At 43.6% G+C, this 495,002-nt stretch overlaps 7 protein-coding genes across 16 annotated transcripts; 1 reads left to right on the top strand and 6 right to left on the bottom strand.

Moving 5' to 3' along the window:
• Nucleotides 1-5,636: 5,636 nt before the first annotated feature.
• Nucleotides 5,637-21,354, bottom strand: tpt1 (tumor protein, translationally-controlled 1). Its single transcript, XM_083638817.1, has 6 exons — nt 21,217-21,354; nt 20,460-20,533; nt 17,761-17,945; nt 17,452-17,557; nt 7,417-7,533; nt 5,637-6,145 (listed from the first exon to the last, which is right to left on the bottom strand). The coding sequence occupies exons 1-6, from the start codon at nt 21,242-21,244 to the stop codon at nt 6,143-6,145; spliced, it is 513 nt and encodes a 170-aa protein (XP_083494943.1). The 5' UTR covers nt 21,245-21,354; the 3' UTR covers nt 5,637-6,142.
• A 1,336-nt stretch (nt 21,355-22,690) lies between these two features.
• On the bottom strand, nt 22,691-70,025 carry ranbp2 (RAN binding protein 2; the record flags this gene model as incomplete). The annotated part of the gene is made up of 29 exons (XM_083639147.1): nt 22,691-23,917; nt 26,316-26,668; nt 28,944-29,217; nt 29,407-29,558; nt 29,700-29,780; nt 31,103-31,370; nt 32,347-33,071; nt 34,753-34,839; nt 37,227-37,403; nt 41,395-46,264; nt 46,809-46,903; nt 47,028-47,169; nt 47,347-47,430; nt 47,548-47,769; nt 49,859-49,990; nt 51,721-51,858; nt 53,238-53,399; nt 54,972-55,095; nt 56,287-56,480; nt 57,125-57,306; nt 59,684-59,843; nt 63,070-63,210; nt 63,999-64,194; nt 65,143-65,285; nt 67,029-67,259; nt 67,907-68,059; nt 68,558-68,669; nt 68,781-68,848; nt 69,954-70,025. 29 exons carry the CDS (start codon nt 70,023-70,025, stop codon nt 23,609-23,611), a joined length of 10,047 nt encoding a protein of 3,348 aa, XP_083495273.1. The 3' UTR covers nt 22,691-23,608.
• A 1,640-nt stretch (nt 70,026-71,665) lies between these two features.
• On the bottom strand, nt 71,666-141,235 carry LOC310779052 (LIM and senescent cell antigen-like-containing domain protein 1). Of its 4 annotated transcripts, none has more exons than XM_083639548.1 (10): nt 141,112-141,235; nt 96,295-96,454; nt 87,794-87,860; nt 86,333-86,453; nt 84,922-85,071; nt 84,008-84,158; nt 81,477-81,569; nt 78,803-78,851; nt 77,732-77,807; nt 71,666-73,244 (listed from the first exon to the last, which is right to left on the bottom strand). In XM_083639548.1, exons 1-10 carry the CDS (start codon nt 141,138-141,140, stop codon nt 73,130-73,132), a joined length of 1,011 nt encoding a protein of 336 aa, XP_083495674.1. In that variant the 5' UTR covers nt 141,141-141,235; the 3' UTR covers nt 71,666-73,129. The 4 variants fall into 4 exon arrangements, with proteins under 4 accessions (XP_083495674.1, XP_083495673.1, XP_083495672.1 ...); XM_083639547.1 differs by lacking the exon at nt 141,112-141,235 and adding an exon at nt 116,691-116,807; XM_083639546.1 differs by lacking the exon at nt 141,112-141,235 and adding an exon at nt 103,730-103,916.
• Nucleotides 141,236-143,627: 2,392 nt separating this feature from the next.
• On the bottom strand, nt 143,628-162,500 carry ubxn4 (UBX domain protein 4). The gene is made up of 13 exons (XM_083639507.1): nt 162,348-162,500; nt 161,587-161,686; nt 161,142-161,170; nt 160,440-160,558; nt 159,664-159,856; nt 158,086-158,215; nt 149,924-149,978; nt 148,878-149,042; nt 148,270-148,397; nt 147,713-147,815; nt 146,577-146,708; nt 145,221-145,435; nt 143,628-144,420 (listed from the first exon to the last, which is right to left on the bottom strand). The coding sequence occupies exons 1-13, from the start codon at nt 162,427-162,429 to the stop codon at nt 144,282-144,284; spliced, it is 1,590 nt and encodes a 529-aa protein (XP_083495633.1). The 5' UTR covers nt 162,430-162,500; the 3' UTR covers nt 143,628-144,281.
• Nucleotides 152,805-155,415, top strand: LOC310778722 (DBH-like monooxygenase protein 2 homolog; the record flags this gene model as incomplete). Its single annotated transcript, XM_083639189.1, has 3 exons — nt 152,805-153,043; nt 153,599-153,692; nt 155,239-155,415. The coding sequence occupies 3 exons, from the start codon at nt 152,805-152,807 to the stop codon at nt 155,413-155,415; spliced, it is 510 nt and encodes a 169-aa protein (XP_083495315.1).
• Nucleotides 162,501-172,608: 10,108 nt separating the features above from the next.
• Nucleotides 172,609-288,771, bottom strand: LOC310778877 (R3H domain-containing protein 1-like). Of its 7 annotated transcripts, none has more exons than XM_083639334.1 (25): nt 288,660-288,771; nt 228,436-228,656; nt 224,164-224,481; nt 215,860-215,998; nt 215,660-215,738; nt 215,360-215,419; nt 214,908-215,048; nt 214,453-214,561; nt 213,909-214,004; nt 213,772-213,800; nt 213,603-213,656; nt 212,062-212,279; nt 209,301-209,585; nt 202,980-203,137; nt 198,434-198,532; nt 194,770-195,027; nt 192,686-192,809; nt 187,601-187,758; nt 186,754-186,905; nt 183,395-183,498; nt 179,291-179,460; nt 177,920-178,064; nt 176,219-176,316; nt 174,966-175,053; nt 172,609-173,331 (listed from the first exon to the last, which is right to left on the bottom strand). In XM_083639334.1, exons 3-25 carry the CDS (start codon nt 224,437-224,439, stop codon nt 172,964-172,966), a joined length of 3,408 nt encoding a protein of 1,135 aa, XP_083495460.1. In that variant the 5' UTR covers nt 224,440-224,481; nt 228,436-228,656; nt 288,660-288,771; the 3' UTR covers nt 172,609-172,963. The 7 variants fall into 7 exon arrangements, 6 of the variants coding, with proteins under 6 accessions (XP_083495460.1, XP_083495461.1, XP_083495462.1 ...); XM_083639335.1 differs by having other exon boundaries at nt 214,908-215,045; XM_083639338.1 differs by having other exon boundaries at nt 173,156-173,335.
• Nucleotides 288,772-396,859: 108,088 nt separating this feature from the next.
• rab3gap1 (RAB3 GTPase activating protein subunit 1) lies at nt 396,860-493,394 on the bottom strand (the record flags this gene model as incomplete). The annotated part of the gene is made up of 24 exons (XM_083638167.1): nt 396,860-397,204; nt 404,995-405,097; nt 417,172-417,287; nt 417,926-418,029; nt 419,601-419,697; nt 421,838-422,065; nt 435,373-435,510; nt 454,249-454,614; nt 462,300-462,354; nt 463,135-463,307; nt 463,859-463,966; nt 467,034-467,203; nt 469,381-469,473; nt 469,726-469,799; nt 470,682-470,750; nt 470,981-471,062; nt 472,689-472,788; nt 473,317-473,482; nt 479,652-479,771; nt 490,900-490,978; nt 491,165-491,297; nt 492,722-492,800; nt 493,192-493,247; nt 493,341-493,394. The coding sequence occupies 24 exons, from the start codon at nt 493,392-493,394 to the stop codon at nt 396,956-396,958; spliced, it is 3,012 nt and encodes a 1,003-aa protein (XP_083494293.1). The 3' UTR covers nt 396,860-396,955.
• Nucleotides 493,395-495,002: the final 1,608 nt, after the last annotated feature.

The following is a 495,002-nucleotide window of genomic DNA, read 5'->3' as shown; positions in this document are numbered from 1 at the left end:
CCCACCTAAATTCAGAGAAGACCATGTCTCTCCTGTAGTAGAATTAACACATCATTATGCCTATTCTTATCGTGATGGCCCACTGGCAGATGCAGACATAATGTTTTTCAACATGTACACATTCACTGGGCAAAAGAAGAAAATTACTTCAACTTAGGTTATATAAAACATGTAATTTCTGTAACATTGTATGTAACATTTTCTTTCAAACAATACTAAGTATTTAGTTTAACATTTAGTCAAGCATCGAGCATTTGGGCATAAATTAAAGCATCATTTATCTGCCTGTCATATCAGCAGAAAGGTTTGTTTTGGGCCGATGCCGATATTTCATTTTAAAGCCTTGATCAGCCGATTCCAATCCCACATGACCTGAAGGCAGCAACGTACCTGGACATTCTGTTGTGGCTGGAGCCTGCATGGGTAGCAGCTAGCCTATGTGTTTATTATGCTAGTGGAGTCAGTTTATGCTGACAGCTTTTGTTTTGTCTTACTTTTGAGTTACTTTACAGGGGGAATGGTAATTGGCACTTCAAACTACATTGAATTGTGGTGGCAGTGCATTTCTGTGTAGAATGTAATGCTTTAGAGCCTGCAGTCAGCAGCCAAGAGATCTGTTGGGAAGGTTGAACACATTGGCGCACTGTATGGAATTGTACAACAAGTATTAAAATATTATGTTCTGTGCGATGTCTTATGTGCTCCACAGAATCCACTATAGCCTACTCACCTAAACTGAGAGAAAATGTGGAAAATTGTGTTAAGAACAAATTACTTTATCGCAATCCACTTATTGTAGAAATCCTCTCTAATTGTGTAACTATGGCAACTGCTCTCAGTATTTTCTTGGTAAATGACTGATGTTACAGTGGATATCATCGGGGTGTAGAAAGGCCCTGGACAAAGGTGGAGATGGTGACACTAGGATAGTTTTGTGGAATCGGGGTAAAGGCGGAGATGGTGAAAAAAAACTGGGTAACACTTTACAATAACGTACACAAATAATGTAGTAGTTACTAGTAAACTAATCATTAACTAATAGTTCATGAGTAGCTAATAGTGTTGGAGTCGAGACCACCTAACCCGAGACCGAGACAAGACCAAGACCGAGGAGGGGCGAGACCAAGACCAGACAAACGTGAGACCATTTAACCTTTAGTCCATTGCTCTGTTAACAATGAAATAAATCATTAGCCTACATGTATTTAGGAATTATAGTCAAATATAAATGGCTGTACAGTATATCAGTGACAGAATGCAATCCTTTGATCTGAAACACTTTCATATCACTGACCTTCAAAAAGGCTCAACACAGTGGACAGACTGAAAAACACCTTATGACCTATGACTCCCCCCCCCCCCCTCTTTGTGGTTTGTCTCCAGCCACCTTGTTGACCTGTGTCGTCTTCCTTTGTGCATGAATGTGAGGGGAGTGGCTACAGCATTAGAAACTTTCAAACTGCAAGGTTATTGGTTGTGATTGAAGGAGGGATTTTTTACACCCAATGACCGTAAAAAAATATATATACAAAAGGCAAGGAATTATGTCACTGCAGTTGTGGTCTCGGCTGGTCTGGTGGGGGGGGGGGGAAATCCCGAGTCCAGCTTACAAGATAAAAAAGAGAGGTAGCTGTCCAATATGGTTGCAGGGAGTTCCTCAGGTGTTCATGAAGGCAGCAAAAAGGAAAGACATCTGAGGCACTCTGAGTTATATTAAAAATCCTTTATTCTACAGGGATACCAACGCGTTTCGACTCTTCATCAGGGTAATGAAAGCAATCACATACAGGTGCTGCATTTAAAGCCCACTGAGGGGTCATGTGGTGGAGTCACATGGGAGTGATGTAACAACCCCTTTAAAGGAGACACCAGAGGATATGATTGTACTGTATATAGTCAAAATGGGAGACAGAAGAAAATACAAAAAACATGGAAAAAGTGTCTTTCCTAATTTAACAGGAAGAGGTCACGTAACAAGGTCACACAAAAAGATGCATGGATCAATGACACAACACAGTGAACTGAGTCATGAATGCATGATTCTATCAATCACATAAATAGGGCACAACATAGTTTAAATCACAGTAAAGTTAAGGCATCTGTTTAAGGCACAGCACAGTTAAGGCATCATAGTTTAAAGCACAGCACAGTTAAGGCGTCATGGTTTAAAAACAGCACAGTTAAGGCATCATAGTTTAAAGGCACAGCACAGTTAAGTCAGAAAGAGTTGGAAAAAATTATTATTTTAGAGAAACGGTGAGAAAGCATTGTCCTCATTCAGGCCAGGGAAGGTGGTGGCTCTGAGGGTATTTATCCAAAACGTCTCACGTTTGAGCAAGTGTTTCAGTCTGTCACCTCCTCTCACGTTTCTGGGGATGACCTCTAGGACCATGACCTTCAGAGTGTCAGGGCTGGTGTGGCCTGCAGTTTTGTAGTGTTGAGCCATAGGGTAGAGGGGGTTGTTGGTCCGAATTGGGTACTTGTGTTCCGCCAGTCTCTCCCTAAGCTTCCGCTTGGTACGGCCGATGTAGAAGGACCCGCACTCACATTCAAGTCTGTAGACCAGTGGTTCCCAACCATTCTTGTGTTATGTACCCCTTGTGCTGTTTTACCATGCCGATAGTACCCCCTCACTCATGTGTGTCCATAATTCTCCTAAGGTTGTTATATTAAACTTGTAGTAGGCCTCTCTAACACATCTCATTAAATGAAAATAATTTGAATGACTCCTCTTTAATACAATTTTGACAGTTTTCAATTGGTTCAGTTTTCAATCAGTTTTTATCATTTTGGAAATACATTGTAATTCCAATCTTTCCAAGTACCCCCTGCAAGCTGCTCAAGTACCCCTAGGGGGGAATCACTGCTGTAGACCACAAACGTAGTGTTACAATTTGCAAAGCTCCGATATTGAAAGATCCTGTGGCTGAAGATGTCCACAAAAGTGTTATCTCCTTTATGTTATTGCAATGATTGCAAGAGCCGGTTGGTTTTGGGAACCAGGTGGTGGGTCTGGGGCCCGGTTGGTGACTCCTCACCAGGCTGTCTCTCAGTCCGGCTTGTCCGGACTGAAAGCGGCCCTTTGGGCATCGCCGGATTATTATTTATTTTTTTAAACACAGCCAATGTTTTTTCCCCCCATAGCTCTCAGGGTATAACTCGAACCCTGCTTATATAAAACAGTGTCAATGCCCATTTACTCATTCTAACACAAGAGTGACATGTATTTGAATTTAAATATGTATCAGTATGTGGTGTTTGCCCAGCCCTTCATTGGGAAATGCAGCTTTATGGAGTGGGATCACGTGGAGATGGTCTTCAGAAACTTTGATGAGATTGACAGTAAGTAAACATTGTTTCAGATACATGGTGTAGTTGTGGAAAAGTGTGTGTGAGTTTAGAAGAGGAGTGCACCACTAGGTGGAGACATGCAGTGTTGATTTCGTAGACGAAAACTATGAGGAAAAATGTTAGTCGACTACCTATTTTCACTGGTGAAAACTAGACTAAAAATGTTAGGGAGGGACAAATTGGGAAGAGATCCAATCAGAAGAGAATAAGAAATTAAACATCTGTGTCTGTATTGCACATTCAATCCTTAAAACAATTCCAGAATAACAGATTCATATCTTTACAATAAGTTTGGAAATTCTAATGAATAGTTACGGTTTTCTTTGACTAAGATGAGATGAAAATACTTAGACACTTAGTTGACGAAAACTTGACTAAAAAAAATCAGGATGAGGTTGACTAAATATGATAAGAGTTTAAGAGAAAGTGGATTATAGCTCGCTCACATGTGAATGTTGTGTGATATGCAAAGGTTGTTGGTTCAATCCCAGCCTCAGGCAATTTCTTAAAAAGTACTCACATTATAAGCTGCAGCAGTGATCCTTCTTTATCATCACCAGTAGTTTGAACACTGATAGAAATAAGCTGATGAAGGAGACTAGTCAGTCCCTGACTCTAGCTCAACTCACTCTTACAAATCTCACCTGTCTCACTCTTTATGCTCTGTGTTATTGTCAGTGTGAATACAGTGTGTAGAAATCAGAAACTTAGCTCCCAACAGCTCATAGCTCAGTTGGCTGAGCAGCTGTGTCACTGTCTCTGTCTGACAGGTAGACTGTTGGTTCGATTCCCGATGGAGCAGACATATTACAGCTTTAACATCACCAGTGTAGCGCCTCCTACAGGCAGATACAGAGTGACACAGCGCCTCCTACAGAGCCACAGAAATGGACTCTGTGGACAGACTGCAAAGAGATCCAGACAAGTCATATACTGAGTCTAGAGCAGTTTTTCACAAAGTTATTTATGCTGCCGCTGCGGCAGCAAGAGCACAACACCTCAAACCGATGTCAGTAAAATTTCAGCTCTCTGTGGTTTTCTGTCTCATAACCCTCAGCTCATGTCTCTGCAGAGGTCAGGGTTAGTTACTCTTATACTGAGTAGTTTATGAGTACTGAATCATTACTTAATTATTACCTGTCCATTTGTTAGTGAAAGTGAAAGATCATATCATTAATACCTTATACCTTCAAAACTATAATACTTGGTCTCCGGCTCTAGAGAGCCATAGTATGGCTCCACCGACGAAGCTGTGTTAACTGGCTGGTTAACTCAGGAGGGTTCAAATCTCACCAGGAACAAGTCTTAAATTTATTACGTATGTTGTTTCACTTTATATTAGGGCACACAAAAAGAGTAACTAATGGACAGGTACTCATAAAATACTCCGTATGATGCACCACTTTACAATAGGGTACACAAAAGAGTATCTTTGTACAGGGACTTAAGTAATGATTCAGTACTCATAAACTACTGAGTATGATGCACCACTTTACAATAGGGTACACAAAAAGAGTAACTAATGGACAGGTAATAATTAAGTATTGAGGGACTAACAATTAACTACTATACTCACTGATTGACCATTGACTAACCATTAAGTAATGAGTAATTACTCTAAGGAAATAAGAACTAATGATTAACTACTATACTCACAATGTGACCTTAACGATTAATATATTCACGAACTGACATTTATTAATCATTAATGAACGATTACCTACTCTACTCATAGAACTGACCGACTAATCAGTAACTGATTAACTATATTCACGAGCTGACATTTAGTAATCATTAAGTAATGATTAACTAATCTACTCGGAACTTAGATACTAATCATTAACTAATGACTACCTACTCATTAACTAGTGATTGACTGACAAATTATTATTAGTTTACTAGTAACTACATTATTTGTGTACGTTATTGTAAAGTGTTACCAAAAACTGGTTGATGGACACTATTTACCATGTTTTTCAAAGCGTATGGTTATCCTAAGGAATTTTATCACTCATTAAAACCGGTTAGTTTCATCCCTAACCCACACATTTAATTAATAATATAATCATAATTACTTAAAACAGATCTAAAAATTTTATATATTTTACATTCAAATTTAAAACAGACTGAAAATGACCCCGCCCATATCTTGGTATGGGTGCTCTCGACAAAAAAGAAAAAAAGTTTGTCACTACCTGCATGAGGCCCATTCCACAGCGTTACACTGAATCAGATTTCCCAAGTGCATAAGGTGTACGCTTTGGAGTAAAAACAGCAAAACCGGAGATGTTACCAGGTTTTATTTTCACAATTTAAACCAGAATCCTACACCGATAGATGGAATCTTATTTAATGCAACCATAAACCACACAAAAGGAGGTCAGAGAGTCAACCCATTGATGGATCATTGCTAAAACAGTGTCCTGATAGGAAGAGAGAAGTCATCTTCCTGGAGCGTTGTTGACAGAAGAGCAGAACCGCATTCTGGAAAGAGTTGAGAGTGGTCTTCCACTTTGCTTCACTTTGTTTTGTTCTGGGCCACCCTCGGGACAAGATAAAACATGGCAAAGAAAACAAAAAGCTAATTTAAAAACTGCTTTCAGCGATCGATCTCAATCACTTTCAGGCAGCTTGAAACTGATGATCAGGGCCATAATGTGAATATACAATGGATGGTACAGGAATGCTCCCGTCCAGGCATGACTCAAGCAGAGTGTCCAGGGTTCAGTCTGTGCTCTTGGGTCCTTTCAGAAGCAGCAGCCAGGTGAAAAGCAGATGTGGTTCCAGGTGGTTACTAGAGGAGAAGAGGGAGATACGAGTTAACGTCATTCACCCGGGATCAAAACCAAGCAAGTGAACAAAGAAAGGCACAATTCAAATGTCCACCCTCCAGACTTATGGACTCTGAGCCCTCAATTCAGTCGTACGTACCGTGACCAATGTCATCACATTAAGTCTGCGAGGGCCTGAGACTGCAATGCAGGGATGCAAACTAGTCAACTTTAGAGGTGACAAGTCATCTTTTTCATCGCAAAATAGGACACTTAAGTGAACGGTAACCGTCACCTTTTTCACTATTCATGAGTTTGCATCCCTGATAATAAAATGCATTTAGCTGACCTCTATGGCCTGTTACTTCTACATATTTCTGTCATGTGGTTGAATGCTCTTTCTGGCCGACATGATTCAAGCAACATTTTAATAAAGTCATTGTTTTACACATTCATAATTTCTTTGTCCCCCCGCCAAATGGAAAAACTACATCGTCACGTCCATATTGCAATGAATTGTGGTTAATTAAATCAGTGAAGTCTGCACATAGTCTGCTTGAGCCCCCTTGAGGACTGGATAAAGTGTGGATTTGGAGCCCTCAGCACTGGCAGACTTCCAGGGAATGCGCCGGCGGGAATTAAACCACAAATTGTTGTTATAAAGCCTGTTTTGTTAATCAAAATGTATACCAAAGCTGGAGCTCGATTTTTTCAGGATTTTCTTTATTTTCCAGTAATAGTCCATTGCATTAAAACTGGGAAACGGGAATGTGACCATTGATTGGCGTCACGTCGACGTTCGATTTAAACAGTCGGGAAACCAGCCAGGGTTGGTTAGCCATTGTTAGCAATAACAGTTGATAATGTATTTCGCGCATACAAACAGTAGATTGGGTTAAGTCCGGACATTTAGAGCAGAGTTAAGGTGTCCATAAAATAGAATCGGTTGCACAAAACACCCTTAAATCCTGTGCTTACGTTTTCCTTAAAATGTTTAACCTTAAGGAGAAGATTTAAGGGTGTTGTGTGCAACCAATTTTATTTTATGGACACCTTAAAATCGGACCCTAAGGAGAATCTTAACTTATGGTGCTTTGTGCAACCGGCCACAATTAGATGGGTGAAGTCCGGAGATTTAGATTGGGCCAATGAAATTTCATATCTATGAGCTGAAGTCAGGAGTGCGATCTTTCATCTTTTTCATTTTTCTTCTCGACCGACACAAAGAAAGCCATGAACATTTTGAAAAGCCAGGTGTGAGGCGTGTTTTTGAAGGCTTGAGCAGAGTACTTACACATTTCTCAATCTCAAGACCGTCTTTGAAGAAGATAAAGTATGGCGTCACACCGTCCTCGCGGAAGTCCATCAGGCCCACCATGCCGTCTGGGTTCATGGACTCCCCCGTGAAAAACTGCAGAGAGAAAGATGGACAATGGGTTCAAAAAACACAAAGGAAAATCACAGTCTCTCTGGGGAGATGAAAGGCCGGATCAGACAGTGAGTTTGACTAGTCTGGGGCAGGTTTTGTAATCATTCTTAATGAGAGAGAAGCGCGTTGCTCGCTGCCTTTGCTTTGCAGAGTGACTGGCATTTCTCCGCTCCAAGAGCCCTGAACGCCTCCAGTTGAAAAAACTTCAACTCACAGCAGAGAAGCGCCTGGCAACATTTGCGTTCAAATGTCATCTGCATATTCACCTGTCCTCTGCAGATCCTCTTCCAAACTGCAGCTGGACCCAAAGCTAAAAGTTTGTCTCTTATTCAAATTAAGCGCTGCTGGGCAGTTTATACAAGCCGGATTTACCAGAAGACCCCAACGATTCAGGAAAGATTTTCAGATTTATTCTGCCAGTGTTTTCGTTTGCCGATTATCAAGGAAACATCAAATTGACAGATTTCTGAATGGTGTCAGTAAGTGCCCTCCGCCTGTCCATGTTTTATGCAGATGTTTCGATAATGGTAAACATTTTGATGTTTAAATAGCAGTCAGGCTAAGTGATATCTATGACAAATGATTCGCTGGTTGCCAAAAAAACAAGCAACAATTCCCAATAGCTGCGACCATGGACGCACATGCATCCACGTGTTCATGCATTCTCACCCAGCCCCCACTGCCAATTTACAAAATGCAGGATGGCAGGGATAAGACACGCCCTACTCAGCCACCCTGCATTTCGGAAATTTACTAAAATCATCTTAAGGTTAAGAGATGACTAACATCCATCTTACAAAGCGTTTCTAAAAAGTATTTTAACTCATTGAGTGCCAGCCACTTTTGGAGAACGGACGCTCCCAGTGCCAGAGTTTCAGAGCGTTTTCAGTGATTTCTCGAGGCCCACAGAATATTGTGTGATATTACTATGTAAACACCGAACACGCACAAAGAACAATGAGACTCTCTTCTATCATCTGCAAAAAAAAGTTTATTGATCCCATTTTCCGTTCTTTAGTTATGAGCTGGAGAAGCTAGGCTGTTTTGAGCAAAAAGACACTTTTCAAATTAGAAGCTGAGTTATTCCGCCTTTTGTGAAATGCAGCATTTCAAGCACATTCACTGAGTCTGAAGATAATATTTTCTGATGTAGTGACGTGGTGTAGTTGTGTGGTGCCTGCGTGCCCCACCCCCCTCTCAGCTGCAAACTCCTCCCCACACTAACACACAGCCTAACACGCACTCAGTCTATTTTCGGAGCACTCCGTTTTTTTGCGCCGGCTCCCAGCGCGACACGGAAATGCCAAACCGGACTGCAGGGAAAGGTTTGGCCCTTCGGCGTCGGGTGCTGCCTTTCTGGTGGCTAATCGTGTGAAGAAACTATGCAGACAGACAGACAGAGGCAGAGGGGCTCAGTTGTGTGCGCGGATTGACTGCTGTTCGCAGCCAACATCAGCTGCAGTCAGAGCCATCTATATGGCTCTGGCTGCAGCATGAGCGGTTTTCTCTTTGATCACGGGGGTTTTTCCTGCTGTTTTCCGGACCTTTCTGTAATCTGGAGAGCACTGTCGCCACCTAATGGGTCGGTAAAATAGGTTATACACATTCAACATGCCCCAAAATTTTACAGGAGATGGATCTGGTTTTGATCCACGTCCCACCGTCAAAAAACGCAATTGTCATTGGCACTCTACGTCACTAAAGCAATTGACGACGATTGTCGTCATTGGCACTCAATGAGTTAAGATGCTGTTAAAAATGATCACAGATAACCACTGCCTCTGTCGGGTCATAGAACACTGTCTTGAGAAGGGGGGTGGGGCGAGGGATCCATTGTGTCACCTTCATTAGGCTGTGTTTTTATATTATCCAAGTTATTATCATCTTCGATATATTTCATTTTTGTATTAGACCTATATATTTTCCCACTAATAACTTCTGTATAAAAATGGCTGGGTGTGGTGAGCCCCAGGAGAGGAGAAAGCCCAATTACATAATATTATATACAAATATTTTAAACTTGACGAGGGAACCGTGAAAGGGGGGTGGGGGGTGGGGGGGGTGGGAGAGGCCCTGATATCTTTAATGAATGTAAATTAAATCTGGCTTTAAAAAGGTTAATGAAAAATAGTTGGGTGACAAGAGCTGGGTATCGGTACCAAGTAGTACTGAAACTTTTCCAGTCAAACAATACCTGCATTCAATCCTTTTTGCACACAGATTTAGAAAAAAAACACATTAATATTTGTATGGTTTTGCTTGAGATTAAAGTCAGAATTCTTAGATTAAAGTCAGAATTCTGAGGGAAAAAGTCAGTATACCGTTACTGTTGCCCTTGGTCCTGGAACAAGTTTGACTTAAACTGGATCCTCTTATTTCGTTGGCTAGTTTCAAACAGATCATGGAGATCCTTGCCATTAGCTGCTCCTGTCGAAACTGTGCTTTTGTGTATGGTATTTTTAATTGTTTTCCATGTTCTGGTGCATTCTATTTAACCCTTGTGCCACGTTTTAATATAAGTAGGTTAACATTGCTTCCCACGAAAAAACAAAACCAGATTGGCAACACGCTGTATGCAAATTAACCGGCATGCTTAACCGGTCAGAGACGTTCTCTGCGGTTAACTGGTTAACATCCCTAAATGGAAAGTAACTTGTACTTTGGGTAAATTATTAACCAGGTACTTTTTTAACTTTTACTTGATTCGGTTTCCAATAGTAATTTTCACTTTTACGAGTAATTTTTTTTAATGGGAGTGATTGTACTTTTTCTTTCTAGGTATAGATTTTTAGTACTCTTCCCACTACTGATAAAATGATGTGATGAATCATTCAAGGAACTCATCTGTGGAAATGTCATCTACATCCATTTATACCAGGTGAGTCACCTGTATCAATGGATGTACACCAGGTGCCGTCATGGAGTGAGACAGAGTTTAGGCGTGGCAGCAGGTTGCAGGGTTCCCACACATTTTCATGGGTAACATTTTAAAACTTTTCCAGGACTTTTCATTGAAATTGGATGGTAGCATTTCCATGTAATGTGAGGCGGCGACTCTGAATCGATACCAGAAATTGTTACCAGATTGGACAAATAGGGCACACCACTTTATATTGGATTTTAGTGCTTGGAGTAACTGCATCACAGTACATGGAAGTACATGAAATAAAAACACACATTTTCCAACATCACATCCATCTATTTATTATAAGTTGAGAAGTGTCCGTGTGCGTGCGAGCAGAATTTTGTCCAGCCGTTTTACGTGCAATCGGGCTGAAACTTTCAGGGGGTGTAAAGAGCACCCGTGCGGTGTCCTGACAGATTTTTTCATTAGGTGATTGCCCTGATTACCTAATGATGTGTTGTCAGTGATGATGTCATCAGTAATGATGTCATGTTCGAGACCAGGGGGGCCTAACTCACAGGGGTCCCCACGGGTGCGCTAGTATATAAATTTGGCAATGTGGGCTCGGTTTATATTTTTGTGCCGGCCACAGCTATGCCGCTTTACGTGCGATCGGGCTGAAACCTTCAGGGGGGGTACAGGTGTCCTGATGGAGCCGGATTTTTTAATTAGGTGATTGCCCTAGTTACCCATGTCATCAGTGATGTCATCAATGAGGTCATACATCGCTGTTGATGCCATCATTGATGTCATACATCATAAGCATTGTGATATAGGGTTGTCACGATACCAAAATTATGATTTCAATACAGATACCTGTCTAAATATCTTGATACTTAAACGATACCACGGCAAAAACCTAAAACAGGAAAAGTAGTGTAGCGAATAATGGATGACAGAAGAACATGGAACTTAAAATTCATCTTTTGAGTCTTCATCATACTTTCTGTGGTGTTCAAAGATAGCTGGGGAAGGCTGGTGCCGATTCTGCTGGCATCTAATTTGACCAAATAGAAAACTAGGAAATGTGTTCAGGAGAGTGCAGAATAGAATAATTTCTGTTCAGTCTACTTTAGTATAATCCTGAGAGTTTGAGCTTCATCATTAAGTGCCAGATTTACAGTTAATGTCATGTATGTTTATTATTTTTCACAATAAAATGTATGTGGTGGTTGTGGTTTATGTGGTGTTTTCTTGTTTGTTTATACATGTAGGTGGGTTTTTGACAATTAGTATAACATTAATCATGGATTATTCTAAATCATTGTCAGGGTTATTAAAGCTTTTACATAATGGTATGCAGTAATCTGAGGTCCGCTATATTTAAGTGTTCGATTTCTTTGACAGTTAACTTTATACAATTTGCAACCTCATATCACTTTTAAACACCATGACTCGATAGCCTACGTCCTTGGCGAAGTTCAGGCGCCCATCAGCGCATTGACTTTAATTGCCTCGTCAAACTCAAAGACACTGAAAAAAAGTTTGCTTGTCAAAATAAATCACACTCGCTTGACTTATTCGAGGACGTTAGTTGCTAACCTGTCGCACATTGAACTACGGTAGTCGGATGTCTGTTGGAGAGATGCTTTGCAAGTGGACGTGTTGTCTCCCTTTTGCCTGCGCAGCGGTGTAAACATCGTTTACAGACGGGCTTTGATGCGTCTGTGTCCGTGCTGGGCTTGCCCTGACTGTCACAACGTAAGCAAAATAATTCCATGATTTACTTCGGGCATCTCCTTAACCTCTTCCCCCCCCCCGAGCACTTGTCATCTCTCACAAACGACGCTCTACAGCAGCCTAGGAAGACTCAGTGAGACATAGAGCACACCAAAATGTCGGGAAGAAACGTGGCTACAAAACTCTGACAAGCATTTGTATTCAAACAAAAAATAATTCCAACCCCAAGCAACAATATCACCATGTAGCAAAAACAAGAAAACGGTGCATGCCTGCATGCATGTGGTGATTTGTTTTTGCGAGTGAATCTTTTCTCTCCAAACAAGACGGCTTTCGAAAGCCAAGAGTCTGCTCTTTCCAAAGAGGTATAGCTCGTCTCTGAGGAGATGAAAACTCACTCAGTAGGCTGTCAAAGAACACCAAAAAAGTGTTAAACGTTTTACAGATAAAACTACAAGTTATGTCTTACCTTTGCTGTTTTCCAATCAAAATTTGTGTTTGACTTCATAAACCCGCTACTAATTGCTACTCCTAATGCCTCATCATCTTGAAGCGTTTTTTTTTTTACAGGCATCGTGGTTACAAAGCCATATGGAGGGTTTTACATGGAGTGGTCATCTTCACAGAATACACAAGCTTTGGGTTCAGTCAACACCATTTCCTGGAAAACTGTCTGACGTAAATTATTTCAGGTCACGTCGATTCTATTGGCTCTGACGCTTCCATAGAGGTGTCAATCATCGAAATCGGCCAATGGGTTCCCGAGATATCCCTCTGCGTAACGTCCCAGGCTTTGCATGCAATTTGAAGAAGCCCTTTTGATGCATTTCACACAGTAAAAATACTATAACGCTTGAGGGTTATCCAAACCATAACGCCTATTAACTGAGTACCTATAGTGATATGTAAATAGGAGAAAAAAAATGTATTTGTCTTTTACCATAGAGAAGTCAAATGGCACCCAGGATGCCCAAAATGTGCCCAGATCAGGTCCGCCTGGGCCTACATGTAGTAAATCATCTGTAAAATTGCTCTGGTTCACTTTTTAAGGATTTGCTTTGATACAAGCACTCATAATATTAGTCTACTGCTCCAAAGAATAATTTGGCTGCCAACCCATGATTTTCAGGTGCTTTTCATCCAAAGGAGAGAAAGAGCAGAGTGAGAGAGGAGGGGGGACTTGACACAGTGGAGAAGCAGACAGAGCAAGCTGCAGTCAGCTTTTAGCTGCACACTGACTCCACTTCTCCAGTCCACTCGGACAAACAAACAGACGCAACGCAACTCATGTCATTTCTTAAAGTACCGGTACTAAATTAACGTGGTATAGTAGCGTTTTTAACGGCAGGGTATCGCGGTACTGTTGTAGTACCAGCATTTACTTTTCCAAAAGAAAAAAGGTGCAACAGAACAGGGGCTCCAGATGGAAAGTAGCCTATGGCTAAATCGGTTACAAAGCATCTCTTCCCCTATGGTGTTTAATGTTTTTTTTGTATATGTCCCTGCCAAATAAACTAATAAAATAAAATAAATAAACGTCAAAATGTTATCCATGGACAAGGAGTTTATAGCCTATAGGTCTGGAGCTTAGAGACCTTCGAAGCCATTCCCACTCTACAGTTGTGGATTTGGCTGTTATTGAGTAGATGAGGAAATGAGTTTGAGTTGACTCAGTTTGAATATCAGAGTTTACACACAGAACCAGTTTTTTTTTATCCGCCATCTGGAAAAAAAATCATCTCGCACAGAAAACCTTGCACACACTGGTCCGATGCGTTTTATTATTATGTTCGTTGTTCTATTTCGCAATACGAAACAAATAGTCCTCTCCTGTATCCACGTTACAACGTGACTGACTGATAGCAGCAGCAGCTGATCTGCAGCAGGCAGCGGTTATGTGGACTGCAGCTGGTCGGGGAAGAGGGGCCGGTGAGGTGAAGCCAGCCACTCAGACTGGAGTGGACACCAACGTACCCTGCCCCTCCGCGGCTTATTTTCGACTTGCATGTGTGACAAACTGTAAAATTTCCACAATGAGGAGGACATGCTGGCGTGCGTTTCCTTTTGGCTGCTTGGGGTGCGCGCACGTCACGTGAACGCGTGCATCGTGCAGCTGCTGTTGTAGATGAGCACACAACCTACTTTGTTGCTGTGGAGATATTGGTACGCTTCGGAGCTTTTGAGATTGTTCATCGCGTTGCCGTCCACCGCCATTGATTCCTCAAAATACGCTATAATCCTGCCTGTAGTTACGTTCGGCCATTTACACACATTATCTTCCCATGTGTCCACTGTCAACGGATGTGGGATAGACACACTTTCGTTAGACAGGAGACTCGGAGAATGATCCCAAGTTTGCATTTTTTCGGCGGTCGCTATGGCTACTACGCTAGTATGTTACGCTTCTCTGTATTCACAAAGACCGGAAGAGACAGACATATCGCGGCCGAGTCCGGAAGCAAACCGGAAGTGCCCAGCAAACTTGTCTATACTGTGCATCCCTATTGTGATATCACTGATGATGTCATCAGCGACACACAGAGACTGAGGGGGGGAGAGACTGAGGGAGAGGGAGAAAGAGAGGGGGGAGAGAATGAGGGAGACATTGCACGCGCGCCAATAGGACAGGCGAGGCAACGCAGCAGCCGAGCTGCGTACTTGATATTCTGAGTACTCAGAATATCAAGAAGCATTCAAATCCGATAAAGAGGTGTGTCCTATTTGTCCAGGGTAGTAATAATTACACACATAACAAAACAGACAACAAAATTACTTTCCCAAAACTTTGAAGGATTTTACTCATTCCATGACTTTCCCAGTCCTGGAAAATTAGATTTTGAAATTCTATGGCTTTTGGGAACCCTAATTGTGAGGAGTGTTTGTAATCCGTACCAGTAACAACTAGAGCCCGACCGATACTGGATTTTTGAGGCCGATGCCGATATTAGGGAGTAAAAAAATTCCGATACCGATAATATCGGCCGATATATACAGTATATATTTTTTTTTATCAAATGTTTATCCCGCATTAGTGCTAATACCCCATTAGTGCTAATTTTTTATTTTTTTTATCCTGGTTGCTGCTCCACCCTCTGCCGATCTGGGGAGAGCCGAAAACTGGCTCCATGCTTCCACATGGGCAGTTAGCCAGCCGCTTCTTTTCACCTGACAGGGGAAGCTTCACCGGTAGGACATAGCACGTGGGAGGTTCACGCTATTCCAACGAGTTCCCCTCCCTCCGAACAGGCGCCCTTAAAGGAACACTCCGCCCATTTTCAACCAGCTTTGTATCATTAGAAGATCAGTAGTATATCAGAAAACTGTAAACGGTTTTGAAGTCTGTCATTTAATTTGACAGTTATTGAGTGTTAAAGTGTGGACCAGTGACACGTTCCTTTAACGACCAGAGGAGGCACCACATCAGCAACCCTCAAATATCAAAAACTTGACAAAGATATGATTGAGTTGACATGAATTGAAATATGTGATGTAGGCAGGATATTTTACAGCTTATTAATAAACTCAATGCAATGAAACAGTAAACTTAACTGGGAATTTAATAATTATAAATAACTAGAAATACAAAAACACAATAGAACAAATACCGTAAATTCCGGACTATAAGCCGCGGCTTTTTTCCCGTTTTTTGGCCCCTGCGGCTTATATAACGGTGCGTCTTATCTATGGATTTTTTCAGAAAAAAAAAAAAAAATACAAATAAAATCTCTTTTTTAGCACTCTTTCTAACTATAAATCCACTTCTGTTTTAATTTCCTCTCTTGCCCTCTTTTCACCACACCGCGGACACTGTGTGCACTGTAAAAATAAACAACGGTGGTGTTGTGTTATGTTGTTTTGTTGAAATGTTACGGTAATACGGTAAATGGGAGCTTCCTCAAACAGCCATCTCTTTCCCGACAATCCCCTCTGTGCGTGACCACTTACATATGGTAATTACGGTAAGCAAACGGCCACTCGGCCATCAACTCCCTCCCCCGACTACCAGGAGAAAATCACAAACTTCGGCGAATTCACACAAAGGAAGATCAAGGAATATTCCATCGAACCGGAGCAGATCATAAATATGGATGAAGTGCCTTTGACGTTCGACCTGCCACTCACTCGGACTGTTAACAAGAAGCGCCCTGGAGGATTCTTTCACCAAAAAAAAGCTTTGCTCGTTCTCGACAGCATGAGAACGAGCAGTAGAAGCAACACTCTCACTTACCATGGGGAAGGTACGCAGAAATTCACACGACGCAGCTTTCAAGTTGAAAGCAGTCAATCTCGCATTAAAAGAGGGAAACAGAGCAGCCGCGCGTAACCTGGGCATCGATGAGTCAATGGTGAGGCGTTGGACGGTGCAGCAGGAGGAACTGTCTCAGCACGGAATATTATAGGAGTGTGAAAACATCCACAATCACCAACGGGTTCCAAAACGCTGGACTGCTGCGGGATGAAGAGGATGACGCCGCCACAGCTGGCGCTGAGGGCCGTCAGAGGCTTCAGAGGCTGTTCGATGCCGACAGTGACGAAGAGGAGTTCGTTGGTTTTGAGTGACAATGAAGGAGAGAGGAGAGTGGTTGACGAAGCCACCCTGAACCTGTTCGTTTCCGACACTGAAGATGAGGACTTTGGTGGTTTCAGTACGCAGGAAGAAGAGGAAGACGAGGATTAGTGACTTGACTTCTCTGGTTACAGGTTTGCTGCACATATAGCCTATTGTTGTGTGATTTTGTCTGGGGATTAGTGACCTGACTTTTGTTTTGTTTTGTTGAAATGTTAATAAATGGGAGCTTCCCCAAACAGCCATCTCTTTCCCGACATTCCTCTCTGTGCACGAACCCTTTCATATGGTAATTAAACATCAAAACACCCGCGGCTTATAGACCGGTGCGGCTTATAGAAGAAAAAAATAGTCAATTTTGGTCCCGCGGCTTATAGACCGGTGCGTCTTATAGTCCGGAATTTACAGTAGTTAAGAAAAAATATCAAATATACACAACATGCTGTCCATGATATATATATATATATATATATATATATATATATATATATATATATATATATAACGGCACCAAATATTACCGATATATCGTAATCGCCAATATCGGCCGATAATATCGGTCGGGCTCTAGTAACAACCTCCATGCTTCGGTGCCTCTTTACAAGTGAAGCAGGTTGGTAAACACTCCTCAAAGATACCAACTGCCATCGAGGCCCCAGAGTCTGCACACTTTGCATTGTGACCATTAGCACAACTTTGAGAGGTGGTGTGTGCTTGTGTAGCAAATGCGTTGTTTCTGTGTAGCTACCTGGAGATTCTTGACATTCGACAAGATCTTCTTGACCTCCCCCTGGGCTCCGGCCATGAAGGGCTGCACTCTGTCTGGGTTGTTCTCAGCTAGCTTGGCCTTGATCCTGCACAGACAGACACTCCAGCATTAGCCATTTACTGTACTTCTACTGTCCAGCATACCACACACACACTTTAGCTGAAGCTACGCTATTCACCAACCATTAAACGGGTAGAGAAATTGACTGGAGGGGGTTTTGAAGGTCCTGCTCCAGACACAAAGTGAGTCCATTTTGTCTCTCACCCAGCCTCCATCACCGATACTCACGCTTTCATGTAGTCCTTGATGTAGGACGTGTAGGACTGCTTGTTGAAGCCCGTCTCCTGCAGCTTGTGGTTGAGCACGATGTCACAGCCGCTGACCATAGAGGAGTCGAGGGACTCCGACTGCTCCTCGGCTGAGGCGTTGGCCCCGATCAACGCACTATCGAATTCTTCTGAACGGCTGGTCATCTGGACACCCAACGCAGGGCGCGGAGGAAAGTCAAAAGGATAGAGGAGAAAGCGGTCGTCCCAAGGTGACCGGGTGAGGAGAGGATGAGAGGGGCAAGAGGAGAGAGTAGGTGAGCCAAGCGATGTGAGGGAGAGGTGGATATGAATACAATACATTTTTACATTGTACCTCTGCTGTCCATGAGCACCACAGCTAGGATGGTGCTGGCCAGGGGTTCAAATTGCTCAGCTATAATAACTAGGGGTGTCAACAGTTACAACACTTTCTAAACATGTACATGGGACAACAGGTATCCTGTTGTTCTGTTTTTTTTTAACCGCATTTGCGCTATATAATTGCTAGAGGGCACTGTCTGTCGCCATTCAAATACCTCCCAAACCCATAGACAGCAGCGATGTTCTCTGTGTGTCTGTTCCCTCTTTGTTGAACTTGTTGTCTGGTCCAGAGCGGAAGTAGCAGCAACATTCGCTGTCATTACAGCGCGGGTAGTTCTGGAACGATGTTGTGAGTTTTCGAGTCACAAAATTGTCCCTCAGTTTCCCCACGAGGTCTCGCTCCACTTTATTAACATTACATTGTGACCGCTGCGGTGACATGTCCATTACGTGCAACATTACTGCACTGATTAGTGTAATGGTAAAGTTATCATATGTAGCTTACAGGCAGCATTATCACCTCTAAACAGTTTATTTTTTATGAGAAATGAATGATTGCAAGTCCAAAACACAGTAAAATCATTGTCAAAACTTGGATCTAAAAATGTTATTTAAAAAAAGGACAAAAAAAGGACGGGTAGTTGGTTATTGATTTTTCTAAACGGATATGATTTACTATCCGGTTACATCCCTAATAATAACATCCTGTCAGTTTAATGATGCCTCATCGCTACATGTACTTATCTGATACAACACAATAGATTTGGATTTGTTGGGGTCTGGTAAATTTGGCATACATCCAATGCACAAAGCAGAATTCTTGTTTCAATCCACTTTTCACAGCAGCCATTTTGTGTCTCAACTCAAGGCAGGGTAAATGGGTGTAACCAGTAGTTCAATGACGTTCATCATGTCTTCATTTATAATTACACGTTTATGTTTTCTTGTGTTCAGACATAGGTTTCATAGATGTTTTTTATTTAGCTTGACAGTTTCGACTGGCGGTGTGCCCAGCTGAGGCGCCTCAGCTGGGCACACCGCCAGTTGCTGAAAAGCAACTGGTTGAAACGTCATACCCAGCTGTCAGTGCGACTGCTTCTGAAGAAGATGAGAGTGACTCGTCGAAACTGTCAAGGTAAATAAAAAACATCTATAAACCTATGTCTGAACACAAGAAAACAAATGTCTAGGTGTAACCAGTGGTGGAAATGGCCAGGTTTTACTCTGGGAACCCTACCTACACAGGATGAGGGCCCCTGGATGCGGCACGGCCCACCGACATAGGAGTATATTATTTCTGAATGATTGACTTATTTTTTGTTATTGATTCTACTCATTATACCATTACAGCTATGTAAAACATCTTACAAAAGTTACTTAAATAAGATTGCCAAGCTGATTATTTCCTTGATTTGATTCATGACAGACTTGATGACATTGATATTGATGCTGCTTATTCAGCTTCCAAATACATGTTCTACTATTCTCTGCTCCTTTCATGCTGCCCTCTCCACTGCTCTGCACTACATTGCAAGACATTTTTTAAGGGGAACCTGGGGACGAGTGCCATTCCCCCCCTCATTCCCGCCAGGTGTTTTAAAGTTTTCACAACACGTTCCCCACTCGCTGGCGGCATTAAACAAGCGCACCCAGTTCAGAGATGCAGTAGAGTGGAGGAGGGGGAGGGGAGGCTTCTCTAAACTCGGTGCGCTTGTATACTGCTGCCCACGTGTCCCCCACTCACGGTGAGTGGACTTGGCCGTTTTTATTATTAAAACTGCAAATTTTTAATTCGAACAGATAATTATTATAATAATCACGACCTGATGTAGTAGGGTCAGAGGTCGATGGGGCTCGGCCCATCATGATGGTCGATGCCATTGTCCATGGTGCCAACCCTACTGTGAACTTAGTTCAAAATTGTCAACTATAACAATTTAAAACGTAATTTTAATCTGTGTGAGCTGAACTTTGAGCTAGCTCTTGGGAAGTGTGAACTTGCACAACACTGGTTAGTAACATTACTGCTAGAAGTGCTTATGTTACACAGGTGGTTAGTGTAGCAGGTAAGCTAGGAGGAATTTCATCCGTTTCTCCTTCCAAAAAGCCCTCCAGGCAGCACTTTTTTCACACCAGGAAGACGCTGTCAGGCCTGCTATGTCAAGAGGCAGCTGAATTAGCACATTTTTGAACCCCTTCTGGTATGAGGGTCTCTCCCTCCTAGCCTGAGGCCAAACTCCTGGGAACTCCTAGCCTCAACGCCAGACTCAGTCATTCTTCCTTAGGACTGACGAGTCTCGCGTTGAGGCTAGGGAACTCCCTGCAGTGACGCCACAGAGACCTGTACATGTGACGCACCTTTCCTTCGACTTCGATGATGATGCCGTTTTCAGACTCTTTGATCTTGTAAATGTCCGAGAACATCTCGTCACCTGCGGGAGAAGCAGACGTGTTTAGTGTCTTCACTGTGACTCAACCAGTGAAGGAAGGGAGGGAGCCAGGAAGCCCCGGCCCAATGTTAGGCTAAGCTACACTGACGTTGGCTAACTCACCGAAAATCTGTTAGCGAGCTGGGCACCGAGCTAACTTTAACACCAATAACTCTGAATGCTAACTGGTTCTTAACGTTACTCATGACTAACGTTATATGTTTACACCCAGACCAACTCCCCGTATCAGGTTATCCCGCTCCCGCTGCCTGCCCAGTCGGTGTTCTGGTTAGCATACTGCTAACGTTGCCGCATGGTTAACAGTTAACGTAAGCTAGTAGACTTTGCCGACATGTATTTTAACCAACAATACAGCTATTAACAGCTAACGCTAGCGGGACTTGTCGTGGTTAGTTGGCAGGGCGGCTAACGCTAGCGGGACTTGTAGTTAGTTGGCAGGGCGGCTAACGCTAGGTTAAAAAAAAATCAAATTGGGTTCACCATTTTATTAGCCAACGTCAGCTAACTCATGGCTCATTCTGTGGCTGTTAACATTAATTAGCAGGGCCTCTCCATTGAACATTCATCACGAGTTTGCCGAGGCAACTCTAAAATAAGATCGGAAACACATCCACCATGCTCCCCCACACACAGACATGAGAACAGACAGAAAGCTGGGTCCGTACCGGTGATGATGCACTTGTAGATGATCATGTTGTCGGGTGTTTCGGTGTTTGGTCTCAGACACACGGCGGGCCTCCTCCCAACCTAACGGGACGGTAGAAGAAAAGACCGTTCGGGCCTCGGGACCATCCCTTTACGTGGTCATGACGTCAATTCCTGGCTCTGTAGCGCATCATTGGCTCAAAGAACTTACTTTGTAAAGAACAGAAGATTCAACTGGTTAAATCCGCCATTTTGGCCTGAAGGAGACTACCGTGATCACGCCAGTAAAACGTCCCGCCTGCTAAGTGCAGTACAAAAGTACCTTTACTCAAATGGCTTCTGTCATGGTGTGTCTTTGTCATGGTTCTGTGCGGTTTCCCATTGAACTTCAATGGGAAGCAGGAGGCACTTTCAGGCCAACATGACGGCATCAATGTTGTAAAAAAAGTTTTAATTATATCTTTGGCTTCTATACTCTTTGATTGGTCTCACAGCCTTTCCAGCAGACCACAGCGCCCTCTAGTGGTGTGCAGATGCTGTACGTTAGGGTGTTCACCCGCTATGCCGACCACCCGCAATGCCGACCTTAGGTTTAGGCGTGGGGGGTGGGAGAAGTTAGGTTTTGGGTTAGGGTCTGGGGGAGGTTAGGTTTAGGCGTGGGGGGTGGGAGAGGTTAGGTTTTGGGTTAGGGTCTGGGGGAGGTTAGGTTTGGCGTGGGGGGTGGGAGAGGTTAGCTCCACCGACACGCTGCACGCCGCCTTGCTCAGCTAGTTCTGCTTGTGGGCTGTCGGCACATAGACGCGGCACCGTACGTTAGTGGCGGGTTCAAAACAAACAGGGACATAGTACCAGGGACAGAGGTGACATCAATAACTAAACATGATTTGCATGGCACCACCTGAGCAAGGAGGCAGGCTGTCGGGTTCTGAAACAGACGAGGAGTGGTTTGTTGTTGTTGAATACAACGGCCACACTGTGATGTCCACTTCCAAGTACAAAGACTAACAGTCTTATATTATGTATATGTGTATGTATGTATATAAATTATATGTATGTACACACACACACATATATATAACATACTGTATGTGTGTGAACATTTATTCCATTTATGTATACGTTGTGGGAAATCTGTAATGTTACATTTCCCATCAGACCGGGAAATGTGGATTTAAAAGCCTCCTTATTTTGGTTGGCCCCCATATTCTAATCATGCCATCCTGCTCAGATGCAGCATTTCACAAGTGGCATGAGAGTGGGATCAAGACCAGACACTGTTTTCATAAGAAAATATTCAAATCTTTTGAGCAAATAACCTCATTCTCATTTCTAGCACCAATTGCAAATACATAATTTTATCCCCCAATATTCCCCACATTTCCAAACTTAACACCATCAAATGGCATTGATAGATTGCTTGTTTTGAGTCTGGGCCTTAACCCTATGAAACCACAGCAGCCATCCAATACTTATAAAGCAACTTTATTTCTCCTTTACCAGCACATTATTTTGGTACAATAAGCACCATTTCAACTTCAACTGTGACAATCTCAATTTACTATAAGAGGGTTTCAAAGCCCAAACCAGATGCAATAACTATATATCCACCCTCCCTCCATTGCACAAGGCTATATTACGATGACTCAAGAGTTTATGGGTACAAACTCAAATTATTTGTAAAATCCATGTACACAAAGAAAAATCACAGGGGGAAAATGACATCTACAGTAAAAGTACACAGAGGCAGCATTCAGAGAGAAGGCAGGAATATGGTTACAATAGGTGCTTTCAATAAACCTCTCCTTTTAATTACAATAGTTTAAGACTTAATCAAAAGGAAAACCCTACTCAAGGGGGAGCTTATGAAGAAGACCAGCATGTTCAAGTCGAACACATGCAAGACAGAACACACACAAAAAGAAAGAAAGAAAAAACTCATGTACAATTATACACACACAATAAACAGTTTGATGAAACTATGAGCATTCCTTGGGGAGGAGATGGTTAAAGATGTTAAGTGCAATAGAGCAAGAGTAGATTGCCTCCTCTCATATACAAGGCTAGCAAAGCTCACAAGCTCGCCTGTGCCTCGCACTCTTCACGTGCTGGCCTGCGCCACAAGCCCACCCCCTCGCCTTATTAAAGTAGTGAGATCATATTCCGTATGAAGTGCACTGCTCGAGGCCTTGTAAAAAGGATAGCAAAATAAGAATTGTGCTAGAACCTAGAACAGGCCACCCGGAGGTCAGTCCCTTGACCAGTGATCCTATAATCAGTGTTTAATTCTCAGATGCTCAATGTGTATGAATTGAGTTTTGGCAGAAAGCCATGCACGGCACAGGGAACAGATCATTATTCAAATTGTCTTCTTAGTCTGAACAGTCCTTGCTATCCCAGCTGCTAGCTGTCAGCCTAGTGTAGCTGTCCACAGTCCATGATGACAATGTTCTTGCTCGGCTTGCCGGTCTTGTTGCCTAGCTCGCCCATCTGCCGCACCACATCCATGCCGCCGCAGACCCAGCCGAAGGCCACGTGTTTGAAGTCCAGGTGCTCGGCCTTCTTCAGCGTGATGAAAAACTGAGAGTTGTTGGTGTCGCGTCCCCTGTTGGCCATGGAGAGCAGGCCTGGGCCCGTGTGACGCACGTCAAAGTTCTCGTCCTCAAACTTGCCGCCGTAGATGGACTTGCCTCCCGTGCCGTCCTGGTTGGTGATGTCACCGCCCTGAAACAACAAAGAGGACTTGTGACTGGTGTTGCATGGGGTTCTGCTACTGATGAAGTCCCATGCTGTCCAATTTGAGAAACAATACCAATTTAACAGAACCTTTACTATGAATCGTTCCGCTCCCCCCCAGGGTTTGGACGATGGCATCGACCATCGTCGATGGGCCGACCCCCATCAACCTCTGAGCATTCTACATCAGATCATCGTGATTAATTATCTGAATTACAATTTTACAGTTTCAATAATAAAAAAGGCCAAGTCCACTTACCGTGACGCACGGGGGACGTGCAGATGGCATTAAACAAGCGCACCCAGTTCAGAGAAGCCTCCCCTCCCCCTCCGCTCTACTGCTTCTCTGAACTGGGTGCACTTGTTTAATGTCACCCACGCGTCCCCCACGCATGAGAAGGTGTTTGTGTAGTTGTGAAAACAAAGAAGAAACTTCACTTTTCAACCCAAAGTGAGTTGAAGTCTTCAACTGTGAATTTAACTTGCCTGTTTTCAAAGTGAAAGTTGAAGTCGCTACATTACATACAGCAGCTGCTGCTGCTGCTCTGTTTCTATCTCTCCTTAATCCTCTCTCTCATTAGGTTCAAAACTGAGCTCGCGCGAATCTAACATATCTCCGGTAATTCTGTCAGTTTTCTGCCAGCTACTTAAATTCAACACAAGCACGTTGTCAGGATCTGTAACGTTAACATTATTTGTTTTGCACCGTTCAATATTGCTGGTAGTGACAGCCACTGCTTCAGTCGCGCTGTGCTGTATTAGCCTGCCCGCCGGTCTCATGTAGAGCTCAGCTGTCCTGTTGTTGTTTTTTTCAGATTTTATCCCATTTTCTCCCCAATTATACTTCACCAATTATTCCCCCTGCTGCCCCGGCCGGTGCTCCACCCTCTGCTGATCTGGGGAGAGCCTAGACTAGCACCATGCTTCCTCCGAGACATGAGCATTAGCCAGCCTGCTTCTTTTCACCTGACAGCTGGGAGCCTCACCGGGAGGACGTAGCACGTGGGAGGATCACGCTATTCCGACCAGTCCGATCTCTCTGAACAGGCACACCGGCCGACCAGGGGAGGAGGCTCTAGTGCAGCGACCAGGACAATACCCTCAATCCGGCTTCCCTCTCGCAGACACCAGCCAATTGTGCCTATATGTAACACTATATAACACGAGGATGCGAAAGTGCAACCCCCGTTTTGGTAGGCAGGGATTTGACCGCTACACTACCCGGACGCCCAGCTGTCCTGTTGTTAATGTGAACGTGCATTGCAGCGGCGGTGCCAAACGGCATTACGGCACCGCAGCAAATTCATAAATCATTAATTAATCTCTCCCTTAGTTTCTTAGTCTCTTAGTTTCATTCACGACTTCGCGGTAGCATTTGCCATGAGCTGCAGCTAGCTACTGTTCATGACGATGACCAAAACATCTGTTAACTCCAGTTTCTCACAACAAACTTCTTCAGGCCAATGCTGTCATTAAGGATAGGCAAATATAGGAACTATATAATGTTTGAGTGACAGATCTGCAGCAGTGTTTTGGAAACGGCGCGGTTGGATGAAGTGAGCAGGGTCGGTTGAGTTGAGCCCGATTCAAGTCAGTTATATTAACTAGGAGTCTGAAATGAGACCAAGAGCATCAAAAACCTACAGCCCTGCTCTCTCCTCACTAGGGATGTTAACGATTAAGAATGTAAATTGACTTTTTACTCACATGTTTTGTTACATTGTATCACTTCAATCTCCAAGCTCACACTGTGTGTTAACTTTTATACCAGTCCAGCAGAGGGGGTACCTCACCTAAACTACTGGCGCATGCAACAGGAGTGGTCACGTGAGGAAGTAGGAAACAAACAGACTAGAGCTCAGATTGCGCTAGCCTAGCAAAACAGGCTAACAGCAAAACACAGTCCAGTGTGGGAGCATCACACACTACAAGACGAAAATGCTAAATGTAACTATTGCGACGCCGTTCTCAAATACAACTTCGGCACCTTGTCAAAGATGTACCACTTTAAAACTCAGCACCCGACAGTTGCAGTGCAAGGGGAAAGTGGAGCAAACTATTGCATCTGTTTTAGCCAATGTGCACCATTTGACGCGTTTTATTTTGTGGTGCCATTTGTTGAAAGGACTGTATTAAGGACAGGCGGACAAGAGTGGCTGTTCAAAGGAGGCGAGGCTTATTGTTTTTAGGGTAATTATTGTTTTATTATTATTCTCGTCTGTGATTCATGCCATTAATGTCACATAAACAATATGCAGCTAATGTGTGACTGTGAGGTCAAATAAAACCTGAACTGAGAAAAAGACGAGACATGCTTTTTTTTGTGGGGGGGAGGGGGACGGGACGCTTAAGGACAATGCATGAAATTCTCATCCATCCTCCTCACCTGACACATGAAGTCTGGTATGACTCTGTGGAAGATGGAGTTCCGCAGCCCAAAGCCTCTCTCGCCGGTGCAGAGGACGCGGAAGTTCTCTGCCGTCTTGGGGACGATGTGGGAGAACAGCTCTATGGTGATGGTGCCCAGGGTCTCGCTGTCAGCTGCCACGTTGAGGAACACCCGGGGGTTGGACTCTCTGGAGTGCTCCTGGGCTTTGGACATCTGATGCGAGGACACGGAGGCGTCATCGCTGGACTGGCCCATGTGACTCTGACACTCGCAGAAGGTCTTCCTGAAGGCTTCGGCCAGCTCAGGGGTTTTGAACTTAGCTGCCAGCTGCTCCACTTTGCCCTCGCCCTCTGCAAACATGTGGAGAGAGGCCTATTAAAACGGTCAGCAAGTGGAAAGTCTGGTTTCACTCTGAATCTACGCAAACGCAAGGTCAATGCGGTCATGACACACACACACTGATGTAATGTTGCAACCTTCTTCAGCATGTTTGTCAGTGATATGTTCTTTATATTTTCATGTCAAAAACACATTCCTGTGAGAGTGTCCTGGCTGTGTCTCTCCTCCCATATTGCCATTCTCTTGTGGTGTGTGGCAGGTGTGCGTGCGCACAAATTGTTTCACTTTTTTTTACACTTCTTTATCTGTTTATGGGAAATGTGTGCCTCATATGAATTTGAGAGAGATTGGTGATTAATGAATTAATGATTAAATTGTATGATTATAGATGTGTAGCTATGTATGTAATGTATGAATGAGGTTACGCACTGACAGTAGACTTGCTCTCATTTTTACGTTTTATTGTTCTTATTCATGTCGCCTATTGTCTTTTATTGTTGTATTGTTTGCATTTCACTTTTATTGCTTGTAATGTATGCTGTACGTCGCTTTGGATAAAAGCATCTGCTAAATGAAATAAACTAAGTAAAGTAAAGATACATCCGCCCTGCATGCAGGGATACAGGAGAGAGACAGAGGACAGCGGGGGTTGGGAGTTCCAAGTTTCCAAGTATAGAGCCATTTAGCACTTATTTGAACACAAAAACATCGCCGAATGCAGCTTTAAAGTAATCTATTTTTATTAAAGCAGGACTAAACCCCAAAACACTTTTTTTCAGCTTCTAACATATGGCTTTTGGGGTGGTGTGTGAAGAATTCTGGTCAAAACTTCTACATTTGAGACCAAACTGATAATATTCTACAAACTATCATTTTCAACAGCATAATAATATAATAGCTCTATGGGTTCAACTTCAAACCTGCTTTTTTTTGCCCTCCAAAATGCCCAAATGTGGTTGCATCCTACATCACGGCCAACTCACGCCTTCCCCACTCATGTGAAAAATATTTTCTTCATGTGATCATTACTGTAGTTCACACCACAGCCATAATACGAGAGTTGCAACATCTCCATTCACTCCAATGGACCAGTTTTTAGCGCGAGCCCTTTAACAGCGCAAGGCATCATGGGCAATCGCCTACTGTGGCTAATGTTAGCGACTAGTTAGTTATGTTACATGGCAGTAAAACGACAATCAATTACCAAATTGATATAACTTTTAACCATTTAGAGTAACACCGTTTCCATACGGACCATCAGCGTTGGTTAGTTGTTTATAACGTGGCTATATTTATAACGTTCTCTATCTTTGATACACTGAAAATACTGCCTGTCATGCAAAAAACGAAAGAGGGGTTGGGAGGCGGGCCATAGCGTCTCTGTCGATGATTTGATTTGACAGTTCTGGGCACAGTTGGCCAACCCTGGCGTGTTCCGCCCCCAAATCGAATGTGTTCTGGCATGGGTTCCGGGAGGCAGGCTCTCTTACATTAACTCTGAGCAGTGCCGTAAATAAAATATTCCTGGAATGCGAGTTTAACAAACCAGTTAGATGTCCTCTGCATTCTACTTCAAATGAAGAAATTACAGTTTGTTTTATTTTGTATGTTACATACTTATTGGCAAAGTTATTAGTTTATGGGCTAGGAATTCTGCCAGGGTACAAGGGACTATAGGCAGCCATCTTGCCTGCAGAATTTTCAAGAAAAAGCAGAATACCGTTTTGCCAGAAATCTGGGGGGTTTAGTCCCCCTTTAAAGTAACTGTAGTCAGAATACAAGTCAGAATTTAAACTGCGCTAGCTAAACGTCAATGGGATGCCCCGCATTCTTGCTCCATATAAGGTAAATTATGTCACAGGAACGTCAAACAGGAGTCTCCGCTAATGGCAGAGAGAAGACACGTTCGTATTTTCCCCTGCGATGAGGCCAATCCAGTCTTGATGCTAAAGCTATCCAGTTCAGTAGGCTATCTAGTAGGCTACACGAGGGCAAGTGAAGTGCTGGACACATGTCATCTGGACTGCAAGGAAGGCAGCATAAACAGTAAGTACAGTACATCTCCCCAATGAGATAGTCGCTGCTTGAGTTAAAAATAATATAGCGGTGTGAAATGGCAGGTGCACGGCAGGCGAGGATCTATAAATAGCAGGAAATAATTTGATCGGTTGGATGGCAGGCAGATTGTTTATGCATACACGCAGATTAGGATGGCATAAAAGCTGATCCGCGCATCTCTAATAGGAACCCTGCGTTTTGTATGGATGGTGTGCGTGCCATGTGTACCTGCGTAGTCGGTGGCGGTCCAGACCAGTGCGTTGGCTGAGGTGTTCATGGGTTGGAGATCCATGGCCTCAGAGATGGTGTGGTTGGCACAGACCCTGAGCACCTGCTCCCGCCTCATCAGGATGCGGTAGAAGCGTTTGATGGGGTGGTAGAGGATCTTGATGTCCCCGACACCTCGCTCCTTCCACTGGCCCAGGTCGCGGTCCCATCGGTACAGCTTGGTGCGCTCCTTAAACAGGATCTCCTCGTCCTCCTCGCCCGACTTGGTCTCCACCTGAAAGACAGACAGTTAGCCGGAGAAGATGAGTGAGGTGATCTAATAAACCAGCCTGGTCACGGAATAAAATGTCGGGATTGTACGTTTCTGCAATGAGATATAATGTAGAATATGACATTGCATATCACATTTCTATTCTATTCATTTTCCCATTTAATTAAAATCACAACTGTACAAGTCAGTTACCTCTGGTAGTGACACTATTGGCTCAAAGTGAATATCCACATTATTAGACTCCTCTCCATCACTCCCCTCCTCCTCTCCATTGTTCTTTGATGCTGAGCCCACCGCGGGTTTAAACACTGTTGCTCCGGCGTTTGCCCAGGAGAAGTTATTGTCTACAGAAGAGGTGGAAATATGGCATAAAGAAATGTAAATATAATGCTACTGCCTTGACAAAAACCTTCACCTGGACTTGACAAAAAACAAGGATGTAAGAGCATTTAATTATTTCTATCAGTCAAGGAGACAAAGCCGACCTTTCTGTCCAAAAGCAAAGTCTCCTGTGGTGCTGGCCAGGTCAGCGAAGGAGAAGCCTCCGAATGAGTTGAAGCCAAAGTCTGTAGGGAGAGGAACATGAAACCAAACGTATAGTTAAATAGTACACAATTCATGCTATAAGTCATTGCACATGAGTCCTACAATAAGAAGAAAAAATTGTGACATCATTAGTGATGTCATAGCCTTGAAACACAGGCCGTTGCCTTGAATGATACCACTGATGGTGTCATCAGTTATGTCATAAGACTGTACAATGTCTATGACATCATCAGTGGGACAAAGGCTGAAACAGACAGTTTGCTGACTCATCACTGATGACATCGTCACTGCTGAGAAATAACTAAATCACCTGTGTAAAAAGGTTACCACAAACGTCTCCAAAGCGCACTAAGGTGCGCTGTGTGCAACGGAGCTGCTACTTTTATATGCAAATTATTTTTCCGATTAAAACTACACCCGCACCGTGTTGATTCAGAGCCTATATTTCAAACGTTAAAGGCCGGCTTTACCGTGGGGAATATGAATATATATTAATTCTTAAAAAATCGAATCCGTTGAAATTTTTGAAATTGCTTGTTCACAGCCAGAGAAAAAATTAATATATATTCATATTCCCCACGGTAAAGCCGGCCTTTAAATCTATGATCTAAAATTTAATAGGCCTACGGATTTTGGAAATTTAGACTGAGTTTAATACTCCTACTCGCAAAAAACACATGCAGGTTTTATTGAGTAGACCTATATTAATCTGCTGTATAGGCACTAGGCAGAAAAGGCAGCAGAAATCAAATGACTGATGTGAATAAAAGCAGTAACTTTAGACAGTCCTTCAGTAACAGACTCATATCCAACGCAGACTTTGATTGTGACATGCAGTAAAGCTCCGTTAATTTGCCTCTTTGATGTGGCTTTCAATGTATGAGGAAATAGGCGTGTCTGAGACTGTAAAAGCTACAAACCACGCCTCTTTCGTGGGGACAAGCTCCTGTTCACGAGCATTTTCAGGTGCACAAGCTCAGAGCTGATAAGGAACTCCTGAATTAACAGACCCAGCTGATAACTGGCATCGTGGTACAGAATAGCTTTGAATTGCTTTGATCTGGTTAAGCCAAACCAGATCAAGGGACAGATCCTGGATCGGTTTATCCTCCATTCGTGGTATGGGGCTCTGGACATGGTCAATCAATGGATTACTGTATATTTAACCAACAGATGCAATAGTGCCCCAGAAACGCAGTTGATTTATAGAAAATTCCTAGCAGGTTTGAGTTTGTATCTCAAATTTAAAATACCCCATGTTCCCACACACTGAAGGGATTGCCCATCAAGGAGGCAGAGAAAGGTCTTCCTTATGTAATAATGGACAGGAGGTAGTGTATACCTTCACTAGTAGTTGTAGTAGCAGCTGCATCAGCAGTAGCGTTATTAGAATCAGACTCAGGGCTCTTCTTTGTTGACAGGTCAATGGGAGAGCTGCTGCTAGGTGCTTCATTCTGGGCCTCTGATGGCTGGTCTGATGTCTGCTCTTCTGGGGTGGAGGTGCTGCCTGCAACCTCAATGGTCCTGGATGCCTGGCCTGAGGTCAGCTCTTCTGGTGCCTCCTCGGCAAGGCTGCTGGAAGCTTCCCCTGCTGTGTTTAACTGGGCATCCTGAAACAGTTAAGGAATCAATTCCATTTGATCAACTTGACAGTATATAAGGTTTCAGGTGTCCTCTGGCAGCCATGTTGGAAGTCCTCAGCAGCTGAGAACAGTTAACCAAACTTGTGATCTGGCCATCTCAACAATATGATAAAGAAATAATAATAATGATAATAATAATACATATATAGCACTTTTCTAATTACTCAAAGATGCTTTACACACAGTATAACATACTTAACAAATAGTTAATTTCTGTGGCGTTTTTGGATAGAGGCATGTCAATTCAGTACAGAGTACAGACGCATCCAATCTATTGTAGCTAGCTAACCATTATGCAATATAAGGTACTATAACGGTATCTGGTCTTAAATCACGTTAAATAATCAAAGTAATGTTGATGTCATTGAACTGAATGGTAGCCGAATGTTAGGTGTGATGTCAAACATTACAGAAATATTCAAACAATATTCTTACAATACCTTGTTTTATTTTATTAGTTTTTAAGTAAAAATGTGCTTGTCGTCATCAATTTAGACAGCAGAATTGTGTGTGATATTAAAATATATTCATATCATCACAACATGAATACACTGAAAGACTATAAATTAGTATATTGAATTATCGCCAGCCCTAGTTTGATGACATTAATCCCAAACTAGTTGCATATGTGAAGCCTTTAATCGGAATCGATTCTAGTGCAATATTTTGATCAGATTGCAAGTATGCATGCATATCTTTTTCCAGGGGCTTTCCCACTCCAACAGGAATGCATTTCCAGGTGAAATACTGAATACTGTACTTGTAATTTTTTTGGCATGAAAATTGTCCAATTTCAAGATTGAATATTAGCACCAAATAATGTGCTAATGTGCAGCTTCAATCCAAAAACTGGTATCAGCTTTAAAAGCCATTTTGGTCGAACCCTAATCAGAACCCCATTATGTTATTTAAAAGATTTGTGTCCATAATGCAAACTGCATACCAGGTCCTGCTGCGCTTTGCGGACTTCCATGTCAAAGTCTTCGGACTTGTTGCGGTCCAGGTCACTGTCGCCCGCGCCCAGGCCACAGAAGAAGGTGGGGGGAAGCTGGAGGCTTTTGGCCTTCTCTTCCTCCTCCCACGTGGGCTTCTTCTCCCAGACCACCTGGCAGTCTGCTGCCTCTGCCTGGAGGGGGGAGGCTGGGTCTGGAGCTGCCTCTGCCTGGTGGGGGGAGGCTGGGTCTGGAGCTGCCTCTGACTGGAGGGGTGAGGCTTCCTCTGGAGCTGACTCTGCCTGGTGGGGGGAGGCTGGGTCTGGAGCTGCCTCTGACTGGAGGGGTGAGGCTTCCTCTGGAGCTGACTCTGCCTGGTGGGGGGAGGCTGCCTCTGGAGCTACCTCTGCCTGGAGGGGGGAGGCTACCTCTGGAGCTGCCTCTGCCTGGAGGGGGGAGGCTGCCTCTGGAGCCGCTTCTACCTGGAGGGGGGAGGCTGCCTCTGGAGCTGACTCTGCCTGGAGGGGGGAGGCTGCCTCTGGAGCTGCCTCTGCCTCGAGTGGGGAGGCTGCCACTGCCTGGAGGGGTGAGGCTGCCTCTGGAGCTGCCTCTGTCTGGAGGGGTGAAGCTGCCTCTGGAGCTGCCTCTGCCTGGAGTGGTGAGGGTGCCTCTGGAGCTGACTCTGCCTGGTGGGGGGAGGCTCCCTCTGGAGCTGCTTCTGCCTGGAGGGTGGAGGCTGGATGAAGTAAACACAAGGTTAGTAGGGTTGGACCCAAATATTCGACTATTCGTTCATTGGGGAGGTATGCAGTTTTCTATTTTGGGATTCGGATATTCATTATTGTTGTTGTTTTTGTAGGCTGGTGCTTGGACCCCGGGGATGTCAGTAGCAGTGGGCTGGTCAGAACGAGTGAAGTTGATGCGATGGGAATGAGAAGGACAAGCCAGACAAGCTAACGTATTAGCCACACAACGCAGCTTTGCCTTCAACTTTGTTGTTGTATGGTGCAACACTTACCCCACACATTTGAAACAGCGTCAGACACTTCAGAAAAAAAGAATCAGAGCACTATCATGGGCTGACTTCAATTCACCATCTGCTCCTTTATTTTATCATTATAATCTCCTACGGCTTACTGAATACAATTATTTGCAGAACGCTTGTCTGATGTACCAGTTTACATACAATTTAAACCCCCGCCTACGTGAGCTCGTTCCAATCTGTGTGCCTCGACGCACACGACACCAGGAGGAAACATCTTATCCATGGTAAAACCAGGAAACTGAATTGCACTAATCTTAGTGTTGCGTGTAGGGGCCCGCAGATCTGGAACGAGCTCGACGAAAATAAAAAAAGGTCACCCTCCATCTCCTCATTTAAAAAAATACTCAAGAAGCAACTACTAGCTACTTATGTTTAATTTAGTTGATTGGGATATTGTCTCGTCTGTTATGTCTCATACCTATCCGCTGTTAGGGGTATTAGGCCAGTCCCCTTTTGTTTGTCTCCGTTGTGTTTGTGTATTTGTCCTGCATCGTTTGTTTGTACAGGATACTTGCATAGGATACTTGCAATGTATGTTTTTTGTGGGTCTCCACCAAAAGCTCTGTAAGCTTCCTCGGGGTCCCCTTTTTGCACACTTTATTTGTCTACACTTATGATGTACTGTATCATCCTGTCAAGTGTGTAAAATAAAAGAATCTGAATCTAAGAGTGAGAGGGGAGAAAGCAAGAGAGTAGGGTTGGCAATATATCAATATTGATATGAGAATAGATATCATCTTAGATTTTGATCGTAGTAAGTGTTGTCTTTTCCTGGTTTCAAAGGCTGCATTTAAGTAATTTTCTGAACTTATCCGAGTGTTCTAGCTGTTCTATTATTTCTCGAATAAGCCCATCAGGGCACAATGTTTTATATCCACTTATTCACTTTCATTTGTTTTTAATTTTAATATGTTTTGGGACGGGGGGGACTTTTACCCACTTAGTCATTATATCCAGATTACTGATGATTATTTATCAAAAATCTCATTCTGTAAATACTTGAAAGCACCAATAGCCAGGGAAGGAAACCCTCACTTGCATTTTATTTTGATCAGTCTTGTTTTTGTTTTTTTATAAAAGTGTGTGTGTGTGTGACATCTCGCATGTGGCTTTGACTTACAACTGAACATCTAGCCCACTTTCAATGCTGAAATATGATCTTTGGTCCATATCGCCCAGGCCCTATGAGAGTAGGCCAGAGGAGCAACACAAATCTATATACACTACATAGAGAGTGGATGAGTCTATATCTATCTCCATCTCCACACACACACACCATAATACAGATGTCAAAATATCAAGGAAGAAAATCAAACGAATAGTAAGTGTCAAAAGCTAAGGGAATATAATGGAATAGCAGTGTGTGACGTACCATCAGCACAGGCTGCAGCCTTTCTCTCAGGAACAACAGGATAGAGCCTTCCATTCAAGGCCTTCACCGCCAACTCGTAGTCCTCATCTGAAAAGTCACATCAGATTCAACTCGTCTTCTTTGCCTAAATGACACTGCTTTGATTAAGGAGGACATGTTGATTGTGTGGTTTCTATCTAAGAACATCAGAACAGCTGACCTCAGGTAAATTCAATAATTTGTAATTCCTTGTTGATTGCCAGTGAGAATGAATTAAATTAAATAAAGGTGAAAATGAAAACTATAGCCTTATCAAAATATGGATCTATGAATGGGCAGATTTCTCAATGGAAAACAACAACAAAACATAAAAGGCACATTTTTCAAGACCTCTGAAACTGAAGTTCCTTTCAGCTTTATACAAGGCTTTAAAGAGGACATGAAACATTTGATCCTATGACTCTAGTTAATTTTCATTTAGCCTCAGACACGACACAACACTGCTTTCAAGTCTGAAATTTATATACCGTAAATTCCGGACTATAAGCCGCACCTTTTTTCCCGTTTTTTGGCCTTTTTTGGCCCCTGCGGCTTATATAACGGTGCGGCTTATCTATGGATTTTTTCAAAAAAAAAAAAAAAAAAAAAAAAAATCTCTCTTTTTTTAGCACTCTTTCTAACTATAAATCCACTTCTGTTTTAATTCCCTCTCTTGCCCTCTTTTCACCACACTGTATGACACTGTATGACACTGTGTGCACTGTAAATAACAACACAGGTGGTGTTATGTTGTTTTGTTGAAATGTTAATAAATGGGAGCTTCCTCAAACAGCCATCTCTTTCCCGACAATCCCCTCTGTGCATGAACCCTTACATATGGTAATTAAACATTAAAACACAAAAAAAAAAAAATACCATTAAAACACCCGCGGCTTATAGTCCGGTGCGGCTTATATAAGAAAAAAATAGTCAACTTTGCAGGTGCGGCTTATACACCGGTGCGGCTTATAGTCCGGAATTTACGGTAGATTTGCTAGAACGTTTTTTTTTTTTTTTTTGCTTTTCGCCAACTAGGGCGCTGCTAGATGTCACTAGGTTGACTGTACAGTACAGTAGTAATGATTTTGATGAATCAAAACAACCACAATCCAAGTCAGAAACACAACAGCTATGCTGTGAGCCTGTTAGAATTCAAAATACTTAATACCAACACTTAACTAGCCTGTACTCAACTGTACTGTACAGCCCATAGACATATATAAAGGCTAGATGGCTTAAGGCGGAGTCACCAGCGTCGTTGAAGCACCGCCATCTTGCTACGGCAGGCTTTCTGGTACGTTCTATGGTAGCTGTTGGAGGGTGCACAGACAAAAATATTCATAACTCGCTGAAATCTTGACGGATTTACAAACGGTTTGGTTTATTACAAGCATATTCTGTTCCCGAGATACGGCAACAACAAAAAAAAACCCACTAAAAACACTATTTTTTTGATGGGCTCCAAATTACACCAAAATTAAACCGAAGCATCTATGCCATGAGAGGGATTCAGGCACAAAGTTTCATGCAGTTTCATCCATTTCCCTAGGAGTTATGATCATCTGATGTGATAATACTAACCCAACAACAGATGCTCATAGCTCCTAGCAAAATGGATGAAACTGCATGAAACTAGGTGCGTGAATTCATCTCATGATGCTGATGCTTCGGTCTAAGTTTGGTGTAATTTGGAGCCAAAAATAATAATAAAATGTTAGCGTTTTTTTTAACCCATAGATATATATAAAGCTGTGGTGCCGTAGCAAGATGGCCACCATGCGACGACGTCGCTCTCCATTGACCGGCAGCGCGGGTAAGCCATCTAGCCTTTATATATGTCTATGGTACAGCCAACCTAGTGACATCATCAAGCAGCACCCTAGTTGGTGAAAAGGTCAAATCTTTCTAGCAAATAGATGCAAATTTCAGACTTTAAAGCAGTGTCCTGTGTTGTTTGGGGTGAAATGCAAATTAACTAGAGTCATATGGTGAAATGTTTAATGTCCTCTTTAAAGTACAATGTCCACCAGATGCGGTACAGCTCTGTGCGGCTCCAGTACAGCTGACTGAACAGACTTGAACCAATGTAATCTCATCAGAGGCATGTGGATCCGGCCAAAATAGACGCATTGAGCCGTACTGCATCTGGTGGACATTGACACTAAGGCCTTGAGCTTAGACAATTGGATTAATATTTTAAGACTTTTTCAGGACCTGTAGACACTGTGGGAAAAATCCTTGCTGCTATGTTTACCATTTTTCAGCTAAGAACAATTCTAAAAAAGGGACAGGCTCGATAGTATGGTTCCCAGTTACCTTGACAGGGCCAAATTGTGATAGTGACAACTTGCCCCAATCCAACAATCCCATTTCCTCATGGGTTGGTTTAAACTTCACACCGTCTTAAAAACAGCAGAGGGAAACTAGAGGATTGTTTCTCATCTTTCTGGTCTCACCGTCAGTTTGCTCGTCGCTGGTGTAGCCGGGTTCGTTCTGGTAGCAGAAGAAGGTCGGGGGCAGCAGCAGTTTCCTGGCTAAAGCAGCCTGTTCGGCGGTGGGCTCCCTGACATACACAACCTCCACCTCAGAGTCTGAGTCTGAGCATGCACTGCCTTCTTCTGCCTGGAGGGGCACTACAACAGACATGTGGATTAAAAACAGTCAGGCTGGGAAGGGACTGCTTAAAGAAGGCAGAATAGCAGAAATTAAGGCTTTCTTTGGAGCTCAATGGAGTTCCTTGTATATCCAAAGGCGTTAGTTCCACACCAAAAAAAACAAAACCAAAAACACATCATGCATTGCACAAACGAATGGCATGCATTTCTCCTAGTGTAAACTACTGCGAGACTACTTAGGATGTTCACCGAAAAATCACGCAATCAAGTATTTAATTCAAATGCATAGTCTGCAAGGTAATGTGCATTAAGAGAATATTCAGAATGTATTTCCTAGTGCTTTGAAATCCAATTTATAGACTGCAGTCCACTGACAACCCGCATTTCCCATTTGCAACAGAGGAGCATTGTACCCGAGCTTGATCCACAATTTGGTTTCACTGAGGGTATAAATCACTGGTGACGAGCAGATTGGACAGTGCTATTGCTACACATCCTGCACTAAAAATGGCACAGTGCATTCCTCTCAGAGGAGTCTCCTCCGCTCTCCTTTCAAGAGGGAGGAGAAGCCAACGTGCCCCTTGTTGCTATCCAGAACATAGTTTTATCTTTCCTGAAGGTTAGCAAACTTCACTGCAGTTGTCATCACTGCATTACCAAATCCCCACGCCGCAACTTGGACCATAGCTTGAGATATTCTGGCAAGGCACTTTTGACTGTGCCTCAATCTAGACTCAAGACTTTAGATAATCAGGCATCTGGCTGCCTACACTGTGGAACTGGAACTGCTTGAACTACTTAGGCTAAATCTATGTAGTTTTATGTCTGCTACAAATGTTCATACACTCACTGTCCTGTAATGATTTATTTATTTTGTTTTGATTTTTATATTCTTATTTCAGTTCCTTGTTTTTATTCCTATTATATAGCTTGTACCATTTTCTCGGTTTTAAATGAAGCACACGCTGCACTTTTTTGAGGTACATGCTATAGTATAGGGGTTGACGACTATTATTATAACTCTTGGTACAAGTCAAAACTGCCACCTCCACTTGGTAACACACACTGGACATGCAACACGTTAGCTTCTTGGTTTGTATTTTCCACTCCGTGCAGCCAGGTTATGTCTTTCTGGTGGTGAGGGCCAGCCAGGTGACAGCGGAGAAGGTGACAACACACATGGCAGTGATAAGAGTACCTGGGGGCTCAAATTGGGTGGTTGACGTGCTGGTCCAAAAAGCCATTGGGTTATCTTTGAAAAGCCTAAAATCCAACCCTAAAAGATAATGGGTTGTTGGGTGAAAAGAAACTAATTGTGAGGCTGGGATTATAATCACACAAACAAGAAGGCTTAACTTGTTAAAATAAGAATGTGAAATACAATACTAATGTTGAGTAGAAGCGGCATAATTATGTAAAAATGTGTTTATAAGGTAATCAGACAATTTCTTTGAGGGTATGCATAATTTGAATGGCCATTAACTCATTCTCTGCCAAAGACGTACCCGGACGTACTTTTAACAATGGCGTTCTGTGCCAAAGACGTACTCGGACGTACTTTCATGTTTTGGGTGTTTACATTACATCAGACACTTTCCCAGCCTGTGACATTGTTTCAAGTCAAACTGATAAAAGGAACCCGCTAGTTTAGTATTTATGGGTGGAGCCTGTGGTCGAAACAGAGTCCGACCCAGAGTTCTCGGATGGCGACGATGGCGAGGAAGACGCCGGCGTTTTTGTTCTTGCTCCACGACGGAGCGCCAGGGCGACGAAGGCTCCCCTTCACAGCGTTCTGATCCGTCTGACACAGATGAATCGGAGGAGGAGAAATGGGTGCCACTTGGAGAGCGATGACGATGGTAAAAAGTAGCCTATTTTTTGTATCGCGTTTGAGATGAAATGATCACACACAGCCGTCTGTGTCACATAAACATTTCAAAGTTTACAGCACTAACGTAGCTATTGTGTGATCTTCTGTGCTAACGTTAGTTATGAGAGGTAACGTGACAGCAGGTAACGTTACAGCACTCGTTATTCCTGTGTGTGTGTGTGTGTGTGTGTGAGAGAGAGAGTGTGTGAGTGTGACCACATAAGGGTTCGTTCCATTTGTTTATGCTTTTATCAAGCTAAGGTAAAAATCCACATGGCAACTGTAAAAGTAAATTATTTATTTGATTTTGTGCACATATTTATCATACTTTGATATTTTGTGTTTTCAGACTGAGTCGATGGAGGCGCAGTCCAGTCCTAGTCCCAGTCCTGTGTGTAGTCCTATGCCACCTATTTCGGAAAGACCATGTCTCGAAATAGGTTCCAACTTATTCTGAGGTTCTTCCATTTTACTGACAATACTGTAGCAAGGAGGCTGCGGCCAAGCCTCATCTGTCAAGAAACCCCAGGGGCCAGACTCTCTCTCTCTCTCTCTCTCTGTAGCCGCTCACTGGGCGGGATGGACCGACACAGCTCCCTCAAATACATTCTCTTATTTTTTATTTATTTATTTGGGAAAACAAATACTGTATATGTCTGATGTGTCACTGAGGCAAAAAATAAAAGGCTCAAAAGAGAGTTCTGCTTGAAACGGTGTCCTTCACTAAAAACCTCTTTTTCTCCTATTTCTCTCCCAAGGAGGGCATTTTTAGTGAAAACAAGCTAACTTCCACTGCTTGTAACTAAACAAGGAAACATGGTAGAGTTTCAGTTTTTTACAAGGGATAAGAAGAGAGTCTCTGCTTTATTGTGAGATATGTTGTGTAATTTTATTCCTAGCACAGAATATTCTGTGGGTCCTGGAAGATCAGGAAATATGCTCAAAATCCTGGCACTGGGAGCACACAGACCGAAATGACCCTGGCAGAGAATGAGTTAAAAGGCAATTCCGGTTATTTTGAACCTGAGCATTATTATCCTCGTTTTTGCTATCACGAGTCACGACGATTGTGTACAGCTGGGTCAACTAATTTGGTCATGGTTCATGTCAAAAGTTGGTAATGTGGAAGCTTTTTTCAAACCCGGGTCCGGACCCAGGAACCACACCCGAGTTCACCAGTGCGAGATGGTCTTAGTACAGTTCCACCAGAAGAACAGTGGTGTGGTTGGCATCAGTGGGAACGCAGTCCATATCCATACTCATTCAGGAAATAAAAACAAGGAGCACATGCGCTTCTGCTGCAATGGGATGGAAAATAAATTTGTAAAGTGTGGCCGGTAGTGAGGCTGCCATGTTGAGGGCTACATGAGGGGCATATTTTTCTTTATTTCTACATTTCTACCAATAAAGTGCATCTGACGGACTCACGTCAGTGTTTCCCCTACCATTCTAAAGAAATTGAAAAAAGAAAAAAGAAAAAAGAAAAATCCCCTGCTCTGCCCAAAATTTCAATAAACCTTTATGGCATATTATTACAATACAACAATACTGGTGTTGACAGTAATAGAAGGTGCCAAATCATTCAAAACAATAAGCATTTTGCTTTTAGGAGCGTTGTGCCAGCGTGCAGCACTGTTCCAAAACGTGTCAACGTGTGTCGTTGCCTGGGAAATGCACATCCCATAATACAACTGTTCGCATCGCATCCCATAATAGTATGATGATACTTGGGATGCCATTGCGAACATAGATGCGAACAGGTTAGCTAAAAGTTTAGCAGCGACAGCCCCCACTGTTGCGGTCGGGGTACGTTTCGAAATCCCTCCAGGCCTGAAAGATTTTCTAGGGGAAACACTGCACGTGATGCCGAATGTTTTACGCAAATATATACTGCAGTTCGGCAGAACTATAATAAAGTGAAACCAGACCAGTGACGCTGGGGGGCCTGGGAGCAATCGAACTCAGTTCGGAGTCGGACTCAAGCAAAAGTACCAAGTGTGAAAACAACCGAAGGAGATGATGGACTAATGAGATGCAAATGGGACAAGACAATGGGGTAAACATCAACTGATCAAAAACAAGCAAAGAAATCATGTCAACAGAATCACACAAATGTGGTCTACTTGAAGAGAGTCTTACCTTTCTCTGGGATTCTGAATGCAGGTGTTGAAGTTGAAGCCTGGTCAGGCTGTCCACCATCTTTGGCTTTGAAGCTGGATGCAGAATCCTCAGCCTCAGAGGACGATTTGGGGGCGCCAAAGATCTTCTGAAGGGTATCAGTGCCAAAGACGAACTTAGGAGGTGACACCACTGCCTTGGAGGGGTTGGCTGGGCTGTGTGACCCAGCTGCAGAGGTGCTACTGTCAGGGGGAAGATCCGTGCGTTCCCTGGTGGTCTCCTCCAGAACAGCGATGGCTTCGGTCCCACATAGTGTGGTGGCTGTGGTTGCTGCAGATCCTGTGGCTACAATGTCTTGAGGAGTAACCACACTAGATGTTACAGGAGTCAATAGTACCTCTTTTTCTTGTGAGTTCTTGGCCTCTTCAAATACCTCTTTGAATCTGTTCGCTACGTCCTGCAGCTTGAACCTCACAGCCAATTGTTCAACTTTACCCCCGCTCCCTTCAGCAAAGTCACAGGCGCTCCAGACCCAGGCCCTCTCGGCACCCTTCATAGGTTCCAAATTCATCGCTGTTGTGATCCAGTGGTTTGCACAGATCTTAAGTACCTGGTCTCTCCTCATAATCAACCTCACACGTTTGGTGTCGTAATTCTGCAGGATCTTGAGGTCTCCGATGCCCCTGTCCTTCCACTGACTCAGGTCTTTATCGTAACGATACAGTTTGGCTCTGTGACTAAAGACTACTTGCTCGTTTTCCTCCCCTGTGGAAATCTCCACCAGGTCCGGCAAGGGGACCACAGGTTCAAAGTACTGGCCATCCCTTTCCTCATCCTGCTCGTCATCAGTACCTACTGAGGCTGTGCTCTGGTTAAGCTTAGCAGGAGACTTGGACGGACTGATGCCAGGCTGGAAACTGAAGCTGAAGCCAACAGTCGGTTCCCCAAAGCGGAAAAGGTTCTTTCTAATGGGACTGCTGGCAATGGGAGTAGCATAGATAGATGTGTCAGCAGTATCATCTAAGGACTCCTCTCTAAGGTCATAGTTGTCCCACTCCAAGGTGGGGCCGGTGCTCTCAGCATGAGGCTTGATTACCAGGCCTGAAACATTGCTGGATGCTGTGATGTCTGCCTGGCTGTCATTATCCTTGATCTTAGTTTTCTCATCTGTCAGGAAAAATTTCAGGTCTTTCAAACCAGACTTCATTTCTTCAGCTTTCTGAATGAGTTGCGCTGTTCTACCTGTGTCAACAAGTTTGTGGGGGGTTTGCAGTGGGATATCCAAAAGAAGCCTCTGACATTCCTCAAATTTCTGCTTAAACTCCTCAGCCAGCTCTGGGCTTTTGAATTTGGCAGCCAGCTGTTCCAGTTTGGCATCTCCCTCAGAGAAATCATTGGCCAGCCACATCCATGCCTTGTCGGAACCTGCTAGGGGCTTAAGGTTCATGGTGGTGGTGATCCAGTGGTTGGCGCATACCTTTAGAACCTGCTCTCTTCTCATCAGCACCCTCAGTCTGCCATTGGTACCATTTTTAAGGAATTTTAGGATCCCCACCCCACGCTCTTTCCACTGACTGGTGCTGTTATCAAATCTGAACAGCTTCACACGCTGGGAGTAAAGAACCTGCTCATCCTCCTCCCCTGTCACCAGGTCCACCTTCTCAGGCATCTGGACCACTGGCTCAAACTGGATGTCATCATTCTCCTCCGTCTTGTACATATCTTCTTCCTCCTGTTCAGCTAAGCCGTCTCCCTTGTTGGGGGTTGCGTTTAATGATAAGAACAGCTGCTCCCCAGCCCGAGAAAAACCTTTGAAATTGGGGTCTGTCTGGCCATACTGGAAGTCGCCTGCAGAAGACTGGGCCAAGTCCGCAAAACTGAACGTATTGGGTTTTTCATTAAATAGTGGATTTTGATCTTGCTCTGTTTCACCCACTGATGGTGTTGACTCATTTTCCTTTTCTCTGTGTTGGTCAGCTATGCTTTTCAGGAACATGGAGGCAGACCCTGATGCAGGTGCTTGAGTGTCTCTAGGAGTTTCTTTTGCAGTGTCCTGAATGCCAAACTTGAAGCCACCATCTGGGATGGGCATTGAGAATGAGAAGCCTGAAGAACTTGTGGTACCACTTTCAGATTGGGGAACCTCAAACTTGAAGGAAGCAGCAGAGCCTTTGTCTTTGTTTTGACCAAACTGAAAAGTACCGTCAGTTCCGAGGGATGTTGTAAATTCAGTTCCAGTCGGTTCACTTGAGGAACTCTTACTTCCAAAGCTAAAGCTGAAGTTGGAGGCTGAGCGAGCATCGCTGGTTGTGGTTTTAGCACTGGGGTTAGGCGTCTGACAGGAGATACATTGACAGGCAGAGGCATCATTCCTCACCAGACAAGTGTCACAGTCCCATTGTCCATCCTTCTTGGCAAACATGGCTCCTAAGGAGGGGGTGGGGCACGGGGTCTGGCAGGACACACATTTAGTGGCTGATGCATCGTTTCTGACTAGGCATATATCGCAGTCCCACTGCCCATCTTTCTTTGCAAACGCAGCCCCAAAACCTGATCCAACTGACATAGTTGATTGTTTTGATGGTGCTGGAGCCTCCGTTGTTGACTTCGCTCCAGGGTTGGGATTCTGACAGGAGACACAGCTGTTAGCAGCAGCTTCATTTCTTACACAACATGTGTCACAGTCCCACTGCCCTGACTTCTTGCTAAACTGGGCACCAAACGCAGAGCCAAAAGCAGAATTTGAGGGCTTTGCTGTTGGTGCAGCTGTGGTGGCAGTAGGTTTAGCTGAGGGGTTAGGAGTTTGACAAGAAACACAACTGTTTGCAGAGGCCTCATTTCTCACAGAACATGTGTCACAGTCCCACTGCCCTGGCTTCTTGCTAAACTGGGCACCAAACGCAGAGCCAAAAGCAGAGGTTGACAGCGTTGCTGCTGGTGCAGTTGCTGCTGTGGCAGTTGTATTAGCTGAGGGGTTAAGAGCTTGACATGAAATGCAACTTGTTGCAGTGACCTCATTTATCACAGAACATGTGTCACAGTCCCATTGCCCTGACTTCTTGCTGAACTGTGCACCAAAGCCAGAGCCAAAAGCAGAGGTTGAGGGTTTTGCTGCTGGTGGAGCTGCTGCTGTGGCAGTAGGTTTAGCTGAGGGGTTAAGAGCTTGACAAGAAACACAACTGTTTGCAGAGACCTCATTTCTAACAGAACATGTGTCGCAGTCCCACTGCCCTGGCTTCTTGCCAAACTGAGTTCCAAAGACAGAACCAAATACACTGGTTGCTGCGTTAGCAGGTGTTGTTGAAGTGCTTGTGCCAAATGCAAACGACGATGGTATAGAAGCTCCAAAAGCTCCAAATCCTGTAAATGTGGAGCCTTCATTAGTGGGGTTTGACGATTCTGTCCCAAATTTGAAAGCAAAGCCACCTGCTGAAGATGGCCCTCCAGCAAAGCCTTTGGTTTCACTACCATCCCTAGAATCTGTCTGTGATGAAGAATTTGGATTGGCACTCTGACAAGCGACACACAGCACAGCCGTGTCCTTATTTCTTACACAACACACTTTGCAGTCCCATTCCCCTTCTTTAATTGCAAACTGGGCTGCCAGAGGTTCAGGGGGTTTTAGACTTGGTTCTTTCTTCTCCTGCTGGTCATGCTTCTCTGGTGACTTGGGCACTATTTTCTGGGCTTCCTCAAACTTGGTTTTGAAAAGTGATGCCTCATCTGCCGTTTTGAAGCGAATGGCCAGTTGCTCCAGTTTAGGCTGTTCATCTGAATAGTCAATGGCATTCCAGACCCAGGATTTGTCTGAGCCCGCATTTGGTGTCAGTAGCATATCAGCATTTATGTAGTGGTTGGCACAGATCTTAAGGACCTGTTCCCTCCTCATCACGAGGCGGACCTTCCCTGAAGTGCTGTGTTTTAGGATTTTAAGGTTGCCGATACCCCGCTCCTTCCATTCTTTTGTCTCCGTGTCAAATCGGAACAGCTTCGACCTGTTGCAGAACATCTCCTCCTCCTCCTCCTCCCCTGTTTTAACGTCTACTTTATCAGGAAGGGGTACAATAGGTTCAAAGTGAGGGCCATCCTCATCTTCCTCGACATGAGTGCTGTCATTGTCGCTCTCCACTGCCCTTTCTTCTCCTGCAGACTTGGCCATCTCAAATGCAGGCTTGGTAAGGTCTCCAAATTGAAAAGGCTGCTCCACTTTCCCAAACAGGCCTCCAGTGCCTGTGCTCTGTGCAGCGTCAGCAAAAGAGAAGCCAGTGGCATTTTTACTGCCAAAGGTAAAGATCCCAGTTTGGCCAGGGGGCGGCTCCTGAGCCGGAGGTTTCTGCTCAGGAACTATATCCGTTTTAGTGGGAATGTCTGACGTCAAAAGACCAAGCAGGTTCTCGCTATGCTTGGCCTGAGAGCCCGGGAAGGTGAAGTCTCCATCGTTGGATTTGAAGTTGGAGTTGAATTTAAAAGCAGCTGAAGGTGTGGGCTGGGCAACTGTCCCTGCTCCAAAACTAGACACTTTGGGTACTTCGGCAGGTGCCTGCTGGCCGAAAGAGATCTTCCCAAAGTCCATGGGCTTCCCCTCAATGCTCTTTGGTGGCTGAACAGGGACTACAGATGGCTTGGTGAAATAGCCCGGCTCGGGCAGGGGAGGGTTGGTGGTTGGTTGAGTGACGCTATGTCCATAATATTCCTCACTGTATGGGGAAAGGAGGCTAGTGGCTGGTGACTCAAAGCGCAGAGGGTTACCAAAGACTTGGTCTTGAGGAGGATAGATGCAGGCTGGAGCCGTCTGCAAGGGAGGTGTATGAGTGGGCTGCTGGTAGGAATACATATGCTGCTGCTGCTGCTGCTGCTGTGGTGGCATGCGGTTCATGCCATACATTGGGCCCTGTAAAAAAAAAAAAAAAAAAAGGAAACAAACCAAGATTCACTCATTAACATTAAAGCCCCAATCAGTAAGACTTTTGACATTTTTTACTGTAATATAAGAGTTTTTTAGTCATAGGACATGGTAGATTGACTTGTAATAGGGAGACTCTCGACTTTATTTATCCCACACCGCCCTCCATTGGCCAGCCCTGGGACTAAGCAGGTTGTCTGCTTAGAAAAAAGAAAAGGATGCGCGCATGGGCTGTACAGCGGAAGCGCTGTCTTCATGAAAACAAGGAAGTAACTGGATTCAGATTTGCTACGAAAATGATGTTTCACGGAACTATGGATTATTATTTCATCACGTGGTGAGTACCCGATGTCACAACATGTACATAGAGCTTTCTGGCACTGTGTTTTGTTGACTTTGAACGGCATATCGTTATCGATACTATTGCACCCAGAGGGCGCAGTTTCTCCAATAGCAAAACTTGGAAAACTTACTGAATGGGGCTTTAAGGTTTGTTGACAAAAACACCAATTAAAAAACTATTTATAATTACCTTGGTAGGGGTTACATTTGCTGCTGTGCGAAGGAGATATTGAGAGTTATATGCAGGAGTTTGGTTGTAGTATACAGATGGACCTGTGGTGGAAACTGAAAGTAAAAAATATATTTGTTTATATTATATTTCCATTCATAAAAGCTTTTAACAAAATGTGGCACTACACATGTCTTGGTATATAACTAACAGTTATATGGTTCTATGTGGTATGCTGACCTGTTAGGGGGGCCCCGTGGAAGGACTGGCCTGGGGTGAAGGGCTCCTGTAGGCCCTCCGCCCCATAGCTCTCCCCATACATCCTGTGGTGAGGAGAGCCTGTGTTGCCAGGGGAGTTTTGTCTCAGATCATGGACCTCATTCTAAAAAACAAAGCTTAGTGAGAAATAACTTAGTATCTATGACCATATAGAGCATTTGATCAGATTTAAAAAATACACAACAATGATTTAACTATACAGTCCAGTATAACCCAAAATGTGCCAAAGGTAAAGGATAAATACAATTTTATTTGGACTCGTTTGAACTCTATGGCTGACCTTGAGGGCCTCTACTTGCTGGCAGAGCATCTGGAGGAGGGTTTTTTGGTCCTCCACCCAATGGGGTGGGGTCTTGGGAGAAATCTGGATGACAGGTGAAATTGTTTTGGGGGGAAAGTCAATCGCTTACAATGGAAATGCATTTTTGTGTGTGATAAGCCATAAAACTATATCAATTGGCCTTCTGAATAACCAACCTACCAAGTGTCTTTTGGAAGGCGAGACAATGCTTTTGTTAGGGGAGGGAGTGGAGAACTTTATGTGGGATATGGTGGCAGCAGTTTCAGTGAGATGAGCAGGGGTGGAGTGTACTGGTCCTCCTCGGCTCTCTTCCTCCTCCTCATCCATGGCCTCACCGCTCTCCCCCAGCTGCTGGTTCACCTCATTCAGTAGGTCCATAACCTCCTCCATGGACACAGGCAGCTAGGGCAGAAAAAACAGACAATGGTTTGACAGTTATGAAGTCATTAACATTTACAAACAAATAAGAACATGTTTTCTCCGAGCCCAGAGGGTCCTGTTGTCAATAGTAAGGGATGTGATTGCGAATTCATCTCTCCCATGATGATACATCATGTTGGCTGTCATGTGTCACAGTCAGTGTTATAGTCATGATGATACATCATGTTGGCTGTCATGTGTCACAGTCAGTGTTATAGTCATGATGATACATCATGTTGGCTGTCATGTGTCACAGTCAGTGTTATAGTCATGATGATACATCATGTTGGCTGTCATGTGTCACAGTCAGTGTTATAGTCGTAGTCAAGTCTGACTTGACTCAAGTCAGGAGTCATGGAGACATTTCCAGGACTTGACTTGGATTTGAGCACTGATGACTCGGACTTGGACTCAAGCATTCATACATTCGGACTGTGAAGTTGGAGACAAGGACTTATTTTGATAAAGACTTTCTTCTTTTTGTAATAGGCCCTAATAATTTGGCATAAGATACTGATGGCTATATTAATACTGTGAGATTATTCCATTTTGAGCAAGGGCAGGCACATGTCTTCCACCTACCGTAAATTCCGGACTATAAGACGCACCGGTCTATAAGCCGCGGGACCAAAATTGACTATTTTTTTCTTCTATAAGCCGCACCGGTCTATAAGCCGCGGGTGTTTTGATGTTTAATTACCATATGAAAGGGTTCGTGCACAGAGAGGAATGTCGGGAAAGAGATGGCTGTTTGGGGAAGCTCCCATTTATTAACATTTCAACAAAACAAAACAAAAGTCAGGTCACTAATCCCCAGACAAAATCACACAACAATAGGCTATATGTGCAGCAAACCTGTAACCAGAGAAGTCAAGTCACTAATCCTCGTCTTCCTCTTCTTCCTGCGTACTGAAACCACCAAAGTCCTCATCTTCAGTGTCGGAAACGAACAGGTTCAGGGTGGCTTCGTCAACCACTCTCCTCTCTCCTTCATTGTCACTCAAAACCAACGAACTCCTCTTCATCACTGTCGGCATCGAACAGCCTCTGAAGCCTCTGACGGCCCTCAGCGCCAGCTGTGGCGGCGTCATCCTCTTCATCCCGCAGCAGTCCAGCGTTTTGGAACCCGTTGGTGATTGTGGATGTTTTCACACTCCTATAATATTCCGTGATCTTCCTTTGTGTTTGTCCTCCTGCTGCACCGTCCAACGCCTCACCATTGACTCATCGATGCCCAGGTTACGCGCGGCTGCTCTGTTTCCCTCTTTTAATGCGAGATTGACTGCTTTCAACTTGAAAGCTGCGTCGTGTGAATTTCTGCGTACCTTCCCCATGGTAAGTGAGAGTGTTGCTTCTACTGCTCGTCTTGTTGTGAATATTCCTTGATCTTCCTTTGTGTGAATTCGCCGAAGTTTGTGATTTTCTCCTGGTAGTCGGGGGAGGGAGTTGATGGCCGAGTGGCCGTTTGCTTACCGTAATTACCATATGTAAGTGGTCACGCACAGAGGGGATTGTCGGGAAAGAGATGGCTGTTTGAGGAAGCTCCCATTTACCGTATTACCGTAACATTTCAACAAAACAACATAACACAACACCACCGTTGTTTATTTTTACAGTGCACACAGTGTCCGCGGTGTGGTGAAAAGAGGGCAAGAGAGGAAATTAAAACAGAAGTGGATTTATAGTTAGAAAGAGTGCTAAAAAAGAGAGATTTTATTTGTATTTTTTTTTTTTTTTCTGAAAAAATCCATAGATAAGACGCACCGTTATATAAGCCGCAGGGGCCAAAAAACGGGAAAAAAGCCGCGGCTTATAGTCCGGAATTTACGGTACATGGATTCACACTCATGTTCATTGTTCAGGCTAACTCCGGACTCGGACTCAGGTAATGGGAACTTGACTCGGACTCTTCTTTGGTGACTTGTACACTGGGGATTCGACTTGGACTTGAGATATAGTGACATGACTACAACACTGGTCGCAGTCATTAAAAAGAGTGAAATTAGCAACTTGTTTCTGCTTGGATGTTTTGGAAGTCAGCTGGCTTAGAGGCATGACAAACGGAACTGACCTTCTCTATATCGTCTGCATTGGCATTGTAGATCTTGGAGAGGTTGGTCCTGAACTTTCTGAGGAATATGATGCACCTCTCCTGGGTCTCCTCAACCCCGTTGCCTGCCTCCTCAGACAGCCGCTGGTAGATCTGCCATGAAGATTCATGATAGCAAACCACAAACGACAACATTACATGCATTGGAACATCTACCAGTCCAATAGCATACCTAGGTGTAACCTATAATTAACTACCTATTTTCTTTGTATTTATCATTATTTTATCTTATTCGATTTGATTAAGGATTGTTAAAATGGTCAGTACATACAATAGTAAACAAAGACACTTGTTCATTTATTTAATTTATAATGGGCCAATACTAGGTATCATGTTATGACAGTTTATTAAGTAGTACTTAGACTAGTACTTGAGTTGCTTCAGAAAAAAATGCCACTGGTGCATTTCGATGAAGATGATAAAAAATAGACACATTGTGGAACTAAGATGTACAAAGAGGAACCTGTTGTAGGGCATTCATGACTACTGACTTTTAGTTGTCATCGATTAGTCCCACAAGGTAGTCGACTAGTCGATTAATCACGGGAGATATATTACTGTATAATTTTTTCCCGCCCAATAAAAATGATCACTTCTCATCAAAAAGGTCTCAAAAACAGCCAGTGTGAAAATATGTATGTGAAATAGCAGAGTCCTGATAGAGGGAATGCACGTGACGTCACGGACGCGACAGTCAGTGCGGGTACGCCCACTCAGCTGCAGTGAGTGTCAAAACGTCTAAACAAGCCAGGTGGCGCCGCCGCGTCACGGTGTTTAGCGTTCAGCTTCCGCGAGAAAACAACGAAAATGGGAAAGTGCTGTTGTGCCATTGACTGTAAAAATAGATTCAACAAGGCGTCGGAGGTATCTTTTTACAGGCTGCCAAAAGCTAATGAAACGGTCCCGGTCTTCTCTGCAGCTATCCAGGGTTTCAATGAGGGCTCATTCATTCTCTGGCTGTGTTTTACCTGCACAGATATAACGTTACATGAGTGACAGTGTTCACTATGAACAAAGCTAGCGTGTGTTAGTGACAGCGTATGCTATATTTTTCTTAATAAAAGTTGTAATAAAATAAATTTTATGTACCTCTCCACATACAACCAGAATATCCATTGCTGTCCTCATTACTTTAATGTCGCCAACAAATCCAGCCTTGAAGTAGGACCAGCGTCCAGGCTCTTGTATGCTTTCATGCTTTGGTTTGTGTATTTCCCCGGCGTCGATATTAAGTACATATAAATGTCAGGAAACCCTATTCCTGCCCACATGTCTACGTCCATGGACCACTGGTTCTTTGGCAAGCTGTAAGGGTCACATTCGAGTCCAACTGCCTTTATTTTAAGCAGATAATCGTTTATATTAGCCGTGGTTTCGCTACTACCCCTGGCGGAAGCCACGTTTGTTTTGGAAATTTGACACTCAGTGCTGCTCAGTCCGGCTGAGGGGGCGTGTTCGGGAGGGGGCGTGGCGTCGGTGCATTCCCTCTATTGGCTCTGAGAGGCTGTTTATAAATGAGCCGCTAAACCCAGCAACTGAGCTGGAGATAGCGACTGTTTGACTGCAGGAACAACAAAGACAGGAGTCTTTCCCTCTCTAAATACCATCAATTCTGTTTATTTAACATGGCATCATTTAGTAAAGGATTGTTCAAACAAATCTATCTTCAATTTATTGATATTGTTTATTCCTAAAACTAAACTAAACTAACTTTAGATATGAACGAGTAATCGACTATGATGCAGTGTTGACTAGTGGTTTTGATAGTCGACTAGTCTGAAACCCCTAATGTGTTGTGAATCTCATGCCAGCCCCTGACCTACCCGGGCCAGATGCCAGATGGATGACATGCTATTGATCGTTTCCAGAGTAGCAATGGCCTCCTCCGTCTTGCCTTCGATGTCAAGGAGATCAGCAAACACTATCCTGGCTTCCTCTTCATAGCCTTTCACTGCTGAGATCTGAAAATGGACACACGCACACACACACACACACACACACACTTAAGTACATCATATGCCTACAAAATGCTGCAAAACATGTGTTTTTGATGGGTGGCCCCAGTGGGAATCAAACCCCTAACCCTGTCATTGGCATGCAGATGCCATGCTCTACCGCCATGCTCCACTTTGAGCTACAGGAGCTCCCAATATACATAATAGTGCAAAGCACATTTTAGAAACGTTTACAGGTATTTAATCAAATAAATTAAAACATATAAAAAGTAAATGAAGAGAGAAGCGCTGCATGGATCCAGTGTCGATGAGAGCCAGGTGAATGTGGATGGGTTGACTTGAAGCAATTGACAGAAAAGTAAAGTTTGTCTCTTGTAAAAAACCTTTTGTAGAAGGGGAGCAAACTTTAAAACACTGGCGACACTGGTCTTTTGGTAGAAAAATGTTGAAAAGCCTTTATTCAGACATGGCTACAAATTAAAAAACATGTTTCTGCTCACACATCAAGAGCCTTCATCAGGTTGTACTCCATGATCAAGAGACAAACTTGACTTTTCTGTCAATTAAATTAAAACATAGTTGTAAAATAGATTAAATAGACAACACCACAAGACAAAAGGGTTGCTTATAATGACTGCATGCAGAGATTGCTGATTCCTGTTTTGTAAAGCAGGAGTCAACACTTTCCAGGTGCTCTTGCGAAATCTGATGTACAAATTTATTTGTCGACTGAATGTTTCTCAGAGTGCCATTATCATGCTGCTAACTAATCCTAGTTTTAGTGCTGTGAGATACCAGTCACACATGTGGAAACTTTGGTATAAGTGCCTTTTATAATTTTACTGTTTTCTTTTAATTGTTGTATGAATCAGTTTGTTTTTATGGACTGTGTGTCCACCAATAAAAGTTGATTGATTGATTGAAAAGGATAACAATAGTGTGCCTAAACGGTGGTAAAGTAAATGGGATAAAACACATGAAAAGCAAATGTATAAAAATAAAAAATAAAAGTTTTAAGTGATGATTTCAAAGATGATAGTGATTCTCCTCGTCTACCCTGCTCAGGCAGGTCAATCCAGAACCAAAAGCTTGGTCGCCCACAGTCTTAGGACTCCCTGAGGGTGTAAAGCTGCTCAATAACAGAAGAATATTGGTCTTCACTTTCACTGTTAAGAAATCTTACTATAAGAATGAGAAGTGTCCGTGTGTGTGTGTGTGTGTGTGTGTGTGTGTGTGTGTGTGAGTGAGTGAGCAGCACTTTGTCCGGCCACAGCTATGCCGTTCTATGTGCGATTGGGCTGAAACTTTCAGGGAGTGTAAAAAGCACCCGTGCGGGTGACCTGACGGAGTAAGATAAGAAATGAAATTCTGACCACAATACTGACCTGCATATCTTTGGAGGGGAAGTGCATGAAGAGGGGGTCAAGCGGCTCGGGGATGCTGCGCCTGTTTTTGATCTTGTCCAAAAGTGGACGGGCGACTTTCCAGTAGTGCACACTGCGGCCGATGTACTCCTTCTGGTCATAGTACGAGTTCACTCCAACCCCCTGAATTATTCAACATACAAACACAGCTGAATGTCAAGGAGAAGAGTTGTGCCACATCCGTTTAATTCAGGGATGACATACACCCTTGGGCTGTCAAAATTGGCCAAAGACGACATTTGAGGATGTCATCTTGGGCTTTGGGGAAAAAGTGATTAACATTTTTCACCATTCTGTGACATTTTATAGACCAAATGACTAATCGATTAGTCAAGAAAATAATAGTTAGTTGCAGCTCTAGATAACTTCTTCCAGTCGGCTACCATAGTTAATGGTAATTTTTGTTGAGTTTGAGTCATATTGCTTCTGGTGACACATCAGATGGATCTATCTATTGAATCTATGGCTTCACTTTGGTTTAGTGCTGTGTCAGTGTTAGAGAATGGGGCTTCTGAGCTTGCTGCCTCTTGTTCAATCTGTCCGAGCATTGTACTTATACCAATTGTCAATGCTCTACACAATTCCTAGTTAAACTGGAACCAAAATTGTACAATGCATTTAAAGACAAAATAAAGCTGTTCATTAACACGTTCACTGCCGTTGACGAGTCAACTCGTCAAGCAGAAACCAACGGTTGACTGCCAATGACGAGTCAACTCGTCAAAAAAAAAAAAAAAAAAAAAAATTGACGGTGGGACGTGGATCAAACCCTTTTACGTCTCCTATAAAAATATGGGAGCCACCGAACGTGTACAACCCATTCCACCGACCCACTAAGTGGCGACAGTGCTCTCCACACTAGAGAAAGCGAGTCAAAACTGCAGGGAAAAGCGTGAGGAAACCATTCCCATACTGTAGAATGGTTTGGCAAAAACGCTTTTGCGCTGGCGCACAACGGTGGCGCACAACGGTGGGGGGTTCCAAAAATAGACTGGGTGTAACACACTTTGAAACACGCAGCATAAATCCCAGAATTGCAAAAGCTTCATCAAAGCTCTCAACCGAAACCCCAAGAAACGAGCGAGCCACATCCAGGCTCGCCCGACGAGGGGCCGCCAGGCAGCAGACAGGCAGCAGAAACTCGCTTGTGACACACCCGCTGCAGAGCCAAGGAGGGAGGAGGAGAACGCCCACGGAGGGAGGAGTTTGAAGGAGAGGGGGGTGCGGGTGCTGTTATGGAGGAAAATACTGTTCAGAACAAATTGTTTAGATGTCTGATGTCTTTGATGCCAAAAATAAATGGTTAAAGTGACTGTTCTATCGAATTTCACAAAAAGGCATTTTTCTCACCTTTCATTTTCAGACGCTGAAACCATGCTGTATTCAACTGCTAATACCTACATAACTACTAACTCTACAAACTAACTCTTTTAGACAGAGAAAGCACACATTCTATTAGTTCTTTTGAGATATTTTGTGTTCACAAAATCCTAGCAGAAAATAATCCTCGGCTCTTGAAAGATGAGCCAGAATCCTCAAAAAAAAAACTTGGCAGAAGCTACCTACAGTAAAAAAAAACTGTTGGCAGTGAATGTGTTAAAAATAAAAAATTTCCTTGGACTCAGTTGGCTATTTTTTCTCTTTGGTTAGCTCACTGAGCTTGTGGAAAACTGTGTGTGTGGTGTGTGTGTGTACCGTCTGGTTAAGATATTGAGCCCAGTGGATGGCCAGTGCTGGTTGGAGACCATGTTTCTCTCCAGCTCTCAGAGTATTCAGTCCATGCTGCACAATCATCCGCAGTTTGGCAGACATGCCAGGCCTGCAAACAGACATACACCAAGTACAGAGTAACATTTAATATTTAATCCTGCACTTTAAAACACATGCCCATTGCCAACACAAAACTTGACTGTGGACGATGTATCGGCCTGCTCATACCACAGAACAAGATGACAGACAGACAAAACAAGACTAACATTGAGTAGTGAAGTTATTATGTCCAGTGAGCCAGTAACTTATAAAAGAGACGGCACAGACCTCTAACAATTCTCCTAAGCCTAAATCAATTATAAATAAACATAAAACCTATTTGCTGCATATTAAATTATTTTTTAACCTAATAATTTATACTGAAATGATAGATTCAGAGCCGAGCAGCGTGCACTTGCCAATATTAATATGATTTCCGAAAATAGAACTATGGAAGTATGAAAGTAACGCTTAACTTTTTCCCAGTTTACTGTATGTGACAGTAATAAATAAATACCAGAAACAACATGTCCGTCTCATTTCAGATGCACTTCCCATGTGCTTTAAGAGTAAAATGATATGGACATAAACGGTTACTTTTCGTACCTCCGGCCATGTGGGACAAAAGTAACAGCTGTCAGAAAGCGTGTAAGATGGTTATGAAAATATATTGTAGCACTGTGGTGTTGTTTGGAGTCAGAAAGAAGGAGAGTGCAACAGTCATTCATTTTGCTAGCTCAAGCGAGGCCAGATGTATTCCATGCCACAGCGAACAGTCCACCCGGAGCCTTACCAACTTAAGTAACGTTAACCGTAGCAGCTCAGAAGAAAAACAATACCACAATCTCTTCTTTCCTAGTCTCCACCTATTGTGAACACAAAATAATGAATGAATTAAGCTGGCAAGTGGCAACACGTCCCTTCTTCTTTGCTCTCCATTCAGCCTGGATAGCATGCTAAATGGGGTAACCTGACATCACATTTGCCATTTTCTCCTGTGTGCGCTTGTACAAAAGGTCTGTGCTACTTTCGTACCGGAGCTCTTTTCTCTTATTAAATTGATTTTCTCTCATGAAAGTAACACCAGCAATTGTCCGACAAATCAGAATTTGGTTGGACAAGAGCATATCGACCAACCAATTTTTTATTCAAGGCCGATATCAGCAAACCCTAATGCTAGTTTTGCTATGGGATTCCTGAAGGCGTTCTTGACGACTGAGGTGCCATCATCTTCTATCTGAACCCCGGCCGTTGGACTCACGCAGCTCGTTTGTGGATGAGGCTGTAGACGGCATCCCACCAATCCCTCTGTCTATCTGTGGAGAGGAGGCGGAGCAGGGGGAGGGGCAGGCAGCGCGGCTCGTACAGCTGCTGCTGCTGCTGCAGACCACTGCTGAGGCGCGCCGTCTCCCCAAGCTGACTGTGGCTGCAGAACACCACGCCACAAACAAACACCTGCAGGGAGGCAACAAGAAACACAGGTTTACATATGGGCTGAACATCACAGTTGCAACCATACCAAGATTTTAGAAGCAAGTACCAAGTAGTGACTCAGTGTGTTGTTTATTAAGTAGATGCACTGATACGAGTACCAATCCAACCACTGCTTAATTAAAGAATAAGTGTATGTGCATTTATTTGTTAGCAAAATATGCACTGCCCATTGTAAAGCAACTTTCAATCAAATAAATGAATATGAAAAATAGAAAATGGGTTACATTAAGACAGGCTGGAAGCTACAGTATAGCTTATATTGTTCTAACAGCTCATTCAAAGGTGTTTAACAGATAAAAACATCACATTCAGAAGAACATCACAAAGAGCACCATTTCAGCATTTTCAACCTGCTGGGGGGGGGGGGGGAATTGCATAAAAGTGCGTTGTCATTACAGTATGCATATTATTTAGGACAGCTTCATTTGTCAATCCCAGCAAAATTTTATATTTGAGAACTACATTTGTGCCAATCCCGACACCAGAGATACCATTAGTGCATCTCTGACAATAATCGATTAGGACTGACTTCAGTGGGTGCAGTTTTCCTTTTAAACTTGCATCTCCCATCTACCCAGCAGCCCAGCCCAGACGGTCCCACCTACCTCCATGTCCAGCAGGCAGATGGACTCGGGTGCGTTGGTGTCCAGCTTTGATGTTTCCAGGGTGAGCCTGGGGAAGAGCTGCTTCAGCCAGTCACGCAGGGCTGGCTTCTGGGCCAGCAGGTCCCACTGCAGTCCTAGCCAGCTCACATGCTGCAGGTCACCTCCGTGCAGCAGGATGGAGCCTGCAAAAGCCCGTTTTGTTTTTAGCGGCGACGGGTACCTACTGTAACTAGCATAAAGCAGGTACCTACTGTAACTAGCATAAAGCAGGTACCTAGCATAACATCACACTGTCAGTTGTCATGCAGCCATGTAATAGTGTTGCTGCGCACACAGGGAGTGGGGTGGGGAAGCATGGAAAAACAAGATTTTTGACTTGTGGGTCTCTCTACATGCAATAAAGAAATAGAAAAACAATATATAAGAATATCTCCTTAACACATTGACTGCCAGCCCTTTTTTCAATGCTGTAGGTAGGTTCTGCCAGTTTTTTTTTTGAGGATTCTGGCTCATTTTACAAGAGCCGAGGATTCTTTTCTGTTAAGACTTCGTGAACACCAATCATCTAAAAAGAACTAATAGAATGTGTGCTTTCTCTGTCTAAAAGAGTTAGTTTGTAGAGTTAGTAGTTATGTAAGCATTAGCAGTTGAATACAGCATGGTTTCAGCGTCAGAAAAATTATTCAGAGATAAACGGCTTTTTGTGAAATTCGATAGAACAGTCACTTTAACCATTCATTTTTGGCATCAGTAAGAGTCAGACATCTAAACAATAGTTTTGAACAGTAATTTCCTCCATAACAGCAGGAAACCCCCCTCTGCTTCCAACTCCTCCCTCCGTGTGTGTTCTCCTCCTGCCTCCCTGGCTCTCCAGCGGGCGTGTCACAACGAAGTTGCTGCTGCCTGGCTGCTGCCTGTTTGCACGGCCGCTGTTTGAGGAAGTCTGGGTGGACTCGCTCGTTTCGTAGAGTTTTGGTTGAGAGCTTTGATGCGATTCTGGTCATATTTATGCTGCGTGTTTCAAAGTGTGCATCCAATCTATTCTTGGAACCCCCCACCGTTGCCACCGCTGTGCATCAGCGCGAAAGTGAAAGCGTTTTCGCCATCAATTTTACAGTATGAGAACGGCTTCCTCGCGCTTTTCCGTCCAGTTTTGGGTCGCCTCTTTCTACTGTGGAGAGACATGTCGACACTCAGTGGGTCGGTAAAATAGATTATACACATTTAATACCTCCAATTCTGGTGTAGGAGACGTAAAAGGGGTTGATCGATGTCCCACCGTCAAAAAAAATAAATGTTTATGTAAGCCGAGATATCTCGTCCTTGGCACTCAACGGTTGGATTATGTAAGCCGAGATATCTCGTCCTTGGCACTCAACGTGTTAATAATTGCTTCAAAATTCCTTTATGTTAAAGTATAGTGATTAGTGATTTTAGCTCTGTGTTTTTAGGCTGGATTTTTAACTTTCTTTTCCTAGGTTTGGTTGCTCTGTAGCCTAGTTTATTATGTGTCTTGTCAGCTCTGCATATTAATTCATATATAGCCTAAAGTAATCTTTTTATTGTGCCAGGAGTCCAGCTTCATGATTGAGGCCACTGAGTAAGCTGGTATGATGCTGCAGTATCGTAAGTATGAATTAATAGCTCCCATTATCTTGTAGCAAAACAGATGTGGTCTAGAAATGAATCATTAGAATTAATCTACCAAAATCGTGTGTGTGTGTGTAACACTCAACTGCTGAAAAATACAGCCATGACATAACACAAAGAAAAACATCTGGTATTTAGAACATTTAGACCTCTAATAAATGCATAGTAATAATTACCATTTATAAAGCACTTTTCAAAATGTTGAGGGGATATTTTTAACAGGGTATTTATTTTAATTTTTTTGGTACTTGATCAATATTGTCCATGTTGACGTCCTAATGTCAATATTAACGGCATTAATGGTAGAGCCCTGGAAGGCATAAAACCAGGATGTGAATATCCATTTAACACATGGACCTAACTAGGGATGTCAATTTTCGGTTAATTTCACTTTCGATTAACCGACGCTAATAATCGATTAACCTATCGGTTAATTCATAATTTTTTAATAAAAAAAAAAAAAAAAAAAAAAAAAAAAAAAAAAAAAAATTTGTCTATTTACTCAATGAACTCATGCCCAAACAAGGCGTGTCTATTTAGATGCTGAAATGTTAATGCTTTTTGTGTTAGAATTTCTAACACAAAAAGCATTAACAAGCATTAACAAAAAGCATCAACATTTCAACACAAATTATTTTTGTGTTAGAATTTGTAACACAAAAAGCATTAACATTTCAGCATCTAAATAGACACGCCTTGTTTGGGCATGAGCTCATTGAGTAAATAGACCAAAAAAAAAAAAAAAAAAAAAAAATTTTAATATTAACTGATAGACCGACAGCAATAACCGAACAACGACGTTAGCGACGGTTAATCGATTAACGGTTAACCGTTGACATCCCTAGACCTAACCAATGGCAGTCATCAGCTTAATGGTCATACTCTGCAGTCTGATTATTGGTTTCATACCGTTGTCCGACTTGGCCAGGTGGGAGAGCTCTGGAGCCAGTGTGTTGATGGAGCGGATGTCGTCATTGGCGATGAAGGAGGTTCCAGTGGAGGCCCGCGGTCCAAACAGGAGTTCAAACAGAGAGCCCTGACCACTGCGGTTCCCAAACGTCTCCACCACCTACACGCACAAAATTAAGGTTAGACCATTAACCACTTTGTTGACATATAGTATCATGAGTTCACCTTTTACTAAAAATCTAATATCTGATATGGACATGATGCAGTTTCTTTGATTACTATTTATTATGTATGCATGAAAAGGTTTTATTGTTCGTCATGGGCTTTAATAAGAGTTTCAGTTTCCCATGGTCTAAAGGCTATGAATGAATAGCTTTGAATATAAGGAGGGGGAGCTATTGATGGTTGGACTTCAGAAAATGGGCCCACTCAAACTACCTAAGACTTTGTGCAATTTTGATTATAGGGTCAAATCTGCAAATGTCTATCAACTCGTAGAGAACAACAGTAATGCCGTAGGCGTAGACGCACCGAAAACACTTGAAAGGACTAGCGTCAACTAGAGGCCGACCGATGTGTCACCTCACATCTTCTGTGTCGGGGCCAAAAAGTTGGACTTGAACACACCGCAAACACGACAGCCGATGGGTAACTAGCACGTACGTTCTGCACCTGCGTAAGACCTGATTCATGAAACAAAGCAGCGTCTGCCGACCATTTTGCTCACTTAAATGGTTTCGTAATATAGCTACTTCTAATCGAGAATATGTCGGATAAGAATGGCACTTCTCTATGTTAGCACTTGTCTGGTCTTTTGCTTGAAAAGGCTGAAAAATGGCATCCGGGTAGTCCGGCTTGGTCGGGCGTCCATACAGGCATGATTGTCTGTGTCTGCGGGTGGGAAGCCGGATTAGGGGTATGTGTCCTGGTCGGTCGGGGCACCTGTTCGGGGCGAAAGGGAACTAGTGGGAATAGCGTGATCCTCCCACGTGCTACGTCCTGCCGGTGAAGCTCCCCGCTGTCGGGTGAAAAGAAGCGGCTGGCCACTGCGCATGTGTCTGAGGAAGCAGCATGGTGCTAGTCTACGGCTCTCCCCAGATCGGCAGAGGGTGGAGCAGCGACCGGGGCAGCAGGGGGAAATTGGTCAAGTACAATTAGGGAGAAAATGGGTGGGAAATCAGGGGAGGTGGGAAATCAGGGGAGGGTGAAAGGCGGAAAAATAAGCAGAAACCCCACATGGGTGATATCATGCAGCGAGAGGCTCAAGGGACTTACCCGAAGGCACGGCATGGTGAAAATATCCATGTATTGATATTATCGGATGAGATGAAGTTGGAAAATGAGCAGAGCATTTTGTGCACCTCTTTTCTCCTGCATTGCTTCGCTACCAGCTGACCGGCCAAACAGAGTGATTTCTCTCACTGACACGAGCAGTGCTGACCTCTCTCATGAAGGTGTGCGTGTGACAGTGCTGACCTCGCTCGTGAAGGTGTGCGTGTGGCAGTGCTGACCTCTCTGATGAAGGTGTGCGTGTGGCAGTGCTGACCTCTCTCATGAAGGTGTGCGTGTGACAGTGCTGACCTCTCTCATGAAGGTGTGCGTGTGACAGTGCTGACCTCTCTCGTGAAGGTGTGCGTGTGGCAGTGCTGACCTCTCTGATGAAGGTGTGCGTGTGGCAGTGCTGACCTCTCTGATGAAGGTGTGCGTGTGGCAGTGCTGACCTCTCTAATGAAGGTGTGCGTGTGGCAGTGCTGACCTCTCTGATGAAGGTGTGCGTGTGACAGTGTTGACCTCTCTGATGAAGGTGTGCGTGTGGCAGTGCTGACCTCTCTGATGAAGGTGTGCGTGTGGCAGTGCTGACCTCTCTGATGAAGGTGTGCGTGTGGCAGTGCTGACCTCTCTGATGAAGGTGTGCGTGTGACAGTGCTGACCTCTCTGATGAAGGTGTGCGTGTGGCAGTGCTGACCTCTCTGATGAAGGTGTGCGTGTGGCAGTGTTGACCTCTCTGATGAAGGTGTGCGTGTGGCAGTGCTGACCTCTCTGATGAAGGTGTGCGTGTGGCAGTGCTGACCTCTCTGATGAAGGTGTGCGTGTGGCAGTGCTGACCTCTCTGATGAAGGTGTGCGTGTGGCAGTGCTGACCTCTCTGATGAAGGTGTGCGTGTGCAGTGCTGACCTCTCTGATGAAGGTGTGCGTGTGGCAGTGCTGACCTCTCATGAAGGTGTGTGTGTGGCAGTGCTGACCTCTCTCATGAAGGTGTGCGTGTGGCAGTGCTGACCTCTCTGATGAAGGTGTGCGTGTGGCAGTGCTGACCTCTCTGATGAAGGTGTGCGTGTGGCAGTGCTGACCTCTCTGATGAAGGTGTGCGTGTGACAGTGCTGACCTCTCTGATGAAGGTGTGCATGTGACAGTGCTGACCTCTCTGATGAAGGTGTGCGCGTGGCAGTGCTGACCTCTCTGATGAAGGTGTGCGCGTGGCAGTGCTGACCTCTCTGATGAAGGTGTGCGTGTGGCAGTGCTGACCTCTCTGATGAAGGTGTGCGCGTGGCAGTGCTGACCTCTCTGATGAAGGTGTGCGTGTGGCAGTGCTGACCTCTCTGATGAAGGTGTGCCTGTGGCAGTGCTGACCTCTCTGATGAAGGTGTGCGTGTGGCAGTGCTGACCTCTCTGATGAAGGTGTGCGTGTGACAGTGCTGACCTCTCTGATGAAGGTGTAAGTGTGACAGTGCTGACTAGGGGTGGGAATCGCTGAGTAGCTCACGATACGATATCGTCACGATACTTGGCCCTCGATAACGATATTATCACGATACAGCGATACTGCGATAATCGATATATTGGAAGACGATACATCACGATACCTGTGTAACTGAAGAGAAAAAAATACCCCTAAAAGGCAAGAAGCAGGTATTATGTATTTATTAGCAGAATTGACATGAACTCTCTCAGAGTTCACTCACTCACTCACTCATACCATTTTCGATACCACGGAGGAAAAGTTACACATTAAGTCTTTTTATTATTATTATTAAAACAAGAAAACCTATATAACCTACCTACCTATATAATTTCTAAAAGTAGATATTAATGATCAAACATTTCCATTCATGTAGCCTACAGTATTTATGTTTTTGTTTCAACTACAAACATAAATAAACGTCAACTTGAAACTATGTTTGAACTACCACACACAGCATAATATTTTAGCCTGTTTATTAAAAAAAAAAAAAAAAAAAAAAAATTTTTAAATAAACATATCGATACTTGGTGCCAGTGTATCGATAACGTATCGCAAGTGGAAATATCGCGATACCGTGAGTATCGATATTTTGTCCCACCCCTAGTGCTGACCTCTCTGATGAAGGTGTGCGTGTGACAGTGCTGACCTCTCTGATGAAGGTGGGCGCGTCTGTGTTGAGGTTGAGCAGCATGTGGCCGGCCTGGCTCTGCCGGTCGCTGGCCAGCAGCTCCAACAGCGCGGGGGCCGACTGGTCTCCTTTGGTCACCTTAGCCTTTGGTCTGGGGACCTGGTGGAAGGACAAAACAATTGTACCTTGACAATTTAAAAAGCTGTAAAGTTGAATGATCTTAAATGTCTCTCCTGATTCCGTTTTTTATTCCTAGAATGATATTGTTACTCATCAATTTTATCTCAAACTCAATTTCCACGATATAACTTTTTCTACATGATACTAGCAAAAAGTATAAAAGTATGTAGCTGAAATAATCGCTACATCTTTTAATCAAGAAGAGCTGAGGACAAAAAAATGACAGAAGACAAAGATAGATGACACCTGCAAAAACTACCTCACACTTTTCTATCAATCAAATCTGCTCTGTGAAATCCTGAGGGCTGTATTATGTTCCAAGCTATGTTTCTTCATGTCACTACTGTCCATAGAAGAGATGAAGTCAGCTGTCCCACTAGGGAGGCAGGCAGCTGAGATCACCTTCAAATAAAGTCATCATGGCACTAATTCCCTCCTTGTTGGAGGTACATTTTATGCCTGTTGCTCTTTTTTTGTCAGCAGGACATCTCAGAAAGTTATAAAATGACTTTGTAGAAAGACAGGTCATGGGCCAACTCAGAAGTGATTAACTTTCCACGCCCACTAGCTAAAAGGGGGGATGGTAATGGGCGTGGCCAATCACAAAAAGGCCCCTGATTTGCAAACGGATTCACGTAACACCCCAAAACCTTGTAGAAAGGTTGGCCGAGTGCCCTCTAGTTTATAAAATGAATTCATCAGGTCTAAATGTCATGGTGGGATTGAACAGGTACTGGTTATGCTGGTGTTAGCTGGTGTGCAGGTACCTGGTATGCCAGCAGGTAACAGAGTGCAGCCAGGTCAATGATGGCCCTCCAGGTCTGTTGGCGATCCTGGGCCATCTTTAACAGCAAGGTGGCGCTGTGCAGGTAGAGGTGACCTCGCATCTCCACAAACACCTCACACAGATCATCTGTCTGGCTGCTTGCCACGCTGCTCAGCGCCTGCATAGCCTGGTCAAAACTACACACAAACACAAGATTAAGAAAACCATGCACTGCATTATAGGTGCAATGAATTCTGGTCATTGTAGTTCACCAACATGCTTTCGGTGCTTGACAGCACTCAAGGGGCATCAAGTAATGAGTCATCTATGACCTGTTGGTTGTCTTGTCTGTTGAATGTAGCTGCATCATGTAACAAAGTAATTTTCTGCAAAGGATCAATAAAGTATCTATCTATCTATCTATCGTACCAACCACTATAGGCAGCCAGTAGGAATCACAACATTGATTAAAATCCAAACATGAGAAAGAAAGAAATCTGAATTTGAGATTCAATTTGGGGCCTTGTTACCAGGGTGGGAATTTCACAGGAGCCACGAAAAACATGGCCGCCGTTGCCCCTCCCACTCAGTGACGCCCTGAGATCCTTAAGGTCTTTGCACACACAGTCCGATTGTTTTTGTATGCGTGTTTTTTAATCCGTCCCAGCTCGCAAAAATCTATTGACCGATGTGAAAAACGCAGAAAATCGAACCTCGTCGGAAAACTTAAATGACGGATGTAATTGTCGGACTCGGTGTGTCAATGATGATTGACACAAATGAGGTCGTATTCTTTTTTTTCCCAGTGCGTCAAATTCGGACGAAAATACAGACTTGGTGTGCAAAAGCTATTATGGCCACATTGGCAGCAGTGCCCTGCTACCACCCTGCTACTGTCAGTTGCTTTAAAAGCATCAGTGGTCTCAGTTTAATGGATGTGTAATTGGTTCATTTTAAAACACATTTCAGAAGAATAGCTCTTCACAATGTCAATAGAGCCACAACAATGGCCTTTGTGCCCTAAAAAAACATTGTAACATCAAAGGCCAAAAAGCCTTCACCCTAAAATGACGATATTCCCACCCTGCTTGTTAGTATTACACATAACCCCGACAGCGCACCACTCAGCCAGCCTACCAGCCTACCTTGTGAGGGCGTTGAGGCTGGGCTCAAGGCCACTGGCAGACAGAGTGATTCTCAGCAGGCTGCAGTGGGCCAGCAGCAGCTCTCTCTGTAGACGCCGACACATCTTATCATTGCTGGAGACGCTGGGTTGGGACAGGTACTCCTGAAACACACCACACAGCCAGGGGTCAACAGACTGAAACACACCACACAGCCAGAGGTCAACAGACTGAAACACACCACACAGCCAGGTGTCAACAGACTGAAACACACCACACAGCCAGGGGTCAACAGACTGAAACACACCACACACACAGCCAGAGGTCAACAGACTGAAACACACCACACAGCCAGAGGTCAACAGACTGAAACACACCACACAGCCAGGTGTCAACAGACTGAAACACACCACACAGCCAGGTGTCAGACTGAAACACACCACACAGCCAGAGGTCAACAGACTGAAACACACCACACAGCCAGGTGTCAGACTGAAACACACCACACAGCCAGAGGTCAACAGACTGAAACACACCACACAGCCAGATGTCAACAGACTGAAACACACCACACAGCCAGAGGTCAACAGACTGAAACACACCACACAGCCAGAGGTCAACAGACTGAAACACACCACACAGTCAGAGGTCAACAGACTGAAACACACCACACAGCCAGGTGTCAGACTGAAACACACCACACAGCCAGAGGTCAACAGACTGAAACACACCACACACACAGCCAGAGGTCAACAGACTGAAACACACCACACAGCCAGGTGTCAGACTGAAACACACCACACAGCCAGAGGTCAACAGACTGAAACACACCACACAGCCAGAGGTCAACAGACTGAAACACACCACACAGCCAGAGGTCAACAGACTGAAACACACCACACAGCCAGAGGTCAACAGACTGAAACACACCACACAGCCAGAGGTCAACAGACTGAAACACACCACACAGCCAGAGGTCAACAGACTGAAACACACCACACAGCCAGAGGTCAACAGACTGAAACACACCACACAGCCAGAGGTCAACAGACTGAAACACTGAAATATTACGAGTACTCTCTTTCTATTATGAACAACTAACCGGGTACTCGGGGGTGGGGGTGGGTGGAAACAATGGCGGAACCAGCGCTGGGCTACAGTATACAGTTAATTTTATAGCCTATATGTCTATGTACTACTATCTAATGATAGCACAGGGAGAATCTGCTGCGTAGGGGCTGTTTACAAAATAGCATTTTTTGCATCGAAAAAGCACTGCCTGCCCTGGAGCCCTTTTTGTGAAGAGCGAACAGTGATAATGTAACGTTAATCTGACAGTTTAGCAGCTGTTTGCCTAAGATCAGTAACTAATGTTATGTTAATCAGCTGGTTCGCTCTTCTAGCAGTGTTGTGCAACAAGCAAAGGCTTAACAAGATATCTCCAATTACATGCCCGGTAATAATCCATATATCCATATCCGTATAATCCATACTGCTTTATGATCGCTGTTACAGTAACGTAGTGACCTAAATCCACTGATTACCATGCCAAATTCCCCGGCCAGCACTTTCTCCATAGTTGCAGTTATTGCTTGCTAACGTTTTGGGAAACGGCAATGAACTAGTGCAACGTTTTGAATTAGTTTTATCAAGCCTGCTGGATGAAGAAACATGTCTGTTTCGTTTGCACTGGGGATTTCCATGAGGAAGAGAGAGGAAAAAAAGGAGAGTACCCGAACAGCTGAAACGTTACTCGAATACTAACGTTATGAACGAGTAGTCAAGTACTCTTGCCCATCCGTAGACCGCTACACAAAACTGGACACTGTGGTGGACACTGGTCAGGTTAATCGTAGAACAAAAACCCAGCAAAGTATACGCTACTGCCTTCTACAGTGCATGCTGACCTGCAGGGTGTGCAGCAGCACGGTGTACCAGTCCAGGCTGTGGCGCAGCATGCCCCTCCTCTCTGCAGCCAGGCAGTGTTTGACAGCCTCGTCCAGACGGCCATCCTGACAGAACAGCTGCACCAGCTTCACATTCACATGGGGGTCCGCCGGCCGCGCCACCAGCTCAGCCTGCAGGAGGTCAAACAGCCGGTTCCAACCCTGCTGCCCCTGACGACTCAACAAGCGCTCCTGCATGATTGGGGGGGGGGGGGGGTGTTGCAGGGAAATGTCAAAATCACCACAAGATTACCAAGAATTGGTTAGTATTATTGGGCAAACTGTTCTTTATTGTCAGCTAATCAAGTTGTCATTCTTTGAGTGAATGGACCTGCTACAAATGCATTCAGGTTGTGGCTTGTGCTTCGTTCCTCAATGAGAGGTGTCACTCTGCAGTATCACATAGTGTGTGTGCATCCCACATGTATTTATCTTGATGAAACTGACGAGTTAAGTATATTCATTAAAGAAAGTTGATTTAAAAAAAATGTATGCGATGAATCACTTTATTCAAATTGACGATTTTGTCTGAGGATCTTTTCTCTCGCTCTCATGATGACGTCATAAAATATGACAGCCAGACATTCGAAGCTGCATTCAAAAATATCAATAGAAGTTTTGAATGTAAAAAAAACAAAAAAACTTTTGGTACAGCCCTACTAAATTGAAGTATTAATATTGGTTACAAATACAAGGTAAGTTGTTAGTTATCACCCGCCCCCGTGTAAATATCAGATTTAAGTTTATCCAAAACTATATCTCATTTTGGTTTTGTGGCAAAAGTCAAGAAAGATGTATGAGAAAACAGGGGTCTTAACGACCAAAGGAGTCAGTCTGACCTTAAGGTTGAAGACGGCTGGGTTTCCAGGCAGCAGCTTGGCAGCTTTCTCCACCCAGAAGTCTGCCCTGCTGTCACTGTCCTCCTTACCGACCAGCAGCTCTGCCACCTTCAGCACCAGATCCCTCTGGGCTGGGTTCAAGTCCACCGACCGCTACACACAGAGACGGAGAGAAAGAGAAAGACTGCTGTCAAACTCCAGACAGGTGATCAAAAGACAAGAGACTTGTATTGATCTCTGTGTGTGACATAATCTGTCTCAGCTGGAAAGGGAAGACAAAAAATAAAGAAAAAGGTAGAAAAGAAATTTGCCATTGTAGCTGCCTGTAGAGACAGCCTTTTGGCACAGCTACAACATACTCCCTGTAAGATGGGAGAAGTCAGAGTGTAATGTCAAAGCAAAGTCAAAACAAGTGTGGGGTAAACAAAAACAGTGACGTGAATCAGCCTTCTTGGCCTTCATCAGGGCACATGCCCATACTTATTTGACTTTACTTTAATTAAGACGAGATGTCCCTATCTTCTCCGACCTTGATGTCTTGAAAACCCAACCTCACCATACCATGCACTCTTTCAGGTACAAAGGCTTTCGTCTCCATCTCTTTCAGTTGTCACATCACTTCCTAGTGTACCTTATAACATCCTACTGTACCTTATAACATCCTACTGCCTTGTTGATTTCCCCGTCTCGCTCATAGAGCTGGCCAAGGAATTTGTGTGCTTTAGGATCCCTCTCCTGGACTTTGAGATATTCTGATACATGTCTAGAAAGACCAGGAAACAAAGTATGTTGTGCATGAGATGAGTACTCTTTTATAATGATGTTCTGAGAAGCAAAATTTTAATGTTGATGATGTGGAAGCTCCTGAACTTACCTTTTTGCAAGTTCATACTCCTTTGCTTCAAAGTACAGTTTAGCAAATAAAAATCCTTTGATTGGCTTCTGTGGAAAGAATATTGACAGTACAGGGTGATTAACCAGAGAACGCTTCTACCAGACAATTTACTGACTGGGTAGGGATAATGTTAGCACCGATACAAATGATCCCACAGCCCTGGTGTATTGATGTGCACATTAACAAAACGTTAACACACCTATGAAGAGAACAATAATGTTACAGCACACCAAAACGTTCTAACTGGCCAAGTTAATGCTGCCTTAATTATTGGTACAACATTGTGAAACCTTAATTCAAGATTAACTTTAATAGCCACAGCCCACAGTAAGCGAGGAATTTGACTTAGTGCAAGTATGCAGAGCAGCGGTCACACCTGAGACGATGAAATACAGAAAAACAATCACAAATAGAAGAATTTACATAGAAGCCACTCTTCACTTCTGCATTGAGGTCCATTCCCAGACCAGTCTTCTTTTAAACTATTCGTTAAATAGGCTATAGTTCTAGCACGGTGGTGGCCTCAGTGTGAAGAAATACTAAAATTTGAAATGTATTTGCAATAAAGAGCGTCTTGGTGGAAGCAACTGATGCCGAACTTAACGGTACCAGTAGATTCTGAGAAGAAGATGATTCTAGAAAACGTGTAAAGTCATATTCTACCAGGTGTGAACGTTTGCCAAAACACATAATATTAAACTGCCAGATCGTTTAATGGAATGTGTGCAGTGCAGCTCTCTCTCTCAAACACTAACACAGGACTAGGCTATGACAAAAGTTCAACCCAGAGTAGAACAACGTTTCACTTCCATCTTTGGGCTAACGTTTAAATTCAAAAACCAACGTTAGTTTTGGGAGTTGGCTAAGCTAACTAGCGTTAGCATGCCGCGCATTTCCCCCAGCATAGGAGGACACGACGAAGTGTCATCATGCAGGCGCGGTTAGCTAATGCTAGCATGTTAGCATAGCCAGCCTGGGTCATGAACAGCTTTCACAGAGCGCAAGATTCGAGCTAACGTCACACATATTAACTAAATGTAACGGTCATCTGCCTCACTCAGACCGGTTGGCAGACACATGCCGCTAACAGCTAGCGTTAGTCTTAACATGATGCTAACAGCAGGCTAACTATCCGGTCAAGGCTCAGCTTACCTCTTTGAGTGAAGGAGATGAACTCTGCACTGACGAAATGTAGCGATCCACTTCGGCCTTACTGCGCCGCATGGCTTCACAAAGCGACTGTTTGTCAAAAGTATGTTAAACTGGAGTTGCATAGAACACAAGAAATTAACTAAAATGTACACACTGACGTCTATATCGGCTCGTCAGTTGCTCAGTGGCTCTACAGCGCTGCGCAGTCTCATAACATCAAATGCGGTCACGTGATTCCAAACGCGTACTGTGAGTGGCTTGACGCACAATTGACACACTTTTATTTTGAAGAAGGAAAGACTTTTTTTAACAACTTTATTGCAGCAAAAATACATACATCAACAAGCAAGTAGTTCACATATGACAATTTCGCAATCTTAAACACGCCAAGGTTCATAACGACAAAAAGAAAATAAATAATTAAATGAATATCATGGTAAAGCTTTTTTCCACCTTAATTTTTTATTTAGGTTCAGGATTAAAAAAACAAACAAACAAAAAATTATCTAAGAGAATTCCCTCCATATCCGCGAATTGGTGGATGTTTGGTGCATTCTCCACATTTTGCCAATCATCCTCTGATATTTTTATATTGAGCTTTGAATATCTGGTAAAGCTTTTAATATAGGCTAACAGCTTTTTTGTTTGTGCATTCAGATAGATAGGCAAGCCTGTGGCACTAAAAGACTACAGACCTGTCGCCTTGACCTCTGTGGTCATGTAGTCCTTCGAGCACCTTGTTCTGTCTTACCTAAAATCCATCTTGGACCCACTCCTTGACCCCTTTAGTTCGCCTACAGAGCAAACAGGTCTGTAGACGATGCAATAAACATGGCCCGGCCTTCAGCCTTCACTACATTCTCACACACCTGGACACTTAAGGAACCTATGCCAGGATCCTGTTTGTGGACTTCAGCTCCATCTGCAGATGGTCCACAGACTTCCTGGTGGACAGGAAACAACACATAAGGCTGGGGAAGCTGGCCAGGGTGGCGTCCTCTCTCCATACCTCTTCTCCCTGTACACCAACAGCTGCATCTCCAGCCATCAAGCTCATGAAATTCGCAGACACCACCCTCAGGGCTCATCTCTGATGGTGATGAGTCTGCGTACAGGAAAAAGATCGACCACCTGATGACTTGGTGCCGTCAAAACAACCTGGAGGTCAATGCTCAAAAGACAGTGGAGATGGTTGTGGACTACAGGATGAACGCAGCCCCACCTTCCCATCACCCTGTCTGGGTGACTCCCCAGTCAGCACTGTGGAGTCCTTTCACTTAAAAACCCAATGTTAAAATAGTAGACTTATACTACCGTCTGAAGTACTTGAGTGTTGCTGGAATTCCCTCTTTATGGGTGTTACCTGTATATTCCTTGACAGTGTGTGAAGTTTAAGTAAGTCCAAATTTGACACAGTTTCTCTCATTAGAAAAGAGAGCAAAGATCAAGCCAAAATACTCAGAAAACGACATATAACCTCTAACAAATAAAAAAGGGGACTATTCAGGACCAGTGTTCCCTGTAAGCTGATAGTCTAGTAGTGGTCTAATTAGTCATTTCAGTGGCAAATTATATTAAGGCACAGGAAGTTGCCATACATTGGGGTTTACTGAAATGATGCTTCTGAATCATAAACATGCTGGAGTCATGTTACTAAGATGAAGACATGAAATGTGTTCAATGAAGGACAATAACACATGCAGAGTGGTGGCATCAATACGTGTTTATTCAGAGAAATCGACTGAATTTTATTAGATACAGTGAAAAACAACAACTGTCCATATACGTAAGCCTAAAACATGCATTTTGGTGTGTTTATATGAATAAGTATTTCAAGCATGGTGAAGTTAAGTCCAAAACACACCAGCGGGGCAGTGCCGTGGCGGGTCATATGACGCGGCTCATGTGAAGGCCCTAGCACATATGGGAAGCGTCGCGCTGCAGTGTGTCCACAGCGTGGGACAACGAGACGACGCGAGGTGGCGACGCTGGAAATAGCAGTGTGGGACTTACACCTAATTACTATAATAAGGTGGCCGGGGGTTCCTCGGTGGAGCACAATGAGCACGCTAGAAATGAGCACGCAATATTTCGATTAGAAAATAGTACTTTTCTACTTGTCTTCTAGTAGAAAATAATGGGCGTGGCTGTTTTGACGGGCGCCGTACACCGCTGGTGTGTTTGGACTTTACAGTATGAGAAATGTAGTGGCACAGTTAACTCAGAAAAGCCACACAGGCTCTTCAATTCCATACAACAGTGGAATGTGTCATTATATTAAACTACTACGTAAAACATAATCTTTGTGCGGTCAAATACTGCTCGAGTGAAATAGTTTGAGGGCGGAAATGAATTGGATTTCTTTCCTAAGAGGGTCTAAGCCCAGAGGAAGTCAGCACACCTCCCTTTAAGAGGATCGCTTTGCTTGGATTACAAACCGGGGAGACACACGTTCCCCCGTCTAACAGCACTCCCACATCCGCTCTCTGCACACGCCACAAGAGCGTTCCAACATGAGGAGCAGCTCTCTGCACACGCCACAAGAGCATTCTAACATGAGTAGCAGCTTGCACAGGGCTTCTTTCATACATACTGTACAATGGATGGCACATAGCAAGACATGCTGCCAAGACTCAGCTGATTCCATTACTGTACTGTAGCAGAAGAGAAGATATGTCATCAACAAAAGCCCTATGCAAAATTAAATTCAAGCAGACTTTCTATAATATTAAAGCAAACAAAAGTGAATACATCTAAAACAAAACAAAATGGTCGTAACACAGGGCATGCTGCTGATATTACATACACATTCAATAAGATCTATCATTTTTATTGCATATTTGTCTGCTTTCTTTGGTTTTGCTCTATTACATAAGAGCATCAGTAACATAACTGTTTGTAGTTGGTAAACTACTGAACGGCCACATCATTCCCATCTTTTATTTTCTTTACATCTTTATATTTCTTGAAATATTTGAAATATAGAACCGTTACAATGTGTGTTTGGCTTCAATAAGCACGGCGGTGAAATAAGGCAAGTGTCTGAAAGATATACAGTATTTTGGCAAAAAGGCACTGGACAGGTTAATGTCGATCAGTGAGCAAAGTGACGGCTGTTGACCGACTGACCATCTGTCTGTCTGTGGGTCAGTTTGACTCTCTGTCCGCTGTGTGCTTTACTTGCGGGCCACAGTCTCGGACAGCTTCTTCAGCCTCTTCTTCAGCTCCAGCGGGAACTTCTCGTAGCACTTCTTGCACACCGGCTTCATGTCAAACTCCACAAACTTGTTCCTGTGGAGAGGAGAGGAACAGCAAACTGCAGGTCAAGGTCTGTCCCCTGGACTTAAAACCAATATGGGCCAGGAGCGAAAAGCGGGGGCCACAATGGCCCCTTCCCTACTTCGTGCCCCCTTGCTTGGACCACACCCATTTTTCAAACTTGAGGCGCTATCGCGTTGACACGCTACCGCGTTGACACAGACAGACAGACAGACAGACAGACATATGAACACCTGGCAAAGTACTAAAAACCACATTTTGCCATGATAACACACACATACTTTAGGGGTGTAAAGGTGCGCATATTTGTACCGTACTGTACCGTATTCGTACTGAAACCGTACGGAATGGTGCAGCTGTACCGAATTTAGAAAAAATTTAAATAAAATATAAAAATAAATCTTCCCACATGGACATATTAAGGGGTTGGTACCTGTATCAGTTCCTTTGGGGTTTGCTGGCTGTATACTAAAAATTAGATTTTGTCAGACTGAGACTAGTCTCGCTAGCCAGCCTCTCTTCCTTTCTGTCAGAGAGGAAGAGAGGCTGGCTAGCGAGACTAGACTGAGACTGACTGGAACCCCAGCTTAACCACCAGCGACTGCTACATAAAAGCGTTAATTTAAAAAGATATATAAACTATTGATGGTTACAGTAGTTCATAATAAACAAGTCATTTTTTGTTTTGCCATTTTTTCTCTTACTGTACCGAAAATGAACTGAACCATGACTTCAAAACCGAGGTACGTACCGAACCGTGTTTTTTGTGTAACATTACACCCCTAACAGATTCACAAGGTGAAAACAATACCAGTCGCACACTGTCGCCGGCTGGTAACAACAACTCTACTTGAGTACCACCCCCCACATAGTATGGCACTCCCAACACCGCAGTAAGTTAGTCGTCAGTTTTTGTATTAAACATGAACCTGCCGCCCCCCCCCCCCCGCCCCCCCAACCCCCAGCTGCTCCTGGACAGCATTCCTTCCCAAAGCAGATTAAAGCTGTTAGTGGATCAGTGAGAGGGACCTCCGCTGCCCCCCGCCCACCGGAAGTGATTAGGGCTTATACCCCAGCCCCACACCCAGACAGAGCCATGAGAGGCCGGGGGAACAAAGGCCTCCCTTCAGCATGCGGCTGTCAGCAGCCTGTCTACATCCTTCACCATGCGGCTGTCAGCAGCCTGTCTACATCCAGAACAGAGGTCAGCAACCTATGGCACACGTGCCACCTCTGGCATGCGAAGGGGTAACCAGTGACACGGCAGCGTACAGTAGCAATAAGTGCGCAATTGATTTTTTTTGTACAAATGTTGATGTGCCCTGCCAAATTACTATTTCACAGCCATTTGCAGTTGCGCTGCATGTTATTTAGGATATTTACGGTAGTGACCCACTCTACTCTGCCTCTGATTGGTTGCCTTCCATGGCAGCAGACAGCAGCTGAAAAATGCCAGCGTGGAAGAAAGAGAAAGCCAGGTGCTGTGTATCTTGTATAGTGCTCTCATTTCAATGTCCTGGTTTTGGATGGAATACCATTACAGATCCGTTGGAGATTTCAATTTTGATGTGCGAGTCATTAATCTTGGTGTGGCAGGCACACTGATTGAAAATCTTCATATCAAAAAGTTTGCCGACCCCTGATCCAGAGTATACTAGAGGCCTTCACCATGTGGCTGTCAGCAGCCTGTCTACATCCTTCACCATGTGGCTGTCAGCAGCCTGTCTACATCCTTCACCATGTGGCTGTCAGCAGCCTGTCTACATCCTTCACCATGTGGCTGTCAGCATCCTGTCTACATCCTTCACCATGTGGCTGTCAGCAGCCTGTCTACATCCTTCACCATGCGGCTGTCAGCAGCCTGTCTACATCCTTCACCATGCGGCTGTCAGCAGCCTGTCTACATCCTTCACCATGTGGCTGTCAGCAGCCTGTCTACATCCTTCACCATGTGGCTGTCAGCAGCCTGTCTACATCCTTCACCATGTGGCTGTCAGCAGCCTGTCTACATCCTTCACCATGTGGCTGTCAGCATCCTGTCTACATCCTTCACCATGCGGCTGTCAGCAGCCTGTCTACATCCTTCACCATGTGGCTGTCTACATCCTTCACCATGTGGCTGTCAGCAGCCTGTCTACATCCTTCACCATGTGGCTGTCAGCAGCCTGTCTACATCCTTCACCATGCAGCTGTCAGCATCCTGTCTACATCCTTCACCATGTGGCTGTCTACATCCTTCAACATGTGGCTGTCAGCAGCCTGTCTACATCCTTCACCATGTGGCTGTCAGCAGCCTGTCTACATCCTTCACCATGCGGTTGTCAGCAGCCTGTCTACATCCTTCACCATGCGGTTGTCAGCAGCCTGTCTACATCCTTCACCATGCGGCTGTCAGCAGCCTGTCTACATCCTTCACCATGCGGCTGTCAGCAGCCTGTCTACATCCTTCACCATGCGGCTGTCAGCAGCCTGTCTACATCCAGAGTATACTAGAGGTGACCAACAGCAACATAACTAATCCCTACTAATGTGTCAGGCTCACATGGTCATGTGCTAAAACACTTCCGGTAAACACGCGTAACAGCTGTGAGGTAACACCTGCTTTAGGCCATTCAAATGCCTCCAGCAAACTCTACTGTATCCTATATTTACCTACCTAATCTCTGCTTCCGATGTTTGGCTTTGGTCTACACCAGAGGTTCTCAAATGTTTTTCAGCCAAGGACCCCTTACAAAATAGAAAATATACCGGGGACCCCCTCATTCTGATTTGTGATTTTGGGCTAAGCTTAATTGTTTCCACGGTAACGTGCTAGACTTTTAAATTTATAGGTTTGTTAGATTAGAATGAAATCCATGAACCATTTTAAAAGCATAACATATTTTCGTTGAACTATGAAGCTTTTGCACACAAAAAAAAGGTTTTATTTTTATTTTCCTGAAAACCTTTCGCGGACCCCCTGGCAAAGTGCCCCGGACCCCCATTTGAGAACCACTGGTCTACACAAACTATCATGGTGAGGTATTCATGGGTTTCGGTCACGTGATTCTTTGTTGTTGTGGCCATTGTGGCCATCTTGAGGACCAAACGCAGCACACGACTTTTTAGTACCTGTTTAAGACTATGGGAGCCTGGGAGGACTGTTCAACCCACTACTACCTAACTACTCTTTCATACGTTGGACTACAAACGCCATTCGAACTTTAAACGGGTCAACACTTTTAGTGCATTGTGATGTATAGTTTTTGAGATGTTAATGTTTGTTTATTTCCAATTGCGCAGCAAATAGAGGGCATGTTGTTTCAGATTGGAAACAAGATGGTGCTGCAACAATTCTGTGATGTCAACAAATCTATTAATACATGTGATATGACAAATAAATAAATCAAATTGTATATGCATGGTTGAAACATGAAATATATCAACAGCAATGAGCGAACGGACAGATGGCAATGAAACGGCGACAGAGCAGAAATCAGAAAAGAAGGAAGATAGAAACTAACCAAAGGAAGGATAGTGGAAGTGAGGAGAGAGGAGGAGGAGGAGAGGGTCACAGACACATGGGTATCAACACTTTCTTCTTCTTCTCCTTGGACTCGCGCTCGCGCCTGGCCAGCCGCCGCTTCATGTCGTCAGGCAGCCGCTCATAGCAGTGCTTACACACCGGCTTCAGGTCCACCTCCACAAACTTCTCCCTGACAGAGCAGCGGGGGCGCGGGGGAGATAGACAGAAAGGAAGGCGGAAGGCGAGTCGAGGGAATGTGGAGACAGAGACACAGACAAGAGTGAGGATGAAAGGGAGCCGAGGTGGAGAAACCAGCCAATAGGAACACAGCGTTATCAGTAAAAGCGCAGAGAGAAGGGTGAAATAATGGACTGCGTTTGCATGGATTGCATTCTTCCGATATTAACCCGATTAAGAGAATAGTCTCAATTGGGGCGTCCCTGGTAGAACACGTACCCCAAAAGGCTTAGTCCTTTGTGTGGCTGACCCAGGTTTCAATCCGACCCGTGGTCCTTTACCGCATGTCATCCCCTCTCTCTCCCCCCACCTTTCCTGTCTGCCTACTGTCCTATCTATAAAGGCAAAATGCCCCTACACCCCCCCCCCCCCGCCAAAAAAAAAGACACTGCCATGTAAACAGCAGTTTCTGGTTAATAAGGTCATAGTCGGAGTCTTATTTAGAATAAGATCAATAGCCGGATTATTGCAGTCCATGTAAACGTAGTCCATGAGGGATGACCAGATTGAAAATCAGATGTGCAGTAGATAAGCAGACAGTCACAGATGCAGGATAGATGTACGAGAGAAAAATAACAGAAGAACCAATTTACACTTCGTCCTGAAGTTCTCTTCCAAGATAGAATGCGCAATATCAAAGAAATAGTAAATTTTCAATTAATATATTGACGTCAAGTTTATTGATATATCAATAATTTGGGGGATTTATCCAATTCCTCAGAAAGATCTTATTTGATGCTCCTCTTGCATTACTTACTTGAGGGTGAGCTTGGTGTTGCAGGTAGAGCAGGCAAAGCAGTTGACGCACCAGGCCTTGTTTAGGGCAGACACCACTGAAATTCATGCAAGAAACAGTCAGATTAAACAACGTCCCAGATTACCATTATGCCAGAATCTCATATTCAGAATCAGAATCTCATTCAGAATCTCATTTTCAAGGAAGAACTGGACAAAAAGGCAACATCAAATGTTGCACAAACAGTCAGAATGTTCCAAAAGCGTCCGATATCAAACCAACAGGTTCACAGTGTCGAACCCAATTTCAATGTTGACTAAAGCTGAAAATATGCTTGTGCGTCAGCCTCGACTTGGAGCCTTGCCGGCGGCAGCTAGTCCTATAGACGGTTTTAACTTGACAACAAAAACATTCTAAATTGAACCCCCGCTCACTTCCTGTTGCAGTGTTTGCTATGGACATAAAAGAAAAAAAAACATTCAAGTGCAGGACTGACCATTCCGTGAAAACAGTCTATACAGCTGAGCGGCGAAAACAAAAGTAACGATGTCGAGTGAATATTTCTGCAGTTTGCCGAATGCTGAGAAAAAGGAAGTGCTGTGGGGTTGCGCTCTGGTGAAAACCGTCTATATACTCGAACGTCAGCTTGACGAGGGGTCGCAGGGGAGTCCCCTGCAAAATGAGTAAATTGTGTGATTTCACTAGGATTTCAATGACTAGAAGTTAGCCCCAAGGAGAGAATGTAGTTCATATACTTATAATAGGTTTCACTCTCTCCTGTTATCTCCCCATCTACATTATATTATACTCGTGCTTTCGCGTCAGCTACATCGAGTCACATTTTCAAGGAGCTGCATGCAGGCTGCGCCGGCAGGCTCGCCAGCCACTGCGCACCCCTCGGCGCATTCGGCGAGGGGTTTGACGCGGAAGTATGTAAAGGCCTTAAAGATAGCAACAGTACCTAAGTATTGACTGTCACAAGATTCTTCATTATCAGCTTAAGCTCACCATGAGATGGCAGCCATTTCAACTTTAAATGCATGAAACACTATGAGATTAACATATATTTGAATTCATGACAAGCTATCTCACCATCGCCTTCAATCACACGGTTGCAGTGGTAGCAAACATCTCCAAACAGCTGTGTGTGGAAGAGAGATGGAGAAGGTGGAGAAGGTTATTAGCAATGAGGTCAGACCTTTTATGAGTTGTAAAACATAATGCAGTGCTAGTAGGGATGAAACAATTATTGGTTTAATGATAAACTGTGATACAATTCTTGATGGTTAGTATTACCGTTTCAGAAAAGAGAAAAAAGGAGCTTCTTGGATACTTAGAGACAGATCTTAATTACGAAGTAAAGTACATGTCTACTTCAATAGTTAAACAAACAATGTACATCTTCAAGAATAGACGGGCACAACGTAGTATTACCGTTTCAAATTTTAATTATCATTCAAATTGTGTTTGATTACAGCACTTTGAAAAACACGGTAAATACTGTCCGTCATCACCCAGTTAGCAATAGTCTGCCAGATGCAGGCTGCCTGCGTCTGAGTCTGAATTTTCAATATAAAACTTTGTGAAATGACTGTATTTGTACTTTTTTAATATTTTCAGCACATTTTACTACGATAATACTGATAACCGTGATAATTTTGGTCCCTATAATCGTGATATGAGATTTTCATACTGTTTCATCTCTAGCTGGCATCTTTCTTATGTTTCACTGAGAACGCTGCATTCAGGAGGCATGCAAACAAGCACAGGCTACAAAAGCTTTTTTACCATTTGTCTGAAAGAATCTACACACAGCATTAGGAACATGTGCATGTCAAATGCCAACACTAGGTGGAGTCATTGCACCGGATAATACACAGTGGTCTTTCAGATCAGTTCAGAGCTGTCCAGCCTGGTTGCCAGAATAAAATGTCAACAGTTTACATCTCTGCAATCCACAGATATGTAGAATATCATGTTTCTGAACAAAAAATACGCTGCATATCACATTTCTAGATACGTGTATATATTAATGTGATTTAGAACACGGCTCTCTTGAATATTCGATTCTGATTGGTCAATCAACAAGATTCACCGGTCATTATTTCTCGACAACCGACCGCTGCTCTGCCACACCTGGATTAATCAGTTGATAAGAGCTTTTTGTCAGCAGACACTACTAATTAGGCCAACCAGTTGCAGCTGTGGTGTCTTGTGTGCCAATTACGAATGAAACCGCTTTGTCGTTGAAAACGCTATTAACACGTTCACTGCCAATGACGTGTTAACACGTTTTCAGAATCCAGTTGTTGACTGCCAACGACGTGTTAACACGTCAAAAAAATAGTTTTTTTTTTTTGACGGTGGGACGTTGATCTAACCCTTTTACATCTCCTACACCAGAATTGGAGGTATTGAATGTGTATAATCTATTTTACCGACGCACTGAGTGGCGACATGTCTCTCCACAGTAGAAAGAGGCGACCCAAAACTGGAGGGAAAAGCGCGAGGAAGCCGTTCTCATACTGTAAAATTGATGGCGAAAACGCTTTCACTTTCGCGCTGATGCACAGCGGTGGCAACGGTGGGGGGTTCCAAGAATAGATTGGATGCACACTTTGAAACACGCAGCATAAATATGACCAGAATCGCAAAACCTTCATCAAAGCTCTCAACCAAAACTCCACGAAACGAGCGAGTCCACCCAGACTTCCTCAAACAGCGGCCGCGCAAACAGGCACAGCAGCAGCAGCAACTTCGTTGTGACACGCCCGCTGGAGAGCCAGGGAGGCAGGAGGAGAACACACACGGAGGGAGGAGTTGGAAGCAGAGGGGGGTTTCCTGCTGTTATGGAGGAAATTACTGTTCAAAACTATTGTTTAGATGTCTGAAGTCTTACTGATGCCAAAAATGAATGGTTAAAGTGACTGTTCTATCGAATTTCACAAAAAGCCGTTTATCTCTGAATAATTTTTCTGACGCTGAAACCATGCTGTATTCAACTGCTAATGCTTACATAACTACTAACTCTACAAACTAACTCTTTTAGACAGAGAAAGCACACATTCTATTAGTTCTTTTGAGATATTGTGTGTTCACAAAATCTTAGCAGAAAAGAATCCTCGGGTCTTGAAAGATGAGCCAGAATCCTCAAAAAAACCCTCTGGCAGAAGCTAACTACAGTAAAAAAAAACGTCTGGCAGTGAATGTGTTAAAAAATCTATTTGAATAATTATTTTTGTCAGATTATTGAATGATTTAGTTGTAGGCCGTGTTCTAAGCGGGATAATGTATATTGAGGCGGTGATTACTGGGAAATAATGACCTTCAGGTGAATGATTAATAGCCTGGGTAAACCCATCCCCCACGTGACCTGCTCTCAGACCTGTTCTCAGTCACTAGTGACTGGGAACTGAGAGAGCAGGTCACGTGGGGGCTGGGTTTACCTAGGCTAAATGATTAAGGCCTCCGCTGCGCGTCGGGCTCAATCATTCACCTGTCGGTCATTATTTCCCGCGTAATCACCGCCTCAATATACATTATCCCTTACATAAGTCATAGAGCCTGCTATTGAAAGAGTGTTGTGGCCGGGGTGGATGGAGGGTGTAAACAACACTTGCCTTTCACACCAGAGAGCCGTGTTCCATATAATGCCACGTTTTAGAAAGGTAAAACACTGCCATTTTGTTCCAATTTTTTTGACGAGCTTACTACGTTACCTGTCAGAGACGTGGGAGCTGTCAGTTATGCAGTAGGTGTGTGTTACCTGGTTGTAGTGCGTCTCGCAGTAGGCCAGCCCCTTGCGTTCGTAGTGACGGTGTCCCAGGAATGGTTTCTCACACTTAGCACACACAAAATGCTGCAAACAAACCCAAGGCCAAGCACACAGGGTTAGCACAGTGTCACAGTCAGTCTGTGATCACATCCACAGAGTGCCTAAGTCACGCCCTCTTCCGGGTTCGGTATGGGACCTAAGGCCGTGGTTCTCAAAGTTGGGTCCGGGGACCCGCAGGGGTCCTTGAGGGGGTTGCAGGGGGTCCCCAGCAAAATTTATTTTCACTAAAATTCCATCCATAAGGAACAAAATGACAGAATGTATGACTATTCTGGTCATGGGTTTCATACACTTTATGCAATACAACTTCTAAAAGCAAAGGATCTTATCAGATGGGGGACTCTGGGACAAAATCTTATCAAATGGGGGTCCTTGGTCTAATTCGTGTCAGTTTAGGGGTCGTTGACGTGAAAAAGTTTGAGAACCACTGATCTAATGGATTTCATTCCCCATTCATTTTCAAACCAAGCAATTCAGCTATTGAGAATCACGAGAGACCATAGAACATTTCACTCTGACTTATATATATATATATATATATATAGTGTTTTTTTTGTTTCTTATTCAATATATATATATATATATATATATATATATATATATATATATATATATAAAAACAATATATATATAAACAACATAAACAAAATATTAATTAAATGCACTTTTTTGTTGTCATGTTCTATGGTCTCTCCTGATTCTGAATATAGCTGAATCGCTTGGTTTGACCAAGTAAAACTCTTTTCATAAGGATTTTATGAAACGTCTATGGGGAAATGAATGGAGAATTCACTTCCTCAGGTCCCATGACGGGACTTATGCAGTCTATAGCTACAGCAGAGGCACAGTCCGGTTTAGACACTCTCAGGTCAGACCAAAACCAGATTAGGGGGGGGGGGGGGGGAGTCTGGGGGCAGCAGTCAGGGGCAGGCGGAGCCTCGACCCCTCACCATGTCAAAGTGTCTCTCACAGTAGGCATGACCACCTCGCTCAAAGTACGGGTGGCCCTGAAACGGCCGCTCGCACACCGCACACACATGATGCTATGTGAGGAGGGGGGGGAGAAAGACAGGAAAATAGCCACAGAGGAGTAAAGACACACAAGAAAGAGGAGACATTAGAGAGACAGGTGGAGTGATGCTGGAGGAGGAGACAGGACAGAGACAGGTGGAGTGATGCTGGAGGAGGAGAGAGGACAGAGACAGAGTGCAGTTATCAATGGAGAGGTAGTGACCCTGATGATGGTCAACTGAACACAGCTGTGGAGATGATCGAGGCTGGCAACAGAATGACACGCAAGTCATTAAAATATAAAATGCACAGAAAAAAGAAGTGCAGATATAACACAAGTGCCACATCCAGACACACACTATTTACAATATGAAAATAGTTTTTTAGCCTCTCAAATATATATGATTTTACGTTCTGTGCCTTCCAACAAGAAAAAAAAAATCCATGACACATATAGGCTACATTTGTTTGTGTTTATAAGTCATTATAACAAAGCACTGTAAGGGATACACTACATGACTTCTAGGCCAATTCTTGCCACAATTTGGCAGTCATACAGCTGATTAAATAATCCTAGAATACTAGTCATGATCTCCACCAAGGAGGTTATCTCTCTGTCTCTCTGTTTCTCTGCCTGCCTGTCTGCCTGCCTGTCTGTCTGTCTGTCTGTCTGTCTGTCTGTCTGTCTGTGTCTGTCTGTGTCTGTCTGTCTGTCTGTCTGTCTGTGTCTGTCTGTCTGTGTCTGTCTGTCTGTCTGTGTCTGTCTGTGTCTGTCTGTGTCTGTCTGTCTGTCTGTCTGTCTGTCTGTGTCTGTCTGTGTCTGTCTGTCTGTCTGTCTGTCTGTCTGTCTGTCTGTCTGTCTGTGTCTGTCTGTCTGTCTGTCTGTCTGTCTGTCTCTGTCTGTCTGTCTGTCTGTCTGTCTGTCTGTCTGTCTGTCTCTATGTCTGTCAGTCTGTCTGTCTGTCTGTCTGTCTGTCTGTCTGTCTGTCTGTCTGTCTGTCTGTCTGTCTGTGTCTGTCTGTCTGTCTGTCTGTCTGTCTGTCTGTCTGTCTGTCTGTGTCTGTCTGTCTGTCTGTCTGTCTGTCTGTCTGTCTGTCTTTCTTTTAGCAAGATTACTGAAAAATGACTGGGAAGATTTTCATGAAACTTGGTGGAGGGGTGCATCATGGGCCAAGGAAGAAGCCATTACATTTTGGAGCGGATCCAATCTGACTCATTAAATCTGCATATTAGAACAGACTGGACTATTTATTGTCCTAATGGCCTTGAAGGAACTCTGCGCTCTCCGGGTGCCCTTCTATTTAGTTAGGAGTGTTCTGTCCAGTCTTTTCAGTCATGTAGTGTCTCCACAGGTAATAATTCAGTTCTTCCAGAAGATTCAAAATTCACTTTAATGGTTATTTATTTAACATTTTTAATGGTTAAATTCACTTAAAGATGTACCATCGTACCTCCACATGCCATTGCTTGCCCATGGCGTTGACCACGCGACCCTCAATGGGCCTCCTGCAGGCACCGCAGATGGGGACGCCCATCTTGTCATGGCAGGGCAGGCAGTACAGCTCGCCCTTTAGCTCCCTGGCATCAGCAGTCAGTTCCTTACTGCAGAGAGAGGGAGGGGAGAGAGGGGGAGAGAGAGGGAGGGGGAGAGAGAGGGAGGCAGGGAGAGGGAGAGACAGCAGGATAGAGAGAGGGAGAGGTATAAGAGGGGGAGAGAGAGAAAGAGAGATAGGGAGAGGGAGAGAGAAAGAGGGAGAGACATCACTACTACTGGAAAGGATATTCATGGGTTTTTCAGTCATTGATCATGTGATAGCTTTGTTGTGGCGGCCATCTTGAGGACCGAACGCAACACACAACTGTTTAAAGTCTATGCCAACAAAACCTCTGTATTCCTAAACATGCCTGCGTACTGTAATACTCCGCAGATCACCGTTTTTGGTCAGAGTGCTGTTGCACCAAAATACAGCACGTGGCATGCAGAGGAATATGGAAGTTCTACGGTTGAGAAGTTGTATGGCGATTCCTTAGAGAAAGGCTTCAGGGCTAACTTGCTCCATGTGCCAGACACGGCCAATTGTGCCTGTATGGACACACAACCAAGCCGGAGGTAACACGGGGGTTGAACCTCCAACCCTGGTGCTGGTAGGCAGGGAATCTACCGCTGCCCGGACACCCCCGCCCCTCCCTCTTGAGATGTGAGCGCAGCACTTGCCAAACTGCAAGGTTTGTCTCCATGTGAAATGATGGGTGAAACTCTGGGGGAGGCAGTGAGGCTACATGGGCGGTGTGTCGTAGAGACGTAACCCACCCGGGCAGTGGTGGTCGGGGTGGGGGTGGGGGGTGATGTGAGTGTGTTTTGTACCCGCAGTTGTTGCAGTTGAAGTGGTCAGGGTGGTACGGGTCATTCTTGAACAGCAGCGGCTGCTCCTCGATGATGGCGTGACACTTCTGACAGATGTACTTGCCCAGGCCTCGAGCCTTCTCTCGGTTATGGCATGGACGGCACAGGTGCCTGACGGGAGGGAGAGATGGAGAGACACAAGAACAGAGAGAGAGAGAGAGAGAGAGAGAGAGAGAGAGAGAGAGAGAGAGAGAGAGACGGAAACAAGAGTTACTTAATAAGATATAGTTATACAGAGAAACTGTATGATACACAGCAGTGATTCCCAACCCGCGGTACGTGTACCCCTAGGGGTACTTGAGCAGCTTGCATGGAAAGATTGGAGATTACAATTTATTTCCAAAATGATATAAATTTCAAGTTATTTGATAAGCCCATTGCTAAAATGGTACGTGTGCGCCACGATTGGTTCCCCCCCAGCAGGTGTCAACTGTTAACACTACTCTGTGAAGAGGTCACGGTCACGCATGACAAAACTGCGTGTAAACTAGCTAGAAAACATGCCACGTAACACATTGTCTGCCTTGTTGTCAGTGAATGTCCCAGTGACTGTGCCTGCCTGCTGCTGAACGATCTGTCGCAGCTTAATGTCACCAAGTTCACAAGGAACATCTTACTCGCTGGCTTGACAGCTGCAAAGAAAATGGTTGCGTTGCAGAGGAAGCGAGCCTCCTCATATCCTTTCCATCAGACACTGGGATCTCACCTTTTTGGATATTGTTTATTTGGAGATCTCGACTGAGGTGATATTTTTGGGGCGTCCTGGGGGGGGGGGGGGGGGGTATGTTTGTATATACTGTATGTTTCAATTTATGTTTATGTAAGTGTATCGCTTATGGGGGGATTTTTTTTTATGTTGATGAAAATAGGTTTAAACAATCAAACAAATTGATGATATTTACAAGCACACAATGAAATGTTTTCCAACCCAGTAGAACACGCTGCAGTGATTCCCAAAGTGTGGGCCGCTGCCCACTGGTTGGCTGTGGAGGTACTGCAGTTGGGCCGTGAGTGGTCTGCCAACGCCCCGGATTTTCACGTGCAATCAAATGGCTGTAGCAATCTGGCTATTTTGGTATTTTGCCTTGCCTCAATTTTTGTATGTGGATGGATTATTCATTTGCCATATGCCCACATGCTCTATTAATGAAATATAAATAAATAAAATATAGCATTATAGGGAAAGACATCATCTTTGTCTGGTGTGTTGATCAGAGTGGTGATTAAAGGGTTGGGTGGGCCCTGGAAGATTTCCAGATTTCAAAGTTTGGGAACCCCTCTGCTAATTGTTACCATTTGGCAATAATCATCAGAAGATTTTGGTTGGTTGGTTGGTTGGTTGGTTGGTTAGTCGACATGGAAAAAGTCTGACCTGCCGGCGTTCTTAACAAATCCCACGTCGGCCAGCACGGCCTGGCAGATATCACAGCAGAAACAGTCTGGGTGCCAACTGTTGTTCATGGCCTTGATCACACGGCCAATGATGAACTCACCTGGGACAGGGACAGGGACAGCAACACATTCATAACCATACTAGGGATGCACCTATTGCAAAATTCTGGGTGGATACCCATGTTCAAAGTGATCATCTGGAAGATTTCAGTTTCGTTCGCAATTAGTTGTAATTGCAGATGAGATCCAAACAGTGTTGCATCATCTGCGTCACCACAGACACTCAGTTCATAAATGCTGCAAAACTGAAAATGCAACGGCTTCCATCAATGGGCCATAGGCTCAACCACCATTGTGTTAACTCAGAAGCCTAACTCAGTCCGGTAGTCCAGGCAGAAATTACGTGACCCAACTGGCTAAATATCGGCAACTGCAATCGGTGAACGCCACCATTTTGGCTGATAGGCCGACTGCTGTCAGTGTCAACAAGGCCAATACCAGCCGATACCGATATAAGGGGTGATATATCGCTGCATCCCTAGACCAAACATGCAAAGTCATGGTTCAGCTGGATATGGTATTGTATATCACCTGTATGGGCTTTTGAAGGCCAATACTGATATCTGTGATATTTTGAAGCTGGCCAGTATATTTATTTCATATCATTTCTTGAGGAGAACATGTGAGAAATCTGAGACCTAATATGGCAACAAAACACAAAATGATGTATTTAGTTCAGCGTGAATCATGAGTTGTTCTCATCGACATATATCATCATATTATATCTCAATGGTTCTTCTCAAAGGCTTGTTAAGACAAACCTAAAAATGGCCTATGTGAGCAGTAGAAATGTTGGATCGGTTTGTGTATTTATAGTATAGTATAGTATAGTATAGTATAGTATAGTATAGTATAGTATAGTATAGTATAGTATAGTATAGTATAGTATATCATAGTATAGTATTGTATAGTATAGTATAGTATACCATAGTATAGTATATTACACATAAACGAGCAAACCTATGTATGTATGTATGTATCTATCTTTGTGTTTCTGTTTCATTTTCCGTGTATACCGTCGGCCTGGCAGCATTCATATTCAGGTCCCAAGCAGATGGTGCCAGGACCGGATTATTTAATCAATTAATTAGGGCAGACTAAATGAGCAAAATGGCTAATTAGTAGTTAGTGGCCAAAATGTGTGACCACAGGTTAGGCACCATGGAGAGCTCCATTCATTAGCTACTGATGGGTCACACATGAAGTTGTAAACGGCCAAGGAAGTGGACTATGAAAGTGCTCTGGGGAGAGAGAAGAGAAGCTACATGACAACTCTGTGTGTGAGGCCTGACTAAATGGCCAGTGATTGTGTGCTCCAACGGGTATCAGAATTAGTAGTATATAAACAATGGTATTCATGTCCTGCAGTTCCTGTACTCACCACACTGGTGGCAGCAGGGAGCGAACAGCATCTGGAAGTCATGCTCACAGTACTTCCTGCCTTCAAACTGCAAAAGAAGCCAACAGGATTAGAACAAACTTTACACAATTAATAACTGCTCAAATGCAACAATAATAACCAAAGAGTCAGTTAACTAGTATGAGTTGTGCCAAACAAACGTTCATATCTCAAAAACTATACATGACATTGCTTATATTTTGACATTCTGAGTGAGAGCAGATGTAGCTCAAGAGTTTGATGTCAATCAATCAATCAAACCTTTATTTAACCAGAAAATAAAAACCCATTGAGACCAAGGTCTCTTTTTCAAGGGTGATCTGGCCAAGAAGGCAAAAGCACATTACACGTCAGACAAAAAAAGTACAAAACACAGTAAAAATACAAAACTTCTGTCAATAGACCAACGTCTACTCAAATTGGAGAGTAATTAACACGTTCACTGCCATTGACGAGATATCTCGGCTTACAAAATCCAACGATTGACTGCCAATGACGAGATATCTCGGCTTAAATTTTTTTTTTTTTTTTTTGACGGTGGGACGTGGATCAACGCTCCCCACGTCTCCTATAAAAATATTGGAGCCACCGACCGTGTACAACCCGACCCACTAAGTGGCGACAGTGCTCTCCATTCTAGAGGAAGGCAAGCAAAAAGCAGTGTGAGGAAGCCATTCTCATGAAAATGGATTGGCGAAAACGCTTTCGCGCTTGGGAGCTGGCGGTGGGGTTTTGCAAATTTGCATAATAGATTACGGGTGGAACACACTTTGAAACACGCAGCATAAATAAGACCAGAATCGCAAAAGCTTCATCAAAGCTCTCAGAACCCCAAGAAACGAGCGAGCCCATCCAGACTTGCTCAGCGGCCGCCAGCAGACAGGAGCAGCAGCAAAGCAGTGAGCCTGGTGACGCGAGGTTACAGCAGCAGCAGCAACGAGCTTGTGACACGCCCGCTGCAGCCAAGAAGAACACACACGGAGGGAGGAGTTTGAAGGAGAGGGGTGTTTCCTGCTGTTATGGAGGAAATTACTGTTCAAAACTATTGTTTAGATGTCTGACGTCTTACTGATGCCAAAAATGAATGGTTAAAGTGACTGTTCTATCGAATTTCACAAAAAGCCGTTTATCTCAGAATAAATTTTCAGACGCTGAAACCATGCTGTATTCAACTGCTAATGCTTACATAACTACTAACTCTACAAACTAACTATTTTAGACAGAGAAAGCACACATTCTTCTTTTGAGATATTGTGTGTTCACAAAATCCTAACAGAAACGAATCCTCGGCTCTTGAAAGATGAGCCAGAATCCTAAAAAAAAAACCTTGGCAGAAGCTAACTACAGTATTGAAAAACGGCTGGCAGTGAATGTGTTAAGACACAAACTGTCTAAAATACAAGTGCAAATAAAACAGTACAATCAAACAAGCTTCATTATAAAGAGAGACAAGAGGGTTTATGATGAGAAGTGCTACACATCAAAGCAGGAGCAGCAAGTGACAAGGGCCTCAGCAGCTATCTGTTGCTTAAAACTATATAAAGAGACCAGAGAGGCATGTATAATATTATTTATAATATGATGTATAATATTATGCATGTCGTATTTAAGTTGTCTGAACTGTCGCAGTTTTTAAGATGTAAACAACATAGCCGGGGCTAGAGTGAGGCATTCAAGGTGGCTCCATAGGGTCCCATTGCAGTTTTCCTCCGGAAACGCGGTTACCTGCTCGGCTGATCCCTCATATATACTGTACGGTATATTCCTAAAGACCAGTTATCGTCTTGTTGGTTAGTCCAGTAAGCTGGTTTTGGATCCACACACATGTAAAAGTCATAAGTGGGTTAGAATAACCTGGTTAATAGAGCTCAACAGTCATGTGACGTTTCTTGATCCAGAAGTAAGTTCCCCATTCATTTTCTCCATAGACATTTCGAGAAATCCTTATATAACGAGTTTTAAGGCTTGAACCAAGCCAACCAGTCTTCTAGAGAATCATGAGTGACCATAAAACATTTCACTTTCAGCTAAAACAAAAAATTAATGCAGGAATAAAAGATAGAAAATTCACTCACTTAGAGTGGCATTTCCAGCAAATACAGCTTTTAACAAGCATTTTATCTGTGCTCACATTTAATTGAGTTTTGATAGTTGGGGCGGGGTTAGTACTGGGCCATTGTGCGAATAAATGTGGTAAAGTCCCCACCTTTGTCCAAACCTGTGTTGTGATTGGCTGTCTGTTCTCTCTGAAGCAGAAAACATGGAAGTACCTTGCTAGCAGCAGACCCACTGTTTACAGTAAAAAAAGAAAAATCCCTGCTTCTACCCCTCTCTCCCCCCCCCCCCAATATTTAAATTTTTTAAGAACAATTCAGACAAAACAGACGAACATGCACACAGGGATAGAAAAAAAACATATATCATCAACATTCAACATCACAACGCAACCACCAGTCGCTCTTCTACCCATCTCTTCATCATCTTCTTCTTAGTCTGTAATCAGTTTTCACTTATGACATAACGTCATTTACACTCGGTTTTTATCTGAAATCTTCATTGTAGCTGTGAGTCCCTTTTTCACTGTCACTTTCAACTCACAGCTACAGTGAAGATTTCAGCTAAATACAGGGTGTAAATGACGTATTTTCAAGTCAACTTGGCATCTTGGGGCTTCTGAAGACTTGGATTATGCCAGGTGAGCAGTATAGAGACAGTCCGCATGTCTGGGAACGCCCACAAAATGTTAAATGGCTGGCGCGCGAGTGGGGTAAAACCGCCCATATATCTCATGGGCGGACTCACCAAAAGACGGTGCTGCAGCTCTAAACTACATGTTTGGGGGTTCTAGAGCAGAACACAAGACGTCTGCTCAGATGTGCGTTTACTGCGGTGGTTAAATCCCCTAAATTCTAACTTTGCTGAATGGATAGAACGGGGGAATTTACCCCAACCTGACCCCGCCCCCAGCAAGGCTGAGCCAGCTAACCCAGCGTCTATTGTGGGCGTTCCTAGAGCCTGTATGGGCATTCCCAGACATGCGGACTGTCTCTATGGGGGTATTTTATTTTAATTTTTGGTTAACCTATCCTTTAACAAATGATGCCTGGGTTGTGAGTGCTTGCTTGCTTGCTTTCTTTCTTTCTTTCTTTCCATTCTACATGTGTGAAGTGCAGCGCACAATTGTCAGTCCGCACATTGACTGATGATGTCCAGTGACATCACAATTGCTCAAGTGACCATCACTGATGACATCATCGAGTGCTCGAGTGACATCACTGATGATGTCATAGACATCATCACTGATGATGTCATCAGTGACATCATTACTGACCAAAATCGTCAAAAATCTCACAATGTGGGCCAAAAATCGCAGACAGACTTATTGATGCACTTTGGAGGAAAAATGAACTAAAGTGTATGCATGGCGGTGCACCATTGAGAATCACTGAATCTTACCATCCCTACTGTGTATGGCCAGTAGCCAGGCTGCTAGAAACATAACCAGCGATGATGCATGGAAGATTTCCTCGTTTCACTTCACTTGGCTTTGATCTATGTGTGTGTATGGTGCGTATGGTGTGTGTGTGTGTGTGTATGGTGTGTGTGTGTGTGTATGGTGTGTGTGTGTGTGTGTGTGTGTGTGTGTGTGTGTGTGTGTGTGTGTGTGTGTTCTAGCTTTGATCAGAGCTATAGAGGCACCTTGCCTTTGATATCCCGACAGACAGAAGATCGTCAGGTTCCCAGGGGCCTGCTGGAGAGAGAGGCATCTGGCTGTGTGTCTGGCAACAACTTACTGGAACCAGGCCTCTAATAGACTGACAATGCATTAAGGCTGCCTCTCTTTATTTACCTCAACAGGATCAAGTGTTGAGATTCCCAGTTCAAGGGGAAATAATGCTGGTTATTTTTATTCATTAATAAGTGCTCTGACTCCCCTTAAAACATGAAAGTTAATGTCACATTATGTCACCACAATAGATGCTGATAAAGGATAAGTTGACCCAAAAATGTAACTTTTGTCATCATTATCTACAGTATTCACCCCCATGCTGATGGAAGGGCGGGTGACGTTTTTTAGTCCACAAAACATTCATGGAGTTTCACAGCACAACACTGTTGGAGACATCTCCCAAACAATTGAAGTGGATGGTGACCAACTCCACCGCCACCAAAAAAAAACATAATAAAATGCTTCTTCTGCTCTTTTATTTTCTTTTTCTGCTATAAAAGACAAGCAAATTCAAGTTCAACAAAACTTCATTCTAAAACAGTCTTTGCATATATTAAAACAGATAAAGATGGCTCATCAAACTCCCAATATTTTCATACAGGCTCCTTATTTGTCAAAGTCATACATTCAAGCCTGGACAGTTGGATGGGGTGTTTGGAGTCTGGAGAGAGAGGGGTATTAGAACTTTTTCAGATCTTGGTAACCCTTTATTTTACAGGTACCCTAGTTACATATGAACTATTTGTAATTACACATGAACACCAAATGTAATTACACAGTAATTACCAATAGTTATAAATGAAGTTCATATGTAGTTACATTGTAACAGACCTGTAAAATGGAGTGAGTCTGTTCAACTGTAGTTCATATGTAGTTACATTGTAACAGACCTGTAAAATGGAGTGAGTCTGTTCAACTGTAGTTCATATGTAGTTACATTGTAACAGACCTGTAAAATGGAGTGAGTCTGTTCAACTGTAGTTCATATGTAGTTACATTGTAACAGACCTGTAAAGTGGAGTGAGTCTATTCAACTGTAGTTCATATGTAGTTACATTGTAACAGACCTGTAAAGTGGAGTGAGACCGTTCAACTGTAGTTCATATGTAGTTACATGGTACCGGACCTGTAAAGTGGAGTGAGACTGTTCAACTGTACTGTAGTTCATATGTAGTTACATGGTACCGGACCTGTAAAGTGGAGTGAGTCTGTTCAACTGTAGTTCATATGTAGTTACATGGTACCGGACCTGTAAAGTGGAGTGAGTCTATTTAACTGTAGTTACATGGTACCAGACCTGGACCTGTAAAGAAGCTCCTGGCTGGGACAGAGATTGCTAAAACCCAGTGGTGGATTCGAACCACTGAACTTCTGATTGCAAAGCAGGCGGATTTAACCCCTCAGCCACGAGGGCTTTCCAAACTTCATGGTGGAGTTTAAGAGGATAACTGTATGTCAGTCAGATGTAGTTGCTGTCACTTCATAGCTTTGTTATTATACACAGAGACTTGGGGGAAAATATTGATACTTTATTTAGTTGTAGGTATGATTTTGTCCAGAATTCCCATACAAAAATTCTAATAAAAGTATTGTAGATATAGAGGTAACAGTGAAACTATAATCAAAATAGCCATTCTTCTACATTCTAATTGTTAGCTTATTGTAAATGAGTCATTTCCCCATCAATTTCCCAATTTCTCAATTTGTTGGGGACCCAGTCGAAGCCCCTCAAAGACCCCTTTGGTCACCAGACCCCCGGATCATCTCTCCCCAAAGTCTATACCCAGCCCAGCCCCCCCACCCCACCCCAAAGTCTATAAATCCCCTAATCCGCATAAGGGGGGAACTCCCCCCTATTTGCTAAATAAATTGTATGAACTGTGCTCTAGAAACATTTAGTTATATTTAAAGATTTTAAATAAAAAAATTCATTCTAATAATTTCTAATAATTTCATTCTAAGAATTGTGGTGTAAATAGTCCCACGAGCCATTTACAGCTCATGGGGGGGAGGGGGGGGGGGGGGGGGGGGGGGGGCTGGCACAGTCACACTGCAGAAATGCATTCACATTAATCAATATTGCCTGTCTTTCAAGCTACAACTAACAAAGTATCAACATTTCCCCCCAAGTCTATGCTTATAATAAAGCTAGGAAGTGACAAACTACATGTGACTGACATACAGTTATCCTCCCAAACTCCACTAAGAAAGTTGGAAAGCCCTCGTGGCTGAGTGGTTAAAGCCGCTTGCTTTGCAATCTGAAGTTCAGTGGTTCGAATCCACCACTGGGTTTTAGCAATCTCTGTCCCAGGCCAGAGCTTCTTTACAGGTCCGGTACCATGTAACTACATATGACCTACAGTTAAATAGACTCACTCCACTTTACAGGTCCGGTACCATGTAACTACATATGAACTACAGTTGAATAGACTCACTCCACTTTACAGGTCCGTTACAATGTAACTACATATGAACTACAGTTGAATAGACTCACTCCACTTTACAGGTGTGTTACCATGTAACTACATATGAACTACAGTTGAATAGACTCACTCCACTTTACAGGTCCGGTACCATGTAACTACATATGAACTACAGTTGAATAGACTCACTCCACTTTACAGGTCCGTTACAATGTAACTACATATGAACTACAGTTGAATAGACTCACTCCACTTTACAGGTCTGTTACCATGTAACTACATATGAACTACAGTTGAACAGACTCACTCCATTTTACAGGTCCGTTACAATGTAACTACATATGAACTACAGTTGAACAGACTCACTCCATTTTACAGGTCTGTTACAATGTAACTACATATGAACTACAGTTGAACAGACTCACTCCATTTTACAGGTCTGTTACAATGTAACTACATATGAACATCATTTATAACTATTGGTAATTACTGTGTAATTACATTTGGTGTTCATGTGTAATTACAAATAGTTCATATGTAACTAGAGTACCTGTAAAATAAAGGGTTACCCAGATCTTTATATGGATGGCCGTTTTGCATCATTTTCTCAATTAAGGACTAAGTTTAACCTTCCAAATAAGCATTTCTTTCGATATCTTCAGGTTAGACATTATGTTAAAGAAAAGTGTCCAAACTTTGAAACCACTCCTACCACTCATCCTTTTTTGGAAAACATTTTGCTTTCTCCTGACTCCAAGCAGTTAGTATCAAAATTTGTGGACTGTTTCACCACCTGAGTTTCTTCAGATCACATCAGAAAAGCTTGGGCCAGTGACTTAAATTCAGAGATAACTGCAGAGTTTTGGGGAGATGCAATGTCCTGTGTTCACCGGTGTTCCATCAATTCACGTTACAGGTTAATTCAGTACAAAGTGATGCATCGGGGCTGCATTTTTCAAAATGTGAATTGACACTGAATGTGACAAGTGTTGTGCTGCTGAAGGATCACTGGCACATCTTTTTTGGTTTTGTCCTGTGTTAAACACCTTTTGGTCCGCAGTTTGAGTGCTTCTCAAAGGCCTATTCTAGAGACATTCAGTCACACCACAATGTGGCCATATTTGGATGTTCCGTGGAGACTTTTGAGCTTCCACATGAGATACAGATGGCTCTGCAGCTAGGTATGATGGTGGCTAAGAAACTTATTCTCTTGACCTGGAAGTCTACCATTCCACCCTGTTTTAAACGATGGCTCAATGAGATGTACATTATACAAATGGAAAAGCTACGTCTCTATAAGCCAAATACACAGAGCAGATTCCAGGAAACTTGGGGGCCCTTCTTAGCACACTGTAATATCATTTAATTTTCATAGTCATTTCATTTTCATATACTGTCTCCTGTTTAAATACATGTCGGAGTGGGTGTGATATTGGATTTATTTATTTATGTATTATGCTTAAACATGTTGCCACTGGCATAACCTTGACAGACTGGCAACCAGCTATGTGTTTTGTTATTCTTGTTCTGTTGTTGTTGTTTTCTTTTTTGTCCAGGTGACACTTGAGGTTGTGTTGTGTTAGTTTGTTTTCACATTGTATGTCTTTTAGTTATATTCACTACTGTAAAATTGAAAACGGTAAATAAAATAATTAAAAAAATAAAAATAAAAATAAAATGCTTCTTCTACACTGCAGCTCACCTGGTGTAATCCAAGTCTCAACAAGCCCTGAAATGCCAAGTTGAATTGAAAAGGCGCATTTTTTTGTTGCTGAAATGTTCACTGTAGCCATAAGCACATAAGAATGTGTGGTGCAGTTGTAACCGGCTGCAGTGAAGATTTCAGCTAAAAACAGGGTATAAATGACATCTTTTCAAGTCAACTTGGCATCTCGGGGCTTCTGGAAACTTGTATTAGGCCAGGTGAGCAGTATGGTGGCATTTTTTTCTGTTGTTTTTCACATTTGAAAGTTGGTCACCATCCGCTGCAGTTGTTTGGGAGAATGCTGCAACTTTGCTGAGAAACTCCAGGAATGTTTTGTGGATTAGAAAAACTTCACGGCCGGGTCGCGCAGAGCCGAGCCAGGCCAGTGCATTTGGATACAGGGTAATGGTCCTTTTTCACCAGCAGCCATTTTGTGTCTAAAAGGCAGGAAGTAACAAGGGTGCAAGCAAACATTAATGAGGGTTTCTAACTTCCAATCCATTTAGGTGTTCCAGTGTCAGGGGTCTCATTAATGTTTTCTTAATGAATGTTCCTGAGGTGAAAAAGGCTAATGGACAGAAAGACTGAGGTCATGTAGAGTGGTAGAAGTGGAAGAGAGTGGTACCTCATAGAAGAGTCCCTCAGGGAACTGCTGGAAGCACTGGGCGCAGACGAAGCACTGCTCATGGTATAGTTCTCCATTGCTGTTGACGATCTTCTCGGCCGGGGCGAAGCCGCTCTTACAGCGCTCGCACATGGCGTTGGCCAGAGCATTGGCCATGTTGCTGAGGAGAGAGAGAGACAATGTCAGGCTCAGAATGAGTGTGATTTTGACACACTTGTGTCGCCAAAGCACTCATGAATGCTAATAAGAATATAAATTTAAACACAATTTACACAACAAAAACAAGGCTTCTACATGGATACTTACAGAGCTACTTAAAACGGAACAAAATGAATCAGAAACAATACAATAAAACAACTTGGGGAATATAGGAGTTCACTCTATTTGATTGTTCAGTATTCATGAATAAGTCCAGGACTTGTGACAGAAATATGCAGTGAAATCAATTGCCTGGCTCTCCTCAACTCAATTTTCATATCGGTTTCATATCGGTTTAGGGCCAAGCCTCCAGGAACAGCTGCTGTAAAGCAATTTTGGCATAGTGGCCAAGCTCTGTATTGCAAGTCATGTGATGCAATGGACCCAGAAAGCCTTTTTCCCATACACATACATGGGGAAAGAAGCAGCTGTAAAACTCAGGGAAAAACATGATTTGCAATGGTGCAGCAGCCGATCATATATGATCTTTGAGTTAAACTGAATAGTGATTTAAAAAGTCTCCTATAGACAGCCATCAGTCCTGTAACGTCTGATGCACTGATCTGTTGAACAAAGCCAAATGGAGGCAGGAGTCACAGATTAGAGGAGACAGACCAGCAGAGTTCAGCTGATTCAATGTGGACAAAATATTAAAGCTAAAATAGGCTAAGTGTATTCCTGGTTTTGCTAAAGATGTTGTTGATGCCATAAAAGTGACAGCCATCTCCTAACTGGCCTCCTTGTGATAGGAAGCGATGTCAGAGCCAAGTGGTTATCTGAAATGACCAACACCCCTCCAGGTTAGGGTCATGATCCTTACTCCGTGAAATCAGAAATCCTTTATTGTCATTGTACATGATACAATGAAATTAGTGCTACTCCTCAGCAGTGCAGTTAGGAGACCGTGAGAGGAAATGGCAAGATCAAACATAGCAGCAATATTACGGGCAAAAGGTAAAAGATAGAAAATGACGAGTAAATAGAGAATAAGAAGAATAGAATAAATTCAAGCAGGACAAGTGACAATGTGCAAATACTACTGGTCACTGTCATTACATGGCGCTTTATCCTTTGCTTTACAGGCTGAGTATACCCACTTCTCCAGGCACCACTACTGTCCATGCCTGGATACACCTAACACCAGTATCCTATCATCTATTGCGTGCCTTCCATTGTCAAGAAAACAGCTCGAACATGTGTTCATGATAGGGTAGGGTGTGGAACATGAGGTGAGAGGTGCTGATCACACACACACACACACACACACACACACACACACACACACACACACACACACACACACACACACACACACACATACACACACACACACACATGTACACACACACACACACACACACACACACACACACACACACACACTCACACAAACGCACCCACACAATATCAGGATTGTTGGTTCCCACGACAATTGGCTTTGGCTGAGCTTATCAGGTCGTTGGGTTGAGAGAGGGGGGAACCTAGTTGTTGTCTTTTGAGAAACAGGCTGAAGTTTCCACCCATCTGTGCTGAATTTAGGGCGAGGCGATACGGACCAAAAATCATATCTCTGTATTTTTAAGCTGAATGGCGTTAGGCTACACAATATATCTCTGTATTTTCTACAAAGTGGGCTAAATGTTCAGTTGTAAGCCAAAGCCACATGTGAGATGTCACAAGTAGGGCCGGGCGATATGGACAACATTTTTTACCAAACACCTCGATATTGATATTGTGATATATATATATATATATATATATATATATATATATATATATATATATATATATATATATATATATATATATATAAAATCAGTAACGTGGATAATATCATGACTGAGGGTAAAGGCAAATAATAGAACAGTTAGAACAGTCTGGTAAGTTCAGAAAATTACATATCACGCTATCTAAGATCTAAGACGATATCTAGTCTCATATCACGATATGAGAAGTAGCTGAATTAATACATCAGCTGTGTGTGTGTGTGTGTATGTGTGTGTGTGTGTGTGTGTGTGTGTGTATGTATGTGTGTGCACGTGTGTGTGTGTAGGTGTGTGTATGTGTAGGTGCAGATGGGCCAATATCCTATGACAACCTGCCAAAGAACACTGTGGGGGAGAGAGAGGGAGAGAGAGAGAGAGAAGGTATCCTGGTCTGTCTGCTTTGTTTAAAAGGTCAGAATACCAAAGTGTGTCCAGGCAACTATGACACACACACACACACACACACACACACACACACACACACACACACACACACACACACACACACACACACACACACACACACACACACACACACACACACACCATGTAAGGTCTTGTTGGAGAGATGCCACAGTAGCCCATACTAACTTGGTGACATCACCTCGGGGATGAACATGGGTGAGCGAGCTTCACTACCTTCTCATTCCTCTCTCTCCTCATCACTTCTCATTCTCACACCTGCCAGGCTGTGAAACAGAGGGAGGTTTTCTGGGGTATAGACCCTTTTCACGGGAAAAGGCAGAATAAACACAGGTGCAAGCAAAAATACTAATGAGGGTTTCCAAATTCCAATCATGGAAGTTTGAAACCCTCTTTAGTGTTTTGCTTGCACCTGTGTTTACCATGCATGCAAATACATCCTTGCCAAAATTTGGCCTAAATTTAGAGCATTATTTAACCCCTCACTGACAAGCTAGCGTGACCCGGTTGGTACCAATGGATGAATTATGTAATCTAGATTCATGTGATACTGTACCAGAAACCTCCATCTGGCTTTAAAGGTACATTCAGCGATGTTTTTGTATTAAAATAAGTGTTAGATGGCTCTATATTCTGACAGCAATCACTGAAATAGAGTGTTTGGTCAGTGACTTGAAACCCCCAACCCCCCGCTGTCCTCTATCTCTCTCCTGTAGTCCTGCATGCAGGGCGGACATATCTCCACAACCGTAACTCGTAGAGAGTCACGGATGGCGGCGTTGGACTTGGGGTGAAAAAATACATATAATTTTTTGATGGCATCACGATCTGACCTTCCGTTTAGCAGAAAATGTCAACTTTTCTCTGATTGGATAGTTTGAGGTCGGCGCCAATTTTTATCCAATCAGAGAAAAGTTTACATTTTCTGGGAAACAGAAAGTCGGATCGCGATGCCTATAAAGGACTACAGGTATGTATTTTTTCACCCCGAATCCAATACCACCATCCGTGAGTTACGGTAGCGAAGATACGTCCGCCCTGCCTGCAGGACTACAGGAGAGAGATAGAGGACAGCGGGGGGTTGGGGGTTTCAAGTCACTGACCAAACACTCTATTTCAGTGATTGCTGTCAGAATATAGAGCCATTTAACACTTATTTTAATACAAAAACATAGCTGAATGTACCTTTAAAACTGAGGCCATTACAGCCTCTGAAACACAGTAAACCTATCGTTATGTGCGCTACCTCCTGAGAAACACCCATTTTTGATTTGTATCGCTATGAAATCGGGCTTTAAAACTAAGGCCGCTATAGCTGGGAGAAAGGGTTCAAAATAGGGAGACTGGTAAATGGGGGGTGTTGGCAGGTACGCACTGGAGCAATATTGTCAGAATTAAACCGGTTCTCTGTGTGAAAAAGGTTGGAAACCTCTGGATTAGCACATGCTCCCTCCGATACATGTGTCACCCGCTTCTCTTCACCTGACAGCAAGGAGCGTGTCGTCCACCAACCACTGCAACCAGAAGGTCGGCGGTTCGATCCCCAGCTCCTCCAGTCCGCATGTCAAAGTGTCCTTGGGCAAGACACTGAACCCCACATTGCTCCGGTCTCGGTGTGTGAGTGGGTGAATGTAGGCACATTGTAAAGCACTTTGGATAAAAGCGCTATATAAAATGCAGTCCATTGACCAAGTACCGCGGCCGGGAATTGAACCCGCATCTCCGCAGTGGTAGGAGAGTGCCTTTACCTCTACACTACCCAGACGCCCTGTGCATCCCTATTTCAAACACACTGACACATGGAACCAAGATGGAGGGTCAACGCACAGCTTCCATCTGGATCCTATTCTTATCTAATGCATGCTGTTCTATAGAGCCAGTCTGGCCTGATATCACACACACTGACAGCCCTGCCCTGTCTCTAGATTTGTGGGAGGAAGCGATACATCCCTGAGGCATTTCCACCCTCCTATCTGCCTCTCTGTCACCTTCTGTGAGCCAGAGACTAAACCTATAAGGAGGAAACTAAAGAGGTTTTCAAAAAAAAAGCATCAGATATTTTCATTATTGATTAATCAAGTCAATTATTTTATCGACTAATCAATTAATCGTTTGGTCTATAAAATGTCACAAAATGGTGAAAAATGATGATCACTTTTTCCCCAAAGCCCAAAATGACGTCCTCAAATGTCGTCTTTTGCCATTTTTTCAAGTCACATTTAACGTTATTGTTATTTAACTCTAACCCAAACCATAAACCCAACCGTTTTGTTTCAAACTTACGTTGATATTCTACATATCCCTGGTTTTCAGAAATGTAAAATGCCAGTGTGATTGGTTTGCAGTTCGTCCATGCAGATCCCTCCACACGGCTCTGTGACTATAAATGGAGGCTGGTTGTCAGGCAGCACTGCTGTCAGAAAAAGCTGCTCCCTGCAGCCTGGCTCCTCTCCTCGGCTTCCTCTACTCTGTGTGTTCTGCAAACCTCTGCAGCCACTGACTATACTTACACGCAGTCTAAGAATCCCAACTAGGGTTGCGAAATGCCGGGAATAGTCAAAATTGGAAATTTTCCATGGGAATGAGTGGGAATATAATGGGAATTAACAGGAATGAACTGGAAACGGAAATGTTGGGGTAATTTATGCTAACTGTATTTACCTTGTCATAGGATACAGACATAACGTAATTAGGGCTGTACCGAATGTAATTTTTTCCACATTCAAAAGCTTCTATTGATGTTTTCGAATGAAGCTTTGAATTTCTGTAAAAAAAAATAACATCCTCAATTTTAATTAAGTGATTAATCGATAAGGATGGGTACCAAAACCTAAATTAAAAACCTAAATTATTAAAGAATGTAGCATTGATAAGTCCAATGTTAGCGGATCTTTTATCAGAATAAATTTACAGTTAATTCCTGTTAATTCCCATGCAAAGTTTCTTGGAAATGTTCAGCCCCTTTGCAACCCTAATCCCAACATTAGTTTCCACTGTTATACTGATCATAAAGCAGTGGTCAAGAAGTTGGCCACTTTACATAACTCTTTTCTGAATATTCAAAGCCTGATGTATTTTTTTTCTTTTTTGACTCCAATCTAAACGGTGCCGCATCTATGTGCCGACAGGTCGCAATGCCGATAGCCCACAAGCAGAACCAGCTGAGCGAGGCGGCGTGCAGCGTGTCGGTGGAGCTAACCTCTCCCAGCCCCCACGCCAAACCTAACCTCCCCCCATGCCTAAACCTAACCTCCCCCAGACCCTAACCCAAAACCTAACCTCTCCCAGCCCCCAAGCCAAACCTAACCTCCCCCCATGCCTAAACCTAACCTCCCCCAGACCCTAACCCAAAACCTAACCTCTCCCACCCCCACGCCTAAACCTAAGGTCGGCATTGCGGGTGGTCGGCATAGCGGGTGGACCCCATCTAAACTTGGACAAACATGTTAACTTGACACAGTTGTGTTTTCTACAGCTCAAACATGTTAACTTGACATGCTCAAAAGACTTTCAATTATACAATAAAAAAATAACACCTGTGAAGCGCCAAATGCTGGCAAAATGTGTCTCTGCTAGAGAAAACGGTTACTACTTCCATTTGATTGGCTTTGGTCTTTGTCCCTGCTGGTCATTAGTGTGCACTGCACGCTCTCTGATTGGGAGCCAATCAAACCAAAGAAAACAATGGCACTGTGTCAAACAGGCTGCTGCTGTAGGATCAGTTGTGGTTTCTACTGAAATGATAAATAAACACTTGTACACAAGATAGCATTGAATACGGGTAGGGTGACATAGTTCTATGAAAAAAACAAGGGTAACACATCCCAACACGTCAAATGCTAAATCTGCGCTTGAGGCGAACAATGTTGTCCCGATCCATTCAACACTTGATCACATGATCACTCAGAGAGGAGCAGGGTTGACCGGAGGGATGTATATTTAGCCTTCCTGTCTGTCATGTACACATACTTGGCATGCCAGTTGGCATATTCTACTTTGCATAACAAACTCCCCCCTGGCACTAAAATAGCCTCCCTGTGTCCTCCATCCTGCCCGGCCCGGGCTATAGGAGCTATCCCTGCATAAACATGGCACCAAGCACAGCTTAAGCCAATCAAACTGGCTGCTAAGCCCCAGCTACTGGAAGAGACAGAATTCTTCACATTCTGTAACACTATAGTAAGCCCAGAGAGCACAGAGCCAGAGGACGTCGTTTGAACGGGCCAAATGTCTGAGGCCTGATCTACTCTCTCTGCAGTTCAGTCTGAGTGACAGTGGGTCAACGTTTCTATGGATCTAAAGGGATCACATTTCTCTTGTAATTGATTGTACAAGACAGTTTCAGACCCGGGGTCAGTGCTGATGATGCGGCTGTCTCCGGCAGACTTTCATCCGTTTTGACGGACAGAAAGTTCAAACCAGTTGCACTTTTTCTGGACGGATGGATTCGTCACTGTCCCTTCAGCCAATAGGAGACGTTCCTACTGTTTGTTTGTTTTAATCGCGAACGTCGACGTTCCAAAACAGCCCAACGAAATATGCTAGCTGCTTGCTAGTAGCTAGCGGGTGTAGTTCCGTCAAAAGAAAATAGTTCCTATATGAAACTGCTCACAACAAGGCCTGTGGAGAAGTAATTTTTCCGTGATAGCGGGTCATGATTTTTGGAACGAGACATTGCTGTTGAGTTTTTCCACATGTATTTTTCGGGGGGCTTTGAGCACCACAAGCCGAGTGCCATCCAGTTCCATTGTATTGGAGAGAAGGCAGACATCTCTACATCTCCAGTCCAGCTCCATCACAGTTGTTGCAGGATGAATATAATTTAATATCACCAGTATAAACAGTTTTAACTTGACAACATAAACATTCTAAATTGCCCCTGGCTTACTTCCTGTTGCAGTGTTTGCTAACACAATAGCTGACAGGAAATGAGCTAGGTTTCCAATTAAGCAATAACCCCCAAGAGGCCATGTTTTAATCACTGTAAAGCACAGCCTCACAGGGCTTATTGCTTTAATAAAACTAACCACGCTCATCTGTTTACTTACAAGCGGGCGTAGAAATCACAGAACTCCTTATAGACTTTCACATCGCTCTTCCTCCTCTGGGACTTGGAGACGGGCACCTCGGCCTCCCCCGCCTCCCCCCCCAGGGGGAAGCGGGGGCCCCCGTTCATCTCCCCGTGAGGCAGGTCCGGAGCCTCCCCATTCTCAGGTATGGAAGGAGGCATGGAGCGTCCGTTCATCTCCATGCTAATCCACGACCGGCCGAATGAACTGCTGAAATACCACCTGTCTTAAAATAGCCACCGTCCAGCAGAAAAGAAACAATCCTCCGTGCCTGTCTAATGTGTTGTCATCTAGCTGGTGATCCCCAGTGCTTTCCAGTGATTTCCAGTGATTTCCAGTGATTTCTAGCCAGTCTGCCCAGAGCTGAGAGTGGGATCCCAGGACGGGACAGGCGCTGTAATCCAAACGGCAGGAGAGCCAAACCCTGATCTGACTTCACTGGCTGTTCACTCTCTGCTGCTCTCTCTCTCTCTCTCTCTCTCTCTCTCTCTCTCTCTCTCTCTCTCTCTCTCTCTCTCTCTCTCTCTCTCTGCCTCACACACACTCGCCCTTCCTCACACATTCATATCCTCTCTCGCTCTCTCTCTCTCTCTCTCACACACACACACACACACACACACACACACACACACACACACACACACACACACACACACACACACACACACACACACACACACACACCATCTCCCCTCCTGTCACACTCGCTGTCTATTCTTGGGTGGGTTACTGAAATTAAAGCGCCCACCCTGACGCCTGTCCAGACAGAGGTCACTGTGCCATGACACGCGCACACACGCACGCGCGCACACACACACGCACACACACGCACACACACACGCACACACACACGCACACACACACAGAAAACTTACGAGAACACTACGGTTTTTCCTTTTAACTTAATGTTGTGATTCCTGGAGATCTAGAACTTGGCCATCACACCAATCTACGTACACGTGTGTGTGTGTATGTGTGTGTGTGTGTGTGTGTGTGTGTGTGTGTGTGTGTGCGTGTGCGTGTGTGCGTGTTTGTGTGTGTGTGTGTGTGTGTGTGTGTGCGCGTGCGTGTGTGTGCATACATGTGTGTGTGTGTGTGTGTGTGTGTGTGTGTGTGTGAAACAGCTGGAGCTCTCAGCTCTCTGGGAGATATAACAGCGTAGCTCCAACTCAGTATTGCGCAAATGATGTGAATGGAGCGGTCTCATCCCCTCATGCCTGACATCATGGAATAAACAATGTAAAAACAAACAGCTGCACTGGACTTTTATTAAATATCTGCTATCAGGGGCGTCTACCAACACGAGGGTCACAGGTTCGAGCCCCCATGTTACCTCTGGCTGGGTCGGGCGTCCATACAGGCACAATTGGCCGTGTCTGCGGGTGGGAAGCCAGATCAAGGGTATGTGTCCTGGTCATTGCACTAGTGCCCCCTCTACGACCAGGACAGCAGGGGGAATTGGCCAAGTAGGTCTATTGGGGAGAAAACAGAGGTAACTGAAGTAAATAGATACAATTAAATAAATGAAAATCAGCTATCTATCGTCCCATCAAGTGATTACATATTACACTGATTGTCTATAGGGAAGTCCTTAACCCAAACCGATTCTAATTGAACAGATTCCACAAAGTATGAATAAGTTACTTTTTATCATCATCATCATCAGTACTGTAGTATTAGTAGTAGCATTGTCCTGGGTCTCAATGGAGGGTTTTAGTCTCTGGTGTCCAAGGTCTAAATACTTTTTTAGAAGCTTTTCTACCCTGGCAAGAATAAGATCCTGAGGGAAACATGTTGAATTAAAATACATTTTTAATTTAGAGCTGCAATTAACAACTATTTTCATTATCGATAAATCTGATGATTATTTTCTCGACTAATCGATTAGTCGTTGGGTCTATAAAATGTCACAAAATGGTGAGAAATTTCCATCACTTTTATCCAAGCCAAGATGACATCCTTTAAATGTCTTCTTTTGTCCACAACGCAAAGAGAATCAGTCTACTCAGAGCCCTGCATTCTGGCCCGAGCCTGAGGGGGCCTGGGGCCGGGCCCCACCCTAGGTTCAACTGACACAACGTTTGAACTGACACATTGTGGTGTTCAAAGTGTTTTAATGCACTTTTTTTGTATAGTGCTGCTGATTTGATAGGCTTAAGTTAGGCTATCCATAGGGCTCACATCGGGCTCGGGCCCAAACATGTATGGCCCGGGCCGGGCTTGGGCCTAGATTAGAGGCCCGTGCAGGGCTCTCGAGTCTACTGTCATAGACTAAAGAAACCAGAAAATATTCAAATTTAAGAACTGTAAGGAGAGAGAAAGATTAGTCGAAACGATTAATCGATTACAAAAGAACTGCCAATCGGATAATCAATGAATCGACTAATCAACGCTCTACAATTCATTCGAAAATATATATATTCTGAATTTTGCTTGTATTTGGCGGTAGAGGGAGATAGGAAAGACTGGGAGAGAGAGAGGGAGACTAGTGTACATGGAACGCACCATCGTCAACCAAGCCTCCAGGACGCTGTGAAAATGGTCACATCAAAGAAAGTGAATATCGTCATTAAAAAATCTCCAGCTAACTGCAGCATCAATACCAAAATATCAGCCTTCAAACCCCTCTGGGTCTAACCCCAGCCATTACTCTGAACCCACCAAGCTGGGCCCGGTCCGGGTAAATGCTAGCTGTCTGTGTGCCTGAGCTCAGCCAGCCTCTTCAATTAATGACCGCTTCCCAAACCAGCAAAAGCGGCGAGATCAAGCCCGATCCGGAAATACACTTCTGTGAGAAAAACATGTCTGATGCTGCCCTGGAGAATGTAGTTACTAGAGATGCACCGATACCGATACTGATGTCGGATATTGGTCCGATACTGCCTCAAATAGCTAGATCGGGTATCGCTGACAATGGGCCGATCTGGTATCGGATACTATTATTTTAATAAATGACAATTCAGTACACTTATATCTATGTATTTATTTATTGCATTTTGATTGTCAAACGAGAAAACAAAGCAATGATTCAGTCAAGCCTGATGTTAATAAAAGAATGATCCCGGTCTCGTTCTGCACAGTGAGGCTTCATTCATCCTGCAATGTTGATCTTCTAAATGCTTTAGAAGTGAGAGAGGAGAGACGAGTGTTCATGTCTATATAGAGACCACAAAACACAATGTTCTAGTGCTGTGTGTGTGTGTGTGTGTGTGTGTGTGTGTGTGTGTGTGTGTGTGTGTGTGTGTGTGTGTGCGTGTGTGTGTGTGTGTGTGTGTGTGCGTGCGCGCGCGTGCGTGCGTGTCAGGCTGGAATATATCTCCCAGTCCTTCAGTGTAACAGTCTTCTACATGACTCTATCATTCCACAAATAGACGCCCAGCAACTCAACTCAACTCAACTCCAAACTAGGTGCTGGCAGCTGCTACGTGTGTATACAGGATAGGGGCCAACTCTACCTCATGTCCCAGTCACACTGCAAGAAATGTCCACATTAACAAGTCATTTTAGTCTTGTATGAGCGCATAAACTCCTACACCCCCCCCCCCCCACACACACACACACACACACAATCCTAATTAAAAGTCCTAATCTAAATACAAATGGGTGTGAGATAATTCAACACCTTTTCCAATGTAGTTTGAGAATCAAGTATCAGGGAGATCCCTCCACTATAGAGGGTATGCATGTGATGTCACAGAGGCAGAGGTCACTGTGGGGTCACGCCCACTGAGTCACAGCAAGACTGAGCTTGAATGCAGTAATCAGCCTAGATAACTGACACCTGCTGCTCAGGGAGGAACTTGACACTCATTTTGACACTCATTCCCGATTGAGGGGGCGTGTTCCAGTGGGTGTGTGCATACCCTCTATAGTCTCTAGAGCTACGACAATTAAGCAATTATAGATTAGTTGTCAACTATTAAAGGGATAGGCCAACTTTTTGGGAGTTTAGGCCATTTGCCATATTCCCTATATTAAAACAAGAAACGTTTAAGGCTTTATTTTCAATCTGCGTGCAGTACAAACCGTGGTAGAGCCCTCAAATGCCAACAGCTTAGCGCTACAATGGCAGTCGATGGGATTTTTGCCTACTCCCGTTCAGTCGCCCAAAATGCACATCCCAACAGCGCCATGAAGACTGCTAGGATCATATTTACCGGTAGGTGATTTTCAAAACTTTCCCCTCATAGGATTTCTTGTGACTTTTTTTTCTGTCATTCAGAACATATTGAGGAGACAAAATCCATTGAGTTTGCTTGTGTTCATATATCTCAGTGGTTGCAATTAGAGAGACGTTGACCCAAATTTTGGTGTAAAACGCCTGGACTATCTAAGGCAGGCCCTGGATTCTAACATGGCTGCCAGTCGGGCTCCACCTGGAGCTCCGAGCCTTCTGGCGACCCAAAACGGAACAATATCTGCCCACCATCACCGCTCCTTAGCTGGGAGTCTAGAGGGAATCTCATCTACTGGGAGCACGTGTTGAGTGACAGGGGGACAATGGGCAGAGGGCGGGAGCTAAACAGGAAACACACACAGGCCTTTCCTCATGATTAGTCTGCTGATTGCCAGAAGGTTCCACTCCGATCTTCACACTCCACTGTGTCCCAGAAACCCATTTGTTTTGTTCATACAAAACTTACAGTACATCAAACTATGGAGGACTAGTGGTGTAATGTAATGAAATAATAATACTTTGTTACAGTAGTAAGTACTGTACTAAAGTATTTTTGGGAATATATGTAGTTTACTTGAGTATTAATATTTCTGTCAACTTTCACTTTTACTCATGCTTTATTTGCCCTAGTTAAAGGAACACTCCGCCCATTTTCAACCAGCTTTGTATCATTAGAACATCAGTAGTATATCAGAAAACTGTAAACGGTTTTGAAGTCTGTCATTTAATTTGACAGTTATTGAGTGTTAAAGTGTGGACCAGTGACATCACTGGTCCACACTAACTCAAATTAATAACTCATTAACTCAAATCAACTCTCAATAACTGTCAAACTAGATGAATGATGAATAGTTTGACAGTTATTGAGAGTTGATTTGAGTTAATGAGTTAATTATTTGAGTTAGTGTGGACCAGTGATGTCACTGGTCCACACTTTAACACTCAATAACTGTCAAATTAAATGACAGACTTCAAAACCGTTTACAGTTTTCTGATATACTACTGATGTTCTAATGATACAAAGCTGGTTGAAAATGGGCGGAGTGTTCCTTTAAACAAACAATGTTTCACCCAGGAAGGGCTTGGAAGTCCTCCCTGGGCGAAAGCACAGGACGGCAATATAGAGTGTACCCTGTGGACATTTCCTTTTTTACTTTGTTTATAGTCGTTTATAGTCTGTAGAACAAAGTCAGTTGACACCTGGTTCTCCCCTACAGTAGATGCCCTGGAAATCAAAGCTGAAGGGTGCTGCCCGCTTGCAACAATTTCTCCACGATGTGAAAATGTGTCTGGGACAACTTAAAGATGGTAAAAATCACAGTCTTAACTGGTCTTTACAGTCTGGCGAAAATGTTTGTTCTGTACCTGTATGATTTATGATTTTCACTTCCTTCCCTAATATGACAATAAAAGATGAACTCTAACAGGCTGCTTTGACTGTGTCATTTATCAACAGCTTGTATTGACAATGACAACGCCTGTTAATAATTACCACACAAAATAAAAAAGGTAACGCCAGAACGCCACACAATATACATTTTATGAGAAAAAGTGTCAGATTTTTACAACCCCACATTATTAAACACTATATAGGAAATAGTGATTGAGTGAGTGAGTGAGTGAATGAATGAGTGAAGTTCAGTGAACCATTCCAAATACGGCTAAGAGTGTCTGTGGTGTGTTCCCTCTGCTGGATGGGACTTCCTCATTAGAGGTCAGGTCACTGGTGAGGTCATGTCAGGTCGTTGGCACGCATACCAGACCTGGAACAAGAAGTAGGAAGTATAACATACTACACACTCAGGGATCGCGGAACCGCCCGGGCCACCCGGGCCGCGGCCCGGGTACTTTTCAGTTACCAATTATTATTATTTTATTTTTTTTATTATTTTTTTTTTTAGATTTTTTTTTTTTTTTTTTTTACAATTAAACCTCATTTACTTATTACACTCGACTGGTTGTTTTTCAGATGTGATGTGAATCTAAAGTGAACTAAACAAGTCAGATCCACTATAAATGTTTTTCAGTAGATGCTGTGATGTAGCCACAAGAAAGGTGCAATATTAATGTTTTTCAGGAGATGGCGATGTTGCTAGCTATAGGTTCTAAACAAGAAATGTGGTTCAAATGTTTACAGTAGTTTTCCTTTCTTGCTGCACTACAATGTTACAATGCTGTGAGACAGGCCCGGCGTTGGAGGGGGGCCTGACCGGGCCGGGCCCCCCCATTCCCTAAACTGGCCCCCCCATTCAATTTTTTTTTTTTTTTTTTTTGTGTGCTAAAAACGTTTTTCCGTTTTTCTGTTTTAAAGTTTAAAACGGAATCTGGCTGTCATTAGGCATTGATTAACTGAATGCTATTGCTAACTGTTACTTTGAACCTCCATTTGCAATGATTCTGGCTGGATATTAATTAACTATTGTAAATTTGTCACAATGAATGCAATTTGTGCACAATGTGTAAATACATTTAATATTAATTGTTTAGGCCTATGTGTAAAGTCACAACACATTAGAGATGTGTGTAGTTCCTCATAGATTTAGCCTCTTCCTTTTGCTCTCAAATGCACCAGTTTGACGAATTTTACTTTAAAGCAGCTACGAGCAACTTTTTCGATTGTTATTAAACAGTATAAATTTAATATCAATGCATCACATCTTACCTCTAATAGTCGACGAGAGCAACGCAGAGTAGTCTCGCTTGAACCCCGAGTGAATCGGCCAGTGTTAGTGTGTCTGTAGCCAGGGCAGATCAGGAAGTGAAATGAAACGGTTTGCAGCAGCCACTTCGGCCATAACCACAAAATAACTTCCAAAAACCTGTTAGAATATAACGAGAGATGTTCCCGCGAGTATGCGTGGCGTTCACATTGTTTATGTTATGTTGCTAGGCAGCTGCGTTTCACTTCCGCGTTTCACTTCCGCGTTTCACTTCCGCGTTTCACTTCCGGGTTACCCGGTCCGGTCGCTCTAGAGAGCCCCCTGTTGGCGCGAGTTTAGACAGACTATAGACTTAATAATCACCTAAGGGAGCAATCTCAGATACACACGGCTTTGGTCTCGTCGACTATTAGAGGTAAGATGTGATGCATTGATATTAAATTTATACTGTTTAATAACAATCGAAAAAGTTGCTCGTAGCTGCTTTAAAATGTACAAAATCTTCTTCCGGGGGAGAATCCCCCCGGACCCCCCTTGGCCCCCCCAAGCTAGGGGCAGGCCCCCTCTGTAATTTGGTTCTGGAGCCGGGCCTGCTGTGAGACGGAGCTAAACACAAAAGATGCAATATTAATAGTTTTTCATGAGATACTCAGTATTTAATATTAATACTAATACTAATAATAGAAAAGGAGAAGATACTGAATAATGACATCACAACAGTATAATCCTAATGTTAATTTAAAATTAAATATTCTTCTAAATATGGATAAAAGTCCAAAAAACATAAAATTTTCTTCGGCGCTGCCGAGATTCGGGGGGGACACGCCCCCCGACACGCCCCCCGGCCCCCCCAAGTTCAGATGCGTTCCGCTATCCCTGTACACACTTATTCTATGGGAGCCAAACCCATTAGATCTTTTACAGAAGGCACATTGTTAAGTTTTTGGGGACTACCCTCACCATTGAGTATGTATTATTAAATGTAAAAATCAGGAGCAAAAGAGGAAGAATCATCTAGATTTCCTCAATTCCTATTTCCTATAGCTACAGTCGGTCTGTGTGGGAACGCCCACAAAACGTTACTAAAATTATGTCAGTAGGGCCACGCTGACCACGCATCTATGAGGAGACACCGCCATATGAAGTTGGAAATTTGGAGTACAAGGTTGTGCCAGACACTGATGATATACAAACTATAATCAGAATCAGAATACTTTGTTGTTTTTGGCTCTCCTCTGATGCCAATCTAAAAGCGGCTGCTTTTGAGACATTTAATGATTCCATTGTTTAAGATCCCATCTCTTATTATACAACCATTATATCCGGTCGAACAATTTGATTGGACAAGACAAGACAAGAGGCATTCCATGCGTGATGATATTTAGTATAACAGCATGGGACGACTCAATGTATGTACTGTATGTCAGTGATACTCAACTGGCGGCCTGTGGGCCACATGCGGCCCGCGGGCGCCCCCTGTGCGGCCCGCGATGGAATTGCACACACAATTCTTTTTTTTTTTCTTTTTTTTTACAGTGCACCTGACTTATGTATGTACTAACTTAACCTAACTAACTATCCGGTGTGCTGCGTGCACAACATTGTCAGACTAAACTCTGGCTGACACCCCAAAAACCTACAATCTGCTACAGAAAAATGTATATTGTTTGTTTATTAACTGGCCCCTGGCCTTCTATCATTTCACGAAAGTGGCCCCCGGGCAAAGCAAGTTGAGTATCCCTGCTGTATGTCACTCTGCTTCACAGCTGTTCTAATGTAACCTTGTTTAGGTTGTGTTCAAACAGCGTTCGCACCTAGTAGTGCTTCAAATGAGTATTGTATCCCCCTCCCGGTGGTATCGAAAATGGTATAGAGTATCAATATTTTCCTGTCTAGTATTGTGACAACCCTCATACAGATGACTCATATCCTGTCACTCTATAGGACCACACATCTGAGACTGTTGCAAGAGGACACACTTCATTTCAACTGAATTTCAGCATAATAAGAACTGGCTGATTTTCACAACAACATTTTTATGACAAATATACAGTGGGTTTGCAATGGGGTATATGGGCCTGTGGAGCTAAGTCTGCTCTTGAATTGTCATCTAAACTATTAAAACCAGAAAGACACCTGAAGTATATCAGAGTTGCATAATTTGCAGAAAGCTGTACAAGCAATGCCAGGCATGCATGAAACAAACTAACAGACAACAGAAATCACTAAGTATTAACATGGACAAAATGTACAGCTACACAAAAATGACTGGTGCTTGTTCCAAAACACAACTTTTTGTTTTTGCTGTGCCAATTTGAATAATTCAGATTAAAGTAAAATAGTCTGTTTCAGGTTTTCAGATCAGCAAGAATTTCAAATCCCAGTATTCTCACACTAAGGGAAAACACATGGTAATCCTTTAACAAATCATACAAGAATCCTAAACAAAAGTCACACAAAAAGCTATCATTTCCACTGGTAATATTATAGGATTATTATGATTACATTGATACTATAGGTAATACAACACCATTATGTACCCTAAGGTCATATTCATAAACTCAACTCGTTATTGAGGAAAGGATAAGACAATAATGTCTACATTTAAGACGTTGTGGGAAGTTCTGCATGCCAAGGGACTTTGGGAATGAGAATGAGCTGGAATTAGAATACCGGTATGTAAAACCAATGAAACTGGTTGAAAACATTTGAAAATGCACATGGGATCATCATTACTGTAAGTCAGATCTTAGTCAGATGCAATCATTCTTTGTATGCAGAGTAAACAGAGGAGATGCAAGCAATAACCCTGATGTTAACTCTCAGCCACCCATTGCTAGACAACCAGACTACGAACCAAACTACGAACCAAACACCCCCCCCACACACACACTGTGTCAACAGCAACCATGGCAACACACACATGAGGGCTGCTTGGGCCAAAACATATTTCGTTTGGAAAGGGAGGGAGGGTGTAGGACACACACACACACACGCACACGCACACGCGCACGCGCGCACACACACACACACACACACACACACACACACACACACACACACACACACACACACACACACACACAGTGAAATGACTAAATGAGTGTGCAAACATAACTGGTGACTAACATTTCCTTTGTTTGGCTTGTTTTGTTCCCGACGTCCCTTCACCCTTTACTAACGCCCTGACCTCATCGTCCAGTTCCTGCTGTTGTGACGGCTAGCAGAGTGAGCTAGCTGTTGTGACGGCTAGCAGAGTGAGCTAGCTGTTGTGACGGCTAGCAGAGTGAGCTAGCTGTTGTGACGGCTAGCAGAGTGAGCTAGCTGCTGTGATGGCTAGCAGAGGGCTAGCTGCTGTGATGGCTAGCAGAGGGCTAGCTGCTGTGATGGCTAGCAGAGTGAGCTAGCTGCTGTGATGGCTAGCAGAGGGCTAGCTGCTGTGATGGCTGGCAGAGGGCTAGCTGCTGTGATGGCTAGCAGAGGGCTAGCTGCTGTGATGGCTAGCAGAGGGCTAGCTGCTGTGATGGCTAGCAGAGGGCTAGCTGCTGTGATGGCTAGCAGAGGGCTAGCTGTAACTGAGTAACTGTCAGTAGAATGTGGGTAGATTAGTACCTCTTTCCAGGGCTGCACAGCCCAGCGTGGGAGAACATGTATTTCACCGATGAGGGAATCAAAGTTGATGAGAGAAGTGTGTGTGTGTGTGTGTGTGTGTGTGTGTGTGTGTGTGTGTGATAGATACCCTTTTGCCACGGGCAGTTTTGAGTGTGCCGAGCTAAACCATATTAAAAGCAATTATTACAATTAAATTAGGTTAAAACGCAAACCGGAGTCAAATTCCTTGTATGTGTACATACTTGGCCAATGAAGCTGATTCCGGAAAGCTCTCCACTAACAAACTAATGGAAGGCCCTTTTATTGCGAAGAACTTATAGGAAATGCAATGTTTATCCACCCTCTTGGCTGCAACTTTTTGACCATTAGTGACTAGTCACAAAGCCATCCATGCTGCCGCTGCTTTGCAAGCCAAAACAAGCGCGTTGTCATAAAAGACACACCTTTAAGTGGGTAGCCCGTTTGTAATGGAAATGAAAATCCCAGCCGTGCGGCGCCAGGCCAGGCCAGGCCAGGCCAAGCCAGGCCAGGCCAGGCCAGGCCAGGCCAGTACATTTGCATGGAAAAGTCCCAAGAGAGGGAGGAAGGGGAGGGGCAGTGTGTATCCTCCACTCTGCGACAGTTTCTCTCTACTGTGGTCGGGGTCACCTCTAAAGAGAGAGCTCCCTCTCTGTCTGCATTCCTCACATTACACAGGCCTGTAATCACTGCAAGATCTCTCACACGCACGCATGCACGCACGCACACGCGCGCACACGCACGCACACACACACACACACACACACACACACACACACACACACACACACACACACACACACACACACACACACACACACACACAGCAAAGTGTGTTTGTATGAGTTTGGGAGAGGCAGGAAAAGACACTCCAAAACTCAGTGCCGTTACGTGTTGTGAAAGCCATATTGCAAAACACTGTACATCTCGTACAGCTGCTCTATTGCCGCAGGCAGGCCGTGCGACAGAGAGACATTCAGCGTTAACTACCGAAATATTTGCTGTGCAAATAGTCCAGCACACATCTCCTTATCTCCCCTGGTCTCTACACTGCACCCAGAGAAAGGAGTGTTCTAGGTTAGGATAATGGTTCTGTAATGACTCAAACCTCCTGTGATTTGTTAAAATACACAAATGAAACCTAGCTTAGTGCTAGTTCCATGTTAGCAGCTGATAGCGTCTTGGCTAATAAGCTGTCCAGATTGCTACAAAGCAAAGCCAGCCATCAATGGTGACCGGCTATACAAACAAGCAACAGTCACCACATTTTCAAGGCTTGAATAGCCACCGGAAAATGTAACAATGACAAAACACAATAAAATCACTAATAATAGCCCACTATTACACACAGGCTGTCTCCAATGGACATAGTCACAGTGATGTCACTCATTGGTTTTTGAACTCCCGTTTTGAAGCCTCGAGGTTGGCATTTTCACTGTCGCCATCTTGGTTATTGGAATCTGGATGAGAAGAGCCACAGCGCTGCCTGCTATTGGTCTGTGATCAGCGAGCTGCACGATCACTGGACAGGCGACCTGTCAATCACGCCCCAAAACACAGTCTGCTTTAACGTGTATTATAAATGGAACTCTAAATGGAACCATACAGTAATTTACAAAATGAACATCATGCTGAGACATTTCTTGTAAGACAATACAAGACAATTGAGGCTGAGACAATTGAGGCCATAAACTCATTAGGAAAATGTTTACTGAGGCCATAAATCAAGTGAGTTGTACGGTCATTTTCCCATTCACGTCCATGTAACTGGACTTCTTTTTGCAGCCATTGGAGTCACCCCCTGCAGGCCATCCAAAAACATGCAGATTTAAGTTACTTCTGCATTGGCTTCACAAACAGAGCTATAGCTCATAGCCCCTTGCTATTACAACTTAACAACTAGCAATACTGCGAGCACACACTTAGCAAGGCATACTGCATTAATGTTCCATTCTCAACAAAGGATTAAGACCACTTCCAACAAAAAGTCCAGCAAACAATACACAAAATCTCACCTTAGATTGGAAAAACAAATGAAGAAAGACAAATGAGAGACTGTACTTTTAAATGACATCACTGGTCCAGAACTGAACTCAAATCAAGTCCCAATAACTGTCAAACTAAATGAATGACTGCAAAACTGTTTACAGTTTTCAGATATACTATTGATTTTGTAATGATACAAAGCTGGTTGAAAATCGGCGGAGTGTTCCTTTAAGTCAATTTCACCAGTCGGTGAAATTATATGCACTTCTATATTTGATTACAATGTTGCAATGTTACACAGCTGTTAGTGTTTACACACTTGTTTATTCTACTATATCTTTAATTGTACTTACATTTTGGCTTGTTTTTATTTGTTTTCCATGCCAATAAAGCCCCTTTGAATTTAATTGAGAGAGGGGGGGGGGGGGGGGGAGAGGGGGGAGAGAGAGAGAGGGGGGGGGGGAGAGGGTGAGATAGACAGACTTACCTGAAGCTGTCCCTAGCCAGACTGCCATAGCTGTCTGGTCTCTCCTGTCTTCGCCTGTACAGGTCTGAGTTTGACAACTCCTTCAACCTCAGAGAGTTCATCTCTCCTTCTCCTCTCCCCTTCTTTACCTCCCTCCCTCCCTCCCTTCCTTCCCTCCTTCCTTCCTCTCTGCTGAAAGAACTCCGTTTCACAGTCGCAGGAATAATCCAAAGATGGGCTGTGTGTGCATGTTCGATCCAAATGAACGTTCAGTCGAGTGCCTCTTTTTGCCTCTCTCTCTCTCTCTCTCTCTCATACACCTACAGGGCACACACCCCAAAGGAAGGGGACACACAAACACACACACACACACACACACACACACACACACACACACACAGGTGTGGTTTCACAGTCAGCACACCTATCGGCTGTGTCTCGCTCCTCCTCCCTCTCCCCAGGCAGCTAGAGAGAGCATGCCTCAGAGAGAGAGAGAGAGAGAGAGAGAGAGAAGCAATACATTGCCCTTTTTGTCCTTTACCTCCCCCTCTCTGTCTCTATTTACCACCTACTTCTCTCTGGCTCATTCCTGCACTGTTGACAGATCAGCGTGAGAAAGAAGAGTGAAAGAAGAGTGAGAGCACAAACGTGTGAGAAAGAGTGATAGGAAACAGTGGTGGATATACTTGAAAGCCACACTTGAGGAAAAGTACAGATATCGTAACAGAAAATGACTTTGATATCATTGGTAGAAGTTAAAGTCACCTATTAGAATATTACTTGAGTCTAAAGTATCTGATATTTACTGTACTCATCAAAGTGATCATCTCAAAGATTTTCATGTAAATAAATATCTGTTAAGTCATGATCTATCTGATACAGAAGACCTCATTTGCGCAATGCAAATTGGGGGCGGACACAAGCGCATGCCTGTGATAATTGTACTGGGCATATGCTGCCACATGCCAAAGCAGGCGTTTCAGCGCTAACATGTGGGGATGGAGATGGCATTACCCTATTGTCAGCAGCGTGCAATTACTTTGCGCAAAGTCCGTCCCCTTCCGGTTGGATCCTATGATCCCACATGAGCGTCTTAAAAAAAAGAATGGTGGTGAACGGCGAGAGACAATACTTTTTAAAATCCTGTTTGAATTGTGCCACGGGGTAAACACATGTTTATCAATTTAAAAGATAACTTTGCAAGTCAAGAAAGTCACAGTTTGTGGTAAATCTGTGGCACTATAAGTTATAAATCAGAAAGACCATGCGCGCACAACCAGACGCATAAGTGATGTCTCTCCAGCCAGGCCATGTTGTTATTGGTGTGACGTATATTGTGCGACACAAGAGATGTAGTTGATTGAGCGGTTTCATACAAAACTAAATGTTACATTTCAGTTTCAGGCTTTCTTGACATACCCGTATAGTTATCTTTTAAATTGACAAAATGTACATGTGGACCTCATGCACAATTCAAATCACCACCATTCATATTCATATTTTTAAGACCTACCTTGGTACGCATGGTGAGGCAGGAAGTGACGCTATCTATCTATCTATCTATCTATCTATCTATCTATCTATCTATCTATCTATCTATCTATCTATCTATCTATCTATCTATCTATCTACTGTATATACACACACAGTATATATATTATGCAGAAATACACACGCTATTGCCTATTCAGTGTATTTTAAACTTGAAAGAGCATCTCCAGGATCGCTCTCCAGTCACCAACAGTTCCTCAACAACAAGCTGTTAAGAATCAGCTAAATGTGAATATATGAATAATGCATCACTTCACAATGTTCCATGGGAACAAGAGATCCACACTGTTTTACTGAGAAAGAGACTTCTGAAGAATCCAGTACCCCCCACACACAGCAGATCTTCCAGAACTAAGTGATAAAAGATGAGAACCTGTGATGTCATCAAAGCAGACATGCAGGATTGGTCAGAAGACTGTGGAGACAAAGCCAACAAGCAGCTCACACACTCACACACACACACACACACACACACACACACACACACACACACACACACACACACACACACACACACACACACACACACACACACACACACACACACACACACACACACAATTTGATGTATGTTTACTGGGCAGTGGTGTAATGTAACAAAGTATTAATATTTAAGTACAGTACTTAAGTATTGTTTTGGAGTATCTGTACTTTACTTGAGTATTTATATTTCTGTCAACTTTCACTTTTACTCCACTACATTTCCCAAATAAAACGGATACTTTTACTCCACTACATTTCCCCCAAGCATCTTAGTTACAAAGTAAAATCAGAAGAAATTGGGTAGCAAGTGGGTTTGGCGAATTAGTGTCCCTAGTTTGCAAGTTACGTTAATCACGATCCACACTCCATCTCAGTTGGTGGCTGTAATGGAACATAACATTGTTTGCCAACAGCTATAAGACTCAAGAAGAAGAAGAAGACTTCCACTCAAGCTCAGTCATGTATTTTGCTCGGGTTTTTAACAGCATAAATGCGATCGCCAGAAATCCCTTCAAAAATCATAAAAGTGGTGTTCATTTGTGAAGATGATCTTGCTGAACACAAAGTTCTAAAAGTATCATAAACTTAGGTTAACCACAGACCTGATTTCCTAACCTTACGAGGCAGCTGGATTTGCATGAGATCATGAGATCAGGATCACATCAACTGGAGAAATTTGGTATAAGAGGCATTGTTCATGACTGGATTAAAAGCTATCTGGACAGCCGGCAACAGTTTGTGAAGCTGGGTGATAATTAGTCTCTTAGAACAGACGAGTTGGCTTCCGCAATTTTCAAATGCTTCCGCCATACCGTCTGTACTTCGTGGGGGAGAATCATGCACCAACCGGAATGGGAAGTAGAAAGGCGGGTTTTCCGCTCATTAGTCCAATCAGAATCGCAGAAAGGCGGGTCTTCCGCTCATTAGTCCAATCAGAATCCAATATGCCGCATTTTTCGTGGACACGTGTCGTGATTGGTCGGATTCCGTCGAACTTCTTTCCTGTCTGAAGGTTTTTTTCCGAACTTCCTTGTGCATGTTCTGGGGGTGTAACGTACAGACTGTATATAGCTGCATTCGCCGGATGTAGATGAGACAGTCTGTTTTAAGAGACTAGGTGATAATTGCTCATCTTGTTTGGACATTGCTTGCGGTGTCCCCCAGGGGTCAGTATTGGGGCCCAAACTGTTTATTTTGTATATCAACGATATTTGCCAGGTATCCCAGTTGTTGAAGCTGGTACTTTTCGCTGACGACACTAATATTTTCTGTTCTGGTAATAATTTGAAACAATTAATAAAAGACATAAACGAAGAATTGGACAAATTGAAAATATGGTTTAACTACAATAAATTATCATTAAATGTGAGCAAAACAAAATTTATGTTATTTACCAATCACAAAGTAATCACACAGGTGAATATAGAAATAGATGGGGTTATAATTGAAAGGGTGCACGAAAATAAGTTCCTAGGGGTTATAATGGATGATAAACTTAGTTGGAAACCACATATTAAACACGTACAGTCCAAAATGTCAAGAAGCATTGCAGTCATAAATAAAGCAAAACAGATCATAAGTCACTCCACACTCTCTACTGTTCTTTAGTCTTGCCATATATACATTATTGTGCTGAGGTTTGGGGGAATAATTATAAAAATTCATTGCAGTCACTAATCACTCTCCAAAAGAGAGCAATAAGGACCATACACAAGGTTGGCTATCTGGAACACACTAACACACTATTTTTACAGTCAAAATTATTAAAATTAACTGACATTGTATCATATCAAACAGCAATAATAATGTACAAGGCAAGAAACAATCAACTACCAGAAAACATACAGAATTTGTTTCGGGATCGTGTGGGGGGTTATAACTTAAGGGGACAATATAATTTCAAAACTCTCAGTATACGTACAACTATGAAAGGTTTTTGTGTTTCAACTTCTGGTGTGAAATTATGGAACCGTTTGAGTGAGGAACTAAAGCAATGTCCAAATAAAAACCGGTTTAAAATATTGTACAAAAATATGATTTTCACAAGGTACAAGGAGGAGAGGAATGCAGGAGTGTTACACTGATTTTCACATGGTGGTGGTGGTGTTAGATTACATGTTTTATGTATGTAAGTATGTACCGTATGTATGTACGTATGTATGTCTGTCTGACTGTATGTTTGTATGTATTTACATACATACATACATAAAAAAGAAAAAACTTTTTGATAACTATATAGTTACATTATTGAATACGATGTATGGGATAGTGTATATATGACAACAATTATTGTCATATACGGTATATACATAATTGTGTAGTAATGTATTACTATATGACTAGTGTTTTATGTATGTATGTGTATATGTGTATGTATGTACATATACATGTATATATATTATGTATATATGTGGATATTTCTATAGTATGTGTTGTTATACAAGTATAAATATAATAATTTAGTATTGTGGAAAAGGGGTGGGAGTTAATAAGTTATACTTCTTCTCACTCCTTTTCGAATATGTCTATATTTGTTACCCATTCATCTTTATTTCATAATACTATTTCAATCGACTTGTTAACGTGTGTAATTTTGAAGGCCCCGTATATTGTCTCTGTTTTGTTTACATACATATTCGAAATAAACATGACAAACAAACATGACAAATTCAATCTTGCCACGCTCCGATCTATTGGTGAATCTGAACCATCAGTGGTTTACACCAATCAACGTCCTGTGAGGCAGCTACGGGCGGGCTTTAGGTGTGACGCCAGCCAGCGAGAGCAAGCCCGTGAGACGTGATAGACAGATGGTTCACTTTACTTTACAATCATCTGTATTTTTCATCCAATCACCGTTATTTTTTGAAAGTACCTGCCCTTTCCCGAGCAACTCGTTCCCAGATGGTTATGTGAAAACAAACCATCTGGCAACGTCAGATTACTTATTTCAGGCATCTAACCAAAATCCCGAGACGAGGGAACACTTATTTCTGGGTTTTAGGACAGGTTCTCTATTTGGCTTATTTCTGTCTTGCTTCAACTTGATTAATGCAAAAGACAACAGCAGAAAAAAATATTAATTAAGAAAAATGTAAGAAAAATGATTCAATAACTTGTATGCTATACTGCTCTGAGTACACACACACACACACACACACACACACACACACACACACACACACACACACACACACACCATCATACATCGTCAATTGCTTGCCTTAACCTGTTCAGCATTCCACATCAGTTTGACTAACACACACACGCGTATGCACGGGCACATGCACGCGTGCGCAAACACACACACACACACACACACGCGCGCGCGCGCACGCACACACACACACACACACACACACACACACACACACACACACACAGGCACACACACACACGCACACGCACACACACACACAGGCACACACAGGCACACACACACACACACACACACACACACACACACACACACACACACAGGCACACACACACACACACACACACACACACACACGCACGCGCACACACACACACACACACACACACACACACACACACACACACACACAGCACCTGCCACAGTGACTCACACATACATGTATTCCTATAGGCCAATATTTCCTGCCATGACAGGAATGAGAGAGTCACTCTCGTGCAAAGGCTGCTTCAGCTTGATCTGTCGACTCCTGACGCAGCTTTACCACTCAATTTGATTTCAAATGAATCCAATCAGAAGTAAATTTCTCTCTCTCTGGGTAAGCAAGCAAGCAAGCAAACAAACAAACAAACAAACATGGAAATCCTTTGTCATACAACAGTTAAAAATTCAAATCTAGACTGAAATGACTGAGAATGAAGGCTAGGCCTGTTTGTGTGTTTTAACTTATGTATTGAATTGAGAGGATGGAAAGTGATTAACCCCTGATTCTGATCTACAGTATACTGTGAGTTTGTTGTGCAATGTGTGTGATGAATGATGATAGCACTAGGGTTCATCCAATGTGGGATGCTGAGGCACGGTGGCTCAGTGGTAGAGCTGTCGCCTCACAGTCAGAAGGTCCTGAGTTCGATTCTCGCCTGGGACACTGTGGGCGCTGTGGTTGTGTTCCCCCCCATATCTTCAGTGCCTACTGCCCAGGTGGGGTATCTCGTCGTAAGGGCCTTTCTCTCTGTGTGGAGTTTGCATGTTCTCCCCGTGCTCCCCCAGGGGGTTCCTCCGTATATAACCCCCCCACTAAAAACATGCAGAAGATCAGATCGTCATTGCCATCCGACCAGTGACGACAACACCCGAAGTTGGTCCCCGGGCGCTGTACGAGAAAGCGACCACTGCTCCTGGCCTGCCCCTCGGAGGAAAGGACATGCCTGGATGGGTTAAATGCAGAGGACACTTTTCACCGGCCACCGTCAGCATGAGTGTGTTGTGGCCGCATGCATGTGTTGTGGTGTTCGTGTGACAATAAAAGACGGGGCTTGTCCCGTTACGAGAGTTTTTACGAGAGTGAAGGCCAATATCAAGACTGGGACTATCTAATAGGCAAGGTTTTTGTGCTGTTGGGGAGCCAAGGAGGTGCACTGTCGGATTTGGTGCAAATTGGACAGGCGAGGTGACATGTTCAGTATTAATAAACATTGACTACACAAGCGGACAGCAAGCCGCTAAGCTCTGTCTAGTGATGTAACGTTCATCTACGGCTCTTTGGCTCGAACGAAGGGAACCGAGTCGGTCCTGAGAGACGTTCTTTTTATCGTTGTGGCCGAATTACAGTGTAAACAACCGGCTCACTGGCTGTTTTCTCTAGCTGCTTGTCTAATCCAGAGAGGTCTGATGATCGCAGCGCATCCCCTTCCGCTGCCAGCAGGGACTGTAGGATAGGCTTAGCTGTGCCGGTGCACGCTGAAACTGACTGGGGTGGGCGGAGTCAGCGCTTAATAGGCCGCTGGGTGCATAACAAGTGCAGCCTTATATATTGATATACTCTACTAGTAGCAATGTAGATGGTGTTGCCCAGTAGGCACAAAGCAATACAACTGCGCCTTTTACTTTTAATGATGGCGGTGTCCAGGTGGTTTGCAGGACTTCCCAGATGGTTTCCAGGACAACCTGCTCATGAACTTCTCCGGATCAGAACCCACCGCCATGCAGTCCATCTAGTTTAATTGTTAAATTAATTAATCAACTAATTTAACAATTCCACAATGGCTCACAGTCCAGGATTTCCATTCAACAGGTCATTTATTGTCACATACGATTCTCAGTGCACAGCCTCTCTGCTTCACTTACCTCACTGCGCTAACACAGCTCCAGTGCTAACTCAAGGACCCCATGGTGGTCCTCTGACTGCTTAACTGAAAATAACATTCACATCACAACAAGTTATTTTGTCAGAATAAACAGAGATCACCTCCAAAGATCCCAAAGATGCGTGTCTCGTCTTCACAACACAACACCACACATACATTAGACTCAAGCGGTTACATGCCCTCCGACCCCACAGAGGCCCCCTCTCAGCCCCTTGCCACTTTTTTGCATTTTTCAAAATGAGTTGGGCTCAGACAGACCTGAGGGTGAAGTTACACTTTACCTCACTTTACCTCAGACCTGAGGGTGAAGTTACACTTTAAGAAACTTTGAATAAACAAGTGGACAGCATTATGTGCAGCAACGGGGTGAACGGGCACTGCACTAGTATTCCAAAATGATATCTCTATAAATGAGTTTATTGTTCAGTGCAGAATGCAGGAATGTGCTGAGTAGCTGAGGCAGAGATCTGTCTGCTCGTAAAAACTCAAAACGGTGCATATGCTTGTACGCACACACAGTCACACACACACACACTTCCAACTGAAAAGGAAGGGAAACCCACTCATCCTACTCACTCCAGCACCAACTTCTATTCCACATGAATACACTGCCACTGTGTGGACAACACAGGTACTACAGTCAACTGCCTTCTGCAACTCAGTCAGTGCAAACACCCTAACAGCTACGACTTGTGAGTCTGTGTGTGTGTGTGTGTGTGTGTGTGTGTGTGTGTGTGTGTGTGTGTGTGTGTGTGTGAGTGCGACTGTGCGTGCGTGCGTGGACATATTTTGCAAGTGTGATAGCTTGAAAGTTGAAACCGAGCAAGATGTAGTCACAAAACTTTACAGGTGTGTCGTTGACATCAAAATGAAGGCAAAGTTAGAAAATGGGTGTGATTCAAACAAGGGCTCCACCCCCCTCCACTTGACCCCCCTGGCCCACATTGGTTTGAAGCCACAGGCTCCACCCCCTTCCACTTGACCCCCCTGGCCCACATTGGTTTGAAGTCACAGGCTCCACCCCCTCCACTTGACCCCCCTGGCCCACATTGGTTTGAAGCCACAGGCTCCACCCCCCTCCACTTGACCCCCCTGGCCCACATTGGTTTGAAGCCACAGGCTCCACCCCCCTCCACTTGACCCCCCTGGCCCACATTGGTTTGAAGCCACAGGCTCCACCCCCCTCCACTTGACCCCCCTGGCCCACATTGGTTTGAAGCCACAGGCTCCACCCCCCTCCACTTGACCCCCCTGGCCCACATTGGTTTGAAGTCACAGGCTCCACCCCCTCCACTTGACCCCCCTGGCCCACATTGGTTTGAAGCCACAGGCTCCACCCCCCTCCACTTGACCCCCCTGGCCCACATTGGTTTGAAGCCACAGGCTCCACCCCCCTCCACTTGATCCCCATCACAAGCTAACCTGGCGAGGCAGCTGGATTCTCACGCATCTGATCATGAGATCACGATCACATGACAAATCCATCTTGCCACGCTCCAAACTGTTGGTTCGAATCTGAAACACCAGTGGTTTGCACCAATCAGCATCCTATGAGGCAGCTACGGGCGGGCATTAGGTGTGACGCCAGCGAGAGTGAGCGATGGTTCATCCAATCACCTGCCAGGTAATTTTTTGAAAGTGCCTGCCCTTTGAAACGGTTTCCTGAGCAACTCATTCCCAGATGGTTATGTGAATCTGGGAGCATCAAGTTAATTGCAAGATGGTCTCTAGTTGTAAATGGTTTGAAATTTAGTAATGTATATATTTAGTTTAATGTATATTTGGTTGTTAAATTGCTGTTTCTTGGAGACCTGGAAATACTTCCACATCATTTTCAAAACAATGTGATTCACAAGGAAGTCAACATTCATGACTTCTGCTTAACACATTGTAACTGGTACAGTAGAGTTGTGTTGTCTTAACCCCCACGTGCTCTATTCTCTCTATTATATACTTATTTATCTCCCGTTGTCATTTGAATATCCTATTTTGCTGCTGCAGTGGTCCAAGTTTTCCCACAGGAATCATACAAGTTTCATTTGATCTACTTCACAGGAAGCTTCCTCTCAAAATATAAAAGAGGAAGTCTCTATGAACACACGAGCTGTTGATGATTTGCATCCTCATGGGAGACATTTGGCCTAACTGTTAAGCCACAGTCCAGAACACATCTATTTAGCCAACAGTCTCAGAGAGATTAAGCTCCGCCCTAAAGTCAGCTACACTGTCAGGCAACAAACGATCACCATGTTGAGTGGAAAATCATAAAAAAGGAACATTACCTACACAATCTAATAGGTGACATTTTGGATTTTGTCTTCATCTTTGTTGTTATTAAGCACTCAGTGCTGGTGTGTTTCAAGATGTCAAGATTCATTGTAATAGCCATTAGCCATAGTGAGTAATCAGATTACAAATGAGGAATTTGACTTTGTGCAAGTCTGCAGCGCAGCGATCACATCAACACTCCATTTACCAGAGATCAACTGTCAATCAAATAGTATGGGCGGAGCTTGGATTTTCTGTTGATGCAGTTTGAGTTTCTGTAGGTAGGTAGCGCTGTTTTCTTTGTCTGTTCTGCATGGTGGCTATCACCACTCTCTTTTTTTCCTTTTTTTTTTTTTTTTTTTTTTTAACAATATAGATGTACAAAATATGTCAGACAGACAATCACACATCAACATACTTAAGAGCTATAAACAAACAAATGAGTAAGACATAGAACAATACAATAAAATAATTAATGTTTACAAAGACAACTTGACATGTTAGAATAAAATAAAATAAGGACAGACAAAATGACATTAGCAAAAATCAATTTACAGGGGTTACATCAAATATGTTTCGGTAATATTCTAAGAACCTGTTGCTTTTTTTATTGTTTACAAGAGCAAGCGAATTAAGCAATGAGTTGAATTCAATCAAAAAGATGGGGAAAGCCGGCCGAGTACCTAAAAACTTCTGTTTATGAATAAAGAATTTTCCAAATAAAATAAAAAAATTTACAACATAGCTTAGAGATTTGTTACTTGTATTGTCATAATAACAAATAACATCTTTAAGAGTAAAGCAGTGGGTGACATTAGTGAGATTCAAAACATGAGAATTTAAATCGGACCAGAATCGCATTGTAATGTTACATTGGAAAAAAAGATGGATCCAAGTTTCATCAGCTTGTCCACAAAAGGAGCAAGAGCTATCAACATCCACATATCTGCAGATTATAGAATTTACTGGATAGATTTTATGTAAAATTTTGAAATGAACTTCTTTGACTTTGTTAGAAATACAAAACTTGTGAGGTAGAAGCCATGCTTTTTCCCAGTGTATATCTTCGATGTGTGAGTTCCAAAAAAACTTTCCTCTTGGGGTTATTTTGTTTTTACTTTGGAAAATATTACGAATATGTTTATTATCACATTTCTTATCCCTTATGTTGATGCCATTCAAAAGCAAAATAGATGGTACCGCTGGGGTGTTATCTCCACCAACAGATAAGTGACTTTTGATAAGATGGATTAAACCAGAGGGAATGGCTTTGATTACAGAATTGTATTCTTTAAAAGGAATTGGAAAGTCATGCCTAGTCATAAAAGGCTCATAGGGCAGTATAAGACCCTGTTCATCAAAAATTGACAAAATGTTTACAATATTTCTTTGGAACCACTTGGGATGAAAAAGAGATTTATTCCTAATAGTTATATATTCATTATTCCATAAGAGTGTTTTATGAGGAGAAAAGTTGTGGACGTTTCCTTTTTCTTTTTACAAACAAACCGAAAACATAAAATGCATCACTTCCTGTGCTCCAGAGGATTTTTTCCAGGGAAAAGCTACCCAACATTTAACAGCAAAAGTAAATCTTTCATGAACTGGGCATAGGTTCAATCACTATTGTGCTGCATAAACTGGTAATACAGTAGTACGTGGTAACATGCACATCCATGTAGGAACATGTCACAGACTCCTGTATGCATAAATAAATTTAGTTTTGCCCTCTGAGTTGCGACCACGAGACTATTACCCTGCGTTCGCACCATGGCGAAAAAAGCTTCACTCATTTGACCGCGCGACTTATTGGCCAAAGTAAAAAAAAAATAACTCAAGTGAACGGGCGATAAGGCGAATATTGCGACGTTCACGCCGCAGAATTTTGTGTCATTCACACCTGGGGCCAAACGGTTGGCATTGACTAATATGTATGTAATCTTGTTGCGTGAATTTGCGAGAATGGCCTTGGTGTAAACGCCCAGTTAGATGCATGGATCAGCCAACATGGAGAGCTTCCTAAGGGTAAAACATGTAACAATCGATATATCACGATATCTGTGTAACTGAAGAGGGGGGAAATACCCCTAAAAAGGCCAAATGCAGGAATTATGTATTCATTCACAGAATTGGCATGAAACAATGTACACCAAAGTGCAGACTGCATAGTGCCTCTTTAACACACACTGCATAGCACCTCTTTAACACACACTGACTGAAACTTGTCCATGTGTGTGAAGTTAAAATGATTAAAGGAAGGATATGAAATAATGCCTCACTAAAAAAAACGCAATCTGTACAAATTAGGTTTGGAGTAAAAGAAAAAAGAAAGAAATACACATTTCAGGATAAATGTCACAATGGTATCAAGATATCGTATCACAATATGGCACCACCAGTGTATCGATAATGTATCTATCGCAAGAGGAAGTATCACGATATATTGATATTTTGTCCCACCCCATTAACCAGTTAAAACAACAGCAATACCAATAGAAATACTGAAGCCAACTTACCAAAGTGTTGAGTGTAGTCCCTCTGCTGTCACTGCAAACACTCACAACTACTGCTATCTCTCTGTCTGCACCTACACATCACTTCCTGTGTGTGTGTGTGTGTGTGTGTGTGTGTGCGTGTGCGTGCGTGTGTGCGCGTGCATGCGTGTGTGTGTGTGTGTGTGTGTGTGTGTGTGTGTGTGTGTGTGGTGAGGGTGTGAATGTTTATGTCCACTTGTGCCTATGTGCCAATGTGTGTTTGTGAGAGACGAGTGTGAAGCCAAAACACCAAGTTCTAGTCCTGTGTGTGTGTGTGTGTGTGTTTACTCCCAGGCTGGCATTGGACCACACAACAATGACCACACATTATAGTGTTTGCATGGAAAGTCAGCCATTATCGTAGGCCGCGTGTCTGTCTCACTGCAAAAAAATTAATTAAAAACAGCCATTTTGTAGGATTATCTACAGAAGTAAGATAAAATAAGCTTAGATGAAAGATGGAACTGGGCTGTTGCAGCGGCAAAAAAGAATAGGAAAAGGAATACTGAAAACATTAAATCAATTAATGCTTTGACACTACAGCATTTTTTGTCTAGTGTGTCTCTGTTAGCTTTTTGGTTATTTTATTAATTGTCTGTACTGGTACTGTTTACTGTTGTCATACTGTCTGTCAACTTTTGTTACTGTAACTTTCTGTCTGGATGCTGCTTGAACAGGTCACACTTGAAAATGAGATCCAGGTCTCAAGGTGATTCGCCTGTATAAATAAAGGTTAAAAAAAAAAAAAAAAAAAAAAAAAAAGGCATAGGAGTAGGAATGCATTGATGGCATTGTGAAAAAGTAAACATAATGGTATGGTATGGTATGGTATGGTATGGTGTTTATTCTTAATCCCCGAGGGGAAACATGGTTTGCCACCAGAGCGAGTACAGATACATACAAGAAACAGTAACATACAGCACAATAACAATAATACAGTAGAGAGAGAGAGAGCCTCACAATGCAGAGCTAGAAGTGTTCATTAAAGAATTTTACAGAAGCAGGAACAAAAGATCTTCTAAATCGCTCAGTAGAGCACCGAGGCATCAAAAGCCTATTGCTAAACGAACTGCGCAGGGCATTAAATACATTAAACAAAGGATGGCCTTCAAAAGAAAGAATAGAGTTAAGTTTTCTCCTTGTTCTCTTGGCTATAATCATCTCCAAGGAATCAGGGGGAAGGCCAATCACTGAGCCAGCTTTTTTAATCATTTTGTTTATCCTATTTCTATCCATGACTGTGAGGCTACCCCCCCAGCACAGCACAGCATAGAAAAGGACACTAGCTAGGATACCTTGGTAGAACACATGAAGAAGTGATCTGCTGATGTCAAACGATCTAAGCTTCCTCAAGTGGAAAAGTCGAGACTGGGCCTTCTTGAACACAGAATCTGTGTTCTTCTTCCAGTCCAGCTTACTGTCCAGGTGGACACCGAGATACTTATAGGACTGGACTATTTCTACCTCCAACCCTTTAATTATGACAGGGGAGACTTCTGCCTTCTTCCTCCCAAAATCAATAACTAGCTCTTTGGTTTTTTCAACATTGAGCAGTAAAAAGTTGTCATCACACCAGGAAACAAATGAATCAATCTCCTTTTTATAGGCCCGATCGTCACCTTTGTTGATGAGACCAATAAGAGCAGTGTCATCAGAGAATTTCTGCATATGACACATGGCCTCACTATGTCTGCAGTCCGCAGTATAAAGAATAAAGAAAAAAGGAGCTAAAACTGTTCCTTGAGGGGCTCCAGTTTTTGTCCAGATGATATCTGATACAGTGTCGTCCAGCCTAACAAACTGAGGTCGAGGCACAAGATATCTCATGCACCAGGCGATGGTTGAATTATGCAATTTATATTTAATCAATTTGTCTCCTGGTCCATAGGCTACTGCTCGTCTAGTGTAATCCAAGTCTCCAGAAGCCCTGAGATGCCAAGTTGACCATGTCTGTCTGTCCCACTGATGATGTCATCATTGATTCACTCGGTCGTCCAAGGTGGACGTTTTTGGTTAGGTTAGGTTAGACCACCAAAATCTGTTTTTATTTTACTGTACATCCCAGAACATAGCGCTAATGGCGTTAGCATTGTCCATCCACATACTGTTTAATGTTAGCATTTGAGCTAACGCTATTGTAACAAACCATATCCAGGATGCACATTGCACATGCAACATTACTAATCTTACTGATTAATATGACATATTTGGGTGATGCAATGCACCCCTTCAAATTGCTGTAGCGGGTCATTTTAAAGCTAGAGCAAAGTTTCTGGTGTCATCTGAATGGAAAAATATAAATGTTGGTATAATAAACTATAAGGCTGGCTTTACACGGTGAAACTTGCACGCAACTAGTTGCAGGTTGCAAGTTGCATGCAACCCAATTTCCATGCAACTTCACAGTTACACAAAGCAATTAAAAAATAATCAAGTCTCGTGCAACTTGGCAGTTTCTTCCAGCAAAACTAGCTAGCTAGATTGGTCATTTTTCATCTATTGTATGGTTTTCTTGTTTTTTCAAGTGAGAATTGTCATTCTGCATCTTTGTATCGTATTTCATATCGTTTTCTCGCTGGAAAATATCAATTCGGACTCGGAGGTGTTGTATCGGTTTTTCTTCTGGCACTGGCTGGCTGGTTGGCTAGCTAGCTAGCTACTTTGTTAGATAAAATATGGCTGTCCCGGGCCCCGAGAATAGGAAGAGAGCTATTAGTGCATTAATACTCATGGATATGTTGGAGGAGGAGGAGGAAAAAACACAACATGAAAAAAAAGTTAAACGTATGTGGGTGAAGGACTGGCTACTTAAAAGACGTACCAGTGGATTGTTTCACACTCTTTTCAAGGAGCTTGATCCAATGAGCCTCCGGTGAGTGCATTGTTATTATTTTTCTCAAATTTATTGATTGATTCAAGGAAAATAAATAAATAAATAGCTCGTTGTTGCCACCTTGTGACAACAGTATGAAATTGTAGCTTCATATATAGATAACTGATTATCATTAAAACATATATAGCATAGCATTGAACAGTTATGTGATCACTATACTTCACAACATGTTAATATTATTATTTTTAACCCATGTAGATCCTGGCTCCGCATGGATCAGAATACATTCATTGCTCTGGGATGCTAATCAAACATCTGAAGTTCGTTGCGGGTGTGACCATGTACGGCCGAGTTACAAACCGCTTTCTGTCTGGCCAGTAGGGGGCGATCTGCCTATCACTCCAAATTGTCATGTAGATGTGTTCCGGCTGGGATGGTCATCAAACATGTGAAGTTTGGTGCGCGTGTGAGCATGTAGGGGCGAGTTACAAACCACTTTCTGTGTTGCCAGTAGGGGGCGCTATGACTATAAATGGATATTGACATAATAGATGTCTACAGGCATGGACACTTATGCATGACACGTTTGGAGCAGATTGGACAATCTACAATAAAGTTACTCCAACTTCCTGTGTGGCCAGTAGGGGGCGCTCTGCCTATAACTCCAAATGGTCATCTAGATGTCTTCAGGCTGGGATGCTCATCAAACATGTGAAGTTTGGTGCACGTGTGAGCATGTAGGGCCAAGTTACAACCCACTTTCTGTGTTGCCAGTAGGGGGCGCTATGACTATAAATGGATATTGACACATAGATGGCTTGAGGCATGGACACTTATCATGCATGACAAGTTTGGAGCAGATTGGACAATCTACAATGGAGTTACTCCAACTTCCTGTGTGGCCAGTAGGGGGCGCTCTGCCGATAACTCCAAATGGTCAACTAGATGTCTTCAGGCTGGGATGCTCATCAAACATGTGGATTTTGGTGCGCGTGGGACCATGTCCGGCCGAGTTACAAACCACTTTCTGTGTTGCCAGTAGGGGGCGCTATGACTATAAATGGATATTGACATATAGATGTCTTCTGAGACTGCGCACTGATTCAGACAGCCAGAGCCTATGTGATCAGCTGACTGGTTCTCAGCATTTTGATTGGCTGTTGCATGAAACTAGTTCCACAAAGTTGAGCGCTTTGCAACTGTTGCGGCTGAGTTTCACAGAAGTTTCAAGTGAGTTGCAGAAGGATTTATACCATGCAATTCATTTGCAACTTGGTTTCACCTAAGTTTCATGCAACTAAAGTTGCGTGCAAGTTTCACCGTGTAAAGCCAGCCTTAGGATTACCAGTCCTTTTCATCAAATTAGTAGCTATAATTGTGAGTGATGGGGTTACAGTAGGCTACTGGTGGAAGTGCACGGTCACAATCTGGCCCTCTGGTAGCGAGGACATTTTTTTGTGGCCCTCTCTATCATCAAAGTTGCCCATCCCTGCCATAGATAGAGAATGAAGTGCAGAAGGGCGCTGGCTTCTGAAATACAGTACACGTCTTGTCGACACAGCCCCTAATTGTGAAAATATAGCGTTATGCGCTGTGGACCAACATTTCTTATTACACAATTTGCTGTGGGACTGTGTTGCGCACACGCGTGAGACGAGTGCATGCACATGCGTGCGCACACACACACACACACACACACACACACACACACACACACACACACACACACACACACTTCCATGGAGGAACAGCTGTGGGCAAAATAAGGTCATTGTACATTCTGTTGCTTTGTGCTTATCTGTGACAGACAGACAGACAGACAGACAGACAGGCAGGCAGGCAGGCAGACAGACAGGCAGGTAGACACACTCACACACACACACACACACACACACACACACACACACACACACACACACACACACACACACACACACACACACACACACACACACACACACACACACACACACAGGCAGGCAGATAGACAGACAGACAGACAGGCAGAGACAGGCAGACAGACAGGCAAACAGACAGACAGACAGTCAAGTCAAGTCAAGTCAAGTCAATTTATATAGCCCTAATTCACAAGCATGTCTCAGAGGGCTTCACAGAAAGTATGTCTAGCTAATTCTAGCTGACACAACAGTAACAAGAATATACAGAATAAAGATAACATTTGAACAATTGATAATATAGAAAATATAGGAATGAGGGGAGAGCAGAGGAGAGAGCAGGAGAAGGGAGAAGAGCAGGGGGAATGTGAGAGAGTGATGGGGTGGGGAGGGAATGGGAGATGCTGGAGGGTATAGGAGGTGGGGAAGGAGCACGAGGAGAGAGCAGGAGAGGGGAAGGGAGGGGAGGTGTGGGGGAGAAGAGAGCAGGGGGAGGGAGGAGGTGGGGAGAGATTGAGCAATATAGACGGAGGAGGGGGGGGAGGAGGGGAGAAAATAGGAAATGTGGAGGAGGAGAGAACAGAGAAGGAGAGATGAGGGTGCAGGGGAGGGAGAGCCAGGGTAGAGAAGCAGGGGGAGTGTGAGGGAGGGAGGAGGTGGGGAGAAAACGGGAAACGCGGAGGAGGAGGGAACAGAGAAGGAGAGACGCAGGGGGAAATGCGGAGGAGGAGAGAACAGAGAAGGAGAGGTGGGAGGGTGCAGGGGAGGGAGAGCAGGGGGAACGCGAGAGGAGGAGGCAGGGGAGGGAACAGACCTCTCTGCTCCCTCCTCCCCCACACCCCCCCCCCCCTCCCCCCCCAGAGAGGACAGAGAGGAGGAGAGAACAGAGAAGGAGAGGTGGGAGGGTGCAGGGGAAGGAGTGCAGGGGGAATGTGAGAGAGGGGAGAGGACAGAGAGGAGGAGAGAACAGAGAAGGAGAGGTGGGAGGGTGCAGGGGAGGGAGAGCAGGGGGAACGCGAGAGGAGGAGGCGGGGGAGGGAACAGACCTCTCTGAGAGGACAGAGAGGAGGAGAGAACAGAGAAGGAGAGGTGGGAGGGTGCAGGGGAGGGAGAGCAGGGGGAACGCGAGAGGAGGAGGCAGGGGAGGGAACAGACCTCTCCGCCCCCCCCTCCCCCCCCAGAGAGGACAGAGAGGAGCAGAGAACAGAGAAGGAGAGGTGGGAGGGTGCAGGGGAAGGAGTGCAGACAGGCAGGCAGGCAGGCAGGCAGACAGACAGACAGACAGACAGGCAGGCAGACAGGCAAACAGACAGACAGACAGACAGGCAGGCAGGCAGATAGACAGACAGACAGACAGGCAGGCAGACAGGCAAACAGACAGACAGACAGGCAGAGACAGGCAGACAGACAGGCAGAGACAGGCAGACAGACAGGCAAACAGACAGACAGGCAGGCAGGCAGGCAGACAGACAGACAGACAGACAGACAGACAGGCAGGTAGACCCATAACTGACAATACATCACATGCATCCTGTCATACACTACAGATCGATGCACCATATTGGATTTTTTTTTCAGATATATTTTCCAACTCTTTTGGCCAATTGCCGATACTGATCCCGATATATCCACACATTTATTCCCACCTACAGTAATTTCATAGAACATCAAGTTCTCAAATGTTGTTGTCTCAACTTCTTACATTTCAAGAGCATCAAGGTCTTGTCACAAGACCTCAGCATGGAGACCAGGCCATCCTCTGAGCTCCGGTTGTATCAACAGTGGCCACAGAGAAACATGTCATGTGCTGGAATGCATGAAAAAACCTGCACTCTGCCAGGCTGCAGTGTCCAGACAGACTACTGCTATACAAACCATATTCATCCTAGGCCATAATTAAACCCCCATTATGTAACTTTTTTTTTTTACTTAAAGGGATAGTTCGGTTTGTTTGAAGTGGGGTCCTATCAGCTAGCTTAATTAGGTACAGTGTTCTGGAGGCTGGGCGCATTGTGGAACGAGACCGCGCACTCAGCGCAGCAGCCAAACCAGCCTTTTCTCTGTAAGTACGGGGGGTCAACAACTAAAACGTAATTTAGCCACCTAAAACAACGCCCACCTAAACAAATTGATATCCGTGTACATGCACGCTCTATTTTGACAATTTTCAGCGCTTTAACAGCAGTTTCATTCGGCACTGCTTTTTCTCCCAACCGTACAACTACCGTATTCCTCCGCTAAAAGCCAGCACAGAGCACAGAGCCGCGGTTTACAAAACAGGAAGGCTTATAAGAGAGATAAAACACTGACTTACATTAGAGACAACAAGTCACCTGGCCTCTCTGGTCTGGGACGTTTTCCACAATTTATCCTGGGAATGGTGAAAAAGGTCTGCAAGGCACATCTCTCTTTCTGCCTGTTCACTCTCTGCAAAAGTTCCTCTTCTGTATTCTCTCTGGTTCATAATTGTATCCGCTTGTCACCAAGGTGAATGGCATATCATCCTCGCTATCAAAATCACTCATATTTTCGTTCGTGTATTCTATTTGTTGTGTCTTCACTAACAAACCGGGAGAAATAAAATACCCCCAAATAACTGAAAAAAAAGCAGTGCCGAATGAAACTGCTGTTTTGCGGAAAAGTAAAGCGCTGAAAATTGTCAAAATAGAGCGTGCATGTACACGGATATCGATTTGTTTAGGTGGCCGTTGTTTTAGGTGGCTAAATTACGTTTTAGTTGACCCCCCGTACTTACAGAGAAAAGGCTGGTTTGGCTGCTGCGCTAAGTGCGCGGTCTCATTCCACAATGCGCCCAGCCTCCAGAACACTGTACCTAATTAAGTTAGTGTATCGAACTAGCTGATAGGACCCCACTTCAAACAAACCGAACTATCCCTTTAATACTGTATAACAGCTTTTTAATCATTTTGATGGTACAGTGACTTCTAATAGGGAGAATAGTGGCTCTGTCATTGCCACACTGCCCTCTGAAGGCCTGTTCCTGCACTGTGGATTTTTGACGTCTGCGTCCTGGATTGGCAATGTCAATGTGGCAGTGGCAAGATGCCTGGAACTTTTAAGTCAATTTCCTGCACAGCGCCTTCAAATTTAGAGTTTTCAGCTGACAAACTAATGGGATGCTTTTATTGTGAAGTATGTTTAGCACCTTCAAATTAAGAGTTTTCAGCTGACAAACTAATGGGATGCTTTTATTGTGAAGTATGTTTAGGATGTGAAACGTGTTTCGCTTGCTAGCTTGATTAGCGGCACGATCAGCTACTTCTCTTACTGTAACAAGTAGTTGAGACAACAACATTTGGGGCTATTTGGAGCTATCCCCCGCAAGCTAACCAGTTATAAACACTGCAGAAAGGTTTAGCAGAGTAGAGAGTACAAGCAGAAACAATCAAATAAAGCAGATATCTGAACGTACAAACAGGGAAGTCTATCATTTAGGTGGGAGCACAGTTTGTTTCCCTAAATCCAGAGCAATCTAGTAAGAGTGTGGCGCCAGCGGAGGTCCAAAATGCATGACTCATGTAGCCAATGAATAGCCAGGAAGGAGGCTCGCGCCTCGCGCTACGTTTGAATGCTAAAATAAAGCTGATAATATACAATTTGATTCTTTAAACGTCTGACGCTTTCAAAGTACATCACAAACGGTCCATTTTGCTGCAACTCAACAGCGCTGCTTAATCCAGAACCTTACTTCCGGGAACTGTTGAGAGTAAAAAACTGGTCCATTGGAGTGAATCGAGATGTCGCAACTCTTCTATTATACGACTCTGCCCAAATCGAATAGAGACCATCTTGCGATGGGATCACGCCAGATGTGACGCCCGTGACAAATAAAGCCCCTTGCTTAGACCACGCCCATTTTAGAACTCGACCTTCATTTTGATGTCAACTACACACCTGTAGATTTTCAGGGCTGCATCTTGCACGGTCGTATTCGCAAAATCTGTCCACAGACAGACAGACAGACAGACAGACAGACGACATATAAACCACGCACGCACACACACACACACACACACACACACACACACACACACACACACACACACACACACACAAGGTGAGAAGAACACCAGCCCCCCTGTCGCAGCTGGTAAAAACGGCAAGGGCTTCACTGAGCAGAACACACAGTAGCATTTACACTGCCTGATCAGCCCCTCCCTCCCTGTGTGCGTGTGTGTGTGTGTGTGTGTGTGTGTGTGTGTGTGTGTGTGTGTGTGTGTGTGTCTGCGTGTGTGTGTGTATGTGGCTGGGTGTTTGGGTCAGGAACATTCCGGGTCAGGGAGGAGCTGGCTCTCTGGAGACTGGCAAACTCTACTTTAGGCTGTTTTTCACTTTTCTGTCGATCTTCAAATTCTTTATTATCTTTCTGCATGTATACGCGTTATACCGTTTTAACTATATCGCGATATCAAGCAACCACAGTTAACCATGATGTACCATAAGCTTTTACCGTAGCTGTAAACAGTTGATCAGTCAATATCCATATAATCTTGTTGGTATGTGGCTAAATGGTCCATGGACGTCATGGTAGTAACGTCAGGAGATGGTTCAGACAAGACTGCCAATTAACAGTGGAAACAAGAGTGACTAATGCTGATGTTGCTATGTTGTCAAAGTCAATTAGTAATCACATGAAATAATTGTGATCTTAACACATTCACTGCCAGACGTTTTTTTTTTTACTGTAGTTAGCTTCAGCCAGAGGGGTTTTTTGAGGATTCTGGCTCATCTTTCAAGACCCGAGGATTCTTTTCTGCTAAGATTTTGTGAACACACAATATCTCAAAAGAACTAATAGAATGTGTGCTTTCTCTGTCTAAAAGAGTTAGTTTGTAGAGTTAGTAGTTATGTAAGCATTAGCAGTTGAATACAGCATGGTTTCAGCGTCAGAAAAATTATTCAGAGATAAACGGCTTTTTGTGAAATTCGATAGAACAGTCACTTTAACCATTCATTTTTGGCATCAGTAAGACGTCAGACATCTAAACAATAGTTTTGAACAGTAATTTCCTCCCTAACAGCAGGAAACCCCCCTCTGCTTCCAACTCCTCCCTCCGTGGGCGTTCTTCTTGGCTGCAGCGGCCGTCACAAGCTTGTCACCAGTCTCACTGCTTTGCTGCTGCTGCTGCCTGTCTGCGCGGCCGCTGTTTGAGGAAGTCTGGATGGACTCGCTCGCTTCTTGGAGTTTTGGTTGAGAGCTTTGATGAAGCTTTTGCGATTCTGGTCATATTTATGCTGCGTGTTTCAAAGTGTGTTCCACCTGTAATCTATTATGCAAATTTGCAATCCCGCATCGCCAGCAATCAGCCCGAAAACGAAAGCGTTTTCCCCCATCCATTTTCATGAGAATGGCTGCTTTTTGCTTGCCTTCCTCTAGTCAGGAGAGCACTGTCGCCACTTAGTGGGTCGGTGGAATGGGTTGTAAACGTTCGGTGGCTCCAATAATTATATAAGAGATGTAAAAGGGTTAGATGCACATCCCACGGTCAAATTTTTTTTTTTTTTCATTTTTTTGACGGAGTAATACGTCAGTGGCAGTCAACCGTTGGATTTTTTTTGACGGAGTAATACGTCGTTGGCAGTGAACGTGTTAATATCAGTCAAAAATAATCGCGATTATGATTTTTGCCCTAATTGAACAGCCCTAACTCTTATTCATGTATATATTGTTTTGCAATGTTGTGATTTTGTCTTTTAGATATTGTCCTTTTATGTCTGAATATTGATATGATGGCTATGTTGCATACTTACACCTTACCCCGCTAGCCGGGCGCTTCTGGCTCATACGAGCGCATTAGTGCCCGGCGAACGTCACACATTTTCCCATTTTACACTGTGACATTTTCACGTCTAGGTCTAAATGCCGGCTCCTACCTGAGTCTTCACGTGAAGTGAAGACGCTATCCGATGTAAAACATCCTCTTCTTTTAATGACACCTAGTTGTTGCATCCAAATTGTTGCATAGAATCCACTTTTCTGTCTCTCAAAAACCGAAAAGCATTTATCTGGCGCACCGCTTCTTCTTCTTCTCTGATCTGAAGCAACCCGGAACAACGACTTCCGGGTTGCTCGAGGTGCACTAGCTTTTACCCCACTAGCCCGGCTAGTGGGGTAAACTTACACCCAGTGTGATTGGTAAAGGTGTCCATCTCAGGTCCAGTTCTGTTTACTCTATATAAATAATATTTTACTCTCATCTCCGCAATATAATGTCCAAAATGCGGATTATACAATTTTGTATAGTTTTGGCCCCGCCCCTGCACTGGCTGCTGCAAGTCTGCAGACTGCCTTTGATGCATGTGAGCGGTCTCTTTTTGATCACAAACTTGTCTTAAATTCCAACAAGACCAAATGGATGCTGTTTTCAAGGCCCCTTACTCTCGACAATAGTCGTATTCATACACTCCAAGATGAGCAAATTGAAATTGTTAACTCTTATAAATATCTTGGCATTTGGAAGGACACTAAGCTTTCTTTTCAGGGGTCTCTTACTCATTTATAAAGCCCTAACTGGCAAGCTTCCTTTGTATCTGTCCTCGCTTCTCTTCAATGATACCAGATATCAGACGCGCTCACAGTAACACAACTGACTGCTCCTGGTAAATGGAACAGGCTCCAGGTCTCTCTAAAACGGGATGCCTTGCATGGGGAGTGCTCTTGTTTTTTCTTGATGTGCTTTTATCATCTTGTTTTATTGATTGTATTTGTCTGCCATTGTAATTTTTATATAAATGTTTTTATTGTAAAGAGGGCACCATCACCCTTGAAAATGAGAGCTTCAAGGGCCTCACGGTCTGATCTCACCCTGTAGCCTACTGTATAAATAAAGGTAAAATAAAAATAATGACAAATTCCTCGTATGTAATCTTGTGGCAATAAAAGTGATTCCGATTTAACTTAACATTGCGTGATCCATTCCATTCCATATTGCTATCACACATTGCTGTGAGCTCCGAGACAACAACAGACAAACCAAGGAACCTGGCTATAAAGAGTTTATAGGTTCCTTGAGACAGAAAAGGAAATTGCTCATTAACGTTACAACACAACAACCCAAAGCTGTCCATGTCCAACTCCATTCAGAACATCTCTCAGTTTAGTGATCTGCTGCCTGGCTGATGGACAGACGGGAGGACAGCACAGACTGGGAGGACAGGACATACTTGGGACGTATAAGATAGTCTTCACTTCGGCTTGCATCCAACACAGCAAGCAGCATGATGTTTACGTTAAATAACACGAACTTCTTGACATTCCCACGCTCTTCCACCAAAGCACAGTGGAGGGCAGTGTGAACAGTGTGAACCAAAAGTAGAGATTTTAGTGAAGGAAAGTGCTGCTTTGTAGATCACATCTGCCGAAGTGACCAGTGGACATTATTTCCTAAACTCATGTTCTATGATGTAGTTAGCTAAGCTATGCGAGTTAGCTATTAGCATTGGCAATAACCGTCAACGGGAATGTTACCGGGGCTGCGTTTTTTCCCTGCGAAAAACTGTCAGCTTCCCAACTCTGAGGAAAATAAATAAAATAGTAAAACTTGTTAACTTACCCGTTGGTCATCTCTGTAATGCCGAGCATCCCTCCTCTCTCCCTCACCAGTCTGAGGTTCAGTCTCCAGATGCAGAGATATCCAGATGTTGTAGAGTCTGGGCTGTAGTTAGTAGTATCGGATGTCCACAGCGGGCAGAATGGCGCAAGCCTCGCCTCGGTTAACACCCGCCATCAAGCTTCCCCCAATAAATCATGGTAATGTCCGGTCATCATTTTCAAAATAAAATCTTGATTGACCCTAACCCTAGTCTCGCTGGCCAGCCTCCTCTCCCTTCTGTCTGAGGAGTCTGGCGCCGCAGGTCTCCATAACTTGGATAAACCCTCCCCTGCTCTACTCTGCTCTCCCATTGGAGCGACCGTTTCAGTGGCAGCCGGATGTCCGCTCCCGGCTTATTACAAGCTCTGTCATTGGCTCTGACCTCTCAATGGCTCCGACCATGTCAATCAGAGCGGCTTCCGCTCCCTCCTCCCTGTGTGTCGCTGTAAATAGTGCCCTGCCGCCACAGTGAAAACAATAACGCTATAGCTAGTAAGCTAACGGCAGAAACCTGCTAGCTTGTTGCTGAAAACGGCAAGTTGGATTGTTTGAAACTATTTTCCAAGGGCACTGCCGCCCATCGCAATCCCACTATGGAGACCTGCGGCACCAGACTCCTCAGATGGAAGGGAGAGGAGGCTGGCCAGTGAGACTACCCTAACGACAACAAAGAAAGCGTATGGATGGGTTAGGCCCTAACCCATCCATACGCTTTCTTTGTTTTTTCCAAATTACATAGTATGTACTTTTATTTTGAAGCCCCACTCGCTCGAATTCCGGCATGATTGTGTGCATCTGTGGTAACTTGACGCAACTCCTCACTCACTGTGCAGGCGGCGCTGTGTGGAAATACAACTTGGCTACTCCAGACAGGACAAGACCCGCCCTGGGAGCAACTGTCTGAATATCTGACCATAATGTTACTAAACTGACTCAGCTACTGGAGCTGTTTGCAACCTACCATCACTTCTATTATAGAGCATAGTTGTTCAGCATTGATGATGGGATGATGGGGACTGAGTGGGGACTTTTCCTTCTCTGGTTGCTGGAAACTGAGCTCAACATGGCGGGTGGAGAAACCCGTGTCCACGGTGGGATTTTCCTATGTCCCAGTCCAGAAACTACCCACTTACAGTTTATTGTATAGCTGCACGTTGTAAAAGCAAAGTCTACAAACTTCTGTAATAATTCAAAAATAAAACAAACCCCTCACAAAAATATGTCAATACCAGGCACCATATAAAGATGTTAATAGTAAAAAATAACAAGACAAAAGCCATCATAAGCAAATCTACGAAAGCTGAATAATAATCGATTCCCGGTTTCCCTCTAGTGGCAGGTCCATCCTTAATATCCATTCATTCCTTGCCTGACAGTCATTACTAGAAACCACATAGATTTCCTTAAAAGGAAGTTTCCCCCAAGCAGAGGGGTGAGGAGCACTTTGAGGAAAAACTGAGAAAGGGATTTGTATGAGGGATACAAAATGCATGGCATGATGGCATGTTAAGAGATAATGCTTGATTGGTATACATATTGATATGAGTGTTCCATAGTATATAACCTCTGTAGCCTACTGAACATTGGTTATTATTAGTAGTATGACAATAGGAGGTGAAGGTGATCTGAGTGTCTTGTATTATGTGTATGTATGTTAGAATTTTGTTGAAAGTATAATGCATTTATATAGACAAAGGTGAAGACTTGAAAAGTGTGTTATACTGTATGGTAAGTATTTTGATTTTTTTTTTAAGAGGAGCTGATGTTTCAAATCTGTTACTGTAGTTACTTCTCACCTAAGTGTGATTTTAAGCGGTGCAGTCGCTTAACTGACTTTGTGTGTCCGTTCTTCCTTACGTCCGTTATGGTACAGACCATCTGTCTGTACTGTGGGCCCCATCCCCACAACCATTTGGTTTGATTGGTGACCCCAAGCGTCGATTTGGCCAGAGCGATGATGTCATTGTCATAATTTCTGAGTGGTTAGTAAACAATCCATCAACTGAGCATGAAAACTGATGTCTTGCCCCACAATCATCGAGTGATGTGACTGATGTCATGCCCCACAAGCATCGAGTGGGCCAGTGGTGACTGATGTCATACCCACTGATGTCATATAGATTGTGACATTATCAGTGATGTCATAGTACTATGGTTTGTAGTCTTCATATCATATTGTGGTAATAAGACAATTGTCAGGTAATTATAATAGATATAACTGATTACTAAACATTACTTTGCTTACATGAACCATATTGTGATATACAGTACATTGGTATCGGAATGTCCCTTATGATTACCGTGATATTAATTTCAACCATATCACCCAGCCCGTTAACCTGTTTGTTCTGCTCTCTCTTCTCGCTCATGTTTCTATCAAATTTGACCACCATCTTGTACTCACTGCCACCTAGTGGTTAGAGTTAGAGTGTATTTCAGTGTTCTAATACAAGAAGACAACTCAAGTGAGGTTTACTGAAAAACATGTTGCTTTTATTCTCATTATTAGATGAGAGCAGTACAGTGGTTTCCCATTTTCAACTAGTAGAAACATTTCTACTGCCAAGGCAGCCTATGTAGTAGAAAGCCAACAGCTACACAGACCCCCACCCCTCGGCCAGTGCCCTCATACAGTTTCATTAATCATTAAAGATCATATTATACATCTGGGGTTACTGCAATTAAATAACACACACACTTTGTATTCTTTCCTCTGTAAAGTAAAGCTGGCCATCAAAGCTTCTTGAAACTCCCTCATTTCCAATATACAAACTGCTTCAGGAAAGTGGAGTGAACCCCTGGCCAAAGAATCAAGAAGAATCAATACAAAGGAGACCATGAGTTCAAGCCCAAAGGAGGTTATGTTGGTTAGTATCATCTACCCATGCAGGCGAAGAGCAGGAGCATAGGCTTGGACAAGAGAGAGACAGAAAACAAAAACATAGCCCTAAACTCAGCACAATCCTGTGCAGACTGGAACACCTCACACCGTGTCAGAGAGCGATGGGTGGGGGGGGGGGGGGGGGGGGGGGGGGGGAGATGAGGGATAGGATAGAGAAAGGGGGAGCGGGAGGAGGGACAGGAAAGAGTGAGTGAGGAAGGATAGGATAGAGAGGACTGCCATTACTGCACTACATCTGCTGGGTGGAGTTGCCATTCCAGGTGTTGTTGTCGTCCTCGCTGTCCTCTTGGGTCCGGAGCCGGTAGATTTTGCCGTCTTTTTTGAAGTCCTCTGGCCGCTTTTCCAGAGTGCGCTTGCGAAGGGTTTCTCTGAGCGAGAGAACGAGCAAAACCGTGAAAAGGGAGACAAAACAAATGATTATATGAGAGAAGTCTGACTCTGGGTATTGGTGGTATATAGCATAGTTGCCTGCATCTTTATATAAATAAAATTATAGCATGTTTTACATAACCTAAGTTGAAGTAGCTTTCTTATTTTGTCCAGTTAGTGTGTACATTTTGAAAAGCATTGTATTTATGTCTGTCTCTGCCAGTGGGCCATCACTTACAGTAATGGAGAGAATTGACATTCTCTGAAATTAGGTGGGGGGAAAATGTGCGGTTATTGGCAATCGGACAAAAGAGTTGGAGAATATCAGCAAAAAGAAAAATCCAACATCGCACATCCCTAAAACACACACATACTGTATGTATATGTATGTTATGTATGCACACACACACACCCTACATCAGGGGTCCCCAACCTTTTTTGCACAGCGGACCTGTTTAATACTCTCTCCATTCTCTCTCTGAGCAGCGCTCCAAGTATGAACACCTCGACCGTGTGCGGAGTGCGCTCCCGGTTTGCGGAGCTCCGTCTTTTTTGTGTGTGTGTGTGGACCAGGCTCGCGGCCCGGTACTGGTTCGCGGCACAGTGGTTGGGGACCACTGCCCTACATGATGTATGTATACTAAATCATATACATAGATCACACTGTAGATACTAGTATACATGATATACCATACTACACACAGACACACTCATCCCTATGGGCAATTTAGAGTCTGCAATTCATTTGACCTGCATGTCTTTGGACTGGATTTAGTGTTGAGTAACTCTTGTCCCTCACCTCTTTGGTTCATCAGAGGATGCTGATGTTGAGTTGGGGTAAGAGTTGGGTCGCTGGGCGGGGCCTCTGGATGCTGCTCCGGGGGGCGGGGGGCTGGCGAACAGGAAGCTGCTGAGGAACCTCCATACGGCCAGCAGCGGGTAGAGGATGGTACCCAGTATGGCCCAGACCCCCTCTCCAGACGACTGGATGACTGTGTTGGCAGGCCGTCCCGACTGTTATGGTGGGGGTGGAGGACTGTTAATACCAATAATATACTACACCCTAATGGTCTACATAGAAATATACGACACTGTAATGGTTTACATAGAAATATACGACACTGTAATGGTCTACATGGAAAAATGCTACACCGTAATGGTCTACATGGAAATAGACACCATAATGGTCTACATAGAAATATACGACACTGTAATGTCTACATAGAAATATGCTACACCGTAATGGTCTACATGGAAACATGCTACATTACACCGTAATGGTCTCCATGGAAATATGCTACACTGTAATGGTCTACATGGAAATATACAACACCGTAATTGTTGGAGAAAAATATAAGTTCCATGGGCATTTCCTATTCAATAAGCTAATAATTGCATACGCATAATTATGCTATAAGTTAACATGACATGACATCTCACACATATAGATTCACCCCAGTGGCATTGAGGACTTCTCTCTTTTGCTGAGACCTTGGGCAGTGATCCTGTTCGTGACGCCAATTGTTAAACATTCTCTGGCAATATGTATTTGTCAGAGGACTGAATCTCAATGTACCATCTGATCAATGTACACAGTCCAAATATTCAGCAAATGACTGACAGTTTAACATATGCTTTATACTGTAAGGAGGAAAAGCAGAGAGGAGGGGGATGAACTTTGGAAATGTGTGTGCTTCCACTTGAGTCTGACAGGGAAACTGTTATCAGTTGTTATTGGACACGATGCACTGCCCAAGGTCTCAGCAAAAGAGAGAAGTCCTCAATGCCACTGGGGTGAATCTATATGTGTGAGATGTCATGTCATAATGTGTGAGATGTCATGTCATGTTAACTTATAGCATAATTATGCGTATGCAATTATTAGCTTATTGAATAGGAAATGCCCATGGAAATTTTTCTCCAACAGTAATGGTCTACATGGAAACATGCTACACCGTAATGGTCTACATGGGAATATACGACACCATAATCTTCTAGATGGAAATATAATAGACTGTAATGGTCTAAATGTTAATAACAATATACTACAGCCTAATGGTCTACATGTAAATATGGCAGCAGTCGACAGTTGGCAGAGAGGAACTAAGAGAACTAAGCTGTGGGAAACAACTGGAGGAGCTGTCCATCAACTCACAGGCAGAAGCACTATGGAGGCACTGGGAGCCAGCTCCAGCTCCAGTAGGGTCTTGCTCAGGTCCTCGCTGGTGAACTCCCTCCGAGGGAACATGGTGGCCAGGGAGAAGTTACCGTAGCGGTTTCCCACTTCCTGAAAGAGTACATAAGTAATGTCAATGGTGTAAGGTCTGATCCTAAAACTGCCCCTGGCTCCGGGGTTACACCCCTACTCTTGCGAAGAGTGCAGATGGAATATTTAATAACCTCAGAGTCGGACCTCGGTTTAACACCTCATCCAAAGGACGGTGCTCACTCACTCATAGGACAGAATACCTGTCTCTGCCCTGGGGCATTGGGGAGATTAATCATGAGACCAGAGGGAAGAGCCCCTCATATTGGTCCTCCAACACCAGTCTCCCATCAAAGGTATAACCACAGCCAGACATGCTTAGCTTCCCGAGGAAAGCCAGTAATGTAATGCAGGCGCTACTGGTGCAGACATAAAGTCTATCCTATCCTAATCACTCCATCAGTGCATCAACATTCAAGGCATTTCCAGACATAAAACAGAAAGGTGGCAAAATTCAAACACTGTCACCACTGCTTCTCACAAACATCTAAGTGTCCAATTGCACAATACCATTTCAGCAGGAACTTGAAGCGAAACACACATTACACTTTTCTCCAGTGATGATGGTAGGGTGTCTCCAAAATGTGTGTAAACCATTTCGGGTGACGTCTGACTTTGAGAAAGAGGTAGGGATGCACGATATATCGGCAATCATATCGGTATCGGCCGATGTTAGTCAATTTTTTACATATAGGTCATATCGGTATCGGTCAGATGTTGCAATATTAATATCGGTTATCATTATCAGCCAAATTCTTCACATTGATATGAAATAATGCAGTAAATCTATGATTTATGGGCTTTTCCAAAGGCTTTGCAAATAAAGAAATGCATAACTTTTTCAAATTCAGTGTTAACATGTGTTTTTCAGTATGTACAAAATGTGATGATCATAAAAATGTGGTTTTATACAGATCATATCGACATCGGTAAATATCGGTTATCGGCCATAACAGCAATGTTAATATCGGTTATCGGCATCGGCCAGAATTTTCATATCGGTGCATCCCTAGAAAGAGGCTGACCTGAACAGCAAATTGCCGAGCGTCCTGCAGTCTGCTCTCTGAGGGGAACTGGTTGCTGAAGGATGAGCCGTCTGGGAGGCGGAACTGTATTCTCGCTATGGCACTGGGATACACAGACAAGACACAAACACACACAGGTAGCCAAGCAGACAATTCAACACAGGAAACTCTTCACGGACAACAGTTTTCTTGGCAGTGTGGAAAGGCCACTCAAATTGCATTCAGACCAAAAGTGTGCCACAAAACCTGTCCAACAACAGAGGCCGTCAAATGTTACAAATGAACTATGAAGCCCTACCTAGCCTATGCCCTACATAGGCTGGATGAAATATTAGATTTGGGTCCACTTACTGCTTGGTATAGCGCAGTTTCGATTCACACACTTGAGGATGAGAAATGTTTTGGGGGAACGTTATAGCAGATTATTACAGCAGATTATTTCATGTTTTGGTGAGTGGCTATAGACTCTTGCTGTGCTGTATGGATAAAGGGAAAGCGCTGTGCATTTAGCAGTATGGCCCATCCATCCAAACTGTATGTCTCCAGGTGCTCCATACCTCCTCTCCCTGGATAAGGCCTCCTTCCTGGCCTCCTGCTCTGCCTGCCGGGCCTGCAGTGCGGCCTGCTTGGCGGCCTGCACCTCTTCCTGGTTCTTGGCGTAGCGCGCTGCTCTGTCGGCTCGGTCCTGTGAGACACAGAGAAAAAAAACATCATCCTTCCAACGACCAGCAAGCTGCTGTTTCATCACAACTTCAACAAAGAGGGGAAGGGATCTCTCTCTTGCGGAGAACCTCAGCCTGCATTTCTCATCCCAACCACAAGAGGGTGCTGCTACTTCACCTCTGTGTGTTTGTTAGAAGGGCAGCACTCTGGTTGTGTATAAATTTAAATGTGCAATGTGACTCCTCGCCCCCAGCTTCGAAGCGTCGATTTTTTGGAGAGTCAGCCCTAACATCTACACTTTGTTTAGGTTTCAGTCAGACTTTGGATTCACTTTGGATTTGGCTCCAAACCGGCCCACTGTCTTGGTGAAAACGGGGAGTACAGCTGGGCTCACCGAGCTAAAACCCTCTAGTGTTCAACACTGTGGAATTTGGTGTCCCAAGCTTTCTTGACATACAGTACATCCCCAATGGGGATAGAGAGGGAGAGTGTGTGTGGTTACCAAGGCGATCTGCTGTTTGACGCGGTCCCTGGCAGCCTTCTCCTCGGCCTTCTCCCTGTTTCTCTCCTCCAGGAGCCTCTTGGTCTTGTCATCCTCCTGTTTCCGCTTGAAGTCCACCATGTCCTTCCCCAGCTTCCTCCGGTCCACCTCCTTCTGGATCTCACCCTGAATCACAGCCCAGACACAGGATGGCCAGGAGCAGGGGTGGCAAGGTTACTTTCATTATGTAATCCATTACACATTACTGATCACACACTGACAATTTAAATCCGGAATGTATTTTTTCTGGGATAATTAAATTTAGCCATCCGATTATTTAGTTGCTTTTGGGTGACATTGCCTACACACATACATACACTCACACACATTATATATATATATATATATATATATATATATATATATATATATATATATATATATATATATATATATATATATATATACATATACATATACATACATATATACACACACACACACATATGAGATAATATTGAATATTGCAATATTTTCTGTGATACTAAATATCCCGTCCAGCCAGTAATTTGCTCAGGAATTAACAAATTATACCCAATTACCATTGTTTCCTCAAATACAATTTTAAATATCAAATTGCTACTTTAAAAGAAAGAAAATACCCCCCCATATCTGATCAGGAACTATAAGGTATGAAAAGTGCAATCAGACTTCTGTAATGTCATTGCATGTAGATCACAGGTTACTTTTCACTCTTTAAAAGCAATAGACCCTTCTCACGGGGGCCATTTTGCGTAAAAAAAGGCAGGGTAAACACAGGTGCAAGCAAAACACTAATGAATGAGGGTTTCAAACTTCCATTATTGGAATTTGGAAACCCTCATTAGTGTTTTGCTTGCACCTGTTTACACGCTGCCTTTTCGACACAAAATGGCCCCCATGAGAAGGGTCTATTTGTTAAGGTCAAGTGGTGTGGTGGCTGTTGCATTTTAAAGATCTAAATAAGTTAAACAATGCAGTTCAGCAGCTGCTTGCATCCATACAGTGAAGAGGAAAATGTTCCTCACCTCTTCCTCCCCTTTCTTCTTCTGATCTCGTCTCTCCTCCAGTTTCTTTGTCAACCTGAAGAAAACGCAAATAAGGATGACACACCCCCATCATTTTTTTGGTCCTGCAAAGAAAACACTGTTAAAATCACATTTAAATGTGGTATGCAGTGTCCTTTGAGACTCGCTGCCGCCCAGGCTGGAAACTCTAACACCAGCTCGTAGCACCTACATTAAACTAAGATATTGTTTTTTAGGGGGCATGGTTATTTGTTGTGAAGATATTAACATTTCTAGTGGGCTGAAAATTGCATATAGCCCCTTTAACTTCAGTGCTGTTTGATACTCCGGTGTGATACATCAGACACTGTTAAGTTTCTGTTTCATCACATCATCCACGTAGCAGCGTGAGCTGTGATTGGTCTACCTTTGTGGAGAGAGACAGACAAGCCCTGTTCTAGACTGCTCGGCCTTTGGGCATGCCATAAAAATGAATAGGAGACAGCAAAAACTGCTTGACGATAAAACATCCCAGAAAAGTTGCCAAACCTAACGTACCTTGTTTGCCATTGTCGGAGCATTGATCAATCATTACAACAGCAGTCCTCAGCTGGAAATTTCCCCAGTTACTTTCAACTACGGTAAAGGAAACAAGCTAATTCCTCCCTGAGAGCCGCCGCACGAGCAGTTTTGCTTTAATACATCAATAAATTAACCCAACGCTGTCAGATGGTTTGTTTTCACATAGCCATCCATAACGAGTCCCTCGGGAAACCGTTTCCAAGGACAGGCCAATTGGATGAACCATCTCTCTATCACGTCCATCACGGGCTGGCTTCTCACTGGCGTCACACTAAAGCCCGCCCGTAGCTGCCTCTGGACGCTGATTGGTGTGAACCACCGGTGGTTCAGATTCAAACCAATACATTGGAGCGTGGCGAGATGGATTTGTCATGTGATCGTGATCTCATGATCTAGCGGGAATCCAGCTGCCTCGCAAGGTTATCACTAAATGCTGTTTGACCTTTAACCTCCAACCTGGGAGAGCCAGTAGGAAACAGTTCAGTGCGACAGGTTTGAACCAAGACGAGTATGAGCTGTGTAGCTGCAGCCTGGGGTACTTCCAAATGCTCCAAGTGAGAGGGCTGACCAGCTGACCACTCGCTCTGCTTTAGCGTGTAGTGGAGCAGCTCAGCAGGGAAACGGCAGATATCTCTACGTTTCTGACAATACAGTTCAGGGGGAAATCTTGTACTTTTTCCTCCACTATGGAGTTACTAGTTACTTTGCAGAATAAGGTTTTACATGCAAAACATGATAAGCTCGGAAAATATGATGCATTGTTAGTTAGTTTAAACTCCAGCAATAGGCCTATATGGAGCAGTTAGACTGACAAAACAGTTCTTACAGGCTAATGCTTCAATAGCCTAATTTACTAACACTCTGACTGAATGATGACTTTCACTTCTCATACTTCACTAGCCTACATTTTACTGCCAACAATTTTACTTAAAGCAGGACTAAACCCCAAAACCCTTTTTTCCCGTTTTTAACCAATATGACTTTGGGGGTGGTGTGTGAAGAATTCTGGTCAAAATTTCCACATTTGAGACCAAACTGTTACCATTGTACCATTTGTATCATTTTCAGCAGCATAAGTTCCCTCTATGGGTTGAACACTGCTTTTTTTTGTGCCCTCAAATGAATGGGATATTTGGTACATCGTGATGTCACGGTGGGGTTAGCACGCACCCCACTCATGTGAAGAAAAAAAAATTCCCCCATTGATTATTACTGTAGTTCACGCAGTGCGAGCCCTTTAAGACCAATGCATCCATGGGTAATGCCTACTGTGGCTAATATTAGCCGCTAGTTAGTTATGTTATATGGCAGTAAAACGCTACTGAATGACCAAATTGATCTAACTTTTAACAATTTCGAGTAACACTGTTTCCAAACGGATCACCAGCGTTAGTTTGTTGTTTATAACGTGGCTATATTCATAACGTTTTCTATCTCGGATGCGTTATTTCGAATCCCACATAGGTTACGCCAAAACCACGCCCGAATTGTATTCTGGCGCAAAGCGAATGGGTTTCAGGACGAAACAGTCTCGAGCCACTAAAGTTATCTTTAGAGCACAATATTCCTGGAATGCAAGTTTAACTAAACAGTTACATGTCCTCTGCATTCTACATCAAATTAAGATATTACGGGTTGTTTTATTTTGTATGTTACATACTTATTGGCCAAGATATGTTACTTTATGGGGGAGGAATTCTGCCAGCTAAAGGAGGGAGTATAGGCGGCCATCTTGCCTGCAGAGTTTTCAAATCAAGCAGAATACAGTTTTGCAAGAAATCTGGGGGGTTTAGTCCTGCTTTAAGCCAACTTTTGAATGCAGGACTTGAAAAATTCCCTGTCTTCACCTCCTCATATCACATGTCATGTGACATGCGTCGAGAGTCCAGCACTGGTCTTATTTGTCTATCAATGGAAAAGAACCTGCGGAACAGGCTGGTACCGGCAGGGAGGAGCCCAATGACAGAAGATATCGTTCCGCAGGCCACCTGCTAACAGTTACTTGAGACCAATGGTATGGAGAAAGAGAGAAAAAGGGAAAGATAGACTTCTACAGCATTAACTAGAAAGCTGCCATTTCCTTATTCTGGGGTTGAAGACTGACATTGAACTTTTGGGATGATGTACTGTACTGAGTTGGGTTCAGAGCCAGAGAGTATGGGGATGTGACCTGTCTTCTTGCCTATCAATAGTACTCTAATCTAATCTAATCTAATCTAATCCAATCTAATCTAACTGTGCAGGTGTACGTCAGTGTGTTTGGTTGTCCTGTAAAGCCAGTTTTAGGATCTCGGGGGTTACGTGTATGCGTGGGGTCAGTATGCATGCTCTGCTTCCTTGCCTCTCCCTGCTCCTGGCCTGGCGAGCAGGAGCAGCTGATGACTCGGTCATGCCCTTTATGGTGTATCTGGACCCAGACAGACTGGTGTGCCTGAAATGGGGCTTCAACAAGGTCCAGGGAACCATTACCTTCACCCTGTGTGTTAACACGACTGGCTGGGTGGGCTTAAAGCTGCTTTATGCTCACCATGCCATGAAAGGCGCGGGGGTGGAGCGAGGGCCGGGCGTGTCAAATGACGTAAATTTGTTGGGCGTGGTTGGGCGCTACCTCAGTAGGGCGCCCACCATGTACCTGAAGATTTTTCTCACAGCGCCACCTCCGCACGGCTTCTCTCCAAACATGGCCGCTTTCAAGCCACTGAGCCCTGAACACTGGGCTGTGTTTTCACCACATTTCTTGACCCATGTGGTAGGCTAAACTTTGATTTGCAACTGTTAGTTTTTAGTCATTTCACCAAGTAAATGTGTTGTGTTGAGAGCATGATTGAGAGAGATTAAAAGCAGCACAGAGTAGGCTATCAGGGCTGAGAACTGAAACGGCTTTCAGTAAAAACAAGTTTGGTGATTCATTCATGTGCTGATGTGCGGTCGCTTGAGAGTGAAAGCGCACTCAGTACTGCACATAATAGCGTTTAATTGCAACTTTTTCACGGGCTGTTCTCACTATTACCATTGTACAATACATGCTGATCACTTCTGAGTATAAAAGCATCTGCCCCAGCTCGAGGTCCGCACGGTGACTCGCGGAGCTCCACCCCACGGAGCTTGCTCGAGTATAATGAGCCCTTTTGGCTTCAGTCCAAACGGAGGCATGCAGGGGTCAGATATCGTCATCGGAGGAGTCGGACCCAGGGGAAGATACTTCACGGTAAGCCATTACTAGATAGTAGGGATGGGAAGACATGCTTATCTCATTATAAGATATGCGATATGAGGTTCATGATTCGATAAGATCACAAAATAAATAAAAGTAAAAATAAAATTTAAAAAAAGTTCAATGCAATGGCATTGGCTTGCTAAAATGTAAATGACAATTTCAAAATGTCATTACAAAGTGTAAATAATGTAATTTTGATGGAGAACTTGTGAAATTGTGATGGGCAAGTTGTTTCATTTGTGATTATTACAGCAGACTAAAATGGAACCAATATCACAATTTGAGCCCAACTGATATATCTTTTGGCTGATATTGGTATCGATATTATTATCGCTATATGTTGCGCCAATATATTTCATATGCAATTTTTGATCACATGAGGGGGGGGGGGGATCACAACACATCAAGAGGCATAAAACGGACAAACCTACACAGCAGATTAACCCTGCTCTAGTCATCAGCCTATCAGAACACTTTTAGCTTGTTGGAGCAACAGATACCCACTAATGGTAGGAAGGAAAAAAATCGGTAGTATGTTTGATTTTTCATTAAGACAAAGCACTGCTGGTATTAATACTGTTGCAAATGAGTATTGTATCCTTTTCACATTTTTTGTATTGATACTTATCAATAGTTTTGAACCTTATTTTGGACAATAAAGTTTATTAAACTTAAATATCCTGCCTCCATTACATATCTTTGTAACATGTCTAAGTGTTTGATATTTGAGGGATCATTGCAAAAAAATGTGTTTATTTATGTACGTATATAAAGAATATTGGCCTAGATAGATAGATCGATCGATCTTACTCCCTAATTTCTGTATCGGCAGCGGGACCAAAAATCCAGTATGGGTTGGGCTCTAATCACAATAAATGTTTCTGCCCCATGATACTTCCTGTCACTTTCTTGTATTGTGATATATTGAATTTCAATGTATTGTCCTATCCCGGCCTACTAGATAGAGAGGTGCAACAGTTAGTTTATGTTCCCAGCATACTTTGAATATTATAGTCTAAATGTATGCCAGCATAGGGTTTACATTTTCCCATTATACTCAAAGGCTAACACACACATAACACACAGGCTATTAGCCAGGCTTTCTATTAGGGCTGCACGATATTGGGAAAAACTGACATTGCAATATTTTTTTATTCTGCGATATATATTGCGATATGAAAAAATACAGGAATTTTCACCAAAAGTCTTGAATAGGTCTATCAAGCCTTGCTCACTTAAGCCTAGTGGGTAACGTGCGCGGTTGACGTAGTAGGAAGTGAGTGTGTTTTTAGCCACAGACAGGGTGAGTTGCAGGATCCTAAGTGAGTAAAAGTACTATAGTTAGTAGGAAAAGAGCTTAGAACGTCCCAGAGAGGGCGTGTATTACTGTATGTTATCAGTTAATTTACCTTACTTGACATTGCATGCTCTGCGATGTGACTATTGCGCATGTGCACATTGCGATGACGATGCTGAAACGATATATTGTGCAGCCCTACTTTCTATCCTTATAAACTTTTGTCTTTTTGTCCATTAGGATCGTTATGCCACAGGAGACTTTCTGCCACCGGTGGACAAGGAACAAAACTACACTCTCTTGTCTCTGACGGGCATGGACAGTCAAACGACCATGACCTTTCAGAGGGCCATTCAGTCGTGTGACGACGATGACTTCCATATCACTGTGAGACATTCAATCAATCTCTCTGTGTGACGACGATGAGTTTCATATCACTGAGAGACATTCAATCAATCTCTTCCTCTCTCTAACACAACATGCTGTCTGTGACGACGATGACTTCCATATCACTGAGAGACATTTAATCAATCTCTCTCTCTCCCTCTCTCTCTCTGACACAACATGCTGGCTGTCTAGTGTTCAAGTCTAGTGGCCAAGGCTGTTAACAATAATCACTGTTTATTCTCGATATTGCAAGTTACACATCTCATACACAAAATATAATTTTAAGTGGTAATATTGATTGCTTGTGAATGACGTGTTCTTTCCTGTTTCTAAGAAAGTCAAGAAAATAAGTGTTCAAAAATTCGTTCATTAATTGGGTCAAGAATGAATCGTTTCCTCTGGTCACGTTTCGTTATAAAATTATAACTATGTGAATGTACACAGTACACTACATCCAATAACCACAGTCAGTAAAGTAGTTATAGTAGTTAGTTATTAAAGTACAGTTACTTGTGTAAAAAAAGACTGGTAAAAGTAAAGGTACGGATTCAACTTGTTTACTCAAGTAAAAGTAAAGAATTACAGGCTCTGAAATGGGGGGGGGGGGGGGGGGGGGTTAAAAGAAACATGATCAAAAAGAAAATACATTTTTGGTCCCAGCAAACGGTTCTCAAATACTAATGTCATAAAGTATCACTTTAAAAAAAAAGTGCATTTTCTTAATTGTTTGTCTTGGGTTTGTATACTTAACTCATTGAGTGCCAGCCACTTTTGGAGAACGGACGCTCCCAGTGCCAGAGTTTCAGAGCGTTTTCAGTGATTTCTCGAGGCCCACAGAATATTGTGTGATATTACTATGTAAACACTGAACACGCACAAAGAACGATGAGACTCTATTCTATCATCTGCAAAAAAAAGTTTATTGATCCCATTTTCCGTTCTTTAGTTATGAGCCGGAGAAGATAGCTTGATTCATCCAAAAATAGCAATTTTTTTCTAGAAGCTGAGATAATTGGCCTTTTGTGAAATTAATCATTTCAAGCACATCACTGACTCTGAAGCTAATCTTTTCTAATGTAGTCACACCTCAAAAATAATTTCCTTCAATAAAACAGTTTAGGCCAGGGAATTTTGTTTGGCAGAATAATATTTTTAGCTACAACCAGCAGCGCTGGCCCCTGCGTGCGCTGCTGGTTGCAGCTTCTTGCTGGTTTTGATTTGCTGCTGGTGGGCATCGGATATTCTGGCTTGCGTTTGTCAATCCTGTCCTGCTGCCTGGGTCTGTCTGGGTGTTGCGTGCTGCTCTGCGTGCGTGCCCCCCCCCCCCCCCCCCCCCCCCGCCCCGCCCCGCCCCGCCTCGCCTCGCCTCAACTGCACACTCCTCCTCCTGTCTGTGGTGGCTCTCTGCTGAGTTTGCTGTGCGCACAGTGAAGGGTGCGGACAGCCAGGCTTTTTTACAGCGTTCCGCGTGTGTTTGTCACCGGCAACGATGCTTCCAGTTGAGCATAATAACAACTCCACGGTGTGGATGTGCGGATTTGCTGTCGCAACCGACACGGAGCGGCTCAATTGTGGGAGCAGATTGGCTGCTGCAGGCACAGCTGCAGTAACGTGCTTCAGCATATCGATGCATACGGATGCGATGCGATTTCCGTTTCCATAACGACTTCTTCTTTGTTTTTTCCTTGCCTTTCTGTTATGTGGAGAGCACTGTCGCCACCTAAGGGTTCTGTAAAATAGGTTAGACACATCCAATAGCTATAATATTTGTACATCAGAGGCAGAAGGCTTTGATCGACGCCCCACCGTCAAAAAACGCAATTGACGAACATGTCCGTCCTTGGCACTCTACGTTACTATTTGAAATGACGAACATGTCCGTCCTTGGCACTCAATGAGTTAATTGATTTATTTACTTGTGTGAAGCAAGATGCACTCTATTCTCTTACTGGTTGATTGTGCTCACATGACACCTTTTTTTTCCCCTCTGCCAATTGGTGGATGGGTGTAACCCATACTGTATAAATTTGAGTGCTCTGTCATTTCCTGCTTCATTTCTGAAGAAGGTCCTTGTTGACCGAAACGTCAAAAATAAATCGACTGGGAGCAAGTCAAGCAGTGTGCGGACTCTATTTCTTTTTATAAAGTATCACTTTCCCCTCAATGTACCCCAGATCTATTATGTTGCTGCTTTTGTATCATAGGCTCGACCGCACAGCCTATCGATAATCGATAATTGATCGTTAATTTTCCCCGATTTTCGATTATGGAAATTTTTCAAAATGAACATCCCTAAAAGAAACAACAGTTTGATTTTGGAATGGTTTACATTCACTTCAGGACGGTTCAAATTGTTATTCTGGACGGTTGCGGAACAGTGGTGAAAAAGGTTAGTCTGGAGCATGTAGTACTATGTGGTGGAAAATGAGCCATAGCAAGCTGTGCTTTTTACTAAATTCATTTCATTTTAAGAACTTCGACAGTTCACACAACTTTAACATGACACATGTATTATACATCAGACCCTTGAGCTATTTCTGCTCTCACTTAGAATGTCAAAAATATACGTATAGTTTTTGAGATATTAATGTTTGTTTTTTCCTACACTGGGCCAGGTTAAGGTTAAATCCAATAAAGCAATACTTTTATATTGTGTGCACTGAGCTTTAGTAGTTGTGTGTTCAGAGTGTTTGTTGCTACCTTTCCACCTTAACGCCCAGGTGTTCCTCGGACTGAGAAGCGGCGTGAGAGGCATCATCTGATGACGCGCTCCTGTCTTCTCCAGGGGTTATGGCACCTGAAATGTCATCTGCTGTCCTCGAGACAGACTCTGGTTAGACACACAGAAGAAGAATAGAATAGCATACCATCAACCAACAACTCAGCTGAGTGGTTCCCAATTAAATCACCAGATTCAAATGCATTCCACGTCAAAAACTATTGCTATGCATTACAGAGCTACATGGAAAAACAGTCTTTGAGCAGACTATCCACATTCTATGGAGAACACAGTAAACCAGCAGGCTTAAGCCTTGTTCAGACCAACTGCGCCCCCGCCTAAATGCTACACTCCCCTGTTTGTACATTCAGATATATCAGCCTTATTTGACTGTTTCTGCTTGTACTCTCTAGTTTGCTTACCTTTCTGCAGTGTCTATAACTGGTTCGCTGGGGAAATAAAATAGCTCCAAATATCCTCAAATGTTGTTGTCTCGACATGTGTTCAGTGAAAGAAGTAGCTAATCGCGGTGCTAATCAAGCTAGCATGGGAAACACATTCCCTGCCTATGTTCACGACACTTTCCTAAGTTCGATTTCAACCAGGCCTAAGTATAGAGCTCAACAGTCACGTGACATTGTGACGTCACCTTCTGGTCCGGAAGAGTATTTCCCATTCATTTTTCTCATCACATTTCGAAAAATCCTTATCTAAAGAGTTTTAAGCCTGCAACCATCCTAACTGTCCAGCTACAGAATCGTGACAATAAAACATTTGATTCAGAGTTGAAAAAACATCGAAAAATGTAGAGAAAAAGTACAAGGTAAAAGAAAAAATATATATATTATGAGATAAACTACTCTAAAGAGTGAAGAATCTATTCATCCCATAATGCATCCTGGCATTTCTGGCCAATCAGATTAGCAGATGATTGACAGAGAGTTTCAGCCAATGGGAGAGCACTCTGAGCTGCAGATGGCGGGACCAGCGGTCTTGACTGGCGCCATTACAGGTATTAGCTCCATGGCTAATGCTATCGTAGATAGACGCATTTCTGTGCATGAATGTGAACGAATCTGCAAACTGATCTCAAGCCGATACATAACGTTGAAAGCAGCGTGACCCATAGTGGTTAATAGTTTCAGTCATTCAGTGGCGGTTTTAACACTTTACTCAGCAAGTTATGACCTACATTCGTAGTAGCCAGAGAGAGAAATGAATGCCAGCCACCAATCACAGTGATGACCATACAGCGAGCTCCACCAATCAAAGACGTCGTTGTTACACCTTAGGATTGTCGGTAGTGTAGGCAGATCACGTTTTTTTAAACATTTAAAAATAGAAAAAGGATGGCATCTTACAGATTTGTGGCTTCTACAGGAAGATATACCATCTTTCCACCACTGGAAGCCCTGTGGTAAGTCTACATTGGGTGGTTACGACATTATGGCTAATAATCAAAATATCAATGAGAATATGAATGGGAAATACTCTTCCGGACTTTTGAGCTCTATGCGGCAGAAGTCCAGTAGATGCTTGTGTGATCCGGGGTCACTGACCTTTTGATGTGCCTGGAGCTGCTGCAGCCTCTGTGGCTGCTGGTGGGGATGGAGTGGGCTCCGGTGGGGAGGTGGGGGCCATCGCTGGGGCCGGCTCTGGTTCTGTGGGTACACTGACAGACAGGCTAGCCTCCATCGGAACCTCTGCCTCTGGTGATATTACCCCCCCGCCACAGATCTGCTGAGCATGCATCTGCCAGAAGAGAGAGATGTAGTGAGAACAGATGGGACACTGTGTACTTGTATATGCAAATGTCTTGGCCAGGTGCTGGGCATGCTTGACAGCTACTACTGCTGTGGCTGATATTCAATAACATATTTTGAGAAAAAATATTTTCTGTGGTATTCAATATCGATGCCCATAACCCACCCCACCCAGCCACAGCACCATAAGTTGCTTAGATCACAACAGTGCTAACTTTAAACGTATAAACCTATAATCTACTAGGAAGATGGTAGGATAGTAAAAATAAAATGAAAATTTGTCAATTTTCCTGGAAATGGCAGGAATTAGCAAATTAGACCAAATAGCCATTGTTTTTGCTGGAATATTGAGATCAATTTTCTAGAGTATCATTATTATTATTACTACTACCGTACTATCATTATTAGTAATAATATCCTAGACAATTGATGTCATGTAGAAGAAATAACGCAAATAACATCATAGTATATCGTAATATTTTGGCGGGACAGCATCGCGATCGATATTAATGGATGGATATCGCCCAAGAATCTGGTCCCCAAAACTGAAAATCCCTTATTTACGTCCTTACCTGTTTGACTTTATCGATTCTTTTCATGAGTTCTTCAGCAGACACGCTGCCGGCGATGACCTCAAGTGGAATGCCATTCTCTCCAATAAAGAAGCTGGACGGTATGCACACCACTGGGTCTTCACACAGGGTTAAGTTAAGGGACAAGCTCCCAATTTAACATTGTCGGAAATTTAAACAAGAAGGTTAGAGATCAAACTTTTTACTAACCAAATACAAGATGTGTGACTGCTGAAATGTGAGCAGCTGCTGCTGCTGAAGAGTCAATATGAGCACTTTTCTTAACATCGACAAATGTGGGTATGTCACTACATTCAATAGAGAAAGTCAGGGGGACAACAAGTGTATGAGATGGTGACATTTTTAATACTCGAGCAAAGCATTAAAAGACTGCATTGCTATCTAGTCGTGTTAATGACAATTTAATTCAGTATGTTGTGTGACATCTTGAAATAGCACTATACAATGCCTTGCTATCTGTGGCTTTCACCAGTGTCAGTGTACGTCAGGGCCAACACCATCCAACACCAATTTAAACTTAAACAGCCTAGAGAAACTGAAAACTGCCAAAAAATAGAAGTAATAACAAACATAACGACACATTTCGCAAGACACAAAAGCAGTTCAAAAGACAATAAGCAAAGCAAAAACATCAACACATGGAGAAATTGTCAATATTATTCAGTACACAGAAAAGGATACAGATTTGGGAGAACTGCACGCATGTCTCACTGTGTGAAAATGTTGCAACGTCATATGGCTGTCACATTCCACTTCACACACATTACTGTCAATTGTTTAGTGCATTAAATTAGTCACTGGTTTCACTGACATGTAAAGACTGTTAAGTTGTGGGGGAAAAATGAGAAATAGCGATAAGATAGTGATAGGGCTGAGAATGTTTCAGCAGTTTATAGTACTGCAATAACCAACACTGAACACCATAACAAATTGTACATTATATTCAGTGTACTATAAAACTGTGGGACATCTCAATGAACAAACTGCTCTCAGTATTTTTACTTAAATGGGAGACATTGGTGACTCGTGAGTGCATAGTGCTCACTTAAGCAAACTTCAGGATCTCGCCCAGGATAGTTCCAACTCATGGAGAGTGAAATGCAGTTCATGCACGGTGTAACCATACCTCTTGGCATCTACTTTAATTGCCACACAATTCTGTGCCGCTTCCGAGACTGTGTCGTCCTCCCAGCTGGACATCAACTGTGCCGACTGTTCATCTTCACCTGGGGATGTACAGTGATGAGTCATTTGGTCATGCCCCACCGCCCACACACTTGGCCATAATGTGGGATTGCGTTAGTTTCTAGAAGGTTGCAGCAGTGACATACTCGTACATCGAGGTATACTGCTGGGTAAAAGGTCATAGTGGCGTTACTGCAACTGGTAGCAATTATGCAGGCGTGAATGACCAAACATTTTGACAGCTCGCTACAGCTAACGTTAGCCTAACAGCAGACTAAACAGGCTAGTCGACTGAGCCTCTGCCAACCCAGGGTAACACGGACAGGTAGAAGGCTGTGACTGGCTGCCTGGGGCTAATAACATGGCGTTAACTGTTTATTTAGCTGGGCGACAAAAACCATCAATCTATGCTCTCGTTAAACGCAAATAGCAAAGACGTTGTCGTTTATTTTCACTAATACAACGTTACGTTACGTATTGACGATAATATCATGTTTATGTTGGTGTGCTATTTGCTTCCGAGGGGTAAAATTGATCAGTTTGTGTAATGTAGCTAGCTATCTGCAGATCGTTGACAGCTGGTTACGTACCAGATATCCGGTTAATGCTAACTACGTTGCTAGCAAGCTCCTTGCTATCGTTATCTTGCTAGCATGCTAACTAACGTTAGCTCGCTAAATAAATCGTCACAAATAACGCTACCTGTAATGACAACGACAAAGATGAAGCTCTGTTGTTTAGCGGAGGTGATGGCAGCAGGAATTGAGCCCTCAAACCAAAGCATCGTTCTGCAGTGCTGTTGTCTGCCTCTGTTTCTGTTTCGCCAAGACAAGTTACATCAATCCTGGAAGTCAGCTGCTGCGTAACCTCGCGTCACCAGGCTCGCTGCTGCGTACTGCTGCTTCTTCCTCCTCTATCGCTTTCCGGCAGACTGGATGCCTTGCGGCACATTGCTGCCTCTCACAGGTCGGGGATATATATAGCTGTTCATAGTGTTTCATTTCCACACACTAAAATACGGTACAAACCTATTCTAATGGAAGGATGCCTTTGTCAGCGGGGAAAAAGTGAGTTTAATCCCTATTACACATAACAATTATTTCTGCCTTTAAAGTGAGTTTAATCCCTATTACACATAACAATTATTTCTGCCTTTTTTTTTTACTGCAGCCAAAATCTGTGTGAAATTGTTCTCTTGGATAAATCAGTTTCAAGTTGTTGGTGTACCATGAAGTTTAGTATTTTCAAACGTGGAGGCACTGGACCTATAATGTGTCGAACCACTGCTCAAAAAAGACAATGGGTATCTCAGTTTACAGACCAATCTCCAACCTGCCCTTTCTTAGCAAGATTTTAGGGGGGGGGGGTGCTTTTAAACAGCTAAACGATTTCCTTTGTGACAACACTGTATTTGAACAAGGCTAGGTCAAAACCTAGCATAGCCTATGCCATAGGCTATGCTAGGTTTTGACCTAGCCTTGTAGCGTGACCTAGCCTTGTAGCCTATGGCCAGTGCCGAAAAGCATTGACGAGCCTGTTGGTTGTAGCAGGCAGCATTCCGCAGGGTTCGACCTTAGGTACAATTCTTTTTAATCTGTATATGTCACTCGGCAATATTACAGTAGCCTATAGGCTATACATCTCTGTAGGCTCAAATGACTACAGGCAGCTCTGTCTGCGACTTGGCTGCATGCATCGCAGGTATTAGTCTAGCCGCAAAACGCGACTATTTCACTCGAGTACCTCTCCCATCATAGTCGCGCTCGCCCGACCCCTTTATCGAGGGAAAGTTGCACATTTAGCGATCTACAAGCTTCAAACATGCACCAATCACTAATATAAACTACGCACCTTGTTGCCACGGATGTTGTCGAGCAGGCCGCGCTGAGGCCGCGCTTTGTTAACTCGTATTTTAAGAAAGTTTGGGTTATTTGTGTGTCCGGAAACATTATTTTCCCTTCTCCAACGACTCTTCTTCTTTTTTGCTGCTCACCGGTTCAACTGCTCAACTGCGCCACCGCATCATGGGGTATTACATCATGTGTCAAGTATGGGGTTTGCCAGTGTTGTGTCCTTATTTTGTGTGCCCATGATGCGGTGGCGCAGTTGAGCAGTTGAACCGGTGAGCAGCAAAAAAGAAGAAGAGTCGTTGGAGAAGGGAAAATAATGTTTCCGGACACACAAATAACCCAAACTTTCTTAAAATACGAGTTAACAAAGCGCGGCCTCAGCGCGGCCTGCTCGACAACATCCGTGGCAACAAGGTGCGTAGTTTATATTAGTGATTGGTGCATGTTTGAAGCTTGTAGATCGCTAAATGTGCAACTTTCCCTCGATAAAGGGGTCGGGCGAGCGCGACTATGATGGGAGAGGTACTCGAGTGAAATAGTCGCGTTTTGCGGCTAGTATTAGTCCAGACCTGGGCAACTTGCGGTCGCCACCTGTGTGGCCCGCGCTGGAATTGAAAAAAACAAAAAACAAAAAAACAGTGCACCTGAACGCAACATGTAAGATACCTGCTGAATAAGTGTCCAAATGTTCATGCCATTCTGGCCAATAATCTTTATGACTAAAAGGCTAAAAGTAATCTCATGTGTAAGAAATGACTGTTCTACATTGAAGTAAAAATTTAAATAATTAACTTGTTGGTTTTGGATTTTTTTTAGCTTCAAGAGTGCATTTTTGTTCGTATGACCCTCAACACAGGCTTTGAGAATCCTGGGCCACTTACTGATACTTATGCTTAAATTAACCCACTCGTAAAAAAGTTCAAAAAAGTTAATTTCAAGCCCTGCAGGGAGAGCAGGTGGTGATATAGGAGTGAGTGAGAAAATGATCAAATATTGGTGTTAAAGACTGAATGATGACATCACAACTGTTAATTTAAAATGAGTTATTCTTCTAAACCTGACTTCAAATGCCGCAAATTTTTTCGCACCGGTGCCGTTCGGCCCTCAATCCTCAGCAAAATCTGGCCCTCTGGTAGCGAGGGCATTTTTTTGTGGTCCTGTCTATCATCAAAGTTCCTGGGTTACGGCATGACAATATTTGTTCGGCCCCCGGCAACAATCTGGGTTTCTCATGTGGCCCCCCCATGAAAAATAATTGCCCACCCCTGTATTAGTCTGTGAATGTCGGAGACCTTTCCCAGCTAAATAAAGAAAAAACTGAGATTGTGGTCATGGAAAGCCGAAAGAGAAAAATTGTCTGAACACCTACAATTACTGGGATTGCACACCAAGGAGCAGGTGAAAAACCTTGGTGTCATCATGGACTCTGAGCTAAACTTTGAAGGTCAGATTAGAAATGTGACTAAAGTGTCCTTCTACCATTTGAGGAATATTGCCAGAGTCAGACATTTCTCTCCCAGACAGATACCGAAAAATGTATACATGCTTTTATTTCAAGTAGGTTGGATTATTGTAATGGTCTGTCTGGTGTGCCTAAGAAAACGTCTAGTCGGTTACAAAACGCAGCAGCACGTGTTCTCACAAAAACCAGAGAGCTCACATTACCCCAATCTTTAAAGCTCTACACTTTCACAGATTCTAATTACAGAATCAATTTTAAAATTATTGTGTTGGTTTTTAAATCGCTAAATGGCTCTGCCCCATCCTATCTCTCTGACCTGCAAGATGTATGTGCCTAGTAGGTCTCCTCTGACTCTAATCTCTTGGTTGTTCCTAAGGTCAGGCTAAGAGGCATGGAGAGGCAGCATTTGTTTATTACGCCCCTAAGTTGTGGAACAGTCTGCCAGAGAGTCTCAGGGGCTCTAAATCTGTGGACATTTTCATGCAAAACCATAAGAAACATCTTTTCACCATTGCTTTCTCTTGAAGTGTTTCCTTGTTGTTGTTGTTGTTGCTGTTATTGTCCTTTATTGCTTTTCCCCTTTTTATAAATGCTGTGATTGTTTGCTTTTATGTGAAGCACTTTGTGCTGCATCTCATGCTTTCACCCACGTGACATGCAGGACACATGCCCCAGGGGCCGCAAGACCACCAGTGGCCCCAAAATATTCTGAGCTTGTATCCATGCTCAATGCATTTTGTCATATTTCAATGATTTCAATTGAAATGTGCAGCCTACAGAAGAATGATGCATGGCCTCTATTGACATTGGGTGCTAAACACAATTGTGTTTGATGCAGAACCACACAAAAAACGACCACCTAAGATTGCATCTGTTGAACTGTTGTTGAATGTGTTCATGAATGTGCTAACTGTCAGTTTTCAGGCTATTTTTGTGGCTCAGTCAAATGAATGGGAAGTAAAACTCTGAATGCTAACAAAATCATCCAGCTGCATTTGATCTTGGTGAGTAGTTTATATTCTGGCTCCCATGGCAGTCAACTTCTAAACAATCTGGGAACCCAACAGTTAAAAAAAGAAAAAAAAGTATATATTTTTTTCTCGATGCAAGTCGAAAGTCTGTCTCAAGAGATTAACTTCTAAATGACCCTTATACTAAAATCTGCATTCTCCATACTAGTTCATTTAACTCCTCTCGCCAGGCCTTCCTCCTCACTTTCATGTTTCATTTAATCTCATATAGAAACATCTGTCTGAAGCCAATGTCAACTGAGAATAAAGCAGGGGCTCCCCCCAGACAGAGCTCGTAAAAAGGCCTTCCCTTGCCTATGGGGTCATGATTATGTTATTTGATCCCATAGACACTCAATTGAGCCAAGATAAGCTGATATTGTAGTTTGGCATACTTCAGACTACCATATAAAAAGGTACAGTATGTCTGAAGGAATTTGTTTCTGACTCTGGGAAAGTGTGAAAAACTAAAATTTCCCAAAACTACTGTATCTCTTTAACCAATTCACACACGTAAGTCATTTATAAGCTAGTTTTCATTTACTAATGATTTGCTCATCATTTTGTTTATGATTAACAAATGTGTATACAGACAGGTTGGAAGGAAGATTAAAACTTTGAATGACTTACAACTTAATCATCTACAAATGTATTAATGTTTTGTAAATGATTAGTTCATCATTAATAGCTTATAAATGACTTACTGAACGTTATTATAAAGTGTTACCCTAATATGTAATATTTCTTTCACTTGCATTCATTGAGCCTCCCCTGAAACTGCTTGGAGCCTGCCTGGGGAGGCCCACCTCCCAATTTGAAAACCTCTGGAATAAAGGCAGAAAAAAGCTTGGATTTCTTTACCGAGATTGAAGGCAGATTGGGTCTTGGGTGTACAAGAACGTTTTGTTGTAACAGCTTTTATTTGGTATCTTCAGACTGTATCAAATTGCAACCTAGAAGGAAAAACATCTCCATCTCAAAATGTACAAGAAAAACAGGTTTGTGTGTGTATGTGTGTAGTACCAAAACAAAGAGAAATAAAAGCTGTAAACCTTTAATTTCTCTGGTTTTGTAAGGCATAAACACTGCATACCTCTGTACCCTTTTTCCTCGTGAAATAAGTCAAACTCATGAAACATCAAGATTGAAAAATGTTTATGTTTTCAGATATGTTAAATGGGTCACATTGACCCCTAAAACGAAGTGTGGCGATAATCTGACAAGCGAGACTACCAACATAGTGCTAGAATATGTCAGCCCAGAACCACAGGATGGCACTGTGGTAGTGATTCTGTAAGCCATTTATACCACAAGGCCTGATATTAGATGGTTAGAGAAGAAATGTATTACATATGCAGACTTTGTCACAAATAGGGTTTTGCAAGTGCAGTACTTACCTGGGGATGATCCACCAATCTGTAGCCTGTTACTTATACAATGCTTATTTTTGGCAACAATTACCATCTGCTGTTTGATCATTTTCTTCTCTCATTAGTTGAGATCAGTGAATATGACGAGATGTATGCCATTTTGAACAATTTTACATTCACTAAAATGTTATCTTGTGCAACACAGTAAATACTGAGATGGCCCTGTGGAGACGGTAGCCGGCCTAGAAGTCTGGCCCTCTGTAATGTCACAGCTGGGCGATTACACCAGTGGTTCCCAACGTGGGGTCAGGGCACCAGCAGGGGTACTTGAGTGTTCAAGGCAGTCCCCAGCAAAACCGGTGAATTGATCAATTTCACCATGATTTCATTTACTAGAATGTAGAAGAATGACTGTTTTATTCATAATTTAGTTTCTCTGTTAGCTCTCTACCTACAATACTTATTTTTTTACAAAATCATATCTAACAAAATATCCTCAGATTTGAATCAGACAAAATCTCATCCAATGGGGGTCCCTGGTTCTGATGTGGACTACATTAAGGGTCTTTGATATAAAAATGGTCCATAACATATCACTGGATTACACCATCAGAAACAGAGGAACCCTATTTCCCCAGGAGATTAGGCAACAACACAACGTCAAAAGGGATCCTCTCACAAGCACCGCTGCTAGGGAGGTGGGTGCGTCCGCATGCATAATGGCATATGTGTGGAAGAGAGACGGTTGATGGCAAAGAGGAAGAGCTGGGAGGAGAGCTGGAGAGAATGGAGCAGATCAGAAGACAAAGGAATGAAAAGATTAGACAGGGAAGGGTGGGGCGCTACATGGAGGGAAAAAGGAGCCTGGGTACGAGGAATGGGGATGCCAAATAAAAGAGGGTCAGACAGATGGTAGGCTCCCATAGTCAGCCTTTTCATTAGGCTACTGTGAGGAGGACAGAGATGTTCCGGTGATGCCAAGGACACAGAATAGCAATTAATCAACAATTCCCTCCACAGGGTGAAGGGAAGGAAAACATTTCAGCAAATGGAAGGAGAAGAAATGTGTGTGTGAGGGGGGATCTAAAATAACCCTAACACTATACTGTAATAATCATATTAGTATAATATTTGTAGCACTCAGGTAAAGTATTTATAAAGCCCTTCATCAAAAAAATACTGTGGCAAAGGAGGACTTTACAGAGAATGAGCCTACCTAGATCTAACTCATCAACAATCAATGACAAAACAAAATTAATGATGTACAGTACAACAAAACACAAGGCCACAGAACAAAGCACAAGAAGCATAATCCTGGGTTTAAGCTTCATTAACATGAAGTGCCAGATTTATGGTTAATCTAGTAATATATATTATTTTCACACATAAATGTAGGCTATTGAAATGTAGGCTTATTATGTAGTGTATTCCCAGCCCCCCCTCCCCATACGTGTGGGCTAGGTGTTTTTTTTTACAATGAATTCGTATATCATTAATAATTGGGATTATTGTAAATATTAGGATAGGTGAGATCAGATGACTGCTTACCATGTAAAAGCTTTAATAACACTGGAATTGAGGGCCATAGACTATGGGCCAAAATTCAAATATAACACTATGGCCCATAGTGTTATTAAATATTGTACATGGTATGCAGTCATCTGATGTCCCCTCCCCTAAACGTTACATGTCATGACTTGCTCCTTCCTTGGCAGAGATCTGTGCTCGAGAGCACATTGCCTCGTGTTTCACTGTAAACGAGTAGGCTATTGTGACAAGCGAACTTTTTCAGTGAAACAAGTTCGCTTGTCACACAATACTCGTTGGACTTATTTGAGGGCATGTATGTTTATCGTTCACGTTCGCTAACCTGTCGGTCTTTAAACTCTTTGAACAGGTCGGGGTGCCTGTCGGCAAGATGTTTAGCCAGGTTCGATGTGTTTGAGCCTTTCGCTTTGGTGCGTTGAAGCACCTTTTACTTCAGGAGCAACTGCACGGCCGGGCGTCAAGTCAGCCATAATGTACTAGTACGTCATCCGCTTTGTTGCTTTCAAAATAAAACGCTTATTGTAACCTTATTTATTTTGAGTAATGCGTTACAGCCACAGTTTCACGCCATATAACATCACAACGAGTATTTTGATACAAGGTTTGCTGCTTCATTCATTGAAATACCTTTTCTCCTCCAACGTGCATCAATAAGCTATTTACTTTTGTTTAAGTAACATTATTTTGAAAGTTTTAACCAGAAGTTTTCCAGCTCTTCCCGAAAAAAGCTGCCTGGAGATATTCTCCCGAATGAGAAGCACGCTTCTTCATAGCGCACGCCCGATAAAACTCATTCAAAACGTTGCACTAGTTTACTGACTACACTGTCGTTTCCCATAACGTTAGTCACAAGAAATGTGGAGAAAGAATCACTTTTTGGGAGACAATCGCATCATGGTGATCACTATTCAGCAACAATGGACATGTATTGGAAATGAAATGCCTTCGCTTGTTTCACAACTTGTCTGCTCCAAAGCGCTACTCCAACCGGAGATACTGTCTAAAGGTAGCCTTTAGAATGATGTTAGTTTAGCGTCACCTAATATCATCACAGTCAGTCCCTCTCCTGACAAAAAAATGCTCCAGGTAGCGCTTTTTCCATGCAAAAATGCAAACGTTATGTGTGAACAGCCCCATACACAGCAGATTACCCCTGCTCAGACATTACCATAGTAATCACACAGCCCGCGCCCCCCGCGCGAGTGCTCGAGCACTGTTCATAATAGACTATTTAAATTGCTTAAAATGCCCATCCCTAGAAGCTGCTGCCATTTTCGCTGTGTCTGTCCTCCTGTGTGTCGGGAGTCTGCACGCCCACACATGAAGCAGACAGAGTCAGATAGCTTTTTTCACTTTTCACCAGTCACCATTGGTTCAAGGCAACGATGTGTTTATTAGCCAGAGGTGCATTACCGCCACCTACCGGACTGGAAAGACATTTACTCGGCCAGGATCCGTGCGCAAATCCAGCGACAGAGTCGAATGTAAGGGCCCTGCTGTGCATGCACACCGGCCCCAAAAATGACTATAAGCCCAAAACAAAAGTCAAAATTATTCTAAGCCTGTGCAGCACAGGGCGAAGGAGGGACAGCTCAGTATGCTTCTCTCCTTCAGAGAAGTCTTTGGTTTTGTAGCAGAAACGGTCTTATTGTACTGACGTAGCGTTATGGATGCTGTAGTACTGAGGTTCTGTTATGGATGATGTGGTACTGGTGTGCGTGTGTGTGTTGCTTGACTGTACTTCATAACTAGTGTGTAGCCTACTAGGGGGCCCTGTCAAAAACTGCTTGCAGGGGCCTGTCATGACTACCCTACACCACTGCCATAAAGGGTCTGAAAAGAAAACTTCAGAGGGGGATGCAGTAATCGGCAGAACAGATTTTCTACTTGCCAAGATTTGCGTCCGTTTTTAAGTCAAAACAGCCCACAATATTGTGGGGATGCAGAATTCAGTGCAACACACCTGGACAAGCTTTTCTATATGCTTCACAGCCAATCTGTGTGGTGACCGTACAGATGACTGGTGGCAATAGCAGCGCAATTTATCTTTTACTGTCAAGACAGCTGCATCCGACTTATTGTGTTAGTGCTTTGGGGCACATATTTCCTTCATAATAAGGCATCTCATATTGTCGGTTTTGTACTTACCATCCATTCTCCCCAGGCCCCCCTCCTTGCACCTGCATTAATTCCACAGCAACATTTTATATTAAAATTTCTACATTGCTTAAAATAACCTGACAATGCACAACCTGGGCTTAATGCTCTCTCCTGTGTAACAGCAGTGCCTTCAGGGGGGGAAAGTGGAGGAAAATAACGGCACCGCAAATGATAAACCACAACAAACAACAACCCAAGGGTCATTTATTGCCGAGCGGGAAAATCTTCAATTATGAAAGCTCAATTTCACCAAGCTCATGCAGCGAGCGGTGCGGCCAGATGTTGATTTAATAACGCGTTAATAATCTCCCTGTCAGGGAAGGAGATCCTTAATTCTGCAGCCGGACATGAACAGCCTCCTTCAGATAAGGAGGGGGTGGACATGGGGGGGTGAACGATAATTTAATCCATTTTCAACCGTTTCTGATTTCCCTGGGCTTTATATATGTGCGACACAGCGGCAGGCGGGTTAGATTTTCCTTGCGGTAAATTGCTTTGACGTTATTAGCGAGGAAATATTACAGTGGGGGAAGTTGCGAGAGGTTCCAAGAGATGAGGTTGGCAGGAGGTTAATGTAGCAGACAAATAGCCCTATAAAAGGTGAATTGAGATGAATAGCGCAATGACCAAATTAGATACGACTTGCGCAAGGCCCCATATCTTCTAAATAAGCCTTCTCTGCATTTCCGTGACATCAGGAGGGATTTCTTACATTTTTAGCTGTCAGTTAAACAACAAGAAAAAGCTCCTAGGGATCAACAGAGATAGGTGGAACTCTCATGAGCGAGGGGTCATTTTGGTGTAAACATTTATTGGTTTTCAAACTGAAATAAAAATGACTTGCACCAGCATTGAACAGCCTTTCAAGAATCCACACATTTTTCTTTGAGAAATGAAAAGAAAAATATAGATATAATATATATTCAGTTGTATAAATGTGCAAACTTTTTTCCAGTGACCCAGTGGGTTTAATTTAAGAAGACCTTCTGATGACAGACTTGATACTGTTGGCCTTTCACCAGGGAGAGTATTGGAAAGTGTGGACAGAGGGAGAGAGAGATTGAAAGCTGAGGATTGTTAAAATACATTGTCGGTGGAGGAGTGTCATTTTTTCATGAGACTCAACTTTTTAAATAAAGTTAAAAACCAGGGACGTAAAAAAAAAAAAGCCTTTGTCATTCTCATTTGTGCCTGTGACCAACAAATACTGTTCACTGCGAAAAGAGAACTGATTGAAATTTTTAGCTATTATATAAATTATTTACAATAAGTGGGTCTTTTCCATACAAGTTAGACACTGTGGTGTCTTCATTTTGTGTTTGTTGGAGAATAAAGCAGTAGACTCTGGAGAGAAGGCACAACAAGAGACCCATTGTGTAGCATAGGGGGACTCCATGATGTTCTGACCACAATATGGGGCAGCTGGTTGGGGGGGCGGGGGGCTGGACCAAGATGTCCAGGAGGGAGGGGGGTGGTGGTGGAGGAGGGGGCTTAGGTGGCATTCAGCTGAGACGGAGCTGGGGATCAAACTCAATATTTCACAACTAAAAAAAAAGGGGGGGGGGGGGGGGGGGGAAGAAAAATGACTGCACTTTGATATGTTCTAAACCCTTTCTTGAATGAGAGCAGACAGATAACCATTTGGAAATTCATCCTTTTTTGATTTGTTTGGGATGATAATCATATATATGAGTTATTGTTACTTTTTGTTCCTGTATTTAATCAAATTTGCTAGAATTTACAAAGACAAAACATTCCCCAAGAGTCTCTACAAACAAGTGTAAAAACAACCTTTCTACATCAAACCAACTCAGAATGTGACAGAAGGGGGGGAAGTAAGGGGACTAGAGAGTGACGGCATCAGGAGGCGACTGGAGATGCTGGTGGTGATGGTGGGGGTGGGGGGAGCGGGGCTGGGTTAGAGCCAGAGGTCCTTTGCCGTTGCGTCTGCTGTGACGACAGCGCCCGCTATCGGGAGCCGGCCCTCTCCAGACCGGGATCTCTGCTTGTAGCAAGTCTGAAGGCGGGGCGGGAAGTGGTGTTGTGGCGGGGGGACAGTGCCTGGAGCTGTGGGCTGCCCAGAGGGGACGGCGACCAGGAGGGTGCAGGTGGAGGCGGGGTCGGCGAGGACTGGGAAGTTCGGGAACGTGGGTTTGGCGTGAAGTCCGAGGGGCCGCTGGATGCTAGTCCCTGTCCCGGAGATCTCACCCAGCACATACTTGCCCCGGCTCCAGCTACAACTGCTCTCTTCAGGGAGCTCAGTCGCCTCCAGGACCTGCCCGCTCACTGCCTCCAAGAGGGAGAGAGAAGGCACGATCACTACACATTATGAATGAAATCAAACACCGGAGTAGGGCTGGGTGATACTATGGGCAAAATCAAATATCACGATAATTTTGACCAAATACATCGATTTCGATATTGCGACAATATTGTAGTGATACAATATTAACCTTCTAACAGTGGTAGCTGTATGATTATTTACTTATTTCTTCTCTCCCCGGTTCTGCTCTTTTGGTTTTTACTCGTTTTCCAGCATATTTAACTTATCTTATTATCATTGATGTGAAATCCGTCAAATGATAATTGTAGGTTCTTTAAGCCGCATATTGTTGTTGTTGTCGTTGAAATATAAATGGAAAAATACAAAGAAAAATATTTTAGTGATGAGTTGATGCTTTCACAAATTATTTAGACAAAGAGATTTTTGATAAATAATCATCAGTAATGTGGATATAATGACTAATTGGGTAAACGCAAATAATAGAACAGCTAGAACAATCTGGTAAGTTCAGAGAATTACACCACATTACTTACTGTAATGCAGCCTTTAAAACCAGGAAGAGACAACAGTTATGCCATATCACTATATTACGATATCCAAAATCTAAGACGATATCTAGTCTCATATCATAACATCCATATATCGCCCAACCCTACTCAGTTCAGCTTTAAGCTGCTGATGTTAGACGGCGGCCATACTGATGCATGGGCCTCGTCACAGCAGCCATTTTGTGTCTAAAATGCAGGGAGTAACACAGGTGCAAGCAAAACAATGAGGCTTTCCAACTTCCAATCCATTTAGGTGTTCCACTCCTGGGGCCCATTGCCCATTTTGGTTGCACCTGTGTTACTTCCTGCCTTTTAGACACAAAATGGCTGCTGTGAAAAAGGCGAATTGTGTCTGTTTAAAATTATTTTCAATGAGAGCCGTCCGTTGTCCGGATTTGTCATCATCCATCCATTTAGAAAATTGAGTTTTCCTATCTTTGTTTTGGAAAAGAACAGCAGCAAACAAACAACAGTCTGACCAAAAAAAAGATGAGGTTTTCCAGGTCAGTCTCATTTAATTTATACTCTATAGTCTGTTTATCCTTCCTGTTCTTCTGCCCGCCACCATGTTGATGCTCTAAAACAAACCAACAGACAGAAATCAATCTGCCAATAACTCTGTCCGTTTTGTGGCTTTCTGGCTCTACATCAGTGGTTCTCAACCTGGGGGTTGGGACCCCCCAGGGAATCGTGAGATTATTTTGGGGGGTCGCGGGATGAGTGTCATAAGAGAGGGGAGAAAAATGTTTCTCCCAAGATGATTAAATCTCCCATACCAATGGTGTAATGTATTATAAAGCTATATAAACTATAAAAACGATTTGAGTGAATGAGTGAAATCAGTGTGTGTGAATGCGTGCGCACTGTCATTGGGTTGGGTTGCGGCAGGAGGGGGGGTCGCGAACCCCAACCTAAAGTTTTTAGGGGGTCACGGCTCAAAAAGGTTGAGAACCACTGAACTACATAATCAAAAAGATTGGTGTTGACATCTGTAGACAATGACTAGTTACCATGAGATCTCCAACTGTTCTACTTTGAGTCTCCCTGCTCATCTCTGCCTTAGAGCGGACAGATGTCCCTAAGTTTACCTGCTTCACCTACACTGAGATCTGTAGACAGAGCCTTCCTGGGCTGTTTTCTTCCGCGGCCACCACCGTGCCTCATACCCATGGGTACCTGGGGGGGGAGACCAGATCAAACTCCAGTACAGTCACAGCATATTAAAGCCCCCATTCGGAGTCATGTACTGACAATGTTGATTAGCCGCACTGTTCGCCAAGTATATTTTGGCAACTTAATTTTGTGCTCAAGTAAAAAAATTGGTTAGTTGCTAAAATGGGAAGATTACGTATGACTATTAATGGAACTATAGTTACACATATGACAATTTGATTCTGACTCAGGATTAGCTTGCATGTTAACTAGCTAGCTAGCTGTTAGCTACATTAGCTAAGCCCGCTGCCTGCTGTGGTACTGAGCTATGACGGGCTCAAAACGCCACTGATGTGTACTAGCTAGCAAGCAAGTACAAGTCACACTGATTTCAATGGTGAAATGCGTTTTAAAATCCGTTGCCCGGTTGTTGAGAAATCTGCAAGCCCTTGCTGCTAAGCTGCAGAGGAATGTCTGTGAATACGGTTTCCGGACGGTGTAGTTTATGCAAATAGCGTAGCACAGAGTCAGATGATGTATGACTATTAACCACTGACCGCAGAGTGTTTGAAAAAGGACATTAACCCTTCAACAGGTCAGGTAGTAACACTGGCTGGAGGGGGGCTTTAGAACATGAACCCTTCAACAGGTAGTAACACTGGCTGGAGGGGGCTTTAGAACATGAACCCTTCAACAGGTAATAACACTGGCTGGAGGGGGGCTTTAGAACATGAACCCTTCAACAGGTAGTAACACTGGCTGGAGGGGGCTTTAGAACATGAACCCTTCAACAGGTAATAACACTGGCTGGAGGGGGGCTTTAGAACATGAACCCTTCAACAGGTAGTAACACTGGCTGGAGGGGGGCTTTAGAACATGAACCCTTCAACAGGTAATAACACTGGCTGGAGGGGGCTTTAGAACATGAACCCTTCAACAGGTAATAACACTGGCTGGAGGGGGGCTTTAGAACATGAACCCTTCAACAGGTAGTAACACTGGCTGGAGGGGGGCTTTAGAACAGGAACCCTTCAACAGGTAGTAACACTGGCTGGAGGGGGGCTTTAGAACAGGAACCCTTCAACAGGTAGTAACACTGGCTGGAGGGGGCTTTAACATTTTGATTTGCATAACCAAGAAGTGGGGGGAAAAAACAAAGGCCGAGTGGCAGGTGTGCATTTTGACTCACCTGGTGACTGGGGACCATCGGGGGTGCGTGGAGGAGAGGGGGACGGATCTGGGGGTTATACTGTAGGGGCTGTCCGAGCAGGGGATACCGAGAATCTCCTAGGAAAACGCACACGCGCACACACACAGACACACGCACTTAAACAAATCTCCCCCTCAGATTTTATTTTGTGATGACGTGCTTGTTGTCATTGACTATTTTGGTGTACCTGCTTTTCTTAAACCGGCTCCATCTACTTCAGTTAAACCCCTTTTAGACTGGTCAAAAATCCCACTAATATCCACAAACTAGTGGCATTTTCTTCAGTCTAAAAGTTTCCAAACTGGGCGGTTTACCCGATAGAGCGACCCTGCAAGAGAGGTGGGTTTTTACGCGGCGAGTTGCCGCCCCTTTTCCAGCGTGAGTCAATGAGATTCAGTTGTTCCCACATGCTGAAATTCTACTTTCTTGCAGAGAGAAAAGTGTCTCGCCGTCATGCACGAGTGCACCCCACAAAGCTCACGAGCCCAGCCCCAGGCACATAGACTGCGTCAAGTCAGCCAGAATGTAAGTAGGTTGTCCGCTTTAGCTCTTTCAAAATAAATCCCTCGTTGTAACATTCACATTTTGAGTAATGTTTTACAGCTTCACTATTATGTCATCTTAACATTAAAAGTATTTTGATACAATGTTTGCTGCTTTGTTTGTTGAAACACCTTTTTCTCTTCCAACGTGTATCAGTGAGGCTATTTACTTGTTTAAACGACATTACTTTGACATTTTTATCCGGAAGTTTTCATTTTGTTTTAGCTGGCATGACACTACTGCACCTAGGGCAGCCGTGAGAGAAGGGAAAAGGGAGGGGGAAGAGACAGCCCGCAGCAGTGGAGAAACGCGGGTTGAGAGTGCGACATAAAAGTTTAAAAGGCAATGCTGCTGCTGCTACTCCCTGCTGCTTTCCTAACAAAAACACGTGTACTAGTGGGACTTTTGATGTAAAAAAGGTATTAGTGATTCAACTTGTCGCTTTAAATCAAAAGGTGGTTGTATGGTAGGAACGCGACATTCTATCAAAATTCAACATATCGAAATGTGACAATACGTACTGTGGGGCAGAAAAAGTGAATTGTGGTATTAGCTCTGGGGCGGGCTTGCCCATCACAATTTCACACGCATCCACATTATTTAGATTATCTGCATTTTGTAATGATATTTTTAAATTGTTGTTTACGTTCTAGCAAGCTATTGCTTAGAAAGATATAAGGCACATAAATAACCATAATTCTGCAGTGTCTCACTTTGAGTTATTATTACATATTGAATCAACCACATATCACGCATCAAATCATATTGTGAGAGAAGCCTAGTGTATGGGGATATAAATATTGTGGCTCTGCCCCCTTATGGTACATTCAGACCAAACATGACCTTTTGCTGTTGTGTTGCTTGTGGTCGTCAAAGCAAATTCTCAGTTTAACATTATTGATGGAAACCTATTTAAGATTTTTACCATTTTCTATTTAATTTTGCCCAAGTATAATCAATTAGCATATTATGGAATACATAACCATGATCCCCCCCCCCGGCTTTTTTTTGCCTACCCCCCTTGAAACTTTGGAATGAAGGACATCTCAGTGTAATTTTCACACTTTGCAAAGTCATCCCGTGGGCTGGACTGGACCCTTTGGGTTCTGGCCTGCGGGCCGTCTGTTTGATGCCTACCTTGCCCGGGCACAAAGGGGCGGGAGAACTGTGGCATGATGGGAGCGGAGGCCAGGCATGGACGGAGGCTCTTCACATTGGTCAGGTGAGACGGCGTGGGGGACTGGGCCGGGGAGGGGGAGGGGCTGCCGAGCTGAGGACTGCTCTGTAAATGCACGCACACACACACACACACACACACACACACCAATGAAAAACCTTCGCCATTTAAAAAACACATCTCAGTTCTACCCCATACATTTAAAAAACTATAGAATAGATACACACAAAAAGTTCCAATCCGGCATTTCTCAAATGGCGGTATGTGGATTTACTAAAGAGGGTACTTGAGAGAAAGGAGGAAAATTGATTTTTTTTAAAGAATAAATCGTGCAAATAAATGAAACGTTAAAATAAATCTGCTCAGGAGGCACTAATGACAATTCTTTCACTCCATGTCTTATTTTGTAATGTTATATTCTTCATTCATTGATTGCATCATACTTTAGTTTTCTCTTGTAGTTTTCTAAGCAAAATGTTTCCGTCGGGTAAAGGGGGTACTTGGATTCAGAAATCAGGAAAAGGGGGTACTGAAGCCAAAAAAGTTTGAGAAGCACTGCTCTAATCAGTAAGAAATAAACTGCAATTTAAACTGCAATTTAAATGTACACCAACATCAAACCTGGTCCACCATCTGTGTTGAGTCATGTTTTAAACAGAACACAAAAATTCACACACACACACACACAAAATCATAAGTAACAACAAAAAGGTCTGTTTGACATGTTCCATGCAACAGAACTTTATTGCAACAACAATCTGAACACCTTGAGGGATTTGTTTTTCTCTTCTTGACAGCCCTACAGTTCCTCAAACTAGCTCATCACTAGTATCACTGTGCAGTGTTTCCCCTAGATTAGAAAGTTTTTCAGGCCTGGAGGGATTTCGAAACGTACCCTGATCGCAACGGTGGGGGCGAAGCTAAACTTTTAGCTAATATGTTCGCATCTATGTTCGCAATGACATTCCAAGTATCATCATACTATTATGGGATATGATGCGAACAGTTGTATTATGGGATGTGCGTTTCCGAGGCAACAACACACATTGAGATGTTTTGGATCAGCACCGCACGCTGGCACGATGCTCCTAAAAGGAAAATGCTTATTGTTTTGATTGATTTTGCATCTTCCATTACTGTCAACACCAGTATTGTTTTATTGTAATAATATGTCATAAAGGTTTATTGAAATATTGGGGAGAGATGTGCAGTCGAACCAGGCTCCTTTGAACGAATAGTCGATTATTTGGGGTCACCCCTACTGGTTTGTTACACTTTGCACATGATGTTGGGGACGTGCTTGCCGAATTTGGCCTTGCAGGCTCCAGTACCTGTGAGGTGTCTATGGAGGAGAGCTCTGTGGACTTGGGCCCTCTCTGGTGGTCCAGGCTGTAGTACTTGTTGTGTTTCCACTGTGTGGGGGAGTGTGGCCGTGGCTGCTGGCTGGGGGGCAAAGTCAGCTGCATCATAACCATACCGCCACCTGGTGGAGGGGGAACACCTGCACGCCCAAACACACATTTTTAATTATTTTTATTTAAAACTTTTTTAATTGACCCAAAAAGTAAACACAGCTTTACTTCTCAATAGCATGCTATAGCAGTAGCAGTGGTTCTCAACGTGGGGTCCGTGGACCAACAGGGGTCCTTCAGGAGGTTCCCAGCAAATTGATGAATTGGTAAACTTCACCATTATTTAATTTACCGGTACAAGAAGTTAACAATTAGAGAGAAACTAGAAGAATTACAACATTGATAGTAGTTTCACTGTTATCTCTCTACTGTACCTACCGACAATACAGATATTCACAGAATTCTGGATAAAATCATATCTAACAATAGATTTATTTTCAGATTTGGGTTCAATAGACAAAACCTCATCAAATGGGGGTCCATGTGAACGGAAATTAGAATGGAATCACTGTGTTAAGTAAATTATATATGGACTACAAAAAGTAGTATGCTAATGAACACATTTCGTTGGCATGTAAACAGCATGTAAAACCTATTTCTGCATGTCCATGATTTCCCCCCCAATTTTGCTGATTATTATGTCTACATTGTAGTAACATCTCAGCCTCACTCATCACATAACTACAGGTGATGGCTAGTTATTACATTCAGCCACTGACTGTGTAACATGTTATTAAATTGCTGTTTAAATTAGCTTTGTTGATGTACACATTATACCTGTCAATGTGGAACTTCCACACAGAATTTCAAGGTTGGTTATTTAATTGATACTTTAATCACATGAGAAAACTTTGAGCTGCGAAGCATCCAATTAACTTTGTTTGCCCTGAAGTTAGCTATGCCTGGCCTTACGCTTCGTTCACACAGACAACCCACGCCTACGCCGAGCTGGGCGTGAACCTGTTACACGCTTTTGCGATCACACCGCACGCCTTTTGCACGCCGAACCTGGAGCCGAGTCACAAGCGCCTCTCCTCTCTCCCGACTGTATTTTTTCACGTGTTGTCCAGAATTGTCATGGGTAGCCTCTACTCTAGGTAAAATAAATCGGATATATTTAATGTTCTATTGATGCTGGATATGTATAACCAGGTCTGACTATAGTCGGACATTTTAGAGAGGTGATCTTGCAAGAATATGTGCTGGCACAACAACATTGTCCATCTTGCTTCTTCGGTCGCTATTCTCTCTCATGAAGATTTGTTTGCCGACGGGGAGAAAGCCCCACGTGATAGCTACCCGTCAATCTCTCTGTCTCTCTGCTCAACATGTTGTAGTAACTCCATTTTATTTTGAAATTAAGTTGACTTTGCTATTTCCGACGGATATTGTGCGTTTTTCTTTCATGGCTTGACAGAAGAAGTCTGCCTGCGCGCGCCTTGTCGGCTTCAAAATAGAACTCACGCCTATTCGATAAAATCGGCAAGGCACAGGCAAGGCGTGGGTACACGCAGGGTTCACGCTCAGGCGGCCGGTGTACACAGCCTCGTTGACTAAAACGGACGCCTATTAAAAAGCCTGGGTAAAGGCAAGGCATAGGCAAGGCTTGGGTCGTCGGTGTGAACCCAGCCTTATTACAGGACAGCTTTGAACTGCTCTTAATTGTTATTTTATTTTGCTGCTTCTGTTTGCTAGGACTGCTAAACTGCTAAACTAAAATGCTCTTATCCTGGCTCTGTTCTAAGCTGTGCCAATAACGCACAGTTTAAGTTTGTATTAAAATTAACAAGACTAAAATAATACATGAACAAACAAGTTAGCAGTTATCATTTTGAAGTGTGTGAAATCCAAAATACTTATGCTTGGTTAAAGGCACTAAATGCAATATTCAGCACTACTAGATGCCCGCAAAAGACTATTATATATCTAACGAGACAGGCGAGTTCATGTTCAGAGCAGTGAAAGAAGCCACGCCCCCTCTCCGTGTTGTGAAAACAGGCTTTGTTGATTCAAGCCTGCTGCAGCCGAATCACTGCCCATCTTTCGGCAAAGACTAAAAACACACCTTTTCAGGCTCCACCTGGGCCCATCTTGAACTAACATCTCTCTCTCAAAAAAATAAAATAAATCTAACCACTTTCTACAAGTGCTACTCTATTCCTTCAAAAAGTTGTAGTTGTGATAGATTGTGTTGCATAGTTGATTTCTCTATTGTTGACAAAATGTGATATTGTAAGTCGCTTTGGATAAAAGCGTGTCCCAAATGACGTAATGTTTCTGTGGATTTAGCTCTTCCCCGCGTTTATAAATGGACAGAGTGACCCAGCAAGGCTTTGACAGCATATACTGGATCAAGCTGTGACTGCTCTTGGGAAAAGAAAGCGGCCATGGCTGTGAAAATAAGGTTAGTCTCTGTTTGTATCATGGCTTGCTCTGCATGTCTTGATGGCAGACGAGTGTCTGGGTTGCATAGTGTACATGGCAGACGCTATATCAGAGCAATGCGAGTGTTTACGGTGGAATGAGAAGCCGTGTCTATGTGTTTTATAGACTGTGTTTACGTTTTGACGTTACAGCTCCAGCGTGACATCTAGTGGGCAAAAATCGTACATAATGGGCCTTTAAATCAAACGGTGACAACTACAGCTGCACCCAACGATTATTTTCATTGTTGATTAATCTGTCGATTATTGTTGTTTGGTCTATAAAATGTCAGAAAAAGGTGAAAAATGCCCATCATTGTTTCCGAAAGCCCAAGATCACATCCTCAAATGTCACATTTAAGAAGCTGGAATCAGAGAATGTTCACTTTTTCTTTCTTAAAAAATTACTCAAACCGATTAATCAATTTATCAAAATAGTTGGCAATTAATTGAATAGTTGACAACTAATCAATTAATTGTTGCAGCTCTAGTGACAACATGGAGCAAAAAGCAGGGAACATCCCACAGATACCAAACACCATTTCACATTCAACATCCCAAATTGAACACGGCCTTAAAAACATTTTGGCCACCTGCTTTAGAGGAGCCATTTAATTTTGGCATTTGAGAGAACATTTTCCTTCCCACTGTAATTAGGTATTGGAGGAGAATAGAAGATATGGGGGGGAGATGGTTGGGAATGATCACAGGACTCGCCACCAAAGGGGAGTCGCATTAACTGAGGCAACATAAAACAGCAAATTAGAATTAGAGAAGCCATGAAGGTTATTTTTCCTCCAAGATGGCCGTAACTGGGAACAAAGAAGCAGAGGAATTACTTTTTAATTACCACCCCCATATCTGTTCAATAATTAGATGGTTAAGGCTGGAGAGTGTAATTTCAATTAGCACCTTAAAGCCCTTCGGCACACACAGGCTGAATGGAGGGAGGGAGGGGGGGGGCTGGCTGATGTTCAGACGTTGACATGACTACCTCCGCTTTTGTTGTCTGAACCTTATATTATGGGCTTTGTTGAAGAGATGAAATTGTGCCCCCCTCTTCCTCCCTCTATATCCTGGCTTTGAATCAATTCCATCCATTTTTATTTGCAGGAGAACTCGGCGAGAGGTAATTTCTTTTGATGACATCCCTCTTTTGTCTAGTGCAATCTAATTCCAGGGTTAGGGGAAAGGATATTCCACTTCTGAGGGAAGAGACAGGCAGAGGTGGGTTGACTGGGTTCAGTAAGTGGATAGAATTGTAGAGAGTAAAAAATAGAATGGAGGAGGAAAGGGAGAAGTGGCATCATTTTGAGCAAGTGATATCTAATTTTGGAAGTTTTGGATTCATTAGTGAAGCGTTCTTCTGTTCTCATCTCATCTCTATTCTGCAAAGAAAATTTGAAGGGGGGGGGGGAAGACAAGACACAGAACTTTCCTCGGCTATTAGAGTACCCCGCAACCATTTTCAGAGGTAGAGTTGTACTGCGACCAACCAAGGATCAACTGGCTGACTCTGCTTGACTTGCTTATTGGTACAGTAGCCATTGATTTTGATGTCCTTGTTGAAACCTTATATTAATTGAGCGTGGCGGTGTACCTGAGCACTGCTGTGCAGGGATCTGCTGGGAGCTACAGGGGGAGGACGGCCGAGGAAACTGCATCTGCTCTGACCCCGGAGGTGGCAAGAACCCCACCGACGAGCTGCACAGAGACAGACGGGAGTGAGACGAGTTGCCCAGAGAGAGACAGGAGTGAGACAAGTTGCCCAGAGACAGACAGGAGTGAGACGAGCTGCAAGGAGAGACAGACAGGAGTGAGATGAGATGACCTGCCCAGAGACAGACAGCAGTGAGACGAGCTGCGCAGAGACAGACAGAAGTGAGACGAGCTGCCCAGAGACAGACAGGAGTGAGACGAGCTGCACAGAGACAGACAGGAGTGAGACGAGCTGCACAGAGACAGACGGGAGTGAGACGAGTTGCCCAGAGAGAGACAGGAGTGAGACAAGTTGCCCAGAGACAGACAGGAGTGAGACGAGCTGCAAGGAGAGACAGACAGGAGTGAGATGAGATGACCTGCCCAGAGACAGACAGCAGTGAGACGAGCTGCGCAGAGACAGACAGAAGTGAGACGAGCTGCCCAGAGACAGACAGGAGTGAGACGAGCTGCACAGAGACAGACAGGAGTGAGACGAGCTGCACAGAGACAGACAGGAGTGAGAGGAGCTGCACAGAGACAGACAGGAGTGAGACGAGCTGCACAGAGACAGACAGGAGTGAGATGAGCTGCACAGAGACAGACAGGAGTGAGATGAGCTGCACAGAGACAGACAGGAGTGAGATGAGCTGCACAGAGACAGACAGGAGTGAGAGGAGCTGCACAGAGACAGACAGGAGTGAGATGAGCTGCACAGAGACAGACAGGAGTGAGATGAGCTGCACAGAGACAGACAGGAGTGAGACGAGCTGCACAGAGACAGACAGGAGTGAGATGAGCTGCACAGAGACAGACAGGAGATGAGCTGCACAGAGACAGACAGGAGTGAGACGAGCTGCACAGAGACAGACAGGAGTGAGACGAGCTGCACAGAAAGAGACAGGAGTGAGAGGAGCTGCACAGAGACAGACAGGAGTGAGACGAGCTGCACAGAGACAGACAGGAGTGAGATGAGCTGCACAGAGACAGACAGGAGTGAGAGAAGCTGCACAGAGACAGACAGGAGATGAGCTGCACAGAGACAGACAGGAGTGAGATGAGCTGCACAGAGACAGACAGGAGTGAGATGAGCTGCACAGAGACAGACAGGAGTGAGACGAGCTGCACAGAGACAGACAGGAGTGAGATGAGCTGCACAGAGACAGACAGGAGTGAGACGAGCTGCACAGAGACAGACAGGAGTGAGATGAGCTGCACAGAGACAGACAGGAGTGAGACGAGCTGCACAGAGACAGACAGGAGTGAGAGAAATACACAAGCTGAAGCAGCATGGGCAGCACTCTAGACAGAGGCGTTGGCTCCCACAATTTACAAACGCCCCCGCCTACCTGTCAATATCCGGTCAAAATAAGGCAGGATATCCAGTCAAAATAAGGCAGGATATCCAGTCAAAATAAGGCAGGATATCCAGTCAAAATAAGGTGGCTAGCCGCTCATTTCCCCACTTGACCGTGTACCCCCGTGCAGTCGCTTAATACCTCTGACTGGAAAACAAACTTAGTCAAATCCTACCAAGCTAGCTGCTGAGCTGAAATTAAATTGGGCAAGATATTATTTATTTATTTATATATTTATTTTCGTGAACATGTGTCGTGATTGGTCGAACACCATCGAACTTCCTTCCGTTCTGAAGTGGGGGGTTTTCTTTGTAAGATGACAATTTCATCTGTCCAAATGTTAATGGGTGCAAGTACAGACTGTCTCTGGAGCATTCGAAAGATTGTGGAAGAGATAGACTGGCTTGAGAGACTAGACTACTGGCACAGCATCGCCGCGTGTTCAGAAATCAGTGTAGCGGCCTAAAAACGGGCTAAATTAGCCAAGTGGAACACTGGGGATCAATAGCCTGTATTACATTAGAATCACCATACATTTCCTCATCAAACACTAGTGAGGTCCAATGCTGGGGGGATGGGGCGGGGGGTGGGGGGTTTCTGCGGACCTCATTTCAAACCGAATCTAAAGAAATCAAGGGGTAATAAGCATTTATCATCTTGGCTCGGTAACCAAATTGCAGGCGTGCCGGTGCCACTTGCAGTTTTCTGCTCTGGAGGCTCCTCCATGCTGATTGAATAAGGATATAAGCAAAGTGAAGGGTGATGTGTCAGCCCAAAGCACAGAGGCAGCTGCTGCAGACAGGCAGGCCCCAGAGGAATAGTGTGCATCTGCACAGCAGCAGCCCACATGAAGGATGGTGCAGAGAGAGGCGCTCGCCACGCGGGACCATGGCTGTTATATTAAGACTCACTGGATATCTGGCCTTATAAATCATCTTGAGCTTGGCCTACTAAAATTGAGCTCCCTAAAGGGGCGAGGGGCCTTTAAAAGTGATCCCTTCCTTCCCGTGCACAGCGGCGTCAAAAGCAGGGATGAGGAATGAGGCTGACCCAACAGGAAGCTCTGACCAAACAGGAAGCTCACAAGTTTAGAACCTGACAAACATTCCAGTGGCAGCCATCTTCAATTGGTGCTCCCAGCCAAAGGCCTTTCAGCTGCTACACCATAAGGGGCATTGCTTTAGAGAAACTAATGATATGATATGTATACGGTTTATTAAGAGGTTGAATTGGTTTAAGTTAGGTTAAGTTAAAGGGATACGCCAACATTTTGGGAGATTCGCCTATTTGCAGACACTGAAGTAAATAGAGAATGTGAATGCCTTTATTGTCACTGTGCGTGCCCTACAAACAGCGGTACAGCCCTCGCTGCTACTTAGCTTAGCGCTACAATGGTAGTGAACGGTACAGCTGCCTATCCCCGTTCAGTCGCCCAAAATACACATTCCAACAGCAGCAGAAAGTTTAAACACAACATGTACATGTTGTGACTCGTGTACTCACCACACCAAAATGTTGGCGTATCCCTTTAAGTTGAAAGATATGAAGGTTCTGTTTTATCTTTGTTTAATCTGACAAGGATCTTGGCTGGCAGCAGAGTGGTCCAGCGCCAATTGAGGATTGCTGCATCTGACAGGGACTGGTGTTTTGGAGGCCATGGTCGTTTTTCAGCTTCTTACAGATTATGAACGTACAGATTGTAAACTTTCAGATGATCTGTCATACATTGAAATCTGAAAGTCACCCTGAAAGCTGGGGAACAAGCTTGGTTTGCCCTGAACAAGCTTAGTTTGCTAATAAATGATAAGTATTTAGTGATTCTAAAACAGTTGTTTGTTAAATTGAGTGCATTCTTCAATATCTAAACTAGCGGAATAATAATAATACACATTTGCTACTGTACCTCATTGAGTTCTGTTGGTTAGGTGTGATAACACTGTAGTAAACCTGGACACTGGAGGCTGGCATGGGCCCCTGGTTAGACTGGTTGGGGATGAGGATTGGCTGCTGATATGTCTGCTGTGGTAGACCCTGCGAACCTTGGGGCATGGATACCTGGAAAGACGAGAGCCCCACACAAGCTTTACAATCAACTCCTATAGACATGGCAACAGTTTTCACTATTAAAACTGTTTTTATCTATGAGGGGTAAAAGACAAACACATTGAACTTTGAACTGGATTGGATTCAATTTAATGTGAATATTTTCTGGTTTCTTTAGTCTTCTATGACAGTAAACTGATGACATTTGAGGATGTCATCTTGGCACAAGTGATCGACATTTTTCACTTGGGATGCACCGATATGAGAATTTTGGCCGATACCGATAACAGATACATATTAACATTACTGTTATGGCCAATAACCAATATTTACCGATGTCGATATGTGTACAAAAACACATTTCTATTACATCAAATTTTGTACATTATTGAAAAACACATGTAAACACTGAATTTGTTTCCTCTCAATGTGAAAAATTTGCCTGATACCGATAACCGATATGAACATTCCAACATTGGACCGATGCCAATATGTTAAACCATGACTAACATTGGCCGATACCGATATGATTGCCGATATATCGTGCATCCATATTTTTCACAATTTTGTGACATTTTGTAGACATGACTAATCGATTAGTTGAGAAAATAATCAACAGATTAATCAATAATGAAAATAATTGTTAGTTGCAGCCCTAAAGTGAACTAGCTGTTTTTTGTTTTTGTTTTTGTGAATAGAATACACACCTGATAAGATGGCATGGAGGGATACTGGACCATCATGCCTTGCATCTGAGTTCCCATATTGCTATGCTGGCCACTGACCAGAGTTTGACTTTGTTGCTGTTGAACTCCTATCATACTCTGATAGCTCTGCGGTTGATTTGGCATCACAGTTTGGTAACCTAGAGCGATGGGAAAGGGAAGAAGCCAAGGTTATTCTGTCAGGCAAGAGGAATAAAATGACTTAATTATTTCAGATGAATGGGCAAAATATCGGCAAAGTAGCTCCATGGGACCCAACGCATTGTACTTCACTTCGTCTGGTACAATCGATGATTCAGTCAAGTAAAAAGAAAAACAGCGTGGCGAATAAATTGCTTTTCCCCTTAAGTAATTTTACTTGGGGGAAAAATCACCACTGGGAAGATATTGGGAGGAAATAAACATTGCATGGAAATACTGTTAGAGGGAACGAATCCTCTGAAACTAATAACAGACATTCTTCTTCCACTGGGCAAAATAGATCAGTGTCAAGGTTACCAGCAAGCGATTGCAGCCGTGTAAAATGCCCATGGAAAAAAAAAAGTCTCCATTGCAGGCACCGGGATACTAAAAACAGCAGCAAGCCAAAAGAGAGGAGGCTTGGGCAGTTTTCAATTTCTCCTGGCCAGAGCGACGGCAATCAAGTTGGCCCAGATGAGAGAAGTGGGACAAAAGAAAAGGATGGCCTCCGGCAGGGAGGCGGAGCCTGGCTATATTTAGTGCCATTCTCTCACCTCCACTTACAAACCAAGCATGAAGCCATGATCAAATGAAACATTCAGTCTCCGGCGTGCTGAACGGAGGAAAAGTCTCCGGCGTGCTGAACGGAGGAAAAGTCTCCGGCGTGCTGAACGGAGGAAAAGTCTCTGGCATGCTGAACGGAGGAAAAGTCTCCGGCGTGCTGAACGGAGGAAAAGTCTCTGGCGTGCTGAACGGAGGAAAAGCCAGATTCTCTGCCGGCTACAGTTGGACGCCCTTGAAAAAAAGGCACACGTTGTTTGTGGCTGCATGGGCGGGTGGTTACAGGAGATAACATTCAACACGCTTACTGCCCAACTCCTCCTTAGTAGATATACTGGTGCTTAGGCCAGCTTACATACACACACAAAAAGGCATATATTTGCTTAAAGAAGGGGGAACGTAGTGTACAGTATAACCGCAAAAGGCTGCAATTTCATTAAATAAAGAAATCTGCAAACGTTTTTTACTGGCATTAAAAACAGTACTGTACTTTTTTTTGTTTTTAGATTTTTATGCCAATTTGTATGTTTGAGTTGAGAAATACAGATTTCAAAATCATCAGTAATCTGTGCATTCTTTGATAACCAAGCAAATGTAGACTCATGATGCCATTCATTTATTATATCGCAATCGCAGATTGTGATATTGTCCACAATAATCGAAATATGACTTTTTCACCAAATCATGCAGCACTACAACTGATTTGTCTATTGGAAGATTATATGCAGCAATGTAGTGGCCAACCCATGAGCACCAATACACAGTAATTAAGCAATACAGATAATGATCCATAACACTTTTAATATGGAAAAGTGAATCATAGAGAAGAGAGCGAGCACAGAGAAAATATTCACAGCCTGTGACGGAAAAGCAAAGTTGAAGGCTCGGTATTTGACAGAGAGGAGACCTCATTATGTGACAGTCCGTCCTGAAGGAGGCTGACATCTTGGTTTTCCCTTAGGTAGATGACTATGTTATGAGGAGAGAATGGGAGAGAAGGAGCATTATGAGGAGAGGACGAGTGTGATGAGAGGACAAGCATGAGGAGAGGACGAGCGTGATGAGGAGAGTGATGAGAGGAGCATGATGAGGAAAGTGATGAGGAGAGGAGCGTGATGAGGAGAGTGATGAGGAGAGGACCATGATGAGGAGAGTGATGAGGAGAGGACCATGATGAGGAGAGGAGCAGCATGTGGATGAGCGTGATGAGGAGAGGAACGAGCGTGAGGAGAGGACAAGCATGAGGAGAGGACGAGCGTGATGAGGAGAGTGATGAGAGGAGCATGATGAGGAAAGTGATGAGGAGAGGAGAGTGATGAGGAGAGGACCATGATGAGGAGAGTGATGAGGAGAGGACCATGATGAGGAGAGTGATGAGGAGAGGACCATGATGAGGAGAGGAGCAGCATGTGGATGAGCGTGATGAGGAGAGGACGAGTGTGAGGAGAGGACCGTGATGAGGAGAGGAGCAGCATGTGGATGAGCGTGAGGAGAGTGATGAGGAAAGGATGAGCGTGATGAGGAAAGGACGGGCATGATGAGGAGAGTGATGAGGAGAAGAGGAGCATGATGAGGAGAGGACGAGCGTGATGAGGAGAGGAGCATGAGGAGAGGACGAGCATGATGAGGAGAGGAGCATGAGGAGGAGAGGACGAGCATGATGAGGAGAGGACGAGCATGAGGAGAGTGATGAGGAGAGGAGCATGAAGAGGAGAGGACGAGCGTGATGAGGAGAGGACGAGCATGAGGAGAGTGATGAGGAGAGGAGCATGAAGAGGAGAGGACGAGCGTGATGAGGAGAGGACGAGCGTGATGAGGAGAGTGATGAGGAGAGGAGCATGATGAGAGGACGAGCATGATGAGGAGAGGAGCATGAGGAGGAGAGTGATGAGAGGAGGAGCGTGATGCGGAGAGGACGAGCATGATGAGGAGAGGAGCATGATGAGAGGACGAGCGTGATGAGGAGAGGAGCATGATGAGAGGAGGAGCGTGATGAGAGGAGGAGTGTGATGCGGAGAGGCGCATGATGAGAGGAGGGGCGTGATGAGGAGAGGAGCGTGAGGAGGAGAGTGATGAGAGGACGAGCCTGGTGAGGAGAGAAGGAGCGTGATGAGGAGCATGATGAGAAGACGAACATGATGAGGAGAGGAGGAGCGTGATGATGAGGAGAGGAAGAGCATGATGAGGAGAGGAGGAGCGTGATGATGAGGAGAGGAGCATGAGGAGGAGAGGATGAGCATGATGAGGAGAGGAAGAGCATGATGAGGAGAGGAGCATGAGGAGGAGAGGAGCATGAGGAGGAGAGGAAGAGCATGATGAGGAGAGGAGCATGAGGAGGAGAGGACGAGCGTGATGAGGAGAGGAGGAGTGAGGGTCAGGAAAAGAGACCGGTTCACTGTGAGAATCATAGGCCTCTCAGACAGCGCCCCGGCCCCGTCTCCAGACCCTCTTGTTCAGGGTTCCCACTCTTTTCTAGAGATCATTTTCCAGGACTTTTCCAGTGATGATCTAGCTGGTATGACAGACATGTTCCCCTCTGTGGAAGTCTGATTGAAAAGACGCGCAATCCATGGCTACAACTTATCTATGAAATCATCTCTTCCTGTACATGCTTAGAAATTATGACAAATTGATCATAGAATAATGCAAACACCTGCAGATGTACATATATGGCGATGGAATTGATACTTTTAAAGATGGGATGTGTTGTGTAAACATAAAAAAAACTACCACAGTTACTAGCCAGCAGTGACTAATATTTACGTAACGTAACTTACATTATTTGGACTTTCGGCCACTGAAGTTGTAATGTCATCCAACCTGCATGTGCTACCATGTGTGACTTTGGGATGCATTCACAGCATTTCCACAACATAACCGAGAGGAGCCTATTCAGAATACTCTCATCCATATAATACTATTTGAATGTTAATATGATCCTGAACATAACTTAGCCCGTGGCAATGTTCCAACATTTTGGGAAACTCTGATATCCTAGCAGTTCATTCTTAGCTAAAGGAAAATACTATAGGAGAATGTTGAAATATTTTCCTAGGACAACACAAGATTTTCCAGGATATTTTACCATTTCTCTCATTTTCTGTGTTTTTTCATGACTGGAAAATTGGTCAACCATTTTCCTGGACACTTCTCAACTGTGCTGTGTTAAAACTATTTAATAAGTAAAAAAATTAAATTAATTTATATTCTTGCACAAAATCTATAAATTCAAGCACTTTCAATTATGTCTATTTAAAAAAACCTTCAAGGCCTTGATCCCCCCCTCAAATTCACAAACTTTCAAGGATTTCAAGGACCCGTGGGAAATACAATGCTTTTATAACACGGTAGAACAGAGGTGTTCAAAGTGGGAGGCGGGCCTTCCCAGGGGGGCTCCAAACAGTTTCAGGGGAGGCTTAGTGAATGGAAGTGAAAAAATAGTTATGAAATTAGTTATCAAGAGGAAATCACATAGAATAGCATAAATGTTTGTAATTTGGTTCACGAGATAGTTCAGAGACACAGTTTTGGGGAATTTGCCTGTTATTCCCCATTTCCCCAGAGTCAGAAGCTAATAAATGCCTTCAGACAGAAAGTTTTTAATGTATTTGGTGTAGTCTGAAGGATGTCATCTCAAACAGCAATATCAGGCTATCTTGGCTCAATTGTTGACTCCAGGTAAAAAGCATAAACATCCCAAAGCATTTCACTTTTCTGATGTTGGTGGCACGGTGCATCCTTCTCCCGAGACAAGCCGGTGCATAATACCGCAGTTAGCCGAGCATAGCGGGGGAGGAAACAATGCTAATCATGGATTTGATTGGGGATGGGTATTGTGAGGGTTAGAAACACAACACAATGGCCGACTCGGGGAGAAAAGCGCTACGCTGTAATTAGCTCCTCGCTCCGCTCTCCTGCCCCAGGGGCAACGCACCGCCTAATTTCCCCGCTGCAGTTTACTCAAGACGAGCCCATTGTGGACCTGCCATAAGAATGGATCACCAAAGAAAACAAAGTGCTGAGAGCGACAGAAAAAGAAGGGGGGGACGGGGGTTCGGAAGAGGAGAGTATCGGAGTTGAGAGTGAAGAAGCAGTAACAAGCCCCTCTACACCACACAGTGTGCAGTAAAAAGTGGAGGGGCAGGGGAGGATTTAGGGGTACGTAGCCTGCTATCAAGTCAGAAATTCAATTACCGGTATATCACATACTAAATTCACTTGCTGCAGAAAAAAACGAAATCACACTAGGAAAACAATGTGTTAAAACCTGTTTTTGTTACTTTGAGTGAGTGCAAATATGGGACTGGGCTTTCTGCCTGTAGTTACCTGTCTGTTGTGTAGGGGGGGGTAGTGACTGGCTCTGCGGGGCGCTGTACTGCACTGTGCCCACTGCTCGGTACTGCTGGTTGGAGAGGGGGTACTGGCCTGGCGCACAGTAGCAGGCTGCCATCTGCAGAGACACAAAGGGGAGAGATGCATACCGGTAGGTCGAAAGAGGTGCACGTAACTTTTTTCTCTGTTTTCTCCCTCATTCTCTCCCCAATTGTACTTGGCCAATTCCCCCTGCTGTCTCCGCCGTTGCTCCACCCCCTCTGCCGATCTGGGGAAAGTTGTAGACTAGCACATATCTCCTCCACCAGACAGTGTGGAGGTTCACCGGCATGATGTAGCATGTGGGAGGATCATGCCATTCCCCCCAGTTCCCGTCCGCACAAACAGCCCGACCAGAGGAGGCACTACAAACCATACCCCACTAGCTTCCCACCCGCAGACACGGCCAATCGGTCTGCGTGGTGGTGGGCGAGTGCTTTTACCTTTACACTACCCAGACGCCCCTCGAGGTGCACGTTAATATGTCAGCGCTGTTTGTGCAGCTTGAGGCTCTCGGCTTGCACTGCCTCTCTTTAGGTCAAATATTAAAATGCTCGAGCAGACACAGCAAGAAAATAAGACGAATAAGGCAAGGCCAATGAGGTCTAAATAATGATGTTGCATCGACTGTAGCTATAGCAAACAACAAAACAACATTGTGTAGTGTATATCTAAGGACTGTATATGATATAGGGATGTGCGCGACTAGTCGTTTAATCGTTTAATCGCCTACTCATTTATTAACCGTTTAGTATTTTACTAGTCGGTTAAACGCTGCATCTTGTTCTTCACGCCTCTGCCTCGGCTTCTTTGTAAACAGGCTGAGCAGCCAGGGAGAGAATTGCTCCTCCTCCCCGCACTCGCAAAACAATTACGTCTCGACTCGAGATCAGCCATCGTACAATGACAGAGAAGATGCAACGAGCGTTCGAGGGGGCAGAATATGTGGCCATAACTTCAGATGGGTGGACGGCCATAACCACCGAGTCATACATGACTATAACATGTCATTATATGGATGAAGGACATCTCCGCGAGGTGCGATGAGTGAGTGGGGACTGGATAAAAAGTGGTCGCCTGTGTGCATGATAATAAATAAAAACCAATAAACGGGGCAACTCCAATCGTGAACAATCTCAGCATGAGACGCCAGCTTTATTATTCTTCCGCTTCCAGCATAACCTAGCGTCAAGCGCCCCAACAACAACAACACACACACTTCCGTTTCCTGTCTTCAACATAAGAGCCTATTGGCTGTCTAGAACGTAAACATAAATTATATAGCACCTTCATAAAAATAGCTTACACAATCATGCAAGACACGCTGGAACTCCGTCCTACAACATTATTCATAATAAATGCCATGCATTGCATTGGCAAACGTATCAGAAATGTATTTCTCTTTAATTTGTTCACCTTTATTCAATCAGTTGTTGTTACATCAATATAATTTAAATTAACAGCTTGTACTGAATGTTTGGGCTAAAATAGCTCCTAAATACACAAAACATTTGCATTTTAAACTTTTAATTTAATATGTGCGAGTTTTCTTGCTTATAGACTAGTCGACTAGTCGTAAATAAAATCTGAGACTAGTCGGCGGAGAAATTAGTCAAAATTCCCATCCCTAATATGATATGAATGAATCTGAACCCAAGCCATGACATTTGACCTTTAAAACTAACAGAAAGCAGTTACCTGCTGTTTGCTTTATTCATACAGCACTTTGACACATGCATGTGTCAAAGGGCTTTACACAGCAGCATAATCAGTACATGTCATATTACATCATATATACATACATACTAGTACACACATCTATGTCATACAGGCTATATTCTTTTGTGGCTACAGGCTATATACAGTTTTTGTCTAGTACAGTGGGTCTCAAACTTGTTTGGCTTCAGTACCCCCTTTCCCTGATTTTTTAATCCAACCCCCTTTACCCGATGACAACATTTTGCTTAGAAAAATGCAAGAGAAATCTATAGCATATGATGCAATGAATAGGGGTATGCGTACCCCAGTTTAGTACATACCTGCTGCATGGGTTGTTGCATGTATCCCTGCTGCTGCATGAGCGTGTGGTTGACGGGGGGCGGGGCAGGGGTGGAGTAGTTTGGGGCAGGTACGGGCTGACCTGGGGGGGGCACCATGTAGCCGGCCTGCTGCGGGGGCAGGGGGGCCTGGAGCACCACTGACCCAGAGGGGTACATGGCAGTATGGGCGTCCCGGCTCTCACCAGAGGCCTGTCTGCCCAGGCTTATGTGGCTGAACTGGGCTCCCAGGTTGTCTTGCTGCAGAATGACAAGGGGGAAACTCATCTTACAGTAGAAAAACACAAGATTCCATGTTAAACTTAGGCCATGTAACAGGCTATTACAAATCTCCTTTTGTGACCTGTTTTGAAGCGTGGTTTACTTTACGTACGTGCTGGGGTGGTCAAGGGCGATCGGCATTTCTTTTCTTATATTTCTTTTATTTTGGGGGGGGTCGTTACCCTAGTTGTTACCCCGGTCGTTACTCCAACCCCCTATGTCGACGTGGGGAGAGTTATAGACTATTTTCACCTGATAGTGAGGAGTTTCACCGGCAGGACATAGCGCGCAGGAGGATCACGTTATTTGCCCCAGTTCCCCTCCCAGCTGAACAGGTGCCCTGATTGACCAGAGGAGGCGCTAGTGGAGCGACCACTTCCCACCCACAGAGACAGCCAATTGCGCCTGTGTGGACGCTTGACCAAGCCGTAGGTAACACGGGAATTCAAACCTGCGACAACCATATTGGTAGGCAGGGAATCTACCACTGTACTACCCGGGCGGCGGGCGCCCACAGGACTATCAGCATTTCTATTCATAGAAAATCAAACTCAACATCTGTTGCCATATTAATTATTCAAAGTCTTCTACAAATTTAAAACTTCAATCAGTCATTAAGGGAATATTTATTGGGAGAAGGGAGGTTAAAAAAGAGGTTAGCAGAACAGTAGATCTGCATTAATGGAGGGGAATAGGGTAGCAAAACAACACATGAAATTTAAAATGACATTAATCACTGACATTTTAATTAAACCTGAGACACACTTCACTTTCAGGATGACTAAATTTAATTTGCCTTGTGATATAGAAAATTAAGTTAACTTTGAAATTAGGTGAATTTAACCACTTCTGTAAAAGGTAAAACAAAAGGGGAAAAAATCACAGCTAGATCTGTATTTTTCACACATTTACACCAATTCTGCACAACAGATACTGATGTCACATGATGTATTCAGAGGTCCAGTGGGCAGGAAACCTAAAATAGAATTTGCTCCATTCATTTTGCCTGAAAGACTTCGCTATTCCTTATTCATGAGATGTCCAATCACTGTCTGTGTCAAATTAGGCTTGAATACTCATATGTATGGCAAAAAGTACGTCTGACTTACAGCCTCGAGAACAAATCTCTACTCCCTTGACGATTTCTCACACAAACAAATAACTGAAGTGATTTCAACTTAATAAGGCTGTCATGAATCATCATTCATCTTTGATCAATGATATTTGTGATAACTGAACCGTCTATCATCTGTTTCACAGAAGTGCCATAGGAAGGAAGAAAAAAAGGCTTGTCAATTGTCCATCAAGAGTAGCAGAATTTTTCTTTTCTTTGGTTCTTTTTTAATTCATGGACCTTGCAAAAAAATCATATCTCGGTATTTTTAGGCTGAATGATGATACACAATATATATCTCGGTATTTTCTACAAAGTGGGCTAAATGTTCAGTTTTAACACCTTAAGTGCCATAGCCGAAATAATTCGTCTTACATAATCCAACGCTTGAGTGCCAGAGCCGAAATAACTCGTCTTACATGTTTTTTTGACGGTGGGACATCAATCAACCCCTCTTACATCTTCGAGATAACTATTTGGAGCAAGAGCATGTGTGTAATCTATTTTACCGACCACTAAGTGGCGACAGAGACCGAGAGAAGTCACAGCCACGGGACCCAAAAGCAGCCGCCTCCGCGGAAATGGCTTGGATTTTACAGTCAGAAGCCCGAGACACACACACAGAACGGACAGAGATCCCTTCCCCCCAGAGCCGCGGATCAACGCGCGAACACACACACACACACACACACACACACACACACACACACACACACACACACACACACACACACACACACACACACACACCGCGGGAGCAAGCTTGGCGATTTTACAGTAATCCAATCCATTTCAGGCAAGCAGGCAGGCAGGCACGCAGACAGACAGGCAGGCAGCACAACACGCTTCTGACACGCCCGCTGAAGCCAGGAGGAAGGAGGAGAAGACACACGGAGGGAGGAGTTTGAATGAGAGGGGTGTTTCCTGTTGTTATGGAGGAAATTACTGTTCAAAACTATTGTTTAGAATGTCTGACGGTCTTACTGATGCCAAAAATGAATGGTTAAAGTGACTGTTTCACAAAAAGCCATTTATCTCTGAATAAATTTCCAGACGCTGAAACCATGCTGTACTCAACGGCTAATATCTACATAACTACTAACTCTGCAAACTAACTCTTTTAGACAGAGAAAGCACACATTCTATTAGTTATTTTTAGATGATTGCTGTTCATGAATTCTTAACAGAAAAGAATCCTCGGCTGTTCTAAAATGAGCCAGAATCGTCAAAAACACCCCTGGCACAACTTACCTACAGGAATGAAAACATGGCTGGCACCCAATGTGTTAAGTGAAAGCAACATGTGCGATATCACAACAAGCACTTTTATTTAAACAAGACTGATCAAAGTAAAATGCAACTTACAGGGTTTCCTTCCCTGACTATTGGTGCTTTCACATAAATGATAAATAATCATCAGTAATGTGGTTAAAGGCAAATAATAGAACAGCTAGAAGAGTCTGGTAAGTTCAGAAAATGACATCACTTAAAATGTAATGCAGCCTTTAAAACCAGGAAAAGACAACAAAATCTAAGACGATATCTAGTCTCATATCACAATATTGATATATATCGTTATATTGCCCAGCCCTACCATAGGAAAAAGGGGGGAAAAGCTCATCAATTGTTCCTCAAGAGTAGCTAAATTTTTCATTTGTGTGTTGTTGTTTTTCCATGGAACTTGGAGGTGGTGCAAGGTTGCAGCAGATTATTATTTTTGCCTTCAGAGTAGTGCCATACAAATAACACTGTCTGTCTGGGATGATTGTCCTGGGTCCCTTTCTGAGCAGGAAGGGAGTGAGGACATTGGAAAGATTGCCAGTAGGGATGTAACCAAACGCTCAACTCACGATTCAATACGATTCACAATACAGAGTTCACAATGCGATTTTCAAAAAAAAAAAAATGAGATCGCAGACAAATGATGACTGAAAAATAATCCTTTAATCATGTCTTAGACAAAAACCACAAAGTAAAATGTCTTATCTTTATCAAATTATAGAATTACTTTTTATATCCGAGGTAGGGCATAACTGCAAAACACAAACTTTGCAATGAGTACATATTTCCTGTTCTTTGTAAAAGAAAAACTGAAGAAAAAAGCATTGCGATTCATTTTTCATCTCACCGATTTGAATCTTCACACATTTTGTATGGATTTTTAACGGTCTCACGATGTATTGTTACATCCCTACTAGCCAGATGGATGAGACGGGACAGCATGAGGAAGACAGAGCAGGCGTAAAGAGAAGAGAGGAGGCAGGTGGGTACCACAGTGTATTGTTGGTTAGGGGAGACGGAGAGGAGCTGCGAGGGGTAAGAGACCGCTGGGTACTGGACAGGCTGAGCGGAGGGCTGGAGGTGCCGCGGCTGAGACAGGTCACACACACACACAGACACACGCACGCGCACACGCACACGCACACACACACACACAGAGCAGGAGAGAAAACAACAAGAGGAGAAGAAGAGGTAGAGGGCAATGGGTTTAGTGAACTTTAGTCAGACAGGAGAAGTAACTAGGGATGTACCATATATCGGCAATCATATTGGTATTGGCCGATGTTAGTCATTTTATCGGTATTGGTTGTTAATATCGGTCAAAATGTTCATATCGAGAGGAAACTGGTAAATCTATGATTTATGGGCTTTTCCAAATGTTTTGGAAATAAAGAAATTAATTTCCAATTCAGTGTTTGCATGTGTTTTTCAGTATGTATAAAATTTGGTTTGTCATATAAACTTGTTTTTTTTATGATATCGACATTGGTAAATATCGGTTATCGGCTGTAACGGTAATGTTAAGATAGTTATCGGACAAATGGTCATATCGGTGCATCCCTAGAAGAAAAGGAGCTGAAACATTTACCCTCTAAGAGGAATGGCCTATTAGTTTATGGGTAGAGAGAGAGGGAAAGAGAGTGCCTGCCTGGGGAACATGTCTTAACAGTAATGATGTTAATTAAGACAAAAGGCTTAGTCAATAGGTGACCATAATATGATTCTCCTCCACCAAGGTCGACTGGTAGAAATCAATTAAAAGGCCTTAAAATAAACGGGGCTCCAGGTTCAAACCAAATATGTCTTAGTTCTCATCAACTCCTTCCTCTTATCCCTGATGGTGTCGATCCTTGGCTATTAGGAAGTAAGGCTCTCAAAATCCACCCATAAATCACATTTGAATATTCCTTTAAAAATAAAAAATAAAGATATATATATATATATATATATATATATATATATATATATTGTTCGAATACATTCTAATACAGCGGGTCCAAACCTTTTCCAAATCAAGGCCACCTTGAAAATCTCAAAAATGTTCACACACTGTAATGATAATGATAAGGAGCTGTCCATCAGCACCACGCATGAATCAGAAATTTAAAGTGAGGGGCTCTCTGCAATAGGCTAATTAACAAACAATTGATTACAAATTAAATAACGGTATCATTCAACAATCAAGAAATGCATTCCCATACATAATAATAATTAGAGTTGGGCTGTGAATCAGAACCTGCTTGTTATGAACTCTCTGCCATCATTACCACGCTCGTTTCAGCCTGACTCCTGTCCGTCATGCAATGCACGAGGCAGACATCAAAGATATTATATACCAACAAGATGACCCATTGCACGCTGTGCCAATGGTATGAAATGGTATACACTTCATGACTCGCAGTTGGGCCATTTCGCTCTAATAAATGGTCTCTGCAGACACGCAAGGCAGATAGCCGCCATAGTGCAGATGTTTAACTAACGAATATAAATTGTTACCTTCGAATTTCTTGTTTTTTTGTTTTGTTTTTTATTTGGATATAGCATATTTGACAGCCCTATTAGGGAGGGATGTGGCTTTCCCATTGGCTTCCTCACTTTCGACCCCTGGGTTGAGCATCATCACCGCGGGGGTCAACTCAATTTCCAGCTCTGCTATTCTCGCTAATGAAGCTCAACCCTTATGGCTTTCCTGTAAAAAAAATAAAAGAGAGAGAGAGAAACTTGGGATGATAGCTTGTAACGGAAGGCCCCAGAAGATTGCTGTCGCCAACTCTAGGGGCCCACGTGAATGCTAATGATTACCGTTTGGGGCTTTCCAATGCACCGGTGGTCACACCGTTTACATGACACTTGAACTCAATTCATTTACTCTTGACAAGGTGGCGACTAAAGAGAGCTGCAGGTCGCAAAGTTTTCCGCAACGAATGACATTGTGTGAATGAATGTCAAGCTTCACAGTCAGCCATGAAGTGATTGGTAATGGACCTTGCCGTGTCAACAGAGGTGAAGGGAGAAAAACATCCTCAAGTCCTCATCAGGTGGAAAGAAGTACGGTAGTAGCAGCATTAGCAGTAATGTTTCTACTTTCTTCTATACTTAGATTTACATTTCCTGTCAAAAGTTTAGGGACACCTGATTGGTTGTATACTGATTTTCCTTTACACTAAATCAGCCATTCCCAACCTGTGGGCTGCGAAGGTATTGCAAGTGGATCGTCAAATAATTTGCAAAACATTACAATCTTCATGAAACAAGTTATTATTATTATTATTATTATTATGTTTGAGAATGCATTTCTCCATTGTTAAATCATACAGTTACAGTATTTAATTTATAATCAATTATTTGTCAATTAGCCTATTGCAGACAACCCCCTCACATTTAGTTTCTGTGTGGTGCTGATGCACAGCTCCTTTTATTGTTAAAATAAAAAAAGCATCTTAAATGCTTTAGTTTTTTAGTTTAGTTTCTTAGACAAATATAAACAGTGAAGTTGATCCTATCATCATCATTCGGCACTACATTTCCTCCCAACCGTAGGACTACCGTATTCCTCCGCCTGCACAGAGCCCCGCGCTGGATTACTCCGCAGATCAGCTGTTATTTTGGGTTATTTCTCTCGGTTTGTTAGTGAAGACACAACAAATAGAATACACGAACAAAAATATGAGTGATTTTGATAGCGAGGACGATATGCCATTCACCTTGGTGACAAGAGGATACAATTATGAACCAGAGAGAATACAGAAGAGGAACTTTTGCAGAGAGAGTGAACAGGCAGAAAGAGAGATACGGGGAACTGCCATAATATTGCTGCCTTGAATGCCGGTGTCCTGCAGACATTTTTCACCATTCTCAGGATAAATTGGGGAAAATGTCCCAGACCAGAGAGGCCAGGTGACTTGTTGTCTCTAAAGTAAGTCAGTGTTTGTCTCTCTTCTAAGCCTTCCTGTTTTATAACTGGCAAGTTATAAAGTTATATCACCTCCAGCTGATATGTAACGTTATAATATAGGCTACAATATTATATAATATAGAGTAACCCAGCGCCGCCACTCTGTGCTCTGTGCATGCGTTTAGCGGAGGAATACGGTCGTCCTACGGTTGGGAGGAAATGTGGTGTCGAATAAAAGAGCGGTTTGACAGTAAAGTGAAGCGCTGAAAATGGTCAAAATAGAGTGTGCATGTACACTAATATTGATTTGTTTTAGGTGGGCGTTGTTTTAGGTGGCTAAATTATGTTTTAGTTCCTGGCTCCCTGAACTAGAGAGACAGAGCTCTGGAGGCTGCTGCTTCAGAGTGCCGGGTCTCGATACACGGTGTGCTCAGCGTCCAGAACGCTTTACCTATTTCAGTTAGTGTATGGAACTAGCTGATAGGACCCAACTTCAAACAAACCAAACTATCCCTTCAAAGAATCTCAAATATAAGACAGTTTTGGTCACTGTGTCATTTCATTTGTGTTATTTCATAGTTTTGATGTCTTCACTATTACTCCAAAATGTGGAAAATAGTAAATGGGTTTGATGTGCAGTGTATAATCAGTAGCTCCCTTATTTGTCTTTGTATATTCACCTCTTCAAAGTGCTTTTAACCTGTGATCATTGTGTATTGTATAATGTTTTAACGTGTTGTTTTCTCATTCTTTGATCATTTGTAGGGGTGTCACGATACACTCAGTTCACGATACGATACGTATCACGATACTGGGTTCACGATAACGATACGATACGATACGATTTTAACAATATTTTTTTAAACTTGAATAATGACAATATATGACTGGAAAAGTAGTATTTTATTTGAAATACACAAATACAAAACATGCTGTTGTGGGAAATTGTTATTACAATAACAACTAGAAAAAACATGAGATTGGAGATAAGGCTTATCTTGAAATAGAATGAGTTACACCGTCACTTAGATTTACTTTGAACTAAAAGGTTTCTCAGCAGTATAAATTCTCATTATGCATCTTCAGTTTTTCTTCAAACTCAAACAACAAGACTTTTCTTAGTCTATTTTTTATGCATCTTCAGTTTTTCCTGTCAAGTAAACAGTTTTGCCAGAAACTCAATTGAATGGTTTCTCTCCTGTATAACTTCTCATGTGTCTCTTCAGAGACTTGTTCAACTGAACTACTTTCCACACATTGAACTTCAACAAACAAAGACGTTTCTTTGTCTATTTTTGAAAAAAAAAAAAAAAAAAAAAAAAAACTTTTTTTTTTTCTTCACGATATGAGATTTCATCTCAACGATACATATCGTGACGTTTTACTATCGCGAAATTTCGTGGGACGATATATTGTGACACCCCTAATCATTTGTATTGTGTATTACATTTTTTATGTGTTGTATCATTTTAACCCTATGTAAAGCATCTTTGCATACCCTAAAAAATCAAATTATGTAAATGTATTCTTTCAGTTTGGGGACAAATATGACATTTTGGATTTTGACTATGTTTGGGGCTCTAATTCTCTGCATTTAAATGCGGCTAATCTGATTGTGCTGCATTGGGTGTGTGGGCAGACCTGGGAGAGCACGTGATTGGCTGGTTGGTGCTGGTGGGGGCCGGGTGGGGGTGGAGCTGGTGGTGGGGGGGGCAAGGGCTGCAGGGTCCTGCCTTGCTGGGGGGCCAAGGTGGGGTTGTACACCACAGCGCTGCCATCTGGGTTCATAAAGGGCTGGCCTGGTGGGGAGAGAGGAGATAAAGGCAATTCTAAAACAGTCGTTACAAATAATTCATCAAAAACATAAAATCATCAAATGGAACAGTACTTTACTACAGTAACTGCTCAAATATTACCTTTTCAAACTAAAGACATTTGATCACCCATTATATACTTTTCCATAACCTCCTATTATAAGTTATTAACATTTTTAAGAGGACTGCAACTAACAATTATTTTCATTATCTATTCATCTGTCGATTTTCCCAACTAATCGTTTGGTCTATAAAATGTCACAAAGTGGTGAAATATGTTGATCACTTTTTTCCCAAAGCACAGGATGACGTCTTCATGTCTTCTTTTGTCCTGACCAACAGTCCACAACCAAAAGATAATCTGTTTACTGTCATAGAAGACTAAAGAAACCAAAACATTTAAAGTGTAACTTACCCCCAAAACACTTTTTCTCAGCTTTTAACTTATATATGGCTTTTGGGGAGGTACATATGTATGTGAAGGATTCTGGTCAAAAACTCCACATTTGAGACCAATCTGTTACAATTTTACAAACCCCAGGCTCGACATTAACTTTTAAAAGTGATTGCCGGAGGGGCAACCTGGCAAGAGCTTTTGGTTGCCCGAATAAAAAATATGGTTGCCCGAATAAAAATATGGTTGCCATTTTTAGTCGCCTTATATTTTGAGTAATTAAGATACCATGCAGTCATAAGCCGGCTTAATAATGACGATGTGACAGAAAAGTAAGTATAATAGTCTATAGTATATAGTATAATAGGCCTATTCAGTGCACGCAGCGGGTGTAGTAGTAGTAATAATGATAATAATAATAATAATAATAATAATAATAATAATACATTTGTGTAATTTCGTTCACAAATTCAAGGTTTAGTAACACCCTTAACAGTCACTGTGGGATTGAAGGACACCTTTTGAAATGTGTATCTCTGGTGTTAGAAGACCACCATATTGACTGAATGTTTCTGTATTAGAAGAATAACTAACTGAATGTTTCTGTGTTAGAAGAATAATGCCATATTAACTGAATGTCTCTCTGTGTTAGAACACCATAATGTAGGCCAGTGGTTCCCAAATGGTGTGCCTAGGCACACTGGTGGCTTAGGACAAGTCCAGGTGTGCCTTGGGATTTTGCATTATTGCAATTGCAAATACAGCCTAAAACTATACAAAAAGTGGGTGTGTTGCTGCTTTGATGTAGTAATTTTGCAAAGTTTCAAATTAATTCCTAGAGTAATATATTTTGTCAAATTTTATTTGACATTAGTAAATAAAAAACATTTAGAGTGATAAGAGTAATAGAGGCTATTTTGCACAGATAGACTTAGGCTATATAGGTGTGCCTTGAGATTTTGTAGTGCCATTTGGTGTGCCTTGGGCACGAAAAGTTTGGAAACCACTGATGTAGGCTATCTCTATGAATCTCTTAATACAATATTTCTCTTTACACTCTTTACAAATTATATAGCCATGTACATTGCACTCTTCACTACATCCTGTGATATCAGTCATTGTTTGAGACAGGTTATTTATTTTGTTGTGAAACATTACAGATGTCACCCAAAGGCCACATGTGCGTGCTTTACCGACGGCTCCTGAACGCGTCATGTGCAGGACGCTGACTGGAGAGAGGATGCAGCAGCTGAATAGTGTTTGTCTGCTCTCAACTCCGTGAATCTTGCTTTAATCTTCATAACTGCGGCTCATTACCCGCTGTACACAACGTGCACTAGTTCTGCACAAGCACTCGCGGGTCTCTCCTCCTTACAGACTCTCTCACTAATCTCACCGCTGTTTACATGCTTTTCAGACTAGAACTAGCTAACACGCTAGTTATACTTAGCTTAGCTGTTAGCTATAGCTCTCTCCCTCTCGGTAAGATGTTAATGTTCATGTTCGTTACGCGCCTAACATTCATGTATATTTGCTGGAGGGGGAGAAGTCTCCCACTAGTGTAGCCGCGACACGCAACTAAAGGAGAATCCATTTGGAGTTGCGTGTCGCGGCTACCGCTAGTGTTTATGTCCAGTGTGATGGCAGAGACACTGGGAAATATTCATTTGTTGCGTCGCATGTAACGTTAATTAGACGAGGAATCCCGTTAATCACCTGTCCAAGTCAGTACTCGTTAAACACACCGCACGTGCAGCATGCATCACGTAGGTTCCGACTGGTAATTAGTAACATCGGTCCGATTGTAACAGCAATAAAATATCACATATATGTCACTCACAACAAGTATTAAAACATATTTATTTGGTGTATATTTTGCTGTTTGTTGCTGTACATATTCTTTTGCATGTTAAAACGTGGTTGCCCCTGGGGCAACCAAAGACCAAGAAATGGTTGCCCCATTTCTTTTTGGTTGCCCGGGGCAACCGGGCAGCCGTTACTGTCGAGCCGTATCATTTCAGCAGCATAAGTGCCCTCTATGGGTTCAAACCTGCTTTTTTTTGTGCCCTCAAATGAATGGGCGATTTGGTACATCGTTACGTCACGGTGGTATTTGCGCGTGCCCTTTCCCACTCATGTGAAAAACGTTTTTTTCCCCCCATGTGATTATTACTGTAGTTCACGCGGCACGAGCCCTTTAAGAGCAATGCATTATGTGTAATCGCCTACTGTGGCTAATGTTATCGGCTAGCTAGTTATGTTACATGGCAGTAAAATGCCACTGAATGACCAAATTGATATAACTTTTAACCATTTCGAGTAACACTGTTTCCATATGGATCACCAGTGTTAGTTTGTTGTTTATAACGTGGCTGGCTATATTTCTAACGTTCTCTATCTATCTACTGTATCTCTGATACACTGAAAATACTGGGAGGCGGGCCATAGCGCCTCTGTCGATGATTTGATTTGACAGTTCTGGGCACTGGCGTTGGCCAATCCTGGCGTGTTCCACCCCCAAATTGATTGTGTTCTGGTGCAAAGCGAGTGGGTTCGAGGCATAGGTTCTAGGACCAAACAGGCTCGAGCCAACTACGTTATCTGGAGCAGCGCAGTAAATGCCATATTCCTGTCCTCTGCATTCTACATCAAATGAAGACATTACCGCTTGTTTTATTTTGTATGTTACATACTTATTGGCCAAGTTATGTTAGTTATGGCCTAGGAATTCTGCCAGGGTAAAGAAGGGAGTATAGGCGGCCATCTTGCCTGCAGAGTTTTCAAATCAAGTAGAATACCGTTTTGCAAGAAATCTGGGGGGGTCAGTCCCCCTTTAAGAAGCAGGAACAAGATCATTTTTGTATTTTTTTTCTCTTAACGATTAATCGATAACAAAAATAGTCGCAGATTAATTTTCTGTCGATCAACTAATCGACGTAATCGTTGCTATAATTTTCAATTTGATTATTTTGCCTTGGCTATTGGTACACACAAACTGATAAGACGGTGCCTTAGGTTTGTCCTGAAAGCAGGTGGGAAACAGAAACACAGAACAAAGAAAACCATTTGCATATTCCTCAATGCCCAGTTCTCTATAAACCTGGATAATTAAAGTGTATCTTTGCCTAAACTGGGATCAGGTTGAGCAGATTGTAGATTGTATCTGCAGATAATCTGTAACCTTTATGTTGGGCTAGATTATGAATGTAATATATTTGCTCTCATTTCCGCCTCCGAGTTCATTTCTGAATTTCTGATGGGGGAAAAATGTCTGATGCTCTTGTGACTTTCCTGCACTGATTCTTTATTAATTCATTTATGCATGAAGTATTTCTCAGAGCACAGAATGCTGATCCCTTCTCAAAAGGTATGTTTCTTCTTTAAAAGTAAAAAAGAAGAGGCTTCTGCTAGACATGAGGCTCCAGTGTTTGACTTACCCATCACCTGCCTCTCCACGGGTGTTCACCCAATTTGTATTCTGTGAGCATCGATGGAGTGTATATTACTAACAGACATGATCTGATCTCAAGACCAGGACGGGCTAGCTCCGACTGTGTAGCACTCTGCTTGTGAGAGCACTTACCTGTGTCCAATATCTCACAGATTTAGGGGTTGGAGATTGCCTACCTATAGCACACGAGCCCCCAAATAAATTACATGGCAGAGACAAATCTAGGTTTACACCTGGGCTCATTTCTGTACCAGCGCAAAGGGCTCTTCAATTCATGTTCTGTGTTCAGTCCCCATGACTGTCCAATGACCCTGAAAAATAACTCCAGCTCCAGTTTTCAACTTTCAGGTACCGAAATTAATTCCCGGGGCTTTGGTGCTATATAAGCCTTCCCATTTGTCAACTGCTGAATAAAGGTCAATAAGTACTTTCACACCCTGGTAGAAAATATTATTGTCAGCCCTTCCCTTATCAGACCCTTGCATTTTCTCCCGAATTGTACTTGGCCAATTGCTGTCCCGTCATTGCTCTACCCCCTCTGCCGATCTGAGGAGAGTTTTAAACTAGCCTGTTTCCTCTGATACATGTGCAACCGCCAGCCGCTTCTTTTCACCTGACACTTAGGAGTTTCACCAGCAGACCATAGTGTGTGGGAGGAGCACGCAATTCCCCCCAGTTCCCCTCCCCCACGAGCGGGTGCCCAGACCGACCAGAGGAGGCACTAGTGCAGCGACCAAGACATACAGTATACCATTAATCCGGCTTCCCACCACGAGACATGGTCAATTGTGCATGTATGGACGCCCGACCAAACCGGCGGCAACACGGGGGGCTCGAACCTGCGAAACCTCGTGTTGGAAGGCAGGGAATCTACCGCTGCACTACCGGGACGCCCCCATTTGTCAACTCCTGAATAAAGGTCAATAAGCACTTTGACACCCTGGTAGAAAATATTACTGTCAACCCTTGCCTTACCAGACCATAGTATAATATGCAATGATCTGATAAGGCAAGGGTTGACAATAATATTGAAGACGAGCATACATTAGGCATCATACATTAGGCATCAGAGGACTACATATCTCTATATCCAGTGTACAGCAAGGCTTCATTATCTGTGTCTCAGCAACACAGGATATGTTTTGACCAACGTTGGCTGTACTGATCTTGGGAGACCACTCACTATAGATTTTCAAAGTGCCTTCGAAACTTCGCTGAAGGAGGGAGAAGGAGAGTGTGGAATCTCATTTGCATGCAAGCCGCATCATTAGACGTGGACTCCCACGCCAATTCACACTGATTCTAGGAAAATGATGTGCTTTCTGTTGGCTCAGTTTACTTTTTAAAAGCACAATCAAAGCAATGAGGCAACTTGTAATTATGGCCGTCCAGAAAATATTCGTGAGTTGAATCTGGGAACTTAAAGAGACATTAATAATGCATGACGCCTTGGCTTTCTGCTATTTCCCCGTCCCACCGATTTGGTTGAGACAGACTCTCCTATCCCCCCCCCGGCACATACCACTGCTCTCCCATTTATCTACACTGACACAAAGAAGAAGTTGGACAGGGGACTAGAGAGCTTAGCTTTGTGAGTCGTGTTAGTTTGAAGGTAAGATTTCAGATGACAGGATAAGACACACAGGCAAACACGGGACATTTAAAGCCGCCCTCCAGTGTATTTTGTCATTTTTAGGATATTTCATATTTTTCTGAGTCATGTCCTGACAATGTTGTTTAGCCACACTGTTCGCCAAATATTTCTTGACAAATGACTTAATTTTGTGCTCAAGTTCAAAAAGGCAAGTTTGTTGCTAAAATGGGACGATTACATATCAGTATTAGTGGAATTATTAGTGGAACTATAGTTACATTTGACAATTTGATTCTGACTCAGGATGAGCTAGCTAGCATGTTAACTACAGTAGCTAGTTAGCTGTTAGCTACGTTACCTAAGCCTGCTGCTGTACTGTACTAAGCTATGCCAGGCTCAAAATGCCAGAGGTGACTGGAACACTAGCTATCTATAGCTAGCGAGTATGGCGCATTCCGTTTTGAAATCCGTTGTTCCCGGTTGTTGAGAATTCTGCAAGCTACTGCGGCTATTCCTTGCGGCTAAGGTGCCGAGGAACGTCCTCGTAACAGAGTCGGGTGACATAGGACTATTAACCAGGCGCCCACAGAGTGTTTGACAAAGAACATTAACAGGTAGAAACACTGGCTGGAGGGGGGCTTTAATCATGGCTCATGGGCCATGGCTCAGGCCGACTTATATGACTGTCCTCCGGCTTGGGGGTACCAACCTGTGTGTGGGTTGACCAGGATACTCCCTGGTGGTATCCCTGTGGCTTCCAGTGGAAGCAAATAGTAGCTAGTGTTAGTGGTGGATGTTGGCGGCGGCGGCAGCGGCTGCAGCGCCGGCCCACTCCTGCCCACCTCATAAGACACAGAACTACTAGTGCAGACGAGCGGGTAGGCCACGGGCGGCGCCCCATGACCCGCCTGGGTCAGAGCCGGGACGGGGAGGGGCGGCTGGGAGCGAGAGAGCGAACCCGTGGAGGAACCTACGCTACTAGACGACTCTGAACCTGGGGAGGGGGAAGGGGGGAGGAACAAGAAGGTACGCCTTAACCTCCACGCACAGCAAACATGTTAGGCCTTAGTAGAAAGGAAATGGGACAGTGGTGGTGAGGTTGGGTGGCATGGCAGTGTTAAGTGGTGGTGGGGTTGGGCGGCATGGCAATGTGAGTGGTGGAAGAGGTTTGAACTCATTGGCCATTAAGAGTGGTCAATGAAAATAAGTGAATATGACATTGATATACCAGCACCCAGCCAACTACAGTCAAAAAGTACAACTTTAAGAGGTCAAATATTAACTCCAAATGTATATAACTAATTATCTAATCTAATTACCTGTGGGAGAGATGCTACCATAAACTGGGAAAAAGATAATGATATCACTAGTTCTACATGACATGTTAATTAATTTCTTGATTAATGTCTTCATTTAGCTTTCCACATTTTTACATATATGCCACAACTGCTGTGGTGAGGACACGGTGACTCTCGAACATAATTGTTCATTAAATGATGGCAATCTAAAAGGAAAATATGATTGAAAAAAGGATTAGAAAGGCCGCGGTCAATGTTTTCTTTAAAAGGTGAAGAAAAATTCATTGCCAAACATTTCTTGCGGTATAAAAAAAAAGATAACTGCAACCATCATCATGACCATGTAACATAGAGTTCTCAATTTTTCATTGATATGACCAATGAATTCAGACTAAAAATGATGAGAATGTTACTATGAGGGGAAAGAGGACACACGTAACAAGGTGGAGGCATGCCAGGGCTGCATTGTCAAAAATAGATAGACAGCAGTGGAGAGACAAGCGGCTGACTAATGAGCAGTGCACTGCTACTGCAAGTAGGAAGACCTCACTCTGCTGTTGCCGGGTGGCAAAATGTCATCAACTTCAGCGGAACCCAAAATTAGATCAAATAAATCGATGGAGGCAGAAGAGATTAAAAATGCATGGCTTGCGTTTCCACTTGCCTACCTGCATGGTTTGGCAGCCACTTGTGACTATGCACAGTGAAGCACCAGTTCAGCATCAAATTCAGTGTCTCACTCCAATTCAAATGAGACTACCGTAGTTTGTGGCAGTGTTGTAGTCAAGTCAATATATCTTGAGTCCAAGTCGAGTCTGAGTCCCCAGTTTTCGAGTCAAGAGTCAGAGTCACCAAAGACACTCTTCCTTGAATTGAGTCACCCATTACTTGAGTCTGACTCTGGAATTTTATAGAACATGAGCGTGAATCCACATGAAGGTGGAACACACGTGCCTGCCCTTGCACGAAATGTCACAGTATCAATATCTAATGCCAAATTATTAGGGCCTATTACAAAAACAAACAAACAAAACAGTCTTTATCGATTACAAATTCTGAGTCCTCGTCTCCAACTTCCAAGTCCGAATGCATGAATGTTCGAATCCGAGTCCAAGTCTGGTTTGTGGTCTCTGATTGTGTCAAGTCTATTAGAATATGACACACACATGCAGGCTGTGACGGGTGCTGCACTGTGGACGGGCCACTGGATGGATGTGTGGGTTGCTGGGTGGAAAATCAAACACCGACAGGAGGGGCAGATGATGCATGGTTATCCACAGGGCATGAAGCTATTCATCAACCACCCACTCTGGCAAAGTGGATTCAGAATCACACAAGCTGATTTAATTTCTTGGCTGTCGTAAAGTAAAATCAAGTAATTTTTAAGGCCCATTCACACTATACAGTAACTATATTTAAAAAATCGCTCTGAGATGGAACCAATAATATCGTTATAGTTTGTCATTTTGGATGTTTTATAGTTATAGATAGTTAGTAGTGTGAGACGCTGAGAGCCATTCTATTTACTTATAACCAGGGTCCAAAATTTGCGGTTTTTTGTCCACCAGCCAAATGGCTGTGTTCAAAATTGTTCAAAATTTACCAGCCCCTCAATAGATTACCATTGGGTTTTTTTTGGGCTGGTGAGTGAAGCAAATCTACCAGCCACTTGCACATTTTACCAGCATTTGGCCGGTGCTAATTTTGGACCTTGCTTAAAATTATTTATAGTTCTAGTCTTTATAGTTATGGTTCTAAGTGTGAATGGGCTTTTAGACGGCAAAAGACTACGTAATTGATGTTAAGCCGGCAATAGAGTTCCACAGGAATGAGTCCTAAAGAGGGAGTTAGCATCGCCTATTTCAAATACTTGAAATAAGGTATGTGGTTAACAAAAGGGCATGAAACTGTGGCCTTTGTGTTCAGCAAGAGGTTTCATAAACTTTTGTTAACTAAAGACCTTATTTCAGACATCTAACCAAAATCCCCATGCAAAAAATCCATTGACTTCTAGACTAGGGTACCAGCACGATGCTAACTTCTGGGTTGGCCTACAAAAACAAATCATCCCTGCGGTCCTCTATATGTAGAATTACTTACCAACATTAACCAAATAGGATCAGGATTTTGCTTGTGGCCAGAGTTCATTTCAAGCCCCAGTTGTGTCCTTACCGGTCTTGGAGAGGCGGCCCATGCTCTTGCTGCTGCCTGAGCTGTCTCCTCTGATGAGCACGGAGATGCCGCTGAAGCTGCTGGCCTTGGTCATGGCCGGCCTCAGGTTGCGGTTGGAGCTGTCTGAGTCGGTGCTGCTCCAGGGTCGAGGGTCCGAGTACTTTGGTTCATTCTCAGAACTGCTCTGGCGGCTGTTGGCCGAGCGTCCATCTTTTAACCTGGACAACCGTTTAGCACCACAGTGAGAAAATGTATAGTTCTGCCGAGTTCTGCCAATGTGCAGCGCTGCAGATTTGTTGTGCAAAGGGAGAATGTACAGTGAGTTGGTCACAATCGCAAAATAAGGCCCGACAGGATAAATCAAGACCCTCAAGCGAAGCAGAGGCTCCCTGTACATCATCCTGTTTATTACACAGCTACTTAACCCAAGACGTTAATGACGATGTAATATTGATTTAAAGTGAGTTTTTTTTAAATACAAGCTTCTGCCAGAAGACAGTTCAGCAGAACTGTAATAAACAGTAGAAATGGCTGTAGCTACTGTCTGGCATCCATGACTACACTGTAGCAGAACTGTAACCAAGGAAACTTATACAAATCCTGTTTTTTTTTGCTGTATCCTATAAATATTGCTGTTTCTAACCTCAGTTGGCAGTTTGCCTCCACAGCAACCAATCAGCATTGTGTTTTTGCCACAAGGTGTCGCTAGTTAATTTGATTAGAACGCAGTAAATCTTCTGAAACGGCTATGTTTTATTTCAGAACTTGACTTGCACTCATCTCGGACAGCACAGATCTCCGCCAAGGCCAATACTCCAGTCTGCTAAGATATGCAATTTTGTAAGTCAGATCAACCCTGACCCACCCCTATCTACTACAACCTTCCTACAACCCCCTCCCACCACCCAGATACACCAAGCCACTCCCCCTACCCATCCTTCAAATCCCGACTCTCTACGACCTTCCTATCCCTAGCCCCGGCCCCTCATCCCTAGCCCCGGCCCCTCCCTTGACCCGCCCCGCATCAGATCCGCCCCAAAATGTAATGGCTTCTCCGTTGGCCCATGCTGTACCCTTCCACAAAGTTTCATGAAAATCAGCCCAGTGGTTTTGTCCTGCTAACAGACGGACAAACGGCACCGAAAACATAAGCTCCTTGGCGGAGGTAATGACAGCCTTCAGAATGCCTTCATTGATCAATGAGAATTGAGTACTCAACAAAGCGGTGTGATAAATATTGATAATTCTATGCAAATACGTTGATATACTGATATGTCGATCGCATACACCAATGCTGCAGATGCATTTTATGGAAATTATGTAGATGACTGACATGGTGATAATTTTACAGTTTCTGTGCATATTAAGCAAGATCTTGGATTTGTGTTGTTTGGCTGCGGACATTATTTTTTATTGCTGCTGTTAACACCCTCAATCCCCGTGGTAATAATTAAGTACCAATTTACCAACTGCTGCGATATATAAATACGGTAAGCTTAAAATGTCAGTCCTGCTATGGAAAAAGATTTAAAAATAATTACCTAAATATTTGCCGCCTGTGTTGAGTGCTGTTGCAGGCGTCATCTTCCTGTATCCTGTTGAGAGAAAGAATAGATTGTATTGAAATGTTGGTGTGAAATTATAGTCTTTCTTTAATTAAAGTCATCATCCAAACAAGTGGTTCATGTTAAACATGCTTGGAAGGCATACCTTTTTTCAAGAGCAAAGCCATCTGGACCCTGTAATATGAAATGAGTGAAATATAATTTACTTTCCAAGCATTAGCACACACAAACATAGCAGAATATATTTTTCCCCTCAATGGCAAGAGCAGGGAGTATTCTCACATCTTGAGCAAATATCCGCTCTCTGGCCCGCTGGTACTCCTCCTCTCGCTCCTCTATTGACTTGCTCCTTCTGTCATCCTTGAACCTCATCCGCATCTGAAACACAACTTAGAGTTCTTAATACAGTCAACTACCTTGTGTGTAATCTGATTACTTACTGTGGCTATTAAAGTGGATCTTGAATATTGAAAAGCCTTCAAATAATGATTTACCTTTATTTGTCTTCGCAAGGAATTTGTCACATTGTGGGGGACAAGCTACTACACGGATGTTTAGAATTGAGCTTTCTTTATTAAAACATTGGTTGGCCATTGTTTTTATTGAAGAATATTAACAATACCTATGGTTTCAGAGAAGCTCAAAAGCAACCACAGACGAGTAAAACAGAGAAAATAAAAAATGTCAAAGTATCCCATTAAAACCTCTCTGACGAGAATCCGTCATCTAGGTCATGGCATACAGCTCGCCTGGCATAAAAGGCAAGTAATGCATTATTTTTTCTCAAAGGGGGATCTGGGGAGGTTGACAACAAAAGGGGCCTCACCATATTGTCGTCTTTGTCTGAGCTAGAGTTGTCCCTTTTGAGAATGTACCGCTTTTGGAAGTCATCAGTCTTGTCGTCTTTGATGTGTTCTGAGAACTTCTGATCAGGTCTGCAGACGGGACGAGAGAGAGGGGCAAACGAAGCAGGAAAATGAAAAACCTGAACTGTCAACAGGGCACACTGGAATAAAACCTGGAATGTTTACGCCAGCCTCCTTACAACTCATAAAACCTCCTCCCCCTCCTCCTCAACCCCTGCAATATTGAAAAATGCAAGATAATTAAGTTTTACCCAAAAAACTCATTTCAGTGGGCCGCACAGGAAAATCTGTTTTGCCACTGCGGAAGATACGGAGTCTGTAATTTCTGCAAGCCTAAGCTGTTTGAATTAAAGCAGGTTGGGAAAGGCATGAGAGGATGGGGAGGCTGCATGTGTGTAAGCGGGAGATTACTCACATTCTTGTATTGCTAGTTTTGTTGATGATTACAGATTTCCCGGTTTGATCGACGTTATGGTCTAGGCCGAAGTAAGCAGCGACTCTGTGCAGCAGCATTCTGTGGTAGGAGGTCATTGGGGGAAACTTTCTCTTCTGGCTTCTGAGGAGAAGACAAGACGAGAGGGGGAGGGAGGGAGGGAGGGAGGGAGGGAGGGGAAGACAGCGAGAAAAAGGGGGTGGGGGGTCATGGATCAAATCAATAATTCAGTAGTGACTAAGAGAGGACAATTAGAAACACGTTTTTAAACAGGGCTGCGCCGGCAGAGCCTGGAGTAAAATCTCATTAATGCTCCCCGGGGCAATGCGGGAACACATAGAAAATGATGCGCGGTGTAATAGAAATGACAAGAACAGCTTTTTCTCTGGCACAATGTAACCCAAAAGCATGAGTGGAAGGGGCTCAGCACTCACTCGTTATTACTGATAAAGTCCAGAATGTCCTGTTCCAGCTTCAGCAGCATCATTCTGTCCCTGGGATTGGATTTAAGCACACATAATTACACAAGAATTCACAGTCTCCCGAGCACTCATCTCATTACCTTGGGGGGTTACGACAGGAACTGCAATTAGTAAATGGACTGACGAGATGTCGAGGTAACCTTTTGGCTCGTCAGCCTTTTTGCTTAATCATCAGCAAAACAGGTGACAACAGCTGGGCAGCAGGAGCCAACAAAAGAGCTCAGGAGCGGCTGCCTTGTCTTGTCTACACACCTGGGGTTATTTTTCAGCGTGTTTACTAGGAACTCGTGGAGGTCGATCCCAGTGGAGTCGGTGTATTCCTGACTGGAATCTGAGGATGCAAGTAAAAGGATAGTTCAGAGATCCTAAAATGCTCCGTGGGGTCTCATTTTCCTAAGCACATTCTTTTTGCAGGAGCTTAACAATGCAAACTATTTTGAGAAAGCGCCTACCTCGGGATAACATTTTCCTTGGCATTTTCTCGTGCTTCTCCAGCTTGTCGCTGCTCTTGTCCTTGTCTTCCTCATTCTTGGTCAGCGTCGGCAGCTCCTCTTTGTCAAAGGACTGGTTGAGTTGAATCTGAATGTCATCCTATGAAGGCAACACGAGGGGAAAACAAGTTGACTGTGTTCTACGCTGGAACTCATTAAAAACGACTATTCAATGTTCAACAATTCGGCATCTAATTAACCTACTTCCTTTGGAAATGGCAAATGATTTTGAATTAACTGACAGAGGCAGACACGCTGTGTAGCACACACACAGGATCTATTACCAAAAACCTCAAATATGACTGTTAAGATGGCTGCAGTGCCAGAGGGCCTCCTGCAGTCTTTGCTTGCTGGTTCTGTTATTTACCACTCTGCCATTTACCACTACAGCCACAGCATGTTCTGGTGGACACAGTGTGAATTATGGCCAGAGAGCGAGGATAAAACAAACCTAGAATTGGATGAAATACAAGCAGAGCCATCGTACCTACAGCCTGGAGAGTGACAGAAAATACTGCGCCAGATTTACTTTTCTGGTGCAACTCAAGAGCTGACCCATGGCTACTGCGCCTGAAATCAAAACGGACAGCCTAAAAAGGGACTTCCTAAAGCCGGTTCAAGATTTAGTCTTCTGTTAAACACATTCTGCAGCTGCTTAGCGGGGTGGCATGGGAAAGACCATATGTATCATTAGTAGTTGTTTTAAAGCTTTCTGTCCCTACTGGTCTAAACAATACAGACCCTACAGTGGGTCTGGTCTATACAAAGCAGACCCTACAGTGGGTCTGGTCTATACAAAGCAGACCCTACAGTGGGTCTGGTCTATACAAAGCAGACCCTACAGTGGCTCTGGGACCCAGCATATTTTTCCTTCAACCCGCTTTATTTGGTTAAGAATTTGGAGAAAAGAAAGCCTCCTATTTTGCCATTCAGAGGCAATACAAAAGTAGAACAAGCACCCAACATGACGCCAAGGGACTGTGAGTAGGTTTTTTTTTAAAGGGGAGGAAAGCAGACATGTTAACATTAGAATAATGGTGGACTCATTGCTGCTCCCCTGTGAAGGGCAGCTTGTGGAGATACAGTATGAAAGCTGGGGAATGGCTGGAGGAAAGAGGGGGAAAAACGCGTCGGGGAAATTTCATTCACTTTTTTCATTGCTTCAGTCAAACTGTCACATTGTTCTCGATTGAAGAAAGAAACCACCTGCCTGAGAGTTCTGCCCAAATAAAGACAAGATTGGGATCTTTAAAAAATTATGTTGAATTAGGGCTGGGCAATATATCGAGATTGTGATATAATATTAGACTATATCATCTTAAGAGTTTGAATATCGCAATATTGATGTGATGTAATTTTCTGTACTTACCAGACTGTTCTAGCTGTTCTATTATTTGCATCTTTTTACTCACTTAGTCACACTTACATCCACATTACTGATGATTCTTTATCAAAAATCTCAATATTTTGTGAAAGCACCAATAGTCATCCATACAATAGACCAATTATACGCCTACGTCACAATGACAACAAAGAAAGCTGCGTGCGCAACGTGTAGGCAGAAAACCGTCAGCCCAGCATTCACAGACAGTGAAAAAGCCCCGCTGTCAGGACTGCTCTATGCCCATCTGCAACACACAGTTATATTTTAGTTTTAAAATGCAGTTCAATCAGGAGAGGCCAGTTGGTAGGATTAGACAAACTTTATTTAGCAATCGGCGTGCATGGCAAATGCTTTGGCGCTTGACTCCATTGGCCAGTGGCGCTGCTCTTGAGGCAGAGGAGGGCGCCTGCATGGGCTAGGAGATCCCCCCCCCCCGTGGGGGATCGGGAGTCAAGACTCGTTGGTGGTGGACTGGGGAGGTGGGTGGGGCAAAACAACGCTTCGGAGGCCGGCTTCGAGGGAGATGGACTGCCGTGGGCTGCTGCTGCTATGATCGGCCAGAGAGAGAGAGGTGACGTAGAACCCTTGCTATATATATGAGGATTAACTGACGTCATGTTTGACGTCATAGCAGACGTCATACTAGGATTTTTTACCACGTTGAGATCGGATTACGCGTGAGTGGCCTTCTGCTTGAACTATGGTCTGGAGACCTCACTTCTCGGCTTACTACCACAGCTTATCGCCTAGTGATAAGCAATGTTATGCATCGAAATTAACGTTGTTTAATGGGATATGTCTTACAGACCCATACGCACTGGCGCTGTCAATTGGCCAAGCCTAGTCATACATATCGTGCATTCCTTTATAACTGGGGATAGCGTAGATAATTATTCTGTAACTTGCAAAGATATATTGTTATGTTGATAATGCACACAACTCAATAATGACATTATGTAACGTTACTTGGTCGTTAACTAACCGAGCGATGTGGCTGAGCAGCCTACAGTTTCAGGCAGCTTACCTGATTATGAAGAGCACTGCAAAGTCGGGCATTTTTAACGATTTCCTCTTTCGGCTTGCAACCAAAGACACCTACGGTTAGCATTAAAAGCAAGGACTAAAGTTTTACCGAATCCCGTCAACTCATACTGCTTTTATGCTAACCGTAGGTGTCTTTGGTTGCAAGCCGAAAGAGGAAATCGTTAAAAATGCCCGACTTTGCAGTGCTCGCTCATTTCATATCAGGTAAACTGTAGTAGGCTGCTAGTAACAGCCACATCGCTCGGTTAGTTAACAACCAAGTAACGTTAAATAATGTCATTATTGAGTTGAACTGATTGGAACGAGGACATCATTAAAAATGCCCAACTTTGTAGTGCTCTTCATAATCAGGTAAGCTGCCTGTAGCTGTAGGCTGCTCAGCCACATCGCTCGGTTAGTTAACGACCAAGTAACGTTACATAATGTCATTATTGAGTTGTGTGCATTATCAACATAACAATATATCTTTGCAAGTTACAGAATAATTATCTACGCTATCCCCAGTTATAAAGGAATGCACGATATGTATTGCCGGCCACTACGCTTGGCCAATTGACAGCACCAGTGCGTATGGGTCTGTAAGACATATCCATTAAACAACGTTAATTTCGATGCATAACATTGCTTATCACTAGGCGATAAGCTGTGGTAGTAAGCCGAGAACTGCATTTTAAAACTAAAATATAACTGTGTGTTGCAGATGGGCATAGAGCAGTCCTGACAGTGGGGCTTTTTCACTGTCTGTGAATGCTGGGCTGACTGTTTTCTGCCTACACGTTGCGCGCGCAGCTCAATGTTGACAAGCTGTATAAGGGGTCTATATTGTCGGAATAGCTATTTCAAGCTATTTGGTCAAAAATATCATGACATTTGATTTTGTCCATATCGCCCAGCCCTATGTTGAATACTAGGTTGGTCTTCAATCCATCACATCTGACCAACATAACAAAATGTATCAAGTTAATTTATGTTAGTGGAATCTTTCAGTATTTGCATCTAAAGAGTCTACACTATTACAGTGTGTGAAATCAACACAAACAATTCCACAGTCATAAATCTAGTTAGGCACAATTAGCTGAAAATAATGTTTAAATGAAGGAATTTTCTGACACTTTCACTGGTAAAAGAAAAAGAAAAATGAAAAATGAAAAAGAAATCAGTTCAGCACACTGAGAATGAGTGCAGGAAAATAGGGAAAGAGGAGTCTAGAGGGGCTCAAGAAATTCTTGATACAACTTATTCTTTGCCGTTTGTCTGACTGTAAGGGTATAAAATATATTTCAGGTGCACAAATACGCAATGAAATGAGGGTGGGACACCAGCTAATGGGTGGATGTGGTGTATTGGGGGGGTAGTACATTCGTAGGAGGAGAGGGGGGTTTACCTGGTGTTCTCGAGGCAGATCAGTGGTAATAGGGGGAGGAGAGGACTCTTCACAAACAGCCAGGCTCCGAACTAACTTTAACTTTGAGTTAGACTGGGGGAAAGTGGTGAGGGTTAAGAACAGAGTCAGGAGGATGGGGCAGAGAGTTACAAACACCACAAACCAAGCACTATGGAGAGGGAGAAGGGAACCCATATCCCCGTGCAACGCAAGCACAGAAACACACTGGCAACCTACAGCACTATGGATCAGGCTACTTTTTTACCCCCAGAGTTCAAGACTGCATCATGCTCTGTCGTTACACTGCTTAAAGGTTAAGTTCACCCAAAAATTAAAATTCAGCCATTATCTACTCACCCCCATGCCGATGGGAGGTCGGGTGAGGTTTCTTAGTCCACAAAACATTTGTGGAGTTTTCCAGGGAAACAGAGTTACAACATTCTCCTAAACAAGTCAAGTGAATGGTGACTACAGTAAATTCACACCCTGCTTTGAGCTGAAATCTTCACTGTAGCCATGAGCTGAAAGTCACGTTTTCACTTTCAGCTCACAGCTACTGTGAAGATTTCAATTAAAAACTGTAAATGATGTCATCTCAAGTCAACTTGGCATCTCGGGGCTTCTGGAGACTTTGTATGGAGGCTCTTTTTTTTACGTTTGAAAGTTGGTCACCATTCACTTCACTTCAATTGTTTAGGAGAATGCTGTATATCTGTCTCCCTTGAAACATCCACAAATGTTTTGTGGATGAAAAAACTTAACCCAATCTTCCACCTGCATGGGAGTGAGTAGATAATGACTGATTATTATGATCTTTTGTTAACTTATCCTTTAAGATTAAGGTGAAAAGCTATGTCAATAAAAGAAAATCAGATCAAATGATGCATTGGAAGATCTGAAAGCTACGTGATAAAAAAAGCAGACATTTACAAAAACCTCAGTCGAAATGAAAAATCTAAACTAAAAATTAAAATATAATGCAAGGCAAAACAAAATTTGAAAAATAAACCAATGAATCGGTCTGAATAAATTAGATGGGGCCTGCAAGCAAACACTAGTTACAGACATGCCTCTTGCCACTGTACCTTGGCTCGTTTTCCCGACTGTCCCAGAGTTTGCCGCTGTACGGTAGGCAATGAAACAAAACGGATCAAGGTGAGACACATGGGGCCAGCATCGCATGCAAGTCCAAGTGCTCCCTTGAATGCATTGACCAGTCAATGACGCAGAGTGAAATGAGATCAAACTAAACAGGGGTTTGCTTGAAAATTTCACATCTACAAAATCAGACCGATTCAGCATCTTTGTAGACAGAAACCGCTTTAAGCTTCAAATTCGTCTGTACTGCTGCCTTAAGATGCAATGTCACATCAATGAGAAGGCCTTCGTTAAGCGCAGAAGACACCTTGAAGCGGTTATTCCTTTACGCTGCCCATCTAAACACACGCTGGCATGGTTTGTGTCCGGTTACATTACAAGGCTAGATGTCCCTCACTGTAGAAAAACTTAAGTGTGCCTTAAATGCCTCTCTGAATTCTACACTTGGAGGGAATGCCACAGGGAACGGACACAATTCCTTTCTAGGCACCTTGCGTGCAGCGAGGCACCGCAAACTGCAAAGTGGAGGAGACAGATGGCGGCAAAGGCGTTCATTCTGCTCCTCTCCCTAGGGGCGACACGGGAAAAGTTGGTGGATGAACTGGGATTTGAGATGGAGATTATGTGCCTTCCTCTCATCAGAAGACTGAAGGCTCCTGGCCATGGCCTGTCCTCTCCTCCATGCCTGTCTGCCTTCGCACAGGATGGAATTTTAAGAAGAGGGCCGCCTCTGAAGGCTCGTGCACGCTATGATATGAAAGGAGAGAACGAGCCCACATGCTCAAGGGAAATGTCACAACATCAAGGCAGGACTAGTTGTTCACGCGCTATCTGTCAAGGAAAGAAGAAATTGGGATGCATCATGCCACACACACACACACGCACATCCCTCCCTCCACCCCACACCCGCAATCGTAACCTTCAAGCATACAATAACTGAGTTGTGGTTTTGAGGTACTGCCTCTGCAGGTTCTCATAACTCAATTATCTGACAATTGATTGGTTGTGCCTTGCCAGGGGACTCCCCAGGGCCCTTCAGCCTGTGTTGTATCGGAAAGCAATTATTTCTCCTGCACTGCTCTGCTCGCCATTACAAAACTCAATAATGTCCCCCTTCACTAGTACCCCCCACGCTCCCCCCCACCCGCCATCTCCTACCACAGTGATGCTCAACCTTTTTCATATCAAGGACCCCTCATTTAGTCCACATTAGGGCCAAGGACCCCCATTTGATGAGATTTTTTTTTTCTCTGACCCAAATCTGAGAATATCTTTATTGTCAGATATGATTTGGTCCAGAATCCCATAACTATCTGTATTGTAGGTAGAGAGGTACAGTAAGAGAGAAAATATTATGAACAGTCTATCATTATATTCTCTATTGAGTTAACTTCTTGTAAATGAAATAATGCTGAAATTGAACAATTCATCAATTTGCTGGGGACCCCCTGGAACCTCCTGAAGGACCCCCTGGTGGTCCCCAGAACCCACATTGAGAACCACTGTCCTACCACATATGCTGCATTCATGTGCTCCTCGGAAGCTCGTACTTACCAGCTGTCAAGCCATAATTACGACATACCATTCAAGTGCTCTTGGTCAGAAAGAGCACCAAACATGGACGCCATGTTTTCTCGTGGCTGGTGTTTTCTTACCAAAAGCAAGTAGTGGGTCATTATGGTAGCTACATAGGCCATAATGTGCAACTACTAAAAATAAATGATAGCTACTATGAACAGAATAACAAAATATATAACTTTTTACAGTCAATTGATGACACAGACTCCATACCTTCCGCCATTGTTGTGGTCCCGAAACCTCACAAATCAGAAACTCAGGTATCATCGAAACTTCCCACTTGTAAATACGACATTTGAGGGCTTTTCATGTGCTCGCAACTCGTATATGATATATCCGAGGAGCACATGAATGCAGCAATATAGCTTTAGCTCAGTGGTTCCAAACCTTGGGGCCTTCAATCATTTTAATTAAAGTCAGAGTTAACTGTCAGAATCTTTAGGGGAAAAGTCAGTCAGAATTCTGAGATTAAAGTCAGAATTCTGAGAAAAGTCAGCATACTTGTTACATGTGACATCACTGATGATGTCACTGATGCTATAGACCAAATCAGCGGGGATGTTTACATTTACTTCCGGGTACCCCTGAGGTCCACACATTATAATGGCGGTGGACGGCACAAACTGACGTGTTGAAGACAAAAACAGACAAAGAAGACAAAAATGGTTCGTCCGTGTTGTGTTGTTGTTTAATATCATTCATAACAACACTTTCACTAACGTTAGTGGAGACCAGACTAGCTAATTTACCTGTTGGACCAGACCAGAGTAGACTTGAAGCTAAATTAAATTAACGTGGCGTCAGTAGCTCTGTCTGTAACGTTAACGAGTCTGCAAAAAAACAGCGAGTTTGACAGACAAACAAACGTTATTAGCTAGCTAACACTACATAAAACAAACACAGAAGAAAGGCTAGATACGTCGGACAAGCATGTTTACCAACCGTTTAACCATTTAAATTGAAAGTAGTCGGCCGAAAACAGCGAGAGGGTATGACAGCATTTATTTGACAACACGCACATTTAAACCTGCCGCCTTCCCCAAGTGGTACCCGGAAGTAAATTTGTTTACATGGTGACGTCACGGTGATTTGGTCTATAGACACTGCATGAAATAGGCCACGCCCATCAAGGGGAAAGCTCTCCATTCACTTCCATACACCAGCGTAATTTTCCTTGAATTAAACATAGCTAAAAGCTGTTGTGTGGTGGGCTGCGCAGACAACAAATGTAAAAAATCGCCAATTAATGTTTTTTTGTACTCTGAGCAAAACAAGGAAACCATTGAGAATTGGCGAGAAGAAAAATGTGGATCTAGCTGGCAAGGAAGTAAGTTGGAGTGTTCAACTTCCGTATATACGATCTTTGTGTGCAACACACGACCATGCAAGAGACATAGGAGAACGCCAGGATTGGCCGGGGGGGGGGGGCTTGTTTCCCCCCGTTTTGGGCGTGGTTTCTGAATGATGACGCGCTCTGCAGTGTCTCTATTACCGATGTACCGGAATTTGAATATCTGGGGTCCCTAGATTGTTGTGACATCAAAGTGGGGTCACAAGCCAAAAAAGGTTAGGAACCCCTGCGTTTAGCTCATTCCACTGGCACACCACTGAGCCCCTTCAACTGTCACGCCAAACACTCGAATAAAGACATTTGAGTGGCTGAAGTTTGATTGAGGAGAGTTATAGTTATAGGGGAGGGTAAGCAAAATGGGCTGGCAGTCAGGGAACCATGAGAAGCAACTCTACAATGCGGGCTAACCGTGAAACTGAGGTTTACCTGAGTTTCATTCTTGTCGTGGCAGCAGCTGGCATCTCTGTTGGGCTGTGGCTGGGGGAGGAGCAGTACGTGGGGCAGGGTGGCGGGCTGCAGGTGGGGTGGAGGCTGTGTCTGTAGCTGTTGGGTGTCTGCCTGCGTTTGGGCCTGTCGCTCCCGGCTGTCGGCCCTGGTCGGGCTGACGTTGGTGGCAGCTGGCGTGGCATGGTTCACCTCTGTCTCCAGGCCTCTCATGGTGTCACTAGTCTCTTTTACACTGACAGTTTCAGACATCCTCATTAGAGAAGGCTACTTGGAGTGTCTACACCAAGGGCTGGAGACCTACGGAGAGAAAATCAGGAGGCGGGGGGGGGGGATTTGGGGTCACAGAGACCTTTTCAATATATTGTAAGACCTCAACACCACTTTTGTCACATCAGCGATAGGGGTGTAGATCACAAGTTTCATCACAATACGATATTACAGTATATATTGGAAATTAGCCTCGTGCCATGTGCAACGTGTTCGAGCCTCGTGCTCGAGTCTCGTGCTTAATCCGGCAATTTTTACACTCTGATTATGTTCTTTGTGTCCATTAATTTTGCACTGTCCCGTCTAAATAAACAAATCAACATATAGATTCTTTGGACAATATATTTGCTGATATCACAATGTCTGCCAGCGTGCCACGAGACAATTTTGATTCAATTCAGAGGTCTGTGATCGATATGAGACGATATCATACGCCCAATTAACACACAAAATGTAATACCTCGTCAAATGGCGATTGCGATTAAACCTGTTTAATACTTTTGTAAGGGCCTTAATTTTCCCGAAATTGATTGATCAACTTTCAATTCAATCATGAGAGGCCAGTCAGTAAGATTTAACAAGCGTCTTTATTTAGCAAATGGCAAGCATGGCAACTACTTTGGCGTATGACTCCCTTGCCAGGTGGCGCTCCTCTTGAGGTGAGAGGAGGGCATCTGAACAGGCTAGGATAGAGAATCCCCCCCGTGGGGAATTATTTGGGAGTCGAGACTCGTTGGTGGTGGACTGGGGAGGTGGGTGGGGCGAAACGACAGCTTCAGAGGAGATGATGAACAGCCGTGATGCCAGCTGCTGCTATGATCCAGCCAGAGAGGGAGGTGACGTAGAACCCTCGCTATATGTACTAGGATGAACTGATGTCATAACTGATGTCATACTTAAACTTGACTGACGTCATACGCTGATCAGGTTATGCGAATATGGCGGCCTTCTGATTGAAATTTGGTATGAAACCTCACTACTTTTCAAGACCCCGCGGATACCATGTGCTTATTTGGTGTTTAGCTTATTTTGCATTGATAAACAGACCATTATACGTCACCTGTTCTTAGGCTAAATGTGACATTCCAGTCTCTTAACCTCCACCCCTCTCCTCCACACTCAAATAATGCTACCCAAGTGGCTGATAGCATGGGCAGCACCTGGCACCCAGGGGAGACAGAGATCCCAAGTGCTAATGAGAAGCCGGGGCATCTAAAACCATCCATTAACACATTTGGGGGTGAGAGATGTGCACGTGTGACATTTCCCCACCATGCCCGGCCCGCTCCCACAGTAGTGTCTGCTGCCACGTCAGCAGCCCAGATGGCGCATGGATCTGTGACAGCGCTGCCAGGCTGCCGTCACCAAGACATGCTGACACTCCCATATGTGTGCCCCTGCTGTGGGGGAGCGGGCGGCCTCTGGGGACCCCTCTCCTCCTTACTGGCAGGAGGGAAGATAAGAAAAACAATCTCTCCATGTTATCTTCTATCTGGCAGCCTGTCACCGGACTGGCATACTCGTCATCTTACACATACACTCCTGTCTCTCCATTACTACTGTGCTCTGTGGCTGTCTCTCTCTGAGGCCGTCATCGCTGGACTGACTAATGCTTTGTCTAAGGCTGGATTCGAATGGTCAAAAGAATACCTCCTTTGCTTGTGAGCCCGCATTGACGTCACAAAAATATATGTACCCCAGACGCGGAACCCTATTATAGTAGTAAACGCCGCCCTATTATAGCAGTAAAGATTGTAATCGCTCGAGTGACCCCTTATCTTTTTTTTGTCTTAAATCCTATTGTTTTTATCGCTGTAGCAGATGCTACTACCGAGTTCAGCGTATATTGTGATTTTGCACTTTCCCAAGTAAGTAACATTACTGCCATGGACGCGAGTTTTGTTTACCATAATGATTACGTTCGTTCGGTCATCATAATGGATTATTGGAACATGACAAGGAGTCATCCCCTCTTCCTCACCGCATCTTGCTTTGTCATCTCACACGATGCAAGTTGCTTGTTTACAAGTTAACAGCTTTGTCAGTGTTACGTAACGTTACATTAGCAAGCTTACCTCGTTGGCTTGATGTTAACAGAATTTGCAAAACAGCTTATCGCCTGAGTCATAAAAGTCATTAGGATACTGCTCTGTACTTGCTTTTTTGCTACAGTAAAGGGGGAGCAGCTGGACGCTTCGATATTGTTGTGGTTTTGTGAAGTAGCATGGAAGGCTTGTAAACACACTGGAGCGACCCCCGGTAATGTTTCCTTGTGTTGTTTTGGTGTGTCTTCTTCTGTGGCGTTTATGGCATTCAAACAGCGTTTAGGTGCTTTATCACCACCTTCTGGATTTGACTTATTCGTCGTGTAGCTGCATGCACCGAACCATGACGCCCATACCGTGACGTCACGGGATGAATACCGTGACACCCCTACTGTATAACAACTTTCAAAAGCAAGTTATAAAGTGCTTTACAGTAAAAAGATTTGTAAGTAATGTGTAAAGTAGGAGGATTTGGTCACTGGCGTAACTATGGCATTCAGTAGCACTAAGGCACTGACACATCAAAGCCTAGCTCAGGACACAGGTGGAGTGCAGGAGATTGTATTTGGGTCTCCAAATAAATTAGCAGAAAAACGAGAGCCTGATGACACTGCCTAAATGCACTTATTTTGTCTCACTTCAGTGTTTCCCTTCGGGTTTTAGTTTTAGGGGGGGGGGGGGGGGGGCAAGGCAATGGTTGGGGAAGTGGTTTATCAAACATCTCTCTGAAATGGTTGGTTTACATCAGGGGTGCCCAATACGTCGATCGCGATCGACCGGTCGATCGCGAAGGTAGTGTGGTAGATCGCATGGCATTGAGGGGGGGGGGGGTTTATAATAAAATAAAATATAATGGAAGTACATGCAGTTGTTTATTTTAATTATGGATCATAATACAATGCAATTGTATTGTAAAGTGAGAAAAAATAAATCATGTATTGGGGGAAAAAGTGATGCATCGATTTAAGATGCATCGATAATCGTAATCGAATCGAATCGTAGCCCTCTGAATCATAATCGAATCGAATCATGTGGCCAGTGAAGATTCACAGCCCTAATGTCAAGTGGTTGTGGGACAATGAGAAAGTGTTGTGAGGTTAGTTACTGCAGGCTGGAAACGATGTGTGTGCGTTTGCGATGTTGAAACTGGACTGGTAGATCTCGGGAGGCTGGCTACTTGAAAAGTAGATCTTGGGTCAAAAAAGTTTGGGCACCCCTGGTTTACATGGTTCACATGGTTCACAAAAATATAAGGTGATGCAGAAATGCCAGAAAAAATGGTCAGGAAACGTTCATTTACAGTAAAACTTCAAATAGTAGCCCGGACGTTTACTTTATTTCCCAAAACTTATTTCCAGACCCGCCGTCTATATGGGACTGGCCGGCGTCTATTTGGGACGGGCGTTTAATTGTTTTTGCAAATAATTCTTGCTCAGCAAAGATTGGAAAGTATTAAATTGTTTATTTAAACCAGTATGATACTATTTACAGTACACAAAAGAAGGTAGGTACAGTAACAGTACAGGCAGTTTTGAACAGAACATGCCTAGTATTGTAGAGTACCGATTGGAATAAACAAAAATATGTCAACAAAACAGAGATGTCCTTCTCCTACTCATCATCATCCTCAACTAGGCTACCAGTTTATTGTTGAACTCTTCCTCCTCGTCGCTCTCCTCTTCTCCCTCTGCCAAACAGCCATAAATTCAAACAAGTAACTTTAGCCGACCGCTCACATTCACCTCTCACGATGCCCTTCTGCATACAGCCAATGAGAGTGGGGCTGATTGCCTTTCTCCTGCCTGAGAACTTTAACCATCATTTGATTGGCCTTTCACACAAACAAAAAATGTAATCCCTATTTTTGGGAAACACGGGTGTAGAGTGTGTGTGTGTGTGTGTGTGTGTGTGTGTGTGTGTGTGTGTGTGTGTGTATTACCAGCTGTGCTGCTGCTGCTGCTGGTTGCTGAGCCTGCGGTGGCGTGAGGCTGAAGCGGGCGCGGTGCCTGTGGTGTGTGTGGCGGTCACCCAGGGGGCGCTGTGTGGTCGTGTTGAGCGTGCTGGAAGCCCTGAGGAAGACGCCCATGTCCCCGTCAACAGCGCTGGCTCCAGCTCACAACAGCCTCGGCCTCTGACAAGCCTCTCATGCCCCTTAGCGACCTGGAAGAGAAAAGGGAAAGAGAGAGAAAGGGGAAGGGTCAGGGATATCATTTTGATTTTAACGAGTCTGATTCAGATTGTGCTTATCGATTCCGAATATTTGAGGGACAGGGTCAAAACAGGTGACATGCTTATTTCACAGAAAGAAGAAATAATTTCAAAACCATTACGCAAGTTATATTCAGTGATATTCATATCGCTTGTGGTTTATGAACTTTTGTAAACATGAACAGTTTGCATTTTTTGGGATAACATTTTAAATTAACACTTTATGTAGCAGTCCATGTCATGCAAGATTTGTTTAGGAATCAATACGCAGAATTGATTCCTTTTAGAATCTGTTGGAGTTTTGATTCCTTTGGAATCAGAATCTTAGAACCAGTTGTCGATGCGAACCCTACATTTAACGCAAGAAAGTGAAACCATATCGCGACATTTGGGTAGAACCTGTGATAGTGCTATCGTCATAAGTTTCCAGCTGCATTGAGAGGCACTTGTACAGAAAAACAAACCCACACTACTCTGAAGGCAATAAGAACCATTTGATTTCCAGTCACTTCCCAATGAACAGCACAACATTGATGACGCTGCCTCTCTTCCATTCATTTTGATTAGAGCCCGACCGATACTGGATTTTTGAGGCCGATGCCAATACCGATATTAGGGAGTAAGAAAAATGCAGATATCGATACATCAGCCGATATTCTTATATTATATATACACATTATATTACACAATGTTTTTGCAATGATCCCTCAAATATCAAACACTTGACAAAGATATGACTTGACATGACTTGAGATATGTAATGTAGGCAGGATATTTTACAGCTTATCAATAAACTTTATTGTCCAAAATGACATCAATGCAATGAAACAGTAAACTGAACTGGGAATTTAATAATTATAAATAACTAGAAATACCAAAGCACAAATAGAACAAATATAAAATATAACTTGAATTAAGAAAAAAGATCAAATATATACAACATGTCGTCTATGACTTAAAAAATACAAAATATAAATATATATATATTTATTGTACTGATATTGCACTTTAACTGTGCACTGTAACTGTATTGCTTTTATCTTGTTTGTGTGTATTGTTTTTATCCTGTGTATGTATTGTTATCCCTTGTGCATTTCTATTTTACTATATTGCTTTTATTCCCGTATTGCTTTTTATTCCCGTATTGTTTTTATTCTTGTAGTTACACCTTGTAGTTTTTAGTTCTTTATGTCCCGAGGACTGCGGGTGAAAACTAGCTTAATGGATGATTCTATATGTGTAAACTCTTTTATTAATGTGCACTGTCCTGTCTAACTAAACAATAAAGTAAAGTAAAGTAAAGTACGGTAATATCGGTGGACCGATATATTGGTCAGTCAGGCTCTAATTTTGATCCTCCAGGTTTCCATAAGTTGAGCGTTCAGGGCAGGTAGCTTCACTGGGAGCAAATGTTTCTATATCCCTGCTCTCCTAAACCCTTGTTTACCAGTGTGCTCTGCTAAGTTAAGATAACCGTCAGCTGTTGGAAGGCTGTGCTCTCTCTCTTTGAAATGCTTGCATGGGGCCGATTCAAGTGTTCAAACGGCGTGCTCCCCATCGGAGAGGTCAGCCAGCAGGTCGAGTAGATTTCCAGCTAGCGCTATCATCTTGTTAACAATTGCTGCTGCTCACAGCTGGGCAACACAAGCTCCGCATGCTCAGGTCTTTCCATGGGCACTAAGAGGTAAAGGCCTCACAGGTGGAGCTCTCAAACTATTGTTGAGGTCCACTTCCCTCAACAATTTGTCCAGCTCTTCCTATCTCTGACTTGGTGACATGATTCGGATAATACCAACTCATCGGTTTCTGAGCAACCATCCATTCATGTTCATTAGAGAATGGTAGGGGTGGGGGGAGATCAATACAGCATAATATTGCGATATTTTGTGCGGCAATATATCATATCGCATAAATGCCAAGTATCACCATATTTTATTATATAAATTGTCAAGTGCATGCGACATTTATTTTGTCCGTCTGCTTGATAATCTAATTCTAATCATCTAAAATTTTGCTGCAATAAAAATGGCTGAAGTGAGATGAACAGACTGAAAACAATTTGACGTTTTTTCCAATTGGGACATAATTTGCAGTTGAAAATAGGTAATAAATCCCAATATATTGCAATATTTTTAAAATCTCAATAATATTGTATTGTGACTTAAAAGTATAATTAAGATTTAAGTTTTTTCTCTTGGGTGACACGTATGGCGATGAGTGGTAATTGCAGGTGAGATCCAAACAGTGTTGCTATGTGACATTAATCAGTTTGTTCTGCCATAGTAACCACCTGTAATGCTAGCAGAGACCAGAAAAAAGTAGCTTGTTATTCTACTTCACACAAGAGTTTTCGGGAACCTACAGTAACCTACAGAGTGAGTCTATTGGGGTGGCTCCGCCCACCCTGCTTCCATCAATGGGTCATAGGCTCACTCACCATTGTGTTAACTCACTATCAGATAGATAGTGACTTAACAGATGTTTATTTACATGAAAATCTTTGAGATTATCACTTTATGTATCGTGATAATATCATATCATGGGGACTGTGGTGGTTCCCACCCCTAGTGAAGGGTACTAGAGGCTAGTCGTTTAACATGCTGTTTAGGGAACACACTCCGCTTGCCTTTGCTGGAGGCTTCACATCAACAGGACATGTTTGGAACGGCCAAGCACAGCGACGCAAACGCTGACTGGAGCCGACTCTGACAATGTAGCGCATTTATCACGCTAATGAAGCAGACGCGTCTGCTGCATTATTTAAGCTGCTGATGGCCTCGGCTGATTGGAATTCATGTGATTGGGAGAGTAGCACTGGTAGGGCGCTGTCGCTGCTAAGGAGACATGTGAGGAGGCAGCTACAGTCTGATACTGACATTGACACTAAACTGACTCAGGCACCCACCCAAACAAACATACTTCCCAAAATCTAATTATTTTTTGGTATCCAATACCCAAAATGACTGAACTGTAACCAGAGTCGGAAATTATGGGGGCTCGAGGCACATTGCCTATAAAAAAATATCTAAAATTGCCCTTGGAATTGGGATGACGGGGGCTTTTAAATGCCCCTGCAAAATAAAGAGTTAACTTTCTGTATTGTAACGTTACTCTGTATTTGCAAAGCATGTCAGGATTTTGTTCTGTATTTGCAAAGCGTGACTCAAAAGTGGCCAGCTAAGCAAACATACCTACACAACCCCCACACTCTCGTCCTAGTACTAGCGGTATTTACCTCAATGACAGGCAGCACAAGCTACAGTAGCTTGCCAGCTACTACACTAGCCCACTAGATTTTCAACACATAAACCACTCGCTGAGACAGGACTACAACAGATGGAAATGAAATAGAAACAGTCGCTGTTTCAACAGACTCGTTGAGAGATTGTTTAGTTGTTTGTGTTGATAACTGACTCTTTTTTAGTTTCAGAGCTGGAGTTCTCTTTGGCGACACCTTTGGCGAGAAGTGGTAATTGCAGGTGAGATTCAAGTAGTGTTGCATCATCTGCGTCACCACAGAGACACCAAGTTCATAAATGCAGCAATAATGAAAATGCAAAGGCTTCCATCAATGGGCCATAGGCTCAATCCACCATTGTGTTAACTCAGTTGGTATTATAGTGACTTAACAGATATTTATCTACATGAAAATCTTTTAGATTAATCACTTTAAGTTTTAGCCGATTACATTTTTTTTCTTTGTCTGAGCACTTTGCTCTTACATGGTAATTATCTGGTCAAAAGAATACTGTAAGCACATTAAGCCCATGACCTTTGCCCACAAGCTTTTTTTGTTGCTTGTTATTTTGGTGATATAACAATAGAGCATTATTCTACTGCTTTCCAAAAGGTGTCGTATTGGTTGAGACTGTCAGCTACATGCCTAAAATGTGACACACACACACACACACACACACATACACACACACACACACTTTTTCTCTCTTTTCACGTCCCAGAGAGCCAAGGCAACCCTGTCCGTTGGGGCTGTGTGGGATCTGTCAAAATCCCTTTTGTCCCTCTCTTGTCTCCAGGCCCCCTGCCTGCCTCTGTGTGGAGTGACAAGTTGCCAGAAGCCTTTCGCATCACTCATGTCTTAACTCCACCCTCTCTGATGGCGGGGGGGGGGGGGGGGGGGTTAGGGCAGTGGAGGGCAGAATGAGGCTCTCCGCTCTTTCTTCTCCACCTCCTCTCCAAGTGGACTACTCATTTTGCTTTTAACGCGCCCGGAGAAGAGCTGCACTGCAACTGACAAGAGCTCACTCTTAGTCATTCTCTCCCCTCTTTCACTCACTACTTCCACCCACCCCTCCAGGTTCTAAGCCAGAGAGAGAGAGAGAGAACCAACGCCTACGCCTGGTCGACCTTTCCCCTCAAACACCCCCGCAGTGAGAGCTCCACAGATGGAGGCTCTCTGGATGGAGTGGAGGGAGAGTGGAGGGTGGGCTGAGCACTGATGGAAAGCTGGTGGTAAAGAGCAGAGAAGAGAGAGAAGCACCAGGCCTACTCAGAAGACATGTCAAATAAAGAGCCTCTTTAAAGACTCAGGAATACACCTTGAAGCAGGCTGTCATACTGATGACCCTTAACTTTAGCGTCGACACAGCAAGGCAGTAGGATACAGGTGGGGTAGTAAAGAAATTGACTACGGATGCACCAATATGAACATTTTGGCCAATACCGATAACCGATAGTAACATTGCTGTTATTTTGCTCTTCAGGCCGATACCGATATACTATAGGCTAGGCTTGCCGCAGTAGTCGGTGTTACACAGTGGTGGTGGGGCATACACCGATTACACAACATGCCCACTGGTAACACAGTTCATTTTATGGAGGAAGAAATGAAAGAAAAAACTGCCCGCTCGTGCCAGTTTTAGCGTGCGCCGGTGTAAATTACAGGCGCTCCCTCCTATCTGCGCTGTCTGAGTGTGGCTGCTCTGTTCATCATATCTCTCTGGTTAGACCAGCAAGTAACGTTAGTTGTACATGTTGTGAACACAATCCCCCCTCATACACATGTAGGGAAGACCATTAGCTAAGCCTGTGTGTATTCTGTTGTCACTGCCATCTCTGGAAATGTGGTTTTATTACCATGGCTAAAAGTCCGCTAGTATTGATGCTAATACCATAGCTAACAGTCCGCTAGCATTGATGCTATCAAACTTAGCTGTGATAAAAGCACATGCTACTCAGCTATCGTCATTGCCTGGCTTACTGTACTGCTGCTTGCATAATGTTAATCCCATGGCCAGAAAAAATCCTCAGACTTGTCGCTAACGACGTTAGTCTCTTTTCTCCAGGAGGGTCTGAAAAGGTGTCCCGAGTTATGTGAGGGCTTCAGCCAGCCAGTGCAGTAAGGATATATAAAAAATTACTAAGATCAACCGATATCGATATGACTGTCCATACATTGCGCGCCCCCATTGGTTAACATGGTGTATTCATAGCTGGCAGATGGAGCCGTTTGTGAAGGAATGAAGAGAGAGAGAGAGAGAGAGAGAGAGAGAGAGAGAGAGAGAGAGAGAGAGAGAGAGAGCATTTTCTTTTCAAGCAGATAAACAGAAGTCTGCATGGGGCTCTTGTTTTCCTCCGGGGGCCTTTCTCCCTCTCTTCTCCATTCTTTCAGTGTTATGGTGGGGAGAAGCAGTGGCATGGTGGGGGAAGCAGTGTTATGGTGGGGGAAGCAGTGTTATGGTGGGGGGAAGCAGTGTTATGGTGGGGGGAAGCAGTGGCATGGTGGAGGGAAGCAGTGTTATGGTGGAGGGAAGTAGTGGCATGGTGGGGGAAGCAGTGGCATGGTGGAGGGAAGCAGTGTTATGGTGGAGGGAAATAGCGTTATGGTGGAGGAAGCAGTGTTATGGTGGAGGGAAGTAGCGTTATGGTGGAGGAAGCAGTGTTATGGTGGGGGAAGCAGTGTTATGGTGGAGGAAGCAGTGTTATGGTGGGGGAAGTAGTGGCATGGTGGGGGAAGCAGTGGCATGGTGGGGGAAGCAGTGGCATGGTGGGGGAAGTAGTGGCATGGTGGAGGAAGCAGTGTTATGGTGGAGGAAGCAGTGGCATGGTGGAGGAAGCAGTGTTATGGTGGGGGGAAGCAGTGGCATGGTGGGGGAAGCAGTGTTATGGTGGAGGAAGCAGTGTTATGGTGGAGGAAGTAGTGGCATGGTGGGGGAAGCAGTGTTATGGTGGAGGAAGCAGTGGCATGGTGGGGGAAGCAGTGTTATGGTGGAGGAAGCAGTGTTATGGTGGAGGAAGCAGTGGCATGGTGGGGGAAGCAGTGTTATGGTGGAGGAAGCAGTGTTATGGTGGGGGAAGCAGTGTTATGGTGGAGGAAGCAGTGTTATGGTGGAGGAAGTAGTGGCATGGTGGAGGAAGCAGTGTTATGGTGGAGGAAGCAGTGGCATGGTGGGGGAAGCAGTGTTATGGTGGAGGAAGCAGTGTTATGGTGGAGGAAGCAGTGTTATGGTGGAGGGAAGCAGTGTTATGGTGGGGGAAGCAGTGTTATGGTGGGGGAAGCAGTGTTATGGTGGAGGAAGCAGTGTTATGGTGGGGGAAGCAGTGTTATGGTGGGGGAAGTAGTGGCATGGTGGGGGAAGCAGTGGCATGGTGGGGGAAGCAGTGGCATGGTGGGGGAAGTAGTGTTATGGTGGAGGGAAGTAGTGGCATGGTGGGGGAAGCAGTGTTATGGTGGAGGAAGCAGTGGCATGGTGGGGGAAGTAGTGGCATGGTGGGGGAAGCAGTGGCATGGTGGGGGAAGTAGTGGCATGGTGGGGGAAGTAGTGGCATGGTGGGGGAAGCAGTGTTATGGTGGAGGAAGCAGTGGCATGGTGGGGGAAGCAGTGTTATGGTGGAGGGAAGCAGTGGCATGGTGGAGGAAGCAGTGTTATGGTGGAGGGAAGTAGTGGCATGGTGGGGGAAGCAGTGTTATGGTGGAGGGAAGTATTGGCATGGTGGGGGAAGCAGTGTTATGGTGGAGGGAAGTAGTGGCATGGTGGGGGAAGCAGTGTTATGGTGGAGGGAAGTATTGGCATGGTGGGGGAAGCAGTGTTATGGTGGAGGAAGTAGTGGCATGGTGGGGGAAGCAGTGTTATGGTGGAGGAAGTAGTGGCATGGTGGGGGAAGCAGTGTTATGGTGGAGGGAAGTAGTGTTATGGTGGAGGGAAGTATTGGCATGGTGGGAGAAGCAGTGTTATGGTGGGGGGAACTATTGGCATGGTGGGAGAAGCAGTGTTATGGTGGAGGGAAGTATTGGCATGGTGGGAGAAGCAGTGTTATGGTGGGGGGAACTATTGGCATGGTGGGAGAAGCAGTGTTATGGTGGGGGGAACTATTGGCATGGTGGGAGAAGCAGTGTTATGGTGGGGGGAAGTATTGGCATGGTGGGGGAAGCATTGTTATGGTGGGGGGAAAGAAGGAGCTGTCACTTCTTTTTGGCCGGCGTCTGAGGTAGCTGCAGGCTCTGCTGAGCAGCCCAGGACGATTTGTGTCCACATTTAAACACTAATTGGGCAATGTGCTGCAGCCACGGGCGGACAGCAGCGAGCCAACCCACCTCTCACAGCTCAACAAATAGAGCTTAAACAACTGCAGCTGCTGGAGGGATCTGGAGGGATATGGATGGGGGGGGGGGGGGGGTGAAGACTGAGAAAATCCACGGAACAATTGGGCGGGAGCAGCATTTGTGATACAAGGGGGTGAATTTCAAGGTTCGTAACCCGGCGTGTATTTTGAAGTGTGTGCATTTAATTCACGATATTGGATTTTTTTATTTCGTTTTTTTGCTGATATCGATATGCACGCTTCTTTCCCCCACCCAATTTCAGAGAGCATCAAGTAGTGTAGTGGAATGAACACATTATTATGCCTACTCTTATGGTGATGGCCCACTGGCAGATTCAGACATAAATACTGTACAATGCTTTTCAAAATGTGCACATTCACTGGGCAAACCACGGAAACTACTTTGACTTAGGTTATGTCAAACATGTCATATTTTTATTGATGTAACAATTTAGTCAAGCATTCAGTCGAGCATGGAGCACTTGGGCAGAAGTCATTTTATCGATATTTAGCCGATATTTCACTTGATAGCCTTTATCGGCCGATACCGGCGCGTGCCGATATCATGGTGGATCCTTAAGGGCTGGTAGAGTGTGCTGATGGGCTCACACACAGAGCGCAAATAGATGTTGGGAAATACAAATGAGCTATCTGTGCTGGTGTCAGCGGCTGACAGCGGAGTGTAGACGACTTATTGATTTTGTCGGGGTGGATAAATAAGCTGTGGGCTCTTCCTGCCGTGTGGAAAATGAAACCAGAGGAGGTGCCTCAGTGCCACGCTCGCTCACTATTAATGGCCAGAGCACGGGAGAGTGCGGGGGTCGTTACTGTGTTTGAATAGTTAGTATTGTGAAGCCCCAAAACGTACTGACTGAACATGTCATCATGAAATCAAATGTAATATAGCATAGCACGTAATGTAACCAAAATCTAATCATGTAACGTAATGACTTTTCTGCCTACAATGTAATAACTAAATACTATATTGCTAGTTTATTACATTACATTCATGATAATATTTTAGCTAAATAATGTAAAAACATAAACCAGCAATTTAGTAAAAGTGTAAAATTCTTAATTTACTGTGTTGGCCTTTTTGATGTTTTGGATAGACTCGCTTTGTGTGTGTTGCTTTACGTTTGGTGCTGGATCATTTACAGTATACCTTGCGATACTGTCAGGGGCTTTGATAAATGCTCCGATGTGCTACTCTGTGGTGCCAAGGAATACTTTTCAATTCTTTCAACATGCTTCATGGCACTTTGAGATCATCTTCATCATGTTACAGGTTCAACATTTTATTAGGTCACTAGAGTTTTACTATATGGGCTTTATTTACACATTCAATTTTATTATGAGCAGTTATTACCAGGTCAATTATTACGTTTTGGGCCTTTACAGGTATACACTACAACAGGAGGTATGCGCACTGGCCCAAACACAATAAATAAAAAGCTTTTATGTTCACTACATAATGTGCAATTTAAGAAAAACTCAAAAGACAATACACAATTCTACAATTATTCTCTTTCAAAATATAACGTAAGCTTGAGAGAAATAGGGCAAGCTTTTGTCTGTTCAAATAAATGTGTAATACATCCCTTTTCAGAAAATATAACAAACAAAATCAAGAGTGTACATGCACACACAGAGACACAAGGGGGGTATATATTAGCATTAGCATGAGGTGAACTATTAGTATGGTATTTCACAACCAGTTATATTCCGGATGATTGGCAGTTGCCTAGCGTCAGAGAGGAATACAAATGACTGCCCTGGTGCCTGACTCTACCACGCTCAGAGTGGAAAAACAAGAGAAAAACACAAATACCCATGGCGTGGTGTGTTTCTGTGTGTGTGTTTCTGTGTGAGTGTGCGTTTCTGTGTGTGTGTGTGTGTGTGTGTGTGTGTTTCTGTGTGAGTTTCTGTGTGTGTGTTTCTGTGTGAGTTTCTGTGTGTGTGTTTCTGTGTGATTCTACGTTTTTGTGCGAGTGTGTTTGGGGGTGGAGGGTTGGGGGTCGTAAACTGCACCCTTTCAGAGCCGTGCTTCCTCCCTCCACTGTCCGAAATATGTCAAGTTTTTTGGACATGGGCCAAGACTGCACACTGTTCCATTCAGTTTTGTGAGATTGCGCGTGCTCGCACACGCACACGCACACGCACACACACACACACACACACACACACACACACACACACACACACACCTACCTAACCCTAATATTTCCTAAGAGAGATTAGGGATGCACAATATTGGATTTTCTTTCGCCGATATCCGATATGTCGATATTTTCCAACTATTTTGACCGATTGCCGATACGGATATAGGCGCGCATTTTTTTCCACCTAATTTCAGAGAACATCAAGTCTCTCCTCATTATTATGCCTACTCCTATCGTGATGGCCCACTGGCAGATACAATGCGTTAAAAAATTACTTCAACTTAGCTTATGTAAAACTTTTTTTTTTTTTATGTAACATTTTCTTTCAAACAAAACAGTAAGTTTCATCCTATTTAAACAGGCTCTCCCTGAGACAATCCTGACAATAGCCACGACAACCAGGGTAAATGTGTCCTATTTCATCTATTTCATTTGGGCATAGTTAAGGGGTCATTTTACCGGCACGTCATATCGGCAATATGTTCATTTCGGGCCGATATTTAATTTTAAAGCCTTTATGGGCCGATCCTGATGATGCGCCGCCGCCGATATCATGGTGCACCTACCCAGATGTCTATGTCTATTTCCATCTGCTGCAACACAAAGACATGATCAAAAGCTTTGGGCGAGGTGAGGATGGGCTCATCAGAGGCAGAGACGTCCAGAGCCTCCTGCAGAGAGCCTGGGTCAGGGAGCCACTGTGGCGTGGCCTCCTAACCACAGTGTGTCCTCTCACGACCTCCGCTCGACCCTGGGGCCGCGCTGAGGCTACCGCAAGCTTCCTTACAATGACCCACAGAGTGAGGGAAATTAATGAAAGTATATATGGTAAAGATTCAACTTCCACTGGAAGGCGCCTGCCACTCAACACACAAGAGGAGGTCTGTCTCCTAATGAGGATTTCTTTTGGAGGTTAACCATGTGCCCCGGCTACATCCATATAGCAATTACACTGCTTAATTGCCTTCATGATCCAGATATTCCCTTGCCTTTCTCCCTAATCTTAATGCAATTATGCCTCTTCTTGGCTAATGCTAAATGCTAGTATCTGGAGTGCATCTCTTGGGTTTGGACCAGGTCCGTCATTCATCCATCCCCCATTCCCTTCATGTAGCAAAGCTAGGCGGATGATTATTAGAACAGCACTGTGGACAAAGACCACTGACCTCTTCTCTGAACTCACCAAACCAGAGTCCCCAAAGCAGCAGGGCTATTTTACACAAGTCTAAAACTCGCTTTATGAAGTGCCTTTTATTAAATGTCTGAAACAAACTTAAGTGTGTCCCATTTGTAACTGTGTCCTTCTTTTCCTGAGACATGACTGCCCCGTTTAAACAGAAATGAGGAGTGGAGTGGTCCCGCACTGCCAATTACACCACAATTCAGATGTACTAAGCATAAACATTATTTGCTAATGGTCCCCTAAGGTATCACTGCAATTACCAGTAAAACTATTAGTGTCAAAAACACTGCGCTCATGAAAACAAGGACACTACAGCAGGGCATTAAAGCAATTCATCAGCCAAACGATGTTGAGCAAAAGGCTTCTGGAAAAACAGATAAGCAAAATTTTGCTGACCAAGAAACACACATGCGGAATTGGGCTGTACAAGTGAACTGCCCAATTGAAAAGAAAATCTCACCAGTAACAGCGCTAGTCATGTTCCTCAGAGAACCACTGCCTTAGTCACTGAAGGACATTTGCTTGCAAAAGGCACTTTGTCCGAGAGCCTGCCTGGCATGACCGCAGGCATCCAGGACATGATTCACCATTCAAGGGATGGAGGGAATGAAGAACGAGCGTAACGTTAAGACTTTCATGCATTTTCCATTGCTGTGCAAGCATGGCACAGCGGGTGGAAGGATTTAGAAAGGCATGGAGCCGCCTTGGGTCCAAGAACTATCATGCTATTCAAGGCACATCAAAACATCTCCGCGGGGGATAAGCACACCGTGTTTTTGCCCCCGTCTGCCCCCACTAACCTAGGGGCGAAAAGTCCTTAGGAAAGTTACACTAGTACATGGTGCAAATTATATGATTCAAAGAGATATTCATTCAATGTATGGCCACAGTCAATGTGACTACAACATAAACAAAAACCAAACAAACATACAAACCGCCACAATTTCACACACTAGCCTACAACGGGAAACTTCAGCCACTGGAGAGCTCCTCTGAACTGAACAAATATACAGTCAAAACAGAGAAATGAGAGTCTGCAACAGAGCCAGAGTCTTGACACAAAACCAAGTGGGGGGAAAAGGATAGGGAGATTGTTGTGCGACCTGAATCTGTTTGCACATACCTGCCACATTGTAGCCTCCATTATTTCCATTGGTCAGGGGTTTAGTTTCCATAGTACCAGAAGCTGCATTGGCTGTGAAAGTTGCCGCTCAGAGAAAAGGTCCCCGAGTCAGCCCCCCCTCTCTCTCTCTCTTCCTTTCTCTTGGCTTCTCTCTCTAGCGCTCTGCTGGCTGCTCGCTCGCCCTCTGTCTGAGCCTAAGTAGCAGAGCCCATAGTTGAGACTCTCTCTCGCTCCCGAGCCTCGGAGACAGCGCCAAATCAACTGCTGGGCTGTGTGATGTCAGCGCCAGGCTCAGCCAATCAGGAGGCTCCGCCGGGCTGTTGGTGCATCACTGGCTAAATTGAGCTCTTCATTAGCAATACGCTCGCAAGCCACGGGTGCTGAGAGGAGCGTGGGAGGTTTACCTATACCGCCCTTCCTCTTCACCCCTCCAACATAGGCACCCTTTTTGTAAGGTAGGTGGTAGGTAAGAGCACTGATATTAGGCCATAGAGTTTTGCAATTAACAAATTAGACTCACTGACTCATAAATCTAGTTGTAGCAGTTTAGATTAGTCATTAAAAATCCAGACATGCATCAACGTGCATCCTGCTGGCTCACCTGGTAGCACGCGTACGACAGAGGCTCGGTCCTTCGTGCGGCCGATGCAGGTTCGAATCCGACCTGAGGCCCTTTGCCGCATGTCATCCTCTCTCTCTCTCCCCACCTTTCCTGTCTGCCTACTGTCCTATCTGAATGAAGGCAAAAATGGCCCAAATAATAATAATAATAATCCAGATCAACTCTCAACAGCTCCCCTTTTTTGCCTTCAATTCACATTTCTCTTAATCTGCTACACTAGGGTTGGGTATCCTTTAAAAAATTACGATACCAATACCAGCACCCTTAAAGTGATACGATAACAATAGTCTATTGAGTATTTCATTCGATACTTTTTTCCTTTTCGTTCTCTTTGGGTGGCATCTCTCGGGTACGCAGAACTGCCAACTCTGTCACATACACCGCACTGGACTTCATCCCCACAGACTGGATGGGTTGTAGCTGCTGTGGTAGTGGGCCAATCATCAGCCGTGAATCGAAGAACGCTTGCAATGATTGGCTGGAAGCAAAACCATACAAAGATTCTTTTTTCTAGATCTGTGTACAAAAAGGATCAAATGCATTGTTTGACTGGAGAAGTTTCAATACTACTTACTTGTACTGGGCTATTTTGGTCGGTACCTTAAAGGGGGACTTACCCCCCCAGATTTCTGGCAAAACGGTAAGATTTCTGGCAAAACGGTATTCTACTTGATTTGAAAACTCTGCAGGCAAGATGGCCGCCTATACTCTCTTGTACCCTGGCTTCTTAGACCATAAACTAACATAATTTGGCCAATAAGTATGTAACATACAAAATAAAACAAACAATAATGTCTTCATTTGATGTAGAATGCAGAGGACATGTAACTGGTTTGTTAATAGGGCTGGCACGGATCAGAAAACCGTCAGATCGGATCGCGTGACGGATTTTGAGCCACGGCTCTTTCGGATAAGCAAAAAAAAAAAAATCTGCCGTGCACAGCTCAAAAATATTTTTTTCTCATAAGTGACACAATTTATGCTTTTACTCTGAAGGCAGAACAACCCAACTTCCTGTTTCAGCGTGGCGCTGCTACAGTATGCCTAACTTCCTGGCTGTTACTTGCTAACCTGCAGTCACTTGACTCGGGTGGTACAGACCGGGTGAGTCTGGAAACATAACGTTGATGCTACGTTAAGCTACTCAGTGGCCCCAGGTGTTGTTTTGTTGTTATGTGTCCTAAAGGCAACATTTCACCGTCCGGTGATAATGTGTTCGGGAAACGTGTGCGCGTGTGTGTGTTGTGGCTCTCGTTATCTTGTGCAGCCCGCAACACACTGCTCGCATTCCTGTGTTTTTTCAGAGGTGTTGAAATAAGTTTGTTGTGATGCTGTCTTTAGTAGCCACTAGCCACAGCCTTCAGAGAGACTTTACAGCGGGGAGAAGGGTTGAGGAAGCTCACTTATGCTTGCCATGATGATGCCTATCTGTGTCTGGCTGCGCTGCAGGCGTTCTCATACACTAACGTTAAACGTTAAATGAAACGAAAGGGGGGGGGGGTGGTCCGCGGACCATGGATGTTCCGAACCGTGGGGGCTGATCCGTACGGGTCACGGATTATCCTTGATCCGTGCCAGCCCTATTCGTTAAACTTGCATTCAAGGAATATTGTATTTAAAGCAATGCTCCACGTTAACATAGGTGGGTCGTGCTTCAGAGAGCCTGTTGTCCTAGAACCCACTCGCTTAGCGCCAGAACACACTGATTTGGGGGAGAAACACGCCAGGATTGGCCAATGCCAGTGCCCAGGACTGTCAAATCAAATCATCGACAGAGACGCTATGACCCTCCTCGCAATCCCCCTTTGTTTTCTGCATGACAGTGTATCAACGTGGCTATATTATAAAAATAGCCACGTTATAAACTAACCGAAATAATCAATTATTTGGTCATTCAGTGGCGTTTTACTGCCATGTAACATAACTAACTAGCTGCTAACATTAGCCACAGTAGGTGATTGATTACCCATGATGCATTGCACTGTTAAAGGGCTCACACTAAAAACGGGTCCATTGGAGTGAATGGAGATCTTGCAACTCTCCTGGCGTGAACTACAGTTATAATCACATGAAAAAAAACATTTTTCACTTGAGTGGGGACTGGGGAAGGGGGGAGTACGCCGTGACGTCAGGGTGTACCGTTTTGGAGGGCAAAAAGAAAGCAGGTTTGAACCTTATGCTTATAGGGCACTTATGCTGTTAAAAATGATAAAGATTGTAGAATATTATAAATTTGGTCTCAAATATGGAAATTCTGACCAGAATTCTTCAGACACCACCCCAAAAGCCATATTGGTTAAAAGCTGAAAAAAAGTGTTTTGGGGGTAAGTTACACTTTAAAGTATTGTGATAATATTGTATGTGGTGATTCCCACCCCTAGATTTTTGCAAGGTGTACATGCGCAACTGTCAGAAAAACATGACAGCGTTGATAAAGGGAGTTGATAACCTCAAGAGGCATACGATTCTGAGTAATTGGACAATCTGGAGACTCGAACAGGTTCTAAATGGTTCCGGTTCTCGATTCCCATCCCTAGTATTGAGTACCGACACCCAGCCCACACCGATACGCTCACAAGTTCAGCTAGCTCACAAGGCCATGCCCCCCCAACAGTTTAAGCCAGTCAAACCTCTAAATGGAGGACTTATTTTCTCAGTTACACTGACTTTCTTTCTATCCGCTAGGGTGACAGGTGTTAATAAATTGCCCAAAATAATAACAATGCAATTACAGATATTAAATACTTTGTTATTTAACTGTAATTATATACTGTCATCATAATTATCATACACCACAAATGATTAATGCATCTGATAAAAGGCTTAGTAAGAGTATTAGGATGTAGCTTAAGCCATCCTCTATAGACAAACACTATGGATTGAGCGGAGCATCCTGATAAAGACAGATTTAGTGGTGGTGAAACCAAGCTACTCTGATCCCCGAACCACCATGCGGTATGCAAATTCACGGCAAAACCAAGCAGCGTAAACCCAGCGTTCACAAAACTAGCATGTCTCAAACTCAGGCAATGCACATTAAACAAACACTGACAGGTTTATGCATCAGAGGCGACAGGGGGGTGCCATATGCAAACAGCCTCTTATAAACAACTACGGTAATTAAAATATGACTATCAAAATAAACAAGCTTTTCTCTTAAGAACCTGTGCACAGCAATATCTGCCACGCTGTCATTGATAGTCAGTGGCCACAAGGTCTTCACAAACACCTCAAGCAAACACTCTCCAAGCCACAGACAATTACAGCCAACAGTGCTGTAACAGTGTTTCCCACACCCTGTGAACTGCCTGTGATATGCCTGGGTATCAAACTTCCGATACTCAGAATAGGGATAACAAGTTTCAACACTGTCAAAAGTATCGACTGTATCGATAAGTATCCATACCAAAATTTTTAAATACAATACTCATTTGCAACAGTATTGATGTTTTCTCTTAATGAACTAGAATGACCGCACAGCGGATTTATGCCTCCTCCATTAGTTCATCCTTGAGTCCAAGTGGACGTTTGAGGCAAATTAGATGAAATTCCGTCAAGGCATTCCTGAGATCTCACGTTAACGAGCATGAAACGAGCGGTCGTGATGTCACAGTAACCTTGAACCTTGACCACCAAAATCGAATCAGTTCATCCTTGAGTCCAAGTGACGTTTGAGGCAAATTTGAAGAAATTCCATCAAGACATTCCTGAGATATCGCGTTAACAAGCTTGAAAATGGCATTCGAGAGGTCACAGTAACCTTGACCTTTGATCACCAAAATGTAATCCGTTCATCCTTACGCCCAAGTCGACGTTTGAGATAAATTGGAAGAAATTCCATCCAGCCGTTCTTGAGATATCGCTTTAACGAACTTGGGTATGGCATTCGTGAGGTCACAGTGACCTTGACCACGAAAATCTAATCAGATCATCCTCGAGTCTAAGTCGATGTTTGAGGCAAATTTGATGAAATTCTGTCAAGGCGTTCCTCAGATATCGCGTTAACGAACATCGTCGGACGGACGTACATACATACGGGCGGACGGACGGACGTATGGACAACCCGGATCCATAATGCCTCCGGCTTGGCTATTCACCGTTAACGGGGTATTAATCATTATTGTAACGTTACTTGAGCTTACCTTTGATGAAATGTTGGCCGCAAAGAGCAAAGACGTGTGTACTTTGATGGTAGAAAAAAAAGCAATTTTTTTTGCCCTCCCCAGCGACTGAACCACGTCGCACAAATCCACAACCTCCTCCTTTCTTTCTCCGACGGGATTCTGTAAAACACAAGCCAGGCGTGTCTCCTCGTCGGTTTAGTGCAACCGATAGCACAACAGGTAGGCTATCCGGCACTTTGGCTGAACAAACAGCGTGAGTCGACTCGCAGGCAACGGAATCAACAAGTTTTTTTTTGACCGCCAGGTGGGCGTTCCCGGCAGCACGTAACGCCCCTTGAAAGCTATGAATCGCCAGTGGAGGCATAAAAGCCATCCCTATCATTGGTGGGACTGGGTATCTGTTGTTTCAACAAGCTAAAAGTGTTCTGGGCGTCCGGGTAGTGTAGCGGTAGATTCTCTCAACGCGAGGGGGCAGGTTCGGGTCCTCGTGTTACCTCCGGCTTGGTCTGGCGTCCATATAGGCACGATTGGCTTGTGTCTGCGGGTGGGAAGCCGGAATGAGGGTATTTGTCCTGGTCGCTGCACTAGGGCCTCCTCTGGTCAGTCGGGGTGCTTGTTTGGGGGGAAGGGAACTGGGGGGAATAGCGCGATCCTCCCACGTGCTACGTCCTGCCGGTGTTGCTCCCCTTGTCAGATTGACGTTGGCCAATCCTGCCGCTTGTATGGCGTGTTCTGCCCCCAAATGGAGTGGGATTCAACGTGTTCTGCCCCCATTGTGAGTGGGATTCATAGAGGACTGGCAGCTGGCTGCCTCCGTGCGTGCGGACTTCCATTTCAAAGCCAAGGCAGAGTGCTGCTGACCGCCTTGAAATGTCTGACGGAGCCGCGGTAAATAACGATATTCCTGAAATGCGTGTTTAACTCATTGAGTGCCAGCCACTTTTGGAGAACGGACCAGAGTTTTGCCAGAGTTTCAGAGCGTTTTCAGTGATTTCGAGGCCCACAGAATATTGTGTGATATTACTATGTAAACACCGAACACGCACAAAGAACCATGAGACTCTCTTCTATCATCTGCAAAAAAAAGTTTATTGATACCATTTTCCGTTCTTTAGTTATGAGCCGGAGAAGATAGGTTGTTTTGAGCAAAAAGACACGTTTCAATTTAGAATCTGAGATATTCAGCCTTTTGTGAAAGGAAGCATTTCAAGCACATCATTGACTCTGAAGATAATATTTTCTGATGTAATGACACCTCAAAAATAATTTCCTTCAATAAAAGAGTGAAAACAAAGGAATTTTGTTTGGCCAAATAATATTTTTTAGCTGCAACCAGCAGCGCTGGCCCCTGCGTGCGCAGACCCTACACCTTCTTGCTGGTCTTGATTTACTGCTGGTGGGCATCAGATAGCCTATTCTAGCTTGTTTGCTCTTTGTGCATCGAGCCTGCTGCTGCCTGGGTCTGTGTGTACTGTCAATGGTTGTATGCTGTAGTGCCCTGCGTGCAACCCACCGCCCCCCCCCCCCCCTCCTCCTCCTCCTCCGTGGTGGGAGGAGTGTCTCTGGGGCTCTGCTGCGGTTTGCTCTGAGTTTGCTCTGCACTGAAAAGTGCGCTGCATCCCCCCGCTTTTTTACAGCGTGTCGCCGGCTCCCAGCTGAGAATAATGTAACTTTTCAGAAAGACGCTGGTGTCGGCAACTAAATCATATGGAGGGGCTATCGCAGCGGACACGGATGGGGCTCAATTGTGGCAGCAGATGACTGCTGTTCACAGGCACAGCGAACGTTATGCTTCATGCATATCGATGCGATTTCCGTTTCCCCATGACTTCTTCTCTCTTTTTTCCTCGCCTTTCTCTAATCTGGAGAGCACTGTCGCCACCTAATGGGTCCCTAAAATAGGTTTTACACATTCAACAGCCACCATACTTTCACAGGAGATGGATCTGGCTTTGATGCACGTCCCACCGTCAAAAAACGCAATTGACGAACATACTCGTCCTTGGCACTCTACGTTACTAAACCAATTGACGAACATACTCGTCCATGGCACTCAATGAGTTAACAAGCCTGTTATCCCTCCTTTGCATTACTATTTTATTTTGTATGTTACATACATATTGGCCAAATATATTAACATTTATGAAATAGAAAAGTCTGCCCATGTAGGCACTAGGCAGTCATCTTGCTGCTCAGTATTTTCTCCTCGCAATGAAGATTGATTGACAGCCATCATGTCGTGATATGATTGGTTGAAATCGGGTTGAAATTTGATAGTACTGCCTTACTGTATGTCAACAAACTGCAGATGATTGTTATGAATGAACTCTTGATGAACCTTTGATGCGAAAATTTTGAAAAACTAAAGAAATTTTATTTTTGTGATATTTTTCGCATACATTGTTCAATAGGTGCACTGAATAACCAGGGATGTGATCTAAAAAATAATAATATTTATAAATAAAATTTCAGCTCGACTGGGAGGAGACTATACAGTGTTTCCTAACACTATATCTCACCAACAGACCAAATTAAGGCAAATGGTAACTTGTTTCAGTCTTCGGTTAGAGAGAGGAACATCAGGTCAGAGTGCTATCTGAGTTGGACCCTGTTTGCACTGTTTATAGAGCTTCAGGCCCAATGGCCAAGCAGTCAGAGCAACTTTAAAAATGTTCGCGGATTCCAAAATGATGAACCTGTTAACAAAAGAAGGGATTTTTTTCACAGCAGCCATTTTGTGTCTAAAAGGCAGGGTAAAACACAGGTGCAACCAAAACATTGAGGGTTTCCAGCTTCCAATCCATTTATGTGTTCCAGTGCTGGGGCCCTGATTCATGTTTTGGTTGAAACCTGTGTTTCCCCTGCCTTTTAGACACAAAATGGCTGCTGTTAAAAAAGCCCATTAAGATGGACATTGATAGGTGGCCCCAACTTCCTTTGGATCTAAGAAACTGAATAGACACAATTAAAATCAATGTCTCCTCAAGAGTCCTTTATCTCTTTCAGTTTGTTCAGACCCATTGCGGTCCCTCCTAAACAGTTGAATATCTGGAACAAACTTATTTTAAGATTAATTTGAGGGAGGGGTGTCGGGGGGAGAAGGGCAGGATGTCTTTTACCTGCTTTAAAAACTATTATTATGCAGCTCGGCTAAAACACTAGTCTATTGGTGTCAGTCAGCACATCCAGGTGGAAAGCCATGGAAGTCTCACAAATAATACCCTACAGTATATATACACACAAACACATGATGTCACACCTGACTTTGTTTTAGGAATTTCATAGCCTATTTTTAAACTTTAATGTATTGACACGAGACATTTCACTGTGACCAGCGGCAAGAGGACAGTACGCTTACTATCGGCGCTAGATTACCGTGCTACATGTAACAAGCAACATGTAATTATTATTATGGATAAAAACTGATTTGTTTACACATCGTCAGCCAAGAATGTTGTGTCACCATTGGAATAAGTTGTTAAATAGTGTCAAAAGACCTTAATGTGATATGCACCAATCCCAACTTTTTAAATTGATGCAGTTGGCTTTCAAAGTAACTTCAAATTGCGACGCATCAATGTTTTACACGCCTAGGAGGTTGGTCATGTGACTATCCCCATACATACAGCAAGGGCTGCGGGTGCCTGCCTGCCTAGGCTGCAATATCCACAATTCAACTTTTCTCTGAGACAGGAAGTTTATCGTTAAGTCGTCCTATCCCCTCCCCCCCCTAACGTGTCAGTCATCTTGATGAGCTGTATACCTTGAAACAGCTTCTAGCCTGAGGCTGAGATGACTGGCATCCATCAAGCTACCACAGGCGTTGAAGAAGCTGACAGTGAATGTAGCCGATCTGCAATTAAAAAAAGCAAAACTAATGTTCACTTTTTGTATTTAGCTTCCTGCTTTCCTCCACTGTTTTTGCTATGACTTTTCTGTGCTGTGGCCAATAGCATGTCCTTGGTAGCCACCACTGACCACACCATATATTTTGCCTGTATGTAATAAGCAGGATAATAATGTACAGGGAGCCTCCACTTCATGTCAGGGTCCTCATATCTGACAGAAGTTATTCTGGTTGTCATAAAATAAAGACTGCAGTGTCTCAAGGCTGAGGTGGTGTCCCTGTGTGTTGTTTTCCCCAACTGCTGTGAGAGTGAAGGAGAGTTGGTCCCAAAGTTAAAGAGGACATGAAACGTGATAATATGACTCTAGCTCATTTGCATTTCACCTCAAACAAGACAGGACGGACACTGCTGTCAAGTCTGAAATTGACCTAGAGTTGCTAGAAAGATAAATAACATTTCACCTTTTCACCAACTAGGGCGGTACTAGATTACGTCACTAGGTTGACTGTACAGTAGTAGTAAGGATTTTGAATGTTTTGATGAATACAATCACAATCCAAGTCAGAAACACAACAGCATATGCTGTGAGCCTGTTAGAATTAAAAATCATTAACACCAACACTTAACGAGCCTGTACTCCCCTACTGTACTTTACGTTACTGTACTGTACTGTACTGTACAACCTAGTGACATCATCTAGCAGCGCCCTAGTTGGCGAAAAAGTTAAATGTTGTTCATCTTTCTAGCAAATCTAGCTAAATTTCAGAATTAAAGCAGTATCCTGTATAGTTTGAGGTGAAATGCAAATGAACTAGAGTCATATGATCAAATGTTTCAATCATGTCCTCTGCAAGTTAGACTATTGTTATCATTCCATATTGCTATTGCGTGGATAGCCCATAATTGCATTCATACAGGCTACAATGATGGCCCATTCTCAGTAACATTATCCTCATCCCGGACTCTCAGATCTGGCAGCCAAAACCTGCTTGCAATCCCACGCACAAGGCTCTCAACCATGGGAAATCGTGCCTTTTGTGCACTGGGGCCACGCCTGTGGAATCTGCTCCCAGGATCCATCCGGGCCTCGGACTCCCTTGCAGCCTTCAAAAGCAGCCTAAAGACCCACCTTTTTCACGCTGCGTTCGACTAGGGCCTGTTTTTAAATTCCTCTATTTAAGTGTTTTTATTTTATTTATTTTTTATTGTTATTTTTATTCTGTGTATTTTCTCTTGTGAAGCACCTTGGGATGTCAGTTTTGACTTGAAAGTGTGCTATACAAATACAATTCATTATTATTATTATTATTATTATGAGCCAATGCAAGTGTAAAGATCTGCATAACAGTGCCATGCTTTATTTATTTACATTGTCTTCTTGGTTATTAATTGTGCATAAATGGATACTTGAGGAACTAGAAGCCTGCTAACACAGACAGAAATACATAATTTGGACCCATAACCTCCGTTGTCGAGAACGTTTCCTATAGCCATTTCAAAACTGATCATGTGAATACGGTCACAGAATACACAGAGTGGGGCTGTGAGGCAGCATCTGTAGACAGATGCCCTCCCCAGTTTTCCACACCTCGTTGAGCTGACTGATCAGTTATCAGAACACCAGCGGAATATAGATGGAAGATTAAACCCTGGTACACACCCCTGGCAAATAGGGCTGCTACACAAATAATTGGGGAATATTCACTGAAACTAATTGGCACAAAAGCAAGCGGGGAAGAAAATTGATTCCAATTAGGAAGAAGATATGAATGACATTTACAAGCACATCCCAGATTTCCTGATATTTGTAATAATCTCCCCTACCAGCAGAAATACTGATACCCACTCGTGATAACTAGCCAAAACAATACTGCTCAGGTTCCTAGTTAAGCAGCCGGATATAGGCTAATTACATAATGCACAGGACTTACAGAATGAACGATCTATTGTGCACAAACCCCCGATGTTATCCTTACATACAGCAAAAACTCTCTGTGGTGAAAATCAAGTAGCAACAATTCAGAATACTCCTCAGTCCATCACTGAGCAGAGACTTTGGGCTGCCATAATGACATGACTATCTAATAGGGCTGTGCCGATTCACTTATCTCCCGATTCGATACTATCACGATACTTGGGTGCCGATTCGATATATATTGCGATTCTTAAGTATTGCGATTCTACGATTATTGCGATTCGATATTACGATTTATTGCGATTTTTGTTTCTTTTTTTCTTTTTTTCAGTTTGTTTGCTTTTTTACACTAGATTAGAACATGGGAAAATTTAATCATACACTTCTAGAGACTATATTATATCATGAGTAGGGCTGGGCGATATAGTTAAAAAGTATATTGATATAACATTTTTCATATCAGTCTATATCGATAATTATAGATCATTTTAATTACCTGTTTTTATTAATAAAAAAAACATAAGAAAAAGGTTGCATTTAGCCACTTTATTTTGAACCACCTTATTTTCAAGGTAGGTCTAATTTGTCACACACACACATACATGCTCTAAGTGCAACTTCAAGCATTATTTACAGACATGGTGACGTTTTACTTTGATGACAGCCTAGCGTTGCCAGCCTTCTAAAAAAATGTTTGGTAACGTGTATTTCAGGGTTGTAGGGTTAACGTTAGGTGAATCAGAGGTGTGGAAAAGCCTGGGTTTTGCTTTTGACTTGCAAATATGCCATAGGCTTATGTAGGACTGGAGGGCGACCGCGCTGGGGACCGTGCGCCGTTAGTTGGGCGAGAAAAAGCCTTGCCTCGCTGAAAATGCAGTACATTTCTCCATATCAGTTGTATATACCCATCAAGACTCCGCCCAAGCAGAATACATAAAGTCATAAGCTGTGTGCTTAATAGATGACACAATGAGTTATTCCTGTGCCAAAGTACAAGTGAAACCTTTCCAACACTTTATCTCTGCTCACAGAAGGGAATTGAGCTGCGGGTGCCCCGCAGCTCAATTCACTGCAAAGTAACGTTGCAGACGTCCGTATTTGTGAAATTGGTGTCTTAACATTAACGTTAATTTCCCGGGCACTTATTAATAGAACACATGTTAACACGTTACGTTAACACGAATTGAAAGGGTGAGATCAAACGAGTGCCGTCAGCGGAGGACTAAAATGCGAGACTCGATCATTAGCCAGGAATGGGTCACGCGCTACTTTTGCATGCTAAAATAAAGCTGATAATGTACAATTTGATTCAAGGGGGGAAAGACCCTTTCAGAGTACAACACAAACTGTCTATTTTGCTGCAACTCGACAGTGATGCATCCAGGAAATGTCGGGACTCTCGGCTCTGGATCAAGGGATATGATTAGTTGTGTGTGAATGGGGGCGGGTGCACTCGGAGTTTGTCTGTTAAATGATTGGCTGTTTCCGTGTCACTTGTACTAACAAGGTACATGATTGGCTGTATGAGCCACGGAGCAGAGGGAAGCGCTCTAATGTGCTGGATGAAAGTGGTAACATTTCATACATAAACAGAAAAAATGTGATTATCGATTCTGGAATAAAAGATCGATTCAAAAAATCGTGACATTAAAAATCGCGATACTTAAGTGAATCGATTTTTTCCCCCACCCCTACTATCTAATTGTGCTTGCTTGCTCCCAGAATAAACTGATCCCTGCCATTATTCAATTAGAAAGAAACACGTGTCAAGAGCAGCTATGTGTACACCAATTATAACCATATATTGACTATAAACCAATTATAACCCTATATTGACTATAAACCAATTAAAACCCTATATTGACTATAAATCAAGAATTATGTCACTTTGCCGCTAATTACATACAGTGCCAGGTTCAGAGACCAACTGCAATGTGTGGCTATACATCGAAATAATGGACTGACATTGCACCAACTCAAATGCTGGTTAATAAAGAATAAGATCAAACGAGGGTGAGGCTCAAAGTTCAAGTTCAAGTTCAAGTTTATTCATATGTCCCAGAAGGGCACTTTGGGTTGCAGCAGAGCAAAAACATAAAACAGTCATAAAATCACACAAGACTCGAGATAAAAACATGAAAACAAATTGCAGACACAAATAGACCGTAAAACCATAAAAACCATAAAAAAACCATAAAACCATAAAAACAAAATGGAGACACAATAGACCACAACGTAGTACAAAGTAGCAGTTCAGTTCAAAAGTGCCAGTGTAGTTTAAAGTGCATTAGAGGCCATGGCCGATAAGTGCAAACGCAAGGCAATCTAAGAAGGACACTTAGCCACACAGCGCTACATATTACAGAAAATAAATGCTACAATATAACTATTGTACAGAACATAAAATAAATAAAAACATCAAATAGATGTTACATTATATTCTCTTAAGTAGCATTTAAAGCTTGAATCGAAGCAGGCACAAAGGAATTCCTATATCTATTTTTCTTAGCCAAGGGAGCACGAAGACGAAGGCCAAATAGTAGGGTCATCTGTGGCACTTCCGTGACCGTGGAGAGCGAAGGTCCGTTTCTCAATGGATTTGTCATCTAGGAGGGTTAATAAACAAATTTAGCCGGGGTGTATTTTTAAAAAAGGCAGGGAAAATATTTGAGAGACCAAAATCCAAAATGGCTGCTGTGGAAATGAACTTTTTAATGCTTTGACCTACAATGATGCACAATACATGGTTTCAGAGCTTATTCTGGTCAAGGAATACATATTTGGTGTTTATATAATGATTTGACCTATTTTTTACCTTCAAATCCAAGATGGCTGCCAATTTTGAGGCAGTTTTTTCAAAATCGTCATAGAGCCTTCATATTAGGCTTGAATGACAGGTCTTCTCATGATGAGTTGAATAATATACAGTATAAGTACACAGAAGTAATCTCTGAGGTCAATAAAGTCAATGTTTGTGTGTAAACAACAGTTGCTGATTTGCGGTTTCCCATTAAATAGGGTAGGCTACTGAGAATATGGTGTCCAGTTCATCCCATCACATTTTCATAATGAACCAAAAACAATTTTGCACTATAGCCTAACATAAAATAGTATTCTGTATGCAAAGCTAGCAAGGTTAGTTGCTTGAGCTGAATTTAAAGGTCAACTCAAAACAAACAATGAAATTAACTTTGAAATTAAAGGTCCCAATTCGTGCAGCTGTAACCTCTTAAAAACGTGTGTCTCTGGTCCATAAAACATGATTCTGGATTAATCTGTCGAAAATATAGCAACCCCGTTTGTTGTGACGGAGTTCTCACTTCCTCATCTCGTCGCTTCCCAAGAATGGCCTGTTTCTATAATATATTCAGAACTAACAGTTCCCATTGGCCGCTGAGGGAGAGCCCGCCCCAGGCTCCCAGCGGCCAATCAGATTAGCGTCTGTGGACCAGCACGCTAGGTTGCGAGTTATCGTTAACTTAACGGTACTACGCTAAAGAGGACATCTCAAAATGCCTAGACTTACCGAATGCACCTCTGCAGTTGCTGGATCACGTACAGTTGGCGTCGCTCCAGCTAGAAGTGTTAATTTTGTGGCTATAGACAAAATGGTGCAGGTAGCTTGTGTGAGAGAGACCCGCGCAGTATGCAGGAGGAAGCTAGTGACGTCCCAATTCCCCTCTGGGCAAACGAAGCGTTTGGGGGTGTGGCTTGGAGGAGACTGCAGAGGGACGCTGGATAGGGACAAATCCAACTGTGGCAGTTCTGAGCGTGTGACCACTCATTACAGGGAGGGCTGACAGCAGTAAATATGCATTTACAAGTAAAAACAGCTTTTGCACGGAATGGGACCTTTAAAACTGAATCCTAGGCTACTAAATTTCATCAGCACACAGTAAAGGAAACTTGTCTTTGAACCCAGCTGACTGTCTAGTCCTAATCCCTGTTGTGCAATGTCCCTTTTCAGTGAAGTTTTAGTTTTTGTTAAGAGTATGGACTTTTAATCTTGACCTTGTTGGTAGGCAACGGCCCTTTTTCAGTCAAGCATTTTCAGATTAGCTCAGTCAGTCTGTGAAGCAGTCAGTGTCAGCACTTGCGCGAGCTCGCTTTTTCTCTAACTAATGTTAACATTACACACTTTAAGAGACTTTGTTTGAGGATATCAACGTTATTCACTAGTCTAAAGATAGTTCTACCATCAAGAACATATAAAACAAAAGCAAAAACAATTTTTATTTGCAGAAGTCATCATTGATATTTGGTGTTAGCTAACGTTAGGTAACGTTATTATTTTTAGCTAAAGTTAATGTTATCTGTCTCCACACTTCTGTCAACTGACATATGCATTTGCTTTTGAAAATAAACAGCCTGGCTTGCTTAAGCATAACTGAAGATTAAATAGAAATATAACATGACGAATGCATGTACCGATTGGTTGCCCCATCTTCCCAGGAGGTGGTGGTGTAAACATCATCAAATTTATCAAGTCCTGACCAGTCTTGGGCTTTTAATTGTAAGCTGTCCCATTTGCCTTGATTTATTGTATCGGTGGGCTTGCAAGGCTTGTCACATTTTAGGACACATTCATAGGACATTGTGTGCTTTGTCTTTCATTGGGAGGGAAAGCAACTCGCTATTATATTACTGTTATATTATATTGCTGTTATACGCTGTTTATTTTCAAAAGCAAATGCATATGTCAGTTGACAGAATTGTGGAGACAGATAAAATTAACTTTAGCTAAAAATAATAACGTTACCTAACGTTAGCTAACACCAAATATCAATGATGACTTCTGCAAAAAAAAAATGTTTTTGCTTTTGTTTTATATGTTCTTGATGGTAGAACTATCTTTAGACTAGTGAATAACGTTGATAACCTCAAACAAAGTTTTCTTTTTCTTTTTTATATATTCCCCCCCCCCCCCCCCCCCGATTTTTTATCCCATTTTTATCCCCCATTAGTGCTAACGTAATTTCTTTATCCTGGTTGCTACTCCACCCTCTGCCGATCTGGGGAGAGCCGAAACTGGCTCCATGCTTCCTCCGAGACATGGGCAGTTAGCCAGCTGCTTCTTTTCACCTGACAGGGAAAGCTTCACCGGTAGAACATAGCACGTGGGAGGTTCACACTATTCCAACCAGTTCCCCTTCCTCTGAACAGGCGCCCTTAACGACCAGAGGAGGAACCACATTAGCAACCAGGATATTGCATGTTTTTCCTATACCCTCCAACACTCCATCACTCTCTCACATTCCCCCTGCTCTTCTCCCTTCTCCTGCTCTCTCCTCTGCTCTCTCTTCATTTCTATTTTTCTATATTATCAATTGTTCAAATGTTATCTTTATTCTGTATATTCTTGTTACTGTTGTGTCAGCTAGAAGTAGCTAGACATACTTTCTGTGAAGCCCTCTGAGACATGCTTGTGAATTAGGGCTATATAAATAAACTTGACTTGACTTGGTGAAGGGGGTTCCTATATGAAGGAAACCCCCGGGAGGCATGGGGAGAACATGCAAACTCCACACAGAAAGGCCCTTTTGACGACCCCACCCGGGCGGTGGGCACTCGAGGACATGCGGACGGGCACGCATTCCTTCAGCGTTCACATCGTCCCAGGTGGGAATCGAACCCACGACCTTCGAGCTGTGAGGCGATAGTGCTTACCACTACACCACCGTACCTCCTTTTATATCCTCAAACAAAGTGTCTTAAAGTGTGTAATGTTAACATTAGTTAGAGAAAAAGCGAGCTCGCGCAAGTGCTGACACTGACTGCTTCACAGACTGACTGGGCTAATCTGAAAATGCTTGACTGAAAAAGGGCCGTTGCCTACCAACAAGGTCAAGATTAAAAGTCCATACTCTTAACAAAAACTAAAACTTCACTGAAAAGCGACATTGCACAACAGGGATTAGGACTAGACAGTCAGCTGAGTTCAAAGACAAGTTTCCTTTACTGTGTGCTGATGAAATTTAATAGCCTAGGATTCAGTTTTAATTTCAAAGTTAATTTCATTGTTTGTTTTGAGTTGACCTTTAAATTCAGCTCAAGCAACTAACCTTGCTAGCTTTGCATACAGAATACTATTTTATGTTAGGCTATAGTGCAAAATAGTTTTTGGTTCATTATGAAAATGTGATGGGATGAACTGGACACCATATTCTCAGTAGCCTACCCTATTTAATGGGAAACCGCAAATCAGCAACTGTTGTTTACACACAAACATTGACTTTAATGACCTCAGAGATTACTTCTGTGTACTTATACTGTATATTATTCAACATATCATGAGAAGACCTGTCATTCAAGCCTAATATGAAGGCTCTATGACGATTTTGAAAAAACTGCCTTTTAGAGCTCAAAATTGGCAGCCATCTTGTATTTGAAGGTAAAAAAATAAGTCAAATCATTATATAAACACCAAATATGTATTCCTTGACCAGAATAAGCTCTGAAACCATGTATTGTGCATCATTGTAGGTCAAACCATTAAAAAGTTCATTTCCACGGCAGACATTTTGGATTTTGGTCTCTCAAATATTTTCCCCGCCTTTTTTAAAAATACACCCCGGCTAAATTTGTTTATTAACCCTCCTAGATGACAAATCCATTGAGAAACGGACCTTCGCGCTCCACGGTCACGGAAGTGCCACAGATGACCCTACTAAAATGGAAGCAGCTCATATTCAGAGCTCAGCGGATGGGCATTGTCTGAGCAGATAGCCGTTGCTTTTTTCAGCAACTGCAAGTTGAAAATGTGGTCTAGGCTCCCAATGGATTCCGGCTATTTTTGAAGCCGTTTTCACAATTCTCCCTAGGGAGTTCCTATTCTTGATGTCGAGGCTGCCATACCAGCAGCCAATAGAGAAGGTGATAACAGATTCAATGAAAGCGCTGTAGAACAATTTCATCAAGGTCTTGTCTACCTGGAATTTGGCTGCTGACCCTTTTTGCACAGCGACTCTGTGTTTAGATCGAACTTCAACCTGCTATCAATTATAGTACCCAGATATTTATATTCAGTGACCAGGTCAACTATCTGACCATTAACTCATTCCTGGCCATATACGTCTTTAACGTCTTATCAGGAGTGTGCCTCCCAGCCAAATACGTGTTTGACGTGTTTTTGTTTTTATTAGAGCTTAGCGTAGTTCAAAGACTTCCCCAGCCTGTGACATGGTATCAGGTCCCTGGCCTCAAAGACAAGCCGACAACACGTGAACAAACAACTACGCAGCTGTTGTTTTGAAATGGGGAAGGAGGAAATAACAGAAAACGGAGAAACGCTGCCTGTTGCAGAGTAGGAGAAACGCCATTGAAACGCCCCTCGGCGCGCTGCGCTGGTCGCCTTGCTGCAGGGCAGCGAACCTGGATGAGTTGTTCGCGGTAGTCAAACCCGTGACCAACATGATCGATCCGGTTCCAGCGCCTGGTCCCAAACCCAAGCCGGACCCCGTTCCTGTGTCCCAGCCCGAACGAGAGGAGGAGGAGAACGAGGACAACACAGCAACAGACAGGAGCCATTTTTCAGAGCGCATTTGCGCCGTGCAAAGACCCGCCGAGATTACATTGAAAGTGACTATAGGCTCTTTCAAACACAGATCACGCAAAATTGTAGTTCGGGAAGCCCGTAAAGCTTGGCAGCCTCGCCACACATTTTGTTGTTGATATATATGCATTGCCAACGATGCAGAGGCAGAGGAGGCTAGACGCTGATCTCAGACGAGTTTGGTGTTCTCCTCCTATGCTAATTTGCGGGGAGATCAATAGTGTTCCCTGGGAAGGAGGTGCGATCCAGCAGCAGCTGTGGACAGAACTCTCTCTCTCTGTGTGTGTGTGTGTGTGTGTGTTGATGTTACTCTACTGCTGCAAGGGTGTATCTGTGTAGATGATGTTCCACAGTTGATTCCACTAATGTAATGTAAAGAGACACACATGGGCCCCGCGCACACACACACATTCACACTCACTCACACTGAGTAAACTGTATTGTTGAATGTAAAAAAAGCACTTCATGTATATATATATATATATATATATATATATTTTTTTTTTTTTTGTCATTTGTGTCATAACGAATAATATTTACATGTCTGATGTCAATACAGTTCAAAATAAAAGAATTGAGAGCGAGTTCTGCCTGAGATTGTGTCCTTTACAAAAATGCCTTTTTCTCCAATTTCTCTTCTCAGAGAGACCTTTTTGGTGAAAACAGGGTGTATATAAATGGCTATAAGTAGAGTACAGAACATGCTAAAAGCTGACTTTTTTTTTCCTGGTGAACCCAGAGATTGTGATATTGCAAATCACTTTGGTGCTAATAGATAATTTACTGTGGGTCTTGAAAGATGACCAACAATTATGAAAATCTTTGGCCTGAGCTAAATATTGGCAGTCCTAAACTGGCCATGAATGAGTTAACAATACTACCTTTCGGAACAGGGGGGGAGCGTCTGAAATCAATGCAAATCTCTTTCGTTTTTGAAACATTGAGTTGCAGAAAGGCATCTTCACACCAGGATACAAAGTCATCAATGACTTGGCCATGGCCGACTTCATCATCGTCAAGCAGGCTGACGATAATAGAATCATCAGCATACTTGATAATAAATCTATCGGCATAGCGACTACGACAAGCATTGGTATACAAAATGTACAGAAATGCAGATAAAACACAACCCTGAGGCGAACCAGTCGAGGATGTTAAATAACTAGACAGTATCCCATTTACTCTTACCTGTTGAGATCTGTTGGTAAGAAAATCTAAAATCCAGCCAACCAAACATGGGTCTAGAGTCTAGACCAAAGCTGTCAGTTAGTTTTTCAACAAGAACATGTGGCTGAATGGTGTTGAATGCTGATGAAAAGTCAACAAAAAGCAATCTGGCGTGATTCTTACTGCCCTCTAGGTAAGAATCAAAGGTAAGAATCAAAGGCTCAAATTGTCTGAATTTGACAAAGATAGCCTTTGGTTATCGCCACTGATTCCAATAGACAATTTCCCAAACACAAGGTCCCGAATCGATATGATTTCCGATACGATATGATTTCAACTCCTCTAACCTTGTACATTATTAAAAGTATTGATGTTTACATTAAGAATTGACCCCAAAGCAGTTACATGAATGTACTTTTCATGAACATGACCAACACGCTAGAGCAGTAGTGTAGAAGTGTAGGTGTGAGGAAGTGTAACTTCTGTAAACTGTTTTGGTTTGGTACAATATAGAGACACTGCATGAAATAGGCCACGCCCATCACGGGGGAAAGCTCTCTGTTTAATTTTAAACACCAGCATCATTTTCCTTGAATTAAACATAGCTAAAAGCTGTTGTGTGGTGGACAACAAATGTAAAAAATCGTCAATTAAAGTTTTTTTGTACGCTCGAGCAAAACAAGGAAGCCATTGAGAATTGGCGACAAGCTGTCAGTGAAGTAAGTTGGGAGTGTTCATGTTCCGTATATAGTATATGATCTTTGTGTGCAACACGTGACCATGTACGCGACATAGGAGAACGCCAGGATTGGAAGCGGGGAGTTTTTGTTTCCCCCGTTTTGGCCGTGGTTTCTGAATGATGACGCGCTCCTTTTTTCATGAATTAACTGAGTATTAGGGGTGCACCGATCACCGTTTGCCGATCGCCTATGGGAAATATCTGCCCAACCGATCATCGACCGATCACCGATTACCAACCACCGATCACCGATATAATAAACTCCTAAAAAAAAAGGTTTGGAAACGTTATTTCGGTCGATTATTTCTCCCCTTTAATAATACCAATTGGTATTGTATTTTATATCGTTGGAAAGCCTGATTAGTGATAGGGCTTTTTTTTTTATATATATAAAGAAATATCGGCAATCAGCCAATCGCATATTTGAGGTCAAAATCGGCCGATACAGATCGCGTGCCGATCGATCTGTGCACCCCTACTGAATATCATCCTAAATAATCTACATTTTCACTTTGCTACTTCAAATGTTATTTTATTTTGAAAGTTATATCAGGAAATGGTGGTGTTTATGTTTGTTAGCTTGACATGGGTACACAGTTGCCAGCCGCTTCTTTACACCTGACGGGGGGGAGCTTCCCCGGCAGGACGTAGCACATGGGAGGATCACGCTATTCCCACCAGTTCCCTTCCACCCCGACCAGGCACCCCAACCGACCAGAGCTGGTGCAGCAACCAGGGGACATCCCTCCCCCAGACACAACCAATCATGCCTGCAAGGACGCCCGACCAAGCCAGAGGTAACATGTTGCTGCGAACCTGCGACCCTCGTGTTCGTAGGCAGGGAATCGACCGCTACACTACCCGGACGCCCCACAATTGCCTGAGTGACATGACATCACAGTTAAGCAAATGCCAGTTCAGTGATCATTTCTAAATCAGTCATAAATCGTGACGGACACCGCCACAGCCACAGACAGACACCACTTAACCAATTTTAACTAAGAAGAAGAAGACAATTGCTAGAGTGACATCACTGTGATGACATCACTAGTTCACCCTAATCCCTTCCAGGTGAATTATCAGGTGAACAAACTCTCGTGCTCCAGTGACAGCCGCTGGTATTTCGACCCACATGTAGACAGGTAATTTATTAAAGTGCAGCTTGTAAGATTTCAAATGATCTGTCACACATTTGTAATCTGAAAAAAAAAAAAAGGAGATATTGCTTATTTGAATGTTCAGGCTCCTAAAAGCAACATTCAGAGATAACGGCCCTCAAAGTTGGGGAAGCTTTTCACACCTAGGCAGCCAGGTAAGCGGGGAGTGGACAACAAGGACTTTTATTTAACAAGATACTTATTTACTGATTCTAAAATGACTGCATTTTATGTAAAATAGATAGTTCAAAACCTAAACTTGTGTATTAATGGAAAAAACGCGAAACAATTTTTTTCAAAAAAGAACCCATTTTCTAATTTTCTGGGAATTACAATCGGCCTACATGAGGTACCTTCTCCTGGGGCATGTCCTGGTTGCACCGCTTAAAAATCAAAATGACTATCAACGTCAATCCCTATCCCAGGAAGGTGGGGGTGCTGGGATGAGATCTTAAACCATCAAAGATTGTAAAGTGTGGTTTTCTGGAAGGAGCAGCTTCAAACTATGTGTGCACTGACTTTCAGTGACTTGGCAGCAGAAAACATGCTGGCTCAGCTCGCGATAAGAGGAACTGAGAGGCAGAGCTAACCAGACATGTTGTCACACCCACTTTCCTCTCTCTCTCCGTGCTCTCGTAGATTTGGAGATTGAGCCATTAACAGATGGTAGCCTTACAAAATAAAGTGGTGGTGGTGGTGGGGGGGAGCGTGATATCAAACGACAGCCATTTGACTCCATCCAAAACATTTAATGAGAACTGGGGCTACCAGCCAAGGAATCTTCCACCTTCTGTAAGTGCCTATGCTCTGATCCATCCCTCCTCCACAATAGCTTCTCCATCAGATGTGGTTATGGCAAAGACTTGTGGGGGTTTGGTGGGTGGATCATTAGAGAGAAGGGGTGCCAGAGGACTATAATAAGAAAACAGGATCCAGAGAAAAACAACATCCAAGAACTCCTAAGACCCCTATGACAAAAACAGGTTTTCAATCTCAATAGAATGATTAGCCCCCCAGGCCATTCCCCTCCCTATTTGAGACATGGCACTTGAATTCATGAGTATCTATTTCCACGTGTCTCATAGACAGCTTCTTAGGGTGAAGGCAGAAAAGGTGCCTGAATAACTGAATGGTGAGCGTGGTGAGCGCCACAGCCCCTGCACTCGACAGGCACTATATTCTGAAAAATCATTGAAAACAGAGACACACCGATAACGATTACGATAACCGATAACGATTCCGATAACGATTCTGCCAACACAGATTCCAGGTGCTAAACAGCAGCTACTGTTACCAGGTACTAATCTGACCTATAATAGGCTGTAGGCTGATTTTAATCCAGTGTGAAATAAGCCTCTGGCTTTATTGTGTTATCCAGATTTTCCATTTTATATGCAGAACTGCTGTACTTTTAAAATGAATTAATAAAAACAATCAATCAATTAATCAATCAATCTGCCATGTCCATAATTTTAAGTCCAAACAGTAAACAACAGTCTGGAGCAAGCACACTGGTTAGGTTATTTATTATTTGAGAATCCCCACATTATACTAGTCCAGTATTAATAGGGCTTAAAGACCCCCCCCCCCCCCCCCCCCCACATTCACTTTCCCCCTTACAAACCAAAGTGCTACTTCCGGACTCATTCCTGCAGTACTCTATGGATGCTGTGGCAGTGGAGACCTCTGACCTCCGTGCAAAATGTACCAAACAAAAGCATTGCATCACTGAGACAAATACAAAGGAGAAATAAAATAAATTCTCTTGGCGTTTAAAAATTTCACAACTTGATGCAACTTAACCTACAGCTGGGCAACTAACCAAAAATGTATGGAAACGACATTTTAGAAAAAAAATCGAATTCAGTTCCCAATGCGTGCATTTATGAACTGTCTCCTTAAAAAAAATACTGTCGTGTTCAGTCACGTGCCTCCCCTGTATAACTTACATTCAGGCATTCACTCAAAGTGAAGCTGTCACATTGTATTCAGGTACAGTAGCTTATCCCTTGTACAGTATGCAAGCATCCTTTTTATATGAAAGGGAGCAAGTGGGCGATGTTTGTTTCAAAGCAAGTGAGCAATGTTTATTTAAATTTTTGTCCCACTGATGATGTCATAGGCAATGTGACATCATCAGTCATGTCATAGGCATAGTAATGTCATCAGTGATGCGAATTGAGCAAATGTGCGCTGCGCATGCCAATAGAGCAGGCGGGCTGCGGGCGAGCCTAGGGTTTCGGCGGGCCGATACCCTAGTTTGATAAAGAGGCAGACAGCTCAATCTAAAATCTAGTGTCACACAAAATATAGAGCATCTGTTTGGGTTAGGAAAAAGCTTGTTGCTAATGTTAAAATGCTTGTTGCATATTATTGTAATATTGCATATTGGCAGCACACTACTACTGGTTTTAATTTGACAAGTTACAAAGATCCTTTATCCCATGTAAATGCGTGGTAAACAGAATTACAACCACAGTGCGTAATAATCCAGCTCAAACAGGGTTTCAGACTGTGACCATTTAGGGTCATTCATAATTACCCCCCCCCCCCCCCATTTTCCAGAGATCTACTTTCAATTAAAATTGTAAAAGGTGGATAATGAAGCTGCTTTGCTTGAATTTCTGAAATGGCACCAGCCATGGTAAAGCCCTTCAACTATTCCTTGTAGCCGTAACAAAGGAAATTTCCCGTCACTCATGTCTTTCCAGCGCTATAATAGCAAAAGGAGGAGGAGGAACGGAAAAAAATCTGTTAAATAATTATAGCTTGTCCTACAATTTCACTGTGCAGTTGTCTTTCTTTCAGATGCGAAAAAACTAAACAAAAAGAAAAGAAAAAAAACACGGCCAGCGTTCAGATTGGAAACACCTGGCAAGGAAGGGGCTTGTGAGACAACACTTCCAAAGCGCTCAACCAATTCATTTGCATAATAAAGAAAGCGTAATTGCAGCGTTTACTAATTAAGCCTCGAACTGTGATTTGCTTACAGGAAGGAGGGGGAAAACGAGAGGCAGAGAACGTGATAAATACGTTTATTTACATTCTTCCCCAAGGACATAGCGATTCCTGCACACTCTCTCAGAGAGGGAGGGAGAAAAGTCCTAATGAGGTCCCTTGGGGTGTGAGGAGCGCCTCCTGTGTTGGCTGTTGGATGTGACGGTACTCCTGGTACTCCTGTGGACACAGTTCCATCCTCATTAGAGGACAGGCAGCATCCACTCTGGGTTCTGCATGTGTCACCGAGCGGCTCTACACTGCCACACTCATGCCGAGACAGAGGACAGGTGTCTGGGGGTGGGAACTGGGGGGAAGGGGGGGGGGGGTTGGAGGGCGTGTGGGAGCACATAATACATTCTGACAGCCAAATGTTGGCTGCATGTGATTTCCCTCTGCTTGAGCCGTAGCCTGTTTGGTGTCAATGTTGCCCCATTGGTTGGGCTTGAACGTGTCGACAAATATTACGCAACAGTGAGAATCAGCCTGTGAAAAGTAAAGTTGTGTGTCTAAGTATTTAAATGGTGACATGAAGAACATAGGTCTGTGAGGTCAACTCCGCTCCTCACATAATGACCACCTTGTTTCTTAGCATGTGTTACATGGGGTCAGGTCACTGCTCACTAGAGCCGTCACTCTAACCACCCCCCCCCCCCCCGCCCCGCCCCCATGAGATTTTTCTCACATTTTCTCCCCAATTGTACTTGGCCAATTCCCCCTGTTGTGCCGGATGTTGCTCCAACCCCTCTGCCGATCTGGGGGAGGTTTAAAACTAGCACATGCACCTGACAGCGAGGGGTTTCACTGGCAAGATGTAGCGCATGGGAGGATCACACTATTCCCCCCAGTTCCCGTCCACCGTGAACAGGCGCTCCGACCGAGCAGAGGAGCCGTTAGTGCAGCGACCAGGACACATAGCACACCGGCTTCCCACTAGGGCTGGGCGATATATCGAATATACTCGATGTATCGCGGCTTGTGCCACGTGAGATGTAGAAATTACTATATCGTGAACATTTGAGTATAATTGTCACGCATTGTTTATAACTTAAGCCGCCGGCATGACTCGCTTCACGTTTCCTCTTGTCAGCTCTCCCTCTCAAGGGAGAGCTCTGTCACACTCAGGAAGGGATGGGGAATCACATGGATACGTCAAACGCATCAAACCGCGTCAGACACACCCATCTCCGGCAGCAACCAACCCAAGCAGCTGGCAAAACATGGCCGCCTCCAGTGTGGCTGTTGACCGTTTCAAATGATAACTAGAACGACCGCAACGCGGACTTATGCCTCCGCCATTAGTTAATTCTTGAGTCCAAATCGCCATTTGAGGCAAATTGGAAGAAATTCCGTCAAGGCGCTTCTGTGATGTTGCGTTACAGAGCTTGGGAATTGGGTGTGTGAGAGGTCACAGTGACCTTGACCTTTGACCTTTGACCACCAAAATGTAATCAGTTCATCCTTGAGTCCAAGTCGATGTTTGAGACAAGTTTGATTAAATTGCGTCAAGGCATTCCTGAGATATCGCGTTAACAAGCTTGAAAATGGCGTTTGAGAGCTCACCTTGACCTTTGACCTTTGACCACCAAAATCTAATCAGATCATCCTTGAGTCTAAGGCGATGTTTGAGGGAAATTTGATGAAATTCCGTCAAGGCATTCGTGAGATATCGCGTTAACAAGCTGGAAAATGGCGTTTGAGAGGTCACAGTGACCTTGACCTTTGACCTTTGACCACCAAAATGTATTTAGTTCATCCTTGAGTCTAAGTCGATGTTTGAGACAAGTTTGATTATATTGCGTCAAGGCATTCCTGAGATATCGCGTTAACAAGCTTGAAAATGGCATTTGAGAGCTCACCTTGACCTTTGACCACCAAAATCTAATCAGATCATCCTTGAGTCTAAGTCGATGTTTGAGGCTAATTTGATGAAATTCCGTCCAGGCGTTCCTCAGATATCGCGTTAACAAACATCGTACGGACGGCCGTACGGACGGCCGGCCGTACGGACGGACAACCCGGATCCATAATGCCTTCGGCCTGGCTATCGCCGGCGGAGGCATAACAAAACAACCACTATTGCAATTTGCAATACATGTCCCACAAGGTTTCTGAGATTAGGGGAAAGTCTGAGCTGGCGCTACGCTAAACCAAACGTGGGGAGGAGGCAGTGGATTTGTTTGGCGTTAACGTTAGCTGTTGTAGTGGCTAACGTTAGCTAGCTGGTTGTGGCTACCTAGTTCAGCAGGCAGCGGTCCACAAGCTTGTTGTGACCAAAATCCCCGCATTTAAAGCACTTCATACTCCAAGAGCTGGCGTAAACCATAGAGCATAGAGAACCTCATGCATTACTCAAAATGAAACGTCCAGGGTTTGTGTCTCCAAAAGCAACTAACGCTAACGTTACATGCAAGGTAACGTGAAGCTAACGTAGCTAGCTGCGGGGCAGTCATGATCTATAAGGAAAACGAATGCGCACATTTACATAAAAGTCAACATCACATACGTTTCTTTTCTTTAATCTAGAGGCATCATTTTTCAGTCAAAAGTGAAACGACACAGATATGATGGCGTATAGTGAGGCTTTCCATGACTCACTATAGAACTGGCCCCAATGCAAAATTCAGACAGCTTATATGTTGCCGGTAAAGTCATGCCAATAAGAGTCTAAATTACTATGCCTTTTATGTTTTATCTGCAGACTAAGCAGCTAGGCTTTCGGTTCTATAAAAGCCATTATTTTTTGTATTGACTATTGAGTGATACACTTTACTAAAACAATCATATTATATCAGAAGTGTTGTTTGTGTTCACAATAGTGATGTCAGATTTGCTTAGGTCAGAGCTATGGAATATTAAATCATCCATCTTTGCTCACTACATCTGCCCTTTCTTTCTTCTTCTTTTTTACCCCAGGTGTGCATAAAATACAGGTTAAGAACTTGTTTTTTTAATACAAAAATGTGAAATAATTATCGGTTTATCGTAATCGGCCAGGAGAAGCATATATTTATCGGTTATTGTATCGGCTCTAAAAATCCATATCGTGCATCCCTAATCTTTGGTCCATATTGCCCTGCCCTACTAAGATCTTTGTTGTCGTCAGTGTTTTAGTACTAAATGACCATGTTAGTTTTTCAATTAGTGTAATCTGTTAGTAGTTACATTACATAGAATATTTTTACTCACTGACTTTTTCATGTATACACGAGACTTTACAAAATGTTTGGTCATGGAAATTTGGTTTAAAGTCATGGAAAAGTCATGGAAATCCATTGGTCAAAATGTGTATGAACCCTGAAGGGTTAAATTAAGCATTTATGAGAGATTTAAAAAATATCGAGATATATATCATGTATCGCGATATAGCCGATATTCTTTAGAGGCCATATCGCCCAGCCCTACTTCCCACCCGCAGACACAGCCAATTGTGTCTGTAGGAACATCTGACCGAGCCGGAAGTACCGCTACCGGGAATTGATAGGGCTATCACTTTTATTCGAAATTCGAATAACATTCTAACTGTAATTACGTGTTCGAAATGTACAGGCTGTAAGCGGAGCCGACCGTTTGAAGCAGTTTGCTTTATGATTCGGCAGAGGGCACTCTAACAATTCACAGCTTGACCTATTCATGCCCTATTGACCTGATTTGTTGTTTGTAAAATGGAGACTAGTGGTGCTAACTCCGTGGCGTCCCTCTGTCCGTCTGGCCAGGCTGCTGCTGCTGTGGCGGGAATGGGTGGGCGAGTCCAGCCCAGGCGGGATGAGCGCTGGGCAGGCTGGCTTTCCTCTGTCTGCTGGGGAGCTTGTCCCATGTGGAGGTATTTTGGCTTGTACACGGTAGATGGCAAAGAAACTAACGGGCTGTTTGGCGTTTTGGCAATGACAACAAATCTGCGGACTCACCTGCTACTAGCTTGCCACCCAAGTGAGACTGGTGACTGGCAGCAGAGACACAGACAAGGGGCTCGAGCAACATCAGGTCAGAAATAATGTCATTAATTTAAGCGGCGTGCGGGGGGTGGGTGCAAAAATATTCAAATTCGAACTAATTGCATGTCATTTCACATTGACACATTGATTTCTTTTTAATCAGCCATACTCACTGCAGTGCACATTCCAAATTTGCATCCAGCGATACAGTATAAGGACTTCTGAAGTACCAGGCTTTCATTCCACAGTGGCTTCCATCGATATTTCCATGCAATGTTGCTGAAGGACACTGACCTTTCTATGAACAGGTATGGAGCAGAGGATCTAGAAGGACACTGACGTTTCTATGAACAGGTATGGAGCAGAGGATCTATTGAAGGACACTGACCTTTCTATGAACAGGTATGGAGCAGAGGATGTATTGAAGGACACTGACCTTTCTATGAACAGGTATGGAGCAGAAGATCTAGAAGGACACTGATGTTTCTATGAACAGATATGGAGCAGAAGATCTAGAAGGACACTGATGTTTCTATGAACAGGCATGGAGCAGAGGATCTATTGAAGAAAGAGGGTGCCAATAGGCACTTTAAGGACTGGTGCTCTCTCTCCCTCCACAGATCCACTAATCTGTACAAGAACGAGTGCTCGGGGAAAAGAAACTAATTAGAAACACATGGGAGAGATCCGGATCAATTAGGGGGAGGCTCATCAGCCATGAATCTCTACCTGCAACAATGGCTGCACAGTGCATGAAGCACATGACAGGCTCAGTCCCGTGCACAACTGCTACCCCATGCCCCCCCCGCCCCCCCCACCACCACCACCACCACCACCACCACCGTGAAATATATGCAGGCTTAGGGTCGAACACTTCTGTGGGGGGCCCCGGAGAGTAGATAGTGGGGTCTTGCCAGCACATATTCAAATTAGGTCAAGCCTTGTCCTAGTGGTCGACCTCTACCTTGATTCTGACAGAACGTGGTAGACCACCTGCAGAGAGGAGGGGGAGGGAGGCTAGCAAAGCACCTGCAGAGAGGAGGGGGAGGGAGGCAAAGGGAAATGGGATTTCATTCAAGCTGTGGCGGAGGACGGACAGTCAAACAAATGCAGGTTTTTCCTTAATACTGTTTAGTAAATGTAAGTGCCTGTGTGTTCTAAAGGACGGCTTGCGATTCAGAGAGCATCCTTGCATGCCCTTGATGAGTGGTGGGGGCGAGCGTCTAATTGTTTTACAGTCCACTTAGGGATGTAACGATACACTTAACTCATGATTCGATACAATTTTGTCATGATTTTTTTACAAAATGAGATCGCAGACAAATGATGACTGAAAATTATACCTTTTATTATTATTTTGAAGGCAAAAAAACCAAAATACTATATTTTTCTTATATTTTTCTTTATCAAATTAAAGAATCCCTTTTTATTTCTAGCGTATAACTGCAAACCACAAACTTTGCATTGAATGCATATTTCCTTTTCTTTGTCAAAGAAAAACTGGGGGGGGGGGGGCACCACGATTCATTTTTCATCTCACCGATTTGAATCTTCACACATTTGTATTGTATTTAACTGTCTCACGATGTATTGTACATCCCTACAGCCCACACAGTTGGGTCAGTGCAGAGGTGGACACTGGACGGATGGAAGCCACATTTCTTTTTATATTTCTTAGTGAGGAACTGCGATGGACGCAAAAAAATAAAGTTGGAGATTTAGGGTAATAAGACTGTAGCCGTGCTTTAACATCCAAAAGGAGAAACAAGGAGGGAAAGGTTTTTATAATGTAGGAGAAACCAAATAGAGCTTTAGTTTGCGTGCTGAAAAGTTCAGCGGAGAGTGAACGGGAAAAGCAAGGATGCTCTGAAAGTAACAATTTAAAACCTGCTCATTAGAAGACGAGGAAATAATGCAGGCACATCAGATGAGAGGCAACGTAATAAATGCAGAGGTTCCATTTATCATTCCTCAGGGGAATGTAGGCCGACAGCCCCTCTGCAATGCAGCAACTCCGCCAGGATCAAAAACGTCCAGAAGTGAACAACATCCGTGACCGAGAAAACACACACACACACGCATTCTGTGTTTGGCTTTTTACGCTAATTTAATTTTATACCATCAGAAATAGTGTCTAATAAGTGGGAATGATGATGTCATAAGCATTTGTGGTATCACTGATGAAGTCATAGTCCCACTGATGATGTCATAGGCATTGTGACATCACTGATGTCATTAGTGATGTCATAAGACTGATGTCATCATCAGTGATGTCATAAGATGTGAAAGGCAGCTTGGTCCAGGTCCAGGAGGATCTGGGTCAGGGTTAAATATAAAAGAGTGGGCGGACCACGCAGCAGCTAAGCTGCGGGTGAGGCCACGCAGCGGCCGAGCTGCGTATGTGAGCTGCAGGGCCAGCTTGGCGAGCTGTAGGGCAGGTGAGGCCGTGCAGCGGGCGAGCCTAGGAATCGAGCGTGCGTAGCGTGTGAGATGCCTAGTTTTTAACAAGTGCTTCAAGTCAGAAATACAGTAGATGACTGTACAAAACACATTCTTCAAATTATTTCAATTTTTTTGTTTGTAATGGGCGCTTAGCGGACAGGAGAAGCAGATATGTCGGTTATCGTATTGGCTATAAAAATCCCACCCAAAGTGTAAAAATCCCCCGCAAAGTGTATAAATCCCCCCCAAAGTCTATAAATCCCCTATCTGAAGAACATACGGGGGGAATTCCCAGCCACTTTGAAAAGTGAATTTTAGGCCCTAGTAAAGTAGTCACTGTTGAGATGCTGTGAAATGAACGACAGTTCATAGTAGAAGAGTTAAGATTACTGCTCCCATACCGGCATGAATGACATGTTACTGCTGATATAACTTGTAAACTTGTTAGTCTGTTGAATTGTTGAATTTCAGCCCAATTATGTCAAATTCTGCAGTATTCCATTTTTACAGTTGATTCCATTTTTATTGGTCAATTCCGTGATTCCGTCCGCGTTTTGGCGATCGCAGATTTCATATGGCTCTACCCACACTGCAGTGTTTACCCTAGAAAATGTTTCAGGCCTGGAGGGATTTCGAAATGTAACCCGACCGCAACGGTGGGGGCCCTCACTGGCGACGCTAAACATTTAGCTAACCTGTTCGCATCTATGTTCGCAATGGCATCCCAAGTATCATCATACTATTATGGGATGCGATGCGAACAGTTGTATTATGGGATGTGCGTTTCCCAGGCAACGACACACGTTGACACGTTTTGGAACAGCGCCGCACCCTGGCACAATGCTCCTAAAAGCAAAATGCTTGTTTTGAATGATTTGGCATCTTCTATTACTGTCAACACTGTCAACAACAGTATTGTTGTATTGTAATAATATGCCATAAAGGTTTATTGAAATTTTGGGGGAAGCATAAAAAAAATCTTAAAAAAAAAAAAAAAAAAAATGAAATTATTTTTCTGGCCTGGCCCGCCAGGCCTGTAGAATGGCAGGGGAAACACTGCATTGGTTATGAGTTTTCAATATACAACTATTTCAGTGACCGTATCAGTACATTTTCAGCACATTCTAACAATATTACTGATAACTAGGGATGTTCATCAATTATCGAAAATCGATAATCGATCGTTAAGGATTGGAATCGATCCTGTGGCATTTGGATCGATTTTTTAATTATTTAAAAAAAAAAAAAAAAAAAAATTTGGACTAGGTTTGGGTGGAATTCGTTCCTCCTCGCCCCACTCCATTGCACAGCCGACTAACGTGAGGTGGAGCTTCATATAGTCTCTAGTTTTCTGGCTGGGCACGGGCCTTTGTGCCAACAAAACTGTTTTAAACATGAGAAATTCACACCGGCATGCGCCGGGGACAGCAGTGTTGGAGAGGAGACACATTGAAATAAAGAGTTCATTGAGGAGAACATGTTGTCTTTCGTATTTTCTGCCATAGGCATTCATTTTGTTAAAAAAAAAAAAAAAAAAAAAATTAAAATATTGAAAATTTTCTAAGTATTAATAAAATCGATAATCGATAATTGATCGTTAATTCTCACCGATTATCGATTTTGGAAAATTTTCAAAATGAACATCCCTACTGATAACCGTGATGATTTTGGTCACTATAATCATGATATGAAATTTTCCAAGCGTTCCATCTTTAATTGTGACCGAGTCCTAATCCCTGTCCTCCTAACCGTGTTTTATTACTGGACGGGTGGAGAGTGATCTTCCTTCATAGGGGGTCCTGGCATCTTCGCTTCCTCACCACAGCAGGAATTCTCATTTAGCTGCTGCAACTGTATGATTCTCACAGAGCAACAAGAACACAAAGGACAGATCCCACATGCAAGTCTGCGGGAAACACCTCGCTATCTCAGGGACAGTTTCCCGTTCATCACCATGCAGCTTCTGTCCACACTGCTGTGCAAAACTGGCTTCAACATAATCTGAGTGAAAACAAGGAATACATTGTCTGGAAAGAAAAATATAGCAGCCAATTCCATCGCTTAAGTTGTGTACATACATTAATAACACTCACGCAAGCAACATAAAGGTAGAACTAACTTAAAACTGGATAACCTGCATATAGCAAAATTCGTATGTGTACCTAAATAAAAAAAATGATTGTCCCATTACAGTAACAAACTGACCATAATCTGCGGGGGTTGATAGAGCTGCCAACGATTACGAAGCCAGGTGAGATTCTTAGCTTGCAAAACCCACTTTCTGGCCCATACTGTTTATGTAGACCTATGTCAAATTATTACAGGGGACCATAAACTGTGCAAGATACCTTGTTATAGGAGTCAAACCCATACATTACTGTACTTAATTCCCCTGGCTTACGGCTTGTTGTTCCAAAAGATGCTATAGCATAACTCAAGTGAAGTATGTGTGCGTGTGCATCCGGAGGAAGTGGGCCATGGCGAACGGGCAGGAGATGTTGCGGTTTCCAAACGTGATGGACCTGCATTGCTCTGGTGAACGCCTCCTGGGGACAGCAGACGGACATTAGTTCACCTTACACTACAGCTAATGCATCACCTCAGCACCATTAACATTGCCTTAAGAGACACAGACCAGGGAGAAGACTCTATTGGCAAACTACACTGGGGCTCAGATTAGTCCTAATGCAATTAGACAGCCTGCAAACCCTGAGCACCTGGGCCCCACCAGGCAGGCCGACAATCATGTTCCCTCTCTGGGATTGAACATAGCATGTGAACCGCAGGCCGCGGTGTTCAGACAACCTTCCACTGCCAGCACAGATGGAAAAGACTGAACCTGTTTGGACACCTTGAACACGCTTTGCAAATTGTCTTAATGCCCTCGAGTATATGTGTTGTTGACCTGATAGATTAGTGACTACCACCTGTGGGGGGGCTGGGGCAGGAGAATGGACTGCCAGCTCCTTAACACTATCCTCCCCACCAGAGTTTCAAAGGAAAAATCGTCAGCCACCGCTTTTTTTTTTTTTTTTCATTTCCACTAATATTCCAAGATCCACAGACTATTTTCCTCTATGACTATGTAAACCAGAGGTGCCCAAATTCTTTCCTATGAAGGGCCAAACTTAATCTGGATGGATAGCTGTGGGTAAATGTTGGTGTTATGTGAAATTACATCATATTATTTTTAGGAATGCACGATATTTATCGGGCCGATAAATTATCAGCCGATATGGCCATTTTGTGTTATAATTTATTATTCCGATAATGACATTTTTGCTGATAAATAACCCTGGAAGTGCTGTAGTATTTCAAAAGGTGAGTAACGGAGCCATCTATCATAATAACAGTGAAAACATGGATTGACACTGTTCGAAATTCACTGGGCCAAAGTTGACTTTTCGTCAAAATTCGCCCACCCCTTAAAAAAATTAAATAAAAATGCAAATCAAATGCATGGTCTCCCCTGATTCTAAGTATAGTTGAATCGCTTGGTTTGACCAAGTAAAAAAAATATTATAAGCATTTTACGCAAGGTCTATGGCAAGATTAATGGCGGATGAAATCCCATGGAGAGGGAGAGGGGGTGACTTCGGCACTCTATTGAGGTTCACAGACCCAGACTACAGGTATGTTAGCCACGTTAGACGCCAATAAGTGATTTTCGACTTTCAATAATAAAAGTCCATAAAAAATGATTATTCAGTGCGTCCTGGTAGCACGCATACCACGAAGGCTTGGTTCTTCGAGCGGCCGACCCGGGTTCGAATCCGACCTGCGGTCCTATGCCGCATGTCATCCCCTCTCTCTCTCCCCACCTTTCCTGTCTGCCTACTGTCCTATATTAAAATAAATAAAGGCGAAATGCCCAAAAAATAATCTTAAAAAATAAATATATATTATTCAAAAATTCGCACATCCCTAGTTTTGAGTAGGGATGGGCATCGAATTTCGAATTTTCGAATAATCGTTGTTATTATCAAGGTCGACTTTTATTATTGAAAGTCGAAATTCGGAAAAAAAAAAAAAAAAAAAAAGAAAAAAAAAACATTGTTGAGTGAAATGTTGCATTGTCTCCACTGATTTTAAGTATAGTCGAATCGCTTGGTTTGAGCAAGTAAAACAATTTTTATAAGCATTTTAACACGTTCACTGCCAATGACGAGTTGACTCGTCAAAAAAAATCCAACGGTTGACTGCCAATGACGAGTTGACTCGTCAAAAAAAAAAAAAAAAAAAAATTGACGGTGGGACGTGGATCAACGCCCCCCACATCTCCTATAAAAATATTGGAGCCACCGAACGTGTACAACCCATTCCACCGACCCACTAAGTGGCGACAGTGCTCTCCAGACTAGAAAAAGCCGAGCCAAAACTGCAGGGGAACGCGCGAGGAAACCATTCTCATACTGTAAAATGGATTGGCGAAAACGCTTTCGCTTTCGCGCATTATCACGCTGGGAGCTGGCGGTGGGGGATTGCAAATTTGCATAATAGATTATGCGTGCAACACACTTTGAAACACGGCAGAAAGCCCACAATCGCACGCAGCTTCATTGCAGCTGAGCTCACAACCGAAACGACTCATGCAGACTCGCCCAAAGAGCAGCCGCCAGCAGCCAGGCAGCACAGACAGGCAGAGCCTCGCTTGTGACAAACGCTGCAAAGCCACCATGGAGGGAGGAGTTTGAAGGAGAGGGGGGTTTCCTGCTGCTATGGAGGAAATTACTGTTCAAAACTATTGTTTAGATGTCTGACGTCTTACGCCAAAAATAAATGGTTAAAGTGACTGTTCTATCGAATTTCACAAAAAGCCATTTATCTCAGAATAAATTTTCAGACGCTGAAACCATGCTGTATTCTACTGCTAATGCCTACATAACTACTAACTCTACAAACTAACTCTTTTAGACAGAGAAAGCACACATTCTATTAGTTCTTTTGAGATCATTTGTGTTCACAAAATCTTAGCAGAAAATAATTCTCGGCTCTTGAAAGATGAGCCAGAATCCTCAAAAAAAAAACTTGGCAGAACCTACCTACAGTATTGAAAAAACGGCTGGCAGTGAATGTGTTAAGCAAGGTTTATGGAAAAATGAATGGCGGATGAAATCCCATGAAGAGGGAGAGGGGGTGACTTTGGCACCCCTTTGGCACTCAGACCTGAGCCTACTAAATATTTAATGAACCACTCATGATTGTCAAAACTGTTTTTTATTTTCGAAAATGTCAATATCATGTAACATGTTCTTTACTTCAGTGGTGCAATGCTTGTTTGAGCTAAAAATCCACAGCAGAAGCTTTTTCTATTAATTAATAAAGCCTTAGGCCTTGGCCACACTGATCCGTCAGAAAATGGACAGAATTATTGAACGGACAGATGTCTGTCCGATGAGAACTGAGTCTACGTCAAACCCCTCGCCCAAAGCGCCGGGGCTGCTCCGCGGCCGGCGAGCCTGCCTGCGCAGCCTGCCTGCAGCTCCTTGGAAATGTGACTCGATGCAAATGACATGAACAGCGTGAGTATAATATAATGTAGATCATGTGCAGATAACCAGAGAGAAGTATATGCACTACATTCTCCCCTTGGACTAACTTCTAGTCACTGAAATCCTAGTGAAATCACACAATTTTACTCATTTTGCTGGGGAATCCCTATAGCCTCCTTCACCGCCTCGGCCGCCATCTTCTTTGAAAAGTTGAAACAAATCTCGGAACGCCTCCTCTCGAGACCTCGACTCTGATTGGCTAAACGGACAGTGACTATCCGACCATCCACCATCCGATACGTCCATCCAGAAAAAGTTCATCCCTCTTCAACTTTCTGTCCATCAAAACGTATGCTAATTTTCTGGATACGTACGCTTCTGAGTGCTCCACGGACAGTCGGACAGCTGTCGTTGAAAATGAATGGAAGTGAACAGAGAAATGAACGCACATGGACAGACACCACGGATCAGTGTGGCCAAGGCCTTAGACTTAGAATCAGGGGAGACAATGCAACATTTCACTCACAAAAAAAAAAAAAAAAAAAGCATTTTTTTGTTTTTACTTTTTTTTTTTCGAATTTCAAATTTCGATTAAAAGTCGACTTTGGCCAGCGAATTTCGAATAGTGTTTTTGCTAGAAATGCCCATCCCTAGTTTTGAGGTGGGATTTGAATGTAGTTATGCTGTCAGACTGTCGGATGTGTGGGGCCAGGGAGATCCAGAGTCCAGCTGAAAGCCCTAGCACCCACAGTACTGAGGCGGGAGGTGGGGATGGTCAGGAGGGCTGAGGAAGAGCGGTGGGTATCTGTTGCTTCAACAAGCTAAAAGTGTTCTGATAGGCTGATGACTAGAGCAGGTGTAATATGCTATGTAAGTGCAACATTTTGAATGAGTTTTATCTAGTCTAGATTATGGAGAAGCATGCGTCTGTCTGTCCATCCATCTGTCTTCCCTTATTTTTATGCCGCTTGATTAGGGCTGCACGATATGCCAAAAAAATCATATTGCGATTGTACTAACAAATTGCAATTGGGATATGCAATACGATTTGTGTGAATGGCAATTTTCTATTTTCTATTTATTTTTCACACAAAAATTAAATTAAAATGTGATGTGATTTTTACTTGGGTCTGTACCAAACAAGCATATTCCCTTACGTCTGGAGATTCGAGAATATAATTTGTAGGACGGGCGGCATTAAACAAAGTTAGAAGCGGTAGAGTGGAGAGGAGGAGGAGGGGGGAGGATAAGCAGAAGTCGGTTGTGTTGTAAAAATGTTAAGACAAAGAAGAAACTTCAGGTTCTTTCCTGTTTTCAACCCAATGTGAGTACGGTAATGTTACAAGTCTTCAACTGTGAATTCAACTCGCCTGTTTCCATGAAGTCGCTCCATTACATAGGCTGCTGCTGCTGTTTCTATCTCTCCTAACGTTATCCGCCAGTAATTCTGTCAGTTTTCTGCCAGCTAGTTAAATTTAACACACGCACGTTGTTGGTCAGGATCTGTAACGTTAACGTTATCTGTTTTGCACCTTTCAATATTGCTGGTAGTGATAGCCTACTGCTTGTCGCCTGGCTCTGTGCTGTCGATAGCCTATCCAAGGCTGCTGGTCACTCAGCTGTCCTGTTGTTGTAAACGTGAACGTGCATTGCAGCGGCACAGCCAAACGGCATTATGGCACTGCAGCGACTTCATAAATCATTAATTAATCGACCCCCTATACATTTTAATTTAGGGGTTAGGAGTGATATTTTTTCTTTTTTGACGACTTGGCTCTCTCAGACATCCTCTTCGACAGGTTTCTCAAGGTGAAAACTAAGTTGTGAGGTGCAGTAAGGGCCCCACGCAAGGCCGACCCCCCTCTCAAAACACACCAATCGAAAACTGAATCATTTCTCTAGGCCTATTTTACAATTATATTGAACTTTATTGAAGGAAAACCCCTTGAGATTAATCATCTCGTTTTAGAGGGGGACCTACAGAAAGAACAAAAATGCATCAACAATACAACAAAAGAGAGTTACAGGTATACATGAACATGTAGAGGTACAAACCTCGCACAAACATAACACACACGGACGCGCATACACACCCACCCACACACACACACACGCCCACACCCAATTTACAATCGTCAATGCAGTTAGAAACAAGAACAAGTTGTTTTTAGATGAGTAAGTAATGCATTCCTGAACATGAACAGTGAAGTAATAGAGCGCAGAGAATTTGGTAGGTTGTTCCAATCGAATGGAGCTTTGAAATGGAATGCCCTACCCCCGGTTTGATTGAGAGTTTTGGGGACAACAAATGAAGGATATTGGGAGTGTCTAAGCGGATATGAAGAAATATGGGGGACTAAGTACTGTTTAAGGTAAGATGGGTAGTTGAAGTAGATACATTTGAAAATGAATTGCAGCCAGTGAAAATGTCTTCTGGAGTTAGGAGATAGCCAGTTAAGTGAATGATACATGTTACAATGGTGGGTAAGATATGGACATCTTAAAATGAATCTACAGAGACTATTGAACACAACATTAAGAGGACGCAGGTAAGAATCTATGGTGTTTTGATAAACAATATCAGCATAATCAATTATCGGAAGTACTAATTGGGAAATAATTTGTTTTCTTACCTGGAGAGTGAAACAGTTAATTAAACGGTATAGTATTCTCAGGCTGAAATTTACTTTTTTAATCACATGTGAGGCCTAAAGGAGAGTTCTGGGTCAACCCAGACGCCCAGATATTTAAAGACATCAACTTTCTCAAGCAGTGAACCATCAGAAAAATTAATATGGAGTGTGTTGGAGATACGGGCAAGTTTAAACCTTGTGCCAAACAGCATACAACATGACTTATTTTTGTTCAGTAACAGTTTGTTATTGTAAAACCCGTTTTGTAATAGATTGAAATCGGATTGCAGTGAGTTCTGAATCTGTTGAATATCAGAACTGGATGTGTATAGGACGTATCGTTGGCATATAATTGTACATGACAGTCTGAACAAATTTGCGGGAGATCATTTATAAAAATAGAGAAGAGGAGAGGCCCCAACGTGGAACCTTGGGGCACCCCCTTTTCCATAACAACATAGTCGGACTGACAGCCATTAAATAGAACACAATGATGCCTGTTATCAGGGCTCGACATTAACGGCTGCCCGGTTGCCCCGGGCAACCAAAAAAAACATGGGGCAACCATTTCTTGGTCTTTGGTTGCCCCAGGGGCAACCACGATTTAACATGCAACAAAATATGTACAGCAGTAAACAGCAAAATATACACCAAATAAATGTTTTAATACTTGTTGTGAGTGACATATATGTGACATTTTATTGCTGTTACAATCGGAACGATGTTACTAATTACCAGTCGGAACCTACGTGGTGCATGCTGCACGTGCGGTATGTTTAACGAGTACTGACTTCACAGGTGGGGCTGCTCGCACACAATCACAGCGGCTGCAAGACGCAAGAAGAACCGCGTCCGCCCGCAGCCCCGCACAGAAACAAAGGACGAGGAAATTGTCATTGAGGTGAAATACCCGTGCGTCTTTGAACGGGATGGAAAACGAATGCTATACTGCAAAGCATGTAGCCTACACGGCGAGTGTCCGCACGGAAAAGTGAGTCAAATGACAGCAGACGCGCCCGTCCACAAGGCTCCTGTGCAGACGGCTTTCGCCTGGCCGTGCACACCCCGAATTGTGTAACTACGTGGACGCGGCTGAGCGGACAAAGTGGAGTTTTCAAGACTCCAGCTCACTTCCGCGAGCAGAAACCCACACAGTGTATAAAAGCTCCACACGTTTCCTCGTCAAGATTCAGTGTCTCTCATTTCCGTGCGACAGCCCAAACTTCAAGCATAATTCCAGCATAACGCTATACTGCAAAGCATGTAGCCTACAACAAGCCTACTACAACATACACCTCGACCAGGACATCCTTCAAAAACGTTTTACCACCGCGTATATGTGTTGAGAAATGATTTGCATCCCTGGCCTGTCAGCCTGTCATACGGGGTGAGAGAGAGAGGGATTGTAGGGCCGCTTCTGGGCCTTTTGGGGCCCTATGCAACATCAGAGTGGGGGCCCCAAACCATGAACATGAGGAGGGTAGGCTACTTAATTATCAATAACGCTTTTAATTAATAAATTAAGCACAATATGAACAATAACTGTTAAAAAATATATGAAAATGAAAGTTCACAAATATTAGTTAAATCCTTTCAGTGCAAATGCATTATAAAAACAAAAAATAAGATTTGTTTAGAAAACGAAATGACACAAATTTATTATTATTATTATTATCATTATTACTACTACTACACCCGGTGCGCACACTGAATAGGCCTATCTATATACTATAGACTATTATACTTACTTTTCTGTCACATCGTCATTATTAAGCCGGCTTATGACTGCATCGTATCTTAATTACTCAAAATATAAGGCGACTAAAATTGGGCAACCATATTTTTATTCGGGCAACCAAAAGCTCTTGCCAGGTTGCCCCTCCGGCAACCACTTTTAAAAGTTAACGTCGAGCCCTGCTGTTATGCAGGTATGCGTTGAACCAAAGCAAAGCCTGACGAGATAGTCGAATGGCATAAAGCTTATCAAGAAGAAGATGATGGTCGACCATATCAAACGCCTTGGTAAGATCAACAAAGATAGAGCCAGTAAACTGACCAATTGCAATTAAATCATTTAGGTTACTACGATAATAAATTTCTACTGCTTATTCTGATAAGTAGGCCTACTTTTATCAATTTCAGCCAAATTATGGACAATTCTGCAATATTCTGTTTTACAGTTGATTCCATTTTTATTACCAAATTCCATGATTCCGTCCATTTTCTCCGTTTTGCGGCCTTACTATAGTACCACAATGCATCATTTAATGATATGTTGTGACATTTTTCCTTTATGTTGTGGCCTCTGCTTAGTGCTTGCTTCTTAACTGGTTGAACGCGTACCACAGGGTTTCCGCTAGGCATTTTTTCAGACGGCCAATGTGGCCGGTAACGTTCCAGAATTCCGGCCATATAGAATTTATCTACCAGCCACTATAAAAAAAAAGGATATTATAAAATAAAATAATTGTTTCCTAAATAAACGTTTTGAATCAATTTATTTCTCTGTAGTCTATTCTTTATAGCGTCTATAGTCAATCTTTATTCTAGTGTTGTGATTCAGAGGCCAACTTTGCAGCAAGAAAATTTAATTGGTCAACAGGCATGCATGTCGTTCTCGGTAAGGACGCGTTCTTTATTGAAACACAGACAACATGCACGTTCCTACTGTAGCTCTCTATCTGCATTTGCGGACACTTATTATTAGGGATGCACCGATTGCCATTTTCTTGGCCGATTCCGATTTCCGATTTTTGAATAGTCTGACTTGCCGATACCGATTTTTGCCGATTCCGATTTTTTTTTCTAAAAACAACAATTGACAGCTTACACAAACGTTTTTGTAACTTTGTTTGAAAATTAAGATTCATAGAACAATTCTTACATCTAATGGGGATCCAAATAATCTTATCTTATCATTTGCATGAAGTAGGACCATCTCACTCAAACACATCTCAAAATAAAAGTGTTCCAGGTTAGGCTACTGGACAGAGCTTTTTTGTGCAAATACAATGAATACAAAAATTAAATTAAATCCAATAGCCTATATCCCACAGCTATCATGCATTTACTTTTCCAAAAGAAAACAGGTGCAACAGAACATCAAAATGATCCATGGACAAGGAGTTTATAGCCTGGCTCCAGACCAGTCCTCTTGAGTAGAGGGGAAATGAGTTTATGAGTTACAGTAACGATCTTCAGTCTGAATATCAGGCGGAGTTTACACACAGTCCGAAGTTTGGTATGCGTATTTTTATCTGCCATCCGAAAAAATATCGTCACGCACAGAAATCCTTGCATACTTGTGAGTCCGATGCATTTTTATTATTATGTCCGTCGTTCTATTTGCAATACGAAACAAATAGTCTCCCCTGTATCTACGTTACAACATGACTGACAGGCAGGCACCAGCGCTGATGTGGAATGGAAAAGGCAGGTCGGGGAATGGTGGACACAATGCTCGCGTTCACCTCGCCAAGTCGGCTGTGCACTGTGGCCGGGTGCAGCAGCACTGCTTCCCGGGTAGAGAGAGCAGAGAGAGGGGGGCCAGTGAGGTGAAGCGAGCCGCTCAGACTTGACTCCAGCCGAGCGGGACTCGGCCGCATCTCTGTCTCCACGGCACCATGTGTGACAAACTGCGAGATTTGTCTACTTCACTGACGGTGAAAAAAATCCACAACGAGGAAGGTATGCTGGCGTGTGTGGTGTGGTGGCTGGGTGCCTGTCTCGGTGCTTTGGGGTGCGCGCACGTCATGTGAAAATCGGCTCACAGAATCGGCTATTTAGAGTGACCTGCGCAGATCACCGATCGAGGCCGATCACGTGAAAATCGGCCATTTCCGGTCACGTGCCGATCGATCGGTGCATCCCTACTTATTATGAGCCAATATCTCGCCTGGACATTGCCTTGATGAAAAAACAATGCAGCTAAAAGCAGGGATGCACCGATCGATCGGCACGTGACCGGAAATGGCCGATGTCCACGTGATCGGCCTCGACCGGTGATCTGCGCCGGTCACTCTAAATAGCCGATTCGGTGAGCCGATTTTCACGTGACGTGCGCGCACCCGAAAGCAGAGAGACCGAGACGGATGAGTTGCAGCCTAAACAAAAGCAGACACTACACACATGCCACAGCATGTCTTCGTCTGTGTGGAAATATTTCACCGTCAGTGAAGACGATACAAAGCTTGCAGTTTGTCACACATGCAAGTCGAAAATAAGCAGCGGCGGGGCAGGGTAGGTTGGAGTCCACTCCAGTCTGAGCGGCTCGCTTCACCTCACCGCAGTCACCGGCCCCTCTTCCCCGACCAGCTGCAGTCCACATCACCGCTGCCTGCTGCTATCTGTCAGTCACGTTGTAACGTGGATACAGGAGAGGACTATTTGTTTCGTATTGCAAATAGAGCGACAAACATAATAATAAAACGCATCGGACCAGTGTGCAAGGTTTTCTGTGCGAGATGATTTTTTTTTTCGAATGGCGGATAAAAAAAAACTGACTGTGAGTCAACTCAAACTCATTTCCTCATCTACTCAATAACAGCCAAATCCACAACTGTAGAGTGGGCATGGCTTCGAAGGTCTCTGGGCTCCAGACCTATAGGCTATAAACTCCTTGTCCATGGATAACATTTTGACGTTTATTTATTTTATTTTATTAGTTTATTTGGCAGGGACATAATAAAAAAAACATTACACACCATAGGGGAAGATATGCTTTGTAACAGATTTAGCCATAGGCTACTTTCCATCTGGAGCCCCTGTTCTGTTGCACCTGTGGGATAGCTGTGGGATACTGGTTGTTTTATATTCATTGTATTGACACAAAAAAGAAAAGCTCTTTCCAGTAACCTGCAACACTTTTATTTTGAGATGTTTTTTTAGTGAGATCGTCCTACCTCATGCAAATGATAAGAAATGTGACATGAATGTTAATTTTCTATTAAAGCAAAGTTTAAAAAAAAATAACGTCAAAAAATAACCCGTCAATTATTGTTCTTAGAAAGAAAATCGGAATCGGCCAAAATCTGTATCGGCAAGTCAGACTATTCAAAAATCGGAAATCGGAATCGGCCAAGAAAATGGCAATCGGTGCATCTCTAGCTAAAAGTAATAACTGTGACAATGTCAGTGCAGACACCGCACGACTTGAATCTCCACTATAGGCCTAGGCTACGCACCTTCATTTCTCCAACTCCACACCTGGCACCTGCATCAGCTCTCCTGCATTCGCTCTCTGCTCCCATTTGGCTTTATTTGTGTTAAGCATTTTGATTCATCTCCTCATATCATACAAGCACGTTTTACCTCCGCTAAATTGACAGCCTACGTCGGGCGAATCAATCAACCGCTCGAGCTTGTTGCCCGACTGCATTTCATTCCATAATCACGTATGGTAGCCTATACGGGAAAGCCATTTACGCTTTAGTTGCCACTAAACTGTGTGGAACTGCGGATTACTTGGCCCTTGTATTATTAGCGCTGTTGCAATTCTAATTCATTATCTGCATCTCTGCTCCTAACGTACGTCTCTGCTCGTTTGTGAAGCGGTAGTCTAAACTGCTTGACTCTGCGGTGGGACTGGCAACATAGCCTATCTTATTCACCTTATGTAGCCACGCCCATTTGACCCGGTTGTGTGGTCGTGTCACGACTTCCAGCTAAAAAAAAGAAAAGGGCCGGCTGCGCCAATATCATCTAACTCTGAATTAACTAATAACTTAGCCAATTGTATGTAACATACCAAATAAAAGCAAACAGCAATGTCTAAGAATGCAATGCCATGTAACTGGCTCGTTAATTCTCGCATTCCAGGGAATTACGTTAACGTCTGCGGGTCTTATAGACTAAGTGGCTCGCGCTGCGCTCGGAGGAGAGAAAACCATCTGAAGCTTTCTTTGTTGGAGTCCAGGTATGTTTTACAAGAAAGTGCTCGTCATTGTCGACGATAACGTTATCTGACCTGCCTAACAGTGGATACTCCGCTTGCTTGCTGTGTACCAAGCTCAAAGTAGTAGGCTACGTTCTTTGTTTTACCCCCTGCACTGTCCGCTACAAAAACAACTCTTCTTCTGATTTCGCACCGTGACCGCCGGAAGTGTTAACACAACCCGGAAGAATTTGGCCCACCCCCGCGTATGAACATAAGGTGAATAGGTCACGCAATATTATAGCCTATATGCTATTAATGATTGCATTTAGGGCACAAGATTAGGCTATTTAATATGCTATTAATGAATTTATTTATTTATTTGGCATATTTCCAACCGGCCACTGTGGCCATTGACGTTTCAATCTGCCGGCTCACTACACGTGAATAGCTCCAAATATCCCCAAAGATCTATTAAACAAATGGGCCTCACCCTGTTCCACCCTGTTAGTGATTGGGGTATATACATTCAAACGGTGTCTCGTCACAGACGTGTGGTCAATAGGTCAGCATGGGGGAAATCCTCCTACCATTCATCCTACTGACACATCGATACCGGAAGTAACATTTGTGGGTGTTTAGGGCTGGGTTCAAAAAAATCTATTTTTATTTTAATCCTTCAATATCGATTCATGTCTAGAGATTGATTTTTTTTTTTTTTTTTTCCTGTGAACTTTAACCCCGGTAGTCTCGCGTCACCTTTGCGCATGCGCAAAGCGATCTCTCTCGGTGAAGTCAAAACATGCAACATGGCAGACGCCCGCAACACTAAAGGTCCTTACACATCGGGAGCGTTTTTTCCATGCGATTAATTCGCACGTCAATAATATTTTCCGAACCTATATCAGTCAATGCAACCATGCATACCAACGGTGAAGTTTCGCTGAGCGTTATTACGGCGTTTATTTTTTCGAACCACGGTCGATTTTTCAGAAATTCGCTTCCAACGTGTACACATCTGTGGCTGTGATTGACAGGTGGGTCAAAACTCGCATCGCAATTTCGTGCCGTATATTCGCATCGCTCTTGATGTGTAAGGACCATAAGTAAAGGCAGATATGTCTGGAACAATTTCGGATTCAAAGACAAAAATGAGCTTGACAAAAGCAAAGAGATTTGCAAGATCAGCCGACCGGGTCCGTGTGTGTGAAGTGTTGCAGAAATACAACAAATATCCGAAACCACGTGATGAGACATCACCCAGATCTCATCTGCTATCTGAAGACAAGCCGTCTGGACTGAAACAAAATAAAGTGAACGATTAATTAGAATTACCAGGCAATTCTCCACGTGCCCTAAAAATAACCGAGCCTATCGCAACAAAGGATATACGCCCGTATTCCGTTTCTGAAAAATGATTTGATGCCGAATTTAGGAGAGGAGAAGCGTCCCAGTGCCGACAGGAACCTTAGGAGTTTGAGTATTTGACATGTTTTGCTCCCGATGTGCGCTGGATTTGATCACTGTGCCGCCATATCCATGTGACTGCAATGTTGTTTGTTCGCCGCGTGCAAGCGGTGCACCATGATAGTCAGATCAGATCAAACTAGGGATGCACCGATATGAAACTTTTGGCCGATGCCGATAACCGATATTAACATTGCTGTTATGGCCGATAACCGATATTTACCGATGTCGATATGATCTGTATAAAACCACATTTTTATGATCATCACATTTTGTACATACTGAAAAACACATGTTAACACTGAATTTGAAAAAGTTATGCATTTCTTTATTTGCAAAGCCTTTGGAAAAGCCCATAAATCATAGATTTACTGCATTATTTCATATCAATGTGAAGAATTTGGCTGATAATGATAACCGATATTAACATTGCAACATCTGACCGATACCGATATGACCGATATGTTAAAAAATCGGCCGATACTGGCCGATACCGATATGATTGCCGATATATCGTGCATCCCTAGATCAAACACACCTGACCCTGCTGTAAATTCGGCACAGGCTGTGGAAAGACTGCTTTTAAACAGTTGTTTCATGCAGGAATATCATTTAAAACACCCCCGCCTAAACTACTGGCTTCCGTAGGGAGATTATTATATCTTCGGATCTGTGATCGGACGTCAGAGACGGGTAGGAGAGCATTTCGACCCCCCAATTTCCTTATGGAATGCTGTGTGACACTAGTTCAGAGTGCATCGCAGAGGAACGGAGAACAGCGGAACATATGGAGCTATGCCTGTGCCAATGATTTGGTTAGTGGTCCCTATGCTCCAACTAAACATTGACTAGCTTCAATGTAACCATTAGACTAGTTTACACACTAACTTATGATAGCATGCGTTCAGCTGGTGCAACAGGCTGCAGGACCAAGTCTGTATATTATTGTACATCTTTTTTTTGTCTTAATACATGTCTAAAAATTTCAAATACACTTGACATAAATGTCATCAACTGGCAGTGAATTTGGGGGGCAATAAGAGTGAACAGAACAGTCTGGCAATTACTTATCATTCCAAATAATCAATGCGTTACCGTGGCATGGCTTAATGGTAAGTGGCTACTAATAGGTGTAATATAGCCGAACATAGTTTAGTTCCACTGAACAGCCTGAACCCTGGAGCTGGAGCAGGCCTCACATGCTCCCACGGACTATTAGCATTGCGAGCTAGCAAACCATAGGTCTAAAAACGTTGGTCAACAAGCGGTAGAACGCCAGATAAACCCCACACAACATGCCATTATTCCACATATGAGCCAAGCTCCAAATGCACAGCGATTGACAAATATGTCTACAATGGATTCTTGTACATATTTTCATCACACGTGTCAGTTTGACAGCTGCTTTGTTGTCATTTGATTATAGGCACTGGCTAGCTAGCTAGCCACTACGGGCCTTGATCACTCAGAAATGATAACGTTAACAAAACCATCCAACTAATGTGTCATTGACAACCATTCTCTCCCTTGTCTGGTAAGAGAAACATTACTTAGTGGACACGGTCATTATGTGTATGTATGAAAAAAGGATAAATTACACTAACTGGACTAGAAACTCAAGGCTCCACATGAAGTTGGCCAGCAGGCTCGTGAGCTAACGGTGTCCAAGTTACCAACACTAAACATCTGCGGCAAGATTTCAGATAAGTTTGCCAGACCGGGCGCTGGGTTCGTGCGTGTAACGTTAACATTACTGTACACGGGGTTACTGAATGGCACTCGAGAAGATCAATAGTGTTAATGTTAATCGTATGGGTATTTCAATGCTAACCAGCGCTGCTAACATTAGAGAGCTAGTAGGCTAACTTAGCCAGAAGCTTAAGCGCGGACAATGCTCACGATTACAGACTATTCCCTTGAAATTGTTATTATCTTCTTGTCATAAAACTGTCAGATGGTCCTTACCTTCAATATGTGTGTGTGCTCTAGGTTAATGACGCGCAGCTTTGTATTTGTTTTTGTTCCTGTCCAGGCTGAATCGGCAGCATCAGAGCATAGCGACAGAGCGTCTGCTCAGTCTGCTGCAGCTGACTGATGGAGGGTGGGCGGAGACACAAACATGTGGAATGACATCTTGCCTGTCCAATCACCCAAGTGTAACATACATGTCCAGTCCCCCCCCCCCCCCCCCCCCCCCCCCCCCCAGTTTCCCAATAATATAGGCTATGCTCCCAACATACATGTCCAATCACCCAACATACAAAGTACATGTCCATTGTCTAACTCAAATGAGACTCAGGGTCACATTAATTGCCACAGTAAGTAATCCGATTACAAACGAGGAATTTGACTTGCAATTATGCAGCATAGCGTTCACATAATAGTAGACGATAAAAGCAAAATAGAAAAACAATTATAAAAATGTAAAGTGCAGTCCTTTAAAGTGACATATGATGGGGGGCAGGGGGTAGGATCATATCAGTGAGGGGGACCCCGGCCTGCTACCAAGCCGACTGTGCTCAGGGGGCATGAGGGGGGATGGTAAAGTCCTTATTCGTGGGGGCTTTCCGGCCTCATTGAAGAGGCGGATTGCCGTCCTTGTGACGAGAGGTTCTGGTTCTGCCAGACCTCAGTCTCCTGCCAAGGGGGAGTGCCTCAAAGAGTTTGTGGCCTGAGTGGGAGGGGCCAGTCATGCTTTTCCGAGACCGCTTCAGCGTCCTGGCCGTGTGCAGGTCCTGAAGGGATGGCAGGCTGCATCCGATCACCTTTTCAGCACAGCGGATGATGCACTGTAGCCTGGAGATGTCCTTGAGGCAGCAGCAGCATACCAGATGGTGATGGAGGTGGTGAGGACAGACTCGACGGTGGAGGTGTGGAAGAGCACCATCGTTGCGATTGGCACTTTGAATTTCTTCAGCTGCCACAGGAACTACATCCTCTGTTGTGCCTTCTTGGTGAGAGCTCTGATGTTCAGCTCCCATTTCAGGTCCCGGCTGATGATGGACCCCAGGAAGCGGAAGAACTCCACAGTGTTAACTGGGGAGTCACCCAGAGTGATGGGGGAAGGTGGAGCTGCGTTCCTCCTGTAGTCCACAACCATCTCCACTGTCTTTTGAGCGTTGTGCTCCAGGTTGTTTGGATTGCACCAAGTCATCAGATGATCAATCTCCAGCCTGTACGCAGACTCGTCTTCATCAGAGATGAGCCCTATGAGGGTGGTATCATCTGCAAATTTCAGGAGGTGCAGCTGTTGGTGTACAGGGAGAAGAAGATATCCCTAAGGCCACCTTGGCATTGCCCTGCTACCAAGCCTGCTACTGTCAGGCTTGGTACTGTCAGGCACTGTCAAGCATCAGTGGTCTCAGTTTAATGTAGCCTGCAAAGGATGTGTAATTGGCTCATTTTAACACACATTTCAGAAAAATCACTCTTCACGATGTCAATAGAGCAATTGTGGCATGTGGCCTTGTGCCCTAAATTGTTTTTTTGCTATGGCGAAGGCCAAATGGCCTTGCCCTTAAAATGATGAAATTCCCACCCCTACAAATTCCCGCTATACTAATAGTCCAGACTCACCAATAGTGAGCACACTCAATCCAACAAGAAAACTTAGGTGCCAGGCAAAAATTGACTATTTAGAGAAGAAGGCCTTTTGGCTGAAATGTCCATTGCTGCTGTGCCCAGATGAGAAGTTAAATTTGTGAAAGAAAATTGAGTGTACTGGCCTGTTCTCTTCTCTAAAATATATAGCCTATGCCTAATGGTGCATGTGTGTGTGTGTGTGTGTGTGTGTGTGTGTGTGTGTGTGTGTGTGTGTGTGTGTGTGTGTGTGTGTGTGTGTGTGTGTGTGTGTGTGTGTGTGTGTGTGTGTGTGCGTGCGTGCGTGCGTGCGTGCGTGCGTGCGTGCGTGCGTGCGTGCGTGTGTGACTAATAGGCCTAATATAAGAGGTGGGTCATATCCGCCTGCATTTATTGTTTATTCCTTTTCAACTAGTTTGTGTTTAAGCGTTATTGCTCAGACAGATTTGGACCAATTCACTCGGCTAGTAGGAAGCCACATGATCCCAGAGCGACTTTGGGATAAATAGATTTCTATGATCAAAAACAGCAAATAACAGGCAGGTGTTTCACTCACATTAACAATCCACAACAAACTTAATTTTTTCTTTTTCTTTTTACCTTTATTTTCCAGGAAGTCCCATTGAGATCAGAAATCTCTTTTACAAGAGAGACCTTGTAAAGACCTTTTTCTTATTTATTGTTTGTTTGCTTGTTTCTTTTCTCTTGTTTTTTTTATACAGTATTATTATTAATATTGGTTTTAATTTCTGAGGTAGAGCCCTAGAATAAGCCCACTTAGGGTTTCCTGTCTCTACCGGCACATTCTATTGTTGTTTTCCTTTTGCCTGTTTCTGTTTTTAAATATGTGCAAATAAATAAAAAATAAAAAATAAAACTAAACTATAACAAGAGTCAAGAGACCTGGCCAAGGTAGCAGCCGTACAGAAAGCAGAACTTTCACACAAGACATCTTCATGTGATTTCAAAACCAATAGAGATGATCAAAAACAACCAATCAAGGAAGGGTGTAGGGCCTAAATGACATCACCAGTCACTGCATCATTTATGTCAGCATAACTGGAATCAATAGAAATAGGCAATTAAAAACAGCCAATTATGAAAAGGGCAGGGGTATAAATGACAACTAATCAATGCCAAACTCTGTCCTGTCCTCTCATTACTCATGCAATACAACTCTCGAATCAACAGATACAAACAATGACACACATGTGCGCTGAACTTTGTGTAAATTAGTGATGGGCGAAAATGAACAAACAAATCTTTTTGAACTACTCCAAGCCTCCGTCACCAAGCTCCCGGTAAGCTAACTAGAAAAAATGCTCCCGATGTGTAAGGACCAGACTGGTCCTTACACATCGGGAGCGTTTTTTCCGTGCGATTAATTCGCACGTCAATAATATTTTCCGAACCTATATCAGTCAATGCAACCGTGCATACCAACGGCGAAGTTTCGCTGAGCGTTATTGCGGTGTTTATTTTTTCGAACCATGGTCGATTTTTCAGAAATTCGCTTCCGACGTGTGGACATCTGTGGCTGTGATTGACAGGTGGGTCAAAACTCACATGGCAATTTCGTGCAGTATATTCGCATCGCTCTTGATGTGTAAGGACCCTAGGAAAATTCGATAGGGAGTTTTTTTTAATGGCAGCTATAGAGGACAATGTCAACACACTGCCCAACTCCCCCAGTGGTACCACACTCAGGTTTAGGCAGAACATGTTGTGCCCTTCAACTGTATGCAGGGGGCAACTTCTGGCGTGCTCACTCCTGTGAAGAGAAAGACAATGGGGTGTGTTATTTTTACGTAACATTCGTGTGGGAAGCCAGTGTTGATGATGAGAGCTGTAACCCATACAGCACAGAGAGCTCTCTGAACTGTGAAGATGTGTAGGCAGTCGCCAACTAAATAGAATTTGGTTCACTGTAGCATGTAAAAGGATGTCTCTAAAATAAAATGATATCATGCATAAAATGAGATAAACTCATATGGCAAAAACAGAAATGGTTCAGGATGTCTTTAAAAGAGGGTTTGGATTTATATCAGAATGGAATATACCTACGCAACGCGGGCTCGCTAGCTCGGACGCTGTGCGGCCTAACCCGCCCTGCAGCTCACATAAGAAGCTTGGCCGCTGCGCGGCCTCACCTGCAGCTCGGCTGCGGCATGACCTCGCCTGCTCGCAGACCAAAATCGCAGACAGAGCCCACTTACCATCACTGATGACATCATCGAGTGCTCGAGTGACATCACTGATGCTGTCATAGACATGATGACATCACAATTGCTCGAGTGACATCACTGATGCTGTCATAGACATTGTGACATCATCAGTGACATCAGTGACGTCATAAGATGATTTTGGGCAATAATGATGTCACTGATGACATCACTGATGATGTCATAGACATTGTGGCATCATCAGTGAGACAAAAATGGAAACAAACAAGCAGACAAACAGAGCCCACTTGCTCCCTTTTATATGATGATGATGATTCTATTGCTATTTTCTGTTCTATTATGCCATGTCTCATATTTACACGACCACTACAGGTCGCTTAATTTTGAAACTGTCGTAAAAGCTGCTTTTAGGATAGGCTGGAGGACAAATGTGTGGGAAGCTTAATTATACAATAAATCAAAAAAGATTGAGTCATAAAACTACTGTGGGGAAGATTTTGTCATTAATATCTAAAATAATCTTACACTTGTGTATATCAATAGTGCCTAATGCCATTAGGCGCTATTGATAGCGTGGATAGAGTGGACTTCAAATTCAATAGTGTTGCCTTACTGCAGGTGTGTGGTGAACACTGAACATTGGCCATTCAATAAATGAAGCCTTTGTGCCCAGAACAATACACTCATCAATGGGATGTGACAGCTTTTGGCTTATCTGGGTGGGCCATGTTGATTGCTGGGCTGGCTTACAGACCAATAGACTGACACGCCACATGGTTATTTCTCCCTGATCCGCCACTGACAGTGCAAATCCATGTCTGGGCTGTCACCTCCCTGGGCTCTCGCAACAAAACCAGACAGAGTGGATTTCAGATGCTGCTCCATCTCCTTAAATATGGCTTCTCCCTGGGGGCTCGCTGTGTCACACTGCTCCTTTTCTGGCTGTGGACAGACCGTAACCCTCTCACAACACTGCTTATTTATCTGGAAATTGATCGCCAACCCATTCCTGGGAGGTGTCTGCCCACTGCCTCTCCCCCTTAAATTGGAAGGTTAGGCCTTTTAGCCCGCTCTTATTTAGCATGGCTTTAGGCTCATATAATGGAGCAATCTCCTCCCCTCTGAGTGTTGATGGAACCCCAGATGGGCTCGTGCATTGGTTTTCATTGCAGAAATTTCCTAGCCCATTGGTTCCCTAAAACTAGCCCTTACTGGGCAGTTGACCCAGCTCATTCATATTCATCTCAGTGTTGACAGGCTCCTACGTCTTCCCTTACCGCCTGAGGGATTTTGATTTTGCTCTAATACCGACCTCAACTCCAGTTTATTTTTTCCATATTTGGGGTGTGGGGAAGGGGGGGGGGCCGGGGGGTAAGGTGTTTTATTGAAGCCTGGAGATCGGGTTTATGCAGCTTGATGATCCATTCAGTCTTGAATGATTCTTTAAGTATGTGTGGGTTGGGTTTGGGCAGGTTCTGTTGCTCATGCTATAATCAGTATCTCTCCTGCACATTTAATCATCATTATTGGAACTAGTTGCATGATGGTTTGAATCTCAGAACACACAGTAGGAACCGATGACAGACTGTGGAAAGGGATTTGCAAGAAAATACATCAGATGACATTGCCAAACCATGTTGGTCCTTTGGCAAAGTCTGCTCTTAAAGGAACACGCCAACATTTTGGGAGATTAGTTTATTTGCCATTTTCCTGATAGTAAGACGAGAAGATAGATAGCTTACCCTTCTCTTCTCTGTGCGTGCAATAGAAAGGTAGCAATGCGCCCTCCTGCTAGTTAGCTTATCGCAACAAACGGCAGTGGATTGGTACAACAGCATACATTGCTTTGAAAATTAGTCTCGTAATTTTGTATTATTTCATAGCGGAGTACACGAGTCACAACATTTATATGAGCATTTTGGCGCTGGTGGAATGTGTATTTTTGGTGACTGAATGGGGGTATGCTGCTGTACCAATCCACCACCGTTTGTTGTGCTAAGCTAACTAGCAGGAGGGTGCATTGCTACTTTTTTTATTACACGCACAGAGAAGAGAAGGCTATCTATCTTCTTGTCTTACTATCGGGAATGTGGCAAATAGGTGAATCTCCCAAAATGTAGGCATGTTCCTTTAACAATGCATGCGTCATTTCATAAAACGGAGCCGAGCAGCAGCCCTAGCATTAATTTCAAAACTCTTTTGGGCCTTAAGGAGGAGTTTGAGGAAGAAAGGTGCTTCTGTTTTTGGTGGAGTGGGAGTGTGGAAGCAGCGTGCGTTCCACATCAAGCCCCTCTGTGATTCACCCTGGTGGGCGAGGGCCAGGAGAAAATCAGGACACCCACGGCCTCAGCCCACTCTCCCCGTATATGAACTGCCCCTCAGGCTGAGTTGATACACATATATACAAGGAGGGGGAAGAACACTCGCACACACAGAAAAAATAAATCTCTTTTTAGAAATGAATTAAAGAAACAGACATCCTGTGGTTGATGGTTTTGTGTCATCCACTGAGTCAAGACACACACATAAGAGATGAGGTCAAATCTCAGCCTGCTTGGATGTGATTCATCTGATGGTGCAGGCAGGCTGTGCTGGGGAGTGCTGTGCCAAGGAATCCAATATGACTTTTTTTCAGCAATACATCCCCCAAAGCTTCTTTTTTAACCAAGTGCTTGGCTTCTTTCATCAGGAATTGATTTTGTTTCTGGAGATATAGCTAGCAAGCACCCCCTGGAGGGCTTCTGTTTTCAAATGCCATTACAAGAAGGAGAAGTCCCCAATGCTCTATTCTGTGGCCCTTTACTTTCTCTGAATGAGGCTATGTCATGTCTCACCCAAATTCCTGCCCTACATCTCACACAACAAATCCAGCGTTTCTGACACACAACACCCACCCTACCAATTAGAGATGTTCCGATACCATTATTACCTTCCCGATACCGATTCCGATACCCGAAGTTGCGTATTGGCCGATCTGATACCAGTGCGTTTACAAGAAAGAAAGAAAGAAAGAAAGAAAGAAAGAAAGAAAGAAAGAAGGAAAGAAAGAAAGAAAGAAAGAAAGAAAGAAAGAAAGAAAGAAAGAAACAACAAAATATATTATCATTATCTTTTAACAGCTGAGGCCTACTCCTAACCAACGGCGCTGGAACCACGGTGCGGTGGGCGCTGCAGCACCCCCTGGTGGCAAGAGATGTAAAAAAAAAAGAAAAAAAAAAGAAAAAAAAAAAAACATTTTTACAGTGCACCTGAACGCAACATGCAAAATACCCGCTGAATAAGTGTCCAAATGTTCATGTAATTCTGGCCAATACTCCACTTCTGTTATAACATTTCAGTCTGGAAGATATAATCTTTATGACTAAAAGGCTAAATGAATAGCTTAGAAAATGATTAGCCCCGGGGGCCCATGGTACTACTATTAATCCGGCCCTGGATATATGGGAGGAATAGCAGGTAGGCTATCACTGTCCCTGATTCCTGAGGGTAAATTGAGTAATGCTGCAGAGAAGAGGAGAAGACACTGAATAATGACATCACAACAGTATAATCCTAATGTTAATTTAAAATGTAATATTCCTCTAAATATGGCTAAAAGTCCAAAAAGGGTGGGAGAGAGAATGAGGATTCCAACACAGCAGTGGGAGCAAGTGGTGACATGGAGGTGAGTGAGAAAAGGTGACTGAATAATGACACAACAGTCTAATCTTAATGTTAATATTCCTCTAATCTGGTGACAAAGTGGCCAAAAAAAAAAATCGCCGCCAAATCCCCCCCCCCCGTCCCCCCCATTGTTGAATCGGTGGCTACGGCCTTGCAGCACCCCCTACCTAAAAGTACTTCCAGCGCCACTCTATCTATCTATCTATCTATCTATCTATCTATCTATCTATCTATCTATCTATCTATCTATCTATCTATCTATCTATCTATCTGTCTATCTGTCTGTCTGTCTGTCTATCTGTCTGTCTGTCTGTCTGTGAACTGTGAACTGAGGTACAGTGAACTGTACCTCATCCTCTACACGTTTGGTCAGCACCCTTTGCCGTAACTTTATAACAGGTGGGCTACCCCTTTCTCATTATTTTCTGCCGGTCTGCGGCGTGACAGCGACTCGGCCCAGTTGATGACCACTGACTCAGCCCGGTAGCGAAGTCAGCTACCAGCCCGGTTCGGCCCGGTAACGTTTCACGGGAGCCACGGCTTGTCTCGCCGGTTAAGTTTAGCCAAGTAAAACAACTTGGTTGGGTTTAGGTTATGGTTTAGAACAGGTCGGGGTTTAGAACGGTTACAACGGGGTTAAAACTGGACACCAGCTCGCTCGTGACGAGAAAGTTGGAAGTCAGGAACGTTAACAGGTCTACCACTTCCACCAATTCTACGCACTTAAACAGACTGTTGTTACGTTCAAGACGCTGAACGTTGGGGTCAGGTGGCCTCCAGCGGTTGCCTCGCCTGCAACGTAGGGCATTCACAGACTAGTCGACTAGTCGACTAGTCGACTAGTAAAACCACTAGTCGACACTGTGCTTAGTAGTCGACTAGTCGTTTTAGCAAAAAAAAAAAAAAAAAAAAAAAAAAAAAAAAAAAAATTATCTTTAAGAAAGAACATACATGGACTATCATATCCCATATCCCCCACAAAGAACATCAAAACACAACAAAACAAAACAAGAAAACTGCATAAGATACACAATAATCCAAGAACAAACAAGACTATTGGACAAACAACCAAACAAAAACAATGCATTCAAAGTAAATACATAGATCTTGCCCTGTTGGCAGCTAGGAAATGCATAGCTTTAAATTGGAAACCATCCAATCCCCCAGCTGTAGTTCACTGGTGGAATGAACTCTCAAGCTACCATACGTTGGATAACATTTACTACAAGAGCAAAGGCAGATTCTTAGACATCCCCAAAATATGGCAACCACATACAGAGTTTGACTTTAAGAACTTTTTACCCCAGTGTCATTAGGCTTATCAGGATAGGAGCTGAATGCATTGTTTTTGTTTGGTTGTTTGTCCAATAGTCTTGTTTGTTCTTGGATTATTGTGTATCTTATGCAGTTTTCTTGTTTTGTTTTGTTGTGTTTTGATGTTCTTTGTGGGGGATATGGGATATGATAGTCCATGTATTGTATGTCGTGTAAATACCTCATGTTCTTTCTTAAAGATTAAAAAAAAAAAAAAAAAAAAAAAAAAATTATTAAAAATAAATTAAAAACGGTTAGTCGACTAGTCGACTACCTTTAGGGACGACTAGTCGACTAGTAAAATTCACTAGTCGTGAATGCCCTACTGCAACGTGGATCTCTGATGAGACAGGGTACTGTCATCACGTGACTCATGCTCACGTGGCTCGTGGTCGTGACTAGCCGTCGCCTCGCCTGCACCATTGATTTCCGACGGGAGGGGACGACCTTTCTCGTCGGCAAGTGTTCCTGACCAAACGACAGTATTTGAGGGGTTGAATTCTTTATATCAGATAAAGAAGCTAAGAGTGGCAGCAGGGGCAGACCTGAGTTGATGTCGTTGCCAGATTTTATTTAGCACCATTACTCGGCTGCCAGCAGAAGCGTTCTCCGGCTGGTCCCTGACTGTATCAGGGACGAGTTTACTACCACCAACACTCCACCAGGTTTCATTTATCATTTCTTCTAGCGGGTGAAATAAATCATGAGAAGACAAACAGCACCGACTGCCCATTCAACAACGGTTCTGTCACATCGGACCAAAGCGCACTGTCGCAGAAATTAACATGTATCATATACTGTAGACCAGTCCAACAGATGAATTATAGGCCTGTGCCTTTTAATGAATTGTCTTTCCACAGGGGGTGCGATTATCTTGTAGAGTTCAATGAGTGGCTGTCACCAGATGGGACCCTGCACGTCACGGCGCCTGTGAATGCCGGCCCTTGTGTCTTGGGAAGATAACATTTAGAAGTTGTGCATGCTGTTGTCAGGCCGTCCCAGCCCAGGACAGGCCTGCTGTGTGGGGGCACGTCCTGCATGGGCAGACACACATGATTAATGCCCAGCGAGGCAGGAGACACCTGACTGAGTCTTACTCATTGTTGGATCACCATGCAGCAGGGACACCACCAGTCTCTGCAATTAAAAATGGGACACCACTGGCAAAGATTATATTACCTCAAAGCTACAACTAACAGCGAAAATGGCTTTGTCACAAAATATTTTTTTTTAATCAATTTTTCTTCTTCTGATTTTCCGACCACGGCGGAGGTAAACCTCCGCCCCTCGTGTTAGTAGGCAGGGATGCCCTCAAAAGATTTTTTTTTAATTGTTGGCCAAATACACACTAGAAAGCCTTTTCTTACAGTTATTTTATTGGCAGCAATGGATGCAGATGAGGAAAGCAGAATGGCACAAGCTGTGGTAATAACCCAGGCAATGAAAGTAATAAAACCGTCGGCTTTGATTTGCAGAACTTTGCCAAAGAGATAATTGCAGAGCAGTGGAAAAAAGGAGAAAAAACAATAGGTGGGCACAAAATACTGATGGTAATCATAATCTACATTTGCACAGAGATTTTGTGAATGGCAGTGACTCAAGTGGTTTAATTTTGTCCCCTTCAACCTGTTGAATATTAAGCAGCTGCACATCTGAGCAATGTGCTGATGATTGTGTCAGAGATTTCAATTGACGCAGGGCTCGAGGTGTGTGTGTGTGTGTGTGTGTGTGTGTGTGTGTGTGTGTGCGCGCGCGCGCGCGCGTGCGTGTGTGCATGTGTGTGTGTGTGTGTGTGTGAGATTGTGGAGCTGAACAAGACGTGATAATGAACAAATCCTTTCACATGAGATGTCAGCTTGCAAGCTGGAGGGAAGGAAAATTAGGTGTTTGAGAGGAAATTCTATTTATAACAGCATGTAATTTGTCTGAGATCAGAGTTAAGAATTTGCTGCATCCTCACTTTGATTAGCTGAGTTGAGCCATGTGTTTTGATAGAGGCATGTCGGTTGGGGGGGTACCCATCTATCTTATCTAATAAAGGCAGAACTGTCTGTCTGTCTGTCTGTCTGTCTGTCTGTACAGTATATCTGTCCTTCGTGTATTTTGAGAACCGTTCATCAGATCGACTTCAAACTTGGGAAGTGCACTTAGATGGAGTGCATTGCCGAATTTCACGCAGTTCAGACGTGCACATACTGTAGTCATAGCGCCACCTACTGGCAGCACAAAAAGTGGTTTATCTCGAGAACAGTTTGTCCGATCAATTTCAAACTTGGGGAGTGCTATACGTAAACCTGACAGAGTGCAGTGCCGAATATCGTGCAATTCGGCATAGCACCACCTACTGGCAACACAAAAAGCGGTTTAATTCGAGAACGTTCGTCCGATCGACTTCAAACTTAATGGGGGAGTGCACGGCTGGGAAGCCGACTGGGTGCAGTGCCAAATTTAATGCAATTTGGCACTCATCGTGCCATTAACACTTTAAATTACAATATGTTTTTGTTGGTTTAAATGTCTAGGGCAAATAAAGGGCGTTAGGAGGGTTAAAACATGTTCTTCCTTCTCCAAAATATTTGTTTTGTTGATTTCAGTCAACTTTGTAATGATCAATCATGCTTCATTGGATTTTTTTTTAAACAAGTCTCCATATTTGCAGAGAATATTCTTCCTACTCCACTCTCCAGGCTCCAGCTCATATCGTCGTGCTGTTGTTTGGATTTGATTAATTGCGGTCATCACTTGCAACTGGAAATTGTGTTTCCAAAAGTATGATTTGTCAACACAATCCTGTGTAATCTACTCAAAATCCAAATTGATAAATCTCCATTTGACAGGTTGCTGTAGGCCTATTCACTGTAATTAAGTGAAGTCATTACGCTATATTCTCTCCCCGTTGAAATGTGATTTTCATGAACCTGGATGTGCATTGCTGCCATGGCATTGCTGCCATATCTGATTAGATCTCAGACATTACTGATAAGTAGAGGAAAACAGATAATGAAGGGGTTCATTTTGATTTACTTCAAGCAACTTGTGGTGCAGCATAAGGTGGCACATTTCCTAACTATGCATTTTTTTTTAAAGATTTCCTTATTTAGAAGACATCTGGCTTTAAGCTCTGCCAAAGACACAAGGCTGGTGTCTTCATATGCTCAGCTGCTGCTGCTGCTGCATGAATCCTGTCTGAAGCTTTGTAAATTGTGTCAGATATGGAATCCTCCACACTTTAGAGTAGTGGTTCTCAAAGTGGGGTCCCAGGGGGCTCCAGGGGCCGCCAGCAAAAAGGTAAATAGTTTATTTTCAGTATAATTCCATCCATAAGTAACACAATGACAGAATGTATTTTGGTCATGGGTTTCATACACTTTCTGTACTAAAACATAGAAACAAAAGGTCTTATCAGATGGTGGGACAAAATCTTATCAAATGGGGTCTGTGGTCTAATTTGTTTGTTTAGCGGTCCTTGATGTTTGAGAACCACGCTAGATGACAAACCAGCTGAGATTACTTTTGACTTGACTGTATTGATATTCATCAATAGCTACACTGTCATTGTCAAAAGTGTGGGGACACCACATTGAATGTTCTGTTTTTCATGATCTTAAAGCCATTTTGATCTAAAGGCTTATTGCTTGAAATGTGTTTCTTAGACAAATATAAATAGTGAAGTTGATCCTATATATGAATTTCTTTCCAAAGCCTTTGCCTTTGCATCAAGACAAAAGCCAGCTACTTTAAACAATCTAAAATAATAAGATAGTTTTGATTTGTTTATCACGTTTTTGGTTGCTGCATAATTCCATTTGTGTTTTCATAGTTTTGATCTATTTACTATTTTCTAAAATGTGGAAAATAATAAAAAAAAAAGAAAAAAAAGTGGCTTCTGTGACACGCATTTCTGGTGTGTCCCCAGTGTTAGGCACCAGCGATGTACTTCAACATGAGACAGTCATTAGACTCTATGACGTCTATAATGTTAATATTCATGTATCTAGAAACATGAAAAACAATGTATCTTGGTTCAGAAATGTTCATAATATATTACATTTCCTTGGATTTCAGAAACATACCAATGCTGAAATTTAATTCAGGTGACTGGGCTGAGGGAAGCAAGTTAAACTTTTGATGTTTGTTTTAAATAAAGATGAAGAACAAGTGTTTCTCCTTAATGACTGTATGTGAAATGTCAGAGAGAGGGGAGACAAGCAAGGCAATTATAGTCATTTAATTTGTCTTTTTGGAAGGAAAAGAGGTAGCCGAAACATGTCCGCCGACCTCTTTTCCTTCCAAAAAGACAGATTATGTGGATTTTGGATTAACATTTCCTCGTGTGGTGAGTACCCGAAGCACAACATGTGTTTTGGCGCTGTGAGATGTGTGTTTTGGCAAATCTTTAACAGCTGTACCATTAGCCTCCATTCTATGGCGATAATTACTAACTTCACGACTGTAGCTCACTGTAAACTGAACGGACAGTGCCGGTAAGGCATGGTGTATCTTGGTTGGGGGGGATGTGGCAAATGAGCTAAACTTCCAAAAAAGTGGTGTATCCCTTTAATATATTTTTGAAGTAAGATGTTTTATCCCATAAGGCCTGGAGCTTTCATATTGTTCAAAGCGCAGAGGGCGAACAGGTTGCAGGTCTTGTGCAGAAGCCTGATGCTTGGCTTGGCAGAGCTGTGACAAATCACTGCTTCTAGATAAGGAAGCTCAGCTGCTGATGCTAGGCCACCTCTGTAGCTCCCACCACTCAGCCTGATGCTAGGCCACCTCCTGTAGCTCCCACCACTCAGCCTGATGCTAGGCCACCTCCTGTAACTCCCACCACTCAGCCTGATGCTAGGCCACCTCCTGTAGCTCCCACCACTCAGCCTGATGCTAGGCCACCTCCTGTAGCTCCCACCACTCAGCCTGATGCTAGGCCACCTCCTGTAGCTCCCACCACTCAGCCTGATGCTAGGCCACCTCCTGTAGCTCCCATCACCCAGCCTACAGTATGCAACATTCTGCCATCTCACAACAGGCCAGTTTGTCATCCGTACAAACACAGAGAGGGGGTGTGTCTGGGGTGCAAACACTTTTAGAAGCAAAACTCCCACAGGATGAGGAAAATCAATAAAATAATGCTTAGCTGTCATGCTCGGGCTCCACAATGTGCTAATGCTCTCATCTGCATGAGCAGAATGTTCCAATGGAGATTGCTCCAGCTTCTTAAAGACCCCATGTGTTGTTGAACATGTCTAATTCTGTAACTGGAAGGCTCTCAGTGGAGCACAACCAACCTCCACCAACACTGAGCCATTCTCCAACTTGCAAAGCAAGGGTTTATGTTTACCTCCGCCAACGATATTGACGGAGTTGGCTGGGAGGACGTTTTCACCCCGGTCTGTCTGTCTGTCTGTCTGTTTTCTTTCTGCAGTATATCTCAAAAAGTTATGGACGGATTTGCATGAAACTTGGTAGAAAAGCAGGTCATGGGCCAACTTAGAACTGCTTAACTTTTCATGCCCACTGGCCAAAAGGGGGTGTGGCAATGGGTGTGGCAAATCACAAAACGGCACCTAACTTCCAAACAGATTCACATAACATCACAAAACCTTACAGAAAGGCTGCTCATGGGCCAAGGAAGAACTGATTAACTTTCCACGGTCACTAGCCAAAAGGGGGCGTGGCAATGGTCATGGCCAATCACAAAAAGGCACTTAACTCCCGCACGGATTCACATAACACCACAAAACTTTACAGAAAGGCTGGTCATGGGCCATGGGGGCATGGTATTAATGTGCCTGTCCAATGACAAAAAGGCACCTTCCAAACGGATTCACATAACACCATTAAACTTTACAGAAAGGCTGGTCATGGGCCATGGGGGCATGGTATTAATGTGCCTGTCCAATGACAAAAAGGCACCTTCCAAACGGATTCACATAACACCATTAAACTTTTAAGGTTGACAGAGGTATGCACGCTAAAGTGGCCTCTAGTTGTTTCTTGTTTGTCCTCCGGGTTTGAATTGCCAACAAATTAGCATTCAATGCTGTTTAGCAGCCGGCGTGAAGGGCCATGGATGTCAGACTCAGACTTACCCGACAACACCTAAACGCAACAAAATAGTTGGCTAAGAAATGATAATTGTCTACTGACAGAATTCAGCCATACTGTGAAAATGTTGTCTGCGGGGAAACCTACAGTACAGACAGCAAAAATCACAGTCTGAACTGGCTTCAAGGGGAAAATGTTTGTTCTCAAGTTGTGGTGTGTTGATTTGGTTTGTGATATTCATTGGCCTAATTGGAACATAATCGCAGAATTAAAGATGAGTTGTTACAGACATGCTCCTTACAGTCAGAACAGTGAGTTTATTAAGAGCTTAATAGTCACTTAATGATTAATAGTGTCAATACAGTTATGACGAGGCAGAATGGGCATGGACAATGACCTGTGTCACACTATACTACTGTATTTGACTCATGGATTTATGATGCATTCGAGGCCTAGGCCCAATAAATTGTATTCCTATAAGAATGTAAAGAGTGTGTGTGTGTGTGTGTGTGTGTGTGTGTGTGTGTGTGTGTGTGTGTGTGTGTGTGTGTGTGTGTGTGTGTGTGTGTGTGTGTCTGTGTGTGTGTGTGTGTGAGAGAGTGACAGTGTTGGGGGTAACGCATTACAAAGTAATGCATTACTGTAATCATGTGTAAGGCATTACAGTTCCTAAATCCAGTAATCACATTACAGTTACTAAATCAAACACTGTGTCATTACTTGCATTACATGAGTTCTTCAATTATCAGCAGATCGGGGTTGAATCTGCAGAATTATGGAAAAAACATCAAAGGTGCGGTGCTTTTTCATGCACTATTGTGCAACACAACAATAGCTGACTGTTAAAAGCAGTTAATTGCTAGAATGGGTGGGCTGAAGGGATGGGGACGAGGGACTATTGGTTGATTTAGGGGCCAATCAGAGGCTTTCATAGGAGTTCGAGGCATAGATGGGGGGAAATGGCAGCGCAGTCTACAACTTTTGAGGGGTGGAGATATGCACATTACTTCAAATATCATGGAGTAATACAAAAGTAATGTAACGAGTAACAAATTACAGTACGGTACTTTCTCCAGGGAGTAATTAAGTAAAGTAAGTAGCAGAATTGTGTTCGGGCCACAGCTATGCCATTTTACGTACGATTGGAGCCAGATTTTTGAATTAGGGAATTAAGGCTGACTAAATGGGCAAAAATGTCTAATTAGTGGCCAAAAACGACTCAAGACAGGTTCAGCACCATGGGCAGCTCCAGAGTGGAGGAGCCCACAGGTGAGCGGAGTTGTAATCAGCCCCTGGAGAGAGCGAGGAAAGGCTGCATGCCAACTGAGCGAGGCCTGACTAAATGGCCAGTCATACAGGGGTGGGTATTCTGCTAGTACTACTTTAGATTACTTCAATGGATGTGTGTGTGTTTTGAGGCAGAGAGTGAGGTAACAAAACTTGGTTTCATTAGAAACGACTCAAACAATTCATCTTTTTCTCTCATGTTTATCACAAGGCTGCCTGCTGCTTGGGCTCCAGTGGAAATAAGGCACCGAGATTCACAAGCAATAAAAATGATTTATTGTTATTTGTGTACCTACATATCACCTGATATCATGATTACCTGCAGCTTCTTTGTCTGCAAGAGCGAGGCGTGTTTTAGAAGTAGATCTGTCTGCGATGGTGCCAGCCAGTGAAAGCACACCGTTAACGGCTTTCATCGCGGCCTAAGCAGAATTGGCAATAAGGTGAGGCCACTATGGCGCGCTCTGTTGTACCTCATCATTGTCCTTCCCCATCCTGCGACCAGTGCCTGTGAGCTCGGGTTGTCAGGGAGCTGAAAGCGCTGACAAGCTTTATGAAAGATTGATGTGACACCTGCCCTGTCCTCACACTTTTGGTGCTGTTTGTGTGAGGAAACAGCGGGGACCATCCATCCTTGTGTGCTATCTAACACGCTGAATGTTTTATGACTGTTGAGTGCCACGCGACAGAGGTGCTGCAATGTTTGGCTACTTCAGGAAATTGTGTTGTGCGGCCCCATGGGAAAAAAAGAACAACGCTCCTGAGAGAGACCTGACACAAGAGACAGCTAGAGTCATTTCTGAGACCTGACACAAGAGACAGCAGCTAGAGCCATTTCTGCTCTTCCTCTCGCTCCATCTCTGCAACACAATCATCGGGGCTCAAAGTGCACTGCAAACCTGAGTGCTGTCTTATAGTAAAGACACAAAACTTGAATGGAAGGGTGCCTGTGTAGCGCAGCGATAGATTCCTTGCCTGCCAACACGAGGGTCGCAGGTTCAAGCTCCGTGTTGCTTCCGGGTTCATCGGGCGCCCATACAGGCACAATTGGCTGTGTCTGTGGTTCGGTCATTGGTGAAACCAGGACATGTTCTTCTAGGTAATTGCCATCAGAGGCAGGCCTCCCTATAGGCAAACTAAGGAGCTACCTAGGGCGCCGCAGCCACCAGGGGCCCCCCGTGTGAAGAAGATGGCAGGGTGCAGTCCATGTTTGATGAGGTGCGTGCTCAGTGTTTTAGCTAGAGCAGATCTTCTGGTATTAGCGGAAACTAGACATCCAGACAAATACGTCAGGACCAACCATGTTATGCTACCTCACTGGGAAGCGGGCATAAAATAGCTCCAAATTCTGCAACATTTTTACAAAGGTAAATGGGCATGACTATTTTCAAACAGGTTCCTTGACCTCTCACATTATCAAGCTGCAACTTAAATACAACAACCCTGCCTTGCACATGAATCCTTTCCCTCGTATCTGTGTACTGTACTGTAAGTTCATTTTCAAACATCCAGGGGATAGAAAGTTTAAAAAAATAATGTATTATTAAAAACACTGGACTTGGACTAAACAAGGTAGAAAACACACACACACACACACACACACACACACACACACACACACACACACACACACACACACACACACACACACACACACACACACACACACACAAGCATTTTAAAACGTTCCCTCTTATAAATGGCAATCATTCTGTTCCTGTTGCCTCCATGTAGCTTACTCAAAGAGGAATTGAGGCTGGTCCAGCTGTAATAGAAACCCCTATTGTGTAGTGCTCAGTGGTGTTCCACATGACGTGACCTCTGTATGAATGCCATGTCACAGTAGGCATGCACTTAGCTTTGGCCATTCAAAAATAATGATACAGTATACAATTTTCAACACTATATCATTCAGACAAAAACAAAGTAGAAGTAAAAATGACAAGTGCAGTCAGCTTTACTTTGAGTGTTTCACTAAGTGGTATGTTGTCATATGTACCTAGAAAATATTGTATGTAATGTGCAATATTCAATATTCATTACTAAGAGTCTCCTGGGAAAACAGTATTGCCTTTATTGATTCCCTCCCACCCCCATATTTGTCAGGTAAAATTAGGTTTATTGCTACCCAGTGTTTTTTCTGTTGTTTTTTCTTTCCTTTTTTCCAATTAACAGTGCATATATCATGGCTTTAATTACAAAGACAAACTTTGCACATACACAACAACTAATTATAAAGTATAATGACCCTGGATTCCCATAAGCAAGTGTTCCAGTGTGTTGGATAGCACAGTTCTCATTTGGAGTATCCACAATCAAATCAAATCTTTGTCTATAAATTGAAACAACAGCACCTCTAAAGGTCTTGGCAGACAGCTTTGCCTTGACTCCCACACTCAGAATAAGTCTGTCTTTGCCAATTGCCAGAATGCCTTATGTTCGCCTGACACTTACCAAACTGAGCAAATCTTCATCACAAGCCTCCTTGTCAGTTTTTTCAGATGTTTTTTTTCCCCAGAATTTTTTTGGGGGCATTTTGCCTTTTTTTCTTTTGAGATAGGACAGTAGGCAGACAGGAAAGGTGGGGAGAGAGAGAGGGGGTCACATGCAGAGAGAGAGGGGATCACATGCAGCAAAGGACCACGAGTCAGATTCCAACCCGGGTCGGCAAGTTTTTTCACATTTTTTGAAATGTCAAATTCTCTATGTAGTCGATTTGTCATTTCCTGAACCTAGAAATGTTCTTTCCTATGAAGTTTTTTTGTTGATTTGTGTTAATATGGGGACCTTGAACAATTTTAGCTTGGTTGCCCAAAGGGCAACGTTGGGCATTTGCATAATCCAAGATGGCCACCGAACGCCGTCTCAAAAATTTTACTTTTGACCCGCTTGTCCTAGAATGATGTGTAATACCTCTTTTTTAGGGTTTTCATGTGTGTAGAATCCAATTCTGATGTTGTTTTTTAAATTAAAGGTCAATCTCATGTGCTAAAGTTCAGGTCAAAGTTACATTTGACCTCTGGTGCACGCTTATACACTACACTGGCCCTAAGAAGGTAATTCCTCCTGAAATACCAACTGACAAGAACACCGGGGTCAGTTTTAAGGAGGTATGTGCTCGACAGGCCAGTCTGATGGCTGCGCAAGAGAAGGACACACAGTGGCTCAACAGCTTGAACCAAGGGCAAGATGCTATGGAGTGGAATGGTTTCAACAATCAAGCCAGGAGCCATGGCATACTCAGACCTGCCAGCACTTATATGTTTGGTCCTTGATTGATGCACCTCCTTCTCATCCAGACACAATACTCACAACCCTGACATACATGCAGAGCTCACTGGTTGACATGGGAATGACATACGTTCACCTCACCATTGACATGCAACTGTTTGTTGTAACCAAGCAGATATGCTGGAACCAGCCGGTGCAGTTCGATAACGTAATCGCCCATCCCGGTGGGATGCATATTATACAGTCATTCCTCAGCTGCATCGCAAAACTGATGCAAGGTTCAGCACTGGAAGTGTATGTGGCGGCAGCATATGGGGGGCTGACAGGCATCTTCAATGGTAAGTCCTGGGTGAAAGCCATGAGGGCCTTTCGGGGTGTATTAGCAGCACTCTTGAAGCGGTTTCTATCAACTGGGCTGAAGACATTTGAACAGATAGAGCAGTACCTGGACACTGCTTGCCTCCATCCCACTGGCCGACACTGGGTAGACAACTTCATTCTTCCTACACTTCTCATCCACCAGTTTGAACGTGCTGAGAGAGAAGGTGACATTTACTTGAAGCAGCAGACCATGGAGCGCATGATGAAGTACTTCTTCCTTGCTGGCCATGTGCAGTACGCTCGATATCTGACCCAGTACCTGCTGGAGATGCGTGCGCTCCATGCCACCGAGGCTAAGCCAGACCTTGTCTGTCGGCACCATGATGGATACTGGAACGCTGTCTCTGCTGACCAGTTTGGTGAGCAGACTGCCATAAAGATTGGCAAAGGAGCTCTCAAGGGCATGACACTGTCTGCTGAGCTCGTGTGTGAGTGGATTGATCTCTGCTTATACACCAGGTCAAAAAGCACAGAAACCGCACAAAGAGGAATTGAAGCACCGGCGTGTATTGGACGCAAAAGATCGGGGTCTCATTGATGCAGAGGTGGAGAAGTATCCTCACCCACTGGAAGATCACCGCCCTCATCTGTACAATCCCGTCACTGGCCAAATTGCACCCGCTGTTGTGAATGTTGCTGACTCGATTGTGATTGGAGAAAAAATGGAGAATAAATACATTGCCAGTCTACCTAATGGGTTTTACAACCCTATCAGTAGCCCCATCAAGACGATGTCTGTTCTCAAGAAAAAGGTGAAGGGAAACAAAGTCAGGCCAGTAATAGACCTTAAGAACATTTTTCTCCGATTATTGGTGATTGGTCAGCGGAGGCAGATGAAGCTTGAGCCTCTATTTACCTATGAACTGTGTGCTGTGCCTGCATCGATCATTGATGAGCATGGTTGCCTCCGCAAAGGTAGCAAGTCAGGGCTGGTCAAACGCCTTGGTGTGCCTGAGACATTGCCAACACCAGCTGATATTGTCATTGTGGATGTTTCACAGCTGTTCTACCATATTGTGTGGCCACACGGGGGCAGTCCCTCAGATCTTATCGCATCCATCCAGGGTCGTTTGAGACGCTACCCAGCTGCCACTGAGAAAATCATTGTCTTCGACAAGTACCAAGATGTCTCTGCGAAGGATCATGAGAGAATGCGCCGGGCTGGTGATATCATCATCGACTATGAGGTCTCCATCGCCAGTCCTTTACCCAAAAGAGATGTCATCCTGAAGAGCGGAGGCTGGCGAGCATGTTGTCCACCTTCAGTGTTGATGACAATGTGACAATGGATACTCTGGATGATGGTGCATTTGGTCATGACGAGGCAGACATCACCATGATTTCCTATGTCCTTGTGGCAGCCAACTCTGGAAAGGGTGTGATACGCGTGCTTAGTGACGACACTGATGTGTTTGTCCTGTTGGTGTATTGGGTGTATCGGGCGGACCTACAGTGCAAAGTATAGATGGAGCGTTGGGATGGGACTGTACTGGATATCAACGCAACCTGTGCTGACCTAGGGCCAAAATGTCTGCAACTCCTTGGCATGCACGCCCTCAGCGGGTGCGACATGACCTCATATCCATATGGCAAAGGCAAGATCAGCACACTAAAAACTTTGCTGGCAGGGAACTTCCCAGGCTTGGCTGATGTACTGGGTGAAGTGGGCTGGAGGCAGCAAAACCCTTCCTCCTTGCTCTGTATCGTCAGCTGCCCGGAACTTCTATGGAATCTGCCTGATTTACGCTGTTCACCAAAAAGAAAAAAAGCCCCAAAGTGATGGCCCTTCCTCCAACAACGACCAACCTGTTGCAGCACGTGTTGAGGGTAGAGATGGGCCGATACCATTTTTTTCAGACCGAGTACGAGTACGAGTACTTAATTTTGGGTACTCGCCGATACCGAGTACCGATACGAGTACTTTTTGTTTTTGTTGAGTAACCACTTATTTTACCCCCTTTTCCCCCCCAATTTCGTTTCATTGTCATGCCTTGTACTTTTAATGATACTGTAATGTTCAATTACCACAATGAAAATAATAACACTGCTGATTCTTAAGATACTGTTTATTTGTTTACAGTTTCTTTACCTTCTTTAAGCAGCACACACCAGCACAGCCAAAACCCAAAACAGAATTGAGTACAACAGTATGTTAAATAATAGTAAACAGTCAAATAAATGCTTAGTAGTCACTCTCTGTAACTCCCTCTGTAACTCTCTGAGTTTTTGTATTAATTGTAAATTACACAGTACTCGGGCCAGAGTATCGGGACGTTCTCCCGATACCGATACGAGTACTTGAGTACGGTATCGGCGCCGAGTACCGATACCAGTATCGGTATCGGCCCATCTCTAGTTGAGGGCTCATTTACAAGTGATGTTGTGGAAAGCGGCAGACCACCAAGCTCCACCTGACGTGTCAGCCGATGTCACAAAATTTGGATGGGAGATCCAGGATAGTATCCCTGTTCCTGTCATTGCTAAAGGTGACCCGGCACCGCCAGAGCTAATTGACGTGATCCGGTGTCGATGTAGGGCACAGGGTAAGAAGTGCATCACTGAGGCGTGTGGCTGCCACAAAGAACATCTTTCATGCACGTCATACTGTAACTGCTCTGGTGAAGATAGCTGCTGCAATCCATACACGAACAGCCGAGATGTTCAAGCTACAGATGAGGAGGATGATGACATGGAGGATGCTGAGGAGGCTTTTGAGAATGATGTAGACCAGGAGGAGGTAGACCAGGATGTTGGGGAAGAGAGTTTTGATGAAGGTGCGATCAGGAGGGCGAGGGCCTGCATACAGATATTTAATTTAGTTGCGAAATATAAAGATTATTGTCTTATTGCATACTTTTTTTCACACTTTTATATTTCTGAATACCAGTTCTTGTGACATGTTAATGACAGTTCTCACACAAAGATTCATTATTCATTGTCCACCCAGAGGTCAATTTTAACATTGACCTGACCTTTAGCACATGAGATTGAACTGCAATTAAAAAAATAACATCAGAAATGGATTCTACACACATGAAAACCCTAAAAAAGAGGTATTACACATCATTCTAGGACAAGCGGGTCAAAAGTAACATTTTTGAGATGGCGTTCGGCGGGCATCTTGGATTATGCAAATTCCCAGAGTTGCCCAAAGTTGCCATTTGGGCAACCAAGCTAAAATTGTTCAAGGTCCCCATATTAATACAAATCAACAAAAAAACTTCATAGGAAAGAACATTTCTAGGTCTAGTATTGAACAGATAGAAACGTCAAATCGACTAATGCAGAGTTATTCAAAAACATACAATGCTGACATTTATTTCGGCGAATCGCGATTGGGTTGTGTCTGCCGATACAATGAATGGAATCAGAGTCAACCAGATCGATACCAAAGAGATCCGCACTAAACAGATTGTTGAGCACCACTAGTCGGATATTAGTGGCAGTAGGTGTTTGCAGTGTGTGACGCTGGGCGTTTGATGAGTGCAATCAGGTCCCACTGTTCTGCACGTGTACCGAGCGGTAGATCCACTGTTCTGCACATGGGCTGCGCCAATGTGGCGTTCTGGTAATTGCTAGTTATTAAAGCTGATAAACAGCCCCAGTGTGCAAAGAAGTATGATGAACATGGCTAATGATGGGCCGATCTCACAGGATATGAAAAGCTCTCATACACATGGGGCTGAAGACATGGGGAACATACAGACAGTGTGAGAATTCAAACTTCTGCATTCTGAGAGAGACGAGCGAGCATGTTGTGATGGCCTGTCATTTGCTCCAGAGGGGCATTTCCCATTGGGATCTCAACAAGATTAAAGAAGTGCAGATGAGAAATCCCCCCCCCCCCCCCTCTTGATCTATTATTTTCAAATCCCCCACACTGAAATTCTATGCTGCCTGAAGACATACATATGGACACATTACCACCCACGCATGTACAACTGAGTGTCTTTTGTTCTATGCTGTCAGTTAAAATGGCATGTATTATTATGCACACTGGAGTTTTTTGCGGCAGTATAATAACGATCAATCATAACTGAACTGTGAAAATCTTCCTTTCACTCGTTCCTCTGTTTCCTATGAATGCATAGCAATGATGGTAGAGTACTAAGAGCTTTGTCGTGGGAGGGGGGGTGGTTGGATGTGTCCACTGAAGCTGCTGAAATCTGGCTCTAAAGAATGTACACACAGTAACGTTAGCCTAAATAGTCCATGCTATTTCAGACATTTATACAGAAGAGGATTAGGGCCACATGTGAAACATGTATTTGTGTTATTATGAGATTAAAATCTGAGTTTAATTCAGAATTATGTGGATCTGAATTTTAGTTCTGAATTCTGAGAGAAGAGTCAGCATTCTGAGTCCTAACATTAAAACTCAGAATTCTGACTTTATTCTCAGAATTCTGACTTTAAAGCTGCAGTATGCAGTTTGGAATGAACACAATGCATAACCATAGCAACATAGCAGAGAGTAGAACCCGAATGACCCTTGTTTGTGTGCTGTGATTGGCTAGTTAAGTTCTAGCTAACTTTGGTTTTGATTCACACCACCTAATTTTTTTTAAACTAAATAAGGGGCCCGGCGCTCACAGACATGTTCGTTTAATGTAACCCTTCAATGAAGTATTGATATGCTGAGCCCTCCCCACTCCAAGCATCTAATTTCTAGATTTGTATGTCTGTTTGACAACTGCACCACGGCCTCTACTGCGAGGATTAGAGAAGCATGGCAGGGGGAACTTGGCATTGACTTATCTAGGAGTCTGTCTGTGATACAACTCTGCTCAGTTCCTGAGGACCAACTCACTGAAGAGATTTCTAACTACTTGGGAGCTGTTTCTGGCCTACCTTGACGAGGTTAGGGGCGACAGGTGATTCGCCCGGCTGGTCTCCCATGGACCCCCTTGTGTAGGATCCCATGCATTCTTTTTTTACAAGCACATACAGTAAGCACTTTATGCAGCTGGTAGCACCAGGTTGTAATATTGGAGTGTATGTATGTTTTTTCTCTTTCTTTCTTTTCCTGTATCTGAGTTTGTTCGTTTTTGTGTGTTGTGAAAATTGAAAATCGCAAAATAATATCTTGGAAAAAAGTATTGATATGCAATAGTCAAAATTAGTTATTTCAACCAAAATTATAATGAAATAATATTGCCTATACTGCAGCTTTAAACTTAGATAACATTCACTTCTTTGTCTTCTTCTTCTTCTGCTTCATCTTCTTTTTTTCTTCTTTATTTAATAAAATCACAATTGTGTATCCAGTGACTAAAAACGATGACTGATCATTCTTTTTTAGTATATTGGCTTCACCTTTTCATTCAATACTAACATTTCATTTCAAACAGGATTGGGTTGATGCAAGGGATGCCATGTTAATTAGGGGCTGAAGCATCTGCGGCATGCAATTTATATTAGCGCAAGCATTAAATTAAGCATTATATTTACTACTGGAGGAAAGCTAATCTATTGAAGACATCAATAATGTACAGTATGCTACAAACCTGTTTACCATTTTCCTGCAACATTTCTGAATCAACTCTCTCATCCTCTGCTGGTATTGTAGTGTGACATTATATTTCAAGATAATGATTTGTCACTGCAGCATGCGCTAATTAGATTCAACATCACTGCATCATGGTCATCATGGTCACTCTTTTATTGATTTTAATGATTTGCCAGAATGTCTGAAATCAATGATGAAAAAAATAGTCACTCCAAAGCCAGTGATTTTGTTCTTCATGTTTAAGCTGTCTGTTAGATACTAGCAGAATACCCATGCAGTCTATCAGGCTGCGCAGCCTCACAAGTTCGGCCATTAATCAGCACAGCCATCACAAATTCAGGCATTAATTGTCCATAATTATAATCCATCCATCCATCTTCAACCACTCGGTAGCCATTCCAGCAGGGAACCCCTAACTTTTCCCTGGCCATAATTACCTAATGTAAAAATCAGGCAGGGGTGGTCTTTACACTTCCCCGAAAGATTGAGCGCGATCGCGCGTAAAATGGCATAGCTGTGGCCAAACACAATTTCTGCTCACTCAGTCACTCTCTCTCACTCACACTCACACTCACACACACACACACACACACACACACACACACACACACACACACACACACACACACACACACACACACACACACACACACACACACACAGACTATGCATTCTTATTATAGTTCTGATACCCGTTGGAGCACATAACCACTGGCCTTTAGTCAGGCCTCGCTCACAGAGTTGGTATGCAGGTTTTCATACACTTCCCTGGCTGATTCCAACTCCGCTCAGGTGTGCTCCATCATCAGTAGCTAACAAATGGAGCTCTCCATGGTGCTGAACATGTTTTGACTCATCGCCACTAATTAGCCATTTTTGCCCATTTATTCAGCCCTAGTTACCTAATTCAAAAATCTGGCTCCCATAGGTTACCTGCATCGGTGCTCTTTAAACTTCCTGAAAGATTCAGCGGCATCGCACATAAAATCGCATAACTGTTGCGAAACACAATTTCTGCTCTCTCTTACACACATGCACGCACGCACGCACGCACACACACACACACACACACACACACACACACACACACACACACACATAAAGACTTTGCATTCTTATTATAGCAGATATTAGATAGCCGCTAAAAACACTATCAAATTAAAGTTTGTTCCCTGCAGACTGGATTTAGCTGTCAAGAGTTGCAAAACGGCAAAAAAGTGCTCTCTTGATAACTTGAAATTATAATTTATGCGTGAAACACAAACCAAGGGGCCCTGCGGTTTGTAAGTGTAATTACTATAAGTTCAAAGTATTAAGAAATATTTTGATGTAAATCTACTTTTAAAGATATTAAAAATGGTTGCACAGTGTCCGTGCTGTTGACATGATCGAGCCAAGTGAAGTGGCTCCAACCAAGGCAGCCAATGCTAATGGCTTCTCTATTTCCACATGACCCAATCGACACATCCCGCTCATACCTCGCTGCACAGCGGCGGCCATTGTGTTAATTAATGTGATTCGTCATGTGTGATTAAATTAGACGCTTTATGATTCGTCAGCATGTTTTGTCCGAGCGGTACAGCCCTCGGAGGAATTGACCATTTTTAATTGCAGGTATACCTACAAAAACAAAAGAAAAAAGAATGCGGGGGCCACGCGCTCTGCGGGGGCCACGCGCTCACGGGGGCCACGCGCTCACCGCTTCCTCCGTGCATCAGCGTTTTAACGCCGAGGCCGCCGCACACAGACTGCAGAAAAGAGACAGCATGAGATGATTTCCAACAGTGCCACCGCAGCACTCCATATCAGCATAATGTGGGCCCACGTCAAATTCTTCCAAGCTGTGGTTGAAGTGGGGCGGCACGGAGAGAGTGGTTTTGTTCCTCTAAGTGCTTTAATGGCTCTTTAAACAAGCACACATGCTTCCTAATTCAATCTCTATGGAAATGGAGGATGCTGCATGTTAATTTGTGTAATGCTCCTCCGCCTAACATGCAATGCAATTTATGGAAATCAGCTGTCTATGAGCCAAAATTAAGAAATGATAATCCCCAGGCTCAAAGTGTGTTTTTCTAATAAACCACGTGTGGATTACATATTAGTAAGCCATGTTAGTGCCATTAAAAGGAGCCCCCCCGTCTTCCTCTGGGCTCTGCACACACTGTGAAGGCTGACATCAAGCTTTCCAAATCAAAATATGGCGATTCTTTTGTGAGGCGAACAAAATGTTCCGAGTCCATAGAAATTCTTTTGATGTGATAATATGGGCTTTTTGGAGTAAAATATGTAAATGACTGGTTGCATGGATCAGGATGAGATCAGAGACTGTCACTCTGGCCTCTTCCAGGCAGCGTCTGCCTGCAGGGACTGTGTGAGGAGGTGCATTATATCTGCTGGCAGGTGACTGGCATCTCCTCCTCCTCTTCCCTTCTTCCCATCCTCCATTTTATCATCCTCCCATCCCTTGCCACCCTCCTACAGCTGCACCTGACTGTAGAATATCTATAGGTGTCCTAATGAGCGGTTAAGAAAGGTGTGCCAGAGCCGAATGCCAGAGTCGAACGCCAGGTCTGTGCCTGACATATGCCTGCAGGTTCAGCCCATCACTCCCTCCCTCCCAACCCCACAGAGGGGAAGAGGCTGGGGGGAAGAGGGGGGGGGGGGGTTGAGGGAGATAAAAATAGATTTCATTACTTTGTCACCGCCGCCCATCTTCTGTTGCTAGGCAATGGTATCACATTAACACTAATTATCATTTTATCACACTTTCCCACTGTCAGTTTTTTTTTGGTTTTCCTTTTCCTCACAAATTCAAATAAGCTTGATTGGCATGATAGGTTAGAAACTCGTATTGCCAATGCCAAAGCACAGTGGTACAGAACATTAACACAGATGACTATACAATTGTATGCAAATAACAATCATATTATGTACTGCATAATATAATAAAAAGCATTAAATAACAATAACATTCCGGTATATCTAAAAACATGGGGAGCTGTCAATAATATTTTTCAGCTATTACTGCACACTAATACTCTCCCTGACAAACAGAGTTTGAACCATGAGTTTTATCGTTTGCGTTAAGGACTTACCCATATCGGGAAAGAAATCACTTTCAAGATATTAACGTCAAAAGGCATTTCATTTTCTGATAACGTGAGACGAGGCCTAATGTGGGTAACGAAGAGTTGGTATCACCAACGACTTTCCAGATATCACTCCTTTGGCACATGGCGACGTTAAAAACCCTCTGATACGTGGTGTTTTTAAGAGAGGACAGCAGTGTAGAGTGTAATGAGAAAATGAGAGAAGACCTTCATCATCTTTAAAAAGCCATTTTGAGGTAAAGGACCAATTTTCTGATTAGCGTCAAAGAGTTTCCTTTGGGCTAATAACAGAGCCGGGCCGTGTGTGTACGCATTCACTTAAGGTACGCATACGTACTCCGTACTCTGCGTTCATTTCGTGTGTAATTCTGCATGTTTTCTGAAAGCTTACGGATATGGATTAAACGGAGCAGTACCACACACACACACACACACACACACACACACACACACACACACACACACACACACACACACACACACACACACACACACACTCAACTCTCTACCGCCTACTAGTGGATGTATTGCTTAACATGATACCAACCTGAAAGACGCATGTAAGTATGTGGGCAGTGACGGTTACCCCGTTTGAAACACACACATTTATTTTCTGATGAAAATGGAGCATAAATGAGCTCTTAGGAGAACTCCACATGAGGGAGGAATGCAAATTAGGGATGTACGATATATATGTCAATATTTTCCAACTCTTTTGGCCGATTGCCGATAGGCTACCAATATATGTATGCATTTTTCCCCCATCTAATTTCAGAGAACATCAAGTCTCTCATAATGAAAGCATATCGGCAGAAATGTTCGTTTCGGGCCGATGCCGATATTTCATTTGAAAGCCTTTATCGGCCGATACTGATGACGTACCGTCGATATCATTGTGCATCCCTAATTCAAATCCCCCATCTAGCGAGGACAGCCGCCCTCAAAATGAGTTCCCCGTCTAATACACAGGATTGGGAGTGGTAATGTGAGCTTTTTTGTGTTAACTATGGCAGAACAGCCTCCGCAGCTCCGTGCTCCTCCTCAGCCAGTCAGAGTGATTTATTCGTGTGGAAGTCTGGCAGCGGTGTCGGCCACAGCTCGGGGGCATGCACACATTGTTCCAAACCTGCCCATTGTTTCTCTATGCTGGCAGTAATGAGAACCTCCACAGGAACACAGCCCATCTCCCCTGTCAGGGTGAAGAATGCAGTGTGTAGCTGCTGCACAAACGCACGCACGCGCGCGCACGCACGCACGCACGCACGCACGCACGCACGCACGCACACACACACACACACACACACACACACACACACACACACACACACACACACACACACACACACACACACACACACACACGCACAAGCACGCGCGCACACTCACTCACACACACACACACACACACAAATCTTACCCATACATAGCTACTCTGCACTCACTTCTCTCACACAACAAAAGCAGAAAAACTGTCACACACGGAGATTCACACACAAGCACATCTGTCTGTCTCTCCCCTCTCCACCCCCTCCCCACCAGGGTTGCCAGATTTTGCGCGAGAAACATGCAACCAGGTAAAATGGTAAATGGACTGCATTTATATAGCGCTTTTATCGAAAGCGCTTTACAATGTGCCTACATTCACCCATTCACACACCGAAGGCAGCCAGCTGCCACGCAGGGTGCTAGCACGGCCATCGGGAGCAATTCAGGGTTCAGTGTCTTGCCCAAGGACACTTCGACATGCGGACTGGAGGAGCCGGGGATCGAGCCACCGACCTTCTGATTAGTGGACGACCCGCTCTACCTCCTGAGCCACAAGCCCAAAAGAAGCAACATTCTACATAAATTGTCAGATGATGATCTATCTGATTTTGAATTATCGCTTGCCTTTTGAAATCTGTGTCTGTTATTGAATTACCACAAATGAAACAAGGATACATGTTTAGGTGTATTTGCTTGTTTATAGGGTATACTTAATTCACTTAGTCCTATTAAAAAGAGGGTGAAAGAGAGCGAGAGAGAGAGAGAGAGAGAGGGAGAGCAACAAGGGAGCAAGCCCAAATAAGCAACCACACTAGAAACAAGCCCCCCCCCCCATTTTTTTTTGCAATCCACAATTACCAATATTCGTAAGTGTCTTTATAGAAGAACAAGCCCAAATTCGCTTATAATAAGCGGACTTGGCAACTCTGCTCTCCACCCCCAGGCCCTCCACACACGCATGCCATGCACGCACACACACACAGACACGCATGTGCACGCGCGCGCACACACACACACACACAAGAAGCGCAGACACTGCTCATATACTGCAACAGCCCATAAATCATAGGGTGTCATTTTGTACACGTCTCCTGCAGTTCTCGCAATTAGCACCGGGGAAAAAATACATTTCCCCCAATCCAGCATGTGAGAACCCAGTTAATGTGTGTGTATGCTTTACAAAGGGCTCTACACTTTGTGATGTAAATTGGTAGATACCGTCTGAATGCATCTTCAAACTAGAACGGCTCTATTTTTCCTCCAAAAAGTGGATATTGTTATTGCGATCCAGGAAGCAATAGAACAATGTAGAACAACCTATTTGAGTGATTACAGTTTGATATGAAAAACCTCCAAATTACAATACAGTAGCCTATACGACACAATAGAGATTATTGTTCAGACCGGAGAGGAGAGCTCGACTATCCATTCATCGACCAAAGAAATAGCCTTCTTTGTTGTTTTCCGCCTGGGCCTCCAGTACATCCTTGTTCTCTGTAATGTAATTTCTGACTTTCTAACTTGGCTAAATGTGGCCATCTCTTCACCTTGAGAGTGAACTATCTGTCTTTGATTTATTATGGTGGTGTGCTGAGCTTCCATCTTCGCCCCTGGGTTGTCACTGCCATGCTATAATTGGGCGAGCCGCGTGACCGACCTAGCCGCTGTTGACGTTTTCAGCTGAGGAGCGCCGTAGCAGCACTTCTTACTTACTCTCTTTGGGAAAATATTCTCCTCTCTCTCTCTCTCTCTCTCTCTCTCTCCCTCTCTCTCTCCCCTCCCCCTCAACCCACCCATCTTTTTTGCCAAGTGAGAGAAAGTAGGACGCCATTTGTGTCTCCATTAATTGCTCTGGCCTTTCAGCTCAAACACCAGACAAGATGTGAGAAGTAAAAAAAAAAACAATAAAACAAAGGCATGAAGTCAAAAGGAGAAGAAAGTAGTAGGGCTGTGCAATAAAATCGATACGGCAATATATCGCAATACTTTTTTCCGCAATACTGTATCGATATTTCCGAAAAATATCGTGATATATCGCCATATCGATTTTTTTGCACATCCGTGTGTTCAGTGACACAATAACAATACTTTTTATTTCAGTGCGTTCAGTAAGACACTCAACACTCAGTAGTTTTGACTAAATTTGTCCACTAAGTTGTCAATATAAAGTGACGTACATATTATTACACTACCTGGGTGGTACACAGTGTGTTGTATTTTTAGCTCCATTTTAAAATTTTCAGTAAATTATGTACAGTATTGCAATATATCGCAATATGTATTGTATCGCAACGTATCGTGATACAATCGTATAGTGACCCATGTATCGTGATACGCATCGTATCGTGAGGTCCTTGCCAATACCCAGCCCTAGAAAGTAGCCAACACAACATCCACCCCCCACACACACACACACACACACACACACACACACACACACACACACACACACACACACACACACAATGTTCAAGTCCGACTCCAAGTCCAAGTCATCAAAGAGGAGTCATGCTGGGGGAGGGGCTTAATGAGGCTGTGTCTGTAGGCTCAGGCTGGGGAAGGGGCTTAATGAGGCTGTGTCTGTAGGCTCAGGCTGGGGGAGGGGCTTAATGAGGCTGTCTGTAGGCTCAGGCTGGGGGAGGGGCTTAATGCGGCTGTGTCTGTAGGCTTAGGCTGGGGGAGGGGCTTCATGAGGCTGTGTCTGTAGGCTCAGGCTGGGGGAGGGGCTTAATGAGGTGTCTGTATGCTCAGGCTGTGGGAGGGGCTTAATGAGGTGTCTGTATGCTCAGGCTGGGGGAGGGGCTTAATGAGGCTGCGTCTGTAGGCTCAGGCTGGGAGAGGGGCTTAATGAGGTGTCTGTATGCTCAGGCTGGGGGAGGGGCTTAATGAGGCTGTGTCTGTAGGCTCAGGCTGGGGGAGGGGCTTAATGAGGCTGCGTCTGTAGGCTCAGGCTGGGAGAGGGGCTTAATGAGGCTGCGTCTGTAGGCTCAGGCTGGGAGAGGGGCTTAATGAGGCTGTGTTGGACTGGAGACCAGAGGCACAACGCCCTTTGAGGAGGTCATTATGGCTGCACTCTGTCTGCTACAGTTCAACAAGACGGTGTGTTTGTGTTTGTGTGTGTGTGTGTGTGTGTGTGTGTGTGTGAGTGTGTGTGTGTGCCTGCATGTTTGTGTGTGTACACATGTGTGTGTGCGCATGTGTGTGTCTGTGTGCATGTGTGTACCTGGACAGGTTTGACCTGACCCCATATCAGTGGCCTCAAAGTGTCACTTGCCCTCCTTGACCCCGTTGTCTCTCCTCTGCATCCTCCTCAATGTGTCGTCCCCGCGTCACCTGAGCGGAGCTCTCTGGAACTCATCCATCTTCTCTAGGCTGAGGGGTCAGGGGTTGGGGTGGCGGGTCTATGCTTCCAAACAGGCAAGAGGAGGATGATGAAGATCCTCCTTTCATCTCACAGACAAAGTCAACACATACATTATACATTTACCTTTGCCTTTCTGTATCGGCACCGGAAAGGATTTAAAGGTCCCATTTTAGCTGTCTCGTGGGTCTTTAAAACAAGATTATGAATTACCTTGCAGAAAAAATAATCAAGTCCAGCCTCTGTGGGACTTCTCTATGTGCTCTGTCTCTCCCCTCATTAACTATGCACTGCTTTAAGGGGGCGGGACCTCCGATAAGAGAATCTGTTAGGATAGATCCATCTTTGGTGCAGTTGATTGTTTTTTGGACATTTGATCATTCTACACATACTACAGACAACACAGTGTATCTTCCACATTCAGTTGGCGGGCAAATGAAATGAGTGTTACTTTGTGATGTCATAAAGTCATGGCAGTCAAAACAGCTTGTTCGGAGGCATTTTTTCATGGCTGGTGGGGGCAGCATGTGTTTTGAGACTTCCATGATGTTTATATAGCACACCCAAGTGCTTTATATTCACAGGCAAGGAAAACTGGTTTTACACTAAATGGGACCTTAAAGCAGTATTTCACCTGGTACATCATGGTCTCCCAGCCAGGGACAACCCAGTTGCCAGGATAAAATGTCGGCACGGGACCGGCACCGTGCCCCCGAGTGCAGTGGTAGCGCTGTCGCCTCACAGCTAGAAGGTCCTGGGTTCGATTCCCGCCTGGGATCGAGGGTGTCCCATCCCCATGTCCTCAGTGCCCACTGCACAGGTGGGCTATCTCGTCAAAAGGGCCTTTCTGTGTGGAGTTTGCATGTTCTCCCCGTGCTCCCCTGGGGTCGTTCCTCCATACAACATCGGTATGGACCCCTATAAAAACATGCAGAAGATCGTCACGTGACCTGACTAAAGAAAGCTGCCCACTGCTCCTGGCTGCCCCCCGGAGGAAGGACATGCCTCGATGGGATAAATGCAGAGACTGAATTTCACGGCGCCACTCAGCATGTGTGTGTGTGTGTGTGCCACCGCCGACACGTGTGCATGCGTGTGTGGCGGTTGTGACAATAAAGATGGGCTTGTCTGTCCGTGTTTTTGTTTCATTCTACGTTTGTGGAATCCACGGAACTGTAAAATATGAACATTTCAATCCTCCAGCACAGACACCGGCTCTTCCTGGTTACGCTCGGTAACGTAAAAGCCTCCCTTGCCCACGGCAAGGAGAGCGACTCGCGGCTATGGTAACGTGTCATGGGAGCCACGGCTCGAATCCCCAGTTAAGTTTAGGCAAGTAAAACAACTTGGTTAGGGTTCGGGATTCGAACCAGCACTCTCGTCTCATGATGAGAGAGTTACAAGGCGGGAATGCTACAGGCCCACCAATCTAGGGTTGTCCCAAAACCGATACTGGTATTGGTATCGGAGATACTGGTATCGGGATCGGAGCCGATACTGGCCCCTCTGGAACGCCCTCCCCAGCCATATCCGTCAGGCAGACACTGTCATCCTTCAAAAAAGCCCTCAAAACCCACCTCTTTACCCTTGCTTTCAACCCATGAAGTACATTTCTCTCTCACCTTTCTTATTTTTTTATTTTTCTCTATTAAAGTTGTTTTTTTGTGTATTGTAAAGCGTCTTTGAGCATTAGGAAAAGCGCTATATAAATCCGATGTATTATTATTATTATTATTTTGCTGTACTCATACTCGCCCGATACTGCCTCGCCATGCGCCCGATACCACTTTACACCTACGGCATGCAAGTGACATTAACCTCAAAGTAGCAAGCCAGCGTCAGGCTCACACAGCTGTTTTAATTAGGGTTGCCAACCATCCCTTAAAATACGGAATCGTCCCGTATTTGTAAACAAAAAGACGTGTTCCGTATTGAACTGATACGGGATGCGCTTTGTCCCGTATTGGAGAAACAAGCCGCTTTCACACCTGAGTGAAGGGCTATTTGTATTGAGTGAGTATACCCTGCAGCCGCTGCTACTCAGCCCCTCACCCTGTCTGGGGTGTCATGTTACGTTCAAATACCCTAGATTGTGCCTCTCTCATTCTGTTTGTTGTGAGTCACGACCAATGAAGCGCTGCCTGTCAGCATTGCTAGATTCAACTAAACTCTGAAGACAGCACATTGAGTAGGCTATATTCACATTGTACCTATACAAATGTAGCATGCCATTTGTTTTTGTTGTGTTCAGACGATTTCAGTCGACATCTAAAATGTTTTTGCACTAACTTTCATACCAGGTTTGTTCTGTTCAAAAGAATAGCATAACGTTGCTGTTTGCACTGTTAAAAGAAAATTTAATAAGTGTAACGGATCGTGTATTCGTTACAAGGAACCGGAGACTTGAAGTTGGTACAGGCTTTTATTCTTGGCTTCACAATATAGCTCCTAGCAGCTAGCTTCGCTGCTAGCTCTTCATGCAACCACTCCAACCCCCTCTCATGGTTAGTTAGACTGACATCCGGCACGCGGCCGCTGGTCCCATATACCCCCTTCCCCCTAGGATCCGGCACGCGGCCGCTGGTCCCATATACCCCCTTCCCCCTAGGAACACACCCACACATATCAGTTCCTAGGTAAGCACACGGAAACCCCACAATACGTGTAACACCGATTCGCTACATTACTGTAGGTATAAATGTGAACTAGGCTATTTAGACCTATATCAAAATACTGTTTGCACTAGCCTACTGTTTGTTTTTTAATACAGCTGTTTTATTAAGAACGAGAAAATTTTGTTTTGCAACGCCCAAATACAATTCTTGGATGACAATCTAGGACTATGCGCAAAAGTGTTTGCTTGTGTTAATAATGTGTATTAACCACAAGCAAACCATTTCAAGAAGTTGGCAACCCTAGTTTGAATGCATGCAGAGAAGCTTCAATTATAACAGCCTGTTTTTGCATCTCTGCCTGGAGTGCTTTGTGAGGAGAAATAAAAAACGATCAGGTCAGTAATCAGCTCATAGGGCTACAGCCTGCACCGCATCTCTCTAGCCCATTCACTAGTCTCGCTCGGTCTCGCTGGCCAGCCTCATCTCCCTTCCGTCCGAGGAAGGGAGAAGAGGCTGGCCGCCAGCGAGACTACCGACTCCATGGCCTCACTGATTAGCTCTGCAATTAGCCGCGTAGCCTGCAACAAGCTAGAAAACTTTCTGTTCAACTTACAGGTTAACATTAGTTGCTCTTCTAGCAGACAACTGTGGAACAAGCAAAGGCTTACCAGATCGTTGTAATACATGCCCCGTAAATTAATCCATACTGCCTTAAAGTTGAACGTTTTTAAAGTGTAATGTTAATGTCAATTTTCACAATTTCACTTCCGGTTTATTGGTTTTACCTTCAAAATAAAAGCACGATAAAGTTCGTTTTTACAACAAACATTAAAGTAGTAATCTAACTATGAGAGCCAACATAATGAACATAAGAACACGAGGAACCTCTAGTTTAATGTTTGAATGAAAATAGACCAACAGAACAAATACAAAGGAGATGCACAGATATGTGGTTTAAATGGTTGATTCATAGCATACTTCTTTATTTAATGGGAAACCTTATTTCCTTATTTAATTGGAAACTTGTTTTATAAGGCATCAAGAGAAGAGACTATCAAGTAGGCTATAGGTGATACCCATTATGCGAAATTTGTGTGGTCTTGTGAAAACTAGGTACTTCTGCAGATAACATAAAGGCTACTAAAGAAAATGACTAAAACCCATAATCTTGAAAAGTTATCTTTTAATTACCATAAGGCGTAAAGAAAACACGTTGTCGACCTCTAATTAAATACTTGGTATCGGTATTCGGTATCTGCAAGTACCCAGATGTCAGTAATACTCGTACTCAGTCAGCAAAAAAGTGGTATCGGGACATTCCTACACCAATCCCACCCCTTCTCCGTACTTTGATATACTTGGAGTAAGCCTCAGACTGTCACTATGACATGTATAACGTTAATATACACATATCTAGAATTGTGATATGCAATGTATTGTAACAAATCAGGTATTCGTCCAGGAACCAGGAGACTTATAGTTGGTACAGGCTTTTATTCACGGCTTCACACTCATGGCTACGCTCCTAGCTCTACGTCACACGTCCACTCAGCTTCCTCACATATCTTGGCCGTTTCTCAATACCAAGAATGCATTCTTGTTCTTGTGTTCTTGGGGAGAACGTTCTTGCTAGTCGTTCTTGGAAGAATGAACTTGCTAGGTCACAAGCACACATGACGCTGTTGGCAGTTTGAGACGATGCGTTCTTGAGGGTATTGCGCAATACCAGCGCAGAGGCCGCCTGCAGTACTACACAAATAAAAAGCTCAGCTGATGTAGATGCAGCCAATTGTGCTCTGGAACTTTTTGCCATTTTTCGCCATAAATGTTCGTAAAGTGGCACTTATTGAAACCTACTACCCTGCTTGTAGGCATCAAAAGTCATCAGAAATTTATTTAGTGATGAAATAAAACTTTAAATTGTAAAAAGCTTTCCGGAGCTTATGGCGTCTTCTCTGCTGCGTTCTACCTCTGCTTATGCCGAAATGCATGCTGGGATATCTGCCTTGCCAAGTTGACACAAGTCACCAACCAGAGCATCCTCGGTAAAGTGGGCGTGTCGAGAACATCCGGGAATTTTAAGCGTTCTTGGCGAAATGTGAACTTTGTATTGGAACAGTACTTGGGCTGCGACTGATGACGTTTCACAAGGACACAAGAACGCAAGAACACACAAGAACGCTTATTGAGAAACGGCCCTTGACTGGCATGCACCTCAGACAGGAAGTCCCACTTACACATCGTACCCCAGAAACAACCCCACACATCAGTTCCTAGCTAAAACCCCGGATCGCTACATTATCTCCTCCCAACAAAGCCAGCGCCCACGCTGGCACCCACCAAACACACATCCCCCTGTACCAAAACACAATAACCCATCAACTTTTTTCCCATCACCACATCACTTATTTTTCGTTCCACCACCACCATCATTTCCTTACTTCACATTATCACACTTTTCAACTAACATTCCCCTCAACAACATTCCCATTCCACCCGTCACATTTACATTTTCCCTCTTTTCACAAACATTTAAATTCAACACAAGCCCGTCCTCTTTACCTTATTTCTCTTCTTTTTTTCACACATTTCAATTCAACAACAACCCCAACATTTACATTATTCCTTTTCTCTTTTTACCTTAATTTCGACCACCACCATTTCCATCCCCCCTTTCAAAGCTTCTGTCCCACCCGAAGCACACTAGTCCCTCTCAACCCCCAGTGGGGTCAGTCCTTCGCAGGGTGACTCTCCTCGGCCTCCCCTCTGTGCCCCACAGTCATCACCCGCACTGCAGTAGCTCCGCACGTCCCTCTTGTGTTGGTTCCAATAGAAAAGTTCACGAACACGGCGGAGTGTCTCTCCAGGCCCGAAATGACCCTCTACGCCCCTGCGTGCCCACCGTAGCGCCAACACCCGCAGGCAGCTGGGCACAACCAACTGGAACCCCTTTACCCCATGCCCTGTCCTCTCCAACAGCCCATCTTCATCCAGACGCAGGTCCGAAAACATCTCCCACAGTCCCCTCGTGACACCGGAACACATGCGAACCTCCTCCACAGGGGGCCGGCGTCCGGCCGCCACCCACGCGAACACCGGACCGATTTCCGCGTCCTCCTCCTGCATGCGTTTCCACTCCTCCTCGTCGACATCCATGATGTCCATGTCCTCGTCTGTTGGGTCCACATCTAAACAGTACTCCTCGTCTTCCTCCACCTCTTGCACTCGCTCGTCCTCCCGTCCCCCTCCCCCAGGGGGCGGCGTGTTCAGGACAGCAGGGGGAACACAACCGGCATCGATCTTCTCCACCTCGGCTTCCTGCACAGCCACCGTGGTGGGTGTAGAGCAGCTAGGCTGGGCCGGCTCCTCCGGCATTAACCCCTCTCGCTCACCTGGCCACACGATCCCCACTCTCCTGACTGTAACAGCGTTACAGATGATGTCTCCCTCTTCCCTCCGGCTGCTCACATTCTCCCCAGCCTGTGTCTCTCCTCCGTCCTCTACAGTCTCAGTGCAGTCTCTGGCCAAATGACCCGGCCTACCGTACGACCAGCAGAGCCTCACCTGTCAGCCGCCTGCACGTCTCTCCTCTCCCGCTGTCCTCTGCTCCTCGACAGCCTCTCGACACTCCCTGGCTAGATGCCCGAACGCTCCACACGACCAGCAGACACCCGGCCGTCCCCAGTACCGTTGCTCCGCGTACCTGGTCTGTCCCCCGGGACCGCTGTGACACCACCTTGCCAGGTGACCATGTTCTCTGCAAGTCCAACACTTCCTTTGCGGCCCCTCCGTCCGCCGTTCTCCACGCTGCGTTACCTCCGTCCTCAACAGGTCCACACGCTGCGTGACCTCCCGCAGCATCCGCATCAGCTCCTCTGCCCAGGCAGGCGTAGCTTCCAATAGCCATCTGACTTCTTTGAACAAACGGGCTTCCATGCCCGCAAGCACCGAGCTGAACACCGGAGTCAGCTCCTCTTTCCCCCCATTCACCGACGGGCATTCTCCGTCGCACACCATCCCACGTGGTGCTCGTAGCAGCTAGCACACAGACAGCTAACCGCTACCGCTAGGTTGCTCGAGCCTCCAAGCCGTCAATCCCAACCCTTCTCCGTTCCTTCTTGCTCTTTCCCCTCTTGGCCGACGCGGAGGCGATACTCCAAGCTTTACTTCTGACACCAATGTAACGAATCAGGTATTCGTCCAGGAACCAGGAGACTTATAGTTCTCCAAAAAAGAACTTAGGCAACTTCAACTCATTCAGAATGCTGCTGCTAGAGTTCTAACGAAGACTAAGAAAGCTGATCATATCACTCCAGTTCTTAAGTCCTTACACTGGTTGCCAGTGTGTCAGAGAATAGATTTTAAAATACTGTTATTAGTCTATAAATCACTTAATGGCCTAGGCCCAAAATACATAGCTGAATTGCTCCCACGCTACGAACCGTCTAGAACTCTTAGGTCAACAGGGTCCAGCTTATTAACTGTCCCTAGGATCAAATCAAATCACGGGAAGGCTGCATTTACCCACTATGCTTCTGCTAGCTGGAACAAATTGCCTGAAGACCTCAGATCTGCCCCAACCTTACTTACTTTTAAAAATAGACTAAAGACTTTTATGTTTACCGTCGCTTTTAACTGCTGACAGCTACTATGCAAACCCAATGAGTCCTCTATAAGTTTTAGCTCTTTCTGCAACTGCCTGTTGCTTATTGCACTTTTTATACTCTTTTTTTTAAGTTTTGTTGTGATGCTTTTAAATGTCCATTTTATTTCTTCTTTTCGTTTATTTTCCTGTCAACCATTTTATGTGCTTAATGAAGTTGCTTAATGCACTTTTTATACTCTTTTTTTTTTTTTAAGTTTTGTTGTGATGCTTTTAAATGTCCATTTTACTCTCTTCTTTTCTTTTCTTTTCCTGTCAACCATTTTATGTGAAGCACTTTGAATTGCCTCTGTGTATGAAATGTGCTATACAAATAAACTTGACTTGACTTGACTTGACTATAGTTGGTACAGGCTTTTATTCACGGCTTCACACTCATGGCTACGCTCCTAGCTCTACACACGTCCACTCAGCTTCCTCACATATCTTGACTGGCATCAGACAGGAAGTCCCACTTACGCATCGTACCCCAGGAACAACCCCACACATCAGTTCCTAGCTAAAACCCCGGATCGCTACAGTATTTTTGTTCAGAAATGTTTACATTCTACATCCTTGGCTTCCAGAAACAAACAATGCCTGCATTTTATTCTGACGACCGGGCTGTCAGGGATGTAGTGGAAGGTAAACCCACCTGTCATTTGTTTACCCGCCTTTTCATTAGAACTTACTCATCTTTAGAGATGCAAAAATCGACAAAGGTAGATTCAAACTCAGGACATTGCAGTTACATGGTACGTGCCTTAGAGACCACTGTTCTACCAGGACTCCACGTGTAACGTCATACTGTATGCAGCCAGGTCCATAGCCTCTTGGAATTGTCTACCATGCAACATTTGTTCCATTAAAGGGAGGGTTGGTTTTAAAAGGATGCTCAGAGCCCATCTACACTCACTCACACTATCACACACATAACACATGTTTATCACATCACCTTTCCACCCATGATTTGTTCTCTATAGTATAGAGCTGTTTATTCTGTCTTCTATTTTTTTACTTGGTGTTTTTGTATTTTAATTATTGTGTAAAATGTATATTTTGTCTTGGACCCCAGGAAGACTAGTTGTCGTCTAGGCGGTAGATAGATAATGGGGATCCTTTTAATAAACAATAAACAACACTTTTAAAATAAACTAGAATACACTATTATCCCTGCAGGGAAGTCAGAAATTAACGTGGGCCAGGGCAATGATTTCCTTGAAAATTTGCAAAATACTTGATGAGCAAGGAAATAAAAGAGAAAAAAGAAGATTAGGATTAATTTTTATTTTATTGCATTTCACTCTTTTCAAACTTTATTTGTTGAGTTGTCAAATTTCATAGGAGGCTATGAGCGGGTGATTCTTTCCAGTGCAATTGTGATCCACAAAAAGTGTGTTCTTAACTGAGTACGCAGCCTGGAGCAGTATACAAAATATTGGCAACACATAGCCAGCGGTAAAACAAAATGCTGACCCAAAGCAAATCCCTGCAAAAAAATAATAATCGTAAAATAACAACTAAAATGGTTTAAAAAAAGAAAAAAAGGAGGGGTGGAAGATGGACTCGCAGAGGACCAATACATTCTCACTGTCCATCTCGTAGAGCCACGCTTTGTCAAGAGCCTTTTGCATTGTGCAGACTGCTTTGGGTAGCATTTAGTCGTTTTATGCTACTTTTATGGAATGCAAAGCACGGAGCAGTGGGAAGCCTTTTTCCTTCTATGGGACGTTTATGGAATGCGCTCCCGAGACCAGCGCAGGGCCACGGAGCTGCTGTGGGTTCAGGCAGAGCAGAGGTCAAGCACACCCCAGGGGATTTAGGTTTATGTGTGGGTGGGGGAGAATTAGGTTTAGGTGTGGGAGATTTATCTCTACTAGTATAATTAGAGAGCCGATGCCGGTGTGGCACAATTATTGAGTAGGCGAGGCCGCACAGCGGCTGAGCTGCATCTGCGAGCCCGTGAAGCGGCCGAGACCTTGAGGACAAACCAACGAGGCATGCACTGTAGAAATGAGCGACGAGGAGGAGGAGGGGAAGGAGGAGGACGATGAGGCACGGTAGGAATGAGCACTGACAGTTCAGTGGGCGTGGCGAGGGAGGGACGCTAGAAAGGAGCGCGCTTTGTTTCTAGTTTTTTCTTATTTAAAAAAATTGCCAACCAACGAGATGCAACAGCGATACTTGGTACATGTCTGTCTGTATAGAGTGAGATCGCGGCATCTGTCTGTCTGTCTGTAGGTCTGTCTGTGTGTCTATGCAAGACAGCTGTTTGAAACAGCTGGAGGCCTAGGCTAACTTACTATTATGTATTTTGAAAGCCAATCAAATTCAGTAAATAGCGAAGATGTCGATTTGATCACTTTATATGTACTGTATTAATGTAATAAATATACAAATGTCAATTAGTTGGTAATCTGCATGAGAAATAAAGAAAATAAATCGGTTATAATGATCATCCGCTTATAGTGATCAATTTGACCTCCCTCAAAGTTCACTGAGCTGTACTGAACACTAAACGGGATAAGTGTCCTCATCATGACATCACTTGCAGGACAAATTCAAACTCATATTAACTGTGAACAACTCTCATCTCTCAAACCAAACAAATTGATACAAAACGGTTTAGAGATGCACGAGATAGGGTGCATAATGAATGAGCTTTAGCTTTCATTGAAGTGCCCCTTCACAGCGGTGAACTGGGCAGAAAGGCTTCCTGGGTCACCGCTGTGCATCTCTCAACACTCTGGGGAAGCAGAGAGCAATTAGCCGAGAAGAGAAGAACGCATTGCTGTTAATTACTCATGTTTCTTTTTTGTCAGAACAAGAAAATCAATAAGGGAGGGGCCAGGAGAGCCAGGAAAAGACAACACTGATATAGTCAAAGACTCCCTTGAGTTAAGGGCTGGCTGTTTTCCACAATAGCTGTATTGCAGAGCCACTTTATTAGTCTGTGCACCTTGCAGGTAGCAGGCAGGACCTCCTTTTGAATTCAGAACGGTTTGAATTTTTCAAGACCTAGATTCAGTCGCTGCAATTTTTTCAGCAGCACACACTCCACATGGACCAGCCCAGCAAGTCACTTTCGGACAGGGTCACTTATTCTTATTCTTATTCTTATTCTTATTCTTATTCTTATTCTTCTATACTATACTATTATTGTGGTGTGTATATAGGCATATAGGCATATAATTTTGTACATTTGTTAAGTATAATTGTATATTTATATGCTACACATATTTTTATTCTTATTTTTACTGCTATGTGTAGGCTATTTGGATTTTGATGCTGCTGTAATGAAGGAATTTCCCCTTGGGGATTAATAAAAGTACCTACCTACCATACTGTAAATATCCTGCATCATGCCTTTATTGGAGTGAGATTTGAGTTGAGCTAAGGGATGCTGGGTGTCACAATGAGCCCTCTGGAGGTGTCGTGGGCCTATCGTCATCGAAACACAGAGGAAGGAGAGTACCCACCTGATGACCCCAATTTAGCCCTACCTCCACCCCCGCCCCACCCACTCAAGACTGAAGAAGTGCAATTTAGCATGAATTGGGATTGTAAAATCAATTACTATGAGCTCAACTGTGTCGCCCAACAACGTCTGTCTCTCTGCAATAGCGTTGTCACGATACTATAATTTCTCACTTCCATACCGATACCGAAGGAAATATCGATACTTGATACCATTTTCAATACCAAATAAACAAAGACAGATGGACGGACAGATGCACGCTTCTCCATAATCTAGGCCAGATAAAACCCATTAAAAACTTTGCGCTGACACCTGCTAGTTATTAGCCTATCAGAACACTTTTACTGTAGCTTGCTGAAGCAACAGATACCCACCAATGATAGGGAGGGAAAAAAAATAGTGGTGTGTGTTTTGAGTTTGACTTTTCATTAAGAGAAAACACTGCTGGTATCGATGCTGTTCCAAATGAGTATTGCATCCATTTCATTTTTTTTCTATCAATACTTTTGACAACCATACTCTGCAACATCTCCATGGCAACCCAAACTTTCTGCCCCTCCCTTCTCTTTCTTTTTCCTGCTACTTTTAGACAAAACATTTGAATAAGCCAAGCTGGAGCCGGATCCCCAGGGAGGCACAAAGGTACTTTCACCACATGTGATTTGAGTAAGGCAGCTATAATGGCAGGAAGTAATTTTGAGCAGTTTTTCAACAGTTTCATTCTTTCATTTATCAGACATTTAACAGTGGCAGCTAGTCACCTACTGTATACAGTCTATACAGTGTATATGTGCTGGCATTTGGATTTTCATAGTAGACACCGTTATTCACTTTCATTTCAATATCACCTGCTGCTGTGTAACACACACATGCTGCAATGGCTTTCTTCTAAAGGAGACATCATTAAGACATGGGGTGAAATAGGAGTTCTTTGCCAAAACACAGTGGTACAGCAGTAATGCTTTTACTCCTACTCTCATAGTTATACAGTATTCTTTTTTGTTTTCCAAAGGAAAAACACATGTGATGGTATTACTGTTTGGACTTTATACATGTGCCCAATGGTACGCTATGAAATAACCACTAAAAATATACAGTTTTTCAAGAAGTAGGCTAATGGGATTTTGATATATAGCCTGTATAAAAAGGTAAACATGGCATTTATTGTTGATTCTGTATAGTTGTAAATAACTGTAGCCTATATAGTGCAATATTGTATAAAACATTTATGTGAAAGTCATTTATCATTTTATTGTGACTTTAACAATAATTTCAGTATGTTGCCGCCACACAAGCAGTGTGCACTGTACACATGCACGCACGCATGCACGCGCACACACACACACACACACACACATGCACGCACGCACGCACGCACGTACACACACGCACACACAAACACACACGCGGACGCACGGAAATCCCAAAGCTCTAGTTGTTCTGTCCTCACCTGTCAGCCTACCAGCAGACCTTCACCCTCGCCGCGAACAGCCAGCTCTGCCTACCATTACAACCTTTACCTGCAGGCCGCTGTCACACTGAGCCAATCACCCAATCACCTTCACCCCATTACACCCTGACTGTGGTCAGCTGTCACACTGAGCCAATCAGCCAATCACCTTGGGGTGGATTGGGGGGCTGCAAATACTGTCCTCGCGTAGTCTGGGTGAAGGAAGGGCCCGGCGTCTAACAGCAGTGATTTTCAAACTTTGTGTGCCCGAGGCACACCAAAGGGCAAGACTAGGCACACCTACGTGCAAAATAGCCTCTATAACACGTTATCACTCTTATCACTCTAAATAGGCCTACAATTTGACAAACAACTATGTTACTCATGAAATATTTATTTAACAAAATAATTCAGCAATTCATAAACTTATGCTAGGCCAATGGAACTGAAAAGAGGGAGGGACAGAAAAGTGTGTGTATGTGTGTGTGTGTGTATGTGTGTGTGTGTGTGTGTGTGTGTGTGTGTGTGTGTGTGTGTGTGTGAGAGAGAGAGAGAGCGCGCACGTGTGTTTTCCCCCTCACGTATTTCTACTTTTTAAAATGTTTTCTCGAAAGATTTTTTTTATGGTATCGAATTTCGCTCTGTATTGGGAAATGAGTGCATACAAAGTACTGATACAGTAAATTAAAATTTGTTTGTAAATTGTTTTGTAGGCCTATAGTTGTAGGCTATATTTGCAATAATAATGTATGGTTGTCACAAAATCCCAAGGCACACCTGGACGTGCCTCCCGGCACAGTGCTCGGCCGGGCTGTTTGTGGGGTTTGATGTGCTGGGGCTCCATATGAAAGCATCATGCTGCTGCTACTTCCAGGCGGTGCTGTAGGAAAACAAGAGGTACTAAGAGGTATCACATTAACCAATCATGTTCTTACTTTTTTGGCACCCTATCTAAATATCAGATTGAAATTTGATTATCCAAAAACTATATCTTACTCCCATCCCCGTATTTGTATTTGCCTTAAAGGGGGACTTACCCCCCCCAGATATGTGAAATCTTCACATATTCAAATCAGAAATCTTCACACACCACCCCAAAAGTCATATAGCCTATATTGGTTACAAGCTGAAAAAAAGTGTTTTGGGGGTTAGTTACACTTTAAAGGATAAGTTCAAATTCAGTCATTATCTGTCTCACGCCCATGCTGATGGAAGGACGGGTGAAGTGTTTTAGTCCACAAAACATATTTTGTGGAGTTTCACATCATAACCCTGTTGCAGAATTCTCCTAAACAACTAAAGTGAATGGTGACCAACTTTGAAACTTTAAAAGCAAACAAAAAACAACAACAAAACCAACAACAACGTAAAGTTCATACTGCTCACCTGATGTAATCCAAGTCTCCACAGGACCTGAGATGCCAAGGTGACTTGGAACGACATAATTTACACCCTGTTTTTAGCTCAAATCCTCACTGTAAGAAGAAGTAAGGAAGAAGACATGGGGAGACTGCACATCTTCTTGAACACATGGTTACAGTGAAGATTTCAGCTAAAGACGGGGTGTAATGACATATTTTCAAGTCAACTTTTTTCATTTTTTGGGTGAACTTATCCTTTAACTAGTTGCCATGCTCTCACATGCCTCAGTTTTGTAACAGACAGCTGTAAAACCAGATTTTGACAAATCTATTTCAAATGAGCAAGGAGATGTGGACAGAAATGCTAAAAGTGTTACAATCTCTCCCCTACAGCTCCAGTTGTCTACCTAGAGAATACTGTAATGTCGGATTATCTGCTTGCTGTCCGTTCAACACCAGCACAGGTCTTGTGAGATTCAGCACCTTGGAGAGCACCTACATTCCCTCTGCAGTCTTTCCCTGATTCCCTCTGAACCATTTTTGTTCCAAATAAAGAAAAGAATGAAAGGCAAGGGTTATACATTACAGTAAGCCTTACAAAATGCATAGTTGTGTGTCCACTGTATAACATTTAGGCTTCTGATCCTTTTGGAAACAGACAAAAACAAGAGCTGTCTTGTTGTCTTTTAACCAACTTTGGGTAGCTTGCTGATGTTTTGTTGTTGCATTTTTCTTTTCATAAGCCATTGCGTACTTCCAGGGGAGTTGGAGGAATGATGGAAAGGCAGGAGTCTTAAAATAAGCAGAAAATGAGATGTTTTATTGCCGTTGTGTGCGCTCGCCCCTCTGAGAGACAGCTCTCCGCAACTCAGGAAACTAATCTCCTCGACACGCTGTTAATAGCGTGCCAGGAAGGTGTGGTAAAAGAGCACGAGGAAACGACAGCAGCAGAGACTCGACTGCAAAGTATGCAATTTCACCTCCCCACGCGAACATTTTCACACTTCCAGATTCCTCACCTCCAATTAGCGGGGAATGCGGGGCTGGAGTTTGGAGCTCTCTGAACATGCTAGATTTGATCGGAACACATGGCGAGGGACCCGGGGGCAAGGCAACGTGATTAGAGCAGACTGGTGGAACGAAGCCCCCAGCCTGCTCCCGCCCATCGATCTCCAGCTCACCGTGGGAGTCAGTCAGTGATGGCTGTGCACCACTTTGTGTGGTGCAACAACCCAATCACCAGAATAAAACATTGGCATTGAAAACCAGGGATATCTAGAATATCAATGTAGGCCTACATTTGAAACAAAATGGCGGATGAAAACCTCGCTGCCTTTCCAACGTTAAACGCAAATGACACAACTTTGGTTAGGTTTAGGCAACAAAGCAACTTTGTTAGGTTTAAGCAACTAAAGCAACTTGGTTAAGGTTATGGTTATGGTTTGGGTTGGGGTTAAAACCAAAAATAAAAACATGACATGCCTTGCTAGGGAGTCGAACACGCGCTCTCTTGCTTGTAAAAGGTTTGCCAATCCCACTCGCTTAGGGCCTGTGTCCATTTAGCATCTTTTCCTGGCAGTTAAACGTTGGCAATACGCTGGGGAGCGCTGATCCCAGCGCACTTCCAAGTAGCAGATTGATGGAAAAAAGGAGCGCCCGACACCAGCACATTTCTGAAAAGTTCAGATATTTTCAGCTGGAAACGCAGGGTGCGGATGCACAAAAAAGGCAGAGCGCTCTGAGAAAATACACTGGGTGCATCGCACTTTCTCTAGACGGACGCAGACGCTCACTGAAAAAACATGCGGGAGCTCGGCAAAATACGCTATATGGATACACGGCCTTAGGCGCCAGCAACGTACTTCAACATGACGTTAGACTATGACGTGTGTATAGCCATGAAAAAGCCTGCATTATATTCTGACATTCGAGCCTAGATTCTTTTCAGTGGGAAGAGAAAGCAGTGGTGCTGAACAAGCAGAAAGGTTATTTTGAAAGCCCTTATTGTGAAACTAGGGCATTGCTATTTCTCAATAATTTGTGAGATTGTGATGGCCGGGCTCTGCCTCAACCATAGGTCTCAACATGTAGAAGTGAAGAAATGTGCCTTGATCATATTAGTAGCCTACAGGTATCATTTTGCGCCCAGTATACCAGAGAGAACTCCAACATTAAGAGACTGACGCTCAGACGGTCCACGCAAATGACTTGGCCCGCCGTCTGCCGCCCCTCACGAGCAAAGGTCAATTTGAGAGGCAGTGAGGCATCTTATTGGATTCCTGGATAGAATCGTGGAGAAGTGGTGTGTGTGTGTGGGGGGGGGGGGGGTCATGCACAGACACACACGCCCCCGAGCCAAAGATGTTGTCCTGGGACCGGCAGGATCCATGAAGATGGAATAGCCCCCCTGTCCAAGCCCTTCTGGCCACAGCGTTGCAGACCTGGTCATGACATTATCATTACTGGACGGCTAATGGGGGCCAATGTTCCATAATGCCCTTTAGTAATAAAGTCCTGCAGCGGGCTCTCCTGAGTTTTACCGGTCATACATCTCAATCTAAAACATACACACACACACACACACACACACACACACACACACACACACACACACACACACACACACACACACACACACACACACACACACACACCATGGGGTGGGGGGGTCCTTGTTCACATTGGCAGGCCATGTGAGCAAACCCCATCTCTTATAGGCCATGAGTATGCAGGGGGCCCCAATCACATTCCATCACTAGGCAACGGCATCTCCTCTCCCATTTCTCGTAGTCCCTCCCCCAAAGTGGGAGCCTGGGAGCGGCTGAGTAATTAAGAAGTGAACTGAGCCTTGGGGGCCCATAAGTACACACGTGTGGGACAGGTGTGTACCTGTGTCTGCATAAATGTGGACCAGGGATGGACTTAGTTAATTTATGGCCCTATAGGCAAAGGCAAGCATGGGGCCCCCTGAATCTCTATTCTAATACTTTATTGTAACAAAAAGGGGGGTGTTCTTCCATAGTAAATTTACAAATAAGTTTACATTAGTTCTATTCTTGTCTTTTGTATGGCCCTCTGGCTGCAGGAGTGCAAGGCAGTCGCCTCCCTTTGCCTAATCATAAGACCGCCCATGAAATGGACGTGTGTATTGGCCTGTGCGTAAGTGTGCTCTTGCGTGTGTGTGTGTGTGTGTGTGTGTGTGTGTGTGTGTGTGTGTGTGTGTGTGCGTGTGCACGTGCGTGCTATAGTATATCCTTCCTCCACTCCAGCCATTAGCAGCCAACCAGGGCAGGTGGAGCCTGCAGGAGAGAACGTCCTTACCGTGTTCAAGGTGACTGATCCAGGTTCCTTCTCAGAGGGATTGGCTTGGAAGATCACATGATCGCCTCGCAGTTAGAGGTGAATGATGAAGGGGAGGGGAGCAGGGGGGGGGGGGGGGTTGGTGTAGGAGGTGTTAATTGCAGACAGGAAAAAAAACAGCAAAACGGAGGATGATAATGCAGAGGAGTTGATATGAGGTGCCGTAGTTGAAGTCAAGCTGAAATTAAACATGGCTTTTTAACTAATTCAGCTCACATCCCTTGTTATACAGTGCCTATGTATGCAAAAAAGAATCACAAAAATCTAATTTCTTTGGCTTTCATTCATAACGATATCTACAGTGTGCTGACGTCAGTTAGTACTATCAAATTTTTACCCAATTTCAACCAATAATATCATGACATGACAGCTGTCAATCATCTTCATGGCTAGGAGAAAATTCTGAGCAGGCAACATGGCTGCCTACATGGGCAGACTTTTCTAGCCCATAAATGTTAATACCAATGGCCAATAAGTATGTAACATAAAAAAATAAAATGAACGGTAATGTCTTAATTTAATGTAGAATGCAAAAGACATGTAACTGGCTTGTTAACTCACATTCCAGGAATATCGTTATTTCCCACGGCTTGTCAGATGCCTCAAGGCGGATAGCCAGCACTCTTCCTCCGGGAGGTGGAGGCTGTCCGCCTGGAGGCAGCCAACAATCGGTCCTCTGCTCTGGGGTTCGGCGCAGTGAACCAGCCAGCAAGCACGCGGTGCACAGGGCTGTATTTACATTATATTGTGTTTGTACATAGATTGCTATTGAAATGTGACGGGTAGGTTTCAGATTTCTCTGGTAAAATACATTATTTTGTTGACAGCTGCTGTCTCGCTCTGCTCCGAGGCACATATCACTCGCCACACAAGGCTCGAATCGCCCCTCACATTCAGTCTCAGTCAGACCACCTTCTCACCAAATGCGAGCATAGGCGATAAACTCGCATGTACTCGCACTCGCCCTGTCAAGCCCTGCCCCGCTGCTGCAGCTTGGTTGGCTGCATTGCTGTATTTCCGTCTTCAATTGGTCTATTTCGGTTTTGGCCCCTCCTCTCGTCTTGTCGCCTGCAATGTCCTGACGCCAGGTATCCCAGCATGCTTTGCAAGCTGGTGAGTGACAAGATGGCAGCGAGTGAAAGAGGGGCATTTCGAAATCGACCAATAGAGGGTATGCATGTGATGTCACAGAGGCAGAAGTCACTGTGGGGTCACGCCCACTGAGTCACAGCAAGACTGAGCTTGAATGCAGTAATCAGCCTAGATAACTGACACCTGCTGCTCAGGGAGGAATTTGACACTCATTTTGACACTCGTTCCTGATTGAGGGGGCGTGTTTCAGTGGGTGTGCATACCCTCTATAGAAGACGGAAATACAGCAAGGCAGCCAACCACGCTGTAGCAGCGGGGCAGGGCTGAGTGGGCGAGTGCGAGTACATGCGAGTTTATCGCATTGGGTGTCAGTCAACTCCAGCACACGCCCACTTTCCAACGGAGGTGCAGCGTGAACGCAAATCTGTCCGGGCCGGAGGTTCCGTTCCGTGTTGGAACTTACGCCGGTCAGAGTTGTCTTGAATGCGGTACAAGTCGCAGCTACAGCCAGCAAATAACAAAGCTGACCCACAGGCAACAGAGACAAATTTCTGCTTTTGGACATATTCAACCCAATCGCCACAAAATGTTGGCATTTTACGTGTTTGCAAACCAGGGATATGTAGAATAACAATCTAAATTTGAAAAGAAATGTCGCCAAAATACGATGTCTAAAACGTGGCATTTTACGTCTACAATCGCAACGTAAATTTTTGCAAACTTTCCAATGTTAAACGCAAATTAAAAAAGGGGGTGAGGGCATTTACATCTTTTTTTTAATGATATATCATATTTTACCCCACTCCATCCCACATGAATATCGAACAGTCCACTGCTCTGTGTTGTGTCAGGCCGGCGGTGACACAACTTGTCCTCGACCGCCGTCCCTCACCCACTGACCCTGCCGGGATGCCCGCCGGGTGAGGACAGCCGGAGCCCTCGCCCCACCAGTGAGAGGACATCTGCCTGCCCCTCTCCCCCCCCTACCTTCCCTGCCTGTCTCTGGGCTGCCCGCCAGTCACGCCCTCACCTCTGAGGCAGGCAGCGACCAGCATCAGCCGCTACACCGCAACCAAGCCACAAGCTACTCCTGAACCGCAACTGAGAGGAGAAACAAAACACGCTGCTTGATTCATTACTATCTATAACAAAAGAAATGAGACAGATAAACTAGAACAGTGGTTCTCAAAGTGGGGGCCTTGAGGGGGTCCCCAGCAAAAAGGGGAATCATTTATTTTCCCCCACTATATCCGACCATTAGTAGCACAATGGCAGAATGTATGGACATTTTGGTCATGGGTTTCATACACTTTCTGTAATAAAACATCTAAAAGCTAAAATCTTATTAGATGGGGTGCCCTGGGACAAAATCTTATCAAATGGGGATTCGTGGTCTAATTTGTGTCAGTTTAGGGGTCCTTGACGTGAAAAAGTTTGGGAACCACTGAACTAGAAAATGCGTTCAGTTTCATTAGGATCCTTGATAAGCACAATCAATACCAGGCATGTTTTTCACATCTATAATATTATTAACCATACTTATTGAAGCTATTGTTCAATCATACGCTCAATTCAAAGCTTTAATGTTCAAGTTTTCTGTCTAGTGGTGTTATACAGTATGTGACCCTAAGTCAGTGTTTAGATATAGATCCAAGCAATCAGCGCAGACATGAGAAATTGGCAGTCTGCCATGAATTTAATCAATCACACCATCCGCTGAAATCCTCTGAAAACTGGGAACCTAGCAACAGCAGGAGCCTGGCTGCACAGCTTTAACGATTTCACTCCATCACGGTGTCTTTCTTCATTGGCAGCTTCTCCAAAATATGGCCTGCGTGTTATTTCAAAACAAGAGTCTGAGATTTGGGTTTAAGGGCATCCACCTTTTATCCTCTTATTTTTAGACTAATGGTGCTGTGATGAAACTATAGGCATTATTTCAGAATAGAAGCAATCTGATCATTAGGAGACACAGGGAACCAGGATTTCTGCTATCGCATAGCTTTTGATTTCCCATCGAAAAGAGCAGACTAGCTATAATGTCATAAAAATGCAGATTCTGACATTCTGTGGCTTCTGTTGCTAAAGAACTGAATACAAAGATGTTAATATGCCTGGCTCTCATCCTCCACACAATTAACAGGGCGTACTCTACTGCTATAAACTCAAATGTGTCTACCAAGTTATGCCATCATCTATGAATCTGTCTGGCTTTTTACTCAGCCAGTAACATACTGACGATTTTGGTGTTCTTCTTAACATAAGGTATTCTAAGGTAGCAATTAAAAAAAAAAATCCAGAAGCTGTCACAAAGATATAAACCATGCACTTTCTTTTGAAACATCTTCCATGTCCAATGCTGGATATGCCTCAAAGTAGTAAAACCTAGGGCCTATAAATTTGGTGTCTAAAAGCTTTGGGATATGACTGAATCTCTAGTTGACGCTATAGGCCCCCTTTCACAAACATGGCTGCCATATGTTCCGCAGGGTATTCCCATGATGTCACATGCATTTCTTACCAATATGGTGGGTACCTTACTCTACACAACTCATTGGCTGGGGCTGTCATTTGATAATCACCTGTTAATCTATTAGATATCACCTGTTAATGTCCAACCAAAATGGCTGTGTGGTGAATAGTTTGGTTCTCACCATTGCCAGCACGTTCTGTCGCCCATAACTGTGTGATCACTTATTTTGTTTCAACAATATAGCACAATACAGGTATTGCCACTCAGTGATTATCATTTTGTTTCTGTTGTCAGACAATTGCACAACTATATATTATGTTAAAAAAGGCCTGCAATCAACCTTCACAGCTCATTCAGAAAGCTGCAGCCCATCTGGTGATCAACCAGTGACTGCAGGAATGAGTCCAGAAGTAGCACTTTGGTTCTTAAGGGGAAAAGTGAATGGGATTTCAGAATGGGGACTTCGGTTAAATGCATGAAATAAGGTCTGTGGTTAACTAAAGTTTATGGGAGTGGTCATTTGTGTTCAGCAGGATGAGTATTGCATCCGTTTCAAATGTTAAGTATCACACTTATCAATAGTATCGATACCTCTGACAACCTTACTGCAGTGTATCTCCAGCTTCAATTCCATATATCAGAGGTGTGCTCCATCACTTTCCTCACATTAGTGACGTCTGTCAGCCTGTTCATTCAGTCCAAATCCTATAGTGAACATGGACTGTAACACTAGTGACCTCTGTCAGCCTGTTCATTCAGTCCAGATACTATAGTGAACATGGACTGTAACACTAGTGACCTCTGTCAGCCTGTTCATTCAGTCCAGATCCTATAGTGAACATGGACGGTAACACTAGTGACCTCTGTCAGCCTGTTCATTCAGTCCAGATCCTATAGTGAACATGGACTGTAACACTAGTGACCTGTGTCAGCCTGTTCATTCAGTCCAGATACTATAGTGAACATGGACTGTAACACTAGTGACCTCTGTCAGCCTGTTCATTCAGTCCAGATCCTATAGTGAACATGGACTGTAACACTAGTGACCTCTGTCAGCCTGTTCATTCAGTCCAGATCCTATAGTGTACATGGACTGTAACATCAGTGACCTCTGTCAGCCTGTTTATTCAGTCCAAATCCTATAGAGAACATGGACTGTAACACTAGTGACCTCTGTCAGCCTGTTCATTCAGTCCAGATCCTATAGTGAACATGGACTGTAACATCAGTGACCTCTGTCAGCCTGTTCATTCAGTCAGGATAGTGAACATGGACTGTAACATCAGTGACCTCTGTCAGCCTGTTCATTCAGTCCAGATCCTATAGTGAACATGGACTGTAACATTAGTGACCTCTGTAAGCCCATTCATTCAGTCCGGATAGTGAACATGGACTGTAACACTAGTGACCTCTGTCAGCCTGTTCATTCAGTCCAGAGAGTGAACATGGACTGTAACATTAGTGACCTCTGTCAGCCTGTTCATTCAGTCCAGATAGTGAACATGGACTGTAACATTAGTGAGCTCTGTAAGCCTGTTCATTCAGTCCAGATAGTGAACATGGACTGTAACATTAATGACCTCTGTAAGCCTGTTCATTCAGTCCGGATAGTGAACATGCACTGTAACATTAATGACCTCTGTAAGCCTGTTCATTCAGTCCAGATAGTGAACATGGACTGTAACATTAATGACCTCTGTAAGCCTGTTCATTCAGTCTGGATAGTGAACATGGACTGTAACATTAATGACCTCTGTAAGCCTGTTCATTCAGTCCAGATAGTGAACATGGAGTGTAACATTAATGACCTCTGTAAGCCTGTTCATTCAGTCCGGATAGTGAACATGGACTGTAACATTAATGACCTCTGTAAGCCTGTTCATTCAGTCCGGATAGGGAACATGGACTGTAACATTAATGACCTCTGTAAGCCTGTTCATTCAGTCCGGATAGTGAACATGGACTGTAACATTAATGACCTCTGTAAGCCTGTTCATTCAGTCCAGATAGTGAACATGGACTGTAGCCCAGAGCGCTGTGACTGAAACATGTTAGCAGCATGAGGCACATTGTTCACATCTCTCCGAGCTGAGTAGCAGGAAAGATGTGTTGACCCCTGTGCCCTTGCCTTAATGAATATGAATACACACTCCACAGAAGTCTGCTGCACTAAAGGAATGCAAAATGAGTGTTTTTTTCAGGTGGCACAAACGCAGTGCTGCGATAAAGGCATTTTAGCACTTCTCTCCATGAAAGAGTGCATTACTAAACGTTGCCCATTAGAGCTCGTCTTTGTGCTTGCAGTCTGTGCTGGACTAGAAAGCATCTCTGTCAATATGGGTGTTGTACTGTATATTGTTCTCTGGTGGAAACATACAGTACGCAGGCTGATTATTTCAAATGGACTCATTTTATGTACTTCTTCCCATTCATCTTTGTTTTCACGTAATATCAAAACACCAATACGATAGGGAAAAACTTTTATTCAAGTTTGTGAGAGCAAGAGGACATGCAATTAAAGTGCAAGTATGAACTTTTCAAACTTTATTCTAACATGTTATAGTGGAGGAAAGAGCAAGGGACTCGCGGTGAGGCATCCATGGCATTGGCAGAAAGCCACATTCAAAAAGTTGGGCATATAGTTTTTTTCCCTTTTCTTCCTTTTTTAGGTCTGTTAAGCTTCTTCATGTGTTTCTTAACAAGATGGCAGCTGAGACACGTTGGATTGGATGGTGTCGTTGCTGCTGTGGCGAGTGCGGCAGCGTTATATTTTTAACCGTGTGGAGACAACGGAGCCCACATGCATGTCAATCACAAAGCTTTTCCCCGCGGAGGGTGATGAGTCGTCTCAGCCCCACGTAGCCAGAAAAGTGTCTCGTCTCTGACAAGCCAACGGGCCTTACTGTGACGTGGCCTAATGAGCCTCGCCTGGCACTCAAGGCTTCCTATCCTTTCCTCCCTCGCCTCTGGTCTTCAGTTGCACCGGGGCTGCAGAGACTTTACCTGAGTTTATGTAAGAGACTTTACCTGAGTTTATGTAACCGGTGTTGTGTAGTCCTCCTGCAGCTGGGGATTGAACCGGTAACCTCCGGCGTGTGAGGCGGCCGTTCTAGCGAGGAGGCTAAAGCCCATGGGCTCTAGCATCTTTCGCTAGTCTTGAGGTCTTGGCGAGTGACTCTGGACAGCACACCATTACACTCACCCCCCTAAAACACTCCCATTTGGGTCACGGCACCAATGTAACCCATGTTGTGTAGTCCCCCGCAGCTGGGGATCGAACCGGTAACCACCGACGTGACAAACCATTGCAACATGTACATGTTAAAGTGCTGCAGTCCAACATTTACGCACGGCAATGCAAAACAAACAAAAACAAAAACGTTTCCAAGAGCACTTCCTCGCAAAACTCTTCTCGGACAATATTAATCTGTGATACATGCCAGGTTAGAAATGCCCTGAAGCAGAGCTGCCAACAGAAAGAGGCATGATGGATTTGGATAGCCTTTAATATAAAGTGTGGGAAAGGTGAGGATGGAGTGGGAGAGCAGTGGAGATACATTCCATGTTCCCTCAGCCTCGATCATTCTAACAACAGTGAAAATACAGGGCTTTATGGAATGAGGAAAACGTGTCCCAAAATGAAGGCATGTAAGTCACCTTGGCTTAGGAGAACCGCTATGGTAATGAATAATGTAATGGAAAACGGCTGGCCTACTTAGAGCATTATCTTAGCGAGGGGGGTGATGGCAAAGATGAAGATGGGGACATCTCCAGCTTAGAGCCAGACCTCCTGGGTGCTCTATAGAGGAGAGTGAGCGTGAGCTTCCATATCTCACATATCTTATTACTTAACATCTTAATGACTATCAACGTATATCTTTTAAAACCTGTGTTACTGTCATATGTTACCCTCTCCTAGTGTAAAAAAAATGCTATGGATATTTCAGTGGAAATGGTTTTCTTGCGGCATCATTTCGTAGTTGTAATTCTACAAAAATCACATCAAGCTTTGAACATGTAACTAAAACCACAAAAACCTTCCCTGCACTGCACCAGTGTTATCTCCTCACAGATAGGGTTTTGGAAATCGTATCGTATGGCATGGAAATTAACATATCTCATTGAAAGTCTTATTACTTCTTCACCCCCCCCCCCCCCCCCCCTCAGTATCAAACACGAGTAGATATTAATACTCCAAAATCAATCAGAATGTCTGGGCTTTAACATGTAAGCAAAAACACAACAAACTTAATCAATAAAACATCTATATAAAACAGTAATGCATCATTTATACCGTTATAATTTACAATGACAATATGATTTTCAATCAATCAATCAATCAATCAATCAATCAATCAATCAATCAATCATTTATTTCACTCTAGACCACAATTGTGGTGTGGAGTACATTACATGAAACATAAACAATATTGTTGTGCATGGTAAACAGCTCACAGCAGGGATACAAAGCATAATATGTAAACACAAATGTATACATATGCGTAGAGCTTAAGAGAAAACAAAACAAGACAAAAAGAAAACAATTATTTGAAAAGAGGTAATGCAGAAATCAAAAAGGCACCAAGTTTATATAGTAACTTTTGATTGCTTGTTTGGAATAAAAGTATACATTTGGCCATGGATGGGTGGTTAACATAGAATTTAGGCAATAGCTTTTTTCTAGCTTCATCAATAATTTGGTTTTTACATTCAAAAATTATATGGAATTCATCTCCTAGGAAGTCTCCAGTACACACATTACAGAACCGTTTGCTCCTCTCTAGACCTTTGTATCTACCTATTATCTTTGGTATTCTGTTGTTGGAGAGTCTAAGGTTACATAACGCTTGACGAGATTTCACATTTTCACAAAATAAGTACTTTTCAAACTTGAATTCCTCCTTAATTTCCCAATAAAAGTCACATGAAGACATACTCTGAAGCTCCCAGTGCCAGGTCTGTAGGAACTGGTCTTTTAGCCTCTGCTCGACAAGCGTCTTAAGCCATTTAATATTATCACACTTCTGTTCCAACCAGATGTAGGAGAGACCGCAATCATGTAGTGTTTGTTGCACAGATGTTATCCATGGTGTAATATACTTGCCCGATACAGACAGATTAAATAAACAATTGTACATACTCCTACTAAGTTTGGTTTCTTTACCATTTAGGAGGCTCCCCCAGTAACCAATCATTCTTTTTTTAATGTCAAATAATCTTCCCAATCTTCCCAATTCACCATAGACCATGGTGTACCATGGTATTCATTAATAAATCATCACATTAATTATTAACTAATTTCTATAGGCAGAAGTATGGTAAATGTGCATTTGGAAACATAAAATGAGTTTGGTTGGCGGCAAGGACTTTTTTAGATTGCCTTTCAGTATATGCCTACTGCTTAACTAATTGAGTAGTTTTGTAAGTGGGTTACTGCTCACATACTGTCAATAAAATAAAATAAATAGGCCTATTTGTGCAATCCAAGAAAAAATAGCTGAATAATATTCAAGATGTTTAGACTAATAGTTTCCATATTTACAACAATAATACAATAATAAACATTTCATTGATATTTTATTAATGAATTTCCCTAGAAATAAAGTACTCTATCTATCTATCTATCTATCTATCTATCTATCTATCTATCTATCTATCTATCTATCTATCTATCTATCCCAATAATGGTACAGTACACACAACATTTGAAATGTGATCTAGTTGAATACAGCCATCAAACTTCCAGTTGTTACTGTACACTCGCTCAATAGTTCAGTAAATTGCTTGTAGGGATGAAACACTTGATGAAGGTAGCAGCATCGCCTGGTCTAATTGACTGCGTTTCTCACTGACAGTTGTTTGGGTTTTTTCACACAAGACTGCGCTGGAGGACAAGCTTTCACTCTCACTCTGTCTACACATGAAGTGTTGAGGTGCTGCAGATCCGGGCTGTCAGCCAGCTGCTGGAGTTTACCATGCAGTACAAACACACCCCGCCTGCCACACCACACATGGGGTTGAGGGGAGGGACATTTTTCACAGCAGCCATTTTGTGTCTCAAAGGCAGGAAGTACCTGTGTACACCTGTGTACTGTGTGTAGGTGCAACAAAACATTAATGAGGGTTTCCAACTTCCAATCCATTTGGGTGTTCCAGTGGCAGGGCCCTCATTAATGTTTTGCTTGCACGTGTGTTACTTTGAGGCACAACATGGCTGCTGTGAAAAAGGCCAATTGAATAGCTTGTTTGCAAGCTATGGAGAATGGAGGAAAGAGAGTATGCAAGAGAGTTGGATGCCGCTCCACGGACCATGCTGCAGGTATCGTGTGACGGCAGGGCCGCTGCTGGCCATTTGGGTGCCCTAAAGCGTAATTGTTTTGTGGTGCACCCCCCCCCCCCCCCCCCCGCAAAACTTTCAATAACTGTCAAACGAAAGACTGCAAAATCATTAATTATGAACGATACTAGTGTATCTCACATTACATTACATGTGGCAAACAAACAATTGTTAGAATTACTGTACATGTCAGCAAACAAGCGATTGTTAACACATTCACTGCCAGCCGTTTTTTTTTTACTGTAGGTAGCTTCTGCCAGAGGTTTTTTTTGAGGATTCTGGCTCATTTTACAAGAGCCGAGGATTATTTTCTGCTTGGACTTTGTGAACACAAAGTTCACAAAAGTACTAATAGAATGTGTGCTTTCTCTGTCTAAAAGAGTTAGTTTGTAGAGTTAGTAGTTATGTAGATATTAGCCGTTGAGTACAGCATGGTTTCAGCGTCTGAGACTGAAAGCTGAGATAATCGCAGTTTTGTGAAATTCAATCAAACAGGCAGAACAGTCACTTTAACCATTTATTTTTGGCATCAGTGAGAGATCAGACATCTAAACAATAGTTCTGAACGCCCTCTCCTTCAAACTCCTCCCTCCGTGGGCGTGTCTGGTGGCTTTCAGCAGCGTTTGTCACAAGCGAGTTTCTACTGCCTGTCTGAGCAGTGAGCAGCCTCCCTACCTGGCGGCCCCCTCTCGGCGAGTGTGGATGGGGCTCACTCGCTCACTCGTGTGTGTGTGTGTGTGTGTGTGTGTGTGTGTGTGTCTCCTTCAAACTCCTCCCTCCGTAGGTGTGTCTCTGGTGGCTTTGCAGTGTTTGTCACAGGGAGTTTCTGTTGCCTCACGGATCCCAAAAAAAGAGAGGGGAATCGCAGGAGCGGGGAAGAGGAGAGGAGAGGCGAGGGCGGGGGGTTGGACACGGGAGAGAAATTCCTTTGCGATCCCCTTCTTCCAATCTTGAGGCGTACTCCGCTCTCAGTGTGCTGCTGCTGCTGCTGCTGCTGCTTGTCTGTGCTGCTTTTCGCGAAAGCGAAAGCGTTTTCGCCAAGCCATTTCCTTGAGAATGGCTTCCTCCCGCGGCTGTTTTTTCTTTGCTTTCTCTCGTCTGGAGAGCACTGTCGCCACTTAGTGGGTCGGTAAAATAGATTATACACATTCGATACCTCCAATATTGGTATAGGAGACGTAAAAGGGTTTGATCGATGTCCCACCGTCAAAAAAAAAAAAAAAAATTTTAAGACGAGATATCTCGTCAATGGCAGTCAACCGTTGGATTTTTTAAGACGAGATATCTCGTCTATAGAGAGCCGCAGGGATGACGTATTTTTGTAGGCTGAATGCGGAAGTCCCGAACTTCCTGGTTCCACACTGTTTTTGTCTATGGGATTTTTGAATGGGTTTTTGGCGATATGCTTCAAATAATGTCTGTGGGCAACGCAAGTTTAATCAAACGCGAACCAAGGTTCAGCGGGATAATCTTCACACATGAGGACCACTTTCATGAGTTTTGTAGCGTAAATGCGAGCCCTAGAAGTAAAATGCTCGAGCTAAGCTAATCCTGAACTACACACTGTCGCATAGGCTTCACGTCACGTCAGCAGTCAACCTGGACTGTTGTTGATGTGTGCACTGATTACCTCGGGCTGAACGGGGCTGAACCAGGTGAGGGAAAGAGAATTTCCGTGTTCGCCCTTTGAAGTGGTGACGTTATTGACGTATATATCCACATCGACTCAGCAGTGTAGTCTCATTTAGCCGTTTGCTAGCTAGCCGCCCGTTTAACGGCATGTAAAAGCTTCAAAACTCATAAAAGTGGTCTTCATGTGTGAAGATGATGTTACTAAACACTGGTTCGCGTTTGATTAAGCCAGCGTTGCCCAGAGAGATTATTAGAAGCATCGCGCCAAAAACCCATTCAAAACTCCCATAGGCGAAAACTGTATGGAACCAGGGGCGTTAGCATCGATGATTTCCGGACTCGTTACTGCGGCTCTCTATGGCAGTGAACGTGTTAAACTGTACATGCAAGCAGGGGCGGACTGGGATCATAATTCAGGCCGGGCATTAGATACCAAGCAGGCCAGGCCGATATGGGCTGACGTGCGTGCCGGCGTCCGAAGGGCGGCGACGAAAAATTTGGGCTGTTTGAAGCCCAATTTGGGCCGTTTGAAGCCAGATTTGGGCAGTTTGAAGCCAGATTTGGGCCGTTTAAAGCCCGATTTGGGCCAGTTGAAGACAGATTTGGGCCGAATAAAGTAATAAAACCACTAGTAAACCAGTAGGCGGCGCCTGGCCTGCTGTTCAGTGAGTGGCCTGACTGAGGGCACCAAAAAAAAAAAAAAAAAAAAAAAAAAAATGGTGCCCTCAGTCACATGATGCCCTACACAGTCTGCGTACTCTGCGTATAGGGTGCGGCGGCCCTGTGTGACGGCCCTGCTGTCAGGGCCTGTGTGTTTGTCTTCCTGGCCTTGCCTGCCTGAGGGTTCACTAATTTCCTTAGGGGCCAAAATGGTAGAGGCGTAGCTCTGCTGCTGCGCTTATGTTGTCACTTCTTATCAATGTACGGTCTTTGCCCGAACTTCCAGTCACTTCCTGTATCTGTGAAGGACCCATGGGTGTCCTTTTTCATGCCTGAATGTAATAAAGATATCTTAAAACTAAAAACTCCTTTCCTCGTATCCAGTTAATGAGACATGTTGGACTCTAATAACACTAGGTCTCCTGGCCTTGCCTGCCTGAGGGTTCACTATTTCCTTAGGGGCCAAAATGGTGGAGGCGTAGCTCTGCTGCCGCGCTTATGTTGTCACTTCTTATCAATGTACGGTCTTTGCCCGAACTTCCAGTCACTTCCTGTATCTGTGAAGGACCCATGGGTGTCCTTTTTCATGCCTGAATGTAATAAAGATATCTTAAAACTAAAAACTCCTTTCCTCGTATCCAGTTAATGAGACATGTTGGACTCTAATAACACTAGGGCCCAATTCCAATCCGCCCCCTAAACACTCAAGCCCTGAACCCTCAGTCCCTCTAATGGCCGCCATCTGAAAGTGGTTGAGTCATCAAGTGTGGAAGGGATCCACATTGGATAAATAAGAGGATTGGGACAGCAGAGCCCTTTGCACTTGACAAGATGATGTTGACTCTGGCAAGTTTGGGGTTCGCTATATATTGTTTATTGTCAAGACGCTTTGAGGAATAGACTCCCTGATGAGTCTGTTCTCATCCAGGCTCTGGCTCCGAGTGGACAACAGCTCATTTAAAAATAAATGTAGCCTACTGCAAAATCTGCAATCTGCAACATGTGTAATTATAATTAAAATAAGCATAATAATGACATGTTACCCAACATTATACACAATGTCAATACTGTACAATAGCCTACAGATTCGGTAAAACTATTTCTCATTCATCAAAAAAGTTGTGGATTGCAATTGTAGCCTAATAGAAATGATCGATGATTATTCTAGGATTGTGTAAAATAACTACTTGCATTCCTCTGATATAATATTTTTGTCTAATCTGAAATCCCTATTAATGTAATGTTTCATTGTCAATTAAGGCATTCCAGCGCACTCGCAAACACCCCGTTCGTTTCGCGCGTGTGTTCTTTAATTTTTTTGACAGATATTTGCAGCCTTCCCCGTTTTATATGTCACAACGCTATGCATTGTCGGCAATTCCCTTTTCCTAAGTGGCCATAGCTGCGCCCTTACGGTAAGGGGGCAGAAAGGGCTCACTCTGAGCCCTCATTCACTTTGCGATTTCACTGTGGGACATCCCTAAAGCTTCTGGCATACTCTTCGCGCACGCGCTGGAGGCGGGGCTCAGAGGAGGGCGCGCGCACTCTGCGCGGGCCAAAACAGAACATACTCAGTGCGCAGCTCCAGGCTCCAGGCAGTCTGAATGAAATTGAATGTAACGTTCCCAATTCTATGTATTAAATTATAAAAAACGACCCCTCCACATTTGGGAAGGCTAAGCCACACAACTAGTTCGTTATAATCGAACAGCATGCTTTGAAGGCGACTTTACGACGGTGAGGACTCAATCACAGCAGATATCCGCTGATAGCCTACCACGGAGATCTCACAGGCACAGGCAGCAAAACCGACGCGCTGATAGAAAAATCTCCATGGACGCGCCGCGCTGCGCTCAGGCCTCGCCCCCCGACACGCCCCGTGCGATGTCGTCATAATCGCCGTGCGCCCTATGCGCTTGGCTGGGCGCGAAGAGTATGCCAGAAGCTTAAGCCCTCACTCCCTTCACGCGAACGCGCCTCTAAGGGCTTGAGTCAGTAAGGGGGGGATTGGAATTGGCCTAGGTCTCCTGGCCTTGCCTGCCTGAGGGTTCACTATTTCCTTAGGGGCCAAAATGGTGGAGGCGTAGCTCTGCTGCTGCGCTTATGTTGTCACTTCTTATCAATGTACGGTCTTTGCCCGAACTTCCATTCACTTCCTGTATCTGTGAAGGACCCATGGGTGTCCTTTTTCATGCCTGAATGTAATAAAGATATCTTAAAACTAAAAACTCTTTTCCTCATATCCACTTAATGAGACATGTTGGACTCTAGTCTCCTGGCCTTGCCTGCCTGAGGGTTCACTAGTTTCCTTATGCCTGGTTCAGACTACACGAATTCAGCCCGATTTTAGACCAATTTGGTCGTGCGCGACAGATTTTCAGCGTCGGGCCCGAATATGACCGTCGGGGACGACGATCGGCCGTCTTCACCTCTTGTAGTGTGACATAATCAAAGACCAGCGTCGGGACCAGTCGGGACGTCTAGGACGCCTCACGACGCCCTGACGAAAAGACTGGCATGTCAGTCTTTTGGACATGGTTTCGCCCATTACATAGAAGAGTTCTGACATCTCCATTCACTCCAATGGACCAGTTTTTTTCCAGGAAGTAGAAAGTGGAACTCTTCAGTAAAAAAAGCAGCACTGTCGAGTTGCATCAAAATAGACAGTGTTGTACTTTGAAAGGGTTTTTCATCCCTTGAAATGAATCAAATTGTACATTATCTGCTTTATTTTAGCATGCAAAAGTAGCGCGAGACCCATTCCTGGCTGTTCATTGGCTAATGATTCTTGCATTTTGGTCCTCCGCTGACGCCACTCTCTTACTAGAGGACACTAGTTTCGCCTAGTGTGACACCCCGGAAGACAGGTATCAGGTCCTGGGGAGACCGCTCCCCGCTCGATACAGATTTCACCCGCTCGCACTCACAGCTGCGCTCCGCTCAAAAGAATAAAAGAGATAAAAAGGCCAGGGTGTTTTAATTTGCGTTTAAACGCCTGGGCAATGGCATTGCTCACTACAAATAACATGAGCTCAGCAGAGTCGGCTGCATGTTCGTTTCTCTTCCTTCTCGTCTCGCAGCAGCTGGCAAGAAAATAGTGGGCGTGCACATGAAGTAGGTTGGAGGCTGGAGCGGACATAACAGTGCATCACAGTGCATCACAGTAGAGCCTGTCACTCATCCAAATAACGTTAATTCTGCAAGGGATATATATAGCACCTGGATTACATACATGTTTCACATAGGGTTGTGTTTGGATTTCAATGTTTTATTTTGCCCAATATTGAAATGTTTTACAATTGCATGTTGTGCTAACATAAACATTATTTCTATCTACCACTTTAGCCTATTTAGGCTGATTTGGTTGCTATTTCTTGTCAATGTAGTGGCCTCAATGCATGCTGGGAGATTTCGTTCACAGGTCCGCCTCCCCGACGACCTGTGAACTCGCTGACGACAGCAGATGACGTGATGACGGTGGCATACGATGCTCTGTCGGTGTTAAGCGAGAATACACTTGTAGTGTGGCCAGTCTCCCGACCAAGACATGTCACGAATTGATGGCAGTATGATGGCCTCGTCTGACATGGTGACATCGTGAACGACAAAAAATATCGTGTAGTCTGATCCTGGCATTAGGGGCCAAAATGGTGGAGGCGTAGCTCTGCTGCTGCGCTTATGTTGTCACTTCTTATCAATGTACAGTCTTTGCCCGAACTTCCAGTCACTTCCTGTATCTGTGAAGGACCCATGGGTGTCCTTTTTCATGCCTGAATGTAATAAAGATATCTTAAAACTAAAAACTCCTTTCCTCGTATCCACTTAATGAGACATGTTGGACTCTAATAACACTATGTTTCCCCCAGTGTGTCTTCCCTCAGGTCCAGGCAGGAGGAGCATTCTCCAATCAGGCCAACTGGGAGCACCTGGCCAGTGCCCCAGAGGCTTCTTAGCATCAGAATGCTCCTCGAGAGACACTTTCACACATGAACTCCGGATCAGGTGAGGGTTGCTTCCCACTGAGCCTGCCCCGGATGATACGTGAAGTGTACCCTTTCAGACATGAGGCATGTTGCTTTCACACATGAGTAGCACCTCCGCAGAGTCTGTAAAGTAGAGAGGGGGCAGGGGGCGGGGGTGGGGGAATTTGGGCATGACCACACAATGGGGAGTTGTGAAAACTAAAAATACATAATGGGCGATAACTGCCGTTATCGCTTTCGCTTTCACTTATCGCTTTCGCAAACGTTTTTCACAAACGTTCACGTTTGTGCATAACGTTAGTAATTAATTAAACAACCCTACAACTCACGCCCAGGTGCATCGATTTCCTCGAGTCGCATAACAGGTCTTTGCTATGTTCAGTCCTAAAATGCATCGTCGCTGCTAAAGATAGAGGACATCTGTTCTCAGGAGTGCCGAAGAAAGGCCACGCCAGACATCAAGAGGACTCAGGATCCCCCAGACCGCATACTGGTCCCCTACTCCATCAAGCCCACAGGGTGCCATGTGCGGGGTCGGAGCAGCCCACCGCGACCACGCGCACGTTTGAGATAGCAGGTCGCCTGGGCTAAACAACGACAACGGTGTGCCGATATGGGGCAGCCATCTGATAGCTGGGACTCGTGACTCTGCGGTCTTGTGACAGAGCGGCGGTCTGATACCCCATGGATGCCCTACCATAGGAAAAGGCCCTACAGAACCAACGGGCCTTTCACGAGTCTGGGGCCCGACACTGCAGCACCCAGAACCTTTCCATTTCCATACTTTCCATACTGTACAATAGCCTACAGATTCGGTAAAACTATTTCTCATTCATCAAAAAAGTTGTGGATTGCAATTGTAGCCTAATAGAAATGATCGATGATTATTCTAGGATTGTGTAAAATAACTACTTGCATTCCTCTGATATAATATTTTTGTCTAATCTGAAATCCCTATTAATGTAATGTTTCATTGTCAATTAAGGCATTCCAGCGCACTCGCAAACACCCCGTTCGTTTCGCGCGTGTGTTCTTTAATTTTTTTGACAGATATTTGCAGCCTTCCCCGTTTTATACGTCACAACGCTATGCATTGTCGGCAATTCCCTTTTCCTAAGTGGCCATAGCTGCGCCCTTACGGTAAGGGGGCAGAAAGGGCTCACTCTGAGCCCTCATTCACTTTGCGATTTCACTGTGGGACATCCCTAAGCCCTCACTCCCTTCACGTGAACGCGCCTCTAAGGGCTTGAGTCAGTAAGGGGGGGATTGGAATTGGCCTAGGTCTCCTGGCCTTGCCTGCCTGAGGGTTCACTATTTCCTTAGGGGCCAAAATGGTGGAGGCGTAGCTCTGCTGCTGCGCTTATGTTGTCACTTCTTATCAATGTACGGTCTTTGCCCGAACTTCCATTCACTTCCTGTATCTGTGAAGGACCCATGGGTGTCCTTTTTCATGCCTGAATGTAATAAAGATATCTTAAAACTAAAAACTCTTTTCCTCATATCCACTTAACACATTAAGTGCCAGAGACGGACTAATTCGTCTTACATAATCCAGCGCTTAAGTGCCAAGGACGGACTAACTCGTCTTACATAAAGATTTTTTTTTTTTGACAGTGGGACATCAATCAACCGCTTTTACATCTTCGAGATCACTATTGGAGCAAGATAATGTGTATAATCTATTTTACCGACCCACTAAGTGTTGACAGTGCTCCCCCAGACGACCGAAATCAAAGAAAAAACTGCCGCGGGACCAAGCCGTTCAAGGAAATGCCGTGGCGATTTTACAGTAACAGACTTGTCTTGCCTGAGAGCGGCCGCGCACCGGCAGCAGCACACAGAGAGCGGAGAGCGATTTGCAAAATAGATCATAGGTGAAACACACTTTGAAACACCTCAGAAAGGCCAGAATCAACATCTGCCCATCGCCCACGCATTCCCCGGCCCATCTTGACTCGCACAAGGAGCGTCTGCACGCAGGCAAGCAGGCAGGCAGGCACACAGGCAGGCAGCAGCAAAAGCGCTTCTGACACGCCCGCTGTACAGCGGAGGGAGGAGGGAGGAGGGAGGAGGGAGGAGGGAGGAGGGAGTTTGAATGAGAGGGGTGTTTCCTGTTGTTATGGAGGAAATTACTGTTCAAAACTATTGTTTAGAATGTCTGACGGTCTTACTGATGCCAAAAATGAATGGTTAAAGTGACTGTTTCACAAAAAGCCATTTATCTCTGAATAAATTTCCAGACGCTGAAACCATGCTGTACTCAACGGCTAATATCTACATAACTACTAACTCTGCAAACTAACTCTTTTAGACAGAGAAAGCACACATTCTATTAGTTATTTTTAGATGATTGGTGTTCATGAATTCTTAACAGAAAAGAATCCTCGGCTGTCTCTAAAATGAGCCAGAATCGTCAAAAACACCCCTGGCACAACTTACCTACAGGAATGAAAACATGGCTGGCATTCAATGTGTTAATGAGACATGTTGGACTCTAGTCTCCTGGCCTTGCCTGCCTGAGGGTTCACTAGTTTAGGGGCCAAAATGGTGGAGGCGTAGCTCTGCTGCTGCGCTTATGTTGTCACTTCTTATCAATGTACAGTCTTTGCCCGAACTTCCAGTCACTTCCTGTATCTGTGAAGGACCCATGGGTGTCCTTTTTCATGCCTGAATGTAATAAAGATATCTTAAAACTAAAAACTCCTTTCCTCGTATCCACTTAATGAGACATGTTGGACTCTAGTCTCCTGGCCTTGCCTGCCTGAGGGTTCACTAGTTTCCTTAGGGGCCAAAATGGTGGAGGCGTAGCTCTGCTGCTGCGCTTATGTTGTCACTTCTTATCAATGTACGGTCTTTGCCCGAACTTCCAGTCACTTCCTGTATCTGTGAAGGACCCATGGGTGTCCTTTTTCATGCCTGAATGTAATAAAGATATCTTAAAACTAAAAACTAATTTCCTCGTATCCACTTAATGAGACATGTTGGACTCTAATAACACTAGGTCTCCTGGCCTTGCCTGCCTGAGGGTTCACTAGTTTCCTTAGGGGCCAAAATGGTGGAGGCGTAGCTCTGCTGCTGTGCTTATGTTGTCACTTCTTATCAATGTACGGTCTTTGCCCGAGCTTCCAGTCACTTCCTGTATCTGTGAAGGACCCATGGGTGTATTTGTATTTGTATTTATTGATTTATTTGAGGGACAGTGCACATTAATTAACATGACTGTAAACATGCCAGTGTTAGCCAAACGGCTAATTTTCAACTGATGTCCCTTGGCCAGAACTTAAGATAGCCATTATAAGCAAGCAAGCAAGCATTAAAAACACCAACAATAATACACACAAGCAAATAAAAATGTAAGTAAAAATAACATGTACAGGGCAAAGCAATTGGCACCATGCAAGTTAAAACAGACTATACAGGCAGACAACCCAGCACAGACAGTTAAAGCATGCCAACATTCAGACCACATTATTGATAAAACCATAAGCATGCTATGATCAAACAAAGACAAACAGGGATATACACAGGGATTTAAAAAGAACAACAACAACAACAACAACAACAACAACAACCGTGTCCTTTTTCATGCCTGAATGTAATAAAGAAATCTTAAAACTAAAAACTCCTTTCCTTGTATCCACTTAATGAGACATGTTGGACTCTAATAACACTAGGTCTCCTGGCCTTGCCTGCCTGAGGGTTCACTACCGTAGTTTCCTTAGGGGCCAAAATGGTGGAGGCGTAGCTCTGCTGCTGCGCTGATGTTGTCACTTCTTATCAATGTACGGTCTTTGCCCGAACTTCCAGTCACTTCCTGTATCTGTGAAGGACCCATGGGTGTCCTTTTTCATGCCTGAATGTAATAAAGATATCTTAAAACTAAAAACTCCTTTCCTCGTATCCACTTAATGAGACATGTTGGACTCTAATAACACTATGTTTCCCCCAGTGTGTCTTCCCTCAGGTCCAGGCAGGAGGAGCATTCTCCAATCAGGCCAACTGGGAGCACCTGGCCAGTGCCCCAGAGGCTTCTTAGCATCAGAATGCTCCTCGAGAGACACTTTCACACATGAACTCCGGATCAGGTGAGGGTTGCTTCCCACTGAGCCTGCCCCGGATGATACGTGAAGTGTACCCTTTCAGACATGAGGCATGTTGCTTTCACACATGAGTAGCACCTCCGCAGAGTCTGTAAAGTAGAGAGGGGGCAGGGGGCGGGGGTGGGGGAATTTGGGCATGACCACACAATGGGGAGTTGTGAAAACTAAAAATACATAATGGGCGATAACTGCCGTTATCGCTTTCGCTTTCACTTATCGCTTTCGCAAACGTTTTTCACAAACGTTCACGTTTGCGCATAACGTTAGTAATTAATTAAACAACCCTACAACTCACGCCCAGATGCATCGATTTCCTCGAGTCGCATAACAGGTCTTTGCTATGTTCAGTCCTAAAATGCATCGTCGCTGCTAAAGATAGAGGACATCTGTTCTCAGGAGTGCCGAAGAAAGGCCACGCCAGACATCAAGAGGACTCAGGATCCCCCAGACCGCATACTGGTCCCCTACTCCATCAAGCCCACAGGGTGCCATGTGCGGGGTCGGAGCAGCCCACCGCGACCACGCGCACGTTTGAGATAGCAGGTCGCCTGGGCTAAACAACGACAACGGTGTGCCGATATGGGGCAGCCATCTGATAGCTGGGACTCGTGACTCTGCGGTCTTGTGACAGAGCGGCGGTCTGATACCCCATGGATGCCCTACCATAGGAAAAGGCCCTACAGAACCAACGGGCCTTTCACAAGTCTGGGGCCCGACACTGCAGCACCCAGAACCTTTCCATTTTACAAATGTACTATGTACTTTTGGGGGCGGCTGTTAGAAAGGTTTCTGCACCGATGCCGATCCGACACTGGATGGCCGGCCACCTCCGGGGGCATATTCAGAATCAGAATCAGAATCAGAATAACTTTATTGCCACAGTAATACTGTGACAGTATGCAAGTTACAGGAATTTGTCTTAGTGTCTGTATGCAGCATAGCGGTCAGGTCAATATACAGAGTTAGAACACGGCTCCCTTGAATACTCGATTCTGATTGGTCAATCAACAATATTCACCGGTCATTATTTCTCGACAACCGACCGCTGCTCTGCCACACCTGGATTAATCAGTTGATAAGAGCTTTTTGTCAGCAAACACTACTAATTAGGCCAACCAGTAGCAGCTGTGGTGTCTTGTGTGCCAATTACGAATGAAACCGCTTTGTCGTTGAAAACGATATTAAAAAATCTATTTGAATAATTATTTTTGTCAGATTATTGAATGATTTAGTTGTAGGCCGTGTTCTAAGCGGGATAATGTATATTGAGGCGGTGATTACTGGGAAATAATGACCTTCAGGTGATGATTAAGCCCTCCGCTGCGCGTCGGGCTCAATCATCACCTGTCGGTCATTATTTCCCCGTAATCACCGCCTCAATATACATTATCCCTTACATAAAAAAGTAGGAAAGATAACTAAAGACAATCACAACATTGCAAGTGCAATCAAATCAAATATATATAGGCTATATATATATATACACAATACAGTATGTACATGAGGGAGTTAAATAGGCATTAAATAAGCAGTGAATTTACAGTCCAAGTTAAACAGGCATTAAATTAGATCTGAGTCAGTGGGGGGGGGGGGCAGCTGAGTTCAGGAGGAGGCAGTGGGGTTTGTGGGGGATGTTGGTAAGGTCCTTGGTGGAAGGGGTTTTTGGGCCTTGTTGAGGCTGATGGCGGTTGGGAAGAAGCTGTTCTTGTGGCGAGTGGTTCTGGTCTTGGCAGACCTCAGTCTCTTGCAGAGGGGGAGTGTTTTGAAGAGTTTGGGGCCTCCGGGTCCAGCCAGCTCCCTGGAAACTATTCCTGGATCTATCGAGAGTGATGACATCATCACCGATGACATCACAATGGGACCTATGACATCATGTTCCGACCGATGATGTCATCGCCATCCAGAGGGCAATATGACATCATCAGAGCTGAGATGTTATGAGATCAGCAGTGATGTCATACGCGATGGCAGTGATGGCTATTATCAACAACACATACCAGTGCAAGCCACATTTTACGTTTGCCACATCCAGATACACACATCCCAGTGATCTATGTTGAGGAGACTCAGTTCAATGCCACGACGATCAAGTAGGTACAGAAGCGGACGTCAGTTCCATGCCAGAGATGATGAGGACGACTGGGACATGCACTCCTGGTGTCGCTTGGCAGCGTTCGACAGGGAACAAGCCTTACGGGAGAAGACACCGTCTCCCCCCAACAAATGGGCTTCGCCCCAACACTTTACAGGAGGTTCTGGCCAACACAACTATCCCAACCATCCAATGTATCATCCAGTTGGCCAGCGGGTTATGGGTTTGCGGTACCTCCATCATACTTTTCACGAGTGTGCCTGAGACAATGCAAGCTAGATATTAGGCACGCTCATTCCTACCAGAGGAGAAGGTTGGTTCTCCATACTTATATGTGGAGGGGGGCTCAGAAGCTGGTACATTCCGGGCTCCAAGAGCCTGGCCAGATCTCTCCAACAACGTGCCTCGCTCAGAGTCAAACTGGCGCTCTCATGCTTGTAAGACAGGGATGCTACAAGTCTGCACATCCCACCCCTATGCCCTTAGGCACCAGCGAAGTACTTCAACATGAGACCGTCGTTAGACCCTGTGACATGTGTATAATATTCATGTATCTAGAAATGTGATATGCAATGTATATATATAATATGTATTTTGGTTCACAAAATGTTCATATATTTCCGTGGATTCTAGAAACCTACAATGTTGGCATTTTATTCTGGTGACTGGGCTGGTCATTGTCTAGAAGCACATCCAATGAAAAGTCCCAACTAGCTGCATCGTAAAAATCATTTGCATGTTGAATTAATTTACATGTTAGTACAATGTAATGTTAGGCTAAGACCATAGGCAATTTTAGGGCTGTATAATTCAATCAATTCTGAAGCCGTGGAGGCCAAGACCAAAATTAATTATGTATATCTTGACAGTAATAATGTGGTTTAATGTTGAGCATGTCACATGTCGCAATAGTGAGTGGTTACATTTTCTGTCATTGTTACTCAAAGGAAAGCCTCAATAATCCATCTGACCTGATGGCTATCTACTGAATTATATTATTAATCTAATCTCACCCAGCACACAAATAATGTGTTTCATTTGTGTGTGTTTGTGTGCTCATATGCATGCACAAATGGAGGCGGAATTGATTTCTCCATGGATTTATGTCCCCTCATTTTTGTCTGTGTCCACTATCACTTTTCATTGCACTTTTCTATTACTGTAAGGTTTCATCACAGTGACAAGGGCAGTCTGAGAAAACTGAACATCAGATTGTCAATATTAGCCGCTATAAATCTCTTTGATGTATTTAATTCAATCAGCTGCTTGTCTAAGAGAGCCAGCATTTTTTTCTTTTGGTTTTATTTTATTTTTTAATCATGGACACTGACATCCAGAGACATCTTGATAGCTTTATAGATCTGACCAGACCACTATTTAATTCACCACCACACCTTCACAGGTATATTTCTTTCCTTAATTACTTTTCCCTTCCACACCCTGTGGACTGAGACGCAAATGACACAATTTATTACACCCGTTTATTTCCTCCACAAGGGAGGCCACTCTTGATTTTTCCATTAACTTGCACATGCAGGAAAATGTGCTCTCTTGCATGGTTATCCTATGAAAATTGCAACATCTATCAGTCAATGCGACTCATCAATACTGTGGTAGTAGCACCACCAGTATTGAAACTACAGTGAACAACACAGCATGTGTGCATGCAGAGATTGGAATCTAAGGTTGAAACGCACGTGGAAATGAACGATAGTATGTGTTGCTGTTATGTTCAATAAACTTGCGGACCACGACGTAACTGTTAACGTTTATTGTCAGGCTGTCACACAGGCTCCATCTTACAACAACGACCACTCCACACTTTCCAGCAGCTGTCGTAAAGCTGCTCGGCTGTCTTAAAGGTACAGCTACAACTGGTGTGACGCATACACAACATTCCCCGTGGGCATGAGTGTGCACTGTGCATGTGCAGTATGGATTCAACATTAAGGAGGGTCATTATAAGAGGGTGGGAGGGGAGGGGGGGGGGGGGAGGGAGGGGTAGGGAGAGGAGGGCCCTCCTCTCTCGGCGTGTCCAGGAGTTATTGTATATTGTTGCGGTGGGCACGAAAGACCTCCTGTAACGGTCCTTGCTGCAGGGGAGCTGACGGAGCCTCTGACTGAAACCGCTCCGTTGTCCAGCCAGCAGCTTGTGTAGGGGGTGTGTCGTGTCATCCATGATTTTAAGTATTTTTTGTAGCATCCTTCCCTCCACAACCACCTCCAGGGGCTCCAGAGTGGTCCCCAGCACAGAGCCTGCTCTCCTAAAAAGTTTGTTCAGTTTGTTAGAGCCGCCGGCTCTGATGCAGTTGCCCCAGCAGGTGGCTGCGAAGAGAATTGCACTTGCTACCACAGACTGGTAAAAGATATGCAACATCTTGCTGCACACGTTGAAGGATCTGAGCCTCCTCAGGAAATAGAATCTACTCTGCCCCTTCTTGTAGACAGCCTCGGTATTGCATCTCCAGTCCAGTTTTTTGTCCAGGTGAACGCCCAGGTATTTGTAGCTGTCCACACTCACCACCTCCTCACCCCCGATGGAAATAGGGTTCGGCTCCGTGCTGGTCCTCCTGAAGTCCACAACCATCTCCCTCCCTCTCGAGTAATTTCTTTTTAAATCAAAGCACATATTTAAAAAAGATACAATCATTTCCTAATCAAACTGTGTTTTTATGCAAATAACCACTATAGATGACAATAACAAAGGAAAATAATAACATTTAGAATTTTGGATTGTTTACACTGACTTCAAGGCGGTTTAAATTATTTTTCAGGATGGTTCCGGGGTGGCCATGTCATTCTGCTGCTGCTGTTGTTTTGGTAAAAGTAATGCAAAAGTAGTGTAATAAGTAACGAGCTACTCTACACAGACAGTAATATTGTAAAGTAACTTATTACTTTCAAATGAAAGTAACTAGTAATGTGTAGTATATTACATTTTGAAAGTAACTTGCCCAACACTGGTCACCAGCATAGCCATGTGGACTATGCTCTGAACACACTTTTTGAAGTCAACAGTTCGTGAAATAGTCCTTCAAATATCCCGGTCTGACCCGGGCACGGGCCAGACGGGCTTCTGGATGAACTAGGGGTTTGGCCGGCTCAGGTGGGTGCCCAGCTGGGGCCCGTAGCTGCTCACCAGGAAAATCCCCAATTGTAGACGCCAAGTCCTCTCCAGTCCCTGGGTCCGCGATGGGGGCGGTGCCGCCTTCTGAAGCCGGTTTGCGTGCCACCGTCATCCATCGGCCAGGCGAAAGGTGGCTGGCCCCAGCTGAGCGGTGACCTGCATCAGCGTAGACCAAAAAGAGAGCAGCTTGTGGTCCTGCTTGGGACGGCGAATCCGGACCCAGTCCAGTACTGTGAAGGGAGGCGCTTTCCTCAGTCTCTTGTCCAACCGCTGCTTCCTCCGACGCTGAGCATCCGCGACCCTGGCGCTCTGGCAGGGTGCTGATGCCGGTAGTTGAGTGTGGCGTTGCCCGGTAGTGCAGCAGAGTGCGGAGCTGGGAGAGCATGGGGTGTGGAGCCTAGGAATAAGCTCTGGTTCCATCGTGCCCGGGATGGCGGCGCCAGTATTGTTCATGAGGAAGAAACCCAGTTCACTAAACAAATCAAAGCCCATGAGGTTGGACCCATGGTGAGACACTTGCAAGGTGAACAAAGGGAGGGCCATGGCCCTGTAGCGCACCACGAAGGCGAACATGCCTGCCATTCCTATCTTAGAGTGTCCATAGCCGTACAGATCCTCAGCGTTGGTGGAGAGCGTCCGGCGTGGAAAGAGCTGCCGGACCATGGAAACATTTAGGAGCGACTTGGAGGCCCCCGTATCCAGCAGCAGTGGGAGGCACACACCATCCAACTCCACCGTGCACCACTTAAACGATCGGGGGGTGGCAGCCTCTGAATGGATGGTTGTCGGCGCAGGTGGGCCAGGCAAATGCGGCGGTCACCGGTGGGAGCAGAGCGGCAGACCCAGGCAAAATGGTCCCACTTGCCACAGCGTCCACACCTCTGCCCCCTGGCAGGGCAGTTTGGGGCCCGGTCAGGGTGTGATGACGAGCCACAACTACCACAGTCCCAGCGTGCTGTGGGCGGCGCCACTGTCCGAGTCAGTAGCACGGGTCTGGAGGGGAAAGGGCTAGAGGGCGTTAGCAGTGATGCTAAGCCAGTTGCTGACTGGCTGCTTCACCACCTGGTACGGGAACTGTACCACCATGGACCGCAGGGCGCTACAGAGAGTGAGACGCGCGGCCCAGCACGTAACAGGATGTGAGTTGCCAGATCTGCATGAACTGTATAAACAGCGGTGCCTCAGGAGGTCCCTGAAGATCATCAAAGACACAAACCATCCCCACAACAGCCTGTTCTCCCTGCTACCCTCAGGGAGAAGATACAGGGTTCCAAAAGCACGCACAAATCGCTTGAGGAACAGTTTCTTCCCGCAGGCCACGAGACTCGTTAACCTAAACAAATAGTGTAGTAGCCGTACTGTACCGGGTGCCATGGCACGAGTCCGATACCTCACGAGTCCGACACCTCACGAGTCCGAAAAAAGAGGCTAACTTCCCCCAGACCCTAACCCAAAACCTAACCTCTCCCACCCCCACGCCTAAACCTAACCTCCCCCAGACCCTAACCCAAAACCTAACCTCTCCCACCCCCACGCCTAAACCTAACCTCCCCCAGACCCTAACCCAAAACCATGAGGTGTCGGACTCGTGAGGTATCGGACTCGTGAGGTATCGGACTAGGGGGCAGTCCCCCTGTACCGTACTGTAGCTGCTACCATTACGTATGTCTAATGTTTAACTGTATGTTTAATAAGGAATATGCTATTTGCACCCGTATGTCAAATACGCCGAATTTAAAACGCAGAGTTTAATTGTATGTTTAATAAGGAATATGCTATTTGCACCTACATGTCAAATACGCCGAATTTAAAATGTTTAAGCACGGCTAAAGTATGCACAGGACATGTGCACCTATGTGCAGTGAATATGCCACTGTCTCTGACTTGTCTTATCACTATACTGCCTTATTGCTTGTTGTGTCTCTTGTTGTTTTTGCACTCATATGCCCTACATTTGTACTATGTTGTAAACGGAGTCCACAGCACAAGAATTTCACACGTGATACTTGTACCATGGAGTGACAATAAAAATCTTGAATCTTGAATCTTGACTCGAGCTGGAAAGCTATATCCACCGCCTTTGCCAAAGTCAGCTCAGCTCGTCTGGGGACATCAGTAGTAACTTCTCTCTGAGCTTCGGGTTATTAGTGTGCTCAGCTAGCTGATCCCGTATTAGTTAGTCTTCCAGCACTCCAACCTCATAGAGGCTGGCCAGTCCCTTCAGATCGGCTATGGATTATTATTTCATCGCGTAGTGAGTACCCGAGTCACAACATGTACATTATAGCGTATGTACAGTACATGTACATACGCTTTTTGGCGCTGTGTTTTTGGTGACTTTGAACGGCTGTACCGTTTCCCCCATTACTAACTAACTGAATGACTGTAGCTCACTGTATACTGTATGGAGAGTGACAGTTAAGGTATTGTATATCTTAGTTATGTGTGGGTGATATGGCAAATGGACGAAACTCACGAAACTCCCAAAAAGTTGGAGTATCCCTTTAACAACAACATTCAACTTTCCATTTTAAATTAGGTGCTTTTTACTTTTACTTCCACTGAGGTAAATGAACAGCAAAATAATAATACTTGTACTTGAGTAGGAAATTCCAGCACTCTACTGCTAGGAGATAAAATTACTTTGTCCTAAGGGACATAAATGCATGAAGCATGATTGGCTGGGAAGACGTGAGAAGACATGTAAATTATAAACAGACAGACATAGGATCCATATTTGTATATGATTACAACTAAGTGTCACAATATGATCAAATTATCATACATTATGGGAATTTTGGCATTATTGATCGTACATCATACAGAGGGTGAAATTATCGTACAAATACGGTAATTATTGTATACCTAGCAACGCTGAAGAACTAGAGATACAATGAATGAGGGCGGGAAAGGCTCGACACAGCGGAGCCGGGAGGGGAACCATATGCTCACAACATGACAGCAGCTACGGGTCAGTGAAGGTCACAGAAAATGAACTGGCAGCCAACCAGACTCAGCCTTGTCCATACTCGCGACCATCAAGGAGACAATGTCAACCAAACCCACACACGGAGAAAGGGAGAGAGCCAGACGTACTAGGTAGGGCTGACCAATAAAGAAACAAGTGGTTTGGGCTTTATTGGCCGGGCTATGAGCAAGCGTCATCCAATTTATAACCTCAGCAGGGAAGGATGTATGACATCATCGGGGATTTACGACATCACAGATTCTTTCATCGTTTTATTCTTATTTGTTGTCATTTAAACAATTAGAATTTCTGTCATTGAGCAGTAAGTATATCATTATCCAACAGAAAATAATCAAGTTAACTCAAAATGCGAAAGTAGGGAAATGGCAGACAGAGATATAATATGGTGAGATATAATTATACCGGGCGTCCGAGTAGTGTAGCGGTAGATTCCCTGCCTACCAACACGACGGTCGCAGGTTTGCACCTCCGTGTTACCTCCGGCTCGGTCAGGCGTCCATACAGGCACGATTGGCTGTGTCTGTGGGTGGGAAGCCGGATTGAGGGTATGTGTCCTAGTCGCTGCACTAGCGCCTCCTCTGGTGGGTCGGGGCGCCTGTTTGGGGCGGAAGGGAACTAACTGGTGGGAATAACGTGATCCTCCCACATGCTACGTCATGCTGGTGAAGCTCCCCGCTGTCAAGTGAAAAGAAGCAGCTGGCAACTGCGCATGTGTCGGAAGAAGCATGGTGCTAGTCTACGCCTCTTCCCAGATCGACAGAGGGTGGAGCAGCGAACGGGGCAGCAGGGGGAAATTGGCCAAAGTACAATTGGGGAGAAAATGCTGGAAAAATCAGAAAAAAAGAAGATAAGCTTATCCCAAGACATCAATTACATGGAACTTAAACAGCAGAGCCTCAGATCTACAGTAAGCCAGACTTCAGGTTCACTCCTGATATTAATCACTGAGACCTTGATCTGAACGGTTTGTCTGTCTGTCCCCAAAAAACAAAGAAAGTGGCCAGATCCGCCTGTCATACATGGCCAGCTTGCTGATCGATGTCATACAGTTCTAGACGGCTCGGCCTGGTGGCCATGTCACTACTATAGTGATGTCATCACCGATGATGTAAAAAAGATCACTGATGATTTCACAGACAGTGACAAGGTCATGAATCGCCGATGATGTCATACGTGGCCACTTGGGGCTGAGTGGCCCGGTCGATGATGATGTCATACTGCTATAGTGATGCCATAGGCTTGGGCGGTATTAAGGTATTACGTATCGTATACCGGGGTATTTAGAAATAGACGGTATGATTTTCAATACCGTCAAAACTGTTTTCTATCTTTTTTGTTCAGCCAAAATAGTGTCCTTCCCAGTGTTGGGCTTAGCCTAAATTATTTTTGTTGATTTATTTTTATTCGCCATTTGTAGGCTACTTTTTTTAAACCTTATTAATAGGCAAGCACATACGTGTTACAAGCAACACTATTGTTTAAGACCACTTTAGACTAAACTGTTAGAGGCTTGCCCATAACAGTATCCATTCCATTTGTTTAATTGTCATTCTCCATTGAGGACATTTGTTTGTGTAAATAAAGTTTTCTGAAACAGAAGTAGAATAGAATAGAAGCAACTTTTTTTTATTGATGGACATGAATTTATACAACAGCCAAGAGAACAAGAGCCAACAGAGCCCCCCGCTGTTGAAACTAATACCGTCATAATGATATACCGTATACCGGGGTTTAATGTCAGGCAGGTATGAAGGTATGAAAAAATAAGTACCGCCAAAGCCTAATGCCATATATCACCGATGATGTCATAAATCACTGATGATGTCACAGACAGTGATGAGGCCGGGTGGCCCACCTGGCCACTACTATAGTGATGTCATATATCACCGATGATGTCATAATGTGGGGGGGGGGGGTGGTAAGAAGAAAATTAAAGTGACCAGGTCGGTGGCCAGGTCACCGATGATGTCATACATTGCCACTAGGGGCAGAGTGGCCAGGTCACCGATGATGTCATATGAGATCAGTGGCCAGGTCGCCGAAAGAAAGTGGGCAACATACAGAGCACTCCAAGCCATCGACTCCAATAACAGTGGAGTGACATTATGCTGTTATCTGACTCAGTGTTTCTTTTGTTTTTTCCCAGGCTGTAAACATGTTTTATTTATGCTGTAAACTTGGGTATTTTAACATGGGGATGAATTGGCACTGACTCAATTGGCCATTCGAGGAACTGCAGTTTTTAGTACAGTACTTCTGCATCGGCCTCATAGTCATTGGCTTGCTTCAATGCAAGTTCTAATACAGGGAGGATTTTTTGTGGCCAGAGAAAAACTGTGGAATTGAGCTCCAGATCCTCTGGCTCAAAGATGTGGACATCCAGGAGGTAGTTCAGTCTGCCGTAGGTTTCCATGATCTGTTTGTTTAGCTTTGCAATACCATTTGTCTTAGTGTCACTTATGTAAGCAACCATCTGCGTCATGTCCTCTGTGTCCTCTGGGGCTGTGAGAGCTTTCTCTTTGATGGTCTCAAACTCACAGCAGATCTGGAGATTCTGTGCACGGTGGTTCCTAACCAGTCTATTCAAAAGTATTTCAGCAAATTCCTTGGCTTTGTTGGCCAGCCCCTCTTTCAGCTCTTTACAGTCCAGATAGACCATTGTAAATTGGGCTATTTCTGGGAGGCTCATAATCTCCTTGGAGAGAACATGGAACTCCTCCACTTGCTCAGTATACTCATCAAAGGAGTGTTCCTCTTCCATAAATGTATCCAGTCGTGCCTGTGCAGTTCCATTGACCAGCCAGTCATAGGTGTCAACGTAATTCTGGAAATGTTTGCCAGGTTCCTCTAGGTTCATCTGCACAGCTGTCTTTACGGTGACCTGAGCCCAAGAAAGGATATCATCGGACAGTTTGACGTCAACAAACGAAGGTGTGCCTTCCGCCAACCATGACTGGACTGTCTGTACTCTCTGCATAGTATTTGTGATGGCATTGAGAATTTCCAGAACATATGTTTCTTGATCTTGAAAGGTGGGATCAATCTCTATCTTTTCATCATCAAATGTCAAGGCCATACGGAAGAGTGGCAAGCGGTGGGGATGGCATGGATCAAACAGACTGACAAACATCTCCAGACATGTACCAAGCAGGGATTTCAACTGATTGGAGATGAGGGTGGACACACAGTTGTAGAAGGATTCCAGTTTTTCAGTTCTAACTCCCTGCAATGTGTGCTTATTGGTCAGTAAGTGGATGACTTTGAGATACCAGGTGTCCATGATAGACTCCTCTGTCGTCTTACACTCCTCAACCACTGTGTTCTTTAGGTTATTACAGTCCACTGGTCCTGAAGCCCTGCAGCCTGAAAGGTCAGCCAGGAGCAGTGAGGGAAATGTCATGTCGCCAATATCAAAGACTGCCTGCATCACTGGATGAACAATGTGCAGATTGTTCTGTATCGCCTTGCGGCTCCTAATAAAGCTCTTCTGCCAGAGTCTGGAGAAATCATCGACTCGTGTTGGAGCAGCTTTCTGTTCTTCAAAGCTAGTTCCTGTCACCGGTGGCTCCTGCAGTACAGTGTTCACTGTGTGCTTCATGATCACACTGTGGTAGGTGTCGCTGACTTCCTCGCAGAGTTCCTGTAGCAGCTTGTCTGTCCCAAGCCCCTCTTTAAGTTTAGGGGGGACACGGGCCAGGATGGAGTCCAGCCACTGCTGCTGGATGGGCACAATTGGCCTGCTCTCCACACACTGCTTCAGGAACATGTAGTTATTGCTTTGCTTCCGTGCCTCACTCATCATAGAGGGTGGAAATTGTGGCTCTGGTGACTGGGGAGGCACAGCTCCCCTCTCCTTGATCTTTCTGGAGGCCTGCATTGCTCTAGAAACTATAATTTTATGGAGTTGGTCTTGTTGAGGTTTACTCCTTCTGTACGTCAACAGCTTCTTCCTGACCACCATCCTCTCCTTATCTGCTGCTGCGATTGGGTGCAGGATTCGAAGCTTTCGCATGCGCCCCACCACCACAGCGGGTTGAAAACCCCCCGGGGAAGTAGATGTTGTCATGTCCCCTTCAGGTTTGATTGGATGGGCTATGAGCAAGAGTCGTCCAATTTATAACCTCAGTGGGAAGGATTTATGATATCACTGATGTCACAATGACATCATCAGTGATCAGTGGGTATGACATAATCAGTGGTTTATGATGTCACAATCTCTGACATTGGCATGCCATAAATCACTGATGATGTCAGGCATAATAGACATGTTACATCAGGGACTACACAGTGACATCTGTATTATGACATCACTGATGATGTCACTGAAGTTGTCCTGGACATTTTGATGTCATCAGCGTCCTGTGAACTGTCAATGCCGTCCGATTGATCCGTTCTAGCGCAGGCCATGTCTAAACCCAACCTCCTGCTCAAAACCTAACCAATCTCCACTCTGCATGGGCGTGATATGGGGCAAATGGGGTGGGGGTGGTGGGGAATAACATTTTCCCATCCCTGTTCCCCCAGTGGCAAATAACTAATCTGTGTTGGGGTAGTAGCATGTTACTAGTGATGTCACCGAAGATGAAGATGTCATCAGTGAATTCACTAGAGCAATTGTGACATCAGCAATGTCATCAGTGATGTCACTTAAAGAAATTGTCAGTAGGTGATGTCATGGGTGAAGATGTCATCAGTGAGTGATGATGTCATAATTATTTTTTAATTCCTTCCTCTAATTTCTAAATGGTTATTTCCAGGAAACTTGCCAAGAAATTGACAGCTGCTTTCTTGCAAATTATTAAGAAATTGTGTACTCTGCAAAGAAAGCATTACCATGGATGCAGATGGACACATCTTATCGACTGTAAGAGCAAGCTTTTTTCATGTAGATCTTGGCTCCTTTCCTTGCTTCCCAGAGGAATAAATGCCAGTGAGAACTTCTAATAGGTTCTAATGGGGCTGTGTAGTCGCTGCAGCAATGCTGATGCACCATGGGGGGTTACAGCCAATCACAGCACTGGGTTGGCCTGACCAGCTTCAAGAAAACACCACTTTCGCTATGTAACTTGCCTTGTACTGAACACTCCATTATTCCACGCAGCAAGGAAAGGCATTACCTTCCATTTTTAGCACTCTATCTGTGAGCTCGCTTGCTCAAGGTGTTGATTGGCCGTCATCTCATGACAATTTCCAATAGCAATCGCAAATTCTATAGAGAAAATGGTTGTGTGTAAGCCATGTAATCAGCTCTGTCATTCGGCGCTCACCCATGGGCAGCTGTGCCCAGAGCAAAAGGCAACAGCCAGGGTGTACAGCTGAGAGGAGAGTGACCCCGTTGGCTTTGTCACCTCCGGATGGAGGCTGTGATAGGCGTTAATGAACAGGAGCCACATTCCATCAGCTTTCCTTTCCTGAGGTAGCATTCTGCTGACGCCTCCCTCTCTCTCCCTCCCTCGCTCCACCTGAGGCTGGATGCCAGTGCAACCCCTGACAAGCCAGTCCAAAGTCTCGCCCAGGGGCCAGTTTTAAATGACCTGCAGCTATATACTATATACTGTATACTATACCCTCCAGTCCACACAGTATTGGTTAATCAAGCAAGTTCACTTTGTAGACTAATGCAGGTGGAACTAATGTTTTCAGATGGTAAACAGCAAACAAATGGTTACCTAGCAACAGACATTTTCCCACTGAGTGACAGACATGGCCACAGCAAAGAAGTGTAAAGTTGACAGCGAGGGTCGTCGCTTTCAAGAGCGCTGGAAAGTTGAATACTTTTTAACTGAAAGCTGAAACAGTTCCGTTTGTCTCATTTGCCAAGAGACCATCACTGAAGGAGTTCAATGTGAAGACACATTACGAGACTAAGCATAATTCATACCAGCGATTGTCCGGCAGTGCACGAGTGGATAAGGTGAAACAGCCTATTGAACTATTGATTTAAGGACTAATATTATGGCACTGAAAAAATCCGTAGAGTACAATTGTATTGTATTAGATTTTTTTAAAGAACCCATATGATGCAAGAAGAAGCTGGCCCTCAGGTATTTTCCATTATAATCTGGGCCCCATTCAAAAAAGTTTGGGCGCCCCTATAGAGTACCACAGGGATGACTCTTTGTAGGCTTACCCAGAAGTCCCTGCACTGCTGGTTAATTGGGGGGGGGGGGGGGGGGGGCAATGGGCTTTTTGTATGGGAATTTCGGTTAAATGCATGAAATAAGGTCTGTGGTTAACAAAAGTTTATGAAACAGCAAAGTTTATGTTCTGCAAGATAATCTTTAGAAATGAGGAACACTGTTATGACTTTTGAAGCGTAGGCTATATATATATTTTTTTTTTCAGAAAATTTCAAAAGTAATAAAAGTGGTCTTCATTTGTGAAGATTACCTTGCTAAACACAAACTTCACTGTTTCATAAACTTTTGCAGACCTTATTTCATGCATTTAACCGAAATCCCCATACAAAAAGCCCATTCAATTTTACACGTACGACCCGGAAGTGCTAGCGTCCATGTTTTCCGGAGTTTTACAGCTGCATGACCAGTATGAGAACATGGCTTTTTGGACTCCATGGCGGGCACATGACTTGCAATACCGAGCTTGGCCACTCACTGCCCAGAGCTGTTCCTGGGGGCTTGGGTTGAACGTGCAAATACGTGCTCGAGATGGCACACACATAGACCTACACACGGACACAAAGAGACACAAATCAGTCACTGAGTGCAAGGCTTAGACGGGGTGCTATTTTGAGAGCGTAGTGCGTGGCTGTATCCTTATCTGACGCCCTGCAGGAGCACGGCGGACATGGTCGTCTGCTAAAGCACTTAGCTCCCTACGCAGCTCACAGAGAGAACAGTGATTTACACTCTGTCAGATTAGCTTAATCCCAGAGGTATTGTCGGGGCCACCTCTCTCCATCGGGGTTTATGTTTTCAGAGGGGATCTATTTCAATCTATAATGAGATTACACCCAATGAACGGAGCTATACGATCATGGCGGAATCGAGGACCGGCGACAACACCGGGGGGTTATCGATGTCTTTTCATCATCGACCTTCGCTTAGATCAACTGCGGCCATTCTCATTTCTCCAAACGTCTCCCCACTCGCTGTCTCTTTTTGTTGTTTCGGCTAGGCTAAAGATACCAGGAAAAGTCGTGGGTGGTTGTTGGCCCGGTGAGTCAGTGGCACCCATCGATTGGCCATGTGTAAGTGATGGGATGGAGAATGGCTTTTATTATCTGTGTCAGGATGGGGATTGGTTTTAGCTGCACGTGTGGGAGTGTGTGGTGCCATTAGGGGGCTCACTGTTTCTCCAGGCCGCCCACACTCGGATAGCGTACTGAGCAGGGCTTTCATCCCTGTGGAAGAGGAGGAGGGAGAGATGGTGGGAGGATTGAGTGGATGGAGAGACAGAGGAAGCCTGCTGGTGAAGAGGAAGTGTTGGGCTGTTTGAAGCGAGGCAGAGAGGTAGCAAGGGAGGGGGGTGATCTGGGCTTCTACAAGCCTGGCTGCACATCAAGTGAGAGATCATGGTAGGTTACGGTGCAAAGCCTTATGAAAGAGAGTATTTGTGGCTTTCAGAGCCATAGAGGTCGTCACTCCACCCTGGGCTTCAGATGTACTACAGGAATGCACAGACTTAACTTCAGAGCACCTTGAAAAGAAACAACACGGCGACTTGGAAAACAACTGCAGGAAGCATCCCCGGATCTCTGAACAAAGCGAAGACTTTGAGGAGAATGCTGAACTTGTTGCTCTTACCAGTTTCCAAGGATACCAAGCGTTCCGATGCAACGCGCTCTGCTGAGTTCCAGGGTTTGACAGTGTTGACACTGACAGTACAGCATACAGCACTTCTCAATCGTGTTGCTATTGTGACCTAAGATTCTACAGGTTCTTCTCTGATTGGATCTTGGAATGATAAGGAAGAAGATTAGGTTGACATGTGAACCATTATTGGAGTTCTTTTGAGTTCAAAAGGGATAGTTTTAAGTTTTTGAAGTGGGGTTGTGTGAGGTACTTATTTATCGATACTGTATTACGTACAGTAGATTGTGGTCGGCGCGCTCCCAGTTTGGAGAAGCTGAGAGTAGCTGCGGCACAGAGGCAAAGCAATGTAAGGGATGACAGCATTGAGCGTACACTTAAATGATATCGATTTGTTTAGGTGCGCCTTCTTTTAGGTGTTGAAAATACGTTTTGCTGCTGGCCTCACAGCAGTAGTCTGCACTGCCGCGCTGACCGCCATCTACTGTAGGTAACACACTCAAGTCATTATGTATTATGTAATTAGTTACTTATTACTCCTTTTAAAAAGGAATACAATTACTTTATTGCTTCGTATCCTATCGAAAGTAATAAATTACCTTACTGGTTACTTTGCTATTACTTTTGTTACACCCCCCCCCCCCCCCCCCCTCCAAGAAAGTGACGTACAACCTGTTTAGCCAGTTTAGAACTGAATCCACTTTATTGGAACAATAATTAACCTTACAGGAGTCGACAATCAGCCAAACTGCATACTTTTTATTTATTCACCTACCTAGGACAAAAGACTAATCACAACCATTTTGGCAACGCAGCAGTCTCACATAGCCAGACCAGACCTATCTCCACAGTGTGGAGTCCACACTTTGTTTTAGCACTGAGTGCTGGAGAAAGTAATGCAGTAACTTGAAGTTACTTGGCTTACTAACTGTAATATAATTACGGCTTTGGACATTGTAATCCCTTACATTACTAGTTACTGGGAAAGTAATACAATTAGAGTAACATTACTTTACTGCCCAACACTGCTATTGATAAGTACACATCAGGTCAAATAATCGTAAATATCGTTTTAAAATCAGAATTCTGAGACTATGAGATTAAAGTCTAGCCTGATAGACTGAATTGTCAACTCAACTCAACTCAGTGGAGTGGGCGGATTCGAAGGTCTGGACCTGCAGATTAAAGTCAGAATTCTAAGAAAAAAGTCTGAATTATGACATTAAACTCAGAACTCAAATACATGTTCACATGTGGCCCGTATGAAGATGTGTTAATCAGTGAGATCAGAATTTCTGTCATGTGTAGAAATCACTGTGAAGCTGTATGTAGAAGTCACTGTGAAGCTGTATGTAGTCACGTGTCACACGAGCCTCACACCAGTTCAACACCCTTATAGGTGTAGTGAAGAAGCAGGAGGCAGCAGTGTCAGCTCACACCATTAGCGACGTTGTAGAGGGGGGAAATAATACCAATTAAAAGGTGAGAATCCTGTGCCAACACTACAGAAAACGCTTGCCTTCATGTATCCCACAAGGACAGTTTCACCCAAAATCAATTTGCACGTTGTCTGCACTTCCTTGCCCATACATAGCCTATGCACATTCATACAGTACACACACACACACACACACACACACACACACACACACACACACACACACACACACACACACACACACACACACACACACACAGGCATACAGTACTATACATACAATACACACATGCACAACCAGACAAACAGTCTAGCTCAGTGCTTCACCAAAATTTCAATGTAAAACAAACTAAATTGACACACGGATTGAATTAGAGCGAAAACAACTTATTCCCCTTTCGCTGGGGACCCCCTGGAACCCACTCAAGGGCCCCTGCGGGCCTCTGGCCCCCAATTTGAGAACCACTAGCTAATCTACAGCCTACCGCCTAACCTAAGCTACCGGTCTATTTGTACTGCTGTAGTCAATGTTGGACCACACACACAGACATGCGCGCGCACGTATACACACACACACACACACACACACACACACACACACACACACACACACACACACACACACACACACACACACACACACACACATACACACACACAGGCATACAGTACTATACATACACACATGCATGGTCCCTTTGAAGACAAAGGTCTTTCATGCAGAAGCTGGTGGAAAGCGAGGTGAGCCGTCACTTTGTCACCTGCTTTGAAGTAATTTCCTTTGGTTAGCTCTCGCATGATTCATGCACACATTCATCCCCTTTCATGAGAGTACTGTAGCGTCAACCCCCTTTCACACACATACACACACACACACACACACACACACACAAACACACACACACACACAAACACACACACACACACACAAACACACGCGCACACACACACACACACGCGCGCGCACGCGCTCGCGCGAGAGAGATCTGCGCAGGCACCGAGGCTTTCATGGTCAGAGCTGCATGCATGTTATGTTACATTGTACAGTGATAAGTGAGAAACGGCCCATGAAAAGTCACAATGAAACGCCATTATGTGCAGTACTGCGGTTTCACTCTCAAACAGCTGTATCCTCACATGAATACAGAATCACCAAACTTGTTTTAACTGAATGTAAATAGGCGTATCAGTTCAGCCCTATAGCCTACTTTGTGCTGATCTCTCTCTCAACACAGCACATTTACTTGAAATGACTAAAAATTAACAGTTACAATCAAAGTTTTACCACATGGGTCAAGAAATGTGGTCAAAACACGGCTCAGTCTACAACTTACTTCTTCATTTCATTTCTCTCCCTGTCTTGCAAAGCGCAGCGTGCCACCGGGAGCTGCGCGCTGTTGAAAAAGGTACGGTTGCGGGGGCTAGCGGTTGCGGAGGCCTCGCCCACCAGATGCGCCCAGCGCAATGACGCCATCATGTCTTGGCCTTAACCCTAACCATAACAGACCCACATCCTTAAAGCAAATAAAAATGATGCAATGAAACATGTTTGAAGAGTTGTATGGCGATTTCTCTGTTCTGTATCATGACTTTCTGACAGAAAGGCTTCAGGGCTAACTTCTCCCATATGCACAGCAGACATGAGTTGAGTCTCACATTGACATCAAACTCATGGTTGATGTGATGTCACCACAGCCTGGTCTGGCTCACTATGGCCCCACTTCAGAGTAGCAGCCTAGGTCCATCTTGAGCGTGGGTGGCCACGTACGGCCAGACGCGATTGAACTGGTAGTGGGAGGGGAAATCAGCAGGCAAGCCCAGGCCAAAGAGCCAGTGGAAAAGGCCTAAGCCCTTGTTCACACAGTACGCCTAACGTAAGCAGAACTGAAGCTTGAGGCAGGCTCACGCTGAGCCGTTCACACAAGAAGCCTTCTCTTTTCCTCTCAGCGCCTACTCGGCACTGAGAGGAAAAGAGAAGAGCCTGGTTTGACAGATCAATGCTCGGCTTCAGCACGCGTCACGCTTGGAATAGGCGTGAATCCTGAACGATCGCTTGAGCAAGGCGTGAGCGTGGCTTCGGCGTGGCACACGCGCGGGTGGTGTGAACAGCTTCGCCTGTTAACAAGGACGCCTAAATGAAACTTGTGGGTTCAGCGTAGGTAGAGCTTAGGTTGTGCGTTGCTTCGGTGTCCTGTGTACGGGCTGTAAGAGAGCAGTGCTCAGCAGAGGGAGGGGGGCTGTGCGTGTGACAGAGCTTCAGGATAAAGTGAGGAGCATAAAACATGCTTTTCCCCACGCATGAACAAAAAAGGTTTTTCTGGCAAAAAAAATTAGGTCCGAGCATCGTCAGCTAGACAGTATTGCCAATTGATTCAATCCATTGTCGATGGTCGGCACCAGCCTATAACGCTGTAGCTGCTCAACGCTCAACACGCAGTGCATTCGAGGATGACACAATGTGAAAACACACAATGACACAGCACGTGTTGCTCGTATCAGTTGTATTTAAGAAATATATTATAATATATATATAACCCATTTTTACGATGCAACATACTTTTTTTAATGTGTAACTGATAGTATTAATCGGCTAAACGGTTAATTGTTGACATCCCTAAGTCGGGTACATCAATACCCAAAATTCCTGTCAGGTGATGTTTGGCAGTTCTTTCCAGGAAACTGTTTTTGAAATTGACAGTATCTTATCAACTCCACCAAACAGACTGCTTACATTTTCTATGTAACTACATCATTCCAATTGTTAGGAAATTGTGTACCCAGAAAATAAAGTTACAGAATTTTTTTAGTCCACAGTACCACTGTCCATCCACTCTATCCCACTGTTATGTCCTTATTGTACACTGTTACGTATTGTACAGTAGGGTTGGAAAATCTATGCAGCTGTCAGGGCGTGCGTGTACAGACAGTGAATATAGGCCTATGGCACGAATGCTTCTCCTCATCAGGGGAAGATCATCAAGAAAAGTCAGCACTGTCTTGACAGGCATCATCCTGGAGAGTCGAGAGGCTTCACAGTGTGTGTGCTGGTAAATATGGCCTTGAAATTATTGAAGCAGTCAACACATAAACTACTTCACTGCATCTGACAATAAGCACTATACTGTAGCTTATGAGGTTAGCAGGTTGTCACATCTATGTACTCTATATCGTGTCATAAAACCAAATGGCATAAAGAGGGGGAAACATTGGGCCTATATGGATGAACAACCAGCTAAATTATCTAGATCCATATCTGTATTCGGAGGGGGCGTGGTTTAAATCAAAAGTGTGCTGTTGAAAGTATTATTTGTATCGGTATCACTTTAAGGGTACTAGTATTGGTAGGCTACTGGTATTGTCATCTTTTAATTAACCATACCCAGCCCTAATCACGAGTACGGATAATGACACATTGTACTCGGATGATACTCGTACTCGTAAAAAGTACATTCTCTGTACCAGATACTCGTTTCATCCGAGTATATGGCTCAACCCTAATTGAGACAAATCTATCTTTGCTGACTCTTTATTCAGCTGGGCACTGATCCACTTCTCAAAGTGGGGTCCAGGGACCCCCAGGGGTCCTTGAGGGGGTTCCAGGGCAAAAAAGGGAATAATTATGACTATTTTTGGTCGTGGGTTTCATATGCCTTTCTGTAATAAAACATCTAAAAGCAAAAATCTTATCAGATGGGGGACCCTGAAAAATCTGATCAAACAGATGTGTAGGCCATATAACAGATAGTAGGCTATATAACAGATAGTAGTCTATATAAAAGATAGTAGGCTATATAACAGATAGTAGTCTATATAATAGATAGTAGGCTATATAACAGATAGTAGTCTATAGTAGGCTATATAACAGATAGTAGGCTATATAACAGATAGTAGTCTATATAACAGATAGTAGGCTATATAACAGATAGTAGTCTATATAACAGATAGTAATCTATATAACAGATAGTAGGCTATATAACAGATAGTAGTCTATATAACAGATAGTAGGCTATATAACAGATAGTAGTCTATATAACAGATAGTAGTCTATATAACAGATATAGTCTATATAACAGATAGTAGTCTATATAACAGATAGTAGGCTATATAACAGATAGTAGTCTATATAACAGATAGTAGGCTATATAACAGATAGTAGGCTATATAACAGATAGTAGGCTATATAACAGATAGTAGTCTATATAACAGATAGTAGTCTATATAACAGATAGTAGGCTATATAACAGATAGTACATGTAGGCCATATAACAGATAGTAGTCTATATAACAGATAGTAGTCTATATAACAGATAGTAGTCTATATAACAGATAGTAGGCTATATAACAGATAGTAGTCTATATAACAGATATAGTCTATATAACAGATAGTAGTCTATATAACAGATAGTAGGCTATATAACAGATAGTAGGCTATATAACAGATAGTAGGCTATATAACAGATAGTAGTCTATATAGTAGGCTATATAACAGATAGTAGGCTATATAACAGATAGTAGTCTATATAGTAGGCTATATAACAGATAGTAGGCTATATAACAGATAGTAGTCTATATAACAGATAGTAGGCTATATAACAGATAGTAGTCTATATAACAGATAGTAGGCTATATAACAGATAGTAGTCTATATAACAGATATAGTCTATATAACAGATAGTAGTCTATATAACAGATAGTAGTCTATATAACAGATAGTAGGCTATATAACAGATAGTAGTCTATATAACAGGTCTGGGACTTGTTGCTGTGTGCCTCACAGTATGACTTCCCCTGCATCGGCCCAGCTCAAGCATTGCTGTGAAAAAATAGGCTATGCATGGTCCCATTACACCACCAAACCAAGCCATGGAAAATGAATGAAATATGAATGAACCATAAAAATAGAATGGATAAATAGCAGTGACCTCCATCAGTGGAGATCAACCGACCTCTCTGCATGCAATCAAAACAGAACCAGCTCCCTTTCAATATTGGGAGAATAAATATCTTGTAATAAAAAAGAGAAGGTTGGTTCAATATCGGTGTGTTTGCTGAAGTGCCGCGGCATATCTCCGGTGCCTTTTCAGATGGGTGTTGGGGGTGAGTGTGTGTCCTATGAGGTTATGAGATTAGAGCTCAATGCAAGCCGATGAGGACGTTGTCTGCAGACTGTTTGCTCTCCTGAGTCCTGCTGCGTTGGGGAAAACGGCAACAAAGGCCAGTGGGTGCACTGGGTGTCTACCTCAAGAGAGAGTGTAGGGCTGGGTATTGGCAAGGACTTCACGATACAATACATATCAGGATACATGGGTCATGATACATTGCGATACGCTACACACACACACACACACACACACACACACACACACACACACACACACACACACACACACACACACACACACACACACACACAGGATATTATATATATATATATATATATATATATATATATATATATATATATATATATATATATACATACATAAATTATTATATAAATACATTTTATATAAATGAAAACACAACTTGCTGTGTACCACCCAGGGTGTGTAATATGTACACATTATATTGATAACTCAGTGGACAAATTGCATCAAAACTATTTAATTACATTTTTTCTTTCCAATTTATTAGAATGGTATTTGCAAATTAGTGTTACTGAACACTTGATTAAAAATAAACTGCACAAGTATTCTTATTGTGTCACTGAACACACGGCTGTGCAAAAAAAATCGATATAGTGATATGATATATTACGGTAGGCTATGCAGCCATGGCTGCCCAGTATTGCTTTGGGAACAGTGAATGTCCACTGACAACTTTCGAGCACACACAATTTTGGCCAGAAAGTGCCAAAAATCTTGCCAGAAAGTGTCGAAAATGTTCCAGTATTGTGTCTAGTGAGTGTGGAAATGCACTACAAAACCAAACCCCTTAATTTGATCCCTAATGTCCTTAGTTTGTCATTATATTAACTATAAGCTGCTTTAAAAAAGTAAGGTTAGTATCATGTGTTTGGGTTGTTTTGTGGAGACAGTAGACAGTAAGGTATTTTTCATGTATTTTTTTTAACAGATTATTAATGAGTTTGACGATTTTTTTATATTCACCTTCCCACAATCCTCCAGAAAATTAATAGAGTTTATAATTATGTTCGGTTCATAGATTAACTGTGGCTGTTTACGACGAGACCACGTCACTCAAATGCATCTTTACAGTGGTTACCTGTTAGTTTCAGAATTGATTTTCAGGTTCAGAATTCTACTGATCAGTTGGCACCAAAAGGCTTAGATGTTCCTATTAGCCATTCCACAGTCTAGAATCTAGATTTTGGAATGGTCAATTGGAACCACTTGTTTTTAATCTAGAGTCTAGATTACTGTAGATTAGATTTAATAATCTTATTAATAAATACAAAATAATAATAAAAAAGATAATTGTTCTTGATCCCTTTTCTTTTTTTCTCGCTTTGCTTTTCATTGGTTTTTACTTTCACATTTGTTACTTATTTTTTAGTTTCACAACCTACAACCCAGCAGAGAATAATGTCCTACCCTCTCTAACCTACAACCCAGCAGAGAACATGTCCTACCCTCTCTAACCTACAACCCAGCAGAGATCATGTCCTACCCTCTCTAACCTACAACCCAGCAGAGAACATGTCCTACCCTCTCTAACCTACAACCCAGCAGAGAACATGTCCTACCCTCTCTAACCTACAACCCAGCAGAGAACATGTCCTACCCTCTCTAACCTACAACCCAGCAGAGAACATGTCCTACCCTCTCTAACCTACAACCCAGCAGAGATCATGTCCTACCCCCTCTAACCTACAACCCAGCAGAGAACATGTCCTACCCTCTCTAACCTACAACCCAGCAGAGAACATGTCCTACCCTCTCTAACCTACAACCCAGCAGAGATCATGTCCTACCCTCTCTAACCTACAACCCAGCAGAGAACATGTCCTACCCTCTCTAACCTACAACCCAGCAGAGAACATGTCCTACCCTCTCTAACCTACAACCCAGCAGAGATCATGTCCTACCCTCTCTAACCTACAACCCAGCAGAGAACATGTCCTACCCCCTCTAACCTACAACCCAGCAGAGAACATGTCCTACCCTCTCGCTCCTGGATTCTCACTGTCTGGATCCACTTTACCATTAGAGCAACCAGAGAGAGAGGCGGCGGTGGGTGGGGTAGGGTGGTGTGTCAAGCTCTCTCTCTCTCTCTCTCTCTCTCTCTCCCTCTCTCTCTCTCTCTCCCTCTCTCTCTCTCTCTCTCTCTCCCTCTCTCTCTCTCCCTCTCTCTCCCGTCTGTGATCTGCGGCTTTGTGCTGGGAGAAGATAAACGATTTGGAGCTGCGTGGGTTGTACTCCCCATGGAAGCAAGCAACAATGCCAAGATGCCGACAGAGGATTGGTGGGAGGGAGTGAGCGGGTTGTGTTTGCGGGGTGGACTAGGGGGTGGAGGGGAGAGGCGGCTAAGAGATTCGCAGATGCCTATGGGCCTCGGAAACGTACAGAGGAAATGGAACCTGGGGGCCCGGTGATACTGGCATCGATCCCCTCTCCCTGCTGCCGGCCAGCCCTCTGATACTGTTTGCCATTTTCCCACAAGAGCCCACAGAGACACCCTCTCACAAATCAATGGCTGGCTTTTTGGCCGGCAGATCTCTCGTGGCTCACGGAGGAAATGGCCAAGATAATAAACGCTATCAGCAGCAAACATGATTAGCCCAAAACGGTGAAGGGTCTGTCCCTGTGGAGAGCTGTACAAGGAGATGATTCTACTCTGTGCGTGTGTGTGTGTGTGTGTGTGTGTGTGTGTGTGTGTGTGTGTGTGTGTGGGTATAGGGTGATGTCACTCCTCCTAGGAGCGACTTTAAGGTGCTTGAGTAATTTTCAGCCACTCCTCAGCCAAGATCCATGCTGTTGAATTCAGGCATTGATTTGTGCGGTCAGATGCCTCCCCAGAGCAGCTCAGTGTAAAGAGAGCCTGGGGGCCCCGCTGGAGCCTGAAATACCAAAGACCAACGGTCAGCCTCCACAGCCACTCTTCCAACACTACACCACACTAGAGACCAACACTACACCACACTAGAGACCAAACACAACTGTGACAGCAGCTCCGATTGTGAAGCAAATAATCAGTTAAATATCCTAAAGTTTCCTAAACTACTAAGGCAGCCATTACTAATGTGGGTGTTTCTATCGCTGTTTTAATGTCATTTCCAGTAGCCGGCAAAGAAGAAAGAGGAGAGGAAACGGGAAGAGGAAGGGGAAGGGGAAGGAAGTGGAGTGAACAGTGAACAGTCTGTAAAGTGAACAGATTTTTAATCAGTGCAATGATCCCAAACTGGGGTATCCAGCATAGCCTACCCCTATTGATAGTATTCTGTTACATCACCACACGGCCATCTTGGTAGGAAAATAGCAGGTGATTGTAATCAATTAACAGGTGATTACAATCAAGTGACACAACCAGCCAATAAGCTGTGTGTATTGTAGCGCCATATTGGTAGGAAAATGCTTGTTACGTCATGTGAATACTATGAATAGGGGTAGGTGGAGGTTCTACAGTTGAGAGGAAGGGGAAAATGGAAAAATGTAAGAATAAATCATGAATATAAATAAATAAATCTGCTCAGGAGTCACTAATTGCTCTTTCACTCCATTTTGTAATGTTATATTCTTCAAAAGGTGGGTTATCATCTATTCATTGCATCATATGGTATAGTTTCTCTTGCAGTTTTCTAAGCAAAAAAGTTGTAGTCAGGTAAAGGGGGTACTTGGAGTCAGAAATCAGAGAAAAGGGATAGTGAAGCCAAAAAAGTTTGAGAACCACTGAATCAGTGTAAAAGAGCTGTGGGCTGTCAATCTCTTACTCAGAGTTGCAAATTAGTTGATATTGGGTTACATTATGCCACAGCCTTATATCTCAAACAATGATCATACAACTAACGACAGCGGCATTCCAACTGTAGTCCCATTCAACCCTAACCCATTCAAGGTAAAGTATGAAGTTCAACACACCATTCTCTCACTCAACAGAGCTTGTATAATGGTATAATTTCTTAGAAAAAAAAGCAGTTGTGTAAGAATGTTGAGATTTTGCTCTATAGTTTGATGCATTTTTACATCGCTGGAGGAGTTGGAGCAAAACCCAGAAGGAGCATCCACCACCCACACTGTTTGATCTGCCTTCATTCAGGAAACAGACTAATCCTGTTCTATACCACATACACACATGCACTAAAATGCAGGCAGAATTGTGACACACTCTAATCTGTGTGTGTTTCTGTGTGTCTGACTGACAGGCTAGCTGTAGAGACACTGTAGAGATGATTGCTACCAGTTACCAGCATTGTATCTAAGAAAATTTGGCAACCAACCATTGCCATTATTGCTGATATTAAATGTAGAATGTGGATGCCTTTATCATCACTGTGTGTGCAGTACAAACTGCGGTACAGCCCTCACTCACTGCTAATAGCTTAGCACTACAATGGCAGTCTACTGTATGGTATCGCTATCCCCGTTCAGTCGCTCAAAATACACATTCCAACAGCGCCAGAAACACTCACATGTACATGTTGTGACTCATACTCACCACGGTGACGGTCGGAGAGACGGCATCCGGTACGGGATGGGTTTTAGCACCCCAGCCTGGCTCTCTCGTGAGGGAGAAATCCACAAACGCTACGGATCAGCCTCCTGAAAATCTGCGTAAACATCGGCGTGGCCTGGGGTCCTTCAGGCTAGAGCGAGGTGCTCGTCGCAGGTGTATGACGTGCAGCGCACAGGCTTTCTTGAGCCATCCTCCCTGCCCATGGTAGGATTGCCTTTTGCCACAGGAGGTTCTGGTGAGACGAAGGAGGTGCCCGGCCTGGAATCACCCCACAGGGCCTTAGACCTCCATGCACCAAAGGTCTCACAATACTGCGGTGTAGCACTAAACTCTATTGCAGCGGATTGGGCGTGATCAACCCTTCCGCGGGCAACGTTGCAGACAGAGTAGGAAGGCTGATCCGTGAGCGGCTGCTTCTGGGACGCGGGTCGGGGTCGTAATCGGCCTCGGCTGGGTCTACTGGGCGAGGGTGTATGATGTTGACAGACCCGAAACACCCCACGACCCCAGTTAACATCACTGATGACGCGTCCCAGCGCATGCAGTAGTATGTATACTTGAACCACGCGATGAAATAATAATTCAAAGTTACTGGAAACCGTCATTTTTTGAAGTAAATCCACAGCGAGAACTAACAAAGAGGGTTCCAAGAGGATTCACTCTGTGACCAAAGTTACTTCCTCGTTTGCCTAAGGCTGCATGCGCATATATCACATATGCCCATATATCGCCTGTGTGCAGTCATCAATACAGTGCATGCTCCCTTTGGTTCCATGCTTCATAAGTTAAAATATCCCATTAATTTTCCACATAAAGATTAGTTTTCTCTTTCTTACCCTGACTGTTAATGATCCTTTCTCCTCTGCCCAGAACTTTTCTCAAATGTGCAGTGAAAATTGTTGCATGTTGTTTTTATATTTTTGTTGAGTTTAGAATATATTATTATTGTTATTATTATTATTATTATTATTAATTTTTGTATTATTTTTATTATTATTATTATTATTATTATTATTATTATTATTATTATTATTATTAATACTATTTTTTATTATTATTATTATTATTGTTATTATACTTGTATCAGGATACCTTGGGTGGTATATTGTCTAATATTGCGATCAACCATACAGAGTAGCAAAACAAATTTACACAAACACATGTATTCTTGCGGACACAGTGATGACACCCTGCGAGCGCAAGTGGGGGAAATAAGTCTTATCAATGAAAGAGGACATGGTCTGAGCTTTTATTTTTAATCCATTCTGGTTAATTTCACATTTTGACGTATGATTATGACTTACATTTTGATTTAAGAATATTGAGGCCAACATGTTTGTTCGTTTCTGATGATTCGAATGGCCTTGAATTATGCCTATACAAGACCGTCGCAATCCAGCGTCGTGTAGCAACAACACTATCAATCATCAGGCAGGAAGTTGACTGCACAAATATGAAAATGTTGAGGATTCCTGCCTTAACCACCTAATTGAAACCTTATGGTTATCTGAGTCATAATTCTGACAGTGATATGGTGAAAGAGTGTTGGCCATATGCCCGGATTCAAGTGCGTAAAGGAATCCAAATTTATCAGCCATATATTCAAGTCTAACACCCAGAACTCAGGGCACTAAAGTTGAGTCAGGCTTGATTTATGACAGGTTTATCTGGCTTTGGCAGGGAGGGGAGGAGGGGAGAGAGAGCCGATGGGGAGGAGAGGTGAGAAGAGAGGAGGGGGTAACAGTTAAAAAGTGCCACAGCTATTTTAAGTGGTGTGAAACTTTGTGAAAAATAGCAGATGCAATGCCTGCTCGCTGCATATTCAAGTGCGCTCAAGTTTTCCTAGGAAAGTTCTGACATCTACCGTACTTGCCTGTTTAGCTTCGTCATATTTTTTAGGGGAGCGGAAGAGCAGCCTTCTCTTTCAGCACACCACCCAACTTTGGGCATTCGTTTCCGCTCTATTCTGTTATCATTCACTGGCATTTTCTTTAGGCGAAACATCTGTAAAACAACAGTGACATCCAATCTATCTTTATAATCTTTATAGGTTCACATGTATTGACATTTGAACACATACCTCCATGCAGACATGCAGGTCAGGTGAATTGGAGACTAAATTGCCTGCGAGTGTGATGTACTATCGTATGTATAAAGACTGTATTAGACTCAGAAAAACAACTAACCTCTTGAAAAAAAAACATGTTAGTTGCTCAGTTTTTGGTAAAAGATTTGGCAAACACTTGAAGATATACATGAGAGTCCACACAGGAGAGAAATCATTTAAATGTTCAGTCTGTAGTAAACGTTTTGGTCATAAAGAAACCTTGAACAGTCAAATGAAAGTCCACGCAGGCGATACCATCCAAATTGAGGAGAACCTGCAGCAGCTCAACTGAGCAGATGAAAACAGAAGCTGATGGAGAGGACTGTGGAGTATCAGAACCAGCCATGAACTTAGATCTAACTAGTCATTTACATCCAGCTACTGCTGGAAAGACTTTGGACTCTTCTGAACCTGTGCCTGAAGACAGTGATGACGATAGGAAAACAGTGCCATTCTTGGGAAGAAACACTTCAGTTGCTCAATTTGTGGTAAAAGACTTGATCATCATCTGCTGAAGAGAGATAAACTATCTAAATGCTCAGTCTCAAGGTAAAGGTTTTGGTCATAAAGGAAACTTGCAGGCACACATGATAGTCCACACAGAAGATAAACCATTCAAATGCTCAGTCTTTGGTAAAAGTTTTGGTTTTAAAGGACACTTGCAGACACACATGAAAGTCCACAGAAGAGAGAAGCCATTTAAAGTCTGTGGTAAAAGTTTTGGTCTTAAAGGAAAAGCTCACCCTAAAATCCAAAATACATCCCTCTCACCTGTAGTGCTATTTATCCATCTATGTCGTTTGGTGTCGTATGTCGTTTGGTGTTAGTTGCCTGAGTTTCTGCCTTCTCTCCAATACAATGAAACTGGATGGCTCGGCTTGTGGTGCTCAAAGTGCCAAAGAAATACATTTGAAAACCTCAACAGCAATGTCTCTTTCCAGGAATCATGACCCCGTTACTCAAGATAATCCACAGACCTTGTTAGCAGTTTCATGGAGGAACTATTTTCTTTTGACCGAACTACAGCCGCTATCTGCTAGCTAATTCCTACATGAGACTGCAAAAGAAAATCCTATGTACCACAATTTTTTTTTTTTTTTGGTGCTTCAAGCACCACAAGTCGAGTGCCATCCAGTTCCATTGTATTCAAGAGAAGGTAGACATCTCTGTGGCAATCCACTCCCAAAACGATATAGATGGATAAATAGCACTACAGGTGAGAGGAAAAATATGTATTTTGGATTTTAGGGTGACCTGTCCCTTTAAAGGAGTTGTGAGGAAACACATGATAGTCCACACAGGATAGAAACCATTTAAAAGCGTAATCTGTGGTAAAAGTTTTGGTCTTAAAGAAAACATGAAGAAACACATGAAGATCCACACAGCAGAGTAACCATTTAATTGCATCTCTATTAGTCAAAATGGAAACAGTCACATGAGTTACCACACAGGAGAGAAACCATTGCTTGCTCAGTTGGTGTGTTTATACACAGTAATAGTGTATTCTGTTTCTGCCTGCTCTGCCTTGCCTGTGGTGTCTCCTGTGTCAGCCAATCAGAACAGAGGGTCGTTCATATTAATGAGCCTTAAAAGCACAGCAACAGAAACAGCTTGTTGTTCTTGGTAAGGTTCAGAGATATGCTGGAAAATGAATGTGTAAACATGGACTCGAGTGTGTTTTTGTTACATGACAAGACATACACTTTGTAATGGACCTCAAGATAAAATAGAACACTGGAAAGTGCAGAATATGTGACGTTTAAGTTTGCACATGAAAATTCACAAACCCTGATGACATCATCTGTGTGTGTGTGCGTGTGTGTGTCCCTATGACATCACTGATCAGTCTTGTCACAATGCCTCGTGTGTGTGTGTGTGTGTGTGTGTGTGTGCCCACGCGCGTGCACCCTTTGACATCAGTTTGACATCATCACTGATGACATCATCACTGCTGACATCACTGATGACATAGCTAATTAGCCTAATTAAAAAATCCGGCTCCGCCAGGTCACCCGCATGGGTGCTCTTCTACGTAACGGATAACTGATGATTGCATGTTTACATAATCCTGCTTTTGGCTATATTGTTGTTTATATTACATTTTTAAGCAGGCCACTATAGTAGTCTTTAAGTCTGTTTGGTGCATGTCACTTCAGATGCATTTGTAACCCAAACTGTAGCTTCTGTACAGTGAAGCAAGAAATTATAGAACACCTATTTATACACCCATAATGTTATTACGTTGACGTGTTCCAGATGAATAGGGGAGGATTACCGTGGATATTGTAAATTCCTATCTTGATCTCTTAGGGGCATCCCTTTTTAATATAGAGGTGCCTCTATCTAAATCTAGGCCCTTATATTAAAGGATGACGGCTACTGGCCTGATGTTATTTTCTTGTGTGCGTTTAGGCCCTTTCTTTATTATGTTGTCTAATATATATATACCATATATTACGTTTATTGGATGGTATAGTATGCATGCAAAGTTTTATTTAGCTCACATGTAAAATATGGTATTAGCGTTAGTTGCTGTCCCAGTGAGTGGCCTAGAGATTAGTTCGCAAAGTTACCTATTACAGTATTAATCCTGATTTCGACCATTCGATCCATTCCGACACCACAAGTACATGAACACACAAACATCAGGAGAACGACTTGCCAGCTCAGAAAATAGGACCATCTGAGCAGCACATGAATGCAGCATAAATTACAGTGGCATGCTGCCTCTCTGAAGGGCCCAATCCAGTCAAAGAGTATAGAAGGCAAGAAGAGATGCAACTCTGGTGCTTTTTTGAGAACAGTGCAGCCGGCATTTTGGCTTGAAAACACCTCTTGTGCCAATGGAACAACAGCACAGAACCATGACAGCCAATCAGAGGCAGAGTAGGGCAGGTCTTGCTAAGAAATGTGGTGCTCCGGGTGCTCCCCATGTTTCAATGGAACAACCTATTAGCCTTCAGTTCTTATAGCCTACTGTAAGTTCTTTGATCCAGTTCTGGGCTCCCAGAATGCATTTGGTACTTACACAACGGTCCCTCCTAACTTGACCTTTGTGTTTCCCTGAACACTGCGAGAGAAGCCAGGCCAGGTACAGAACAGAGGCGATGAGGAAAGTGCCGGCACGTTGCCATGGAAACAGAGACGAATGATAAGCTGCATTTGGGAGTGTTAAAGTGCTTCGCAGCCACATTTCTGTTTGTGAAACGCCACAGGACCAGCCAGCAGTCAGTACTCAAGCTGTGAACAGCTCTCCTGCTGAACGGAGCTCATTGTGCACAGGAAGACAATATCTCAAGCTGTCTCACATACTCATTAATTTAGCAAAGCCAGAATGAGAGGGGGGGAGAGTGAGATACTGGTGTTTGATTGATAACTGCTAAAAGAGAAGTTGTGTGGCTTTCTCTTTCTGCCTATGTGACACACCAGGGGTGTCAAACTCATTTTAGTTCACGGGCCACGTGCAACCTAATTTGGTCTCAAGTGGGCCAGACAAAGAAAATCAATAATAACCTATAAATGACAAAACCTCAACATTTTCCAGTTTCTTTGAGTGTAAACTAGCATTACAGGTAAGACACATTTTAAGAACACATTTTCACATACGGTTATCTCAGCTACCATCAAACAAATGATCAAATCTGTAACTGTGCATTACAATTAACAGCAACTGTGCAATTCTCTATAGTCAAGGGTAATGAAAATAGTTTTTAGTGATGAATACAGAACACATGAATAGGCTATATTTAACTTGCTCCAGAAACCTGGTACCTTCAGCCTTCACAAGTGTAGGACTTCTCAGTGCAATTTTTACACTTCGCAAAGTCAGGCCGGCTCCAGGATGAAGTGACTGAGGGGGAATAAAAATTGTGAGGGGTCAAATTGTAAATGGCCATGCCAAAAAAAATTCCCTTGCCAAAAATTTGCCTGGATTTGGAGCATTATTGCACCCCCTTGCCAACAAGCTAGCATGGTATCGCTGATAGCACTGGATTCCTTACGTTTTCTAGTTTCATATGAGCCCAGGCGCTTCACTCTAGCTTTAGAAATGAGACCGCAACAGCCTTTGAAAGACAGCAATGTCGCACCACGAGAAGTAGAAGAGGAATTCAACTGAGGGGGCAGAAAATACAACTGAGGGGGCAAAGCCCCCCCAAGCCCGCCCGTGGCGCCGGGCCCGTGCAAAGTCCTGCTGTGGGTTGGATTGGACCCTTTGGCGGGCCGGTCTGGCCCACGGGCCGTATGTTTGACACCCGCAGTGTAGAGAGGACTGTACTCTACTCTCACATTCATACACTTTTTAAAATACATGCTATGCTCTTATAGTCCCCTCCCCCCCACAGTACCCAGTAGCTATGCTGTGCAGTATGCAGTATGCAGTATGCTGTGGCTAGTGGCTACATCTTCATATTATCAGATGACAAAATATATTGCTCTGTCCCCTTAAATTTTGAATAATAAATAAATAAATGATGTGCATCGTTTTATTGTGTTTTCCTAAAAATGCCGGCGATAGACAGGCCACAAATTTGTACTGTTGGACACAAAATTAGAAACATAGGCGAGCATGGATAGAATTGCTATCGTCATAGCGTGTTTTCTAATGTAATTGCGAACATTTTTACCAGCTGCGACAGCGATGGCTTTTATTGTTTTCACCTTTTGAATCTGTGTCATCATGGCAAAATGTGGTCCTGGTGACACTTATGGCCCATTTCCACCGCTGGTATCAGCGCGGCCCCGCCCAGCTCGTCTCACTTTTTTGTTTCATTCCACCGATCAAAAACGTGGACAGCCCAGGTTGAGTCGTGCTAGTTTTGGTCCCTGCTTTGTTGAGGTTCCAGCGCTGTGAACCCGGTACCATACCGTGACGTGAAAACACTGCAGACGACTGATTGGTCAGGCAGAATCGTATTGACTGTATCTACTGTCAATGCTGGATACCAGTTTAGTGGGGCTTACCTTCTCTTCTGTTCTGTTAATGTTATTTCCATCAGTCTTTTGTGTTGCTGCCTTCGGCTCTGGTGAAATAAAATCGATCTCCTTGCTCAGCTTTAACATGCGGTGGTTTTGAATTGTTTTGAGAGAGAAAAAGTCCTCTCCTCGGGAAGCCCTTTGTAGTTGGTTGCGCTAGGCCGCAGGCGGGGGTTTAGCGAAGCCGCGGTCTTGCCTGGTGAGAGGCCGCTGGGGTAGAGGCTTCCTTTCTCCCTGTAGCGCAACTCCCGTCCCCCGCGCAGTGCATGCATGAGAGTTTATAGCCTACTTCGGCTATGTGTAGCCGGTGTGTTTCGTCTGCGTTGTGTTCAGGCTAATATATACTGTGTGGCGACACTTATGAATCAGGAGGCAGGCAGTAGGCTACTGGGTCTCAAGCTCTTTACTGTTCACAAAATCAATAAAACAATAGGCAGTTGCGTACACTGATACAAAATAAACAATAAACTATAAATAATAAGCGTTCTCAGGCAGAGACATCTCCGACACACCTGGTCTCGTTCCCATCTCCCATCCGACTGTCTGGAGCTGTGCGCATGTGCACAAAGCGACACCCCCCTCAGGGTGTGTTCACGCGAAACAACAACAGAATACATTCAACAAGACATTCACATACAAAACGAAGGAAAATGGTGGTGTTTTGGTTAAATTCATACATGAACCAAATTAAACTCATTACATATGCGCGGAGGGCAGATATGCGGTCGCTATGACGACCAGGTGTGGGCGGAGGCAAGTAAACTTGCTATGGAAACAGAGTCTATATCAAGTAGAGACGAGTAAGACCAGGTCGAGTAGAGCTGTACTGTGCTGTTATATATGGTGGAAATGAGCCATTGTACCTATTGTAGTGGGAACTACCACCACAGAAACGGTTGAGGACTAGGTGTTTATATGCCCGTCTATTTTGCAAACACGATAGCTTGGCATCAAAATGAAGGCCAAGTTAAAAAATTTGAGTTATCTGCGCAAGCCACCCCCCCCCCCCCCCCCCCAAACATGGTCTCTAGTTATTTGTTTTAGATTTAAATCGGACATCAAGGAGAGGGAAGGCCCCGTTCAGACCTTGCACTAACTCGGCCCAGCTCTGATCTTCGGCGCTCGGATCTCAGTAAAGTACAGGTCTGAATGCAGCCAGTGTGGTGCAGGAGTTTAGCGGAGGAATACGGTAGTTGTACGGTTGGGAGAAAAAGCAGTGCCGAATGAAACTGCTGTTTTGCGGAAAAGTAAAGCGCTGAAAATTGTCAAAATAGAGCGTGCATGTACACAGATATCGATTTGTTTAGGTGGCCGTTGTTTTAGGTGGCTAAATTACGTTTTAGTTGTTGACCCCATGTACTTACAGAGAAAAAGCTGGTTTGGCTGCTGCTCTGAGTGCCGGGTCTCGTTACACAATGCGCCCAGCCTCCAGAACACTGTACCTAATTAAGTTAGTGTATCGAACTAGCTGATTGGACCCCACTTCAAACAAACCAAACTATCCCTTTAAGGACGGCCTTCTCTACTGACCTCTGCATAACAAGGGAAATCACGGCTCAATGACAACATACAACTCTCTCCTAAAAGAAGAGATGGATTTTTAAGTCAAGTGTGTGATGGTTAATGTGGATGTCTTTAATCATATCAACTGGTGCAGACTAGGGCTGTCAAAATTGGGCCAAAATTATATTAGAATATTCCCTCTAAACAAAACATATAGAATATATTAGATTTTTGCATGCGTGGCAAGGCAAACCAATACAACCAAAGAGCTTATATAGCCTAGTATAACTAGTTGGTATATTTATTTGAACATAAACATTTTTCTTATTTCAACAAGTTTTTTTTCTTCATATTTATTCAGTCAGTACTAGTACAGTAGTAGCCTATACTTTTGTAATGTTTTTAAATAACCAGGCAGAGGATGTTTTTATGTTCCTGGTTAAATGTATTTTTTTAATAATACAATTGAATATTAATTTTCATATTCGAATATTATTTTAATTTGTATATGCAAATATAGAATATTCTTTGACAGCCCTAGTGCAGACTGCTGCAAATAAAAGTTCAATGAATCACTGAAACAGGAGATGTTTATTCTTACACATGTAACAATATCGGACATTTAGGACCAACATTTAACATGTACAGACTTTGCGAATGCCACAGATAACTCCCATCCCTTTAGTAAAACTAACAAAAAAGGATTACAATGGGTTGACTTAGTGAACTGACCTTAACTGAGTGCAGTAGCACTTTTTAACATTTTTCTTAGAAACAGCATCAGCATTATGAATCATCACACTGGTCTCTGCTGCTACAGTTAAGGCTACATTCTTAGAATATTACAAGTATGTAATTGTACCTTAGACCAAGAATCTATGTATTTCTGGGGCAGGAACAGATTCGGTGATAGCATTTATGCATCAACAAGAATTCCTGTGCAAATCGCTATAGCTTTGGTGACCAATGGCTGCTTAGTTACAATGGTGAGTATGGGAGTATATGAGCCTACACAACACTTGTACAACACTTAATGTGGTGCAGAAATGGCATCACTTGAGCAACAAATGGGAACAGAAAAAGGACATGCTAAGCAAGCATGGTGACATCTTGGTACCGCTCTTACTCAAAGTCCAAATGTAGTTTCTTTTCTCACAGTTCCTCTGCCATATTTACACGTTTTCCTGCTTTTAAATGGCATGCTATTTAGAGGAGCAAAACTGAAAAAGGGGTGTTTCTTAGCTGGTCAGTACTGACATGATTACAGTCTAACCGACATACAAAAGATGCAGTAAGACAAACAAGTGGCCACAATGAAATAACTCTATAATAGATACTTTAATCTGGGAAATGTACAAATAAGAAAAAGCTGAACAGGTAAAAACAAAGAAATCCCTTGTGGAAAGTAGCCTATTACTTTGGAGCAGGCAAAAGTCAAATACCCAGGTCCTGACAATACTTATGGATGATATTAAATGTGGCACAGTTTAATGACATCATTATAAAGGGCCACGGCTATTGAATCCTTAAGTCACGCCCTCTTCGGAGTTTCGCATGCGACCTAAGGAAGTGAATTCCCCATTCATTTCTCCACTGACATTTCCTAAAATTAATGCTTATATAAACAAGCAATACAGGGGGGGGGGGGGGGGATTGTGGGTCAAAGTCAAATGTTTTATCGTTACTCGCGATTCTTCTTGTAAATCGCTTGGTTTGTCCAAGTAAAACTACAGTGGCTGCCTGGTGACATCAAAATAGTATTATTGCGTGGCCATGTATCTCATGGCCACGAGATACTAATGCGTGGGAACAAGATAATTAAGTTGTGGCCACGAGTTACTAATGCGTGGCCATGAGATAATTAATATCTCGTTCCCACGCCTTAATTATCTTGTGGCCACACATTAGTAACTCGTGGCCACGCATTAGTAAGTCAAGTCGTGGCCACGACTTACTTATCTCGTTCGCACGCATTAGTAAGTCGTGGCCACGAATTACTAATACGTGGCCACGAGATAATTAATATCTCGTTCCCACGCCTTAATTATCTCGTGGCCACAAATTAATTATCTCGTTCCCACGCATTAGTATCTTGAGACCATGAGATACTAATGCGTGGCCACGCAATAATAAAAAATATCTTGATGTCACCAGGCAGCCACCGTATTAAACTCTTTATACAGGATAAGGATTTATGAGATGTCAATGGAGAAATTACGGGGGGAATTCACTTCCCGAGGTCCCATGCAGACCCGGGAGTGGGCGGGACTTAGGCACTCTATTACATGTAGGTTTTTATCTGTTGTTACTGAGTGCAGTGGAGGCTGTTGTGTGTCACCAATTTCAGGATGAAACGACCTAAATTAACCATTCAGTTCCAGCTACAATCGACTGCACTGCTCTGCTGACGTCTCCGATGCACATCTACCCCCGCACCGCAACACTCCACCCCCCACTCAAGTCCCCATTCCCCCATTCATTCAGTCAGTTCTCGTCTAATTTAGCCCAGGGTCTTTAGAAGAAGGAGGTGTCTGAGGAGAAGGCCCCCGCCAGCCTGAACTCCTCCCTCATCAGCACACAGAAGAGGCGCTGAGGCAGGGCTTTGGAGTAGGGCGCTGGCCGCGGCACGCACGTACGCAGCAGAATCTCACGCCCCGCTGCAGAAGGGAAGTCAGGCACGTTGATGCCTCCTCCCATTGGCTTTCTGTCCTCAGCTCCGCCCGCACGCCCCGAATCCTCGTCCAGTGGTGCCAGGAGGGCAGCCTAAGGGGAGACGAGGGTACATCATTATGTAACCTTTCGTAGTTCACTTATTAGTTTTGCTGGCCCCTTCCTCTTTAGAAGTAACAATCATAGGAAACCGTCATCGTACTGTAAATATTTGATTTCATTTTGGTATGATTTGCTTATATGTAGTCTCGCTGGCCAGCCTCCCCTCCCTTCCGTGAGAGGAGTCTGGCAGCGCTGGTCACCATTCTGGAATTGCAATGGGCGGCGCTTAGTGGCAGTGCCCTTGGAAAATAGTTTCCAACATATCCAACTTGCCATTTTCAGCATGTAGCAACGAGCTAGCGTGTAGGTTTCTGCCATTAGCTTGCTAGCTAGTTAGCATTGTTGTTTTCACTGCGGCGGCAGGGGACTATTTACAGTGAGACACAGGGTGGAGGGAGCAGAAGCCGCTCTGATTGACATGGTCGGAGCCAATGAGGGGCGGCTTTAGCTCAGGAGGTAGAGCGGGTCGGCCAATGACGCAAGGGTTGGCGGTTCGATCCCCGCTCCCTCCCAGCTGCTGTCGTTGTGTCCTTGGGCAAGACACTTAACCCTCCTTGCTCCCGATGGTGTGTAGGCACCCTGCGTGGCAGCCTGCCGCTATCGGTGTATGAATGGGTGAATGTAGACTACTTACTGATTGTAAAGCGCTTTGGATAAAAGCCTAAATAAATGCAGACCATTTACCATTTACCATTTTACAATGACAGAGCTTGTAAGCCGGCAGCGGAAATCAGGCAGCGTCTGCAATGGGAGAGCAGCTGTAGAGCAGGGGAGGGCTTATGCCCGCAGCCTGCTTCCATGCAGCCAGACTCCTCTCACGGAAGTGAGGGGAGGCTGGCAAGCGAGACTAGCTTATAACTGACTCATCTGAGACAAAATGAATGGGGGAGTGATGATAATATGGGGACATATCTTTGGAGGACTGGAGTAAAGCATGCAAAGAGGCCCAAACGCAGACAGTCAATACAAGTTTAAAGTTAATAATATTTAATATAAATGGTTAATGCGCGCATACATAACCCGTTAAATTGCATAGATTCCACGATAACATCCCTGATACTTGTATTACAGTAAATATAGTGATTCAAGGGGTATATTGTTTCATTGTGTCTGGGAATGTGAAAAAGTAAAGGCTTTTTGGAAAGACGTAATTAATATGATAGATTAAATTGTATCTAAGAAATTGCATCTTCATAGTAAACTTTTCACTGTGAGCATGTACCGTGAAACTCATAATGATAACCATGTCCATGTGTATCCTACAAGCAAAACAGCTCGAGGCTGGATAAATGTCCTTGGGCCACAAATGGGTATGTGGCTTGGGGAGATGTCCTCATCTATGTTGATGGAAAGGATAACTTATACTGTGAGACGCAAACCAAATGTTTGGAAGATGTCTGAAGACCTTTCATTTTTTTTAGTAATGTTGGTAACCTACTGCAGCAAGTGTGTGTGTGCCTCTATGTATGTACTGTATACATGTACAGTATGTGCATGTGTGTATGTATATGTAGTGATATAAACATTTCAACATTTATGTGAGATTTTGTCAAACTTATTGTATGAATTCTTATTTATTATAGTTATGGTGAAAAACATTCCTTGACCTTTGACCACCAAAGTCTAATCAGTTCATTCTTGAGACCAATTGGATGTTGGTGCCAAATTTGAAGAAATTCCCTCAAGGTGTTCCTGAGCTAGCACGTTAACGAGCATGGGATGGATGGATGTATGGACGGATGGACAACCCGATTTGCGCCTCGGTTTAATGTTTAATACACTGTCTACCACAGCCCATGGCACACCAATCAAACATTATCCAATAACGGCAGTTGTTGGCTAATGTTTGATTGGTGTGCCATGGGCTAAAGCAGGGATTCCCAAACGTAAGATGCCGCGGCCCACTTTGAAATCTGAAAATCTTCCGGGGCCCACCCAACCCTTTAATCACAACTCTGATCAACACACGAGACTAAGATGATGTATTTCCCTATGTTTTTTATATTATATATTTTTTATTTCATTAACAGAGCATGTGAACTTGGGCATAAGGGAAATTAATAATCCATTCACATACAAAAACCTTTTGGCAAAATACCCAAAAGCAGTTTGCCAACATTTTCTCCCCCCTTATATGCATGAATAACACATTTGTTGAGACAAAATGTGATGATCAACAACAGTAGAAATCAATCCACAAGCTATTAATGCTAGGCTGTGAAAAATCCTACCTTATCTGTAAAGGGGAGACTTGTGGTACTCATTGGACCAATTTTCATTCAGATAAATTGAGCTGAGAGGTCAAGGAACCCCTTTGAAATAGTTTTCCCTTGCCCAAATTTAACCTACATTTGGAGCGTTTTTTTAGCCCATTTCCCGACAAGCTAGCATATTATACTTGGCACCAATGGATGCCTTAGGTCTTCTAGTTTTTTCTGAAAACAGAATGTCCACTGTAGCCTCAAAAGCACTTACAGAAATTAGGCAAGCTGAATACAAATGAACAAATGGAATCTCTCATGGATCTCATCTAAAAGGAAAGGAAGCTGAGGTGGAAGAACATTTAATGGATTTGAGTGATTTGCTTCTATATGATTCCAGGATCAATGGTTACATGTGAGGGGGGTCCATTTGCAAATACTGATATTATATATATATATATATATATATATATATATATATATATATATATATATATATAATATCTGTCAATCATCAATCATGAGAGAGCGGTTGGTAGGTTTAACAAGATACTTTATTTATCAAATGGCATACATGGCAAGTACTTTAGCGTATGACTCCATTGTAAGAAGGCGCTCCTCTTAAGGCGAGAGGAGGGCTTCTGTATGAGCTAGGATAGAGAATCCCCCCCTGAGGGGGATTCTTCATTATTCAGGAGTCAAGACTCGTTGGTGGTGGACTGGGGAGGTGGGTGGGGTGAAACAACAGCTTTTGAGTATGCTCTGGGGGGGAACGGGCACCCTTGATGCCAACTGCTGCTAGGATCCGCCAGATGTGGGGGGTGATGTGGAACCCTTGCTATATGTATATATGTACTAGGACGAACTGGTGACGACTGACATCATGAATGATGTCATACTGGACGGGATCAACTGACGTCATGACTGACGTCACGCTTGGGCTTGACTGACATCACAGGCTGATCAGGTAACGTGAATATGGCGGCCTTCCTGATTGAAATTTGGTTGAAACCTCACATATATATCAATTTGCAAATATAAAAAAAAGAAATTATATATATATATACAGTATATATATATATATATATATATATATATATATATATATATATATATATATATATAGTGATTGTCTTTCTGTATTGTTTTTGTTGGTTAACTATTGATGTGACGCTGCACGCTGATGGCGCGCTGCATTCTTACACTAAGTCAAATTCCTCATGTGTAATCTCATTACTTACTGTGGCAATAAAAGTTAATCTGAATAAAAAGAAAAATCTATATTATTATAAATAACGATTAAAACATTTTCACCTATTTATTTTCACATAAATCACCTAAATAATGATGTTTGTGTGCAATCCAGGGAGTATCAAACAGGTGTTTGTGGTGTGGTGGGGGCATATTAACCTGGAGGGATGCGATGACACAACAAAGCTAGGCTGGTGCTAAGAACTAGAACTAAGAGCGATAAAACGGAGCCCAGCAGCTATCTCTAACTGCAACACTGAGGCAGCAGACTAAAAGTACAATACAATACATCATATTATTTAGCTGTACAAACCTCCACGTCAACCAGAATACCCTGGTTTCAAACCATGCCACATCGGAGAAACATGAGATCAAATGAACATACAACAGAAGACAGATGATTAGGTTAAGAGGTTTGTGGCTGGCTGGAACAAGGTGTGTCCGTGCAGTGAGTGGGGTTGGGCTTTAGACTGGTCTATGGTAGCCTGGGTAAACCCAGCCTTCAACGTGACGTCACAGGCTATGCCTGTAGCGTAAGTTTCTTTGTGACTGATAGCACATAGAGGTCACGTGGACGCTGGGTTTACCCAGGCTAGGTCTATGGAGGGTATAAAGTTTAAACGTGTCAAACTCATTTTGGTTTTCGTCTCAAGTGGGCCAGACAAAGAAAATGTATGCATAATAATAACCTATAAATAACAGCTCAAAATTTTAGTGTAAAGATTAGGCCTACAGGTATACATTAAGAACTCGGTTTCACATAGGGTTATCTCAGCTACCATAGGCCTATCATATCAAATCTACTGTCTGTAAAGTTTAAACTGTGTATTCCAATTGACAGCAACTGTGCAATTCTTCTCTATATTCAAGGGTAATAAAAATAGTTGACCATTTAGTGATGAATACAGAAAACATGCTACTTAACTTGCTCCTGAAACCTGGTAGTACATCTTAGCCTTCACAAGTGGATCAATTTTAGCTTTCAAATCCTGAGCTTGAAAAATTGGATTGACAGACTTCTCAGTGCAATTTTCACACTTTGAAAAGTCATCCTGTGTGCTGGATTGCACACTTTGGCGGGGCGGTTCTGGCCCCCGGGCCGTATGTTTGACATCCCTGGTTTAAACTGTCCTACAGTGAGTGGTGATGCCTCAGTAATCTTTTCTTCTGTTCTCTTACAGTAGGAGGGGGAGAGACATCTTGGTGCGTTGTCAGAGCATTACAGACTGATTACTATATTCACGTGTCTCATGCTTCAGCAACGCAGAAACCCTGAAGGAGGTGGGCGAGAAGGACTAAATATTATGGAAGTCTTACTCGACAGACATGACGTATTTTCAACACAATGGTGTCACGCACCTTGTTATGTTTCGGACAGACACCGTTTTCACTGAACTGAATGTCATTATTGATTGTCTGTAACTTTCTTGTCCTTGTTGAATTAGTTTAGCTTAGCTCATAGCAAATAGGGTATAGATGAAAGACGGGCATTGCCACCTGTATGATCCTTCAATGAAAGAATGCAAAGATGGCATTAAGGCATTAAGGATAGTCTGAATAGCAGTGTTTGACTGCAAACGTCGGTGGAAAAAGTCTACAGGACAAGTAGGCTACAGTATGTTTACTTTTATCGGTCAGATGGAAATGTTACAGTAGGCAAAAAAAGTTAAAAACACCCACCCACTCGATAGTCGAGAAGATTATTCTGTATCATGGAAGTTGGCTTGTGTCTTAACAGTCAAATGAACGTTCGCCGAAGCAAAAATGACAAACGTCGCACCCTACCATAAATCAGCCTTAATTGTGTGTTGTGTGTGTGTTTGTAAATGAGTTGTAGGTGAAGGACTAGGGGAGGACTGGGTCCGATGATAGAATACTTGCGTTTGTGCATGCATGTTTGCATATGTAACATGTGTGTGCACATCATGTGATTCTCTGTGTGGGTGGAAAGAGGGGTGGTGTTATTGACAGATTGTAGAGTATAGGGGGTGTATACATGGTAGTTGGGAGGAACTAGTTGCTAATGGTTACCTCATCACTGGTGAAGTCAGCCAGCTTGACATGGGTGATAGGCAAGCAGCGTTAGGAGAGAAACAAACACAAAAAGACAATAGAATGGAGAGAATGTCGAACCAAAAAAAAATACGGCACAAATCCGTGATTAAGAAGTGGGCTTGCAGAACGGTTCAACTTCAAACATAAGCACTCGCAGGCACTTGTGCCAAAGAGCAAGTGACAGTTTCAGAGTGGAAATCACACAGAGTTTAACTAGCCCTCAGCTGTCTACTCAGGTCAGAGGAGACTTGTCTCTGCCCCCGTCTCTTCGCTCGGTCTGGAGCTCGCCTCATTTGATGCGTTGATTTCACCTGATTTCCATATGCTTGGGATAATTGCTATCTTGCTATTTAGAGCTTGGCAACACAGCCTATAATTTAACACTCAGACATCTTGTGGTCTATGAAAAAAAGGAGTGATAGAGGAGGATGAGGGAAAGGAGGAGGAGGGAGAGAGTGTGGCTCCAACTCTTCTCACCATTGTTCTAACGACAAGGAACTAAAAAAAGCACGGAAGGTGTTGAGCCAAGCATTCATCTTTTTATTTAACATTTTCACAAGTAATTCTGATGAGGAGGATCTGGAGTAGGAGCCAGGGAATGAAGCCGTGTTAATCAAGTTTAACACCTCTGAGTGTTACTGGGGAAATAAATAATAACTTCAGCACACTTCAGATGCACCAAATATCTGCCCCTGTATTCCACTGCATTAACACTTTGAATGCACGATGTGGAGGCGAAGAACCACCCGACGTGAAGAGGAGGTTTGCCTCCACGAAGTGCATTTAAAAAAACGTACACCTACAGTACTCATTGATTATCCCCCTTATACCATGGTTATTTGCCAACAATATAAAATTAGAACATTCGCAAATGTTTGGTGAAAGTTTTGCACTCTAAATCAAAAGTTTATGAAGCAAGAGCTTACCATTGTCATGGCAAGGAATGATTCTAGTCGCTCTTACAACCAAGCCGGTTAGGTGACACGATACTACTAGCTCAAAAATACATGTGAATTTCACGGCCGTAGTAGCTAAATGTGTGCATGTATTTTTTTATTTTTTTTAAGCAGATATCTTAGTTACAACAAGATTGAGTTAGCAAGGCAGTTTTGTGTTTACATGTGAGGTATTTATTCAGTTTGGGAAATCACAATCTCTAGTTGGCTGGCTAACAGGGCTACAGGCTGATACTATGTACAGTATGGTATAATCTGGTAGAGGATGACTTTAGAACGGTGATTAAACTTGAGCCGAACTACATGTACCGGTACATTAATAAGTGTGTGTTAAGGAGAACCACTGAAAAACAATGCTGAATTTTTTGAGTCGAGTTAAGTTGTGGACCAGTGATGTCATGACATGCACACAAGACATCACTGGTCCACAACTTAATCAACTCAATTCTCAATATCTGTCAAACTAAATGAATGAATGATGAATGAATAAAACTGTTTACACTTTTCGGATATGTGTGAGATCATGTGAAAAATAAATCAGCATTGTTTTTCGGTGAAGTTCTGTTTTAAACGGTTTTAACGCACACCTGCTGGCCAATCAGAAAAGAGTATTCACCCAGACCATGGTATAAGTTTGTTTAATCAACTTGGATAGGTGCATCCAGGTTTAAAACGGGGCAGGCGGTAACTGTTGAAGACAAGTTGATTTACATAATCAACAAGAAATGCAGGCAAGATGTCCTCTGGCGGCAGTTTTGTGTACGTTTGTTTTTGTCTTCTCAGATCTTGCTAAATGAAACACATACGCCGACATCTGTTTTGCTCCACTTCTGCTGATTGTAACAAAAATAAAGCAGAAAACAGCTTTGCTTGTGTTTTGTGAGCACAGCCTATTGACTTAAGTCACACTCGCTAAGAGGTTTTATGGTAGACTCAGCAATGTTATGCCTGAATGATGTTAGAAAGAATGTGCCCCAACCACATGACTTCTGGCAACACAAAACCAAGTCTACCTTAACTAATGAAAGCCCTTATTTCACTGTGGCCAAATGAAAACTGCTATTTGCATTTGACCATGTATGTTTTCAGTAACAATCCAGCTGCACTGTTCTTTCACAGGCCATGTCTGTGTGTCTGTAAATGTAAGTTCAACATGGTTTGTGTGTTTTTGGGTCTGTATACATGTAGATTCACAACCTGGTTGGTGTGTGTATCTGCAGTGTGTATGTGTGTGTGTGTGTGTGTGTGTGTGTGTGTGTGTGTGTGTGTGAGAGAGTGACTGCAGGTGTGTGTGGTGACAACGGCCGGAGGGACTTACCCTCTGAGAGCTGACAAACAGGCGGTGGATGATGCTGCCAGCCGGCCCCCGGCCAGCTCCCACCACTGCCACCTCTGGCTCCTCCAGCAAAGAGCTGACAAACCTGGAGGGAGAGGGAGAGAGAGACAGAGAGAGAGAGAGAGAGAGAGAGGGAGAGTTAAAAAACCTTCACTGTCACATTTGCACTCAATAGAAACTCATCCAACAAAACTCACACTGACAAAAAGGCAGAGCGAGAATTGAAGGTGTGTGTGTGTGGGGGGCTCTAATCCAATAGAGCAATTGCCTTACAATTTGGCCTTTTTCCCCCACTGCTTTTTTACAACAAAACTATTTTTCCAACATTTCTTTTTACAGTACACATGGTAGTAGTGTGCCAGGACTAGCATGATCAGTGGCAAAGCTGTGCAAGCAATTGCGTTTAACGCAAAATTGTTTTACAACAAAATAATTTGGTAAAATAATAATAATAATGAAAAATAAAAAATTACAGGTACTTTTTTTACAGTACGGCAGAGCTTTATGCATCTTTGTCGCTCTCTCCTGCTTCTCTCTTTCGCTCAGCGGTCAGTGTGTGTGTGTCGCCTGTAGCAGGCTATTTTTAGCACTGCTGCTAGCTTCACAACAGCACTCTCTCTTTCTCTCTTCACCCGACCACGTGTTCCGGCAGATAACGCCAAAGCCTATCTCTTTCCCATGTCTCTCTACTGTTATTGTGCATAATTAAATGTTCAATTAAAACATTGCTGTTTATAAAGTTAAAAGGTAACAACATCTGTCAGCTGACAGTTTTTAACATCGAATACCATGGAAACCACATGCACACAGAACAACGCACAGAACAACACACAGAAACCACATGCACACAAAACAACACAAAAAACTATTATCTATTATCTCTATTGTCTATTTTATGATAATTAAGGACAAGGGAGAAAAAAGTACTTTGTAAAAGTAAGTACCGGTAAGTAAAACTGTATTTGTATAGCACCCTTCTCAGCACGGATGCACAGAGTGCTTTAACAGTGGTTTAAAAGCAAATATAAAATACAGAAAATAGGACATAATAATAAAACACAACAAGCAGAATAACGGGGGGGAAATCGATTTATTTTCTCGTTATTTTTTGTTCTTGCTTAAACCGTATGTTTTATGGTCACTCACGATTCAGTAGGTCACAGGTTGGCTTGGTTCGAGCCTTAAAATACGTTATATTAGGATTTCTCGAAATGTCTATGGAGAAAATGAATGCGGAACTTACTTCTGGGGCAAATTACGTCACGAAAAGTCATGTGCCTGTTGAGCTCTATTGTTTCTTCTATGGCATCACCAGCGATTCACCAATCAGTGCCGAGGGGGAAGAACGATTGCCCAATCAGCGTCAATAAACAACTCAATAGGCAGGACTAAGCCATTGTCAAGTGCGCCCATAGGAAGTGCGGCGAGGAGTAACGTTAATAACAACAATGACTATGGCCGCCGGTTTTAAATTGAATAAAAGTACCAATTACTCTGAAATCCGAATGGTTTGTATATTTGTTTATTAAAAGGATCCCCATTAGCTGCCGCCTAGATGACAGCTAGTCTTCCTGTGGTCCAAGACAAAATATACATTACATGACACACAACAATTAAGATAAAAAACACAAAGTAAAAGAATAGAAGACAGGATAAAACAACAAATCTAAGCTAAGACAAACATTAGCATGGTCAGCTAGCTATCTAGCTGGCCAGTAACACAAATAATATTTGGTCAATACGACTATCTCTATACTATAGAAACACTGCTTGGAGGGCATTTATTCAAAGGGGAGATGTTTTTTTTTATGTTCTTCCAACTGGAGTAACTAAGTAAAATTCAGGTCTCTGGTGATTGGTTAGGGAAGATGGAATTCACCTGGGGGGTTCCCCTCATAGAAATGCATTAAACATAGTGCAACAGGATATTGATAGACTCATCCAAGAAAGAAGGCAGCTTAGGAAGCAGTGGAGGAAAGCAATAAGAAAGAGGATATCAATATCCTGTATAATAACACAGATATTTGGTTGAAAGTGCACAAAAAAATAAGGAGCTACAATATTTTTCTACAAAGACACATTTAAAATTGTGAATGCCCTACAGTATTTAGCAACAAGAAGCGTGGAAGCCAAGGGTGCCAGCAACAAAGCAGGAACTACTGTAGAAGACCACGATAAAGGAAAATTATAGGGAGCTAGAGCTGTCCCTAGATAATAATAACAATAATGATAATAATAATAAACCTTATTTGGCACAAATGAGATACCAATAACTTATCAGAAGCCCTTAAAAAAGATGGTTTTAAGATGTGATTTAAAACTAGACGCTCGTTTGAGCTCCTCAGGCAGGACATTCCAACACACCACAACAAATAGAGACAGTCGGCATGTGTGGGAACGCCCACAAAATGTTATACGGCTGGCGCGCGAGTGGGGTAAAACCGCCCATATAATCTCAATGGGCTGACTCACCAAAGGAAGGTGCTGCGACACTACACTACAGGTTTGGGGATTCTAGAGCAGAACACAAGACGTCTGTTCAGATGTGCGTTTACTGCAGTGGTCAAATCCCCGATCGTGTCTGCCTGGGCTGGGCTAGCAGCTAAATTCTAACTTTGCTGAATGGATAGAACGGGAGATTTACCCCACCCTGACCACGCCCCCAGCCAGGCTGAGCCAGCTATCCCAGCGTCTATGACGAGACATCGCCTCAACCTATACCCTCTGGTCACCAGCTGGGATCAAGGAAGACCAGAAATGCTTTACCTGTAGAGCTCAGACTACAACCTGGCTCAAAAGAAGCGAAAAGATCAGTAATGTAGCTAAGGGCCACATCACGTACAACATTTAAAGTAGGGATGTCCCAACATAAATCCACCATTTATGTTGGACATCACAGTCGGTTAGTCCAACTTTGAAAAATGACCATTAAACCTGGAGAGCAACTTGAAATAAATGCCTCCGATACAAATTAATTTGACTTGTGGAAAGCCAACCAGGTACAGTAGGACTCCCAGGCTCACAGCACTAATGCAGCGGTGCCTCTCCACTCCCAGACCTCTGTCCCATCTCTGTCGCTGCTGAAAAAGCGGGGTGTATGTGGCAGTGTTGCCCCTTTTTGAAATGTGTCTTTTCCCTCCACAGTCCTTTGTCCAAATGTTAAGTGAGGCGCTACCAAAACTCCCAAGCAGCGGAACATGCCGATACGCTCGTCGTACAAGTGTCACAGAGACATTTCCAAGACATGTACCAAAGCAGAAGTCTTGCTGCTAATAAATAACTCTTTTTATCCCAATTCTGTGCCAGTGATATTTTTTAGCAAATGCCAAGATGGCGGCCGTGCCTTCTTCTCGGTTAGCTTCCGACCAGAGGGGCGCTGTGGAGCACTATGATGGCTGGGCCAACAGCACAAAACACAGAAGGATTGGTATATTAAAGTTATTTATTAGCAGCATCAAGCTTTCAAACCCCAGTGGATCTAATGAATGAAGACTTGTGCTTAGGGAAGTGTCTGTGAAAAATCGATCCCCGCCCGTTATTTTTTGTTCTCGCTTAAACAGAGTGTTTTATGGTAACTCAAAATTCTCTGGAACATTTGCCGGCTTGGTTCGAGGCTTAAAACTCGTTATTTGGATTTATCGAAATGTCTATGAGATCGAAATGTCTAGAAATGTCTATGGAGAAAATGGAACTTACTTCCGGGGCAAATTACATCACGAAAAGTCACGTGCCTGTTGAGCTCTACATATATATATATATATATATATATATATATATACTGTATATATATATACAGTATATACAGTATATTTTATTATTTCACTTGGAGTTTACAAACATTATTCTAGTCAGAGTCCTTATCACAGTATGACACCTGCACAATAGGATTGTCAAAGGGAACAGAAGCATGGTCTTGGACCTGAGCAGCTCATCATTGTTCCTCACCACAGGACCCTCATACACTCAAAGGGCACAGTCAATCACCACAGGACCCTCGTACACTCAAAGGACACGCTCAATCACCACAGCATGGCCCGGTGCCTAAGGGTATGTAATCATGCTTTTATGAAAAGCTGGAATAAAAGGTACAGCTGCGTTTTTGAGCAGTTAGAAACTAAGGGGCACTTTACACGCCTCCCTTAGTGCCTCCCTTTTAGACGGCGACGGCGAATTCGCGCTTAGGAAACGAGACATTTTGGAACCACCCTCCAGAGTGAAATTGTTAAAGACGCTTCCCGCTGAGCGGGGCTGAGCGCTCCATGTAATCGCTTTGGAACGGCACATTTCAGAAACTCTGATGTGCCTGCACACGCGACACACGCGATTACGCCATAGCCGTGCGCGAGTTGGCAACCAAATAAAACGTCAGTATGAATGAAGTTTGGCAACATTCAGAATTAAGCTACACTGCGGCCAACTTCAGTTACATGTTCAGAACGTTACTGCTGCGAGGAGCCGATGGCTGTACCCGGTCTGCATTTAACGTTAGTTACAAAAGCACGTCGACAGTGTTTTCTCACTGCCAGTAGCCTACAGTTAACTAGCCTACAGTAGGGTTTGACAAATCACAGTCAGCGCTCCCGGTCATCGCTGCTCGTTAAAGATTTCCAATAGGCGTTATTCTGATAAACTGGTCACATGTTACATTCTCACCCGACAAATATTAAAACTTTAAAACAGTTTGGGGTTTTGTTTAGCTTGAAAAAAGCTTTTTGGCAAGTCTAAATGACTGCGGAAGGCGGACTCTACTTCCGTGTTTAAAAACCGGAAAGACGATTACGAAATTACGTCATGCAGCAGCGTCCTTGTATGGGCAAAGAATAAGGTGATCACACTGCCACCTACAGTGTGGCCAACAGTGTTTTAAAAATTCAACAGCGCTCATGTAAACAGGGAGAAGGTGTGAAGGAAAAGGTGTGAAAGAAACGCTATTGTGTCATTTCTTTCAGAAACTGTCCTCGTGTAAAGGGCCCCTAAGTTAGAAAAACTTGATTTTACAGTTGTAGCCTTTTAAATGGAATGCAGTAATCGCAAATTTTCCGGATTACCGTATCGCTGTGGCCATAACCGGAATGTTGATTAATATACAATTAATGATGTATCCCTAACTGAATCTATAGGCCCTTTTCACATCATCATGGAGACAGCTACTGCATTAAGAAACAGGTGCATTAGAACTTCCTGTTGTCAGTAAATCGCTCCACAACCTTCTCAAAATTAACATTGGTGAAAAACAAAGAGTATTTTTGTTGACTCATGAAGCTAAACTAAACCTTATGCATATAAAATGTTATGCATATAAAAAGAAAGATACAGTACGAAAACTATCTGTATCTTTAATTTATTTTGAGTAGCAGATTTTATTTTGCTAATGTAAAGACTCGTAAAGACCTGAAACATGATGCTGCTCAAATAAGCCTTGGTAAGAAAAACACTTGCATCAACTCGCAGCGAAACAGAAGCAGTCTAGTCTGTCTAATGGTGTTTTCAGTGAAGACAGAATAATCGGAAGGCAGAACTGCCAATCGTGGAAGTAGGGTAGGGTAACCATGGAGACTGCATTTTTGGTCTAATGTATTTAGCATTTTTCGACAGATTGATTCATACATACCATCAGTAGACATACATTCACACAACACACTAAGCAGCATTAAATACTTGCACATAAAAGTACTCTGACACTCAGTGTATAGTGAAGGGTCTGGGGTATAGGAGCTTAGTACAGTATGCAGCAACCAAGAGCCTGTCCAGGGAGTGAAACACAGACACACAGTGACAGAAGGGGGGATCTAATGTGAAAATATCAATCTGTAACTGATGTATCGTACAGCTTTGGCAACATAGTACCAACTTTTGATGTCCTTATGTCACTTACAATAACCCCACCCGCCGCCCCCAAAAAACATACACAATATAAAATACAACCTCCCCATATCTCAAAGCCCACACATGCTGCCAAGAACTCCTCCAGCAGGCCCACACACCCGCATACAACTGCAGCCCAACACTGCTATAACAGCTTAGGAAAAAGGGAGGGAGGGAGAGAGAGACAGAGAGAGAGAGATGGGGAGTGGAAGGGGGGAGGCAGAGAGGGATAGAAGGGGAGAAAGAATGAAGGATGGAGAGAATGACAGGCAGAACGAGAGAGAACAAGAGAAACAAGAAAAAAGGCAAGAGAAAAGTAGATGGAAAGAGAGAGAGAGAGACAGAAAGATACCCCGCCTTTCCCCCCTCCCCAATTGTAGTTGGCCTTCCCTCTGCTGTCGCAGTTGTTGCTCCACCCCCCTGCTGATCTGTGGAGAGCTGTAGACTAGTACATGCTGCCAGAAAGAGACTTGTGAAACTTTTGAAACATCTTGCCTGAAAGACACGCGCACAGCAGTCAAAGTGTGCTCAGAAAAACCTTACCTTACCTATCACACACAGGACGAGAAGCACCGTGTCGTAGATAGGACAAGGCGCAGGTACAGTATGTACCACATGCGCCTCACAGGGAGCTCCAGCAGATGTGTGTGTGTCTAATGTGTGTATATATATATATAGTGTGTATATGTAAGTCTTCAAATTACCTTCAAATGATAAATTATAAAGTGCAAAGACCTTTAAAGCATATATACATATATATATATATATATATATATATATATATATATATATATATATATACAGTATATATATATATGGACCCCACTATTTGTCACTTTAAAGGTCTTTGCACTTTATAATTTAAAGATTGCCTTTCTGTCCACTCCATATTTTGCTATTGCTGTAATCACTGCGCTCTACGCTGCACAAAGATAAATTCCTCGTTTGTAATATTATTACTCACTAATCTTGAATTTATAAGTCTGAATATGTACCTAGCTCATTGATTAAACGTTCATCATCCATCCTTCAATGTTGCTTCTTTTTTAGGGCCATTCATAAAGTGAATGAATTGATATACTGGATAGCCCTTTATTTGATTTACTAGGCTATGTTTTTTAAATGGAAAAGAAAGTTATTGAAATATTACTACTGTATTAGTTATTAAACTGTTCCGTCCGTTCATGGCAGAATTGTGGGATCAGATACGCAGTCATTTCCTTCAATGCCGCTGCTTCACTGGCTGCACATACAGCCGGATCAGAGCCAGAGGCATGGCTCCTATTTTTGCCAGACTAGGCAGCTGTCGGTTGCATATTTTGAGCCATAGAAATGTATAAATTATATGTTTTAAATATTTTTTTTAAACAGATGGTCGGACATGGTGATATGACAAAACAAACGGTATCTGACAAAATCTATCTAAATGAATGAGACATTAACAACCTATTGCATATACTGAATATTATGGTTATTTGTGCTGTGGTGCAGTAAAATCTTAGGTAGTGCACCTTTAATTAATTTTAAGTACTTCAAAATGACAGGAAATTTATTTCAAACTAATTCAAAGTGAAGTAGTTTTAGAAGAAAATAGTCTTCAAAATCTGCCTTGTGTCTAAAGGTGTGTGTTTGTGTTCATGCCAATTCACTGGGGCGGGGTGGCAGAGGCAGCCGTCCTGCATTTTCAAAATTCACACATGTGGTCGCAGCTAAGTTAAGTTAAGTTATCCTTTATTTATCCTCTGCATTTGACCCATCCTCTACTAGGAACCTTCCTAGAACTAGGAGCAGTGGGCAGCTGCAGTGCAGCGCCCGGGGACAAACTCAGTTTGAAAGTCATCTTAACTACCGGTAGGTAAAATTGTGAATTCACGCTTGTTTGAAGTAATCTTAACTAGGTAAGATTGTGAATTCACGCTTGTTTGAAAGTCATCTTAACTAGGTAAGATTGTGAATTCACGCTTGTTTGAAAGTCATCTTAACGAGGTAGGATTGTGAAATCACGCTTGTTTGAAAGTCATCCTAACTAGGTAAGATTGTGAATTCACGCTTGTTTGAAAGTCATCTTAACTAGGTAAGATTGTGAAGTCACGCTTGTTTGAAAGTCATCTTAACTCATTGAGTGCCAATGACGTCTAAAGACGTCAATTCAAATAGTAACGTAGAGTGCCAATGACGTCTAAAGACGTCAATTGCGTTTTTTGATGGTGGGACGTGGATCAAAGCCTGATGCATCTCCTCTAAAAGTATGGGGCTATTTTACGGACCCATTAGGTGGCGACAGTGCTCTCCGGATTAGAGAAAGATGAGAAAAAAGAGTAGAAGAAGCCGTGTGGGGAAACGGAAATGCTGTAACGTTAGCTGTGCCTGTGAACAGCAGCCAATCTGCTGCCACAATTGAGCCCCTCCGTCTCCGCTGCGATAGCCCATCCACATGATTAGTTGCCAGAAAAGGAGCACGACACCAGCGTCTTTCTGAAAAGCCAAATCATTCTCAGCTGGAAGCGCTGGGAGCCAGCGAACAAAAACGGCGGAACGATGTGAAAATATAGCGCACTTTGAAACGTGCAGAGCAAACGTGCAGCCGAGAGCCACCAGAGACACTCCCACGGAGGGGTTTGCAGTTGAGGGGGGTGGGGCACGCAGGGCACCATACAACACGTACCGACCCAGACAGCAGGCTCGATGGACAGATTGGCAAAACACAAGCTAGAATATCTGATGCCCACCAGCAGTAAATCAAGACCAGCAAGAAGGCCAGCGCTGCTGGTTGCAGCTAAAAAATATTATTTTGCCATCAAAATTCCTTTGTTTTCGCTCTTTTATTGAAGGAAGTTATTTTTGAGGTGTCACTACATCAGAAAATATTAGCTTCAGAGTCAGTGATGTGCTTGAAATGCTTCATTTCACAAAAGGCTCATTATCTCAGCTTCTAATTTGAAACGTCTGTTTTTGCTGAAATCAACCTATCTTCTCCGGCTGATAACTAAAGAACGGAAAATGATATCAATAAACTTTTTTTTGCTGATGATAGAAGAGAGTCTCATCGTTCTTTGGGCATGTTCGGTGTTTACATAGTAATATCACACAATATTCTGTGGGCCTCGAGAAATCACTGAAAACGCTCTGAAAGGGCTGGCACTGGGAGCATCCGTTTTCCAAAAGTGGCTGGCACTCAATGAGTTAACGAGGTAAGATTGTGAAATCACGCTTGTTTGAAAGTCATCTTAACTAGGTAAGATTGTGAATTCACGCTTGTTTGAAAGTCATCTTAACAAGGTAAGATTGTGAATTCACGCTTGTTTGAAAGTCATCTTAACAAGGTAAGATTGTGAATTCACGCTTGTTTGAAAGTCATCTTAACTAGGTAAGATTGTGAATTCACGCTTGTTTGAAAGTCATCTTAACTAGGTAAGATTGTGAATTCACGCTTGTTTGAAAGTCATCTTAACTAGGTAAGATTGTGAATTCACGCTTGTTTGAAAGTCATCTTAACTAGGTAAGATTGTGAATTCACGCTTGTTTGAAAGTCATCTTAACTAGGTAAGATTGTGAATTCACACTTGTTTGAAAGTCATCTTAACGAGGTAAGATTGCAGAGAATTTAAGAGTAGAAAACCCTGCACATCAGTCTCCAGTGACAGGACACGTTGGCTGGTGCTCCAGGGCCAGCCCTGGGTGGTGTCCTCTTAATGAGACCAGCCGTGTGTGTGTGTGTGTGTGTGTGTGTGTGTGTGTGTGTGTCCCCTTGCAGGTCTTGAACACTAAGGAACTCTCTCTCTCACTTTCTCCTGATAAAATCTTGCTGTCTGTTTACACATTAGGCTACTGTCCCATATTCCCGTATTGTGGGAAGTTGGATCTGTCCCGGTCCATCTGTTAAATTATAAACAGATTCCTTAAAACAAGCACACAGCAAGTTTTGTACCGTTAAATATATACTGGGGTGGCCCACAAAAATAAATTGGTTTCTATTGGTATTAAAGGACCTAGTGTCACGTGTTCTAATATGTATTGGCAGTCAACCCCATTAAGATGCATTTCTGGGTATAAGACCTTTGGCCCACACACAGAGTGCTCTCAAACTCTTAGTTATTGAAGGTTGACATGGCCTGAACGGGGGGAAGATAGCATTGTGTTGTTGTTGGGACTTTAATAAGAGTGTGCTGGCTACTGACAGAGGACGTAGGTGGCAGAGAGGGTACGATAACCCCCCCACCAAGGTCCATTCAAATGTTGTCTGTTTATCCAACATTTATTAGCACTTCCACAAAGCTCCCTTGGAGAGGAGCGCTGCTGATGAAATGAGAGTAGCCTGGTGATATTAATAAAGAGACAGGTTGGGAAGGTACACATGAGAGGAGGCAGATGAGCAATAGAGGAGGCGTAGAGAGGAGGCATGGATACAATATGTCTGCCACATGAAATTGCAGGGGAAATCTTAAACAAATTAAACCTACCGTCAAATTCTACCAAGTCAAATTGAGCTGAAAGTTCAACCTTTCATATGCTTGGCTTCATATTCAGTCGGTTTGAGCTGGGAAAAAGATCTATGAGCAGGGGCCAGTTGCATAAAAACTGACCCAGTCTTACAGCCTTAAATAGGACTTTGTTTCTCGAGGAAAGGTTAGGGTTATAGTTGGTCCACTACTTTTTGATTGTTGCAGATCTCTAATGGGCTGTTTCTGCCTCCAAACACTCTCGTTTTAAAGGAACACTCCGCCCATTTTCAACCAGCTTTGTATCATTAGAACATCAGTAGTATATCAGAAAACTGTAAACGGTTTTGAAGTCTGTCATTTAATTTGACAGTTATTGAGTGTTAAAGTGTGGACCAGTGACATCACTGGTCCACACTAACTCAAATTAATAACTCATTAACTCAAATCAACTCTCAATAACTGTCAAACTAGATGAATGATGAATAGTTTGACAGTTATTGAGAGTTTATTTGATTTAATGAGTTATTAATTTGAGTTAGTGTGGACCAGTGATGTCACTGGTCCACACTTTGTAACACTCAATAACTGTCAAATGAAATGACAGACTTCAAAACCGTTTACAGTTTTCTGATATACTACTGATGTTCTAATGATACAAAGCTGGTTGAAAATGGGCGGAGTGTTCCTTTAAGGCTCTTTCCAAAAAATACAAAGATTTTCATACAAGACGGCAAAGTGTATGCCTATAAAATAACTTCATATTAATTAGACCAGTGATTCCCAACTTTCTTCATATCAAGGACCCCTAATTTAGTCCGCAAATATTTTTATTGTTAGATTTGATTTGGTCCAGAATCCAATGACTATCTGTATTGTATGTTCATGTAGAGATCAACTATTATCAAAACAGTCATTCTTCTATGTACATCCACTAATTGTGTTAAGTAATGGCGAAGTTTAACAATTCATCCCTTTCCTGGGGACCCCCTGGAACCCCCTTAAAGGACCCCTGGTGGTTCCCGGACCCGACATTGAGAACCACTGGACTAGTCTAACCTGATAATATAAGACCAGTCTAACTAGTCGTAAGCCCCTTTTAGACATGCAGTGAACTCCTGAAGATATCCAGACATCACTCGCAGAACATGGACTGAGCGAGCGGGTGGGGGTACTGATGACCTTGGGCCTGTCGATGATGGATTATTTGTGTTATATTGTTAAATGGCACTTTTACAAATCATTAATGTCCACATGCAATTTAATTTCATGAACGGACGTAGTTACGAGGCTGGATTATTTGGAAGAGAGACAAATTGGTGAGGAAAACAAGTAAAAGTTGAAAGTTTGAATTGTGAAAATGCAACAAGAAGATGATAGTGTTGCATTAGGCTATTTATTCGAGAGATAACTTTTGTGGGGAGAAATAAATTGAAAACGGGACGGATATGATTGAGTGGCACTTGTAAAATCACCTTTTCCACCGTTTAACGTTAGTGCAACCACTATTTGACAGGCGACTTTTGGGCGATGTGTAAACAGGCGCTCACGTTTTGGCACATCGTTTTCTAAACCTATAGCTAGAATAAAATGCAACAAGAACATGATAGTGTTGCATTAGGTTATTTATTCGAGAGATAACTTTTGCGGGGAGAAATAAATTGAAAAATAGTCAGATATGACTTGAATGCCACTTGTAAAATCACCTTTTCCACCGTTTAACGTTAGTGCAACCACTATTTGACAGGCGACTTTTGGGCGATGTGTGAACAGGTGCTCACTTTTCCCCCCACTTATTGTAAAGGGGTCTACTTATTGTAAAGGGGTCTACTCTCAAATTGGGAGTGTCACTTACTTCTCTAGTTCTTCTGCATCCTCTCCCTTCTCGCCCTTGCCGACGCCAAACTTGGCCTTGAGCGAGCGAGCACGGGCAATGAGTGTTTCAACGGCCATCAGCTGGTTAATGACATCCTGCCATTGGAAGAAGTCAATACACACACGCACACACACGCACGCACACGCACACACACGCACACACACACACACACACACACACACACACACACACACACACACACACACACACACACACACACACACACACACACACACACACACACGTCAGGACAAGGGCCAATGACTTCACAATGCATCATCATTTCGATGATAACATTGAGGCTATGTATTCAGAGAATGTGCTACAGTACAATCAGTGAGCCACAGAGTTGTGTTGCTAGGGAACAGTTTGAAGCCAAGCTTATTTCCTGTCAGATATTGTATTAGCAAGCACTGCAACAGGTGGTAAGCTAGGGGCAATTTAGAATGTTTATGTTGTCAAGTTAACACGGTCTATAATGCAGGTGAAAATATTCTTGGAAAATGTCATCCTGTGCTAACAGTCCAATACAGCATGGCAGCAAATGTTTATTTTGGTCCACCAACCAACAGTGGCTTAGAAATTCAGAATTGACTAGTTAATTTAATTAGTAGCATGGAATAACAACACAAGTCAGCTACTTGCCAGTGTGGCTGACAGGAGATTACCAGACCCATAAAGAAAACTGACCAGCTATGGCTAGAGTTAATTTCAGGTCCTACTTGTCACTGACCTCTAGCTTCTTGTAGTCTGGGCTGGGGTGGTGCAGCACCTTGCTGGCATGAGAGGTAGCCTGCTGGATGGCCTTCTTTACCGATGGAATGTCTTCCACTGACTCTGTAACAGGAGATGGGAGAAAGAAAAACACGAGGAAAATTATAGAGATACAACAGCGAAAACAGTGATGCAGATAGAGCAGGGAATGAATGTCTTCCACTGACTGTAACAGGAGAGCGATACAGATAGAGCAGGTGAGTGAATGTCTTCCACTGACTGTAACAGGAGAGCGATACAGATAGAGCAGGTGAGTGAATGTCTTCCACTGACTGTAACAGGAGAGCGATACAGATAGAGCAGGTGAGTGAATGTCTTCCACTGACTGTAACAGGAGAGCGATACAGATAGAGCAGGTGAGTGAATATGTTCCACTGACTGTAACAGGAGAGCGATACAGATAGAGCAGGTGAGTGAATGTCTTCCACTGACTGTAACAGGAGAGCGATACAGATAGAGCAGGTGAGTGAATGTCTTCCACTGACTGTAACAGGAGAGCGATACAGATAGAGCAGGTGAGTGAATGTCTTCCACTGACTGTAACAGGAGAGCGATACAGATAGAGCAGGTGAGTGAATGTCTTCCACTGTCTGTAACAGGAGAGCGATACAGATAGAGCAGGTGAGTGAATGCCTTCCACTGACTGTAACAGGAGAGCGATACAGATAGAGCAGGTGAGTGAGTGAAGGAGGGAGAAAACAGAATAAAAGAGAGATCAAAGCAGAAAAATAAAGAGAGTTCAAATCAGGACTGTCTACTGAAATCAGTAAAGTCTCTTATGAGCAAATGTCTTATAGAAGCACTGATAGGGAGGACAAAAAAAAGGTAAGGTTCGGGTAATGGGGATTGACCACTCCTTGGGATTGGTAGCACAATAGTCCTATACATTATTTGGAATGTATCACTTGGACAACCTGACATACTACAGAGGTTCTCAAACTTTTTTGGCTTCAGTACCCCCTTTCCCTGATTTCTGAATCCAAGTACCTCCTTTACCTGATGACAACATTTTGCTTAGAAAACTGAAAGAGAACACTATAGCATGATGTAATGAATGAATGATAACCCACCTTCTGAAGAATATAACATTACAAAACAAGAAATGGAGTGAAAGTGTTGCAATTAGTGCCTCATGAGCAGATTTATTTTAACGTTTCATTTATTTTCATGATTTATTCTTCAATTTTTCCATTTTCCCCTTTCTCTCAAGTACCCCTGTACCTCCAAACACACCTCAGGGTACGCGTACCCCAGTTTGGGAACCAATATAAATTTAAGATAAATGTAAGTTATTATTATAATAATAATAATTATTCGTTTTTTGTGTTTGCTCTTGGTCTTTTGTAAAGGGCTTTTTGGTGTTTATTATTCATCTTTTTGTCTTAGTTGTTCAAATGCTGCTTTTCCCCGTGCCTGAGAGGGGACACCGTGTCCTGGGTCTGTATGGAGAAAGCCTCTGAGGCATGGAGATATGGCCACTGGTCTTCAGCTACACTTTCAACAATGGCACTTTGACAATATGTTCTGGATAAACTGAGAAGTAGCTGAACACACCAATGACTTTAGTAGGCTTTATCTATCTAGGAGCCACATCATGAAACTGCCCAACACGTGTCAGTGGGGTTGGCACTCACCCTCCTCTTTCAGCTTGAGAATAGCAGCGTGGAGGATGCAGGGCAGGAGATGGTGCGTCAGGTCCGCCGGTTTCTGCACCACTAAATAGTGCAGAACCTGAGGAGAGACATCACAACCAAAGTTTAGCTTTCCCCTTCCTCTTGCTTCTGCCCGCTCCCTCCTCTCTCTTACACCTATTGTGATTGCAGAGGCTGTCATGAAGCCCAGTATGGTACTTGACATTTCAAAAAGCATTGTTCCTTTGAGCAAGTGGCTCATTCCCGTGCGCTTTTCTTTTTTTTTAGTCATGAGTGCGCTGCAGCAGCATAAACGCAATTGTAGCCAAGCAGAGGCTGTGCTGTATTTTAATGTGCCCCCTTTTTTTTATAGGAAAAAGGAGAGTCAAGGGTCATTTGTTACTGTTAGAGGGGGTTAGGGGGTGTGGAGGTGGGTGATGATTTCGGAGGGGCACCTGATCTGATTCCACTGTCCCTTAATAACAGCACAAAGCCTTGAGGCCCTTCTGTTCAGAGAACTAGGGAGGAAAAAAAAAAAAAATACAAATTCAGGCTGTACACTAGGAAACAGAAGCCTCTTGTTGCCAGGTGACCTCGCTACGACGACGATCTTGACTGCAATCAGAGCAGCGTGAATATATAAGCACTTCTGTCATCTCCGAGGACAACTTACTGGAGCAAGGAAAGGGGGAGGGAGGTGGAGGGGAGGAAAGGGAAAAATTAAACCAGCAAATTAATTCCAAACTAATTCCTGCACCTGGAGTTTCCCTAAAGAGAGGCTGTGGCATGGCTGGCAGACCGCTGAAGGACAAGTCTAGTGGAGTGGGTGGAGGGGACGGTGACTTTCAAGGCTTGCCAAGGTCCCCCTGAACTCTGTTTAAACTCTCCGAGAGGGAAGGGGGGAGGCAGGGGTGGGGGAGGCGGTGCAGGGACCCTTGTCAGGGACACCTTGTGTTCTGACCCAATTAAAGCAGCTCGCTGCCCAGTGACAGGCAGGAACAGGGCCGAGAGGGCAGATTGCAGTGCACCTGGGCGCTGGGCAGTAGCAGCACTTCCCTTGCCGGCCAGTGCCATTCATACTGTAACTTTGATACGCTGCTTCGTCTTCCACGTGGACATCTCGACCACTAGAAGAGAGCATGCTCCGACGCTCCCTCATCTTTTTCCCACCATTTCAATGTGTGACACAAGGATTGCTGGGATGCTTCTGAGAACTTGAGAGGGTGGAAATATGTGATGCCACTTTGACATGTCATGAATAGCATAGCATGAATGAACCCAATGGGCGTAAAGTTTACACAGACATTAAGAACACTGAAAGCAAGCAAAGTGGCTAAAAGCAATAATGATGTAATCATAAAGGATAACTCAAACTACTAACTATAGATAACTACAACATTCAGACAATTGCTTATGTGGTCCACAGGGGCATCATTTCACTTGAGGGATCACCCCGCTTCCCATTATTGCACACTTGATATGCAGGCTTTGATATTGCTTCCTTGCTGCACCTGATTGGATGAAAATCAGGGCCGTCTGTGGCCCTGACTGGATGAACTGGGCTGTCTGCAGCGTCTGAAGTGCTGGAAGAACATGGGGGCTTGTTTCAAACTTTCTCTTCTACTAGTCTAGGAAAATTAGCCTGGGTAAACCCAGCCTTCAATGTGACGTCACAGGCTATGCCTGTGATAGCACATAGAGGTCACGTGGAGGGTGGGTTTACCCAGGCCAGGCTATAGGAAAATGGCTCAGCACAATGTGTTTCTGAAAACATATGATGCAGCCTACAATAAAGAGGGTGACGCGAGAGTGGTTTTTCGCTCCTGTCCCATCACACTCCCACAAAAATACTCCCATCCCGTCAAAATCCTGGGCCTGAGTAAAAAAATAGAATCCTGTCTCATCCCAATTCCGGTAGAACAGGGGTGAGCAACTGGCAGCGAGACGGTGAGTCGCGCTGTGGGCATTCACCTCATTTGCATAAAGTAGATCGAGAATTACTTTATGCAAATGAAGGGGTGGTTACCCCGATGTGCCATCTCTGAAACACCATGCCTGGCTACCAGAAGGCATTGCATGCTGCCTACATTGGCAATGTAGCAAATGGGGAATGACGGATCTGATGGAAATATTTATGAAAAAACTATCTGTAATTTTTACAAGCAAATTCTTCAAATTTTGGGATTCAGATTGGACTGGACATGGACTCAAGCCCAGGTCCAGCTTTACTGCAAGGTTACCTTTTCTGCCTCCTTGGTATCGTCGAACAGCCTTCTCTGGCGCCGTGCAGGTGTGGCCCTGGCAGTCTCCCAGGCCTCCCCCCACATGTTTCCTGGGATCTTCATCCTGGCACTGAGCTCTCCCTTCACCACCGTCTCACCCCTTTCGTCAACCACCTCCTCCTCCACATAGTCCCTGGGTGAGTACCAGCGCACAAAGTCCTCCAGAACACAGCCTAGGTTGGCTGCCTGTGGAGAGAGGAGGAACCATGTGTCGACATTTCAGTCTGGGCTCACAGCAATGAATACAAGTTACACTTATCTGAACCTGTATCATGTCTCTCTTATGGCCCATTTCCACCGCTGGTATTAGCGCGGCCCCGCCCAGCTCATCTCGCTTTTTTGTGCTGCTATGCATTAACTCAGGCTCAAGATACTGTGTGCTGCTATCCATTAACTCAGGCTCAAGATACTGTGTGCTGCTATCCATTAACTAAGGCTCAAGATACTATGTGCTGCTATCCCTTAACTAAGGCTCAAGATACTATGTGCTGCTATCCATTAACTAAGGCTCAAGATACTATGTGCTGCTATCCCTTAACTCAGGCTCAAGATACTGTGTGCTGCTATCCATTAACTAAGGCTCAAGATACTATGTGCTGCTATCCATTAACTAAGGCTCAAGATACTGTGTGCTGCTATCCATTAACTAAGGCTCAAGATACTATGTGCTGCTATCCCTTAACTAAGGCTCAAGATACTGTGTGCTGCCTGCTATGCATTAAGTAAGGCTCAAGATACTGTGTGCTGCTATGCATTAACTATGGCTCAAGATACTGTGTGCTGCTATGCATTAACTAAGGCTCAAGATACTGTGAGCTGCTATCCATTAACTAAGGCTCAAGATAATGTGTGCTGCTATGCATTAACTAAGGCTCAATATACTGTGTGCTGCTATAGCCTGGGTAAACCCAGCCCCCACGTGACCTGCTCTCAGACCTGCTCTCAGTGCTGCTATGCATTAACTAAGGCTCAAGATACTGTGTGCTGCCTGTTATGCATTAACTCATTCACCGCCAATGACGTCTTTGACGTGTTATCAGCAATGGCCTTCCCCGCCAAGGACGTGTTTGACGTGTTTTTGTTTTTATTGGTGCAGCGCCTGCAGCAAACACTTGCCCAGCCTGTCACACAGACACAGGTCCCTGCCTTCAAAGGGTAGCCGACAGCACGCGATCAAACACATACCGCAGCTGTTGTTTTGAAATCTAGCAAGAGGAAAAGCAGAGAACGGGTAACGCTTCCTTGTGCAGACAGGAGAAACGCAATTGAAACGCCCTCGGCACGAGCTGGAGTCGCCTTCCTCTGTGCCAGCCAGGAGAAAACGGGAGAAAGTAATCAAGAGATGTGTTTGATCATCGGAGGAATGAGGAAATGATCGATCAGTTTGCGAGGGCGGTGAGGACGTGTTGAATAGCCGAGGGGAAAACGGGAACGATCAAATAGCAGAGTTGATAGGGAGACGGGTGTACCAGAACAAATCAAAAATAAACACAGGAACAGCTAGGCAGCAGCGGGCAGAAGGCACTCACAGCAGCCCGCTGTCCTTCTCAAGAGCTCTTCAGTTATGAAATCGCTGGGCTGCTCGCCCTCCAGTGTTGCTCCTGGCCAATCCCAGCGCCACAGGGCGTGGTTATTGCTTATCCTATGTTGGGTTAGAAATCTAAAAGGGGGATCGTGTGTGTGTGTGTGTGTGTGTGTGTGTGTGTGTGTGTGTGTGTGTGTGTGTGTGTGTGTGTGTGTGTGTGTGTGTGTGTCTGTCTGTCTGTCTGTCTGTCTGTCTGTCTGTCTGTCTGTCTGTCGGTGTGTCTGTCTGTCTGTCTGTCTGTCTGTCTGTCTGCACACTCACACCGAGTAAACTGAATTGTTGAATGTAAAAAAAAAAGCACTTCATGTGTGTATATATATATATATATATATATATTTTTTTTTTATTTTTTTTTGTCATTTGTGTCCTAACGAATAATATTTACATGTCTGATGTCAATACAGTTCAAAATAAAAGAATTGAGAGTGAGTTATGCCTGAGATTGTGCCCTTTTACAAAAATGCTTTTTTCTCCCTTTTCTCTTCCCAGACAGGCTTTTTTGATGAACATGGGGTGTATAAAAAGGGTTATAAGTAGAGTACAGAACATGCTAAAAGCTAACTTTCTTTTTGGGGGTGAAAGTAGAGACTTAGATCTTCATTTCGAGGTATTGGACATCACTGTAGTCCTAGTACAGAATTTACTGTGGGTCTTGAAAGATGACCAAACATTATGGAAATACTTGGCCTGTGCCAAAAATGCCAGTCAGATATTGGCAGTGAATGAGTTAAGTAAGGCTCAATATACTGTGTGCTGCTATCCATTAACTAAGGCTCAAGATACTGTGTGCTGCTATCCATTAACTAAGGCTCAAGATACTGTGTGCTGCTTGCTATGCATTAACTATGGCTCAAGATACTGTGTGTGGCTTGCTATGCATTAACTAAGGCTCAAGATACTGTGTGCTGCTATGCATTAACTAAGGCTCAAGATACTGTGTGCTGCTATCCATTAACTAAGGCTCAAGATACTGTGTGGTGCTTGCTATGCATTAACTATGGCTCAAGATACTGTGTGTGGCTTGCTATGCATTAACTAAGGCTCAAGATACTGTGTGCTGCTTGCTATGCATTAACTACGGCTCAAGATACTGTGTGTGGCTTGCTATCCATTAACTAAGGCTCAAGATACTGTGTGCTGCTATCCATTAACTAAGGCTCAAGATACTGTGTGGTGCTTGCTATGCATTAACTAAGGCTCAAGATACTGTGTGCTGCTATCCATTAACTAAGGCTCAATATACTGTGTGCTGCTATGCATTAACTAAGGCTCAAGATACTGTGTGCTGCTATCCATTAACTAAGGCTCAAGATACTGTGTGCTGCTATCCATTAACTAAGGCTCAAGATACTGTGTGCTGCTATCCATTAACTAAGGCTCAAGATACTGTGTGCTGCTATCCATTAACTAAGGCTCAAGATACTGTGTGCTGCTATCCATTAACTAAGGCTCAAGATACTGTGTGCTGCTATCCATTAACTAAGGCTCAAGATACTGTGTGCTGCTTACTATGCATTAACTAAGGCTCAAGATACTGTGTGCTGCTTACTATGCATTAACTAAGGCTCAAGATACTGTGTGCTGCTTACTATCCATTAACTAAGGCTCAAGATACTGTGTGCTGCTTACTATGCATTAACTAAGGCTCAAGATACTGTGTGCTGCTTGCTATGCATTAACTAAGGCTCAAGATACTGTGTGCTGCTTACTATGCATTAACTAAGGCTCAAGATACTGTGTGCTGCTTGCTATGCATTAACTAAGGCTCAAGATACTGTGTGCTGCTTACTATGCATTAACTAAGGCTCAAGATACTGTGTGCTGTGATCTCTCCAATTCATTCCAGTCTCTCCTCAGCCAATAATGTGACAATAACAAAGTAAATGCTGTAGACTGGCCACTCCCCTCAATTTAAAGTGGCACATCAATAGCCACTATCCATACTGTGTGTGTGGGTATCCACGTTTTTACTAGATCTCAGTGTTGTGCATCATCTAATGGAAAACACTGCAAAAGGCCATTTTACACACTCTTGGACAATAGGGGTGGGAATCACCAGAGGCCCCACGATACGATATTATCACGATACTTAAGTCACAATACAATATTATTGCGATTTTAAACATTTTGCGCTATGCTGAGTATCGCATTTATTGTGATTTATTCCCTTTTTTCAGCTGCAAATGATTAACCTGACGCTGCCAGATGGACGGTTTAGCACTAAACCAGTCGATCTGGGAATGCAGTAACCCGACCCGCTGACGGAGGCGGGCACTTTTTCCAAGCTACTTGGCAGGTGATTGGATGACCCATCTGTCTATCACCGCTGGTGTGTGTTAACTTCAACCAATCAGATCGCCATGCCTCTGACGTCACGTTTGCGACGGGAGGAAAGTGCCTGGCCTGTGCATGTAAGAGTGATTGAGTCCTCACTGTCCTCATCGTCGTAAAGTCGCCTTCAAAGCATGATGTTCGATTATAACGAACTAGTTGTGTGGCTTAGCCTTCCCAAATGTTGAGGGTTGTTTTTTTAGAATTTAATACATAGAATTGGGAACGTTACATTCAATTTCATTCAGACTGCCTGTGACTTCCGTGGTGGCAGCCATGTTGACGAGTGAAAAGAACTACAAAGACCATGTACCCACTACTTGCCCAGACGAGCCAAAGCCCCCCTAAGGCTGCCGCTGATTCGTCGAGCCGGCATGGTTCGGCCAATCATCTTAACTGCCTGTGCATGACAAGGTGGATTACGTCGAGAGAATCTCTTTTGATCTCGCAAGGTTATCCATCTTGCAAGCAAGGTTAGCAAATGATGTCCCCAAAGGAAAACTCATAGGTGGGACATAGGGTCGTGAATCACCAGAGGCCCCACGATTCGATATTATCACGATACTTACACAAACTTTAAAAGATCAATACTTACCGTCCGTGTATCGATACAATGTTGCAATGCAAAATATGGTGCTACTATGCTGTATTGACCCCCCATGCACCCCTATTGGAAAGTCAGTGACAAACATCATTTCACTGCCTGGTTTGAAAAGCACCAGCTCACAATCACACCACAATAGGGTAATGGCTCGGTGTCCCCGTCTGCTCTCTGGGAATGAGCCCACCTGACAAACCCATCCAGTGGAACTTTTTGCTGGTGTTTGACCTTTACACACCGCCTGGTGTTCTACCTGTGTGTCTTCCTGGAACTTTCTGTGCTCCACTCACATTGGATAATTAATGGGAAGGATGGCTGGACTGGAGCAGAGCAGAGGGATGGGGAGCGGGGAGACAGTTGGCTGCTGGGAGGGATTGATGACAGGGTGAGAACCCAGCATTTTGGAGACAGGAGGTTTCTCCACAGCCCCAGGGGGACCAAGCTGCTTCTGATGTCCCCTTCAGGAGAAGATGCTGTGTCTGTGTGTGCACACGTGCATGTGCGTGCGTGCGTGCGTGTGTGTGTGTGTGCACGCGCGTGCCAGTGAGAGGGAAAGAGAGCATACTGTAGTAGTGGTATTCGGGGAGGCGAGGGGCTTGCTGGATCATCCAGGATGCTAAGGCAGGCTGTCATATTCCTAAGTCACACCATTCATCATAGCCATCCTGTGTCTGCTTTGCGCCCAGAGGGAGCTGGTAATTAAAGCCAAAATGCCAGATTATGCTTGGCTAAGCACAATTACAGGCCCCTTTCCGCGCTAAATTTAGAGTCCATTCTCCTAGCTTAGGGGGCCCCATTTACTGCAGTACCTGAGTACACATGATTCACGCATTTCCATTTAATTTCAACCTCAGCTTTTGCTGAACTTTAAGCTTTGTGAAAATGATGTGCCAGAGAATTTACACAAAAGTAGAGCACTTAGTGGGACACACACAAAAAAACAGGGCACTGCAATGTGACAAAAAAGAAAAATACTTGTGCCCCCTTAACGTTTCGGGTGAACATCATTTGTTAACGCTTGCCAGGTAAAACGAGCAAGGTTTGTATTCCCTGCAGATTAGCGCAGAAACGGTGCCCTCGAGTTAAAATCTCAGGTAGGTAGAGTTGTACTCCAGAGTGTCTGACAAGAAACTAAAATACAGTAATGCATAGATAATCAATGGCTGTTAATGGATGTTAATACTAAAGCTACTCAAGTTTAAAGAATAGGGAGTGAAACACCCATGGCACAGTCAAGATGAGTCAGTTTAGTAAATGTGCAGGCACAAAGAAGTTATAGTTCAGTGTGCAATTGAATAGCCGTTACAAATGAAATTTCTTGTTCTATTATCTTGAGGGTGATTAATTCATATATATAGAGCTATCATAATACTGTATAATGACACGGTTTGAGCTACTTCAGAAATAGCAAACTCTTTAAGGCAGAACTCATGAGATGGCTCTTGGAAAGGAGTAGTTTGAAATAACTTTTTCAATAAAAAGGAGAAAATCCATCATGTGCAACATGATGGTCCCAGTGGGACATTTGTGTAGAGCAAGGACAGCCACATAAGTTTGCCAAGTTTCAAATAGGACAGTTGTGGGGTTCTAGTCTTTTTTAAATGTTATTTTTGACTTGCAGATAGTGCCACCATCAGATATATTGAATTGATAATAAATTCAACACATCAATTTCCAGACTTTGCTCCAGTGCAGACATCTAGTGATCAGGCATTTCATTGCCTCCGCCAACCGCCGCAGGTCATGTTTTCGCTCATTTGTGTCTGTTGGTCTGCAGTGCACTGAGTGCAGGATATCTCAAAAACGTGTGAATGGATTTGCACAAAATTAGGTCATGAGCCAACTTGGAACTGATTAACTGCCCACTGGCCAAAAGGGGCGGGGCAATGGCCATGGCCAATCACAAAAATGCGCCTAACTTCCAAACGGATTCACATACAGTAACAACAAAAAACATTTTTGGCTTCACTACCCCCTTTCCCTGATTTATGAATCCAAGTACCCCCTTTACCCGACTACAACATTTTGCTTAGAAACTGCAAGAGAAAACTAGCAGATGATGCAATGAATGAATGATAACCCACCTTGTGAAGAATACTGTAACATTACAATATAAGAGTTAAAGAGCTGCAATTAACGCATCCTGAGCAGATTTATTTTAATGTTTCATTTATTTTCCAGATTTATTCTGAAATGTTTTCATTTTCCCTTTTCTCTCAAGTACCCTCTGTAGTACCGCCATGTAGCCCTAGTGGTACGCGTACCCCAGTTTGGGAACCACTGCTCTACTTCATTGGTTCCTAACCTGGGGGTCGAGAGGTCACTGGATTAATCAAAGGGGTCGTGAGATGATAGGACAGGATAGGATACAGAATCCCCTTCCAAACTTTGTTCTGTTTGCTTTATTTCTTGTGGATTTCTGTATTTTACCTCCTCAATCCTCTAAAAATTATTCAAATAAAACCAAATAAGTCCTCTTTCGAGAGCTGCAAGGTTAGTCGATTGGCTAGTTGATTTGTTGATCAGCAGAAGATTAATCAGCAACTATTTTGATAACTGAATAATCATTGTAGTAATTTTTAAGCAAAAATGTAAAAACAAAAAAATAAGCTTCTCAAATGTGATGATTGCTTTTCTTTGTCCAACATGATGATAACAACATGACATCCGTTATCTCATGCACGAGTGCAGCCCACAGCCCAGGCGCATAGACTGCGTCAAGTCAGCCAGAATGTAGGTCATCCGCTTTAGCTCTTTCAAAATAAAACCTTGTAACGTTAACATACATTTTATTTTGAGTAATGCTTTACAGCCAGTTTCACTCCATATATAATCTTAACATCAAAACGAGTATTTTGATACAAAGTTTGCTGCTTTGTTTGTTTGAACACCTTTTTCTCCTCCAACGTACACCAGTAAGGCTATTTACTTGTTTAAATTACATTATTTTTATGTTTTTACCTGGAAGTTTCCATTTTGTTTTGGCTGGCCTGACGCTGGGCCTGGGCAGCCGCCTGTGAAGGGAGGGGGAACAGAGAGCCTGCTGCCGTGGAGGAACTGAACGGGTTGAGAGTGTGATCTAAATTTTTAAAAGGCAAAGCTGCTGCTGCTACCCCATGTTGCTTAGCTGGGTTAAAAAAATGTACTAGTGGGACTTTTGATGTAAAAAAGTTATTAAACCCACACGGATTAAAGCCCTTATTGGTTCCTTTCTTGTATGTGCTCCAGAGTCCAGGCAAGTGTGAAAGTCAACACGAGCTTTAATCTGTGTGGGTAGGTAGGCTTCCTGCCTTTTAGACACAAAATGGCTGCTTGAGGTGGGATGTGAAATAGGAGTACATCTTTGGGTTTTGGGACTGTTAGTCAGACAAAAGTAGACATTTGAAGATGTCACCTTGGACTGTGAGGAATTTAAATAGTTATTTTTCACTAATTCCTGACATTTTATGGACAAAAGGATTAACTGATGAATCAAGACAATAATCAGTCACTTAACTGGTAGACAATGCAACATGTGAAGAGGGGTTCCAGGTAGACTTTGCTTCATTTTAAGGGCTCTAGTTTATAATAATTAGCATGACTGTGCCAGTGTGCCCTGTGTTGGTGGGAGCTGGACTCAATCTAAGGCCCCCGAGTCTGACACATTGACAGAGAGGCCCCACCACACTAATGGGCTCTTGTGCCAGTCTCAAGCTGTCTATATTGTGTGTGTGTGTGTTTGCCTGTTTCTATGTGTCTGCTCCTGTCTGTCAATGACTATAATGACGCCTGTGTGTGTGTGTGCCTGCCTCAGTGCAAGTGTCTAGCTTAGCTGTGAGTGTCTGCAAGTCAACCTTAGTGTGGGTCTTATTGGGGATCAGCAAAAGGGTAAATCCATCACCAGTGCAAATTCCCTTACAGTAGTTCTGAGTATTTTCAACCTGGGCCTTATTTCTCTCTTTCTATTTTCTCTCATGCTCCCTCCTCGCTCACCGGACCCATCTGTGGAGCTGCAACTAACAATTATTTTCATTATCGATTAATCTGTTTATTATTTTCTCGACTAATATAATTAGTCGTTTGGTCTATAAAAAAGGTCACAAAATGGTGACAATTTTCAATCACTTTTTCCTCAAAGCCCAAGATGACATCCTCAAATGTCTTCTTTTGTCCAGACCAACAGTCCACAACCCAAAGAGAATCAGTTTACTCAGACATAGTAGACTAAAGAAACATGAAAATATTCACATTTAAAGGGATAGATTGTTTTTTTTTATGTGGAGTTGTATGAGGTACTTGCATACACAGTCAGTGTACTACTACGTGCACTAGAATGCGGCCAGCGCAGCACCAGTTTGGAAATGGAGACCGGCTGTGTCAGGCAAGTAGAGCTGTCTGCTGAGTGTGAACAGGGTCATGAATAAAAACATTAAAAGAATAATGCACGCAAATTTCGTGGAGTGGAGACTGGAGAGGATGTGTCGTGGGCGCACTTTTTTGTGTGTGGGTGTGTGACAAACTCATGGCAACTCATGTGTTTGGCTTCACACACTCAACCAGAGTTTCTCTGGCACAAGCCGATTTCTTGTCATCAGTGATGTCACTCTGTCTATGTGAGCAATTGTAATGTCACCAGTGATCTTCTTCTAATGGCTTTCCAGCAAACTTGTAATCAGTGATGTTACTCAAGCAATTGTGATGCCATCAGTGATGTCACTTGAGCAATTGCGATGTCATCAGTGATGTCACTTGAGCAATTGCGATGTCATCAGTGCGTTTACATGCACACCAATAAACTGTTTATTAGCGGATTTCTGAGTTACCTGATTATTCAAGTGGTCATGTAAACAGCATAAACTGATAAGCTTTATCCGTTTATGGTCATAAACGGGTTATGAATAAACCGATAAACACACCTAGGTTTCCCGGCAATAATCGGTCTTCTCTCTGCATGTATCCGGCATAACCGGGTTTCTTTCGGGTTTATATATCTGCGCATGTACGACTTGCAGGAGAGAGAAGCACATGGAGCGCGTGAGAGGCAGGGAGAGACGCGCTGCACTCACTGGCCCCTCGGCTCTCCTCCCGGTTCTCTCACCGGCATGCCAGTCTCTCCCCCGGCCACAGCGCACCACAACCGGCTTGGCGAGATGACGGTGAGCACGGAGCCCCTGACTGAGCGGAGCGGGGCGCTCTGCTCTCTCTCTCCCCGCACAGAGCCGAAATGTGGATATTCTACAGGAGAGGACGAATATTTGTCTCGGATTGCAAATCGAATGACGTAGCCTACAGACAACAGACTCAGTCGTTCAAAACACAACACACATAACGTTAATATCCGTGACAAATTCTGTCCGTTTTCGGACAGGTAGGCTACAGTATTTCAATTCAACACACGTTGTGGGTCATGAACATTTGACGTGCTTAATAAGTCACCTCACCTGCCTGCCTCTGTGCTGTGTGCTCGGTAAAGTTGGAAATATTATTGACAGATGCACTTCCAAAGCGACGCCTATTCCAATTTTAGTAAAGCAGACGAGATACACAACCTAATTTTCACCTAAACCATCCTCTGCGCTGGACAAATAAATTAGGAAAATGTGATTTTGCATTTTGCAACTATATTCTGTTGTTTTATTCCGGAATTAATGCCGCCTTTCTGGAGAGAAATCCGACTACCGTAAATTCCGGACTATAAGCCGCGGCTTTTCCCCCGTTTTTTGGCCCCTGCGGCTTATATAACGGTGCGGCTTATCTATGGATTTTTTCAGCAAACGGCCACTCGGTGACCTCCAAAATCGATGGATTTTACAGGTTACACAGCTTCATCTGCACATTTTATGTGCATTGCTTTGCTGCTTGTTTTTTCGATTATTTTTTTGTAAAGCACCTTGAATTGCCTTTGTGTATGAAAGGTGCTATATAAATAAAATTTGACTTGACTTGACTTGACATCATTTGGCGGAAATCAATCGGCATCACGGTGAACATGGCGCTCAGCTAGACAGCTGCTACACCAGACCAAACAATATGTTTTAGCGATCTGATCTAAAATGAATAAGGTGACCAGAACCAACTGAATAACTTTAAAGAGTGGGGCGAATGTCTGCTGGAAGAAGCACAAGACTGAAAACCAGTAAGCAGAAAGAAAAGAGACGAAGCAATCACCGCCATGAATGAGGAAATGACTCACCTGCTGGAGGCTGGAGATACACGGCTTGGGCTTAACTTTTACTCCGTGAAACACTATCGATTAAGTCCGACATCGCTCAGAGGTTTTGAGCAGCTTGAAAACAAGTTTGAAAACGTGCAGAAGTCCATCCACTCACTCACTAAAGAAAATAAGGCAACCGTGAACAGAGTTTCTAATGCGGAAAAGCGCATCAGCGCACTGGAGGACAAAAACAACACAGTGAGTCCGAAAATGGATAAAATGCAAAAACAAATCGAAACCCTGCACACGCAGGTTGATGACTTAATCAGCAGGAGTAAAAGAAATAACATTCGCCTGATCAATGTAAAAGAGGAGCTGAGATTGGTGACATGGACGCTTTCCTTGGCAAAATCCTGTGTTACATCCTGGACCTGAAGGAAGGCGAGAAACCACAGTGGACAGGGCACACCGGGCGCCTCGGCCACGTCCAGACCCCGGCCTGACACCGAGGGCCATCTTCATCCGCCTACTCCGCTGGCCCGACCGTCAACTCATCCTCCAGGCTGCTAGGGTACGCGCTTTTTCGTCCGGCAGGACCTCTCCGCGTTGGTGCAACAGAAACGCGCAACATACAACAGCATCATCGAAAAGGTTAAAGTCAATGGATATCGCTTTGGCGTACTGTACCCAGCGAGACTCGTCATAACCATTGATGGACAGCGGCGGAACAAGAGCTCAAAGTGAAACTGCCGAATATCTTTTGAGTTGGACTGGTCAATAGTACTGTGAGTAACTAAAATAAAAAAATAAAAAACGGAATTCTCTCTTCTTTAGCACTCTTTCTAACTATAAATCCACTTCTGTTTTAATTTCCTCTCTTGCCCTCTTTTCACCACACCGCGGACACTGTGTGCACTGTAAAAAAAAACACAGGTGGTGTTGTGTTATGTTGTTTTGTTGAAATGTTAATAAATGGGAGCTTCCTCAAACAGCCATCTCTTTCCCGACAATCCCCTCTGTGCACGAACCCTTACATATGGTAATTAAACATTAAAACACAATAAAAAAAATAAAAAAAAAACATTAAAACACCTGCGGCTTATAGTCCGGTGCGGCTTATATATGTAACAAACAGGCAATTTTGCTGCTGCGGCTTATACTCCGGTGCGCCTTATAGTCCGGAATTTACGGTAATTGACTGAATCATGTAAACCCGGGTTTCTCCTATTGTCGGATTATTAACACATTGAGTGCCAAGGACGTCTGTGGACGTCCTAAAAAAAAGTAACGAGGAGTGCCAAGGACGTCTGTGGACGTCCTAAAATCATAATTCATATTATTCCATAATTCTGCTGTTTAAGGTCGTACCCAGCCAGTGAGCATGAATCCCTTCAAGGGATCACACGGCGCCACCTTAAACATCTACACGGGAGCTGCGGCACCCACCTCAGATCCTTTACTTTGTGCAGGAGAAAGCGTCAAAGCGGAGAAAGCCGTGATCAGAGAGACACCGATGCATGCTGCAGCCAGAGCCACACAGATTGCTCCGTCTGCAGCCGACAGTTGGCTACGATCCGCGCCCACAACTGAGCTCCTCCGCCTCTGTCTATCCGTCTGCACATAGTCTCTCCACACGACCACCCGCCAGAAAGGCAGCACCCGAAGCCGAACGGCCAAACCCCCTCCCGCAGTCCCGTTTGCCATTTCCTTGTTGCGCTGAGATCCGCCCGGGGCAAAAATGGAGGCAGCGAAAACAGACTGTGTGCGTGTGGGGAGGAGCCCGCAGCTCAGGGGGGGAGAGGGGGGGGGGGGGGGGGAGAGGGGGGTGTGGCACGCAGGCCGCACAGAATCACACCATGTCACCACATCAGAAAACATTAGCCAGAGTCAGTGAATGTGCTCGAAATTAGAGTGCAAAAAGTATTCATAAAAGTGACTTTATCTTGAAAAGTAAAAAAAGACAGCAGAAAACCCTTGAAAGTGCTCTTCTTTCAGAGGCTGTCATTTCATAATGGAACTGTCTAGAAACAAAATTTCTTCTTTGAAAGAAGCAGGAGTGTCCAATGTTTCATTAGAGTACAGCCCTGTTCATATAGCCCTAATAGAAAAAATTCTATAGCTGTTTTCAACTGAATGGAAGTGAATCTGGCACAGGCTCCAGACAATTTTACTGAAGCGCTGTGGCACTCAATGTGTTAAAGTGCATGTAAACGCAGAAATCAGATTATTGCCATAAACTGATTATTCCCAGTTATCAGTTTATTGTGTGCATGTAAACGCACTCAGTGATGTCACTCGAGCATTTGTGCGATGCAGAGTGTCAGTGGAGCGGACCTTATTATAGTAGTAATATATAAGAGAAGACAAGAATAAGAAGGCACTAAGATGACTTGCATTTGTGTTTATGTGCATGTGTGTTCAGCCTACATCTAACATCTGTGTTCAGCCTACATCTAACATGTGTGTTCAGCCTACATCTAACACATAAAAAAGCAAACCTGCTTAGCATGTCTCTCTGTTTCATTTTCCTCGGACACCGTCACCGCCTGACAGCATTCATATTTGGCATGGGTACCTGCAGAGGTCCCAAGCCGTTGGTGACAGGGCCAGATTTTGTAATTACGTCATTATGGCCGATTAAGTGGCCAAAAACAGCCAATTAGTCATAGCACTACCCACAGCATCCAGCAGGTGGCACACGCACACGCACGCACGCGCACACGCACACACGCACGCACACACACACACACACACACACACACACACACACACAGAGTGATCGCATGCTCCGGTATCAGCATTAGTTTGTGTATTTGAGTTAGTGCATGGTGACTCTGTCTCACCTTAAACGACTCCATGTCTGAAAGTAGACAAGCGCTCTGCATGCGGGCGCGGAGGTGGGCGCCCTCGGCCGACGTGCCCAGCTTGGCTAGCACCTCTGACTGCTCCTCCAGGAGATCCTCGGTCATGGGAGCAGGCTCCTGGAAGAGCCAACACACACAGAGGTGCAATCAGTATGGAAATGAGACATTGGCTATTTACTGGCATTCAAAGGTTTCAGTTTATTTCAACATACTCTGTTCTGTACTCTGTGCTGCAGGATTTTTAATTTGTTGTATTGCAATGGCATGTATGAATCGTCACATTATAATGAGTGGCCAACATGTTTCTGAGTATCTTCTTTCCTGTTTGTGTTTTCAAACATGTGGCTTCTACACCTATGCGTAGGTTCCTGGTTCCTAGGGTCAGGCACGTGCACACATAGACATGAAAGGGGGCTTGAGCCCCTGCCTTTTTTTCAGTCTGTAAAAAGTGCCTTTTTTTTTTTTTTTTTTTTCCTTATAATACATTTTTAATTTTCATTCCAACAACACATGAACAAAACAAACAGCTCAGACACATTAAAAAATAAAATAAAAAGTGCCCTTTCCTGACCATGAATGCATTTCTAATGGTGCTTTGTATGGAAATTGCCCTTTCCATGCCGTCACTGAAGGCAGCATTCAAAGAGAAATGCCTTTTCCGAGCTCTCTTGGCCTTGAATGCACCATTTGTAATAGGCCTCTGCATGGAGCAGTGTTTTTCTAAACTGCCCCTGAAGGCACCAACCCAAAAATGAACCCAAAAATGAATGAATAAATAAATACATAAATAAATAAACCACCCAATAAATAAATAACCAAAATATAGGGAACAAATGCAGAATTGTTGCTCTTGAAAATATTTTTTACTTTACACTATTGGAAAGGGATGTTGTGTTGTTGAATCCGCAAAAAATAAAAAAAATTCTAATACACCTTATCTAAATCTTCTGTCTTGCTTTTTAGAATTATGGTTAAAATGCATGGTATATTACAAGCCTCACTCAGTATCGTTCAATGTTTCTGCCTGTGTTGCTATCTGTTGTAGTACAACAACCTAAAGGGAGAAAAGGAGCAAATACATATTGATGCTTAAATGATTTCACAACAGTATTGCAACAGCATGCAACTTTTATATACTAATATTATTCAGTTATGGAGTTATTTTTCCATGACAAGTCTCATCCTAAAATGAGATATTCCTCTAAATCTGGTTAAAATCGGAATATTTAAAATGAGTTATACCCCTAAATTGGCCTTCAAATTGCCTCAAATTTCCACCGCCGCCCTCCGGACGGCGGCTGTAGTGCCCTTTTATGAATTTGAGCCCCTGCCCCTCTAATGTTCTGTGCACGTCCCTGCCTAGGGTAATTGTTTTTTTCCAACCTCGGCTGTATTTTCCTAGGTTTTGCCATCGTGACAATTGATTGTGTTCAATAATTCATCAATTACTTCAATGTAGTGCTTGATGTAGCTTCAAATATCCAGGAGTACCGCTGCTGCACACACCCACAGGGAAAAACACTCTCCAAGAGCGATTAAAACTCTTTTCAACACAATAACATTTGCACTGCAGTTAAACATGTCTGTATATAGAAGAAATCCTGACATTTCAGGTATAATAGATGCTTTTTGAGGTTGGTCAGACACTTCCTATTTACTTTACTGGCTACCAGTTTTCTGCTGCATTCACTTTTATCACAAGTAGTAGTTGCTTCAGCTCGGAAGTGTTGATGTATGTTGGAACACCCACATCTAAAATAATTTGTATTTGATCAACCATAAACAAAATCAAATCAATCAAAGGCAGATATATCTTCATTGTCTTGGGTATAGTTTATTGTATTAGGGAATACAACTGATCATTTTGATATGTATTTAATACCTTGGACTGCTGACTTTGGTGGATGCCTGCTATGTTACCGCTTGTGTTGACACTTACTAAATTCATGATGCCAGGTGGGAGATAATGGTGCCCCCCAATGATTACTACAAGGAGAACATCATGAATGTCTTTCAGAGTCAGCAGTCAGTCAGTTGTACTTACAGAATATCCAATATGCATTGAAAATGCATATTGAACGCATATTGAAAAGGTGCAAAAACATTTGAATTAATTTGAAAAAATTGTGAGTCATGTCACATTCAAATTTATTGATTCTAAATACTAAATAGCAGGCTGTATAGTTGTTTTTTGATAAATGTATAGATAAGTCCTTGAAGATCAGATATTGATGCAGAAAATAAAATCTGTTCAGCGTTTCAAGAGCCATACATTTTGATACGCAAATGATTCCACATTTCGCTAATGTAATGAGAATTTGCAGAAGCAATTCTGAAAAAATTAACACATTAACACATTTTTTAATTCATTTGCATTGAAATTTGTCAAGTATTGAGCTACAACTTTAAATGTTTGTACATTACAATAAAAAACTAGAACGACCGCAACGCGGACTTATGCCTCCGCCATTAGTTGATTATTGAGTCCAAGTGGATGTTGGAGCCAAATTGGAAGAAATTGCATCAAGGCGTTTCTTTGCAGAATTGGATATTTGAGCCAAATGTGAAGAAATTTAGTCAAGGTGTTACTGAGATATGGCGTTACCGAGCTTGAAAATGGCATTTGTTAGGTCACTGTGACCTTGACCTTTGACCTTTGATAACCAAAATGGAATCAGTTCATCCTTGAGCCTAAGTGAATGTTTAAGGCGAATCTGATGAAATTCCGTCCAGGCGTTCCTCAGATATCGCGTTAACAAGCTTGAAAATGGCGTTTGAGAGGTCACAGTGACCTTGACCTTTGACCTTTGACCACCAAAATCTAATCAGATCATCCTTGAGCCTAATTGAATGTTTAAGGTGAATGTGATGAAATTCCGTCCAGGCGTTCCTCAGATATCGCGTTAACAAGCTTGAAAATGGCGTTGGAGAGGTCACAGTGACCTTGATCTTTGACCTTTGACCACCAAAATCTACCGTAAATTCCGGACTATAAGACGCACCGGTGTATAAGCCGCGGGACCAAAATTGACTATTTTTTTCTTCTATAAGCCGCACCGGACTATAAGCCGCGGGTGTTTTGATGTTTAATTACCATGTGAAAGGGTTCGTGCACAGAGAGGAATGTCGGGAAAGAGATCGCTGTTTGGGGAAGCTCCCATTTATTAACATTTCAACAAAACAAAACAAAAGTCAGGTCACTAATCCCCAGACAAAATCACACAACAATAGGCTACCGTATATGTGCAGCAAACCTGTAACCAGAGAAGTCAAGTCACTAATCCTCGTCTTCCTCTTCTTCCTGCGTACTGAAACCACCAAAGTCCTCATCTTCAGTGTCGGAAACGAACAGGTTCAGGGTGGCTTCGTCAACCACTCTCCTCTCTCCTTCATTGTCACTCAAAACCAACGAACTCCTCTTCATCAGTGTCGGCATCGAACAGCCTCTGAAGCCTCTGACGGCCCTCAGCGCCAGCTGTGGCGGCGTCATCCTTTTCATCCCGCAGCAGTCCAGCGTTTTGGAATCCGTTGGTGATTGTGGATGTTTTCACACTCCTATAATATTCCGTGATCTTCCTTTGTGTGAATTCGCCGAAGTTTGTGATTTTCTCCTGGTAGTCGGGAGGGAGTTGTTCAGTAGTTCTCCCCCGGACGGACAGTCCCTTTCGTCTCATGAATCGGTAGCACCAAGATGGCCCACCTCTGAAATGTTCAATTTTCATCTCGGTGGCGATTGTTTTGGCCTTCAGTCGGATCTGCACCGTGGAAACGTCTCGGCCGTCTCCTCTCTGGGTCAACACCCAGTCCTCAAGGGAATCTTCAAGTTCCGGCCATCTGCTTTTGTGGCCTCTGAAGGACTTTTTTGTCTTATTACACTGAGACAGTTCCTGCTGCTGCTGCTTCCAACGTCTCACCATTGACTCATCGATGCCCAGGATACGCGCTGCTGCTCTGTTTGTTTCTTTTAGTGCGAGTTCGACTGCTTTCAGCTTGAAAGCTGCGTCGTGTGACTTTCTGCGTACCTTCCCCATGGTAAGTGAGAGAGAGACTGCTTGTCTTGTTGTGATTCCGGGCTGATGAACTTTGCTTACCGTAATTACCATATGTAAGGGTTCACGCACAGAGGGGATTGTTGGCTGTTTGAGGAAGCTCCCATTTACCGTATTACCGTAACATTTCAACAAAACAACATAACACAACACCTTTGTTTATTTCGACAGTGCACACAGTGTCCGCGGTGTGGTGAAAAGAGGGCAAGAGAGGAAATTAAAACAGAAGTGGATTTATAGTTAGAAAGAGTGCTAAAAAAGAGAGATTTTTTTTTTTTTTTTTTTTTTTTCTGAAAAAATCCATAGATAAGACGCACCGTTATATAAGCCGCAGGGGCCAAAAAACGGGAAAAAAGCCGCGGCTTATAGTCCGGAATTTACGGTAATCAGATCATCCTTGAGCCTAAGTGAATGTTTAAGGCGAATCTGATGAAATTCCGTCCAGGCGTTCCTCAGATATCGCGTTAACAAGCTTGAAAATGGTGTTCGAGAGGTCACAGTGACCTTGACCTTTCACCTTTGACCACCAAAATCTAATCAGATCATCCTTGAGCCTAAGTGAATGTTTAAGGCGAATCTGATGAAATTCCGTCCAGGCGTTCCTCAGATATCGCGTTAACAAGCTTGAAAATGGCGTTCGAGAGGTCACAGTGACCTTGACCTTTGACCTTTGACCACCAAAATGTAATCAGATCATCCTTGAGCCTAAGTGAATGTTTAAGGCGAATCTGATGAAATTCCGTCCAGGCGTTCCTCAGATATCGCGTTAACAAGCTTGAAAATGGCGTTCGAGAGGTCACAGTGACCTTGACCTTTGACCTTTGACCACCAAAATCTAATCAGATCATCGTTGAGCCTAAGTGAATGTTTAAGGCGAATCTGAAGAAATTCCGTCAAGGCGTTCCTCAGATATCGCGTTAACAAGCTTGAAAATGGCGTTCGAGAGGTCACAGTGACCTTGACCTTTGACCTTTGACCACCAAAATCTAATCAGATCATCCTTGAGCCTAAGTGAATGTTTAAGGCGAATCTGATGAAATTCCGTCAAGGCGTTCCTCAGATATCGCGTTAACAAACATCCGTACGGACGTACGTACGGACGGCCGGCCGTACGGACGGACAACCCGGATCCATAATGCCTTCGGCCTGGCTTCGCCGGCGGAGGCATAAAAACAGTGCTGAGGGCCTGCAGATTATTTGGAAGGTGGTATGGTGTCACTCGGTGGTACAACGTCCACTAGGTAGAGATGTACAAAAGATTCTTCTTACCTACATACATCCTTAGAAAACTGTACAGTACATATGGCTGATTTTTTTATTGATTGATTTTGACCTTAAAATGGTTGTTACAGCACCCCCATCAGGAAGATTGGCCCCATATTACAGTATGCCTCGTTTTGCACCAAACTACTGTGCAAACCTTTGTGCATTTAGCAGTAGTAGTAGTATGTTAGCCTTAGGCTGTCTGGATAAGCAAAGGGTAAACATCATCCAACTGAAAGACCTTATGATGAGAGGTGAGGAGAAATTGAGCTAGGCTGAGAAGACCCAGACTCTGTGACCCCTGTCGCTCACTCAGCACTGCCCTGGCCACGATCTGACAGAACCTAGATGTCATTAATGCACTGTTAACCATGGGACCAGCTGCACCACCAGGAAAACCAATCAGTGCGTGTCAATCAACTGTTGGCCTCCACGGTAAGGCAGCAACCATAACAACCAGAGCAGCAGGCTTCAGACAACAGTCTCTGAGTAGTCTCAACCTCAAATGTTAGGTTGGAAGGTGTTGTGCTGCGTTCACATTCTGGCCTGAAGAAAAAAGCCATACCAGTGAGTCAACCTGGTGGGATGGCTCTAACATCAACAGAAACAGCTGTTTTTTAACTGGGATAAAGCACATACATAGCCATCCATGGTGTAATGATATGAATGTTGTTTTCGGAAGCTGACCTGGGGCGTGTATTATGAATGGGAATAAACAGATCCAGGATCTGTTCCCTTGATCTGGATTGACTTAACCAGACAATCGCAATCGAGCTAAACAATACCACGAAGGTTATCAGCTGGTTCTTTCAATTTAGGATTTCCCTATCCAGCTCTCAGCTCGTGCACATGAAAGAGGCGTGGTTTGTAACAACTAGCCTTAAACTAGACTTAAATGTCTAGCACCTTAAGTTAAGATTTTCCTTAGAGTCCGATTTAAGGTGTCAATAAAATAAAATCGGTTGCACAAAACACCTTTAAATCTTAAAGGAATACGGTAAGTCTGGAGCAGCTCGGATCCAATGATGCCTTTTATTTAAGGTGCAAAATAATCAGACAACGTTTCGACGTGCATACGTCTTCATCAGGTCTAACAGAATAACAGGCAAGGAGAGCATTTAACAGGTAGGAAAAAGGGGCAGAGCTTGCAATTAGCCAATGGCTTCGTCCTGCCTATTATTCAAATAGCCTCAAACAGAGCCTTTGCAATCAGTAATTATACAGTGAGCATAGTGAGGAGGCAAAAATAAAAGCCTGGAGTAAGATTAAAATGTACAGTGCATTATAGGAGGGGAGGGGAAATAGGCTATAAAAACAAGGTACAGCAGTTTATTAGTACAGAGCCCAAACAGGCCTAATATAAGATTAAAATGTACAGTGCATTATAGGTGGGGGGAAGGGGGTAAGAGGAGGGGGGGGGAGGCTATAAAAACAGAATACAACAATATCAAAACCCAGGTAAAGGCCTAATAGAGGATGTACAGTGCATTATAGGTGGGGGGAAGGGGGTAAGAGGAGGGGGGGGCGGGGCTATAAAAACAGAATACAACAATATCAAAACCCAGGTAAAGGCCTAATAGAGGATGTACAGTGCATTATAGGGGGGAGGGGAGGAAGGGGATTAGGCTATAAAAACAAAGTACAACAATAAAGGAGTAAAAACAAGACCAAGAAATGAAAGGCAGCCGATAACTTAAAGGAGACCGTCTAAAGGAAGGGGGAGAGGGAGAGTTCTTCATTGAGGCCTGCAGGCTCCAGTGTCTCCAGTGTGTGAATCCAAAAAGCTTCTCTGCATAAGAGTTTTTTAAAAATGTTACCACCCCTAGGAGACACTAGTCGTGTTTCCATTACCATCAGAAATGCGCAAAATCTAAATATCGCAATAGAAAGTGGGTAATGGAAACACGTAAATTTCGAAAAACCTCCCAAATATCGCAAAAAGTTTTTGCGCTCTCATGAGGTGGTTTTTCAGACGTGTCGATATAGCAGTTTATCGCAAAAGTGTAATGGAAACACACTTTTCCGCATTTGCACGTCATGTGACCCATTCTCCTTTGGAAAAGGAGCGGAAAATGAAAGGAAAATGAGGGAGAAAGGGTTCGATAAGCCGTGGCAAAACCTCCGCAGCAACCTAGCAGAAAGACGAGTGTTGTGCAAAAGCGGAGCTGGGGAAAAAAGATCATGTTTAATGACAGAAATCGGTCCATGGTGACAGGCTGCCTGTCTGTGTGCGCGCAGTTGTAGGCTACCTTTTTTCCTCTGCCTCTCGCGCTCACTGCATTCACCGCAGCCAGCAACATGTTCTTGATAATCAGGCTCGTTTATATGCGTTGTAACTTCATGTGGTGATTTGCATTGACCGTTGGTTGGATTTGAGCATGCAGGGGACGGGATTTGGGGCAGATCCCCGTGCGTAATCACTGTGGCAGCTGCTGCAACGGGGAATTGCGTTCAGGTGTGTGCGCCGTCACTCAAACTCAACTTCAATGGAAACGCCTACAAGTCGCAATTGTACATTGTCGAAGTTGTAGAAATTATTTTGCGAAAAACTGTAATGGAAACACAGCTATTGACACTTTTTCAATTCCACAGAACCTGAGGGTTGCTGGGGAACCATGGTTGGCTTGACTGTAATGTCTGGCCATAGCGTTGTCCATGTTTTTAGTGCGTATTGCAGTTTTGTGTTCTGAGATTCTGATTTTAAGAGGTCTCTTTGTTTGGCCTATATACGCCAAAGAGCATGGACAAATAAGTACCGTAGATAGATAACATGGGTGCTGTTGCAGTTTATGAATGAGCGTATGCCAAATTTTTTACCATTGTGGGGGTGGGTGAAAGTTTTAGAATTTGCAGAGTTGGAGCACTGGGCACAGTTGCCACATCTGAAGAAGCCCTGGGGAGGTTTGGAGGGGAGCCAGGTGGAGGGGGAAGGAGGGGTCATGCCGAGTGGACAAGACGGTGTCTTAGGCTGCGGGAACGTCTAAAAGCAAATACCTTTAAATCTTCTACTTGAGGTTAAAGTCGAGCTGAACCCATTCGTCATGTGCGTCTGAGTCCGTTTCAGACTGAAAACATAATTTGTCTGACAAAACAAACATGATGACAAGTTGAGAGGCGGGTCATAGTATCATGTCGATGATTTTATTTGACAATTCTGGGGACTGGATTGGGCTTTGGCCAATCCTGGCGTGTTCCGCCTCCAAATCGAGTGGGATTCAGCGTCGGGAAGAGCCTGACACGAGGTTAGTGGCTGAGTGGAGCTCAGCGAGCCGCAGGCAGCCAGCTGCCTTCGTGTTGCCGAGCGGAGAGTGCAGCACGTCGGCCTGGAATCTCCGAGGGGCAACCCCTGACGACCAGGCTCTCTGTGAGGCGGAGAGGCGCGCACCAATATCGCCATTGCATTAAATAATATTGCTGGAATGCGACTTTTAACGAGCCAGTTACATTTCTTTGCATTCTTAGACATTACCGCTTGATTTAGTTTGCATAATTGCTCAAGTTAGTAGTTAGTTTATGGGCTAGAAATTCTGCCAGATGACAGGCACTAGGCGCCATTTTCCCCTTCATTTGGAAGAGAAAATTATCCTGAAATGAAGATTTGATTGACAGCTGCCATGTAGTGATATGATTGGTTGAAATGGGGTAGAAATTTGATAGTACTAGGTGACATCAGCAAACTGTAAATTACTGTTACTCAATGAAATCTTGAAAAATGAACTTTGGATGTGAAAAAGTGTGAAAAACGAAATAAATTAGATTTTTGTGATTTTTTTGGCATACATTATTAAATAGGTGCACTGCATACCCAGGTATTTGAACTAAAAGAAAAGAAAAGTCATTTTTGGGTTCAGCTCGACTTTAAACATTTGAAAGAAAACGTAAGCACAAGATTTAAGGGTGTTTTGTGCAACCGATTTTACACCTTAACTCGGACTCTAAGGAAAATCTTAACGCAAAGTGTAACTAACCCCCAAAACACTTTTTTTCAGCTTTTAACAAATATATATGGCTTTTGGGGTGGTATGTAAAGGATTCTGGTCAAAATCTAAAAATTTTAGACCAAACTGTTACAATTGTATAAACTCTATCATTTTCAGCAGCATAAGTGCCCTCTATGGGTTCACAGTCACACCTGCTTTTTTGGGGGGGCCTCAAATGAATGGCCGATTTGGTACAACGTTACGTCACGGTGGTATTTGCGCGTGGTTTACTTCAATGTGAATCAAATGTATATTTTATCAGCTTTATTTTATCCATTAAATGAAGCATGAGCCGTTCCTGGGTGCTGGGATAACGCAAGGCATTACTACTCGGCTACTGTGTGGCTAATGTTAGCGGCTATTTAGTTATGTTTCATGGTAGTAAAACGCCACTGAATGACCAAATTGATATAACTTTTAACCATTTCGAGCAACACTGTTTCCATACGGACCACCAGCGTTGGTTAGTTGTTTATAACGTGACTATATCTATAACGTACTCCGGTTTCTGGTTTATAATTCGGGTCTGTCCCACTATACATACTGAGTATAGTGGGACAAGAGGAGACGCTCTTCTGCATCTTTCCTTGTTTTTTCAAATGACCCAGAATGCCATTTTGACAGAAATCTGGGGGGTTAGTTCCCCTTTAAGGTGCTTTGTGCAACCGGCCCCAGACCAGACCTTTTGTACCACAGCCATTAAAGCTGTGTTCCAGTGCTCCACTCAGACTAACAATGGTCTTACTAGGCCCCCACATGAGGCGATCAGAACCTGCTTTTGAACAAGCAATTTCATATCTGCCAAGTACCAAGACCACAATGCACTTAGAACACTGGACACCATTGGACAGTGGGGTTGCGTTTGCGTCATGTAGTCCCTTTAATGCACCTTGCCTTGAGTACAATATAGAATGTAGGCACATTTTCACCACACTCAGGGGTGGGGAGGAATGGGGAAAATAGAGGTGGGGAAAGTCCCCCGCCTCAACACCTTCTGAGCGACTACTAATGGAACATCACCTGAAACAGAGGTGCCATTAGACAGGCTCTTGAGAGTGTGGAGAGTATAAATAGGGCAGAGCCATGTGGGCGTAACAACACTTTTATCTATGCAGACTAATTAAACCTGGAGAAGGTGAGAGCGCTGAGTGAGCCATCCGCCTCATTATAAATGAAGTAGCGTTGCCATGAATCTCAAACAGCGCTCTGCATCTCTGGCTGCGCTCTATTCTACCTACCCATTGCTGGAGTGGAGGAAAAAGAATTGTAGAGAGATGAGTGAAAGGGGGCTACACACCGGTGAAAGGGGGCTACACACCGGTGAAAGGGGGCTACACACCGGTAACCTGACGCTGCCAGATCGATGAGTTTGCTTCACATATCTGTTTCACAAACGACATCCATCTGGGTTCGGCCAAGCTACGTTGCTGAAGAGGGCGGTCACTTTTTTCAAGCTACTAGGCAGGTGATTGGATGGACCGTCTGTCTGCCACCGTCTGGGCTTGCCAACGGCAACCAATCAGATCGACTTCCCTTCATGACGTAGCAGCGCCTTGTAAACACGAACGGCTAGGACTACAATTGCTAAATAGTTAGCATGGAGGTCGCAGATTTTTTGCTGTTTTTGTAAGGTGAATATTGGGTGCAACCATTGACTATTCAATTTGCCAAAAGAAAGAATAATTACTGCAGATGTCTGACTGAGGATGAAGTGCAGGTAGGCCATTTTGCACGTTAAATGTAACTGATTGGATTAACTGATGTTACGCTAACGTTAGCAACATTTGGAGGTTGGGGTGCTACGTCTGATGATTGATGATTAATTAACGTGAACAGCGATTCATTACTAACACATATCGTTGTTCGTTTCTTCAGGGAACTGATGACACGATATGACACCGAGTGGCACTGGACTGGCCTGGACGGCTAACGTCATGGAGACGCAACGCTCTCTAGCCTTTATGATCATGGCAATAACATCAGCCAAATGCTTTGATACAATATAATGATTTAACACTACTATTTAGCATTAACTGGACTGGTGAATTTGAGCATATCTGTCAGTGGAATGGTAGATGTTTACGCATGACTGGATAATGTTATTTGCTTACTTTTGTGATAATAAACTAAACAGAGAAAAGACGGCCGTGTGGTGTTGTTGTTACATAATCTGCTGGTCTTGAGGCACGATTGGGTAAAATGATAAGATGATGTAAATTCATAAAGATGTTGTCAGATGAATCTGCGAAAGGGAGCTGCCTGGAGCCCAGAGGACGTCAACAGAGAAGAGGAAAAACACCCGTGACCCTTAGGTTACACCATGCAGCATGTATTTGGATATAATCTCAAACTTTAAGAATGGTTCCTTGTTTATTTATTCCTAGTATTGGCTCCCATGCCGTTTCTTTACCCCCTATCTAAAGTACAAGTGCAAAATCTTAAGCTATGTTCTATCGATAAACCAATTTCTCGAGTAACCGCTCCAAAATATCAGACATAAATGACTACTATATGCTTGTGAGAGCTATATTCACACTTCACAGTATAATTTATGCAAGCGTCATACGGGGGAAAATATCAGATAAACTGATTGTTATATCCTGAGATCTTTAATCTCGCCTGTATAACATAATTGGCCCTATTCTCCCACAAGCCTTCGGCGCTAAAACGGGCCTTAAACGCAAAAAAACGTGCCTTGCGCCTGTTTTGGGACGATATCAATATGGCTTTACGCTGCCAAATGCGCTTTAGGCCGAATGGGCGTGGCGCAGTCCCAGAATGGGCCAAAGTGGGCGTGTCGGCGCTAAATACCGGCGTACTGCTATCTTCCGACCTGGCGTTAATTTAGCGCCTTGCGCCTTTGAAAAGCAGGCCTATTCAGTGGGCCAGTTGCGCGGAGCGCTCCCCTCTGGCTCTCTCCCTCCCCTCTGGCTCTCTCCTCTTTCACCCTTCTCTGTGTCACCTCTCTCCCTCTCTCCTCAGTCTGACAGGCACAATACCGACTGTCTCTGACTCCCTCGCTCAGAGTCCCATAGAAAAAATAAGCTGTAACTTCACTGCTATGTGAATGTCCCAACATGCATTGTGCCTCTCCATTTCGCTACTAAATAGCAACCAAATGAGCCGAAAACCTATATTAAGGGAGGATCTAAATAATGTGTAATGGTAAGACAACCTCCAATTGTAGAACATTTCAATATTGGACCAAATAAAACATCGAAATGAAAACACCACCCTATGTGAAACATATATGTCCTACTGGGGCTATAAATATCCCTTGTCGATTTAACGTGATTTAGATAAGTGACAGCGGAACGCGCTTCGGAAGCTTCTACTGTCATCTGCTATACTGTGATGTCCGCTCCAATAACTTGGCCCTACTCCACATTTAGTTTTACAATAAAAACACATTTATGCAATGACTTTACATAATGTAGGCTATATTTATGTGCATCATCCTTCCTGCAGCAGGCGAGAGAAAATGATATCTTTCTGGACAAACTTTCACCAATCTAATAGGCTATATTTTTCTAGCTGATGCGTTTAGAACATTATTTTCACTTTGATCTTGCTATAGTGTAGCGTTTTTACATGCTTGCAGTATTTAAACTGCAGTTATATTGGTTTGAGAAGCATCATAATATGGAATAATAGCCGATATATGGAGACAGACGGGATGAAGGGAGGTGGGGGGGGGGGGATCAGAGGCTTGGGTTTCTCTGGTTTTGCTGGACCACTGGAATGGAGCTTAAAAGGCAAGCATGCGATTCGTTTATTGCACTTATCCAATGAACTGACGGTGCATAATTTTACGCTTAAAAGGCGTGGTTGTAATGGTTGAGGCTGCGTCTAGCGCCAAGACCAAGATATCAAGTGCGCTGGTCCACGCCCACTGATTTGGGCTGTGCCAGGCGCTCGGCCTAGAAACAGCGCCGATGCAACGATAGGGACCATTATGTCACTCGGACACCAACGTGAGTTAACGTGGTTTATTAAACAGCAGCCAACATTCCAATCATAGCAGAATACACTAGCTAGCAGTAAAGGGACAATACATCACACTGATCTTTGCAGTTCTGTGTTGATTAGCTAATATTTCAGTGGCATTTTGATTAACGTTATGATTTATTTCTATTTGGAACAAAAATGATTGTTTAACAGATTCCATGTTTACTGGGCAATGGTGAGAAGGGCTTTGTGTTTGTGTGACTTGCGTGAATGGCTAACGGCTAGCCATTCACTAGCTAGCTGCTAATAAGTTCTCCCAGCCTAGCAACGGTCTGAAGGCTATCTCCCCAAATTCTACAACAATGTCTTGTTTACTAACGTTCATAGTTGATAACGTTACAGCAATACAGTTACGGTTTCGTACTCACTGTAAGATCAAGTGTTTAACGTTTATGTTAGCTTATTGTTTTGAATAGAATGTTTGACTAGCTCACTGGAGCTAGCCTCGGTAGCCGCCGCCATGTTGAATAGTGAAAGAACTACAAACACACAGGCGCCTCTCGGTGGCGTCACACCCGGTCTCGCCTACAGCCCGCCCGTAGCTCACGCTGATTGGTTCGCCTGGGTGGCGGCCGATTTAAATTCCTATCTTGACGCCAGGTCCAGACTGAGGTGGCATTGTGAATTTGTGGAACAATGCCGCCCCCGTCTGACGGAGTCAGGCTAACACACCGGGGCAACAGCAAACAACTAGCGGCAAGGAAGGCAGACTGTTACGTCCCCTCACGTCGCGTTTAGGAGCCAAAAAGTTGCACTGCAAATACTCCAGCCGACGGTCAACTACGACCACACGTAGTGAGACCTAGGATGAAACAAAGCAGCGTTTGCTTAGCGTTAATCACCAGTTAAACGGTTTCCTAATATAGTTACTGAATTTAGAATATGTCGGATAAAGAGTTGCGGTTGTTGTCAGCCCTTGCCTGGTAACTTTGCTTGTGGAAGAAAGGAAGAGGCGGAGGTGGAAAAATAAGGAGAAACTGCACTAAATGGGTGATATCATAAAGCTCAAGGGGATTTCCCGAAGGCACATCGTGAAAATATCCGTGTATTGATCAGATGAGATGGAGTTGGAAAAGTGTTTTGTGTGTGCCCTCTCTTCTTCTGCGCTGTTTCACTACCAGCTGACTAGCCAATCAGAGTGATTTCTCTCACCGACAGCAGAGACATGGCCGAAGCTGATGAATGGGCTGTATGTGTCAGTGAGAGAAGGGTGAGAGAAGGGAGAGAGAGGTCTGGAGAAAGAGGGATAGAATGAGAGTACCATACTGGATAGGATCTATAGAGATGTGGTCAGCTAAGGATGCTGTATTTTCTGTTGTCACAATAATATAAATTTCAATACCGCTGCACACTGAATTCAATATTAACATTCAATGCTTTCACCAAATGTGTTTTGAAAGCTGAAATTCCATTTACCGTAAATTCCGGACTATAAGGCGCACCGGTCTATAAGCCGCACCTTCAAAGGTGACTATTTTTTTCTTATATAAGCCGCACCGGACTATAAGCCGCGGGTGTTTTAATGGTATTTTTTGTTTTTTTTACAGTGCACACAGTGTCCGCGGTGTGGTGAAAAGAGGGCAAGAGAGGAAATTAAAACAGAAGTGGATTTATAGTTAGAAAGAGTGCTAAAGAAGAGAGAATTCCGTTTTTTATTTTTTTATTTTAGTTACTCACAGTACTATTGACCAGTCCAACTCAAAAGATATTCGGCAGTTTCACTTTGAGCTCTTGTTCCGCCGCTGTCCATCAATGGTTATGACGAGTCTCGCTGGGTACAGTACGCCAAAGCGATATCCATTGACTTTAACCTTTTCGATGATGCTGTTGTATGTTGCGCGTTTCTGTTGCACCAACGCGGAGAGGTCCTGCCGGACGAAAAAGCGCGTACCCTCCCAGGTGAGGGGCTTCTTCCCCGCAGCCTGGAGGATGAGTTGACGGTCGGGCCAGCGGAGTAGGCAGATGAAGATGGCCCTCGGTGGCAGGCCGGGGTCTGGACGTGGCCGAGGCGCCCGGTGTGCCCTGTCCACCTCTGGTGGTTTCTCGCCTTCCTTCAGGTCCAGGATGTAACACAGGATTTTGCCACGAAAGCGTCCATGTCACCAATCTCAGCTCCCTCTTTTACATTGATCAGGCGAATGTTATTTCTTTTACTCCTGCTGATTAAGTCATCAACCTGCGTGTGCAGGGGTTCGATTTGTTTTTGCATTTTATCCACTTTCGGACTCACTGTGTTGTTTTTGTCCTCCAGTGCGCTGATGCGCTTTTCCGCATTAGAAACTCTGTTCACGGTTTGCTTATTTTCTTTAGTGAGTGAGTGGATGGACTTCTGCACGTTTTCAAACTTGTTTTCAAGCTGCTCAAACCTCTGAGCGATGTCGGACTTAATCGATAGTGTTTCACGGAGTAAAAGTTTAGCCCAAGCCGTGTATCTCCAGCCTCCAGCAGGTGAGTCATTTCCTCATTCATGGCGGTGATTGCTTCGTCTTTTTCTTTCTGCTTACCTGTGTTGTGTTATGTTATGTTATGTTATGTTGTTAAAAGAGGGCAAGAGAGGAAATTAAAACAGAAGTGGATTTATAGTTAGAAAGAGTGCTAAAAAAGAGAGATTTTTTTTTTTTTTTTGAAAAAATCCATAGATAAGCCGCACCGTTATATAAGCCGCAGGGGCCAAAAAAGGCCAAAAAACGGGAAAAAAGCCGCGGCTTATAGTCCGGAATTTACGGTACATCACCTCCAATAGGCTCTATCCATATGGATTGGAAATGGAGTAGTTCAAACTTCAAAGAAGCCCAGGAGGAGTTATTAGAACTAGAAATACAGCGCGCCTTGCGGTATTTCTAGCATGCCTCGCTATGTGCTCATGCATGCAGCTCGGTCAACGGAGTAAACCATGGCACCAGGAAGCCTGGGACAAGTTGGACCCGAGTAGCGCCATCATCCCTCCCTTATCAGACCTCAACATGAGACACAGGTACATCACCTGCCGTCACCAAAAACAAATGCTGCCTTAGGAAAAACCTCAGGCAGCGGCTTTTGTGAGGAGGAAGCCATATTCCCAGAATGGCTTCCAATATATGCCAGAGAAGTGGAAGGAATCCAAAGTGATAACATTGCCCAAGGATGAGAGGTCCACAGATACAGAAGCAAATAGCCCACCCATTAGTCTTCTTCCAATACTGAGTACGGTTATAGTGAAAATTCCATTTGAACGATCCAGAAATATTTGTCCAGCAATGGCATGGCGACTATATTTCAGTGTTCATATCGCATGGGTCACTCCACATACTAAAGCCAGATGGAAGCCTTGGTGCAATTATGCTGGATTTCAGCAGGGATTTTGATCTGACAGATCATGAAATACTGTATCTGTCATGGATGGGTAGCTACCTAACCACAAGAAAGCAAGGGGTCTTTTCCAATGGTAGCTACTCTGATAGTGTAGATGTTCCCTGTGGTGTTCCTCAGGGCAGCTGCCTTGGTCCACTATTATACTAAATGTTCACCAATGATTTACCAAAACAGTTCCCCCAAACCTATTTTGAAAGGGCACCGTTGTGTTACGCCACCTTGGCTTGAGTGCTGCGCTGCCCCTGATGAGAATGACTGATTCCAGAGATACAAACAACCCAGAGCAGGTTTTCTGCCAACCTTTCACTGTCACAGTACTGTGGACAAAGATCTGGCCAAGCAACACTAACACGGACTGCTGTTATATCCAATAAAGCACTTCTTGCCTCATGCTGACAATTTACAGATCAGTGTGACGTCACATTGTCTAACTTCCGCTAGATATCCAAAGGAATAAGAAAAACACACCATTGTACAACCAAATTAATCCAGAAATGCAAGGTACATCACCAACAGCCATAACTGCGTTAAGGTTTTAGGGTGCATTTTTCCTTTAATTCCCCTTTAAACTTTCTCTTGGTATCAAAGTCAAAACTTGTGGCAAGTGGCAACACTAACGGACACAGACAGCCACACATAATAGATGGATGTAAGGACAGAGCAGGGACAGGCAGAGGCTGCATGTCAAGGAGAGAAGGACAAATAGCCCGATAGATTTAGAGCGATGAAAAAGGGTGAAAGTGACATAAGGTGTTGTATGGTGATGTATGAGTGAGGAGAACAGAGGAAAAACATCTTTTGTTACAGAAAGGCAAACTAAAGGAAGAGCTGTTTCATTTTGAAAGCGACCCTGCATGATATAGCCAAACAGTTAGAGGCTCTGAATGTGTGCATAAATGTGCCCGTGTGCATTTTTCTTTGTGTGCGTCTACCCAACTACATACACACACATGCAACGCAGTCCCAGGAGAGGCCGTCTGGCCAGCAGCAGAAGTGCTGATGCTCCATTTCTTTTACACTCACCCACCCTATCTATCTCCTTCTCTCTCTCTTTTTCTGTCTCGCTCTCCTTCTCGACCCCCGTTCTCTCCCCCCTCCATCCACTGCCGCTCCGTTCTGCTCTCTTAACTCAGCCCTCTGTCCAAACCTCACCTAAATACATTCACATATCTGCAGAATGTGTGTGCGAGCGCACGCATGCATGTGCCAGTAGTGGATAGTAACACAATGTCTTGGTCTGTGTGCGTGTGCCAGTAGTGGATAGTGATACAGCGTCTTGGTCTGTCTGTCTTTGGCTCTCGTCGTCCTCAGACCTCACACCTCTCCCACTGTTAATTATTGAACAGGGTCAGCCTTTTTGCATTCATTAGCCCCGACCATTCAGTCTCTTCTATAATTGATGAGGTGGAAGAGAAGCCACAAATCTCTGCAGGCTAGCTTCCAGCTAATTCAGCTAGCGTCTCCCGGCCCTAATCAGTGGAGGTGGTGGTCACTTAGTAACGCTCTACTAAGACGGATGGGTAATTGCATGTGCTCGGGACAATGCCACTTTCATATATTCACCATTGTTAGGCTGATTTCCAGAGCAGCTGCTATTTTATGGAGTAGCGTTATATAGCCAGGGACACTCCCTCAAGCCAATTAAGGGAATTATGCTGCAGTGATTTATTGTTAAGTCTAGAGTGCAATAATAAATTGTCCAAAGTGTGAATATGTTAAGGTGATGGGGATCAGGTTATGACGTATAGGCTTGTTGCTATAATGGATTGAACGGTGTAGTGGACACAAGGCTTTTGTTTCAACATGATATATGGTTGACCTGTAGTAATGAGCAGGACACCGTGTGTGGGTGGATTAAGCCCTCACACCTTCACATGTGTAGTGACTCGCGAGGATGAGATTAGAGCATTTAGAGTTGTGGTTGATAGCTTACAGTTCAAATGTTCTCCCTCCTGTTATCAGCTAGAGATGGAAAAGTCAAAAAGGTGGCGACAAGATAGCTCAGCAGGCCAATATAAACAGTAAATAGAAAAAAGCTTCTTGATGCTTATAGAAGGATTTAATAAAGAAGTAATGTACAGTTATACTTATTCAGTGAATACGAAGTACATCTTCAAGATAGGACAAGGGCAAGTGCCCAGAGGTTCCCAGATTGAGGTGTGTGTATGTTAGGTGTGATGTGCACGCGCGTGCGTGTGTCAGACCTGAGTGACAGGAATGTAGAGCGGTTCTGTAGAGTGAAGCAGCGACATGTTGCCGTGGGGGTGGAGCCTGCCCTCTGGTTTGGCCTTACTGGCATCCTTAGCTTCTGCGGCGGGGGACTCCTTCATCTCCTCCTGGTCACTGAGGCACTCAAAGAACTCATCCTCGCCCTCACTGTCGCTCCACGAGTCCCACAGCTTCCCTGGAGACGCCTCTCTGGTGGAGTTGGATGTGGTCGTGGTCCCCGCCGCGCGCTGCAGCCTCAGGCGGCCGTTCTGGGACACCTTGCCCTCCCTCTCCTTGCCTCCGTCCGCCACCCTGCGAGCCTCGTCCCTCGCCCTCTTCCTCTCAATGCAGCAGTTCAGCATCTGGGCAGCGACAAAGACAGAGTGTTATGAGGGAAAAGATTGAGTATGGGGGGCATGTGTGCCTTTATAGGTGTGTGTGGGGCAAGGTTATTATTGTGCTTGCTGACAAGCAAGGCACAATCTTGAAATCCCACATACTTAATATTCTTATTATTATATCTGCCAAAAAGTTTGTCGCGTAATAACTCCCTCAATTTTTGCGCCACATAGACATGCCAGACCTCAAAATGACCGCCTCATTGAGGACATGTATGCTATGACTTTGCTAAGGGTTTGTGAAAGCGGTTTGGCCGCAATTCGCCATTAAGCGCCATTTTTTTCTCCATTGACTTGCATGGGGTTTGGAAAAATCTTGCAAAATCTTGCAGTAAATTAGGTGTAATTCAGAAACCATAACAGCTAGAGCTACGAAACTTGGTAGGGAGGTGCACTGAGGGGTCTTTTACTATCCCCGAAAAAATTGCACCAATTGACCATATGGTGGCGCTATAACAGCCCTCCTTACCTTTTGGTCCATAACTTTTGAACCGTAGGGTTTATCATCAAAATTCTTTTTTCCCTGGATTCCTTGGGTCCTCCCGCATCTACTCAACTAGGCCACGCCCATTTGCGTCTGACTAGATTTTCCGCCATTTTGCATTTGGTCCAAAACAGTTTTTTTGCCATTTCTCCTTGAAATGTTGTCCAATCTTCACCAAACCAACGCACACATCATGTGGGGACTGTCCTGCACAACACTGATTTGGAAGTTTTTGAAAAAAACGCACCGTTGCGATATAATCCACTTCCAACTTTCTGTGGGTGGGGCCTATTTCACAAAGATCGCCCGATGCTAACCAAACTTGGTACAGGTGTGGAGGGATGTACTCTGAGCCTAAAGGAGAAGTATTTTGTCATTTAGCCTTTAGGGGGCGCTATAGCAGCATTCAGTGCCTGTCCCTTCTAAATGGTTTTATTTTGAAGGGCGGCAGGAAGTGCGGATTCATTCTCATTATGGCCAGCCTTCCTTCTTGTATGACACTTGACACTTTGACGCACGCACGCTATTGTACAGACAACAGACACACCTATACTTATATCACAGTGGGTATATCACTCATGGTCTCCCTCTCATTTGCATACTGTATGTTTTCAGCAGCTCCAACTCTTCTCTGTTAAAAACCACATGCAAAAAGTGTACTGGAAACAGGAATCCGGTGAGATTTGACCAGATAAATAGAGCTTAAGAGCAACTCTGAGCAGCAGTGTTGCATGTTGGGTAGAGAGAATGATGTAGACAAAAAAAGTATGAAATGACTTACTACAGTCATTCCTCCATCTGTAAAAGTATGAAATCACTTACTACAGTCATTCCTCTCCCTCCCTGGCGCAAGTGGGAGCCCCAGGAGAGGGCAAATCAGAGTGAATCAGAGTTCCTTGGATTTTCGACGTCACTTGTCGCCAACCAATAAAAAAATTCACAGGGCCGCCCAGAGCCCGCCCCCTCACAGCCCTGACAGCTGCCTGCAGGAAACCTGTTGTGTTCATGTATGCATGGCATGGGAGGCCTGTCTGTTCTGTTAGCTGCTGTGTTACTGTAGCATGGAAACATGTCCAGAAAACAATGAACTGAACCCATGGGTTAAGTGTCACCACTTTGTGGTTGTTCATTATATACAGCCAGCTGGGTTTGAAAACTTAATGGAAGAGATAGCCTAGTGTGAATAGCCTAGTGTGAATGGAGGCTGTTAGCCACAACAACTGTGCCTTATAGGCTAACCTCAGCCAGCCAAAACAAACACTTTGTCCCCCTGGCGTTAGGACACACTGTTCATCAATGTTTGGGACTAGTTGCAACAAGCTAATTGAGCTAATGCTAGCATTAGGCGTTAGTTAGCATGCTACCCAAGCAGCTTCTCTGGCTGACTGGACACATGACAACCGATCAGCAACTCTGTAACAAAACTAAAAGGGTAACATTACTTTGGTGACCAGGGACTATTATCAGTACATTTGACTTCTAACACTAACATAATGGAAGATAGCCTACATTAGTTACTGGCTGATTAGATGCGATCAGCAACTCTGTAACAAAACTAAAAGGGTAACATTACTTTGGTGACCAGGGACTATTATCAGTACATTTGACTTCTAACACTAACATAATGGAAGATAGCCTACATTAGTTACTGGCTGATTAGATGCGATCAGCAACTCTGTAACAAAACTAAAAGGGTAACATTACTTTCGTGACCAGGGACTATTATCAGTACATTTGACTTCTAATCTAACACTAACATAATGGAAGATAGCCTACATTAGTTACTGGCTGATTAGATGCAGCCATTGATAGCTTTTCACTTGTGTGTTTGCAGCTCTGGTAAGCCTGCTAGTTTTGTAAACAGTTGTTGTCGCAACGATAAACATGAATGACACTACAAGGAATACTACTTCTCTGGAGGTTATCATGTCCTATTTTCCTTGAGACAGTTGGAGACATTTACAATACATGGTAATTGTTGAGGCTGTAGTTTGCAGGTAAGAGATTGAGCCAACTTGACCCTTTTGTGTCTCTCTAGTAGGCTACAACCAGTCTGACTTCCCCACCTACCAAGTACTTCTACTCCCAAGTACTTTTACTCGCATAGGCACACCCATAACTACTTAGTCCCCCTAGCTGCATGGGCAGGGACCTTGGAAGGCAGGCGGTGCATGGCGAGGACAGCAAGCACAATTACATTTTCGTTAGGAAATGTAGACATTCTAGTTATAGTTAAAGTCCCTGGAAACCAAAATCCACAAAAACGTTCTAACTATGTTATTTAGGGTCTTATGTTAGTAATTTTGTGCCTCCGAAATTATTATACATTACTTTCAACCCAAAGCCTTAAAATCGACACTTTTCTACAAGATTCTACAAAGTACTTCCTCATTGAAGACAGCAGTGCGCGAGGTGCTAAAACGCAGGAGCTTATGACGTCATAAGCTCTATATAACCTTTGTACACGCGCGCAATCCGCACCCACCCTCCTTTTGTCCGTTCTTTGCCCCCAGTGACAGCGCTCCCTCGCTGTCCGTCTTCCTCCCACTCTGTGTGCCGTCGTGCCAAGCGCTATGCTTCTCTCTCTCTCTCTCTCTCTCTCTCGGGACTAGTGAGAGAGAGAGCACAGAGAGAGACACACAGGCTGGTGACGCGAGGTTACTCTCTCTCACACACACACACACACACACACACACACACACACAAACAGACTGTGCACAAACAGCGCTGTGCAGTCGCAGCAAGTCTCTCTCTCTCCCTCTCCGAGCAACGAACACACACACACACACACACACACACACACAGCACGAGTGCTGTGTTCGACACACAGCACTCGATCTCTTTCTCCGTTTCCCTCCCCCCCTCTGTCTAGCGCTCTCTCTCTCTCGGAAAACCTGCTGCAGACGGGACACGCCCACACAGTCCGCGGGAGAAAATACACTCTAAAAAATAATTGATTCTCATGAGTTTTGCCACGACTGTCAAACCTAAATTTATATACTTTGCGACGTTCATCATCGTTCAAATTTGGCTGGTGGCTTATTAACATAGGGTCCTGTGATGTGATGAACTCAAAATGCTAAATAATAAAGAAATATTTCTGGTTTCCAGGGACTTTAAAGGAGCTATATGTGATTTTGGAGAAATATTGAGTCAACACGGTTCTCATTTTCCCAGGTCATCAAAAATTTATGCTTTGGGTTGGTGTGCGGGACCACCCACCAACCCAAAGCGTCAGTATTTGACCACCTGGGAAATAAGGACAAGGCTTTACAACAACAAAATATAACTGAAACTGTATTGTGTGTTTGCAAAACTAACTAAATTTATAGGTAAAATGTATTTACTTTTCATCTTTGTCAATTTATTTCATAGCCTTTCATAGCCTTAGTATTTTGGGTGGATTATGGTTAATGACACCAAAACACTGACTGACACACAGTTGTCTGTTGTGGATGGTTGTTCATCTGTCCGAAGTGAATATATATATATATATATTAAATATTATGATGTTTTGTTGAGTTTCTACTACACAATACTTTTCCGGATCTTTTTGAATCTCGCCCCTGACAAATAAATGGTAAATGGCCTGCATTTATATAGCACTTTTATCCAAAGCTTTACAATCAGTAGGTAAATTCACCCATTCATACACCGATGGTGGCAAGCTGCCACGCAGGGTGCTGGCACACCATCAGGAGCAATTTGGGGTTCAGTATCTTGCCCAAGGACACTTCGACATGCAGACTGGAGGAGCCGAGAATCGAACCACCAACCTCTTTCATCCAAAGCGATTAGTGACGACCTGCTCTACCTCCTGAGCTACAACTGCCCAATACCCCATATTATAAAAAAAAACTAAAACAACACTGAAACAAATACAAACTAAACTAAAACTAAGCGTTTCAAAGAAACAAAAACAGAAATCGCAAACCGCCTTTAAAGACTAATTCAAGCTAAACTGAAATTCAAAACAAAAAGTCAAAACGAAATCAAATTGCAAAACTATAATAACCTTGATGTGGGGTGAAGGTTAATATTGTATGTATGTCTGACTATGAATCCACTGGACTCTTTGGTCTTCTTTGGTCCTCCATTCTCGCCGTCATACTCACTGCAATATATGTCCAGTCTAAAGCTCTATTCTCTTAATACACAGTGAACTTCCAGACATCCTGCCTAGCACGTTATTACTGTGAATGGAACTCAATAGGCACTGTTAAGGATTTTGCACACCAAGTCAGTATTTTTCGTCCGAAAGCGTCGCAAGTTTAAAAATAAATAAGACCTTATGTTCTGTCAATTCTGTTGCATCCGTCAAAAACCATTTGAGAGCTCTTTGACGTGTCTGTGTTTGGGGGAGAGAGCCGGAGGAACGGGGATCCTGGATCACTCGATTCACTGGAAAATTGTTTTAATAAGGTGCAGTGACTAATGTTTCAACGCAGACAGCGTCTTCATCAAAGTCAAATGTTTGAGGACTCTGCCATAGAGTACCGCAGGGATGATGTATTTTTGTAGGGTTACCGGGAGGTCCCTGCACTTCCTGGTTCCTACTGTACATGTAAAAGTCAATGGGATTTTTGTATGGGAATTTCGGTTGACTCCATGAAATAAAGGTCTGCGGTTAACAAAAAATTATGAAACAGCAAACTTTGTGTTCAGCAAAATAATCTCCACAAATGAGGGCCACTTTTATGACTTTTGAAGCGTTTTTTTCTTCTAAAAATCACGCTTTTACATGTAGTATTTTAGATGTAAGTGCTAACATCCAGGTGTTTATTCACATACACACACGTAAAAGAATATATAAGATTAGATTCTGTTGCATCCTAGAGATTTTCATAAATTCATTAGGTATTTAGACAGATTTTCATTAATAACACTTGTATTACTGTGTACTTACAATATTTTTCCATAGGCTAAAGAAAGAATGCCATTATTAAACACTGCCCTGTCTCAAAATTCAAGCTGATTGAATCACTCCTGTACTTGTTCTGCTCGATTTACATTTCCCGTGTTCATCTCCAAGCTCTATTTTCAGATGACAATTTAATTGTGCGTGGGAAGTCATAGATTCATCTCACAATGCATCCGTTATCCCGCTCAGCTCCTCCTGATCAGCGTCAATGACAATTAAACTGATGGAGAACCACGTGGGAGCAATCTTGTGCTACTCTGATTTTGTATAGAAAATCGGGCAGGCTGTACTAATAAAAAAAGAAGGAAAAAAAAGGTTTTCAGATCCTGGAGAACATGTAACTGCCCATCTCAATCTATCTGGGGAAAGTTGTAGACTAGCACATGCTTCCTCCGATACATGTGCAGTCGCCCGCCACTTATTATCACCTGACAACGAGGAGTTTCACCGACAGGACATGATGCATGGGAGGATCAGGCTATTCCCCCCAGTTCCCCTCCCACCTGAACAGGCCCCCCGACCAACCAGAGGTGGTAGTGCAGCGACCAGGACTCATACCCCTAATCCGGCTTCCCACCTGCAGACACGGCCAATTGTACCTGTATCGATGCCCAAGCAAGGTAACACGGGGGCTCGAACCTGAGACCCTCGTGTTGGTAGGCAGGGAATCTACCACTGCACTACCTGGATGCCCCCTTAACTCATTCACCGCCAATGACGTCTTTGACGTGTTATCAGAAATAGCCCTCCCCGCCAATGACGTGTTTGACGTGTTTTTGTTTTTATTACTGCAGGGCGTAGTTTAAACACTTCCCCAGCCTGTCACATGGTATCAGGTCCCTATCATCTAAGACAACACGTGAACAAACACATACCGCAGCTGTTGTTTTGAAATTGAGCAGGAGGAAAAGCAGAAAACTGGTAACGCTTCCTTGTGCAGACAGGAGAAACGCCATTGAAACGCGCCTCGGCGCGCTGCACGAGCTGGAGTCGCCTTCCTCTGTGCCAGCCGGGAGAAAGTAATCAAGAGATGTGTTTGATCATCGGAGGAATGAGGAAATGATCGATCAGTTTGCGAGGGCGGTGAGGACGTGTTGAATAGCCGAGGGGAAAACGGGAACGATCAGATAGCAGGGGATATGACAGGGAGACATGGACGAGGAAGGGTGCAAAATAAACACACAACAGCAAGGCACAAGGCAGAAGCGGGAGTCAGAGCAGCCCGCTGTCCTTTCTCAAGAGCTATTCAGTTGGTTCATGTAATCGCTGGGCTGCGTGCCCTCCAGTGTTGCTCCTGGCCAATCCCAGCGCCACAGGGCGTGGTTATTGCTTATCATATGTGGGGTTAGAAATCTAAAAGGGGGATCGTGTGTGTGTGTGTGTGTGTGTGTGTGTGTGTGTGTGTCTGTCTGTCTGTCTGTCTGTCTGTCTGTCTGTCTGTCTGTCGGTGTGTCTGTCTGTCTGTCTGTCTGTCTGTCTGTCTGTCTGTCTGCACACTCACTCACACCGAGTAAACTGTATTGTTGAATGTAAAAAAAAAGCACTTCATGTGTATATATATATATATATATATTTTTTTTTTGTCATTTGTGTCCTAACGAATAATATTTACATGTCTGATGTCAATACAGTTCAAAATAAAAGAATTGAGAGCGAGTTCTGCATGAGATTGTGTGCATAAATACATAAATGCCATTTTCTGCAATTTCTTTTCTCAGAGAGACATTTTGGGGGAAAACAGGGTGTATATAAATGGCTATAAGTAGAGTACAGAACATGCTAAAAGCTCACTTTTTTTTCCCTGGTGAACCCAGAGACGTACATCTTCATTTTGAGGTATTGCAAATCACTCTGATGCTAATAGATAATTTACTGTGGGTCTTGAAAGATGACCAACAATTATGAAAATCTTTGGCCTGTGCTAAATATTGGCAGTCCTAAACTGGCGGTGAATGAGTTAATGCACCTCAAGTAATTTATTCCCATAAACAATTCATTTGAGCAGACAAATTGTCTTTGATACAAGATAAAAGCTTTCATGTGGCTATTGTTCCTAATATTAAGGGCTTACGCTGGCCTTTATCAAAGTTCTTGCACACTGCTTTGTTGTAGGCCCTTACAAAGACATCAAAGTGGTAAACAGCTGTGTAATCTAGTTAGGTCTGTGTGTGTGTGTGTGTGTGTGTGTGTGTGTGTGTGTGTGTGTGTGCATGTGCGCGAGCGCGCACACATGCTAATAGTCACCTGGAGTTTCTGATGCAGAAGACAGCACCGGAGATCAGGAGGTCCACCAGCCAGTCTACAACATTGGAAGATGATCAGATGGAGATGAGTGAAGGTACGGCGACACTGAACTTGCAGTGTTTGCTAATATAATAGCTGACAGGAAATAAGCTAGATTTCAAATCAAGCACTAAGCCCCAATAGGCCATGTTTTACAGTGATTTTACAACGGCTAAGACGTTTTTACGGCACGCCGCGAAACACCTCTTAGCCGTTGTAAAATCCCTGTAAACCACAGCCTCACACATAACTGTGAAACTCTCCACTACACGCATAAACATCTGATTTCTCTTCCCATTGTCAAACACAGTTGGCATCATATGTCAATTCAACTAGAAATATTTGTCTTTGAACACATTTCCTCTGACGTGTTCCCCAGCAACAAGTAGTACAATCCATTTCCCCCCCAATTGATGTCCGCTGGTATGATTTGCATGTGCCTTCTAACTGAATTTGGGCATTAGAGCTGATTGACCTTTAATACAGTTGTTCTATCTATATTGGAGATGCATTGCTTACAGTGTGTTGTTAATGTGGCCAAAATATGTATCATGGACGACCGCCAGAGCTGGTTTGGGTGATCTGGGTGGGGGCTCAGGTATAAAAGTCTGTCAATTTCACACTGAAATATAGCATATGCACAAAACTAGAAAAGTGTGTACACAGTACACACAGAAATCTCCAGATGTATAAAACCATTGTATGCCAGGCATGCACACTTCAAAATGGTATTATGGTCAATCCGGGGTGATGTATGGTGCATGATCCAAAAATGACTAGGAGCAGTCTTGCCTACCCGTAGATGAGGTAATTGTTTTCCCAGCGGTAGCGCATCTCCAGGACAAACTCCTGCCAGAGGTGGGCGACAGCCCGCACCCCCCCGTGGTAGAAGTTGACCAGACACACACACAGGGCCAGCCGGTAGCTCAGACTGCCACTGGGTGCTGACTTCAGCTGGTTGAACAGGTTCTGGACAAAGGGGGGGGAAGAAGCAGGAGAAAGTAGTGGATATTATCATTCTATGGAAAAATTCCATTTTGAACAGGAATCATATGAGTTAGCATATCTCATTCATATTAACTGGCTCCATGGACTCTCAAAAGACATTGTATGTGGAGTTCCTTTTTTTGGCACACACACAAAAAAATCATACAGCGCAATTGTTCATTTTTGTTGAATTCAAAAGGCACAAATGAGCCAAACAATTTCTCATTATAAATTGTTTTCATGCACTGCTGGGAGAACAATTCTGCCTGAGAGAGTAAACAATCCTGATTGGTTGGAGAGGAATGTGTTAGTCTTTGACAACGGCTGTGCAGTAGTCTCAGCAACAAATGCCTAATCTAACAGCTGCTTCATCACTGTACCATTTCATTCCAGCCAGGCATACACTTGCATATAATGTAGAACCAATAATATTTTTTCCACTCCCAAAACAATCCTCACGTCTACATTCCATTCATTAAAGGCAAATCCGTGTTTAGTGTGACTGAGTGAGTATGTTAACAGGGCGGACGCACATAGTCAGAGTCTTTATCTTGCTCGTTCTTCCCATCTGCGTTTGTCCGTGTGGTCTTGCTGTTGCTATTCTCAGATGACTTCTCCACAGCGGCGTCTGGGAAGAGGTACTAAGACACACAGAAACACACAGAAAAATACTCAAATATACTTAAAAATAACCATCTACATTCAAATATCTACCTCTTACCTGACAGAGATGTATTTGATTAAAACCCATCCTTCAAAGTATAAATATACAAGTGGGCATTCGGTGTCACAGCAGCCCAGGTTAGTGAATGAGATTTGAGCAGTGATGTTTTATTCACCGTGCTGCTCACCCAGGAGCTTGTGGGGTTGATTAGAAGGCTGCTCGTTGCTCTGAGTAGTGCAGCAGCACCCAGCTGCACTCTCAGCTTCTCAGACAGCCTCTGAGACCCAGCTGCCACTTCTGCGTGTCAGAAAGACTTCAGCTCTGGACACCACAGGCATGAGTGAAGAGTAATCATAATAATAAATAGAAGTGCACATGGAGAGCGCAGACCTCTGTCAAGGCCAATAGTCCAGTCTTCTGTAAAAATATTAAATGTTCGTGAGCCAATACCATACCTGCCAACACTCCCGATTTACCCGGGAGTCTCCAGATTTTTAACCCTTTCTCCCGCTGTGCTCCCGGCTGCTAATTTATCGCGCTAATCTCCCGATTTGTAAGATATGTGTCGTGGTACCTGGCAACCCAACCCAGAGGCAGTGATGGGTGACGCACGGTGCGTAACTGCGCTCGCTCAAACTCTCAGGTGAGGACCGCCATATATATACAGTCAATGGGCTCCGCTGGCTTTGCCACTGAAAAAATGGATGAAACATGTCCCAAGAAGAAGAGATGCAATGCCAAATTGCATCTCAAAATCAAAATCATCTGCGCCCCCAAATGCCTGCGCAAACGGGATTTGGGTGGTCTTAACTACCAGAATTATTCACAGGCGTGGCCAGGCAATGCGGGGCATTACATCAATCAAAACCAATCAGATTCCCGTCTCGCAATGGCTGTTTGCGTGAGGCATACAATATGCTGTAATTCTCTCCATGCGTAATAGAGTGTACTCACTCGTGCGAGGCCAGAGAGAGGTTATTGGCAGATCGTCGTTATGAAGGTAAATAGCCTATGTCCATTGTCCAACAAGTTTTCTCAATTAATTTCCCTCTTTGCGATGTGATAAAAGTTTCTCAGTGAGTTATACGGTAGTTGATTGCCTCACTGAATTATCTGCTAATACCCAATTTTAGCAGCATAATTTGATGTCTAGGCTGTGCGTAATGACATCTCCAAAAGGAATTCTACTTTGCACTGCGCTGCACGGAGATTACGGGTGCGCTCCCAGCGCAGTGAGGTATTTGCACATAAGAGGTCCTTTTCAAAGCTCTTAGCGCAAAGTAATTGCGTGCTGCTGACGATAGGGTAATGCCATCTATCCCACATTTTAGCGCTGAAACGCCTGCTTTGGCTTGTGGCAGCCAATGCCCAGTACAATTATCACAGGCATGCGCTTGTGTCCGCCCCCAATTTGCATTGCCCCCAATTTGCATTGCGCACGGCGTTAAACGAGCGCAAACGCTAAATTAGTGCTTTTGGGAAGATAGGGCCCCATGCGTTTTGCAAGCTATGTCAGGTCGAATTTAGCGTAGAACACGGTGGGAAATGACATTATAGCAAACATGCTAAACATGCCAAACACAAACAAGTCATAGAATACAGAGAACTGCAATCTTTTGTACATTTTGTATGTTTATTTTATTTTATCATTATTTATTTTACTGTGAGCTATGAAGTCAAGACTAATTAAAAGTAATTTACTTTACATCCTTGTATTTATTCTATTCATTTGTGGTGTAGGGTTATATGGGGGGAGGCATTGAGGGTAGGCCATTCACCGATACTCCAGAAAATCTCCCTCTTTTTCACAGCCCAATGTTGGCAGGTATGCAAATTAGCATCCAAGGTACACTGCTCATGTGACCTGAACCAGCTGGTTCTGGTAAATCTGGCTCTGGAAACGATTCAACAGATTTTTGCCTGTGATCACAATACTCCCTGAAAAGTAGAGACAGACATTTTATTTATTCTTTAAATGCACCAAGAAAGAAACTACAGGTTAACTACAGGTTTTTCAGACGTTTTATGTAGCTGTGATCAGGGAGTAACCTTACTGGGTGATATCCAATATTTAATAATCCCCCTAGCCACTCACCCTCCCCACCCCTGGAATCCCGAATCTCTACCACCTTCCTATCCATAGCTAGCCCCCCGCCCCCATTTACCCACATCCCCCTAGCCCCTCCCCACCCCTCGAATCCCCACTCTCTACCCACCTGCAACTACCCTCTACCCACCCTCCTTTGCAACTACAGTAAATATAACCAGACACAGAAATACACACAGTATATTAAAGCTGACAATGGTAGCTACAGCAATTTCTTAAAGAATTGGAAAGGCTGTTGCACTTTTCCTTAGAGGGAGAGGTGTTACAGACGGCATTATGAACAAGTTCAGTTTTAGTGGTGTGCACAATCCCTGGCAGCTTTAAATCTAGTCTAACATTGTTATTTAATGTTGCTTATTTAACTGAGCATCACTTCCCCACAAATATTTCTTTATACGTGTACAGGTGCAGAATGTGTACTGTCTCATAGCACTAAATGAACATATACTAGGCATGTCCAAAGTCCAGCCCGGGGGCCGATTTTGGCCCGTGGACCGATTTTAAGTGGCCCTCGGCTTGTCTCTCAAAATATACTACAGTATATTGGTTTATCAAGCAAGGTAAATTAGCATTTTTTCCATTCTCCTAATGGCAGCACTACCATACAGTTTGTACAAGCACCAAGTAGGAACGGCACAGGCAGAACTAACGTTTTCAGATGGTAAACCCCCCACCCCCCCAAGGCCTTTTCACATTATCTAACTTGGCGCCATTAACATTTTCTGACACCCCTGCCCTACACAGTATATCTCTATGGGTGGGTTACGTTTCTAAAATCACCAGCCAGCCCTGTGTCCACGACTCCACGTGTATGTGGATGTCACAATGGCAATAATTAGTGAAAACAAACGGCTTTTGATTTTCTTTTGTCAGTACCATGCAGTCGTGTTGAGTAGCGGTAAACCCACACCCACATACAGCATGCACGCCCCCTCACCAGAAGGATGGAGTTGAGCATGTCGTTGCCGAGCGGCGACTCGTCGACGCGGCGGTGGCGTCGGATGCGCTTGCGGGCACTGTGCACCATGTTGGAGACAGACAGCTTGGGGATGGGCACAGCAGCCGGCTCTGTCAGCTTGGACAGAGCAGCACTGATGTCACCGCTTTCTAGAGGGGGGGGGGAGCAACAGCAAACAAGATAACATGGTAGCAATTACCTTCTATCTGTATGAATGAAATATGTATTTCCATGTTTAAACTCTCTGCATACATATTTGTGGATGTATTAGACATTTACCAATGTTGTTACGTCAGATCCTATGTATTACTAAAGGTCTATTAAAATCAATGTTATCACATTAAAACTCATCTGCCTGTAGCCTCTATTGAACATGTACTATCTAATGAATATCAAATCGAGCTCATGTTCTAGGACCAAGATGATTACAGTAGGTGATGTTCCAGTCGACTGACTATATCATCCCTTTACACTTCAGTTCTATTCACTATATCCAATGTTTATGTGTGAGAGGATGTGCCATGGCCGCACTTTTTTTGGGTGTGACCAAACTCATGGAGGAAAAAACAAATGTGCGCACATCCAGGAGAAAACATAGGTGCTGGAAAAAAGAGTCACGATAGATAAAACAGGGTAGTCCGCACACTGGATGCTCCAGTGTTTTTTTTTATTTGCAACATTTCGATCCACCATGATGTTTAGCTTCGCACACTGAACCGGAGTTTCTCTGGCTCGAGCTGGTGATGTCACTCTGTCTGTGAGCAACTGTGATGCCACCAGTGATGTCACTCAAGCAATTGTGATGTCATCAGTGATGTCACTTGGGCAATTGTGACATCATCAGTGAGTCACTCAAGCAACTGTGATGTCATCAGTGTTGTCACATCAAGGAATCCACAGTCTTTGGTAGATTGTCTCATTGGTTAACTTCCAAGTTAAGTGATGAGAGCATAGACACCAAAACCCTCCATTTCCTCCTGGTAGATTGTTGGCTCTGGTGGTCCATGCTAACTAACACAAAGATAAACTACTTTGAGTTCCAAAATAAATTAATTAATGAAAATATAACATTAAAACAGTCTATAAAATTACTCAAAGAGTTCTGAAGCCACTATGGGCCCAAAAGTCCAATATTTGCCTCATTATCTTCTAGATTTGCAAGACTCTGACTTGTTCTCTACCGCACCAAGATTACTTGACTGACCCAATAAAGTGGTAAATACAGTCAGTGAGGGAAGTTTTTGTTCAGTGATGTCCTCCAATGATTTACCCCGCCCCCACTTGTTCTTGTTTCTTTTTGTCTGAAGGCATTATGCCAAATGTGCCTTAGCCGTTTTGAGACAAAAGTAACTACAAAGACTGTCTTGTCTTACCTACTGCCCAGGTGGGCTCGTCAAAAGGGTCTTTCTGTGCGGAGTTTGCATGTTCTCCCCGTGCTCCCCTGGGGTTTCCTCCAGATAGGAAGCCCCCACTAAAAACTTGAAAAAAGAAAAGACTCTTGTATATTAAAACAAAGTTAGCTCTATTAAAGCTGTATGTAGTCTGTTAGCGCAGAAAATGTATGGAGTAGGAATCGATTAGGCAATCGATAAAGAATCGGATAATTGATAAGTATAAAAAAAATTGCACCAGAATCTGTAAAAACCTAATGATACTCAGACCTAACGATGAGTGATAGTAGCTCCATGCTAACACTTTAGTACACACTACGATGAGTCTTAGTAGCTCCATGCTAACACTTTAGCTTATGTTGAGAGATAGTAGGACACTAGCATCATCTCAAAAGTGAGAAAACGACAACTTCCAGTAGCTCTAAAGCTAAATGGTAAATCATCTTAAATAACATGTTGCTTAGTCTGGCAGTTTTGTGTGGGAGATTGGTGAAAAAAAAGATTTACCGTATTTACAATACAAAATAAGTGTTTTCAGCTATGGGACTATGATGCAATTACTGGGAATGGTTGCGCACCTTAAATAAATCAGGCTACATCAGCCATATGAGTTAATGATATTTTACTTTTTAAATTTGTGAAACAGGATATGTAATAAAAAATAATAATAATAATCATGTGTTCTAATTAAAAGGACGGTCTTCTTACTTTGCCTAATGCTTGTGTGGCCTACTACAATCACTCAACATAGTGTGGTGCAGTGTTATCTGCGGCTCACTATGTAGATTTCACACACCCAGGCAAACCAGTCCTACAAATCATCCAAGAACCCGTGAGAAAGTGAGGTCTACTGTATGCTGCCTACAGTAGATGGTGGTTAGTGGGTGATTATAGACTTCCTGACAATACCATCCATTCACTACCAGAATCCCGACCTTTGCCCTCGTCCTCAGCCAGTCCTCTCCCCAGAATGTCTTCAGTTGACTCCTTCCTACAGCAAAGCTTAAAGAACTCAGTCAGGAAGTCGCCTGTATGGGAAGAGAGGAAGGGGTTAAATCCTCCTGACAGACACCTTTCCACACTGACAATGATCATGGAAATACCTATTGCAAAAACTTAACATTAATGCTATGCAATACATTACTTCAAAATGATTGGGTTATTATTTCATATCTCTTCTGTGTGGAAACATCAGAGATGAATTAAGCCACTTTTACTTTGAATATTGACAGTTACTTTGGCGCATGCTTGCTAACTAAACATTGAGGGATCAATCTTACCTAATAAGCACTGAGGGTTTTCGGCCTTCCTGACTCGGACTGACCAATGAGGGGCTTGGAGAGGGTCCAGGTCACTGCAGGGTCACACATACACAGGAGATATTGTCAAATCACATGGGGAGAGCTGGGCTGCTGCTAACACAGAACCTGTATCTGTACATCGACTAAATAAAACTGCTGCCCCAGGGGAGTGTCCTGGGGGCTCTTATTTCTTTTGTATGTCAACGATATGAGTGATGCTAAACAAAACCAAATGAGAACAAACATTTATAGTCTACAAATATCAAGTTCACTTATTTCATTTCCCTAGAAACACACGTCAAAATAAAAGTAGCAGCTAGATAATTTCCATGATTATTATGCACAATCTCTTTTTCAGGTGCAGACTTGGGCTTCAAAGAGGGCAGGGTTACTACATCTTTTTCCACTAAATTACATGTAAATCTTTGGCGGGAAGGCCAGAAGGTGGGGCAGTGTTTTAGTGGGAGTGGGAGAGGAGCAACTTGGGGAAACCCAAACATTGCAAAACTCAATGGCTCACTGAACAGCATTTCATCACCAGATTGAGAGGGCAGAAAACCATGCAGCATGAATCAATTCATGGCATTAAAGCCTTTCATTTTGTGTTGATTGTATTGATTTGTAAACAGTAACACGTTTTAATCAGAGATGTGTACAGCTATTCAGCACTCAGAGTGTTAACATGACTGCAGTGCAAAGACTGGCATATTGTCCCTGTTTACCATTGGATTCCACTGAACAAGCTGCTGTCACTGTAGGTAAGGAAACGTAATTAATCCTATTTAAATTAAGCCACCAACCAACAACCACCGCCACAAATAAATGATCAACCTGTGAGAAACACTGCAGTAATTAAAAATCACTGCTAATAAAATCATGTTTAATGAAGTATTTTCTTGATGTATGTCAGGCGTGGCATGCTAGTTCACACTTACGAGTAGACGTCATTATCCACAACAATGCCTTCTGTCAGGTGTGGCCAGGTGGTGGCAAGGTGGAGCTCACTGCAACAGCCAGAAAAGTCAACAAGAGTCAATTCATTTTTGCACACAGTGACTGACTCACCTAACCATAACACCTTTTTCCTCACACACTTTTTTATCATTTGTGACCAAAGATCTCACATCTAAAAAGAACACTGTGACTGGAACCGGTACGAATACACAAAGAATACAATTGGCTGATGATGAGATACATTATGGATACATTGTTGTCATGGCTACAATGCTTCTACCTGATTGGATCCTCGCAGGCTCCGAACGGAAGCTTCCCAAACTCCACCCCTCCCACCTCTCCTCCGAGGAGAGCGTCAAAGTCTGCCAGAAAAAATATATAATTCAATGCACTTTCTCTGCCTTCAAGGCAGGCAAAGTCATAGGGCAAACCACCAACCCACAAACTCACATTTTAAGCTACATATCTTCAAATTGACCTGTCTGCACCCAGCAAAATTCCTCTCCGTCTTAAGTGTGGGATCCGTAGATAAGGTGTGCACTTGTGAGGCACTTAAGAGGCATTTTAAAACAGAATCCTTTGACCTCCGCTCCTTGCATTCTCTGTCTTGCCCTGAACCAGAACCACTACCAACCACCACAACTCAAACATCTGAACCACTACCAACCACCACAACTCAAACATCCACTACCAACCACCACAACTCAAACATCCACTACCAACCACCACAACTCAAACATCCACTACCAACCACCACAACTCAAACATCCACTACCAACCACCACAACTCAAACATCTTGACTTTGCTAGAGAGCAATGCTTCACTTCGCTCACAAGAACACACAAGTGAATTTAGTGCAGATAGAGCAGAGCATCAGTATCCTGAAAGAAAGAGAGGAAAATAAATGCCCTAGGTTTCAGTTCACTTAAAGCTAATATTATTTACATTATTTAATTGGCCCACTGTGTCTCTCACAGTACCTTAACAAATTGTATTCTCTGATGTTCCTCTAGCCCCATAATGTTCCACTGTATCTCTGTTTCTCTCTGAAATAGCATCACACATCATCCAATAAGGAAATTGGGGGGGTTGAGTGGTTAAAACGCTCTCCTACCCGTCTCCGACGTCTGATCGCAGATCCGAAGATATAATAATCTCTCTACGGAAGCCAGTAGTTTACAGAAGCCAGTAGCCAGGTGTTAAAATATTCCTGCGTGAAACAACCGTTTAAAAGCAGTCTTTCCACAGCTTGTGCCAAATTTACAGCAGGGTGTGTTTGATCTCACTATCATGGTGCACCGCTTGCACGTGGCAAGCAAACAACATTGCAGTCACACGGATACGGCGGCACAGTGATCAAATCCAGTGCACCTGGGAAGCAAAACATGTCATGAAATACTCAAACTCCCAAGGTTCCTGGCGGCACTGGGACGCTTCTCCTCTCCTAAATTCGGCACAGGCTGTGGAAACGCTGCTTTTAAACGATTGTTTCGTGCAGGAATATCATTTCAACACCCCCACCTAAAAAACTGGATTTCGTAGGGAGATTATTATATCTTCGGATCTGCGATCGGATGTCGGAGACGGCTATGAGAGCATTTTAACCACTCGGCCCCCCCAATTTCCTTATGGGACGACATGTGACGCTGTTTCAGAGAGAAACGGAGATACAGTGGAACATTATGGGGCTAATATTCCTCTCTAGACCTCAAATATTATTTCGGAGCATTTCCTTTTACCGCTGTGTGTTCGGGATGTATTTGGTTCACCTCGGTGCATGCTAATGCTGAAGTACAATGTGTATATTTATCTCAAACAGTGGAGGGCAGGAAAAACACTTGTTCTATCATAACTCTACCAATGTTCTTGTTGTGCAACTGTAATATTATGATCAAAGGGCCTATTTGCTAAACAGTTGGTGTATTCCTTTATGCCCTAAAACATGATTGCAACATGATATATTACACTCTGTTGTGCCTGTGCCTACCTGGAGGCTGCTGTGGCCAAGAGTACTGCTGCCAGTCCTGGAGAACATAAGTGAAGCGGATGGCAATGTTGATGGGGGGTAGAGGGGTCAGGGAACAGCCCTGAAATAAAATAAACACAAGATGAATGAGACAGGGAAGGAGAAAACAGAGGGATGGTTGTACGGCCTTGATATATCAACAATGCTCGAGGAAAAGATTATACAGCCTGGATCACTGTGGTACACCTGGGCACTTCTTGAACTAACATCTTTTTCCCTCTTCTTCTTAAAAAAAATCCAACTAATGTTACTTATCCCTTCTCATGCTACTTTCTACAAGTGCTACTCTATTCCTTCAAAAAGTCTTAGCTGTCATACTGTATTGCATAGTGGATTTCACTACTGTTGACTAAATGTGAAATTGTAAGTTGCTTTGGATAAAAGCGTCTGCTAAATGACGTAATGTAATGTAGTTGTCAACAGAAATAATCAAAAATTATTTTCAGTTCATACAGCAAATGAAGAGCAGAAAAGAGCAGATCCTTGTCTGTTTGTATGTGATGCTTGGAGATGGGAGCACAAAAGTGCCCTCTATAAAAAGACTAATTTTGCACTGGACTTGTCATCTTGTCAGGGTTAGCTTACTCACTATTTTGGACTTGAAGATGTCGAGCAGACCAGACAGGTGGTTGTACTGGCTGGGGACCTTGCGGAGGTGGACCATCTCGAAGTCGGTGCGCACACCGGGGCCCTGGCACTCTCCGGCGTACATCCGCCTCCACTTCTGCTGGATCTGCACAAACATGGGCACCTGGCTGTGTGCACAGGGGCAACAAGGAGCATTAAGAAGAAGTCACTTAAGCCTGTATCAGGTAGTTCTGTCCAATACCAGCAAGATGCTGTGGCAGGCATTCTCAGTATGCCTGCTCTACAGAAGCTACACAGCACCACCAGGTGGACAAGAGAGACACTGCAGGTAGAATCTAAGACACATAAACCTCCTGTGCCCATGGCATGATGATGGGCAATATCAAATTATGAATGGCACTATCTTGACAGATACATATTACCCTATGGTTGTGTAATAATACATTTTAAAGGTAATAATTTTGTGCCAGTGAGGTGAATGTTTTTCCCCTCAGTAACTCAAATTAATATGTATTTTTGCATAATCATCATCATCATCATCATCATCATCATCATAAATAGCCTAAAGACTAGTTAAGTCAATGTTAGTTTCAGATAGTAAGCTTGACGTTATTATTTACCATTATAATATAATAATCATCATCATAATCGTAATCACAATCAAAAAAAACAATCATATTTTGACAAGCTTTTTCCCCTAGCCAGTGTTTGCCTCAGCAGCAGTCAGCTGTGTAATTCCACATGGTAAACTACAGTACCCAGGAGCAGCAGGGAGGCCAAGTGATGCTCCAAAGTTAGGCACATTTTTGGCGAGGGAAATTCTGGCATGACCATTTTCTCAAATTGCCCCCTCACCATTTTTAACTGCTCCCTCAGTCACTTCATCCTGGAGCCGGGCCTGAACTGCACATAACTGAACATATTTCCACTGAGGTTGTAGAGAGTACCGCAGGGATGACATGTTTTTGTAGGCTTAACCAGAAATCGCCGCCATGTTGGTTCTTAAGGGGAAAAGGCTATGGGATTTCAGAATAGGGATTTCGGTTAAACGCATGAAATAAGGTCTGTGGTTAACACAAGCTTATGGAAGTGGAAATTTGTGTTCAGCAGGATAATCTTCACAAATGTGGACCACTTTTATGACTTTTAAAAAGTTTTCTGAAAATCACATTAAAAAAACACATTTACGCTTCAAAAGTCATAAGAGTGGTCCACGTTTGTGAAGATTATGCAAATTTTGACCCACCTGTCAATCACAGCAACAGATGTGTATACACAGTTGCATTCACAGTTGCTTAACACTTTGAGTGCCACGGCCCTTGGGCAAAAGGTGCTGTACTGTGCCACATAGGCCGCAATGCATTTTAAAACAGTCATATAATTTCTTTAATAATTACTATGTAAACACTGAACACGCACAAATAACGATGAGACTCTCTTCTATCACCTGCAAAAAAAAGTTTATTGATCCCATTTTCCGTTCTTTAGTTATGAGCCGGAGAAGATAGCTTGATTTGACCAAAAACAGCCACTTTTTTTCTATAACCTGAGATATTCAGCCTTTTGTGAAAGGAAGCATTTCAAGCACATCATTGACTCATTGCTAATATTTTCTGATGTAATGACACCTCAAAAATAATTTCCTTCAATAAAAGAGTGAAAACAAAGGAATTTTGTTTGGCCAAATACTATTTTTTAGCTGCAACCATTGTATGCTGCTCTGCGTGCTCTGCGTGCCCCCCCCCCCCCCACCCCCTCAACTGCACACTCCTCCTTCTGGGAGTGTCTCTGGGGCTTTCTGCTGCCTGCGTTTGCTCTGCACTGACAAGTCCGCTACATCCAGCTTTTTTACAACCGCGTGTATTTGTCACCAGCTCCCATGCTTCCAGTTGAGAATAATAACAAATCCACGGCTGATCATGCGAATGGGCTGTGCAGCGGACACGGAGGTGCTCAATTGTGACCGCAGATTGGCTGCTGCAGGGGCACAGCTAACGTTATGCTTCAATGAAGCAGCTGCATACGGACGGATGCGATGCGATTTCCTTTTCCCCAACGACTTCTTCTGTGTGTTTTACTCCACTTTCTCTCATCTGGAGTGCGCTGTCGCCACCTAAGGGTTCTGTAAAATAGGTTAGACACATTCAATAGCTCTCATATTGTAAGAGGCGATGTAAGAAGCATAGATCGACACACCCCCCCCCCCCCCCCCCCCCCGTCAAAAAAACAATTTTGAGTTATTGGCACTCAATGTGTTAAGGACCTTAAAGGAGAACTTACCTCCAAAACACTTTTTTTCAGCTTTTAACCAATATATATGACTTTGGGGGTGATGTGTGAAGAATTCTGGTCAGAATTTCCACATTTGACACCAAACTGTTGCCATTTTACCATTTGTATCATTTTTCAGCAGCATACCTGGCATAAGCGCCCTCTTAGGGTCGAACACTGCTTTTTTTTTTTCTCTCAAATGAATGGGATATTTGACACGTCGTGACGTCACGGTGACCCAAAGACTATGGGATTTCAAGATAATTACTCCCCTACCCCCCCCTGTACCCTTTCGGCTCCTCAGAACTCCAAGCCTATTCTTATTGAAGTTTGCTCTTAAAATACTGAACCAAACGTCGTCAAAGTTGGCACATGTCTTAATTATAGTTAGTTTCCCGCTGAATGTGTCACTATCTTACCTGGATAAGCTCGAATGATGATGTTTATATTATCAGTCCGAGTGGGAAGCACTGTCTCCAGCCCAGGCAGGCGGGAGCGGGCGGGAGAGAGTCGTACTGTAAACCTCATGCACTAGCGCCAAGCTCCGGTGGCGCGCGCAGCAGAAGCTGGGCTCTCTCGGTGTGTCTGTGTGTGTGTTTTGCTGTGCGGATTGGGTTTGACCGTTTGATCAAGCAAGTAGCTCCTGTGCTCTTAAAATACTGAACACCACGTTGTCATATTTGACATATGTCTTCATTGTAGACAGTTTATCGCTGAATGTGTCATTACATTATAAATATCTTACCTGGATAAGCTCTAATTATGTTGTTTATATTATCAGTCCGACTTGGAAGCACTTTCTCTCGGCCAGTCAAACGGGAGAGTCTGCACTCTCATGCACCCGCGGGAGCGCGCACAGCAGACAGACTGTGAATGGGCGGAGGAGGAGGAGGAGAGATCCGACCGGCTACTCAGCTACTGTGCCCGTCTGTGAAAAGCGTCCTGTCCAGTCGCACCTTCGCAAAAAGATGCGGGATTCCCTCAATCGCACAAAGAAAAATCGCACACCAGCTATTTCTGTCTGTGTTTGTTTGTTGCTCCGTGAGGTTACAGAGCGCCCCATGCATGGAGGAGCCAGGCTGTTTCGCCAGCCAGGGCGCAGCCTGCAACTGCGCTGAGAGGAAAACTTTTGCACAACTTTTAACAAGAATCACGAAAAGCCCCAAAACGCAAATTAAAAACAGATTTCATTGCGCGGTTTATCGCTAGTTGTACGAGGGAATGACGTGGAGAAATCGCGCATTGTGTTACCCCAGAGCGGGGGGTTTCTCCTATTGTGCGGTGATGCTGTAACGAGCCCATGTCACTTTGCTCTCGTAACGTAGTTTTGACACCTGCCATAGAGATACATGCAGAAAAATAATTAAATTTCTAGTTCGCCACTGAATTACCAAATTGATATAACTTTCAACCATTTTCAGATTTTCTGTTTCCATACAGACCAACAGCGTTGGCTAGTTGTTGATATTTATAAAGATATTGCCCCTCTCAAATAAATTATTTTTGAGGCAGTAGGCAAACTGTAATGGCGTCGATTTCCGAAAAAGAATCTTGACTTGAACACAGCCAAAGAGTCCAGTATAGACAAGAGCATATGTCATTTCTTGGTTTTTTCCATAGGTATTTTCAAATCACTGTTCTAATACATATCTAGGGGGTAAGTCCTCCTTTAAGCAACATGTTACAGTGGGGTAAAGGGGGTACTTTGATTCAGAAAACAGGGAAAGGGGGTACTGAAGCCAAAACACTTTGAGAACCACTGCTTTAAGAGTACTGTCTGGTATCATATCTTTTTTTAGCCCTAATTGCCTAGCAGCAGAGTTAACCATGGATACAGTCAGTTAGCAGCAGGGGGTTACAATGAATAGATAGATGAATAGAGAGATACCAAGCAGTGGGCTGTTGCCATGGGTACAGATACCTAGCAGTGGGCTGTTGCCATGGATACAGTTACCTACTAGCAGTGGACAGTTACAGTGGATACAGTTACCTAACAGTGTGATGTTGCCATGGATACAGTTACCTAGCAGTGGGCTGTTGCCATGGATACAGACAGTTACCGAAAAACAACAGGTTCCGTTTTAGTGCATACCCCTAAATACAGCCAGCAATAAATAATAACATTTCATGTTGAGTATTTGTGCACGAGGGACAAGGCTTTCCTGATTTCTCTGGTGTAACGCTTGGCCAATTTCACGACTGTGGAGTGGGTGGGGCTTCAAAGGTCTGAACCCAGGCTACCTCAGATAAGGACTGTGATTTATAATCAGCAGTGGCCATATTACAGGCTTACATATATTTCATCATGGTCCTGTACATCAGTGATTCTCATCCCATCCATATGTCACCCCTAATTTACTAGCAGTGGGCTGTTGCCATGGATACAGTTACCTAGCAGTGGACTGTTGCCATGGATACAGTTACCTAGCAGTGGACTGTTGCCATGGATACAGTTACCTAGCAGTGGGCTGTTGCCATGGATACAGTTAACTAGCAGTGGGCTGTTGCCATGGATACAGTTACCTAGCAGTGGGCTGTTGCCATGGATACAGTCAGTTACCTAGCAGTGGGCTGTTGCCATGGATACAGTTACCTAGCAGTGGGCTGTTGCCATGGATACAGTTACCTAGCAGTGGGCTGTTGCAATGGATACAGTTACCTAGCAGTGGGCTGTTGCCATGGATACAGTTACCTAGCAGTGGGCTGTTGCCATGGATACAGTTACCTAGCAGTGGGCTGTTGCCATGGATACAGTTACCTAGCAGTGGGCTGTTGCAATGGATACAGTCAGTTACCTAGCAGTGGGCTGTTACCACGGACACAGTTACCTAGCAGTGGGCTGTTGCCATGGATACAGTTACCTAGCAGTGGGCTGTTGCCATGAATACAGTTACCTAGCAGTGGGCTGTTGTCATGGACACAGTTACCTAGCAGTGGACAGTTACAGTGGATACATAACCCTGCAGAAGGACATTAACTTGGCTACCACTAGTAGTAGAATGTTTCCATGGATGCCTTGTTTATGCTTCATCTAGAGATTAAAGCATATTTTTCAAGGAGAGGCCTGGCCAGAAAAGCAGCATCAATGACAAACATAAAGTAGAGCCAGCAAAGACAGCTAAATTATTTTAGAGCAAACAATAGAGTGAATCTTAAGCATCACAATGAGGAGAAATGATGTGCTCTTCTCTGTTGCAGCTCCACTTGTGATTTAGGCTAATACAGCTTCATTTGTAATGAACATCTTGCCTAGTTTAGCTTTAACTCCCCCACCTCTGGACTCAGTTATGACTCCAATCCCACTCAAGCTTTCTGTCCAGGGTCGAAATTCACTACATGAGTGCATAGTGCACAGCAATGAATAGCACAAATTATCAGAGGCTAAACAGATCTTGGCTCTAGAAAGCAGATGGCTCCTTTACAGTACAACACAAAAGGCTGTTATTTATCCTTTGTCGCCACCTGGTGAGTAAATATATATGTAACTAAAACCATTAAAATTGACAACCGGTCCACGACTTTTTTTTCCATGTATCTACCGGTCCTTGGCACAAAAAAGGTTGGGAACCCCTGTTCTAGAGGATACCAGAGAGCACAAATAGGATTGGAGCCTACAGTGGACAGGGCAGGACAGACAGCCCAACTACAGTAACAGAGAGCTTTACAGCCGCTATCAAACCTCAATGTGCATGCCACAGTGTTTATGGAATTAAGACGTTTGAAAGAGGCACATCACCATAATTACCATAATTACCTAGCAGTAGGGTGTTAATGTGGATACATTACGAGCAGCAGGGTTCTATCATGAAAACAATTAGCTAGTGGATATGCATGCGTGTGTGTGCACACATACAGTTGCATTTTAGCCTTACACTTATATTTTTTGTCCGTTTTTAAGCAATAGCTATGCTAATACCAAAACTCTATGAGGATCTGCACAGAGACATTACTACCAGGACACATGTAATCTAGATTCACTAACACAGAACGGGAGTCTAAGCCATTATTGACAGAGTGGACGTTAACTTTAGCCACCTCCTGTGGCGTGTGATGAAGGGGACTTACCAGCCGCAGTTGGCCAGAGAGATGGAGATGGAACTGAGGAGCAGGTTGCATTTGGATTCACTGATGATGGCCTCACAGTTGGCTCCCGGGGAGATGACCAAAAACTCCCGCATGCCATACCTGTCACCACAGACACAGTTAGAGCAGTAGACAGACACCCCCCCCCCCCCCCCCCCACCACACACACACACACACACACACACACACACACACATTCAAATTCCATTCAGAGTGTGAAATAAATGGATAAATGGTTCGCCTGCCGTGGTCTGGTAAAGTTAAAGATCAAATTACTTGTGAAGAATAATTTTTACTGGGGAAATAATGTAATTAAAGAGCAACTAAACCCCAAACCCAAATCTGTGATGAACCCTGAAACCTATTGGTGTGCCCTCTGCTGGACTAAAGGGTTAAGAGCATCAAGGTTCAGATTGTTCCACTGGTCAACTTCCCTATTTATTGGTGAGAAAATAGATGTGAGAACACCAAACTCAACCATGTGTGTCCACTATATTATTTGGTGCGGCTGTAGCTCAGGAGGTAGAGCGGGTCATCCACTAATCGCTTTGGATAAAAGAGGTTGGTGGTTCGATCCCCTGGCTCCTTCAGTCTGCCTGTGGAAGTGTCCTTGGGCAAGATACTGAACCCCAAATTGCTCCCGATGGTGTGTCAGCAGCACCCTGCGTGGTAGCTTGCTGCCATTGGTGTATGAATGTCTGTGTGAATGGGTGAATGCCCGAAACGTCACGCTGTGTTGCAAATAAAAAACAACAACGGGAGCTCTCTTGGTGTGCGGATCGTTCTTTTTTCACTGAATGGGTGAATGCACCTACTGATTGTAAAGCGCTTTGGATAAAAGTGCTATATAAATGCAGCCCATTTGCCATCTGCTGCTCCATGCTAACACTTAAAGGGGGACTTACCCCCCAGATATGTAACAAACGGTGATTTGAAAATACCTATGGAAAAAAACAAGAAATGACATATCCTCTTGTCTATACTATACTCTTTGGCTGTGCTCAGCTCAGGATTTTTTTTCCGGAAATGGACGCCATTACAGTTTTCCCACCGCCTCGAAAATAATTTATATGAGAGCTGCAATATCTTTATAAATATCAACAACTAGCCAACGCTGGTGGCCTGTATGGAAACAGCGTTGCTCAAAATGGTTGAAAGTTATATCAATTTGGCCATTCAGTGGCGAACTAGAAATTTAATTATTTTTCTCCCATGTATGTGTGTGGCGTTTTGTCTAACTACGTTAGGAGAGACTAGTGACGCGAGAGCACAGCAAAATAATGAGGACAAGCGCCCCGCTCTCACGCTCATGTAATGACAATGCGAGATTTCTCCACGTCATTCCCTCGTCCAACTTGCGATATACGTGAAATCCGTTTTTAATTTTCGTTTGGGGGCTTTTCGTGATTCTTGTTAAAAGTTACTGCAGCGCAGGGCAGTGTATGTGACAGTCAGACCTCCATGCTCCGCCCCACCTCATGAGGACTTCCCCGGAAAAGTCACCAGGCACGCTGCTGACTTTGTGTGCTTTGTGCGCTGCTGGTTTTGTGTGATTCTGGCATCGTCTGACGTAAATAGATCAATCAAATGTTTTCCAGTTATTCCTAGGCTGCAAACTTCTTTTAACATGCAAATCGGAGTGTTTTCTGACGAGAATAAAGTAACGTTAACGCTACGTTATGTCAGACTGTTCTCACCCCATGCCCAAGCTCCCGCCTCGGCCATGAGAGCCGAGGAGGGCTGCTGCTGCTGCGCGCGGCCTGGAGCTTGGGGCTCGTGCATGAGCATACGACTCTCTCCCGCCTGACTGGCCGGGAGAGAGTGCTTCCAACTCGGACTGATAATATAAACATCATCATTTGAGCTTATCCAGGTAAGATATTAATAATGTAATGACACATTCAGCGATAAACTGTCTACAATGAAGACATGTGTCAAATATGACAACGTGGTGTTCAGTATTTTAAGAGCACAGGGTTTTTTTCATTTCCTGAAAAGTTGGCGTTTTGGAGATAAGTGGCTTTCATTGCACAGTGACGATATTATAGTAGCCGATGTGTTTAGAGCAGCTTTGTCACGTTGTCACGTCGTAGTATAGTGTTATATTTTACATGTGCGCTAAACTGCGATGAGATTTGTTTGCGGAAATGACGGCAGGGATGAAAGTCGCTCAGGGAGGCTCACTTTGGTGCTGGGGCTCGGAGCTGATGATGTTGCTGCAAACACACAATAACCCCTCCCTCCCTCCAATAGGCTTGGAGTTGTGAGTAGCCAGGAAAGGGTACAAGGTCAGTAGGGGAGTAACTATTGTGGGAATCCCACATCTGTTTGCGTGAACCGCTGCATACGACTGGGCAAGCCGTGGACGTGGGTCACAGACAGGCGGGCAGAGCGTCAGTGCAGCAGCTCCGTGTCCCCAGCGAAAAGGGGCACAGAAGACCAGCAGTGGTCCTTGAGAGGATTCCAGCATTCTATGTTGTCTCTCAACCTAATTATATGGAATTCTGGACAAAATCATATCTACGCTATCCACCTTATTTTTGAATGCCCCACTGTAAAAAATAATTGTGCGTACAAGGTCCGGTTTAACATGACTATTGCTGCAGCTTGCCATTTCCTAATGTATTCTACTTGATTTGAAAAGATGGCTGCCTACACTCAGTCTCTTGTACCCTGGCTGAATTGAACATAACTTGGTCAATAAGTATGTAACATACAAAATAAAACAACCCGTAATATCTTAATTTTATGTAGAATGCAGAGGACATGTAACTGTTTAGGTAAACTTGCATTCCAGGAATATTGTGCTCTTAAGATGACGTTAGTGGCTCGAGTCTGTTTCGTCCTGAAACCCACACGCTTTGCGGTGGTGGTTTTAGCATAACCTATGTGCGATTTGAGGCGTAAAGTATGTGCGTTTTAGCGTAACTTATGTGGGATTCGAGGCGTAACCTATGTGGGGTTTGGCGTAACCTATGTGCGATTCGAAATAACGTATCCGAGATAGAAAACGTTATGAATATAGCCACGTTATAAACAACAAACTAACGCCGGTGATCCGTATGGAAACAGTGTTACTCGAAATGGTTAATATTGGCCACAGCAGGCGATTACCCATGAATGCACTGCGCTCTTAAAGGGATATTTATCGACGAGATTTTTGCCAAGCTGGACCTGATTAGTGATTTGCTCCGTTCGCCCAGACGGGTGTCAAGCTCTCAGCAACAAGGCTGGGAGGATCACACCGGAAGAAGCACCCATCAGCAGATCAGGCAAAAATGGCCGCCAAAAATAAGGTGGATAGAAAATAAAAAAATAAAAATAAGATTTGCATCTGAGAGACCAAATCTCATCATAAGGCTCCTTAGTATGAAAAAGGTTGGGAATGATTTACAGCAACACAATGCCATTTCCTTTTATGATTATAGTGGCATTTATTGATAGTATTGTGTTACATAGGAATTGGTAGGAAAATAACAGGCGATTGTAAACAATTAACAGGTGATTAACAGGTCAAGTGACATCATGGGAATAGGCTTGGAGTTGTGAGGCGCCGAAAGGGTACAGGGGGAGTAACTATCTTGAAATCCCATAGTCTTTGGTTCATCGTGACGTCACGACGTATCAAATCTCCCATTCATTTGAGGGCAAAAAAAAGCAGTGTTCCACCCATAGAGGGCGCTTATGCCAGGTATGCTGCTGAAAAATTATACAAATGATACAATGGCAACAGTTTGCTCTCAAATGTGGAAATTTTGACCAGCATTCTTCACACATCACCCCCAAAGTCATATATATTGGTTAAAAGCTGAAAAAAAGTGTTTTGGGGGTTAGTTACACTTTAAGTATATACACTGACTATGTTGAGTGATAATAGGCCACTGGCTTTATATAAAGAGTTTGTTTAATTAGATCCCCATTAGCTACAGTACTGTAACAGTAGCTACTCTTCCTGGGGTCCACATTAATATTTTCCAATAGTTAAATTCAGAAAAACATGATATACACATTATATTAATTTATTATATAATATATTATTAATTATTAATAAATTATTATATTTAATTTATTATATCAATTATATAATATACACTGTATCATTCATACTCATACACCACTTAGACACACAAAGCAAAAACCAACAAAACACATAACAACAATGCTAACTCAAAGCCTATCTAATACATGCTCTATATAATAATTTCCTCTTTTGAATAAGTGAGAAAGAGAAATCACTTTGCAACTCATCCACTGCATCAGAAATCAAATAAAGTAAACGTGTGATGAAAAGAATAGCTCAAAACAAAGCTCATGTAGTATTTTACACTAGTCCTTGTGTAAACAAATACAATTTTAGTTTTTTGTTAAAACATTTGTGAAATAAAAAGAATTTGGTAATGAATTCCACGCCACCATTGCTCTGTAATGAACTGTTCCTTGAAATAGAGTAGTTCTACACGGAGGCCACAGAAAACGACCTTCTGATGACTGGCGAGTAGAATAATTATGACTATCTGAAAAAAATGACAAGTTACTGTAAACTTTGTAAAGTATTTTGGGGGTTTTAAGTCAAGTCAAGTCAAATTTTATTTATATAGCACCTTTCATACACAAAGGCAATTCAAGGTGCTTTACAAAAAAAAAAAATCGAAAAAACAAGCAGCAAAGCAATGCACATATAAAAAAACACATAAAAAACACAGCCGACAGTTTTAGTTAAAATATATACTCAAATTAACAAACATGAAACATTATTTCTGTTTTAAATAAGTTACAAGGCATTCTTCAGTATTATTATTACATGCACAGTCCATTTGTTGGAAATGTACAGGAATCTTTTTTTTTTAATTACAGGCCGAGAGAGGCAGTAGTTTAGTAGCAGTTAAAAGCAAGAGTAAACATAAAGGTCTTTAGCTTGGATTTAAAAATAGGCAGAGTAGGGGCAGATCTAATGTGTTCAGGGAGTTTGTTCCAGTTATGAGAGGCATAGTGGGAGAACGCGGCTTCACCATGTTTTGATTTGGTCCTCGGGACAATTAGTAGACCAGTGCCTGAAGATCTCAGGGATCTGGATGGTTCATAGTGTAGAAGCATTTCAGAGATGTAGTGTGGGCCTGACCCGTTGAGAGATTTGTAAACTATTAGCAGAATTTTAAAGTCTATTCTAAGATTTACTGGCAGCCAATGCAGGGATTTGAGAACTGGTGTAATGTGTTCAGCTTTCTTGGTTCTTGTTAGAACTCTAGCAGCCGCATTCTGAATGAGCTGTAGTTGTTTAATAGCTTTTTTGGGAAGACCATTGAAAAGACTGTTGCAGTAGTCTAGCCTGCTAGAAATGAAAGCATGAATTAGTTTTTCAAGATCTTGTTTGGACATATAGCCTCTAATCCTTGCTATATTTTTTAGATGATAGAAGGCAGATTTTCTTATAAGCTTGATGTGGGAGTTGAAATTTAGATCAGAGTCAATAATAATGCCAAGATTTTTTACCTGGTCCTTTGGCTTCAAAGATAGGGATTCGAGGTGAGCAGTAACTTTGAGCCTATCTTCTTTTTTGCCGAAGACAATTATCTCTGTTTTGTCTTTATTAAGTTGGAGAAAATTCTGGCACATCCAATCATTAATTTGCGCAAGGCACTGACACAGTGTCTCTATGGGGGCATAGTCATCCGATGAGAGGGCTATGTAGAGTTGGGTGTCATCTGCATAGCTATGATAAGCTATTTTGTTTTTTTGCATAATTAGGCCCAGAGAGAGCATATAAAGGTTAAACAGGACAGGACCTAAAATTGATCCTTGGGGTACCCCACATGTCATTTTGGTTTGTTCAGATGTGTAGTTGCCAATGGAGACAAAGTAGTTCCTGTCTTGCAGATAAGATCTGAACCACTCTAGGACCGTGCCGGAAAGCCCGACCCAGTTTTCCAGTCTGTCCAATAGAATTTCGTGGTCAACCGTATCAAAGGCAGCGCTGAGGTCTAGTAACATTAAGATTGAGATTTTACCTGAATCAGTGTTCATTCGGATGTCATTTATAACTCTGATAAGCGCAGTTTCGGTGCTATGATGGGGTCGGAAGCCTGATTGGAAGGGATCTAGGAGATCATTGGAGGATAGAAAGGTATTGAGTTGTTGGTAGACAGTTTTTTCGAGTATTTTGCTAATAAAGGGAAGATTTGATATTGGTCTGTAATTGCTGATTATAGAGGGGTCGAGGCTACGCTTCTTAAGCAAGGGCTTAACAACTGCAGTTTTTAGAGATTTTGGAAAAATGCCTGTAAGAAGAGAGGTATTAATTATCTTCAGTATGTCGGTCGCCAGGCAACTGTAGACATTTTTTAGAAAGCTTGTTGGCAGGGTGTCTAGGCAACACGATGAGGATTTAAGGCCTCGTATCGTTTCTTCTAGTTTCTTATGGTCAATGACATTGAACTGAGTCATGTTAATTAAGCACCTATTTTGTGGGTGCGGCGGAGCCACATTTGTTCTTGATGTGGAAATAGTTAGTCTGATATTTATAATTTTATCCCTAAAGAAGGTCGCAAATTCATTGCATTTGACATTGGATAGAAGATCAGGGGCAATTTGTGGGGGGGGGTTTGTCAGCCTGTCAACAGTGGCAAAAAGAGTGCGAGCGTCATTGGTGTTTTTGCTGATAATGTCGGAGAAGAAGAATTTTCTGGAATTTTTTAGTTCCTGGTTGTAGGAGTGAAGACTATTTTTATAGATGTCATAATCGATGTGAAGTTTAGTTTTCCGCCATTTGCGCTCGGCTTTCCTACAATCTCTTTTTTTGTTATTTACAGAGGGAGCGTTTCTCCATGGTGCTTTTTTCTTACCGGAGATTAGTTTAGATCTAATGGGAGCTACAGCATCAATAGCCTTTAGGGTTTTAGAATTGAAGTTATCTAGGAGATCATTGACAGAGGCTGAGGAGAGGGAAGGGGCCAGCGAGAAAGCCTCCATGAACCGTGTGCTAGTGCTCTTGTTGATGTGACGCTTTTTGATGGTTTTTGACCGAGTAAGAGCGATAGGGGTGACCTTGAGTTCAAGAAAGATACAGAGATGGTCGGACAGAGCAACATCACTAGCTGAAAGAAACGATGACTCAAAGCCCTTGGTGATAAATAAGTCTAGGGTATGGCCTCGATTGTGAGTGGGCCCAGAGACATGTTGTAACAGGTCAAAAGTGTCAAGGAGGTTATTCAATTCTTTGGCATTATTATCATTGGGGTTGTCAATATGAATATTAAAATCTCCTGCAATAGTTAAACAGTCGTGTTCTATGGAGATTATAGAAAGGAGTTCTGAAAATTCATCAAAAAAACTACTAGAGTACTTAGGTGGTCTGTATATAATCAGTAGTAAAATAGAGGGAGAGCACTTCAGAACAGCGGCCAGATATTCAAACGATGAAAAGTCGCCAAACGATACCTGCTTACATTGAAAAACATCAGAGAAAATAATAGCTACTCCTCCCCCCTTCTTACCGACTCTGGGGGCGTCAATGTAGTTAAAGTTAGGTGGGGCTGACTCATTAAGAACATATTCCCTGTTGTTTAGATCAAGCCAGGTCTCTGTGAGGAACATGAGGTCCAGTTTATGACTCGTAATCAGATCGTTTATTAGAAGCGACTTGCTTACAAGTGACCTAATATTTAGCAGTGCAGCCTTGATACTTACATTGCTGGGTTGATTTTGTAAATGCTTTTCGGGGTGTCCCTGGAGAACAGATACTAGGCTTGGTCCTGGAACAGGACGTGCTGAGAGATAATCTTTGTTTGTTCTGTAGCTAATCAGGGTGGGGATAGCTAGACATTTGATCTTTTCATGATGCTCTGTGACCTTGTTTTTGGGGCCGGAAATGATTTTTTCAGTTTTCGCCTTTGGGGCGGGCAGGGAGATTGAGCGAAAGGTGAGCGGGTGGGAGGGGGAGGTGGTTTTGAGGGTGGGGGGTCGGAACAAGGAGGTCTTGGGGGTGGGGAGGAGCGAGGGGGTCTTTGGGGTGGGGAGGAGCAGGGGGTGCTGGCTATGCTGGCATGAGTCTGTTTAGCCAGTGTGTTCATGGATGGAGAGGGCTGATTAGCCAGCTCATTTAAGCGAGGGGGTCTTTGGGATGGGGGGGGGCGAGGAGGAGGAGGTGTTGAGGGTGGGGAGAAGCAGGGGGCGCTGGCTATTCTGGCGTGAGTCTGTTCAGCCAGTGTGTTCATGACAGATGGAGAGGGCTGATTAGCCAGTTTTTTTAGGCCAGGAGTCTGTTCAGCCAGTGTGTTCATGACAGATGGAGAGGGCTGATTAGCCAGTTCTTTTAGGCCAGGCGGAGGGGTGCACTGCAGGCCAGCTAGTCCAGCGTCAGCCCGCTCAAACAGTTTGTTGGAGGTGCTATATTGCTATATTTTTAACATAGCACACCAGAGAATAATGCAACCTGCTCTTTACATTTAACCAAGCCAAATTATTATTCATTAAAATTACTCTCGTTCGATATGGGCAGTGCAGAACAATACGTGCTGCTCTGTTCTGAGCTGTAACCTGTTCAAATTACTTTCTGTTGTGTTTGACCAAATCAAACATTTAACATATAAGTGGATTTATTTTCTGTCTGCACCAGTAACTGTCCACCACACCAGGATGAATCAAGGCAATAGCCAGAATAGGCATCAGATATGTTCATGCACACAAGTCATTTTTTGCAAGTCCAAATCAAGTCTCATGTCTTTGAGCTAGAGCCCAAGTCAAGTCTCAAGTCTTTTGTTACAAGTCCAAGTCAAGTTTCAAGGGCTCTATCTTCCCAAAAGCGCTAATTTAGTGTTTGCATGTGGTGATAGATGGCATTATGCTATCGTCAGCAGCACGCAATTACTTTGCGCTAAGAGCTTTGAAAGGACCTCTTACGCGCAAATACCTCTCTGCGCTGGGTTGTGCACCATAATCTCCGTGCAGCGCAGCGCAAGTAAAATCCCTTTTGGATATGTCATTACGCACAGCCTTGCCATGCCAGGACATCAAATTATGCTGCTAAAATTGGGTATTAGCAGATAATTCAGTGAGGCAATCAACGATAACTCACTGAGAAATGTTTATCACATCGCAAAAAGGGAAATTAATTTAGAAAACATGTTGGACAATGGACATAGGCTATTTACCGTCATAACCTGGAGGGTCGTTGGCACCACAGACGATCTGTCAATAAGCTCGCTCTGTCCTCGCACGAGTGAGTACACTCTATTACGCATGGAGAGAATTAGAGCATATTGCATGCCTCGCGCAAGCAGCCATTGCGAGACGGGAATCTGATTGGTTTTGATTGACGTAATGCCCAGCATTGCCTGGCCACACCCGTGAATAATTCTGGAAGTTAAGACCGCCCAAATCCCATTTGGCAAGGCTCTAATTTGCGCTTGCGACACGTGGCGTGAACATTTGCGCAGCCCGCCGAGAACTGCATCCCCAACATATTGGCTGTTTTAACTTAGAAATCAGGGAGGTCACGTCTACCAGACAGTTTTATCACTTTTAAACAGTTACATTTCTGTATAAATCATTACAAGTATGCTCCCGTGAGGTGGGGATGCTTTTTTTTGCTGCTGTGCGGGGGAGAAAAACTCGGCAGAAAACCTGGCGGACGGCGCAAAGCGGAGTGCTATCTTCCCTGCCTGAAGGCATGCGCAAACGGGTGCGCAAGCGCTATTAGGGGATAGCGCCTGTCAGAAGATAGGGCCCCAAGTCTCTTACGGATGAGCGTTCTATCATCTGCTGGACGTCATCTGGTCTGCTTAGAACACGGCATGGCTAAAACCAAGGAATTCAATGCATGTACTGTATTATCCTCACTCCTTAGCTATTAGCATACAGCATCAGCATTGATTAGTTGACACTTGACATTATTATTAGTAGACCTTTCCTTAACTCATTCTCTGCCAGGGTCATTTCGGTCTGTGTGCTCCCAGTGCCAGGATTTTGAGCATATTTCCTGATCTTCCAGGACCCACAGAATATTCTGTGCTAGGAATAAAATTACACAACATATCTCACAATAAAGCAGAGACTCTCTTCTTACCCCTTGTAAAAAACTGAAACTCTACCATGTTTCCTTGTTTAGTTACAAGCAGTGGAAGTTAGCTTGTTTTCACTAAAAATGCCCTCCTTTGTAACAGAAATAGGAGAAAAATAGGTTTTTAGTGAATGACACCGTTTCAAGCAGAACTCACTTTTGAGCCTTTTATTTTTTGCCTCAGTGACACATCAGACATATACAGTATTTGTTTTCCCAAATAAATAAATAAAAAATAAAAAATAAGAGAATGTATTTGAGGGAGCTGTGTCGGTCTTAGCTTGATAAAAGCATAAACAAATGGAACGAACCCTTATGTGGTCACACTCACACACTCTCTCTCTCTCACACTCTCTCACACACACACACACACACACACACACACACACACACACACACACACACACACACAGGAATAACGAGTGCTGTAACGTTACCTGCTGTCACGTTACCTCTCATAACTAACGTTAGCACAGAAGATCACACAATAGCTACGTTAGTGCTGTAAACTTTGAAATGTTTATGTGACACATGTTTCGCCTTGGTTGCTGGGGACGGGTGTGTGACGCGGTTTGACGCGTTCATCGCTCTCTCCAAGTGGCACCCATTTCTCCTCCTCCGTTTTAGTTTTAGAACGCTGTGAAGGGGAGCCTTCGTCGCCATGGCGCTCCGTCGTGGAGCAATAACAAAAACGCTGGCGTCTTCCTCGCCAGCCGAGAACTCTGGATCGGACTCTGTTTCGACCACAGGCTCCACCCATAAATACTAAACTAGCGGTTTCCTTTTATCAGTTTGACTTGAAACAATGTCACAGGCTGAGAAAGTGTCTGATGTAATGTAAACAGCCAAAACATGAAAGTACGTCCGAGTACGTCTTTGGCACAGAACGCCATTGTTAAAAGTACGTCCGGGTACGTCTTTGGCAGAGAATGAGTTAATGTTAATACACACAAAAATAAAGATTGTTCACAAGTCTCAAATCTCAAGTCCAAGTCAAGTCTGAGGACAAGTCTCACTGTACGTGTGACTTAAGTGTAACTCAAGTCCAAGTCTCAAGTCCAAGTCCCCATCTCTGATAGGCATGACCATAGCTCTAAATTGACCCCCAGGATAATCTACTAAACTCACTGTATGCCTTAATATTCTGAGACTGTGTCACACACTGACTTAACTCACCATCTGACCAGGCAGTGGGCTCGGGGAGGGAAGTCATTGTTCATACACAGAAGGTCCTGCATAGCCATGGGAAAGGCATCTGGAGAGAAGAGTTGGGTCAATCTGGATGCTTTGGAGGGACTTTTTCATCTGTTAACCCCCTCCCTACCATTTGTCCATTGTAAATAAAGGTATACTTTCAATAAATGTCAAGGAAATTGTGTTAAAATTCACATTTTCTCCATTTTATGCTCAGCCACTAAATGCATTGCATGCATCACTGTACCTTCCTCGGGCTCTTCCTTCCCATCACCCTCATCAGATTCTTGCTTCAGGTAGTGGTGAGTTATGGAAAACCTAAAGTCAGCAAAGTTAATCTCCTGAGACTTTTCCTCCCAGGAGCCACTGGTGTATTCACCCTGTGTTAAAGGAAAGAGGAACAGTGTGCGAATTCATGAGAATGGTCTGCTGAGGAAAGAGGAACAGTGTGCAAATTCATGAGAATGGTCTGCTGGCACGTGGGGGCTGGGTTTACCTAGGCTAGCCTACAACAGCTACTTAAGATATGCTCCCAGTACGGTATAGAATGTGACATCCAATACAACGCCAAGAAAAGTAACATTATGATTGTGCGTTGTAAAGAAGATCAAAAGTCAGTTTTCCCTGACTTTTATTTGAGTAACAATGTTTTTGAAGTGTGTACCGAGATGAAATACCTCAGCCATTGTATTACAGATGATTTGTCTGATGATAAAGATCTTCAGAGACAGCGTTGTAAACTATACGCACAGGCAAACATGTTGATACGTAAATTTCATATGTGTACTTCAGATGTCAAAGCCTCACTGTTCAGAGCATACTGTACACCGCTGTATACTGCTCACCTGTGGAGCAGCTACAGGAAAAGCAGCATGCAAAGACTAAACGTGTCTTATAATGATGCACTACGACTGTTGTTGCGTGTCCCTAGATGGCACAGTGCCAGCCCGCTGTTTGTCAGTGTAGGTATACCTACATTTAAAGCACTTTTAAGAAACCTCATGTACAGATTTATGTCTTGTTTAGATCAGTGGTTCTCAAATGGGGGTCCAGGGAACCCCAGGGGTCCTTGAGGGGGTTCCAGGGGCCCAGCCAAAAGGGGGGTAATTTATTTTCGCTATAATTCCATTCATAAGTAACACAATGACTATTTTGGTCATGGGTTTCATACACTTTCTGTAATAAAACATCTAAAGCATCAATCTTATTATTATATGGGGGACCGTGGGACAGAATCCTATGAAATGGGGGTCTGTGGTCTAGTTTTTGTCAGTTATGGGGTCCTTCATGTGAAAAAATGTGAGAACCACTGGTTTAGATGACTCGATGAACAGTGTTATTGTGGCCTTAATTAATCCTGTCAAAAGTAACACTTCTTTAACAGTTATTTTATTTTCTTGATTCTGTACAAAGGTATATTATGATTTGTTGTGTGACCATCTTGGCGATTGTAAATATGATATAGTGTCTTGTAAGCCCATATGGGCTGGGCACCCAGGTGCATGACACTTAAATAAAAAAAATCAATCAATCAACACCAGGTTCAACTCAATCATGTGGATGACATTGGCGAAGGAGCCTCTATGTACTATGACTGTAATCTTGATATCAAGGTTTGTTGTTTTTTTCTTTTTCTGTTTGTATTGTATTGTATTGTATGTAATGTGTTATGTTCTCCTATTGACCTTCCTAAGTGTCTGGAATAAAGTTGAATTGGTCAGACAGCGGTCACATCATGCTCTGGGAGTGAGGAGTGCCCTGTTATTAGGGTGAATATGCAAGGTTAGATGTGAGAGCAGATTACCTTGTCTGGAGACAACTTCCCCACAGAGCTCCCAATCAGCTTCCAGTCATTTAACACTTCCTCAACTCTTGAAACGAACCTGCAAAGAGATAACACGAGCTTTTCTGTCTGCACCGGAAACTAGCTGGATACACTGTCACTGTCAAACACAATATCATATCATGGCACAATAGCCATATTTGTTAAGAAAACAAAAGCTGCATAGACAGTTATTGACAACACGTAGTTACTGGCTAGCTAACGTTAGGGTTGACATGATGGCAAGCTGACATGTTAACGTAGCGTTAGTTAGCGTAGCTAGCTCAGGGATAGACGAGCGCTAGTGAGCTAACGTACACGTCTGTACACTTGTGGAATCGCATAATTCACATGGGGAATACCTAATCTAGATAACATCACTACTTAAATGTAATAATTATGATTTATAGCCAGCAAAGCAATGACAACATAGCAAGCTAGCCGAATGCTACCTTTCCCACTCCGAGGCGGTGGTGAAATCGGTGATCTCAAACACCTCTGACTCGGGCTGGAAGAGAAAGACATGGAGTTGTTTCAAAAATAGTTCCGTTGTAGTATTTCTTATTACTTGTACGACGTCAGCTTAGACACGTATGCCTACTTTGGCCAGCTGCAGTCTGAGTTTGTTACTCACATCACTGTCGGCAGCAGCCATCCTGATTCCTGTTTACTTTCCTGTCTCCTCGTGCGGTGCACTATGGGAGTGCTGTGACGTCACCCACTTAGCAATACACAATTTTGTCCAGCAGATGGTGGGGTTGGCACAAATGTTGCGATTACTGTCAAATGGTTGCGATTAGTGTCCTCACGGCTCTGGTTGCGATCACCGACCACTAGTGTCACCCTAGTGACCTGTAGTGTGTAGTCACACAAGTTTTTCTCTGAGCATTTCACTCTTTCCTCTGGCTGTCACCGTTCAAAAACTGACTGAGGCTCAAAACCACAAAATCAAAACTGACTGATAGTGGGGGGCCTTGGGGATATTTTGGTTCAGATTCTTCCAAAAGCACCAAATTTAGCACAGATGTCACAAAATCCAATATGGTCACCACCCAAAAAAACAAAAAGGCTTAGAATCATAAATTATACCACTTTTTAGGGTTTTTCTGGGTCGTAGAATCGAATTCTGATGTTATTTCAATTATTTGAGGTCAAGTTTACCCCTCAAAGTTAGCATAAAGGTCATTTTGCGGTCAAATCCAGTGTTTCTGGTGCGTCATCGCAGATTCTACCTCCAAAAAAGTATTTCTCATTATAAGCTGTACATTATACAGCTGTATATGTCACATTAGTTTGACATCTCATTATTTTATGTTTACTCCTCAAGGTCACTAGCATATAGGTCGTTTTGGGGTTAAATCCAACTTCTTTATATTTATTCATTATTATTATTTTTGGAAATAATGTTTTGCCCTATAACTTAGATTTTCAAACGTGTCTATTAGAGACAGGGGAGGGGACAAAACGTGACAAACAGTAACAGCATGTATCTTTGGTAAATAGTCACCAGTAAAACAAGAAGAAGTAGCCTACTGTAGGTCTAGGCCTACTGGAGATTCATGGTCAACATTAAAAAGACAGGCAAGTTGAAAGTAATGTTAGCAAAGTGCTTGAATGTTCTGATAGAGAACATATATAGTCAAATTGGTGTCTGGTTATAGTTCTATGGTGTGAATACAGTCAAAGAATGTTAGCGGACATTGTTTTGTTCACAATATAGCTATAGCTAGCTAGCTAGCTAGCTAGCTAGCTCAGAGATTATCAGATAGCTAGCTCGGAGATTACTGGCTAATGTTATATCTCTGAGCAAACTTTAGTCTGCTTACACACTTGGCAGCTAACAAGCTAACTGATGCACCTTTAATGTTAGTCATCGTTTCCTGTTCTGATAGAATTGAGCGTTAGGCTATGGTATATTTACAGTACATTTATGAGCTGTGGTCTTCGTCTTTTAGTCACACCGAGGGCCTTCGGGCCAATTTGACCCGGCTCATGTTCAACCATTCTAAAGTCGTTATAAACCCCCAAAATTCTACTAATCATAGTTTGTTCTTCATTTTAATAAAGAGCTACTCAAGTTTATTTATTATCTCCGCGAGGAGATTATGAGATTGTCGCTGTCAGTGCGTCTGTCTGTCTGTGCGTCTGTGCATGCGTGTGTTTCTGTGTGTTCCTTGTGTGTTCCTCTCGTATCTCGAGAACCGTTGGTCGGATCTACTTCAAACTTTGGGAGTGTACCAGGCGCGTAGCCACGGGTGTGCTA

The sequence above is a fragment of the Poromitra crassiceps genome (genome assembly GCF_964638095.1).
Source record: "Poromitra crassiceps genome assembly, chromosome: 6".
Classification (NCBI taxonomy): Eukaryota; Metazoa; Chordata; class Actinopteri; order Beryciformes; family Melamphaidae; genus Poromitra; species Poromitra crassiceps.
The sequence above is the reverse complement of the archived record's forward strand: the minus strand, read 5'-3'. Positions and strand labels throughout refer to the sequence as shown.

Excerpts from the sequence above, each read along its gene's own strand:
- tpt1 (XM_083638817.1), bottom strand. The coding sequence starts at position 21,244 with ATGATCATCTACAAGTGCATCATCACCG. Across the intron at positions 20,534-21,216 it reads CTACAAGTGCATCATCACCG|GTGACGAGATGTTCTCGGAC; the intron begins GTACGGACCCAG and ends CTTCTCCCGCAG. Across the intron at positions 7,534-17,451 it reads CGAATGTCAAGAATCTCCAG|TTTTTCACGGGGGAGTCCAT; the intron begins GTAGCTACACAG and ends TTCTCTCTGCAG.
- LOC310779052 (XM_083639549.1), bottom strand. The coding sequence starts at position 103,911 with ATGCCTCCTTCCATACCTGAGAATGGGGAGGCTCCGGACCTGCCTCAC. Across the intron at positions 85,072-86,332 it reads TTTGTTAAGAACGCCGGCAG|GCACCTGTGCCGTCCATGCC; the intron begins GTCAGACTTTTT and ends CCCTCCCGTCAG. Across the intron at positions 84,159-84,921 it reads TTCAACTGCAACAACTGCGG|TAAGGAACTGACTGCTGATG; the intron begins GTACAAAACACA and ends CTCTCTCTGCAG.
- ubxn4 (XM_083639507.1), bottom strand. The coding sequence starts at position 162,429 with ATGCTTTGGTTTGAGGGCTCAATTCCTGCTGCCATCACCTCCGCTAAA. Across the intron at positions 158,216-159,663 it reads AGCTCCAGGCACATCAAAAG|AGTCTGTCTCGAGGACAGCA; the intron begins GTCAGTGACCCC and ends GTGTCTAACCAG. Across the intron at positions 149,979-158,085 it reads CTGGGCGTTAAGGTGGAAAG|GTTGACAAAGAAACTGGAGG; the intron begins GTAGCAACAAAC and ends CGTTTTCTTCAG.
- LOC310778877 (XM_083639334.1), bottom strand. The coding sequence starts at position 224,439 with ATGAGGATGTCTGAAACTGTCAGTGTAAAAGAGACTAGTGACACCATG. Across the intron at positions 215,739-215,859 it reads AAGGAAAATGTTATCCCGAG|ATTCCAGTCAGGAATACACC; the intron begins GTAGGCGCTTTC and ends TTGCATCCTCAG. Across the intron at positions 187,759-192,685 it reads CCCCCCTACACAACAGACAG|GTTACCAAACTGTGATGCCA; the intron begins GTAACTACAGGC and ends CCATCGCTCTAG.